This window comes from Manacus candei, unplaced genomic scaffold (assembly GCF_025592945.1).
Source record: "Manacus candei isolate 608988 ecotype Guabito, Panama unplaced genomic scaffold, ASM2559294v1 h1tg000049l, whole genome shotgun sequence".
NCBI lineage: Eukaryota > Metazoa > Chordata > Aves > Passeriformes > Pipridae > Manacus > Manacus candei.
The window spans coordinates 9,682,622-10,259,337 of NW_026138097.1; the positions used below are offsets into that span (position 1 = coordinate 9,682,622).

Below are 576,716 nucleotides of genomic sequence, written 5' to 3' on the forward strand. Positions count from 1 at the left end.
CACTGCACTCTGCCCCAGAGGCATAAGATACCACATAAAGGTAGAACTAGTCAAATAGCAAGAGAAAATACCACAAGACCATACATAAACCACAAATATAAAAGAATTTTTGTGCTTGGTGGAAAGAGGGAGAAGTGTAAGTGATAAGACGTGCAGGGTCCAATATTTAGTTGAAAATATTTCTGCCTTTCCTTTGGATTTTTAAAACAAGGAAACAATATCTAAAGAGGTGGGCATGTCATTTGAAAAACACAGTTTAAATGCTATCACCCTTTCCATTAATATGTTGCAGCACAAGGTAATGGAAGACATTCCAGTATCATAGTTTCAGCTTGAGAGAGATGCTCAGGTGTATTTTTTTCCTGGATCTTGGAAAGCAACATATGAGTGGCTATTAACATATTCACTTTCAGGGAGAGGACACACCACTTTGAGCATCTAATGACACCTTTTCATGATCTTAACTTTTTGGTTATAAGTATAATATCTACTCACTGTTCTTTGTGAAATAAAGCTTATGAGCAGGGAAGATCTTGAAGGGATTTAACACTTCATCTAGCAATATTATCAACTCCTTGTATTCAAATATCATGAATCAGCCTTCTAAAATCATAAGATTTTATTAAATATAAAAGGTAATTATGCTGTATTTTAGTTTTTTGGTTTTGTTTTTTTTTTCCCCTTTTTTCCGGCTAATTCACTTTAAAAGAAAGGAAAAGAACTCTTATGTAGACACTTCAGCAGTGTTTCCAACTATTTCTTGGCAACCACAAGGCAAAGAAATGTGCTTCAAGAAAATGCAAGCTAAGATCATCATAAATTTAGGTGATACGTACTGGGACTTGGTGAAGAAGATTCTGAAGTCATCCAAGCTTACAAGGAAATATGATGCAATTATAGAAGGGAACAACTACAAAACTCAGCTCCTCTAACACTTTTCTAAATCCTTGTTGTTTATCAAAGACTCCAATTTCTTCTTCTCTTATCCTAGCTAAGCAAATTCCCAAGTTTATCCCACAGGTTATGGCACTTCTGTCCTCATACAAACACCCACAGTACTGAGAGTCAAGCAAATGGAGATGTCTCTGATACGGTGTTCAGAAAGCACACTTAACTTGTTAAAACAAATTCTGTAAAAATTCATGGGAATAAGGAATAAAACTGCAAGTGCCCAAATCCTAAGCCCAACAGAACTGCAATGGCAATGCCAGCCCAAGATCCCCTGACCACCATGAAGTACCACAACTTTTTTATTGAGTAAAATGATGGGAATTGCAAATTCAGGTATGCTACACCAACCATGCAGACTGAACAGAGCAAAGAAAAAGCCTGCCAGTCTTGCAGTTGATGGGCCCAATAGCCACAGGTAAGGACAATACAGTACATTAAAAATGACAACTCGGCACCAATGACTAATCAATGACATCTCTAAACTGCTTATTGAGGTTGCCATAGCAGCCTTCCCAAATGGAAAGTGCAGCTTCTCAGTGTACAGGGAGTATCTCCTTTAAAAAAAAAATAATTCAAGAAGACTTTCTGAATTTTCTAAAGAGCCCTTTCTGAAATACTCATTTTTTTCTACTTCTATTTATTTTAACCAAGTTTCAGTAGTTGAAAAGACAGATAAAAAGAATAATTAACTCCTAACAGATAGGAAGAATTGCAGTCTACAGTTATGTTTTCTTTTCATTTTGTTGGTTGGTAGGTGACTTTAACCGTGAGCCTGATTGAATTAGAGGTCAATGAACAAGCTGTTCTGAGGCTGATACTGGTTTTTTTCTTGATTTAGAAAAGTGAGCAGTGGCAGGCAGGACTTCTGCCTCACAAATTTGTTCCACAGTCCACCAACAGTTATTGGGTGTTGGTGCAGAATTTTTCCACATCTCTGGCATTGCTGTGCCTTCTAAAAGGACTACTTACTGGTCCTCCTGGACACAAGGAGGCAGGCTGTGCAAGTTCATTTTGAAGACTGCAGTATCAACAGTCTGTTAAGAATAATCTTTTATTTCTCTCTGAATTATTATCTAAGGAAACAGGGGAGGAAGTAAGGCTACCTCAGCTAATGAAAGGATCTGGACGACACCATGCTGAGACTCCGAGGAATGGTCTAATCTACTCTCTCTCGAAGAATAAAACATTGAGTCATCTTTGTTACAACATGAAGTCATATCTTCCAGATGTAAGAAGAACAGGGAATCTCCAGTGAAGCAAATATGCCTTAACTAGTCTACCATAGGTAGACTTCTCCTGAGAAGCATATGACCAGGAGTACAGCCATAACCACTTCCTCAGTGTCATACCACCGAAGCAAATAGCGGAAAAATAGTGTTCTGTAGGAAAGCATGGCATTACTTTCATGAGGCCTCCATTTCACAAGGGAGCTGAATGAAAAGCGGGGATGACAATCATAAAGGCCATCAGAGCATGGGGAAGTCATACTCACAATGTCATTTAGAAAGTTTTACTGACTACAGTGAACAAATGATTATCAAAAAAAAAAAAAGTAAATCATCATGTAAAAAGGAGGCAGCTTTTCTTAGCCATTATTTTCAGAAATCTGAAATTGAACCACAAACCAATGTTCCAGGCCAGTTAACAGACTGGAGGGATAGAGTGGGAAAGCAGGAAATACTTAACCTAGTTTCACAGTCAGGAAAAACCTCAACTTTCACTATCAAGAAAAGAAACATACATCAAATCTACTGCCAGAGATGAGGAGAAATTGGAAGTACAAATCTTAAATACTCCAAACCACAATAATGACAAATCAAAAGTAAAATATATTTATTTTTAATGGTATTTTCTTATGATTATCTTAAGAAAGATACCATCATATTCAAGAAGGTTATTTTTGAACACAGAGCATTGGCCAAAATGTTAGTTTAAAAAAAAAAAAAAGAAAAAGGAATGAAGGTAAATTTTTCATTAGATGCCATGTTATGTTTCTTGTATATTAAAGACTGCATCTGTTTCCCAAATAAAAATGGGCATTTGGTCTACGCACCAGCCAAATCCCTGGTTTTTAAAGTGCAAAAGAAACTTCGGTGAGGGCCAAATGGATTCCTGCTGGCATCTACCTGAACACTGTTCAAAAGCCTCCATTGCTGAGTCCTTGTGTCGTCAGCATAGTGATGCCCCACATGTGGGCAACACGTGTACGTGAGACTTGCCAAGGGTAGGCTCTACAGTCACTTTAACATGATAGTCCATGAAGTGTTCCTGTTGGACATTATTTCATTATATCCATCTATTTGCTAATTTGATTTGGCCTTGCTTTCGGAATGTAAACGAAGTGCTTTGGCTGTATAAAGCCCAGTTTTTTTGCCAGATCTGCTCCTGTTCCCCACACCCTTTTTCTCACTGTTTTTTGATATTTATAACTGCAACATTCAGAGTTGCATAAGTGTAAAGCAGGGTGTCTTTCTGTTTTCATGCATCTGCCCACGTGAAATTACCTCATTACTAATTACCTCATTATTACAGTAAAAATGCAGCTAACATAGATTGCTTTTGCAGCCTTATTACTTCAGAATGCCTTAAGACAGTGTAGAAGGATATGTCATTAAAATGTGTTTTCCAGAAAAGAAAACTGATTTCCTTGCATATTGCTTGCATGAGCTTTATCCCTCCCCCCTTTAACAAAGCTTAATATGGGATGAGCATTTTGTCACTTACTATTTTAACTTACATTGCAATATTGCATGGTTCTGACCTTGAGAATAGAAAGCAATTTTTGTCAGCTTAAAAAAAATTTCATCCATTTTGTTCTTAGAGGCATTTTAAGATAGTAAGCCCCTAACCTTTTGCTATCACATTTCTGTCCAGTATGGCTGCAAAGAACATACAGGCTCTGATTTCCAACTTGTTTATACATGTTTAAGAGAGAAGAAAACGGAGAAGGCAGAAGTAAAAAAAATGATTTTCCACGGTCACAAAAGCCGGTCAGAGAAGCACAGCTGGGTGTCGGATCAGGATCTCTTGGCAGCCAGCCACAAGAGATGCACAACAGAGAAAAAACATTTCCTGTAAGGAAGCATTTGATTTTCAAAGCTGCATGAAATGTTCACAAGAAAACCATGTAAATGCCCACTGGATCGGAGGGTGGGGAGGGGAGGATTTCATTAGTAACTGGAAGCCCTCTCTTGTTTCACCAGAAGATTTGCTTGTCACAAGCATTGCCAGCTAGCCTGAGGTGATTTTCATGTTTTGTATCAAAACCAAGCAAACATGAAGTCTCTAGCAGTTTCAATGTGAATTTGCTTTGAAGTTCATTTCAGTGAGACACTAGTAAAATTCCATGGATAAGGAAGGATTTTTAGTTCCTAAAGAAAGACAACAACATTTTCCTGAGTGTCTGCAAAAGGAAAGGACAACTTTCTCTGAAGTGCTAGTGAGTATAGTGGTGCCGTAAATACATACTTAAACCGCAAGCAGCTGCAAGGACTGAAGACATTACAGCTGCTCCTCCTCTCCCACACTTCGGCTGTTTTCCACCAACCCACTATCAGAATTTACTGCCCCAAAGGCACCCCAGTGGGTCCACACATGCCCCCCCAAGCCTGCAACAGTGCACACTGAGCCTTGCCAGTTTAAGCCAACAAAGCAGTTTGAGATAAGCTGATGAATCTGTGCTGCAATAGATGAAGGTGTGCTTACATCATCTTTTTCATCAGCATGGCAGTGGGGCCAGCTGCCAAGTCCTTAAATGCACTAGTTGTATTTGGAAGTGCTGCAGAGCTCACGGATATCTCCCCCAGTACACAGCCCAGCTAGTGTAAACTCACATCCTCCGGTTTGGGCATGAGCTATGTCATGTAGGAGCAGAAAGAGATGTGATCTCTTCTGAGTGTAGATGAGCCAACTGTGGGTATAAAGATACCAGCAACTCTGCTTTTCTCTTAGATTGCTTATTTCACCAGAGGGAAGGTGACAACTTTACTGTGCTACTACACTTATAGTGCTTTGCTTTTACAGGTGCACTCCTTCAGCTTAAGTATTTATTACTGAAGTGTTGTAGGAGCCCATTTCACAGACCATGTTCCCCTTGTGCTATGTGCTGTACCTGGGCAGAACAGCGTGACAGTCCCAATCCAAAGAATTTATGGCCTGTGCATAAAATATTGGGTCAGAATGGCCAGGGAAGGGAGTAAAATAAGAAAATGTCAGCCAGCCATAAAGCCTTTTAAGAAGCAATGTGGAAAGGAAGAGTCCTATGAATGGATGATAGGATCCAAAAGAAGCTGCTTTGCAGAGCTTCACAGGATGGTCCTTCTGAGTGTGAAAAATGTTTATAAATGAAATGAGTGCTCAGAGAAGACCAGGACTGTGTATTATCAGAGGTGGAAGCTAACTCTTCAGTACTGAGGAGGTGATTATAGGTGGGGAGAAGACAGGTCACAATAAGCCTTGAAGTGAAAACAAGTAGCTTAAGTTTCTGGAGCAAGGCAATGGGAAAGCACAGAGAACAGACAACATGGTTAAACTTAAGCGTTGGGAAAGTTATCTTTGCAGGAGCACTGGGGATTGGTATGGTACATCTGTCAGATTTATGATGGGATGAGTACAGTGATTGATCCATAAGATAACAAGAGCTGAAGTTGTAACAGCAAAGTTGTAGTTGTCTGGGTAGAGAGAGAAGGATGTATTGCATAGATGGCATGCAGAATGAACTTATGAGACTGGGTTATAAATGGAAGGCATAGAAGGGATGTCAAAAACAGTGAGGCTAAAAGAGGAGGCAGTAATTCAGATTCACATCTTTCCTAGTGAGAAAGGTGTATGGTACTCTTTGTGTAAAAAGGATAACATGCCTTGGTTGTGCAGCCATTGCTGTGGCTTGCCACTGGAACAGAAGAGCCAGTGCCAAAGGAGTCCCATGGCTCTGAGGCTGAACAGCATCGTCTGGCCCCAGTGCCCACAGGGAAGAAAGAAGGATAAAGGTGGAGAATATAATGAAATATAAGCACAGAGACAGTGGCACAGGGAGGGACCACAAAGGAAAGTGGGTCAATGACCCTGTTATGGATGGTATAAATACACAGTTGCAGAGAAGAGGTGTGGAGGATAAGCAAAGGAAGGGAGGAAGATGACACATCTGCTCACTTGCTTTTGTGAGATATTTGCAGAATCAAACAAAGGATCTGGTCAAAGGGGCCAGTGTCTAAAAGACCATCAGTAACAACAAAAATATTTTACCTGTATAAAGTGATTGTAGTCCCACACCTGTGAAATGCTCCTAATGTAAACTTACCTCAATCTTGCTGTTTAAAACAGTATCCATCCCAGTACACCTCTTCTGCTGCAGAAATACCAATATACAGCACAGTGTAGTGTAGTATGACTGCTTCAATAAAGGCAAAACTGCATCTCTTCAATAAAGGCAAAACTCAGTACTAACCCTTCCCTTGGCAGCCTTCCTTACATACAACCAACACACACCATAGTAAAAACAGAACGCTCCTCAAAGTGTTTTCCACTTTCTGTGGGTCAGTGGTACAGGAGTGTCAGTCAGAAGCGGCACCATCACTGTCCTGTTCACATCAGACTTCCAATATTGCTCTGCCACAGGTTGTCCCCACTTACCTCAATTGTGCCCATGCCCTTGCCTTCCCGCGCCTCCACTCCCGCAGCAGCGTGGCCAGGGCGTGCACTGGGAGAAGGAACCCTGCAGGCCCTGCCACGTCTCGCTGCCTTCACAGACATCCTTGGTTCTGGATGTGTTTTCTCCAGCTCCACTGTACACGTTCCAGTCATGTGGCCCTATGCCTGGGGACCTGGCCCGTAGGCCTGTGCAGGCACTACATACCTCGGGAGTTCATTAGAGCTGTGATTAGTCAGGACACGAAGTACATGGTAGTCACTCACATAATATTAAGCTGAATTCCAGGGATTCGGTTGTCTGCTTTAAGAAACAGGGATTCCAGCAATTTCTCCTTCTCTGCCCCACTGCTGTTCCTGTTTTACAAAGTTCCCCGCCCCATGCTTACTTCAGCATGATCCCAGCTAGAGAAAACAGAAAAGGGAAAACAGCTTCAGTGACTAAGTAGTTTGGATGCAAAATAAGATTGTTGCATAAGATTTTATTTACCTCTTGGCTAAAAAAAAAAAATTGGGGAAAAAAGGCCTGAAAACAGAAAGCTTTCACCTCTTAGAAGAGTTCGCTTGTTAAATCTGAATCCCCACTACTCTTAGGTAGAGCACAGGCTTACCTGAGTTATCTGTACCTTGGCTCATGATTCAGCCAGAACCCCATTCTCCCAAGTTCTGCTACCTCCCACAGCAAAATGGCACCAGATGACACCTGGTTATGCCCAAACTCCAACTTCTGCCATGAGGATGAGGAATAAGACTACACTGCCAAAGGCATTGTGCCTATGTAGGACAGGACATCTTTTTTTTTGATTGCCTTGTATTTTTGCTGGGGTGTGAAACAGAACTCTGTCCTTGCCTTTTCTGCTTCCTGCTGTTAGGAGACTGTTCAATAATTCAGTTATCTCTCCCCAAAGGAAGCTCCACTGGCCTGCTGCTTGCTCAAGCCAGTTACTGCTGCTCAGCAATGAAGTCTGAAGTGTCACAGACTTCCAGGGGCCCCTTTGGCACCAACTCTTTTGTATTCCAGTGGCCAGCAGCAGCTCCTTAACTCTTTGACAGTCAAAGCTCATTATCATTTTTGTATAATTAAACAGTGCTGCTCATTCCCCTCAGTAGATTATCACAGCAAATTGATGGCTATTTGAAGGAACTACCACAATAGGAGACAAAACACTGGCAACAGATAAAACAAAAGGATGCACACAAAGCTCTTTAATTAAACTCTGTGAAGAGATATGAATTCTAGCAGAGATTTTAGTTACCCTGCTGAGTCTCCTTCTGATTAGCTACAATGCATCTGCTGGCTTTCTTAGTATCCATCTGTACTGCTAAAGAGAAACTTATTCTGGCTACAGAAGATGACCTCAAAGATGTCAGTTGTGGATAGTCTAATAGTTTACTTACGTTGACAAAGTGGTTCTGAGTTCTTCGCGATGTGTTGAAGCGAAGAACCTTCCTCTTTACATATAATGATGTGCTTAATATGCGCACGCACACACATGTATGTAACCACAGACAAATAACAATGAGAGGGTAGCATGAAAGCCAAAAGAGGCTGGAAAATTGTGAGGGAAAGGATTTTTTTCTCCAGGTTGCTAAAACTTCTTATCATCACAATTATTTTTTCTTTTGGCTTACGTTATCTGTTTCCTCCCCTCCTTCCCTCCAGCATCCAGGTGCAGAAACTACAGTGAAGGCTAATGGATGGGACAAGGAAAAAAGTCATAGGATACATACTGTAAGGCATATTAATCATAAGTTAGGTTGTCACTTTGAAGTTTGTTTTTCTTTCAAACAATTAAGGAAAAAAAAGAGGAAAAAAAGAGAGAAAGAATAAGAATTGGAGCATTTGTAAGAGGCAGCACCACAAAACCCTTTGGGGCTTTCCATTCAGGTCATAAGAGATCTGCTTAAAATCGCATTGGTCCTTAATCCACAGGTAATTGACAGCACAGCTCTCAATGACTCAGTGTGGTATACTGCTGCAGTGCTCATTACTACTGCAGACCTTTAATCAGAATATTTTTAGTCACATGAACCTATTGGGACAATAGACACTGTTGAGTCACAAGCCTATTGAGACAAAAGACAACTTGCACATTTATCATAATTAATTACCTGGTGACATATTAAAAGTCGTTACCATCTAGCATCCAATTCAGAGGAATGTATTTGATGGAACAAGGCCAGACCATATGATGTACATGTACAGCCTCAAAACACTCATGAGAAACAGTTGTTCCCTGTGCTAAACATGGTGCAGGCTTTTTTCCCTTTACAGTCCCAGGAACTTGGGTGGATGAAAGACATCTTCCTCATCCCTTATGGAGCTCTGAAAATATCCCAATTCTGCCTAATTTATACAGCTCAGTCCTCAGAGTCCTCATCAGTTGCCAATATCCTACTGTGAAGACTCCATTAAATCTTTTATTTATTTGTCCATAGAGGCCACTGAAGAATGTCACAAGGTATTTCCTTTTCCAAAGTAGATTCAACTAAACATGAATTAGGCCCTAACATTATTCTGGATAAGGGTATATTTTTGCCAGACTACCAACAGTCTGCAGGGAATAAATATTCCCATGCTTGATTTCTGACCACCTTATGTGCAAGTAGGTGCAGATTTGTTACAGTCATGACTTGGCAGTATTTTACATTCATGCTTTGCAATGTCACATGCAAATGAACACAAAGTTCAAAACAATGGGGAAAAAAGTATCACACTGATTCTTTCTGCATATGCCTCAGCCTCTTCTGTCCCACTGAGCAAGCTGAAGTCTAAGGCCAGATTTTTTTTTTAAATTATAATTGAATAGTAATTAAAAGTGGAATGTTCCAGCACAGTTCTGTCAGAGATTTCATTTTAGCATTAAACAGTAGGTTTACTGGTAACTCAGACAACTGTCCGCATACAAAAAACTCTCTTTAGCTTAATCATCCCCAAGGATTTCTGTCCTGAACTGTGTTCAGAAACAGCTGAACAAGAGGCTCTGGCCAGTTTCAAGTACCATCAGAAAGGACCAATGTTTTCCCACTATGAAAACACAACTCAAGAGGATCTCTATTTTTTTTTACTAATCACATGCAATTCTTATTACAAAACTAAAGTTGGTTTTCCATTTGACTCAGTCTGGGTAGAAAATACATTCCTCAGCTGTAATGTTGGTAATGCTCTGCTGACTCAAACCCTAGCAATTCAGTTCAGGTATTCTGCACAGAAAACAACTCCACCTCACCCCCAAATTCCCCAAGTGCTTTCAAGGTATGCTTTTAGAGCTTGTCTCCCTTATAGCTTCTGTCTCCAGCTTCTTATCCTTGAAGTTACTTAATTCCTGGCACCTCCTGCTTCCCTAGGTATAGAAGTCCAACGTCTTAAGGAGGGATTTCAGCACTATTACTGTAAATATCTGGAAGCCAGTGTGATGACTGGTTACTTGTATTTATTTAAGTGTTCCTGTGTAGCATCCAAAGTCTGTTTGACACTGAAGAGCATTGTATTCTGCAAAATGTTTTAAAAGCAATCAGAAAGTAAATTTCTGTTTCTGACAGCTAATTCTTTTAAACTTGGAAAGTCATAAGCTAAGTGGTATATTTCCAGGTCACAGCAACCTTTTATAGCAGCATGAACTACAAGCATAATTTTCTCACATCAAGCAGTTTGAGGAAAACGAATCTGCTTCTCTATCTATTTCCAGTGTTATGAAACCATGATATAGAAATACCCAATGGATGTACATAGCCCAAAAACATACTTGCAATCTGGAACAGCTGAAGTAGTTGATAAAAGCATTTGATGACTTATGCATAATGTAAGTAATACAGTCCCCGTTATAAATTTAAAAACCAAGTTATGTTGCTGAAACAGATAACGATGCAGATGACGTACATGACCAGTGGCCTGGCCCTTCCTCCTGGACAAGTCTCTTACTGCTGTTGATTATTATGAAAGCCCTGAGCTGTGAAGGACAGGAATTGTCCCTAGGACCTCAGAGTCTGTGGGATGCTGTTAACAAGCTAAATACATTAGGTTTTGCAAACTCTGAAAAGCGGGACTGTGATATATTGACCCAAGAGGATTTTCCAGAAGGAGGTTTCAGTGTTGCGCTGCAACAGGGCCTGAAAAAAGGGTTGACCCTGTTGTCCTGTTAGGTTACATATCTTTCCAAGAGTTAAAAGAAGGGGAAAAAGAGTTCAGAAATTATATGATAGTTAGTTCCTTCCAGCTACAGCACGTCAGGCCTGAGTACTTTAGCTAGGTGAAAGACTGTCTGAAGAAAAGCACTTTTGGGAGGCTTGTTCGGTAAATTGTTTTTTCATGTATTTCTGAAGAGGAGTTCCTGGTACTCTGCAAAAGTTGGCATGGAAGTCCCCAGGTGCACTGATACATTCAGTATGTACAGCTACAAGAGCTATGGAAAGCTTTTTTTCTATCAAAATTTAAGTACCTGAGGCAACAACTGCTCTCCAGTCTGGAAACTAAGCAGACACTTTTGTCTGTTTACTCCTAAGGGAAAGTAATGTGATCATCATAAGGCTGTGAGTTACATCAATTTCAAAAGATATTGCTTTGAATTAACAGAAAAGTGACTAGGAAAATTCTTCCTCCTGCAAATCTAGTCCTCAGCTGATTATTTATGTGTTGATATTCATTCTTTCCAAGTAAACAAAGCAATAAGTTCTTCTTACAAGCCAAGTGAATCAACATTAGTGGAATGAAAATCATTCTCTTACATTAACTATTTTCCCCCTTCCTCCAAGCCCTTTAAAAAAGGCCAGAAAACACACCTCAGAAAAAAAAATCTGTCTGTAGTGACTTTATAAATTAAAACAAAAAGAGTGATAAAATAATAGGGAGAGGAGGATTCAATCTTTCATTTAAAACATACATTAGAAAGAATTTTATACTCTAATGGATATTTGCAGAGAAAAATGAAAATATGCCCTGTCTAGTGGACAAAACAATATGAGATCAGCAGATGTATCAAAAAATTTGAGTTTTCAAAAAACTAACTTTGCATACAGTTCTGGTGCTGCCTCTGTACCCCAGGAATGTAGTCAGTGTAGGAATCCTTGAGTCATATAAATCCAATTCCAAATAAGAGGGAAGCAGGCCCTTAAATCACTTTGCTCCATTGGAATTAAATGAGCCCACTCAGTTCTGCCATCAAGATTGTCTCATTCTGACAGCTATCTCCAGCTGCAACTACTGTCTACGGAGCCTCATGCTAAGTGCAGACATTGACAAGTCACTAAAACTCATCCAACTGCATTTTAAGTAGACACCAAACAAATATCACAACAATGAAGTCTGTTTGTGAGCGATTTTTCATTGTCAGCAATATAAAAGTCAATAATGGCCCCAAATATTAGTAAAATGCCATTTCTAGTAGACACAACTGAAGGGGAAATTCACACTAGAGAAGACACAGGACAACAGAGAGAAATTTCCCCCCCTAAGGCAGGGTGAGGTGAGGAGTATGCTCTCAAAATCTTACAAGATCATATGGCATCTTAAGATGCCAAACTTTTTAGCATGGTTCTGTTCCAATTCTATGACAGCTAATTATGAAGGACACTACATAGTGGAAACCATCTGTGTAATTCAAGAACAGCACAAAGCTTTTTATTTCCTGTACATCGTCAGAGCAACAGGCAGTGATATAAAATACGTCAGGAAGATTTTTTATTAGGAACATAAGTAACTAAGAAGTCTGCCAAAACTCCATGATCTTCTGTGAAGAACTGTTTCAGCCTAATGCAGAACAATACCAACAACAGCCAAAGCAAAGATCACCAGCTCACCAGCACTGTTGTGCCTTTTTGTAATATCTGATCAGCCTGCTGGCTGCTATATAAGCCCTAATGTCTGTGGCAACTCCTCTTTTTAGAACGGAAATAAAAATCGTCTTCTTTATAACACTAAAATTAAAAATCTACATGTTACTCCACAGCTTACCTTCAGCCTTACCCCAGGCCCACTCTCCTCAACAGTTGTACAGTCCTCTGGAAAGCCTTCACAGCCCAGCTTCACCCAGTCCCACCCCAGGCTCAGACATCTGCAGTCTCCCAGCTTGCTGTTTCCACACCCACCAGGTCACCTCCAACACACGTGGATCACGTAAGGCATAAGTACATAACTGCATTTCTGCAAACGATAGAAAGCCAATGGCAGCCTTAGGTTTTTAGGCTGGCTGTGGAGGGAAAAATGATACTTTATGTGGCACAAAGCCTACTGGTGTAGAAAGTCAGCTGCTTGACATATTTTCATCTAGCAGAATGAGTAAGTTTACACAAGCTCAGTGCTTTGTGTTTTTACTGTACCACCAAAACACGGTTAAAGAGTACACAAGCCTTACCATTACTGACTCCTTATCTTTAAAATCTTCTATGTGTATTTCATCCAAGTTCTTTAAGTAACTACTCAGTGTGTGCAGTCCTGACCTCCCAGGACTGGTGATATTTGCACACCTCAGAAACAATGGAGCCATTTGTCTTGCAAGCAGGCCTGGGCAGGGGAGACAGCTCTCTCCCTCACAGGCCCCAACCAGGACATTTGTTACAAGAAACTGAAACGACTGAATTTCAGAGCCTTTAGAACAAGACACAGTACTGCTGTTTAAACCTAATTTTGCTCTTTCTAAACTCAAGCAAGCCTTCTCAAACCACTGGCTAAAGAATGAACAGGAGAAAGAAAAAAACAGATCAGAATATATATACAAACAGTGTATATACACTTAAGTGACTGCAATTCAGGGGAAAGATTTGCAAAAAAATGTAGCTTTAGAAATAGCAGGATGCCTATAATACTCCATTAAGAATACTGATCATAAAGTGCTCTTTTTTTTCCCTGGTGTTTCACAATATAAATGTCTAGCCACTTACTTGCCACATATTATGGGAGCACTGGACAGAACATCAAGCAAAGACCATTTCTCTTCTCACATATTTCCATTAACCTCTCACTGAAAGTCATTGTTTTCATAAATGCTCTCAGAAAACAAACTTGCACTTAGTATCACTCTGGTGCATGTACAGAGTTTCCTCCTTTACACTAATTGGGTTGTTTAAAGATGTTTTCATCAAAAGCATGATAGAAACTTTTGAATTGAAATGTTCTGCTGAATTTTTGCTAACATTTGGTAACAAATCTCATGAGAGCCTTTAATGGAAGTTAACATTTTTTCATGTGTCATACTGCAAGTCTTCAAAGCAGAAGTTTATAACAAAGCCTTAATGTGAGTTTAAAGCTCCAAGTCCTTTTCTAGATATCTGCTTTATGTTTGCTCACATAGCTGACTGCCCAGAGTTTGGCTGGCTCTGACCAGATCTAAGCACAAAGGCAAACTGAAATGACGCAGAACTTACTTCTTCCTCCTTTGAACTTCCTTAACAAATAGAAATTTAGCAGCATGTGCATCAGAAAAGTAAGCAACAAGAGAAAAGAATCCCCAAAACCATAAACAATCCAAACCACCCACTCACTTGCCAGTTGTTTTTTAAACTGATTTCTACAGCTAACAAAAGAGACAGATTGGGAGTCCTGAAAGATGAAGTCTGTTCTACCCACATGAACAGCACTTCCTGGAGGCAACCAGCATGTTGTTCTTTCAATAAAAAAAAAAAAGAGAAAAAAAAGTCATATTATGTATGTATCTCTAGATATCAAAAAGAAGTTACTAGCCTAAGGGAGAGGACAGGTTGACAGAAACTTTATATGTTCTTTATGATCCACTAATCCTGAGCTGATCATAAAAGATCACTGAAGTAAATCCTGTAGTTTAGCAACATCCTGTCTGCACTGTGGGCCATGACCTTAGCTCTGCAGTTCCGAGCATACCTTACCTCTAAAGCTGTGTGGAGGTCTTCAAACAACAAGTTTATGGCTCTGCTCCACAGTGCTTGTGCAATACTACTCTGCTTTCAGTCACATATTTGTGTGTCCATGGCATGCTACTGCAACTCTAATTCAAATAAAGTGGTAGAGTAAGGACCTTTTCAAAGCTGTACCAGCAAGAGGCAGTTCAGACACACAAAGACACAGAAAATTCTCTCTGGCAGTTCAAGCCAATGTAAGTCAGCCCTTTCCTTGCAAAGATGCTCACAGCAACATGAGCCATCTCAAAATGAACTCCACCAAAACACGGTTTCAGTTGGATGAGCCACTCGAACTTCTCTTCAGGCAGTGTCATGACATTACTGCTGGTGCAAGCAAGAGCTGTCAATAGAAGGAGGTATGACAGAAAGGCAGCATCCTCAGTTTAAATCTCGTTGGGCCACTCCACTTACTTCCTGAGGCTGCCATATTGATTCTAGTGTCTGGGAAATTAGTTTCAGCCCATAGAAACTATTGTGACTCAAAATTTGTTTCCGTAACAGTACCATATGAGTTGCAGCTATTCTATTTTGAAATGAAAATCAGTCAATAATTGAGGGGAAACATAACATTAAAAAAATATCAAAATACCATAATCGGCCTTTTAATGAATATAACACTTAAAATGTAGTTTTAAAATCCATATTGCACAACAGAATATAGTTATTTAAAATTCTTCCTTTGTTTTATTTAAAGTTTGTCCCATATCAACAGTTACAAGGTACAGAAAGAGCCATCTATAGCATTGCTCTTTCATACAGCCAAAACTGTTGCTTTCCAACCAACTATGAAGTGCCTAAGGAAAGATAAGAAAAGTTTTACACTTTCTTTGGCCATCACACCAGCTTGCTTTTATGCCTGAAACATGAATAGCATGTTCAGATAACTGAACTCTGACAATTGGAAAATCAGACTAGTTACTGCACTGTCATTTCTTTTTAAGCTAGGAGACCTTGTCAATTCTACCTGTCAAGTGAGTTTGGACCAGATTGATAAACATTTCAAGAAAACAGAATAAAACCTGTTCCCTCCATGAAGCAGACTTTCATTTAATTTCTTTGCTCACAAGCACACCATTTGAGAACACAGTGCAAGACTGTCCACAGGACTAGACTTTATTACTGCCATTATTCCAGGTCTTTTGCTCAAGCTACTGCTGTGAGTGGGAATGACTAGGAATTCAGTTCCATGGATTTCCTGGCAGATAAGATAATACTTATGAGTTGCCTTAGCATTCCTACATTTGAACCAATATGTAGTATGATTGGCAGCAACCCAATTTCATTATTCTTAGATGAGTCAATAAGTGTGGAAAGAGAAATGAAATGGGCAGTTAACACAGACACACACACACAGATCAGATATTTTGAGGCCAAGAAAGTATTTATATGCTGATGACTCAACTTTCGCAGCAGTGTTTGAACCAAGAACAGGAAATATACTATTGAACCCTCTTATGACAACAACTTTGATGTGAAAGGCTGAAATAGCTTATTCTCCCTGCTGTGACTCAGAAAGTTGGAACTGTAATCCTGGATTTCTTTAGAATATACTCACAAGAGCTTACGAGCTCATTAAAGGACATCAGAGAATACAAGGCTTCTGCAGGATACGTGGTAAGTAAATGTCTTTCAAAGACTATGGAAAGAAACAAAGGTGGCAAAGGGCTGGCCCTGGAAGCTCTGCCACTGTTTGACATAAAACATAAGGCTCATCCACCTCTACAGTGGTGGACCATTGCTGCTATGGGGTTGCGGGAGAGAAGAGGTCCTCCATCCTTCTATACTGGCAGGAAAACTTACTATGCTGGAGTACAGCTGATAGCCATCCTAAAACAGACTTTCAGAATGAAAAAACTACAAGATTTGAATATGAATATTTGTACTGAGGCTCAAGACAGCCACTTCTTTATAAAGTTTAGCAACTGCCTCTTATCTGCTGCCTACTGTCTGTTTTTCTTCTTGCCCAGCAGATGTCATGGAGGACGTGGTGAGAGCAATGTATAATACCACTGATCTACAGCAATAATTCTTACAGCAGATTTATGCTGGGGCAGGGCTATCAAATTATCTGTGTGTGATTTTAATGACACTATAAATTGGTAGAAACTGGAAATTTGTCAGTGGATTTAGATTAGTTAGCTTCAACAATTTTTAGTATGCAATACTGGCAAATCTCTAGATAAAGACAGTAAATATACTAAATTGATTGCCAGCCAAGCTTGATTTTCTTGATCCCCCAACCACTACTCCAAAAATCAACTGAAAACTTCCATTTTATGTTCAAATCAATATAAAAATTAATCCCACCCCTCCTACAATTAAGATACTGGTTGATGCAGGCTCACAGGGCATGTAACAAGCTTGATCTTAAAAACAAAAGTATAAGTGAATGACTTTTTCAGTACTGTTTCAGAGTCAGATAAAATAAAAAGGTATAATAAAAAAGGTGTTTGCAGAAAAAAATGCCAAAGAAATTCAAATCAAAATAAGATGTCTCTTTAGAGCAGCATGGGGAGAAGATATGGAAGCGCAGGAGGTTCAAATTTGTACCAAACAATTTATTTCTCACATATCCAAGGCTGCTAACTGCTGTTAGGCTCTGTTTTATCCTTCTGCTGGAGACTGACATTCAGATTGCCCTTTTTGCTTGCTAAACAATCCAAGCAGGACAGAAGCAAATTAATGCTGCTGCAGCGTGACCAAGCTGCTATCTGTCTTTTTTAATTTCCTTAATATTATCGTAATACTTGGAGATTAAGCTGTCCCTCGAGTGGGAACATCCTTCTCTCTGTTATTGGTTATCTGTACAGTTGGCTCAGTAACTTGCTCACTTGTTTCCCTCTGCAGTCTCATACTAACACTCTGCAGACCACGCACGTGCAGCCCTCTATAATCTCTTGTATAGAGATCTTGTAGTTAGCAATTGCTAGTTATTGACTTTTATGGCTCATAAAGCCACTAGTGGATATCAAATTTTATACGTTTAACTGACATCAATGATGTATTTCTTGCCCCGAATCACTACATTTCTGGTGTTTGCAAGATTAATATAGCACAACAGAAACAGACCTTTTAATGCTGCCTACTAGCAAATGGGAGTTTCTGACATACACAAAAGGCTATGGCAACCAGACAGCACACAGTTAAAGGACAGACACTGCAACACAACAGTTTTCAAGCACTGATACCTCTGGCAAATCAGCTCCACCGGAGAAGTAGCATTCTTGTTTTCAGGGAATAAGCCACCTTGCTCAGACTAATACTTGCCCTTTTGAAGACATGTCATCTTCCATAAAACAAAATGAGTTGCTAATAGCTTGGAGAAAGTAGTTGGAAGAAAGGATAAGAGTAAACACAGGCTCACAATGGAATGCAGGTACTTAAAAACCAAACAAGTAGTCAAAGCTTGCAATCACTAAATAGCATGACTAATTTACTGAATGCCATTGGACAGAGCAAGTTTCTTTGCTGGTCACAGTTTACTCATTTTCCCTACAGAGCAATGAGACAGACATGTAATGCTCCAACAAAGCAGGGTGAGAGGTAACAGAGTCAGAATGCCTCCTCCACAAAACTGTATGTTCCAAGTTCACAACTCTAGGCCAGGTGAGCTGGACTGCTTTTCTCTGGCTGTGACACTAGAGTGGTGGAACAGACTGCTCTATCACACCACAGTAAGCCCAAGAGTTATGAGCAGTTGGGAAGGGTGTCTGGGCAGCAAAGCCTTCCAAGCACCATAAAAGTTTTATTCTTCAGATTACACTATAATGAGATCCTAACTATGCAAAGTTAAATTTCCCATCATGTCATAATTTCATCACATTAATTTCTCTCAGATCCCCAACTCCTACTACATGCCAAACAATCATGGCCCTTTTTTGGTGTGTTTTATCATCTCCAAGCTTCTCCTATAATCTGTAACCTATTGCCAACTAACATTTGTAAACCCTCCCCACAAACACTACTCAGGAAGGGAGTAAACACAATATTTTATGCTCAGTTGAGCACAACTAGCCTGTTTTCACACTCAAAGACAGATGGGACATTTAAAGCATGCAAGTTGTAGGCACAAATCTGCATCACACACTGGTCACCAACATGGAAATTCACTCCATTACCTACAACCAGCATTCAGCAAACCATGCGAGGCAGATTGTCCTCTATAAAACATCATGTTAACACCACTCTATAATTGCTAAGCATTTTCCAACAAAATAAAGGTTGTTGAAAAGATACTCCAATATTACTCTTTCTCCATTCACGGGACCTGAATGGACAGGATTAATGATCCAAGTCCACAACCGCAGTTTCCCAAGTGGGAATTAACAGACTCTGAGATACCAGCACATACAGTGACATGTTTTGTGTTGGTTTTTTTTTTTTTTGTATCGGGCTTCTTTAAAATTAAAATAGGACGATTCATAATTCATCTCCCCTCTACCAGCTACTGAAGCACCTTCATTTAAAGATAAAAAACATTCACTTGAATGTTAAAAGAACACATGGAACTAAAAGACATTTAATGATATTTGCAAAAACACTTTCCAGCAATCATTCTAATTTTAATGATCTAGTGGATGAACCCTGCCTCTGAACAAGTCAAATGGTGTTTTGCAGCTAGTTCCCAACTCTGTGGGCTGTGTCTCCTAGTTCAAACTGGCTCTGCAGCTTTTGCACTAATGTTTTTCAATTTGCACCCTAGTTTTACAGGCCCTCAATTTTTAACTCTGTTTTTGATTTCTAAATGCTCTTTGTTTCTATCTATACAATCAAACACAGTGCATAGAAAATATAATGTGGGATACAAATAAGTGAAAAAAAAAATTGGGAAAGTTGCAAGCAATTTTTCTAGCAAAAAATACATGTTCAAAGAGACATAAATAAAGATTTTAATAAGCCTTACAGAAACAGGCACATGCCTACTCATTCCTCCAAATTCTCAGAGCTTTTGAATAAGACTTCTTTTATATTCATCTTAGTCCCTGAAGTTACACACGTCTTAAAAGTTAAAAAAGATAGACTTGTTAATAACACACAAATGTTCATAGACATAACATCTTTACAGATATCCTCTGTGAGCAGATCAAGCCACTCTCCATATGTATTTAAACGTAGTGGAAGGCTGGAGTTTTTAAGTTGTCAGATCCGTGCCTGGGTAAGAGGGGCTCTATTTTCACTCTTCGAGCAGCAAGAGATTAGCAGCTTGAAATCACTTTGACAGTTTCAGTTACTCTACTGCATACCACAGGGAATTTTAATTCCAACCTGTGAAATTGTAATTGCTTCTCAAGAAGAGCAGAAGGATTCTGGGTAATGGCCACAGCCAAGCTCAATGTCAGAGTTGCCAGTTGCTGCCACTCCAGATATTACTTGCTGTTATTCAAAAATCACTCCAGCTTTCCATATGGGAAGTTGAACTGTGGATTGAAACTAGATTAACAGAAGCTGTCAGATGTTCAGAGATGTGCAAGGAACGATGTGACAGAGGTGAATCCACTCTCCTCAAAAGGTACCTTCTTTTCCTTCTTTCTCTCTCTTGCTTTATAGAACTACCTTTACATAAACCATTTCTTTTATTTCATATTCTTTTTCTTAAGAAGTATATATTAATAGAAAGCTACAATGAAAAGATTAAATGAAAAAGTCCTCCAGCATACAATGCACAAGTAAAAAATAAAGTGTGTACTTAACGTTGTGTTCACAAGAGATTTAAGATGTCTTTGCTATTCAGGGTCCTGTGGTTTGCAAGATTCCTCATTGGAAACTACCACAGACATTTAAGAAAAATAGTTGATGTTTTCTTGGTACCAAATGGAAGTTATATACTTTTTTTGCTTTGAAAAAAAAGACACTGAATGTAGACACTGAATGCAATGACCCTGATAAGTTGGAGTGCAGTAGATTTCTCACTCGCACTGATGGTTTGTAAAGAGAGAATCCTTGGTGGAAGTAGGCCTCAAACATAATGTGGATGGAAAAATTAAAAATGCTGCCTGGCATGGCAGTTAGACGCATTCAGGGATCCAAATGGGGTCAAAAATCACAGATCAAATATGTTCAGGTCAACTAGTTCCATGAAGTAGATATACTTCTGCAGTTCACTTTACACTCACTGAGGCTTCCCAACCTGCACCAGTAGCCCCAGGCACCATGCAGTCTTGGCTTGGCCTGAAAGTCAAGGTGAGCTATTTCACCAGAACTAATTTGTTCAGCTCAGAGGCTTTGAAAGCTCTAGTTGTACATAAATGGAAAAAAAAAAAAAGACAAACACACTACTGCCCTACAACACAAAGTGTCAAAACTCCCTCTCAAAAATCTAAAAGAAGATAGCAAAATACTCAATAAACAACACTTCCTACTTATCAGATTAAGACAGTTTATGAATATACTGCATCTGCAGTGGACAATGTCATTTACAAAGTCTTCTTTGGTCTCTTTCAGTATATTGCATTATTTCTAAGGAAATAAGCTGGTCCCATTAAAGTACACGATGCACAGTATCTAAATCACAAGCTCTGTAAATCTCTGTAATAGCTGATGCAATGAATCTGTAATTGCTACGATTAGATAAGCTAGAGTGGCTGACAGAGAGAATGCTAGAGGCATAGAACATATCTGCATAGTTTATTCTCATCACATGCAAAAATTTGGCTCAGACATAACGATTTTGTCAATCCGTAGTTTTCCTGAGAATCTTGAAATCTGTTGTACTTTCCTGAAAATTTCAACTCCCTCAGTCAAGCTTGTGCTTTTTTTTAAAGAATTTCTCAAATTTTTTAAAAATGTAAATTACTGATAGTTACATATTCCTGATTGTAAAGAAAAGCATGGAAAAAACCCAAACCAAACAGAGGCAAATCAAAGGCACAGTTTGGTTTTGGTTCAGTTTTTATTTTTTAAAATCTCATGAATTTTGAGTCGTGGCTCAAGACCTTCCGTGGTAGCAACAAGAAGTATAATATTTGCGTCATCACATACCTGATTTCCTGAAGACAGTTACATCTGTTGTTATAATTTACAGGTTGTACTGAAAGCATCATGGTGGAACTTCCTGACTAATTGCCTGTAACCATTATGCATGCCCAGCTTATAAAAAGCATTCTTACTAGAGGACTATTCGCCTGCACTGTAGAGACAGTGCACTAGTTTTGGCTGGGATAGAGTTAATTTTCTTCATTACAACTGGTCTGGGGCTATGTTTTAGATTTGCTAACACAGGGACCTTTCGGCTGTTCCTGAGCAGTGCTTGCACAGAGTCAAGGCCTTTTCTGCTTCTCACGCTGCCCCCCTAGAGAGGAGCCTGGGGATGTGCAAGGAGTTGGGAGGGGACACAACCAACTGACCCCAACTGACCAAAGGGATATTCCAGACCATAGGGCGTCATGCTCACCAATAAAAAGTTTAGAGGAAAAAGGAAGGAGGGGGCACATTTGGAGTGATGGTGTTTGTCTTCCTGAGTCACGGTTACGTGTGATGGAGCCCTGCTTTCCTGGGAATGGCTGCCCACCTGCCTGCCAAAGTACTGACCGAATGAATTCCTTGGTTTGCTTTGCCTGCCTGTGCAGCTTTTGCTTTACCTACTTAAGTGTCTTTATCTCAATACATAAGTTTTATCAGTTTTACTCTTCTGATTCTCGCCCCAGTCCCACAGGGAGGGGAATGAGTGGGTGGTTCTGTGTTAGCTGCCTACTGGGGTTAAATCATGCCAGCCATGTAGGTAGCTCCACTCCATCTGGGTACCACACAAACATCCCAAAAGTAAAAAAACCCTAAACCTTAGAGTTCCTGTTCTTAATATTTTAAACAGTCTTTGCAAGTAGAAGTTTCGATGAAAATTCAGAAAAGTGACAGGGCATGAACAAATGAACAATATCAGGCAGAAGAACTGGGCACACAGTCCAGCCCCTGACTGACCAGCACACTCTCAAGATGCATGGAGATCCCGTCATGACAAAAATGGCTTGAAGAAAGTAATTAGAAATTTCCAGTGTGCCCAATGCAACCTCCCCACTAACACAGCAATATTGTCTTACACACAGCATGATCCAACGCACAGCTCATAGAGATTCACATGTACTTCTCTGAGCATTGTATTAAATCTATAGACTGTATTAAATCCATCTTTTAATAGAACTCTACATATTCCTATTCAATTATAAAACCTTTAAAAGTATTTCTATGTAAAAAATAATTCTTGTTGTACTAAGAAAGCCTAGTGATTCACTGCGAAGTTGAGAGAGGTAAGATGGCAGGCAAAATTCTTTCAGACATGACAGCAAAATAAATAGGAACAAATGACAAACTTTAATGGTCTTGCAGTGTTTGATTCTAATGTAAAAAGACACATATCAAACCATCAACTGCACTAAGAAAAATCTTTAAGAAAGCTTTAAATATTCTGACCATAAAAGATTACCAACATCACTCAGTGGAAACATTTCTTATAAACTTCATGCAATTTTACCTGATACAGTAGTTATGAAAAGAGTATGCAATGCAAATATTGCATCATTTCAGAAGAAAAAGAAAAGGGAAGATGCAACAAACTGTTCTGCCAAACAAAGATCTCAGGTTTTGACAAGATAGGTCTCCCCACAGCTTATTAACATTTTCTCCACTGAATGACAGGAAAGGCATAGAGTGAGTATGAATTACTGCCCAATTTATATTATTTAAAAAAAAGAAAAAAGATTTCTTGGTAAAAGTGTTTCCTTTGAAGATTTTAAACAGCAGTTTTATTGTTTTCATAAAAGCCTCATTCAGTTCACAGTCCTGTTTTCATTCCACCGTAGTAAAACATAACAAGAACCGCCAGTAAAGCCAGGCTGGCAGACAGTATCTTCAGTCCACCTCCTTGTTGCCATGGGAGCTGCAAAGCCATCCACGAGCTGAGCGGTGTTTTCACTGGGATCTCAGCAGAAGGGTGTGTTTTGCAGTTTGTACCATTCTGTGGTCCACATCTGAACTCCTGCGAAGAAATGCACGTATTAAGATTGAAACAGTGTTATGTATTTCTGATTGTACATACCAAATACAACATCCTCTTTATACTGAGGTTCAAATTAATATAATATACCTTTTCAAGACAAACAACAGTTCAACCTGCAATGCGTCATCAGGTCATCAGTTTTTCATACAGAAATCTTATCAATGCCATACAAATCAACATTTCTAATGAAATTAAGCATCAAATAAATTAAGCTGTTAGCAACAGAAACAAATCTCCAGACCCCAATGTCATCAAAGAGTTGTTTGACAATTATTTTTTTATTTGGTTTGAGTTATCTCACTACTTTCCCATTTTTGGCTTCTCCAAAGGAAATGTCTAACCAGTGATAAAGGGGACCGCAACACTACAATCCTTTGCACAGCAGGGCTCTTCTAAAGTCAATCATCGTCTCCTGGTGTGCCAGCTCAGTGGTGCTTGAAAATCCTCCCACAGGGCTTTTCCTTTCCTCTGACCCTCAGGAGTGCTAAAACACTCACCTTTTCATTCAGCATATTGCATCCGAGTTCCCTGCTGTGCCTGCCATTACCATTCCCAACCTGACTGCAAGCACCAAGATCCCCAAGAATATGAGGTCTTTTAACTGCAGCACGTTACAGATAGCGAGTCAGTATTTCAGCAGAAAATCCAAGTGAAAAACAATAAACAGTTCTTCCCTCTTACAACCTTGTTCAGTTCAGCATGCTAGCCTTGTAGATACTCAAAAATAAAAGCATCCATTGCAACTGTAGTCTGATGACATTTGCAAGAGGTGTAAGTAGGAAAGGTGTAATTAAACAAAGGTGTAATGATGTTGCATCATAAGATTCATTATTTCTGTTGATAATTGCTGTTTCCTTACCTTTATTTCAATAATCTCTCAGGAAGTCAACTGAGTTCAGCTGGATTTCTAATTGGCTTGAAATTTTCCAGTTAAAAAAGATTTTTTTATCCCCCCCCCCCCCCCCCTTCGCATTTCATATAAAACAAGTCAGGAACCCAGAAGGTACATATCTGGATAATCTTGTATTTCCAAGAAGCTGAAACAGGGCCACATGAAAATACAGACCAGATGCCCACTCCCTCTTTTACCAAACATATTTCTGGGCAAACTCAAAGAAATATCAAAGCTCCAAGAAAGGTGCCTGCCCACAAAAGTGTGACGGCACAATTCAAACTGTCTGTTACCGCCTCCTGTTTTCCATTTCTGCAATCAGTTCCATTGTAATAATAGTAAAAGGAAAATAATGATTACTACTGGTTAGGTAAGTAAGCATCAAAGGGACAAATGACAGCCTGGAGTAAGTCCTACTCTAATATCTGAGTTATTGCTGAATTAGATCTCAATTCACACAGGCAAAGGGTTACTAATCAAGTGAACTATGAAATGAGGATGACTTGTCATACATACTGCACCTAGAACATCATCAATTGGGTAAACAGAGGAAAGGCAATAGGTAAGCAAATTGGGGTGTAGTAGTTCTTTGCAGTGTGAGGCACGATAAGAACAGTACTCCAGGACTTCAGTCTACACTGTGACAAACATGTTACCTTCATCAAAAACTAGGAAACTGCTTCATACTGTTATTAATTACAATCAATTTCTAAGGCATCTGAAATTTTAGTACCTGGCCACAGCTATTTTATCCTCCCAAATCAAAGCTGATTAACCTCTGCCTGCAGAATAAACTGGAAAATGTACAGGATTCTTTATAAATGAATTCCTTTGCAATTTATTCTTTCTAGATATTTATAAAGCCTTTCTTCTCTTTGCAAGTCTCACAAATCTCTACCAATCTACAGAGCATAATTTATGGTAATGACCAGCTTTTACCTGTATTGTTGTTACATTAACACTAAGGCTAAAGTGATTTAAAAGAATGAATAAGGCTGTAAAAATATCACTGTAACTAAAGCCTGATTTCTTCTGATATTTATTTTTCACTGATTCATGACTTAAAATTTGCCAGACTACAATCAGACTACCAACTCCTAATTAAATATTTCTACACCGCATGATAAAAGTCCTGAATATTTAGTTGCATAGGTCTAGATGCTATCCCTTAGCAAACAGATAAAAAGGGCCAGTACCTCATAAATGACGTAATTTTCTCCTCAATGCTCAGCTTCAGTTCCTACCTACCTGTATCTGTGAGACTAGGGATAGCCAGCAAAATGCCCCAAACACGAGTTACAAGTTGTAAAATGTTTTGAGAGAGTTTTTTTTCTTTTCCCCTTCACTAAAAGTTAAACACATCAGTGTCTCACGCACCCATTCATGTTTCTGTGCCATAGTTTTCAGTACTGATTTAACTGGTATTTCATTTATGTTTTACAGTTTTTCTGTTTTTCAATGTAAAACTAAACAGTCTCATCTTGCTGGTATAATTTTGATCATGCATAGCCTACACAGCCTTTTTTTGTTACCATATTGTTTTCTTATGCCTCTATTGCAACATGCAATGCATATGCATTAGGCAGTGCTGCACGCTGCTTATAGGACAGAATGGCAAAACAGATTTTAGCAAGGTTTAAAAAGTTCCAGCAGTGGTGAACACCACTGGCCCTATGACCAGTTGTCCCAGTAGCATTTCATCTAAGTCAGCTGGTAAACCTGTGAGACCCACTTTTAACTTACTTTATCATATTTCCCATAAATGAGATGATCATACTGATACACTAAACCCCATTTTTTATTTTCTTTCCGTAGATGAGATTTTATCTCACAGTATTTAATTAATATCAAAACCTAACTTGGTTAGAGGTACAATTATCACAATTTCACTGTTCTTTTGCTTTCTTCCTATCTTACATTTTGAACTCTGATGCAGTTGTTTCTATTGGTAGTCACATTTTCTAAACTGCTCAAAACTTTAGTTTTTTACAGTATCTCAGCTCATATAAGAGATTATCAAACAATTTAAACCAGAAGCTTTTTTTCAGCGGATGCATACATGAAATACTACTCCTATTATCTTGCTAACACGATTTCTTTACAAATTTTCTCATGGATTAAACAGTTCTTATATGGACAAAACCTCAACAATTTGCAAACTGAAATGACCCTTTTCTTAAAGATGCACTTCACAGCTTACCACTTAAAACACTACTGCATTTCTGTTTGATAATGCATATGTCTTCAGGTGATCCTGCCAAATACTTTCTTACAAGACAAGTAAAGAATATGTTAATCTGATCTGTATTTTCTAAGAACTATTTGCTAGATTGGCCCAAACTTCTGCCTTGCAACACTGACACATGGGTAATACCACTGGCTCCCTTGAAAATTTCCCTCATTATTGTCACAGAACATGTATTTGTAAAAAAAGGGTACATCTGGTTCCCTGCAAACGAAAGGCTCCTTTAGCAAATGGCAATCTTTTGTCCCCCTCCCGAGATTCATACAAGAGCATTTAAAACCAGGATAATCACTCAGAGACACCTGCAGGTGGATGCCTCTTCCTAATAGTCTGCTGTGCAGCTCTGCAGGACATGGCACAAAACTCTCAGCGGGAAGAGGAGTCTGCTAAGCTGACCATGTTAATGCACTCTCGTACTCCTGAGCTAAGGGCTGAGTGGCCCTCACTGCAGTCTGGACAACAGTGAAGGGCCTGCCAAAAATATAAGCAGTTCTTCCTAACACACAAGTATCATATAAAACAGACGTATTAGTGAAAAATACTACATATATAATCTCATTTGGGCAAAAGGGCTTCTGCAGGCTCTGTCTGAGGAATTAGTTTTCAGGTGAAGTATACAGTAGTGTATATTACACTCACAGAGAAGGAGGGGAAAGGATGAGGCTACAGAAACTAAAACTAAAATTAAGCCTTCTAGGGTAGAGAAGGCAAATTACAAGAGATTATCTGGGCTATCATATCAGCTTCAGAGTTTGCAATACTGTAGAGCTTTATTCTGAGATCCTCCCATACCTGTTTTTTCCCTAAAGCTTTCCATATACCGTGCCTCGAAGAGCTATCCAAATCACCTGCAGAAAAGATCTTTCATGTTTTGTGAGGAGGGTAGTTTTCTACAGAGAACAAAGTTTATTAGAGCTCTTTCATGAACCTTTGGTGTAAAAAACCTGGGTTGAGGCAAAGAACTCATTTTTTGAACTAGTATTTACACTGGTCCACTCCCTGTGCTCTCACTTCATAGAAGTATTAACTCTGAACAGCCCTTATTTGTACCTCTAGATAAAATATTTACAGTACACTAGCTTTTCAAGGAAATCTTTATGTCATTTTTGTTATATTCTGAACTGATATGGCTGTGATATTTACCATACTCAATCCTTACTCAGAGTGCAACAGTTTCTTAAGCTGAGCTCAGAAATCATACTTTTGTAGCTGCAAGACTCAGGAAGATTACCATAATGAGTCAGTTCAGTGGAATTTAGAACTAAATTCAAAGCCTCTTTTAACCAAAAAATACTTGGAGGAAACCCTAAGGTAAAGAAATTCCAAAAATATATGTTTATACTAGTTTCAATCTTGATAGGACATAAACTCTTTGGTAGACTTATTAAGGAGCACTGCTCTCACTAAAAAGGACCACTAAAAAGGAAGGAAAAGGTACTCTAAGATTTCACACCATAGACTATTAATCAAAATAAGGGGAAGAAGGGAAATTATGAAACTGAAATGTGAAGACAGACACTTTGAGCTAAGCATCTTGTATTTCCATGGAGGCAGCCTTTCATCTTGTTTTGGCAGTCACAAAGTAAACACAAGACTTTGCTAATAAGGTATAATATAAATTATTAAAACTTCTGGTGTATGATCAAATGCATTTCAGATTATTTTTTGAATAATTCTGCCTTGACGAATGCCAGGAGTAATAAATTTTGTGTACTCTTCCACAGACCCATTGATTGCTGTCTTTCTGAAACTCCAGTCCTAGAACTAAACCACCGTGCATGAAAGAAATATATAATCACATCAAAACCTAAGATTTGGCATCTGTCGATCATAGGCTAGCTTTTTGTAAGATCTCACTTCATGTTAGTCAACAAAGACATGAGAGAAACTCTTTAGCTCTGAGCTGAGGTTTTAATAGATTCAAAACATTTCTTACATGCAAATTTCTTTTATGGCTCAGGGGCACTGTTAGAGCTTGAAGTGTTAGCTAACTGCTGAGAAAAACTCCTTGGTTGAGTATATCTCAAGATAAATTAGACTTCTGAATTTTTTAGCCCAACCAAGTACATTAGACCCTTATACTACTGGCTTTAAAAATATGGACTTTTATATAATCATGCACAACAAGTCTGTGTGACAAATTAAAAGAAAACACGTTAAAATATGCATTATATATCCTGCTGCACCATTTGAAATTCTGGGCCATTACACTTTAAAGGCATTTTTCAGATTTAAAAAAACAAACAGTTACTGAAGTTCACATAGATTACACATCCAAAAAATATGTAAATTGAATTTTATTGAATAGTTCTGGAAGACACATTTAGCTCTGTAGGTATCAAGAGAACTCCTTTGATTTATTACTTGAAAAATTCCACCAGCCTTCTGCAAATGTGGAATGCTGACCTTAATTGACAAAATAAATGGCATAGAAAATGTTTTTTCCTAAAGGAATTAACACAGTAATTCCTATAAGCAGCATCCCTGCCACCATGTATTACAATGTACAGTGCTATGCTGTTAAGAGAAAATGCTGTCTACAAGCATGCTTGTGTCAGATGTTATCAGCTGTAAACCATTCCTAGGAATTCAGTGATTCCCAATTCCAATTTTAAGAAATGGGAAACCTTGAAAAAATAAATAAGCTGTCACTTTTGCAAACGAATTTCATATTGTTTCTTCCTTCTGTGTGCATATATACGTGTGTGTTTGTGTATGTGTGGGATGTATGATTTAATATATAAGTGAGGGAACAGAACTGAGCCGAAGGATATACAGATTTATTACTAATTTCTAAGTAAATGGTCAGTCTTAGCAATGATTAGAATTATTAATCATTAAAACTGAAGCTATAGCAATAAAACAAATTGAGTAAAGTATCTTGGAAATAGCTGTAGTCACTTAAACTGTCTTAATGCCTCTCATAGGATCCTGGGATAATTCAGACTGTGTCTGGTCCATCTTCCTGCTCAAAGAAGGGTCAGCTATGGCCTAGTTTGCTGAGAGATTTAAACAGCTGGGCTTTGAAAATGTCCAAGGATGGAGACTGCACAACCCCTCTGGGTCTTTGTTCCTCTGCTTGACCGTCTTCACAGGGAAAATGTTTCCCTTCATATCCAGCCTGAACCTCTCATTTCGACTTAAGCTCATCTGCCTTAAATATGGCAGTTTCTTCCAGTTGCCATCCCTTATGGAGACCATCTTTAGAGGGCCTACTTCTAACCTGTATAGCAAGTCAGCAAAATCTTTTTTCTTTCCAGTAACACCTGCATGATCTGTTTGATTCCTTTGATCAGCATAGAAAAAAACCCCCTTTCTCATTACTCAACTACCTTTTGCCTTGATCACTACTACAATCCCTTCTGTCTCTTCTGTTTTCTTTCCTTCTGCTTCTCCCCCCTCTCATATCATCTGACCATACAGCCTCTCACAATAAACAGAGGCAGAGATGCCAGTAGGAACACAAATTTGGAATGACATGTCATATCATGACTTTCTGTCCCTGTCACACAGACATGTATCTGGAACTTCCTCCTCCTAAATTAACATTAAATTCAAAGTTGAATATTCCTATTTAAAAGTATAAAATAATTCAAATTTCTCTCTGTAAATTCCCACCATTACTGTAAGGCTCCATTGGTGTTTTTCTTGGCAGGTATCTCTCTGCTCTCTTCCATATTCTTATCTAAGGGTAGGCCCTTGCCTACCTACTTCTTTTTCTTCATCCAAACAGTCTTTAAGGGTTATTCCCTTAATCAGCCCTCAAAATTCATAAAACACTTAGAAGCTAGACAGAAGGTGGAGTAACTGGAGCTTATTAAATTACTTCCTTTTTGATGTACACTTTGAGGAGGAGTGAAACAACCAAAAAGCTCAACTAACAAAAGAAACAATAAAAAGAAAGAAACAACCAACTGAGAAAACACAAGCCAAAACCCACCTCCAAAATGTTTAAAACACAGTCTTGTGCTGTTTTTCATTAAACCCACTTGTTTTAGCCTGTTTCTTTATATTTACTTATAAATGCTTCCAGCCAGGAGTTGACTTTTTTTTTTTTTAACTTATTTGTATTTTATGCTGCTATTAAGCTTGGTGACTAAGTATGCTTCCACTACACAAGCAATGCACTGTCAAAATAACTTGCCATTCAAAGTCAGACACGACATTTTGAAAAAATAGTGTGATGTCTGGATTCTGAGCCTTTTTTTTTTTTTGTAGTAAGGTGCAAGGGTGGGGGGGGTGTGTGTCAATCACTCTGCCCGAAACAAGGGACATGCAAGCCAGCATTCCAGTCAGCACTTGCAACCACAACAGAACTGAGAGACCTTCTAAATGGAAGAAGTTTGCGATTCAAAAATCACAGTCATCCAAGTAATGACTTGAAATGAAGAATGAACCTAGCAGCACAATGTGGACAAATTCAGGATAGGGTTCTGTCACTATTTATCTCCCTGTGCACAGCACGGTTTTATGAAAGAGATGGCAGGTATTTGCTCTGGGCACTTATCTGGTAATTAGCTGGCTAACAGACAAATCTGTTTCCTAGAGATCACCAGCACAGGCTTCACGGCTTTGAAAATACATTACAGTGAATTACAGAATGTACATTTAGATGTAGTAACACCAGATATAATATTTCAGTGTGCATACCATGGCCTGTCTTACTGGATATCATTCCAAAGGATTCCATCTTGCTCCTTTCTTTAAAGGATCACAGAGATTTTTTTGTTGTGTTTTTTCTGGTTGGGTTTTGTTGGGTTTTTTAAAATAACTATTTTAAGGTTATAACACAAAAATTTCCCCAGTTTGTTGGATGATGAAAAAATGACAAAAGGCTAGCAGTATGTGAATGTTTGAAGACTGTTCTACAAATGAGATTATCAAATGAAATATGATTACATTTTTTACAGAGCTTTCAGAGATCATCACCTTTTTTGCTTCCCTTTTAAATCTTGAAATAACAATGACAATTATATGGAGGTCAACGGTAGCTACAGGCAAAGACACAAAAGGTTTCAATCAGGAGTACCCCAGTAAAATGAATAGCTAGATCTGAAAATATATATTCAATGTCACGAGAACCACCAATATAACTGAATGATATTCACGTATCAACAGTGAAATGAGTAATACTGCTTTTACTCAAGGGATGTTCTCTCTCAAAATCAAGAAAAGCTTTTAAAGATCTTTCACGTGGAGCAAAGTAGAATAAACTGATATACATATTCTTGGCTAAAGCCTTCTCCCTAATCCCAGAATATGTCATAATCCTGAATTTATGGTGTTTTCATATCTTTCTACAGAAGCAAACATTAAAATGGAATGTTTCACAGAGACTTATATAACAACCCCAGAGACAAAAGGATACAGCCCTCATGGATAATAAACATGGTTAAAAAAATAGCATTTTATATATTCTGAAATGATACTAGGTTCCAGAGTTTCAAATTCCATAGCAGTAGGTATCTGTGGGATCTATATGCCTTGCTCGTTTTACAGGCAGAGAAACAAATACAGAAGATTGAAGTGTCTCCAGTGCCACAATGCATAAGTCAGCAATTAGGCCTCTACAACTCCTGCCTCAGATTCCAGTTGCCACTAGAAGCCAAGATAGCCTGTAAAACCTTTTATCTCTGTTAAGTTTTAGTTCTAAATACATTTTCTTAAAGCCAGGCAGTGCCTTAATATGTCGTCTCCTGAAAATTTCTCTTACGTTTATTTTTACAGATTTTTCTGTCCGGTATTAAACACCTCCAGTTCCTGGGAATGCAAATGCTCACCAAGCACAGTCGGAATCAGACCTTGGAGAAAAGAAGCATTTCATGTAAGCCTGAAATTTAACAGTTAATAAAGTGTCACTGATCTTGACCAATTTTGTGGGTTCAGTGATAATACAAAGGTTTTCTTTTCATATTGTCATGGCCTCTTTCCTTAGTTGTTCTAGGAGGTCTCCCACACTGCCAGTTAGCATAGTTTTGAGCACCTAAGGGAGTGTCTGGAAATCTGAGTCTCCTTTTTAATTTCACACTCAGTCAAGTTCAACTGCAGTTAATGGAGGACTCTCTCATGGAAACATCAAACAGTGGTTACTTTTCTGTGATTAGCAAGCCTAACTGCTCTAACACAGTCTCTCTATCCTCAGTCTCTACAAATGATTCGTCAGCCCTTCCCCACAATAAAGATTACATGAGAGAAACCTTTCCTGGCTTGCTGTGTATTTTATGCTAGATAATCATGATAGCACCTTGGCGCTCTGTCTAAGACATCAAAGAACAGTAAGTATCCAATCTACAGGCTGTAACGAATATCTACCCTCAGGAGAGCATTTGTATCATTCACAGGGTGGTCTGACTAGACAACCAGCTTCTGTGGCTGTAAAAGATTGAAGTGCCTGTGCACGAATTTTTGTCCTGTCATGCTCAAATACTGGCAATTTGTACCCACTGGACCTCAGTCTTCTCCTACACTGGTTTTACATGGAGTGCTCTATCAGATTGTATCTGATAAATCCTAGGATTAGCTAAAGAGGAGAAAATCAGTTCCTCTGGAATTAGCCATGAAGTAAAAAGTACTAATTTTCTCTATTTCTTTGAGACTTCATCCCCTGGAGTTGGTTTCTCTTAAATGCTGAGCAGTCACTGCTGCAACTTGCTTGAATATATGCTAAAAAATTTTAATAATTCGTTAAGTATCTAGTCCCAGGTATCTTTAACTGACCACCATCAAATTTGTTTTTTAGACTAACCTTCTAGTGAACACTTTGAACATCTGCCTCATCCTCACTTGTGAAATGGGAAGACAAAAGCTGCATTTCAGGAGGATAATAAACATAAACTTATTATTGTTTCTGAAGCACTCAGAAATTTAGTTATGGCGGTCATAGGAAAGGTTAGAAAGAAATTAGTAATTCCCTTGAAAGTGAGGTTTGAACAGCATGTAGCAAATAACACTGTCATTACATGACAAACAATGAAGAGGAAAAATATCTAACAGTACCTTACTAAATTGGATATAAGGAATCTTTTTTTACCAAAAAGACTGTTAAGTATTGGAATGGGCTGCCCAGGGAGGTGATGGACTTGGCAGGGCTGGGTTAGTGGTGGGACTTGATGATCTTAAAGGTCTTTTTCAACCTAAACAATTCTGATACGAAATTAATAGGCTCAGCTCTGTGCACAGGAGAAACAAATTTGCGTGCTGATGTGTGCGATAATACTGCATGAGCACCTAATTAAAGGCTGAAATATAGTACTGTTGGCATTTACATGGAAATGAGGACCTAAAACTCTAGAATTTCCTTAGTTCAGAGTAATTCACTTAACACTCCAAGTAATCCGTGCACACGAGAAATAGAATGCTTACGTTCTTCTTGTTATCACATATTATAGGTCTTCAGTGTCACTGTAGTGTTCTTTTCTCTATTTAGAAAAGGCTACTGGCTTGTAAGAATACAACCCATAGTATTTGAATACAGCTTTCTTTGATGTTTTGTTGTTGGTTTTGTCTCTAGGTGAATACAACTATTAACATCATTTTACTGCTGGGCAAGTGGTGTACACACCATTTCAATATCTCTGCCCGTCCTCGTAATATTTGAGCTTACTCACTTAGTTCAACAATAGGAGAACAATCCAGCAAGAGTCATGTCAAGGGCTGCTAAGAAAACCTCACCCAAATCTTAATCACTGCTCCTGCTGAGGGGAAGGCCAGACCCCAGCCTCAACAATCTGTTTTATGCCATCACCCTGCTGACCAACTGGTACTCCTAAAACTCCAAATCACACACAACACACAAGCTGGGAAAAGAAATTAAGAAAAATGGAGAAAACTACAAATAAAACAGAAGACAATCTGAAAACGGCAAACATATACCAGGTGTGCCTACAGGGGTGAGAAATGCAAGCCCAGAGGATAACTGTGGGGCTTAATGCAGTCTTCTAACAAATTAATGGGTTTGGATTTTACAGTGCTTCATGTCTCCATACTACAGCTTAGCAGCACTACAACAGGCTTTTTTAATCACACAAGATACTCTCCCAAGTATAATTCATTCCTTTCCAGCTATTAAGAGCTGCACATCTGGCTTTCCCCTGTGGTTCTGTGACAAAATCTGATTATGTTACAGAATCTTAAGCACTCCTCACTGAAAAAATAATGAACTAATGTTTCTTTGGACAGAGACACACGAGCTGAAAAAGGAAAAGAATTCCTGTCATTCTAAGCACCGCTTCCATCATTTTACCAAATTAAAGTTCTTGTATTTTGAAAAAACTATCTGTGTCAGAAATGGATATTCACAGCTGTCCTTTTTGTATGATAATTATGTTATCTGCACTTATCAGAGATTTTGTATGTGAGAATTGCAAAATAGTTTCCATACGGATAAGATAAATCACAGTCACACTGACTGAAATGACTTACAATCACATATGAAGTCATGTCAAAACAAGGATGAGATTTTTAAAAAAAAATTCTCCAGTCCTGATAACAAGACCCTTTATTGAGGACCAGAGATCCATCTGGTCGCTATTATGCATAGGTAGTTTTTGTAGCTATGTGATTTCTTTGACAAAAAGAGCTGAAATGTACTGCCTACACATCTTTTTTCCATCAAAAGTACTTTCACAAAAATTTCCAAGCCACCCCAATCCAAAATGGAGCATTTGTTCAAGTTCTGCCACAGTATACATATACAGGTATGAAGAAGAATCCATCATTTGAAAGCCAAGACATTTAGTGAATAATTTTCCCCTATAATATTGTTCCAAGGGCCCCTTGGTTCTACCGAGACTAAAGAAAAATAATGGTCATTTCCATGGGGCTTTTCCTTTTTATTTCACATTTGACATCTGGCTCTCTAGCCAGTCAGGTTTCATTCCTCTCACTATTTATCAACCCCCCTTACATCTCACGTTGTAGTACTTGGGTGGTCAGACCTTTCTGAGAGGTCACATGAGTCTACCAAGACCCTTACACCACCACGCCTTGCCAATCACACCCCCAGACATAAATGCATCATGTGACTAATTCATAACTTCTAGCTCTCCTTCTCCACATGTCACACATGCTCCGCCATACGTGACGCCGACCTAGTAGCAATTGGAAAAGAAGGTATTGGATAATGCCAAATGAGGCAGGTGAGCTCTTTAGGTTGTCCTATGCCAGAGGCTGGCCATTTCTGCACTGGAGTAATGACAACATGCTCACACACCTGTGGAGAGGGCTTCTTTATAGGCCAAGAAGCACAAAACACTGTTTCTACTGGTAAGACCAGGTAAAAAGGCAAAATGAAAACTGTCATAAAGAAGATATTGATAGCACAGTAAAATCAACACTCATGACTGCATTTGTTCACTTAAGTTGAGCCAGAAATAACTATTTTATAACTATAACTTGGAAATAAATATTTTGTTATGGGTTGATGGCTACCTAGGCCAAAAAGGTTCTGCCATCAGGCCCTTAATTATTCTGTGTGATTGCCATCACCAAGAATAACTAAAAATGTGAATTTCTTTTAAAAAAAAGCTTATCATTGAAAAATTTTTAAATGTATGTTTTTATTTTACAAAGGATTTGTCAGCCCTTCTCTACAATAAAGAATACATGAGAAAAATCCATATTATTTCCTTTATACCTCAGTGGCATTGATCACCATATAGAAGTTCTCTATCAACCTGCACCTCAGGAAGTCTTCCATCATCCCCATATCACCATTGGCCACTCAGAGCTCAAATCAGTCCAGCAGTTTAATTACCTAGGTAGCCTCATCTCGGATGGTAAGACTGATGGAGAGATAGATAACAGGTTAGCAAAGGCATATAGTGCTTTTGGAAAACTCCATAAAAGAGTATGGTGTAATAAACACTTGAAGAAAAGCACCAAGATCAGTGTTTACAGAGCCATAGTGTTGTCTACTCTCTTATATGGATCCAAATCATGGGTCATCTACCGCCACCACCTGCCTCTCCTAGAACGCTTCCATCAACGCTGCCTCTGCACAATCCTAAACATCCACGGGTCAGATTATGTGACCAACCATCTGTTCTAGAACAAGCAGCAGTCACAAGTATTGAGGCCATGTTGCTGAGAACACAGCTGAGCTGGGCAGGGCATGTCTCAAGGATGAAGGACCACGGCCTCCCTAAGATCTTGCTCTATGGTGAACTTGCCACTGGCTGCCACAAGAGAGGAGCCCCAAAGAGAAGATACAAGGACTCCCTGAAACAACATCTCAGCCTTGGCCATATTGATCACTATAACTGGTCTACTCTGGCCTTGAATTGGGAGGCCTGGAGACACACCATCTATAACGCTGCTGATGCTTTTGAGAAAGCACGCAGGATCACTCTCAAGGAGAAAAGACAACGCAGAAAGAATCATGTCTTGCAGAATATACCACCTAAGGAGTCTTTCTGCTGTGCCTTTTGCAATCTGACATGTCTATCTTGTATTGGTCTTTTTAGCCACCAGCGTGCTTGTAACAAATGTGGATAGAGCCTTTCTCAAATCTTTGTTCGCGAAGCCTACCCATGATGATGATGATGATGATGATGAGTTCAACTTTGGTTTTGACTTTACACCACTATATTCTACTGAAAAATTACTTCATACCAGTGCTTGTGATCTCAACAATTAAAAGCTGAAGCAACACTGAAGTACATATATCTTCCTCACAATAATTCCAAAACCTCAGGTTTTTATAATATCTAGTACGGAAGAAATATGTCCTAGATAGCAATTTAATTATTACACCAAATCTGGGTCGTGATCCTGACTCCAGTAAAAGAAATGAAAGTAAATATGCTGAAATTTTAGAATCCCGTGGGCTTGAGTTTTGAATACAGAAAAGCTGTGTTTTAAGCCCTCTGACTCTTTTGGAACCTCAAAACATGAACTGTTTCTGATGCTAATCTGCAAATTTGCTTAGAGTCAACTCCCTGTGAAAATGAAGAACAAGGTTTGGAACATGTTGGGATGAAAAAGAAAAGCATAATACCTAAAGGACCATGCAAACAGATGTAGCACTAATTTTACTTTAGCGGGAACATGTACAAGATTTGATCTTTCTACACTTAACCCTATCATACCACCACCATAACCTTTCATGCTAACTTGAATACATCTTTCAATGCAAAATTCCTTCATCCCAAAGCTGAATCAGACAATTGCACCAAATCTAGTAGTAATTTCTGGATTTTTGCTAGTATGAGTGACTGACATTGGAATAAGTCAGTAGAAAATCTTTTTCCACCTTTAAAGAAAGCTTCTAACATCTGAAATAAGAAATTACAGGTGGGGGAAGCCTTCAAGTAATTTAAATACACAATGGGAAGTAGTCAGAGGAAGGTTATCAAGACTAGTGTACTGTACACTAACCACAAGCAAAGCTGTCTTAAATGAAGTACTTAAATAATCGGTAATTTTTCTAACTGTTTCTTTTACTTAATGGTCTTTGATAAAGCCCACAGGAACAGCTTGCTTTGGAACTGGCTACAAATAAGAACTGATCCTAAGGTCAAATTTAAGAGTCAGGTCTTGGGAAAACTAAAAGACAATAAGCCAAGTTTCTTAGAGAGAGAATGCAAACTTTTAAAGCAATTATGCCTCCTGCAGTTTGAGAGGACTCCTTTAAACATATCTTAGGGGGAGAGATTGTAGTAGGAGGGTAAGGGTTTATTTCTGTTGTTTTTTGGTCCAGTAAAACTGCAACAACATGCTTTAATGGCTAATGGCATGATAAAGGCTTTGATCTGGTTACAGGACAAAGGATTCAGACTGGATGTTAAACTTGATACAGAATACAGCCTGCATAAACACAAAGTTACTGTATGCAGTCTGTGAACAAGCACTAGTTTTCTAAGCTTACATAGATGCTACAACATTCTGTGGACTGTCTTTGAGGATGCAATTATTCTAACATATTCAACAGCCACAGTAAGTTCTTTGGATATTCTAGTGTAACTAGGAGCATATTCTTGGTGGACTAAATTTAAGGCTCTGAATTTCACATCCACTTCACTGAAATATGGTATTTGAATATTTTAGATACCATTTCTCCAATGTAGCCACCAAATACAATCTCATCCTTATTACTCAACTGCAATTCAATTTCAGTCAAAGATATAGTCACTGTTATATATTTTTATACGTCGATATCTCCCCAACTATAATTTAGTACTGACGAACCTTAAAAAATTGTTTCTTTCTCTTAATGACAAGCCTTTTCCCCCTTTTCTCTATCTTATTACCCTTGACACCACAAAAAAATCTCTTATCTGATGTTACAAGTATATTAAAAGCACAAACATAGATCACTATACCCAAACATTATAAAAGTCTGACTGGGAAATTATGATTACAAATGGATCTTGGTTTCCTACTATGACTCACAATTAATCCTAATATTGCTGGATCAGTTCAACAGTGTTTCAATAGATATGTCAGAATGAAAAAAAAAGCTATTTGCAAAATTTATACAAATCTTAGTAAATACTCATTATCATAAAGGGAGTCAATAAGAACACAAATGTTGATTTTAGACTATTAGAAAGCCATTAATGTACTCAGAACTCAATAAAAATTCTGAACATGTAATAATATTAAAGGATACAGAAGACTCCAGTTTACCTTTAACGTGGCTTGCTAATTTCTTTGAAATGAGATACACTTTAAAAACAGTTTTCACATAAAAAATAGATTAATCTCAAGTCTGTAATTTTTATTGCTTTTCAAAACGATCTCAAAGGTAATGAATCATCTGACCAAAATGGTTCTGGCAACAAATACAGTTCTAAGGGGCTGAAGTTGAACATTCCAGAACCTGGTATGTGTAAAATCAAACCTCCTACTGACCTTTGGTGATGGGGAAAGCTATATCATAGGCTCCATGTGCCTTTTACATGCTGTCTCATTCAAGTATTCATGTAGAAAGACTACTATGATTATAGCTTCAATAGATGAGGAACAGACAGAAATAACATTCATCCAAGACAAAAATATCTGATGCCTCTGACTGTGTGTTTGCTTGCAGAAAAAGGAGAGAGAGGGAAGAAACTGAGAAATACAGTGTGCGCTTTTTGTTGATCCAAAGAGTACTAATAAAAAGAAAAGGGATGACTAAACATTACAAGCAGAGATAAAATGTACACACAGACTGAATATCCTTCACCTACCTTTGTATTAAACTCTACTGGAGAGGTATAAAAGTCAAACCTATAATGACTTTTGTAAATTGGAAGTAGATGGCCTCCAAAACAACATAAAAATTGAGAAAAGTTGTGGCTGCTACATTTTTTCCTTGCAAGCCAATTAAAACTTAGTGAACTTATAACCCAGTACATTAAATAATACAGCATTATTAAAAAAACAAATGCCTTTTGATTCTTTCCAAAGAGTCTGCTTGTTAGAGCTGTGATTAAAAGGAAAAAAATATTTTAAAAGGAGCTCCTAAATATTACAGGGAGTGTCAAGTAGTTAAAATTACCATGGCTACACACTTCCAGTTTGCCCCTATGCCAATAGAGAGTAGAACCCACCCCCTCATCCTACAGTGCAGCATCAGCAGGTTAAGTATGAGAAATAATACACAAAAATGGCAGAACTATTTTAGCACTTGGAGTTTTACTTCTGGAGGCAGAAGCGGGAGAACACTTCTGTTTAACTTTCTCTTATTCTCCAGAAAATGACTTAAAAGTTGAATCATCCCAGCCATTACTATTTCCATTTACTGCATGCACTGCACAGGATTAACATAATTATGTGATTTAAAGTGATTAAACAGTGACATTCAGCCAAATAACACTGTCTGTTGAGGAAATTAAAAGTAAACAAACTAAAGTTCAGATATTTTCACCTGAAATGGACTTCAGTGAGCATTTGTTTGAAAAGGAGCTATGTAATAAGAGCTGTTTCAGCTGAGCTTTGATCACTGTAGTTGAAATTCAGCCCTGCCAGAGGGATGGGCAGAAAGACAACATGCCCATTAAATTAAAGACCTCAGGATAAAACTGCTTGGTGAAAGTCTTATGCTGGCTCTTGGGTTTCCTGCCTTAAATCACCTCTATGTATTTTAGCCCTCTAACCAGTGCAGAGAAATGTCTCGGATCAATGCATTACCTTCTATTCCAGCTTTCTTGTCTTCAAATGATTGTTGGCTAAATTAAAATGTTCATAGAATTATAGAAGATAAGGCTGGAAACAAAGCTGAGAGGTCATCCTGCCCATACCCATGACCTAAGGTGGCTGACCTGCATCTCAAGTGTTTGTTATGTAAATTTGCTAATTATGTTCCTAAGGACCAGCATTGATTAAAGTTCCCCAACCACTTCATGTGATCCAATTCAGTGTTTATCTAAACCCAGTAAGAAAAATCTATTCTACCCATAAGAAATAATCCATCCCAAATTTCTGATTCTAAACTGAGAAATGTTGGGCTTTGAGGTAGAAGAAAAATTCAAGTCAACTCAAGCCTCCAAATAAACACCACCAACACGGCATGCAGATAATGTGTAGATCACAAAAATCTGCATCTAAGGAACATCAGATTAAAAATTTTTGTTCTTTTTCCAGGAAAAAATGAGACTTTTGAAGGTTCTTTTTAAAAACATCCATAGGTGGCACTGAGTTCTACTCTTCAAAAGGAAACATCTCTTTTATTATGTTAACTTTATAGTGACCTTCATGAAATAACTGAAGAAAACATAAGAAAAAAAGATTAATTAAGAAGGATTTAACACCATCTTTTATGACCTCTATATACAACCAGCAGGGAACAGAAGTAACACATTAAATAAAGCAGATTAAGACATGCAAAAACACTATCTACTTGTATGCCTTGCACTACAATCCGTTCTTTCTGAGAATCATAGAATGATTTGGGTTGGAAAGGACCTTGAAGATCATCTAGTTCCAAACCTCCTGCTGTGGACAAGGACACCTTTCACTAGACCAGGTTGCTCAAAGCTCCATCCAGCCTGGCCTTGAACACTTCCAGGGATGGGGCATCCACAACTTCACTGGACAACCTGTTTCAGTGCCTCACCACCCTCACAGTAAAGAACTTTTTCTGCATATCTAACCTAAACCTACCCTTCTTCAGTTTGAATCCATTCCCCCTTGTTATGCTCTTCCGAAAATTCGCTCCCCATCTTTCTTGTTGGCTCCCTTCAGGTAGCGGGAGGCCACAATTAGGTCACCCACAAGCCTTCTCTTTTCCAGGCTGAACACGCCCAATTCTCTCAGCCTTTCCTCATAGGAGAGGTGCTCCATCCCTCTGATCATCTTGGTGGTGCTCCTCTGGACTCAATCCAACAGGTCAGTGTCTTTCCTGTGCTGAGCATCCCAGAGCTGGATGCAGAGCACTCCAGGTGGGGTCTCACCAGAGCAGATTAGAGGGGTAGAATCCCCTCCCTCACCCTGCTGGCCATGCTGCAGGGGGCCAAGCTGTTGGCTTTCTGGGCTGCAAGCACACATTGCTGGCTCATGTCCAGCCTCTCACTCACCAGCACCCCCAAGTCCTTCTCAGCAGGACTGCTCTCGATCAGTTCATCCCCCAGCCTGTACTGATACTGGAAGTTGTCCCAACCCAGGTGTAGCACCTTGCACTTGGTCTTATTAAACCTCATGAGATTCCCATTGGCCCACTTCTTGAGCTTGTCCAGGTCCCTCTGGCTGGAATCCCATCCTAGAGTTGTGACAACTGCACCACTGAGTTTGGTGCCAACCAATCAGCCTGGTGTCACAAAAGGGGCGTCAAAAAGAGGGAGAAAGCGCAACTGAGACAACGAAAGGTATGCTCCTAAGAATGGAAAAGCACCAAATAGCACACCACATTTTCATAAAGCATTACCAGAAAATGATTTTACGTAGAAAATGTTCTTTTTTTTTTTTTTTGTCAGTATGTTTCTCTTAAATAGAAACTTCCCCACTTGTTTCTCAAATTGCCCCTTCTTGGACTTCATGATACAAAGATCCCTTTGTAAAGTAGCTTTCCAAGAGAGGTAGAAGGTGTATTTTATATTAATTTATATTTCTTCTTTGGAAATTCCAATCTTTCATTACCATTACTCATATGTTCTACAGTTTCTGCTTCTGTAATTTTATGAAAGATTCCTCTCCTCACACCTCCATGCCATTTTTTGATCTAAAATTTGTTTCCTCATTCTCTTTTTTTTCCTAAATCTCTAATCTCTACTTCCTGTTCAGGAACCAGATTTTCCACCACTTTGAAACTCCAGCATATGTAAAAACTGTACTTAATAATTAATGCACATCTTCCACATTTCCTTCCAAGTCCTTGAAGGAAGTTTCCAATACAGAGATTTCAATTCTGACATGATTTCTTTCATTTCTGTTCCAGGAGAAGATATTTTCTTCCCCCTTCTCCATTTTGTTTTGCCTGCAAGTGAAGCACCCTTTCTACCTGAGATCAGAGACTTTCCTTTAAGCTATGCTTTGTTGAATTTTCTTTCTGGCAGCCTATAAAGAAGTCTTTGATATATGCATCTTTTCTGTTTTCTAACATCAGAAAAAAGGCTGGGTAATGTTTAGAGGTCATCTTTTGCTAAAGTAACTAGAACATACTTGTGGCTACCTGGAAGATCAGGAACATAAAGCTTCTTCATTAGTATCCAGAAGTACGATACCATAATAACCTACTCCAAAAAATGCAGGCAGGATGAGGAAAAAAACAGCAACAAGCAGAACAACCAAATAATTGGTTGCTAACTGAAAATCAGTAGCTCATTTCTCATTTACTGCAAAGAGCCCAATGACTTGAATAGCTATTAGCTTAAGAGGCCAGCTGTGGATATTACCATGGCCTGGGAGCCATCGAGATGTGCACCACGATCCCAGACTCACTAAAAGAGATATTGCAAATGGAAGCTCTCAGAAGATTCTGATTGCAGAGGAAGAGAATGTTATCACATAAACCAAAGGAAAACAGAAAACTCAAAGATGTGCTTGTATTTGTTTGAAAAGAAAGTCAGTCATAGATGCCTTATAGAAACAGGAATTATGAACATAATCTTGATTATGAACATAATCATTCCTCTTGCCTTAATTTTCCATCTGATTAAAATTTCCCACCAAAGGTCCTGAGACTTATAGGGCTTTGATTCTGGCAATGCATTGCAAGTCTGGCAGGTAGCAGTACTGCAGAATTCTTTTCTTGTTATCCCCCAGCCCTTTGGTCTCTTCTTCATACATTTATGATCTTACAGTGTTTTTTCTCCTCTAGTCACGGATCATATGTAAACAACTAGAATTATTTTTGGAGTACAGCAGCATAACACACTCTATTTCTGTTTCTATCAAGAGATCACATTCTTGCAGATTCTTACTCTTTTTCAGTTATTAGGTTTGGGCAAACATTTGTCTGTCAAAAGGATACATTTATTAGGTATTTTATTTTATGCTTCTGATAAACTGTCATGATCCCTAAACATGGTCAAATAAAACTAATACACATATTAAAATGTTTTTTTTAAAATTAGATTACATTCCTACGGTTGACACACTTTGCTGACTTTTCAAAAACATTTACCCAGCGATAATATACTCAGTACTATGTATATTGCAAACCCATCTCCAAAATCTCAAAGACAAGTTTACCAAAGCACTTACAAACATAGAAGACACGCTAAATTGGTTTTCTGAATCTTAAAAGGCTGAAGTATGCCCTTAATGATTTGTCAACTCCAAGCCTATGTCAATAAAAGGGTACCACATCTGCAGCATTTACATCCTCTTTTTTTTCCTGTGAAACTTAGTAGAACTGATTCTCGATCTAAGCTTTGAAACACTTATTCACCGATATTTTTAATTGCAGCTAGTAACTTGTAACATGCTTGTTTTCTCTGAATGTTCATTTTTAATGTTACTGTCACCATTTTAAATGCCCAGTTCACATACATCCTATGTTAGACTTACTAGAACCAAATCTAAAAATGCCTTTATGCATGTGTCCATGCTTGATTGATTTCAACTTTCACCCATATATTCTCTGCTATATATGTCTTTTAAACACGGTTTTATTACTGAATCAGCAAATGCACATTTTAAAACAAAAAAAAATCTACAGAAGATCTGAGTTAAATGAAATTTCTGAATGCGTTTGCCCCCCCGAAATAGCCCTCCTGTAAAATTTTGTAACTTGGAGACATCATTCCCTTTGGAGTGACTTTTATAAAGAAAGTATTCTGAAATAAAAAAAAAAACAACACCAAAACATCCTGGCAAATATCTGTGTATTTTGCTACTTACCACTCAGTTGGTAAGTCTGATTGTTTTGACAGCTTTTTAACCTGAGCTGCTGATTCTAAGACTCCTCTGTCCTTCCTGTCCCAAATTCTGCCACAGAGCCTAACATTATTGAATGTCAAAACCTTACTCGAAGCCCATCTACTTAGTCACAGTTTTTGCCTTAAAGAATATAATAACCATAAGACATTCTACATCATTAACACACCAATGGATATACACATTAACTGTGTTTTTCATACACTGGAAAAGCATGAAAAAAGATATGCTAGAAATACTCTGAATTAATTCTATCAATATTTGCCTCCTTATTTGTTACAGATATATAATGTGCGAGTATTTTATGGAATCTCTAAACTGTCCATTGTATTTTTGCATTTTGCATTCCCTCTTTTTCAGGCAAATCTGTTCATTCTAGTTGGCAACTTACTTTATTTCTTTGCACCAATTTGCCACCACAGTCATGTAGTCAAAAGGGTAAGAAAAAGGCCTACCCATTGTTCCTTCAGATGCCCAGTTGCTTGTGGTGCTCCCTCTAAACTAAAAATTATTGAGGGACATGTATGATGAGAAAGAGAGCACACAGCTGCAGATAAACTCTGATCTTTTGGAGGTACTTCTCCTCACAGCATCTACAGAAGCATCTTCGTGCTTAGCATCCATTTGGGACTGGCTTTAACATCCTCACATTATGGTGCTCTCAATTTTTATAACTTTATTTTTTAGCCATATGAATTATTTCCTTAAAAGCTACAGATTTGAAAGCTTTCACTCTTTCTGTGAACATTCCTCATTAGAGAGAAGTGCAGATTTTACTGTGTCCTACGCAAGCTAATGAAGACACTGTTAATAATAGCAAGTGATGCCTAGCACAAACTACAAAAATAGCATATTTTAAACTGCTGCAGACTGTCTACAACCACGTAACAGTCCTTGGCAATCTATCCGTCTTTATCACAGTACCTGCACAACATGCTGAACTGTAAGGTATGCACTGCAGCCCCAGCAATACGCAGGGTCAGGAAAGAGCCAAGTGCTTTCTTGAATGGGAAAAGACTGTAGCATAGGAATGTTTTACTGCAGTACGGTCTGTTATCTCATTCTTTAGATCTAGATCACCTCAATCTACAATTACATTCGTGTACTTCTCTGAACTAGCTCTCATCATGGACCAGCAAACATAAAGCAGTTCAGAGGAAGTCCTAGCATCAACAGGGTGACACTGGAAGTCCACTAGAAACTTCCTGAGCACTTCAGACAGCATACCAGCTACAGGTTGCTGCCTAAAAGAGCTTCTGCCCAGTTTATATCTGTGCTGAACAATAGAAATGTGCCTGGTTTTAAAAGAGCCAGCTGGCAGCTGGCTACTCATCCTTTCTAGCCTGGGAATGTAAAGCAGACCCTAATTCTTGCTCATTTGTGTGCACAGGGGTAAAGTTATTGAAGGGTTCAGTTCTGCATGCTGCAGAAAATCTAGTGGAGACACTTGGGATCTCTTTAAAGATATAAGATACTTGGCTACTTTTGAATGAGTATCTGAATTCATACATTCTGATTTGCCTCCTTCATCTTTTCCCATCCTGTCACCTGTGCCCATATAACGAGCTATAAAAGGCTCATAGGACATAGGTTACCCTTTTTATCCTGTTTATAGCACCTTTGGTTAGAATTATATGTCTTGAGCACACCTAGCAGGAAATGTTTCCCAGCAGTCCAACCAAACAGAACAACCCAAAGAACATCTTGCACCCAAGCCAGAAGCCCGCATAAACTTTTGTGACAAAATGACTTTTTTTTCCTGGAAACCTAAAGAAAATTCCTGATTTGCTGCTTACATATACGATTTGTCAGGAGGAACTTCCCACTAAGAGTTTCAGTTCATGTTCTATATATTATACATTGGCCAAGTGTGATTAAAAGCTTTCAGCTGCAGTTTCCATGTACAAAAGATATTCCATTTACTGAAGTACCAAGATTCTATTTCTTCCATAAAGCAAAAGTTCCGAACATTTCCAGTGGACCAAACATAAATAAGATGCTCCCTTGAAGGAGCACTGGTAACCACAAAAGTCATAAAAAGCAATTTGCCTTATCATTCACTTGCTGCAGCCATTTACTGGTGCATTCCATTACTTGTTCATACCTATTCAAAGGGCAGGACCAGATCTATGTATCTCAATGAGTTCTTACGGAAATTATCAGTATTCTTGATTTTAATAATTTTATCTCTCATTTTTACCATAAAAAATTTCAGTCAAGTCTGCTTGCTTGTCACCATGCTACAAGCTTCTGGCAGCACGTACTCAGTTTAATGACAGTCTTGGTTCTATTCCAGCAGATTATTTAAAAGAAAAATGTCCTGATGAAAAAATCAGCTGTGTTTAAATAGCTACGTAGCTCAACCAGACAATTTGAGGGCTTTGGTTGTTTTTTCCTCTTACAGACCCTTATCAGGCCAATATACACATACACACGGACAGTATTCAATGGAGGGCTTAGCAATGTGTTTGTGCTTAAGTTTCATGATCTGCTGAACACATTACAGTAGGTGCATTACAGAGAATGCATTATTTTGTTGCTCTATGCTTCCATAGCCAGGCTTATTCAAGAGACTACGGAGCTTAGCTTAACACTAGTCACCTAAGGTATATCTTGATTATGTATTTTAAATACGAGTACTTAGAACTTGAACAAGGATATGTATATACTTTAATACTTGTCAGCAACTTACTGCAAAAGCAGTAAGGTGGTTGATAAACTGCCAATTATCCTTCTTCCATGTGCTACATATTTTTGGAGATCCTAACAACAGTGCTGGAGAAAGGACATCAAATGATGCTTAGAAATGTGATACACATTTTCATTTCACACTCCATCAGTTTTTACAACTAGAGCTCCATGAAATGTATGAGAATACTTGGCTAACAGTCATATCTACTGAGGTGTAAAATAAGGATCAGATCTCTTTTTAAAAGAGTTTCATTTTCTTTACATGACTAAATCAGATGTTGACCTTTTTACAAAATATATTGTAAATATTCCATACCTCTACCCATCAATTAATTTTGAATCTCTGAATTGTGTTTTGACCTGTTTTAATAGACATGTAATCAATACACATTTTTTAAAAAACAGTTAGGTAAAGAAAAGAAAACTGATTCATCCTTCCTCTAAATTGAAATACATTGAGTTACTGATGTTAAATCTTTTCAGTTCTAGTAAGTTCTTTTCCCATCTTGCACCTTGAAAGAAGAAACAAGTGTATTATCACCTTTATAGTCAGCAAAGCTATGGACATCAGTAAAAACATATTTTGAATTCAAATTTCAATCTGTCATAAAAGATTAAAGTTTCATGCATATATAAATGGGAACTATAAAATGATAACAGATAGATAGCATGGAATCATTTTGCTTGAACAGCTGTTGATTTACCAGTGTAGCAAAGCAGAAAATGTCTTTTTCTCACCTCTCTTAAACCAGAAACTTCTCCTTTTGCTAATGGTCTGGTGATGGATGCAGTGTGAACTCTGGCATCTGACACTGGTTGTCCCTTCATAAAATGTTTTCCAGCTTCATAAATATTCACTTCTACCATCTTACCCATCAACAGAGGATCCTTTGGCACAAGGACCTTTCAAATAAAGATAAAGACATAATTACTAAATACCACAAGGAACATCAGAGTCTCCAGTTTCCACTCAGAAAACAGATGATAAACATCAGAGAAAATCCTAAAACTTTAAAATATTAGTCATCAGCATACACTATAGACCCTGCCACATTTGACCAACAAGATCTCCAGCTTGCATTCTTCAAGAGCTTTGCAGTGTTAGCTCAGCATTTTTCAACTCCAACTGTGAGTCCTGTTTTTTGATTGATGAGAAAGTTGGGCCTCAACAACTGCAGCTTTTGAATCCAGACCCAAACAGTTCCCAAGGGTACTCATAGTACACAGTTCTAATAGCCCGTAAAGCTTCCTGTTTTCATGTCCATGCCATAACACTTCTTTAAAAAATGTTTTTGAGTCTGTAAATGCTTCTGGACAGAAATTATGCCCTTGTTTCTCTTTGCACAAGCCCTTGTTTCTCTTTGCACAAGCCTTTATTTTGACTGTGCAGAACCTTTGCAGCTGAGATGCATGACTGACAATGAATGCCTGTAAAAATGGACGAGTGCGTTTCTTGGGTCAGCAACTAATGCCATCCTTTTCTGAATTTGCACAATCATGATATCAGAAAGTCCCATTTCATAAAAAAAGCAGCACATAACAGATATTCCTAGCTCATGTGTCTTACAAAAGAAAGAGCCCAACATACTTGAGTGATATTTTTTGCTGGAAGAATAAAGGGAGTAAAAAAGGTTTTAAAAAGGCTCTAAAATAGACAAGCAGTTAAAAAAGAAAAGTGGAGTAATTCCTTGGTGAAATTATTTTTTATTTCTTGGTGAAATATTTTACAGTGTTTACAGTGAAAAATTGAATCATGGGAATTTATTTAATCACATGTACTTGAAGCTCATCCACACACAGAATCTCAGAGTGGGTCAGGTTGGAAGGGACCACAGTGGGTCATCTGATCCAACTTCCCTGCTCAAGCAGGGTCATCCTAGAGCACACTGCACAGGACATTTCTGGAATATCTCCAGTGAGGGAGACTCCACAACCTCTTTGGCAATCTGTTCCAGTGCACAGCCACCCACACAGTAAAAAAGTTCTTCCTTGTGTTCAGGTGGAACTTCCAGTGCATCAGTTTCTACCCGTTGCCTCTTGTCCTATTGCTTGGCACTGTTGAGAAGAGCCTAGTTCTGCCTTCTTGGCACCCTCCCTTCAGATACTCATATACACTGATGAGGTGTCCTCTCAGTTGTCTCTTCTCGAGGCTGAACAGGCCCAACTCCCTCAGCCTTTCCTCACAAGAGAGATGCTCCAGTCCCTTAATCGTCTTTGTCATTGTCCACTGTACCCGGTCCAGGAGCTCCCTTTCTCACTTGTACTGTGGAGACCAGAACTGGACACAGCACTCCAGATGTGGCCTCTCTAGAGATGAGGAGAGCTTTTCAAAGATCACATTAATATATCTTGATTCTTTGATGCTGAAACTGAAGTTCCTTAAAATGACTTGATTTTTAGACTACCTGTGCAGACGATTTTCAGAGAAAAATTTTGTGCCAACCACATCTGGAGAGCATTTTGTTGCCAGACAATGCCTCTCCATTTTCACCTATCACAATTGTTGATTGTTCTACTTGGAGGAAATCACCACCAGTAGTTTCCCAAGCATCTTTTTCCCTAAAGGCTCAAGGTGTTCATGACTGTAAGTGTTTCCAGATCGTAGGATTCTGCTGAACTTCCTAAGCATCTTACAAGAAAAGCAGACATCTTTGCCTTTCAGAGGTGAGCAAGCTGAGACTAAGTAAACACAAAGCCAGAGTCCTAATGCTGGGACAGTGTTACAATACAACTAGATCAGAGTTCTTCCCATGTAATTCATCATGGGAAAATTTAAATCAAAAGAAAATTAGGCAGCTAAGTATATCACTGGGCTTGTGACCGCTGTAAATCTTTGTGTCTCCATACGCAAAAGGACAGTAACTAAGTTTAAATGTGACATCAGAAAAAGAAAGACGTTAGGTGAAAATATCTGGGAGGTTCTGTAAACAACCAAGCAGTCAGGCGTGACATACACTCAGACATTTTTTTTGATATCATTATTTGTTAGGGGAAAAATCCTCAACCATATTTCTAACAAACAAAGTTACACCAACAGAAATCCTCATCTTGACTGTTGATCTGGCGAAGTACCCTTAGTCAGTTTAGACTATTCTGTTCAATGTAAACTATATTACCAAAGCCTCCACAAATGTAAGGTGCAGCTCTACCAGGAAGTCTGTCAGTGTAGGTCTATCGATGTGGCTTTAATAGCAAAATCTTTTAATATAGATGAGGTTAGTGAAGAGAGAACAGGTTTGATAACTATTTGAGTTAAAAGAACATTACATCAGGACTCTGAGCTTCACCTTCCAAGAATATATAAAATGATACTTAGTGACTCTAGAGTGGTTTTCAATTTCGTATAATTCAATTTACTGCTATTAATCTTAGTCACTAGCACCAAGTCTTGTACTTACCTGGGTGAGCAGTAGGATATTATCCTTGTGAAACACACCCTACATAGGATTTTAGGGAAAGGACTTACATTTTAATAATGAAAAGTATTTCTTGCATAATTGAATTTGAAATTACTCCCCATGTATGTTACTATGTGCATTTTGTGTATTTTTTACCAGTCCCAATGAGGAGCTGTATTAGGTGCTGTACAAACACATCATAAAACATCAACACTTTTTTTTCCTGTACATATTGCTTTTCATTTAATTAATTAGGCTTTCATAAAACAAGCACTGAACACTGAAAAGCCCCAAGCAATTTCTTTTTAATCTCTATATGGAAGACTGTGTTTCTCAAATCTGAGTGATAAGCTACAAAAGCAAAGAACAGTGATACATAAGAACTTAGACAAGAAGTTAAATATGTAAAAAACAAAAAGGAGATTAATCAAAAAAAGAGAAAGTGAGGAAAAAATAATTATTGAACCAGATATCTAACAGAAACAGATATTTCATGAATAGTAATGTTCCTTACTACTAAGCAAAAATAAATAAATGCTGTAACACAACCCAAAACCAGAAGAAACCACTATTGGTGACTATGTAAGCACAACCATCACCTATAGCCTCTCCAGGTCAGACAATTGAATACCTAAAGGTAGCAAAAGCAAACTGTAGATAGCTCAGTGCAAGGAAACGGACAACAACCCAAAGGTAAAATGAGAATAAAATCATAATGATTCAGAAAAGCAAATTTTCTTGGGTCTTAGCAAGTCATCTGCTTCCGAGTAAAAGTAATAATTTTGTGAAATAGATGTACTTTCTTCCTAGCTGAAAGGCAATCTTTTTGTGTGGAAAGAATTTCCTTATAGAAAGTACATAGAAGGAAATGACAAAAAACAGAAGGAAGGGATGCCATTCAGGAGGGCCTAAACAAGCTTGAGTAGTGGACCCACAAGAACCTAATGAGGTTCAACAAGTTCAAGTGCAAGGTGCACTTGCACCAGGGTTGGCAATCCCAGACAGGAGTACAGACTGGGAGAAGAACTTATTGAGAGCAGCCCTGCCGAGAAGGACTTGGGGTTCTGGTGGATGAGAGGCTGAACACGAGGAATGCATGCAATGTGTGCTTGCAGCCCAGAAAGCCAATTGTATCCTGGGCTGCATCAAGAGGAGTGTGATCTCACAAAGTTCCATGCTTCGTCAAGGTCAAGGTTGGCAATTCTGCCCCTCTACTCTGGTGAGACCCTGCTGGAGTCTTGGGTCCTCAGGATAAGAAAGACGTGGACACAAGACAGAGCAGTTTCAGGGGAGGGCCACAAAGACGGTCAAAGGGCAGGAGCACCCCTCTTATGAGAAAAGGCTGAGAGAGCTGGGGTTGTTCAACTTGGAGTAAACAATGATCCAAGACCTTATAGCAGCCTCCTAGTACCAAAAGGGAACTTATAAAAAAGAGGAAGAGTGACTTTTTACACTGTCAGATAGTGATAGGACAAGGGGGAACAATTTTAAACTAAAAGAGATTTAGATTAGTTGGTAGGAAGAAAATCTATACTCAAGAGGGTAGTGAGGCACTGGAACAGGTTGCCCAGAAGAGAGAAGTTATGGACACCTCATGCCTGGAAAGTATTCCAGGCCAAGTTGGATGGGATTCTGAGCAACCTGGTCTAGTGGGTGGCACCCCTGCCCGTGACAGAAGGGTTCAAACTAGATGATCTTCAAGGTCCCTTCCAACCCAAACCATACTATGAATCTATGAGATACAACATATCATGCCAAAGTGGTAATCTAAGGAATTTTCTGACCCTTCTATTGCTAGAATTATTTTTTTTTTCCAATTGCATTGCCTGAAATACTTTTCAGAAAGATGTATGGAAACTATCATGACTCAACTATTCAGAAAACAATGCTTTGGGGTCACAGTAATTAACATTGCTGCAATAATTAACAGCTTCTTAAACCATGCTGTATACTCAAACAGCCACTGTGTATTTCTTAATGTAATTTCAGATTAATTATATTTACAACACAGAAACAAAATATTTCATAAACAAGTCTTGTTAGTCACATGTTTCCTGGAAAATACTTATTTCTTTCCTTGTTTTTTTGTATCGTAACACACTGTGCTGCTGAGATTATCAGAAAGCAAAGATAAAACAAAAAGATGTTATCTGGTTTATTTAACTGTACCTGCTCATAGAAAGGATTGTGAGCAACGTAGTAATTGGAGTCAAATGATTCTTCTGTTACCAGAACTCTCTGCCTCTCACCAACCTGGAACATAGAAGATGAGAGAGATGACTCAGAAAGGAAAAATAATTAATTATGCTGAGAAGAGAACTGCAACTACAAACACATGCTCTTAGCAGAAATAATCAAATTCTCTGAGGAAATTCTGTGTCAGCAAGAAAGTGGAACAGGAAAAGCTCTACTTTAAACTGTCTAAAACTGACAGGGTTAAAAGTCAAAATTAAGGGCTAGAACTGTGGTGCTATAATGGTTTAACATGAAAATCATGTTCAGAAATATATACTGATTTTTACTTATTAACATGATAACAAATAGAAATGGCAGATATGCACAGAGTCCATTACATCTTCATCCAACTAATGAAAAAATTGTGCAATCAATTACTCAAAAGGTATATTTTCTTTAAAGGCCACACTTGTTATTTACAATGCTAGGGCACCTCTTTATCCCTTTTTGGTGATCTCACCAAGCTGTGCTTGCAAGATCACACTGATTTCCATTACAGTGGAGCCAACACTGCATATTACAAAGACTCGAGAAGAAGAGTTTTTAACAACTCTCAGACACAGGGATATTATGTAAGGCAAAATGGTGTAAAAAGCCCTGTGTTTAAAATTCCCAACTTCCAAATGCCCCAACACAGTTTAAGGGAAGCACCAGTTTTACATTTAGTTAAATGAAAGATGCCAAGACAAATCATTTGCATTTAGGGGCCAAGTAGATATGAAACTAAATCTGAATTTCCCCAAAGTTCAAAATCTCCCACATAGCACCTTTTGATTTTGTCCATTACTGAGTTGTGTAATGAAAATGTATAGCTTAATTTCTACAAACCTTGAAGACATTTAACTCACATTTTTAGTCTGAGCTCATCTCTATTTTTTTCCATCTAAATGTGCCCTGGATTATTTCCAAACTATTTGACAAATGCATTCTGCAAATTACAACTGTCTAGCAAGTTAAATTTACTCACTGCTTTTATTACTATTTTGAGACTCAAAAAGGTTTCACATTTTACTCCAAAGTTTTAATATCTATGAGTAAAGTTACATTCAAGACTCTTCCCCCTCCTTGAAAGACTTCCACCACATCCTAATGGCAGCTGTTACTTAGAAGTTTTAAGACCTCCATCATAAGGTTGATGTGAACTAGCAAGAACTTGCAGATCAGATAATAATGTTTTGATTTTTTAAGGTACAAGCAGTAAAAGTAAAAGATAAGATTAGAAGTTTCTCTAACAGTCAATGGCAGAAAATAGAACATTAAGAAATAAGAACAGCAATATCACATCTACATTACAGTATATATATACTGTATATATGCATATATATATATATATATATATATACACATGATACATATATAATTCTGCACTTGCTGAACAGAAAGACTTCATAGAATAACTCTTGCCTTCTCTTCCTTGTGCACATATCTAAATATTCCCAAAGTAAACCCTGGAGAGAAAGGGAGACAGTAAGCACCCAGCTCATTTCCCCCAAGGCAGTTAGAGTTCATTCTCAGGACTGCAAGTGTGGGGTACAGCAGAAGGGGTAAAATCCCTGACTTCCAGACCCAGTAACAGAATCTGAATAGCAGAAAAGATGTATATATTTGCATACTTTTAAGAGGTGTTTAAGAATTGATTTTATAGCACATTTAGAATTTCCATTCATGTTTCTCTAGGAAGTCAGCAATTACATATAACAACAGATACAACATACTCAAATTTTAGTAAAAATTTGGTGTAACCAACAGTGAGGCGGTTTTTTAAAATTATTTTCAAGAAAACAGTTATTCAGTTCAAATACCCAAAGGAGTTTTGCAAAACATGTCAATAAGACACTTGAGATAACTACTCCAATAATAAGATTTCCCCTAAACTGAGAGGTTGTGTTACTTCTATAATATTTGAAACCATAGCTTTTAAAAATCACAACTCAATATCTGCTGTAGTACTAAAGTGCTAAAGTCTCAGATGTCATGCGATATTATGAAAAAGAGGAGGACAAAATAAGCAACATTCACCCTTGGGAAAACATGCTACCACTGAAAAGCACCAAGGCCAATCACCAAGTCACATCCTCACATTGCATTCATTATTTACTGATACCAAAACTTAGCAAAACTGGCTCAAAGCAATACTGGGCCTGTAACTCATTTCACAATTGTCTTGTGGTTCCCTGGGTCTCTCTTATCACCACGTTCTGCCATCATTGCCGCTATGAGTCCTGCCCGTGAGGCAGGCTGAGCTACATGTGTTATCTTCATACTCTCAGATGAAAGAAAGGCAACCATATTATTAAAAAAAAAAAAAAAATCAGAGGGAAGAAGAAAAGAACACCTGTGTTAGATCATTTGAGATAAATTGTGGTTTCTTCAGAGACACGTTGCCAGTTTTTCTCATCTTTGCTTCCATGAGCAAAAGAGGTCAGGTCTCCATGTCCCAGAGGGTTAGACTGAGCTTTTGGGCTCAGAATTTCTTGGGAATGGGAGGAAATCAGGAAGACTAAATTTTTAACATAGCATCAGAACTGTGGCATTTAAATTGAGCACCAGAAGTGCAGAGGAGCCAAACAGCCTATACCAATTTACAATACACACAAGACTAAGATGGCACACTGTAGGGAATGCAGGTAAACCCAGTAATTGTTCACTTGATGAAGGTACTGGATTTGTAGCCTTGGCCAAGACCAAACTCACAGAAAGATACAATATTCAGCCATTTGCAGACTCTTTTGCCATAACAACAGAAAAGGAAAATTCCATTTAATGAGTTAGGCCATTGAGTATTCATGATCTACAAGACTAATTGGCTACATGCATTTGTAAGACAGAAAATGACTATCTATCCTGCATCCAAGCATAATTAAGAAGAAATGTAAGTACGCAGAATGCAGTTTTGGTATTGAAATTTGTTCAAGAAGTGTAATATGTCATCATTTCTGCAATTATTCCCCTGGGATCTCTAAGTGCCGAAGTTTCACCTCTCTCAAAATTTAAATATGCAGAAACCAGACACGATATCTAATAACAGTCATAATTATAATAACCTTTGATGATTTTTTTCAGGCATGTACCAGCAGAAGTAGTTCAGTATCTTATTTTTATTCCTATTCTTTCATCTGCTTCCACAGGTACACACGAGTTCCAGCTCTCAGGGAACTACAATTCTGCCAAAGCATCTGGAACTTAGGAAACTCAGCCCTGACATCTCAATTTGGAAAGGTCTCCTATAGAAGCATTACTTTTTTTTCTTTATGGATGGCAGTATGAAAATTCTTATGAATGACAGCAAAAAAACTTGCCTGGCAACCTCCCCCATCCCAAGGTGGACTGGTCATATAATTTACACAAAGAGAATTTGTTTTCACCAAAAACAGTGCAACAAGCGCTGCTGGTCATATCACTTCCTACACTGAAACAGTTACCAGGAAGTTTGTAAATCTCAGAGTCAGTAATGAAATCACTTAGGAACTTCTATTTCATTTTCATTTATCCTACAGGAAATTCTGACATGATAATTCTTTAACTCAGTTTTTCCTTTACTGGAAATCATGAAAAGCAGTTTTTCCAGCTGGTTGATTTTATAAAATAATTGAACAGTAAGATATTTCCAAAATCCTTATTGGTTGCAGTCAAATTAAGTTTCTTTTTTAAACCAAAACTGACTGAATCACCTAAAACACAAGACTGGTTTTTAAACTCTGCGATAGTTTGGTTGTAAAGGACTGTCCCCTTTTTACATGCTTTGACAGAATATTGCTACATAATGTCAACAGTGGCCTGCTGTAATTTACTTAGATAATTTATACCTCTAATTTTTTTTTACTTAATGAAAACTATGATTGCACCAGTTTTGATTTATTGCTTATTACAGCCAGAGCACGTAGCACACAATCTTTCTCATTGTTTTCTTCTCATTCTTTTATCTGAATTTTGTTAGCTTTGTTTGTAAGAGCCTCTGTTTGGCTAAAAAAAAAAAAAAATTAATAACCACTGTCTTTCTATATTTCTCCCATAGAAGATAACACACTGCACATGTAGCATCTCCATTGATTTAGAGACAGTTGCTAAAGCCTCCTTCAGGTTGAATTCAATTCAAAGTCGAATTGATGAGCATCTCACAATTCATGTTGAAGAAGGCTGGCTTGGATTCTGACCCCAATCATTATGGAACATACTTAGTACAAAGCTTGGAAGCCACATAAAAAGTTGCTTTCCTGTATTTGTTATTTAAATACATCATAAAGCAGGCAATAAAAAATACAGACTGTCACAATTCACGTGAGTATGTTTTAGCAGATTATTCTGATGTACAGAATATTTCTGGTAAACATGCATACTTTGAACTTTACTAAGTATAGCAAAGTTTAAGCAAAAGTAATTTAGAAAGTGTTCATTCTACATCAGTTTTGGTGTACTTCTCTCCTGATTTTTCAGTTGCAGTCTAACTATTTTAAATATATTTTAATAATTATGCAGATGATGTATTCTTCCCCATAGAGCAGGCAAGAACTGCAGGACCTACTTTTTATGAATCAAGTGAATCCTTCTGTAAAATAGAAGCCAAATTTCTTGAAAATTATAATTAAGCATTCTCTAAGTCTTTTATTTATACATTGTAGGTATTTTCTCCTCCTGACAGAGAAGTCTAAGTGCACCACAACCTCCCTGAAAAAAGATGAAGTTCATAGAAACTTAAAAAATGGTCCCATTTTGATGACACCAGAACACATCTCTTTTCAAACTCTCCTTTGTACTGCTTTGTTCAGCTATGCAGCACTGCTCCTCCAAATTTAGGGTGTATACATACATCCCTTTCTGAAGGTAGTACGGGAGAATGGACTTGTCTCAGAGCTTTTCTACAAAGTTGTTAGGGTTTTAAATGTGGAGACTGGAAAACAGTAATATTAAAATAGTTCAGCTCCTGAGCATGACAACTTTTATGCCAGGATAAAAATACTTTTCAGCATACAGCATAGACAGCTGCCACTTCACTACGGCTTATGTTACAACTGCTGTCCAATTCCAGATGGGTAGGTGCCTCCTTTTTATTCTGTTATGTTCAGTGCATAACCCTGTACAGAAATGCAGTAACACAGTGACATGAATATTTAAAATTCTGTATCTTTTACTTCATACAATAATTAATCGGATTAATCTTTATAACATGTGTCTGGTCCATTTTACACCTGAGGAAAGGAACAGAGAACCTGACTGCTACAGTGCTGCAGAGTAAGCAGCAGATTTCACCTCATGGGTTTCAGATGTTCCTGCTTCCTCCTCCCAGACCTAGACATTGCTACCTCAGTCCTACACCACCACTGATCAGCAACAAAACCAAAATTCTCAATCTCTTACATAGATTACAGAGCTATGGATGCTCTTAAAATAAATTTGTTAATTGACAGTGGATGTTACTGGTCCCCCTATACACATCAGACTGTTTTGTACTTATGTCCAATGCGCTAAATTTTACCATTTCACACTTGCTATGAGTCAGTGTTTTTCCCTTACTTACACTGCTCAGTTTTTTTGCAGCCTTGGAAACAGCACTGGGTGGTCATCTTCAGAAACAGGAAAGCACTTAGCTCTTAACTAGTGAACTCTAGAATCCCAAGTGAAAAGCAGACAATCTTCATCAAGGTGTCTCATTTCACTGTCAACCAATACAGCTTTGTTAAACCACGAATATTAAACTGCCCATCTTTAAACAAAGCTGCCGAAATTTTACTTTAAAAGGATTGTGTGAAATGTTTGATTTATAAAATGTCTAAGCAAATGGCCTTTTTTTTGTTTTGTTTTAGGCACACTTGCTTCAGACACGATGCTCTTTCCACAGCATCATTCAAAATTCAGAATGGACACAGGCAACAGATGCCCACAGGACAAACTCTTTCAACCATTTTCCAGGCTAGCTTGAGACTGTGCAAGCAGGAAAGAAGGATTAGATATAAATTAAAAGACAGCCAGTTCTGATAGCACACAATCAGCATAACAAAAAAGTGTCTCAAGCCTTCAGCAGCAGGCAATGCAGCTCATTAAAAGCAAGTGAACCCCTTCTCTTTGGCCCCCTTATGAATTTGTTGGCATAGCTATGGGGGAGGGAAAAGGTAGGGAGAGAAGGAGGCGAGAGATAGAAGTAGACTGCTTCTGCTGTCTTGGCCCATTGCTCACGCTTCAGGGTAAATAGATCCTTTCTATTACTGTGCACCTGCATCTGACTGCTTCATTTTGATTTGGTCTCCTGCTGTGAAAATGTAGCTTCTCCCAGCACATACAAACTCTGCCATGCAGCTCAGCTGAAAATTATATTCAGAGATGTGAGCGGTGACCTAAAAATGACAACTGGTCCTCAAAATATCTGATTCCTTTTAAATTCTGTAAGTTTGCATTTTGCTTGTCTCTTCTTTTCATTGCCTAGAAAAGGGGTAATAAAAGCAGTATTTTGACAACTCTGTCATACTACCGTTCTAAATTTCATTGACTGTGTACAATATTATAAAAGGAAAATAAGTTTTCCGAAATGGGAGATATATTTCACCCCAAAAGTAGTCTCTCTCATTTGGATCTTTCTGTTGTAAACCTGGGCTTAAGCAGTAAAAGGATGAGATGTCAGAATCTGGTTTTATTCTGGATCCAGCACAACGTTGCTAAGGCACTCTGTCTGTTTTCTTGTGGTCTCTGAAATGCTGTTTCCACACATGCAAAATCCAATTCTGATTATTACACAGAGTAGTGACCACAAAGATGGGGAAGTTGCTACAGTAATATAAAATACTCTACGCAGAACTGGTATTTGAAACTATCACATAGCATGAGCCCTCAAGCAACTGCCTTAATGTAATTCTGGCAAAAGCCTCTCCCCTTGTTTTTTCAGATGATCTTACAATCCCCATAAAACTGTTGCAAATACCTACAGAAAAAGTCCAAACGAAAAGATCAGCTCAAAATAGGAACAAGAAACATCTGAGAAGGTAAAATATGTTTAAGGTCTTCCTTTCATACCCAAAATATTTCACAAACAAAACAAAAAACTAGACAAAGAGTCTTCCCCTAAGGAAACTTGACATTTAAAATATAAATATGGGAAACCATACTATCAATGCTGATCTTTTAGAATGGAGGATGGCATTTAGGAGAATATTTTAAAAATATTTTCACCTTCCAGTCAATTTGGCAATCAGATAGATTATGGTGTAACGAGTAAACAAATATTTAGGTTCTTAAAATTTTATTGTTTTTTTTTTCCTAACAAGCTAAGCCTGTGATGAAGTGAGGTGACCAAGCTTAAACCCATGCTTGGTCTTTGTTAGGGAAGGCCATGCTTTATACTTCTTCTGTGAAATTATTTAAAATTACTTAAGATTGGGTGTTTCTGTTGGAAGCAATGCCTTAAGATACACTGCATATTTCCAAGTGATTTAAGCACAATATGAAGTGGCAGTTGCTAAGGCAACAATATGCAATTCCTGTTTCAGTGATCTCTTTTAACAGCTGCATAAGCCTAGACAAGTATCAGTTATATGAGAATTTATAAATCATCTTGGTAAATACCCTATCAAATAACTCCTCCAGAAATTGCTTTAGGAACTTGCAATACCAAACTGTTTATTCAGACTAAAGTCTTGTCTACACTACGGAAATAAAACTGCTCACCAGTGGCTCTGTCAGAAGGGTGCTGATGTAGCACAGACTGACCTAACACTGTGTTCAGCATCCCCAGCTGTTGGAGAGAATTGCCAGTAATAACAAAAGGCCCCAACGTAAGCGTCACTCCAGTAAATTGCAGGCAGAACCGCACTTTGCTTCCTCACAGACAAAATAAAGCAGGAAAAAGTTAGGAATAAATGGAAATACTGGATTGAAGAACACAGGTGACAAAATGAACACAGCACTAATACACAGCACTAACAGTCAGTACTGTCTTCCCTGACATGATACTGGAATCCCCACAGTAAGACTGGGTGCTCCTAGAATGCATCTATAGCCTGATATTTTTTTAATTAAATACACCAAAAAGACTGCTCCAAAAAGTTGAGCTTCTCTCCAAAATATCACTACAATTCTTCTCACCCTACAAGTGAGGCCAATCTTCTCTGTTCATCTCATCTGAGAACAAAGGGAGAGCAGATGGGATAAAACAGAAAAAACAAAGGTCCAAAATGACCCTGGTATGCAAAGCCAAACCCAACTCTCCCCCCAAATTCACTAAAAGCTGTGTTAATATGTTTAACAACACACAAAATACGTAACATAACATTTGTTGCAAGGTAATTAACTTAGAACACAAAATGGTGGCACTAACAGAGAGAGTTCAAAAAAAAGGTATAAATATGTATCAGTTTTCTTTTCAAAAGAATAATAAAACTCCTTTTGCATACACGAATCACAGACTACTAAAAAAAGCAACTGAATATCGTCAGAAGCTGATAATGTTAATGAGGATAGGATAATGATATTATTTTATTTTGAAGGTAGACGCTACATGATCAAAAATTGCACACTTCAGGGGGTTACTTCAATCTAAGGAAAGGTAAGACCCTAGAACTGCTGACACTTCCAGTGGCATAGTGCTGAATGACAAATAACATCAAGGGCTTACAGAGGGAACAAAGTGAATGATTCATTAAAGAGTGATAAATGTAGTATGACTTTATGTTGTTTAGAATATAATAGTCACTACTGTCAAACTAGTTGTAATGCATTTTACTATTTTTAAACTGTATGCCAATCATATGCATCTGAAAAAAGTAAGTAAAAGAAACACCTCTTCATTAGCATACTAGAATAATAATTCTGACCAATTCTTTATTATCCATTAAAGGAAGTTAAAAGAAATCAGTTCAAGAAAATTTTAAGATAAATCACATCTGTTCTAGAAAAACAGAAAAACATTACTACTATGGACTAAGTTTTTAGTTTTTCTTTCTTCTCCATAACCTACTCAATTCTCAAGGCTAAGCATAAAGTTATCACAGAAACCTCAATCGTGTGCTGTTGTATATGCCTGAGTACACTACCTTTTGCATGACATTAGATGGAAATATGTCAAATTAAAGGTTGTAAATTCTTTTCAACACCTATACCACTGTGTGCAACCTTCTTCTCTTTAAAAAAGTCCTTACGTAGCCCAGGCAGTAAGAAAAACTGGAAGAACACTAGGGGTTTTTACAATCTTTCAAACTAAGCAGACTTTGCTGTAGTCGGATTTTAACGAGACAAAAAGAGAAACCAGTTGGACAATTTAACTGCAAGTGAAATTAATTATTGAGATGGGTCAACAAGAAATATGCTAGAGTTTCTAACACAGATGTTAAGGTCAAATTTTAAACTCCTTTAATAAAAAAAATTACAGCTGATGTCAAATATTTTGGCTACATTTCTGTGCATATCATCACTAATCAGACTATTACATTCTCACCTAGTAGGTTTCCAGTTCCACACCAAGTGTACCAGTTACATTATCAGTAAAACCAGTAAAACAGTTTGGACATATACACTGAACAATACAATGCCTAGACAAGCCTGAAACTTCTTACAGTGCAAAGTCTTTGCTAACAGATTAGTATTAGGAAAATAATGATTGTTCAGCAATTGCATGACAGATCTTTTTAACCCTCTCTGTGGGTATGGCAAGAGGGATAATATAAGTGTATATGAAAATGGGGATTCAGAGGGAGTTTTACACATTGTTCAGCAGTCTTGGACAGTCAAGAAAGGAGTGATCCTGCCTGTCTTTATGATTTTTGCTGACCATTCACAAAGGAGGTTGATGGCTGTAAAACAGGGTCTCAGGAATAAAGAATTTTCTTAAGCCTCTGTGACAAAAGCCTGCACATACAAATAGAATGTGTCATGTAAATACCACAATGCTCCAAGGGAAAAATATTTCAAAATTCTATTTATGGTCATTCCCTTTTGTAAGTAATCTGCAATTAATCACAGTCAGAATGCAACATAAAATCAGAGGCACAGGAAGCAAATCACCTTTCATTAAGAGAAATGTATTAATGAATGTGGCACACTAGGCAGAAATCACTGTTGTATTCCCATAACTGCTGTAAATCCTGTATTCTAATGTTCTCAAAGCCAGACTTATGAATGTACCAGAATTATGTGGAAATACTTGTGAGAAAAGTTCATCCATTTGTTTTTGCTGATGCCTTCAATCAATTTGGATAATATCAGAAGGTCAGTAGTATGCAACATTTTATTTTCCTACCCTGACATTTTTCTCTTCAGTTTTCACCTTTCAGAGTATTATTTTACCCATACTTGACTGGAATGAAAGTAAATAACATTCCCACTCTTGAGAAGAACTGTCTAAAAACTCAAGAATGGCAAGACTTCTCCTAGCTTCTTTCCTCCTTCTGCCTCCATCTTACTGATTTGCCCAACGTTATTACACTTTTCCACCATGCCTGGCCTAAGACAATTGTTCTTTTTATTTTCCCTGAAAATTGTTCTGCTCCTGAAGGGACTCTGTGAACCAGTTTCATGTATGGAAGAGGAAGCACAAACCATTGTTTCAGTTTCATCCACATTGAGATGCTCCAAACATGGAGAAGGAAAACTGATGCCTCCATGAGAAAAAATGAAACTTACTGTTCTCCACTTTCAGAATCTACACCTCTTTCCCCTTTTACACCTCTCTCTCTATTGTACACCAGTAAAGGCAACAAAACAATAAGCTGCCAGTTTTCAAAGGCAAAACGCCAGTCATTAACTAAAAATTGCCTTTTAAACAACTGAGATGGGGCACAAAATGAGACAGGCTTAGGTCTTTTTAGTCCTTCTTACACTTTAACAGCTAGCTACAAATTCTCCAAAGAGAATTCTGGATCAAAATCAGACTTACATAATTTGTGTTTTATCTCTACGTCAGAAACAGCAAGAAGAGCATAAACTACTTTCTGTGAGGTAAATACACAAAACAGGTATGAAAGATAGGAGAACAGAATAGTAGTTAGATTTTACACTGTTTCGTGCCATTATGAAGACTAAGGTGCTTGGCACAATACCTATAGCTGGGTTCATCAGCAGTACTGGTCTGGGTTGATGCAGGCTTTGTATTACACAAACAAAAAAGATTGCCAAGAGCACCAACACGGGGTCTAGAGTTTTATTACCATAATGAGAAAGAAATGAGAATGAAGTTTACTGCCTAAAACTAAGGCGGCTCTTGGTTAAAAAAATTTAGGACTGTTCCCTTCTCCAAAATGATGTGGTAGAAATGGCACCACAATTCACCACACTAAAAAACATCATATCTTCACATAAAACTAGATATTTTCATCAGTTGTAGCTACCAAACTTTTAACCAGTATCTCCTGCATCAAAGTGACTCTCTGCATATTTGCACTTTCGTCCTACCATCTTTCCTTGCAAATATGGTAAAAACGATACCTCGGGTTCACTCAGGTTTCTCAAGCTCCAGAAACTTGACAAGGATTACAGTAAAGACAGGGATTCATGACGGAAAACTGCGCACAAATTTAATTGAGAATTACTAGAAATCTTTTCCAAATACTTAAATAATATTTAAATGGTGGTAACAGAACTGAGCAACACAAAGGCTTCGCACAAGTTTTGTAGAATTAAAGGGCACCGCCCTCATCACACCCATCAGTTAGTTCAGCAAACCATGTAACAGCGCCAGTTTCAGATGCAACGGCAACACATTTCCATGTTGTTAGGGATATGGTAAATTTACATTTTTGGAGACCAAAGAACAGACCTTAAATTGCAATATTCTCAGAAGCAACGTGATTGACCCGGAGAATTCTCACACTGTTTCTACCACTCAGGGCTGGTGCCTATCTGATGGGAGAGGAAATGAGGCTGTGCTGATTCCAGACTGTTTTCAGCGAGCTAGGCTGGGGGCCTACAGCAAGAGGCTGTCATAGCATGGGACAGGATTTCTGTGGCGAGGTGGTGAGAAGAAACCATGCCATACTTTAGAAACCATAGCAACAAACCTGTGAAAGCAGTTGTTGCCTACTACCACAGTGCAGGTTAGTGTTTTGGAACTTTAATCCATTTCATGCAATTAGGGCAGGATTACATTTTTCCCTAGCTCTCCTGTTTGCTGCATTGTTATTTAAATGTATTACATAGTACATGTTATTGCATAGCATATAGAATTCTAGGTGAGTATAAATCATAAAATAGATACCCAGCAACTGTTAATATATTTGGTTCAAAACCTATTATTACATGAAAAGAGTCTCCTTGTCTGAAGAAGTCATGGCATAACAATTTTTGTCTGAACAAAGAGAAACTCTACAACATCTTAACTGTGAATATCAGTAGCTTCATCATTAAGTCAACATGAAGTTGGGCATATTAGATTGCTTTTTAGTTTTCAAGATCATAAATTAAAGCAGGTTACAGACAAGTCTTCCAAAAAAGCCCTGCCATTTTATATAGTGAATTTTGCTATGTTCCATCATACTTGAAAGCCAGCAGAAAGAGTAGAGCTTTTGCTATATTTTTTGAGGAATACTGTTAAACTTAATCTCTGAAGAGTGCTTCTGATAAAGGAAATATTTTCCGTTTTACTTGTTCTATTTAATAAAGGACAGAATTTCTTCAGGTAGTATGAGATAACTAGCCCCATTTGTATTTGAAGGACTTTGAAAATACATTTTTTAACTTTGTCATAAAAATTCTGACCATTTAATAAATTTGTCCAACATTTTTCCAAATAAATTCCTTTAAGCTATAATGCGGTACGATAAGCCAGAGCATGTGCCACAAGTGATCTGATGGGCAAAGAAAATGCCCCCAAACCAAAAATTCATTCTAGAAACCTAGAATGGTCCCAGGTCTGTTTCCTTTTATCAAGGCCAGATGGCAAGGCAGGAAATATAAAGGCTCATGACTGTTAGTACCTTGCAATCCTCACACAACAGAAGCCTGACCGCTGAAGTACAATATTTATGAATGACATTAAAAAATGGGACTGATTAAAAGAAAACAAGGACTTCATAAAGAGGCAAGGAAGATGAGGGGCCCTGGTAAGTCATGTAATCTACTCTGTCATATAAAGAGCCCATTGCTAAGAAAGGGCCTAACTCACAGGTTTCCCTATTTAGATGGTTGCTATTGGTAATAATTGCTCACAGTTGATATTCCCTCTGCTCCAGGGTTGAAGAAGAGGTAATGCCTCACTTTCTAGGAAATTATTCATGACCCAGCTTCAGTGAAGAAGAGGTTAGCCTCTCAGAGAGGCTGAGATGAGTTATATGATCCAAACTCAAGAGAGCATGAAATAAATGCAGAACCTGGGAGAGAGGATATGCCATTTCATTTACACAAAGAGAAAGGAGATTGAACGAGGAAAGAAGTCAGTAACAGAAAATCTGTTTATGAAAGAAGCGGATCAAGTAGAACAGAGTATCTGGAAGGGCTTTTTGCAAAATACAGATCAAATAGCATTATCTGCTCATACTTCAGGCTTCTCATGCATCAAGTATAAATTATTGCATGGAAGAGAACATGCTTTCAGAATCTGTTTATTGAAGAGAGTCAGGTAAAGAGTTTGCTGCCCCGCTCTCAGAGAGAATCAGCTTTAGGCCTTGTCACATCAATGATTTATAGGGTGACACTAGGGAAATCAATTAAGCTCTCTACGCGCCCCAGTTTTCCCATCTGTAGTATAGGGGCAAGCCGTTATTCAAGGAGAGTGCTTTTCCATTTTATAGCTTTTCTTCTTTGCTCAGGTGTTCGTTATTTTGCTAGTTTCTATACTAGCAAAAATATTAGTCTTATATGAATGTGGTTTTTATTTTAGCATTAGGCTATAGCTGTTCTTCCTTCGTTTTAACTGTTTTGTTTTTATATAACTTCATGAGTACTTCTATAATTTCAGCAGCAAGATCAAAAGCATGGCATACAATGTGAAGGGAACATATATTTTTCCTAGAATACAGATCCTTCCAGAAGCTATTAAAGGAATCTCATGGTAGGCATAGATAGAAAATCCAAAGATAATGAAGTCAAGCAACTGTGGAAAACTGCCATTTGTTTTCACTTTAAATTGTTTAACAGTTTTGCAGCATTTTAACATTTCAACATTTAATGATTCTTTGAAAAAAACTTCACAGAAAAAAATAATTGACAGAATACAGTCTAATCCTCTCAGGCATCTTGGAAAATAAACATATAGTTGTCCTTGGGCTACTTGTTTCATAGATTTTTCTTTGTTCTCTGGTGTCCACAGAGCAAGAAATCTACAATTCAGCAGCAACATCTAAATAAACACCTTGCTCAGGTTTTAGAATGGAAGAGAAAACTCAGTCTGGGACAGTGGTACCCTTCTTATTCCTACACAGAGACATAAAATACACAGGCCACAGTTGCCTTCATTTTTGTAATACACTGCTTAAAAAATGGGGTGAAGGATGGGGAAAAAAAAAACCAAAGTAGTTCAGGAGCACAAAGATCTAATTATTTATGAATGACTGTCAGGAGGACTTATATTTATACAATGCTTTTGCCTGTATGAGGAAATTTACCCTTTTGCCTGTAGAGGTAATAATACATTCAAACTTGTAAAGTGGGAAGAAAACAGCTAAGGAAATGTTTTAAAACAGAGTTTCTGCTTCAGTATCAAATACTGCAGTCTCTTCTTAGGAGGAAGTCAGTGCAAACGAGATTGGCAGATACAGTAATAAGGATTTTTTCTGCCCCTGCCACCTGAGCCCTCTCTTACACTGTGACTTGCATGAAAAATAATGATATAACTGCAAGTCCAGTTATAACAGTCTGACTCCAGCCCTTCCACGGTTTTGAAATTCTCCAGCAGGCAGCAAAATTTCAACAACTGAGTTCTTCAATTATTGGAGGACTGGGAGATTAATTTAATGTGTTTAGATACTTGTCTTGCCATTGCAAATGTAATCTTCTTACTCAAGACACACCAGCTGCCTTGGGCATTAGAAAGAAAATTATTATTCTGCTACGGATGGAATGGTGCATAGGACATTGGCTGAAAATAAAGAGAAATGATGGTAAAGCAAACATCAGTTTGTGGTTACATTGAATCCTCGGCAAATGGCAGATGACTCTGAACTGGCAAATCCTTTTATTGTTGCAGTTTTTACAGTAACCTCAAATCTCTCCTTTATCTGCTTGTTTTTTGGCTTGTTTAACACAGAGACTGATGATCAGTGAAGCAAACGATTTAGTTTAAAGGTGTCAGCTAATATCTACAACAGAACTGCCACTGCTCTTCAAACTGGCTTTACAGATAAGAGCTGGCTGCTCGCTGGGTGGCCACAACAATATTATTTGAGAAAATATCTTAAGGTGTTCATATTGGCAACTGGGCTACAATGCACCATTCACGTGTCCAGAAATGTTATCTAAAGTCACTGAGAGGTTACCAGTAAATATGTATGCTTTGTATACAAGATACTATTTCAGGAGAACACTGTGGTTGGGTGCTCTGATTTAAGCAAACCAAGTCGAGTCATCTCACGGAGCAGCCTGTTGTTTTTTTTTTCTTGTTTTGTTCTTAACAAATAATTCTTTTAGCTTTGTTGAATTTAAGGTACCTTCTGTTTTTAATCCCATTGCATTATATTTTAAAAGAGAACACATCTCTGTAGGCTTCCATTCAGTTGATTCACTCCTCTTGACTCTAGCCCTTCTTCCACAGATTGCTCTTTACACAAACTGCACTGCCTCCTCCTCGGACAAAGCATTCCAAAAAGTTGCTGCAGCTCATTCAGTCAGTGCAGTTTTATATATAAAAGCAACAGTGTAAATTATAAACAAAAGAAAGAAAGCTAGTCCTGAGTATAATCTGGAGACCTGAAGTATGTAGCTGGCTGGATGACAGTCCATGGCTCTGGTTTCTGGTTACAGTGACACTGGATTATATTTCTGATTGCTCCAGCTGAGCACTCGCTTCTCAAAGATCCATGCTAAAAGTCACTAAATCTCTCTGAACTCACTGTTACATGAAACTCTGAAAGTACTACATTACTGTTCACGCATGCGCGTGTGCGTGTTACTGAAATAACAGACCACACAGTAACACTGAGTTCACTTTAGCCATTTAAGTCTGAATAACATTTTTGTCATTTAGGATATGATGGGATAAGAAATCTCATGTAACAACAGTCAATGTTTTCACAAAACTAGTCTGAACCGAGATCAAAGAATCACCTACTTGTTTTCACTCCTCTCACGGTTTGAAACTGATTTCTATTTCTTGTGCATGTGCTTGAGGCAGTTAAAAATAAATAATCAGTTTAAACAAACTTCGGAAAGAAAAACAGATAGAAAGGCGGACTCTGTTCAGAACTTTAGTGTATTCCAAGGAGAATTTCAGAGACTGCACAGTAAAGCCCCATAATTTAAATTAATTTTAATTTTATGATAGACTGATGTAACCTTCCAGAGAATTATTTTCTTTAAAGATCATATTTGTTTTAAAGGTGTATGACACACAAGGGAAAATGGATAGTGAGAACAAAATTCTCACTAGGAAATACTAAGATTAGAGTAAGAAGACTTGTGTCTTTCAATACTTTACATTGTATACACCTGACATTTGGATTACATAATAAATACTCATCAGTTTAATCAAAAGGGATCTATTTTAAAACAGGAAGACATTCTATACAATTCTTAAATTATTTGAAGAATCTAGGATTTCTCAGTACAAGTGTCCCAGAGCTGCACATAAGCTGTACATATGGATGCAATGGCAATAAATCAGACACAAAAATGTAACACTTGAAAGTAGACAGATTGCTTCTTTACAAAATGTAATACCACATATTTCCCTGCTTTCCTAGAATTACACTGACAACTCAAAACTTCTAGAATTATGGGTTTCACACCTTGAACACATGTCACAGAAGGCTGAGGGAGGCACTGCACACAATTTACTATATAAGACGGAAACCTAAACATTTGCTTGCATCATATATAAAAGAAACACATGTACAGTAGATCCATCTGACATTTTCACAAGTATTTCAAAAGATCTCTTCAACTTCCTCATGATTTCAGTCTACATTTAGTTCATTACTAAGTCCTGCAATTGCTGAACTAAAATTAATCAGAATCCCATTTACTTTCTGAAGAGCACTCAAAAGTCTATGATTTTAAATTAATTTATGCAAAGAGAAAAGCTCTTGTCTTTGTAAGTATAATTCTAAGCCATATAAATCAAAAGTAAAGCTTTAAACCCGTAATGACCCCTTTTCCATCCAGTCTTAAATGGAATAATTAAGCAATAACTTCCATTCCATCTAAGTACATGCAGCAGTGATGGGTGTCTGCTTGCTGACTAAACCCTGAAGCATTTAATTGACCTGTGGGAGCTGATTATTGCAAGAACAGTCATATGGCATAGAAGCTATCTACTTTTTACTAGAAGAAATCTTTCAAAGTAATTAATAATTTTGGTAATTTAAAAAGATTATGCATAACTATGCACTATGAAGAGACTTAAGCTGTAGTCAGCAAGCCTGCTACTGATTTTTAAAGATAATAATATCTGTAGGTGTACTCATCTGAGTTGTAAATTTGACTCTTCAGAGTAATAGAACAAAAATGAGTCACTGGCCAAGGGCTCAGTTCAGAACTCATGAATTATCCCTGGATTTTCCTGGAGAGACTGACAGTAAGGTATCCCTCACTGACTTTGCTACAATCTGATATTTGCTATTTATATCCTTGCAGCAGCATTAAGAAATCTCCTAGGTAAATGAAATTCATACAATTGCAAACAGAATGCATGCTGTTTCAGATACCCTTCACAGTTGCATACAAGAAGAGACCAGTATTAGAAAAGGCAATCTTCTTGAAGCATGTGTTCAAAAGTAATGAGACTGCTGAGCATACAGAGAAATTACAATTGCTACAGATAATGCAATATACATGTACTTTCTTTGGCCAACCTGCACTGCAGACTCAAAAAGAATATAAAATTGCTAGAGGAAAAAAAACCTGAAAAAAACCCTTCTACTAGAAAGTCACGGTGTGTGACAAAAAAGGATTTAGAAGACATTCATTTGGAAGTTCCCTTTTGTCTAAAGAATAGCAAAAGAAATTAATTTTAAGTACTGTGTCCATTGCTTGCTATTAACAGATACTGTCTCTGGAGTACTGGGATCAAAAGCAGATGAATGTTTTCTTAGCATCTGAAAGCTCAGGTGATATTGAAATCCTTCTCAGCTCAACTTTCTAAAACAACTAAGAAAAATTACAAAATGTAAATACCCAGTCACAATCGTGGAGTACTTAGCATATTAGAAAACGAATACTACTTGGTTTTCTACCTAATGATCCACCTAAAAAAATTACCAGATCCTAAAACATCTTGGAAGAGAGGAGAAAACTTGGTAGTAATTTGCACAAGCAAAGCAGGCTGTTCCTATCAAAAAGTTTCCTCTAAACAAATCTTTTCTCATAAAATAGCTGAAAAAGATGTAAAGGTCATTGAAAACCCAGTTCAGCTGTCCTCAACACGGACCTGGTGGAATTCAGATTATCAGATCTCCTACCTTACAAAAATGAGCATGCTCAATTAGAAAAAAAACAACAAACAAACAGCTTAACAGACAATTGTTTTTTTTTTATTAAAGACTGGGATGTGGGAAGGAGGGGTATGGTGGGTTTGTGTGGTGTTGTTTTGCTGTTGGATTTTTTTAAACAGCTGTCAAAACTCGGGGGATAAGAAAAAAGTCATAAGTACAATAAACACTCCTTGGTAAAGCACTTTATAAAGTATAGCACAAATTACCATTGAATAAGATTTTGTATATATATTTTAAGGACAAAACATTGTCACATCCTAGTAATGGAATGGGAATTCTTTGTAAGAGACAAGCTGCAATATCTTAGATTTGTTGGAACCATCAGATGGAAAATATCTAAAATTCAGCTATCAGTTACACATCCATCTTTATTTAATATATTCATATATGATCTGGAATAGGGAGTAAGTAATATAGTCTTGAAATTCATGGAGGACATTAAAATGGAGGGGATATGCAAACACTGTAAGAGAAAACAAATTGAACTATGTACAGAAAAACAAGACTCTCATTCTGAAAATGTCAACTAATCCATTTGGAAATATGTAATCTGAAACACAGATGCTCTCTGGGAAACTTGGAAAGCAACAATGCTGAAAAAGATTGTTGGGAGGACAGAACACTGGACATGAATTTGTAACGTGACACAGTAGTGGAAAATAACACAGGCCTACAGTATTTTAGAATAAATATGCATATTTTTTATATCATGAGTGTGGCACTGAGCCACTGAGCCTAAACATTCCTTCAGGGCCCTTGAAAAAGAGCTGAATTTTTTTCCTCTCAAAACCAAAACTACTAACACTATCTCATTCCCCTGCCTTTTCTGTTGAAAGTTTTACTAGGTTAAACCTACACTAAACTAGAAATCACTGCAATTTTCTAAGGTTTATTTTGCCAGTATTGAAAAGAGAAAACTGCACAGATAAACAGCCAATCAGATGTGAGCAATGTTCTGCTTTGTGGTCACTGGACCTGGGCTAATGCTTTCCCTTCTACAAGTAAAATTACAGAAAGACTTTGGAATTATGAGAAGAACAACTGACATTGGAAATCTGGAGCTGACAAGAAAAGAGACCACAAGACTGACAACGACAAGGAAAAAAAGAATAACAAGAAGTAATGAGGCTGCACAGCACCTTTGGAAGATATGGCAGGACAAAGCCACTTGTCAAGGAACCTCAGTATACGGGTTAAAGCCAGACCAATCACAATATTAAGAAAAAAACCTGTGGCACACAACCTGCTGCAGCACGTTTTGCCTTTGAATGTCAGGTGGTAATGATGCCCCTCAGAAAGAAGATATGTTTTCATCTTGAAATTGGATTGTCGTATTTTAAAGGAAAACATTTTTTATTTTCTCTCTTTTGTGCCATCAACTTCAATATGTTGATCAGTACATGAAGCCTGTCTACCATTCTTTCCACTTGTATTAGCAGTTTGCTTGTGGTGTTTTCATTTAATTTTTGTTTAATCAAAATAACTTTGCATTCTCACAATTAAGGAACGCTATGTGCAATTGTTTTCATCCCCATTTGAGTTTGTGTAATAATGAAGTGAATTTTGCAGTTTGTTATCTAATCTGTAGGGTGTCTGGCACCCATTAAGTACAAGTCATCAGAAAAAGGCCTCAGAATTCTATCCAAAAGAAAACAGGCCAAGACTATTTTACCTAGCAGTAATTTTTATCACCCTTAAACACCCTGCAAGAGTTTATGTTAAAAAAAATCAAATACACTTAGTATTCTCAAAAGTTCTCTTTGCTTAGCTTTACAATTTATGTGGAGTGGGAACTGTCAAAAAGCCTTACACTATTATGTAAAAATAATAAGCAATATCTTTTTCAGCTTAAATATAGAAAGAAGTTTGGCGAGTATAAAGCAGCAATGAGATGGAAAGTCAGTGGCATGTGCTCATCTTTAATGACCAACCCTTTAATACCAATGCTTCTCTTTTAACTGTATCTTTCGCAGAAACCATCATAAATGAGGCTGGTTCTAAGTCTGCATTACACACACAGCTTTTCAGGCAGTATTGGTTCATATTCTCTGATGTGCTATGAATGCACTGTTGGATGGATGACAGGAGCTTTATAAGATGTCAATCAACCAAACTATTCCAACTTTTAGATCGTATATTCATTCAGCTTCTCAGATTATAATGCGAAGTAGTGGAGGAAACACATTTTCTGGTATTTCTAATGCTAATTTGCTCATCTGCAGCTGCAAAAGTCAACTTACTAGATTTTGGGGGCAAAGTGAAGGTTCGCTATTATTTTCCTCTCTGACATTAGCCAGCTCTCAGACAATGAAATGTTCAACTTTTCTAGCAGTCAGAATTCACTTTGGATTCACTGAAACGTTATTGGAAACTTTGCAAGAGTCACCTTCGACACAAAGTATTCTGTCCCAGCTGACAACCCAGCTGTACCCCCAAGACAGACATTTGTACACTTTAGGGAGTAACTAAGAGTAATCTTTAGTTGGCAAAAGACTGCAGCCACTTTTGGAAGGCTATTTAAGCTACAATTGGCGGTGTTTACTCTTGCCAACTCGGCACTCACAAACTGTCCTCTAGCCCAGATGACAAATAAATAAAGGAATATTTTGGAACTTGAGCCTGCTTGCAATTCAAATATCTAAAAAGGCATTAACACTAGAAAGTATCAATACTATGTTGCCAATCTTCTCATTTCACAGATGGAAAAGCTGAGACTAGGCTGAGAACAAATATCTAAAATTTAAGAAAGCCCAGAGACAGCCTCCCTGGCTTTTGACTCCATAGGTGTGCTAAACACAGGCAATCTCTGCATCCAAGGACACTTGCTTTGTGGTGAATGTGCCTAACAGAACTGTAGTTTGCCATCCTGAAATACTGAACTATTCCTGAGTCTCCTACCCAAAAGCTGTGTCCCAACAAGCCTTTTGAAGACAAACAAAAAAGTTATTTCCTGCCTTTTAATATCAGTCCTTTTAGTCTACTTAATATCAAACTACAATGGCCAGAAATATTTTTAGAATATGTAAATTATACTAAAAAATCCATTTACTTTGAAGGCACTGGAAAAACCCCCACTTTGAAGTAGAAAAAGGGACATGGTAACAAAAAATCCCCCAAACCTCAGAAGTGCTTGATTTGTCTCTTAATTATGTTTCTGAATGATCAAACCTACATATAACTTCAAAAAGACTATCTGAATGCAAAGATCATGTAGCTATAGCAATAAACTCAACATAAATCCTTCTATATTTCTTTGTCCATACTCTCACATTTCAATTCAGTCTGTGCCTAAACAAGACATTTCCCTGTCAGTTTATGTTCACAGTTCACCTTCATCTTTAACCTTAAACCTAACCAGAGCTGATAGCCCCTCTTTCAAGTCAACACGTATTTTGTTGGATTGATCCAACCCCTCTGCCCTTAACAGAACGCAGCAGCAGCTGGTTTCAAACTGCTTGAAACCTTGGAGATCAAAGTTTGATGAACTCCTGTCATTTCTCCAAAGAATTAAGATCTGTGAAGAATGTACCTTCTCAGGCTCAGATTTCAGAAATACAGCAACTGAGATGAAGAGAATTTGTTTATTAGAGAACCATGCTGAGCGTATTCACAATGCTACAGTACATATTTTCAATTAAAACAGATAGTATGTGGAAAACTGACATACTGGCATAAACCACATAGAATAATTTGAGGTTTCTCTTGTCAACTAGATGTTGTTTATCATGCTATCTTTCAGCAGTGCTCAATATACCAGAGAGTTTTATTAATAATCATTAGGTTGCCTTTCATCATTCAATAAGAAACAACTACTACCTATTTTGATTGCAACGTAACTAACCAAAAAGCATGACTGCCAAGACCTGAAACAGTCTGATGAAATAAAGGGTGAAGCAAGATCCCACCAAAAGTACTTCAAGGAAAAAAAATCAATCTCTGAAAACAATTCCTGTCTCTCCTATTGGATGCTTTGTAGTCGGGGTAGACATTTGAATTTATATGTTCAATTAGCAAAAAAAGGTGCTTCATATTTGCTTTAGCTTTTAAATGAAAAGATACTTTACCCAATAGTTAAGACTTCTTTTCCCTGTAAATGCACTTTTTGCTGTATGATGACAACAAATGCAGTTCTTTAGAGAGTTAGTGAAGTCCTGGGTAATATTTCACACAATCTAATTATGATATATAGAAAATCATGTCAAATTTGCATTTTTAAATGCAAGATTTTACAAGTGTAAAATATTTTTGTTTTCAGCTACCTTCTTCTCTGAATTAAGACGTATGTATGTATGTATGTGTACAACTGATCAACATAAATTGAATTTGCTCTGCCATATGTACAAACACATACACACAGACGTACACTCTAAATGTCACTCTGAATGTGAAATTCCTCCATCATATCCATTTATTTATCATATGGTCCTGGAAGATCAATCACTCTTCAAGATAATTGTACACACCATATGCAACCTCCAGTGATAAAAAAGAAAATCCTCCCTAAGAAAACAAACAAAAAAGCCAGAAAAAAAAGCATGTTATCCTTTAAGGATCAAAAGCTGCAGAAAGGAGAACAAGTGCATCAGGTTTTTGTGTGCTGATCATTACCCAGGGTCCTACTTCCCCTCCTGCATTCTGTGCAGATTCAGTCTCCTTAACACAAGAGTTGGATTCATTAGACTGAATAGCACGTGTGAAATGTGAGTTTCCTCTTCAACACAGGGAATTGTTACAAAAAACCTGTACACACATGTTAGTGTGCTTCTCACTCCCCAGATATTTCTCCTCCATGCAACAAACACAACTAATGAGCTAGATGTAGCAAACTGAACATCTGCCAGAACACACGACATCCATAGACACAGCACTCTGTTCACAGATCAGGTGACCATCAGTGACAAAATGGGCTTTAGGCAGAAATTTGACTTCTTCATTTAAAGGAGGAGAGCATGTGCTATGGGACACCTAAGATCCTGGTGTTCTTTACATGATATTTGATGAATTATACTGTTTATTTCTGTTTGGTTTATAAGCTGGAAAGTACTTTTTCTGTTGCTAGTATGCTATGCTTTGACTAAATTTTTGAATTGGCATCCTTGCTAAGGATCCTTAACAGACAAAAAGCAGCAAGAGCAAATCTTACCTTGGCAAGAAACAATTTCTACTCATACACAAACAATGAAATCCTTATTCAGAATATCAGATACTTCTGAATATCAGAAATTAACCTGCAAATCACTTATACTTTTTATTGTCCAGTGTTACTTGATACTCTCCAATTTTTCACAGTATAAGAGGGCAAAGTTTAATTTTAATGAATGCAGAAAGAAAAGAGAATTATTAGTATATGCCAAATTTACTGAGCTACTTTTTAGAGTGCCAAATCACATTTAACTGTGAAATCTAATCTTCCCTGGTGTTCTCACATCCAATTACTTAACTGTACGGAGCCCTAGAATTAATAAACAAAACATTACATTTGTTATTTTCTATAATAATTTCCCATATTGATGATGTGTAAGAAGTACAAATGGCAAACAGAAAGAAGCAAATCTTTGTCACCTCTGAAACTGCTATACTAGTGGAATAACATATCATAATGTTATAAGACAACCTCTAATGTTAAACTCTGAGTTTGGATCTCCAACTTGAAATTGTGCAACAAATCAAGATGCATAATGAAACAGAAACTTCTTTTTTTCTTTACTGAACACATAAGCTCAATATCTTTGTAAATCAGGCTCTACAGTCATACCGTATACTGTCAGAAAAAATTTTAGGTAATTCTTCAGATTTTACTTTCTGAATACAATTTTACTTCACTATTCTAAGTAGGTAACTACAGTACAGTAAGATGTGTTATAGTAATACCACTCTTAGGAAGAGTCCCTTCAACAATCTTAGTAAGAACTAGACTACACACTTATAAACCAATCTACATTGAAGAATGAATTTATTATTATCAGCTCAGTTATTCTGATGCAAAGAAATTGTCTCAAACACTTGTCAACAAACAATGTGATTATATTAGTCTGAGTAGTACACAGAAACTTCAAATTCAGCCATGTTGTCCCTATTTGCAAAACAAAGAACAACTTGGTAAATCCCTCAAGTCACAGGTTTTTCAATCTAGAGAAGGTAAGTCACCCATTAGGTGCCTATCAAAGACTCAACATATCACAGTATTTCACAAGCAAAAAACCCAGACAAGTTGTCAGGCAGTGATGCAGAGCAGTTTAACACTTACTGTAGGCACAAGCAGTGCTTTGACAAGCCAACATTCAGGATGCAAGCTTCCTATATGGCCAGTGGAGGGAGGCTGAGTCAGAGTCTGAATGAGTCAGAACATCTGAAGAAGATGATTTAGTAACAAATTTATTACCTCAGAAGATGATTGAAGGCATTTTTGTCTTTGTATTTCAGGACATTTTTATAGCAGAAGATCTACAAACCAAGTACATATAGATAAATTCTGCACAAATGTAAATCAAAGTATTTTTTCAAAAGCACACACCCGAAGTATTTTTAGGTTAAAACTACAACAGCAGAAAACCTGCAATGCTAGAATCCCACTTTTGGGTCTCAGCTTCAAGCGGAAGACTGGATGATGTATAGCCATTACAATTAGTATCACCAGAAAACAATGAAAAAGGTAGAATAGGCTTTACAGTAAAACTGAACACTTTAGAACTGTGACAGGATTCCCTACCTCCACACCCCACCCAGCCATGTCATCAAAGTTCTCTGTAGCTTTGTTAACATGTGCAAAAAATTTTATGTCATCTATGGGAAACCATCATGTAAACCCACAGAGAGAGAGAGGAAATAATACTGGTACACACCTAGCAAAGTCATAAAGTTTTGTGCCATTACACTTTGGAAGATTTTAGTAAAAGAGAAAAGATGTGCAAGAATGGCCCATCACATGGGAAGTCAGAAGGTTTGAGAAACCCACCGAGTGACTGAGAAGGGTGCAGTCTGACCTCTAGAAGACACCACCGCTACACAGCCCCAGAGGTTCCCAAGGCCTGCAGTTCCCTGGCACGCTGCCCTAATGATGCCTGTTGGATGGTTTCCCCCAGTGTAATGCTGGGGAAGCATATCGGATCCCTGCAGATGCTGGAAGCTGAAGGCAACAGAAAGAAAAGCTTTGACGTTCTGTCAGGACAGAATGGCCTGCAATAAACAACAGTTTGAGCAGGATAATTTGATGCATTGAGTCCTTAAGCTTTTCCAGACGCCAAACTTAGCTTGGGATGTGAGATAAGGGGACAGCAATTACTTCACTGAATGGAGTGTGGTTGTGTGAAACCAACAAAAAGGAACCTTTCTGCGAATAAAGAAGAAATAACCCGCATGCTCTTTTTTATTTAAGACGATTCATGTGCAGGTCATATACACTGCAGACTGAAACAATCAGTGTTTCTAACCAATGTCTAGTAATTTTATTTTATATTTTACACTGCAAAACAAAACAAAACAATTAAAGCCAATAAAAACCAGCAAATCTACACGAAAATGCTCTTTTCCTTCTCCATCTTATAGCAATCAGATTTACAAAAATAGCTTTCTATCTGCTGCATATGTTTTTAAATCTGTGTAAAGCCCCAGTTTCATACATCATTGTGGCAGTTTAGCATCTCTACACCCACAAAAGAATATATGAGCAGAGTTATGTTTCTCTGGAAATTGGCCCCTTTTATTGGCACATAGGCAGACTCACAGAAAAACCATGTTGCAGGAGTACTTTCCATAAATAACAACTTGTTAACCCATGACTGTTGGGCCCAGTCCATCCTTTCTAAGTAGTTATTTAATGATATTCCACATGCAGGGGAGCTGTGGATAAACATGCAGGGAAACTGTCTCTCTGCAATTCAAATGAGAGAAAAATTGTGAGCCCCAGATTTACATCATGCTTAAAAAAATAATGAGCACCACAGGTAATTTTAGAGCTAGAAAAAGTATTTGCAAGTCTGATGGGATAGTATATGCTCCTGCAAAAAAATATCCAAAAGGCAAGGATCATCTTATTGAATTCCTGGACTGGCCTTTGTATACTGCACTTGATATCTAAAATATTTATTGATGTTTGAATATTCTCTTGTAATAAATTTAAAGATAACTCCCTTTTGGTTTAACATACTAATTTTAATAATACTACTTATATCACAGGATGAGTTTAATCTCAAAGACTCTTCATATATTTTAAGATAAAATGAAAATCATGCAGTGCAAACCACTGTTATCACAACCCAAAAATACAGTTATCCTGTAAAGATGCATATAAACTGTTCAATCTTATATTGTCATAAGGCATGAGAATTACAGGAGAAGAAATGAGACAGACCACAGTCACTTTAATGAGTTTAGCAAAATACAGTTGACACCAGCTGTTGCCTAAATGGCCAAACTTGGAACATATCAAATTCTTGTAGGAAGTTTTGCAGGAGCAGGTGAATATGGCAATTTAAAATTTCTCTTACACATTACAACCACCTAGCACTACAGTCACAAGAAACAGCTCTGTCTGCAGAACACTGCCACTGATATGTTGGCTTTCATTAGAGGTCATACTAAATAAACACTTGCCTACATTTAGAAAGTTGGAAATTGGTAAAATCGAAATACACAACTGTATCTTGAACAGACAGAATCCCAGCTTTCTGATTACTAAAGATTTGGTAACAAACATTAAACCTACTTGACAGCACAATGTAATAAACTAATTGGCAATATGTTTTCCAAAGTATGCTAACAATTACTAATGCCCCAAAACTACTAGTCTCAGTTCTCCCCCCAAAAAAACAGTTGCTATTCACTCTTTTCCAAGAAACCTTGCCAGAATTTTCAAATTTCAGCACTTGTTTTAAGGTCAGAATCAGTATCATAAGGGAAATAAAATATTTCAGAGCACTCTGAGAAAAATGATATTTGAAAATAAATTTTACACTTCATTTGTCAGGAACATCTTAAAGTGTTGTCAACACAAGAATAATAATTTTCTAGAGATGTTTCTTTCATCACCTCAGTTCCAAATTTCCATGGATGGAGAAATTACTCATAAGATGAATATTTTAGCTAAGGCTATGTCCCTTTTTATGTATCACTGAAGGAGAAAAACAGGGTCTTCTTTCTATATATGTTCCCACATCTCCCTTCCAGTAACTGCTTGCCAGAAAAGTTTTAGTGGGATTTTGCAAAGTGGTCAACCATTTTAAAATTTTTAATGTTTTCCCAAAACTTTTTTTAAATAGCTGAAAAATGAACAAACTATAACCTTCACATATACTTCAGGCAGTATATATCTATATATCTACATATCTCTACATATATCTAAGTAATAGATTAAGGATAAGCAACACAGCTACAGCACCCCCTCAGAAACCTAATATTCTACTTCAGTGGTCCAATGCCAACCTGCAAAATTTATATAATATATTCAAACTTAAGATTTGAGAAATATTTTAGAGTTTTCTTAAGTGGCAAATATACTTAAAAAAACCCAACAGCTTTTAGTGATTTTTTTTTTTTATATAAAGAGTAGCTGGACATAAACAGGTTTAAGGAAATGTCACTTTTTATCACTTCATAAAATACTCTCACCTTACACAGTTTCACAAGTTGACAGAGACCACTTGGTTACCTAACACTGCTTAATTATACTAGCAATCCAAAATTGAATATTCAAAGGTTACCCAGTCCACAGCACGAATACTACTTCAGGATTGAATCAGCATAACAGTTATTTAGGATTTTCTGCTGAGCTTTCCCTTCCCTAAGTCAAGACAGCAGCAGAGGAAAATGGTGCTGAGTGCTATTAAGATTTTATTTGTGAAGTATTAAAGACCTTATTTAGATATTACTGAAGTTTAACAGATGAATAAAAACACCATCTCTGCCAACATCATCTTTTCTGCCTACTCAGCAGACATGTTTTCTCCTTTCTGAATGACTGATTCCCTGCCAAATGCCCTTGTGACTCACTTTTATTTTTGTCAGGAAATAATACCATTTATGCACTTACTTCTTAAGAACTCACTTGTGACTAAAGTTCTTCACATTATCTCTAACTTACAAAATACTACTCCCTGTATATATGCAAATAAATTCTGAAAAAAACAGGCTTTAGACACCTATAAGAGAGTAGTCCTGCTCTGAGGCAGTGAGCTAAGAAATTTCTGTAAGGTTTGGTCATCGGTTCTCTGTACTTCAGATCCCTGATTTTAGAGTAGTGCTTTTTCACTACTCTACAAGTACTTGTGAAAAACTTGTGAATGCAGACGTGGCTGATGTTAATTATAAATAGGTAGGAGGCCACATATGGAACAAGGATGATAAAAAACTAATGGACCAAATTCATCGTTCAGTGAGGACTTGCATCCTATGTAGCACATATGATAGCATAACATCATGTAAACATAATTCAAATGTACAAGGGAGTAGAATTAAAAGCTGTCAGGCAACCATGAACTTGGTCTTGCTGATTCAGGGAATTGGACTTTGTACAATGTACGTGACACAGCACAGGTGACGAACTTGCTGCACCAGTGAACACCTGACTCAGGTGTGTGGTATCAGGGCTCTTTTTACACATCTCCCATAACATGAAGACTCACTAAACCTTGAAGGCTAATCATTCAAGTGGAAGCTTGGTGAAACAGTGGGAAGTAAGAAAAGTTGGCCAGCCAAGCTTGCCTAAAAGAGGAGGAAGTCTGGGGTATTGGACTACACTTAAAAGGAGAAAAAAGCCTACATGCTACAGCTGGATCTTATACCTCAAGGCACTCAAAAGACTTAGAAAGAATGCATGAGAACTAAAAGAAATAAATGAAGCTTAGGCAAGGGAGAGGAAGAGTGGGTCATATTTTCTTGGCAAAAGTGTATAATCTATCTGTAGGATCAAATACTGTAAAAAAACAACAGGTAAAAATTGGACAAGAGGAGGACATACTCTGTGAGAGGAAGAACAATGAATATGTAGGAGAAGTAAGGCAGAGCAAATGAAGCTGTGAAATGGAGGCAGCCATTTATTACTTTGCCTGGGCTTGTATACTACTTACATAAAGAGTCTGGCATTTGGAACCTTTACAATGTCCATGTGCTTGTTAGATTTAAAGATTGACCAGCCTTGAAGAAACAAGTTTTAATAAGAAGCAGCCACAAACTTGTGCAACCTGAGTGTTTCTGAGCAAGGAATTTAATGCATGACGGCATATATGACATAATTTTAGTAAGAAATGTATGTTTGTGTTTATATATGATGTTTATATAGATGTACTGGGGAAGCAAAAGAGAAAAGGCATGTTTCTCTTGGCCAGATTCATTGTACATATGAGAAAGTATATATGGATACTTATTTGCTCTCCTGGTATCATTCCCAGGCCTCCATTTTCAGATATTATTTCTGTTACTCTTTCTTACCAGAAATCATGTGCTTTTGCATTCACTTGCTGATACCTTTTCATCCATTCTCTGCCAAAAGCTCTGCCATTTCAAAAACTTTTTGTATACCCTTAACCATATTATCTGTTTCCTTCTTTCTCCTAAAGTTATTACTTTGTTTCTTCTCTTCCAGGGAATCAACTTTACAAAAAATACTGAAATAATGAACAGAATGAGCTGTGGGAGTTACTCTACAAGAAGATGTAAACAAGGCAGAATCTGGTGAAAGTGGACCAAATGACACATTGGGGAAAAAGACAAGCTTTCCAAGCATTCATCTTCAAGTCATGAAGGTGTTAATAACTGCTATCAATCAGGTCTTTCCTCTACAGACAACTACAGAGGTGAGATGTTTATCTGCTAATTAGGTATCAGTACTTCAATATGTTTCACCTTTTCCCTTCCAATTTTCCCAGAAATAATAGTGTTCTGTCCTCAAAAGTCTAAAAAATCCCTTTACATGATCAGATACCACCTTCAAAATTTGTTTGTGATATACAAGGGTCTGAGCAGAGAAATGTCATCACATCACACATACAGGATAGGAATGCTTGCCCAAATATGACCCCCTATCAACATTATACACATGCTGGCAGGCCTCTTACTTTAACCACTTCTCTTTCACTAGATTTGTAACTACTTATTGTAATTACTTACTTTGTAATTTTTAACTGTTACTGTAATTACTCACTGCTCTCCTTTGATTAACCTGCCAGCTTTACATAAATAATTTTTCCTAGGATCATGATTTTTTTTTCACATCCAGTGAGAGACATTAGCTGTGCTGGCACCTGAGGTGTCCTGCAATAGACTTAAATGAGAATGGAAGATATATCTTGCTAAGAGGTTTACACTGCTCTTTGATCTCTCTGACTAAATCTGTAATGGCTGTAACTCCATGATAAAAACAGCTTGTGAGCAATTAAAATTTCATTTTAATTCATTTCATTTTCACTGAGAGTGAGTATTCACCCAATTTTCCACCATAAGCACCTGGTACAGCTGTATGATAACGGGAGAGTTAACCATAGCAAAGAAAACAAAAATATCCTCCCACAGTTGCCTGCTAGACTCAGATCTATTGGCAGCCACCATTACACAAAAAATTTTTGTCTATTTACCCTGTTTTCCGTATCTGGTATCTTTTGCCAGAATACTGTATTCAACAGTGCTGCAGGGGAGAGGACCAATCTTCTATAAAGTTTTGATAAAATTGGGTGATACGTTAGCTGGTGAAAGTGAGTATAATGTGAACTACCTACCTAATCAAAAATTCAGACTGATTTATCATACAAATTTCACCTTTGTCATTCTCCCTGTTGCTAGTAAACTTTTGCACTACTGCAACTGCAAGAGAAGCTTTAGCAGGCCTTATGCCATCAACCCATATACATTTTGGAAAGGAGCTTCATATGAGCCTGGCCACAACAGTTTTTCCAGCCTCCTTCCAATATGGTAAATTTTAGAGGAAGAGAGCACTATCCAATTACGTCATTGTTTGCCTTGATGGACAAGGAAGATGGAAACAACTTTCTACATAGGATGCCTTTCTCCATAAGCTACAAACAAATAAGGTTCACTTCCACTATGAACTACTGTGCTTTTTTATTTTTTGTTAATATATTTCTATTTGGGTTTTTTTTTGTGTTTCTTTGTTTTTAATTAGAAGTACAGAAAATGTTACTTTTTGTTAAGTACAAGGCTTTGCTTTTTATTCTTAATTTTTATTAAGTATTGTGCTAAAACATCTGTTTCTCCATTCTTATATCAAAAAAGTTATCACACTTTTCAAAGCACTAGAAGAGATTTGTAAACTATTTGTATGCTATCTTTGTTAGTAAGGACATCCTGATACCAGGTTAATAGTCACGGATTAGTCTTGCTGCAATTGAAATGATAATATTTGTTTTAAATTTAGTTCTTACTGGTCACAGGATACCTGCTACCGAAAAAGCATTGCAATTTGTACCAACGTTATAGTAATTTCTAATTAAACAAACCGAAACACTTGGTTGTCTCAAACACTATAAAGCCATACTTCTTCTACAAGTAGCTTTTCTTGTTCAAACTCCTCAATGCTATGTCAATGCAGCTGTGTGTTTTTCCCCATTAACAGTAAGGTATATCACCATGAACTGCTTACTATGTTTTAATTGCTTATGCACGTGTTTAATTTAATTCATATCACCATTTACCTTCTTGCTGAAATCACACAATTCTTTCAAAATTGTAGCCACCTAACACCAATATAATGATCCAAGCTGCTCTATCAGATTTTTATATTTAAAAGGTTTAAAGACAACAGTCATAATGTCTTACTAGACATAATGGCATAATTTCAATGCTGTCCTATCAACTTCATCCTGACAGCTTTTCTATTTCCCACAGCTGCCTTGCTCACTTATTCCTCAGCGCACAGAAATAAAAGTATAAATCCAAGTAATGAAAACAGTCAAGCTGCTCATAAAATGTCATATTACTCTGAGACTGCACATCACTTCTCAAACAGTATCCTGTCAGTCACATGCTCATTCTTTAAGCGACAGAAGCACTGGCCTGAAACATTCTTGGAAAAAAAAAATCCACTCCCAAACAAATAAACAGAGAGCCATCATCAGCAAAATTTAGAAATTTGCCCCTTAGTCCTGTACTTACAAGGCATTCAATACTATTTAAAAAAAATGTTTAAAACAGCTTTATACAAATTGGAGAGGAGAAAAGGTGACAAGACATCACTGTGCTCATTGTGTCACTGACAAATCAATAACCTAGATGTGAGGATATGGAAATACAGCTTTTTTTTTTTTTTTAGGACTATGAAGGATGGAAAATGTGACACTAACAAATGTCACTGCATTCCTTCAATAGAAATTTATGCTGTGAACAGCAGAGTTTTAAAATGCTGGGGGTTTTTTTGTAGGGTTCTTTTTTTGTTTAGGTTTTTTTTTTTTTTTTTTGATCTTCAGGAAAGCGGAGTTAACAAGTATGTAACTGCTGTGACTCATCTGTAAGCTTGTGATTAACATCCCTATTTATTATCTATGATATTCCTAAAAAGATTCATCATACTTATGCCAAACTTGCAGCTTTACTTTTAAATATGGCCTTTAAAAGATTAACTTGTATCTCTAAACAACATAAATCTCGCGGCACAGAAAGACACTATGAAAACTTGCAAGATTCATTAACAACACCTGAAAGCTCTGACTGGCCAGTATAATCCACTTCATTTTTTCATTAGAGAAGCATACTCATGTTTAAGTAGGTTTAGAATGGTGCACCTGCTGGAAAGTAAGTAGCTCAGGAATCAAAGTTACCTCTATGCATGCTAACACAGTAATAGTTTTACACTGATTGGCATGGTATGGATTTTTCCTTGCTGGTTTATTCTACAAATTGAATGTGTTAATGAACGTAAAAGCACCTCAGTGTGAGGACCAGTTTTCCAACTAACCTCACACAACTGAGACCCCCTTTTGCAATGCACACAAGTGACAGAATCTCAGTCATCATTTGAGAACAGTGAGAAGCTTCAGAGACATAACTGGAGTGATGATCCCATTTTGTCCAGCCTGTAAATCTGCAAAAATATTCATTGTCACTATTCTCTATGAAGTTCTGATGTTCGCAGAGTACATACTCACTCCTATTACAGGAAAAATTACAATCGTTCTTAACTTCAAATCTTTCAGAATTGTTGTTTATGTGATTTATATCTTGTACATTAGAATATACACAATATGGTCTCCTTAATAACAAAATCTATACTTCTGGAATGTCTTCTTTTGCAGACTTGCTTTCTCACCATTAACACTGCATTAATTAACAACTCTCACATTTATGCAATTAAATCAAGTGCTTTTAAGTCAGAAGACTCTTTTACAGCACAGTAGCCACGCTGGCCATTCTGGAATTTTGCTAGATTCCACCTCAGTGCTCTGACATGACACAGTCACAGTGCAGAACAAGAAGAAACAGGCCATAAAAGCATGCCTATAGCTGAGGCAACAAAACGTGCCATTGCTATTAAAGTAAAGCAACTTAAATGGTAAAATCAGTATATGGAAACTTGATAATTGTGATCTTAGTAGCAACAAGAAAATCGAGGCTGTAGATGTAGTCACAAGAGATGCTGCATTCCTGGAACCAGCTGTTTTTGCAGACAGAGCTAGTTCTTTAGCTGCTAGCTAAAGAAAACAGTGAATTATATGACTACTTAGAATAATCAACAAGCAGACTTAAAAATGAAAAAATGTTATAGAAAACGGATGTAAGTCTGTGGCATGATTTATTTTTGTATCTTTTATTTATCAAATCCCAACATCTGCATCAACTAAAGGTTTAGCAACACCAAAACATGAACTCAGGAATATATTCCTAAGGATCTTTACATGCTTAACTACTACTTAAATGCCTCATCTTCGCTACAGTTCAAAAAGGATGAAGAAACATAAATACTTTTCAGGGCCTTAAATTTCATGTTACAGATGTTACAATTCTTCTCCTTTCTTTTCAGTTTAATCGAGCATTTCCAAGCAATGCCTATGGGCTACCAAGGACCTGCAAGGCATCACTCAGTAGTGAAGCCATGTGAACAGAAGTATTTAAGAGTCAAGTCTCTCTGCATGTGGTACAGACGAGGTCCGAACATGAAAAAGAATTTTTTCCTTAATGTCTGACTGTTATCAAGAATCCTCACAGTGGGCTTTGTACACTGTCTTGCACAGGTTTAAGATGACACTTAAATGTTTTGCAAGATTAAAAAAGAAAACAGAAATATTGTTCTGAGCAACACATACAACTAAAATTATCACTGTGAAATATAACTGAATGGCTTCACAGTAGCTGAGTTACCTAACGGCCACCAAATTCTTTTATTTATGAATATGAAATATGTCAAATGGCTTTGGCAGATGACCTTGGGCTGTTCTTCTTCATTAATAAAACCTTATCATTTCTGCTCCAAAGAATAGAGCAGTTTGTCATTCAAGCAAGAGTAAAATATATACAAATATGCATTAAGAATGTAATAGGCATATATGATAATTTTTAAAATTATCCGTATTTTAAAATAATTACTGCTACGTGAAAAAGTCCATTGATCAGCAGTGCAAAAACAAGCCCCAGAATTAAAAGGTACCATTGCAAACAACTTCTCCAGATCTTTCTGTTCTCTCTTTTCCCGTTTTACAACAAACATTACATCTACTATAAAATCCACGGAGAGATGCAAATTATTTTTACTTTTGTTATAACTGCATTTTCCATTTTAACATCACTACATTCACTGCTTTATTCAGTGTCAGTAAAGTTCTGGCAATGAATCAGGATAATTACCAGTATTCCCTAACTAACCTGTTTGTGAACTGTGAACACGTTAGTAAGTTGGACAAAGCAAAAAAACAAAAAAAGAAAAAGAAGTCCTTGTGAAGTGTGAACTTCTTACTAGACAAAGCAACCCCACTATCTCAACTGCAAGATACTTCTGACATGATTCAGGATTCGGGAAAAATCTTTTTTTCACAATAACAATAAGATTACACTGAAACACATAACTTCCTGCACATAACTGTGCAGGAAATAGAAATAATAAGTACATATAAGTAAATAACACAAGAATATGCAAAAGCATAAATCTATTAATTCTATGAATTAATAAATCAGGATAGCAAAATATTAATAAGCTTAAGTGATCTTAATACTACCTGCCTGTTGGGAATCTATAATGCCTGTGTCTGTCACAGAAATTAAATTAAATTAATAGAGCGCCCTGAAGAATCCTTAGCTAGTTATTACTACTAGTGTATTTTATATATAATACTGATTACATATATACATGTAAAATTCTCTGTGCAGCATACATGCTTTAAACACAGACTGCATGTTTTTTACTCTAGTCCATACATTTGCGTACTAAAAGATTTTCCTCACCAAAACCAATATTTGAACAATGAGTTTTGCAGGCTACCAGTTAGCCATAACACAACTTACTACATTACTTTCATTCCCTACCCCAATGAGTTATTAATTTACACTCTATAATGCAGTAGTCAATACATCAGTGCCTAATGCTACTTAATTAATGGTTCTGATCCTGCTTGATCCTAAGCTCTAGTAGATGGTGTTGAATCAAGGGTTGGACTTGATGATCTGGGAGGTCTTTTCCAATCCGGTTGATTCTATGGAGCAAAGTCCCTCCCACTGTAAGTAAAGCTCAGGTTCTTGACTACCTGAGGAACCTGAATGTACATAAGTCCATGGGACCTGATGAGAGGCATGCCAGTCCTGAGGGAATTGGCCAACTTCACTGCCAAGCCACTCCACATGACATTTGAAAAGTCGTGGCAGTCAGGTGAAGTTCCAGTTGACTGGAAAAAAGGAAAACATTGTACCCATCTTTAAAAAGAGTAGAAAGAAGGACCCTGGGAACTACTGTCCTGGCAGCATCACCTCAATGCCTGAGAAGATCATGGAACAGATCCTTCTAGAAGCCATGCTAAGGCACATGGAGGACAGGGAGGTGATTCGGGACAGCCAACACAACTTCACCAAGGGAAAGTCCTGCCTGACCAACCCGATGCCTTTCTATGATGGAGTGACTATATCAGAGGGCAAGGGAAGGCCTACAGCTGTCATTGATCTGGACTTCTGTAATGCCTTTGACACAGTCACCCCTAACATCCTCGTCTCTAAATTGGAGAGAGATGGATTTGATGAGTGGACTGTTCGGTGGATAAGAAATTGGTTGGATGGTTGCATCCAGAGAGTAGCAGTCCTGATGGACATCAGTGACAAGTGGTGTCCTCAGAGGTCTGTACTGGGACCAGTGCTATTTAATATCTTCATTAACAACAGACAAAGGGATTGAGTGCACTCTCAGCAAGTTTGCAGATGACACCAGGATGAGTGATGGTGTTGTCACACCCGAAGGATGGGATTCCAGTGAGAGATATTGACAAGCTTGAGGAGTGACCCCATGGGAATCTCATGTGGGTCAAGACCAAGTGCAAGGTGCTTCACTTGGGTCAAGGCAACCTCCAGTACCAATATAGGCTGGGGGGTAAACAGGTGGAGAGCAGCCCTGCTGAGAAGAACTTGGGCGTGCCCATGGGTGAGGGGCTGGACGTGAGTCAGCACTGCGTGCTTGCAGCCCAGAAGGCCAACTGTATCCTAGGCTACATGAAAAGCAGCATGGCCAGCAGGTTGAGGGAGGGAATTCTACCCCTCTGCTCTGCTCTGGTGAGACCTGCAGTGCTGTATCCAGCTCTGGGGTTCCCAGCACAGGAAGGACATGGACCTGTTGGAGTGAGTTCAGAGGAGGGCCACCGAGATGATCAGAGGGATGGAGCACCTCTCCTATGAGGAAAGGCTGAGAGAATTGGGCACGTTCAGCCTGGAAAAGAGAAGGCTTCTGGGTAACCTAATTGTGGCCTCCCACTACCTGAAGGGAGCCTACAAGAAAGATGGGGAGCGAATTTTTACAAGAGCATGTAGTGACAGAACAAGGGGGAATGGATTCAAACAGAAAAAGAGTAAGTTTTGATTAGGTAATCAGAAAAAACTCTTTATTGCTAGGGTGGTGAGACACTGGAACAGGTTGTCCTGTGAAGCTGCGGATGCCCCATCCCTGCAAGTGTTTAAGGCCAGGCTGAATGGAGCTCTGAGACATCTGGTCTCGTGAAAGGTTCACACTGCAAAATATTTTGTAAATAGAGCAAGAGAGCATGGATGTACTACCAGTAGTTTCCCAATACATGCAGCAATTTACAGAAGATAGAGGGCTAGGGCAAGAGATTTATTTGGGACAGTATTTAAATAAAAAAGAGCAAGCTCAAGTTGGAACAAAACCAGGTATGGATAGGAGTAAACCATTTCCACTACTCCTTCCATCTACTGTAAATTAACTCAATTAGTTCACGAATATTTTTCCCCTCAATTCAAACACCTCCCTAGATCAAAATAGAAAACATTTATTAACTGATGCTTCCAACTGTGACAGAAATTACAGTCATTTTTGTAGTACAGATGGTGTAAAAATGCAATCCAAAATATGATTAAAAGCTCAAAAGATGAGTAACCCAAGTTCATCTTAGAAATGGCTGTTTGGATGCTGCTAAAGAAATATATTTGGAGTTAATTAGTTTGCTTTTCATCTGTTCGTCAATTAAGAACTTCTTACTCTTCCTTAATCATGAAACAGCCATTAAATTTAACAGACCTGTCTAGATGACCTTATATGAGAAGAATAAATTAATTCAACAATTTTTCTTAAAAATATGAGAATCATTTTATGAAAATAACGGTACTAGCAATGTTCTGGTCCTTTTAGACTTTGAATCATAGCAAACCCATTCCATATATAACATGAATTCTTCTTGTAACTCTCATAAAATAAATATTTTGGAACACTGTTTATTCACATATTTCCTGAGATTACATTAATTTTTTCATTCTTTATTAAAAAAACCCCAACCAACCAACCAAAAAACCCAAACCCAAACCCAAACCAAAGAAACACCATGAAAAAGGTGCTAATTCCTAACAAGTGGAAGAGTACATGGGGGTAAAAACATGTAGTTTTCAAGTTATTAACATTACATTGCAAAGAATTAGCATAATAGAAAAAAACCCTCTGGAAGATGTGATTAGAACACATTTCTATATACAAAACAAGGACATATCCCCTCAGTGTAGTTCCTTTAAATCCTGCTGTGTTGGAATGTGGTTTTTTGTCCAAGAAAGTCTTCATGTATCAGAGTAGTTCCTTAGCTGCACTTTCTCCATATGTGAATAAGGAAATAACGAACTACAAAGAGCTACAAAGCTGGATAGTGATGTTCACAGATACATTCTGCTTTCTGATGTATTCTAGAAATATTTCTTTTTTCAAATCATGACAGTAGATCTGCTGTGCCATCTTCATACACTCCAGAATTAATTCACTTGATTAGCAGTCAAAATGCCCTGCTTAAACTTTAGTATTAAATTTTAAAATGTCAACCATTTTTAAAGTAAAAGATTATATTTTCTCGGATCTCAGACCCTTTAAAAAAAACCCCACACTGTGTTGTTATGTTCTAGGTTTGCCAAAAATCATGAAAATACACTGTCATAAAGACAGAATCATATTCCTACTCATGCTATGAAGATGGTGGTAATGGGGAAAAAGAAGCACAGATATCCTAAATAAAGTCTGAAGCTGCTTTACCCATCAGGTGGGTAAGCAGAAGGTTAGACGCAGAAGCCCACCTCAAGTGGTGTCCATTAGCCACTTCTACCATTTTAAAATTTTCTCAGAATGCAGTTTCGTCCATTATACAGCAGCAGAAAGGCTAGTTCTCTCTGATTTAATACAATAGCAAAATTATCTTTCAAGTATATAGCTTAATAAAATGATACTGTGCACGCCAAAGAAACAGGTCTTTTAGAGGTATCATGAACCAAATTCGATAGTGCTGTAAAATATAGAAGAAACAAAGTATTAAATACAGATGAGAAAGGAAGGCCCTTTTAAGATTGGGGTGAAATGATAAAGGAATGTGTCAAGATTTTTAATCTACATGCCTGACCTCAAGGCTAATTGAGAGTTCCTGCTGTCTGTACTGTCAGCCCCATATTATATGGACGACAAAAAATAACAATCAAAAAACAACAGTAGTAAAAAGGCACGTTATTCTGATTTGCAAATTTCACCTATTTAACAACTGCCCCTATTGACGTTGCAAATAAAAAAACATTAGCATTCTTCACCTCAGAGAAGAATCATGATTTTATGCAGCTGCAAATGTAGTTGTGCCAGACGTAAGAGTTATACTGCATTTGCCTGAAGGTTACAGAAGAACAGCTTCAACAGTTCCTTGACTTGTTTTACAGCAGTACAGCGCTGCTGACTATTGAAAAAATTCCTGAAAGTATACGATAAAAATGAGGTGGGATTTGACTGTCTCATTAAACTCACTTTCTTATTCTGAACCTAGCTGCAGTGCCAGAAGGCTGAATTTGACTGCTCCAGTACCGCCTCTCTTACCAACTCAATCAATCCTTTTTATTTAGAAAAATTATTTTTATGATATGATTATTCCAGTCCCTTGCATTTGATATATCTACTGCTATAGCGTTCCGCAAGTTGAAGTCTGTTCACAGAGAACACGACTCAACTGAGTTAAGACCTTAGGATGATAACTTTCTGTAGTCAGGGCAAGACCGTAAGATATAAAATGTGTAAATCCGACTCAGCTCTCATGGTTCATATCACCTTGGGCAGCAGAACAGCACTGAATAACCAAAGGTAGTCTGAGCTCTAAGCCAATATAACTAACTTTTAAGAAATATGATTTGAAGGAGATTCATACTATTGCACCACCACCATTAACAACCACCTTCATTCAAAATCCCACTATGTAGGGTGTTACTGCTATTATTTTAAACAAACACACAATGCCCTGGAAACACCTGGACCCAAATCCCCATAATTCTATGGAATTTACCTCATTTTTTTACTGTTAGTAGAAAAAAACCTGACCAAGTTTACTGGGTCATTTACTTCCTTCTTGTGCCTTGCAAGAACTGCGTGGATACAAAAAAGCAAGGGCTTCTTTCTTTTTTAGGTGGATACAGATAGTAACACTGTTAATATGGGAAGCAAAGGTGCAAGAATGGTAAGAAACTTGCTCAAGTCTCTTTAGAGAAACCAATGTTGAGGACACAGGTAAGGTTGCAGAATCCTCAGTTTCAGTCCAGAGAGGATTTGCTAACTTGAAGCCCAGCAGTACATTTTTGAAAGCAATCTTCCGGTGCAGAATTTTGTATAGCATTCCAGCTCTTTCTTTCTGTTGTGCCTATGCCACTTCTTTCTTCCTCCTCTCTTATCCTCTAGCAGGGTAAGAGGAAGTTTTTGAGGTGAGGTAGATGAAAGAGAAGGGAATCATAAGGGAAGACTCAGTCTACAGCAGACAGAATTGTGGGATTCTCACTCTCATTTGCTCTCCTGCTAGAAGTGCAAGACACAAAAAAATTGAGCAGTATTGAGCTATGTTAGCAAAATCACATTTCTGTGTATTTTTTTGTGGAAACAAGGGGAAAAGGAGTATATATCTGTTACATTTATTCAGGGACAAGTCCCTCCTCCAATCCTTTAAAAACAATTCTCATGTGATCTGCTTAAAAGTCTCTTTTGAAACCAAATAAAACACTTAATGTCCTAAGTAATCACCCTAAACGTTCACCTTTACAGTTTCAGAAGTTGGCAAGTGTAAGAGAACACACCAAAGATAAAACATGTGGTTTCCACTCCAAGAAAGAGAACAGGTAAACCAAGCCAAGTTGTTTCCATATTCTTCAATATGATTTAAATAACAGACCTGTTTTCTAGGCCTGTACATATCCTTCAACACACATGCTAATAGCATTTCCAAACTGGAAGGAAGACTATTTAGAAACTGCATTCCCTACCACCCACCTCCCGTTTGAAAGTTTTTATCTTCTTTGACCCAATGCCAACATGATAATTTCACATAAAATAGGAGTGTAGGAGGGTATTATTGGCACTAAAGCATGGGAATAACCTGCAGGAGAAAAATAATTTTTCTTATTTCTTCCTTCTGAAAATAAAATAGGAGGAGTTTGGACAGAAGAAATGTCTGTTTTAGCACAAAAAGGCAGAATATAAGGAGGTATAGATGAGAAACAATAAAATACCGGAGGAGTAAAACGTTTACAAGAGATTACTTTGAAACTGAATTCAAAGCAAGAAATTTATCCTATGTTTAAATAAAGAAAAGCTCAATTTTTTTCTTTTTTTACCTGTAACACAGCAATTAGGTGAGCAACAGGGATTTACAGAACGTGCTATATGTGCATGGTGAAGAGGAAAGGGATATCTGGCTGCAGCAGGCGTATAGGAATGACAAATACAGGACATAACCAGAAGCAACCAGAGCAAAGAGCAGCACTGCACGGCCCTGGCTCTGCCTGCAATGTGCATGTATTGGCAGACCCTCCAGTCAGCAAGGCAGGAGCAGTCCCATGGACTTGATAACAAGAGCTCAGTCCTCGAGCTTCCATCAGCTGATAAATGCCAAGTTGAGCTACAGGTAAAGTTCTTTATTTTGCTCCCTTGCTCATACTTCCTCTTACTCATGCCCAGGAATAAAACTAGCAAGGGCAGAATACGGTGACAAAAAAGAAAAGGAAATAAGGAAGCTGATTGCTGACTTTGTTCCCCCTTAACATTGCATCTTGTGCTTCATGGACCTGTGTGTTATATTCTAACTACCTGCACCTATCACTTCAACAGACACCAAGACAAGGCCACTGTCAGCACAACAGCTGGGATTGATTCTTCCTGGTACAGACAGACCCTGCTCCATGGGAGAAGCAGACATTTTTAAAGAAGTCTGGAAGGAGGTTGCTAAAACCAAACCAAGCTTTTTTAGTACCTCTTAGCTTTTAGAATACCACCTGTGTATTTATACCACCGCTTCTCATTTCAAGCATTTTCCTGGGAAGAAACTTTCCTTTACAGAAACATGGGGAGCCTTCCTTGCCCATATTATGTGTTTTTCCATTTAAAGCAGCATCTGGTCTAATGTGTGTGTTTCAATTAAATGCAATCATTTGTAGTTCTGAAAAAACATATACAAAAGGCCATACTGAATCAACATAACTGCAGTCAGTGACATCTATATTCTATAATAAAACAATAAATACTCCACAATAGTATAGTTCTAAGATTAAAAACGGGGGGAGGTAATTTTAATGAATTATGATCTGTGGTTCCTGCCGCTATTTAAAAAAAAAATATATCCTTTGATCTTTGCTATAAAGAACAAATAATACTTGTGCTGTAGTGCAAAGAAAGCCTGGATTTCTACTGAGCTGAGGTTCTATTCATTTATTAAAGAAGGAAAAGGTGACTGCACGGAAACCAGTGCCATGAATCATTCCGATAATTCAGAACTATGCCACCCAGTTGCATATATCTCTTAGAACCATATGCAAAATATTACTGTACACAAGCAGGCAGATTAGCTCAAATAATGCTCTAGCCTAGCAAGACAGACTTCTTTTTGTTGGCTTCAATAAGCTCATACAACTTTATAATATGCAAATCTGAGACCGGCTTAATTGTATGATGCTATGTATGACAAGATACAGAGTTGCTTCTAGTCAGGAAAAAAGTGCCAGTTATACCTATAAATCACAATGCTAAAAATAAATATAATCGAAATATTCTGCTGAGAAAACATCAAATTAACATGCTTCCTTTGCTTAGTGTTTCTGTTTCCACTTGCTTCTCTATGTTTCCCTCTAGTTATGCAACCTTCTTAACTGCCTGACCCACTGCCCAACCTCAGCCTTGCTCTCTTCCTCATCAGCCACAAGTGCACTACTTCTTCCTTTCACTACTACAAAAGAGAAATTAAAATGAAAAAAGCTACAAAACATTCTGAAGTTGATTGTATATGTTGTACTTCGGTACTTAATAAGAAAGTAGTAAGACAGAAATCAGATAACCCTCCTTTTCCCCTAAAACTCAGTTCTGGCATCTTAAGCTCAGGAAATCCAGAACTTCTCAGAAAATGAAATAAATAAAATGAGTAGAAATAACCTATCCTTTCGCTGATTTCAAAATAGTGGTGGTGTAGCCATAATGATCTAAGGATACAAGAACAGCAAAATTCATAGGGTAAATTATTTTTTAAAAAATAAATTAATACTATGTGATACAGTTGGGAGAAACAGAGGAGCTTTCAACAGTCTGAGAATTTTTTTAACAGCAGCAATTTTGCTTATAAAGGATATTATCTCTGCATACAGATTGTCTTTATAAACTTTGCAGCCATCTTTACCCACAGAGCTTTCCAGAATGGCACAAGGCACTGTGGCCTGGCCAGGATGAGGCTTATTTAACACCAGATACAAACTTCACTGGCTTTGATGGACTTGCCCAAATTCTCCACTCAAGATTTTCTTCCTGTAGAAACGAATGGAGATTGTGGGACTATTGCACGCGTCCTCCACAGTGATCTGCAACTCCACAATGGCATTTAGCTGAGGTTTTCAGACAACTGTGATCAAACTCAGAACTATTGCTTTGACCTGCATATTTGACATTTCACAGATTACTTCAATGAACTTCCTCTTCCATGACACTGCGTTTGCGAAAACAATGTGTTTGAATATTCTCTGTATGAGGTTTATGAAAGGCCATTGAACTATCTTGGCCTTTTCTGAAGCAGCAGACATCTGACTACTCATTAAAATATACAAGAGTTAAACTTGGACAAGACAGTGAAGAAGAGGAAAATGGACTTTCATGAAATTTTATCTAAAAAGACAAAAAGCCCAAGAAATATCTGTAAAGGTTTTCTCATTCAAGAGTCCTCCTAGTTAAATCAAGATTTCACATTATATTAATTCTAATGAAAACTTTTTTCTCATTCTGACAGAGAAATAAAATCAATACTTTATTTTGCATCCACAGAAAGATTTTGTATTTAATTTGACCTTGCAAATGTAAACCCCAAACAATTTAACCTTGTGTACTACAGTTAAGTGGAAATGAATTTTACTTCAGAAGATCCAAATTAAAATGGATTAACTGCCTGATCAAGCAGGAATTAAAAAATCAAACCACAAAATAAAACTAGTACTGAGATTCATCTATAAAACCAAATGTACAAACAAAGTTGAAGGTTGTAAAAAAATACTATAAACATTTGGAAATCACTGGTACGGCTTTAAGTCAATGAAATACAAGAAGGAAGCTCCTCTTTAACTAAGTGCAGCATGTCAGGGCAGTGTTAACTGTTGTCTTTTTCTTTGCAGAGGTTCGGTGCATGCAAACATGGAGATGATTGGAAACAACTGAAATATGCCTGTAAAAAACCAGGTAGATGATGATTCAAATGGCATGTAATCTTCTTGGGATTTAGGATTAGGCAGAAGCAGCCAACTAATTATACATTCTGTTTGTTTTAGCTGAAGGAACAATGAAGGTTTTACAGTTGCTACATTCATCACACATTTTTCAGTGTTATGTGGCAAACAATATTTATGTCTTTCCTCCACGTGAAGCAGACAGTGAGTCTGGCAGGACTGTTTTTTCTTTCCCTAAGCATTTGTTTCTTCACCTTCTGTTTTTCTCATATATAAGTCTCTTGAGATATATCTAAAGGCACATTCACCTTGGTATTCATAAACAGTGTTTATATGAGGCACACCATTTACAATGGCATTTCCCCATTCACATCACTGTCTGAGGAGAGGGGCCAGACATTAAAAATGTCATATGTGTTTATTATTGACTACAATGGTTTTGTGTTTTTTAATCTTCTTTTCCTTCTTCTTTCTTTTAAGATTCCTATACCTGGAATATTTCACTGAGAGCAGAGACAGCATATAACATATGCAGGCACAAGTTCTATTCTGTAGAATACTTTAAAGAAAAAAAAAGGTAGTAAGACCGTTTTGAGTTTTTTAGAACAGGAGATTGAAGTGTATTCTAGGAACAACTTTTTCTCCTTTCAGGAACCCAGAGGGAAACTTCTCCATGGTTGGGATGTGTGCAGCATGATGTGAGAAAACTCATCTGGGCTCTGTCCTATGCTGCATGCATGTTGGGTTCTCATCATCTGAAGGGACAAAAGATTTATCATTATCTCTACCCCTCCTTTAATTCTATCTTAGAATGATCCATTCCAGTGGTCATTGTTGGCCATTTTATGGAGATCCAGAAAGAGCCCTGCACCATCTTAGCCTCCCTGTTCCACTGGGAACAACAGCTACTGTAGATACACAATAAAGCATGCAGAGTAAGAAAATCGCATCTGAGAACGTACCTTCTTACCTTTCAAAACAATCTGCTCCTCCACCAATTCCTGTATGAAATTCTTATTATATTTTTATATTTTCAGAAACAATAAAGGACTTCTTTCACTTGTGTACAAAGAAAAGTACTTAATTATACCGAACAGACATTTTCAAGATGAAAATATATTCACAAAATTTTCATCAAAAAGTTCTAAGTGACTCATGTAAGTAATGAAGGTAAAGATGCTCCATCTTGTATATTTCTGCCATTACAAAAGTTTTCTTTGCTTTACCTAAAGGGTATCTAATTCCATAAGATAGTTTATGTTCAGTTCTTAAAATACAGTTTGCTGTCACTTGGTACATAAAACCAAGCAATTGGGATTCATGGTTTCACACACTGCTTTTATTATGTGTGCTCACTGCAAACAGTTACAGTGTGGATATCACTTTCTTAAAATAGAGTGTTTAAAATAATTAAGTCTTTTACATGAGGTCACCTTTTCTCAAGGCATAATGTGATTTTTAATTAATACTGGAAATCCTGTATCTCTGACAGAAAGACTATGAATGCAGAGACTTTATAAAAACGCTTAAATTAAAAAATGAAGCAGGAGCTTCAGATTTCTGCAGAGACATGTGCAGATCTTTGGTTACAATTTTTAAGTGTCTATTCATTAGACCCCTCATAAGACAAAGCTGTGCATGGAGCCAGTTGGCTTTCAGGTACTTTTGATGCTGTCCAATGTATTTAACCATGAAACTGGTGCAGCATAACAATTCAGGAGCTGAGAACACGAGTACAGTTAAACCTTAACAAAACCGAAGATGATGAAAATGTTTGAAAGTGGAAAAAGCAGCACTAAGACAATCAGAAAAAATACTACTTCACTGAGAATTCTGGTAAAAAAACAATTCACCCCAAATGAAGTTTGTTTATATGGAAAAACCAGGAAGGTTGCATTTGAAAAATTATCCAGTAATTTCAAATCTGACCGTGCTGAAATTAAGATAAAGAAATACCTAAAGACACTGTCCACAATATGCTATCAGCAAAGAGTTTAAAATACAAAATCACACAGAAGTCCACCTTAATCCCTCCTCCCCCACCCCAACCATTAGAATATCTTTTAAATCTTCATTGTAGATATGCAAGTTAAAGATAATTACTTAATTGTGGATACAAATTACTGTGATTGTTAAAAAGATTTTTTCTTATACAGCATGTTTGTATACAGACTTGTATTTGTAGCACAGCATAGTATAGCACACACAGCAATAAATCTGTAATATTTATATATACACACTTAGGTGTAAACCCAAATTTACACCCCCAGAGACAAGGGATATCACTACTAGCAGGGCCTCACTTGGAATTTATCCAGCTTTTGAACTGCAGATTAAGTATTATTTTTATTTTCTTGGAAAAATAAGGTAGAATTTATCATATTCGAGCAAGAACAGAATGTCAGGGTTCACAAGACAGATGGTGCCTGAGTACCACAGCAGTTGTCACTTTGTTGTTCACTGCTGAGGAAATACAGCAGAACAATAACTTTGGACTGGTATTTGACTTAGACACACAAATACATGTCAGCCAAGTCTTCTCCACACACTCATACATCCTCACATGCCTTTTATTTTTCCTATGGGATGCAAATTCCTTTTTCCCCCCACAAATAAGCTGCTAGCAATTTTTGATTCTAGATAATTTATAGGCTTTAGCTTGGAAGTCAAAAGCTATCTTACTTTCCAGAAGAAAACAGGCTGACACCTCATTTCAAATATTTCACTGAAACTGGGATTTTGAAAGATTCTGAAAGAGGAGACTGCTCCTCAAAAATCACAACCGCCACCACAATATATACACACACAGATATTCATCAGTGATTAACTTTCTCTTCTCATTGGCTCTCGGTTTTTCTTTTTGTGGAATTATCTTCTCAGAATCCGGGTAAGCTGTAATAAAATAAAAAAGTACACCAAGGCCCAGCAGAGCTCTTTCTAAAGATAATTTGGAGAACATTCTCAGCAGAAATGATGTATATGTATTGGATATAATGGCATATTATCTACCACTAAAGACAAAATAGCTTTTTTGGCAATCACATTATCCTATTTCCAATATGAGTAACTGTATTAATTTGATTTAGATATGAGACATTACAAAGGTTTTACAGTAAGTACTTTCACTTTCTCTACTTCCACAAAATGTTTTGATGTACAGGTGCAATTTCTTACCAGATGCACTGAGCTTGCACAGTGTACACAGTTGCCAACTATTAGCAGAGGGATCTACGCTACATACCCACAGAATCCAACCAATAAAGGGCTTCCCCTCACCTTAAAACTACATGCATCACAAGGAAAGGAATTGCTCAAAGATAGTATTTATAGAGGAGTTTAAAAGCAACAAAACCCTGCATATAGTCTCAAGAGAGCAAGAATCCTTTGAAATAATAATAAAAAAAAATCTTCACACGCATACGTTCCCAGGTTATTATTCAGGTCAAATCCTCTAGATTTCTAAATGTGAACATGCCGAATTTTTAAGGATAACTACCAATGTCATCTCTTTTCCAAACCCAAACATCCTACAATAAATTGACATCTTTTGATACAATATTGCTTATAATCAGAGCAACAGCAAAACCAGATACCAGTATATTAAATATCCCTGGAAAGGAGTTCATTAAAAGGTTTAGTCATCTCATTTGCTCATTTGTTATTGGAAAGCTTCATAAAGAATGGAATATGCACACAGAAGTAGGTAAAACTTAAATTTTAAGAGTATTTGCCTACTCCTTACATTTCTTTCAACATAAGGAGTGACAATAAAATTAAAAAAGAACAGAACAAAAATTCAACCTCGAATACAAACCGAAATTCAAATCCCTGTGTTCTCCTTATTGAAACAGAAACAAAACCACAGTGGCGATAAGAGAACATGCAGCATTACTACAGCAATGCAGGGCATATCTGTGCAGAATTAATTGACTGCATTGATTTCAGGAAGCTAGGTCATTAAACCTGCACGGGCTAAGATAAGATTGACTGGAGTTGTTCAGCTGAAAAGCATAGGAAAGCCTTGAACTTCAGAAAATATGATAATACAATATTTCTTCATATTAAGCTGCTTACTCAAAGTTGAAAACACTAGTAGTCTGTATGAGTTGTTGTGGGCTATGTTCCTAAGCTGGCATATACAAATTTGGAAAGAGACAAAAGGAGTTTCACAGTATAAATCTTTCACTTGTTAGGGATTTCTATCAACCATCCTGCAGGCCCTGAACTCACCCTTTGACACTACATCCCAGTGTTTGAATGACAATATCAATAATTCTTCCATTCTCAGAAAGATACTTGCATGCATATATATATATATATTTTACTTTTTTCTTCATGTTTTTAAGTGTAATATATCTTGTTCATATCTCACAAAGCTCAGAAGATCTTTTGCAGAATGCTACTATGAACAACTGTCCTTTTCATTGTAGACCTTTGCTATCAACAATGTATTGGGTGGCTCCAGCTTCCACAAGTCTGTACACTGATGCTGCTATTCCAAGTTGGAAGTTGAGTAATGGGAACACCAGGGAGCAGAGTGCATTCTGAAGGCTGGAGGATCCAAGCTTAGCTTTTATGAATTGCTAACAGGGAACTTAAGAGAAGATACTGATTATGCCTGTTGGCAAGACTTTAGCTTTTTAACTTTTGTAGTGTCTCTGAGGTAAACTATATTTACAATGATTCAGGCAAAAGATGGTGAGAGTTCCATATCTGTGAGGCCATGGCAACACTACTCAAGATCAGTTGTTGATTTACTAGAGAACTGTAATTCAACGCTGGGCACAGTTTGATCACTAGTGAGGTCTCATGCATTAATGTTTTCCTGCACATTTATTTTAAAAACAATGTTTGCTTGTTTGTTTGCAGTCTCGTAGCTTTTTAGAACAGACATATGGGGTGGAGAGAATCATAATTCACCAATAATCTGTGTTAAATTAAGTACTGCTGCTGAAAATTAGGATAAAGAAACCCTACTTAAGCATTGTTGCAAAACCTGATGACATTCGGTTTCAGAGCATGGTGCTAATAACACCAAGGTTGCAGGTTGGATTGCTGTATGGGTCTGTCTTTCCCTTAACAGTTGGATGCAATGGGCCTCGTGGGTCCCTTCCAACTCAGAATATTCTGCGATTCTGGGATCTCATGCTAAGTTTAAAAAGAAGCAAGGAAATTCAGCATATCATCAAAGCAGCAGAAAGAAATTTTAAGATTTACATAAAACACTTGAAATGCAACCCAAGTGCGTTAGACAAGTCCACTATTCCTAACAAAAAACAATGTCGACACCAGGCAGTGACTATAAACAGTTGATAAAAAGCAAAATTAAATAAAGTTAAAACTAGGAGTAAAATCGAAATATGGGCATTCGTAAGTAGAGATTTATTTAGAGACCTATTTAACTGAACACAAACTGCACGAGAGGCTTGTTGTTCCTTTTGTAAGACTGGAACCTACAGGAATTAAATACACAAATACATACAATCACGCACTTTTCAACATACATCATTAAAAAATCCTGTCTAAATTTTCATAGTTCGGAATATGATTAATGCAGCCTATCAGAAGCCAGATGGTGCAAAACCAGAGCCATCAATCAAAATGAAAAGACCACTGAGTGCTATCCAGAGCGATGTGCTCTCAAATGGAATTTCTGGTCACAGATCCTAATGCACGATGTGAAAGGGAAGTCATAAACACTGTGGTACTGCCCCTGATGAACAGCCAGAAACACAGCAGGCTTTGTTAGGCAAAAAACACTGAAGAATTAGTACTTTGCTGCTGTAGGCTCTGACTGGGAAAGGCTCTGCAAGCCAAATATATGTACTTTAAATAAAAAATTAAAAGCAGTGTCTTTAATGAGTTTAATAATGTTTGCACTGATGACAGTATCTGTCAAACTGTGCACTTGCCATTTGATTTAAGATGGGATTGTGCCATACATAAACAAAGCAGCTGCCACTGTCTGTCTGACACGTGAATTGGTATTTAATGTCTGTTCCCACACAGGACTTTAAAATGGTTCATATTTTTAGCTTTATTACACATCTTCTGCAAATGCTATATAGAAAACAAGGTTGGGGTTTGCAATGTAAAACAGTGATGGCTTACATCTTGCAAAGTTTTTTACCAAGCAGGCCTATTATTTAAAAAATGAGCTTGTAAAAATAAAAGGCATAAAGAAGCCTAATTCACCATACACTTGCTTCATAAATGATCCTAGCAATATTAAAGGAGATGAAAAAGTGAGCAGTAGTAATAACACATAGGTGTTTTTCTCCTGGAACTAGCATGACAGTATGAAATAAAGGATTTGTCAGCATGACTGCTTGTATTTGCAACCTGAAGCATTTTATCACAGCATATCTCTTATGTGTGCTACATATATCAAATTTCACAGAAACATATTTTGTAAAAAAAAATTAATCTCATGCTCCAATTTAAAGACCTGCATCAACTAATTCCATATCCATTTCTTTTTCTATAGGGCTAGGTGACTATCTATGACTGTCATGATTGCATGAGAAACGGGTGAAAGAAAAATTAAACATGACCTGCAGCAGCATTTATATGAACTAAAATGTCATCTTTAAAGATCAACTTCTTACTTGCTTTCAGCGATATTAGAAAATGCCACACTTATCATGAAGAAATTGTAATGTTTTGGTCCTTTATGGAGATATAAACCCTCCATTTTTATCCTGATGGATCGTGAGATACCAAACCTTAAATTTGCCATTAGCCCCACAAGCATCTTATACTTCACATAATGCAATTCAAAGAGAGGTAGTCTCTAGAATCACATTTTTGGATGGATGAAAACCCATTTATGCTCATAAAATATCAGAACACAAGGGAAAAATAATATGAAAAACATGTCATATTAAGGGAATGAAATGGGCCTTGCTAACGTGCGTTTATAACAACATCCAGGTTTGTACCTCTCTTCCTACTGACAACACCACTCCTTCCTTCTGATACACTAAAGCTCAAGTACAGCTGAAATTGAGTCATGTGTCTTAGATACCTTCTTGTGCCCTGAACTGCAACCTAAACCTTCATGGTATGTCCACACTGCAGGATGAACTCAAAGCCTACTGACTGTGGACCTCCACCCTGGAACAAGGTTTGGAAAAGTCTTTCAGGCTTACACCTGAGTATATGTTAGGACGTGGGAAATTTAACTAAATGTTGCTAGTTTTACTGTAAGCACGTATACTGAATCATCAGAACACTGACATCCTTCGGCACTCATCTTGCAATTTTCAGAAAGAATGAGCAATTAGTAAAAACCACAGGATGTTTTTCTAGTTACATCTGAATACAAACACTCTTGTCCCCTAAGATCATGAGAGCTTCCCTCAGACACAGGCAGACTGAGTGCAAGACCACTGAGAGCAGTGTTTGTGAGAACCCTAAATTTCACATGCAGCTAAAATAAGATGTTTCACTGCAGGTGACAATCACCTAGATTAACCATGCAAAATCCACATGGTTTGCTGGCAAATTCTGAGACTCCTCCTCCAGCTGCCCTTCAAAGTAGAGCACTTCAGGTCACACAGAGTGGCCGAACTGCACTGTGAGGACAGACGGCAGGAGAACTAGTTTCCTGTGTAGAGCAATCTGAAGCCCAAATTATATCTATTGTTTTACATGGTCACTTTACTCAAAGTTATCTTTTCAACTGTATAACTAGCCTTTCTTCATGCTCTTGAGTGGAATATAGTACAGAGAGGAAATTATAACAAAATAAAAACTAATGGAGTGTTTCTAGTTCCAGGAGTTTATATGACAGCAGAAGATGGAATAGCAGCCAGTACTGACTTATTACAAATTGGGGAAAAATGTGATCCCATCCTTCCCTGACTTATTTGAAATACAGTAGATTGATTCCAAGTATCATCCAGAAACAATCTCGAATCAAAGGTTTTGTTGGTTATGGGGTCGTGTGTGTGTGTGTGTGTGCTCATGTATGTGCATATATGCAAGGCTATGCAGATGAATATTCAGAGAGAATAAGGAGATGAACATTTCCATACCTTATTATCAGACACAGAGCCAGCAAATCCACACCTCCTTCACAGCTTTATGTCCAAAGGTCATTAAAACAAGAACATTTAAACAGGAGTAAGTAAGAAGAAAAATAAATGGAATATCCTCCCTCCATGCAAGAAAGTCAAAATCTTACTCAAGATTTCAGGTACCAGAAAATTACTCAAAATCTTCCAGTAATAAAAGTATTGATGCCCTCTTGATTAGCATCTAAAATTTTAAATAATATATCAAATTAATTCAAGTATACAGGTCTCCAGTGAGAAGATGGGGAATAGAACATAAAGATAGTTATCATATCTATTGGTGAAGTTCCCAAAATTTTGGTCTCTTGATATGTCATTAGTTAAAAGCAAGCAAGTTCAAGAGCTTGGTCATATGAATATGTAGGTCAATAGCAAAGTTGAAATAGTGAAGAATTCTACTACCACCTCTGTGGATGGGTTTCCACAACAGTGTGCTCATGCACTGCTACACTTGATGCACTGATGCCTTCTTCTCCCACAGCCACTTTAATGCCATGCCAAAGTACAGCTGTACAGGGCAGGTGGATAAAAGTAAATAAGAGAGACAATACAATGTTAATACCTGAAGGAGATATTAAAGAAAGAATAGTTTGGTAGGAAGAAACAGAAAAAAGAAGGTAGAGTACATAGGGAAAAAAAATCCTTTTTTTTTTTAGGGGAGAAATGGCAATAGAATAAAGAAAGAGGCGGGGGTAGGGTGGGGAAAGGAGAGAAAGTGAGAGAGAACTGGGAAATCCAATCCACCACAAATTGTACAGCCACAGAGAGATATAGATCAAATGAGGAGTTAAGGAATGGGACAAGGAAAGATACCTGAACTTGAAATGTCCATAGAACTGTTAGCTAAACACTCCATCACATTGCCAAGATAAGATTGAAGGGAGTTTAAAAAAACTGTAACAGGGTCAGGCCTTTTTATTTTTTGTGATGTAAAGGTTTTCCAGCAACTAATTTGAAAAAACCTAAAACACCTTTCTTTTTCGTACTTTTGTGTCAGTAACAGAGCAATGATGGACAAGGCACATAAATGATACAAGACATGCAGCAAAGGGTAATGCCTCTCTCTGGAAAATAACAAGAGGATTAATGTACATCAAAGAATTTGTTTTACTTGAGTTCATATGGCAGATATTTAATGGCACTGTAAAACTTGTCTCTCATTTTCTGTTTCAATATTTTTTTGGAGGTAGAATATACTTATTTGAGGCAATCTGCTCTACCAGGTAGCATTTGCATGCTGTACCAAGGAGAACACCTGTGAAGTAAATGACTACTATTTTTACAATTGTTTAGCTGAAAAAGTATATACTTGTCTTTACACGGGGGAGAGGTATGTAGATTACATCAGCTCATTTACTAAAACTCTTCTCAAGATCGTTAATGAAGATGTTTCAATAATACATCAGTACCTGTGAAACCATGTTCGACATTTAAGCACATACATCACTATATAGCAGTACCTTTATGTGTAGATGCAAACGTGATTTAACAGACTAGAGTTAAACAATTTTTTGAAAGACCATTTTAAAAGGACAGAAAAAATACACTCTAGCCTAAAACTGGAAAAGCCTCCCTTCTGGTTGATAATTGAGGTAACAATCCCAAACCATTCAGATGGCATCAGACAGGGTTAGATGCTTTAAATATCCAAATACAGCAGAAGATACTAGTATTAAATATGGTTTTAACCAAAATATTAATCATATATACCTGTCTGTATATATTTTAGGTTTTGTGTAAAAAAATATCAACCAACAAATGACTGGTTTTAGAGTAATATATCCATGAATTAGGTTGTTTTTTCATTTTCTGGCTGCAATATATACTTCAAATAAGACTGCAACTCTTTTGTCCCAGCATTTCAGCTATACAACTAAAACACAGCAGATATGTCTTCCTCTATAGAGCATATTCAATGGAGAAGTGAGCCCTTTCATTGTATTGCTTGCCTTGTTTCTTTGTCTGTTCTCTACAAATCCTGAAAAAATTCCCAGTATTTGAACAGTCCTTTCCAAACTGTCTGTATATTAACTTGCTCTGTGTTAAGAGACGGCATGAACTTCAGTGTAGCTCAGAGTTAAGTCAAGAATAAGCAGGAGCTTTTCAGGCAATTAAATTTTCTTCTCTATCATCAAGTAATGTTCAAGTGTGCCATTAACACGAGGCCACCGCACTGCTCTTCCAAATAGAAATTGCTTTTCTCTTTCAGTAGTCTTCTTTGAAGCCTCACATTATATCAAGAGCATAAAACAGCTTTATATAACCTCCTCCAAAAAAGCAGTTCTGAACATGAGGGAAGGGAACAGATAAGAATGGATGTAGGTTACAATAAGAATATTTCCATAAGACACAGTCATATCTGACATCTGAGCTATTAAATTAAACCTGAAATCTGTTTCAAGCCAGGAGATAGCAAAAGGCTCTGTCCCTTTTCAGCAATAACCTAGAAAACCTTTTCATCTTACAGAAGAACAATTCAAAGCACCTCCTTTAGGAAATTCAGACTATGGTTTATATCACAGGCATTGCAACCTCACATTTGCCTTATGATTTAGTACAATGCTGTCCCTGGAATAAATGGAAAGCAGGTTAAAGGATTTTTATTATTTTCCAGAGTCATATACCCAAGTCATTATCCAAAAAATCTGAAGGTCGACACAGTATCTCAAAACCGCCTTTTTTTTTTTTTCTGGATAAAAAGTAAAACCTACACATTCACAGCACTTCCACAGCACATCTTAAAAAACACAGTTAATAACCGAGCAAGATTACTGTCCTTAGGAAAAATGTTATGAATTGTGTGTGGTTTTAAGCAGTTCTGTAATTTCCCATTTCCAGACTCCAAAAAGCATCCAAACCTGGTTTGTTTACACATGCTAGCTGCCATCTCTCACATCTAAAACAAACCACTTCATAATGCCAGTAGCTATGAAAGATGACAGCAGTACACACAGAAGTAGAAGATGTCAAAATCTGAGAGATCTGGAACTATGAACATAGATTACTGAAAGATGTAAATCTCACCTGCCAGATATGTTTAATGCTGCAACTACATTTTAGTCTTTCACCAGTTTCTTTTAAGAAACTACTCTCATAGCAACACTTCCAACTCCACAAGTGTCCAGCATTTCAATTTACATATCCACTTATAAAAGCACATCATACCACAATGCAGAAACATCTTCAAAACCAAAGCTTTTAGGACCTAATTAAAAAGAGTAGTATGGTGATGTCTGCCATTAGAAAGTTAACCAACAGGAGGCATTTTAAAGTGGTTTCTTTCCGTAGACTCCAGAATTCCTTTTGTTCAATTGTCTTTATTTGTAAAGGATTCCCTGTACACGGAAGAAAAATGAAAGGATGTAGCTCATCGGTAGGAAAACTGATGCCAACTGAAGCTCTTAACTTTCCATCTCCCCTCATTTCTGCTGTTTAACTAAACAGTCCTCACCATGGTAAGACAGTTTTTTTGGTTCTCGGTGCCACCACCGCACCCTCCATTCCCCTGCTGCAGCGTGTGGTCCCCAGAGGCCACCACCTACAGCACAGAGGTGGAAGGATTGCAGAACTTGACAGGTTTTTTTTTATCAGAAGCCAACTGACTCCAAATCCTCACCCTTCACCTGAGGTGTCCATGATGATTACCAGATAATGCCACAGCCTTGGGCATTCCTATGATTAACATGTTGTGCTGCTGTCAATGAAAACCACTTAGAGCATACAGTGCCAAAAGAGATCCCACCTATTTGATAGTGGCTTCTGAGATCCCACCTATTTGATAGTGGTTCCTGTCTGTTTCATTGGGAAAACACAGTTTTACCCCCTCATTATTTACAGCCTCTTTCAATGTGTAGTAGTACAATTTTCAGAAATTTTCTGACACAAAGGATCAACTATCCAGAGGATTTACAGAACTCAGCAAAAGAAACCTCGGCTTAAGGAAGCTAGATTATTTAATTTTCATTAAAAATTGGAGCAAGAGACTGTACGCTATTGAAATAATTGGTTGAAAACAGGGTAGGTCTGTAAGTGACAGCAGCCACTGGTACCTTAAGGATAGACATACATAATCTTGCATTAACATTCCTCAAATCAGTTATGTGCATAACTATCTTCATGAAAGCCGACAAAGTACAGGACATCACACCCCTGCCTCCCAAAATTGCTTACTAGGCTAAGAGCTAACAAAACTCCCCCAAAACCCCACCCCAACAATCCTAACAAGAAAAAAAAAACAAGGAACAAACAAACAAACAAACAAAAAAAGCTTTTTGTTACTTACTTGTGTCTTAACACAGTGCTCCATACAACTTGCCAAACACACATGCATTGTTGAGGGGGTTTTAGTTTTTTTAGTAAACATTTCCAAAACACATTAAGAAAAAATATTCAAAAGCATGAAGATTTTACAATTATATTAGCAGTATTTCATCACTTGGAGCACATTTTGAAATAGGAATTAATTTTTTTTAATCCTGAGCAGTTTCAGTTTGGCAGAAAATATCTCAAAAAACTCTTTTCAAATCACATGAATATTGACTTTATTTCTTACTTGGTTGGACACAGTATATGCCAAAATAAATCCCTAACGCTATAAGATGTGACCTTATTTTTTCATAGATCATGCCCTATTTGAGAGCAAGAGATTCAGGTTGCAAAAGGCAAAACAAATACAGAGCTGAGTTTTAAGCACAGCTCTCAGGGGATTTCTCACTGTAACAGCTCCATGCTGCCAGAGGCATGTATGGACATGCCCTAGGGTCTCTCTGGCTATCCTCCCAAGGAGGCAAAGCAGCAAAATGAATAGTACTTCTGCTATACTGTGTTTACTATATGTAAAAACATTCTTTTGCAGAGCATAAAGTGAGGATTATAGTTTTAAACAACTGCTCCAGGGCCAGACTGAATACTTAAACTCATCTGACAAAAAGAAGAAAAGGAACTAGGGCTCTGTGATGCTGAATTTGGACACTTGATGCATATGGGGTCATCAAACTCCTATTAAGCTTCTCAAACCTGTTGTTCTGACCAAGTGACCTACTATCACAACTACTTTAATAGCTTTGAAAAAAATGAGACATAAATATTAAAGGACAAACATAATCTGGGAGAAAGGTCCAACTCCATCATTTTTAAGTTAAACATCTACTGCAAGTACAGTAAAATTCTTCCTGTGTGCAATGTGGAACCTCACAGTGTACACACAAAAAAATTACTTGTGTGCAAACATAATCTTTCATGAAATGAGCTAGTAGGAAACTGGCCAGATTATAGCTAAGGGTAAAAAGAGTGCTCCTCAACTACCTTTTAAATTTTGAAACACTAAAATTATTGCTGGTACAGTTTCACGAGGATGTCAATTTTATATTCCTTTTCTGACTGTCCTAGAAAATGATAAACTGTACATATAATTGGAAAATCTGTTATATTGCTAACTAGAGAAAAGTTACAAAGCAATCAGAACTTGACTCTCAAGAAAAGCCAGACTATACATATTCCTACTCTACATAAACACAGGAAAAAGCAAGTATTTCAGCACCAGGAATAGCTTCATCTACAAATAGAGTTCTATGTATTTTTACATATGCTAAGGGAAATAAGTTTGAACAAATGGGAATCACACACCTGGAACAGTTTTTCATACCCAAGATATTGTCAGTATTTCTTAAATAATTATTTAGTTTTGAAAAGAATTAATTTTAGAAGACATTTATTTTAACAATAACAAAAGAAAAGTCTATGAAAATGGAACTCTTTGAATGTGTCTGACATCAAGAATTCAATATGTTTGCCAGGCATTCAAGACTGATGTTGCAACAAGCTTTTTCAGTGGCACTGGAGCTGAGAGACCCACAGGTTCTGTATTTGGAGGCTCTGTAAGCAGTATGGTGACACCAGGTTAAAGAGAGCAGGCTCAAATCACCCTGGATAGGATAAGTACACAACTGAAGGGCAATTTTTGAGATTTGAGGCTATATGGTTTCATCTAAACAATGAGTTGGGCAACTAGATGGTAATGTAATACAGAAACTTAACTACTTCTCCCCTGCTATCAGCAGGAGCAGGATATCTCCCACTTTTCCATCCCTTCTGCAGAGAAGAATTTAAAAGCTCTGCCCCCTTTGCTGCTGAATTAACGCCTCACTGGATAAGACTCCACACCTGGAAGTGGAAGGAAAAGTAAATCCTTGCTTCCACCTCCATAAAAGAGCTAGCTTTTCACCTGGGAATGCAGGACCACAAACATTTAAATCTTTCAGGATACAGTGACTTACACTAGATAGGCAAATACATACTGAGGTAAAATTTCCAGGAACAGCTACTATTTCTAAGAGCTATTGGTCTCCTGACCATGCATAAATAGCAATAAGGTTAGTAAGATCAGTGTAGTTACTCCATTAGTGTAGTTACTAAACACTTTCTGTTTTAGGGAGTGAAACACAAGCATGCAAGAATGAACATTTTCTGATTTTTTGATTGATTTTTCTCTTTTCTGGGAGATATCCCATTACAAAAGGAAGACGTACTATCAAGTCTTGGTAGCAAATCCTGTAGTTCATAAGCTTTTTACATCTGTTTTAACTACTGCCACTAAGTGCCAACTTATCCTTAAGTTTACCTCTTTTCTACTTTAGAAAGGTTCTCAGGGAAAAATCTTTTAATCAACAAAGTAAGAATCCTGGAAGTCACTAATTCCAACCATTTGTGCCATGATCCTACATCACCCACACCTTCACAAAGCCATCACGAAATCTCCCTTTATGCACCATGTAAATCAACCAAAACCGAGCTAGAGTAAAACTAATATAGACCTCCACTCGAAATAACTGTACTTCCAATTAATGCTGATTACTGTTAGATTTAATATAAAAATTAAAAGCCCTCCCTTAGACTGGAACAATTGTGAAAATGGCAGCTGAGGCAGAATTAAAAGCACAGAGCAAGAAATCTGCAGTGAGTTTGTTGAAGCCACTACAAATAGGAAGTAGTTAGCAGAAGGAAAACCTTCCCTGTCAAATGGTAGATGAGGAAAGATCATAATTTTAATAAACTTTATTTTAATAAACTTTATTCCTCTTCCCCTTCCTCTTTTACACTCATATATATATATGTATATATATGCAGAATGTGCTTAGGAGCAAAAGAGTGGAGCTTCAAAATCACTCATCAAACAATTGTGCTACTTTTAATAATTTTTTAAAGGTCCTAAAACAAAGATCAAAAGGGAATATATCTAAGCATTTATATTCAATTCCACATTGCCTGATGACTAATTTGTAAAGAGTGCAAAAGTCTTCACAACTGCAGCCAAAATCATTCGAGGATACTTTGATATAATGCCACAAAGGATATGAGCAGGAAGGCAGCAGGAGTTACAAATGGCCAAGTTCCATTAAAAGTGCTAATAAAAGAATAATGGAATTTCCTTGTACTATGAATAAAAAGGGTTTGGTACAGGAGTATTTAGACATGGAGAGGAATATCAGAGCTCCTAGTTCATCAGTTGCGTCTCCTTATTAGATCTTACTTGACTTGTTTACCAATCCTTGTAAATAATGGGAGACAATCTATTAAAAAGTACTTTGAAGTGATGGGTTTAACTTGAAATTATATATAATTATTAAAATTATAGAATATACCTACTGATTGACAATATTTTTTTAAACCATAAATTTTCAAGCTGCTAGTAAATACAGAATTCTCATAGCAACAACCTATCTGATAAATTTTATCCATTAATTTACACACTGTACTTCTTTCTCATAGACATATGTGCAGCTACACACATTTATGCATATGTTCACGCAAAGAGATAGGTGCACATACATACACACTTCTGTCACCTTCTTCTCCCAGATATAAAACCTAGCTGATTTTTCTAATGTATTTGGTACAGGGCCAGGAAGAGAAGAGGTAGAATTCAGAACTTTCCTTTGAAATGTCCAAACAGCAACAGAAACATCTCAAATCTTCCTTTGTTTTAATGGATACTTGCAAAATCACACACACTTCACAAAACAGAAGTAGCAAAGATAGACATTTTGTGCTGCTGACAAATTGTTAAAGAGTTTTGTGCGCTTGCTTAAAAAAATATGCCCACAGATGCAACCAAGATAAGAGGAACTCCCCAAAAACATTTACAAACTTAACTCTCCTTCAATCTGCTGCTTAATGCTCTCTTTTGCATAAGGTCTACAAGAACCCCATGACATAGTTATTGCACAGAAATGTTGTGATCTCTGTCTCTTGGTTCTCCAAAATCTTCTTGTAACAGCTTTATTTTTCTATTGCACATTGCAATGTCTTTAGGGAAGAGACCTTTTTTTTTTCCATTTAGTATGAATTATAATATATAAATTTTTTTTGTTTGTTTTTTTGTTTTTTGTTTTTTTTTTTACCAGAGTTCCCAGACTTTACAAATAAGAATCAAGTTATAATGTTTATGTGCATTTCTTCTTCTTCCCCCAGACAACCATCAGGCTGCTAGCAAAGCAGCCTCTTTAAACCATGCTCCCAGAATCAATAGATAATTCACTAGTATCATGTATCTCAGGGCCTAATTGACACAACAGGCTAAGCAACATACTCAAGGGTAACACAGTTTCTAAAGAGAGAGCAAAAAAGAGGGGAATCCAATACCACATATGGTCACTTTGCAGGATTTAGTGTCAGTCTATAAATTATACTAGACTTCATGAAGTTAATGTCAGTCATGGGTTTCACAAATCAGAAAATGCACCTTCTCAAGCTTGGCTTGAAGAAACAAAGAAACATCTATATGATAGCAAAATTTAAGTAAAATGAGTACCCTCACGCTTTCAATTTTATAACTTACTCTCATTTTTGTATTAAACATGAAATATAGTTATCACAAATGTTTGGAATTTTTCTTAACAACAAATATAGGTAGTATATTTTTTTCTTACCTTATGATCATATGGATTGTATGAATGAAACAGCTGGGACAGATCCTTTGTTCTCTGTTTTTTCTGTAAAGGAATATTAATAAATAGACCATATTAGAAAAGTTAGGGGAGAAAAAGAGACTACTGATTAAAAAAGCTATATTCAGGTACAAACACATTCTCTCCCCACTTTGTTAATGGAACTGTAGGTATGAAGAGTGGTGTATGCAGATGAAGGACATTAAATATTAGAGGAAATAATTAACATATATATTAACAATGTTAAGAAAATATCCTTAATAAATAATAAACACTAATCTGTGGAACATCAGTGGAATGTGTAAACAATTCAGATTAGTTTTAATTTTGCACAATAAATTATAAATAACATTTTAGAATACAGATAACAAAACTTAGAGATTAGGCTACGATCTTGCAAAGACTTGTCTACTATTCTAGCATGTACGTGCAGTCTTGCCTTATAGGAGATTAGGTTTAAAGGAAATCAGTTTAAAGAAGAATAATTTATTATTTTTCTATTTCTTTTGATGTTAATACTCTCATTGCCTTGATTGTGGAAAATTAATAGGTGATATGCCATTTAATGCCAAGGCAAAGGGAAAAAAATTTCTTCCGTCAAGAGCATTGTTCAAAGACAAAACCTGCTTAATCCAGTTTCTACTGAATTTAATGAAAGAGCTTTCAGTGATTTCAGCTGATGTTAACAGACTCTCTCAGCTGCATCCTATGGAGTGGGGGCAGGGAAAAGAGAAAAACACCCTTCATCTTTAATGCAGGGATGAGTCACAAATAAGTTCAAAGTTTTATTATGTCAAAATCAATGTTTATTTATAGTTTGGGAAGACTATGCGTGTTGGAAAATGTGTTAAAGGCGAGACAACTGCATGAACTCCTTGCTTGTAGTTTGTACCAGTGTCTTATTTAGCCATCATTTCTGTAAAACTAATTTTCCAGCTAAATCGGTAGGACCTGTTCATGTTTTCAGCAGGCTGGGAACTAAATAGACAGCTGCATGACTGTAGTATTTATTTTAACTTCTGGAAACTATGGAGCAATTTAGCAATTTTAGATTGTACAAGATAAACTATGTATTTCCTTTCTTTACACAGTTTTTTATTTTCAGTGAAGCATTCAGCAACTTAGTCACAAAAGTGGTAACTTCTGTTACTAGCACAAATTTATGACATCTGGATATTTCTGAATCATTAAAGATATCAGATTAATATTACTACTTTTGTCAGGTGTATATATACCTATGCTTTAGACCACCGAAGAGTCAAGAAAATAAATTTTTACTCACTACCCCTCTTTAAGGTGAGGGAGAATGGTAAATTTTGTTCTCAGTATGCAAAGGTTACTTCTGTCATTCACAATTCTATTCAGTTACTATCATTAATATCTAACAGGACTCGTTTCTCTGAGTTTAATACAGGGCTTTAAAACCAACAGAAGTTATATTAAGAAAGACATTTCTCAGTACAGACTTTCTCAGCAACTGAACATGCCTTTGCCATAAGAAAGATCTCCCTTGATAGAAGAAACTTCACCCTCTAACCCTCATTTGATATTTGTTTTACTTCCACTGGGGAAAAAAAACCATGCTCAAATGAAAGCATCAATCCAAATTCCAAACCAATCAACCTACAGTTCAAATCACCAACTTAAAATGGCTTCTTTCCTGGTAGTACCATTACACACAGTCAAAATGCTTAAAATACTATAAAGATGATTTGGAGAAATGTGATAATAAATTAAAAGGAGATCTCAAAATGATTAATAAAAATATTGCTTTAAAAACTTATTTAATGTTGTAACATCCAAGAAGACAAAAGCATTTTACTATGGATTATGGAGGCCTTCACTGATCTTTCCAGGAAGAAAACCCTACGAAATTCAGAAAAAGTCTAATTCTTGCTTTTTTTCCTGAAGACTATGTCTCTTGTATTCATTTTGACTGCAATAGCTTTAATAACACACAGTAAAACTGTATGACAGAAAATGTCTATCTTTCACTCTCAGACTTTCACCAAAATGCTGGCTACACACTCAGCTAGACTAGATGAAGAATGAAGATGGCTTCCCTTACACAACACACTGATAGTCTTCCACTTTTTATTATAGAAAATTAGGGTTCCTTTCCTGCCTTTCCACAAAAATTTTGGGTTTTGTACAAAACCAAAACATTCCTGACTAGGGAAATGCTGAAAATCCATAACACAGAAGAACATGGAATAAAACTTCTTGAGATGCACAATGCATCTTGAGATGCAAAAATGTCCCAAAATACCCAGGATGCCCCATATGCTTAGCTGATGTAAATCTAAACAGCATTCGACTGTTTTGTATGGACTCTGAATACACAGAGATAAAAATGCCTTAAGCAGAGAGTAAAGGTTGCTTAGTGACAATTTGCGTCTTTCTAGAACACCAAGTGCAGTTAAACTCAGACCTTTAAAAAACAGAAATATAAGACATTTCAAAACACAGAGACTAAGGACAGAACAAGGAATTCATGCTGCTCGAATTAACCTCTTCAACAGAAAGTACTTCAGGAAAATGATAAATTAAATAGCTACACCAAATGCTAAACATTGTAAGCTCACACATGTATATTGCACTTATCTGGTGATCCTCTTTTCATACTCAGGTGATAATTACCTGTCTTTCAGATGACTTTAATGTAGTCTAAAACTTGTTTGTTTTCCTTTCAAACATGGTATCGTAGGTCTACAATGTTTATTGTGAAGGAGAACTACAATATTGCCAAGGTATTTTTATTACAGATTACTTAGAAGCTACTTAAATGGAATACTGTCAGTTTTCATCTAGGAATAAAAGGGACAAAATTAGTCCCCAGTATGAAGGTATTACTGATTTCCTTTAGACTTAACTTTCAATTTAATAAAGTCTATTTTCACCTTCAAAGTTCTCAATAATTTCAGCCTAATAGTGCGACAGATCTGCAGATTCTAGCAGTTCCATTGAAGGTGTCAGCCTCAATATATCGTCAGCAAAGTTCTCCTATCTCTGTTTTTTTTGCTCCCATGATTTAAAATCTCTCCAGTAATTGGGGCTGCCTTCAGTAACAAGGACATATACTTGTTCTGTTCAAATATTCTTCTTTTCCTTCATGAGCACAGTGAATAAGAATGTGTTAAGGCACCCAAATGAATGTCTTTATTTCAGTTCTCTTCCCTCACCTATCAATCTTCTCCCTCATTTCTCTTCTACATACTGCTGATCAGAATTAATAAAACAATTTTATATTGCCACTGGAATCTTATTTAATTTAGAGCTTATAGAGCATCTCACACCCTTGAGCAAGCTAACAACCAATAGCAATATTGTGTCTTTCTTTCAAACAAGTCTGGAAAAACCACAATACCTCCTTCTGCAGTATCTAGTGGATTACATAACTAAGAGTTAAAACCACATTAAACTTAATGAGTCAAGGAAAAAATTAACTTTGACAGACTTTGGGAGAAGAGTGAAGCAGCTTTGCAAGTATTTTCAGTTTTCTTCATCAGTATAACTGAAAGCATAGAGACTCCAGCATAACAGACACTTGCAAAAACCATAAGATTGGAGCTTTCTTTTCAGAAACAGCAACGTCTAACGCGTTTTGTGCTATGGTATTCTCTAACTTCAGCAACATGCATTTTCTGACCAGTAACAAAGCTGTGTCCTTCTTTTTCCCTATGTTACATCTGTGATCTCAAAATTAAAAAGGCCTTGAGTAGTTCTAAAGTCCAAACTTCCATAAAACAGAATGGAATTGGGAGCACCCTATACAAAAACACCAACTGGACTAACTTTAATCTCCAAAGAGTTCCTTGGCAAAACATCACTGAAAGAGATAGTAACTCCTCCAACCAAGGCATATTTAAAAGCCTTGCTTGGAGATTCAATCCATAAAGCCTTAAATCTATGTACCTATAACCACAATACAGATATGAGCCAAGCCACTGGAACCGCCATGTTATCGAAGCTTGCAGATTGCTTTTTGTTCTGCAAAACAACTTTCAAAAAAGTGATCAGAAACCAGTGAACCGATCTCTTCTGACCTTGAGTTATTCAGTGCATCACCCTCTTAGAAATGATCCTGAAAAAACCATTGTGCCCCAGCCAGATTTCTTGATAAAATCATTACTGGTGTTCATTATGCTCTTGCATCTGTGCCCTGTAAGGTCTGAAAGGGCAGAAGTGACAATACAGGCCTGACAAGTTTTCTGCTTACTATAGCTAACTCACTTCTACTGATATGCTTCCTGTCTTTCTGATCACATCTATAAAGAAGTATACAAAATAATTTGGTGATTGGCTAGTCTTTTTGATCTAACCTACCCGAATTACTATGTTAAAACGGACTCACTGTTCTACTTCAATTACTGACACACGCACATATTCAACTTGCTTTAAGAAATTACTTTCCAATAATTTTTGATCCATACATTGAAAATATCACATCCTGTATAGTGTGTTATTCAGCACTCCCCCTCTACGTTACAGGATAGTGGACATTTTTTCCAACTCCAATTAACGACAGAACTATATATTGATAATTCATTTTGTATACTCTTTTACTGAGCGATTCTTTCTAAAAAAATAGAACAGTTTTATGATTTCATGCAATGTGTTTTTCTCTAAAACAGGAAAATATATAAAATTTTACACACTTTTACTAAGCATTACTACTAGAAAATGATTGCAAGCATTAAAGCAATCCTGTCCTCAGGATTATAGCAACACAAATAGTCATGGTTTAGTCTAGTTTACATTTTATGTAGAGATTCTGATTTATGGAAAATTACAGATATTTTCAAAAAACAGCACAGGATCTTCATAAGAACATCTGCCAACCTATTTGAAAATAATTTCTTGAAGGATTCATTTTCAATTAAACCATTTGCATTGCAATTTCCTCCTTATCTCCCATATAATTTCAGCTATGTAATACAGACTCTTCAAACCCATATATTTTACAAATATTGTTGAATTTTATTCCTTCTGGTACATTTCAGTTATTTTAATTTAGTTTAGTATTAATTTGTTATTCTTGTCATTTTTCATTAGAGAGATGGGCAAATCACCAACCATATGAAGTTTAACAAGGGCAAGTGCCCAATTTTGCACCTGGGATGGGGCAACCCTTGTTATATGTATAGATTAGGGAACGAGAGGCTGGAGAGAAGTGCTGTGGAAAGGGACCTGGGGGTCCTGGTCAATGGCAAGCTGAATATGAGTCAGCAGTGCCCTGGCAGCCAGGAGGGCCAACCATGTCCTGGGTACATCAGGCAAAGCATCGCCAGCTGGTCAAGGGAGCTCTGGCTTTGGTGTGGCCTCACCTTGAATATTGTGTGCAGTTTTGAGCACTGCAATGTAAGAAAGACATGAAGCTATTAGAGTGTCCAAAGGAGGGCAACGAGGATGGTGAAGGGTCTGGAGAAGAAGTCATACGAGGAGCAGCTGAGGTTACTTTGTTTGTTGAGCCTGGAGGAGAGGAGACTGAGGGGAGACCTCACTGTGCTCTTCAGCATCCTTGTGAGGGGAAAAGGAGGGGGAGGGACTGATCTCTTCCCTCTCATGATCAGAGACAGGACTCAAGGAAACAGCATGAAGCTGAGTTGGGGGAGGTTTCGGTTGGATATCAGGAAAAGGTTTTTCACCCAGAAGGTGGTTGGGCACTGGAACAGGCTCTGCAGGGAAGTGGTCACAGCACCAAGCCTGACAGAGTTCTAGAAGCATTTGGATGATGTTCTCAGGCACATGATGTGATTCTTAGGGATGTCTTGTGCAGGGCTAAGGGTTGGACTTGATGATCCTTGTGGGTCCCTTCCAAATCAGGATATTCTATGATTCTATAAATTATGCAAAATTTATTCTGAAGACTTTCACAAAGAAATTCTTAATTTCAGAAAAGGCCTTCAGCACCTGTTTATCTTAATGGTCCTTAAATTGAGTATAGTTTGTAAAATGCTCTGTCTCACTTTTGGTAGATATTTATGTCTGAAATTCATAAGAAATGTCATAATCTATGTGAGGTGGGTATTTTCTTAGGATGTCAGATGTAACTGATTAGGAAGACTGTTTAGCTCAAAAAAAATTTGTAGGACAAAAGTATCTGACAGAAACTTGGCCTGGGGTATCAGCCATATTTCAAATTAGATTGACACTAAATCAGAAATAAAGTGATTGGTCACGGGGGATAGACTGATTTTGAATAGTTATTGCAGCAAGTAACACAATAATATAAACCAGAATGAACTGAAAAGTATATTTTAGTAATGAAAAGTAATTTTTATATATACCTATTAAGCTCAGGACATATATGGGCTTACATCCATACACCTAGGAATGACTTATCTGCAGGGCACTCTTCCTTCTTATCATCTGGTGAGCTATGTGTGTGCTCTATCACTCTATCACACACCAGCAGCCTTAAAAGCACCAGGTTTTCCAGCACCCTCAGAAGAACAAAAATAGAAGTGCTGCAGAGTGCACAGCATGGTAAAAATAGTGAGCAGCAAACAATGCTCACGTGCTTGCTGCATGAGAGAGATCAAATGTGTACCCACTACACACAAATTCACCAGACACACGAAAATGCCCCGCACTGTTTTACTTTAATCTATTATTCAGTCTTCCACTCTACTTCCAGTTTTCCAGCAATTCCAAGTTCCCAGATTTTTAGCCCAATGACCAGAGATGCAGGCACAGCAAGGAAAACAGCAAAACATACAAGTTCCAAAGCACTCATTGACCTGATTGATTGTGATGGCTTTGAAAGAGTGCACTGGGATTATCAAAGACAGATGAAGTTCAAGAAAGGGTCACCAAGAACCCATCTCAGGATATTGCAGTGTCCTCTTCTTCCAAAGCACATTTTATGGGCCATCATAAATGTTACATTATTTGCAAATTATGGACAAGCTTAGTTACCTCCATGATACAAATTAATTCGCTATCTGTGTTATGTCACAAACTATTAGATCTAAACCACATTGTCATTTGAAGAAGTCCAGAATTTTGAAAATTTTTCTATTCTGATGCCTACATCCAGTTTAATGGAATAACTTATGGGCAATAGTTCCATGTGACTACAGGTGCTGGCATTGTTTCAGCTCTGAGCAGTCTGGTTTATAAAGTGAATTAAAAGTCCAAATTAAAAAATAGAAAAGTTTTCAGTATTACATAAGTTACCTAGCTGCAATTCAAGCAAATATTATAAAAAGGCACAGTTCCATGGTTCTTCTACTTCACTATGAGCCAATGAAGTGGACAGAAGGACAAAGCATATCTAATTTAAACATCCAGTCACCACAGAGGTTCTTTCTGCATGAGCTTGTGTGAATGGGTTCTATATGCATCTATAGATTTGATGGAGCTGTAACAGAAAACAGCAGGCCAAAGACAATAACATTACCTGATGAAAACGTAGCAAGTGAAAATTTTCCAAGGACTAATAAGCTCTGAAGACTAGTACTCATGCCAAATCTGCAATAACTAACAAATTCAAGACAACAACAGCCTGTTCAATCTGCCCAAGGCCACTACAACCAATAGCAGACAGAGACTCGGACCACATCCAGGAGGGTGGTGACTCCTCTATGCAGAAGAAGACTATAGGATTTCATTTGTACCCAAAGGAACGCAGATCCCCCTGAGGTATTTTCCAAGTACCCCACCTGGAAGCCAGAGGCTGACCCTCCCCATCTGAGCACACAGCTGCAGCTGGCCTCTTACCCGCTGCTCCTCTGGTAACCACAGGTGAGCATGCGAGTGAATGCCGGCAACTAAACAAATGTGTTGTGCAAATAGTTACCTGCTTCTAACAATAATGGCTTGGTTCTACTAATAACAGAAGCTTAATGAGTAAAAGGTGTTTAAAGAAATGTCTGGTTCTCTCTCTCTGTCTCACCTCAATTCCCTTTCAGGGAAGAGGGAGTTTACAAAACAGTCCTTAAACTTCCTGTAACACTCTAACCTGAAGCCCCAGATCAAAGTACATAATTCATAATCACTGGTAAAGGAGAAAGATGCACAATTTTCAGCTTTTATTGCCCTCATGTCAACTAACTGATCCAATCCTTGTAAATAATGGCAAAGGCTTCCAATATACTCCATATATATATATATATTCATGGTTTGTACTGTGATTTAAATATAACAGAAGTAAAATAAATTTATGCATTGATTTTCCCCTGATGCCATGTTATATAAACTTCTTTTGCAGAACAATGTTATAATCTTGAAAATTTCAATGAACTAAGCTCAGGTGGGAAATACAGAAGAATGATATACACTTCCGACATTTATAAGCAACTGCCATAGATGCAAACCCATAAAAGCCTACCAAAATAATAATTAAAAAACCCTCCAGGACACCACTAGATTTGTGTCACTAAATTACATTTCCATATTTTTTTTTTATTTTTTAATTTTTCTAAGAAAAATATTTATAGTGAAAGGAGAAATTTCCCTGAGACGCTGCCCATATGTATATTTATACTGGAGATAAAAACTGTTTTCTCCCTTAAAATCAAAGACTCTTCTACCTTATCTGTGAGAGTATCTTCCCTCCCTTCTATTCTGCACAGGAGTATGTGGTGTTCCAAACTCCTGATGCCATGTCAGCTTCCTTGCAACTAAAAATCTCACAATAATATTAGACTTTTCAGACAGACTCACGGGGGGAGGATGACAGGTCATGAATGCTCGTGGCCACTATAAATCTTACAGGACTACGGTTTCCAAAAAGTAATTTTTTTTATACTGAACTGTCAACATGTGGGCTGCACATGGCTGCAAGTACCAGCCCACAAACTTACATGACTTTAAGAGTACTTTCATAATCTTTGCAAATTCTGTAATTATTTCAGGCTTGCCAGTGAATTTTAGAAAGAACTTTGCCTCTTCCTCCACGTGTATATTCTCCACATTTCACTTTCCAATGTTCCTTAATTATTTTTCTTAACAATATGGCCTAGATTGAACCCGTAGCCATATTTTACTTTAATATGCTCACATTTTCAAATTGGATTTATAAAGTTCATGAGGAAGCTGTTGGTAATTTTCATCCCAATCAGCGCCTGCTGTAAAAACAAAGCAAAATTAAAAAAAGTGGAGGACCAACTTGGTTTCCTAAGTGTATTTCCAATCTAGCTTTGAATTTTGACTTGTTTTCTCAAGCAAGACAGTTGTGCTCCTTGAAAATGTAAGACTTCTATTCTACTGAGTGTCTGAAGTACACCAGTGTAGGATTTAAGAGCCACAGCTCCAGGCTAGAGTAAAAATAGTTTTGTCCTTTCTCAGGGGTATGACTCTGCACAGTCCAGCTGTTACCGTGCAATTTAACTCATTCCCCAGATTCAGCTATGAACTGAATTATCAGCAGCTCCATATGCAGATCATTTATAGCTTTCTAAAAGGGTACAACCTATTTTAAAACCTACCAGCTCAACTGTCTCACACAACAACAAAAACAGATTTTCATTTCAGCACCTGGTCAAATAACTTGAAGTGGTATGAACTCTAGCTGAATCTAGCTCCAAAATAAAGCGGTCCTTAAACTTTTGTAAAGTTCTATTTAGCAGCTTTGTCTAACCACAAAACCCCTATTCACAGGTAATTACCTTCCTTTGAATTCATTGCAAAAACCGCAGTTCTGGCTACACACCAAATGGTGAGCACTGGGGTAGATTTAAAGATACAGCATAAAAGTAGTCAAATGTTTTGACCGTATTTCAAAAAGGGGAAAGGAGGAACCTGGCTTTCATAGGTCAGCCAGTTCATACAGTTTCTGGAAAAAAAACCACCAGGGAAGAAAACATGCAAAACTATTTGTAACCATCTAGAAAGTAACAAAAAGAACCGACACTGATATGCCACTAACCAACAGATATCCTAATCAAAATAAATCCCATCAGAGAATAACTGGGTTTGTAGATGAGAGAATTCACAGCTATCTTGGTGGTTTGTAGGGCTTTCTGTAGTACCTCACATGTTTTTCTCATAAAAATCAGAAGGGAACAAAATAAAACTACTAGAAAGCAATTTGCTGGAAAATGTTAACTTGGAATACTACAATAGTTCAGTGAAAAATATGAAGAATTATATATTTTTTTTTCTTCATGGTCTGCCTTCCCCTCCAGCGTTTACATTTTTAACTCCCTGCTCCCAAAGTTGCCATAAAAGTCTTCACTCAGGTCTTTATTCTGGCAGAATAGCAAGCAGTAAATATAAGTGCACCGCTGAAAAAACAAAGTTTAGTACAGAGGTTCAGCAGTCGAACTCAGACATTAATCAGTCTTGGCTTCTCGAACACTTGAAGTACATTCTGCATGTTACACCATGCATTATTGCATGTGTTGGGGAGGGGGGATATGTGTCAGGAGCCAAGAATCTTTGATACAGCAGAAACAGTTACCACAGCTGCATCTAATTCCTGGGGCATGTAATGCCATTTAGTCACAGCACTTAACAGGGGAGCTCAGAGGTAGTGATGGTAGGCTGGAGTAGCAGTACTGCTGAATAAGTGGCATTGTTCCTTTTTCTACTCACTTTTTTGCCTTTTCTCTCACCTTCTCATGTCCCCATATTTTGGAAAAAGAATATCCCTACCTAATCCCATTGCATGATCTTTGGATTGGTCACCGTTAAGCTAAGGCAAGAAGTACTGGTGACTCTGCTATGCCCATATTAGAAATTAGACGGTTCCTTCCTTTCTGGGCATTTAAATCACGTTAACTAATTAACACCACCCCAAGTTACACGCTCTCACCTGCAAGTGCTTAACAGTGCCACTGGTTCTGTCAAAAATCACAGAATACATGAAACCCTATCAAGGTATTTCTAAATCCATCCCAGATAGCGGATGAATTCTTTCCTTGCCTTAGCTCTAACCCTGGCTTCCGTAGGCACATTGTGCTACATCACTACCCACTAACATCCAAAGCATACGCTCAAAGGCAAGAGCAGTCCTCAATTGTCATCTCTCCCCACTGTCTGCTCAACAGGGAGCTTAGCAGCCTGTTCTTTGATGGTACACCTACAAGGTCCAGCTGTGCTAGCTTTCCTTTAGAGTTCTGAATAGAGCATAAGGTGTCCCTTGTAGAAGCAATGCTGTGCCATTTGCTGTCCTGCTGCCTGGAGTTAAAAAATGCTGAAGGAGAGGACAGCTAATATTGCCCAATACAGGACCAGTTATTTCTCAGTCAGGCTGGGACAGTCTAGTGACAGATTGACAATTATTTATTTTGAATAGTTAGAAGCACACGAGCTACCATGGAAGATTCAGCTGTTTGTGTGTAGAGATGCATGACTACAACACCTGTATCCATCCAGCAAAGGAGGAATTAAACATTATACTGTATCCACTGTATCCCAAGAATACCTATTGCTAGTGCCCTGCAGAATTTCAATCAAAGAGAGATATGGTGGATCTGCAGCCATTCAAGTCACAAAAGTGTCATAAAACTTCTTGGAGACCTCCTAAAGGGAAACAAAAGCAAAGCAGTCTAAGAAAAATAGGTAGCCATCATACAATAAAGGCATAAAATACAAGATGGTTGGTTTGCTCCCACAGAAATGTGAAGTACAACTTGTCTGGCAGACAACACTGAGAAGGTGTACATTGCATTATGCTATCCTTACAGAAAAAAATCTCAGTGTATTATGTACTGCTCCTACAATTGATAAATGTAATGACAGATAAAAGTGACAGTTTGATTAAATGGAGGGGGACATGATGTCTGATTATAGATAATTTTTTTCTACTAATAATGATGAGTATATTAACAGTGTGCTCCTTTTCTAACTCTTCTGATTCTCTCCCCCTGGCCACGGGGGAAGGGTGAGTGAGTGGCTGCATGGTGCTTAGTTGCCAGCTGAGGTTAAATTACATCAAACACATAAAATGCCCAGTATGGATGAAATTTTAGAATCAGGAGAATTTTTGCTTGAACACAGTATTTGTGGGTAGATGCATGGCAGAGGGGTAAACCACATGCAGTGTGCTTGGATGGACATGGTACACCCCTGTGGAAAAGAAACAGACTGTAGGCCTGGCTGTCCTTGAACAAAAAGGGCCTAGGGCAAGTACTGGTTGCGATGAAGGCTGCTGAAAACTGAGCTTTTGGAGAGTGGGTAGACACTTGCAGACACTTTGTCCACCATGGACATGGCATGCCCATCACTCCCTTCATGTACTGAAAGACTTCAGTAATTCCCCACTATAAACCATAAAAGACAAGATAAGCACCAAACAGCTGCTCATCTGCTCCTCCCTCCCGTAGTGGGATCGGGGAGAGAATCAGAAGAGTAAAAGTGAGAAAACTCATAGGCTGAGATAAAGACAGTATAATGGGATAGAAACGGAAGAAAATTATAACAATAATGTCCTCCTCTGGCAATATTCCAAATTACAGTTTGATTGTCCACCATCTCTATCAAGTGAGGAAGAAGAAAAATTTTAAATGAGGCCTTAAGCAACAACTAGGCTTTGAACAAGGGGACTGTTCATGCAGTAGTCCTCAGGCCTGTCCAGACAGGGCAAGACTTTAAAAATGTGCTCTAGACCGCAGTTGAGGAAAATGAAGCCTCTGGCAGAAAGCACCAGGGGAGCCTCTAGGTTGACTCCTAGGGTGGTTTTGGAGCTGGAGATACAAAGGCTCTGAAGCCTGCCATACCCCAATGGAAAAAGAGATACTGGTAGGGGTTTGAGCTGCTTTGGAAGTGGTTGGTACTGTAGCACAGCTCCTCTTAGCATCCTAACTGGCAGCATTGAACTGGATGTTCAAAGGACAGGTCTCCTCCACACACCATCCAACTGATGCTACATGGACTAAGTGTGTGGCAGTGATCACACAAAGGGATTGAACAGGAAATGCCAGTCATCCAGCAGTCCTGGAAGTGATCATGGACTGGCAAAGATGGCAAAGATTTCAGTATTGACAGAGAAGGAGGTGATTCGTGTTGAAGAGGCCTCGCACTGGGTGCCAAAAAGCACTCCTGTGGTTTAACCCCAGCTGGAAACTAAGTACCACACAAAGCTGCTCGCTCAATGCTCCCCACCTGCCTTCAGCGGGATGGTGGAGAGAAACAGTGAAAAAACTCTTGGGTTGACAAAAAGACAGTTTAATGGGACAGAAAAGGAAGAAAATAATAATTATAATAATGATAAAAGAAATGGAATATACAAAAACAAGGGATGCACAATGCAATTGCTCACCACCCTCTGACCACTGCCCAGCCAGTTTCCAAGCAGCTGCCCCTGGCCAGCTTTTTATACCAAACATGATGCCACATGGTATGGAATATCCCTTTGGCCAGTTTGGGTCAGCTGTACCAGCTGTGTCCCCTCCTAGCTTCTTGTACCCCTCCAGCCTTCTTGCTGGCAGGGCATGAAAAGCTGAAAACTCCTTGACTTTGTATAAACACTGTTTAACAACTAAAAATATCAGTGTGTTATCAACATGATTCTCATATTAAATGCAAAACACAGCACCATCCCAGCTACTAGGAAGAAATTTAACTCTATCCCAGTCAAAACCAGAACTGTTATGAAGCTTGTAACTTGGTTATTCACCTCAGTATAGTAAGTATACTTAATACATCTAATACAGAGAGAAAAATTTAATGAGACACTTCAGAGGAATTAAAGTAACATTCAGTAGTTGAGTGTCTAAATTTTCTAGGTAGATAATATACGAAAAGACGGAAGGAAAGAGAAAGTGAACACGTAGTCTTATCTAGATATCACAATGCCTTTTTTTAAAATCTAATAATTACACCAATAATTGAAACTGAATTGCTTACACTATTGAAAATAGATAAAGATTAGAATCCACATTGCAGTTAATGGTAGTGTAATCATGAAGCTGCAGTCACATTACTGCTCTCAAAACAGCTGCCATCTATTATTCTCAGTAGAGATTAACCTAATTGTACTTTACTATGATTCTTATTTTCAAAATGGCTATTTCCTCATGTAATTTCCAAGTGACAGAAGTCAAGTTGATCCTGAGATGACAATCTCCCCTAATGTTTCAGAAATTGTAATGGATCAGATCACACAGGACAGAGACAAAAATTTCCTTGCAAGTCCCCACATGAGTAATAGCTGACTTGAAAAAATAAAGAACAGAAAAGTTAAAATTATCAAGAATATAAGGTGTTACACATCCTTAATTTTAGAAAAAAAGAGTAATTTTCACACTTAGAATTAAAGTATTTTGATCCTTTGCAACGCAGCTAAATATGAATTCCCTACCAAACACATCTAAATCATGTTCTCTTAGATTGCTTATTATATTATTAGTTTGACTAGAATCTGTAATTTGAGTTATACAATTATCAGTACTATCATTTTTATAATTAAACACAGTAAATAAACAGATAAATTCAGATATAATAATAATAATAATAATAGCAGCAATAACAATACACAAAACAGCATTTCCTCATTAACACACTTCAGAATGAGAATTTTCTACTGACAGCCCACTGGACATAATAAGCATCCAGGCTCATCTCTGAAATAGTTTATTTAGCAGTAGGTAGATAAGATGGGGGCAAAGGCAATGAAAAAAATGGGATAGTATTTAAGTTCTGAACAACATCTTGTCTTGTTTTCCACATACATGACTCAGCATCACTGTAATTGCTTATCAAAAAAATAAATCATGCCTAGGTTTGTTCTAACTTTTCTCTAAACTGGAGAAAATATTTATGGTAAGCATAATATAATTGATGGTTATGAAATGATGAGACCATTTAGACAGATGTCTGATTCTCCATGGACATTCTTTCTCCAGGAGAATTAAGGAAGGCCTGCAGCCTTAACTGCTTTTTCTGAAATTATGGTGGCAGAACTGTCCATCTAGATTAGTGTCATCTGCCCTTTTAGAAAAATACTGGTGCCTGTAAGGCTTTCAAAGATAAATTATCTATGTGAAGGGATGATTCCATGTTGAGTTACTGATTCTTTTTCTATTAAGATAAACTCAAATGGGGATCTTCTCCAAAAAGGTAATTACATTTAAGATCTCCATCCAAACTATGCACTAAAAATTTGAAAATACTAAATATTACTGTGCTTAATATTCTACCGATTGTCCCTAGAAGTCGTGAGGTCTTCTGAAAAAAACTAACCTAAAATGAACTGACATGGCAAATATCTTATTATTGTAGCTGTGATACTTGAGTAGAATCACTGAAGTTGTTGTGAACCTGAGTTGGAGAAGCGGAACTCACTAAAGTGGAGCAGTTTGCAAATAACAACAGATCTGTCCACTGCAGAAGTATTGCAAAACTGAAATAACACAGCACATACATGCAGTCTTGAGAAAAAAAATCCTACAAGAATAACAATTGTCAAATAACTTGCTTGCTGGTCCAGCATCAGTAGTTAAACAATACAGTCAAAATTCTTTCCCTATAAAGAAATCCTACCAACAGATCCATTGCAGAGGACAATGTTATGAAGATCCTGTAAAAGCACTAGCTCACAAGTTCAGACTGGTGATACAACATACCACATGCACACTCAGACACTTGCGTGGGCCACTTGTATGTCAGTTCATGTGCTATTTCTTTCCGTAGGCAAATGCAATAAAATAAATTTACTAACATGGATAATATTTTACTGGAGGATGAAAGGGTAAGAGTGCATAATGTGGACGATCATGTGCTACTTCCTTTTCCTAGCAGAGAAACATACGTAAGTTACCCTAGGCAAGGAATGACAAATTAAATGCCTGTCCATTCTTGGCAAAGCAGGAAAGACCATCAGCTGCTGTCTAGAAGTAATGTGAATATAAAACATAAGAGATTAGCACAAGCTCTTCCTGCTCTGTTTGACTAGTTACTCTCCATTTCTCCTAAGAGATAAAAGAACAAAGGATCTCATAACACAGGATTTTTGAAGGACTACAGGGGGGAAAAAAAAAGAAAAAAGAGAAACAAAATCTATTAATTACAGATTTTCATCAGCCCTGGATTAGAGGCCCCATCTTCTTTGAAGGTTCTAATTCACTGAAAGCAATAAGTACTAGTGCTACAAAGAAGAAGAAAGAATGTAAAACTGGGTTAAATTGACAATTACCATTTTCCAAGTAAAACTTCTAACCACAGAAAGCTAATGTTCTTCTAATAATTTAGCTCTTCACATTCTGTCTCCCCATAGCACCCAGTTAAACAGAAGAGGGTAAATTAACTTAAGTTCTTTGTATCTCTTGTGAAAATAACACGTTTCAGAAATTGTGAATGAAGGAATGCAAAACAAAAATATAAACTGCTGTTTTGATTTTTAAGCTTCCTACCTTCCAAAAACTAAATTTCCAATTTTTTTTCATTTACCAAGGTCTATACAAAGCATTCAAAACTAACAAAAATAATGCAACAGTGTGAGTTGGTTACACTAAGTAGACTATCTCAACAGCAGCTACTTATATTGGAAAACTTACTATTTCCTGTTATGAGATGGTCTATAGTAACTGAACAGTCATTGCTTAAGCTGTACTTCTCTAAAAAATAAACTGAAAAAGCCGAATATAATTTCATTTTATGTCTCCACCAGCTGACACATCCTATGGAATTCATGGTATATACTGAGAGTAATCAGAAATACTTTGTTTAGCTTTCAGACATTAAAGCAAAGGGATACAAGTTCTGCTATACTGTTTTGACTTCATGCTGGTGTACCAGGATAAATACATTGAAAGAAACAGGTTTTTATTTAAATTGATTTACATTGCTAGCTGACTTTCATTCCTACACTGAAAGGAAATATAAATGTTATTTATGCTGATAATAATGAGCAGAATTACTACAGGCATCAGTCTTGTATACTTTCCTGTTTTGAGATTCAGATTACAAAAATAACAAATTCAATTTTTTTTAAATAAATCAAATCATGCCTCTAGATATGATTGCTATTATTATTGCTTATAAATAGCTATTTATATCAAGGAAAATACAGTCAATAGCCATCTACCCTCTATATCAAAACAGGCTGTTTTCCTCATGGGAATTTAAAATGAGAATGTTGGCAGTCAGGAAGTGTTGAAAGGAAGGGAAGGAGAGGAAGGAAGGGAAGGAGAGGGAAGGAGGGGGAGAAGGAGGGAGGAAGGCAGGTAGGCAGGTAGGAAGGATAGAGAAAGAGAGAGAGAAAGAAGGGGAAGAGAGAGAGAAAGAAGGGGAAGAGAGAGAGAAAGAAGGGGAAGAGAGAGGAGGGGGTAAAGAGGGAAAGAGAGATAGGGAGAATGGGAACATCTAAAACATGAAGGATTAAATGAAATTTTCTTAATGGCCTCTAACATGCAGGCTGAAGGAAGTAAAGTTTACGAGCAGAGTATAAGGAGAGTCTCAAGAAGCGGCTTGCAAATTTGATATTTGACAGATAAATCAGAGACTAACACTGCTCTATTAATAATACTTTGCATAATTATTCACAATAAGCTTGAGATTGATGGAGTCACAGAAGTCTTAAAATGGAAAAAAAAATAATACTTGTAATCAATCAGCTATTGCTCTTGGTACGCATTCACCCCAAACTTGATAGAAAGCAGACAAGACCTTCAGTACAACCACGATTTTACCCTTCCTAACAATCTGAACAAGTCACATATATATGAAAATGCATTCAGTGATCTAGCTAACATCTAAAGGCAGTTCAACAATCAGTCACTTACTGGACTGAAATAAACCTTAAACTGAATTGTGGCACAGTTATGTAGAAAAATCTCCATTTTCATGTACATGCTTTATGTATTAAAGGCATTTGAGTACACTGTGTACAGTAGCATAAGAAAATGGATCTTACCACTGCAGCTGGAACTTGAGGCATTTTTGCAGCTGGTGTTCCTGGGCGTGGGTAAAACTGATTAATAAACAAGCTTGGAAACCTGTACTGTTCTACAAGTTTCATTGTTTCTTGAAAATCTTCATCTGTCTCTCCTGGAAACCCACAAATGATGTCTGTAGCAATTGTTATTCCAGGCACTCTGCAAAGAAAGTACAAAGGAAAACTTAACCAAGGAATGTAAAAGTCTTCCTCCCTTAAAGGCTCATTTACACAGACTTACAACTCTTCAACTTTAGCTACAGAAATTAAGACCTAAAATGATTTTTGGGGGAAAAAAAAGAGATTTTAACACCATTGCTTGGTAATGAAGGATGCATTTGGTACTCAGTTGAGAGTGAATGGAATAGAAGAAAGATATTGCAGCAAATATTGGATTAGGATTGTGACAGAAGAGTGAAAACATCTGGATCAACACTTCCTTCATTCGAAATTAGAGGTGATCAGCAGAGTTCGTTATTTCTTGAATTCTAATTGTTTAATACATAACATTTAAACTGTTTGAGACTTAGGTGCTAGAAAATGCCAACCATTTAATGTTTTACAATGCTGCTATCAGAATAGAACAGGGTATCCAAAAGAGGGGACCGGCATGTCACATAACCCAGCAAATTCAAACAAAATTGGCTTATGAGCAAAAAAGACATCTCTTAGTCCCAAGTTAATTTCTAACTCAGTACTCTATAAAATCAGCCTATGCCTTTCTTCAAAAGAAAAACAAAAAACTTAAGTTCACAAATGCACAAATGTTATTTAAGCAAGGTCAACATTTCCTAACCGTTCCCCTTGGACTGAATATGCAGAACCCACACAGCACACAGCAGCTCAAGAGAGAGCAGCTAACAAGAGGCAGCCACCAGACACAGCAGGTAGCACAGAAGGATGTACCAAAGGGGGTGAAGTGAGGGGGCCTCAGCTGAAACTGTGCCACAGTAGCAGTCTTGGACATGGTGGTAACAGGTCACTGAGCATTTTCCCCAGCAGACATTCGAGCAGGTGTCAAGGCTTGCACCCCGACTGGGCTTCAGATGGTGGATGCAACCCTCCAAGTCCCAGGTTTCAGAGAGTCCTTGAGGGCTCTCTTTAAAACCTCTGTCCCGCAGGAGCTGCGCCGTTTTGGAGGAGCTGCGTGTCCAAGTCGAGGAGTTACAGGAGGTTGTGCAACACCAGAGAAGATGAAAAGGAGATGGCAGTGCTAGGTTAATGGTTGGACTTGATGACCTTAGAGGTCTTCTTCAACCTTAATGATTCTATAATTCTCTGCAACTCAATAGTTTGAGGAGCCCCTTGATTGCAGTACAGAAGCAGGTAGTGTCAACACCCACTACCAAGGGAAGCAAGAACTCTGGAGAAGGGGAAGGATGGCAGCTGGTGACTTCTGACACCAAGAGGAAGGATCTTGACCAACCTAAGGGCTTGCAACTGCAAAATATGCTCATCACCCTTAAAGTTGAAGTGGAGGTAGATGTGACAACAAGCAAAGTATCTGGCCCACCTAACCCCTAAACCATGCAAGTCTACCAGGAAGAAGCATTGAGTCACCATAATGGGTGACTCCCTGCTGTGGTAGACACAAGCACTCACTCATGTGTTAACCCAACCAACCACCTCGAGAGGTTTGCTGCCTGCCAGGGGCAAAGATCCAGGATGCTGTGAGGCTTATCTGGCCCTTTGACTGCTACTGTCCACTGTTACTTCATGTGAGCACAAATGATCCTGTAAGTGGAAACCTGGACAGTATTCTAGAAGTGATTCCAGAGCTCTTGGGGGCGGTAGTCAAGGGCACGGGGCTCACGTGATGCTCCTCATCAGGAAGCACTTTTGGACTGAGAGTGACTAAGCACATGTTGCTCTGGGAGGTCATGGAGTCTCCCTCCTTGCAGATATTCAAAAGCCATCTCATAACAGTCCTGTGCAACGGCTGTAGGTGGCCCTGCTGGAGCAGGGGGGTTGGACAAAATGAGCTCCAGAGGTCCCTGTCAGCTTCAACCCTTCTGTATTTCTGTGACATGGTCATAAAAAATGAGTCCTACAATCAAGAGATTACTGCATAGTACTTCCAGAATACCCTATGGGACCCAGGAGATATCAACTCAGTTTTCCAAATCTGACACTAGTCAGCTGGATGACCACTGCCTTGGGAGAGACTGTAAAGCCACAGCACTGTTTTGTATTCAGTCTGCTTGTGTAGAATGGGAATAATGGTAACATATTCCTCTGAGAGGCAGAAACATATAGTGCTCAGTGCTCCCTACTGACATAGATGGGACTACTTCCACAGAGCAGAGTTGATTCTACACTGTCAGTAATGACAATGGACAAAATATGATTTATGATGAAAAGTAAGAACTCTATAAAGATATTTGTGGTATGTGACTTAAAACTGTCCCTGTTTCAAGTGGGGGAATAGATGAGATATCTTCCAAAGGTCTCTTTCAACCTAAATAATTCTACAGTTCTTAGGTAGGCAAGGGAACAGCTGAAAGAGATTCCTTTAGGGGTGAATGGCAGAAGGAGAACTGTCACAACCAAAGCTCACACCTGATCTTAACAAGGGATCTCCAAGACTGTCCCCAACATAAAGAAATGGCTGGAAGATTCTATTCCCCTCATCAGGACAAGAGAATGCACAACTGTAAATACCAATGCATGTAGTTCAAATGACATTTATAGAGCATTTGAATAGCCAAAGAGAACTATCATTTCCTATTATACAGTATACCACCACAGAAAAAAAAATAATGCTGTGATTACAGTGGGTGAAGAAACTTGAGTTTGAATAACTAAAAGAAACAGTTCCTGAAACAATGAGCTCTACTGGAATAGGTGAATCTGTTTGCAAAAGATCCAAGAAAAGGGAAGCAGAGAATACTGTTCTTATTAATTTGATTAGGTGCAATATTAGAGCATAGTTTATATTCACCACAACGGCCTTCATGCAAATAGTACATGGTAGTAAATATATCCTAGTTTGTTTTGTTTTTTAACTTATATAATTTTTTGGGTTTCTTAAGTATTGGCAATAAGTTTATACTAAAGCAAATGTCCTGCTTTTAATACATGTCTGCATATATAGGTAGCAGCATGGGAATTTGTAAGACATATTATTAGAAACTTCTTCCACATTCTCCTTATGAAAAATCCCCACCAAAGAAACCAATTTATATCAATTTCTTTCTCTGTTGATGAATTCAGACTCCACCATTTGAGATGAAGTTAAAAGATGGCAGTTGAATGACAAATCAAAACCAATAAAAAACTGAATATTTTCAAGGACTTGGTTCACTAACCATAAGTGGTAAACACAGGTTGAATATTGTACAGAACAGCAGAAATCTCCAGACCTGTTGGCTAAACAGCCTCAGTTACCACTGCTCTTTTAAGACTGACAAATGTCAAGGTATGAAGTTCCCCTTGATATCAACAGAATTCATCAGCTTTAAGGACCGAGTGAACAGCAGCATCTTATTCTGCAACATGATTTTTTTCATATCATAAATATCTTGTGCAGCAATAGTTAGCTCATGGAAGAAAGAGTACATTCCTTTATATACATTCCTTTATAAATCAGTACCACCTAACATCAGCTGCCATGTCTCAGAATATGAACAGAACATTCATTACATTTGACAAAACCATTATAATGAAGTTATTTTAACTATTTTAATGACACAATTGGCAACAGTCAAAGCATTTATTACCAATGGTAGTAGTAATACCATCCTTTATAAAGGCTTGGTTGTTTCTATAGCAACATGAATTATAAGGTCCAATCAAGCTAGATACAATAAAATATGCTCTTTTTCTCCATAACACAAGTTGTCATTCAGTTAAAAGGAAATTACATATTTTAAAAATTCATAAACTCTACAAATGTCTGAACTCCATTTGCTGATAAGGTGTTAATTATCTTAGTAATTAGATTTATTCCTGGATGGAATTATTACACACAAAGAAAAGCTTGGGTATGAAAAGAGAATAAGAACCACAGTGTATTCAGCAATAGCAATTAATTACAGTTCAATCCAGTATAACTGCCTAAAATATGACATTGCACAGTGCATTTTTATATCATTGTTGATTATGCTGTTTTCAAAGAAGTTTAAAAAGGGGAGAAAAGCATAAGATTTCACTCAGAATAAAATCCAAAATGTCAAAAATCAAGCTCTTAGTCTTTTTCAAAGCATTGATGAACAAAAATATGTACAATTAGTTCCACATGAGAAACATAATTTCTTAATGAAAAAAAAGATCGGAAAAAAGATATAACACAGAAAAATATAGAACACACACTCTTGAAAATTGAAGTGACCTTTGCTCTGACAGCCTGAAAGAAAGCAGCACAAAATTCTTTATTACACAGATTCAGATGATGTTTAAAAAATTGCCTCCTCTATGAAATATGATGGAAAATTACACTAGAATAGGTTCTTGTGCATCAGCCAATATTAATTTTTTTTACATGAAATGCAGTTTATCTATTTTGAAGTAAGAAAAGAAAAAACTGCTGAACATCATCAGTATGCATTTTGCAACATCACATAAATGCATTTACAGTCAGCCTAAAAATTCAATTGCAACATGTTTTCTAGGATGCAGGACAGAAGCTCTGAAACACGTTCAGTGAACCAGGAATGCACAGTGGCTCTTATGAAAGTGAAAGCAATTAAAAAAAAACCAGGAAGCTGCTTCAAACATACAGAACTTAGGATGCTCCTTATTAGCATAGCTAATGGACGTGGTGAGTCTGTTTCAGTATTTCTGAGTATAAAATGACTAAAGCTTTGCCAGCCATTTTAAACCTATGTAATACTGACCAAAGTGAGAAAGATTGCAGGCAATCATTTTATCTGGCAATCATAAATCTTGTAAGACTTTTTCTCTGAAGACATACAGTTGTCTCTATTTCAAGCTGACTCTCAGTTGGAAAATTTTACAATAAAATTGTGGACTTCCAGAAAAAAAGATTAATTTGACGAATAACCAATGCCATGTATGAGATAATACAGCCCTAATACTTAGGATTCCTGAATATTGTCTCTTTTATGTCCCTCTGCATACATAAATCCCTTCCATCTACTCAAGCAGATTTATGCTCTGTCATCCTGAAGTAGATCAGCAATAGAATCACTATTATCTTGGGCAATTCTGACCATCCAAGAAGAAGCAACTACTTCATCTTACAGTGAAGACGTGTCCATTTTAGTGTGATGCTATAAGGACCGGCATACCCACGAACAAGTGCTGACAGCACAGATCTCCAAAACCTCACAGAAAGAAGGAACAAATGTTTGAAAGAATACGATGTTTGAAGAAAAGCAACATCTTACCTTCTGCCTAAGGAAGAACCAAGTCAGCCACTTGGGGCACTCTACTTTCCAAAGGAGTGACTGATGCCTGGAAGTCACGTTGTGTTAAAGTAAAGCATGTGCTGTGGGTAACTGCGGCCCTGAGAATTGCCTCCTCACAGCTCACAGGTATCTGAGTCAGCTCGAAACAAGTCCAGAAAAATAAATCAGTCTGAGGTGAGCTCTGTGCTAGTACAGGTGGTTCCTGGAGCTCTGTTTGCTCAGGTATCTCTATAGTGTTATCAATAACCAGAAAGCAGTGCAGGCATACCCTTACAGTGCAGTTACCTGCTCTTTTCTGCCCAGGAGAGAAAACAGACACTGAAAAAGCAGTGACAGGGAAGTATAGGAGATATTACAGCAACACTCACCACGGACTGATTCACCAGTAAGGGGAGTTAAAGAACTCTTGATGGAAGATAAGTTGGGAGTGAAATGCAAAATTCCTGGTCATTTGATTTAAGAAAGAGATAAAAGTGTCTAGCTGCCAAAAATAAAGCAGGAAGTCCCTTCTCTCCCCCCCCTGCCCCCCCCCCCCATTTTCACAGAGTAAGATTTCTAAGAAAGCAGCAGCAAAATTGTGAAACTTTGTGGGATTCACTTGTTACTTGGATTATTTCATGTGGTTTTAGTCACACAAAACATTTCCTTTAGCAATAACCATTACAAACCAAATCCATACTCAGAGAAGAAATTATGTAAAGAAGCTAAAATTATCACCTTCAGCTACTCACATGACCACTTGAAATTCTTTTGCATGATCACATATTCTTCCCACTTCCATTTCAGCAATTAACATTTAAATCCAGAAATTACTTAAAGCCACCAACTTGCTCCTAAGCAAGATCACCCACCTCCACCCCTCCCAGCATAAGAGAATACTGGATTAGAATAAAAAATTATATGAATAAATTTAAAATGCTATATGGTCTTACAGAAGGGTATGAGAACTGCCTGGGTAATCTATAGTAATTAAGGTCAAAACAAAAAATGTGATGACCTAGCAACTTCTTGGTTCATAAGTTCAAAATTTACATTGAAAAAATGTTAGGGAAAAAGAGTGGAATTCCCATGAAAATAAAACCAGTCCTCTCTGATATGCTATTTCAGCATCATAAATTATTTTACATTTTAGAACATTTCTGCAGTATTTCCCCATTTAGAGAACATGCAAATGAAATGAGGTTAATGGATGAAATAATTTGAAGGTATGTGAGTTAGTCTTTCAAGTATATTTACAGAACCTAACAGGCACTGCGCCATTTTGTGTTGGAGCTGAAGGAGATGTTTGCATCTTCCCCATGACCACACACAGTCCTCCGAAAGCCCTTTTCTCCCCTCTTTCTCTTTTCTCTACAAGGCCTAGTCTTGTGGGATTTCTGACTTCAACTTGAATTGCTCACTGCAGAGTCACAGGAGCTGGAGCTCGCACAAGAGAAACAGACTGCTCAGCTGGAAGCACTGCCTCTTTCAAAGGCTAGTAACAACATGAAACTTCACCCTGCTCCTCTCTTGACTATATGGAGATTAACCTGAGAAATAAGCCATGGAAAAATCCCCACACTTTTAGAAAGGAATTCAGTCTGTTTCTGGCCTGAAATCCTCCTGCACTTCTCTCTTTTTTTCCATGAACTATAAATGCAGCACAGGTCAATATATTCCTAATTTAAGTGTCTGGAGTTACAGGACTAAACCTGAAAATAAGTTCTGAAGTAGGGGGTTTTCCATCCTTTTCAGTTTATGATTTACCCTAAATTACACAATGGATGAACAGGCTTCTAATAAATGGATATCCACTGACAATGTTTTTCTTAGTAATCTTTTCCATATGTGTTTAAAAGTAGTCCAGGATGTACAAAGTTCAAAACCTCTGTGTCAGAAAAAAAGAGTTCTTTTGAATCCTCATATCAATTGCTCAACTGATTTACACACGGAGTGAAAGTGGAAAGTATGTTGGTTCAATGACAATACACATGTCATAAACATTTCTGTGTGAAGCCTTTTAGATGCTAATAGACTGAGTCATGGCTAGATATAAATTATCATTTGGTAAGACAGCTTATTCAAATGCAGCTATATATGTCATGAACACCAATATTTAAGAAAATATGTAAGAAAACAAGTAGTACTTGTAAGAAAACAAGCAGTTCACCACAGAGCCTATACACTTATTTTTTATATGAAATTCTATTTAATGCTGCCATTTCCTTTTCTGGTATTCAGTTGCTTTGGACACACATAATGACATCATCAAATTTCCAGGACAATTATCCCACAAGAGTGGGAGATTTTGCAACTGAATGTATGGTGAGTAGGGAAGATCCAATCATAACTTCTCAAGAAAGATATTTAAAATACTACTATAAAATCTAGCAATGAAAGTATAAATGGAAAGATAGGACAGCCATTTCACAGACTGCAACACAATTTAAAAGAACAGACAAATGGTAAAATATTGGTGTGAACCTGGCCAGGGAGTTGGACTGCAATAAAGTAAATATAAATTATGCAAAGTAGTATCTGTTTCCACTCTTCTATAATTAGTATTAATATCTTTGACTTCAAGTTTTGTTTAAGTCTGAGGGTCCTTATGTTTGCTTCTATCAAACCATTCCTCAGATCAAGGCAACTGAAAAGATGAATTTACTGCATTTTGATTGACTTTCTATTGGAAGTGTAATAAAGGGTATTGGAAAAAACCTAAATGTATATTACATCCAATAATATCAGATCCTGAGAGCAAAGGGTGAAAGCCAAAGCTTCACTCTCTAAAAAAGATTATTTAACAAACTCTCAAGCTTAAACTTAATTGTTTTTAAATTGTGTTGCATATTAGTTTTTCAGATCTTCTGTTTTAAATAGTTTTACCAAATTTAGACTTGTTTACAATGTATGTATTTCTATTAAATACAATAGCATGAGATTCCACCCTGGCAGGACACCTGCTAACATATTTTATTGAGGTACATGTTCCCACTGCAAAGCCAATTGCATTATTTCAAATCTTTTAAAATGTTCTCTATTACTGTCTAACACAACACCAGGTTGTCTCACAAATCAAATCTCCTTCACATCACAGTTTGCCTGCATTAAAGCAAAGAAGATAACTTTATGTTGTTATCGTATGTAAAAGTCTGTAATGGTTTCATTTAGAAGTCAACTTGCTTACTTTCACTCAAATACTGAAATGCTGAATACTAGTAAATGTTTAAGTAAGTCATATTTTGTTTATGTGTGTAAATGCATAATTTTAATACTTTTTTTAAAACTTATTTTCACAGCTTGGATCATATCTCTCTGAAATGAATGCCCAAGACACAACAAACCAGAAAAAGAAATTGTAATGCCATATTGTTTATATGCTTGCTTTGATTAAAAAATAACAAAACAGACAAATGAAATCCAGACATGACCACAGACAAATGTTCAGAGTACTTTTTCAGACTATGCTTGCAGATTTCCCTGACAAAAGGTATATGCACATGGGAGATGTGTATATAATTGGAAAGACCATTAAATCATACCATTTAATTTGGAGGTGATTCATAGTGAAACACTTCAAATTTCAAGGTGTGCTGATTTTGACTGGGGTAATTTTCTTCATAGTGGCTGGTATGGGGCTGTGTTTTGGATTTGTGCTGAACACAGGGTTGATAATATAGGGATGTTTTTGTTATTGCTGAGCAAGGCTTATATACAGCCAAGGCCTTTTCTACTTTCCATATTGCCACGCTGTTGAGGGCAGGGGGGTTGCATGGGAAACTGGGAGGAGACACAGCCAGGACAGGTGACCTGAACCGACTAAAGGGATATTCCATGACATATGACATCATGCTCAGTATATAAAGTTAAGGGAAGAAGGAAGAGGGGGACATTTGGAGTGGTGATGTTTGTCTTCCCAAGCAACCATTACATGTGATAGGACTCTGCTCTCCTGGCTGAACACCTGTCTGCCCGTGGGAAGCAGTGAACTAATTCCTTGTTTTGCTTTGCTTGTGTGCATGGCTTTTGCTTTCCCTATTACACTGTCTTTATCTCAACCCACAAGTTCTGTAGTTTTTACCCTTCCAGTTCTCTCCCCGATCCCAGTATTGGGAGAGTGAGTGACTGCGTGGTGCTTGGTTGCTGGCTGAGGCTAAACCACGACACAAGGGTGGCAGAAACTATGTATTAAGTCTAAACAGCTACAGACTCACTGGGTGTATTCTGCTTTTTGCATTCCACATCTTACAAAGCACTCCCGGCTGCTCACAGTGGCAGATTCCACAGGGAACACATTACATTTGAGCTTTGTGACCTGCAGTAATGTCCAACGGATTTGCAAGTGCAGCTTAATAGGCTGGGTTTGAATTTGGAGTCATTTGGAGTCAATTTGGAGTGGTTTTGATGTAAGTCACCTTAAAAAGGCTGTAGAACAGTATCTGTGATCAAGACACACAATCTAACAGCTCTTACAGTTTAATTGAGGGTGAGAATAGGCATTTTTTATGACTGTTCTCTTCCAAAACCACCTCCTGTCCCCAGAAGAGCTCTTTCAAAAATTCGGCTGAATGACACCTGGAGGCAGCTAGGAGACCTGATTTCCAGAACTCAGCTTGAGAAGGTATAGGTATGAAGGACACTGTGTGAGTAGGGACTGGGTTGTCCTTGTTACAGGGGAATAGTGACCTAGATAAAAAGTATATTTCATAATTAGCATGGCTCACTGCCTGAGGATAAAAGAGTACACACAGTTTTGCTCTCTTCAAACAATTATAGTGAAGGTGGTTAGAGTTTCTACTAGATGCAGCCCCAATGTTTTAGAAGAAACTTTGTAATACTTCCCATTATCGATTTTCTTAAAAAAACCCCAAACAGTTAAAGTTTGGACTAACTTTATTCAAATACAAGGTATTCTACTCTCCCCATAAACATGAAACATTTTAAAGAACTTCATTACAGATTTATAACTTCAGATCATTATTGTTTTATGATTAAAAAATGAGTGACTTAAGACAAAAAGCTCAACATCTTTAAACTTCATTTCCATTCAATCTCTAATAAATACCATCTGCTGTGTACTTTAGGGATATAATACCCGTCAAAAACTCAGCCGTATTATGAGAACCAGCACCAAGTTGATCTGAAATGCATATTTGAACAGATGTGTTTAAATTACATCTCTCTGTCTATCCACACACATAAATTCAGAATAAGCGTGTGTTGATTTAAAATGCATAAAAAAGGGATTTGGAGATGCATCAAAAGTGAACAGCATCTCAATGGATCAAGGCTCGCATTACTAAAGGTCATCCCTAAAAATAAAGTTTGAATTTATTACGGGTTGCACCAGGGAACTGTTCTTGGGAACTGACTTAATGTTTGCTGCACTGAAGCAGCCATTGAAATTACACTAATTTTCTATGACCCTTCATTGTTTAACATTAGAGCTGTCAGGTATGGTCAGAAATAATAGGATCTCAGCCATAAGTAGCTTAGAATATGATATACTTTTTCTCAGTCTGACACAATGCTTATCATCAATACTAAACATCTTGGGCTCTGAGGAGCCATTCACGTCTGTTCCAGTGACAGTCATTTAGCTCTTCACTCTGACACAGAAATCAGGCACATAAAACAAATTATTAACATGCCTTTTTGGCATGATGAAACCAAATGAAAAAACTGCAAGCAGCACTCCCTTAACAAATGTTAATTAAAAAAAAAAACAAAAAAACCACAAACACTTTCCGAACTTGTCTTTTTGCCCCTCTATAATCTACAGTCCTGCAATGTTTCAGAGACTTTGAAGATAAGACAGACCAGTCCAAAAGCCCACCTGAGCCAGTAGTCTACTGATAGCTATGGGCAGCAGAAGCAGTCCAGGTTTAACAAGCAGAGGCCTTCAGAATACCTACCTCTTTCCAACAATTGGATTTTGTCAGAGAGATGTTTTTGTAAGCAGTAGCCTCTGATGGACTTCTCCATTAACTCATCAGTCTCCCCTTGAATCTAAACCCCTCCATATCATAACCACTTAAAAGAAAAAAAAAAAATCTCTCCTGAGTCTGCCATCTGCTAATTCCATTTGATGTCTCCTGATTGTTATGCTGGGTGAGATCAGTAACAACTCTGTTCACCTTCTTGGTACTCCTCATGATTTTACTGACCTCTGTTCTAGTCCCTCTCAATCAGCACTTTTCCAGACTGAAGAGTCCTAAATTTTCTTTGTGTGACAGATCTGCCATATCTCTGATAATCTCTGTTAGTCTTCACAGTAACATTGCCCATCGTAACATATCCTTTCTGAAAGAGGTGTTGACAGCATCTGTTGGTTCTACTTCAGACAGAAGCCTGTATTGTGCCTGTTGACAATACAGGCACAAGATAAAAATCTCTTAAAGTACTTCTAGAATTTAGATAAATGACTTGCTTTTAAAAATTTTCTTTCAATTTTGGGTTAATTTGTTTTCTAGTAAGCAGGTAGCAAAAAGTATTGTACCTTATACAAGGTAAAGGACAAGAGAGAAACACCAATGACGGTTGTTTATTTGTAAGAAAATGCAAGTGCAGCACTGGTAAACATTCCACACCTAGAGAAACGTTACATCTCAAAATCATTAAAATACACTAACGTTGCAACAGCCACGTTCTGAAATTTGCTTTAAGAGCAAAGTCTGCAACAGGGGCTACAAACTGGTAAAAATCTCTATCCAATACAATCAGTGTTAAAATTGACAAAAAGAGGACTCATACTACTGCTTTCCTCTGCTACGGGAAAACAGAAATTGCCAAATAAAAGATGGAAAAAACAAAGTCTCTCAACAGAGACAGAAACACTATGATGCGTCCCAATGTACCTGCTTCATATGAGAAGCCCAAGATTACCAGCATCTCTACACCTTCTTCAAATCAGTATCAGCCTTCACTTCGTTCTGAGCTATTACCGAACAGAAATTAGAAAAAAACCTGTCATTAAAGAGACTGAGCAATGACTATGTCTTCTCAAAAATAAAGCTGAGCAGAGATGCCATCTCAAAAAGTCAAAGACTGTGCAGCTGACTTCAGCTAGATATTAAATAGTTGAGGAGCAACAGCCCTCTCTTAGTATATTATTTCCCCCTAAGGTATGAATCTGATGGAAGTGAATAACTTATTGCAGAAACGCACTGGCTAGGTGAAGCTTTAGAACATCAATAAGCTAGAACTGAAACTGAAAAGAAGGCCAAGCACGTTTCAAAGACAGGCCAAAGTCAGCAATAGGGCAGTAAAGGGGAACAGAAGAAGTTGTCAAAGAGTAGTAGTATGACAAGTTGCAAGACTTTAACAGAGAATGTAAGATTTCTGTCTGAAGTAGAACCAAGAACTGATCAAGAAAAAAAAATTAAGAACTAAAATTGCCACTGGGCCAGATGTTTTATTCCAAGGTTTTGTTTCAAGATCAGTTATATTAATAACTTCTGCAGCACAAAGAAAGAGAGGAGAATGGCTGCTGCAAAGCAGATTTTGAGGAAAATATGCTCAGCTCAAAAGAGTTACCCCCAAACAGCTGATAGATTTAAAAAAGACACAATTCTTTCACATCACAAGCTATACAAACAATTTGAAGGGACTTTTTTTTTTGGTCTTATTCCTTTGTGAGAAATCATCACATGAAAAGTTTTCTAGTTGCAAACATTCACAGGACTGATACTGTGAAGGAAACACCAACTAACAACATATGCATGATGTGCACTAAATTTAACACAATCTCCACTCCATTTTCAAACTACCTAAAGAAATACAACTTGTACCCCACTAGCTGATCATCCAAAACACAGCACCTTATATGCTACATCCTTATTGACAAAGTACTTAAAAAAGATGTTGTTAAAACTAAATTTCAGAGTCACAGCTTTAAGAGAGAGCCACAGGCAGGTCGTTTGGGGCAAGGTTTTAGCAGCCATAAGCAGTTTTCCTGAATGTTAGTCAGAGACATTTAAGTCACAGTTCATGTACTCTAAACAGTGCTGCAGTTCTACACCAGTCAGTTTTTGTTGTACATCCCTATACATTCCTAAATGTGAATTTTTCAGAGCCTTATACCTCATGAAATGCAAATGGTCCAATTTTCAGGGATGCTTTCCACTTACAAATGTAGGACATTACTATCTCTGAAACAACAGGCTTTGAATATCTGAATATGGAAGAAAAGACTAGTAGTTAAACAAAGTTAATCTGATATTAAGAGGATGGATCTTGAAATTAAGAACAGAATGAAAAATAACAAAACAGAACAGCATTTTGGATAGCAAAGCTATGATAGCTATAACTGTACATCATAATTCAGAAATGTTCACAACTGCAGGCTTAATACTTGTAAAGCCAGATAGTTTTCAGGCCTAACAGCTGCACAGAGAATGTAGGGGGCTGGAAAATGTTTCAAGGTAGGCTTGAAGTTTATGGCTTTGTAAAGGGAAGATCTGGTAGGTCAAAACCTTTTACTATCACTGCTCTACAACATTTTTTTCCTTAAAGAGCAATATTTGTACATGACCACATGGAAAAAGGCTGCATAGGGAACTACTACTTCTGCGAGCAACAAAAAAAGCAAATTTGAATAATAAAAATAAATTTGTCAGTTCTAAGAGTAAGTGTAGTATTTGGCTCAAAACTCTATGCATACACCCTCCCTACTCCATAAAGATTCAAAGCTGCTATTGTGTAACTGAAGTTTTTCGGTTTTACTCCATGCTACACTGACAAATGTGACTATATGGTCTTAAAACTTCAGACCAACGTGTGACACAAGGACTGTGATGTGCTCAGAACACAGCCCTATATAGCTTCAGAATTAAAGTTTCAGAGATAACATTTCAGACTTACAATCAATAATATTTCCTTATTAACCCAAAACCCATGAGCTTAACTTCAAAGAAATCCAGTGTGCTTTACTAATGGAAGTGTGATAAAATAAAGTTAATTATATTTCTATATAATCATATTTCAATCAACATAATGCAATACAACTTAGATCACTGGGAAATAGAGAATTTACCTTGCAAGAATTAAAGAAATTATGAAGTAAGTGTTCCAAAGGACATGTGTATAAAGAATTATTCACTTGTTCCCATAAAATATTAATTGGAACAATATACAGAAAGAGCTGGGCATGACTGCTAAGTTAATGGGCATCACCAAAGTGATAGCATACTACAAATACTGTCTGTAGATCATGGTCTCATTTCATTCATTATATATTCTGATAGCAATCTGAATTTAAAGAAAGCATAGCAAAAACAATATCAACCTTTACGAGCAAGCACAGTACACTTGGCTAACTGGAAGGTGGCAGAATGACTGTGAGAAGTATCTGTTTTGATCTTAGGTTCACCCAAGCAGCAAGTGAGTTCAGAGTATAAGAGATCCCACAGGACTGATGCATAACAATAAAACACTAATTTATGTATCAGCTAGTAAAACATAATTTAGAGAAAAATACTGTGGCTTCTCTTCCAAGTGGAGGAATGTGCTTAAGTTTTCTATGCAGCTGAGGACATTGGGCAGAAAGAACAAAATCACCAGGAAAACAGCTCTAAAATCTCCTAGTTCACCTCTCAGAAAGATGGACTCAACTAGCCAGGTTCTCACGTACATTATGTTCTTAACCCTTTGGAAGCAGCTTCCTTTGTCTAGAATTGCCAGTAACTCAAGAACATTTCTTTAAAAAGACAAAATCCATTTAGTATGTTGGGCTCAACAGAAGTAAACGCATTCCTTGAAAAGTTTTGAAGAAGAATGTTCAGATTTATACATGCACACCATTCTACACATACAGGACATTACAAGCAAAATCAAGAAAAGATGATATTTTAAATGCAGACTCGTTTGTTGACGACAAAGTTAAAACCATACAAAATCAATAGACACTGTTGCCTCAGGTATGCTCTTACCCATTGCTCTCTGTTCAGTTCAATGAACTACTTCACTTTCTGTGTGTCACTGGCTGCAGATGCCTTAAAGATTACAATTAGCATAGTTTACCATGTTGTTATCAGGACAACAATATATTTTGTCACAGTCGAAAACTTCAAATAAAATACAGGTCGGTTAAACATATGTAAGCTCAGGTGTCTTTTTTTGGAAGGACTCTGACCTTCACAGACTGCACACAGTCACAACTTCTAAAGTCATTCAAGCAGTAACTTTGCTGCCTAAAGGTAGGTTTACTACGTGGGAAATTAAAAATATAAATTCAGACAAATTTAAGAGGAATGATGCTCATCAATATGAGGATAGGTACCAGCAAATAATAACAACAGCAAAACTATTCAAGAAGTCAAAATAAATTTTGTTTGGAAAAGATAAGATAAATGAAATTACCCCAGCTATTTAAATGGAAGCCTGAAAGGTGGTCCCCTGAAACATTTTGGGCTTCTATGTGTCAGATGTCCTCCATTAAGGTGGAGAGGGGCACAGTACAAATGTGTTACCACATTTTAAAGTAAAATAGCCAGAAAATGAAACTTTCAAAGTTAAAAAGCTCATACTGTGGAGAAATAATTAAGGAAATTTGATGTTGTGAGCAGTTACCTCATTTGACCTATCAGTGACTGAAAGTTAAAAAGAGAAGTACTAGCACAAAATCATTAATATGCTGTTATCACTGAAGAACCATCAAAGACAAAATTAAAAATATGTTTGATGAAGAATTCAGAGATATGACAGCACTCCAATTATGGCAACCATTCTTTGGCATCACTGAACCATTAACATTGGAATAGGTAATGTATGAAAATTGTATTTAGGGAATAAGGTTTCAGGTAAATTTAATAGCAGTGTAAGATGAATAAAGATGTAGCTGAGAAGAATTACTTCTTTCTCATATATGAATATATATAATTAGATAAGAAATCGGTACCAATTGGGTTTAGCAACTTGATTCAAAGCACAGGAGTAATATCTAATGATTAAGGGAAACAGATTTTCTTGTATCTAGACAGGGTAAGACAGAAAGATCTGGCACATGAAGTCTCAGAACCCAAAGAGAGTCTCTGAGGCTCCCACAATTAGAAAATTAGGCAGGATGATTACCATGGAAAAGGAAATAAGAATCAACATGAAGCAAGGCAACTGCTTAAGAACTAGCATCAGTCATATAAAAGAAAATGGTAAACTTCAGAAAAACCCCAAAGAGGTGATAAAAGCCAAGAAAGCAATATTTACATAAGAGGAACAAAACTGAAAGCCTTTAAAAACATCATTATAAAAGGACATCAGCAATGTCCTCAGACAAGAATACTAAATCTTAATATTAAATACTTCTGATAAACGAAAAAACCCCACTTTTGTTACTAAAGAGACAATTACAGAAATAAAGAGAGAGTATCTTGATAGCGAGACTGACAGAGATGAAACAAGTGCTATTTTTCAGGTTCCCAGTATTCTACTTAGAGAATCATATTACAATTTGCAGGGGAAATAACCTCTCCAAAACAGATGCTGACAAACTTCTTACTTACTACTACTGGAGCAGGCTTCAGCTGCAGAATTAAATCAAATCAATACTGAGAGACCCAAAAAATGTTTCAAATTAATGGAAAGAGGTGGTTACAAATATTCAATTTTGCATGATGAACACAAGTTTGAATTTAATAGTTACCATGAACTCTCCCTGTTAAAGTCTACTTAAACATAATGAATAATTACATGAGATGTGCACACTATGATACAGAGGGAGTAGAATACAAAAATGGAATCTAATCAATTCAGTGGACACAGCAGTGTTTGCATTCAGACCATATCACTGAAATCAATTTTATCAAATCACATAATGTTCCCTGATAGCCTTTGGGCATCAGTTAAAGAACCTGAAAAGCCTGCCAAATGCCCGCCAGGCACAACAGTACCCTTTTGGCTCTGCAATGACAACACGAGACATGAAGAATTCTTAGGCAGAAAGGTGGATTCACAACATTGGTGCAAACACTGTAAATTCCCTGAAATTCCCTGAAAGCTGAAATCAAGTGTCTGGGTATAACTTGGTGGGCCTAACACAGACACTGGCTTTTCTACTTTGAGAAAAACAGAAGATACAGTATAAAAGGAGGTTTGAAGGAATTGGTAAATTGGGATCACCGCAGAGGGAACAAGCTGCATCTCAGACAATTTAAGCTCACTTAGTATGGCCAGAATACTGAGCAACTAATACAAAACTGCATTCCGAAAATACTTATTCCATGTGGGTGGGAGGTTCAGATATATTTGAGTAGGTGAAAAAAACCTGAATAAATTTAGAAATTATTTATTGATTTAACCTTTGAGTCCATTAATGAAAACTGTTTCATCTTCTGTGATCTACTGTAAGTCTTTAAAATTCAAAACACCTCCCTTCCCTCAGTTTCAGTGCCAGTACTGAAATCCCAGGAATTTCAGTAGATTTGGTTTACAGCTGGGTAGAAGATAGAGTAGTTAGGCCTCTTGTTAACAATTTTTGTAGAATTTTACCTTAGCAGAAAAGAACAACATTTGAAAATATTTATTTTATTTTACAGTTCTCACTTTCTAGGACACTTGTGTACTCTTTTAGACGAGTTTTCTATGCAGTTGAGGACATTGGGCAGAAAGAACAAAATCACCAGGAAAACAGCTCTAAAATCTCCTAGTTCACCTCTCAGAAAGATGGACTCAACTAGCCAGGTTCTCACGTACGTTTAAATGTTGGTATTTCTCCCTTTAGGGAAAAACTGAATATTGAAAACATTAAAAAAATTAAAATCTCTTTGGCATTTGGATTGCTGTTAACAAAAATTAACAAAGCAGAAATGTTCTAGGGAGAAGGCAAAGAGCAGTTATCCACCTATATACCACTTCAGAGAAGATGAGTTATATACAGTAGTATATGCAAGCATTGCGAACTATGATGTGTTTTATGGCAGCAGTATCCAAAGAAACATCCTTCAGGCCCATATGTTTCATCCAGTAGTTCATGAAGGGAACTTTGCTCAGCTCCCTTCAAAGACAGAATACACAGATTAGACTGAATGCTAAGAAACACAGCTAAATGGAAGGGTTAAACGTGTACATAGCATATCTCAAGGTAAAATCTGTTATGGATAAGTAAATAATCTCTCTTCTTCAGATGGACTCTGGCAGTCACTGTAGATAATCCAAGAGTATGGAAAATATGAAGAAAGGTACATTGTATCTCTAAAGACTGATGGAGAGCTATCCCTCCTAGGCAGCCTCCTCAGTAGAGCATCACTTAGCAAAGATGTAAATGGTTTCAAATGTCCACTTTGCATATAAAAATACAAAAGTATGATGCAGAGTATAGTTGCATAAGATCCAACTGAAGGAGCTGTTAAAGAAACAGCTGGTGAACCCTATTCATGATTTTGTAACATTCCTCTCGTCTCCTGTGAGACTCTCAGGAATCTGCTAAGCTGTATGAACTCTTCATCAATGGATACAAACAGTTCAGGGATTGCTCCTTGGGGTTGTCACCTAAAACACAGAAGGTAAAATGTAGGTACAGTACAAAATAAGCATCCATACAGGAAAGCAGGAGGTTTAAGGAGAAAAGCAAGGCACATTGACTTTCCTAAAATAACTTAAAGTTGGATGTCACCTTGGAAAAACACTTCTGAGATTCTACATGGGCTACCTTGCCTTTACGGAAAAAAGGAACAAAAAGAGAATCAACAATTAGAGTGCAAATCCCTTTTTATCTTCCAGCGAAAGCACATACTACCTTCACAGACAAGGATGACAGTGAACTCCCAAAAGGTACTGAAAGGCCTAAAATCCATTGAACTTTTGCAAAGGTGGATAGAAAGATTCAAAATTTTAAAATCCTATGGTCCAGAATCCCAGCTAATAATTCCAGAATAAACTTGTTTTGGTGAAAAAGGTAATTTTGCATTATCTATGTAAGCCTGCAGTGTGCAGCAGTGGGATCTCAGTACAGCCATGGGCTATCAGCATTCATCAAACTTGCAAAGACAGCATTTCCCACTGCGAAAACATCTCTTTTGGCCTGCTTCGGGTCTCAGGAACTAGGAAGAAAGTTGTGTATGAACACCACACACTCCTCTACCTTGGAGTTGTGCCTCACCAAGCCCTCAAGCCTGGCTTTCTGTGGAGACAATGCAGATGCTATTGGAGTAATTGAGAACTTGCACTGTGAGTGACTTCCTTGACAAAACAACACACTAAATTTAGGAAGTAAATACTTTGAAGATGTTATTGCAAGTTTCTGTCTTCGGGCTCAATTATCAGAACGATAAGATATTTAGATGCAATGCGTTCTTTCTCTCAGAAAGTAAAGGCAGTTTATTTACTTATGAAGAAAATATACAACAGAAAATTAAAAAAGGAAAATACAGGCAAATAGGAAAAGTCAAATCTATACCAGGTCAGAAATTATATTCTTGTTTAAAGGGAATGAAAAGGCAGAATGTCAGAGGAAAAACCTCAGGACAGAAGTTTAAAATGAAAGGATAAACTATTACAAAGAATTCATTAGGAGTATTAGAAGAGGATTTAAATTGAATGTGAAACAAGTTTTTGTGACAGGGTTAACAAGTGAAAGCAGGATGCTCAAACTTAACCAGATGTCTAATGAAAGAAAAATCAAATTCTGTGCAAACTTTATGCATGGGATGGGAGCATATACCCTAGAGATGCTACATAACAAAAAAAGAATTAAAAGTCCCCAGATCATTGTCATTGTATAAACATAAACACAGTTGGAATACACATTTAGTTCAATCAACAAAACAATTTTTTGTTCTTAAGAATTATCTGAACATTTGCCTTACAAAAAAAAATGTTTATTTGCATTATTCATGAAAACACAAAAATATTATCTCATTTAATGTGATAATTACTGTACTTCACTTTAATACTGTCAAGTAAAAGCTGTAGTTTGTGAAAACATACGTTAAAAGACAGCCTTCAGCTTCTGCTATTCTTGTAATGATGAAAGCCCTCAAAATACCTCAAATAATTTTGCATTCTGTAGAAAGTATTACTAAACGATCTAAGGTAACCAACAAAAGCATATTGACTTATTGCCATCAACTCCATAGGATATTTAGGACATAAATCAGAAATGTAAATCTTAACACAATCATGTCTGATTTTTTATGTCAAATTTTAATGTTTTTGAAGACAACTCAGACACTTTCTTTGTACATCACTCTGAAATACTCTGGCACAGCACTAAATGTTCTGCTCACTAAGTTATGATAAATGGCAACAAGGACTTTTTTTTCTGCAGAAAGGTGTACTGGGCTTGTGTGGCAAGGCTCTGGCAGTGGGGGAGGCTGCAGGGGTGGCTTCTGTGAGAGGATACCAGAAGCTTCCCCCTTGTCCGACGGAGACTATGCCAGCCGGCTCCAAGACGGACCCACCACTGCCAAGGTTGAGCCCATCAGGGACAGCGGTAGCACCTCTGGGATAACAGATTTAAGAAGGCGGAAAAAAACCCTGCACAACAACTTCAGCCAGAGAGGGGAGTGAGAATATGCAAGAGCAACAACTCTGCAGACCCCAAGTGGGTGAGGAAGGAGGGGGAGGAGGTGCTCCAGGTGCCACAGAGATTATTCCCCTGGGGTGAAGACCATGGTGAGGCAGCTATGTCCCTGCAGCCCAGGATGTCCATGCTGGAGCAGAGATACACCTGCAGCCCGTGGGGGACCCCACACTGGAACAGGCAGATGCCCAAAGGAGGCTGTGACTGTGTGGGAAGCCTGTGCTGGAGCAAGCTCCTGGCAGAACCTGTGGCCCCTGGAAACAGAGGAGCCCATGGTGGAGCAGGTTTTCTGTTAGGACCTGTGACCTGGTGGAGAACACACGGTGGAGCATTTCATGAAGAACCGGAATCTGTGAGAAGGACTCAGGTTGGAGATGTTCATGGAGAACTGTCTCCTGTAGGAGGGACCTCATGCTGGAGCAGGGGAAGAGTGTGAGGAGTCCTCCTCCTGAGGAGGAAGGAGTGGCAGAGACGCGTGATGAATGGAATGTAACCCCTGTCCCCCATCCCCCTGCACTGCTGCAAGGGAGGAGGTATGCTATATCATAAATACAGAGTGATCTGGAAAGGTAAATGTACAAAAAAATCAGTTACTAACGGTAAAATTACATTATTCATTACAACTTTTATTTACTGTGTCCACTGGATTTCAAATTAAGCCATGCACATAAACTTCTCTTCATTATATGTAACATTTTCCATATATCTGTATTTCTGACTTTTATTGAGAATCCATAGATTGGGAACTGTTTCAATTTGTATGAATCGTTTTTTATACACACAGCTCAAAATTTTTAGTGTCTTATTGTAGATATATAGCCGCCCTGCTTCAAGTTAAAAAACTGCATCTAATATACAGAAAAGTTGATAGAACACTGGTAGGTAGCTAGTAGGTATGACCTGCTACCATTTTTAGAGCAGATGAGCTGAATCAGATATTAAGAGAATGGTGGAAGAATTCTTTTCTGTTTCTAAACCAGCTTGTATTCAGATTTAGAACTGCTGTATTTATTAGGACAGACAAAAATGGAAAATTAAAGTTTAACCTACATTCTGTTTAGATGGTATGTGATGAGAGGGGTTAATACAAACTCACCTATAAGAGATATGAAAGTAGTTCAATTCAGCAAAATACTTCAAAGTAGTAAACATTCAAAAAATGCAAACAAAATGTCATAATAGTTTTGTTCAGGAATTTAAAAAGTTTTGATGATCATTTCCTATTGTAAGGAGTTAAGGAAATAATCCAAATGACCAGTAACACAGTTTCTCATTTACTTTCATCTTAAATTTGAGCTAAAAATGATCCTCGGGGAAAGTACTCCCTGCTAATTTCTAATTAATGTTAACTGTCCAGGGATTGCAGGCTTCCATGGATGGGAGAATACAAGGTTAAAATTAACTTCTGCTGTGTAAGACACAAACCTTGACTCTCAACACCTATGTACATGCAGGTCCTAACATAAAACCTAAGGGAAGATGATATCCTCATGCATGCGTACACGATAAAATGCTTCAAGAAAGCAGACAAAGAAATAAAATTAAATATTTTAAACTTGGCTTTCTTCTTCTATGGTATGTGTGAATAACATTGATTAGGAAGTGGAACGACTCACAAAGATATCTGCCTTCAATTACACAGGGTTGTCAATGCTGAAACAGTGCTCTGCAAATTTGCGCTAGAAACTATCTCCTCTTGTTTCAAAGATACAGAAAACAATTTTATGGAATATCAATTTGAGCGATTTAAATATACTTTAAACATTTCAACCCAGCTTTTAAAGTTTTGTTACAACAGCTTCTGCATTGAGGATCAGATTTCCAAAACACGTTCCCCTTCTTCTAGTCTTAGATGAATGTGAGGCACAGTTAATATTACTGCTGCGTTTAAATTCATAATTTGCAATCACAGTCAAATGTTTACATGTTTAACTAAAACTAAGTGAATCCATAGCAGCGCATGCACCCAAGTATCATGCTGATAAAAGTCACAAAATCACGCTCAAAATTTTAGTCTACAAGGTTTCATTTACAAACTATTCTAAACATATTTCTGCTGATAGCAATATTGGTTAAAGAAAACTTCTCTCTCACAATATTTAAATTACAATGCACTGCATCCACAGTGTTCATATTATACACCAACACACACAGAATTAAGGTATATTATTGTACCCACTAAATGGAGCCATAAATACACCCCACAACCCCCCCCCCAACAACAACAAAAAACAGCACCAAAACCAATAACCCTTGCACTTTCTATTTTGGTGTATTTAAATTCCAATTTGCTTCTGCCTGTGTCCTCTCAGCTATTCTCATGCCTACTCTAATTATCACATAAGATCATAACAAACTTTGGTGACAATAAGGTTCAGACTCCAATTCATATGCAGGCCCCAGTAGGTGATAAAATGCTGTGGCAGAACTCCCTAAGCCATCATTCTTCGTTGACTGCAAATACATTATACTACATGGTGGTTACAGCCTATTACTACAAGAACCAGTAGGTAAGGAAATGTGAAGGAAGCAAAGATTAAAAGGAGATTTAACAGAAACTCTATTTGCTTGCTCTCTTTTTGGAGAAAATGAACATTTTAAAGTGTCGTACCATTAAAAAGGAGGAATCTCTACTGCTATGTTTTTTCCCAGCTGTTAGGATTTATAGTCAGTGTCAACAGTCACACAAGTACAAACCAGAACTAAGACAACTAAGCAAAGGGCAGGGTTTATTTCCCTCCATTCCAAAGTTATGTGGGTACACAGTAAGTGACAGAGTGAAATGAAAGAGAAGTCTCATTCTTCAAGTGTTCAGGTTTATAACCTGGGTTTCTTGGTATATGGTCTAACGCAGGTGGGGGAGGCCCAAGAATATGCTACATGGAAAAACAGTTTGTTGGTCACAGTTCATAGTCCAGTTGGCTTCCTTAGCAATTTTTAGGATTGAGTGTGTGAGTCAGGTACTCCCAAAAACTTAAACCAACAGTGTGGGAGCGATCATCCCACTACAGTGGAGAAATGCCAGCCTATTGTTCAAACCTGAATCTACAATCCGTCTGTCTCCCTCCCTGACCCTGCAGATTCTTGCATACAGCCAGACCGTAACAGACAGTAGATCTCCTCTCACCAAGCACTAGGGTTAAAAAATAACTGTGGCCAGTTACTGTGGGACACAGACACACACACACAGATTCAGCAGTAGAGCTACAAACAATCACATGACCCATTTTTCAAATGTATTTACCACTTCTGTAAGAAAGTTGAAGGCTTATGTTGGAATTTGACTCAATGGAGACAAATAGTTCAGAGAGACCATTATTTTTCTTTAATACAAAGCTTTTTGAAGGAGACTGATTCAAATCTGTTGGGGTTTGTAATGCCCAAAAGTTATTAGCCCAAAGCTGACTGCAAGTCTGTATGGAACTGTGCTCTGATCTCAAAGTTGCCTCTCCTGCTAAGGGTCATGAATCATTCAAAAGTCAACCAGGGAAGCATCTGACACAGTAAGCCAGAAGACAGTTAATTTCTGTGGCTTTTGAGTCTTGACAGTACATATTTTTTCCAGATTTAAGATGAAATGGCTTACAATCAGCCACTCTGGCTTTATATTCTTCTATGCCTAAGGTGCTTGGACACACTAACATATTTTCCAGCTTGAACTTGCATCTGAATCACAATTTTCCAGTAAGTGGTTTCAGAAGAATTTATATTGCTTCTTGTGCCTTTACATATAACCATATTTCCAATATTGTCTTCCTGCTATGAAGTAATATGACAGCTGTACTTTGACAATTTCTCCTACTAAACAAAATGAGAATTCTATAATGATGAGAAGCAAAACAGAAAGACAAAAAAAATTACAAGTGCATGAGATAAGCAATTCAGCTGTGGAAAATAAACTTTCCTCTGCTATAGCCACTACTCTTATGCATAAATCTTTTAAAATTTCATGTTTGTGATTACTTTGCCATGAAATAAATAAGAAGTTTACAACTATAAATTGCACTCTCATTAAAAAGAGGTGAATCATCAACTCATGACTACAAATTACTGACCAATATAAGATGCACATGAACACAAAATTGAGCTTCCTTAAAGTAATTTGTGATCTCATTGTCCCCAAATGAAAGTACACACAAAAATTCTGGATAGCAGAACTACCATGCCTATTGCATGCAATGGTGTTTTAATTACATAGCTACACTTTTAAAGTGGCTTAACAGTTTTTTTGTATTCCCACATACTAGTTTTCTTCATTTACTCATCTCAGGTTTAAAGAAATAACCATTAAAGGGACTGACTGGCTACAGAAGTATTGCTTTTTTATTTCTTCAATATTCTTTCCAACTTATTTTCACTGAAAGCTCGACACAAATGTAACTTCGACCAATGCTTATCAGCTGGTCAATTACCACCTTCATCAAAAATTCTTTTGTGCTGTATTGTCCTACATGATCAGAATAACATGGCTTTCAAAATTAATTTATTACCTAGTACTATGCCTAAAATCAGAAATGTGTACACAACTAAATAAACAAATACTTTTCTTAAATGTATGAAATATGAAAATTTAATACTGCCATCAGAATTTTCACATCTGAGCACTATAATGTGTACACATATCTTGGATTTATATGTATACTAATATGCTATCACAATAAATACTTATGTATCAACATATGTTTGGATATGCTTAAAAACATAGGAGCAAATTAAAGCTGAGCATTACATGTCAAATCAATCTGCTATTAAGCAAATTGACATGAATTAAAGTTATTATTGTTTTAAAACCAAATTCCACTCCCTCTTAAGTTCTAGGTGCTTTGTTTCAAGACACTGAAATATAATGCAAATATTTATTAGGAAAAAAAAGGGATTTTAGTTATTTTGTTTAAAAATACTAGAGAAATATAGTATCTTAGTAAATAAAAGCAGGCATTTAAACATTATAAATATTAAATGCTCTAAGAATACTTATTTCTACTACTGCAGGATGCTTAAAATTCCTCCCTTTTATTCCTTACTACAGATTTTATATAATTACTTCCAAAAAAACACATTCACACACCTTCAGGGTGAACAGGAAAAAGAAAAAAAGATACCATCTTGGTACACTTAAGAAATGGAATTGGATGTACTTTACTAATTTCTACTCTATCATCTAACAATACTGCCACTAGGATTTTGCAGAAGGAAACTGCAGATAAGGTTCCCAGAAAAAGGAAATCCTAACCATAACTGCATACGGAAAGTATCACTCTAAATGACTTTATGAATTCTAAAAAGAGTAAGCCAGCTCATATGAAAAGGATAATAATAAGACTAAATTGTTTTTACATTTAATAAGGGTGTGTATCTTCTCTTTTCAGCAACCATTCAAAAAATGATTCCTCCAAATTTTAGCCAAAGCAGAATATCACAGTGTTGTGATCTTCAAGCATCCGAACTGCAAATGCCCTGTGTGCACACTAAGCCTGCACTCAACAAGCTGTGCTCATCCTGGGAACTTCATTTCCAGGGTTCACCCTCCAGTTTTTACTATGGGAGTGGAACAGTAACAGGAGTACCAGGAAAAAAACCCAAACTAACCCTCTCATAATGATTCTCTTATCTCCAGATAAATATGCGTATTATTTAGAAGAAAATGCTGTAAAATGTGAATACCATGCACATCCTGCTTAAACAAGTCAATTGCTCCAGAATCCAAAGATATTTCATATAAAAAATTAGGGAGCATATAGAAATTTTGAAGTAATAAGTTTCATAAACAGTATCTTCCCAAAAAATAAATAGGTGGAAGCTACATTTAGTGTCCACTAATTTTCAAAGTAGTCTCTAACTTTACAGAATCAAAGAATATGCGGAGTTGGAGGGGACTCACAAGGATCATCGAGTCCAACTTTTAGAATTACTTTAACATCACATGAACAACACTCTGACAGATGTACAAACAACAGAACAATTAAGAGCCTACAGCCCAGAAAAATTCTTAATATCCTTGATGCATTTGGCTAGAAAACGGTGACTAGTGATTTATAAAGTGGCAACATTATAAATATGAACCATGACAGCAAAATGTCTCTCCATGAACTAACTGAAGCCTGGTTCAACAATGTGTAGAAAGTGAAGACAAAGATTAAGAAGATGCAGATATTTGTAAGTGACTTTCCTTCCCTCCTTCCATTCCCACTCTAGGATAGTATATGTCCTTGCTAAAAAGTAGGGGTACAGTAGCATTAGCTGAGAAAAGGGCAAGCGAAAACGGAAAGACTGCCCTCCTAAAACAACATTCAGCTTCGTAGAAGTAACGTTAAAGTAAAAAAAACAAAACTATCCTGAAATGCCTAATGCTTGTCTCTCCCCAGTCAGTTCCAAACAAAAAGAAACTTTTGAAATTCAGGTAGTTGTATGCTAAATATTAAAAATTATCATAATGAAATTAATGGACCTGAAAGTGTTCATCACCTTTGAAACCTCTCACCTACTTGTATCTCTTTCCATGACCTTGTAAGGCAAATGCAAGGCAGGAAGGCGTATAAATTTGGCAACTGCTTTAGGCAAGCCCAAATTTAAATTTCAAGACACCTAAAGACAACTAATCCTGTGGTAAAGGGAGCTTATAGTCCATCAGAAACTACACCATGAAACACTAGGATCAAGTCTAGACACAAACTTAAATGTACCTTTGTGCTGTATGTGTTTGGTGAAAACCAGCCATGTTTTAACTTTTGGTGCTAATTCAATACTTTCTAAAAACACTCAGTTCATGTAAAACATAAAAAGAGACACATTTGGTAAAGTGATTAGTTCAGACTCCAGGAGCAGACAAAAGACAGAGTGAAGAGAAGAGTCCAGAGACTGAAGTATAAAATTACAGATAAGTACCAAATACACTCAGCAATTTCTTAGCAGAAAACGTCATAAGGATTTTAAACAGATGACATTTGCAGTAGTTAGACTGACAGAACAGATGTACTAAAACCCATTAAAAAAGCTGAAATCTCCAAGACTTCTCACGGTTTGTTAGGGACACGATTTGCACATCTGCAAAATGAGCTCAACAATGTCTCTTCTCTGAGAAACAAAAGTGCATTTTGAGAAAGAAAATGAAACATATTTATTTACACTGTAAAAACGTGAGGGATTTGTTATAGTCTACTTCATAATTACCTGCATTTTGAAACCGAGTAGAAAAACATATATAAATAATAAATGGTTCTTTAAAAATTATTGCCTTCAAATTCTAGTTTCAGTAGCAGTCATAATAACGTGATAAAGACAATACTACTGCCACAACACTTGGGATAGCTTCAAAACTACAGGTTGTCTGGAATAGGTGCAAATTTGATGATGATTCATTTAGCTGTTTATCTTTCCTTGTGGAATTAGCAATATTCAGGAGCTTACCGTATGGACATCTTTCAGAAGAAAATTATTTAGAGTTACAAGTTACATGCAAATATTGCTGTAAAAACTGACTAACGTGACTGGGAGGAGACAGCAGCAGGGTCCACTTTGCTGCCAGCCACACTACTTTACCCTGAAGCAGTCTGACGAACACCCAAGCAGATGAAGCCTGGCTGCAACAAAAGAGACGAAGTCAGGGTAGACAAAAAGAAACACAAGACAGTCACTCCTGAATCCCCCCAAACCCTTAAAAACAGAATTAAGAATGGCCTAGGAAGCTGTTGAACCTACATTTGCTGGCCTAACTCCTTGTAAAGCAACAGGGAAGAAGGGACTCTCACTGAAGCCAGTTGTCCCAAAAGGACTATATAACACCTTCTCTCAGTTTGGACAGTATCTCTAGTTTCTTCAGACTGGGCAGTTGTCTGTAACTGCTGTAGGCAACTAGGATTTGAGTTTACACTTGAGTGATTAATTTCCTTCCAAGCCTGTGATTTATTTTCCACTGCACACGTTTATTACTTTTGGTCCTTTACTGCCTTTTTCCAACTGCCTGTAATAATGTATCTACATATGCTGAAAAATCAAGAGTTGATTACAATTAAATGGAGGTTAGGAGAGCCTTACTAGCAGGTCTTATTTTAATGGAGAAACAAGAACCAGTGAAAAAAAGAATAGAACTTTCCGCCTGGCAGAGCTGTGGCTTCCCCTCTGGCAGCCTAAGTTTGCTGGCTTTCCAATGATATTGGAAAGCTCAGATGTTTCCAGCTTGAATTATGAGACAGTCTCAAGTGAGCAGCAGCAGCCACCCACAATTAATATTATGCTTCTCTCTCAGAACACAAACAAAAGCATACTGGGAGGCAAACCCAGTTTTTCCTCAGTATTACGCTATTTTCCAAAATAGAAAGAGATAGTGTTTCAGTCTAGCTCTAAATTTCCTTACTTTTTTATTCATCTAGATTTTGGTTTTACAATTCTCTTATCAAGCAGCAGTAATAGGAAAGATGAATATAAACTTTGATGAACACCATAATCACTTCACAAACTATAAAGGTAAGAGAATACAGTCTGGACACCAAAAGCAAACAAGACATTTGGAAAACACATTATCAGTCTAAGGATTTTTTAATGGGTATATATTCACATCGCTGATTATTCAAGCAATTACAGAATATGACATTCAGATCTCAGGTTTCTTTAACTAAAATATATTCCAATTGTTTGCTTTTATCAGCAAAAGTAAATTTCAGGGGATTAAGTTTCAAAACTTCGAGATAATTAAAGCTGTCTTGCTCTTCTTGCAACTACAAACATCACCTTTCAGAAATATAATCTATGCTGAATCTTGAAAGTTGAGATCACTTGAAAAACAACTCACATTTTGATATAATGACACCACAATTAAAAGACTTTCTGATATAAGACTGAATTGGTCTCTGGATTAAATTTACCTAGCAGAAATTTCTAAAGATGCTGTATTTAGTTGCAAACACATTGAAACTAATATCTCATCCAGGAATCAGTCTTGCAAATACTCCCTCCAGACTATTGTACTAGTTTCCAAAAACCACAGAGTAGGGCACTAGTCCTTAATCCCTACAGACTATGTACAGCCCTTAAATTAATCAATGCATCCTCACTTTATACTGTTGCTCTCTAGAGTAGTTTACAATTATATGCGCAGTAAATACAGACACACATTATATCTGTAGATCAGCTACTGACACATCAACTGCTCGATGGTATTTTCTTGAATACCTGAATTTAGTGAAATTGCAGTGCAAAAAGGCCAAAATATCACAGAAGGAATTTCTTTAAAAAGTATAAAACAAGTCTTCTGTACTTCAGTTTTTCACAGTCTAATGGATTTGCCTCTCTTGCTTTATTTGCTATTAATTTTGCTAACTGAGCTTCATAATAAACAAAAAATGTTGTCACCTGGCTGGGGAGAGTGGTTCTGAAATACAGTGTTGCATATAAAAAGACGGTGCTAGAATGCCAATACTAATTTTCAAGTTCATTTCTATGGTTCATGCCTGAAGAAAGTCTTCAAAGAGAGGAAAAAAGCGACATTTCTAACCTCACAGTCCCAGAGGGTCAAGAATGCTTCATTCTTTTAAAAAGTGAGTTTCAATATAAAGAGTACTCTAACTAGAGTACTCTTGGAGAACTCTAGCTTCTCTGTAAGGTGTACAGTGCTCAGCACTCTGAGAAGAAGATACGTCTGCAGTCACTCATAGCTCTACAAAGGAAGGAAAGGTATTTGCTGCTTCTTGAAGAAAAAAGCCCCACAGTGTTTTGTTGGCCCCATTGAGAAAAAAATTCAGAAACCACTTGGTATATCTTTGAGATTCCAAAAGCAAAATTATGAAATGGGTCATTCTTTTGCTTTTTCCTTTCATTTTTACGGGCTTAGATGATTGAATGCAAGTCATTAAACACTTAACTGATAACCATATAGTTCCTTGCTGCGTGGTATCACTTCTTCAGCAGATCGCCCTATATAATTATTGGTTTAATAGAGTTTTTGGTGAATCTACTATCACAGCAGACATCACATTCTAGAAACAAAGGTGCCATTTGGAATCCACTGATAGGCCCCCATACATTTTGTGTAGGAAACCTCTAGACAACTTTATGGCCCCAGCAATAGAGAAAGGAGACATAGGGAGTTCTACTTTGTTTTATTTTCCTTTTTTGATAAATGGAAGATAAAAATAACATCTTTTGGCTATTAAAGTAGTTAAAGCACATATTTAATTTTAGCTATTCTGGCTCTAGGCTCTGGAGTTCTCTGCAGCAATGTTCAGTCCTGGCAAACTTTGTGCTGAGATCTTTATAGGAATACTTACATGGGAATGTAATAGCTGGCTGTTGCCCTAGGACTAAAGCCTACAAACGAGGACTTTATGCTTTTAAGTGCAAAGAAAAAAAATTATTTTACAGATAAGCACATGTTCAAATATCCAAAATATTTTCTCTGCCTTGCATAGCTTCTTTATACTGCTGCCATATGGTACCAAGAATTTTCCATCTTAATATCTGGAGACTATTTTCTAACAGGAACTCCTAGATAATTTGGTAGTTTCTTAATAAGCAGGATAAATAAAGTTTATTATTATTTAAAATTAAGACATCAAACCAATTATTTCTTCCTTGCTAAGATCACTACAAAAAAGCCCATGGAAAAATACGTATGACATAGATTACTATATATTCAGTGACCAGCTGTTTTAAATTTGGATATTAAGTAATTCACTCTTTTCTGTGTGCAAGAGTTGAATGATTTAATAAATTCCCATATGCCCCAACATGTGCCAGCTATACTAGGTTATCGAAAACCCAGCTGCTGTTATGATAATAGTTGGCAATGCTAAAACTATGGAAGAGAATAATGAATCAGCTTCAAGTCAACTAAGACACAAACTGACACAGTTTCACTTAAGATACATGGGAATACAAAATATCTGTTAATTAAAATCTAGTGCCAAGAATCTATGGGCATTGTTCATGGTGGAAAATTAATGCAAATAAAGCTGTATGAAGACAAGCAGCTCCATTTTCATCAGCTGTCCTAGATGCACAGGAATGTCCTGTAAATTACACATATAGTTTGCAAAACAGATCCTATTGTGTCACAGTTCGCTTTTCTTTCTTACATATCATATTACATTACATATTACATGATGTGTTTTACATAGCTAGACTTCTAGATTTTCCAGTAATAATAAAATGCTTATGAAAATGATAATGACAAATTGATTGGTTTATGTACAAGTATTTTAACACGATCTAAGAGTCAAAGGTACAACACCACTGTCCTTAAGTCATTGAACAGGCATACAAACAAAGGAAGTAAAAAGAGATGAAGTAGCCAAACAAGGTGACAGAAATAATTCTATCTCCACACACATAATTTTTTTACAATCAGTGCAGAAATATCCTTCAAAATATGTCACTATTAACATTTTAAAAACTAAGAAAAAATTTCCTTGGATATTAAATTATTACTTGTAGTTACAAAAGCTTTGCAGGTGGATGTAACTTTCAACTTCAGGCCAGCACAGTAAACACATTAATGATACATTTTATTTCTCACAATTAGTTCCGTTGCTAAGAGAAATAATTTTGAAATTATCCTACAATTAATCAGTCCCATAAGCAAGATTGGAGTATTATTATATTGAAGTAAGTTTACGTAAGATATAGAATATAAAATACTTATTAAAACAAACAAACACAAAACCAACCCATTTACTTTTGCTGGAACTGGAACATCTCCAGTGCAAAAAGTATAAAATGCTCAAAAGCCACATTAAAGACAACTTCAATAACTCCAACTTCAAGAGATCTATATATAGTATTTTCAGTATAAAAAATTATTTAAGAATGTATTATTTGAAAAAGATTAGGAATATATTGACAAATTAAAAGCATGTCATGCAGAGATTTAAGATGCTTATAAAAGCTCAAGTAAAGGGGCAAACCACATCAAGCGGCTTACAGAAAACTCGAAGACTTTGAAAGCTTAAAGAACCTCATTCTTTTTCATACCTTAATTATGAAGTTGCAAATAACTGTTTTCAGCCACATGTTCTTGACATTGCAACAAACCCAACACTGTTATTTTTGTCAAATATTAGTCGACTTACTTTTCTTTAAGGAAATCCACTACTTGTTTGAAGTCTGCCACGCAGTATTCTCTCTTCATGTCCATGAGCACACTGTCAGAGGCTGACTGGACTGGTATGTGCAGAAAAGCATACACCCTTGGATGATTGAGAATCTTCGCCATTTCCTAAGAGTTATTAAAAAAAAAAAAAAGAAAAAGAAGCTTTAAAGCATTAGGAAAACAATAAAAAAACCCCCTTTAAATTATATGGGGTAAGTATTAGTAGTAATGCTTCTGAAACCCAAACAATATTGAATTGCAATAGCCTGGTTTGGAACAGTAGGGACAGGTGAAAATATTTTAAAGCAATTTTGTTTTAAAAGAAAATAAGAAGAAAGAGACGAGATTGAATTTCCTTTGAGATAGGGATCACATTCCCTATGTAGCACTGATTACGCAATTAAAGGAAAATTTAAGAGGCAAACTATTGTGAAAATTAGTGCTTTCAGACAGCGGCTGTTTTCAGCCTCAGAAGATGGCAAGGGTTAGTTGCTTTCTTGCCAGAGTGAAATAACTTCTTAGATACCAATATGAGAATGTCTCTAATTGGAGTATCCTTAAAGGATACTTGGCCATTTGGTAATTAAGGTACACCTTGTCATTTGCAAAGCTGCTCCAGTACTGGTCTGAAATGTTACCTCTGTTATTTCAGAGAAGACTCCAATAATTAAAAGTGCTTGGTTATAAAATGAATAGGATTAATCAGGGGCAGCTTGAAAAGAGACACAGAATGCTACACATTTTGTATAAATGCAAAAGGTCGGAAAGAAAAAAAAAAGGAAAGGTAGTAGCAAAGTGCAAACAAACCTCCAAATCAAAGCCAAACCAACCCCCAGCTGAGGCTTAGCAGGGTGAAGGAACGTGAGATGGTGAAGAGAATATGGCAGTTGCATTTCTTTAATTATTATTATTTACACAATTAAGGACATACAGTCAACCAAGAAAGTTCAAATATTTTTAAAAGTTGAGACAAACCGGGATCTAGACTGTGTGCAATATGGTACCATATAGCCTTTACTCTTTATCCTGCAAGAAATAAGTGAACTTGGATAAAGAACCATAATACATGCACAACCAGGTTTTCACTTCAGGTTTTCCCTTTCTCCCTGTGCTGTGACCATATAGGAAAAGGCCTGCCTGCTCTTCTGCCATGTGCATTCTGCACACTCCAGTCAGGCTCACTCAGACCATTTCTCCTTTTTTCTTTGATAGCATATATTCTGTCTGACAACACATACTGCTGCCAGATTTAGTTATTAGATGCAACTATTTTCAAATTCTTTCCAATCATTAATCAGCAATATTAGCTCCGCATCTAGATTTTCTCTCTCTATTTCTACAAGGTTGGCCTAGATTGTTCAAAGAGAAGGCAAACATCCTCATGTCTGTTAACGTTCAGGAATACACCTTTTAAAAGCACCGATTTTTAGACCAAGAATTAAAAATGCTCTCTCAACACTCACCTTCCATCTGACAAACACATGTGTACAAACCCCGAACTCTATCAAATCACTTCTGAAAGCAGTTTTGAAAGTTTCTGTCTAAGATCCTATTACATAAATGTCTAAGAGAAGTGGTTACATTGTTCAGCTATTCTATCTCAGGCATGTAAGCTCGACATTACAGTAACAGCTATACTGGTAATGGATGGTACACAATTTGATTCACAGAAAGGCTAAGTGCAGTGAATCTGGCTCTCACTGGAAGCTGGAGGTAGCTGGTTTCATGAAAAAAAGAGTAAAGAAAAGGCTACCATGCATCCAGACAAATTTTATATGCCCACTTCAAATGGAACAACTTGCCTATGCCCTTAATAATTTCAGATGTTCAGCTAGAATGTATTTTCAAAAATGAATGGCATAGAACAAGTTCTGTAAAATAAAGCAACAAAATTCAGAAAACTTTTATATTTTTTTTAAGCTTTAGAAAATCCTGTAAACGTAATTTGTATGAAGCATCCCGGTAGTTATCTGATTTTTTTGCTTATCAGTAACAAAATATATTTCTAAAATACGAGAAATAGCAAAAGGGATGAAACCTGAACTATGGACCACAAGCCTACTATTATGTTTATCTCTTAGTTCCAAGTACTTAATTTAATCCTCAAAAACACAGCTATAAGAAACTAATAAAAGTCAAGTTTCATAAGATGTTTCTGAATCTGCCAAGTTCTTAAAAATAACTCACCCTACAACACAGAAAAAGAACTTAATTCTTCGCAACTCCTCTCAAATTTTGCATCTTCTTATTAACAGCCTCTTCAATACGTGATTATTTTGTAAATTCTTTTTGAAAGTAATAAATGATTTATTAGAATTTCTAGATCCAAAAGTGTTATTTTATTCCAGCTTTTGTAAGGCCAAAATTAATTTGATAGAAAAAAAAAGTACCAATTCACTGTGTCTGTTTGGGATAGAAATATCACATTTAAAAAAACCCTACGTTGTTTTACCACAAAGTTTTGATTTTTAAAGTCACAAGTGTGGAAATTCTCTGGTTACATGAAAAGGTTGGCTTCATTTCTCTTCTTCACCCTAAAAATGAAAATTTTGCTGTGAAGTATGAAGAGTGAAAATCAAATTCTAAAAATCTCAAAAGTGTTTTCCTATCCAGAGGATTAAAAAAATGCCCCCACCAAATCCCAAACCCACTAGTTGCTTATCTTACAGTGACATGCAGAATCCTGCTGGTCTCACAGTTGATCTCCTTCAGGGGGATGTGGCCAAGAGGGAATTTATACTTCCTCTACAAGGAACTAAACCGATAGTGTTCAGCAGCCATAGCTAAACAAGACCAATCAGAACTGCTTCTTCTAGTTATCCCCCATGTGAAAAAAAACAAAACTCACATCTTCTGCAATCACTGCTCTAGATAATTTTCAAGACTAAGAACACAACTGTTGTCATTTAAAGTAATTTCCCTTGGTTCTGCACTAACGGGACACAAAATGCTTGGCATTAATTAACTGAACTTTCCAACTGTCACTACAGGTCCCTGTATGCAGTGACAGCCACAAATGTAAGCTCAGAAACATTACTGACTATTCCACTGCATCACTTTGGTGTAAAAAGATGCACATCAGTCCCCCAATATCAAAAAACTTGCATCCTTCAGAAAGTAAATTTCTTGTCTTATGTATCAGAAATGCACATACAACACACACATTATGTATCTGGGAACCCTAACACAATCTAGCTGCTTGTACTTCCAACTAAGAATATTCTGTGAACTGTGAAAGAGATGTAGCAGGTGGTGTTGCAGGGACATTTCATCCCACCCACAGCACTGAAAGGTTTCAGCTATGTTTTAGATACTCAGATCTTCTAGTGATGAGGAGGTTGCAAACAACTCTGCTGTGAACTCCGTTCTTTTCTTATTTTCTGTATCTAAAGCTAAAATATGCTGCATGTGCTTTGAATCAAAGGTCCTACTGATTAACTGATGTCCCAGCAGGTACTTGAGGACTGTAACAATTAACTTTGTGAAATTAGCAGAACACAAATTATTAACACAAACCAAACACAAGACAGAAATACCTCAGGACCCACTGTTTCACTTTTAAGTACCACTGGTGGTCTTAAATTTACCTTTTAAAATCAGAAACTCAGAGTGAGGCATTCAGAAGGAAAAAGAATAATGAACTAAACAAAAGCTTTGCATGATTACATCAGAAGTCCAGATAAATCAATCTTTCAAACTTTGCAGTGTTCAGATATAAATATCATATTTTAACTTGAAGCTTTAAGGCAAGTTTGTTCCAGTCTTACCTTTTATCCTCCCTACACCTAAAATGACACTGAAGTTCTTTACCATATAGGTTTGATTAAATTACAGCTACTATGCACTGAACAGTCATACTTAGTTAATGCAGTCCATACCACAGATTGCACATAGAATACTAGATTTCATCACTTATAAATATATATATTCTTTTTTTACAAAGTGCTTTACATTACTAGATATAATGACATATTTCAGTTAGAAGAAAAAATGCAATACAGAATTTTATTTCCATCTGGAAACAATAAATGAAAAACTTTCTGAAATTATATGACCGTGAAAGAAAATTTCTGTCTTTCATCATGACTGAAAAGCTTATTGCCTTTTCTCCCTCTTCCCCAGAATCTGATAATATGTCTGTGAACGAAGGGACACAGCACACAAAAATGACATTTTGTGTAGGAATGAAAAGGTCAAAGAGTAGCACAATTTGTTTAAACCAGACTCTACAAAACACAGGAATAATCTACATTTGGAATCTAACAATGTATGTGAAACATCCTTTAGGATACTGATCACATAGGAAATTTTTTTTTTCCAGTTTTTAGCAGCTGGATTATATCAGAACACAACGCACATTACCAGAATGATTTCTATCTAGTCAGTATATTTTATCCTAGCAATTACAGTACACAAATTTAACCACCTAACCAGAAAATCACTTCTCCTCTTTGTAATGACACCACGTGCAACCACAGAGAACCACAGAGACAATAAACATCAGTTTCTGTGCATCTTCATGTCAGTACCAGCAAGCTGTTCAGTCAGTGATTCTTCCCCCATACTTAAAGTAGGCAAAAATCCAGTATTTGAATTCTGCCTCGTGTTTGAGTCATGATAATGTGAATAACTTGCTTCCTAGCAAAAGGATTTTGTCCTCTGCCAGCAGTGAAGTCCAAAGAAACACTCGTCCATATGGAAACATGACAAAATGGCACTCCCTCAAAACTTCATCCCCTTGTGGCAGATGTTAGTTTGGGATATGTCATGAGGGGTGTCTGCTGTTTTTTTTCAGAAGGCGAGTGGTGCCACCACCAGCACAGTCTGGATGAAAATCAAGTGGTTGTGGCCCATTTTATAAATTCCTCTGCTGCAGTGCAGCTCACGAACAGATGTGATCTTGTGATGCAGGCACGGGAACGATGACACAGTATGATCGAGTCTGGAAAGCCCATAACACGCTCCTGTTTAAACTAATGAACAGGGAACTCTCCCCCCACTTCCCAGCCCCCTGTGAGTAATGGGGCTGTAAAAACTTAAGAACGTGTGGGATGTATAACCACAAACCTCCCCAAGGACACTGGCTGGAAGGCAACGCCTCTCCCTCATCTGTGTATGAAACGGGGGAGATGTAATGAAGCTGCATGATGGGCAAGCTTAGTGGCAACCCCTACCTCATGTAATATGACATGACATACTCAGGTCTTTATCCTATCATTAGGATAAAGGCAAGTCACACTGGAGCAGTTAGAAGCCCACGCAATTCTAACCAATGTAATTTGAAACTCAAAATCAAATCTTTGGGTTGCCAGATGGAGGGCAAAAATCTGTTTTGTCATATGGGAAAAATGCCTTCTACATTACCAAACAGAAAACTGGTATTAGCTCAGGCCACCCTTAGAAGTGGATATAAACCAGACTGCAAGCTGTGACTTGCTGATAGGAAAACTAGCCATGAGAGCCATATGCTCAGCCCTAGCTGTTCCCAGCTGTTCTCCTAGGTGCGGGATCTTTCTGCTGCTTCCAACCTCAGAAAACAAACAACCACAGTTAGCTAAGCAATTTTTTCTCCCTCATAGCTACATACTAAGCCTCATCTTTTCAAAAATGAAACCAAGCCATACCAAAAAAAAAAAATCTAATATGCTTTCAAAAGCTTGCCACATCTTCCTTTTTTAAAAATGAGGACAGGCTAACTCAAGTTCTTGCACAAAAAGTGATATTCAGATAGTATCACAATACAATAACTGTATTTCACAGTCCAAAGGTTCACTTGAAGTTTGTTGCTTCTCTTCTCGTGAGTCAGTGTACAAACAAGGAAACACACAGCACCTGATTTTTAAACACAAAATCATCAAGAACTCTCCTACTTTGTTAACAGGTACATACATTTCTCTTCAAGATTATACATGGTATACCCAAGAATAAAAAGAGACTCCTTGCAGAGTACCCTTTTTTTGCATTTATCTGATAAAAATGGTAACTCCCAGTACAGATTAAACGCGGGTTACTGAAACTCTTCATAATAAGAAAGTTCATACCCCTATCACAACATGATTCCAATATTAAAGTAGGACTGACTTTACATTGGGTAAAATGTTAAGCATCAGCATCTGCATTGGTTAGATTGCTTATTACTCAGTCTGTAGTGAGCCCTGAGCCCAAGCACATCTGAGTCTCTGCATCATCAAAACACAGCTGGTTCAGTGACACATTCAGCATTAATACCACACTAATTTCCGCAAGGTATTGCACACCTTCAGTTCCCACAGGAACTGATGGAAGTTGTGTGGCTGGAAACATGCAGTAAAATGGTTCAGTGCTTTCAAAGATGAGAACTGTTATTGTTGCTGCTGCACCCATCATTACAATCCTAAAGAGATCTTTGTGAAGCTTCAGAGTGTAGTTTGTCCAGTTTCAATAAATTGATTCGCTTTAAGATAAAATGTACATTTAATTAATGGCTAGAGTGATGGTTTAATGACTTAAAGCCAGTCAACCAAATACTAATTCCTTGTGAAATGATTAATTCTGATGTGCAAGAAAATACACACTTTTTCATTTTCTCTATGGTGCTCTCTAATTTCTCATCATTAAGCACTCCTCAAATTAAATATTTTTTTCCAGAAGTAAATTAATACTCCTCTTTGCAGTATCTATTAGAAACACATATTGTGAAGTTCCCTAAAAAGGTGATTTATTGCAACAACACGCTGCTACTTTAAATAACTCTCTGTCTCAATCATACTTTATGCTAATAAAATCTTGAAAATTAATTAAAGCATAGAGAGGCACACACAATAGGCGAGTAGGACTGTCACACTACCTTTTTGTCTTCAGAAAGCTGGATGAGTGGAATGCTCATCCACATGCTAGTTTCATCCACACTATGCATTTGTTCACCACCTCAAACATGAGAATCCCATAGGATAGAAAAGAATTGATGGTTCCTGCTCAGAAGGAAGTCATAGAATGAATGGCACACCCCTACAGAATTCAGCTGTACTGAGACAAAGCAGTGCCAGGAAGCCTCTCTCTTGTTTCTCTCTATTTCAAAAAAGCAAGTAGAACACCTAAAATAGCATCTGCTTTAGCAGTTTCCAGTGGAAGAAAAATAGTGGAAGATTTTAATCAGAACTTAAACCTTAAGGCAAGCACTACCACTTTCTTTTGTGAGCTGACCTAAATTTCATAATAAAACAGAATAAAAATATTCTAAACCATAATGACAAGATTGATTATCACAGAATTTACATTCTTCAGTAGCCCTTGCACATTTAACACAACTAAATCAATTGAATTCAAAGACTGGGTAGAAGAAATTTTATGTCTTTTCCTCAATTAATGGTACAGAATGGTATAGAAACCCAAAACCAATATTATTGTGCAGTTTTATTAAAGTTTCTAGAACGCATTATATTTCCTTCTTCTCATTTTTAAAGAATAATTGCCTAAAAAAGATCAACCTTTTTTTAAACAAATGCCAAAGCCTAACGAAGCAAGCAGTCTTACTGAAGATTATGTAGATGATGTTGCAAAGCACAGCAAATGTGACAGCTCATCTATCAAAGAAAACAAAAGGGTTTATGCATCTAAACTAAACAGAAGCTTTTGGAACAGCGTGGAGAGTAGTTGGTAGAACTTTACTTATTATAATACAAATAACTAGGAAAGTGAAATCTTATTTGTTTAACAATGAAGGCAGAAATATTAAAAGAAAATGGCATAGCTTGTTATGCAAACTATATATTTGATAATAGCTTCTACCTCAATGCCTTGAAGAACATGGCAACTGATAAAATTCCCGCTTTACTGAGCACAAATGCAGTGTCCCATATATGCATTACCCATTCTGTGAACATATTGCTCAATTAATGGTGACTTTTATTTTCTGCTAGTAATTCACCAAAGCTCCAGCTCCAAAGGACTGCTAGGATGAGACAGCATTATAAGTAATTGACAGACAACCTGACACTCAACACAAGATTGAGTGTGGATCTGTCTGCATTTAAATGCTCTTCATTCTTATGCTATCTAACGAGCAAGAGAAACATTCACATGAGCAAATCATAATTAAGGTACAGTTAATATGCACACCTTTAACTGGTCAAATAGTGTGCTACTTAATGTTAACTCCTTTTTGCAACACCAATTCTTATTCACAGATTATTTAATACAGCAGAGCAATAGATGAATGCATAAAATATTCCATCTTGATGGAAAACTGAATTTTGCATAAATAAAACCAGTTCTTTCTCTGTTTATCTCAAAGAATGTTTTCTACTAGTGTTTATAAAGAACAGGAGCTTTGTTCCCAGTAACACAAATCTTCCTTCCACATTGCCTGGAAGGCAACCTTTATTGTTCATCAAAGTTCTCAACACAATAACATTGTTAAGATTTTTGAGAGCACCCAAGATTCACAAATACAACATAAAACCTTCAGGAAGAGTAAAATGGGTTCTTATTTTGACATTTATTAAGCCAAATCATATTCTACCAGCTGGAAATGAACATGTCAGCAAGCATTTACAGACACTAGGATCTGCTGAGTCTGAGATCTTAAAATGCTAGATTAGAGGAAGTGGTGTGACAAAACGTATCCCAAAGCACAGCACAGTTTCATCCACTTCCTAACCCCATAATATCAAAAAATATACTCACTCTGAGGTGAGCTCATGTTCCCATGACACCATCTCTTAAGGAGCAATTGCAAGGAAATGTGCTATATTTGAAAACCCCAAAGACAAAGAAGACTATCAGAGGAAGAACAGGAGAGACAGATTATTTTAGTACTAAAAAATAAAAAGCAGGAATACACAGAGTAAGCAAAGATGCACACACAGCTTACATAGGACGAATAAGCACTTAACATAATACCAAAGAAAATAGTAAATGTCCCTTCATTCCCCCCCCATTTTCTTTCTTAGAAGTCCAGATGCAACTGCCCCTGTCCTCCTCCCTTTAGTATCCGAGATTCCTTTCAATTACACTGCTATCAAAACAAGTGCAGTTTGCATAGAGACAACTTTGTAATTATGGCAAGGGAAAGTTGCATGGTCCATCGACTACAAAACGCTACAAAACTCACAGTAATAAGAAGTCAAGAGCTTAACTATTCATTTATTTAAATGTATGCTGCAGTTTTCATTTTTTCTGGTCAAATCAACAGATTTTAATTGGCACTTTCAAAAGCAGCAGTCTATGAAAATGACAAAAAATAACACTAGAAACAAAACAAATACATACCCTAAAGGCCTTTTAATTCTTGAATAATACTGCCCTTTTATTTAGCATTGAGAAATGTGTGCATATTATTCCCTTTTTAAATGCAGTTCAAATCAGCTTACACTCTAGGTTATTCAAAACTTGCTTATGCACAATGCTCAGAAATGCTTGGTGCACTCAGAGGAAAAAAGGACAATATAGAAAAAAAGAAAAGTGAATTAGTTATTTCAGTGTAATACATTTCTATGTGCTGTGTCAGGGCACGTTTGAGGGAGCCATCTGTAGGGTATCAGCTTCAATGAGGGTACGGAACATGAACACTGAGCTGACATGAAAAATCAAAGCAAAAGAGCAAAGAAATACTATTGCAACTCGTGGTACACTTGGCACACCTTATGCATTTAAAGACACTGCTGCCATCCAGACTCCATCTCAATGGCTGGTGTACCACTCAAATGTCCTGAATTAATAACGGAGATAAAGCCCACAGATGGCATATAGTATGGTTTGAGACAGACTCATTTTGACAGGTGACAAAGATGACTACTCATCTAGTCATGTGAAATTAAGCACTTACGGGAATGGCAGGTGTGAACTGCCTCCTTTATACAGATTTGGAAGCATCCCATCACTCACAGAAAGTGCCATACTAAAATCCCAGACAACTCTGGAAGTACAGTTAGACTTAAATCTGCAAGAGAGGTAAACTGAGGCTGAGACGCGAGCCCTGCCTTTTTAGAGTCTGGATGATCTATATTCCCTTGTGATTTGGACAGAGCCCCAGTTACTTAAAAAGAAAATTCAGTTATGGAAAAGTGAAATATAATCAGGGCAAAAATTGGTATCTAACACTATGCCACAAACATTAATTAATTTCAAGTTGCTATATGTTTGGCCTTATTTCTTACTTTTCAGACTAACTCCCTTTCATCGTTTATCTCCTGCCACTGTTTTAATGGACTTTTTCCAACCCTCCCGCTCCATCAGTCACTGCAAGTGGATGTTAAACACCATCTCACTGGAGCACTAGCGAACAGCTTTGTAACAGGATTGTAGAAAAACTGCCTGGAGGTTACTTCTAAAGCAGGGTGTATTCCTTACGTACTTCTGCTACATGTTGATACTATACCATGATAAAATCTTTGCCATCTGGCAGTGTGTGTAATTAGAGCAGTAGCTCTGTGCAAAGACATATGGGCAAGAGTACACAAGGTAACCACACGCACATGCATTCCTTTTAGGTTTTGCTAAGACTGTAAAATGGACTCTAACACTAACCTTCTCCTTCACCTTTAACATCATATAAAATTTAGAAAAAAAAATAAAATCTGAGCTAAATTATTTTTCCCTGACCATAGTTCATGTCTGTTTACTAAAATTTTCTGCCATGTAGATAAAATTCCAAGTTTTTCTCGATGTCGTGTTGCATCTACATATTAAGAGAGGACTGACACTGGACATATCTCCCACTGCACATATCGCAAAATCTCAGTTTGAGACCAAACTTCAAATAAGCAAGCAACATGCTTCATTATGTATACATTCAAAGAGACTCTAAGACTACGAAAGAGCACTTTGGAAAACCGCAATTCTACCTCCATTGCTCAGTCAGATTTTCTCCAAGAGGAAAACTGAAAATGTCCTCTGCAGGTAAACCACAAGCTCCAACTTTTTTCTCAGTCTTAGTACTACGATCAAGAGAAACAAATGTTGAGGTCTCCAGTCCTTCAGTTTCTTCAAACACACCAAATAACCCTCTCTGTCATACCAACAAACCTCATGTGGGAGAAGTCCTACAAGGATCGGCTGCGTTCACATTCATTGCCTGTTGAAAGCAGCAGTGAAACTTTAAAGTGCAATTTCCCATGCTCCCTTTATGGCCATTGGTTTGTTCAGTCTGCAGGGTGACCTTGTAGTGGGTAAACTAAATTCACATCCAAGGAAATCAGTAGCCATACTCCAGGTTCACAGTGAGTGTATTCCGTTGGTGGGAACAGAGGGCTTCAAATCAATGGTCTGTCTTTGAAACAGCTTTGGATCATAGGTAGTGGGAAAGTCTGACTAACAGCATTAGACTGATTTTGAAGTAAGGACTCCAAAATGCAGGTAAACCTAAATATAGTGGTTTCACTACCAAATTCCGTGATTTCCTGATCTGATTTTGCTACTTCATACTACTCACTAAAGTAAGCACAGACATCATCTGCAGCTGAAGAAAATAGCAGATAAAATATTTAGTATTTTTACACCCTGAATAGTTGTGATAAAGGCTCTTTTTGTAATGACTCAGCTCAGTGTGCAGCATATCAAAAGGTGTTTAATATTTTGCATGACTGTAAAAGACTGTATGGTTCCAAATATTTCTTTCTTTACAAATAAAAAGGCCTAACTGAATGCAGAATTTACAGTTTGAAAACATATGGTTGCTTCTCATCCCAAGACCGGTCATGCTCAACACGGCACTATTACCCCCATATTTACTGAATAAAAAACTAAAGTACTAAATTGTGAGACCATACAACACAAGCAGATTGAGGATTTTCAAGAGATTAACAGCACCCCCTGAAACAACAACCATCTTTAAGTACAGGATGACATTTACCTGACAGCAGCACCTGAAGGCACCAGGTATGCTCAGTATTTTAAATCATATGAAATCTTAAACTGACTCTGTTCAATCACATTATCCGTAAGTGCAATGTTTTCCTCATTCACTGAGGACATTAGCATTGCTGCAACGTTGTCCAGGGAATTCTTTCCTTCTGCTGCATCTGTGCCATCAACAACTCACCACACTAATCTGCGCACCCCTGTTCTTTTTATCTCCAATCTCCTCACATCCTGAAAACTGAAAGGTGTAGACGCTCCAGCAAAGAGTAAAATAAACCTGTGAATTCCAAGGACATAATCAAGCCAATGACCTGATGCTTTGAATGATGAGTCACTAAAATATACAACAACTGGAAGGAAAACAGATTTTTGTAAATTGTTTAAAAAACTCATATTTAAGTAGCTAACAAGTTCCAATGATAGAAGAGTCCATGTATTACTACAGATCAGTATTGAAAAAAATATACATAGCATCATCTCTGGAAACACATATTTTAAAACATTTAACTTACAAATGAGTGTAACTGGAGAAAACAAATATATGTTAATAAACTTTGTTACTAGCTTTGGAGGTTAGAAGAATAAGACAGACATAAAACTGGCCAAACCTTTTACCTGCAGGTAAGCTCCAATAAATATGGGAAAAGTGTAAATGAATCAAAATAATTGCTTTTAGACTGAGTCTCCAGGGAAGCTCTGTCTAGATCTTAAAATTAATTTATACTTTTACATGACTACTGTTGCTCTATTCTACATATCAGACATGTTAATTTCTAAAGTGAAATAAACTCTTGCCTAGCAGTTGCATATGTTCAGTTGTATGCAAGCTGTATTGCTGAAAATTTCTGATTTTTAAAAACAATACATGACTGGAATAACTTGGTCCTTTTCATTGTATATAAAAAGTGACACAAGATTAGTACATTTTCCAATGTAAAATTTTTTCACAGAAAGCCAAACAACATCCTAACAAAATAAATTATTAAAATGCAGCACCTTTTAAAACAATTAATGAAAGATGTTTGCAGCAAATAACCCAACTTCATACCTTTCTTAAGAGATAACAGATCTACATCTGGATTTTATCTTCATCAACTGACACAAAGGTTAATCACTTTCTCATTTAATTTGGGTTTTTTTTAACAAATTATACTTTTACCCTTTCCTCAACTGAAAAATTAAAAGCACATTCCCCATAAAAAGTTTATTTTGTTTAGTGAAAATGTATACAGAAGACTGCTAACACTGCCCAGTGATCCTTCAAAGACAAGTCTGGTGAGCTTAGAAGAGGAGATAAGATAAAAATGCAGAAGGTAAATTTTTTTTTACAAATTTAGTTTGTCAAATCATCAAAATTATGTCACCAAATTTCAAGCTCAGAAATTCTTAGTCACACGTGAAACACAGAACTGTGATTAAATAATCCTTTAAAAAAAATCATATAAACTGGAAATTGTATGGAACACTGAAGATGACAAGCAACAGCAGATGTTGTCATTATACAATAAGGCTGGTGCACACATAAAGCATGGTCTGCACAGCGACATTCAAGACACTCATTTTCAATAGGCTCTCATGAATTCCTCTTACTTTGCCATGACACCTAAAGATCCATTTTTAAAGAAATGAGAGTATTTTTCCTAAATATGAGTCAGATAAAAGTCCTACCTATAGCACTTTCTAGAAAATTTAGAAACAGGAAGAACAGAGATCATAAATTTACAGACTTGTGAACAGAAAGCTCACACTTACTATGTTGGCTACTGATTGAAGCAAAGCAATATTCTTTCTACTTTTCTCATATTATATCAAATTAAGACTACTACAGTGCCTCTTACCTGGGCAGAGCAGTTTGCTATTTACAGCAGCTAATTTTTCTTTTTTTTTTTTTTTAAGTTTCTAAAAGTACCCATATGATGACCAGCAGTGACAAAAGCAGTAGTCTATGCCAAACCATTAAATAACGCAAATAAAAAATTTAAGCAAAGACACTAACTAAAAGCTTGATTTGCTTTTGTACAAGATGCTGAAAAACGTTAAAATAAAAAGAAGAAAAACTTGAGACAGATATCAGAGTCTGAAACACAACACAAAGCTCTCACAAACAACCACACCACTTCCTAAAGGCTTCTATCAGGTGTGCTGTTAAGACTCTTAGTGAAGCGTATGTTAAACCAAAGAATAAAATAAGACAGGAAGTTTCTTGCAATTTTCTGCATTTTGTGTTCTGTAGCTGGAGAAGTGAAAACCTGCTTATTCCTATCAAGATGAGATTTTCCTAGTCCACATGCTTCAGCATTAGGGAAAGGTACAGTTACAGCACTCTGGTGAGAAAATACTGTCCTTGACACCTTAAGGAAACACAAGTGCAACTATTAATGCTATAATATCTCTGGCAAAGCAGCATGGACACCAGCTATTTATCTGGGTATTGCTGATGCACATGGTTACAAAATTTACCTTAAACTACATCCTTCCCTGCTTTTTTCGTCACTTTAAAATTGGGTTCATTCTGTGAACAGTTCCTAGGAATTTCAATAAATTCATCTGGTGACAGAATCCAACAAAACCAACCCAACTTTGAGAAGAAACTCTCATTTCCTCCTCTCTATGCACAGGATACTCTTTCAAATTCACACTCTTGTACACTCTGTAGCTTCTAATCTCATTGAACTACTTTGTTACATTTTTTTTTAAATACAGTTATACACTTAGATTTCTATTTCTTATCATTAAGTCTACAGACTCTAAAAATAACATGTGAAACAGGATAATGAATACACCATTGAGAGAGACCAGCATATAGTGTTTCTGGAAATATTTGCCTGAGCTGTAGCAGGAAGGCAAATTCAATCGCAGAGTCTATCACCTCCTAATGACATTTCCTTTAGTTATTGGAAACACTAGTCATACACAAAAATGAACATCACTACAATAAGGTCCTACACGTCAGAGATCTCAGTAAAATTATGATTCCAAAATCATTTGAGTATCTTATTATTTCAGTAACTTGCTGTGTCAGGCAAATGGCTTAACACTGTTAGTCTAACTCTATAAATTTCTGTGAAGTCTATAATTTTTTTGAGCTACCGCTTAAAATGAAACACACTGCACACAAGGTTCCATGCTGACCCACTCAATGAATGTCTATGTCGGCACATAAATGATTCTCTTTTCTTCCTTACCTCCAGATGCTCTAAAATATAGGGAGGGTTTGTCATGCCAAGCCTCAGCATAGCTCCCTCAGGAATAACTTCAACCAGCTTCCACAGAAGGGTGGGGAGGTCTGTGCCAATGTCTCTGCCATAAGCCCCTGTGTCTTCACTGGTCAGCCATATCTCACAAACACCCTCTGCGAATAAAAGAAAGAGATAATTAACAAATCTGTTTTAGAGCTGTTTATTTTATCATACAGCTGCTCACTCTTTTAAATGCAGTATTTCACAAGGCTATTATGCAGCCAGACTGGATATTCAATTGCAAGGGGGAGGGAAGGAGAAGGAAGGCTTATCCCATGGGTAGCAGTGGGTTATTAAGTTCATTTTATGAGCACAAGAGTGCTACAACAATGCTGTAAATTATCATTGCTGTGGAGTGATTAACATTCACAGCCAATGACTAATTCTGTGCTGCCTCTACAGCAAGTCAGTCAAGTTTAGTACTCTATTCTATTTTTTGAGCTTAATTCATTAAACACCACAAGTGACATTACTCAAGTAGGGTTTGCATTAATGGTTATTACTAGCAGTTAGCTTATTAACTGGTAAGCTTCCAATAAGCAAATGCAGCTCTAAAGCACTGTGATTAACGTTCCTCCTAGAATAAATATTAAAAACTTGTATTCTTTAAATTATACAATTAGCAATGCAATATCAAGGTTGTATTGAAAAGGTTAGTGACCACTGAATGATAGTACAGGAAAACCTGCTTCCTGGCAGTTAATGCTTTTTTTTCTCCATCAGTCAGAGCCTCTGGAAGCAGTATATTTGATTTATATTGTAAATAGCAACCTTGAACACTGATATGTGGTAATAATATCCTCCTACTCAAAGAGGGGAAAGATTGTACCACCCTTTAATAATAGTTGAAAGGAATAAGGTTTCATGCAGCCAATTCTACTGGTCTGCGCCGCTTTCATCCTTTTTGCATTGCAACCCCTCTCCCCTTTCCTTATCACCCCAGAGCAAGAAACAAGCCATCGAAAACAGGATGTCTGTGAGGAATACACCTGTGATTCCTAGCCAGATAAGATACCATTAACTCAGTGAAGAGTTCGATTTCTAAAACGACTGATGAACTGGTAAAGGACACATCCAAACACCAGAAGGTGCGTAATTCATCAAAGAATTCTTTAGACCAGCAGAGAATGTATCATAAAATGTATATGTTTATGCTACAAATATATACTTAAGATGAGGAAAACATAAACATGTACATAGACTTTAGTCACATAAAATGTAATAAACATAGAAAACCAGATGTTTTACAAAATGCAAACTCAAGACTGCTACTCTTAAACTCACTCTGTAACAATAAAGGCAGAGAACAAGCTTTGCTAAACATCAAAGTTATTCCTGTTTGTACAGAAAGGTTTTCAAGGTCACTTATTATTTAGAATCAAAAAACTCATCACTTTTTAAGTTTAGCTTCATGAATTAGTCAGTAAGAGAGATGTGTAATTCTGATCTTGTAAGAGGTCTGGTATAAAGCATTCCTGAAGTACTAACTTCTCCTTGGTTGTCCAGTTGCAATCATAACTTTGTAGTTCCTCTCAAACTGAGCTCCCCATGCAGAATCTACTAGCAGTACACAATCACACAGTGGATTCTACTGCACATACTCTAGGGTTTGCTGCCTGCCCTACACTTTCCTGAAATGGAAAAAAAAATGACTTGTAAAGAAGTGTAAAGGATCTAAATGATTGCTAAGGTCCTGTTACATTTGGTTTAGTTTTGAGTCTTCAGTCTGCACTGCAAAACTGTTATTTATTTGCTGAGTCTCTACTGTCACAGAGTAATTCTCATTTGTAAGCTTTCAACCTAAGGAGTTGTAGGGGTTTGGATTTTCTTTTTTTTTTTTTTCCCCACATGAAAATGGCTAATGGAATACTGCCTCACAGTTACCAGACGAACACTGAGGAAAAAATAATAAATCACTGGCTAGGAATGGAAATAACATTCCGGTGGAAAACAACAGCGAGCTTTTAAAGCTGCATAGGTGGGGACCATTAGCCCCCTGGTGGGCTGAAACTTCAAATTAAATCACAAGAAGAGGAAGCAGCTGTAATAGTAAATCAGCAACAACAGGAATAAATGTCTCATCTGCTCTCCGATCAGGGTGTTGAACAACAAGCAATGGGAATAATTCATGCTGAGAGAGCCAAGGACGTAATCTTAATGTGGGGGACGGCAGGGAGGAGAAAGGACACCTGTATTTTAGGAGAATGTTCATGTCCCAATTCCAGGTTGACAAAATGGATCTTCAAATACTGAAAGGTGCTGTGAGTGATAAGTCTTTACAAGCAATGTAAACCAAATTCATGCAAAACTGTGTGTGACAGAGGTTTTGTGTCAACTGTTTTTAGGCTGTTTATTCTAGTCCTTTGCATCTCAGTTTAGGAGTCTAAACTTACACCAGGTAAGAGGAGAAAATAACAGACCTCTCAACCAGCATTAATGAAGTCAACCAATAATTCCAATAATTCCTATTTTCACTTCTCCCTGTTGCCCTCCAAACTTCAGCCCTAGGCAGAATTCTTTTCCTTTCTTTTGCAGCGAACCTCACTCGATCATTCACCATTCTGTTACTGGGTAATTTTGGTGCTAACAAAGGCAAGCTGATTTTGTAAACAAGAAAATTGATCCAAACGGCAGAGTTCAGATGTGCAAACTCAGAGCATTTGTTACAGTATTAAGGCCAATTATCATTATAGCCAAATAATTACAAGTCTGCCTTTGGTCACAGCTCGTAGTTTATTTCTCACCCTGCCATCACTACCCAGCACAAAAGAGAAACCTCAATAGTTGGCTTCTGATCTCTGCTCAGCTGTAATCAGAGGTGACTGAGAATGAAAAATGCTGGAAAAATAATAGGTTCCAAGGAACTGAAGGAAGTTCTGAGCCTATTTCTTCTCCAATTCTCTATATAAAGAATATTCATAGCAATTATCTGACATGGGTTTTAACTTCACTTATATGGGGTAAACAATCCTTGTCATAAAGAAGATAAATCCTACAGTTATCACTTTTATGAGATACGTGCATATCTGTTTCAGAGACCACTTGAAATAAATAGTTTCTCTAATAAAAAACTTCCAGCATTTTTATTTTGCTTTATCTTCATGTCACTATTGTAAACACTCTTTTCAGTGGTACCAAACATCCTTTAAACTGAAGTGAAACCTACTCCATCTGAAAAATTAATTTACTTCAATCTACAAAACCACCTGAAGATGTTAAAATATTGGACACTTATCCCAGTGAAATTCTCCTATTTGTTAGCCTGCTGTACCTTTGTACAAATTACATTCAATACCCAAAGCCCCTTCTTTTTTATTTCTCCTTCCCTTCATTCTCTTCTTTCCTGGCAGAGTTTCTAATGAGAAGAGGAGTGGCTTTTCCAACAGCACAATGCTCTGCAGGCTGCCTCAGTGGGAGGCCCCTGAATCTGACCTTCTCAGTAGCCCACATATGCTTATCAATAACTGCCTGACCTCCTTGCAATTCCTTCTCGAACACTGAATTCTTATGGCAGCCTGCAGTGCTGTACAGACCCCAGAAATACCTCCCCCACTGCACCACAGAAATCTTATAGACCATCTGCCAAGGGGAGGCCTGACTTCAGTGTTTGTCAAAAACTGCTTGCAGGCTTGAGGACAATCAATCCGACCATTAGAATCTGACACCCTTAGAATTATTAAAAAAAATTATTAAAAAAAATCATAGCCAAAGACAGAGAAAAAGGCTTGGGAAAAAAAACTCTTTTGAAACATGCTCATTGTTCAGAATGGGCTTAGCCCACATTAATTTATTTTGCCTTCAATTATCTGAGTTTCCCTTTCTTTACTCAGTGTGGATTTTACAGTTACTACTTACATACTTGATGCAGTACATGTGCTAGATTACTTCGCTGAATGAGTGCCTTAACTGGGAAATTGTGAAGGCATCTGTGCACAAAGCATATCACTGTATCAACCTGAATATAATGCAAATTTAAACAGAAACTGAGATTTGGAGGAATCAAGTTCCTCCTATAATTCTGAAGTACTCTGCAAGCATTGATTCACCATGTAAGATTCTCCTCTTAAGACAGCCAGTTCAACCACACAGATCAGCACTGAAGCATCTCATTGCAGAAACCTACTGAAAGAGAAAATCAAGGGAGCAACTCACTGATGCTAATAAAGGTTTAGAAGGATTCATTTCCAGTTCATCAAGAAACCCTCATTTGATCTGTATATATACAGGGCTTCTAGAGGAGAGAGAGAATGGAGTTAGACACAATCCTGTACAAACTCACCCCAGTTACTCAGGAAGTAACTCACACCTAACTGTCACAATTGGAAACTACAGGATATCTGTCAAGCAGATGACAAAAGAAGCAGACTGAAGAAAAAAATACAGATCTAGGTACAGAGCCGGTGAAAGACGCAAGCTGTCAAGCCTGAATTTCTAGAGGATCTTTATTATGTCAAAAAATATTTCCTCTTTTCAAAAGATCTATCTTTTCATCCTTTTGGACAGTCTTAAGGACATGAAAAATGATTATGCACTCCTGTTTTCTTAATGCTTGCCACAAACAGGAAAACAAGATCTGAATGACATTACAAATGTGGGCTGACCTACTGGAATGCAATGCTTGGAGAAACTACTAGATCCCAAAACTCCCATTAAAAGAGAAAGTTTAGCAAAATGAAGGCTGGCCTAACCAACCCTTCACATCACAGGAGGAAGCAACGGCTGGTTGAGCGGTCAGGAAAGGCTGTTCAGAATTGGTGCACTTCAAAATGAGGACCAGAAAAATATTTCTCTGAATTTTTGCTATTAGACTCATAATCAAGAATTTTAAAGTACCTCTTTAATAACATAAATTGATCTGAAGCATTGATTAGTATTACATAAGGACCCACTACACAGAGTGACTTAATCTAAAAGCCTGAAAAAATTCCACTTTATGTGGTCATCAGGAAAGACAATTCTGTACACACAGTGAGAATTTCTTTTCACTGGATCGCAGAATAGCTTAGGTTGCAAAAAACCTCTGGGGGTCATCTAATCCAATCTCCTGTTCAAATCAGGTCCAATTAGATGAGATTGCTCAGGCCCTTCTGCAGTTGCATTGTGAATATTTCCAAGGACAGAAATACCACAGCCACTTTGGGTAATCTGTTCCAATATTTGACAACCCTACGGGTAAAATATTTTTATTTCCACCTAATTGCAATTTCCTGTGTTCCAACTTGTCCTGTTACCTCTCATCCTATCTCTGCAAGACCTGTCTGACTACAAGACAGTCTGGCTCTGCCTTCTCCATACCCTCCCATTAGGCAGTCATAAACAGCAATAAAATCTCCTCTTAGCTTTCTTTTCAAAGGCTCCACAAATGCGTTTCTTGTGTGCTATGTGCTCCATCCACCTAATCATTTCAGTGTCCCTCTTCTGAACTGCTGCAATATGTCAGCAGCTTTGTCCTGGGGCGTCCAACACTGGACAGAGCACTCTCTCTGTGAGATCTCATAACTGCCAAGTACAAGGCACTAGTCAGTCCCCAGGGCCTGCGGTTGTATTCCGGATAACAGCATCTAGGGCAAAGCTTATAAGTGCTCAGGGGTTCCACTGCTGACTCATGTTCACCAGTTCGCCCAGTGGAACTCCAAAGTCTGCAAAGCTGCTTCCCAGATGGTCAGCTCTTCATATCCACAGTGCAGCATGGTGTTACTTCATCCTAGATTCGGGACATTTTACTTGACTTTGTTGAACTTTATGAAGTTTACAGTCAGTCCATTTCTCCAGGCAGTTAAGGTCCTTTGCAATAATAGCCATACCCTCCAGACAGTCAAGTACTCCCCTAATTTGGGTATCATCTCCCAGATTCCTCAAAATGCACCCTATCTCACTGTCCACCTTAATAATAGAGACAGGAAATACTGGCTCCAGTATCAATCCCTGCAGAGCACCATTAGTATCCACCAGCTACACTTTATACCTTGGATCACTACCCTGGGAGCCTGACAGTCCAACCAATTCCTTCAGCCACCTTACCATCCACTTATCCCATCCACATCTCACCGATCTAAGAATATTGTGGGAGACTATGCTGAAGTCATAGCTAAATTCAAAGTAAACAAACCAAAACAAACCACACTAAAAATAACCAAAACAGAAAACCCCAGAAGAAAACAAAAAAACCTCAACTCCACTGCAAACCCCAATGACAAAAAAACACCAAACCACAAACCAACCAAACAACCCACTAAACTTCCCCCCAAAGAAAACCCCAAAAATACCACAAAACCAACCCACCCCAAAACACCAAAACTCCACTGTTTTCCTCTCCGCTACAATGCCAGATGTCCCATCAGAAAAGTCACTCGGGACAGTCACAGGATTTGCAGTTGGTAAATCTATGCCAGCTGTTCCCAAGGACCCTCTTGTCCTTCCTGTGCCTAGAGGTGACTTCTAGGAGGGTTTGTTCCACAGAGAGTGAGGTTCAGTTGCCCTGTAGTTCCCTAGATCTTACTTCTTGCTCTTCCTGAAGGGCAGGGTGACATTCCCCTTCTTCCAGTCACCAAGAATCTCCCCTGGTTGTCACGTCTTTTGAATGATGAGAGAGAACAGCCCCATAATGACATCAGCCAGCACACTTGGTGCACTTGGATGCCTCTCATTGCAGGATTATTTCTATTACTTCTGGATGTCATTCTGCAGTTACAGAGACTAGAGCTGTGTTTTGCTAGTGCTCAGTACAGTATAAGCCTTTAAAGCAGTTGTGGTTTCTACTACCCACTGGATGACACATATATTAGAGTGCTTAGGAAATGAACACACTAAGTTTTATGGTCTACATATTTTTGAGAACAAATGTTTGGAAACTAATGCGAAGTGACACACAGACCAAGTTATACTGACTGATATTATTCGACCCATGTAGGATAACAGTATTTTGAAAGTAGAATACTGACCAATATCACTTTGGAAGATTCTGTTTGGCAGTGTTGTCTACTACACTTAGCAACAAATTCAAGATACTTTTTCTTCCTCCTTGCCAACATACTTCAGTAAATGTTTACACTAACAAATGATTAAAGTTCTCATGTATTTATATAAATGCTATACATTAGTATATATTCATGGTATGAAAGTCTCAAATCATATGAAGCCATAACAGGAACTTGATTTAAAGGATCATTTACCATAGACGTGACATAGGTACTTACAATAAATTCCCGATCCTGCAAACTAATGTAAAAAAGTTTGAGCTATACTTGCAAACTGCAAGACAGAAAAATTAATTGCATCTTGGATCCCCTTAACTCTTCCAGCAATTACTTTTTCAAAAGTATGACACACTTTTTGAATTTTGGTTAGATTAATTTATATTTTAAAAAAGTAAAACGTGTTCTCTCTCTCACTTCCATACTAAGTTGTAATCAGAGCTTAAATGAACTGTGATGCAAAGAGCTAAAGAAATGCCTTCTGCTCAATGCAGAAGAGTTAAAGAAACAGCTTGATTCCATCTCAATGTAAAAGTGTTATTAAGTTTTAAAAATTTTAGGTGTTATACATTTTTTCCCCTCAAAGTGCATCTGATTTCTCTTTATATATTTTACAAAATCAAATAAAAGCTGAATCACAGTGAAAAAATTACAAGCATTACAAATAAGAACTTTTCTTAATTACTTCTACAATAAAATAACAATACACTGTGGGTTAGTATATAATTAAAAACCAAAAACATCCCCCCCCCCTCCTACAACAAAACATACGCACACACTTCTGCTACCACCTTTCACATTAATTTTTAGGGTTACTTCAGAGATTTTATCAAAACCTCCATACTTAAACTAAGAATTCTGGCCCAGATACTTAGTAACATCAAGGCAAATTTTATGTAACAATCCTCTGTCATCTGTTTTATATTTAGATGTTAAGTCTGATAGAAGAACCTAATAGCCATATGACTAACAGTGGCTTTCCATTTTATTTTGTATGGTTAAGAAAATGGAAGCTGCAAGAGGATTTACTCAAAGTTTTACTTTTCCAAAGTCATGCATCTGACAGATGAAACTGATGAAACCATTTAGAACATAGAATTTGCTTATTTAGCTAAATCCCTTGCATAAACGTCTCAAAAACAGAACTGCTCCTTTTGTAGAAAATGTTTTGCCATCAAGGTGAAGGAAGTTTACTGCCTGTGACTGTTGTTGGGTTTAAGTTTTACAATTTGTATCAAACAGTTTATTTTGTTCACTTGTGCTATTATATTGTAAGAAAAGTATTTTGATATGAGGATTTTTTCAAGAAAAGGAATAAGAAAGCTTGCAATCGCACTAAAAGTTTCATTTAAATTATTCCTTCTTCTTACGGTACTAATATAGAAGAAAAAAGTTTGAGAGTTCCCAATAAAAAGCATGCATCACATAGAGCCAAGTAATCATTAAATATCAAAGCAATCATAAAAGGTTTCTCTCTACCACAAAGCAAACTCTTGTCCTTGCTTATAAAAGAGGTCATTCTACCCCTATAGGGACCTCTGTTCCTAACAGCTTACTGCTAGAGCATGAACTAGCAGCCCTGTCTCGCTCGTTTTCTAGCTATAGCATGTTAGCAAAGGGGAGAGGAAGGAGGGGAAGGGAACAGTATAATAGGTCACTTGCTGCTGCAAACAGCATGATAGCTAAACTCATTATGAGTCCAGCTTCATTCTGCTAGAACAAGAGACTCAAAAGGGCGTGAAGACAGTTAGGCCGCAGAAGTTTGCTCAGTGCCAACACTGCAGCATTATGCATCTCGCTTTCAAGAAGGATTAATGATACCATACATCATGATGATAAATTGGGGTTTGTAGCCAGTTTGAAGAGAAAGGGGAGGAAAGGATTTTTTTTAAAAAGGAGGTAAAAAACCAGTTGAATTTCATGAGTTGGTCCTATTTTTCAGGTTGAGGAAGTTGTTCTTTAGGAGAGAGGTCTCTGCTTTTTCTATTGGTGATCTGCCTGTGACCCTCCTATTTCCAGGCATGTGTGTTATCTACACAACGGCCTGTTTTGAAGGTTAGCTCTTGCACAAATGAAAAAATAAAATAAATTTTTAAAAATTTGCACTTAATCATTACACTTGCCAGCTGAAAGGAGATAAAACTAAACTTTGCCATTCCATATAGAGACATCCTACAAGAATTCAGTTGGTTTTCACAGACTATGGACATCTATTGTCTGAGTTAACAGAATAAAAGTCTTATATGTATTAATGATCAGGGACATAACTGCTTGATGTTAATTAGTTCTTTGCTGAACCAAGAACATTATTCCAGGAGCAAGTTAATGATAGGCAATGGTACCTGCATCAAGAAAATAAAGCATAAAGGGGTGGGTGACCATAGGGAACGGATTTGCAAAAAGAGACCTAAATACAGCAGAAAGCTATTTTAGAAAACACAGGCATGAGTTTAGAATTGTTCTGCACCCCTGAACACAGCACACAGATATGCAGGTCCCTGAAGTGTGGAATTATTGTTCTCTGCTGTATGCCTCACAAATATGCTTTCTGAACTATTGACACCCTCATGTTGTTCTGGTACCACAAGCAGACAGAGAATATTCGACCCTCCACCAGAAGGGTCAGTCCAGCACCCTGCAGAAATACTCTTTAGCTACTGAAAAGAGAAAGAACAAAATTTCCATACACTTAAAAACTGAAGCACTAAAATTTGTTATTTCTATGCCTATTGTCAAAACACATATGAAAAACCTGCATTGAGCTCTGAATTCAAAATGAGGCATTCAAGAAATCTTGTTTATGACTTTGAAATTCATTGGGAAAAAGAGAGTAACGTGCCACTCATTATAACATACGCTCGCTGTTTTAAACCCAAAACATAGGCTATCGTTCTGCTGTAGATGAAGTATCAGATGCAAAAGGTCACACACTACACAAATTCAAGGAAATGGTCACGAGCTGTAGGCATATTACAGGATGCAGTGCTAATTAATGGAGGCTTTTTACTGAGTATCCATCTCTGTAGTGCTAATGAGTTTGGATTAATTTAAACAACATGTTTTCGTGGAAACTGATTAATTCTTGGGAAGTAACGTGGCATACCAAGTTTCAGTCATTAAAAATGTTTGTAGCCAAGCTAAATAACCCTCTGAATCTGAGTATATTATCATATAATCTTCTACAGAAAGAGAATAACTTACAAATTCTAGAATAGCAGCTTGCACACAAGCTACCAGGGTGCGTTAGAGGTAGTTAACATGGAAATTCATAGAGCATTCTGCTGCCCAAATTTCTTGCATTTTCAAGATTTGAATCCTATAGTCCTACTTCATTCAATGTTTTTGGTTTTTTTGGTTTTTTTTTTTAAATAGATGAACAGCAAGAATAGAAAGAAGTCACATTTTGGGTATTTACAGATGACATTTTAAGTATTAGCTGAAAATCAGTTGGAAAGAATTTGGGTTACAGTAAAATGTTGGCATTTCAAAGTGTAATGAAAGAAAGAAGATAGATTATGTCTCCCTTTGACTGAAAAGCTAACCAGAATGAATAAATAATCTCTGTTCTGCTACATATCCCAGGATTAGGGGAGATGTCTTTTAGAATGTTTCATGTTCTAATCATAAAAAACCCCCTAGAATTCAGAACAAAGTACTGTTGTAAGGGACAAATATAGCAGTGTCAAATGCTTTCTTGTATCCTAAGTTATGAGCCAAGACATAATAATGGAAACCTCAAATGCAGTACAAAATACAGAAACACTTCAATAAAAAAAGCTTACTTTGCTTTGGTTTTCAGTAATTCTTCTATATATCACCATCACTTTACATTGAAGTACTGAATTCTAAGAAAAAGACTGATTTTAATTACAACTATTCTTTGTATGAAGTATGAAAACAGCTCAAGGATCTGTCAAACTGACGTATCATAGAAGAAACGAAAGCAGGGAAAATAGTCAGCCCCTGCGAGGGCAAGGTGGTCAGCTAAACACGGAATGCACTTAGGGGATTCCAGTTCCATAAACCAACAATACAGACGGGTAAATACCATTTCCAAGGATGATAATCCTCATCTAAAGCATAGAAAACATCATTCATTCCTTAGGGCCTGTATTTACAAGTGTGCCAACTTATTGCTGCACCTGACTACAAGCTAAAACAGCTACGCAGCGAGTCAAAAAGTAACAAAACTAAAATGGTGTTATCTTTTTCTTTTAATGAGAAAAACAACAGTCAGGAAAATATATATTACAAATTAGAAAGTCTACAGGTAGAAAAAACAACATAATCCCCTGATTTCTGTCAAACCCCTCTTTTAATGGTCCGTATTTCTTAAAATACTTTCTCAAATGAATGGTATTTTCTCTGCAACTCTAAATGGGTCAACTTGACCAGAAAGGAGACTGCTTGCACTGCACTAGTAATATAACTTTCCCAATTCTAAATCATGAATTTGTTTAATTATATCCACTGAATTCGCAGAGAGAACTCAAAGCCTCTTTGCTGTGTAATCACCTTAATCTAAATTTATTTTAAGCATTCAGTGGTAGACCACTAAAATATATCATCAGCAGAATGCAATTAAAATGTGTTGGAGATGTCCACGGGGAGGTCAAAGCGAAATCATTCATGGGTTTTGGAGGATATTAATGCATTTTTCTCATACAGATTAATGCCAATAAAGGTCTCATTCTAAACAATAATTTACCTTTTGATTAACTTCCTATATGGCAACATAGGAATATGAATTAAATCTAAGTTAAGAGAAATGAGCTTCTATCCATGAATCTTTCACAAAAGAATATTCAGAGTGAAATTACCAAATCTTTTAAACAGTAGCATTCAAACAAGAGCCTAGTCAGTCAGAAAAAGTTTATTATTCCATCTAATAAAAAAGCCCACCAGAAAGACGACACTAGGGAAAAAAACCTTTAAAAATATTATTGAAATAATCTAAGAATATATATCACTGTTTGTTAAATAATTTTTCTTTAAACTTTTGGTAAAAATCTCCCAAGTGTTATACAAGTTCACCTTTGTCTTGATTTAAAATTTTCTGAAGTATGTTCCTAATAGCTATTACCAACATCTTTTTAGCCTATATTTAGCTCTGAAAGACAAAACTCAGCAGCGCAACTTGAGGAAAAAAATTGTAAAGGTATCAAACTTCAAAAATCTTACAACAGCTGCTCAGCTGCATTAACGGTTAGAAACTCATCATTGGGGAAATCTTGATTAAAAAAAATAACACAGTAATGAGTTATCCCTAACACTAGGAGATCACATTTCCCTTCAAACCAGGTAATAGTATTTAAATACTACTTCTCTGCATGGTAGTTTTAATGGTTGAGGAATCACGCTGCTGTTACTTGTTCATTTGCTTCCCAAGATGGTGTTTCCATCAGGAGTACTTTCCAGCATTTCACAGAGCGTTCAGTTTTAGAAGACTCCCCCAGCCCACAATGGGCATGTCAAAGCACCAGTTTATGGGTGACTATGAAGAGAACATATATTTGATTTTAGAAAGTGGAAGAGCAGGGAGGGAAGGCCAGGTTCCAAAGCCTGACTGTGGTTGGTGCACATGTGCTCCAGGGACACACCACGGGACAGGAACACGAAAAACATCCCAGTAGTTATGGCGAGTGGTGCAATATGGCGAGTGGTGCAATATGGCGTGGTACTCTTGCCAATGATCACTGCTTACCAGAAGTTTCAAGGGGCATGGAAAAATTACTTTGGAGAAAAATTCTTCCAGGCAACATCAGTTCTGTCAGTCAGCATGGGCATGCCTAAGAAGCTGTATTAAAGTATTCAGACTTTCAACACTTACAATAATATTAGTACAGCATATCAATTAATACACTTAGAAGTAGGATTGCAATCAAGCCATAGATATCTACAACTGATATGTGGCTTCAGAATTCCACAAATACATTACTTTTAGAGGAACATCAAGAACCATTTTCTTTTAGAACCCTTTGAGCCCTGAAGACGAATTCTAACCCAAACTTTCTAGAGCAATCCCAAATCAAACACAAATACTATTCAAAAATGTTTCTCATTTTTCTGAAAGAAATACAACCCAGCAGATAAAGGAGTAGTTTTCTGCGTATGTTCATATTTTTTGATAGTGATGATGGAATATTTTGTAGAACAGTTTTACTAAAAATGCCAAATGCATATCACTAAGTTGGATAAAGAAATAAAATACAGACAATGCACTACAAAGTAATCAAATACCCAACTCAAAGCAAACTAAAAAAATAAAAATGTCTACTATAAAATACTCTGCCCTGCTGCAGAAGAAACATGCTGCATGTGCATATGCCATTTGTCACTTCTACATATAAAAAAAGCTTTAGCAATTCTAGAAACAAGAAGAAACCTCATGAAAGGTCTGTTCTTAGTCTATTTTAGAAATGGGAGAAATGTAATTTCTTACATAGCGCATCTTGACTGCCAATAATTCCGTTTTAACAACGTGAGCTTTTAGCTCTAGGTCATGTGCTGTAATTTCCAAATAATCTAATAAAGGGTTTAAAGTAACTCTTAAGCTGTAGCATAACACATCTTTTTGTCCCTTTGCAACAATGACAATTTCACTGCAACTTCAAGCATGTTAAACACCTTTACTTTTTTTTTTCTATGAACAGGAACAGTTGGTTAATAGAGATGGGAATTATTGAGCTTACTATATTTTCTGAAAGATTCTTTCTAGTATTTCCTCTCTCCTACCTCCACTGTATAGTAAAATACAGAAAGCAATTATCTATTTCAACCTTTTGCCCTGAAGAAAAATTAAAAGGATGCAACAAATTCTAAATACAGACAAAGAATACAGTGAAACATGGAAGCATAAAGCCAAAAGTGATGCACAGGATGAAAACACTTCCCTGAAACCTACAGAGAAGCCCTCGACATACGTGCAGTATCTCAGCTCAGATACTGTTTGAGGTTCAGCCATGGGAAAGAAGCCTTTCAAGAATGAGTGCAAACACTCGAACACACACAGAAATCAGAGAAATTAGCAAAACTGACTGGGTTAAATAACACCACAGAGTATTAACTACAGATTGGCACAGAAAAATAAACTGAAACCTCTTAAAAGAAAATTTTCAAAAGAAATACATTCCTTTCCTCCAGCTGAACAAAAATATCCAGCCATCTTGGGATTACAGTGAAGGTTTCCCTCATTTGTTTAGGTTTAGAGTTACTATTCCAACAAGGATTTTGATGCCACTCTTACTTATGAAACATTAGTTTAAATCAATCAGATCAGTTTCTAGGAATACAGAAGAATGGACAATGTTGAGCTTCTATTTTTTCAAACAACTGCTGTTTTGCTTTTACTAAGAATTGAGTTACTGGATCCCAGTAACTGGAACTCAAGTCTCCAACATGGACTCAGATTCCTTAAGCTTGTATTTAAGAAGTATATCTTTAATCAGGATACCTAAGAAAACAAGGTTTCCGTGACCATGCTGTGCATGTATCATTCTATCCCAGTAACTTCTGAATCCACTGACCAATTTCTACCAAATTTAACAGAAAAGTAGAATTCTTAACAACAGTAAGTTCCCAAAAGTGTAATGAACAACAGTAACCAGCTGAAGAAGCATTCCCCAAACATGTGTCCCACTTTAAGAGAAGGCAGGCAGGACTCTGCCACTATTCAGTTTATTAGGGTGCAGCCATCAGGATGGGATATCACAGGCTCCATAAGGAAAAGAAGTGGGGTTCATACTGGCGAAGTCTATCAGCATCACAGGGCACCAAACTTTAGGCTTTATCACATCACATAAAAGCTGATCTTCAAATAAGTACCACAGCATTGCATAAATAAAAGTACAGACTCACAAGAATCTGCAACTTGTAATTACAGTTACCTGTCCAAGTACTTTACCTCTACTTAAACCTAAAGAATAGTACATTACAACAGTGCAATTGTCCCATACTAATCAATAGTATGGGACAGTGAAACGATTTGCCGTCTTCGGGTTGTTAATATCCTTTATCACTAGGGCTCCAAGCAATTCATCATACCATATGCTTGAATGCAAGCCACTGGAGCAATAGTTTTTCTGCATATTCTCTCTGTGTATGTTTCTATGCATGACAGAACAAATATTGAGACTATCTGACAGTCTCTATTTTATTTTGCAGGTCTGTTCCAACACATTTAACCACAATGCATATCTCCTCTCTTTCCTCCCCTTCAACCTGCCCTGCCGATGACCTTAAATGCAATTTAAATGAACCACTCTCTGCTAGTAATGAGAAATAATTCAGCCTCAATGATGGTTTGCTAAGGCTTCTCTCATAAAAGGAAAAGAAAGCACACATATCTTTTCAATCATGTTGAATCATACGAAGATTTTTTGGCTTAAAAGAAATCATTCACTAGTGATGTTATGGAGGCTAGAGGTAAGTCAAAATTCAAAGTAAAATAATTTATTTGTTCCAGGCCCTAATTATAAATTCAACATAAGGGACTCATAGGGACTATACCACTGTTTCAGAATTACTAAGTTTTGTTGCTCTCCCAGATTAAGAGGAAGGATTTAATAATTCTACCCACTGCACATTAATGCCTTTTCCCCCTCTACGAAAGAGCACAGAAAATACACAAAATTAACAGTACAAATTGCACAAAAGGAATACACTTGTAAGTCCAATAAAGACAATTAATATCAAACTTATCTCTACTATTCTGAAATGACTACAAATGGATGCACAAATGGATTCAGTCTCCCAGCTCCCATTGATATCCTTGAGCACTGATCTTTGCAAAGGCATTTAAACAACTCTGAGCTTATTTTCAGGATATATGAACAGGGAACCTTGCTAGTACACTTTGTATGCAGTTTGTAATTCTTCTTCAACTTCACATGAGAGATTCTGGGATCTTTTTTGTTTAATCCGATCACTGAAACAGAATGATCCAGTATGACTCAAATTCTGGACAAGCAGCAAAAATTTGCAGAAATAGACTCCACTTTAGCCCGGATAAACAATTTAACATGTAAGGATCACAATGTAAAAGTATTACTGATTTAGAGAAGGATAATTCATATGAAAGTGCCTCATTAAAAACAGGATCATAAAACAAAAAGCTCTGTGCTGCTAGACAAACTGCATTGTGTCTTGCAGAAGTGTCAAGGCTTGGCTAACATCCAGTTGCTGAAACATTGCCAGGCACATCAGATATATATTAATGCAGAATAATCTGTAAGAAAAGCATTCTTTCATAAACATTTTTTTCTTTGTAAAACCATCAATCAACTTCCTAGCTAAGCACCATGTGGCTCAGCTTAAGAGATCCTCAGGAATGCTTCAGTGTCTATAAACCACTAACTTACTTCACAGACTTGGTGCCTTTCAGTGCCCATTGTCCTAAGTATTTGCTGAAGTTATTTGGCAGGCTGTCAGCAGCTAATTCTGATTTGTAACTTGGGAAACGAGCAGCAGGAGGTCCTCAGACCTGACTAGTGACATCCTCAGCACCAATTAGCCAAGGTGCAGACTGCCAGTAAAGAATGTTTTGCAGTTCCAATTATTTTAGAGAAAAAACAGGAAGATGCAGGACCACCTAAACATGTCAGAAAAAAAAACTTGACACAAGTATCTTGTTATTTAGCACACCTTAAACTGCAAAGAGAAACAAAATGATACATGTTTTTGTTTGAAAGCTGTGTTTTCTGATAAAGATATATCCTAACAAATACAAGTGCATTGGCAATTCAAGATACCAGCACTGCAAAAATAAAACAAAGCACAACGATTCCAAAGAAACCTTGCTACAGAACAGTAATTTTACATGACTTATAAGGACTGAACTCATCTATCCAGGGAATAAATACATTGAAAGAATGGTTGAAACTATTTCTACACCAAAAGGAACTCTACTAACGTTCTGTGGAGTTCATCTCAAATTATCAATACCTGGTCATTTACTTAAGAATCTGATCTTCAGGGCCACTCATTAGTTTCTGATCCAAAGCATTCCAGCGTTATTACTTAAAATATGTGTTCCAATTTCATAACATAAATTAAAGCACTGTTATTTCTATGTAAGTTCACAAAAGTCAGGATGAGGAAATTAGCATTGTTTAAGTCAGTGGGAGAAAATACAAACAACTTCACTATAGCTGTAACTACTGGATTAATTTTTTGCTTTCAGATTTATGAAATATGAGAGACTGGGTGATTCCATGTAATGGTAATAACACATTCATCTCAGATTCAAGTGTAACTTGAATACAATCCAATTTAGAGGCGACTAAAAACCTGAAATATTTCTGATGGCTAACATATCACCAATTTGCCTGTATGAAGTTCTAAACAAAGGGTTAATTTAAAGAAATAATACAAACTAGTACAAACATCCTGCATTACTGTTTTTTCTTGGACATGTCCAAACGAGCAGCAGCCACCCCAGGCACTTATTTATAGGAAAATAGGAAAAGAACTCAGAAGAAACCTATTAGAGAACCTTGACAAATACAATGGTGACCTGAAGTTAAAGCAGTGCCAAAAAAACCCCAAACCAAATGGTGGCTTATTTCAAGCTAAATTGTTTGTGTTTATTCTGCAGCTATGCTTGTAGTCTGGTCATATTTAATTTCTTTTAAAATGGTTCTTTAAAAGAGTCACATCACACTCTGTGATATTAACATTATTTGTTGATACCTGAGTGAGCTCAGCAAATAAATTACATTCATCTTATGCTATAAAAAGCACTTAATTAGCTCTCTCTTAAACTGAAAACACTTCATGGCTACATCATCCAATGGAGATATGCTTTTTACTTCAAATAATTAATGTATTTTAGGAATGAGAAAATAAAAGTGCTTTTCTGAAAGAAAGCCCTTCCTCTCATTTCTGTTTCTATAACTAAAAAGTCAGTAGATAAGTTTTCTTCTTACCATAATTAGTTCTAACATAGTCGGAATGCACATGAGTCTAATCAGTGCCGGGTACTCTATAAACATCAACCCAATGCATCTTTTCTGGAAATCGCGCTCTTACGTCACCAGTTCAGATACTGGAAATGAAAAGCATATACATGACAGTTCTCAGAAGACACATTTGTCTGGAGCAGTTATTACATGAGATATTTGTCCTTCACCCCTCCCTTCAAAGCCACCTTTACATGATATGAAGTTATGACACAGCAGTTTCAGTACTGCTGCAGCCTAAAGGCAGCTCTCAGTAGACACTTCATCAAACACCAGCACTGCTCTGCAGACAAAGCCTGACAATCACGTCTACTTGCCTTGCCAAGTCTGTTCTGCTTCTTCCAAGTCCTTGTTTTGCTTCTAAGGGTCCCATCCTACAAGAAACTTCAGAGGATCTATACTGGATCTACAGTGGCCCCATTCTCCTATCTGCTGCGTGTTTATGTCCCCTACCTTACCTTTGCACAAAACCAAACAGCAAGCTGAGGAGTCAAGGGTTTTTTTTTCCTTTTTTTTTTCCTCTTCTCCCTGGCCCCCCTTGTTTCTTATTTTTCTGTTGAGAAACAGTTTTCTCATGTGGCCTCCTGTTTGGCTACTCAGTAAGCAATGTAATCAGAAAAGAGAGTTGGAAAGAAGAGCACGTGACAGTGGACAGCCCTGACACTGACCAATGTAAAGTGCTGCAGATGAACACCCTTAGAAAGAACGAGAAGATGTGTTCAGGGAAACAAAAATGATGAAAACAAAACAAAAAAGAATGGCATGGCATCTTAAATAGTCACAACTTTTCTTCAGCCACCTATTTCTCTTCCATTCTGCAGAGAAAAGGATAAAGAAAATAATTGGCTCACAATGACTAAACCTAACCTCTCTGCATCCTCATAAGGCTACTTTTAATTTGGACTAGCTCTCCAGATGTTCACAGAGCAGCGATAGAGTGCATCATCTTAAGGGAGAGGACAACATAGGAACGAGTACAAGTGGCCAGGTGTGGGAGGAGACTGAAGCTGCCTCCTGGAGCTCATGCCAAGCTTTTGTTAGCTTTGAAAGTAAAAACATTTTGCCTGTTCATTTTAGGGCTTCTTTCCCCTTAAATCAACTTCACATTTTCCAAGATAAGCTCAGTAGCTGTTCAACAATGGAAGTAGCTACTGTGTTCCACTTACAGGCTCCAAAATTTCAGCAGTCACAAGTGCTGCAAAGTGTTTTTCATTATACACACAAAGTTGGTAAAGAGGATCTAGAAAAAGTTCTGTAGTAGCTACCATTTCAAGTTTAAGCCTAGTATGGTGCAAATCAAATCAGACCTACACTACACCAAAGGACATGAGCGATATTTAACTCCTCCATTCCTGATGCAAGAGTGTAAGCCCTACCGAGCTTCACTATGGTTTGTTTTAATAATTGATATGCTGCAAAAGCATTCTTCATAAAGAATGCATCTATTAAGTATTTAAACGAAGAATTTAAAATTAAGTATTGAAAATACTATGAAGAATTTAAAACGTAAGAGATTAAATACCTTTGAGCCCCAAATTGCATGTTATATGTAGGTGAGTCTTACATCTTATTTACATTCTTAACTAAACCCCCTGCCACATTAAAGACAACTTGTATTTATGTCAATGTTAATCCTTATGCCTGTATGAATTCCCACATTTATTACACTTTTTCCATAATTTAGTCAGCATACAGACAAAACAGTGCATATGGATTTCAAAACAGTTCTCAAATGTTCTTCATCAATAACTTGTAAAGAAGGTAGTATCTCACAGGATAGAGGCACTGATGCCTCTTGTGGACTGCCTTGCTACAGACAGGAAGCAACTGTTAGGAATAATTTGCCAGTTTACACAACAGAAAGAAATTACCAGGTTTATATGAGGATTGGTGTGTTCAACAGACATGCAATCTGAAAAACCTGTGGAATAGGAACACAAGAAAAATTTGTGATGACAAAATTATCCATACAAAGTCAAAGCTAAATTCACTGCAACAACTTGCAGATGCTACAGAGAATTAAAGGGTAATAATAGTAATAATGCAGCTCCATAAAAAAAAAATTAAATGAAGCCCTGAAAAGGATGGGCTTAAAATTATGTACTACAGCCTGGATAGAGGAGATAAATTTTTCTCTAGATATTTTTTTGAAAGCATTGTCTGACTAACTAACACCAATCAAAAGAAGTTGGCAGAATGCTAACACTGAATAAAGAAAGAATACAAAGCTAAGGGGAAGCCACTGCTGTGCTTCTTCACACATCCTTGGTATTTCAAAATTCTGAATTTCATTGTGACATTTTTTTCATAAAAATTATCATAAAGAAGATTGTAATAAAATGGACACAAGAAAATGGAATGAATCTCTCATTAAAAAAAATTATCTCCTCAGTAAAAAGAAAAGTTCTCAAACAGTGTATTATTATTGATAACAGAAACCATGAAACTCGTTGCTATGGGCGGCTACAGACACTGGAAATAAAGTAATAAAGTATAAGAAAATTTAGGGAAGAGGAGGTTATTAAACACTATATTCAGACTGCAATCTCTGGCATGGGTGGGCCCAAGAAGCTCTGAGACTATGCAAAGCTTAAGCTAAGCCTCACCTTGAGCTGCCTCACTTCTTTCACTCTTCCCAAAACATCCTGTACTGGCCATCACTGCAGAAAAGCAGAAGGAGCTTACTGCGTATTCATGGCAGTTCTCTGGCACAACAGAGCAACACTTACTCCCAATATCTACTTCAGTCATTTGTCAATATGTAAACAAGGCAGGAGAAAATGCCAAGTTAACTGATTATAGATGAACCTATGATTTTATAATAAAAGACAGTGTACTGAACAGCAATTTAAAAGATGGCTACAATTCTCATATCCTCTCTATTCCAGGCTTTTGTCTCAATTCAAGGGAAATGTAGGCTTAGGAAAGACATACTGAGGAATCCTGTGTTCTAAGGCAAAATCAAGTACAGATTTTGCTCAAACACCTTGTCAGGTTGAAAACATAAACCAACTTAAAGACAAACTGAAATGTCACATTAGAAGAAAAGGTAAGTGCTACCTTAGCACTAACTAACAAAGGGCTGTCTAAACTATATCACTCTTCTTAATAAAAGGAAGTGTTTCTATTTAGAGTATTAAAACATTTGCACTTGAAAAGCTGAGACAAAGACATGCAATTAGTATGCTTAAATGTTGATATTTGAATTCAGTCTGGTGATGTGTATCAGAATGTCATTAGGCATCTAAACAGGACACGAACACTTCAAGACCACTGAGAATAATGGGTCACAGAGTATGACATGATGCAAGCATGGCAGAGAGCATCAGTGGTAAGTGCAGACAACTGTGCCACCTGGATCAGGCAATAAGATGACCACCACTTTGTTTTATTCCAAGGAAAAAGAACCAACAAAAACTAAGAGGTCTGGGCTTGCTTTAAAAATACTCATCCAATTGAGATGATTTTAGATGAAAGAAAAAGGGAACTGTGTAATTATATACACTTACCTTGACAAATAGAAAGCAATCTGTGATTAGAACGTAGTAATTAGTTACAAAATGCTTCCCATGGATTTAATTACCCATCAGTCTACATGTTTCTTAATTACTTTTATCTCATTGCATCAGTAAAAATTTCTGCCTGGGGCAACTGCCACTCACTTATTTACACAGCTTTTAGTTTTTACAGTGAATATATTACAGCAACATGGCCAAACAATGCTAGAATTACAGTTTAAATTTCATGCATAAGAAATTTCTCCCTTAATTTCCTGGAAATTAAAATCATGGAAATGATTTTCTTAGGTTTGAATTCAGACTTGACTTTATTATCCATGTGTTCAAGAAGTTTCAAAATATCCCGTATGTCATGTAAAAGAAATTCAAAGAAAAAACCACAAGTTCTTAAGTAAAAAAAAACGAACAAAAAAAAAAACAAACCAACACCAAAATACACTGTACTCACATAACTGAAAAAAATGGTTGACAGGCAAACTGTAAACCTAGTTATACACATAACTTTTCAGAGAAATGTAGGAGATTTCTAAATTTGAATAACATTTTCAGACATAAGAACTTCTGAGGAAGTGAAACTGCCTCCAAAACTGCCCTGTTGTTGGTGACATGCTCCAACACATGCACGTCCCCTTCAGTGCCAGTATTAGTTAGGGTCAAGAGATATGATTAAGTCACCCAACCTGCACAGAGTACACAGCTGCTACAGTGATTCACATGGACAGAGAACAATTACAAAAAATGAACCCAAATTTATAGTTGCAGAAGTAATAAGAATATCTAATTTGTCTACACAAAACCTGGAAGGGTCAATTCATTTGCTTGCATTTTGGGTATAGCTACTTCTGCTGTGGTTACACACTTTTTGCTCTGACAACAGACTCTTTGTAGCAAGAACTTTATCTTTGAAACAACCCTTGACCTGATGGGCCCAATACTTCCAATATGAAATAAATAACTACTACACATTGTATACATATTAATAAGGTAATATGCAGCAACAAAACTAATTTTTTCCCAATTGAACTTTTCAGAATCTATGAACAGCAAAAGCATAAATATGGTTTAAGTGGCAAATATTAAAAAGTCCAAATTACAAAAATAAATATGCTTTACAATCAGAAAACACGAGAATTATTCTAGCAAAGAACAAGAGCAAAAGGTAGATTCCTCTAGGTGGTAACACATTACTTCCTATATTTTTCAAAAAAAAACTTTCCTAAATGGCATGCTACTATTTAGAAGCTTGACTAAAACAATGCCTTCTCTGCTGAAAGGGGTTTTTTAGGTTTGGGTTTTTTTTTCTGTGACTATTATATCCTAGCCAACTTTATCTGCCTCTTTATGCCAGTATTTCTGTAATTTCTCTTCCACATTATTATTTCCGATACCATCAATTTCATATTTGCACACATTTATGACTTAATGAAGAAAAAAAAACACATTAAAATTGTCTTTGACATGCTATCTCCCTGCATGCTTTTCTAAATGTTTCTCTATCATTTTAAGTTTAATTTTTTAAAATGTAAAGTTATCAAAAAAGGCAATGACAGATACGCCTTTAGTCAAATTAATTCAAGTGTCTGTAAAAGACTGCATCTCTTATACTATGTTTTTATTTCTAGAAAACACACCAGCTTAGATTTATTTTCTCATGCATATGGGTATCAAAAATGTTTCCATGAGAGTAAAGGAAAAGGGGTTAGAGTATAAGCCTCTAGCAGGAAAAAAAGCAAAGTCAGTCCTTGCATAGCAGCAGAGATGCTCATGGCAAAGTAGTAGTCAACATCAAAAGCAACCTTTGAGGACCTGGGACACCTCACCTGCCTGACACAACATCATCCCTTCTGCCCGGCTCCTCTTACACCTGGCTAGCAGAAATCCCAGGTTACCAGTGCAAGTCTGAAAATACATGTCTCAATCCTGTCATCAAAAGCCAGATTTTCCGCTTAGCTTTAGTATTTAAAAATCAATGAGTAAAGTAATCTTAATGTGCAAAAGTTGCAGGTCTGTTGAATTATTAATAAGCAATACAACTGTAAATGCTTTTGTCCACCATTCTTCAGTGCACTTGCAAATGATTTCAAAATGAAAGGTGCTGAAGCATGAAGATTGTAGGCAGCCATTGCTTTTTGAAATCACAGTGCAGGGAATTGGTGGAATTCTTGCCTGCCTGGGTTATAATCAGACACTGTGAACTTTCCTTGAAAGCAGACTTCAAATTCACAGGGGTCCCCAGCCTTCAATCAAGAAAATGCTTGAAACGACCTCCATCTGCCATTTTAATGTATTCTTTCCAAAGACTTCCATAAATATTTAATATAAGAAACTCACTGTTTAAACACAATGAGTAGCTTGTGAAATTAAAATTGGCTGACGGATTACACGATATAATACACAGTAAACAATGGTAGAGAAACCATAGGCAGAGCCACACTTTCCTTCTGCTCTTCAACTAAATGAATCAGAAAGGAACGTGAAGGCAAATTTCATGACACCCTTATTAAAGATATAGCAAGCCTTGTACAACAGCCTTAATACAGAGCATGTTTCTAATCTCATATGTGCACAAGCACACAACAGACGCTTGCCTGTCAGCTGGAGAGAAGACATACACAGAATCTTTTTTTTTTCCTGAATCGCTTCTTTGCAAGGCAATAAGCCTTCCTCCCCAGCCTCTTCAAAGCCCTACAGTGACAAAGCTGGGAAGACAAAGCTCTGTCCAAGATTTTAAGTTGGGGCTTAAAAGGGGCATAATTAAACGACCCAATTTTGAAAAACACAAGACATCATATGACACTAAAACCATAGCAAATGCTTTGCAGGCTGCCTGACATACAGCCTCAACCAAATCACACTTAGACAACTGCATTAGCAAATCTGTCAACAAAGCACATCCTAGCATTTTTTTTTCACACATTTGCACTTTCTGGAAAAGCGGTGGTAGGTAATTTACAAAATTCCCAAATTTAAACATCCACAGTGAGCTTAGCAGTGTGTGCTGCTTGCTCTGTGTGCCTGTGTCTGATATTTACATATAGATACATATACACACATATACAGGAAAAGATATAAATTTATGTTTACCCTACCACATTCACTATTTTGACTCTCTATAACATCTGAAATACCTAAACATAAAAGCACAAACATTAAAAACATTTGTCTGTTTTCAACCCAAAATCACATCTCTTAAATATTTCAAAATACGTCTCTGGTAACATAACATAAGAATGTACTTTTCCACTCAAACCTAGAGTGTTGGTTTATCAGTATTGCTTCTGAAAAAAAAATAAAATAGTTCTTTTCCAGAAAACATTATGTCCTTTTTAGAAGAAAAAAATCCCCAGCATATGTAGGAAAACAATTCGTACTCCTAAATGGAAATGTATACCTAGATATACATGAAGACACAAATATTGAAATTCACTGCAGAAACCAACCCTAACATTTCTTATATGTGTGTGTACATATATGTGTTTGTATATATATATATATATATATGTATTCATATGACACATATATTACATATATACATTAATTGTTTTGAAGATTACTCAAATTCAGAACCTTGTAATTCTGTGAAAGCACCAATAAAAACACATACAGTAATAAAACACTGTAACTACAGTCCTAATTTTTATAGTAACCTTATATACTTGCTTTTTAAATAAATAAAAAATTAATTTTAAAGCATATGAATTTTAGGAAAACAAATGGCTCTACTAGATGTAATTTTTTATTAGTAGTATTTTGATTCCTGCTTACCTACAATATCAGAAGAGGCTCCTTTTCTCCTTTTTGAAACCTAAAACTCCATTAACAAGTAACCAAATTTTATTATAAAAGCAGTTACAGATCAAACTGATACCTAAGCATTACCAAACTCAAGTCTTCCCAACCGAGCTGTCAAGATCTAAATCCTTTAAACTGTAACTCGTTATAAAATTTACACTTCATATAATTCTAAATCTCAATACATTTAATTTTCTCAACAATTCACAAAATTTCACAAAAATTTACTTTACTCTCTCCCACTCTGTCTCTCTGGATACACACGTACCTGCTTCCAGAAAAAGCTCACTTCGATTATTACACCAAATACATTTTCTGTACAATATGCAAACCAAAGGTTTTGGAAACTTGGTGGATGGTCCACTAAATAAGGTTTCTAATCACTCTTGATTCAAGGACATAAAAACTAACAAAAGAAATCCTACTGCACATACTTCAAAAATGATTCCTGGTTCCCTCACACATACATCATTATACATACCTATGATGACATATCTTTAATAGATAGCAGTTTCTGACAGACAGATGAAGGTGTGACAGGGCCCAAGAGGATAATCAAGACAGCATTTTAAATCCCTTAACAATTTTCAGTTCAGCCAAAAGATTCTAACACAATACAGAGCAACATGAAATGATGGGAAACGTCTGTTTTTCCCAGTTTTATTCACAGGCCCATATTGATGGGCTGTTGGTCAAAAAAAAAGGAGAAGGGAGATATTAATCTTTGGAAGAAGGAGAATAAAAAAGAATAACCCTGAACATGCAGAAAAATTGAGAGGAGACAGAGTAGGAGGAATGCAAAAGGCACAGAATAACAGAGGTCACGAGTTTGGTGTTTCCGAGTGGCTCAGAGTACTAAATCTGAATTTACTGTTGACCTCAGAGAGTAAAAATGTTCTCCAGTTGTTCAGACCCATCAAGCAGATCATAAAAATTAAGATCTATAGAGATGCTCCTACTTCTAAGGGCAACTGCTCTTTATCATCTTCACTGCAATTAATTCAAAATACTTTAAAAAGTCCATGAACTAGGAAATTACTGCTTTCAAGAACAGATTACAACATTAGATAGCAGTGGCTTAATTTGGATTGCTGACAAGAAAATCCAGAAAACTCATTAATTTTATAACAGATACAACTCCTTATTTCATTACCTTGTTAACGTTTTTTTCTGCTTAATGTCTTCTTTTTGGAAGAAGAGCCTTGCTTCCCCCTCATCTAAACCTAATAATCTGGTCCAACAAAACCACTTAGCTACATTCATTTGGAATGAGTTTCCTGTAAACTGGTAATAAGTAAGTATCTAGCTATAACCACCAATGCACTGACACTCAAAAAATACACAAGTTTTAAATGCCAAAGAATATCACTTATAAATTATTTCCTTTTCAAGATATTTATAAAACAGTCAAGAATTTAAGCACCAGGAATAATTAAATTGTGTTTTTTCTAAAAAAAAGTTACACTACCTAAACGTTTATTAACTTTTCCTTCCTTGTAAGTGACATATAGAAACATAATTTTGGAGAATTAAGCCATTGTATCACTTTCAAAAATTAACAGACAAACCAAACAATGCTCCCAAATGATTGGCCTGCATTAAACTGAAAACTAGGTTTATTCTCTTGCTGGTAGAAATCTTCTGCTTTGAGAGAAATGAAGACTGATAGTGGAGGCACAAATTTTGGCATTCTCACAGCTGGCAGCATGGGCCAGTTAAAGAAGTGGTGCTCCATAATTGCTGTTTTAAGTAAGTGGTGCCCACAGACAATGATTTAAAGAAAAAGCAATGCTTAAACACTAAGCTGCAGTTACTTTTATGCCAAGTTAGAGTAAAATAGCTGGACTACTGCTATTAGTGGGACACAGCCATCATAATTGACCATATACCATGACTGCACCCTTACACAATTCTGCCAGTCCAAAGAATTCACAAACATTACGTTATAGACCAGAAAGGGTGAATTTCCCCATTTATAAGAAGTTAGAAAAAGTAGATTCAGTGGTGAGTCAAGGGACAGAAAGCACCTAGGTGGGCAGTGCTGTGCTGAAGGTGGTGCATCTGTCTTCCAAGAAGCCAAGAAATCAAAAAAAATCAACAAAGCTCAAATAAATGCTTATTTATGAAAAAATCACCAATAGTGATGAAAATTAAAAATGGTACTGAATACAAAGAATATCAAAGGCAAAGGCATTTGTTGGTATTCTCAACATCCAAAATGTACTACATCTCTCTCAGATCAACTGGAAAAATATATATTCTGAAACCTATTCCTGCCTGAATAGTATAAGGTATCTATGAAATTTTGCTGACTTATGAATCAAAGTCCATCTTTTTCCACCAGGTCAATATCCAGGACAGAAATATTTTATCTGATTTGTGGAATAGCAGAAGCCTTCAACAGGTTTATAAATCCACAATACTTAGTATCTTAAAATGATGTATTTTGTGAATGAAAATGATGCTAATAAAATAAATTTTCAAATAGACTTGGGAATAATTACCAATAAAAGCAATTGAAATACATTATCTTCAAAAAAAAAATAGAATTTTGTATAAATAAAAGTTGCCATTGAATAGTTTCTGCTTGAAACATTTTAAACTGAGCAAACAGTCTCCCCTCCCCCATCCTTTTTAATTAATGTTTTCAATGTACCACTCACTTGGAAAAGTGACCTTACTTTTACCCTGCATCTCCCTCTGGTGGCTTCCTTCTCCATCTATTTAAAAGCAATTGTAATAAGTAGATTCTTCTTCCTTGTTCTAAACCAAAACACATCCTAAGTTTCAACTATTTTCATCCCCTCCTCCTTTCACTAAAACTGAACTAACACAACTAAACTCAAGCTGTCTAACGCATGTCTCCTTTCCCCGCTGTCCTTGCCAAGCCACCTTTGTTGTTTCTCTGTCTCTTCTTTGTCTGGCCATTCCTTCAGCCATATCCTTGAACACCCATCAGTTTTCTGAGATAGGGAATTAGCAGAATTACAGAAATGTTCTTCAAATGTACATAGTGCAAACATTAATGCTCTCTAATACACTGTAAATATTTCCTTATATATCAGCATTACTAGTTGTCTTCTGATGAACTTGAACTACTGGGATTTACAAACCTGAATTTCAAGTACTCCCATAAACCGGTGAGTATAAGACAAAAAAACAGGTAGATCTGCAACAAAACGTGCAGTTTTTACTGATGTATTTATAAGGAGAGATGTTGGAGAAAACAGCTCTCAAAAGACTCGATGAGACAGTAGCAGCTCTCGGATTTCTAAAGGTTGACATCCTTTGAATATACAGACACACACACTCATGTAATGTAAAATGTAAATCTCAATTAGTATTGAAAACTTGCTCCTACAACAAATAAAAATCATCAACCAGTGCACATAAATATCAAATTTGCTACATTTCATGATTCTTTATCTGGACTGTTTTAGTTTTTTTGTCCTTCTAGTGGCCATTTTTCCATCACTACTTTTTATATGCTGAATAATCCCAACGATGCCTGATGTTCTTTGAACTTTAAAAGAATAAAGCCTAAGTTTTGAAGGGCACTGGGTAGTGTTCTGAGAGGCTCTCTAGTATTTATACCATTTTTAACTATTAATGGTTTAAGTCGGTAAGCCATTACAGATGGTTCTGAAACTTCTTTCCAATGCCTCATTTTCCTTAACTTGGTTACACTAAAACCATTTGCTTTTCATAACACACACAAATAGTTTCTAGCTCTGAAGAGTCACTTTAGATAGTTAAATGATTCCTCGGAGGCTTACATGGCAGTAGAGAGCAGAAACTGCTACTGTAGCAAAAAAGAAATACTTTAGAGTGTTAGATGAGGAACTAACTACACAAGTTGTTTCAACTCAAGGAGAAACATTCAGGGAAAATATTCATCAAGTGGAACATGAGAGCTTTCCTGGCTTCAGAAGAATACAGAAAACAACGGAGAGAAAAATGAAACGTGTTGAAATGATTACACAAAGTCTTTTCAAATTATATGTAACATTAGCACCATCCTCCTCTCTCTTTTATAGTCCTGAGACACACGTCAGTGTACCAGAGAAGCATCAATCACCGAGCAAGAGAAAAACATAAAACCTATCAAACTGTAGGGTGGTCTTTTCTCAGGAAAAATGTCAGAGCATTTCGCTTTGATCTTTTTGGTTTTTTTTCTTTCAGAAACAGACCAGGAAAACTTCTCCACCCTATAAAAATAATAAAGCACAAAGCCACACAACTTTCCAGTCCAGAAAATAATCTCTAATAAAAATGTTTCTTTCCAATGACACCAAGTGACAAATTAACATTAAAAATGCTGGATCACAAATGTAACAATCAATTTCATTTGAAAGCAGAAATTTCTGCTTTGAGCATTGATCAGTAAGGAAAAGGAAATACTGTTTTAATAATGACACCAACAGACTAATTACACATCTAATTTTCAGTGTCTAAAAACCTACAGACTTCATTGTGTCATGTCCAGAAGCCTGTAAATTGAATATAATCAACACTATAATTAAGATTTCAAAATAGTCTTTATTGTAAGAGTTTGCCTTTGGTAATTAATTACTTTCCAGGAAAAAAATAATCTTCTGGGATTAAATGACAATTTCACTCAGGAAAAAATCCAACACAAACACACACACACATTTTCTATAATTTAAGTAAACCTATATGTTCTGCATAGAAAACAGACTTCTGAAAGTTTTTTTCCTCAGCTGAAAAGCAGACTATGACCCAATAATTTCTTAGCAGCTCGAGAATACAACTACTACATTTTAGTAAGAAACTGGCCACAGTTTTCTAAACAGAGAATACTCTGATGAGCAGAAACCTGGAATGCCAGCAGACACTTCTGGAACCTACAACTAAACTTTAACTGATGAGAAATACAAGTCAAATGCACATTTTCGATGAAGCATGTAGTCTTGAGTGTGATGGGCAAAGTTTGAATCTTTAGTCAAAATTCAAGTCTTTCCCTGAAGGTTTTTACCCAAGTTAGGTGACTATCAGAATTTTAGAGCAAGAAGTCAACTCTAAAAAGAATTGGTCCCGAATCCTTATATGTCTACAATGAACTGGGAAAGCAAACCTCAGCATCTAAGTCTATGTAACATCCACATGTTAAGAAACAGCTAGAAATCCAATTACTGTTCTGGATCTGTATTGTATTGAAGGCATTGTAGTAAATGGGTAATAGATCGGGAGAGTAAAATACAAATATATAGAAGCCACTTTTCAAAAATCTGTATGTTAACTTCACTGTTAAGTATTTGCAGCACCTCGCAAAAAACATCCTCCGCCACAGAAAAAGAAACAACCAAGAAATTAACTCCTGAATTTTCAAAAGTTTATTTTCCTAATACTAGAATGCAGTTAGATATGCATAAGCGTTTCTTGTTATGTAAAAAAGTAAATGAAACATTTTAATTGTAAAGGTTTTCTCCCCATTCCAGGCTTTAGCAAATAAAAGTCCAAGTCACGCAAGTAAACCAGGGAATGGTTAATGACCCAATATTGAATGAAATTTCCCTCTTTGAAATATATGGCCATTAGAAGTCCCAACACACTAATAGTACACATATTTCAAAACCATATTTTGACAAGAATTAATCTTACCATATTTTTCTTCTACACAGAAAAGATTTTTACTGTGTGACTATTAAAAGAGCCTGTCATTCCTGTGCCATAACTGATCTATAAAGGTATTCAATCACCTGATCCTCAGTGAAATTAAAAAGCAGTTGCGGTAGGTAGGCATCTAAATGCCTTTATGGGTTACGTACTTCTATATTTTCTTGTTACTAGACACACAGAGCTAGGTTGATTTCACTGAAGGTGCATAAATGATATAAGCAAGTAACAGAAGCCTGAAAGGTAACTAAAAATGTTGGTGTAATTATGGATCCAATGACATATTTTTTCCTATCCAAACTAGGATATAAACTGCTAACTTAAAGCTCGGATAAGGGTGAATATGATCAAGATTATCCCACAATATTAGTTCCCCATTCCTCCATTCAGCTGGAAAAAATTCAGGTCCACGTGGCTGAGGACGAATGCTCAGTTTGGCAAGGAGAAGGGTATCCCCTATACAACCAATACATTGGCCTCATCAGGTTTTTTTAGAGTCCTTTGAAACTGCTGACTCAACATGGCAAGAGCATATTGTGTCCAGTAGCTCAACTCTGATTAAAGGAATTATGAGCAACATAAGCAACACAAACAATATGAAAAGTAGCAAGTCAATACCCAACCTCAAAGGAATGAGGCTGAATGAGGCTAAAGTCTGATATAGTTTACATGCAAATATGGAAGAACTATAGAAATACTTATTTCAGAAAATCTAACAGCTCAGCAGATCTGTAGTAAGAAGCCTTTCCTATTTATCCCTCAAGTATTTTAAATTCTAGTTGGGTGAATAATTATCATCTCCAGATAAGGCATTTTACCTCGGTAGAAACAGAAAAGTACAGAAAGTGATGTAATTTCAAGAAGTCCTTTATGCTTGCAGGAGAAGCCCATAAAATTGCTCAGAGACCTCTACAGTCAGCAGTACAATCACATGAGTTCTTGATTATGTTCTTGAAAATTAAAAAAAAAAAACGTATAGAATTCAGAAGCAGCAGGAGATTTACTCCTGAGCCAAGGAATCTTCAAGCAGACTCACAGCACTCCAGCAGAAACCCTCCTTCTGCTAGTCAGAAAGAGAAAAGAAAATGCCAGAAAAGGAAAATTTAGAATGAAAAATGCTTGTGGCAACTGCAATTTAAAGTGGAATAACAATAACCTGGACGGCAGTACAACTACCATGCATTACGCACAGCTGCAGAACTCCTGAAGACCACACAGAAAAATAGAAAGAAGGGGGTGGGCTTATGGAACTGTTGCCTACTAAGCATAATCTCCCACATTTAAAAAAACCACCCCTGCAATAAGCAGTCACAAAGTCTGAGCAGTTTATTGACAGAAAATAGCAATAGATACAATGCTTCTGTCACAAGTTCCATATGTTCTTATCAAAACTCTACTTACTTCCCAAAAATCAAGATTTTACTATTTTGGACTACGAGGGAAGTCTGGACCACATAAAGCTTTTTAAACAAAATCTTGATGTTAACTTGAAAAGTAATAAATGCTATAAGCATTTGCAATTTTAAGAGTTTACCAATTATCAATACATGCCTTCTATAGAAATTATACTAATCGAAATGCACAAGAAGAACAACAATAACAACAAAACGGCAAAGAAATTCATCTATCTATGCAGTATATATGTAAATGCAATCAAAAGTGTATGTGCTCTGTCAGGACTTAGACAAATATCAGTTACCTCATCCACTGTAATTTTCATTTGTGAGAAAGTCAGCCCAAGGCAGAGGCAAGTTAATTCAATTTAGATTCATCTGCAACAGGACGGTCTGAATTCTGTGTCTGCCTATGATACAGTGAAGTTCTAGCAGTTCTCACAGATGTAAAGCTAATATATTTCCAGAGAAACAACAAGAAGATAGTTACATATAGACCAACATCTTAGTTATAGCTGTGAAAACCTCATCTTATGGAAACAGAAATCTTAAATCAATGCATTTAATATTAAAGGTTAACATGAACTTTATGAAGTTTAAAATACTGGAAAATGGAGAAAGCTATATATTACATACACTGCGCTTTTCTTATGCTTATTAGGTCTTATATTAGCTGTAATGAAGTATTTTAAGGTAATGATGATAGAGTTATGATTTACCCAAATAACTACACTAAAGTCAGACACCCCTAAAGAGGATCATGCAGGACTGAAGCCTTCAGCAGTCATGAGTGGTTTATACCGAATCTTTTTATTGCTGTTTCTATTAAAATTACATTTGCATAGTTGTATCAGCTGGTTTGGTTTTTTTAGTGCAGCTAAAAACATGTAGGGTTTTTTCTTTGTTTTCAACCATATAAACATGGTACTGACAAGGACTTATAACATCAGTTCAAAGGACATAATAAAACCTTTAAAACTAAAAGGTGTATAAAGAAAGACTGTCTCTTGAGATCCAAAATAGTACACCAAAAAACTATTAGCCATTACAAAGTCTACTCTGTGATACAAAACAGATGACAAATTAAGTCCTACCCAATCTGCTTGCCGCTACGGTTTCTATATTCTCTTGTTCAAAAGCATTAGTTGCAAATAAAGAATATTAATAAACATAATCTCATATGAAAACTTGGGGGGAAAATGATTGGACAGCCATTATTTTAGATCTAAATGCTTTCAAAATACTTTTAATTTGAAGCTTGCTGTACAAAATCTGAAAACGTCAATTTAGTGGCTGAGGCCTTTTATGCAAGTTAAGCAGTGTTGCCTTTGCTAAAGAAGTACCAACAGAAACGTTTCTGCAAACAACTGCTTTCACTACATTCATCAGTCACTCTGAAAAGTTATATGTTAAAGAAGCTTCCCACTGGCATACCAGTGCCATTGGAATTAATAGGTCTGTACTGTATCACCTGCAATGGTAGCAAATAACAACACTGTCAGTGAAAGCCTGTCAATACTGGCAGAAAACAAACCCACACAACTTCAAGTGAAACCACATCCTTAAACTCAAGGTTCAAGGAAAGCAAAAAGAGCTGCCTGGACAAGAAAAGGAAAACAAAACAAAACAAAATAGCAACAAATCATCAAAAAACGTGCTAATAACTTTGTAATACTCTGAACCACAACAATTTAAATACCAGCACGCTCTAAACAAACAAGTAAATTTTTTGCCGTCTGACCTACAGCAGTTATTCACAACTTACCCTACTAGAAGTAAAACCTGTTTACATGTCTGGTGTCTGAGACAAATAGGAAATGAGTTGCCTTCCCATATTTTCCAGTAGTTATGGAATTCGACAGCAGTCAACTATGCTTTCTACCAGCGGGCTTATATACTTCAGGTTTTAGGACATATGGATACAATGGAACCTCACTATATATTCAAACAATTCCCTGTGGTTTATGATAGACAGTGTGCATGATCCTTGCATAGTTTTAATAAATTTTAAAGTTTGGATAAAATAAATTTGCACCTAAAAATGGATTGTTTTAGATGCTAATCCCTGCAGCTACCCCTAACAAACGCCTCGCAATGAGTTTTAGCATTTGCACAGGGAGATTATCACAGTATGCTCCTTGACATAGCAGAGCTTGCAGTAATAAAAAACAAAACACGTCTTCCCCTTCTCCCTGGGGGTGTGTTGGATTCTGAACCATTAGCAAATACAACTCCATTATGTGGGAAGGAAGTGGGAAATGGTGGTGCTCCGCAGGTGTTCAAAAATACATTTTCAGTAAGGGAGCAGATGCTTGAAAAGAAACAATTCAAGTAAGCACATGGCACCATAATCAGTCTTACTACTGTATTTGAAAGCAACTGTCTTCCTCTCAAATATACAAGTTACTCGGTTTTGGCATCACACGTATTTACTGCACCTGCAAGTGCTTGAATATATTACACTTCCACATTTCAATGTACATTTTTTTTAAAGCAACAGGACACAACATATCACAAAAAATGATGAACAAGTCACGATCCTGACCACAATAAACCTTAACAATTCACGTGGCACAGAGAGTTGCCTAAAATACATTCTAATTTTCAGGCTTTAATGCCATTAATGTATACAGAATGAGGTGTAATAAAATGCCATTACCTTCATTTTAGATGTTTCTGCTACTTTATATTGCCAGATAGCATTTGCTTGTTATTATACTCTGAATATGTGGAACAGTCATTGTTACAGAACATCTTGGTTCAATTCATCTAGAGGAGCCAACATATCCAGACAGAGCCAAAGTGCATTGCCTCATAAGTAAGTGTAAGGAAAATTAAGGTCTTTCACTGCAAATGTAAACCCAAAAATCCAAAATTTTTAAATCCAAAACTGGATCATTCAAAAATGCTGAGTAAAACAGCATTTAAGATATCCCTTAGGGGATATCTGAAACAAAATCATAACTTAAGTGGCTGAATTTTCTTATCGGTGCATTTTTCTTTTACACAGAGACAGGACCAAAAAGTTACAGGATAGCACCATGCACAACTACTGCCTTTTAACAAAGTTTCGTTTTCTTCTGAATCCTAGAACTTGAGGACTTCTAATTAAGACATTTAGAAACTCTGACCAAATCCTCAATTAGTGTTAAAGGTATCTAAAGGACATCTAAAACTGTTGATTTATGATTTAATCATCTAGCATTGGTCTAATAGTTCCAGACGATGGGTTAAGAACTGAACAGCTCAGAAGACTGAACTGTCGTCTGTCTGCTTATTCACAGGTGGCCTTTGCAGGTGAAGAGAGAAGGGTATGATTGGGCCAGAGTCAGTCTGCCTCTTGTCATACTGAATTAACATTTAAGGAGAGATACCAGTCTCCAACTGCTATTCTGATACTTCTCATGAATATCAGACCATTGTTTTGCTTTTTAAAACTGCTTAATGATTTTCATAAGAAGCAATTTTTAACTGCCTTAAAACCTGTTTTATATTTTACTCTTCGTAAATGAAACATTTTCTTTGCCTGCATGCATGTAGATTCTTTGCATTAAAACCCCCCACTTTTTTATTTCCCCTCAGGTAGTACACCCTATCTAGGCAGGCAGCTGTCTTTATGCTAATAAAAATCAATTTTGACTTGAACCAGTTCCTCCTTCCTTTTTCACTCAGACTAACAACATAACCCCAAATGGAAAGTTAACTTCCTTATCCTTCCCTTTCTAGGCTTGTTTTTTTTTCCACGTTCTCTGGGGACTCTGTTCACCATGACTGTTCCCTAGAGCAGAATTCAATGTCAGAACAGCTGCTTCTTTTATCTATTTGAATTCCTCAAACATCCTAAACCATTTTCGCTCTACCCTGATTGTTCAGATATATTTCTAATAGGCCTACAAATAACACTATCAACTTGAGAGTAACTACAGAACTCTTTTCCAACCTGTTAGGCTATAAAATAGATACTGTGCTACCAGACCAAATTTTCACCAGGTTCCAACAATCTTTCAGCAGTGACAACATTTTAATAGGTCCGTATTCTTATTTCAAAGATTTCTATTTCAAAAGTCAGCATAGCTGTTGGATTTTCCAGATAACTCTTCTGGTCTGTCTGGGTTCTTTACTTGCATCTGCCACTCACATTTACTCTACCCAAAATCAGTTTCTCTCAGATGTTATTCATATTCTGAAGGACATAGTAACAAACACACCAGACAGGTTTGATAATCTAGGCCATTCACTGCTTGTTACTTCAAAATCCTCAGTTTACAATGCTCTCAGAAGTTCAAGGAAGCTCAATAAAGACACAGTGTGTTTTGACTTAAATTTATTCTCATCATGGCTAATTACAGTTATAGCTCCTTTAATATATAAATGATGCACAAAATCCTACAGAGTCCCAGCGATGAAGAAATTAAAATTAGAAATTTCATTACGTTGAAGTATAATGAATTCTCTTGTGGTTTATCTGCTCTCTACACTTAACTATTCCCTAAACAGTACTATTGATATACAAACACTTCGTACACAACTATGCCTTAAAGAAAAAAAAAGTTGTAAAAAGAGGGTGCCCTTTAAAAGTCAACATTTACTAAACCATAGTACTGACCTACAGTGGTATTTCCTATGCTTGGTACACATAGTGCAGTAATATATTTGTATCTTAAATTTTCCACTCTAACTGTTTATCATTAATGTACTTCTGCTTCATAAAGGGAGGTAACAGCAAGAAAGTCTCTTTCTGCCGTTCAGTATTGATAACACAGCAACCACGGTCCTTTATAAAAACAATAAAGTAGTATTACTTTCTATTCTATTCTCTTCACCCTTTCACCTATTGCTACACCGCCGCAAGCCACACAAAGGAGTTAATGTTTTCTAAGTTAAACAACGGGCTCTCTGCTTATCTGAAAACTTAGAGTGGTGCAACTTCCAGCTACCTCCGAGCAAGCACAGTGCCCTAGCAACCCTGCAAAATGCGAGGGCTGCAGGTTTAAGTCCTGTCGCGTGCCTTTGAGCGAACATTCCCAGTCTGAGTAGGCATCGCCAGCACCCTTCCTCCCCACTGCCTACTTGCACTGTAAACTGTGCTTCAAAACAGCTAATAAAGCCAAGCTGCATAAGGGGGGGGGGGGGGGGAAGCAGATATTTGGGCCAGGGCCAGGCCCACCTACCGGATAATCCCGGTTCACATCCGACAGCTGTTTATACTTACCTGATGTGTGGCAGGTGCAGGACAAAAGGGTCACACAGCCCTGCAGCACCTGCTGCCTCCACCCCTGCCCAGGCCACCCGGCAGCACCCAAGCACCTTCCAGCACCTCAGCCTACTCCTGGCAGCAGGTCATGGGGAGCATGGTCCACCACCCTTGCCACCGGGCTGTGCTCCTCTGAGTCAGGGAGGCCCTGTGGAGAGCAACCACCATCCTGCCCTTGGTTCACCAAGGGCAGCAAGGCAGCTGGGGAGGCAGCCTGAAGGCTGAAGACGCCCAGCTGAAGGAGCTTGCTCAGCTTCACTGGTTCCTGCTGCCCAATTTGGGACGGGGCACAACCCCATCTCACCAGAGGGGTTCCTCCACTCAACACACTGGCTGAGGCAGCTCCCCACACTCTACACTAAACACTGCCATGCAGGAAGTACCAGCCCACCATGGCCCCCTCAGTGCCTCCTCCAAAACACACTTGGAGAATTGCTCTGGCTGTGCAGAGTGAAAAGCCAGCTGCTGGTGCTCATGCGTTTCTTTTGGCTCAGTCTTAAAACCCTCAGAAGGTTTTTTGATTTAATTTGCCCAAAGTGCACAGTGAGCACAATTTTTGGAACAAGTCCTCAAGAAAAAAAGAATAATAATTTAGGTCCAACAGTCAGAGGGCTGGAGATGTCACTACTCTTTGTTCTAAGACAGCCATTCAATCATCATTGTGTTGTGCTCATTTTGGTGCCCCTTTAATGCAGTGTGCCCAAATAATTCTTTCTACATGAAATATTACTGGCAATGCTATGTTACAGCCAACAGTGTTTTCAAACATTTTCCAGCTAGCCACAGTCAAGAGTCCTTGACGAACAGAGCTGACAGTCTTTCTTCCTCTTTCATGGGTGAAACAGAAATGTGCAGGACAGGAAAGAACTGGGAAATGAATGTCCAGGCCTAAACATTACAAGATATAGGACTAAGACAGCACAGAGGCCTAGAAAAAAGGAGAAATGAAAAAAAACCCTAAACCCAACAGCAAAAGCCCAAAGCAAACATGATGGCCACAAGTGCTACTTTTATATAGGACCATAGGATGATGTTTTCATGAATGCAATTTAATGAACTAAACTGATTTCACATACAGCTCTGAACATTTTTGTTTGCCTGGAAGTCCACAAACTTGTGCATTTAACTGAACAAAACCCTCTGCTTTTCCATGGGGGAATCACACAGCTAGTTTCTCCAGATTAAGAAAAAGAATCCAGGATCGTTTGATCTAGTATCTCACATCTATCATAGGAGAGAAACAAAAAGAAGAAAAAAAAAAGAAAGAAAGAAAGCTGATTGTTTTAAAGTAAAAAAAAAAAAAAAAAAAAAGAAGCTCCTAAAACCTGCCTGCCTCTACCCTCAGAACTATCTGAGTTTTACAAAAGAGGGAGCACTAACTGCTTACACCTGGAGGTTGGGCAACACACATCTGAAAAAACATTTGGTCAAAGTGGTAGAGATGCTAAACCCAGCTCAACCTGCGGTGCATTTGACCAACTTTTCAGATATGTTAATTATAAAATGTACTCATTGCAACTAGTACCTGACCGAAAAGACACAAGTACGTAATTCCGTAATTGATATTCCAGAGGGGGGAAAAAACCCAGCTGTAGGTGCTATTAAAAAAAAAAAAGAGTAAAACATGTGGAAGCACAAGAGCACTGTAGAAAAAACTAAATAGTAAATAAAACTCACTTAAGCACATGGAGAGACTTTTACTGTTAGAAGAATCAAACCCTACACAAAGCCACCCAGAACCCAAGGAGAGACAGCTTTTACAACATAGTGTTAAAAATATGACACATATCTTGTTCAAGTACATACCTTAATCTAAACAGTGTACTCAGTAATAATACAAAATTAACAAACCAACTTTTTGAAGTATTTCATAGAAGATTCAGCACTTACATTATATATATTAGTTGCAGCATGGTCATAACAACTACATGAACAATTGTGAATGACTAAGTAACCAAAAGCAGCTGATAGGGCACAGTCTAATCAAACTAGGACCAGATTACATTTGTCACGGAACACTTTAAATGATTACCTATTACTACAGTGAGAACAGGAAAAGATGATCAAAGTGTCCAGCAATATTTCCTATGAAAACAAGACATACAATATTTGAAAAGAAATCCAAAAGTAATCTTGCAATTAAACATGAATATTGCAATCAGTAACCCAACTAGAAAAATGGAAGTTTCCAGAAACCAGACTGTGTAAATTTGGTTTACATTTTTGCATTTTACACAATAGTAACATATATTCTTTTCTTAACACCACATCATAATACAGTATAAAGAAACTCCTCCGACTTAATAATATCAAATTAATGGTAATTTATATATTTCTCATAGTAAATTGGCCAGGAGTGTCGGGAGGTTTATCCTGCCAGGTACCTCTTATGACTGAAGAAGTTAACATTGCGGCCTGCCCTGCAGGTAAAGAGCTAGGACACCCATTAGATCAGATCAATTAACAATTAAAAAATCCCTCCACAGAAAGACCTTCAAAAATCTGTCCCTGCCTGAGCAGGGGCATGGGACCAGAGGATATCCAGAAGTGCCTTCCAGTCTCAACCCTTCAGTGATTCTAGGAAATAAAATTCTCCCAGCTTCCACATAGGAAAACATGACATCAGCTAAGATGTTATTTGAGGTTTGGCAAGGTCCTATGAAGGTGGCATTATGTACACTTTCATCTATAACTGTGTTAGGGAATTTTCTGAATACTTTGGGGAAAACAGATGTATTCATACTAAATTTAAGTGTCTCATTTAGGTGTTTAAAAAAGGAGATTATTTACCTATATAGTCAATGGAGACTGAGCTTTAGTTCTTAAATCCTACATGTCTTGGGTAGGTAACCTAAGTGCATAGCATACTAAGAGAAGCCAGAAAGCAATTTTCTTCTTTCTTGGAACAAACTATCTAATTTTAAAAAATGAAACTATGGAAAATAACTTGTAATGTGTTTGAAATCCTGTTTTCTCGTATCATTTTCTGTCAGTTTGACAAAAAGCTTAAAAAACTCTACAAGATACAGACTTATGCACATCAAGCCAAAACTGTTCAATTATACATCTAGAGTCAAATAAATGCATCTTTAAGACTGAAACCCACTGCATCAGATGATGTCTACCAACATTATCTTTCCTTTGCATGTTCATTTAATGGCAAAAAAATCCAACTTGCACTCCCTGTGTTGAGAATTGAAAACCCAAACTACTACTTTAAGTGGAAGAGCAAGATTCAGAGAACAGTAGAAACATTTAAGTCTTGCAGGCATTTTGCAGGATTTAATTAAAAGCTGCAAGACATACTTACGGATATGTCCTTTAGAAAGAATTCATGCCTTTGGCATGTAGTAATATATGAGACTTCAGCCACTCAATAGTTCCTTGTATTACTGCCCAGTTTGTCTTACTGTGCATACATTATGGTTAATATTACATGATTTCATCTTTAGTGTGTACCTGGGGGGAGGGGGGACTGCCCACTGGGAGGAGCTTTTGTGCCTTACTAGCACATATTTCTGCCTTCTACAGCCTTGTCTGCATCAGAAATCTGGAACCAGAAACTCCCCATAAGTAATTGCAAGATGACTGTGACAAGTAACATGGCTCAGGTATCCTTAAACAATGCCATCATCGTAACATCTTCAAAGGTTTCTTGATTTCTAGATTTCCCCTTAGTCATGTCTTAGTCAAGACTGATGGAGGACTAAAACACGTCTAGCCAGGAAGCATTTTAGATAATTATCCATACCGAAACAATGGAAGGGTAAGTTTGTACTTCTTTTTCCAGTGGGCATACCCAATAGTAACCTAGATGTACAGTGCTATTTAATGATGGCATGTTAGCATGCATCGTGCACCACATTCAGGAAACTATTAAGGATACTAATCACCACACAGACTAGTTTAAAATTAACATATTAGGAGAAGTCCTCTAGTGTGTTCAGACAGTGAGTCAGCTTCTAAAACCAGAAGAGAAGAAGCTAATACAAATGAAATGCTAATTTCCCCCCAGACAGTGAAGCAACACCCTCTGTGTATTCCAGGTCTTTTGTAGCTTGCAAACATTTGAGTTTATTCTCTCAGACTACACAACAGTATGGACCCTTGAAGAGTTCCTGGCTATTTCTTTCCCATCTGAATCAGCACTGGGAAAAAAGAAGATTCAAACCTTACATTTCCACAAATGTAACTCTACACAAGACATGCATTTCCTCAACTCAAAACCTACACACTGCTGATGCCACAAAAATAGCTGCAGTTATTCTACAGATGTTCCCTCAGCACCAAAATAAGCAATGCACACTTGTTTGTCTATCTTCTCTTCCACCTCACTTACAAAACTATATCAGCACTTTTGAGTGCTGAGGAGTAGGTCTGTTCTATAATAAGAATATGTAGGACATCACCTTCCTCAACAGACCTACTTTCCTGTATGTATGGAAAATGAATTGAAACTACTCCTCTCTTCTTACACTACCTCTTAGATCACACTCCAAAAAGAAGACAACAATTTTTTCCTACAACCAATGAATCACTAGAAAGAATCAACTAAGTTTTAGTCCTGCATATCCAAGAACTACCTCACATTTAGTATGCTCCCCACTCTAGTTTACACACAAGTATTTAATACTTCTTTATTTACTCTGGTACATTTGTGCAATACACTAGTGTTTCTACAGTCATATTCTGATTACAGTAAAGTCGTTAAAGTACAACACAACATATTTGGCTAGCATAGCTTACTGCTTACAGCATGTAAATCAGAAAGTACACAGCTTGATATTTAATTCTCTAAAATGAATATGATTGTGACAATTGGAAAATAAAAGATTTTATTCTGAATTATCTAAGAACAGACATAGTAAAACCAGAAATCATCACAACATCATAAAATAATTTTTCATATTAGAAATATCTGTTGGAGAAAACAAGTCAGCAGGTTCTCTACATGTACTCTTCAAGTTGATACCTTTTGGCAGGATGAAGCTGTTCAAAGAAATAAAACTGAAATAATAACCACTGCAATGGTATTAACAGACTTTTTTTCAGGCTACTTTAATCTTAAAGTCTGTCCAAGAAATTAGCAGAGCATGTACATGTGACTTACTGGCAAAAGAGAAAAAGGAAGGTAATTGAGCCAAAATTATTTTTTCATAACATTGCTGCCCTCTTCTGGTTTAAAATATCTCATTCTCCATATTTCATATATTAACTAATCCATCTCAGCTAATTACATTACATTCATATGGAACATGTTCAGGATTAATAAATTAATTTAGTTTAACACACAAGCAATTCTGGCATGCTAAGAGTCCCACACACCTTTAGCTGTTATGATTTGAGACTTGTGAACTAAAACCTATTATTAAAATTGATTGCTAGTATAATTTTTAAAAATTAACTGTTGATCTAAAGTACAGGAGTCAGCTTTGACACCATGACAGGTGTCAACTCCAGGTTATCAAGAAAAGAGAAAACCAACAGAAGAATTTGAAAGTGCTTATTCAAAAAAATATAAGGAGAAGATGGAATCAAATTTTGTATCTATTCAGCTATATACAGGTAAATACAGGTTTTTACTTGTTCCATTACAGAAATATATTCAGCAAATGCAATTCATTATAAACAGAGTAATTCATAATTAAAAGTTTATTGTGTGTTTTATTGTGAACTAAGCACTTTTCATATTGCCAAGATCCAGAAAACCAGGCAGACATAAATAAGATCTTCCCTTCTTTCCTGACAAAATATCAAACACCTCAGTACAGAATTCCAAAATAAAACCTCTGAGTACAAGTTTACGAGCTCCTCAAGAGCTCGAGCAATTTAGCATATTCTGACTGCATGATGCATAGAGCATTGTCCATTCCCTTCCCTGTTCCCACACACACCTTGCCTCTCACTAGCTTGGCAATGGCATCATAACCTCTCTCACCTTTTGCTGAAAACAGTGCTCCTCAGAGCAGGCTTAAACAACATACCCCAACAGTTATCACGGTTTTGTATCCAGCTCTAAACTCAAAAGAGTCCTATGTTTCAGATGTAACCACCTCTGAAGTTCTTTCTCTGCTTCAGGAACAATGGTTGCACTTCTTATTGTCAGACCATTTCATGAGCTTTATCTGTACTGTTCATGTAAGTGTTCTACTGAAGATGGAAAAATTTAAATGTATAGTCAAACGAATATAAAGAAGTTTTTCATTAACAACACCAAGTATTTATAGCAATTGAGCCATTAGTCACACAGAGAAGTTGCACAGTAATGGATATTTCACTTGTGATGACCTACAGATTCTAGGCAAAAATAAATCCCCTTTCTCTTGCTGCTTAAGTTAAATTTCTAATGTTGAAAGTTTTCAATGTAACAGCTCGTTTTTGTGCTAAGAATGCAAATTATATGAGTGAAAGCCACTACGGTCCAAGCTAGAAGTTTGTCTAGAATCAACTAACTTTTGAAGTTATGCCTTTGTTTCAGTTTGTTTGTTTTTGTTGGCTCTTTCATCAGCTGTTATAGAGTTAAAGGATTCATCTTGGTCTTTAAAAACATAGCATATATACTCTGGAGGATGGAAAAGAAGAGAAATCCCTGGAGTTTGAGAGCTGCTGCTTCCATTTAACTTGAAAATGCCATTGCTGTGGACAGTTGCCACCTCATATCACAAGCCAAGAGAAGACAAACAGAAACAGTACCAGAGGCTTATGCCTGCAAGGACAAAATAGGCTATTTTTCTCAGGAGTGAGACTTGTCTATCTAGGAAGGCATGACAGGGAGGGCTGAGGTAGAGGCAGAAACTGTATTTAAAAGGCAAAACCCACACATACTAAAATATTGTGACCTATGGTCTTGTCTGAAAAAAATGTGCTGCTATTTGCCACCCCAAAACCGAACTTCCTGTGATTTAGGACAGAAACACTTAAGATATTTCTTGCCTAGTAGTAAGCACTTCACTAGTAAAGCTTTACAACAAAAAAACCCACCCCAAAATCAAACAACCCAAACCAAAACCTTTCATATTTCAATTGCTGATTAAAAAATGCAATCTTACCCCCCACCCCCAAATCAACCTACTTCTCAGCTGAGGTTCCTAAACAGAACACACCTGGGCCTTCCTCACTGGGCATGAAAGAGACGGAAGGAGGAAAAGCTAACTGAACACCAAGGCCACACCAGGCATTAAAATTAAATTCTAAGGGTAGCTCATGGGGACAGTTAAAAAATGCCACCATTGTTCTCAGTCCCTGAAGTTATAACCAGCAACAGCATAACAACATAGATAAGCTATGTGGGTAAATGGACTCCAGAGTTTTCACAAGCATATGAGATACACAGCTGTACATTAAAGTATCATCAGCTCCAATGCCCATTTAAAAGACTAATGCATATAAAACATGGTATCTGTCTTTTGATTGCTATTAGAGAAAGCAACATGAACAAAAGAATCATCCTGGACCCCATATCCTGAACAGAGAGAAAAATTAATATATGTGGTAGTAGGACAAAAAAACCCTGAAGCCTCATTGCTTCCCTTGAATGTTACGAAATGTTCCACCTTAGTAAGATCAACAGGATAAACACAATACTCCAGTACACTAATCAAAAGAACTATTTCAAGTATACTAAGAGCAGCACATCCAAGAGTTGTACAGCCTCTCAGCTCACAGGCTGCAGAAGTAATTTATCCACCACCAGGCCATGAGATGCTGATGCATTCCTCTGATAAAGGACCGCCACCAAATTAATTCTAGAAAATGGATCGCTCATGCTTTCATTCTGCAAGGGTTCCCAGAAGTGACATAAAGGACTTAATAATATTTAGAACTGACTGGCTTTTGTCAAGCTGATGTCTTTGCCGTCCACAAATACTTTTTTCATTCAAAGTTTACAGTGATTAAACTTTTATGTTCTATGTATGTGCAGCATAGATTATCATCCTACTTGCACACACATTTATTTTTAAAATTTCCATTGTTTCTCTCCCCAAAGTAATCACTTTAAGATGTGATGGTTTTTTGTGCTTATCTCATAAATCAACACTAACTTCTAAAATCTGGGTTTGTTTGGTAACTTAAGCTAAATAGCTACCAGGAGCCACCTCAGACATTTAGAATTGTTTTTATACCTAGACAGATTATTTTTTTTAATACTGTAACAGGGTAGGCTCCAGTTAAAACTGGGTGAAGCTTATCCAAGGTATTACTCCATTGACTTCCCTGTACTTACATAAAGTGTGAGCCTGACCCTGGTGCACACTATTAAAATTTTTAAAAGTCAGATTCAGCAATGTTCTTTTTTTATTATTATCAGGAAACAAGCAGTGCAAAATTAGATAATGACTATATTCAGCAGGAGAAAATCTGAGATTAATCAAAATGTTGAAGACGTATAAAAGATACATTAAAATAGAAAATCTATATAAAGTACAAAACATTTCACAAAAATACAATCTGAGTATGGCCCTTAGTCCATTAAATGCTTTGAAAACATTGCACGCTCTCAGACAAGTAAATGTATACACACAGATCAGCTACCAAGTGCAGATGAATACAAGGTATCTAAGATACATTAAACCTACTCTAAATGAAACTGCAACCAAACTGCACGTGTGCCACATCCAGCACATTTGAAACATTTGATGTTCTTGTGTGAATAGTGTCCTTGGAGGTACCAAGCTCCTATTCCTTTGTTACATTTGAAAATATACATCCCCATTTCCCATATTAATTACCACAAATGAATGACAGTTGTCATTTTCTAGTTTGCACAGTGATTCCACTGTACAAAGACACTTGTAGTGTTTTCAGTTACCAACCATTTGTTCCCATTACTTACTTAGAAGAAATGCAAGTAGTGTAAGGCTTACAGATTTCCACTCAAGTAAGCACAAAATACAGATGCCTGCCTGGAGGAATTCTTAGTATTTTTCATCACCCATTTAAGACACATACATATCAGTACAGACAACTAATACATGCACAAAACCCACAAATATTAGTTACTGCCTTAAAATATAACAAGAGCAGTTTTTCCTACAAGCCATTTTGAGAGAAGGTTAAAGACATAAGCAATGTATGTCTCAGTGAGCTCCAGAAGGGTGTATTAATACATTCTACTCACAAGAGCTGCTGTTTTGCATCACATCTACTCCAGTGTTTGGGGCTATACCCAACTAGAAGGAGAGGAGATACTGAACAGACCAAGGGCTGTTCCAAGTCTGTGCAGTCCATGCTTGGGGGATAGTAGAATTAATGAGGAAATGAGAAAAAAGCAGATGGTGCTGCAGTATTTCTTCCTACATATTTGTCACCTCAAGCGATTTCTATACAGGCAAAGCCCCGGGGCCCCACCTGGTAGACATATAATTACCCTAAATGTGCACTTATGTTTCATTACACCTTAACCATCACTATGCACACTGATTACAAGTATCAATCCATTTCATTTTCATACACCTCTGCAGTTGTACAGCATTCAACTGTGAAAATTCAGCACTCTCGTCACTTCTAAAACAAGGCCCATGCTGATAAACAGCAGTGGGCAAATTATTTGTCACTCTGTAGGGTGCCAGTAGGGTTTGATAAGGATGACATCACTCCCATTTTACCAATAACAATGACACTAACAAGAACATGTAATCAGCAAGCCTCAGTGCTTGGTCTAGCTGTGTGGCAGGTGCAACTCTTTTTATGCTGCAAGTAAGCCAGCCAGCATTAGCTTCCAGCACAAGTACAAAACTATTTATTTTATCAGAATGTTAAGCAGAAGTTGGCTTCCATAAGGCACTGCAGCTGCTGTCCCTGCTTCTACAGATGCTTTCATTAATTTTATCAAGGACATACTGAAGTAAGTGCTTGATCAGCACAATGGCTATTTAGGAACAGCTGGAGAAATGAAACAATTAGCTTAAGGAGACTATGTAAGCCCAATGTGCAAATAAAATAATTAAATATTTTTTTAAATGCATTAAAATATATGTAACAATGGAGCACATCTTTATGAAGCAAGAGTTGCAGTGGGGATGGGAAAGAAAATAAAAGCTTCACAGCTCTGACTTTACTATATCTAAATAAAATTTCTGTAACCTGTAAAATTACCATGTCACAGAAATTTTAACATTATAATACCTACTTAGGTACTTTAAAAAGTAAGTTACAGTGAAGGATATTGCGGTTCATAATAGCCAACCATGAAAATGACTTTAAAATCCTTATAGAGTTTTCATTTTAATATTTGCTCTGAAGAGACATTTTGAAGAGTACAGAAGAGTAGAAATGTTAAAATATGATTTGTTTTATGACACCTTTACTGCTCGGAATATTTAAAGGACCAAACACTGTACTTAATACATAAGATATAAACTATGTTTTATTTCTCCTTCTTCAGAAAAAAGTCTCATATCGTGCTCTAACAAAGCATTAAAAAAAACCAACGCTTACTCCTTCTTCAAACTCTCATGGATAAGCAAACACTGATATCTGGTTGATTAAACCCTAAAGAAAATTTATATGCCTATGTTTGCGAAAAACTTTCCACCTAACAGTGAAAGCTGAGTAGCTGAAGTTTCACCTCCTTGCATCTTCAGGGCCATTCAGCTACCACTCCTCACAGATTTCTGAAAGAACAGCAACAGAGAAATTAATGCTAGTTTTATTATCGCCTCTGCTTCTGCTCAGGATACTAAGGGTTTTCTGCAACACTCTTATTCTGTCTCATTGTTGCAGCCTGGGAAAAATACGAGCAGATGCAGGTACTAATTTATTTACAATGAAGGAAAAAGAAACAGTTCTGGGGAATGGTAAAAACAATAGGGAGTGTTCTTCACAGCAGAAAATCTGGTGCAGGACGACAATAATTACTTCTGTAAAAGTGCTCTGGGTAATTTCACTGCAGTCAGCTCAGTTGGATGCAGTGTTCCCACATGTGACAGACTATCCTATGCTGCCTTCAGTAAAGGGTATGGCACTGGGGAGCTGCAGCAGGCGTGCCCAAAGAAATCACTCTTATGATGTTGTGAGTAAGTTTTGTCCAGACTTGCCGTTTGAATCTTTCTTATTTCCACACCCAAGAATGGTAAGATGCTTCTCCTTGTATGGAAGACAGAAAAATCTACTTGCAGAAACTGGAAAGCACTGAAGTAGGAAGAAAAGATAAGTCTGCTATACCCTTCCAGTCGTTGAATGCACTTGACATTTACAAGGCTTAGCAGAAAATGTATTTATTCTAGGTAATTACCTGAAGTAGTCTGCAAGCACATGTATTTCCAGTGAACATGAAATACACCTCCATAGATTAACCAGAAGGTCTTTAAAAACCCCAGAGTTTCTAAATAAGAATTTCTTCTCTACTGATAATGAAACAGAACTTCCTTGAACTCTTCATTAACCCTTCCTCTTTCATATCCTACAACCAGAAGCTCTACTTATTCTGCTTTGCTGTAATAAAATGTGTTCTACACAAAATTCTGTTCATGTCATCTGTGTTCAAATAACAGTACTCAGCACTTCACATACTAATGTAATATTAGCTCATGTGAATAATGTAGTCCACACATATTTTAGTTTAAATATATAAAGGTAAACTTTACTGTTTGAAGAGTATTACATATTACTTGCATTAGACAGATCTCTTTCAAGTGAGTGCTATGAGTATTTGTGGCTGTCTTCCAGTGAGACTCTGCACGTTAAAAATTAAATCTTTTAAGAAGTGTTATTACTAATGCTCAACTTTTGTTCAAAAAGTATGTCTGTCAGCTTATTGTTTATCCAAACCCAATGAAAAGCTCTACTCTGGTAATGAGTAGGATTCCTACTGTGCAACCAAAAAGAGGTTTGGGGGAAAAAAAAAAGGCAGCTGGGAAACTGAATTTTTCTGCTCTGCAGAATACTTATACAGATTAAAAATCGTATGTTTTATCTACATGTAGCAAATTTAATTTTGATATACACATATCTATGCTGCTCTCCAAACAGCTTCATTTTCTTAAGCATTACTTATTCCTTTCCTTAAATAATTTGGAAATTTCTGAGGTTTTCACTGCAAACTGAAGGTTAAGCAATCTAGATTCTGGTGAGCTAACCACAAAACAAGCCTTCAAAAAATCTAGTCAAGAGAGAACACCTTGTTCCAATTCCAGAGGAGGAAAGTCCAAATGAAATGCCCCTTCTTGGGGGACAGTGTTACTTAGGTAGAGGAAAAGTGCTTACTCCAACCACATGGACTTTTCAACAGTGATGCAGACAACTCAGATTTCACCTTTAAAATTTACCAAAAAAAGTCTCAGAGATTTCTGAGGCCTGGTTTACATGGCACACCTCAAAATTTTACTGAACAGTACACATTAATTTTCTAAAGTGACTCAGGTGTTACACCTCATGCAACACAGCATTATAATCCTGAAATAATAAAAGTAATTTAACTAGCACGTGATACATTTAGGAAGTCAGGTAACAGGCATGCTTAACTTAGGATAGCTGAAATCATTTTGGGCCATGACAGCTACAATCATTTTAATATCTAACATTGTGTTAACTTTCAAATCAATGCTTGTGACATGAAACGCCTCGATACGATGGAAACCAATACAGAGTTCAATCACTTCAGGAAACTGTGCTGTTATGAAATGGTATATTGAAAGGTTAACATCTGCCATTCTAGGGAAAGATAAAAACTGGAAAAGAGAGGTAAACTTTCAGGCTCAGGGAGGTCCATTTTTCCATCATCACTGCACTTCTTACCACAATTTGATAAGAAGTGGATCTGGCAGATTTTGCTAAAACTTACTTTCGAAGGAAACCATTAAGCCATTTTCATAACAAGAAGGACATGTTCAGGTTAAGGAATGAAATGCTTTCAAATGTTTTCTTCCTCTTCATTGCGACATCAGCAGACATTTAATTTGAGAAACTGACACTACTTAGCCTGTTCTCCACAACAGATCCAGACAGACGAGCTAATATCCATTTCACAGTGAATTTCAGTGCAATCCATGGAACTGTAACACAAGGGTCTGCTCCAGTGTTTCAGTGAAAATACATTTGTTACAGGTACTCCACGTTTGCTTACCCCTAAAATACAAGACCTGAACTTATTTCTAAGACAAGGTCTTTTAGCATCCATTTCCTATTTAGTTTTTTAGCATCATTTTTTCTAATTCATTTTTGAAAGAGGAAAAATAAATTGCAAGAGGAAAGAAAGCAATATTCTCACACAACACCCCACCCCCCCACACCTCCATGATTTGTACTAGAGCATCCTATAAATCATGACATGTTTTTCATGTCCTTTCCACTTAGTATATCTCCAGCATATAAGGCATCAATTTTTTGTCACCAACAGGACAGTTTCTGATAAAATAGTTTCACAGTGGAGTAAAAAAATTAAATGTCTCTCCTAAAAAGTTTCCAGATGACTGACACACATTAAACTCAGAAATAAAAATTGATATAAAAATACTTTCTAGACAACCTTGGAAAAAAAAAATCTACGGGTACAGAAACATGTGAAGTTCACAGTTTACTATGTATATACAATTTTTCAGGTTACGTACAAAATCAATGCAAAACTAATACACCTTCATCACTATCATCCACTAATACAGAAGACTGAAAGAGTAATAAAAATAAGAAATGTGTTTTGTTACAAGCATAAACTCCCAACACACTTTTTTTATTAAGAATCAAGACTAAAGAAATTAGTTCTGTGAGGAAATAATTGAATGTATAAAAGAATTTTATTTCTTTTAACATGCAAAGCAAATAAGAACTTGTGTATTTTAATGTAGCAAAAAGTTCCCAGTTCTCGAATATTTTACATTAGATTCTCCCTCGCTTTTTCATCTGCTAAGTTAGTTTTGCAAAAAATTTGAGAAAAAATACCCCTGTCCACAATGCCTAGCAGCATGGTCATAAACACTTTCCACTTTTGAGTACCTCTGATATTTGACAGCTCTACGAGCACTTGAACATCATTTATCACGTTTATTTTTAATAGCTCTCCCTGGGCACAGCTGCCTTGGATGCCAATCTTCTTTTCTTTTGCCTCCTGTAAATATTTGAAATAGCTATTCATTAACAGTTGCAGATTTATTTGGCACTGTTGTACTGCTTGTGAACTGGAAATAGCTTTTATTTTTCTCTCCCTATCTTCTGGCTGATCTGAAAAATGCCTGCTGTTTAGGTTCAATCTGTCAGGATTGAAATTATGCTCCAGCTGAGAGCTAATCAAGGGTATCTGACCTGGTTTACAAATAAACTAGGAATAAGAACATTATTTTTTTTCCTTTTTGCTTTGGGACATTAGGCCCATATATGAAAACAAACCATGAACAGGTCACAAATACAGTTACCCTAAATTAAAGCAGAAACAACTGGTCCTCACAGGTATCTTCCTAAAGGTTCCTGAAGTATTCTGAACCCTGACTGACAGCTCTTACACCTCACTTACGTGCAATATTTGAATTTCAGATTTCAGTACTTTTGAACAATGTACACAGCATTGAAAAGGCATATATTTAAAGCAATCAAGACACCCTGGTGTGCACATTAGGAGTCCCACATAGCTGTACAAATCACAGATTTTATTTTCATGGGGCGATATTGCAGAAAAAAAAATTCTGTCATTCATCATGATTGCTCCTAATCTATTTCCACATACAACCAAACTGAATAAAAGCCACCTCTCTAACATCTGAACAAGTTGTACAAAACTCTTCGAAAGTGCATTTTAAGACCTGTTTGCTTTGATTTTAGACTAGAGAGGCCACAGAGCTTCCTAAGATTTATCAGTGCAAATTGCAACAGTTATCATTTCCATAGATCTTAATAATAAAACCAAATTCCTGAACATTAGACACTTGTTCATGTAAGATGGTTTAAAGACAAGAAAAACTGCAGCCATGTCTTGTCTAATGAAAAGAGCCAAACTTACACTTGTTTACACTTGAGATATGCTGTGAGTTGAGTCGCTTGACGGTGAAGTCTCTTGCTTCTGTAAACTGCACCCTTTTCATTTCATCACATAACACTTTTAAAGATCTTCAGAAGAAAGTTATCTCAGATCAAAACAGTTCTTAGTTTGCTATTATATTAATCTTAACATTTTCAATCTTATATTAGCATTAGATATGGAGATGACATGGCCTTGAGTCACAATGGTACTGCACAACATACCAACAAAGACCATCAGTACTGCAAAACCCAACCTAGACTTGTAAGGTAAGCCTTCATCACAAAAGGTGATAGAGAGCAATACTAAAATTATAAGGCACACTTTACCCAAGATAAACTGGGGAAAATTAGTTACTTGCTGAAATACAGCTTAAAAACAGTCATGGGTAAGACCACTAGTCAGCTTAGCCTAGTGTCTTCTCCCACAAGATGCTTAGTGGAGAATATAAACACAGGCAGTAGTTATTTGCTGAATACTTAGCAAATTGCAGCACCCTCTGTAAGATTTGTTATTATTTAAAGAAAAGGGATTCTTCTTCCAAATAGGTAAACTTCCACTATGTCCTATGCTAGGGAGCTTCTCAGTTTTCACCACATTATGAGCTCAAGAATCCCATTGCAATTTGTTCTGAATGTAGCCTTTGCTAGTTTCACTTAAGGCCTTGAAACCTTGCATGTGTTGAGATATCTAGCACTGCTGTTCATGTTAAGAAGTAGGTGGCTGATCACTCATCTTGCAGTAGAAGGGGCAGTGGGGCACATATGACAGGACTCATTTAGCCCATAAACCAAAATGCAGCAAGATAGTGTGCAAACTTCATTCCGAGAGGTTCTAGTTCTGTTACAACTCCTATGCTCTGAGAAAGGAGTGTTCTCCTTCACATTCCCATGGTAAAGAAAGAAAAAAGTTAGCAGAAGATATCCTCTTGACTAGTCTTGTGAGTGGGATCTTTCCGTGGCACAGAATGGTTAACACCTGTTCCTACAGAAGGTCAAACTATCCAGGAGCAGACTACTCTCGAAATGATAAAAGAAATCATTGCTGCATTATGATAAATTACCTTTGGACACATTAAAGATGACCTATACTGTACTTGGTAGATGCCTGGTGAAACACAGTGCATCAGATTTGTTAAATAAACAATTTAGATTCTGGTCACCACATCTGTTTCACAGTAGAAATTGCTCACGATATTTTCACCGGAGCTATGGAAAGATCCAAATAGCTGATTGCACTACAGCATGCAGGGTTGAGCATGATAGTACTCTCATAATGTTTTGAAAATATTTCTAGTCCAGGTTTTTAAAAATCAGCAGTAAATACATGAGTAAAATATGCATTATCAAAGAAACACAACAAGTTCCCAAAGTTGAACCAATATTTACAAGTGAAAAAAAATACTGAAAAAAATCCAGTACACCCATGGTTAAGAAACCACATAGAACCAAACTTTTATTTTCAAACTAAATTAAAGATACAAATTTTCCTTTTCCTGAAAATAAAATCAATTAAAAAGATAGACCATGCTTTAATTTAACAGCTTTTAAACTCAAGACTAAATACACACAATCCCAGCTTTATCTGTCTGGTAGAGTCTTGAACTAACAGCTGTGGCATTACTGAACCTCATGTTTTACACTCCATTTCAAATAATGCAAACTTAACAAAAATTAATTTATAAATAAAATTACTAATTCTATCCAGCTTTCATCTGCTGCTGTTCCACTGAATAAGCATGGAAAGAGCATAACATACACTACTCTTGTTTAAAACAAACAAATGAAAAAAAATATAAAGGAAACATCAGATTCATGAGCTCTGCTCAAGAAGTCACAAGTTAGCCAAACATGCTATTAGTAAGCATGAAGACAAGAGTGTGTTGCAACTCTCACTTTTCCCCTTCCCCAGTTAAGGCATATCAGGATATGCCTCCTTTGGAGGAGGAGAGAAGACACCCCAGTATGTCCAGTATCACATGAAGGTTTGTAGGGCCATTTCTTATCCCACGAGCCACATAAACTGGCATAGGAAAAAGCAGCTCAGTGATGAGAGAAGAGCTTGGGCAGATCACTACACCTAGTTTTCCTGACATCCCTCCAACGCCTTTCTCCAAAGGTCTAGTTCCATTGGGACCTTGCAGAACTGTACTTCTATAATGTCAGCATCTGGGAAGATTCAACTTTTCTCAGTTACTAATGTCACCCCTTCAGGTTTCTAAAAATGCATTCAGTTTTACCCCAGATCAGTCCCCCAGCCTGCTTCATACAAGGAACAGTCTCTCAGCAAGAAAGCAGGTGGCCTGAGCAAAGGATGAAAAACAAAAAAAAGGGGGAAGGGGGAAGGGAAGAGGGGAATAGAGATGGCCAAGAAATGCTCCTTTTACTTGTAATGGTTGCTTAAAATACAGCTGAAACTATAGCGTAAGGTTGAAGATGAAGTAGTATTTTTAATTGTATACATCTCTGCTTTGGCTCCTTTCTATTAAACTTTGATTTCAAACAAAAATAAAAGGCGCTTTTTTTTCATAATGATACAAAATTAAACAGACTGGCTGTCATTCAAGGATTTAAACAGTACGAATGCAAATATTTGAGTAGAAAAATAAAAAGGAATAAGAAGACCAAATTATATAGAGCAAATGTGACCAAAAATTGGAGTTTTCTTTCTGTTGAAGAAAAAAAAATACAACCTTTGTGAAACAGACTTTTCTGGTTCTTTAAACTGCCAAAGCTAAGAGATTAGTGGAGTCTTATTGTCTGTAGAAGTCTTAGTCAGGCATGCAAAATAACCGTTCACACACATTTTGTAATCTTATTTCCAACCCTGTAAGCTACAACAACCCCTGCACAGTCAAAAAGACTTAATAAAAACGGAACATTACTAGACTAGGTTTGATGGAGACAAAAAGGTAATCTGGTCATGCTATGAGACATTTTGGCAACAGCATCAATACATCTGGCAAGTTATCTTCTGGACAACGCTTATGTACCTCTGAAAACACTAAAAGAGAGGACAATATCCTAAACCAACAATTGTCTGGATTTTCAAAAAATATGGATTTTATTTCATATTACAGTATTAATAGGATTTATATTTTGGAACCAACAACCATGATATGAACAACACTTCGAAGCATCCAAGGAATCTATTTAAAGCTATTCAAACATAATAATCCCCACGGAGGGGAAAACATTACTTTCAGAAACACAAGTCAGTACATAGAGACTTTGACTCGTGATGAAAATCTTTATGTAAACATGATTTTTTGCAAATTCTAGGGGGATATCTCCTCATGGTCATGAATGACCATTCCTTGTTACTGCATTATCTTCCTTCCAATCTTTCCTAAATAACAAACTTTCCTCTGCCATCAGACACAAGAATCCTGACAATGCCACAGTAGTAAATACACTGACCAAGCACTTATTATCCTGAATGCAATATTGTATTATTCTACTGCATTTCTCTTCAACTGTTTACATCACAACACTACAAGCTCTTTCGGGCCACAGGTTTGTTTTGTTTTGTTTTTTTAAAGGTACACAGTACTTATACAGAAGGAATTATAGAAATGGTAAAGAGTGACAAAGTGGTTTTCCTTGTAAAGCAATGGCCCAGTTACAGTTTTGCATGTTACAATGCATACTTGCAAAAGCTAGTGTGATTCATTTGTGTCCTAATGGAGGCATGGGCATGACTTTTTGGTAAATTAACTCCTATTTCATGATTGTTCTATGAGGTTGTAATATGCACAATTAAATGGATTGAAGGGATTAAAACCTCTATCAACAGCAGAAGAAGACATTAACACGTGAAGCAAAAGAGATAGAGGTTTCCCTTCCTTGTTTCTGATGCCTAGGATCACAGGAGATCCGCAGAAAGGAAAAAAAAAGGCATGAAATCATATAATATTGATATAATATAGAGTACGCCTATAAAATCTAACTAGCAAAAATCAAGTGAGTTTCCACAAAACCCACTAGAACCAGGCATAAAATTTAATTTTTTTTTAAAAAAGGTAACCTGAGGCAAAGTATCTACCACACAAAGGCATGAAGGCCTCCAAAACTTTTCAATAATAAAAGTTTTTCTGGTTTCTAAACCTGTCATGAATAACATGTTTTCCTAATGTAATTCTTTCAAATAATTAGATAATCTTAACCAGAAGTATCAATTAAAGCTTGACAGAGTTATAAGGAAATGAAAGCAAGATTATATTACTGAAAGTTCTTGGCAACTATAAAATTAGAAGATGCCATGGTCTACACCCTTAATGAAAATATTAACAACATTTTAAACTAAATCTGAGCCTGCTGCTGATTCTTAGCGTTTCTGTGAAAAACAGTGGCACGTTGTGAATCCCAGAATCCTCTGTGGCCAGAGGGCACAGAGATGATCAGTATGTTTAATATTTTGATGACAACATCAAACATACTGCAAGCGCACTGCAGAGTGATCAGCCTTTGGCAAAAGATCTTGAAAACACCGAATTTATTCTGCATGAGTCTATCACTTAGCATGTGCAATAGGTTTGAAGCATTCTGACAGCAGTGGATTGACTGCACACACAACACACTACAAATGCACAAGAACGGCTACACGGCTTTTGGCTCAAAGTCAGCTCACATCTGGCCATCTCAGAAGGAGACATCAACTCTAACTGCAAAAGACCAAGTAAAAACATGCAAAACAAAGTAAAAACATGTAGAGAAAACTGTTTTTTTTTTAAACACAACTATTTTTAATAAAATAAAGGATTAGCATAAAACCCACATAGATACATTTTAACAGTTTTTAAATGTCATAATAAAATGAATGGAGGCAATGTTTTAAAACATGTTAATAATGGTGTTGTCCAAATGCTTCTTCAACACTGACCAGCTCGGGGTATTGACCACCACTGCAGCAAACCTGTTCCAGGGCATGAGCATCCTCTCAGTTAAGAAGTATTTCCTCATGTCAAGTCCAAACCTCCCCTGAGGGATGCAGCTTTGAGCCACTCCCATGCTTCCTGACACTAGATGCCAGAAAAAAGAGATCAGCACCTCCCCCTTCCCTTCTCAGAAAGCTGGAGAGAGCAATGAGGAAAAAAGCTAGACACCAATAACTTCATGTAATTGCCACATTTCTGAAGTACAATTTAAAATAATGCGAAGGAACTTTTTAGGCAACAAGACATGCAGAAGACAACAGAAATAACAGCAACATCTTTGTCAACTTGACTGTGTAAAAAAGTGTGCAAAAAAGATGGTAGGGAATTTTGTTCAGTGCCAAGAGGAAAGCTCACTTAACTTCTAATTTTCTTACTCAAAAGAAGTTTGAAAATATCCATGATATTGTAATCTACTATTATGAAAAGACATATTTTTATACTTTAAAAATATGTCTTTGCTGTACAATGTTGCTTATGTGTGTTGAAACATCTGCTACACAGCAGTTCTTACATACCTGAAGACACTGCTTCTAATCACTACTGATGGATTGCAATTATATCTTTTTCTTTAAGGATCATTAGAAAAACCTACATGCAGCCAATGAAAACTGATTCATTATGCTACCCATATAACTCTACGAAATGACAGGCTAGTACCAAAATATTTACTTTGGCCTAAGTGTTCAATGAATTAGAAAGGTCAGAAGGAAAAAAACTTAATACATTCATAAGACACAAAAAACAATACAGAAAGAATTTTAATAAACTTAATAACAACAACAAAAAACCCTAGCTCTCTAGCTATAGCCAAAAAGCACAGAAAAACAAAGAGAGGTTGTTTATCAAAGTGTCTCAAATACAGCAGCCCAAGCTCCCTGGAATGCAATTTCAAATTATACTTCAGGAGCAATATTAGAATAAAGTCTACTTTCCCTACAAGTCAGTAGAAAGGTTGACATAAGAGGTTTGCCTTAGAAAAACAGTCACCATTTTCCTCTTCCTCCCAAGGAAGTTAAAAAACTCAGTTCCCAGACATCAGTGGGTAACAGCAGTGCACTTTTCTTTGTGTTGAATTTGTTATCCAACATGTTGCTCAACGAAGTCTCTTCATCCCATGGCTAGCATGGAAGAACAGTCAGATTTCTTTTACGATAGTTGAAAGGAAATAAAATTTAGGACAAAGATGCATGGAAAAAATGTTTGACTTCTGATAATGCTGAGAGACCACAGAAGTGTCAGCGTGGGTGTAACAGGAGTACATATACTTGGTTAACTGAACACTGATACTTAGAGAGCAAAAACATTAGTGAGCAAGGAACTAAGATCAGCTGAGTAAGTTTTCCTTGTGGGGCAGGCTTAGGATCATTGGCAAAGGCCTTGTTTAAACAACCAAGACAGTTTATTCACTTCTGGGTCTGTGTCCAGGCTCCCAGTGTTTCTATCACATCAAGGTGAGACCTGTGTCTACAACTGCTCTCCCTACAGTGGTAGTTTCAACTCTAGAAGGACCATGAGTACACAGCCCAGGTCTCCATCTGGATAACTGGGCACCCATTCCCTGTCAGCATGTTCAGAGACCAAACCCCCCACTGAGAGCGTAGCCTAAGCATCCTAATTTGGTACCGCTTCTGCTAATTAACAGGAAACGAAAAACGCTGCTGATACTTAATATTTGTCCTTTAATGACTGTCAGCTGCTCTGAAATCATACAGAGAACTTAACTGGTAGTTGTGCAGGTGCAAAACAGGTACTGGTAATAAAGCAGAATGTCTTGACAGTACTTCTTAAGAACTACTAAAACCAAAGATCCTCAGCAGAGCTCAGAGTGATCTGAAAAGCTTTGAAAACCAGTCACATTATATGGAATCAATTCTTATCATTATGAATGAACATCTGCTTCCAGTAAACTTGTAGAGAGAAAAATATTTAACGTGAATCTCCTTTAAAGTCTCAATACTCCAAGATCTACCAGATTAGGGATAATAGCTAAAGATAACTAATGAAAGCCAAAACTCCTAATTTTATTGCTACTCCTCTCTTTTGTAATGTCACATGTTGTCAAGATTTCCTATCCAGAATATTGGAATAAAAATAAATTATATTTTGCCATTACAATTATCCATCCAGAACCAATTGTTCCACATAGTTTGAGAAACAGTGTTTCCCAACAAGATGTGACTTTCATTTGAGCACCCTGGTTGCTACCATAAAATAAGCTAATATAGTAGTAATTATAGAGTGTATATTTTAATAGCAGTATATTCCCTGCCACCTGCAACAGGCAGGCAATGCGAAAGAAGTGTAGTTTTGTACTGGTAAATGCAGAAGATTTTCATTCTAAACTAGAAAGAAATAACAGCTAACCCTGTAAAAATAGTTATATTTTTAATTTAGTTTGCTGAATGGGCAAAAAATTACTTGCAATATAAAGTATTATCTTTGCTCAGAAAGTCTCTCACAATATGTAGGTTTTACAAATCACTAGGTAGCATTTTCTGTTAGGTATCCTTTCATGATCATGGAAATTCCGCTTAAGTAAAAAGAAAATCAACTTAAAATCCTGCAATTTATCCAAAGCCATCCCAGGACACCACTTCCACACAACATTCAAACCTCAGACTTGTTTAACTTTTGTGTCTCCTTGGCACACTGTTCACCAATGGCAGCTATGCCAGCCTTCCACTTCATATACTAAGCAAAACCACTTTGTTATGTATAAAGTAGCTTTGGGAAGGAAAGAAAGAGCCCTCTCATAACTGTAAATGCAATCCCTAAAATAAAGCATTGAACATGACACAGCACATTTTGAAAAAAAAACATACTCATGAATTGATGAGCCAAAGAAAGTGCTGTACAATCAGCTATAGAAAAACTCATTGCATAAATAACCTTACAGTAGACATTTGTTCTCTACTCAAAGACCACTTCACTGTATTTCACAATACTTTTTCTATTACTAGCTGTCTTACACAAGTCTGCTATATATTGTGATTTGACAAGTCTGACCATGTAAAAAATTTAACTACTTACTAAAAGTTGAACTTTACAGAAAAAACATTAAAGTTAAATAAGAAAAAAACTCAATAGACTACTTTCAATTTGAGATAGATTACTTTGTCAATGAAATTTTGTGAATTATTGAAGTTGTAACTTCAAAACTACTGTGGAGGTCAGACAGGAAACATGACCCATACAAAGTATGCAAAAAACCCTCCATTTCAGTACATTTTAACACTTAGTCCAATGTATTAAGAAAGTATGCAGCATGTACGAGAACCCTACAACACACTATTTGTGCACATTACATTGAATTTAAGATATTACAATAATATACAAAAAGAAAAACAACTTATTTCAGAGGTTAGAAATCTACAAGATATAGGCTGATACTTGTTCAGTCACGGCTATTTCAGCCATCTCTTTTTAATCAGCTGGTTTAAATCAAGTTTATGTTTATACAAATAATCTGAACACTCATGTAAATTATTACAGCTCCACCATCTGCTGTCATCTAGTTACCATTCTCAGCTGAGTATTGATCTTTTATTTTAAAAAGTGACCAAAAAGATTAAGGTTTGGACCCTAAAGTATACTGAAATAAATGCCTACTTAACCTACGTCATGTATGTAAAACTCTCAAAACCCACCAGCTAAATAAAGTCACAGAGCTAAATTTTGACTGAAAAGCCTAAGAATTTCAAAAATCTTCAGAAGTCATCTTGGAGAAAAACATCAAAAAGAGTGATGCTGTCAGGCACCACCTTACAGCTGCTGTCACACAGATGTCATACTATTATCTACCATATTATGGAAGTCCAAGAGTGGTCCACTAATTACTTGAAATGGCTTGCAGACAAGTAATGCAGCATATCCTACAGCTTGGAAATTCTTGCATAGAGTTATCCTACCCAGATGCTGCAATACAGAAGTGACTGAAGAAAAATTGGGAGTATCTGACCACAACACTAAAGCTAGTTCTGGCAACATACTGATGATAGAAATGATGCTTCTAGATGTTAACTGCAATCTTACCAAAGTGTGATCACCTGAATAAAGCATTTTAGAGAACTTCTTTGGGTTGAGATTTATGGGCCTGTAATAAAATGTCCTGAAATATAGGTCTTCTAATCCATTTTCAGTGTGTTCCACAATGGAAACATCCCATCTTTCGAGCCTATCAAGTTGTGTACTGCAGGAATATATACATACTAAACACTGCAAACAACATCAGTCTCTCTTTTCTTATATGACTCAATCGTGCAGTTATACAAAATAATCACATACTGTTTTGCTGCTGTTCTTCTAAGATATTTGAGTTCTCCCAACAACAACTGCAAAGTGGAATAACTTTTCATCACACATCTGTAACTCTCTGCATTTTTCACTAGAGCTTCAGCAACACATCTTCTGAGAAAACAGAAGTGATTGTTGAAGAGACTGTGGCTCAGTAACTCAGCAAGAGATTGAATAATGACTTTGAATTGCTTAAGTCTTTCACTTGATTGATGAAGTTTCTGCAGCCCAGCTGCAGCAAGCTGGCAGCAGTAAATTCTCCATACACTGCAAACTAAGTATCTGACTATTTCATCCCTGTTTCTAAGTATGTGAAAGCTGGAGCCAAAGCCTGTCATTTTACAACTCAGTACTTGCTTCTTTCCTTATGTCCTCTAACAGAGGTACTACTGTAAGGCCAAATAAGAATAGAACTCCCTGGAGATGCCTGCTGTGAGACATGTCATAGCATTTCTTCAAGAAATTTCAAAACAATAGCTTAAGGGTAACTTTTTCCATTAGAAATCAAGTTATTTTGAAACAGCCAATATTTATAATAAAGGCCATAGTGCAGCAGATGAATAGAATTACTGATTTTTCAATCCAAATGTACAATACTTGAAGTTAAAAGTACTTTCCAAAATTTCACATTCGTTGTCAGCAAAGACAAATAAAACTCCAGTATTCTTTCTTGTTATATTGAGTAAATACATCTTTATGGTAATATAATGTGGACTTTGTGGCATATAAACACAATTATAAGAGGACAGACAAGTCTGATTTTTTTTCCCACACATACCATAAATCTAAATAAAATTTAAATAGTTAACTTAAGAAAGATCATAATCCTGACTATATTGCCCAGATCTTCTCTTATCTTTGCCAGATTTCCTTGCTGAATAGTCCAAAGTTTCTTCAGAATTTTTCAACAGCTGTGCAGTGCTATCTGAATAACACTATTCTTATGCTACTTATAAATGGCAGCTTCTCTCCTGCTCAGTGACTAGTTATCGATTTCAAAATCACCCATCTTGTACTTCTAGCTTTCTGAAACGTTTCCTGAACTTCTTCTCCACCAAAACAATAAGTGTTTTTACACATCTTGTATTTCAGTTACTGACCATTTCATAAAATGCCTACAGGTTTTAGAAAATTGTGCTACTAAACAAGAAACCTGATAGACAGGATTCCTGTCTATCCTAACAGACAATCCAATCCACAGCAATGACAGCATTAATTCTACAAACCTAAGAGAGGAGCTTGGCTTTTAACAAAAGCAAAAGAAAAAGGCATTTGCAATCTTAAAGGAGAACTTTCTGTGTGGATAATGTAGAAATTAGAATTTATGAACATGGGCTTTGATTACAAAAAGATCTGTTCCCCGAATACTACTGATAGAAATAGCCAGAAGTTCATCACTGGCATTAATGAGGTTCATTATGGATCTCTAAATAAGGATGGATTTAAAAACACTTTTAATCATTGGAGACCTACTTCTTACTAGAACAGCTGCAACACTTGGAGTCATAAGCAAAACCCAGTGGATGTAGTTTGTACATGCAAAGAGGATGGGATATCAAATGTTGCATTTATTGCTCTGCTTTCAATTCAAAGTATTTGATACAGAAAATGAAGGAGCTGCTACAGCAGAATTACCTCTGTATTGTAAAATGTACATTTAATCTTCCAGAATGCCTCTTACCGGCATCATTTGGAAATCTGTATTTTTGAAACATAGGCAAAATTTAAAGAACAAATATTAAGAAACAATAAAGCTATCATAACTACCAGACTTACATGAGTTTTAGACAGATACTGGTACAGATAGTGTACTGCAGGAAAAACTTTTGATGTTTGATTGAATCCACGTGACATTATAAATATTCTAGTAAACTTAAAAGCTGTTAGGTTTTGTATAACTCTCAGAAACATCCCAGAACTTCTCTTGGAAATCCATTACCAGAAAAAGCAATGTATCCCTAAACAGGGGTTTAAGAATCCTAGGGAGGCTCATGAAATTTACTTTATAGGTTACTGTCTTATTCTTTAAGAAACCAGAGATAGAGTAAAATGACCAAATTTTACAGTTTTTCTATTACAAAAAAAAAAAAAAAAAAAAGTTCCTTGCATAGAACTTCATTTGAGCAATCCTAAAATGAAAATGAAATATTCCTTATGGTAGGACTAAATTTTGTAAACACAGGTGCACATCACAATGAAAGCATGGCTTTCTACCACAAAGGCACTGCCAGACACAGCTATGACTATTAAGAACATCAGTACGGTAACAGAGTCATAATGTATCACAATAATTACCTGTGAAAATAAGATGTTTCAACGTCTGACTTTTTTTGTAGGGATAAAACTCCTTACCTTGAAAAGACTGTTTGGCTCTGTCCACTAGTTCTTCAATTGGATAACTTGCTAGATCTCCTCTGGCATGCTTAGTTTTACAGTAGGTACATGCATTGAGACACCTGTTTAGAAAATTAAAATACTCAGTGTTTCTAACCGAGAAAACTTTTATGTGCACAGCTATATTTTAAAGTACATCTGGAAAAATGAGCTCCTGTATCTATGACCAGAAAATAGTAGTATTCCATTTTAAAATCAGTGAAATAGTCTGAAAAGTGTTTTGCCTTCCTAACTTCTTTCACATCTATATAGAAGGTGAAAAAATGATCAGTGGAAACCACATACAAAACCCAAGCGCTGGAATTCACATATTTTTAGAAAGTCATAGGTTAATAATTGTCCATTACTAAAGAGGAATCTTCAGGCTTCCAATCCCACTATTATATAAAAGATCCAACCTGAATAAGTCCTGAAAGGCTTCAAGTAGATTTTAAAAAAGCGTGTATTTTTGAAAACACATTTCAGCTAATTTTTCCTTCTCTCCTTTGGCTTGTATAAACAAAACAAATAATGTAATGAGGGCAGAATCACCAAGTAGAAAGGCAGCTTGGTACAAGAGATTGGGGAACTAATGAAAAGTCCCATAAGATAATGAAAGAATAATGTGAATGCTTTTAATTTACCTGACAATATAGTAAAGGCAGACTAATTCGAAGTACAAGGAGGGAAAATCAAAGCAAACAAAAACTACCACTCACTGTAAGTTTTTCTTAGATTAGCTTTTGGTTCCTGGTAGTGCCATGAATGCAATAAACAGAACATTAAAAGAAGCTTGTTGTGCTTCTTTTTTTTTTTTTCCTTCTCCCCTTTTTAAAGCTGATATTGCCCTACAGCTATTTTTTTTGCATGGGGTTGTTGTGACTCATATGTAGGACCTGGCACTTCACCTTTTTGATACTCGTACCATTGGCCTCAGCCCATCGACCCAGACTATTCAGCTCCCTCTGCAAAGTGAGCTACCTGCTCTCCAGCTGATCAACACCCCTGCCCACCTTAAGTGTCATCTGCAGAACTATTGAAGATGCACTTGATCCCCTACTCCAGGTCATCAATAAAGACATTAAAGAGGACAAATAAAACATTTGGATGCCGGAAAAGGTGAATGTTCTAACTACAGGAGTATTACTATAGAACTTTCAAAACAGTACTGAAAAGGCAAAGATAGCACCAGGTGGGTTCTGATGAAGGCATCAGCTACAAGACTGTTTACTGCTTGGATCTATTTTTTCATCTCTTACAATGTCTAGTATCTCCATGATTAGATGATTACTGCTTTGCAAACTCTAAAGATTTTCCTTCACAAAGACTGCTCTCACATGTTAGTTCTACTTCATTTGCAAAAGCAGTGGTTCAGACAGGGCAAAACACCGCACAAAATGTTTGCTTAGGTACCCTCTTGCCCCTGCATATCACCTTCTCCATTCAACAGTCTTATTTTCTTCCAGAGAACATCTAGATAGTTTGTGATTGTCTCTGCTAGACTGGATATGTTTATTATTTTTCCTGCCTATCAGACCCAAATATCTGATTTTAGCATCTACTTTAGATTAGAAAACTAAAATATACTGCTTAACCACAGCAATCACTGTTCCATTAACTAAAAATATATACAAAAAAGGCTGCCAGTAAAATATCCAACTGTCTGTAAAAAATAGGGGGAAAAAATCCCTAAATCTGAACCTTTACAACTTGCTCCAAATAACCGATTCATTCCCACCCAAACATAACTTATTCATCAGATGTCTCACCTTTCCTTTGCAAATCAGAAGCTTTCATTGTACAAGATCTGAAGACTGATTAAAAGGTAATATTTGAAATGAAGAAAATGTAAGCAGATAATTGGTTTATGCTTTCTCTATGTAACCTATGTAGCAAACAAAAACGTTTTCTTCTAGGTCACTAACATCTAAAGTATGCCACAAAAGGCTCTCCCTCAAAGCCCACGGATTACTCCTTTCTCATCCTCCTATCCTCCTCCCCATACACAACTCTTTCAAATTCCTTCAGTTCTTCCAGGGTTGCAAAGCATGTCTCCCTCTTTTTTTCCCCCTTTTCCTTATTTTCTTTTTTGGTTTGTTTTTGAAGCACAACTCTCCATTCAACCAAACACTTCATCTGTAAGCAGGCTCCTATCCAGACATCCCACTGTCACATTCCTTCCCCTCTACATCGTTCACTCAGTTAAAGTAGCCTTCTTCCACACAGCTACACAAAGATGGATTGGTAATGCATATTGCCATGTCCTCAAGAGCACTACTCAGCTTGCCTCTGGTAGCCTGGCCTCGTGTGTCAGTGGGGGCCAAAAGCCAGAATTCCCCTCCCCCTCAACGGGACGGGGGCAGCAAACATGAAGAAGGGGTCTACATACAGATGGGGAGATCAGGTACCAAGTACTGTCCTAGGCAAAACAGACTCAACTGCATGGCCAAAGATTGCAAGCAAACTCCTATCCCTTCACAAGGGCAGCTCACAGGCAATATTGTATTATTTTCTCCATATTTTCACAGTAGTATTATATTATTTTCCTAGAGATAACTAAGGCAAGGTGCTGGTTACTGCACCGCAGCTGCAGAGGGACCTGGCAGGGGCATTAAAAGGCAACATTCCTCACAGCTCTTCCAGCAGTGCAGATGGCAAACAATCCTCTACCATTTCAATAGCCACTTTCATGACAAGAGAGCAAAGCAAGTAAAAATAATTATTTGTCCTATATAGGCTAACCCACAGATTTAGGTTTGAGGTTTGGGGTTTTTTGGTGGGTTTTTTCGTTCTAGAGTTGTCCGGTTGGTTTTTTCCTCAACCTTGCTTTCATTTCAAGGAAATATAAAATCAGTTTCACAGCGGACATGTCTGCCCTTATAGAACCAACACAAAAAGGTGTGGTTTACACTGATGATTTTTGTACTAATCTTTGTTTTCTCCAAAGAATATAACATTACCAGTTACTTTCTCAATCTTCTCAGGTCATCAAGAAGAGATCTAATTGGTGACAATCCAGGTTACTTTAACATCCTCCCTTTCACCCACGGAATTCTGTCAGCCATCAGTAATGTAGGTATGTATCAAGATTTTATTTCTTGGTACGAATTTATTACCCTTAGATTTAAGCTGGGATTTGGGGGGGGAAAAAAAACAACAAAAAAACCCACCACGACTAACAACTTTTATAATTTACTGAAATTTTCAAATTCTGATTTACTACAAGTTTGGTGCAAAAGTGAGTTTCAATAAAAATATTATTACAAAGTTTTTGTCATCTTGGAGGAAAACACTGCTTTTTTTAGACTTTCAAGTGTGTCAATTGATCATAAGATTCAAAAAACTATAATGTTAGTAAGTTATTTAAAACAAACTTCTAAATTTATTCCTGTATAATAGATCTAAATAAATACAAAATCTAAACTGGTATTGTCGTACAATAGAAAGGATTACTTATGCTATTTACATGGTATTTTTCTGTTTCCTTATCATGTATAGTGTGTTTATAAAACACAGCATGTTACCTCTTTCTCTCTTCTCCTTACAATTTATGCACAAATCATATACTTCCTTACTACGTATTTTGCTTTGTATTTGTGTAGCAGTATTTGAAAAGCTCTACAGCAAGAGTATTAAACACTAGAAGTATTAAGCACTAAGTAACAGTACTAAGTACTGAAACTTATACCTTGAGGATAAGTTTCACATCTTCCTTCAATGCTCCTTTCCTACAAGACTGGGTTACCTGAAAACATACAGTAACAGCAGTTCTTCTCTGGTACTTCAATAAACTTTGTCACAAAGACAGAATGGAAGTGTGGAGCAAGAAGTATGAAGAAAGAAGGGGAAGCTATTTTCCAAATATCCACAGTATTATTGTATTATTTCTCCACATTTTCATGGTATTATTATATTATTTTCCAAATATTCATAGTATTATGTGGGAGTGTTTCCAAGAGTTTTGTTACTATGGTCTTTAACTACAACTTCAGAGGGTTTGTTGATTTATTTTTGGGTAGGAGCTGAAAGCTGGGATTTGGAAGCAAATTTTTTTCCAAGTTTTGCTGCACCAGTTAACTTGTTCCTACTATAAAAAGAAGTATTGTGGAATGCCTACATAATTTAGTTTTTATCTTCCTTGGTATTTAAAGAGATTATATAACAAAACCAAAATGAGGCAGACTTAGATGTAACATAGAAAGAGATCAATTTTAGAAAGTAAATCGAAAGAGGCAAAACTTTTAAACCCTATTTGTACCATATTTGTTAATTCCAACCTGGAAAAAGAAATAATCTATTGGGCTACAGCTGACCAACAAAAAGATGCAGGTTTCAACTATTTGTAAAAAAGCTGAACGAACCATTTTTCATAGATTTGAGAATTACCAATTCTTGAAAATAGAAATTTAAACCAAACCATAAGCATAAGAAAGTATCTGTAGTGGTTTTTTCCCTAGTAAGCCAGCCTCTGTTGCAAGTTTCCAGCACAACAAATTACTCACATGCCCATGCTGTCACATACTCAGACCACAGGCAGTGGAAAAAGACTGTTGGGAACTCTGAGAATCTGAGCATTGCTTCTTACGAAGTGGCATTCACCAGCAAGTGGATCACCAACCCAATAGGTAAAGCTCTCCCTAAAAATCACCCTACAATTTGGCTATTGCTCAAACACACAGGACTAGGAGCTGCAAGAGAGCATTTGTGTTTAAACTGGAAGCCTTCTTCAAGCATTTAAAGCTGGTTTGCAAATGTTAGTTCATATTAATACAGGTCAAAGGTTTCTTCTGCACAAAGAAATCACAGACATTTCTAGAAAAAATAATTAATGATCATTGTGTTCATAGTTACCAGTATGTTTTGGATAAATTTTATAGTGATTCCAGAAAAAAACCCTGAGTCCTGGTTTTCCAACATACTAAACAGATTAAGGTATTTTGAATTATTAACCTTTTGCTTTGCATTATTAACCTTTAATCAGCTATGTGCTCAACACACAGAACTCACAGCAAAGTAAAATATTATTCACAGATAAATTACTACCATGTGGCTAATTAAAAACTTTCTGAACATGTTACCAAACTGTGTAGCATCAACATTTTGGTCAAGTGTCTGAAATTTTCTTGTAGACATAGGTAACAGTGGTATTCACATTGTTTAGCTAGTATGTGCTCAAGTTGTGCATTAGATTAACCACAGTCTTCATTTTCAAAACAGTACTATTGCTCATAAAACACATATTTAACATGAAAGGCTACCCCTTGCAGATGGAACTAATTATGAGTAAGAATGCTTATGACACAGCAGACATATAAAGACCTTCCTTGAGCGGGACTAATCAGTGGATTTCAGCAGCAGATGAGAATGAGGTACAGACACGAGGAGCAAAATCTTGGTTCCTCTTAATGGGACTTGTGCCACTAAGTTTAGTGAAGACAGGATTCCACCCTCAGATATGAAAAGTATAAAACATCTTCCATTCAAGAATCAGAAAACAACTCAATTACAGATCTTAATGAGCCATTAGTGTGCATGTCACTCAAATTGAAAGTGATTGATCAAGACCAGACATCTGTGAGCAAGATGGGAGAGCTGAATGCTGCAACAGTCTCACATGATAGAGAAGATCACTGCTGCTCTGCAAGTGGGTAATTTTGGGGAAATGTTCCTTTAATATCTGGAATAATCCAGTAAATTCTTGCTTGGTAACAACCTAGTAAAATTCCTGTTTGGCATCATTCTGGTGAAAAAAAAGAAACCAAAACCAAGCAAACCTCAGTCCTGAGTTTAACAAATTAGAAATTTGCATACAATCATTAATCACAATTCAGACTAAACACTAATGTGAGCCTTTCTGAGATTTGACTAGGTATACATATTCAAGATTTTATGAAGTTCACCCTATTGAAAAAAAAATAGTAACAAAATTCTGCCAGTAGTGCAGTGCCCATGATCATCACATCAGTATAAACATGGAAAGATTGCTCATCACTGTCTCCCACAACATCTCGCTGTATCTACCATCAGACTTCCTTAGGCAGCCTCAATAATTCCAGGCCAAGAATATTTTGTATTAGTAAACTGTGGTTTTCCTGAAAGGGGAGTGTCATTTACTTGTTTCAAAATACAGTTTGCAGAAGAGATTTATGCTTTTATAAGATACTTTTAGAGTTTATATCAAATGTAATTTTGGTAAAAATGCTCTGTAGTGTGAATAAAGAGAAAACTCCCCTTGCAGGCTTGACTGAGCAAAAGAAAGATGAGAAATACATACTCCCAGTAGATGAAAAGGAGATGGATACTAATCACAAGTTGCTAAACAAGAGGTAGTAGAATTCTAAAAACATTTTTCTCCTTAGGCTACAAAGTTTTGACAACCTAAGAACAGCACTTACACTTTATTTATAGTTAAATATCATACTATATTTATAGAATTAAATTACATTAATATTTCATAGTATTCTGTCTCTATGAAGTCTACTTTGTACTTCCAAAATTTCTGAATTCCCTCAAATAACTGCAAATGGATCAGGAGGGGAAAAAAAAGTAATTCAGAAGAAAATAAAAAATAAAATTAAAAAAAAAAAGAGCATGCCTAATATGCCTGACTTTTTTTTGGGGGGAAACTGTTCTTTTGCTTGAAGTTTGCACATTTTAAAATAAAGCTTTTCAATCCACAATGACAGGGAATATAATTTCCTGTCAAATATTTGGGGCACTAGAGGAGGTTTGCACTTTAAAAGTACTCAGGATTTAAAATACTTTTGAAACAGTGGCAACCTATATCTCATGAAGGCTAATTAGTCTAAGCAGAAAACAACATTGTTACAAAAACACTGTTTCTAGTATCCCAGCTTGTTGAGACTGAGCTTGGACACCAGCCACAGGTGCTATGCTACACAGCACTCAAGGTTACAACACTTTCGATTTGAGAAAAGCAGGACTCGTCTGAACCTTTGCAGTCAACTATTTGACAAATATGCTCCGATAAAAATTCTGCTCTGAAAGTGCAATGCCAGCCTAAAAAAAAAAAAAGTCTCTCAAAAAAGTTTTAGCAGAAAATAGGATGGCACTTCAAGTAATACTATACAGTGCATGGGACTGTACACACTTTTCTCAAAGTAGAATGCAACCACAAAATGATGGGTTTTAATTCTGCAACCCACGCCATGCTCAGCAAAATGGCAAGAAAGTGTATTATAATTTTGTTCTCTGAAGAGCTTTGAAGCCAGTGCTTTATTAGGTAATGTCTCACTAGTTACTAAGCAAAAGGAATTTGGAGAAAAGGCACCTCCATTGGTTTGATAAGCCATAATATGTTTTAATTTTGTACTTCAAATATTTGCATTTTGTGAAACTGAATTCCTACAGTCAAGTGCAGGTAATTCAAAGGTCACAGCTGTGTAGTTATATCATCATACATTCACCTTGCTCACTTCAAGGCCAATGATTTAAATATCAGCAAAATCAAGTGCATCAATGGCACTTTCCAATGCCTGTCTGAATAACTTCTTGAATAATTATTCTGGCCACATAGTTCTGCAATTGTTTTAATTAATTCATTAAGGTATTCTAAATTGATATTACAAGATAAAACATTCCACTGCTAAGCTGCATACATTTGTGTTCTGCATCCTCTCTCAAAATGGTGCATTGCTAGATGCTTACTGGAAACTGCAACGTTTTTTTCACTACACTGAAACTAAAGTTCTCTGATTCACAGAGACTTAAGTCATCTTAAAAGCATTTCCAAATATCTGCTTGGCTATGTAGACCACAGCTTTGGGGGCAGATTATGACAGGCATTGATATCAAGAAAGGGACTCAGCTGAAATAGCACAGGCAGATAAATCAGGTTCTGTGGTTGCACGGAGCAGAAAATGCCATGGCACTGTAACTACAAGTAATCAATTCCTCCAGCACTTCATAAAGAACAACAATATTTGAAAGATGATGACTGCTGGTCTCAGGCAAATAGTAGTAATGAAGATGGTAAAAAGAAGAGTTATGACAGAAAAACCTTAGATAGAAAAGATACTTTCTTACATATCTGCTCACAGCTCATCCCCAAGACACAATGGCAGAATACCCAACATCACTATTTCACCATGCATAAGGCACTATTACTTTCAGACTCTTTCTAATGAACAGCAGTGGTTGGAAAATGACCTGTGTAGACAGGATTCTTGGAGATTTGCTTTAATTTATAAAGTTTTAGAGGACTGACTTGACAACTGCCTTAGTATTTAAAGAAACAAATAGTGCAATTTTATTAAAATTCTGCTGGAGGCAGATGACTTAGCATAACTAACACAGAATGTGCTGCAAAACATAATTGGGATAGTAATGAACAATTTCATAAGCTTTTAAAAAATCAGCTTTTGAAGGTTTTTTTAACAAAATACTAAGAATTTAATTAAAATTGTGATTTCTAGGGGTGTAGGGGTGTGTAATGAGCATATTTAAAGTTCTGTTTCAGGAATGAAGCATCACAGCAGATCTCCAAGACTGGAAGGAGAAGGGTAAAGGGAGTCAAGTGTCTTTCTACAAGCAATCTACTTCATTTACCATGCATCTTCACAACATTAGCAGTTCCTGAATCACCCCTACAGAAAACATGGTTGAAAAGCAGACCACTGCCTGTGATAAGGGCTATTGTTTTTACTTCCTGAATGGCTTTTGGGACAGACTCTTTTAGAGTGGTGAAATCTCACAGGAAACATTAGGCTGCAGTTAATTCTGTAACATACAGCAGGTACCACTCAGATTCTCGGCATAAAAGGCATTGTTTTTGTGCTGGTCAAAACATCCTGGGGGGAAAAAAAGTTACATTTCAGCAGCACTAAAACTACCAGGCTTAATTTAGAATTTATCTGAGGTTGCCATCAGACCAATTTCCAAAAAACCATTTGTAAAATGTCTGTGGGAAAGTGGATTTGAATTGTCTGGGTAAAATAATGGAAATAAGTGCATAATGAAAACAAACTCACCACTTATAATCTAGAAAGAATCCCTTCCCAATGATTGCATCAACACAAAGCTTTCTGACCCCAAATGGTTGTGGTAGCTGTAGAAATTTTAGAAGCTCCAATGTGGACAAGGATATAAGCATTATCTGCAATTAATACTATGCTGTTGCTCCTAAATGTCATTTCTATCTTGTAGTACAGTGGTTAGTCTTGCTGGGAAAAAAACTGTTCTGTGCAGCAGTAGACACATTCATGCTTCAAGTACATATTCTTTGCTATGTATTACTTTGTCAACTTAAAATGAAAGAAGACCACACATTTCAACATAATTGCCCAATCCTAAATCTAAAATTTTCCAAGCAATTTAACGGACTGATTTACAGTTATTCTTACAAGAATCCAATGACTGATGTCTTCTAAAAATAGAAATTTATACCAGGGTCCTGATGTTTGCCTTCAAGAGTCTTCAAGGGGATTTTCAGAAGCAAATTAATCCCCTCTTCACACAGTTATAGAGCTAAGTCAGTCAGACCATGGACACAACTTCCTTACTACCCATGTATCTCTTAAATAAAATGCAAGTTAAGGTACTCACTTTGAATAATTAGGGAAACAAACAGTAATGAATTATTTTATTTTCATTATTTTATAATGTCATTATTTTATTTTCATTATTTTATAATGTCATTGTTTGAATATATTTAACTATATTTTGCAGAATTTAAAATTAGTGACAGTGCAGAAAAACAGGAAACTGTAGTCTTTCATTACTAATGATCCTCAACTTCTCCATCTGCTTTATTTCTCTAAAATTCTCTCCTTCTAATGATTCCTCAGATCTTTTCTTCTACTTTATTTTTTTCCTACCATTTTCTTAACCTTTTCCTCTTGTCTTGCATTTGGTGACTGTTAATGCCATGTAATGCCACGCTTGTAACTCTCCCGCAGTGTCCTCATGTCCCAATAACTTGGAATGGTATGACATTCTTCCAAGCTAGTTGGCAAGTGTTTGTATGCTTTGATTTCCTCTTTAACTACTCAAGTCTGTGGTGAGCCTGAAATTCTTCCACTTCAACTGTTGCCAGCTCTGACAGAAACCATAACTTGCTAGTCTTTTTTTTTTTATTTTTAAAGCACAAAGATGAACAGCTAGCTTTAGACTTAAGATGATGGGTTTTTTTTGTCCTCTCATGTCCATTGCCACTCAGACAGTTATGGTCAGTCATTTAAAAGAAAATCAGAAAGACCATGACTAAAGCACTTAATGCACAAATCAGAACATTAAAAACAGGCCACAGAACCTCTTGGGGATTCAGGATCTAAACAGCCTTCTAGATATCACAGGCTGGAAAATACACAAGAGGCAGCTCTAGTCATCAAATGCAAGACTTAACAGTAAAAAGGAATGGACAGACAAAACACAAAGTAGCTCAGCAATTCAGTTGTTTACAGGCCTTAGTCAATACTTAAATGGAATCTTTCTTCATATTTCCACATCTACATCTGGTACAACATTATCTTTGCAATGGCTGACTTGAAATATTTTTTCAACTGTAACAAAGACACAGGTTTTTGGATGAGGGGGTTTTTGCACAATCTGCCTATTGAACAGACCCGACAAGCCAGTGTAGCAAGGAACACTATCCAAAGACTTCCCACAGGAACACAGATATGGCTGATGACATCATACTACAAGATGTTTATTTGCTTTTATAAACATGGGTTAAATTGACATTTTCCTTGAGAAGCTGAGTTGTCTGAAGAAAGAAACACAAATCTTGCCTTCTACTAAGAGGTGACCGACCCTGTGGGATGGAGAGGACTGGGAATGTCATATGCCTTAATTTTAGGCAGGCCTTTGCAACAGTCTTATAAAGAATCTGTGAAGTCAAACTGCTGTGATATAGACTGAGTAAGTGGACAACAAGGTGGATTTACTGTCTGGACTGCTGGGATTTGGTGGCTGGTTAGTATTGGTGTTCCTCAGGGACTGACTGATGAAAATGCCACTATAATTTCCTGACTTTATTAACAGCATGGGTGAAGGGATGTAATGCATCTGCAGCAAATCCCAAGATGGAGGTGGGGAGAGCACTTAATGTGTTGAAGGGCAGGTTTTCTATTCAGTGAAATACCAACAGCCTGGAGAAATGGGCTGACAGGAACTCCATGAAGAGAATTGGCCTGTCCATTGTTAGTATGAGGAGATCTTACTGCTGTCTACCAAGAGCTGATGGGAGCAGTGAAGGCACAGCTGGGCTGTTCTCGGAAGTTCAAGGTCACAGGATTAGAAGCAATGGATACACACTGTAATATGAGAAAATTTGATTAAGACCAAAGAAAGTATTTTACTATGACAGTGGTCAAGTACTGGAACAGGCTGCCCCACAGTTGATCTCATCTCTTTGGGATCCTGGACCCCAACAAGGATGCTATTTCTTTCTAGAAACCAAATACTTCCTCTGCTCCAGGTTTACATGTGCATCTGCACGTATGAATGTGAGCACATACGTGTGTAAGTGACACATACGCGAGAAGCCGAGCATGCTTCCAACCCCACCAGAAGCTTAGATTCAACTACTGGGGTAAGAAAAGCTAGAAGATGAGAAATTAATGCAGAGAAGGACCAAATCTGGTCTGTATAAGAAGGACTAGACAGAAACATTAAACGAAAGACACCACAAGCAGTACCAGCATTTAATCATTTTTGTTCCATTTGTAATCATATACATTCAGAGTACGATACTAACATATTGTCTATAAAAACACCACAGCACCTTGAAGGCTAACATGAACAGACAAACAAGTATGGCAGTTTTTTTGAAGCATATAGCAAGTAACCAGTAATGAACAAAATATTTCCAAACATTTCCAAACTCATCCATATATGAGTTCACAAAAAAAAAAAAAATTAGAACACTGATTTTAGAGATTACAACAGAGATAATCAGTTCTGTGCAAATTAGTTTTCTGCTTTTGTCATGTTCCTCCACAGGATAAAAGAATACAGAAAAGGGGCACTGTGTCCATACCCGGAACATTGTGAAAGTGCGTATATGGACATTCTTTGGTGCCCATGGAATTGTGAATTGCCATTTAGATTTGCACCTTTTTTCCTGTCATACTTCACCTTCATACAACATTAATGAATATGTGTCTAAGCTTTAAAGAGTTATACTGATGGTAACTGCAAAGCCCGAAATTTAGTTCCCTGAGTGAAGGGTATTTGTGCTTCTCTTACTAAAAACAAGAATAAGTTAAATTTGCCAGTTTTGTTATGAGTTACATATGGCCATATTTAATCTTCTGAATTCACATAACTTGAACTCACTTTAAAGTCCTAAACTCTCTTCAGCAAACACGCTGTTATCACTTGTAAAAGAAATGGATGAGGGGGAGATAGACCTGAATGCATTGTATAAACAACAGAGAGGTTCCCCAATGAGCAGATATGCAATGTCTATGAGCAGATGTGCTCATGTCTAAGGCACTTGATAGAAACTACAGAATCCAACTTTCTAGTCTCACTACACTTGATGGAGATAGGTCTCTATGCTTTCCTTTACAGAAAAGCATTCATCCCTTTGGAAAATAAAGCCATTCAGCTGATCTAGACTAACATAAAAAGAGTTGCTGTATTTATTACACATTTATGTTATTACTTTCATAATTTCATTTCAAAAGGGACCTTTGCTTTTATTCACATATTGACTACACAAGAAAATAAATCAACATACAATATTCAGCAATGTTCATAAAATATTCAGCATAGACATAAGATAAACCATAAACTCCTAAAAAGAGAAGAGCAGGAGGAGAGCAGAGACCAGAGTTCTAAGTGGAAATCAGTATAGCAATACTATCTTTGAGACATAACGAGCAGTAAGAGCTATTTAAAAGAATATACATAAATCAGGTACATATTCCTTTGCCAAGATTATATTTGTATTTAAGTCTTGTAAGCATTATGTATTAAATTCATTTTATTAAAATCATAGAGAATACCAAGTCTTGTTCTTCCTTATTTTGCAGAGGGTATCATAAACTAGAACAACCTATGCAGCTGAATATCCTAAGCACAAAACGTGTTCATAATAAATACAAACACCCAAGAAATCTGAAATATAGCTGAAGAAACAAAACTGGTTAGCACTGAAAGATCCCATTCCTAGTATTTTAATAGCTGTCAGATAGAGCAAGGGCATGTAGCTATAGGACAAGCAGGAACAGATTCAAACTGGAAGACAATAGGTTTTAGATTAGATATTGGGAAGAAATTCTTTACTAGGAGTGTGGTGATACACCGGAATAGGTTGCCCAGAGAAGCTGTGGATGCCCCATTCCTGGAAGTGTTCAAGGCTAGGTTGGATGGACTTCAAGCAACCTGGTCTAGAGGAAGGTGTCCCTGTCTGGAGCCAGGCTGTTGGAACTAGATGATCTTTAGGGCCCCTTCCAACCCAACCAATTCTGTGATCTTAATTTTCTGTTCTGTTTAACTGATTTTTATTAAGAGGTGTGGCTTCACTCCCATATTTAACTTAAACACTACAAACTGTGGGGTCTCACTTCCACTCAAAGAAGCAACAGTTGAAAAGTACATAAGCTGCTAGAATGAACTGTCAGTATAGGAGCAGGGCCTAGTTTAATGACGAAAATTTCCATTAGAGTCTCTGCAATAAGTTCAGCACCTGTCTGAACCACAAAATTGGGTATGTTATATATTAGCTGGTTATAAAGTGTCTGCACTTGCTTGGCTTTCAATACAGTTGCAAGGATTGTACACCAATCGTGTGAGTGAAACACTGATGCAAGAAGGGAAGCTGTAACAACCAACCAGAGGAACTAGACAGTATTTAGAGTAACTTCTGTATTACTCTGATGCTTTCACATACACATATCTCCACACTTGGAAAACATTGACGGTTTCCGCAAAATATTGCTGGATTAGGATTTTAACATGTCCGAGAAACACTTCTGAGATCAGCTGCAGATACACTAAGACTCTCTTGCAAACCTACTATTTCCCTACAAATTGCAGATACAGGCCAACAGGCACAACACCAGCTTATGTCTTCTGTTCAAGCAAAATGGCCAAGCCTAATGAAGACATCACTTCATACCTTTAATTCAGAATCAAGGATTATTTACACATTTACAGTGTGCTTGGTGGACAGACATCGCTGTATTATTGTGAATTACAGAATTCTAAGTTACTTCACTAAATATGAACCAACTACACAGTTGACCTTTCCTAAAGATATTGATACTTACATAAATAGTTTAATTTGTAATATTTTCTCTCTATAGCTTAAACCTTTCTTTTACACTCTTCCTCACTTAACTGGTAAATTAAAAACAAAATCTCAAAAGTAGTTGCATTTTATTTTACTAAATAATTAGAATATACCTAAAAAAAAAGACAAAAGTTTCAATATGTATTTGACTAGTTATAAATCACTATATTATTTTACCCATACTTGCTATTTAGAAAAGTAAGTGATGTATAGTTTTGGAAAGGAAAAATAAATTTTAAAAAAATCAGTTTAAAACCCTAACTTGCAGGAAAAAAAAAGCCTCTACACCAATAATAAAGGGAGTTCTTCTTTAAGCTCTTTAACAAATGACCTAAACCAAACTGTAGGAACAGAGGAATGTGAATGACTAAACAAACCCTTCAGTAAACATTCCCCAGCTGCAGTTTTCAGCCTACTACCAAGCTAAAATGTGGAGACTCAATCTACCTTCTGCAAAATTATAAACTTCAGAAACAAAGCAACATTACATGACATACATGACTCACAAACATAGTCACTGAAAACAAAAACCACTAGACGTTTATCTTAAAAACAGAAAAGACACCAGGTCTGGCACCAGTCTGCAATGCAAGAAAGACCATGTGATAGTTAGACACTTGTGTATTAGTTTAAAAATAAGCTAGATAAGCATGTGATGAGTGACAATTTTGTACTTGACCTTTGCTTAAATAGCTTCTTTTCACAAAGTCCACACAGACATCAACAAACTTCGAAAAAAAAAAAGAAAAAGAAAACAAAAAGCTAAAACTCTACATCTCATCCAGTGTGTTGAAAATAAAGCCTAAAACCAAAATTCTACATGGTTACTTCAGAAAAAATAAAAAACATATGTTTTTAAGGACAAATTCAGAAAAATTATTGTTCTTTACAAAGCATTGAGTTCTTGTAAATCAAGCTCATGAAATTCAACATGTTAAGTTACAGAGACAGAAGTGTGGGGTGTTTATTTCCAGTGGGAATATTTCACTCTGCCTAGCAGGCAAAGAATTTGGAAATAGAGTTCCTCTTTCCTGAGGCTGACCCGGGCTACAGAATTGCACAGGAAATGCTTTTAAGTCAGGAAATGAGGACGCATTCTGCATGGGACAGGGAACCCTTAATTTAGGGTATTACTTTCTGAAGTGTCAAACCACAACATTTACCTCTGGAGTAAGCATTAAGCAAATCCATCAACATCCACAGTTTTGTATCTAAATCCTTGTGGGTTTCTCTGTTTCTGTTTATATTTATCTAAAATATCACAGAGTGGTGAGGTGGGAAGGGACCTCTGGAGATCATTTAGTCCAATACCTCACTGCTCAAAGTAGTGGCAACTAGAGCAGGTTGCTCAGTACCATGATCAGGTAGCTTTGATTTTCACCAAGGATGGACACTCCACACCCTCTCTGGGCAGCCTCTGCCACTGTTCAATCACCTCTACTGTAAAAGAAGTTTTTTTCTTAGATTTAAATAAAATTTCTTGTATTTCAATTTGTGGCCACTACCTCTCGCTCTGTCCCTGGACACCACTGAGAAGAGCCTGGTTCTGTCCTCTTTACACCCACACACACTGAGATCATTTTCATGGCCCTTCAATGCCCCAGTGTCTCGATGCCTCCCCTGTACCACAGAGCCCAGACCTTGACCCAGTACTCCAGGTGTGCCTCACCAGGGCTGAGTAGAGTGGAGAGATGACCTCCCTCCACCCACTGGAGACAGTGGGTGCTGAGTGCAGTCCAAGAGGCTGTTGGCCTCCTTTGCTGGGTCATGTTTATCACATGCTTTTATTTGTGAAAACAAGCTTTAAAAACGTGGTTTGCACATTTTAAACAGAAGGTAATGAGATGTATGAGATAGAGTTTCATATTTTTGGCTAACCTCGCAGTAAGTTTTGTGTTTTACCTAAACATGAATGATGATTTCAGTGCTGATATTAAGTTCCAGGGGCAAAGTTGTTAACCATAGTCCTAGTAGCATAATGCATTTTTCCTCCACTTTCATTCAGTGTATTCAAGATACAGAATAAAGACTTCAAGTCTGTAACCAGTCCTGATGTAGACACTGAGAACCTCCCTAAAATGGGCAAACAACAGTGATTCTGGAAAGAATAATAAATCGTTGTAATTAATCATGACCAAAAGAGGTAAAAAATTAAAAAATTGGATTTTCACTTCTTACCACCACCCCTCCAAGAGCAACCATTCCTTATTCTGAAGTCAAAACCAAATATGGCAAGAACAGAGAAAATTTCTCTCTAAAAGTCAGACAACTGAACTCCATTTGTAAGGATAAAGCCTGTTTGAAGTAACACTGACACAATCCCACCAACAGGCAGCCTGGTTTCTTAACTCCTTGACAATAATAAGCAAACAGGAAAGCAGCAGCTTTCAGACTTGCAGTTGTGTTTGCAAAACAGGACATTAACAGCAACCAAACACAAAATTCTGCTTTCATCATGCAAGCTCATGCTGCCAGGGCTGTTTCATTTGGATTCGCTCTTGCTATACAGGACAACAAGGTGAGTCCCTAAAGATGGAAATAAGCCAAAGGAAAAAGAGCAGATTAAACAGAGATCTAAAGAGCTGCCTCCTTCACACAATGATAGACACAAGTTAATGTTACACTGCTGACTATAACTGTCAAATTTAGGCTCAGTCCATATAGGTCTTTCATGTTTGGAAAAATGATTTATGTAATGATTAGTCAGAAGCTCCATCAAACAAACCTATGAAACACTTCAAGAACAGTACCTGACATATCGATGTCAACTTTTGGGAATTTTATCTACCAATACACTTCATATGGATAGAGAAACACTGGATCTTAATTTTCTAGACACAGTAGTTGATGCTTATTTGACTGAAGCCTTCGTTACATCTTACAGTATTAACTATACACTATTACTGCACACTACTACACTATTATTATCAGAGCAGAAGGGAATACAGAGCACTTGTACAAGCCTCACTCTGGTGAGGTAACATGTACTAGCACACTGAAAAAGTTATACAACTATTTTTTGTTATAGTCTAAATATGAATCTAAGATCTTACTTTGCCACCTTTTTTCTTCCAATCAATTGAGTCTGGACTCAAGGAAAAACAAAGATGACAGCTTGAATAAGGGAACTAATGGGTGATCTCTGTAAAGAGAAAGGGAGCATGTGAAAGATCTTCTCTAGTCAGTGAACTAATCCAGTTCAGTTAATCCCAAACACAACTGTGAATCAGTTAGGGTGGGACTGTCTCCAGGCACTGCTCAAATCTTCACTTCTGCATTTGTACTCTTCTACGCAAAAAGAAACCACCTCCTAGACAAAAAAAAAAAGCAAAACAGACATGGTTTTCCATTCCATTCCATAACTGGTATCAAGTTGACAGAGGAAGTAATTACCTTTTGTTTGTCATGACTTTCCCTTCTCCCCACTTTGTACAGTACTGTGCATAGCGCTCTGCAGCACAGGAGTGCAGAAACACCTCAGAGTATTTTCTGTGATCTGCTGAGTACCCTCAGTTCCTAAAGCAGCAACTTACAGAGATATAAGTTGATCCTGAAGGGACCTGAAACTCAAGAGCTCAATCTCATTTGGGCTAACAGATAATTTGTAAAAAAAAATGTGATTTATTAGATATGATTCATGTTGGTGCAATGGAAAAAAACTAAAACAACTAGTCAGAAGAAAATTTAAAGCAAATATTTCAAAAGGTTTTTATTAAGACACCCTGTTGGGAAAAAAAGTTGTGTGTCCACAAAAATTTACCGTTTATTGCCTAAATTGCATCATTGGGGATAGGGGACCCTTCAAGTGCCTCTTTTAAACTTATTTATTCTTGGTACAAACACTAGCTCTTCTAACATGCATCTTGTAGTAAAAGCAAAAGGAGGAACACAAAAATGTGCTCTAAGCATTTTACTTTTCTTTTGAGTATCTGAAGCACAAATAAAACTATCACTGAACTCAGTGCAACTTGTTTTTACAATTAGGAACCTTATCTTTTCCAAAAAAATGTATCATTTCAAGAACAGTCAAGAATAATAATGCAGAAAATATGCAAATTGTGAGACTTTTCAATAACACTAACAGATGAAGAAATAATAGAGATAATGTAAATTATCTTAAAAGTAAGCTCGTAAGCTAACAGGTTAAAAACTTGCAGCTTATTGGAACTTCACAATAAATGTCAAGATTAAAGGTGTTAAGTTTTAATTTTTTCTTTCCCACATAAAGAAGCCATACAAAGAAAGATACTATCACATACAAAACACATGAAATAATATTAATAATCCTGGAACATATCACATTGGATTTTACATCACCCATTACCTGCCATTAGCACCCATTACCTGCCATGCACAATCTTTATATTCAACTTTACAATTATTATTTGTTTATTTTTTTCTAAAAGCACCTTTACTTCAGGGATTTTGCTCTTATGTCACATACTGATAGCACAGTTAAGTGCCCTACTCCTCCCTATGTTTCAAATCTTATAAATTCACACAAGTCAATGAGATTATCATAAAAACATGCCTTCGTGTACTTGACAGATAATGCCAAATACAGATTTTATTGAAGACCACACATCTTATTCAGGGAAAACTATTTTTCCATTAAAATTATCTCCAAGTCAAGTCTAAGAACAAATTCAAGCACAAGACATTTCCCAAATCTGATTCTTATTTTTACACTTCCCTAAACACATTTCCCCATCTGGTCTTCAAAACAAATTCCACCTTGACCTGAAAGGGCACAAGAGACACTTCAATCAGACCGTTTGACAAGCTGTTTTCATTTTTAGTGGCATTTAAGAAGTCATACCGATGCTTGCAAAATAGATTGTTGTTATTATTATTAGGCAACTAAAAGTAACCTGATTCTGCTGATGAGCAGTAAAGCCATGAGCACTTAGCTTTAAACACTTAAGTTGTACAACACCTTAAAACAGGACATTAAAACCCCCAGAATAATGAGTACATAAAACACAGGCATTTCTCATACCAACATTCAGCAAGATAGTGTTTTTGCGAAACAATGGTTTCTCTAGTGCTTGTCTTTTTTTTTTTTAGTTTGTTTTTTTTAATGGGAAAAGCTGGGGCTAAAGGGCAACACACTATCAATTATAAGTATGACACAGGAGTTTATTTGTCAGTATTTACTGTAATCTGAGAAATGGATAAAATGTTTCTCAGGATTTTGTCCAGATTTCTCTTAGGAAATACGTATGTGGGCGTTAAGAGAAGGGACGCTCAGCAAGGAGGAATTTATCTCCAACCTCAGAAAGCATACTGATGTCAGAATTATGGATATATGAAATTGCCAACAACTTCAAAATGACCTCTTCTCATTCAAACAGACTAGAAAACGTAGCTTGCTGTGTGATCCAAAACCACTTCTGTCAGTAAGCATCTGCCCAGGAGGTAGGCAGGAAATCGCCTGTGTGCTAACCTGCAGTCAGGTTCCAGGATATTAAAGTTCTCATTTTCTGAATTGGTCTTCAAAAAAATTAGGAATGTAGCACTGAAAGGAATGAGCTGAAACTGCAGGAAACTATACGTCGTTGCTACACAAAGCAAAATCAAGTTTTTTTACGCACCCCCCTAACCTTTCCCCCATGTAGCTTAACTTGAAAACTGCAAACTGTGTTAAATTCTGGTGATCTTCCTCTTGGGTTAAGAGAGTCACAGAACTGCGTAGTGTGGGAAGCCACCTAGTGACGGAGGAGCACAAATATGCCTGGAGCTGCCCAAAGTTTTAATGAGATGACGCAGTTGGAGCATGTGATTACTGCTGTTTTTCTCACTGACTTGCAAGTTGTGTGGTGTACTGGAGTTTAGAGAATTGCACGGTGATTTCTGGCAACTTTTATGAGTCTTACTAAGTCTTCTAAATGAAGTGTGAAATAGCAAATTTTCTCAAAATGGGATGTACACAAGAGCAAAAGGAAATGCATCAAAATGTATAAGGAGAAGATCTGATGCAAATTTTAAACTAACTATGGCACTATATGGAGAAAATGTTCAAATTTGTGAGGCTGGGAGGAAATAACCTAAGGGAGGCAAAAGTGCAAAAATGGAAACAATCAAAATGAGCTATTTTCTTCTAACTCAATGCAGAAGTCATTCAGCAGACTCAAAAGAGGAAGTTTTCATGACCCAGAAAAAAATACTTGTAGAATTTACATGTACTTAAACAGCATTTCTCAAAAACTGAGAGCTCAAAAAAATAGCATGAGTACAGAAAACTCTACAGCAAAATTTCAAGGCCAGTAATGCTTGTGTACAAACAATGTGTCATCATGTTTTTCCCTATGGCAAAGAACTTTACCAACATGCACCTTCTGACTCCACTGAAAAACCTCACTGCACACAAACTGCATATGACTGGACCACGTAAAGAGCCGAGTGGATGATGTAGATTAGATGTCAGTTTACTTTGACATGTCACCAAACAGCATCATTGAAGAAATCCATCATCATAACAACAGCGAAATTAAAAATATGTGTTACAGTACAGCTGGCAGTATTAGAATATAGTATGGAGTTGCCATTGTATGTCACTTTGAATAGCAGAATAAAGCCAAAGAAACAACTATTTACAGGAAAAATTCTTAGGTGACATATGTCAGCAAACTTAATGAAGGATTGGCTGAACACTTCTTGGAATAGGACATTCATTAAACACATGCTTATTCTAGACCCATTCAAACAGCATTTAACAAGAGCAATGAAAAATACAATCTCAGAAATTAATACAAGTCTTCAAGTCATACCACAAATGATGTCACAACTGCAGGTATTTGATGTACTAGTCTTTTAAAGACCCTTTGAACCCTATAAATTTCTTTCCTCTCAAAATTATTCTTGGCAGGGGATCATGTTCTAATCCGTATAGGGAAAGTAAAGAAGCCCAGTTCAGGATTATTTTGTCATTGACAGCATGACATCAGAGAAATTCTAAGGCTATAGCTAAGGGTTTTCACAAGTTCTGTACTTGAAATCTCAGGGATAGAACTGAAATTCAAAAAAGTGAGTTCAAGCACTGAATACTCTAAAAACGAGAAAGTAGCATTGTAAAGAGAGTAATGGTGGTAGAAATCATGAAGATGTACAAAGTTGAAAAACAGCACTCATAAAGCATAAGAGGAAAAATTAGCTTGTTTCAGGCAAATAGTGAAAAAATTATATCCTAATTATGTATTTCATACAGGTATTTAATAAACTTTTTATGTATAAAAATCTTTCTTTTTGTGAGGGATCTTCTTGAACTCAAGATCATCTTCCTTTCAGGTTAGCATAGTAGAAGATATTTACTCTAGAAGGATCCACAAAACATCTACATCCTATTCACTATTCATCAAAGCAATTTTGTATAATAGACTAGTGCAAATATCAGAACTACCATGGGCAACAGCAAGAGAAATTGAATATATCAACAGCAAAAGGGAATTTATCATACTAAACTCCAGACAGTCGAAAAAAGTTGACCAGGCCTAATACTACTGTGGAATGAGGAGGACCATGGCCACCTCCACCAATATAGACAAGGGGTAACTCCTCTGCCATCAGTTGTTGATTTCAATGAACAATTAACAGTAAGTTGCATCACAAGGTGGGTTTCTTGGCACTGAAGGAAGCAGCCCACAAAATCAGTTGCTTTGATGCTTCGGAGAAGACAGAAATCAAGCTACTCAGGATGGAGGAAACAGCTCTTTTCTGGCCCAATCCATCTACTTTCTTTTCGGCTTTCTTCAATTACCTTTCTACATAAGCTGCTTAAGGAAACTAACTAGCAAAATGCAATACTTTTCTGCACAAGAAGAGTAGGTGAGCAGGCACATCTTCAGCAATGGGGACGCAGAAACAAGACAGATACAGAGAGAACAGAAATGACTATGAGCACAACAGCTGGCAAGATCAGAAGGTGAGCCCCACTAATATATCCACCTCTGACACACCATGCTTTTTCCCCACATTTTCAGTGAAACTGTTACCATCAAGCACCTGGAGATTTTGTAGCATTTTTTGTAGCAGACTGTTACATATAATTTTATATGCCTTCAACAAATGTGAATTAGTAATAGCTGAAAAAAGAGCAATCTTTCAGAGTGTGTCATCAATACACTGCTTGAATATCTAATTAGGAAATAATGACCTTGGCTGTGAGTTACAGTAAGTTGCAGTGGAAAGAGACCTTAGGCAAAAAAGTAGATTGTTAAAACTTTCTGTTGTAAACAACTGTTTTGCCTTTTCCCTCAGTTACAGCTGTGTGGTTTCTGCAAGCTTTGGACTACTAGCTTTTCAGATTTTATGATTAGAATTAAAATGCCTAGATACACACAACTATGTCATCTATCATTTTCATTATGTAAAGGATTTTGTGAATTGTGCCAAAGAACAGATTGATTTGTGGTACATGAATAGTTGAAATACACGCTTGGTATACTACAGCTAAAATCTAAATATATGTACATGCAAATACTGACTAAAATATAAACAAAAAAGCAGAGGTTTTCTTTCAAAAACACATACACTATCCTTCCAGATTTTCTACCTTCCCTGTTTTCTGAAGGTACTGGCACAATAGAGTCTAGCATGTCATACATGTTTGAGCTAAATAGTTATGCAAAGTATCCATTTAAATATTATAAGCTAAGGTAGGGCCAAAGTAATTGTATAACTTCATATTTCCTGGGGAGTTCACTCTAAGCATTTATCTTGAACTAAAGTAAAAATAAATACAACATGTGGTAATGTAACATAGAATCATATACTAACTATATTATTATAATAATCAGAAAAAAATATTTTGCCTTTCCAAGCATAATATTGAATGTAGATCAAAACATGTTTTGATCTTTTATTCTAAAAACTAAAATCTTCTTTCAACTGCAGTGTCACTTACCTTGAAAAGTAAAACATTAAAATATAGGAAATCTGTATGTCATTAATGAACAAACTAAATCAGGTAAATTGAAGATATGGAATTCAACCTTGTAAGTATTCAATCAGAGATGTTTGCCAAATATGAAAAGATTTATAATTCAGGCTATCCATTCAAAATGGGGACAGCAGTATTTTAGAAGATGGAAATGATGAAAACATTGTGTCATAGCTGGATATACAAAAGTATATAATCAGTTGCCAAAAAACCAAGCCTATCACTGTCAAACACTAGGTGATTTTTCACATACCAGAAGGATTTTCATTTTCCAACACACTCTATATTTTTATCTAGAGATAACATTGTACTTAGGAACAGATTTGAGTTCACAAGAGTAAACATAGAAAGCCAAAAAAGTAGCAATTCTTCTGCTGAACTGATGAGATTATTACTGAAATATCCCACTAATTCCAGCAGAGAAATGCATTGGCTTCACAAGTTGTCAAATTTAAGCCGCAATGTCCTTTTCTGAGAAATCAAAGATGTTTTGGTATGGTTTTAAGATGGTGACTCCAGAAAACTCATCCCTGTTACAAAGGAGTCAGAGGTGATAAGAATTCACAAAGCATTTTCAAAGGTGGACCCACAGGTGTAGATAATGCTTGCTAAATGCCACAAAAAGGTAGAAATCTAGGTCAAACAGTTCAATTAGCCAAAAAACTGGACAGGCAACACAGGTCACTGCAAGAGTTCAGGGATTAAACAATCATAATAAGGGCCTCTTTTTATGGACTTAACAAACAGTAACTTGTTACTGTAATTAGAAAAAATCTAGTGCATCCTTGTTGATCTCTATACTACTTTGCTAAATATTAATTTTAAATCACTCTTCAGACTGGCTAGACTATATTCAGTTAATCAGCACTGAGTGCTGCCTGTTTATGATCATGTCCATGATGTTCAGTTCCCTTTCTTGCAGAGAGCTCCTCAGTGCCAAATACTAGTGTCCATCTGCAGTCACTCCATGGTATATGGGTCTCCATATGAAAATAGAAAGTTGTATTGTAACTCAAGGGGAGGAGCAGACCTGACTTCTGGAGAAGAGACACTCTGAACTGGTAGAGCAGGAGCAGAATATTGCAGGATCAGCACTGCAAGCCCAAGCCAGTGTAGCCATGCAGCATCCCTCTGATATAGCTGGACAAGAGCCAAGGTAAAACAAAACCGAGAAATACTGGACCCTTAAATTCATTAGACCCGTCTCCCGACTCTGTCTTCTATGTCATGTGCTCCTGGGCCTCTGCTTCTGCACCTGAGCCTGCTAAGGCTCCCTGCAGTACTGTCAGACTAATAACTAATGCACATTTCACTGACAAAAACTGCAGTGGCATCATCAAGTGTTCCCAAGGCCATCAGTATCTTTCTCTGGAGTATCTTATGCTGGCAAAGGAATAAATACTGTTCTGACTGGACTCTACACATCTGTCAGTGTAATGGCATCAAATGATTTGGAAGCAATAACTATTCCTCCATCAGAGCAAGCAGAGCCCCTGTGCTTCTCCTCTTGATCTTTTTGTTTGCAATCCCCTCATTTTTGAGATGATGTCACTGCCCTCCTTACGTACTATCATCTGGGGAACCTACTGATAGTTGTTGTTGTTGAGTCATCTCACCAATTGCATCAATGATATGGGAATATGATCTGCTTTTAACAACAAAAGCAGCTGGAAATACGTGCTGATTCAATGACAGCTATCTATAGCAAAATGAATCCTTGAATACCACCAAAAACTTTTCAGATCTCTTACCAGTATCATTTTACTTTTTTTTTTTGCAACCTAACGCCTTACATATACCTGTTTATTAATCACTAAAAGTAAGGAAGAAGAAAACTAGCTAGTGTTGTCAAGTTTTAAATGTGACAAAAGGTAACTAAAGTAAATATTTCAGATAACCACATTAAAAAATTACAGAGTTGAAAGCATTTCATTTACATTTATGAACTCTTCTTTTTGGCAAATTTGAAAAAAAAAAAAAAACAACAAAAACAAAACCAGAATTACCTGCACTTTCATGGACATACAACTCCAGGGTATTTTATATATTTTATATATTTTATATATTCAAACCTAAGCAAATGCTGAACTGAAATCTATAGAAGAACTATTTTAATTACAAAATTAAAATGCAACTCTTCAAGAAAATTAAATCCTCATACTCCCCAATTCATCATAAAACTGAAAAAGCTGCTTATAAGAGAAAATTATGAAAGAAGAGAATTTTAACCTTTCACAATTCACAACTAAGGAAATATTCCTTCATGGGAAAATCAGGATTGACAATAGTAACTTTATAGCTTATTTTAATGCTGGATTTTTTGTTACTTGATTCATGAAACAAACCAAATACTGTATGTAGAACTACTTTTTTTTTTTTTTTTAATTCTTGTGCTAGATTCAGATCCTTTGGCAGCTTAGAAATATTTTGAACGACCACCACTTGAGAACTTCAAAGTTTGGCTTAAAACAAACCTAGGAAATTAGGAAGACACATCGAGCTTTTAAGCACTACTATGTATGTTCACTCTTAATAAAAAGTTTGCTAGCAAGGACTTTCCTGTGAGGAGAAAGGTTGCAGTTCCTCAGCACTAAGTTTGAAGTGTTATATTTAAGACACAAGAGCAGATCTGAAAATCTTTCTGACATAAGGTATCGTGCTGATATTCTCTAAGCTGCTCTAGCACTACAGGAATAATCTATCAAGCTTGATTGGATGGGTAATTTGAATTTATTTTTCACTTTAATAATGCTTTTAAAAGCCCTTCTCCCAAAAGAAAACATACACAGATGTGAAGATTGATAAGTGGACAGTGCTTCCACTGAATTACAGAGTTGTCTCAGTATGACTGTTGTTCTCAGAAATACACTCAAACCCAGATGCTCGTGTTTGCTGGGCTGAATCCTAAACATCTTCCTGTCCTCTGAATAGCTTCTTTATAGGGAAATCTAGGAAAGTAACAAGAGAATGAGACTTGAGAAAATATGGGATTCATGCAGTGTCTTCATATAAGGGAGAAAACCAGAAAAACCTGGACAGAGACTTGGCCTTTTAGATATGTTCACACTGCAAGTTTGACATGGGTTGCAACAGATCTGCACTGTCAAGATCGTCTAACACATGCATGTACACTGCTATGTTCCTTTTGATTTTGAATTCCCTGTTCAATGTGTGTTCATTCTTCTCTAGCCAGTCACATTAGCAGTACAGTAAATTGTCTGCTCCAGAAGGAAAGAGAGAGGTAGAAACTTCGAAAGAATATGGAAAGCACTTTGGCAAACCCACCCATCAGTAAATTCTAGTGTGGGCTCATATTCAGGTGATACTACACTCCTCTCATGCTTCCCAAGGCATCCACAAAAAGTACAAAGTTGTATTTGAAACGTATAGGAGTGCTAACAAGGGAGCTCAAGTCATGCAAACAACACAGATACATTAGTAATAGTCCAAGCTACAGAGCCAAGAGCTCAGGATACAGAATTAATTAACATGTGGAAGACCAAGTCTTGATCTTATTAAAGAGAGCTGTCTAAGTGGCTACATGGGTTATGAAACTGGCACTAATGACGATTAGACCACAAGGAGAAAAGATTTTTCCCTAGACTGAAATGAAGCTGTAATGCAAAATGAATTTGAGAACACTTCCCTTCCTTACTTCAAACTAACAGATGGAATAATCACATTAGGAGATTAGTTAAAAAATTAACTGTCTTTTCTCCAAGCAGCATTTAACCTGCTATTCTACTACTGTTACCTTGCTTGTTCCAGGAGGATGACCTGTACAATACATGCTTATGACATAAATAAAAGTGAAAGAGATTTAACCAAATGCCCTTAATTCAAAGCAGAAAATTGATTTGGAGTACAGGAACAAATCAATGTTTCCAGGTTCAAGTCTCCTAATATTACTGTGAAACTTACTAAGACAACTATCCAAGCACTGTCAGAATCACTAATTTTTATTAACTGCCTGCTCCTTTAAAAAAAAAAAAAAAGAAGAATTGATTTGAACAATGTTGAAAAGTTTTCTAAGCAATAACAGAGAAAGCGAACAGTATAGGAAGAAAAGGTCTCTTATTCAAGAGGTGAAATACAGAGGTCAATCTACAGCTTGTATGGGATACTGGGATGGTAAGGACTCATATATCTGGAACATGGAGAAATGAAAAGTCATTAACATATCTTTGTGTGTCATCATGTCTAGTAAGTCTCTTGTGCCCCATTCTGGTAACTCACCATAGTCTCTGCAAACATACTTGGAAACTGAAACATGTTGCTTCTCGGATGGAAGCTTTTCTCTAGAGATCTAGTCTCTTGACAGAAACCACTAACTTCCATGGTAAATTAAAAAGACAGCTTGGACTTCTAAAGGAGAAAACAGCAAACCTCAGTGCAACCAAAATTAACAGTATAAAAAACTGTCCATTACCTTAAAAAAAAAAAAAAAGCCAAACACTGAACAAGACCCTGGTCTCTCCAAGGACAGAGCAACACCTTTTTAGGTACAAACACGTGAAAACTCTGAGCTGGCTCACAACAGACAGAAGTAGCACTTAATCTTCACAGATATTCTACAGCTAGTGGGTTTTCATTTTGGTTTATTTTAAATTATTATTACGGACTGTATACTGTAATGGATATGTTTGTCCCTCAATAGGACAGTCTTGATTCATGCAAAGGAACAGCTGAGGAAGCCCTGAGGAGGCTCATGTACAGCAAAAGTCTGGGGAAAACAGATGTGGAGGGATGTATGCATATGTAGGCCTACATTTGTGCATGGATAAGTAGGGAAAAAGTTCACGGTTATACAAGGAAAGAAGCCTTCAATGCAGGATTTTTTTTCCTTCATGTCTGAAAGAAGAAGAAATCAATAACAAGAAGTCTCACTGTTTTAATTACCAAATTTGACAGCATCCTGAGTTAAGAAACAAATCTTATTCTAGTGTTGCACTTCAATTGTGCCCACTTCAATTGTGTGTTCTCAGACACAGTTGTATGAGAATGAGACATATCTTAACAATCAGTATTTTTGGAGACTCCAAAAATAAAGTTGTCCTACTGAATTCTCAGAAGAATAGTTCCAGCTGGCAGATGTCCTTGTACATAAAGGTATTCCTACTACTGGAAACGGAAAGGGGTTAGTGTGAGCCCTCAAAGACTCCAATATTTTGGGGATAAGGAATATATATACATGTTGCAACAAGCCTTTTCTTCCCCCACAGAATTACAGAAGAGGACAAGAGTTCATTAAGACCCCATGTGGAAATGGTAATACACCACTGCCTCTCACAGTGGTGACTTGACCAGCCTTAGCTGCTGTATCCATCAGCCTGCTCTGTGCCAGGAGCCCCAGTTAGGCAAAGGCCTATGTTCTCTGTCCTGGCTTGAGCTTAATTACCATGCCTGCTTACAGCTCTGTGCTCATCTCCAGGATGGACCTCGGACCTGTGTTGTTTGTACCTTTGTCCTGAGTCTTGTCTCCAGCTCATATCCTTTTGATCTTGACTGGAACCCCTGGATAGACCCAGGCCCTGGGTCACCCAGGCACACGGTGTGACTCTTAGGAATGTCCTGTGCAGGGCTAAGAGTTGGACTTCATGATCCTTGTGTGTCCCTTTCAACTCAGCATATTCTATGATTCTGTGATTTGCCATGTCTGGCACTGCTGGTGGGTCCTACTACCAGCCCCCAGCTTTGCCCACACTGCTCAGACCCCATGGCACCAGGTTGGGTGTGGGCACTGCCTGTGCTGGTGGCATCCTCAGGTCCCTTCTTGTCCTCCCTCATGGAGAAACCCTGCTCATGCTGTTCCCAGACACTGTCGCTCAACAGTATCAGACAAACACATTTCAAAAGAGAAAATCACTATTTTTAACCAAGTATTTCTTACTATTTTAAGACTGACAGTCTGATTCAAACTCACCTCAGTAAAGAGGACTCTCATCTCTCAATAAAGAGCACTGTATCAAAAACTAGTCTTCAAAGTTTTCTCCAGTCTCTACACAGAGAAAACAACTTGACTCCAACATGGTATTGGTTCTGAAAGTTGCCATAGCCAGACTAGTAAGGCAAATCTGATAAAATTAACACAGCAAATCACAGTGAGTAATACGTGTCTTGTTTTTCATTGGTTACATTTTTGTATTTTCAGAAACTGTGAGTGCTGCTGCTTTTCTAAAGCTATGCTTTAACTTTCAAACCCAGAATAGTAACCAAAAACGTCACCTACAATACACAGGTGGAGAGGCTGGGGAAGAGGAAAGAAGAAGAGAAAGACAGGAAAGTATAAAATTACAAAAAAATGTAATTCAGGAGAGACAGGAGAGGAGGTAATATAACATAGATTGAGATATTTGTTAATTTAGGTATCTTATACACCTGACTTGTTTGTTTCAGGCTTTCAGAATGCTTATCAAGTCATATTTGACTTTATTCTCCATGAAATAAATATACTTTTGTCATTTCTAGTATTTTTTAGATTATTTTATGGTATAAAACACATATTCCATTGACTTGAGAACAGCAATAACCACTAAGCGAAGCAATTGGTGCTTGTAAACTATCAGGTCCTGAAGAAAAGATTTTCCTAATGTAACATCTTAAGGAGATGTTAATTGTCTGCAGTTTGATCAATTTGGGAAATAATTGTTTTTTTCAAAACCCAGTATGAAAATACATCTGTTCAAAGTACATTAAAAAGAATTTTCAAATGATTGCTACTCTCATCAGCCACCTACGCCTAATACCCTACAGTACCCTTATTGTATTAACCTCTCTAATTAGGGTAGCAGTAACCTGTTATCAGAAATAGCAATACATTCTGCCATCTTAAATTCACTACTACAAGTCAAAAGACATACGAACAAGACCATAGCTCAATTAGCTTACCACCTTGACAACATTTACAACTAGAAAGATATTATAACATTAGATTGCGATAAATTTTAGTGGAAAAGGAAAATTTATAACATCTGAAAACTCAGCTCAGACATGGTCAAATGTAAAAGAATGCTTTGCTCATTTTTAATCACAAAAAGCATTTTCGTGGGCACAAACAAGATGTCAACAGGAAAGCCAATAAGGGAAAGAATTTGGATCACTTAAAGTAACTGGACCAGAAAAGCTCATATCCAGACTTCAAAAACAATCCATGCACGAAAATGCAGTTTAAAAAGTTATTATAATTCAGCAATATGACAAAACATCACCCATATATTTACCAAAAATCAGAGGAAGAAAAAGCAGCCAGACTAAAATTTGAACTGGTATTCTGACCTAAATAGCACACTATGTTTTACAGCAAATTATTAAGGCCACATTACTTAAAGACAAGGAAGCAAGAAAGATGATAGTAGCAAAACTCTTCTACGAAATGTTTATGAATGTGCTAATCTAAACTCAAAGTGAGGGAAGATCCACCACATTTTTTTTCTCTACACAGCAAATTCACACCCACCTGGAATGCCTAGAACAATGCATTTTAAATCTTGCCATCAGGGAAATTTCTATACAACTTGGAGAAGATAGAAAAATCAGAAGAGGACTTGTGTGGGATTTCTTTTGTTCTTGCTGTTTTGTTATTTATTTCTTTTTAGTAAACTAACAAAATGGGACGTTACCAAGTGGAGTTGAGAAAAGGAAAGTATCAAGGTAAGGGAGATTAAAATAGAATTCCTCAAAATAGGAATACAGAACAGAAGCTTGTGGTCTTATGGGGAAATTGCTGATTGATAGGAGAGAGTAGCTTGTTCAAACAAAGAAAAGAATAAATATATACAGGATATCTCCTGATCTTTAAACATATTAGAGGGGCACGACAGAAGTAACTATATCTAATTTAGCAATCAATACATCTGGGCTGACAATCACGTCAGATGGATCTTAATGACATTTACAGATCTTAATGAGCTACTAACAATATTCCGGAACTACCATCTTAGAAATCAAAAGAACATGGGAAAAAAACCTCTCTCTATACTCTTTTCTTCTCATATCCAAAGAAGCAGGGATTCATTTTCCATAAAGAATATAATTTCATGTCTTTCACTAATCAAAAGTGGTCATCCTGCCTCCTTCTGTGTAGCTTAGGAGTAATACACTAGGCCTGCAGAAAGATATAAATGGAATTCCTCAGCAGTACTGGATGTTTTATAAGTTTTGAAGACTCTTACCCTGTATTGATGGAAATTATTTCTATCAGTGGATTCTTCCTAATCTTTGGCAAATCCAGTCGTGCTCCCCCCAGACGTTTTCCATTATCCTTTTTCTGACCCAGCAGTCTCACAGAATGACCTTCAAATGAAGCAAAAAAATGCAGTCAATACAAAGAACAAGTCCCATCATATTTGTTTTGATTTGCTCTTCTTTAGAAGTAGTGTTTATACTTCAAAGATTGAAAATGAGAATGAGATGTAATAATCTATTTTCACCAACTGGAGCATTTAAAAAGAGACACTGACAGGTAAAATACATGATCTTAAAACGAACAAATTATTTCATCCAATTATCTTTTCACACTTGCATTTTCTGTTTTAGCCGATTAAAATGATCTAAGCAGTTTCATTTTCAGATTCTCTAGCAAATATCAACATAGCAGTAATATTTAAATGGCAGGATTAAAATATTTTTCCCAAAAATTTCACTCAAACCTAAATTAGTAGGTAATAAGCATCTAAATACTTTTTGAGCTTGTAATATGGAGAACCAACACATTTCAAAGGTATCTGACCGTGTAAGTCTGAGGGAAAGTGCTGTGAAGCATATCCTGACAACATGTCCGTGGCTAAGCTGATTACCAAGATTTGAGCATATTCCTCCCCACACCAAGACAACTGCAGGTCAGAAAACTGCCTCACAACTCCTTTCCTGAAACCAGTAATATTCAGAGAGTAAAACACAAATAATTTCACCAACTGCCTACAACAGTACATAAGTCATACCACAACAAGACCTATATTTAAAGAGCACAAATGACAGGGTTTGCTGATATTCAGAAGGAGGAACTAATAATGAAGACTCAAAACAATTGTGTATATTATTGCAACGCATAGTATAAATGTAAGACGTATCATTTACTGCACAAAGCCTAGAATAGGCAGATGAGAGACAGCAAGGGAAAGCTAATGCTTTCCTGAATGGAGATGGAAAGTAACCACTACTTGCAGGGAAGGAGCAAGAGAAAGCATGTATTTGTTGAAAACTTTTTGATAGCTACAGCTACAATCCCTCAAATCTTTCAGAGAAGAAAAATTTCCCCTAAAACAGGAGTGGGATGAGAGGATTGCATGCAACTATGAAGTTACAAGTTGAGCTACATCCACCATAGCAAAGTCTATAAACAAATCAATTAAAACCTGTGTTCAACCAAAGTTCCTAACTTACATTACTAACAGCTATTTACAAAATTAATTCCTTCATCAGCCAAAGCCTTTCTTCACTGCCTGTTGTGAGAAGTCAAAAATTATTTTTTTAATAACATAGCATTCATACTCTGAATTTATTTCTGTGATATGGCAATGACAGCCTGCATGAAAACTACTAGTATACCATCTTTCTCAGGTTTTTTTAAGATACATAAAAATTCTCAATCAAATACATGACCTAATGAAGAAGTGAGCAGTGACCTGACAGCATAATGGCTAATATCAACAGTAGACATAACACTTAATACTGATAGGACACATCATAATGTCAACACGAAATAAAAGGCATAACTTCTGCAGTTGCATTTGACAAAAATTTCATTATATCCTGCTGTGAATTTAGTAATATGGTATTTATGCTATTAATATTTGCTAACTTATTCACTTCTACCTTTTCCTAACAACAATAGCAATATCTTTGTCTCACAATACATTCAGTTATTTCCCAATCTAATGCTTCACTGAGGAGCTGCAAGCATGGCACCATTTTATTTACTTCTGTAACAAAAGTTACTGCATTATGTAAAATGTAAGAATTAAACTAGAAGCAGAGAACATGCCTTTTTGTATTTCTTAATAGAGTGGTTAACTTGGTATAAACCAGTTTATCCATTTTTAAAATATTCAATTACATTACTATATTAAAACTGTATTTGGATTTATGGCTGAAAATACAGTGGAACAATTCACAGTAATTAAATATTACTTAAAACAATTGGGCTTAACAGCAAGTTACCCAAAATTTAAAATTCATACACTCAGAACTGGGGTCAAACCACCATTCTTAAGTATAAAAAACAAAACCAAACCAACAAACCACAAAACCAACCTGCCACCTCCCCCCCACAAGTAACATCTCAGAGCACAGAATCAGTGAGGCTTCACTTCCACACACCCTCACAGCTAACAGCCATGTGAGTTACTGCTCTCTAATAAGAATACAGCTCATGCTCTCCCTTTTTCATACTGGGAGTATTAATCAAACGGGCAAACTTTTTCACGGAACTTCTGAAAAAAAGTGTGTCCTTTAGCCTACAAAACTTGTCATAAGTCTGTTTGAAATTTGTCAAAGGACGAAAAACTTGTAAGGAGGGAGGGAATGGAAACAATGACAGATTTGTGCAGGAGGCACAAATTTATAATCTATCTCTTCTTAGGAAATCAGGTAAAAAAAAAAAATAAAGACAAACCACTACTGTAGCCTAAAAAATCTTGTTCAAAAGCACTGCTTCTATCTTCTCACAGATCTTTGTCCTTCAGATGCTAAATAAGTTACCATATACATCAGGGGGAAAAACAACAACAACAAACCAACCAATCAAAAAATCTTAGAACACTCTACACAGCAAACATAGCTCATAGGGAGTACAAGACCCAGCCTCTCCTACCTTCAGAAACTTCCTTTATTCAGGAGAGAAATCCTTGCTCTGTGACCATCTCCCAAGTGATTCACTAAACGCTAACATCCACCCCAACCCCGCTCCTGAGCTCAGGAAATCCATGGTCTGGCAATCAAATATGGCAGCTTATTTTCACATGAAATACATTTCCCATATTCCTACTTTTCAACATCAGAATGACACTGACATTCAAGTTAATATGAGGCTTGCAAGATCTGTGTGGAACTTGGGAATAACAACATCTCTGCACTTTTTGGTCCAGACACCAGAGGCTAAAAAAAAGCAGTACTGGGAGATGACTTTTAGCAGAGAGTTGAAAGCCTCCAAAAAGCAAACAGCACATGCCCATCCAACTACTGTGACCTTTTTGCAGACACATTCAATTTTTTAATTTTTTTTAAGAAAAAAACCCACTCAGTTACAGTATTTGTGACCTTAAATCCTTTTTCTCCTACCCCATACAAGGACTATTTGTTTCATTTTAAGTAATCACTAAAGCATCTGTTTACAGAATTGTTGCTATTAATAAAACACAACTTGATAAACACAGAATCATACTGTAGATCTTTTTTTTCCATCATATTTATTTCAAGAAAACTTAAAAATAAGTATTTTGTTGTCTTCAATAAGGAAATGGCTAAGTAACATTTTTTTATATTCTCTAGCCAGCACTATTAAGGCCACACTAAGATCAAGCGTAACAGAAAAAGCAGTAATTTTAAATCTCATTTATAACCTCCTTTCAAAGCCTAGAATGGGGCAAAACACTGCAATTAAGCTCTACTTCCAAAGTATTTTATCTGATTAAGTTACCTTCTCTCTGACATTACAGGTTGGATAACTTACCTAAGTAAAACAGGTGTCACAAACTTAAAAGGAGTCTTTCTTTTTATGTTTGTTTTGTTTCTTTCCTTTTTCTTTCAGTTTTGAAAGAAACATTTCTGAAATCTGAGTTAATCACAAGTCTACCACCATAACAATGAGTGCTCCACCTCAGATATCAAACAAACAACACACCTTTTTTGATGGCTCACTGGATGATGCAAACTTTGAAACACAGTTTAATGACAAAGAGAGCTAGTCAGGTTAGATATGAGAGCCTAAACAGCCTAGGTATATAAACCTCTTCTGCTATAAAAATAACTTTTCTACTTCCACATAGTCTAACTGCAGACAAAATTTCCCTAAGGAAAAAAAAACAAAAAACAAAAACAAACAAACAAACAAAAAAACACAACAAAAAAAAACCTCAGAAAAACTCCACAAACAAACAAACAAAAAAAAGCACAAAAAAGAAACCACAAATAACAAACAAAACAAACAAAAAATGGTTTAGGTCATGATTCAGAGCAAATTTTCACTAATTAGTAGATAATTAATACAGATTACTACACAACAGTACTAACCAAGTCCAGCAAGGACAGTTACAGAGCAGAATCACTCATAGCAAGTGTAAATGAAATCAAGCTAGAAACAATTAAAAAAATAAATCAGAGCTCTCTAGTTTTCAGAACTGTTTAAAATTAAACTCGTCTTTACATAGAAGTCAGTGGACGTAATTCATATCACTTGGCGCTGTCTGGAAAAACGATGAGGTTGGAATGAATTAATCAGGATATTAAATCCTATTGTTAGCCTAAAAGAGGGCATTCAAATGTGTCTAGCTTGATAAATCAGTGTGCAGAATGAAAATATTTTCGAGGTATTTTTTTTTACTTGCTAAAAAGGACATCAAAAAGTAACACAGCATTAATGGCATGTATGTCTTTAATCATGGATGCATGTGCTTCAGGACTGTGATGGAGAATGCCCGATCCTGACATACAAATATATGAAGGGAACAGGCAATGGAATTTCTCTGCCATAAGATCATAACATGAAATGTCCTGTGTACCTCAGCCTACCATCAGACCCACCACCTAGAACCACAGAAGCATGCTAATGGCATTAGAGCAAATAGATTCAAATTGGATTGGTATTTTCCTAGTTTATTACAAGAATAAGTGGCTGGATTATTCATCCTTAGTTAACTTTAACTGACTATCAGTGTTGTATCAGATATTAATATAATCAGCTTCACTCTGTCCATAGGCTGCACCCCTCAATTGCTGCTGGGAAATAGTATCTGGTTGGACAATGGAAGAGGGCATCCACTGAGGATCCCTCCCCATCCCTGCACACCCCGCTGGAGCTACAAGTGTACCTCTGAAACACAACTCCAGCCAGACGCAGAGCTCTCTTAACTATTAACTTCAAAGTTCTGTGCAGATATCTCGAGCAGTTCAAAAACATGAGTTTAAAGAAAATCCTCAAAGATGCAGGAAACCCCAGCCTTGGCAGCAAAAATTTCTATTGTTTTCTGCTCGTTCTGTTACCCATTCTTTCCTTTTCCCAGTTACATCATGATGCTTAGAGGTTATTCACCATTTCCTGAAAGACACTTTTTTCCTCACAACACGGCTGCCAATGCACTGTTCTATACTTCCCTGATGTCTCTCACCAACCTGTCTGATCTTCTACAGCATCTTCAGGGAAAAGGATTAAGCACTATTTCATGTACTCTTGCACACATTTCCTTCCACCGTTATTTGCTTCTAATGAATAGAGAGTTTCCTTTCCTCAAGGCTAGCACTGCTAAAAATGGCACATGGGAGCAGTGTAGCTAAGGAAAGTAAAGCTATATGAAGGGAAAACAAAGTAAGTAAATTTCTTCAAAGAAAAACAAAAGGAAGAAGTGTAAAGAAGAAGCAAAAGTAGTGATAAAAACTCAAAGGAGCATCAAGCAAATATAAAAGGTGAAAAGGATTAGAAGTAACGAGAAAAGAGAGTCAAGAAGATCAAAATAAAAATATGTGTAAAGGCAGAAGAGGCAAATCAGGAGCTATTACAAAATTTGAATACTGGATTTATTTCCAGAGTTATGTTCTTCTAGCTCTGTAACTACTGGGTAAAACCAACCTTCTAAACAATTATTTTGGATTTTCTGGCAGGACTAACAGGAAAAAAATACCATCTGAAATAAAAGGATGCAACACAAATTGCCTAACACACTCTACAGCTAAGCCAGGCTGTTAATCATATTTGAGCCTAAACCTCTTTAATTTGGAGGTGCTTTAAACCCAGACTTGGTAAGCTTGTAGAGAACAGGTAGGCTTAGAGCCCATGCCCTGGTCTGTCTCTGATGGAAGAAGCCCACGTGTAGCAAGGGCAGACCATAAGCTCCTCTCCCATCTTTTCTCCCTGCCCTGCAGCACAAACAAGCTGTCCCACAGCAGACATGACTGATTTCAAAGGAATTCCCAAACTCCCCAGAGCAATCACAAGCTGCCAGACACACACAAGTGCGAAAACAAGGACACTAATTGGTTTAGGACTTTGCTGTGTGGATGCTCCCACCCAAACCAACCCCAGCTGGCCAGCAGCATGTTGGCATCCCTGAGTGTCATCAGTGGGATTTCCTGGCTCAAGTACAGGAAGCAAAGAAAAGCCAAACCTAACTGCAAGGTACCTGGCCTGCTCCTGGCCAAGCAGCTAACATAAATTATTCCTCTTCTAGATCAGTGAAGATGGGAATATACTGTAACAGTCAGACTGCTTCAACTGGTTCAGGAAGGAACTGGGTCCACTACAAGACAAGGAATAATTCAGACTAAGGCTGTCAGAATTACTGATCTTTCCCTGAGTGACATGGCAGCATGCCTTGGGCCAGGCAACCAATCCCAACAGAATGCCAGCAGAGGGTGGTATGTTTGATCCAGTCTCTGCAATTCAAATTTTTTCATAAAAAGATTGCCTTCCACCCTCTACCAACTTAAAAAGCTTCACAGAAATGTGCAGGTATTACTAAGCATACAGCATGTATGTTACAAGCTTGAAATGCTGACAACTGCTAAGCACTGCACTTGGAATTAGCATCCAACAATAATATTGTTTCAGAAGACTCCAGAATGTGAGTGTCATACAGGTGACAATAGGAGCTTTTTAAAATTCATTGTATGTAATTTCAAAAACAAGATATTCAGAAGAAAAGCTCTGCAGGTGGCCCAGATTGCTAAAATTCATACATCACTTTCTCTCTATTAAACATACAATACCTCTTTATTCTTGATATGTCTTTAATGTATGATTCAATCAAAACAATATCTGTAAGCATTAAAACCATACTGTACAACAAGTAAAACAGAAAAACAGAAAACTATTAATGAGGAATTACTGTCCATACAAAAATTTCACCAAGTTAAATGAAGAATATAAGTATTCAAGAAACACATGAAATGCCCTATTCCTTTTTTCAGGATTCAATAGCTTCCCCTACTTATTTTGAGATCATATGATGTTATTGTCTTTCTGCAAGAGTGACTGAACGATACATCTCCTCTGAACTCAAAATGCTGGCTACCATTCTACATCTCGGAAGGACAATACTAAGAATCGACTGCAGGAAGAGTTCCCCTGACCCTCTGTCCTCACCTTTCTGTGAAGAAATGCATTTGATTATGATCAAAGATTCTGCTCAAAACCTCAGGAGATCCTGGAGAGAAACTTTCAAGGGAAAAGACATTTTGAATCAGATGAAACAGGCTGCGTTCTGAGGAAAGGTAATGCTGAAAGGAGGATTGTCAGAGCCAGCTGCAGCAGCTCAAGTAACCTGCCTAATGTTTTGGGGGGTGCAGGTTGAACAAACCAAATTTAGCCTTAGAGCTGAACTTCGCTGAGTTGAACTTAGCACTGTATGCAAAAACAAGCTTTTATTAAATTCCACTGGTTTAAACGAGGTACTCTTCACATTTACGAGCCACAATGACTCTAACAGAGCTAAACCTAGCTGAGTCTAACCAATGTGAATAGGACAGAAAAACAGGGATGCTGTAAGATGGTCATTCATTGAAAGCATGGAAAAGAGCACATACAGGTCAGGAAGAAAAGGCATCTTTCCTGCGCAAATCACAGGTTCACTTAACGATGACCAATCACAATTTTGCTACTGAGATTTTCAGTCTGTTTCCCCTCAACTGCTTGTTTTCTTCTTCTGTGGCACTATTTATCTCCCATTCAGTTTCTGTGAACTACTTACAAAATAAAGTCACAACAATGACCATCATAACAGAGATAGTCAGCTCTATTGTTTTATAAGCTAAATCAATGAAATCATTACAGTGAGAAAAATAATTACAAAACCTATCTAAAACCCTGGATCATCTCACACATCTAATAGTCACTGCATGCCCAAAAGCATTTGAACAGGTACAGCAAAAACAGCAATAAACTGTGTTGTAAGAACAGAAACCAATTGATGGCAACAGAAATCTCTTGCCCCAGCAGGTAAGATTTTAATGTTGAGTCACGCAATTACTGTTGTTCTATAAAAAGCAATTAAAATCTGTCTTTGCAGAGGCAGTTTCCTCACAACTAATGTATATTCCTCATCATGCTCTACTGTTTTGGTTTTTTTTTATTACAGTCTACAAAGCTAAACTCACAAAACTGATACTGGTACAGATAATGATATTACTATCTTGAACTCATTTCTACTGCACATTGTACTATTAGTAAGCAATCAGAAAGGGCAACCGAAATGCAAGCTAGTGCTCTCACTGAAGCATCTGGCTGCACAAAAACACTTTCACTTAAAAGCCATACAGTGGAACACCTTCCAGACAGGTCCTTCATAAGCCAATGCTTGTTGTCACAGTAGTTCTTAAATAATAGAAGAAAACAAAATGCTACTGGTTTCAGTAGTGACAATCTTTCTACTCATAATGCTATTTCCATAAATGACAACAGAAATTTATAATAATTTTTGTTTAAAAAGGAATAACTCCAAAATTTCCAATCTAGGGCCACAGAAAAGTGGTGAACATGTACCACATGTTTCTGTGGCCAATCTAGGGCCACAGAAAAAGGGGGTGACGTACCACATGATGCTGTTAACCTCAGTGATTAATATGTACACATGAGTGATGATAAATTTTTTAACCACAGTCATGTCACCAAGTTACAGACACTGTAGCTCTGTATATTGCCTATTGAAAACCTGATTTCATCCCCTCCACTTCTTTTAATCTGTCAAACACAGACAGCCCCTGGCATAAATTCATAGAATCACAGAATGTTAAGGGGTTGGAATGGACCTTAAGGATCATCAAGTCCCAAACCCCTGCCATGGGCAGGGGCATGTCCAACCACACCAGGTTGCTCATGGCCTTATCCAACCTGCTCTTGAACACAGTGTTTCTGGTTAGTACCTTTACTTTTCCACAGTCTCAGTTTAAAAGGCAATTCTGCCTCCTAGAAATAGTCTTACAGATGTGGCACTGCTCACGGAGTGTGTGGATGGGGCTGCAGGGGCCTCTGCAAGGAGAGGCAAGGACTGCCAAGCAACAGACACAGCTGGATCCAGCTGGCTCCAAGAGCCCGGCCACAGGGCACAGCTGAGCCCCACAGCCATCGGAGGTATAAGAAAGGGAAAAACTCTGCCTGGCAGCAAGTAAAAGAAGTGTGAGGGACAGCCCTGTGAGCACCAAGATGGGCGAAGGAGGAGGTGGTGGCCCAAGCACCCCATTAGGTTCCTCTGCAGCCTTTAGAAGAGCCTGTGGAAAGCACATGCTGGAGCAGGGTTTCTGGCAGTAACTACACGTGGCCCGTGGGGGACCCACACTGGAGCAGCCTGTTCCTGAAAGACTGCACCCCATGCAGAGGACCCACACAGTTCTTGGATGACCACATGGGAATGCCCCAGGTTGGAGCAAGGGAACAGTGTGGGGAGGCAGAAGCAGCTGAGAGAAGCTGTTCTGGGCTGACCACAGCCCCATTCCCTGTCCCTCTGTGCCACTCATGGCGGAGGAGATAGAGGAGTCTGGGATGAGAGAGCGAAGCTGAGCCTGGGAAGAAGAGAGGTGGGGGAAGCTAGCTCTGGTTTTCTCCTCTGTTTCTCACCACTCTATTTTTAATTGGCAATAAATTAAATTAATTTCCCCCAAGTCAAGTCTGTTTTCCCCGTGATGGTAACTGGCAAGTGATCTTCTTGTCCTTATCATGACCCAAAACTTAGTCCATCTTATTTTCTCCCCCGCCCTGTTGAGGAGAGGGAGCAAGAGTGGCTGGGTGGGGGTCTGAAAGCCAGCCAAGGTCCCACCACACAGTGAAATAAATAAAACAACCCATCCCAAACTCTCCCCCCCTTTCTGTGTCCTTTCAAATGAGATAGAAACAGAAACAGAGATTCAATGAGGCCACTACCCTCCCTCTCACCCTCCTGAAGCTGCACTTTGGCACAAACAGTCAGTTTCCTGACTGGGAGCCAAATGATACTTTTCCTCAAATAGGAACTCCTGACTCTTCCAATTTTTATTCTTCATTTGGCCTGTCATCAGCTTGTTAAGTCAACGCTACTCTTCCCACAATTACAGAAATTGAAAAGAGACTATCTACTGTAATCAGCAGATTATAGTGAAATCAAAAACCATACACAAATATTTAATATGCTGGCATTCAAACACATACATATATACACATACTCACTAAGGTAGATAATCCAGAATACATTCTACACATTAGTTTATATATAATATAGGTACCATTTATCTGCTCATTCTCATACAGACAGACACTGCAACTATCAGCAATCCATAATTACTAACCACATGAAGACAATTTAACAGTTTAGTAAATACTGGTTAATGTTTAAACTGAGAATGGATGTGCAACTTCACCAGACAGGTCAACGTGACTGAAATCAAGAAAGGTTATGCTAAGTATAAAAGGCTCAACCCTGAAGTAATTTCCTTTGGTTGTTTTTTATAATCAGGTCTAATGGCCCATTGTAAAACTATGTTTTATAGACACAATGTGGACTAAACTCAATTCAACCTGCGTCCTTCATCTCCCTAAGGCCTAAGCTAAAAGGAGACTGTACACAAATACTCTTGGTTCCATGCCTTCCACCCCCACAAAGCTTTAATAACATGGGATTTGAGAGCATGTCTAGAAAGGAAAGGGGAAGACCCATATCTCTGAAAACCTAAATTCAAAGCCAAGAAAACAGGAATTTCTGCATTTAGCAGTTAACATTTCTTCTTTAAAATACCAAACAAATATATTATCTTGCCTACTGTAAATTGTTTATAGCCAAGCTTGTACACGCACAGTGATTTTTCTTTAAAAAAAGCTTTTAGAGCGGTTAATAAAATGCTGACTTGAGCAATCACCGTAAAGATATTCTGTGGTTCCCATAAGACAAATCTTCAGTTTATTAGAGCATACTATAGAGACTGATCAGCCCAAACAGTTTTTTCACTCTGCACAGAAAATTTACTAAATAATGGAACATACATCAATTATAACCCTGTTTTCTCATAGCTCACCAACACCATAGCTCCTTAGCAATACTTTCCTAACATACTACATCATCATAACACATAACTGGAAAACTAAGTACATGAGTGGGAATTGGTGCCCTAATGTTGCAAAAACTGCTGTAATCCAGTCTTAAAATCTGGGTGATGTGCAGATGAAGCAAGGTTTACTAAACTGTTAAATCAGAACCTTGCATGATGAAACCATTCCGTTAATCAGGAACACACACTGGCTACACAATTGTGCCTGTCACTTAGAGAAACCCAGTTCTGAGACTGAGATTGAATTAATTTGTCTAGCTACTCACAGGCAGTATAGAGGTTTCAGATTATAAATTACAATGTGATATGAAAAGTACTTGAAGATGCCTCTAGTTAAAATATATCTTGGGACACAGTAAAATATTAATTAGATATGACCTGCATACAAATACTGCACTGCTATTAAAGACTGCTTCTGGAAGTGACACTTTACCTGACAATTTACTTGATAATTAGGATATTTCACAGATTCAATTCAAGACCTGTGATAAAAGTCAGGATGACATAAAAATGAGAAATCCTTGAGTCTCTTAAAAATTCTGTCTCTCTTTTGGTTGTTAATGCAATAACGAACATACACATCCTTGTTCATTTTTTGACAAGGAAGGATAAAAAAAAAGACAAAGTCACAGAAAAAGTGTTTATCAGAATTATCTCAATGGAGAGTTGGGAACTGACAATTATGCTATCTTTACACAGATGAGGTAAAGACCACCACGAAGATGTACTTCTTTAAACTATCTCTTGACCCAGCAGAATGACACTTTTTAACAGGTTTTCCTGACAATGCCCTCAAGACTAAGAAATAAAGCTAAAAGAAACCCATTCGTATTTCATACAAAGAGCTCTAAATAATTCCAAGAAATCAGCTTTCAACCAAATGCAACAGGGAAGCCATTTTCATGAAAAACTAAAAAGATGACTAATAGGAAAATAAAAAGTAAGGGAAAACATTCTTTCTACAAAGTTTCCCTTTTTGTAAACCATGCACTATAAAATTCAAGCATCCAAGAAAAAAAAACCTAAGGTACCCCTCAAGAAATGGGAACCAGGGAAAGCCAGACTTTTAGACTTAATACTGGCCACAGGGTAACCACTTTGGAATCTGGACAGCAAATCCAGAAAACTCAGTTAGGCTGACCAGTCTAGAGAGACAGCTGCCCTACAGAGTGCAGACTTGCACTCTGAATAAGTTCACACTTATTCAATTTAAATACTCAGTCAAAACATTTTTTAAACTTTCAATATATAATATTTTTTAAGCTTTCAATATATACATGGCCACATTACAGGAGTATACCACCCTGGCAAACTTCAGATTTTCCTTAAAAAAAAGAAAAACAAACAAAAATTGAAGAAAACTGTGTCATTCAGCTATGACCGATATCCAACTTAAAACTCACTGCTCTAAGCTGGCTCTGAATTTGGAATTTGTATTTAATCCTTTGTCCCACATCACCTCCATCTCCTGAACCCATTAGTGTCTTCAGAAGCTGTTACTAATGACGTAGACTCATGAAGACAGAGGGTTACATTTAATTTGGTTTTACATTAATTTAATCTTCTACCATGTATCTATTTTATATTATAAAATATTCTTAATCAACAGTCCTGTTATCTACAGCATTTTACTTCACTTGGATAATGAAAGTTCATGATTAGACTCTTTCCATAAAACAGTAAAAAAGAGCTTCACATTCTTCTCCATTAGTAGATGATTCCCAAATACATAAATTAATGCCTCTTCTTTAAATAATTTTAAATTAAAGAAACATAAGTAAAACCTCCTATTTTTATCTTTGACTCTTACAAAAGTAAGCCACTATCACATGCTATGACCTCTGTGAATTTGTTGATTTCCTTTCCTGTAGTTTTATTGTCACAGATGGATTACAGCTGGAAGTGACCTCTGGAGATCATCTTTTCCAACCCCCTCACTCAAGCAGAGCCACTTAGAGCCAGGTCCCCATGACCATACCCAGACAGTTTTTTGATACATCCAGAACAGTACCTCCCTTGGTAAGCTGAGCCAATGCTCAGTCATCCTCCCAGTCAAAAAGTGTTTCCTGGTGTTCAGAGGGAACTTCCCATGTTTCAGGTTGTGCCTATTGCCTCTGGTCCTGTCACTGGCCACTGCTGAAAAGAATCTGCCTCCATCCTCTTTGCACCCTCTCATCAGGTATTTATGTGCATTCTTATGATCCCCCCCCAAGCCTTCTCTTCTCCAGGATGAACATCCCCAGTGTTCTCAGGTTCTTTGAGGAGAAAGGCCTCAGTCTCTTAACCATATCTGTTGGATTCTCTCCAATATGTCCATGTCTCTCTCACACTGGGGAGCCATTTTTGTTGGTTTTTTTTTTCCAATAAAACTTCAGAAATCCTGGGTTCCACTACCTTTTGGGAAATCTCTGATGGAATCGGCACTATGTATGGAATTCAACAGTCCACTTTCTCCTTTTAACTCAAATTACTTCTAGTTAGCTAGAAAGGAACCAAAATCTTTCCAAAAAATCATGCTTTTTGAAGTTTAAATGTTTCTCAGTGTGTCTATGAACCTTATTTTCTAGAATTGTATCAATGATTAAAATGCAATCTAAAAATCCATTCCGTGAAAATCATTATTTTAACAGCTGCTCTAGATTATTTATAATCTTTATATTTATATAATATTCAGTCACAACAACCTGAGTAATTATGTTATCAAAAAGCAGTAATATCTGGAGTCAGTATAAATATTACAAAGCCCATTTTTGAAAAGGGAGGGCATGCTGACCTAGGATATCATCTTACTCCCTTAAGGATAAATAAATTTCAAGAAAAAAACAGATAGGGATCTGAAATACTGTGATGTTGTAAAAATCATGAAGCATCCTCATTTCCTACACATTGTCATAAATACCATTATGTTTCTGGGAAAACAGTTTGGTTTGTTAAATAACAAACATGAATATGTTGAATGTATTTCTTCTTTGTTTGTATGGTACAGTAGGTTTTACCCAAAAAATCAAATGGCATTAGTTAAGGACAAACTTGAAAAAGTTTTGGTTGGGAGTACATAAGAGTACAGGTTTCACTTCTGAAAACATTCAAAGCAACATGACTCTCAAGGCCTTCAAGCCACAAGCTCTAGAAGCCTTAGACCACACTACACAATTTCTTGATAGTAGCTTTTTTTTTCCATTTACAATTTTGTACTGCTCTAAATCTGTTGTAGTTCAAAAACATCAAACTCCAGCATTAAAGTTACAGACAATGTCTTGTGGATTAGACACTTGTTTATATTGAAAGTACAGCCAATTAAACTAAACCTTGTAATTTAAAGCTTCATGGAACAGTAATTTTTATGGTCTGATAAGTAATGGAGACAAACTTAGGTAACCCAGAAAGACCCAGACAAATATATTTATTTAATAGCAAATGTTTACTAGTCAGGCTGCAGAAACAATACTCTTTTTCTCTCCTTCACTGCAAAGTACTAAGTGTACACACACATGAAGACAGCCAGAGAGGAATGCAATTATAAAGGACATTAAACCAGAAGATAATTTATCTGTCCTGCTGAGGAAAGTTTAGGGAAGTAAGCCAAAACATCGGAAAAGAAGAAAACACTAGAGAACTAAACAAAAGAAAGTAGACATATAACACTGAATTAAGATAGTGCAGGAGCTTTATACAATACCCTACACCCACCTACACTGGTGCAACTTAAAATGAATCCACAGAGTTCCTGACAGAAAACATCCCTGAAATTATCACTTACACAAAGCAACATGACAAAGTATAGCACTGTAAAAACTAGAGAATTTTAGCTAGAGAAGAAAGTAAGCATTAGGTTGATAAAGAACATACCAGCAGCACTTCTGCTAGCTAACATGTTTCAGGCTAGCTGCAATTATTTCAAGTGTGATGCTTACCTTTAATAGTTTCTTCCACAACTTCTACTACGCGATCTATCTGCTGAACCTAAAAAAAGTCAGAAGGCAAATATCTAAGTAGTCAACAAATGGACATACTTTTATATAAACTCTTCTTTAAAAAAGTGTGTCTTTCTGGACTAAGGGGAAGTAAAGAGTTTTGGGCCGTGTTTTTAGCCAGGTTTTTTTTCTGTGCGTCTTGGTCCATCTGCCAAAAGTAACTTTAAAACTCACCATCTAATTTAAACCAATTTTTTTCCTCAAAAATAACAAGGTCTCATAATTTTGGCAAAAATCATCAAATCACTAGACAAGAGTGACCTAAGAAAAGAGTTCAGGCCTTAACTGCTGTTCATGGTCTGTGAAAGGCAGTGGTCACCCTCAAAGAGACCCTAAGTGCTCCCTCACCCCACCCTCCACATCAAAATAGGAGATGGTAGAGAATATAACAAGAAGCTAACTAAGGATATTGTCAGGGCAGACTACAGGGGAGAAAATCAAGTAAGTACTGCAGGGGAAAGACACTGGCACATGGGAAGAAATTTAAAAGTACTGTGGTGAAGTTTAAGGGAACAAGATATTCTCCTGAACTTAATGCAGGCACTGTTTGGAAATGGAAGGAAACACCCTCATGCTTTTAATAAGACAGAATAATACTTAATGACCATGACATAGCATCTGCAGCAAAGACAACAAATTTATGTTTTAGTGTTACACTTGCCAATATTCATCCATAATGAGATAAATAATTAAATTATTTCTAATTAGATACATTAGTCTTTATTTAAAGTCAATGGTCAATATACTGTAGAGGTTTTGGTATATAGAGTAAAAGGAATCAGCATTAACATTGCAAAATTAAACATTCAGAAATTCTTGAAGTTGAGATTCTTCCTACAGCTTTCATCCAAACCACTTATTCTATGTAATGTCTACTATAAATATGTATAGATGTTTACATGCATTGAAGGAAAGCTTACTTGTCACATTTAAATTAGTTTATAATTTTCCCACAATAATCCTTTTTAAACACTGTTTCTCTAAGCTGTACATTATATGAACTAAATTTAGCATGAATTTTGCAGCCTTTTCCTTGGAGTTTTTTACTGGTTTGTTTCCAAAACAAGCAGAAAAGCACAATTGCAGAGGCTTCAAGAGCAGAACCTGGCCTGCAACAAGGAGCCTGGAACTTGGATCTCTGGTATCAAAGCCATTAAGTCTCTGTGCCCTAAACCACTGAGTTTGTCATTTTCTGTAAACATATGTCTGCTCAATCTTCTCTATTTCACATTTATTTTACAATCAGTTTAATAGAAGGTAAAAAAAAAATCTCATCTGTAGCTGGAGTCTGATCTAGGGTTCCCAACTCAAGTCAGTAGAAGTTAGTTCCTTTCCTTGTTTGGGTGTTGGATCAAGTCCATGTAGAAGTACTTTTTCTTTTTTTTTTCAACTTTTTGAAATAAAGCCTTTTTAAAACACAAATGTCTGCCACTTCAGATTTCTGAATACAGTATATTATTTTTGAATTCTAGAAATTAAATTATTGCTAACATTTGCATTTTAATAATCTTATTAAAAGATAAATATATTTAAACAATTTTCTGAAACACAAGCATTCATATTATAGACATACACATGTATATTTACATACTTGTGTACATACCCCTTTCAGATATAGCTTTAAAACTTATGACTCAAGAAACTTAACATATAGACTTTCTATTTAATGTTTTAAAAATAAACTAAAAAATGACACTTGAAAACAAAAGTGCACACACTTACAACTACAAATATAGACAGAGAACAAAGTTTGTGCCAAATACATTGCCTAAAATATTACTGCTACATATCTCAATACTAGACGGTTTAAGTTCATAATAATTTTAATCCTTTAAAATATGAGAAACCTGGTTTATAACCAAGTTTATAACCTCAGCCACCTATGATTACTTTCTATGTTGCACATCTGGGGAATTTTTGCATTGCTCTAAACCCCCTGTTAAATAAAGACAAAAAAAAAAGTCCTCGACCACTATATTGCATTTTCATTTTATTGGATAAATTAAATTATTCTCAATATGCCTGTCAAGAAGATGGTTCATGTAAGTAATTAAAATTACAGGTCTAAGAGATAATGAGATCTGCACCTAGAAATGGATGTTTGTTCTGCCTTACTTGTTATTTTCCACATTAAGTATTTTTCATCTCAAATGACTGGAAATTGTTTGCCTAAAGTCCCAAGTGGTCAAGAATAATATGTGGAATGCTTCCAGTCTGTATTGATGAAGATAAAAGTATTTAAGTAGATCTGAGGTGAATCTGGTGTGGAAAGAGGGAAGGGTTTAGTGGATTCTTATTTGGAAAAAAAGAGGGGAAAAAAGAAGAAGAAGAAAAAAAGTCAAAGTCATGGTAATTAAGTTTTCTGGGGTATACAAAGCTCTGCAGGATTCTTTTCCTCACATCTCACTATGGAAAATTCTGGAGTGGTGTCAAAGGCATCTGTAAACTCAAGTGAGACCCAATAACGTCTCCATCAGGCATCAGGAAGCCCATGAAGTTCAGAAACTTTAAGGATCTTAATGGTGTATAAAGGGAAAAGACAACATTCCTCAGTGTTTCTTTGCAGCACATCTCAATAAACCAAACCCCCAGGACTGCTGGATGTAGTCAGTGCACCACACCTGGCTCTACAGAACTTGTGAGATCCTGTTTGTAGCATAGGCAAGTACACGGTGGACTTAATGTCCATTACAAATGGGTCTCCATTAGGACTTGAATACAACAAAAGCTACTGGTCAATTGGAGCAGGTAGAACTACACAAAAAAACCCCCCACTCAACCAACCACAACTCGGGCCTGATGCAGAAATCTGGGCTGAGATTGATATAAGCCAAGAGGGCAGGCAAGGTCAATGGGATGAATGAGATGCCAAAGCAGGAAACTGACTGGTCAGAAAGCAGGGAAAAAGAGAGTTGTATCAAAGCATGAAGCCCAAGCTGAAACAAAAACCAGGAAAAATCCTTGACCCCTCCTGGTGGGATCAGAGCTTGGCCTAAGTACAGTTCAGCAATCATATGTATCCAGCCCTTATACACACAAGGAAGACATGAGGCAATCCACGCTGGGGCTGAAGCCGCAGGTCGCCACTGAACACACAATTGCAAACCATACACCTCCCAGAACACCCCAGCACTCCTCTGGGAGACAGCAGTCCTGAGCTCTCCAAGCTAAGCTCCCATAATTAGCAAAAGGAGTGTAGAAATGCACACATGGTTCATCTGTCACCAAAGAAAGTCCCCCAGTTCCCTTGTACTGTCACAATCACATTCAACAGATGACTATTAGGTGGAAGAGACCCAAAGACATGCCTGCAATGTGCAACGTCTGCAGTCTCACACTACGTGATCTGTGAGTGCTGACAGACATGGAGGTTGAGGATGGTGGTGCAAATTCTTCCAAGCTCTCAGAAAGGATCCAAGTTGCCTCAGAACCAATATTAATATCCTGGAACTGTTTTGCAGGACATGGAATCTGGGAAAAAACATAACCTCTAAGAGAGTTCCTACAAACTCAGAATACCCTTAATGGGCAATAAAGTTGCACATCTACCCTGAGATTCTGCACTCTGTATAATCAGTGAGTCTCAGATCAAACAAAGCTATTTAGAAAAGTGCATCTATGAATCTATCATAAAAGAGAAACTTTCTGAGATTCTCTTCAGGGAGGCATCAAGATCTCTGAAAAGACCCTTCATTACAATTTGGAAAGACAAAACCTCATACAAGGCTTACAGCAAAATAAATACATGTTCAGTTTAATATGTCCGCTGAAATACAGACAGAAGCATTTTTTGGGTAAAGATATTTGGACCAATCTCTCTCTGAAGTGACAGGATCAACACAAAACAGGAGAGATGGTCTTCAGATGTCCCTTAAAAGCAAAGCTGAGTAAAAAGTGCTAAACCTTATAAAAACAAACAGCTCTTTTCAGTGAAAATATTCAGTGTCTTAATGGTCTTTTCTGAGAGAGAAGTCTCTTCATGCTTCTCTCAGTGGCTGCAGTCATAAGAAAATAGAGAGTGGTCACAAAAATAAGCAATTCATGAACATCCAATGTTTTCTGGAGGAGACAGGCTGCCTTTTAATGGAATCCACTATGTAGGTATCTAAGGTACCTCAGTAAAGCTGTTTTGTTCAAGCTGCACCACCAAAGAAGTTGAGGAATGATCTGGCCCAACTATTGCAGAAAAGGTAGTAATGTGTAGGGCTTCCTAGAAGTCTATATGATGAAAGAAAAGATACTCATTTTTCTCTCCACTTAATATAGCCTAGATATAATTTCAGATGGAGTCAGCTGCAGGAAGCATATTTACACCAAAGACACACTGTCCTTTGCCAACTATCAGAATGCTTGTGCATTCTGAGTTATGCCACTGTCTGTTAAATAATGGCTATCCTGGTCTCCTCTGAAGAGGATTAAATCCTGCAAAGTGAGCATTTCAATTCCTTCAGAAAGCATCTCCTCATATCGTGATTGTACTTTACCTCAGCCAAGAGTGCCTACCAGGAGACGAAAAGTCACTGTAGGAATCTGGAAGCATCCTGACATTCAAATTAGCACTTTTATTCAAATTATCTTTTGATTCTTAGTGCAGTGGTACCTCAACATGTGTGATTCTGGAATATACCGTACTCTTTGCTGGATCCAAATCAGAAGATCACAGAATAATTCCTGGAAATGACATGCCATTTCTTGTAAGTGGTCACAAGAAATCCACATCATCTGGATGATTCTGTTGTTTCTGCTGGGGGACTGGGATTAACCTGGTAGAATCAAAAGCAAATAAAAACAAACCAGAGGCCTTGCCACTTGCTACCAGTGACTGTCTGTTTTGACCAAAAAGTCTGTGGTTTCACCCTCTGATGAGTCTCAGCTCTCAAGGCTGCTGAAACAGTTACCATCACTTGTTAAAAGTGGCAGCTGGGTCTTCATCATAACCATGACCCTCCCTCAGAGAGAATACAATTGCTGCCCAGGCCTGCTTCCTTTCCACGTGAAAGAGAATATCTTTCACTAGAAGTTGTGAAGGTTAAAGCTTCTCTGACATTGACAGGACAGTGACAACAAGAAATTACTCCTAGAGCCTCCTTCAACTGCCCTTCCCTTGGTATAGTGACTGAGTTCCCCAAAGAGGGAAATTTCTCAGGGGTAACACAAGCAACGTCTAAGCACATCAAGTATCAGAAAGATCTTGAAGAGAGTCAAGAAGGCACAAAGACCAGAAATATTTATTAGAGTAGAAATGTTTATTGAAAAAACACTGCAAAACAAAGAATCCTTAGGCAATAGTTGAGAGAAACTGAGGACAAGGTGCCCACAATAAGGAGGGAGCAGCAGCTTGTTTGCACAGCATGAGGCTACTGCTGAAGAAAGCATCACCAGCACCCAGTTGCTTAAGAATCACAGAATATTTTAGGTTGGCAGAGACCTTTCCAATCATCAAGTCCAACCATTAATCCAGCACTGCAAAGCCCACCACCATGGCAGTGAAGAAATTTTTCCTAAGATCCAGTATGAACACCCTAGGAATAAGCATATATATCTACACATAACTACTTGAAGTAAAACAATCTTTTTTCTTCTCTAGGAAAAACCCTACACATCTTTGATTCTCTGACATATCTATTCTGACATAGATAAGAAACAAAATGGTTACTACATAGATAAAATAATCAGTCTTAGGTAACCAAAACACACTATTCGTAATCATAAAGATTTTCACTCCAGTTCACCAACTCTCAGCTTCATCTCACCTTGTTTAGGCAGCTCTGTCAAATGTCAGATGATAAAAAACAACTCAGCCTACCCCCTCTCTAAAGTCAGTAAAAGGGAAATACATGGCTTCAAAAGGCACTTCAGATCTTCTAAAAATCTAAATTATTTTAGAGATAATTATCTTCATTGACCATAAAGAGAGCTGAGCAAAACAGACTCTCAAATTACAGCACTTAGGTAGCATAAATCCAGGCCTTAATACATAACTTCAAAAGGCATGTGACTAGACATGCTGACTTCAGAGGCATAACATCTGTGTTTAAAACCTTGCTGACAATAGTGACCATAGTAATGGGCAATACTCTGGTTTATGAAGGTATTTTGAGAGCAGAATCTACACAAACGTTAAAGGGAAGCAGACTAGCCCAGAGAAGCACATAAACAACTCATTTTCATTGCTAAACACTGACACAGTTGAAGGATAATGCTTATCTAAATTAATTCCTACACCTTTTGGTTCATGGGATAGTGTGTAACTGCTGTAGAAATGAATAGTTTCTATTTGCATGTCCACTTTTCAGTTTAAAAGCAGGTGCTTTGCTGACATTGTTTTCTGACTTTCCAGGTTCGAGTGTCCTATCTGATTATCAACATGGGAATTCAAAAGCCAAAGCTGACCAGCTGAGAGGTACTGATGGAGCTAGAAATTTGTATGAAATCACTCTTGGCTGTAAGTTACAGAAGAACAGTGTGCACCTGTCACCAGGCTTTCAGCATGCCTTCCAAGAAGTTCTGCCAATTCAAATCATTCAAAATAAAATTCTATCAAATTTGTCTTTCATGAAGTACACATTGGATATTTGCATTTATGCAAGGCTCCGGTTTAAGGGCAGCAGACAGGCTTGCAATCTTGAATGTAGTTTGACTTCACAAACACTGCAAGGTAGGCAAGTATCACTATCTCTGTTTTGCAAACATCACTAAAACTTGTATGAACTGAACCACAGAAATACCATACAATGTATCTTCCTCATTTATGAGACCAAAGCAGTAGAGATGTCCAGACATTTAGATTCTTGGTAAGGTCACACTGATTTTCTTTCACAATGGCGCTGTTAAAGTTCTGCTCACTGGAGGGTTTTACAAATGGAGAACTAAGGCACATTAAATTTAAAAGTGTATACCAATTACAGATGTAAAGCTTGAGAAATAAAGTGCCTGTTTTTTGTCATGCACTTAGCATTTCTTATACTGAACCATCTGTTTTACAGCAGTGCCCCTAGTGTTAGGCGCTGCTACTGGGAGTGTTCAGCACTCCCGCTACTCAGACTCCTGAGTTTAAAACTGGATATGAAAAATACATAACCTAAAGCTTGCCTTACAGAGTAGAACTGCCAGGGAAAAGGGTTATTTGGTGGTCAGGGGAATGCAAGGAGCCTTGACAGAAAGCTTTTCATGGCTATATACTTCACCTAGAAGCAGTGGCTTCAAGCTCAACTTGGTCAAAGAGCCTAGAGTAACTCTACTATGCACAGGACCTGCACCTTCTGACTTGGAGAGTAGCAGCAAAGAGGGGGTTACAGCCTTGGCAACACTGGATTGTTTTTGTGATTTTATGCAGATGAAAGAATGAACTGAAATTCTTCCCTTGGGTGATGGGTGTATGGCAGAAGATGATAGGTCTTTGATGCTACATGTGACATTGGGAAAGACGAGGAAGGAAGAAGAATTGGAGTTGATGTTCTCATGCAGGATCATTTATCTGTGGAGTTATTGTATGCCTTTAAGGGAATACACATGTGCATTAGGCCCCACGCTTTCAGTATGTACTGCAAGTTTGATGATTTCAAAGTACAGATACATGGGGCTTATGAAGCACGTTAAGACCAGTAAACTGGTCAGGGTTTCCAACACAGCATCATTTGGACATCGAATACCTTAAAACTCCAGACAAATGTCAATGAAATAAAATATCTCATCCCATTCCAATGGCTCAACTTATTACTGGGAACAAGGGTTTTGCATGTCCTTGCATGCAACTCGGGAAGCAAGGAAACACTACGACTACCTACATCCATTCACGAGTCCTAAAACATAGACTGTCAGCTACATCTTTCATTCCCCCTTGTCCCTCCTTTCCCTTTCCCAATAATCCCCTCAAAACATTCAGCACAAAGTGACATATCCTTCTTTTTGGTAACTTAAAATGAAAAGTGAGGGACAACTCTGAGATTTCTCTTTGCCATATGTGAGCTTAAGTTTGAAGTGGGTACACTGCAAACACAAAGGAGTGAGGTTTGGAAACCACCTGAGGGTAAATGGTTGTGAACCTCTGTAATGCATCATTACATGTTTCATGTACTTTTCACCTCAACCTTGGCAGGTTTATTACCACCAAGAGTTTTCCCATTTCAGAAAACAGCTCCTTCACCTTGTCATGTCAACAGCTCCTTTCACCTTGCTGCTCCCAGTTTTGTGTCATCTTATGGTTTGCCCCAGCCCACATTATTTTTAAAAAGCGGCAATACTTAAAAAACAAAACAAACAAACAAAACCAAACAAAACCAAAACAAGCAAACAAAAACCCAACCCAAACCAAACCAAAAAAAAAACCACCACAAAAGCACAGTAACATCACAAATGATAACAAGGATATGAACTTGCCCTTCCTTTATTTCTGTTCAAATCAAGCAATAAGAACAGTGGAAACTAAGTCCTGTAATTCTCAAATGCAGATCAAAACAAACCCTGACTTACTAGAATTTCTCTGGTAGTTATATTGCAACTTCCTTCTCCATTATAACAAGAGAAAAAGAAGAGCCCTCTGACACACTCTGCCTTCAGAAAGCCACCCCGAGTGAGTTATATTTGCTGGTAAATAACCACATTCTCAGACAACACTGTTTTTTAAAATAAAATATATTAAAAAGAACAGGAAAAAAAACACAAAAAATAGCAGAACTTACATAAGCAACAATAAATCATCTATATCTCTCAGCCAAGCTGAAGATGAGACCAACCTGGTATTAAAGCAAGACTTCCAAAACTGTATTCTTAATGTTTAAAATTTTAAAGTAGAATCAACATCCTACTGCCAACAGAACATTTTCTATTTCTTTATTCTGTCAAAATTGCCTTTCAAAAATATTTTGAAACAGTAAGATAACTCTTATCCTTTAAATACAGTCACCCCCTCACACACACTCTTTGCAAAATCAGAACAAAATATTAAACATACAAACCGAAAATGTTGATAATAGCTGCTCTTAGCTTTGCTTCTGTTAATAGTTATGCCTCAAGTTTAAGACCTTTCTGAGCTGAAAGATCTTTTACTTAAAGTACAGTAAGTTTTACCACAGCAACAACAGTGAGAAAACAGTGTCCTTATTGTGAAGACAACATTTCATCATTTTCAGGTCTAGTTACAAAGTACTTTGAAACACCACATTAACAACTTAAATTCCTAACAAAAATCTTTTTGTAATAAATACAAGATTACAAATATTTTTCACTAAACACTTGTTCTAGGTACCAAAATGAAGATAAAAAGGTTAATTTTCAGAAATCGCATGTTACCTAACAGGAAACTTTAAAAAAAAAAAAAAAAGGAAAGAAAAAAAATTGTTAAAAAAACCCCTCAAGCTTCAGGTCCCCCAATTTTTTCTAAGTTAAATTCATCAAAACTGAAATATCAAATTACAGTCTTGGTCAAAGGATAATGACTCATTCTTTTTTTTTCCTGTCTTCATATGTGTAGATATCACTATATTCACTAAAACAACCAATTATAGATCACATAACTATGTCGCCTCTGAGCCAAAAGGAAATTCATTCACCAATTTTTGTTTTTCCTGTCCTTCAGCACAGAGTAAGTTACACTTAATTAGTCAGTCTTGGAGATGACAGAGCACCCAGTTCTCTTGCACATATTTGTATAAAGTAAGACTTCAGAGTCAAATGGAAAGCTTGCTTCTTCCTTAAACTGTAACCATTAATGTAATTTACTCTATACCAAATAGCAGCAGCCCCTGAATCTAATTTCTGGGCCCTGAGTTAATTTGTAGAAATAAACATAGCTGAAAGTGGCAGCTGGGTAAAAAATGAGAGATACATTATTTTGAGTGACAGCAGTAATTAAAAATTGGAATAGCATGAAGTCCATCTTTATAAAGCATTGGAATAAATCAGTTAATGAAGCTATCTTTTTCCTAATTACAAACTAACTTATTTTACTTCTAAATTACTTTGAACAACTACATCTTGTATGATCTTCTAATGAAAGAGAAAGTTTCACAGAGTCACAGAATATGCCGAGTTGGAAGGGATCCACAAGGATTGAGTCCAGCTCCTGGTCTTGCACAGAACCATCGTCAAGAGTCACACCATGTGCCTGAGAGTATCATCCAAATGCTTCTTGAACTCTGTCAGGCTTGGTGCTGTGACCACTTCCCTGAGAAGCCTTTTCTAGTACCCAACCACCCTCTGGGTGAAGAACCTCTTTCTAATATCCAACCTAAACCTCTCCTGACACAATTTCAGGCCATTCCCTTAGGTTCTGTCACTGGCCACCACAGAGAAGAGATCAGTGCCTGCTCCTCCTCTTCCTCTCATGAGGAAGTTGTAACTGCAATGAGGTTTCCCCTCAGTCTCCTCTTCTCCAGGCTGAACACACTAAGTGACCTCAGCCATTCCTCATACAGCTTCCCCTCAAGGCCCTTTGCCATCTTCGTGCCCTCCTTTGGATGCTCTCTAAGAGCTTAATATCTTTCTTATATTGCTGTGACCAAAACTGCTCACAACATTCAAGGTGAGGTCATAACAGTGCACAGCAGAGTGGGACAATCCCCTCCCTTGACTGGCTGGCGATGCTTTGCCTGATGCCACCCGGCACAGGGTTGGCCCTCCTGGCTGCCAGGGCACTGCTGACTCATATTCAACTTGCCATAGACCAGGACCCCCAGGTCCCTTTCCATGTTACTGCTTTCCAGCATCTCATTCCCCAGTCTGTTCGGACATCCAGGGTTGCCCCATCCCAGGCGCAGAATCCAGCACTTTCCCTTGTTGAACTTCACATGATTGGTGGTTGCCCAGTTCTCTCATTTGTCAAGGTCTCTCTGCAGGGCCTCCCTGCCTTCGAGGGAGTCAACAGCTGCTCCCAGTTTTGTGTCATCTTCAAACTTGCTTAGTATCCCTTCCAGTCCTGCATCCAAGTCATTTATGAAGATGTTGAAGAGATGGAGGCCCTGTGAAACCCCACTAGTGAGAGGTTATCCCATTCACTATTACTGTCTGTGTTCTACCTGTGAGCCAACTGCTCACCCACTGCTTTGGAAGATTTTTGTTGTTGTTCCTATAAAATCCTAGTTTCAAGTGAAATTCATTACACTGATGTGGAAACACACTGATCTCTTTACATTTTTAACATAGAGACAAGGCTGCACAGTCATCTGCTCTGGCTTGACACAACACAGGACAGCTTCACTGTAATGTTCACACACTGACTCCACTGCTTCAACTCAAACATGCCTTTTACAACTAAAAGGCTTAAACAATTAACACTTAAAGGCTTGAACAATGAAGAATCTTTGTGAACTTATGCTTTGACTCCCAGATTTTCATTACTATTTTCATTACTATTTTACAAAGGTGATTCAAAATACAGTAGTACTGCATAAAAACACTGAAGGCACTTGACTAACTGAATGAAGTCAAAGCTCTCTGCTTACCTTTTCAAGGTAACGTTTGGTAACTGTTTAACAACCCAGTTATCAGTGGATTTAACTCTTCAGACTGCCTCAAATTTAAACAAAATAATCATTGCTATTTGCTCTTCTTAATAGTGTGAAGTAAAAAAACAACCACCAAACTCTCAGCTGTGTCCATGTAATTTATATGCTCTTGTCTCCCACACTTCATCCACTGATTTTAACAAAGGTCTTAAAGCTTGTCTTAAAGCAAATAAACTGTGATATTTTTAAGACCACAGTAATTGATATCTTATCCTGGATGAAGCCTCGAAATTTTCAGGCTACAAAGGGCACTGGAACTCAGTTCCAATAACAGCGTCCATTTCTTTCTCATGCCACAAACAAAGTAAATCACCTCAGATGAAGGAAGGTTTAAGTGTTGTATAATGCAAGAAGACTAAATGGGGGTGGGGATGGCAGAAAGCTTCTCTGCTGTTTTTTCCAAGAGAAAGGCAACGAAGTCTATATATTGACATTGACCAATTGAAAACATTTATGAAAAACTTTGGTTCTTAATTTACAAAGATACCTACCCCTATAATACTCAAGCCTTTCAGGTAGTCCTGACGAGGTTGGGCTTGTGGCACACAGCCTGCTACAACGACTTTCTTCTTCCCTTCTTGGGCTTTCCTAAAGAAGGACAAAGAGTGTGTTAATAGTTTCTGAAAATTATCATTTTCAACTTCAAAGTAGTTATATTATGCATGTGACACAGGAAAGAGCAACTGCGGTGAAAACATTTCAAAATCAGAAGCAACTTGTACGTGTTTGAACCTCAGAAACCAAACAGATCAACACATGAAAAAACTATATGAAGCTCTCAGGCTACAGCACTCACGGTTCAATTTGGGGAGTATCTACAGAGAACGTAACCACTGCATATCTTGGACAAAAATACAATCTTGAAAGTTCAGTTAACCTTTATTTGCCACAATGACAGCAGAGAAACTGGTCAAGAAATATGGGGCAGAGATATTAACCTTGATTCAAGAAAAGTTACACAGAATGCAAGGGACAGCCTATGCAGACAGGAAGCTCTAGCTCAGAACAGACCCATTTATGTAGTACCAGTCAGAGTTTACCAGTTACATCAGTCTTCTGATGTTCACTTAAAATGTTTATTTACTTTAAAATACGCAGTTACTTAGAAACATTTAAGCATATTGAGCACTTTCAAACCTTAAGTGCTTGCCTCTGGCAGAGAAGCATTTGACTGGATATTAACGTACATAACTCCTTAGCTTTGATGCTACCTTAGCATCAAGTAAGAAACCAAAACTCTAAGATTAAATGGTTAGTGTTCATTTCATTAGTAACATTTTGACTCATTTTGAATTCAACACTGAATATCAAGTCTTGGAGGTAATGGAAGCCCTGAACAGAACTAGTGGCTGTATACGAAACACTGAGATGCAGAACCTGCTTATGTTTGTTAACTTTGAAGATCATCCATTAGCACATTAACCCAACATGACTACTGCATTACAATGTGAAAAACATTAAAGAAGAGAAGCACTGAATAATTTTACCAGACTTGCTAGGTCTAACATATTACGGGGTTGCTCCAAGAACGATCTTTCACAGTTGCATGTTGTATCACAATCTCCCGACAGACTTCTGTCAAACTGGAACCTTGTAAATCCATATTTTCTCCAGCAATGTATGAACTCATGAAGTGTTTACCGTTATGCTGGAATAGGCTACGACACGTCATAACACTTTTTAGAAAAATTATCCAAAAGACACAATTACTCAGACAATTTTATACTCTTCAGCTTGGTTGAGCTGTCTCCAAGTTGAATGCACTAGAGAAAGTGATGTTCAACAAGCACACGGATGCTACATGAGTATCTGTGGTCCTCAGCAAAGGCAAGTTCAACCAAAGAAAAACAAACACCAAAACAAAACAAACAAAAAAAAACCCAAACACGAAAAACCCCAAGCTCAAAACAGACTAGTACCACACAGAGTTACGCTCCTCACAGTTTTCACTTCACACTTACGAACAAATCTATCTACAAATTATAGCTCAAAATGAAATCTCACAATATTACACAAATTGTAATAATAAAGGAGATCACAGGCCATTTTGCCAAATACCTCGTAGTGGCTGCTGCACTAAAATGAAGTATTTTAAAGGAAAAAAATAAACATCCTACACAAACACAAGTGTAAAATAACAAGAAAATGGATTATGGTTATTACCTCTATCCAATATAAATGCAGCAAATCTCTATAAAGCATCTGATTTTGTTTTAGTGGACTTTCAGGAAATCTTCAAACATCCATCATACAGAACCTCACTGGTCCTCTACTTGCATGCTAAGGTGTATAATATGACTGCAAATTTTATTTCACCTCTTTCTTACTCATATTTCTGTGGATAAACAACTACAATGAAACACTAATTTAGTATTCTTCTTAGGCATGGAACATTTCTTAGGTAGCAACATGTCTCCAAAGTCTGCAATCCCTCTTTTCTTTCAGTGGTATATATTTAAGGGTTTTGCAATACTTCAGTGAAGGTTACCTACTACATACCCATGAAAAAATAAACAAAACAAAACAAAACAAAAAAATTGTACTTCATGTATTACCTAAAAATGTCACATAGCACCATGTGACACTCCACTAACTCAAAGGATAAAAATCACTACTTATATAGTTTTACAGACTCAGCCTAGTGCCTGGAGGCAAGACAATAAGCCCTGTCTCCAGCAAACAAAGCACATGTCCCTAGGCAACTCAGCATCTGGTATAATCTGCTGCTAGCAACAGCCGTCTCCATCTACTTGAAAACCTGTGAGCACTACAGAAGAAAAAGCTTTCATTCAAGTCTTTTTATCGGAGAAAAAAAAATAAACAAAGTTTCCCCTGACACATTAAATGGCATTTTAATGTTATTTCACAGCTTTAACATTTTGCCATATCTTCTGGGACTATAACTAGACCTAGGGGGGAAAAGTTAAAATGAATATTCTTCATAATAAGCATTGCCTGCATTTAACTTTTTTAAAGTTGCACAGGTCTCTACAGAATAAAGAATTTTGTACATTGAGATTTTTTCCTTTAAAATGCAATTAAGTGGACATGCCAGAACTAAATTTTCAATCATAGCCAATTTTCATTACATCTATAATACACTATACAGTACATGAAAACCATCATAAATGAAAAACCCTTGTAAGGAAATGATGAATTTTTTTGCCTCATTTTCAAGAAACCACTTCTCAAAATATGCATTCCACTACTATATTGTCACTTCCTTTTAATATTGTTTAATAAGCCCTATTCATATTAACAAAAGTCTACAAAAATTATTCTTCAGAAATCTAGTTAGCACAAGAACTGTATTAGAAGAGCCTTTATCCCTCCAGAACATGAATAGTAATGAGAATAATACCTCATGGAATCTAGTAGGTGGCATGAATAAAAACATCTTCTCTTTTAGAACCCTTTATATTTTTCAGTTACATGAACCTTACCTTGAACTTTCAATTTAATTGATCAGGAAACATCTTTTAGAAATACACTCTTCTCTAAAAAACTACTTGCAAGATATACATCTGAATAGAAATTTAATTAGAGCAATTATTTTTTTAAGAAAGGAATTATTCAAGCTACTTCCTAAGTAAAAAAAACAAGTGAGAAACAACAGGGGCATGAAGTACTGCATACAGTAGAGGACTCATATAAGATCACAGATTATACTCCATTGCATAGAAACAGCCATTGCAACTATAATTGTACTATCAGACTTAATGGAATATGTTCAATTTATTCTGCCTGTTACAAAGCAAACTTAAAAATGTAACTAGAGAATTCCTGTCTTGCTTATGTGCACTTTCATTTATGCTGTTAGGAACCTGCTCAAACTGGAACATTCTGCTCACAATTTTACATAACATGTTGTTGCATTGATCCTCTATTTTTTAGTTTTCAAGCTCCAAGAAAATTTGGCCAGTAACATGACAAAGAAACACCTGTCATCCTCAAAAAAAGCACCCCCTAAGTGTTTGCTACATCTGTACTGTGTGTACAGCAACAGCACTGGATACCATGGCAGCCAGTGTAGGAAGCTGTTCCACTTTTTCATGACTCATACAGCTACTCAGGTTGAACCACCACAATAAAAAGTTAGGGACCTTTCCCTGAGGTTCAAATCTGAGGAAGTCAACAAAAAAGTGGAAGCAGAGAAGATGGGCCAAGTTCAACAGAAGACAATCTGTGACACTGAAAGTAATTGATAACTTGCTCTTTGCTGGAGAGACAAGAGAAGCCAGATCACCACCACTCACCTGCTCACTTCCCTTTCCATAAGCAGAGCTGCCCACTGGACACTCATAAGCTGTGAACTATTAAGTGAGTAACTCAGAGCTTTCAGAGAGCCATCACTACCACCCACCAAAGTATTCCAGCTGCACAGGAAGGCTTAGCTGGCCTCTGAAATCAAAAGCAGTCTGGTCTGCAGTGAGGCAAGCTGACTGGTCAGCATGAAACAGGCAATTTGTTAAGTGCTGCTCTAGTACCAGATATGTGAAACCAAATATTATGCCTACAATCTCAAATTTTTTTCCTCCAAAACCCATTGTTGGTAGAATTAAATCATGAAAAAGTGTATAAACAATGAGCAGAAGGTTGCTGGTAGCAAGACAGGTAACAGTCAAATACAAATAAGAGTGGAATTTTCAGCAAAAGCAATACAATAAGGGGGAATGTGCTTTACAGTGAGCTTGTTAAGCTTTGCATTGATAGTAGTTGGGAAATGTTTAAAAATAATAAGAGGAACTATTTCTAATGCTAAAGTACAGCAAGAAGTAATTTTGTTATCTGAAATGAAAAAGGAATTATTTCAACCTGAATCCAGGAGATGACAACTGACCATACTCTCAAGTAAGTTTTTATACCAATGAACTATCCCTACCAAACACAGTACTCATCTCCTCACTGTTGTACCTGCACAAACCTGGTAACTTTCACATAACATGAATAGTTAAACTGACCTGTGCAATGCATCAGAGTAGTCTATTCATGCCATTGTCAGGGCCTCCTATTACACAAAATATACAACACTCCTTATCAGGTATTTTAGAAAGGTGTGAAGCCATAAATCAACAGGACGTTTGTGTCTAGAAATGCCCAAAGAAATATTAGTATACATGAAAAAGTTCTGCTACAGCAGCTCTAGCTGAATGCAGGATTAGCTGGGTATATGAGATCAGGCTGTCAAACATTATAAAAAGTAAAACTGAGGAGATACTACTTCCCTCCAGAAATGGTGTTGTGATGTCTCTGGGGAAATTGAAATGCTATTAGGCTAAAGATGCAAGTATGTGAAAGATCTTCCAACCATCACATCTACTGAATTAACCAGCAGAAAGCCACAGGTTTTAAAGAGAGCACAACACCCCTGGAATGAAAAGATGGTGCCTGTATAGAATTTGGAATACATTGCTGAAAGTCCATAAAATCACACAGCTATTTTCTGTTTGAAAGATTACAAATTGCAACTTAAATCGTAGCTTTACAGGCTTTGAGCCAATTTAATGTCTCATTAGTATCCAAAGGCTTGCATCCCATCCTCTCTGTCTGCTGCTGCTAACTCCTACCTTTCTCCAACTTCAACCTCTCCTCTTTTTCAGTTCTGGCCATCTGGTATCTCTGTTCTGAGCTCTACAGCTCACTGGGCCTTCCAGGGCCCTGTTTAACTCACTGATATAGAAGAAACCTATTGAGCCAAGTTTGGGGGGTTTTAACCATTTTATTCCATTAAGTTAGCTCATGGGAGAAGGGCTGCAGCAGGGCCAAAATGGAGGTCAAGGGAAAGCTGTTAGGAAGGAAACAGAAAAAGAGAAGGACATGGGAACTCCTTGTTTCATCTATGGAGAGTTTGACAAGTCTTGTGAAACCTTTCAGGTCACAATATGCTGAGCAGCGTGGGTGAACAGAAAGCAAAAAGGATGTAGGAAACTCATACATGTTCTGCTTTCAAGGTTAGGGACAGCCCCACAGACAAAGGCCTGTGGGAAACCTGAGGGAAGTTCATCAACGTTACTATCAGAGCAGAACCCCTCGAGTCTACTTAGGCCTGTCAGTTCCCTTGTACACTTCCACAGCCCCCAAAGAATAACTGTAATTTGTCTGCAAGGCACATGAAAATGCAAAGTTCATTTGAGGATGCTTATGTTGATTATTGGAGTACTGAATTGCTCTTAGAGGACCAGGCTGCAGCAAAGCAACCATCTTAGTTACCATGCTGCACTCACTGAACTTGTCTCCTTTGGTAAAAACCATCAGGTAACATGCAAATACTCTGGGGGGAAAAGAAGTTGCAAGTCCTCCCCCTGACAAAAGCAAGCATGTCTTCTCTGAAAATACTTCAAAAAAGAATACTTCAAATACTTGAAAATACTTCAAAAAGAAAAAAATGCTTGCCCCATCAAACTCCAACCTGAGGTTGTAAAGATGAGCTACAAGCAACAATAAATAAATAAAAGTACAAAAATATCCTCCCCTAGCAGAGCTTTTCATAGAAGGTGAAATGTCAGCTCTGAGAATAACTTCAACACTCTCATGCTACATTCCAAATTATTCCCCAAGTTTCTGAGAGGAATGGAAACTTGTTTTCATCCAGCTACCTGGCATGCAAGTGAAGTGACTGCAGCTTTGTCTGCAAAAGGCAATCTGATTTGAAATTCTAGACCCAGTCAAATCTGTGCGCGAGTTTTACTCCAATTTTCTGTAAGCGTAACTTTATAGGCAGCAATTAAAGATGCAAGAGCTATTCCTGGGCAGTCATTACTCAAACAAATATAATATTTTAGTGGTAATGATGGTCTTTTTTTCCTGCAAAGGTTTTCAAATTAATAGTATAAAGATTTTCTGAAATTGAAAAAGCAGACCAGAATATACTAAGGAAGAAGATGAGATGAAGGAATATATCATAAATCTCACCTTCGCCCAGGGTGGTAATTTTGTAGCCTCAAGCAAGGCTGAATTGACCAACATGACAGAAAATTCCAGGATGGCCTTTGGTCAGGCTAGGCAAAACTGGTTACAGGCCAGTTCCTGTCCCTCCAGATGATTGAAAAAAGCAGATTTTAAAAAATCAATAGACCATCATTTGAAAGCAAATCTGCAAACCCCATAATTAGAAATTATCAGCCTTACAACAACAAAAAAAAGGTTTTTAAAAGTAAAGTGTACTTAATCACAACCTGCTCCTTAAAAAATTTTGTCTTGGCTGGTGGCAAACAGATTTTTACTTGTTGGTTAAAAACTATATATGTTTTAAATTATTTTTTTCCTTATTATTGGAAAGTGGGGCTTTTTCTTTTTCTGTTTATTTAAAAGATTGAGGGACCTTGTCATACAACAGAAAATACTAGAAACAGCATTTGTCCTCTCAAGACTGTTAAACAGGCTCTGTTAAGGGAGGTATCAGACCAGGTGCCAATACACCCACTCACCGGTTCAAACCTCCCCCAGCTCTAGTCAAGTGAACAGTACAGTCTGCCAGGACTTGTTAGACACTGACAAACCTTCACTGGCTAACACAGGTGACATTCATGCTTTATACAAGCTATTTGCTAAAACATTGAGAAGTAATTTCTTTCTGCAATATTTTGCAACTGTTTAGGCTCCTACCATTCTTCTACAAATTTTGGGGTTTATGACTTATTTTTAAGCACATTATTGGTAGGAACACTACTATGTTTTCTTCCTCCCTCCTTTGAGTTCTGATCTTCAGCTCTCTGCTGACAGCAGAGTATCTTGAATTTCTTTGAGGCACAGAGTAACACATATACTGAAGTTCTGCTTACTTGGTCTTGCAAACGCAGAGGCTGCTGGCAGCCACACGCCAGGGAAGTGCTGCAGGTGGCAAAAACTGGAATTGCCTTTAAAAAAAAATTTACCAGTTTTTGCATATCCTTGAAGCCTTATGTCCTTTATCACATAGATGACAAGTTGTAGTAAGGTTCTAAAAATATTTCACTTTCTTTCTACATCTCCAGTTTCACGTTAGTCTTTCTTCAGCAAGGATCTAAGAAATAACAATGGCAAGAGAGTTTTCAGAAGTAGAAATAGCTCCAAAGCTATAGAAGTAATTTTGTCCTTTTCTCTTTGCCTTCTTCCATTACCTTCCTCCAAGTGCAAGCATTTTCACATTCTTTCTACTACTTAAAAAAAACAACACTTCATTCTTCCCCTTTAAATGTGAAAATTTAATCCTATTCTGAATTTATTTTTGCATATAGAGATGAACTGTTTAAAGATATACTTGTCTCAAAACCAGAGAAAAAAAATCTCACATAAATTCACTTGGAAAGGGACATTAAACTTCTGACAGATTAAAGAAATGGAAGTCAAAATCATTACAGTGACCTTTTATATAGCCCACTCAACTATACCTCTGTTCTTTCTACACACATTCCTGTAGGAACAACAATATTCTATTGTAGTATTTGTGTCGTATGTTGCCTTTATGTTTAGTTAACTGACCATTTATTCTACTTTACCTTCCCAATCTTCCCCCTCTTAGTTCTATTCAGCCCTTTAAAAAAAAAAAGAAGTGCAGTTTAGGGCATAAAATAATGATTCTAATTAATTTGTGAAATACCACACTGCTTCTCAGGTTCAAAGTCAAGGCAGGCTTCAAGTTACACGTATGCATGGCCAATTGTTGTAATACAAAACCTTGTTGATACAATGGCTAAAAAACTAAATTAGTTTTGAATGAAAATTAAATAATCCATTTTTCCCCCCAAAGGTGTAGGATGACTCTCAGTAACAGACTACCTACAAAATTTAAAAAGGATCATCAAAAGAGGTTGCTGTTCTAGAAGCTATTATAAGTACTTTTCTAACATTTTTGGTAAGTATAACACACCAGGATTTTTTTTCCATAGGGTGAGGACAGTGAAAATCCAGAAAATGGAAGCAGAATTTACATGGATTAAACACACAGAACAGTACATGACACTGACAGTATTGTTTTATTGAGTCATCAGAATAGAAACCCCTGCAGGATTCTATGGTGTGTCTGACACGGAACATTGTGATAAAAAGTCAAGGATAACAAAGGAGCTAACAGCCAACTCATTTTCTCTTGGACTCCTCCAGGGCAGCTGAGAAAGAAAACCACAGACCTGAGGGGCAGCCAAAATTCTGACCATCAAGGCTTTTTGTTACTCAGAAATAGGTGGCTACTACTACATGAAAAAAAGGAAAAATAACTTCTTAAGAACCACTAAATGTAGTTTTCATCTTATGTGCACAGAAGACTGTCAGAAGTTACCCAACAAAAAAGAGGAAACAAAATTCAACAAAATAATTTTTCAAAACAGTAAGTCGCATATACTTTTTCCCTTATGGAAATACTTTGTGAGCAGCCACACTGTGCCTAGTTTTTGTCAGGAAATATGAAACAGATAAGGTGTCTAGCACAGTGTGATGAAACAGAAACAAGTGACGAAGAACAGAGTAGAAAGAAAAAAAAAAGAGGTTTAGGTCCTAAATACTGGAACCTTTATTCTGTCCAAATTGCATTGTATCACATTTTTATTAACCTCTGTTTGCTTGTTTTAATTAAATTCTTCCAATAAAGACCAGTAAGCTCTTCCTAATCTAAAGATATGAGAACTGATCATAATATCTGAATAGCAATAGAAGTAACAAACTATATAAACTATATAGTATTCTGTCTCTTATCCTCTCCGTTCAACCTCATTTTTATAAAATCAAGGAAAGGTAGATTGGAAAAGACTTCTAGAGGCCACCTGGCCTAACCTCCCGCTCACAAGTGGACTCCTGGTAACACCATTACCCAGTCAAGTCTGGGAAACTTGCTGTCAGTTGTGTCTTCCTGGTCAAATCAAGAAGAACTTGGTTCCATAATCTTTGCAACTGTCTTTCAAGCATTTACAGAATAGTATTAGATTATTCACTAGATTCCTACGTGCCAAACTCATGACAGCCTGTCCGTTTCAGTAGTTCTCCAATGGACCTGCTCCAATCTCTTTGCATCCCTCAACTGCCTCTGCTACACTAAAAACACAGTAATCCAGGTGAAGCCCCACCAAGTAAAGAGTAATAAATGCCTTCCCTCAATCTCCTGCTCATGCATTACTTTTTCCACAACTGAGTCCAATTCATGAGAGTTGGTTCACATTTCTTGGTCTTCACCATACATCTCAAATCTTTGCAACAGGCTACTTAGCCATCAGCCTTATCTCAGGAGATTATGAACCTACAACAACTAACTCTTCATTGATATCTTTAATTTCTCATTGTTTCATACCACATCTAAAAGAATGGTAAAGGTCTAAACAATTCTCCATGGACTACATTTTGACATATGCATTTGCTTGTATGGTTTCTTTTTTTTTTTTAAAAAAAAAAGGTTTCTGTGTTGGTAAAACATCTTAGTGCTTTCCAAACTCACACAAATTCACCACAGTTCCTGAAAGCAACAAACTCCTACACCGCTTTAACTTGATGCTTTAGAAGAGCATTGCACTACACAATACAATACAAACTGAACAGATATTACTACTCTATTTCCTTAGACTGAAGCTGAGTCTGTGTTTCTGAAGTCTGAGTGTGCTTCTGAAGAAAAATGATTTTTTTCTTTTTCTATTCAGGCATTTTTAATCACACTATCAAAAACAAAACAAAAATTCCTGGGTGACTTGAACGATGACTGCACTATGCTTTTGGCTGTACATGGCTGAAAAAATTCTCCACTCAGTTGTTGTCACTGATGCTTATGCAGGGGAAGAGAGAAGAAGCTATTAGAAAGCAGGAAGCTCAAAAGCGCATCAAGCAGTGTAAGATGGCTTTAGTGCACTCCCACTGTGAGGTGGGACTGATCAGAGTACCTACATCTGCTCATTGCTAACAATTTATGCAGCATGCTTCCTTCCATCCTGGCTTAGGCTTTTTGATATGTATGGTTGGGAGACCATTTGCAGGGGGGTTGCTGAGAGAATGAAGAGAATGAGATGAGTCCTAGAAGTAGCTCAGAGAAATTACCAGTTTAGACATCTAAATCTAGTTCAAAATATATTATTTAAAGAGCTAAAAATTGTAACTTCTATCAGAGTTGAAGGGGTAATTTCTCTAAGTATATTAGCTTGCCTAAGAATGTTTCCTAAAATAACCAAGATATTATTCTAGTACTTTTCACAATAGATGATATTGTACAAGTTTAATACACTGCCAGGCATTTCATAAGGATAGTAATAAATGCATGGGTTCATGAAAGTTTTAGGTCACGTGCATATCTGAAAGGACAGAACAATTTAAAGGATTCTAAGAAAAAAAGTTAGTTTATGTCTTAATTTCTAACAAACAGCAATCCAGTGTGGATTGAATATAAATATAGGCACATGATGACAACTACTCTACTCCCAAGGCTCTATGTCCTTTTTTTTTCCTCCAAATTTCCCATAAACTTTAATTCTAACAGATTCATACCACCATTTTTATAGCATCCCTTTACCTGTACATAGACATAGATGAAATATTCTATTTTTGAAGAATAGGCAGGCTCTAACACTGCACAGCACTAAGTATGCAGCATATAACCAGCAGTAGTAAGTATTTGAGCATAGTAAATCACATATAACGCCTCATCAGGATTTCACAGTTTTATCACCCATTCCAGTGATCAGGAAGGTCAAGAGAAAGGCCTCGTTGCAGCAGGTTATCGATCAGTGGCTTTTTAGAGATAATAATCTATCATGAGAGCAATGAATCATTTTTAAAGGTTATTTCACAAGTCCTATGCAAAATGAGCTAGGTGTTTTACAGATAAAGTTTCTGTAATCATCTTTAACCTTTTCCTCAGTCCCATTTCTGATGAGCGATCACCCACAGGTCAGGACAGGAAATGGAGGTAGACTCCACCTGCACATGGAGCTTGCAAACTTCCCTCGTGCAATGGATTCATGCTCTTATTAAGGCTCTGATGAAAAAGGCCCTCCATGTCAAAGCTCCCTCCCTGGACTTCAGACACATAGTAAATTCATACCAAAGTTGTAACATTCAAGTTCTTCTGTAACATACAAACAGTTCATAACAATGATGATATCAACCTTTAAACAACTTTAAGAAATATAAATTGCTCAAACAGCATTTCCTATGCAACCAGTGCGTATTTTTAATTCATTTCCATTTTTAATACAACATACATCTCTGCAGACTTCAAGACACCTCACACCAGGAAACTACACTAAATAATGCAGTGCTCTGCATTAAGCTCACTTAGCTCAGAATTCAACTGAATCTCACTGGAAATTGTCATCCTGTTATGCAACTTTGGGAAAGAAAACCCTCTGCTCCTACCAGCAGTTTCAAAGAAATTCTGTTCTACAGTTCTCAAACACTGCAGAATTTGAGAGGATGGGAGAAGTGCTAACTGCACAACTTATGCCTTTGAAATTTGCTCTAAAAGATTTCACGCGTCTTTCTTCTAAATTTTCATAGAAACTCAAGTACAGGTTTCAGATTCTGATTGCACTAAGAGTATAATATGTTTTCTTTGAAATACTACTTCATTAATAAACATCATGATTTTTTCCTACCATAGCCTATATACAAAGATTCAAAGTATTAAATAGGCAATTGAGCCTTTTTCTCTGAACAGTATACATACACAGGAAGATCTTCGCCTGTCATCAAGCAGAAGTTTGTCTTTAAACAGGTGCCAGAGGAAGCCAGAACTTTTCTTTTGAATAAAGCTCAAATTGGGAAACTGAGCACTGCGCTCCCTCTGAAGAGCCCTTCAAAATCTGTGCCCCATTCATCACCTTTTCACATTTCTTGCTAGCAGACAACACACTCCAGGTTTCCCTAGCATTCAGAAGAGAAAAGTCTGTGTTAATCTTATTTAAGATGATACAAAACTCTGTATCTGCATGAAATAGGTCTACCTATATCAGCAGAAAGCAGGTTAATTCTTCAGTAAGGGACAGTATGCATGAATTTAAATACATTACATGCATACTTCAAAATACACTACAGAATTACAGAAGTAAAAAAGTAAGTTCTGGATTGCTATAACCAGCAGTTCAACATGATTTTTTTAACCAGCAGTTCAACATAATTTCTTTTTTTAGGGCATCTTAGATTTAAAAGTATAAAACAAGGAGCAAACATCTTAGGTTCCTGACCTGTCTTTTTTTTTTTCCTCCTCAAATTAAAGCTCTTACCCTGTTGTGTGCCCTGATCATGGGTCAAGTGAAGGCCAGATCTACTCTGATGACCTTCAGAAGACCTGAGAGCCCTCATTCCCCATGCACTCTCCTTAAAATGTTGTTATAGCTACATTCTTCCTCACTACTCCCAAGAGTGTACCAAAAATTGCTCTTACTTTCCGCCTCCATTCACAATATATATCAATTTATTTCTGCCAGTATTTGCCACTTTCTGAAAAAGCTATCAGATGTTATATTGTAAGAATGTCTTCCCTCTGACAGGAATAAGGCAGGCCCAGACACCACCCTACGTGTAAAGCAAGGTTAGCTTAAAGAGATGCTGCACTACCATACTCATTCCTCTCCACAGAAATAGTTGTAGCTAAAATAACACTGAGATGGATAAAATGTGTTTCCCTCCAGTTTGAAATGTCATCAATACCACAAAATCACAATGCCAGTAATAGAGACACCAAATTAGAAAACCTAAAACTAGAAAAGAATTATTTGCTGCAGGAAACTTCTCTCAAACTGTGCTGCTAACAACCTTTGCTTTAAAAAGCAACCCAGGAGAAAAAGCAGATAAATATTTTACTATTCATACATTGGCTTTATCAATTTTAAAACACAAAACCAGAGCATGTGTGGTGTTGACAATGAGTTATAATGTTCAATAGGACTGCTCAAGCTCTGAAAGTACATAAATAATTTGAGAGCTTGCACATAACTCTCAAAAGTTATAAATTTTAAAAAGCCAACTCCTTAATTTCATGTTCTGTACTCTAAACTATGTGCACTTGACCTTGACATCAAAATGGGCAACATTTTCAACTTACTATACAGTTTAATTATATGCTGCATTCCTGCTTTATTGGTATTCCATATCCTGATATTAGAGAATTTGCAACACATGTATTGGATTTACTACTGATCAATACAGCACAGAATATTTTAATTTTTACTACAATTTTTCTTTCTGCCAAACTGGACATAATAAAAGGGATGCATGAATTGAAACTTTTCAAGATAGCAATGTTTTCTCCAAAACAGATTTTGCTGACTGTTACTAGAAGAGGAAGTCACACAGTGCTAAATTAGAGAAAGGATTGCTGAGGTTATGGTCTCTAGCTGGTATCTATCCAGGCATCATCTTCCACAATTTATCCAATCACGCACTTCAATTCCTATTTGCACCACAGAAAGTGCATGGGAGCGGTCTGAAAGCCTACATTCTCCCTCTTGTTGCTCTCAACACTCTCCAGCTACACATACCCTTTCTTCTATAAATGCAGAACTCCACCTGCCAATATTCCAGAAAGAGCACAAATACAAGACTGGCAGTTCTGCACAAGTCCAAACAACACTGGGTGCTTTTTTCATGATTATCAACAATAGTTTCCTCTGTGGACTATAAACTATGCTCTCATATCTTTTGCCTAGCATACAGTTCTCTCTAGGTCAAAGAGAGTTTCAGATTAAAACAACAATCTAGAGCATCATACTCTTCCTGTTGTTACTGTTGCTTTTATTATTAACCCAATATTAGCTTTCCCCTGGTCTAATGGAACTTTCTCAGCATTGCAGATTTGTTAGATTTAACACTTGTGAATTACTACCACAGCTGTGGCATTTTAAAAAGCTAGCAGATTTATATGCTTTGTATAAATTTGTACAGGACACACTAAAGATATATAATAGATATACAGTCTTAGTACCACTTCAAAATTGGTAGAATGTTTCTTTTTAGTTCTAGTATGCATAGCCTTCCCCTTATTCTTAGAGCTCCCCTCCATATATATTCCCTTAATAACATTAATGTCTCTTTGCCAAAATTCTAGGTTATGTAACCTTATTGTAACATTTTCCACTTTCCTATGGATATCTAAAAAACTGCCTTAACATCACCTGATTAGACCTTTATTCCACATTTCCCATCCTTCTTGATTACAGAATTGTGGACTAGCTAAGGAACTATTCCCACATAAATCTCAATGTAGTCTAAATTTTTTTTCTCGGGGAATTTTACTGGTTTCTCTAGTTCTTTCCAAATGTTAAACACATTTTTCACTGAGATAATTCCCATGAAGATAATCAGCTTCATACAGTCCCTAATCCTTATCAAACTATCAGTTTGAAAACCATTTATGATTTCATCTTTCCCTGACACAGTCAGTTCAAAAATAACTATCAACTCCTTTCAGGTAGAAAAACTTCTATGGTAAAAATACAGACATACTTAAATGTGATGTTTTAAGTTTTCTGAAAAACACTGTTCAGTTTGGAAAACAGATGAACAGTCCAACAGGTCAGAGAGACAAATAGTTGCGTAGGAAGGCACCTTGTTACACTGAACTTTTATTTGTCAAGTAAATCTCACTCCAGCAGAAGTTCCCCATCTGTTGCATATAAAAATAGCAAAACCAGTTTGTTTGTATTCCCAGTAAAAGCTAATCAATGAGGGGGTGGATGAGCTATGACGTGTGGGAGCAAGATACATCTTTGCTTACCAACAGGCTTCCTGGAAGAGCGAAGTAGAAGTTCCTACTGACGGGGACTCCTCGCCACTGATAGTGGGAGGGTAGCAGGGGAGGGAAGGAGAGCTTCCCAGTTTTACTGAAAATCACCACTGTCGACTATGATAACAGCATGAAAATACTGAAGGTCTTAGGAAATTAAATAAAAGAACTATCTCAAACTAAAATCATATGGTCGTATGGTATGAGTTTCAGAAATTCTTGTAACATCACAGATCATGGTTTTACTCGGGGACAGAAGAAAACCTCTGTCTTTAGGAAGCTGAGGAAATTACTGTTTCTGCAAGCTTAAAAAATAGAACTGCTCCTGGTAAAGAACAAAACTAATGATATTAAAGACTGACAGTTCAGTAGCTGTTTTCCAGCTATTTAACAAGTCACTTGCTTTCAAGAAAAATCTGATTTTTGCCTTAAAAATTATGTGCCCGAGAACTTAAGCAGCTGAATCTTCCCAACTATTTCCAATGCACATCTATCAAGTGTTGTTTAAAAAATAATCCAAAGACACTAAACCATTTCACAAGAAAACACAAACAGCACTGTGTGATATCAAGTATTTTAAGTACCCCCTGCAGCAACAAGAAGCAGCAGAGCAGCAAAGTTTCTAATCACCTGCTGTAACAAAAAACATACAAAACTTGAAACTATCACAGTAAGTAAGCCCCAATAGAAAAAGTTCATCTTTTTGTTACTTCTGTTATCCCAAACTAGAGTTTCCAATAACGATTTAACATACTCAAATGGCTAACACAACACTTATGACTCCGTATTCTATAGAATCAACAACCTCTCCTAGAGGAGGGCAATTACCAACCATCAACTGCCTGAACATCATAGTTCGTGCTATACTCTCAGAAGTCTGGGGTTATTGATGCAAGGTCTCAGACACCACTACTTTCACAAAGATCTCAGATAGAGTGATTTTTTTCTGAAGTGAAAGAAGTAAAAGCTACAAAGCCTGTCAGCATAAAACAGAAATCTAACTCTTGTACATGTGAGCCTCTGGAAAAATTGGCATCACTTCTACCAAAGCAGTATTTGCAATAAAATTAATGTGCTGAATAGGCTAAAGACTTGTGACAGTCGCTAGATGACAGACACACAGATGAACTATGGTTATGAAAGTCAACATTGGATCTTGAACTCTGCTGTTGGAAGACATAAATATCAAAACAAAAGCTCCTAAAGCTCGCAAAACAGTTGAGATTCACTAATAAGTATTGCTCACTAAATAAGAATTAAATTGAGCTGAGGATTGTAGGGAAACATGAAGATATTACCACATTAAAGAACAATTAATGGCCTGTATAAAGTTTTAGTTATAGAATGGTTTGAGTTGGAAGGGACTTTAAAGATCATCTAGTCCCAACCTCCCCTGACATGGGCAGGGACAACTTCCACTACGCCAGGCTGCTCAGAACCCCAGCCAGTCTGGCCTTGAACTTCCAGGGATGTGGCATCCACAGCTACTCTGGGCAACCTGTTCTAGTGCCTCACCATCCTCACAGTACATAATTTCTTTCTAACATCTATTCTAAACTTACTCTCTTTCAGTTTAAAGCCATTTTCCCTTGTCCTGTCACTACGTGCCCTTGCAAGTACTCTTTCCATTGTTCTTGAATAAAACATACCAGATACTAGAAATTTTCTTTTTGCAGTATTTATTATGCACACACATCCTTTCCTGAGTGTAAAAAGTCAAAAAGTGAGGGGGGAAAGTAACTTCTTTACACAAATATATTATCCACTTTCTAAAAAGTATTGTATGCCAAGTACCTGAGTAATACCACAAGACAAGGCAGAGGCTGAAATAAGAATTTCTAGTTTGCCAGAAAGATCTTGTAAACAACTAACAATCAATAGGTTTTTTATTCCGAATGCAAATTTTCAGCATTTGTTTTCCCCAATACATTAGGATTGGACTGTTGTAGAAACTAATTTATGTAAATTTGGTTTAGAGCTGAAGTCTCAAAAGGCGAAGCTTTCATTGGGCTCTGACTGATGGAGTCTTGGCTGAATAATTCACTTAGGTCAGAATTCCTTGTCTCACAACAAGGTGGATTTGTCCCTGTTAAACAGTTTGGCAATTTACAGTAGTAACATGGATTGGGGCAATTCCATACCTTCTCTGCAGGGGTGGACAGCTGCTGGAATGCTGCTTTCCAGCTCAAGCTTGGCAGTGTTTACATGTGAAACTCACTTCGAGATAGGAACCCTTTTATCGGACTATAGATAAACCAAGAATAAAGTTACAATGTGAAGTAGAAGAGTACTTCATAAAATCTTTTATGAAAACAAAACCATTATCCCTCAGACGCCCTTTCAACAGTACCAGATACATTAGGTAGCCTCAGGGAAAAAGTTCTGAGATCAGCCTCAAATGGTAGAACAAAATAAGAGGTCATGTATTTGCATGTTTAATATGTTGTTAAACACAGTATAATCTGATTTATTATCTTTAGTTTATTAGGTAAATTTAAGAGACCTTGAACTCCTCCTGCACTAACTGAGGGCACCTACTTTATCTAACTCGTGTCCTTCTCACATGCTCTCCTTCCTATTAAAACAGTCTTAGAACTGACAAACAAAAACCCTTCAGTAAGCAAGCAATACAAATGAAGACCTTAGTTTCTGTACACAGAGTTACAATCTACATGGATAGCTACCAAGTACCTTCTGCAACAGTGTCTTTTATAACTGCAACATCCTAAAAAAAATGGGGGGGGAGGGAGGCAAGCACCAAGACAATTAAAATATTCCTTTTCCAGTGGAAACAGAATACGTCTAGGTAGTACACAATACCTTTCACTCATATTTTCTAATGTTCTTTTAAATACTAAATCTCCTCATACCTATCTGGTTAGTTATTATCCACTTCTTAACGGTGGCACAAATCTGTACAGACACTGAAGTGGTCTGAAGGGGCAGTAAAAGAAGAATTATTATACCTGAAGTCTTTACCGTGAATTCTTTAACCTACCTAGGTCAATAGCATATCTGTTAACATATCTGATCTCCATTCCAACTCTTGAAACATTTCATCCACTTTTAAACTGAAGGAATAAAAGGGGGAAAGAACAAAAACCCTGATCTTCCCTCCAAAAAAGTTATTGCTCTAAATTAATCAAGGACTACTGATAGAAAACAAAACACATAATTGCAGCACATGTGCAAGCAGCTGGATGAAAGACCATCTCAAGCATCCCATTTTTACTCCAAGTTATTTGTTATGCTGACTTCAATAAAGATGAGGTAACTATTCAGTAAAAAGTAACAGTCCACTTGATTTATTAAATGAAAGTTTAAACTCAGAGGGGACCTCTCATTCAACTATTTTTTCATCAAAAATCCATATTTAAAAAGACTTCAGCACTTCAAGTCAGTCATTCTGTGTTGTCTTTTCTCTTTGTTCCCCATTCCCAATAGAAGAGATTGCATGAACATTTCCAAAGAACACTTTGAAGATTAGTTCAGACACTTTTGCTGGAAGTTCCCCATTTCGCTGTTTAACTTGTTGGTTGGTTGGCATAGCTAGAAGGCTAAACGAAAAGACCCTTGTTGTTAGTGTGCCAGGTACAAAGAGGAAAGAAACACTTCACAAGGAATACTCAGTACTCTGTGTCAGAGCAGTGTCCATTTAGACCAAGGTTCTTGTGCACTGTATTTTCCTAAGATTTTGTTCTTGGAGGCAGATGAAGAGGGGAGCATTATTAAAAAATACATAAATAAATAAATCTAAGAGTATCTTGACAGGAATCTGGCCTGCCAGCCATGACCAGCAGTCAGATGTGCCAGGCCAAGAACAGGAAAACAGAGGGCATCATACTGGGTGAGCCAGTATGAGGCAGAAGCAGCAGGTGATACAGGAATGAGTAGAGCAGCAAGGATGTAAAGAAGAAGGAGGGCCAAGAAAGCAAGATGTGAGGGGGTAAATACATTACAGGACACATTTAGTGATTTACCAACGCTTAACAAGATCTGTCATCCTGCCCTCAAGTTTCACAAGCGCTATTGGAATCCGTTCCCACCAGGCTGACAATCTGGCAACTGAATTATAGTGCTGTAAAGGCTGACTTCCTAAATGCTCTTCCAAAAGAACCTGAGGATGGTTTCCACCTTTACAGAGCACCCTCATAAGCTTTCATCCTAATGCCAAAAGCCAGAACAAGCAGTTGCTAACCGTTTTAAAAATACACAAGCAGAAAGATCACAAGTAATCTCTGTCTCAAATAAAATATTTGAGGAAACAATATATTTCAACAGCTGTACATAAAATTCCCTCCAGACATATATTAAAACACTACAAAACTCAGCATAGGTATGCAATGGATTATTGCTGATTTACTATCACTGTGGCATTTAGTAATGTAAAATAAGTTAAAAATGCAACCAGTAGTATAACATTACTTCCTGGAGAGCAGGGAACTCATCCTCCATGCTAACAACAAAACCAGGCTGTATTTCATGCATTCATTTAGAGTGCTATGTAATAACTGCATTTAACTAAGCTCCCAAACTTGACAGTTCTCAGAACACACACATGTGACTTAGAATAACAAGTACTCTAAAATGTCACAGTTCAGCCGATACAAAAGACTTAACATTTTTTTTAAGATTGCAGAATGCAGATTTGCAATTACCATCAAAAAGACTTTTAAGCCCCCGTCTACGTTATTTCAGACAATTCTCATGAACTAAAGCCAACAGAGTATGTGTTAAGGAACTAACATTTTATAGAAATTTTGTTTGCTTCATAAAAACAGTGCTGCTAGAAGAATATCATGCACTGTAATGACTGTAAAAATATTTTATAGAACAATAAATTACTATATATTTGTTTATCTAAAAGCATAAGCACACTGTGCAGGTTATCAACCTCTCAAAAATGCATTTTTCCTGTAACTACTGAATAAATATAAAAGGACTGTCCAATGGTACTCCTATTCTAATGCTGCACATACAATAAGGCAACCAAAAGCAGTGCATACTTCATTCCTGCAATTCATTACTGCTTCCTAGAGAGTACACTGCCTAAAAGCCCAGTTCCTCCCACCTTACTGCTTAGTTTCCTTCCCTCAAGCTTTTTTTGACTTTCTCTGCCCATGCAAAATTTTACCAGCCAAAAGAACAGTGCAGTGTAAGTGCTTTCTGCTGTTGAACAGAGAAAGAGATCTGCACCCATGTCTGATGGCGAGACAACAAAACCTCTCGGTGAGTTTTGTGCCGGGGCTACCTTGCTGTGCGGGAGCCAGCCCAGCCCGAGCTGCGGCTGTCGGCACTGCACTCCCAGAAAACCAGGAGGCTCAGAGTGAAACACAAACACATAGAGAGTGTGAACAGATGCCCAAGGAGGAATTCTACTGAAAGGAGAACAGTAAGTTGTTAAAACTCAAAAAAAGGGTGGCCAAAGTTACTTTCTTCTGAACCCATTGGCAGGTAGGTTTTTATTTGTTTTTAATACAGAGAAATGCATTATTTTTATCCATTTAGTAATGAGGTTCTGTCATACATTTACCTCCTAACTTCACTCCCATTCAAAAGTTGCCAAAAGTGCTAATTATAGGTTGTTGTAGGTAAGCAATTAAAAACAAGAGAAGCTATGATCACCACTGTATTAAGTCAACCCAACACTAGTGTATATGCAAAACCAAAATTTTCAGTGGGGCTGAGAGTTCTACCCTGTGCTGAGAGTTCTGAGAGTTCTACCCAGTGACCATTTTCAAGTGGATCATATTTGTTATCTGTGTTGTTCGAAAACAAATCCATAAAAAAAAAAACAAACAGGTGAAGAGCATAATTATTCATCACCACTGTGCCTAAGGGAGAATTTTTAAGTGCTTAAATTTTGTCTTGCAGATTTGAAAAGCTGGCCTCTAGAAAACTGTATTTCTAGGGTTGTGGGTTATCATTAAAGAGAATGCAGATGGCAGAAAAAGAGATCTTTTAGATTAATTCCATAAAACATGGTTTTCTGACATTCCTTTCCAGCAGTCAGCTGACCAAGTAAACAGAAGACCCACCAAGTAATACAGATGAGATGGAGAACACAGGTGGAACACAAAAGAATGCATTTCTTGACCATATGCAATTCTGTCTTGCAAAATGTGAGGGTGACCAATAGATCAGTGGTCAGCTCACATGTTCAGCTATGTAGGCATGGGTCATCTTCTGGATGCATTGGCATTTACACAGTGCAGGAACAGCCAACTTGAAATCCTAAAAACAGTTCCAAAAGGATTTGGTCTTCTTATCCCTGATTTTATCTGAAGCTCTAGCTAGAAGCCCACAATCTGCAAAGTGTTACTAGTACTAATGTGGGAAAAAAGCACAGTAATTCTAACAATTTAAAATCCACATAATTGCTTGCAGCATAAATTATAGAATCACAGAATGGTTTGAGTTGGAAGGGACTTCAAAGACCACCTAGTCCCAATCCCCCTGCCATGGGCAGGGACAACTTCCACTATACCAGGTTGCTCAAAGCCCCACCCAATCCAGCCTTGAACACTTCCAGGGATGGGGCATCCACAACTTCTCTGGGCAACCTGTTCCAGTGCCTCACCACTCTCACAGAAAGAATTTCTTCCTAATATCTCATCTAAACCTACTCTCTTTCAGTTTGAAGCCATCCCCCCTTGTCCTGTCACTACATGCTCTTTTAAACAGTCTCTCTCCAGGTTTGTTGTAGCTACCTTCTGGTAGCTGCAACTTTGACCAGACCTACCTACAAACACAGAGAATACACATAGATAATTTGATACAAAAATCACCAATCTTTACTTTCTCTGCCCAGTTTGATAGTTCAGCATTAGAGAATACAGCCAAACTAATGGAAGCGATGAACTTTTTATTTTGGAAGTTAACAAATTCAAATTTGAACAGTGGGACAGATGGGGGAACTGCTAAGCGAACATAAAATTGCATATTTCAAAGGTTGTTTTCTGGCATGATAATAAAAAAGGATAAATCTGCTAGAAACCATGCCAGAGGCAAGTGGAAATATAATCAAATCAGCGCCTGTAAAGCTCACCTTCTGAAGTCTATTTGCTCTGTTCCCAAGCAAGCAGCTATAATTACCTTCTCAACTACCTACAGGAGTTGCTAAATTTAATAAATTTTACCATTTTTAAAAGAGTTAAATGCCGCGTAATAAGAGTTAATACATTCCCTGTCATAAATAAGTAAATAAATAGACAACTACCTCTTGAAATACACCTTAACAAGTCATAATATGTGGGAATAAGCTGATAGTTTTCTGACTCAGTAAGACCCCTACCAAAATGCTCTACTTCAATATCACTGTGCATACGTGGAAGCTAGCTTGGTAACCATATGCAGCACACAGATGCTTCAGCACGTCATGATATGCTAGAGTTGACTATCCCATTGCAAAGTAGAATGATCTTGTTATTAAAAAGAAAAAGGATTCAGAATGGTGCTGGCTTTGCATTTTATGTATCAGCTTTCATCTGAGGATCATAAATCCTTTCTTTGTCCAAGAACCATTTTTCTAACCTCATATCCACAAGGTGGATATCCTTCTTTATCGCAATTTTACAACCCCAAAAAGTAAAGACTGACTTGTTCAAAGTCACTCAAGCAGTAAAACCAAAACCATGTTCCAAAATCCAGACCATCATCCTGTTGTCAAAATTAAGCCAGCCTCGATTGGTGCGAAACAAGAGACAGACTGGCTGCAACTTTTTCCAGTTCAGTGGACAAAGCTTTCCCTTTAAGTGTGTTACAACACTGGAGCCAACGGAGCCAAAAAACTGCCTAACATAAAATGAACCACATTCAGACTTTCACTGCCCAAGTGTTGCACAAACCTTCGGTCTCAAAGACGACTGGCACACATTCAAAGTGATGAGTAAACCAATCTCCTTCAATATGCCATTTCTGATATGGTGTGAGGGACAAAAAAAAACTCTTTGTACTTAAGAGGGAGTGCGTTTGGTTTTAAATAACTCAGACTTCATTTTACCTACCTCACATCACTGATTTAACTTTACAAGGTTAAATCAACTAAACCTTTTAGGAAATTAGTGTCAGGGACATTCTCTTTTCCAGAAAAAAATATCAAAAACTGCATAAGAGAACAAAGAAGGAGTTACTTGTCTGGCTCCAGCCAGCTGGCAAACTTGTATCCCCAAGGTCAGACCTGGAGCTCAGCTCATTGGGCCTGAGATGGGGAACTCACAACCACCTGAGGAAAAACTCACAAGACGCATCCATCAAACTTAAGGGGTATACTCTCCTTCCCAAGTCCATGCATGGAAACAACTCTATGAAGTTTATTCACAGTGTTTACACACTAAAACAGTTTAGCTGAGCCCAGACATGCTGCTTGTGTTCTTTCACGTGTTTTAGATAAATTGCCCATGGGCTCTCAATGGAAAAATGTCCAGAAAGATGATGAGCATGTATCAAATGCAGTGTCTTCATACATACACTGTTCCAATGAAGACTGTGGATTAAATCGCTGTGGGGATTTAACTTCACACAACGAGTCCCAAGATTTCAGTATCAATCAAAAGGAAGAATTTTCAAAATTATTTCTTTTTTCTTCAAAATATTCAGCTGGACATTTTTAAACTAGAACTACAGTTCAGCACTAGAGAACCATGGCACAGGCCTGTGTTATCAAATTATTAGTAATTTCTGTGTTATCAAGTAGTTGTAGTGAAAGTAAAACACCTTTTTTCATATCCATCCCAGTGCACTTCAGGTGCATTTGAAAGATTTCTCCAGCTTAAATGATGGTTGGTATACAGGGTTTTTTTCAACAAGTAATTTAAGAAAATTACCAATTTTTCTGGCAACCAAAATGTAGCTGCTCACATTTTAAAACTTTAGTATCTTATCCCTACTATGCTTCTACTGTAACACAACTACTACCGCACAAAATTTTTTCTTGTTTGAATGTATTCACAGTTGTCTTTCGAAGGAAAACAGATGAGTTCAAGCTATGAGAAAGTTCAGCCGGTATTTATTTCCGCAACAATATTTAACTGCTTTACTGCACTTAAGTTCCTAGTGTGAAACTCATCGTGCTTCAAAACACGGGGCCTGCAGAGGCCATGCTATCAGACTGGTTAGAAAGAACAAGGTCATGTGGCTTTGAAGGGACTACAGCAGCTACTGGAAGCAGCCCCTCATCGATATGCTCTACATATGCTAAATTATTTTAAGAAGTCGAGCAGGATTTTGCTGCAGCTGATTGCTTTCAGTTTGCAAGTCAACTCCTTTTGAAACAAGCTGAGGTACCACTGGCTACACCATCTCGAGGTACAAAACATGGCCCTACAGACTAATTTAGTTAGTAGCTGATAAGATGTTATGATTCAAGGTAGTGCATTTCTACTGCAGAAATAGCTGTAACTTCACCAGCACTGAAGCTTCCCAAAGCTAGGAAACAGGGTTCACAGCAGGAAGACAGGCAAGGGACAAAATCAAGAACACAGTCAGGGGACAAAATCTGATCTAACAAATGTGATGCTTGAAAATTCTAATGGCAATTTATGAAATGCCTTGAGATCCCATGCAAGCCTAAGACATAGTTTGTTTATATAATCCATATCCACATGAGAGCTGAAAGCTATTTAAATGCCTACCAGTTTAATGCAGACAGAACAGACTCAAGTTAAGCAGCTTCCAGGATGCATCAAATAATATTGGAAGCAAGAATACAAGGGGCCAGCATTTGTCAGTTAACAAGCTGACACAGAAATACATTTGTGATAGTTACTCAACATATGATTTTTTTTAATTTTTTTTCAGTATCTGATTTTGGCCTCTGTAAGCAAAAACTTCTAAAAAAACCCCAAACAAATGAACAAAAAACCCCCAAACAAACCAAAACCCTAAAACCAGAAAAAAAACCCACAAACAAGCCACGACAAAGAGCACACTACACCAGCTTTCTGCTGATATTAAAATTACAGAAATCTGCCAATAATGCTCTTTTAAAAATCACAACAGATAAGTGCAAAGAAGTTTTCAAATAGCAATAGAAGTATGTATTGTACTGTATTCCTCACTGTTTCTGAGTGCATTTCCTAGGCAAAGAACATTAACCTTCATAGTAAAAAATCACATTATATCTGCAGCCTAAAAAAAACAACTAAATTAAGATGATTCATTTCAAATTATCAGGATCTAAATACAGGCTACAAAATACTGCCAATGTATTTCAAAACAAAAACATTAGCTAGAAACTAATTGTGTTATTTATTGCAATTAAAGGATTTCCTTCAGAGCTTATTTTGCAGTAAATACTTTCCCCATGATTATGTAAATTTAAACGTAACACACTAAAAAAACACTCTAATATACGTGTGGTGCTTTATGGTAAAGTATGGTAAAGCAAATTACACAAAAAGTTTCTTCTTGCCACTCTCCCTTTGGCTTCCTAATCAATACTCAAACTCAAAAAAATCCCAGATTGTAATAGTAAAAAAATTACACACCTATTAACATTTAAATAATTCCCACATTACTGGGGGCATCAAAACTTCTCTGTGAAGGAATAAAATGGGAGGAAGCTGAGGGTTACACCAACAGATCGCAGCTGCCAAATCTAGGCTGGAGGTTTTTATCCAAATGCCTTGATGGAGAACATTGTAACTTGCTTTTCCTCAAGGACAGATCATAAATATTCTGAGCTAAAAAAAACAAACAAGCAAAAAACTCTCCAAACAAAAAACAACAAACCCCCTGTCAAGAGCTATGTCTTGCACTGAGCTGAGCCCACTCCCGAAAGAAGCCAACTACTCCAGCACCTCCCTGTGACCTGGAAACACAAAACGAGGGCACAAGCAGCAGGTGTTGGGACAGCACAGGGAATTACATTACCTGAGAGCAGTGCAGCCCTTTTTATTTCAAAGATTAGCAAAAAGAAGTAAGTTAGCCTATGAAGAGGTTATAATTTACCTGTGTGTGACAGTAACACAGTGGTGCATTTTGTGACCATTGAAAGAAACCCTAGCAGTGTGGGGCTTTTGTGTGCATTCAAGGGGCCAGTAGCCAAGCATTCTCCCAGCCCAGTCAGCCTGCAGCTCTCCTGGACGGTTCCTAACACACTCGACAAATAAAAGCGCCAAAATAGCGCAGCCACTTGCCAGATTGCCACAAGAACAAAAGTACAGCAGGTGGCCATCCACAACTCCAAATTAAATCACACGCTCCTCAGAACTTTATACCAGTCACTGTGTAGTGTTGGATCTGTTTAATGTTACTCTTCATCCTCAATTTTCAAAATTAAAAGAAAAGGGGTTTTAGTGACACACAAACCATGGCAGGAGACAATGATCCAAATGGTATCATTCACAGCAGTCAATAAAACAGAGAACAACTATGGTATCTTTTTCCCCCTGTTCTCCCATTTTTTTTCCCTTTCAATATTTATTAAGTAAACCAGTGCTTATCTGGGCTAAATCCCTAGGCTCAGTGAAACACCAGGTGGTAGACTGGGGTAGTTTTCTAGTAACAGATGGCTCAAACATTTTATGACAAACTGACATGGAACTATTGCTAGTCAGACCATCTTTCAGTTACTTCTTTATGTAACAGCAACAACTCTTTCGGGGAGCTCCAACAGCTGCTCACCTGCACCAGGTCCCCCCCCCCGAACACAGGGAGAGTGAGGATGTGGCTGTGGGAGCCTCCCTGCCTGCTCCCTGTCCACTGCTCAGGCTGACACCACAGCAGGAGCCAATGCTGGGCACTGCAAGAAAACCCAATGCTTGCCATTTCAGATAAGAAACTTGGGAAGCACTGGTTCTAGAGAAAAGCTGCAAAGTGCAACCTATGACTCTCATGTTAAAATTTATTATTTCTCAGTTATTTTTACTTACTCATTGTCTTATCTGTCCTCACCCAAAGCAATTGTGGTCAGCTACTTTTAACCTTAAATAGGAAGGGAATTTATTGCCTTACACACTTTGCTATGCACCATAAAGGAAGATTACTTGGTTCACCTGAAATGAAGAAAACCATTCAGTCATCACAATTATGCCAGCCTGAATAAAGAGAAAGAGAGAACTAACCATAAAAACAAGCACTGAATACTTCATTATTTCAGTGCATTACTCACAGGTAATTTAAGTCCAGTAGATTTGTACCTGAAATGCACATTGTAATATTCCTTGTCAAGTCATTCAAGGGGGACAGGGACAGCACACAGGCCACACCAGGCACTGCTACACTTCCACACTCCCCCCTTCTCTCTCCTGGATTTCCCAGACAGGGACGTGGGAAAAACATCTGCCAGTCTCATGCTGGCATTATTATTTTGAAATCTGAAATAGCATTTTGCATTCACTTTGCAAAGGTTAATAGTATGCTTGTAATATTTTTAGTGATAACACTGCTGAACTGATATGACAGAAGTCAGATATGCCAAAAAAAATCTCAACTCCCAGTACTGTCTGCTCTGGGATTTTGTTTTCTTGATTTTATCAAGACATCACCACTTGCAGAAGTGAAAAGGCCATGAACTAAAAAGCTTACTACCTAAGAGAAAGGCATAAAGGACAGAAAATCAGTGGCAGAAGCCTGAAGATTTTTTACACCCCTAAAAATACATTAAAGGTTTGTTGTGGTTTTTTTTTCCTAAAATGAATTTAGTAATCTGAGATCACACAAAATTTGTGCTACATGCAGAAGCACTAAATTATGTAAAATTACATGGCATGAGAAAAAGAATATTGTTAAAAGCATTTTGTATCATTTTTTACATCTTCAATCTGTGGTTTTCCTCTTGCAATTTCCATTCTGCTTACTGCAGTAGCTGCCCATCTCAATCAAAGAGGCACCAGCTCAGATGGGGAATTAAAAACAGTCGCATAATCTACTTGATATTTAATAAATAGAAATGTATAATATATGAGTACTGTTGAAATAATGAAGCACTCTACTAAACCAGATTATATTCTTCAATTCCTCATTTGTTCCAGATAAAACATTTATAGATGTTTCGGTTGCTGTTAAATAAGAAATTTGGATCCCTGTTTTGGTATCCAGGCCCATGCTACAGCATTTTTAACACGGCAGCATAATAAAATCGAACATTATAAAATCTTTGTTAAGACACTACCACACTACTCTGACCAGATACACAAACCAAATCCAAATAAAACAGTACTTATTTCAACTAAAATAGTACTTATCTTTCTTGCAGAAAAGAAACAAACCCAACGAACGCCCACGTGTTTTTTCTTGTTAAGAAATTAATATCTCCATGTTGCATGGGCACATCTAGTTATATAGTAACTTCCCAGCAAATGGCAGAAATCGCAGAAGGTAGCCTATAAAACAAGGGTTGCAAGATGAATGTGGGAACTAAACGTCCATATTTCTGCAGTGCTAACTATGCACCCTGCAGATGACCTCCTGAGCCTTCAGTCTGGAAGTAAGGCAAGGAGGACCTAAAACAACGAAAGGAAGATGCTTTGAGGTCACATTGCCTTCACAAACTTTTAGGGTCCACCCTTGTAATGCTGACAAGGCAGGAGGGAGGAGACAGACATATGCTCATGCCAATCAATAATAACTAGCTCATCCCAATTTCACTGCTTTCATAAACTTGGTGGAAAACAGAGCGGTACCACCCTTGTGAAGCCAATAGTAACCCTTAGACGCAATGTATTTACACAGTGGCCAGGGGTAGCACGCAGCAGCTACCAAACCTTGGCTGCAGGGGCCAATGGTGCAATTCTTGCATTTCTTAAGCCATAGTGAGGATCACTCTTCCCCAGAGCCACTAGCCAAAGTATTGAAAGCAAGACAAAATTCCAGTGGAAACAGCATACAGAGTAGTGTTTATTCCAGGTAGGTTTCTTTGGTCCTGTACTGAGGTGGGGTGGTCTTGCAGTTTGTTAGCTGGTTAGTCTTCCTCGTCAAAAAACTCACCCCTTTTTCTCATAGTGATCAGCCAGCCTCCCTATTATATGATATTTAATGTGGTGTTATACATGTTACACTACAATGTAGTTTTCCAAGGAAAACAAATACTTCGAGTAGTGAAAGATTCAGATTGCAGCAGAGTAAGCAAACATTATGTTTGCACACCTGTGCAGATTCAGCTCAACATTGCCTTTTATGCCTTTTATCACTTGCAGCTGTAAGGCTAGACAGGCACTAATTTGATAGAAAACAGGAGGACACTTACAAGACACAGGGCTTAAAATTGCTTGTCTAGATCGTAGCTTGAGGTGCATGTAAATATCTTTCTTTCATTCTGAAAAGTCATTTTTAACTGTATACCACAGATATATTTTAATAAGTTGTAAAAATGCCCAAAGACACTACAGCAAAGCATTTTCATGTACAAAGATATAGAGGGGAAAACAGTGAGAAACATGGTCATGCCTTTAACAATAGTTAATCCAGACAGGAAAAAAGTAAGGGACTGTCTTACATGCTCTCTACCTTTGTCAAGTGACTCACACCCCTGCACCTCTCAGAGAGGCATATGTGTAACTAATTATGTATGTGCTCGCTCCAAAGTGCGGTCTGGGGCACAGCTGCAGGCTGATGATGCTTACAAGGAAAGAGAGGTGGGAGGCCAGCTTTCAGTTTTCAGCCTCGGGTCAAGCTTGTCAGTCACTCACAGCATTTAAATCATTAAGTGCACGTCAGATCAGATCAGCCATCTGACCTTGTGGGTTGGATACACAAATACACACCAACCTTTTTTCCATTTGAGCCACATTTTTAAGTACCAAAATGGTGAAGGAACAGACAAAAATCTAAGTTGTTCTTGAGTAAGTCCCTACTTTGACATCAATCCATAAAAATGGATTCAATACCAATAGCTGACTAAATTCCAGATGCAGAGGAGCTTACCTTGAGACAGTGCTGAAAAACAGGATAGCACAGTCCTTGAGTCAGACAAGAGAAGCAAGTGGATATCATAAAATCCAGCAACTTCATGGACTAAGAGCTTTCATTTCTGTTAACATTTCAGGAAACAAATTCTCTAGCCATAGAGGCAAAAACAAGTTTATAAAGAGTTAAAGTAGTATTGAATATTTTTGAATAGTTCAATTAGAAGGGACTTGCGATGTTCAACTAGTCATCTAGTACAACTGGCTCCTCTAGACCTACCACTACCTCTGCCTGAAATCAGGATGGAAAGCACTTACCCATTCAAGGTGCAAAAATCTTAAATCAGTTAATTGAAAAATTATTCTCTGAAATTTCTGCTTCAAGGATTAAGTAACATCACTTTAGAAATTGTACTTTCAGGAAGAAAATGTCTGTAAACAATTAAAATTATCTTGTTTACTCTTCTACATTTTTCCACTGTGCCTCCTAGCCAGCATTATAAACGTGGTACTCTGGCGTTAGTCGATAATGAGACCATTTGAAAGTGTATATACTTCTATCTTGCTACCCTCTTTTCTTAAGAAAAGGACAAATACCATATTTTACAAATATCTGGACTTTTGAACAAAAACAAACAAGGGGACAGCAGTGCTCCACACTAGTTGCATGAGCAAACACGTAGTCTGTCATTGAGAGCACTTCTATTTGTAAGAATGTTATTTTCCACCAGCTCTTGTTGGCTTTGCTCTTTGACACTAATGTGTTTCTCTAAAGAAGCCAAAAGGAAACACCCCTCTCCTTCCCCCTGTTCCCAGACAACTAAGCTCTTTCCCCATAAAGATTGATTGAAACGATACATACATACACACACTTCAGAGCTAGATTGGCACAGTCTCTTGGCCTCAAAAAACAAGATTTTGTTAGATGTGCCTTGGCATAAGACAGGTTAATATAGCCATATAAAAAGATGCCTTTGAAAATTTTCATCACCAAGGTAGCTGTATAGGCCTATAGAAAAACTCCTGTTAGACAGGATCTCTAGAGTCCCCCTTAACCTCCCATCTAGTTCCAACAACTTCTTAAAGCTTGGCTAATTCCAGCATTCAGTAAGGAAACCCAGAATTGCCCAGTTGATCTTTGAGCATATCTAAGGACAGAGACTCCCCAAACAAGAATACAAGCCTCTCCAGGCAACCTGTTTCTGCTACTTATCCCTTCTTGCCACAAACATTTTTTTTCCTTTACAACCAGTCAGAATTACAATAAAATAATTACTCCCATTGTTCCCATTACTACACCAAGGTCTTGCTGCTAGAGCACTGGCTCCAGTCCTACCACTGGGCTCTCTCGAGAAAATTTGGGTTCCACTTTCTCTGTAGTTAAAAATTAGGCAGCTGAAGACAGCCGTGAGATCTCATCTCCAGCTCACTGATATCCATTTTGTCTTAAAAAGTCCAAAGCTAGGTACAGTTTTCCAGCTCCATTCTTTCAAAGGCTAACCAGGACTAATGGTTTCCACCAGTTTGCTGAATACATTATTGCTGACGGAGAAATATTTTGGCCCTTAATGTTGCAAGGGCACACAGCTGACTCAACATAGTGTTCAACCAGGCTTATTTTATTTTAAAAAACCCCACAAATAAACATAACCCACACACAGGAAGTTGTTCCCTAGACAATCAGCTCCCAGCCCACACTGTTATCAGGGGCTTTTCTACTCGACGTACACGTGTCTTCACTGAAGCTCATGAGGTTCTATTTGCCCATTCCTGCTTGCTGAGGTACCACCTAATCACAGGGTACTGTGCCATCAAACACTCTACTCCCTTTGGTGTCATCTGCAAACCCGGTAAGGATGGTCTTCATCCCATGATCCACATCAACAAAAAAACCATTGAGCAGGAGCAGCACCCAAGAAGCCCCACTGATACATGCATTATGATCATGCACCTTCAAAGAACCATTTAGAGTGACGAGGCTGTCAGTATTAATTAGAAAATGAGTAAATAGAGTAAAATTTACAGTACGTAGTATATCTTTGCCTAAGCACACAGAGTTGGAGGGCCCTACACTGTTACAGGCATGACTAGCTGACCATTATGGTACATTCTCTGTATGAAAAACAAGTAGGAAACAGCCATGAAGTGTGCAACACCATAAATTCAAAATTAACAATCAACTAGTATTTATTATCTGTATAACAAAAAATTGCAGGTTGGTGCAGTGGAAGTGTCAGTGTTAAGGCAAGGTTGCCTGTTACTACTGTTTCACAGGAATGGTGTGCATGGACCACACAGTCCTTAAACAAGGACTGAGGACAGAAAAAAGCTTCGCCCATATCTAACTGGAGGTATGGTCCTTGACCCAGATAAACTGCTTGGCACTGAAATACTATATCTTTGGACAAGGTATACAATTTTGACCCATGTTTGAGTTCTCTAATGTAACAATAATAAAAGTCAACCAAGGATGATGAGAGGATTAAGAGTGACGAGGCTTCACACCTGAGACACTGAGCAACAGCAGCAACGCAGAGCAGCACTGTTGTGTCCTTGAATTGCATGACCATATTGAAACACAGCATCCCCATCTTACAGCAATTACTGTGTGAAGAAAACACAGCAAACTGACTTGAAACAGCAGATGTAAGTGCCAGCAGCCACAGAGGCATGCGACTGCATAGACCAGCCACAGCACAAGTTTCTGTGCTCTTCTAGGTAAGTATCCATTCAACTCCCAGTTAACAAGGCACACGAGATCAGCACGATAATGAATACTAGACAAGCAACCCGCAGTAAAAAGAAAGTAGCTTTGTGTTAGCTTGAAGCAAATTCAAGATCCTTCAGTACAGGTTAGCAAGGAGATAGAAATTTTTGCTGTGTTTTTGTTTTTCTTTTAAAATAAGAATAAACAATACAATTCAGAGTCTTAAAAACATGATTGGATTTGGCTGTAAGCTTTGGCATACACAAGAGTAAAATCCTTAATGCTGCTGAATTATGCATTGCTGTGGGACTCTACTAAACCAGTTCAATTTCCTACCTCTGCCCCCAGCTTCCTGTGGGACCTTTGTCAGTTCTCCTAATTCCTTCATTCTCTTAAAAGAAAACTGATGACACTTTCCTTCTTCACAAAGCAGATTAATTTCATGAATATTTGTTAGATGCTGATTATGCAAAATGCAATTAAGTACATAAGTACAGTTTTTCTTTCTCAAGATCTCACACAGTTTTCTCAGTATCTTCATTTCTAAAACACTTGCTAGCTGCAATGATCAACTACTCCATGGAAGATTCCACAAGAAGTCTACCAGACAAAGTCACAGCCAGGAGCCTCGATAGAATACTGGTTATTTCACAGTCTTGAACATTCACATTGTTCTCAAATCACCTATAGCTGGGTCATTTACAGCTAAAACCCTTTAGAGAGCACAGTTGCCCTTCTTCTCATATCCTGTCACAACAGCTGATGTCACAACAACCAGTCACAACAATAAGTTTCCTTTTTTTTGCCCATCCTAGAAGTCAGGCTTTCCAAGATATAGTAAGAAACCTCACATGGAGAGCCAAAATTTATTGTGCCACCTCACTCTGGGGGTCCACATGTTCTCAGTCCACCTAAACAAATCATGTTTCATTGCTTACTAAAATACTGTAATTTTCCATAGGGAAAAAAACCAAACAAACCCTAGTGGAGGTAGGGGGACTAACAGCTATATTTCTATGGTAAATCTTGATGCAGTTTACTACTATCATGTTTACTATAAGCAGGTACAATAAATTTATCAGAAAATTTCACTTTTTTGTTTCTTTACACAATGAAAAGTACAAGCATCCTCATATTACTTGTATTGACCAAGGAAATATGAGTTATGCAAGAAGCTTAATATCAAAATAAATTATCAGGATAAAGCTCAAGCTGCTGCAAACACATGCCTTAACCAAGGGCTCCTGGGGGTAATTCAGCTTTCAGTCCTACTACATCTAAATTATTACCAGTCCTATCATTTTAAGTTTTAGATTTTCTTTCAATACTAGAGAGTTACTGCAATTTTTGGTTCTCCAACTGTCATGCCTGAAAATAATAAAAAAAAGTCTGAAAATAATAGGAAAACTTTCTATCTTTGAAAATTTATCAATTAGGGCTGAATTAAACCATGAGCAGCATTGAAATGTCAGTGTCTGCAATGTTTTTTTCCAGGTTTTGAAGTGCTCAATAATGGATTTCTAATAATAGAAGCACCTCATGGCTACTTTATTAAGCAAAACAAGGGTGCCAATTCATGCCTACAAAAAAGTGTTAGTGTGTCATTTGGTCATTCCTGTTACACAGGAGTGGAGAAAACACGTATAATTTTCCTAACGCGGCTAATAACTGTGGAGGGTGGCTACACCTCTGACCTGAAGGCAAAACTAAGGGAGGGTCCATGATTGGAGAGGCTGCCTGTAACAAGACCAGGCGAGATGGCTGGAAAAACACTGTGAGCCACATTCAACACAAGTTACAGAAAGGTTTTCCCTACCTCCCACCTGAGTGCAAACTCCCTTCCTTACTACCTCAGCTATTCTCTCCTGTGCAAACACCACACCTGTATCCCATGGTTTCCACACAACAAAACACATCTCAACTTTGCACACCAAAAGCTCTGCTCCCTCAACGCACTTAGCCCAGGTACCTGCATATACCCACACACAGGGCCTGGCAGCTGCTGTGCAGCTTGTGTTTTGGGTTTTTTGCTTTAGAACGGCAATTATTTCCAGCATTTGACAGGTGCGGAGCTAAGAAACCTCCTTTGTTTCTCCTGGTCTGTTGATAGTTAACCCTCACTGTTTAAACTTTAACTCATGAAAGGTGAGACAGATTTTTCTTTCATTGTTCGAGCTCAGTGAGCCTTCCAGACCAACATGCAACTGAAGCAGAAAAAGTCCAAAACATATTAAATGTTGTCTTTAGAACTACTGAGGTAAATGTATCAAGTAGTAGCTAATTTTTCTGATTAAAGCTGAGCCATAACCATCATTTCCATTTGCAAAGTGTCAGTGGTGACATTGGGAATGTTTTTCAATTTCATTCTTAAAATAATGTGACTGCTTTAAAAGTTCAGGGAAAACCCAGAATCCATCACTCTTTCTTCGACCATTTTATAACCTACAAGGACCACAAAAACTAGATTTACAGACACACTTCAAGCCACTGTGGCTATAGTTGTTCCTCAGAAATGTCAGCTGGCCAGCCTATTAATTAGTCATAATGAGACACCATTAAAAATGCCATTTGTTGAGCTTTAACTATCCCACTCAGTTATGAAACTGCTCCAGAAGGCACAGGGCTATTTCCTCAAGAAACCATTAACATTTGTTAAACAAAGCGTATCTTGTAACTACACCTCCCATCTGCAAGAACACACACAACCCCTGTATCCCCCTCCACCACCTGTCAAGCATTTGGGTTCACAGCTCACTGAGGTGGAGGTGCAGGGCAGGTGAGGTGGCCAGAGCACTCTGTCATCTCTGTACCTCTTGGCCTTAACTCTGCCGAAGGCTGACACCGGGCAGAGCGACACCAGATTCACACCTCACTGCTTCTCACTCCCGAGCACACCTCCTGCGATCCACCTCCACAAGCCTGGAGCTCACCATGTTTCAAAAGTCTACATCAACCACCCGTAAAACAAGATGCAGACGAATTACTTATTTCTGTAATTTACTCTTCTGGTCTTTTTTTTTTTTTTGAGCCCGAATCGTTTAAAAATTGATTTTTATCAAAATCAGTGAACATGCAGGGCTATGTACTCCAACATTTTTCCTCGTAGAAATATAATTATTCTATTAGCAGTCATTTGAAAAGAATTTTAGGATTCCATCAGGTACTACTCTGCTGCTGTATTTTTCAGATTGCTTATAAAAAGCCTATTCTAACAGTTGGCCAATACCTTATTTTTCAGCTCAAAGCCCCTCCTCCCTCCAGTAGTCTGCAATTTCCAGAGTATCTGGAAATTCCAGTGTGAAACCCTAACTCCAGAAACCACAGTTCTCTCCCAAAAATAAGACTGAAGACCCAGTACAATGATATACAATGCTTTGCCAAAGAATTTTAAAAAGTAAGGATTTTTTTAATAGCCAGATTTCAAGATGGGCAATGGAACAGGCTTTTGTGACAGACAACACAACGAGAAAAGGCTTGAATTTGGCCAACTTATAGGCTTCTGAAAAACTGCAGGTGCATTAGCTCAGCAGAAGGCACCAAATTTAACCATGCCCTTCAGAGAGACTGACTGCACTGAGTACATCCAGGTAGGACAGCTTTCCCTCCAATCACAACTCCAGGATGCAACAGGCTGCAGCCCAACTACCCAAACAGCAAGCAGTGAGCCTCTGCTGCCTCTGCTTTCAGTGATTCAAGGCTGTTCAACCAACAGATGAATTGAACAACACAAAAGAAGAATACAGGTAAACCAGGGAAAGGTGTTGGGGGGAACAGCTTGGCAGCCCAGGAAAGACATGACAGTGATGTACAGAGTGCAGCATCATGTTACAAATGCTGTTGGTTTGTTTATTATCTTGGAAAACAATGCACACAAAACCATGGTCAAGGCACGCTACTTAGGTCACAAAGTCAAAGACTCAAAATGCAAAAATGCCAGAAGTGAGGTTGCCCACAATTCACTTTGGAAGGATGTTCCTGCTCCAGAATTCGTGTATACTTCTAAATTGTACCTATTTTCCTTTTAGAACACACTACCCTGGGCAGTCCTGTCTGACTTGCAGAAGCAGCTATCACCAACAGGCACTGGGCATGAAAGGTCACAGCCACAGCTTTAAGGTTCAGAAGCATGAAACCTTTGGGAGTCACATGTCAGATGACCAAGCTTGGGGACGCATTTGACCCTGTTTCCACTTGCTAAGTCTCCAAACAGTAAGAAACAAGGAATGCCATGAAGCTCTGACAACAAAGAATCCTGTGAAACTAAATTAAACCATTTGTGTAAAGCACTTGCATATTAGAGAAATGGGAAGTACAGAAAAAAACATAAGAAAAGTAAAAATCCTGCCCTCTACAAGAATTTGCAAGTTTTAAAAAGTATTAGATACCAGTAAATAGCACCTGAGAGTGTGTCATGGAAATTGTATTACAGCACTGAATATGGCAGCAAACTTCTGCAAACAGCAGCAAGTAATCACTGCATAAGAACTGTCACAATGCAAAAAAAAAGGAGGCTGCATAGCTGTTCTTCATATTGACCTTCACTTCTGAGAGCTTCATTCTGCAAATTCATTAATATTCTTTATAGCTGTACATCGGCAGCCACAAGAGAAAGGAATTTTCACCTATAGAGTGAAGGTTGCAGAGATAGCTACTGACCAAAGCTTTAGGTTTGAAATTATAAGACAGGCAGATTTCAACTTATGGCACCTACAGAGTGACCTTAGTCCTTCACTCTACAAACTTTCGTTCCCTTTATTAAGTTTTATGGAAGACTAAAGAACTGCTTGAAAGAATTGAAGAAAATTTAATATAGATTTTTCCTCTGCTAAATCTGCTGTAGGTGCTTATAGCATCCATCACAGACACAGTGAGGTCTCAAACTATCAGAAATGTTTTTGTTGCCCTAGGGGCTAAGTTAGTTTGACTGAAGCCATCAGTTCAACAGGCTCCAGGCAAAAGGGCAGTGCTTCATTAAAACACTTCAAGAATAAAACACTAGTAGTTTGGTTTGCGTTTCTTCTATCCCCCCTCAGTCAATCTGTGTCTAACAAAGCAGCCATTCACATTGTTATTTCAATTTACTCCCCTGTTTTTCTGTATTTTTACATGCTGCATTTTATGTGCCTAAATAGCTCTCCTATGACATAACAGAAGACATGAAATACAAATGGAAAAGAAACATTTTTATTAAAATGTTTGTCCACACTTGCTTTTTTTTAAGTCTATTAGATATTTGGCTAACGATCACTTACTGGTAAAAGTTTGCCTCTGAATACATTTTCTAGGAAGAGTCACAAGGAAAATCACCTGCTCCCTACTAGAAGCATTTGTGATCACACACTTATATAAAAAAATATCTTTTACCAATACATCAAAAGTAGGAATCAGTTTGTACTCTGATATCCACTACGTTTGAATGCAGAAAATGTTCCTCAAAGAAATGCATAGATGTTTATGATTTCCCATATTCCACATAAAATAGAAGTGTGTCCTCCTCGAAGCTTACTACACCTGAAAAATTTACAAAAAAACTGTGCAATTACTAACAAGACGAGGAAATGATGTGAGCTTTGAAAGAAAATCTAAAACTTTCCTAAATAATTTGTGCCACAGAAGATACTATCACAATCCCCTTAGTATTTCTTTTAAAACATATGTTTAATGGTAGCCTTTTACATAAAATAACTCAGAATCAGTAAAGAACATTGCAGACAATGGAGACCTGACATTTCCCACATAAATATATTCCTGGAATCACCTGACATCCATCACCTTGGCATGAGATAAACACTGATAAGCCAGGGTGCCTGCTTAACCTTCCACAAACCAGAAATAATTTCTGCTTTTAATCTGACAAGACAGTTTAAGGCTAGTTTTACCAGTGTTTCTGAATTACTAAAAGCCATGGGAACTTAGGAGTTAAGGAGCAGATGGTTTGCTAAGTCTGCACCTTTTGAGGAAATTTTACCATGAGACCAGAAATAGAATTGCTAAATACATCAGGGATTTACACCCAGAAATCACTTTACATCATGAAGTAAGTCTGTATCAAACATACCAGGCCTCTCTAGAAGTGCCTGAATGGGGATTTTTCAATATCTTTCTTCCAGCCTTTACTAAGAAACATCTGTAAGCTATCTAGGATTCCTTTGCATAAGTGAGCAAACAGGATGGAGGCAACTCAGTGCCAATAAGTTTCACTAGCAGTATTAATATCAAAGATTAGATCAACACAAAGTACAATTTCAATTCAGCATTAGGGCATAGGTGTAGTACTTCCTAGTGGACTTTGTATACACCTTATCAGCATTCCTTCCCCTCCATATTTTGAATATATTTTCAATTGAAAGTTAAGCAAGGATGCAAATTTCATATCTCCCCTAACAAAAAAATCATGTATATGTTTATGGGCAAATATTTAGAGTACGAAACTGAACTGCAATTTATGTTTTACTCATGACTTCTCTGGAAATTGCCATAACAAAGTGATAACCATAACCACTGACAAAGCTACCCATGTTTCTTACTGTTGTGGCTCTTATCATCCCAATATCTCATTTTGTAAGGCCACCAGGTAAGTCTGGAAGGCCCAACAGGAAGTTATTTTGTTTCTTCACTAATAATTCCTTACAGTAGGGGAAGATCACATTCAAGATAATACATTATGTTTCATACTGGTGACAGTCAGAGTTACAATTGCTTAACTCCCACAGAATAAAGCTTGCTCCACATCCATAAGGAAGTGGGAGACAGACGCAAGCACTCTTAAGAATTTAATTCCTTAATCATTCCCAATGATACCACTTTCGATAAACAAAGTAAAATTTTGCTCTCAAAGAGACATTAATAACATTCTTAAGTGATATAAAGCTAGCACATAATCAGAAACCTTAATAGACATATATATATACATATAAAGAGGGGTATATAAATTCTATATATTATATATATAGAATATAAATGACATGAAGAACTATTATTTACTGCACGTGCAATAGCAACAGGGAACTTGGATAATCCACAAAGATGAAGAGGGACTATTTGCATTAGCCATTGCTTGATGACGGGGCAGTGCTCAGAACATAACTAACTCAGATAAGGAAAACAGAAACAGACCTTAGGAATGACTAATCCACACTTGTACGTTCCAGTTGTACTTATTTAACTTCTCAACCTGCATGGATGCTAATACACATAAACAAAATAATTCAACTTATTTATATCAAATATATCAAACAAACATGTTTGGTTTAGGTTAATTTTAAAGAAATACTTAAATAGTTTCAGGAAATTAAAGTACTTTATTTATACACACCCAAGAAAGCAATGGTCCTACACTATTTTTGAGTATTCTCTTGTTTTCCATCTATGATAGAAATTCATTAAAATTCGGACTTGACCTAAACCTTCCTAATACCTATATTCACCTTGTAAAGCCTTGGGAGTCCTAGGAAACAAAGTATTAGAAACAATTTTACAGCATTTAATAAGGCAGGGCATGCAAGTACAGCTGCCTTTGAATTTTGCACGTTCTCAGCTCTCCTTTCAATGGTAAGGACAGGTTATAGTGGATAACAGAAAGCATGGCCTTGTAAAACAGCTCAGTAAGAAGAGGTCCAGAAGCAGAAGCAGAGTTGTTCATCTGTGGGCATGGAGAGCTGTTTTAACTGAAGACAGCTGCTTTATTTCAGTAGCTGTCTCAGAGTTCTTGAACAGGTAACTGTGATATACAAATACAAGCACACTTATTTTCCCTGCTGCTATAACTCAAGTTTCTCAACATCACTTTAATAATACAGTTAATAATACACTTACCCTCCCCCACCCCACCTGCAGGGATATCCTGGAAAACAGCCCTGCTAAACTAAGACAAACCACAACATAGAAAACAGGATAGAAGCTTAAAACCATGCCCAGGCACAGGACTTCACAGAATTATCAAATATCCTGGTTTGGAAGGGACCCACAAGGATCACCAAGTCCAACGCTTAACCCTGCACAGGACCATCGTCAAGAGTCACACCAAGTGCCAGAGAGTATCATCCAAATGCTTCTTGAAGATCCTCTTTCTAATATCTAACCTAAACCTCCCCTGACACAATTTCAGGCCATTCTCTCGGGTCCTGTCACTGGTCACCACAGAGAAGACATCAGTGTCTGCCCCTCCTCTTCCCCTCATGTGGAAGTTGTGACTACAATGAGGTCTCCCCTCAGCCTCCTCTTCTCCAGGCTGAACACACCAAGTGACCTCAGCTGCTCCTCATATGGCTTCCTCTCAAGGCCCTTCACCATCTTCGTTGCCCTCCTTTAGACGCTCTGCAAGAGCCTAATATCTTTCTTATATTGCTGTGACCAAAACTGCACACAATATTCAAGGTGAGGTCATAACAGTACACAGCAGAGCGGGACAATCCCCTCCCTCAACTGGCTGGCGATGCTTTGCGTGATGTCCGCCAGGACACGGTTGGCCCTCCTGGCTGCCAGGGCACTGTTGACTCATATTCAGCTTGCCGTCGACCAGGACCCCCAGGTCCCTTTCCATGGCACTGCTTTCCAGCATCTCATTCCTCCATCTGTACAGACATCCAGGGTTGCCCCATCTCAGGTGCAGAATCCAGCACTTTCCCTTGTTGAACTTCACATGGTTGGTGACTGCCCATCTAATTTGTCGAGGTCACTCTGCAGGGCCTCCCTGCCTTCCAGGGAGTCAACAAATTCCTCATGATTTTGTGTCATCTTCAAATTTGCTTAGTATACCTTCCAGTCCTGCATCCAAGTCATTTGTAAAGATGTTGAAGAACACAGGGCCTAACATGGATCCCCACTAGTGACAGTCTGATGTATCCCCCTTCACTATTACCCTCTGTGCTCAACCCACCCCATGATGTGTTTATCCAGCTATGTGCTGGACATTTTGTCCAGCAGGATCCTGTGAGAGACAGGACCGAAAGCTTTCTTGAAATCCAAAAAGATTATATCAACTGGCTTCCCTTGATCAACTTGACGGGTTACCTTGTCATAAAAGGAAATCAGGTTTGACAAGCAGGATTTTCCTCTCGTGAAGCTGTGCTGGTTGTGACCGATGACTGTGGTGTCTTTCAGCTGTTTCTCAGTAACTCCCAGAATAATCTTTTCCATAATTTTACCAGGTACTCAAGTGAGACTGACAGGCGTATAGTTAGCAGGGTCATCCCTCTTGCCCTTCTTGAAAACTGAGACAACATATGCCAGCTTCCAGTAAGGAAGGGACTTCTCTGGGTTCCCAAGACCATTGTAAAACCATTGAGAAAGGTCTCCCAATGACATCAGACAGCTCTTTGAGTATCTCTGAGATGATCCCATCAGGTCCCATAGACTTATAGGAATCCACTTGGTGCAGGAAGCCCTGCACAAGTTTGAGGTTGGCTGGGAGTTTATCATTCTTACAGACATATTCCTCCAACTATTTCATGGTCGCTATGGCCTCCAATCACCACTTCACCAATGAATGGTGAAGTCCTAGAGATACCTCTAATGTTGGTGCTATGACAGTTTTCAGCAGACACAATATTTCAAGTGAAAATAGGCAATCAAGCTTCATCATTCCAACAAAAGTTAAAATTTACTACTTTTCCCTGGGTTTCTAAGTATTACATGGAGAAGATGGAAAATGAAGTTCAACAACACGACTCAAAGGCAAACCCAATGGGATTTGATTGAAGGCATTACTCATCACTCCCAAAGAAAAATAACAAGTTTTGCTTGTTGACATTTTTGAAAAGAATGAACAAATACCAGATTGCTATTCTGAAATTTATCTTGTTGCAGCAGCAGTAGCCTGTCATTAACAGCAAGCAGGATGACTGGAAAGACAGTAAGTCACCTTCCACTGACTCTTCAAAAAGTTCCAAGTGACGTACAGTGCTCTGATCTGAGCAGTGTGATTTGCAAGACGCCTTCAGTCAGTACCAGTGCAACGAAAGAAAATTCTTACCTCACCTCAAATTCAGGAACTTGGTGCATCAGTCACAGTAGATTTCAAAAACTGAGATATTCCACAAATAACAGAGAGAGTCCTGACTAGGCAACTGCACCGAATTAATTTATTTCCATTTGGTAAAGCTTTTCTACTTCCACAGTAGCCTGTATTATAAAAAATGTCTACTCAATTCACAAAATGCATACTTAAAACAATTAAACACACGAGTTTCAAATGTGATAATGGAAAACTCAAAATAAGATTAAACACACTCATTTTTAGTCAGGTATCTTTTCACTGTAGATTGTTGTTGGGATTTGTAATAAGGAACATTATAACCGGTATGATTAGTGAATGAACGGAGCTGCAGGGGTGTGGAAGCATCAGAAGGGACATAAAAAGGCATGTGTTGATGGCACATGAACTTGCAGGTGATCCAGATTACAGCACCTCTGTATGTAGCTTCCCAGGACACCACAGTAGGAGAACATGTGGCAGCCTAGAACAAGGTACAGTCTAGACCTGCTCTAAAACAAAACTCAAGCCAGTAACAGAGGTTGGCAGGAAGACAAAGAGAATCGCTGAAGCTGATAAGTAGACAGAAGTAGACTGATCAAACCCTAACACTGGCAGGCATGACACAAGAAAGAAAAAACCAAAGACACTAACCCATCAGAATGGGTTACAGAAGACAAAAGGCACATTGAAAGCCAAACTAAGAGTGAAGGACGTTCTTCTAGTCATGCCACAAATACTACCACTGCAACACATACATCACAGCACCTGACTGCTGGACACAACACATGGTTATGTCTTATTGCCTGTGAGTATGCTGCTATGACACAGTATGAGTTTTTTCAAAATACAATCTCTTCCCCCATAAGATCTTTCATCAAGTTTTGCTACAGTATTGTTATAATACCGCGCCATTAATTCCTGAGGAGGGTACAGTCAATGTGAAATTACTCATCTAATGAGAGGTTCCACAAATATCCTCAATTTGAATTTTAGGTTCCAGTTCAGAAGGAATATTTCCTATCTCTTAAAAGTAAACACAAGGAGAAACATGTTACAACTAACAAATCGGTCTGTAATAGCTACTAGACATGCCCCCCTTCTGTATGCACTCACATATCAACATATATTTTTCCTCAGAAATGCAAACTGAATCCCTGTGCAGCTGAATAAGGATGGTTGGGCTAATGATTCAGTCTGTCCACATCATTCCAATAGATAAGTGTCCTTATTAAAAAAACAAAAAAAGCCAACCAAAGGAAAAAGCAACTACAACAAAATCCAAATTTACTGAGTCTGTAACAAAACATCTTATTACGCAACTTCAGATCTCAATGCTGATAAAAAAGTAACCTCATTAAAACACACTTCTCATTATCATTCAAATCAGACAAAGTAAAAAAAAAATTGTTGTATTGTAAAGGTTTGTCTGTCCCTCTTGTAAACATACTAAAATTAGAAACCAAGGGAAAATACAGAGAAAAGCATTACAAATCATCATTGGAGAAGTAAACAGACACCTCACACACTGATGTAATGATTTCCTAACTATTTTAAACACGTGGATACCTCAAATCCTCAGGACAGTAGGTAAAGGTTAAAAAAGAGCACCAAGGCTGCATTACTTCAACAGCTTGTCCCTATCAGAGAAGATGAAGGTGACAAAGGAGCACAGAGCATCAGCTACTTGAAGCATGTTTTAAGGAGACCAAATAAAGCCGCACCCTTCATCCATCCTGCCACCTGCCATCTGTTTGAGGCCAAAAAACAAAGCCACATCTTTGGCAGGGGGTGAAGCTGGTAGCAGCTGCACCACTGGGACAGTTCCAGCACGGAGTAGGGGAAAGAAAAGAGAAATGGGGTAACTCAATCTGTGTTCTGCTCTTCACATGGAAATATTGCACCAAGCAATGATCCCCAGCTGGAAACCTCATTATGTAAGCAATATCATTTAAGACATCAGAGGAAGTCAGTTACAGCCCATCTCCTCAATCCAAACATACTCCCAGACCATTTTCTTAGAATATGACAATGTCATCTTAGCATGTGGTTTCTGAGCAATAGTCACAAGAAATTCGAGATCGGCACACTGCATCTCAACCGCAGCATCAGTAAAGAATGAGAACAACAGAGTGCGCAATACCTGGCTTATTCTCACTAAATGTCCTTCCTCCAATAATTGTAATACGTTAAGTACTATTTCACAACAGCTTAACTTAAAAATTTTGCAACAGGCCTGCTTAACTGGTGTCTTTTGTGAAATACAAATGGAAACCACAAACTCAAGAGCATGCACTGCTTGCTGTAAAAACTGTGAACTGTTGACATAAAAAACATGTAGTTCAAGAGATATTTTAACACTGCATTATGCCATTAACACTGAAAACCAGTGTATTTCAAATACAAAGCAAATAATCCCCTTCCTCATGAGAGGAAGCCAAGAAGGACTTGGGGGTGCTGGTGGATGAGAAGCTGGATGTCAGCCACAAGTGTGCTTTTTGCAGCCCAAAAAGCAAACCCTTTCCTGGGCTGTGTTACAAGACCTGTGTCCAGCAGGTTGAGGGAGGTGATTCTGCCCCTCTACTCTGCTGTGGAGAGCTGCACCCAGCTCTGGGGTCCTCAGCATAGGAAAGACCTGAAGTGGTTTCAGAGGAGGCCATGAACATGATCAAAAGGGGGGAGCGGCTCTCCTACAAGGAAAGGCTGAGACAGTTGAGGTTGTTCAGCCTGGAGAGAAGGTTGCTCTAGGGAGGCCTTTCAGTACTTAAAAAGGACTTATAGGAAAAATGGAGACAGACATTTTAATAGCACCTGCTGTAATAGGATGAGGGGTAGTGGTTTTAAACTAAAAGTGCTTGTCCGGAGATATGGTGGACAATCCAGTCCTGGAAACATTCAAAGCCAGACTGGGCAGAGCTCTGAGTAACCTGAACTAGCTGACGTTGTCCCTGCTCATTGTAGGGGGTTGGATTAGATGGCATTTAAAAGTCCCTTCCTACCCAAACCATTCTGTGATTCCATCATAGCAAATCCTACAAAATTATCACATTCTGAAGCTCCAGGTTCACCATACGTTGGATTTACATTAGTTCAGAACTAAATTAGAAGTAACTCTGCTGAACCATAGAGGGAAGGTCAAAACAAAGCCTGTGCAAAAGCATATGTTTTCTAGACCTGTTTTCTAGACTGCTTGAATATACTATGTTAGATGCATGTGTACATAAACGGTCAAATTCACAGGTCATAAATGTAATTACATGCAATAGGACCAATAAAGGCCATAGAGATTTTTTCTTTACAGAAACAAAATAACTATCGATTCCACTTTTCATGTAAAAGCTCATCCACTTTAAAAATCCTTAAATTTTTGGTCTTTATCTTCAAAGACCTTAAATGCCTTTGTTGGTTCAGTCCAACACAGTTCATATAACTAAGCTAGTAAATGTGTCCAATAGTGCCTCTTACTAAAACCTAGAAATAGGAAATAGGAAAAGAGGAAATCTCTGAAAGAGTAATTCCAAGTTCAGATATTAAATCTCAAAGTGGCAGCATCTGAAGCTAAGGGCAATCTGAAGTAAAAATTCCATTTCCTGTAGCTTTCCTTGTATAAGAAGTGTCACAATCTGGATTCAGTATTCCAGTTAAACGTGGTATTTATTTTCTGAAAGGATGTGAAAGAAATTTCTTAAGTATATTTGATACATCCATTGTTGCATTGTCTTTTCTGACCTTAAATTACATTTTTTACTCACCTTCATTTTTTGGAGTTAGAAGTATCAATTGACAGCTCCACAAAGGAAATCTTTTTATTTAATGACTGGTATAGGTAAATGCATACAAACTAGACAACTATTACAGAAATGGGCTACATTAAGGGTATTGTTTTCATAAAAAAAGCACAAAGAAAGACAAAACAAAAACTGGAGGCATATAAAATATTTATGAGAGAATCCATGCTACCCACTATGATATGAAGTAATCACAAATCGCTTCTACAATGAGTTTTGCTACATTTTAGACAATTTTGTTTAACACTGTCCTTTTGTAAAAAAAAGAGTCTCTGCCTCTCAAGTTTCCCTTGAGATCATGATAATAAACTATAATACACTCAAGAAAAACAACTGGCTTTTTCCTATTTGGAGTAAACACATATATAATTTGTTGTTATGTTGGTAGCTGGAGGCACTAACAAAGGTCAGTTTCCACTGCGCTGTGAGCTGTAAAACCAATACATGAAAAAAGTTGACTACTTATCCTGTTAAAAGCAGTTATCAGACATTATCTCTTAAGAAAGTATTCAAATTTAAACACATACTTGGAGTGAAACAATTCTGTGGTCAACTGTTTCCTTCCATTGGCTTGTGCTTCTGCTGTTTCTTTACACAAAGTTAAAAAAAGATTGCGAGTAAAGAGAAAATGTTCACTAAAAAGTTAAAATCAAAAGAAATAAATTGTCCCTCCCTAGAGTAGTGCACCAAGGGTCAAGACAGAAGCTGAGGTGTGCAAAGACAAATGTGAACTGCTGTACTGCATTGGCAGTATCCCATCTTGCCTTTACTAAATATACCAAAATAAAGTCTCAGCATATCATCAGTCTTTATAGATGTGTGTTAGACAAAGAGACACAAATTACAACAAAACACAGCATAAAAAGCAAGTGCTTTGTCAAACACAGACAAAACAGAAAAATCCCCAACACTATTTTTGCCCTTTCTGGGTTAGCATCTAACACAACCATGGGACAAAACCCTTTCAGAAGTATGACAAAGGACGCTTTTTACACTCAAGCTCACCCAAACAAGGAAACATTCTCTGTTTTAGGACAAACACACAAAATATTAGTAGATAATCTTTTGAACCAAAACCAAATAAAACTACATTTGTCAGTGAGGACAAGTTTAGATCATGTTGACTTCTGCATTAATCCTGCTACAACAAATTTCTAGCATGTTTTCCTATGCTCCCTCCCTAGGAGAAGTCAGGCCTGCTAGAACAGCCAACATGCAGTTAATTACATAAATTTTCAAAGCTACAAACCGCCTGTTTCCAGCACTCAAGGCATTAACCTTTTCTGATCAATTCATCTGCCCTGAAATGGTAAAACAAAATAGCTGTTGACATAGGGGGACATATAACATTCAAAACATTGATTCTGTAAAGCTCATATAACCCATCTGAAAACCATCTGACAAGAACTCCTCTTCATACTACTGAACCATACCCTTTTATCACTCTACTATTCAGCATATATTCTGATATAAGCTCAAAAGAGCAAGGGGGAAAAAATCAACCAAACAAAACCAACAAAACATGCCAAAGCCTTTTTCATGCCCTATGACTGTACTTTCTGGACAGATGCAAACCAATCCAAGCAGAGCTCTGTCCTGATCCTATCCCATGTCATTTCAATGGACCTCAATTAATATTATATCCTCTCTCAGTAATGCTATTACATATTTGAGGCAAATCTAAAACCTCTTAGTCTCTCCTGCACTCTTTAATGCTGGAGCAAGTAATTCAGTTACCTCCCACGAGAAGGAAAAAATAAATTCCCCAACAGATGGGAGATAAATGTCACATAGCAGAAGCAGCAAGAACTCCAACTGCGCATCACCAAATTAATTGCAATACAGAAAGTTCAGCTTCAGTAGTCCACTAGTGGCCACAGTCTGAATGGTTAGTCACAGATATTGTTCCAAGGAAATAAAAGTATACGTAGCCTACCGCTTGAAGTCATAAAACCCCCACACTACAATGTCTCAGGCTGCTGCTGTTTCCAGCAGTTGTCCACTGTCTCACCACAGTGTGAACCACAAGCTCTTAAGGAATCATCACCACCTCTTTGCTTTTGCAAACCCCATAGAAGCAAATTCCACCTGCAGCCATGCCAACTTACAAACTGTTAATTTTCTAATTCTATTCACGTTCCTTAAATTCATATACACACTGGTGGATTTTATTCTTTTGCACACCATAACCTAAACTAGACTTTTTAAATCTTTATTTAGTAGCCTACTTTTTGAATCATGAACAGAAAACACTCCAACAGACTAAGGACAAACTAGAGGTTAAGCTGCTAATCTGAAGTGTGAGTTTAATCAAGTGAGGAACTTTAACCAATGCCTAAGAAATTTACCACTACTGTATTCAGAATGAGGCCTCCTTCGGTGATGAGAAATCATTGTCCTCATCCTGCTAAAATAGGTGAAACATTTTCAAATAGGTTTCAGTATGCTTTTCATGCATATGCCCGTAACAGGAAAGCAAGCACAGTTTTGCTCAAATTTCTCTCATCCCTCAAAAAGCCTCTTCTCTAGAGCCTTTGATTACTTAACAAAACAAACCTGAAACTTCTGGCCCAAAACAGTGCCTCCATCTTCCTGATGGTTTCTACTGTACCTGACCCTGGTCTGGGCAAACAGAGGGTCACCTGAGAGGGTCATTCACTAAGAGCCCAACAGGACACCACATCCCCAAAGCAAGCAAATGGCAGAACAGCATGAGAAACACTAAGAAAGCCTCATACTTACTTTTGCTAATTTGATTAACTCTGTTTGGAGAGTTTTCCTAAAATGATGCAATTTGACCAAGTCTTAGAGAAGGGGAAAGAAAAACTGTTTTGTCTTTCATCTAAAGATAACATCAGCAATGCAGTCTGAGGAGAATTAGATACCCTTTTCAGTGTTGCTCATTTTCTTAAAATAGGTTTCAGATGGTTATACATGCATGAAAGTTCTTGTTCTAAAATGCTGAATAAAGACCAAGTGACAGGACTCAAAGGAATGGCATGAAGCTGTGTCTGAAGAACTTTCGGTTGGATATTAGGAAAAGGTACTTAGGGGGTAGTTGGACACTGGAACAGGCTCCCCAGGAAAGTGGCAATAGCACCAAGCCTGACAGAGTTTAAGAAGCGTTTGGACAACACTTTCAGGCACATCATGTGATTCTGTCCTGTGCAGGAAAGAAGCTGGACTTCAATGATCCTTGTGGGACTGTTCCAGTTCTGGATATTCTATGATAGCTGTGTCCTCATTTTCGTTGGCAAGGAGAAAGGTGAAAGAGTTACTCCATGAACTACCAGGGGAGCTATACTTTCCAAATCAGAAGTCTTCCTTGTTTACCTACATCACTAATGTGTAATGGTTGACTGCATTTGTTTGCAAAGAGAAGTGTATCTTGTATGTTTAGTAATGAAACTAACTGATTTTCAGTGTCTGTAAACACTACTTGTAAAGCATCAGTGCTCCTGGAGCCTGCATAGCTGGGGACCCGTAACTACAATCCCATCAAAAAGTTCAAATATAGATATATGAAGTCAAGAAACAGAGTTGGTCTCTCACATTCTGGTAATATTTTCTTCTCTAAAATGGTGATCAAATGTACATCAGTCCTTAATGATCAGTCTCAACACATAGAGTATCTAAAAGCTAATTAGTCCATTAAAGCATCTGAGGTTTAATAAGCACTGTGCTATCTAACCTCTTAAAGCATCAATATCATGGAGTACTTAGAGCAGTCCCAAATGTGTTCTTCTCAGAGCAGAAAAGATTCCCAGAATAGCATTTAGAAGTTGATTTTAACAGGCGCTGTTCTTGTACTTTTTTTTTTAACCTTTTAAAATATTAAACTAAAGTGCACACAGGTTTATAACCCAGGCTTTTTCAAATCCCTGCAAAACGTGGCCATGTAACATGTGCAATCACAAGCAGTCCATAACCCTTTTATTTCTTAAACACTATGCAATGGAAAGCACTCAGTTCTATATGGTGTGCCTTTTCTCTGCATTTTGTAACATCACGTCAATCAGCTTTTAACTTTCTCTTTTACAGCAGAGGTGAGTGCAAGAAAAAGAATGCACTCAAATGCAGAAAAAAATCTTCCACTAACAAATATCATTTAAATCACAGAATCCTTCACCAACAGCTATGTCTTCCATCAACTTAAGACACTAAAAGCATGGATGACAATATTCAGTAAGTTTAAAAAGAACAAAAAATGCTTACCAGGCCGATAAGTTTTTAAATGAAGACTTCCAGCTCAATAACATTCTTGTTCTAATCTTATAAAATCCTTCTGCAGCATTTGGAAGCCAGAGATCATTTGGGGCCAGCTAGGCTCCTTCGTAAAGCTCAACCAATTACATAAGTGAAACTGGTATTGCTTAAGCTGAGAATTGCTAACTAGTAGAATGAACATAAAAATGAAATTGATTGTTTTGAAATACGGATGAGCACAGCTATACAATAAAATAAATCTCAAATGCTCAAGTAGAAAATCTTTTTATAATTTTTGCCAGAAAAATACTGCAGCTCAAAAGAACAAACACATGAGAAGTATTCAGTGTTTTTAACTAATTAATCTGTACACATTATATCAAAGATTAGAATGCCTTCTAAAAAAAAATTTATATCTTTATAAAACAGAATGAGCTATAATACACTATAAGACTAATTTTAAAACTAATTTTGGTTAATAGTGTGTGATTACGGAGATCTTTACAGATCTCTGATGACTGTAAACATGCCAATGTTGTAGCTAAATCTATCCCAATCAAAGTTTTGATGAAGCAACTGCATCAGTCACATAGGTTTCTCTGGTTGTTCTTAGGAAAGAACTGCAATTTAAAATTCTAGTTAACAGATTTACAGCCTCCACTCAAAACTAAGTAACTCCTGTTATCTGGGGAAGAAGTTCCTCTTGCACAGTGAGTATAGCATATATCTTGAATACAAGCATTTCATCAATCTGTAAGCCCAGCAAAATGGTAAGATTTTCATCAACATTATCTGAATTAGTTTAGAGGTTCTGAGCAAGAAGTATTATTGGCAACACTTTTCAAAAAAAACCAAACCAAACGAAAAAAACCAATTGCCAAGCTTCTTCCCACTCAGCAAAGTTTGTTCTGCAGGCATTTTTACTTTGGAGAATCCAGATCTTCCTCACATTTTCTTCAATACAAGACGAACAGAAAACAGCAATGCCCCTAGCTACAGTTCTCACTACTGCCCTGCTACCTTAAGTACTCTGACACAAACACCAAAAGTCACGGTAATACACTATTTCTGTGAAATGCAATGAACAGTCAGGCTCTGACATTCATCTCAGAAACCTGCACTCAGCAGAAGTCATCTTCTTATGCTAACAGGATCTATGAAATAAAGAGTTTTGAAATACTTATGTTTCGTCTTCCAGAGGTATTTCACAGCTTAAACTTTACTGCGTGAACAATATAAACAAGTGTAAATCACAGTCTACTTCTACACTGGAAATGTATTAGTAAAAGCAAGTGTTAACACTGCACAGTGTACAATTTTTGGTTTTGCTCAACTTGCAAAATGTATCATATAAACATACAGAAATGTTAAAAAAAAAAAAACAAAAACAAAAAACCTTCTTCCAGGGTTATTTTCACTTGCAAAGATGTCAAGCAGCAGAAAATTACTCTTATCTCTGAAAAAGCTTTTGTACTTAAAGAATAAGTTAAAGAATAATTTCCTTCCACAATTGCATTTGGTGAAGAGAAATTTTGCTGCATCCAAAGGCAGTCATGTCTTTTACCCTTCAATTTAATGCACTGAGAGCCTTAAACAACTTGCATAGTCTGCAATCATTGTCCTCTTAAACTAACATTTCAACAAATTCTACAGGTTTTGATGCTCCTTCTAGCATTAAAGTGAGATCCCATACATAGTGTTTGAAGCAAGGACAGAATGGAAGTCACACGGTGTTACTGCAGTGCTAAAAGCCTTCACATCTGTCACAACTCATAGTTATCAGAAAGAAAAGGGTTGAGTACACACTGAAGAGTCCCTTAAATGAATGAAGCAACAAATACATCACAGAACACTGTTAATGTTAATTATATATAGTGACAAAGATGCTCACAGTGGTCAGATTTATTCTATACCATGAGACAGGTCACGAACTCCTCAACAGCATAACCACATTACACCTCCCGGACGACCTCATTCTTGCTATTTTGATAAGAGAGACCTCGGAATCCTATCCATAATACTTCAACCAGCAGGAAACCTCCCTAAGGAAAAGCCTATGTCCCTGAACACATGAGTAACTCACACCAGCTCTCAGGAACGGATCAAGCAGGGGGAAGATGGCTAGCTAGAAACACACAACAATCTCTGAATTTTCAGAGGTTATTGGGAAAAGTGAGTTACATATCCAAGATGTTACAGTCAAGAAAGAGTATTAGAGCATGAAACTGGAGAGCAAAATAACTGTATTTTAAAGGAAGTGAGCTCACGTAGAACATGCTTTTCTGATTAATTCTCTTCAAGTAGCCTTAAAAGATTTACTGTGGTTTACAGAAGTTAAGATTAGTAACTTACCTCTTGAATGTTTACTGTTACTGCTGCTAACAGCTAAGTTTTAAGAAAGTTATATTTGAATAGAATAAAAATTATAGCAGAAAATGCTATTAAATATTTAATGTCAACCATCACGTTGAGTTTTTCATCAACTCCCTGGAACTGCAACCATTCACAGATACTTAGGACTCTAAGAAACAGGCCAGGGTAAAGAGGTATGTTCTGTGGCATGCTACCCCTGACATGGGAACCCACCACCTTAGCAGGAGTTTAATGCCACTAGAGAAAAAATTACCAGACGTATTCAACACTCCTGGAACTTTCCAAAGGCTGGTAATTCCCTGGAATGGCCAGCAACTACTCTACTAAAGACAATAAGTATATTCATTACCAACCAAAATACAAGCCATGATTATTATTTTTTAAACTCCACCTACATAATTATAATACTGAGAATTCTTTATTGCCACTGCCTACCTCTACTTTAATCTTGTTTCATGACTAGCCAACTGAGAATAAAATCTGCATAGGAAAAGTTCTCAATTCCCATCATAAGTTAATGGTCTTTAAGCAGCTCTTTGCTCTCCATAACATCACCCTTGCTCAGCAGCTTCTACTTTATTGATATTGAAGGGCAGCAGACCACTCCTTAACAGCTACATAAAAAAAAAATAAAGCATGAAGATTATACTGTCAGTTGGCTTGTATCAACTATATACACATCTGCAAAGGTTCAGAGAGTTTTGAAGTAGTTTTGGTTCATTTTTATAAGAAAATCAGATCAAAAAAGGTGGAATCTACAGGCTTTGTTGGGTTCTGGCACATCCTTTGGCACATGGTATTAGTGAGGGATCAGCTTTTCAGACAGTCATTCTTCAACCACCAGTGTAAATATGCTACCACTGGTTTCAATCAGTGCATTTTAAAGTCATATATGCAAGGAAAGTAACTGTTGCAGAGGGTAGAGAATAAACAAACCTGAAATACTTTTCCCACATGACATTCATAATGCTATATAACACTTTCAGTCTGAATTTTTTTTTAATTTTAAAGAAGAATTTTCCTGTGCTGAGTATTAATTTTTCCACTCAAAGTATGTTTGCTTTGACAACACACACTAAATGTTTATTTTGTTACTGAAGCGAGAAAAACAAAGATCTCCATAGCTACCAACAAGCTGCTATGATAGGATATAATGGCAGCTCACTCTGTATCACCCAAACTTCATTCATTGGGTTTGTTTCTGTAACAAATTAAGAGGTATTTGGGTGAATTTGTGTTCTTTAGAGATACAAGCTTTCCTCATTATTGTAAAACCCAAATACACTAGTATTGCATTTTTCTGGGATGAAGGATGTTTAATCTTTCAGTTGCAAGTCCCGCAAATGCGCACCCACATATGGTTCTCTCCTCTCTATTTAATGCACCTTATTGAAAATTAATATTTAATGCACATTATTGAAAATAACAACAAAAGTTGTCATTCTTCACAGCTGGGAACTAACAGGATCTGAGAGTAGAGAATGAACAATGCATGCTACTGGAAAGGAGTGAGTATATGGAGAAGTAAGGATAAAGAGGAATAAACCCAGGCTACAAATAACACCAGGTTCATTAACAGAGCAGCAACAGAAACATGAAGTTCAAAGGAATATTTTTGGTCATTTGCTTTCAGTTAAGCCCTCTTTCTTAACCAGCTCCATTCTACTGGCTAGGACACACACCGTACCACATCAATTCTGGCACAGCATTAGTAAAATCCAAAGATGGCCACAACTGAACTGGAAACGATCTTGTCATCAGTTCTGTTGGCCAACACACACTAACTGCTGGAAGTGTTCTGGGAATAGCTTGCCCTTTTTTTTTTTCTTTTGGCAATGGCGAAAAAAGGCAAAAAGCCATTCTGGTCACCAAGTGCAACACCAGCAGCGAGGAAGTGAAGCTCTCTGAGGGGTGGAGGGAGTTTCTGTTGTGCCACCAACTGCAGGCAAACAGTTTCTGTTCCGGGTTACAGCCCTGGGACACTGTTAGTAACTCCGACACTGCAAGCAGGTAGCTTATATCCAGCTTCTCTCTCTCCTCTCCCTTCCTGAGAACTATGTTTTTCTCACCAAAATGGCTTTCAGCAAACAGTCCATCTGCAGAGTGTACCACACTAAACAAATGACTGCACAAAAAGCCATTTTATCTTGTAGATAAAATCTACAAGAAACATATCACAATGTTTCTTTATACTGGGCAATGACAGCTGTATGGGTACGGGTTTTCCAGTTGCCCTCATCACAACTATACACCTGTGGAAATCAGAAGCAGCACTTGCTACCATGTCATCTTCTTCAACGTCATTGGAATGGTACTGAGAAATAAAACACATTCTTCACAAGACTTCTATTATAAGCTAATCAATTAATCTTTCAAGAAACTGTATAGTGAAATAGATAGTTTTAAGCATGCACCTGACACCTTTTTCACAGAATCACAGAATTGTTAGGGTTGGAAGGGATCTCTGGACATCTAGTCCAAACCCCCCACTAAGGCAGGGTCACCTAGAGCAGGTTACACTGGAACACGTCCAGGTGAGTTCTGAATGTTTCCAGAAAGGAGACTCCATGACCTCCCTGGGCAGCCTGTTCCAGTGCTCTGCCACCCTCAATGTAAAGAAGTTCTTCCTCACATTGAAGTAGAACTTCTTGTGGTTTAGTTTATGGCCATTGCTCCTCCTCCTGTCACTGGACACCACTAAATAAAAGGTCCCAATTACACAAAATTTAGTTAGAGGAAAAAAGAAACAACCTAAACATTCACATATTTTTTAAAAAAAACAAACAAACCCCAAAACCAAACAAACAACAAATCAAACAAAAACTAAAAACACAAACAAACCAAAACCAAAAAACTAAGTCAACTCTTCAAAAGAGTATTACAACATTGTCTTGAAAAGTGATATAGAAGCCCCTATCTAAACAGATCAGCAGTTCTCCTAAATATAAGTGTAGTGATAATCACGAGTTATAGCTAATTAAAAAAAAAATCCACTGCACCCTAAAAATCCATTCTAGAGAACTCACCATTGTAACAGTCAAACTCGGCATACTTCCTGCTCTAAAACACAAAATTACTTCTAGATTGAAAGTATGAAACTTTAAGACATGCAATATTCATTGATTGCTAAGTACCTTTGTAAGGAAACAACTTACTTGATTGAGTTTCTGAAGTGGTCCTCGGCAGGATTTTTTACTGTACAACTGTTCAACAACCACAGATCTGCTTCAGCAGAGTTGTCTAGAAAACAGAAAGAAACAAACCTCTGTTAAGAATTATCCAACCCGCCAACTCCTAATTTATATCACATTAAAAAAAAAAAATCAAACTAAGTCATTTAATAAGTTGACTACTTGCAAGATTATATTCAATCACATTCTTGGAAGAGATTTTTTGCTTGTTCATTGTTTTGTGTTTTAGGGTGAAAAAAGGTCTTTCCATTTCCATCAATTTTTTATTTTTTTTTTTTTGCAAATGGCAAATGAATCATTATCTCATTTACCAGTTGACATACCACTAGGCTGCACATCATGGAAAACAAAGTCAAGAAAAATGGTCACTACTCCCAGAAATGCATACTCCCCAGAAAGATCTCACTTACACAAAGGTAGAATTTAGTAGTCGACAAAAGAAACAAATGAGAATTCAGAAAACATGAACCTCTACTAACGAGAAAAGTCAACATAGCCAGTTTTGAAAGAAACATGCATATTTCTAGTTTTGATTATATCTTAGTTATGGTATAATTATAGTCCAGCAATTTTCAGCCTATTGATATCTAAACGCATTCACAGAAATGAATCTCAGAATTATCATCAGAAACACATATATGAACTCTAATCCTGTAAAATATGACTTATAATATAGCATTACTAGCATAGTTATTTTTCTTGTGTAGTTAGACCTTCTTTTTTCAAAAGAATAATCTATCTCAAATAGTTTAGTGCTCTAGCATTCATCAGAATAGCTTGTATCAGTCTGGATAAGTAAACACATGTCATTCTTATTACTATTCAGTACATTGAGCATTGAAGTATTGACTGAGGTATCTTTAAATAACATAAGCCAGTGAGCAATGAATAGAGGTAAACCATCACTTTTAGGATGCCTTATTTAACTTTATTACTGCTAAACCTGAAGAAAGCTTGCAAAGATTTAAGCATGTTTACATATGCAGTCATCGTGACTATATCCATACAGGCACAAATATCCTTTTCTTCCATACACATAACTAGATGCTGAAAGTGAAAAAGCTTTCTCCCTCATTGACATTTTCTTCAAAGAAATGATCATTTTCAATTAACTATTGGTCAAAACCTATGAAGCAGGTAAATTGAAAATAATACTTAAAATGCAACTGATACTTATGTTAAATAAGAGAAGACATTCACAAGGTTTCTAATCACTGACAACTGAGATTGCACCATGAACTTGGCTCAAACACTGGCCTCCTCTATGACAAGGAAAGGCCACAAAGGAGTCATCAAAACAACATTCAGACCTTTGGCTACTTTAAACAAAACCAATATACCAAATCTGACACTGTCAGGTTGGGAAAGAGGACCAAGCTCAATTTTAGTCTACACAAGTCAAAACAAAAATGGAATAAGACAAAGAATCTCTCCTCCAATGAAGGTTGCATGAAAACAACATTTTCAGACTAGTGAACAGACTAATTTAGTGTTAGACAGATAATAAGAGGTATAAAAAATCAACTGGGAATGATGTACAGAAAAGCAAAGAAACATACAGTTTCAAAGTCAGAAAAAGAGTGAACTCTTGGCCTAGTCAGAAGCACCAAGTATGAAAACAAACACATTTTAAAAAGTTTTCCAATAACACTGCCAAAACTTTGTATTTCTTATTCTTTTCAGCAGCATAAAATGTTTATTAATCCAGCCCCACACCCATAACACACCCACCTGAGAATTAGGGATGGGACACACACAAACACTAAACAGTAAGAGGCCAACATTTAAGTGAGACATTGCATTTAAGAGACAAGAGTTTCAGTAGCACTCAGACACCACTGTAGAACACAACAATTTTCAAGAGATGTCTTTATTCAGAGGAGAGATGCCTTAATGCAATGTACACCAGTTCTAGGCTTGGTTTCAGTTCCTCCTTGGTCTTCAGGTGTGCAGACAGAGGCAGCCTCACGGTGACAATACTTCTCCCTTAAAGCCAAACCTCTCTCTTCAAAACAGCATTGGAAAAATGAACACATTTAAGTTTGGAAAAACCTTTTATCCTAAGCCAACGGGAATCATTTCATACAGCAGTTTGGTTTCCAGGCTATTAATATATTGGCTCTTTGATTCGGAGGCACAACTGCAGTGCTTCCAGATACTTTACACATGTAAAAAATTCTCCCAAATACATGTAAATTGATTCCTTCACAGGTTTCCCCCTCTGAAGAACAGAAGATGCAGAGCAAAGGCTTTTGCAGAATAGAATCTTCTGAGCGGTTTGGGGAAAAGGAGTCTCATTCATGTATACATCTAAAAATAATTTAAGAAAAATCAAGTGTAGCAGAGGTTTTTCCTCTCCTTATGGCAACATTGTTATTTTATCATATTTAGCTGTTCTATTTCTCTATTTATTTTCAGATCTTTTTTTCCTAGTTAAGTCCACTCTCTCTCATACAAGTTTTGATTATGCATATATAAATCTATAGACACACACTTATCAGTTATATGAATTTATTAATAAGAGATCATACTACAACTCTTCAAAATGATAGTTGAATTATTTAAGTTCTTTACTGCCCTGTTCATACATAAAATAATTACATGCACCAGTGTAAATTCATCATGATCTACCGTATTTTCTCAAGAAAATTTCAGTATTTAAAAAAAAAAAATTACCAAGAGAGCCTTTTTGTATCAGGTTGCAGGAAGATATGCACATTTACAACATTGCAGGAAAAACTTGTCAGTGGTCACATTTTGCTTTGCAAGGCCTTAATGGATGTGCAGAAACAAACACAGACCAAAGCAGCAGACAGGAGATGGCATGTACAAACAAGATCTATGGACTTCATAATTACTAAATATTAAGCAACACCCCGGGCAATGTTTCTTTATTCAGGGCAGGGGGACTGGAGCAACCAGTTACATGTATATGTACCTATATATATGTATATTAATCAGTGCTCTTACATGAGTAGTTGCTAGTGTTCAGTGCTGTGCCTAAAGAAAGAGCAAAACAGCTCTGAGAAATAAGCTCAAGCTTCCAAATGCAAGCCTACACAGGCAGGGGCAGACAGACCTGAGGTCTCTGTGTTTATACTCCAGGCAGACAGATGAAGTATTTAGGTCTGGATGGAAAGCAACACATGAATGTAGTGCTGCATCTACTAAGGTAGCCCATGTATCCTCCCTTAGAAGTCTCCACCTGCCACCTTTTCCAACTCCAGCCTCCACCTCCCATCTTTTCCAACTCCAGCCTCCATCTTCTAAGGTTACAGTGAAGCCTGGATTCATTCACTCAGCAGGTTGATGCCCATCGACCTCAGAAACCTCCATTAGACCATAATGTTTTGGAGAAAACTCAAAAATTTCAGTGAACACAGTCCTGTGTTTGGGAGCTCACACAGATATGACTGAAGAGGACAAGGCACTGAATATGATATAGGTACATATGTCCTGCAACAAGCTTCTCAAAGGGGATCTTCTTTCTTCAACTTATTTTTGCCATATATTCAGCCTAACAATACTTTTAAAGTATGATATTTTGCTGCTGACCCTTTTTGTATGAGATACAGTTTCCTGTATGCCAAGACATTTTAGAAAAATAAAAAAGCAATGTCAAATTAGCATTGTATTAAATGCTCAAAAACACAACCCAAAACCATGGCCTTTTTGCATTGTGACATCTTTTCCATAAAAGAAAGGCTACACTGGAAGTAAACCACAAAGTCTATCATACTCTGCAAAACAACATAGAGTACAAAGAAACCTAAAGGTCATGGAAACTTCTGAACACTTAACTTAATTGGGCAGCTCTGGAAAACATGAATTGGCTGCATTATGCAATACTAAGATGATAAATTGGCAAGAGTCTGAAACATCAGTATACCTACAGAGGAAAACAATATTTACAATTCTTTTCTAACTAGCAGTTTGGGGCTTGTTATCATTATAGAAATCATAAATCAGCAGAATTTCTTAAGGAGACTGTAGTAACACTATCAGTTGAAAATTAAACAACTGACTTGGTTTTGCCCTGGTGTTTTAGACTTTTTTTCTTTCAAGTCTTTTTCCAAAACTTTGTTTTCTTCCAGTCTCCCCCAAAACCACATCTCCTTGAATAATCAAAACACACACAGAGCAAAAACGTAGAAGAAAAACTGCTAGTGAAGACCTAAAAGAACAGCCCTTTACTTTCTTCAGCACATCACTCCCCTCTGCACTGAAACTGCTACCAGATCTGCTCAGCACTGTTCGCTCAAAAAACATGACTCATAATTTGTATGACATCCTTTTAAATACTGTGCATCAATCTGAGTGACTGCAGTTTGAAAGAAGATCTTTCTCTGTAATCACTGAAGGCTCTTCCAGGCCTTTTCCTCCAGCTGTCCTTATCCTATTCTTAATCTCTCTGTGAGTCTTCCTTCTTACCCTTTCTGACTTTCCTCTACTTCTAACTCTCTTACATAACAAATATACCTTCAGCTTCTCTGTTTCCATATGCTGCATTCTAGCCTCTGTTCCCATTTATGGACCTCTTCATTAACACTTAGTCCTGTGCATTCTTACTTCCAGAACAGCTCTGCTCCCTTCCCTTGACCCCCTGCTTGGCATTTTATCCTCTGGAGCCAGACGCAGTAACACCCAAGTTACATATCTGGAACATGTGCTCACAACTGGACTCCATGGGAATCATCTGTCCCCAAAAGACACAAATATCTAAGCGTGAGGACATCTCATAACCAGTTACAAAAGTCATCCAGCATCTTGACTGGAACAAAGTTACCAAACTAATTCTTTTCTTTCAACATCCCTGTGTCACAGAAACCCACTCTTACTTAAATTAAGTTACTGAAATTAGATGCTGGTTAATTTAATGATTTCTTGGACCACTGGGTATTGAGAGACTTCCACAAGTATTGGGAAAGAATCTCCTCATAAATACTAGTTCAAAAGTGCTGTGAATCATCAGTGCAGGAGGAAGGTACATTGTCCTCTGGGGACATGGAGTTTGGTTATTTGTTTGTAGACAATAGGCTTTGCTCCTCAGAATAAAAATCACACAATAAGGTTGAATAGAACAAGATAAAGTTGAGGTGGTTTTTTTTATTTCCAGACTTTCTCATGGTACACAAAATACTTAGTTACCATTTGTTAGTTCTCAATATTTTGTACCAGATATGGTTAACTACCAACTTTTCTATAACTTATCATATAGAAAAGATTCCAAGCAAACAAGCACTTCCCCTATATCTGCACTCTCAAAAGCAACTACAAATTAAAACCACAAGTTATCATGAGTTTTCAGTTGGTACTTGTTTGAAATATCAGAGACACATTATCATTTCCCACCTCTGAAGACCTACCATGCATTTGTCAATGATACAAAACACTCAAATGCATGCTGAAAATACTAACTTTGCAGATTGCAAATGGCTTTCAAAACAGTCCCACTCATCAGCAGTATTAGGATGTAAAATATAAAAGGATCAACTTGCTTGAAACATGAATTCTGTTTTCTCATTAAATTTCTGGTCATAACAAATTACTTCATCCACAATTAATGAAAACACAATGACTTGGTTCACCCTGCAAATCTGTTATTTAAAGTTCAAAAAGAAAAGCAAGGCTGCTTATCAAATCAGGTAATGCAGACAGGCCTTCATTAAAAAAAAATAATTCTCCCATCATGTCTTTTGCCCTAATTTAAACTCCAAACATACAAACTTGCCATTTTTATTCTCAATTAACATTTCCATTACTGAGCTAGTTGTGCAAGTAAGCTTTTCTGTTTTCTCTTGTTTTCAAGAAATCAAGTATTATTGGTAAATTCATTCTTGAGCGGGCAGACATCTCAACAGTAGCTACTGGTGGACTAAAAACAGGTTTTATAGAGCCTTCCAGATTAGAATGCTGTGTCTGCTATCAAAGGACATTTCCCTCTGTCCAGCACCAAAACAGAGGTGCACAGGGACTGTCCACTAAACACATCAAATTAGTAGGAACTGAGCACATTTGAACATGTAAGATCTCCACTAAGGGGAGGATAGAAAAAAAACCCCACCCAATAATACATTATTTATTGGATTCAAAATGGGACATGTTAAATCCTTGCCTCTCTTCATTCCAGTATAACAGATAAATAACTCAATTTTATTTACTCATTAATACTTTCATGACAAAGTTTTATTTTAAAAAATACTGTTTTATTTCCAGTCACCTCTGAAAGCCCATTCCCAAAAAAAGAAGCATACTGTAACACACACCTCTCTTTTCAGCTGTTTGGGTGGCAGTGTGCAGCTACTGGTACTATCAGTTGACATCCATTCAATCTGTTCATGACCTGGAACCTTGCCTTATCATTCTCTCCAAGCAACAAATTCCTTCAAAATGTAGTAAGTTTGCAGCTGGAATTTACCAAGACCAGCAGAACAGCTTATGGCTTCCACTGCCATCACTAAAACTAAGGGCAACTTTGAGATCACTAAGCAGATGTCTTTTAACTAGAACTTGAAAAAACACAGTAGGAGAACACTTGAACAAACATTAATATATTTCTAAATAGCGTAGACAGGAGGATGCACATTAACAGAATCCTTCAGGCCTGGCATGGGTATGCTGTGTGGACACAGCACAGAAGAAGAAACACATGAAAGAACAACTTTAGCTTCAAAACATCAACCATGATAAGCTTTATTTTCCACTTCTACTGTGCAACCATCAGTACCACTTAGTCTTATTTATATTGGGATTTTGAAGTGAGTAATCCATTCTCTAAATACTTTTCATCTCTGCTCTAGACACAGCACAGGTTGCAGTCTGGGTCCGAGATGATCCTTGGAGTAAGCCACCTTTTTCTCCCACTTTCTACACACTTGTGTCACACTAGCAGGATACTCCAGCTAGACTCCTGCTTGGAGCAGCTCAGGGTCTGCACTGCATCACCCAGACACACAGAAGGCTTCAGCCCATCCACCCTTAGCAACACCTAAGATCCACAAAGTAACAAACAGGAGAATTAAGACTACTTCAATGGTTTAATGTTTTAACAATGTCAAGAATCCAATGACAGCATAACTTGCATTTCCACACCTTTTGCAATGTCCAGCTGATTTTTCTGCCTCTTTACCCAGCACAGACAACAGGAATTAACAAGTTTCTTTGCTCTTTTGTTCATCTTCTCTAACTCACTAAATTTTCCATGCATTAAGGCATCTCAGGGTACTTGAGGTTGTAAAACGATTTAGGTTTAAAAAGGCTAAACCTAGAAGTGTTTCTTTTTTAAAAGCACCAGGTAATTACGCTCTAAAACTGCAGTACCCATAGGGCATTTCAATAATTTCTCCCTTTAAATGGTGACTTTCCCAAGATCACAGCTACTTCCACATCTGCAGCCACTGAACAACTCATACTTCCAGTCAAGAAACAGACTGATCATTTCCACATCTTATCTGCTTGGTCAGAAAAAAACTCACATAGTTCAGTTACATCCATCTTCAACTTTGGGTACAGTTCTATGTGCCACAAACACCTGGAGTTTAGTCTACAGTCTACAGTTCAACTTGTCTGTCTGGGAGCTGTTTGACAAGACGTCTTAAAGGAAAGGTACTCCATTTACAAGTCCACAATCACGACCACGTTCTCAGTGAAGCTTATTCCAACTTGACATGAGCTTATGGGCTACCTTTTTCTCATGGTTCTTTGTCGATATAAAATAGATGAGTCAAAAATGCAGGCTGAATTTTAGCTCATTCCTTCAAAATAAAGACTTCAGTCCTTTGAGAAAAGTGGATCATACAACTATTGCTTGAACAAAACAAGACCTTAAAACAAGAGAGGATAATTCTCATTGCTAGGTAAGAGGTGTGTTGACAGAAAGTCAAAGCAATGTCTGTTCAGCACAGTAACACCTAATGTTAAGGTACCCAAATTATCTCAGGCAGCAGCAGATGCAGGTGCCATAGCATGGTGCTCTAAGGTGGGTATTTCATCTTGCTCTTGAGCACAAACATAATCTCAATGTGTTCCAAGAGTCACCTGCTCCTTTCAGTCCACTGAAGACTTAATGATCAGTGTATATATTTTCAATCTGCAAAGCAGTGATGAGTGATTTATCACACTCACAGGGAAAGCCCCACTATATTGAAAACAAGGTCAAGTAGCCTATTTCAGCCAGGCTACACTACAACAACACACAAATAACTCCAACTCATTCTGATGATTAACACGGGTAGAATTTGTTTTGTTGACAGAATTTGGAAAAATCCCAGAAACTCCTCCTCCTCTAAGTCTTAAGCCTGCTTGATCTTCCAGAAATAGCACACACAGTATGACTCAGTGCTTTTCTGTCCCTACATACAGCTTCATACGCAAAACACAAGTTATTCAAATGAGCAAATACAAACTGATGACTTCTATCTTAGTCACTTGCAATCCAAAGTCAACCATCAACAAAACGTCTTGCACAATACCCTGCAACTGAAGTTTCAAAACACACTGCAAATATTAAATTACTTACCTTCAACATCCTCATATTAAATATGCACCCAGACCTACACCAGCTCCTTTTCATCTTATAAATGGAGACATGTAGCTTCAGAATTTCCACAACTTGATCAAGCCACAAAGGATGTCTATGCAAACAAGGAAAGATCCTAGCCAAGTTGACCCTGACTTTAGGACTGTTCCTGAACACAAAGCCATTGCCCAGATTCATAAGCACAAGCTATTGCAGCCTACATCATTTAGAGGCTGGATCGGCAATATCCAGTAAATATCAAGTAAATTTCAAGGCAATCCCAAAACCCAACCCTCCAGTAATTTGGGTAGCATAGCAAATTAACAGAAACAGCAGATCAAACTGACTTCTTTCTATGGGACAAGGTAAAAAAAACCCAAAAAGAACCAAAAAACAAAAACCATTCCCTCTCCCAAAATAAAACACAACCCAAAGAGATTACGATGGTTCTAACTCCTCAGGTGTGCTCAAACACAACTCTTGCATATGTGTAACCAACTGTCTTAGAGCATCTACTGAAGTCTAACTACTGCCTTAGAAGGACGACAGATGATGTGTGAGCTCCAGAAGAATCTCTAGCTTTCTCAGAGCTCACTGAAAAACAACTGCATTCTCATTTTGGTACAAGACTTCAGAAATCTCTGCAGTCTCAAAATAAAGCTTGCTTAGTAAAAAAGATTAGGAGGATTCGACTGTTTTGCAGATCAGAGTTTCTCAATAATTGCTAAATTTTGAATGAAATTGACAATGTTGAGACCTGCAAGACACAAAATGCAAGTCAAAAATATTGTCTAAACTAATTATTGAAAATATCACATACTGTGTTGTTTAAGGTACAAAAAACCACTGCAGTCAAGCATAAGCAGATAACTTCATATGCCAATAACAAAGCCATAGGTGAACGAGAAATGAAAATTCTATGTTTTCCTGTATGATTCCATATGATTTTGCTATAAACAGCAATAAATACTTCAGAATAGAGAAAGATTGACTGGAACCTGCCCCAGGAATATAATTTTAATCTCCTTTACGTGTAACGCTCTGACAAGTCTCACTTATACAAATGCTTCAATCTGCAGAGGTAATTAAATGTTAATGGGTCTTGCTCACTATGTCTGTGGGGTAGAAAGAAAAAAATATAAATTGAGAGTTGGTTCAGTCCTATCATGCACCCAGGTACAACCTGCTGGGCTGGGCTAGGCACAGAAGACAGAAACCAAAGGCCTCTATAAAATGCAGTGGCATTACTCAAATTATTTATTTGGAAAAGCCTCTCACACTTCTAGCAGCTTTACTCTACAGATTTCTTACTTTTTCAGTACACCTAATTCTGTACAAGTTGGCTCATGGCACTGAAACTTTCACACTTCCACAACTTCCTAATCTCCATTCATTTCCACAACAGACAGGATTAGTGTTTTGCTGCAGTCTGCAAAATAAAGCCAAATTTTATTCCTATATGTGCTTCACAATCTTTTTTCCCTAAATTCTGTCTGCATTAAGTTGTACCTAGAAGCCATTTATTGATTTCAAATGCCTTGCTTCCACTTATTTCTCCTGATACCTAATGCCACAGGGAATACGGATTGAGGTTCTATCTATCACTTCTAAAAGAGCTAAAATATATAAGCTATTTGAGCCAGATATGTCTAAACACTTATTAAATTGTAGCTTCCGGCTATTTATTGACTTTCTCAGAACTACTTTCACACCTCATCTATTTGCTACTTTATCAGTTTTCTGAAAACCAGGAGATATGAGCTTAAAGGTACCATACCCAGCAGCCAGATAAGCCTTTGCTGTGGTTAATTCCCAGCCATCTTCCCCAGTTCAGATTATCAGCAGAATTTAGTGCTTGTGAAAGCTCCAGACTGAGCACAGCAGAAATTAAAGCTCACTCTTTACACACACAACCAATAAATGCAGCACAGCAACCAGCTTTTTCTCAAAATCCCACCAACAGGTCTGAATTATGCTTCATCTAGAAACATTTAGGACGAAGTAGCAGATCTACTTCTCTGCCCATTTATTCAGAATAGTAAGGAACTCTATTCATGGGAGAAGAGAAAAATAAAGATGCACTGGGAAAGAAAAACAAAGACAGAGCATAGGCAGGTGTGCAACTGTCCCAGTCCCTCCTGCTCTTTCTCCATGCCCTGACTCATACTGAGCAGACACAACAGCCCATGTAGCTACTACAAAGCAGTTCCTCAAAGAGGTTGGATATTTCTGTACCAATACAGAGATACCCATTACGGCCTCACATGTGATTTCTACATCCTGTCTCTTCTCAGTCTTGACTTCAGGTTTATTATCCTTGTTATAGAGATAGTCTTCTTATGTTCCTGTCATTTGTACAAAAAGACACACAGAAAATATTCTTCCAGTACTAATAAGGCTGCATGCAATAAGATAAGCCTATTTTGAAACTTTCAGCATCACTTAAAAGTTCCAAAAGTTACGACATGCCAGTTTGGCATAGAAAATTGTGGCTTTATGGCCTCAGTGGTCCAATTTCATCAAGCACAAACCAGTCAAACACTAGTTTGAGGCATGTATTATTCGATGTAACAGCAGCTCCTAAAAATAAAAAGGAGATCATTTCAACAAACAAGGTGGGTGAAGAGCCATTTTTCCCATCTTATTTGGAAGCAACATCTCCAGATTTCAAGCAGCGTCACAAGGAGTGATGCTGGTGTAACACATTTCAGAGTGTATAGTGCTGTCTAGCAGTTCTCCATTTCCTTCAAGGAAAAGGAAGAAAATTTACTGGAAGAGTTCCACAAGCCAATGGCATAAGGAGTCAAAGTTTTTTTGGTCATTACCTTCTTCCTGCCCCAGATTCCACACTGGGAGTATCTTCCTTTGCCTGGACCTCTGTCTTTCAGACTTTGAAGACAAAGTAAAACATAACAACAGAAAACTCTACATTTCATCGCACAGTTCAAAGTAACCAAGATAGTTCAGAAGCCATTTTCACCTTTCTCCTTTTAAAAGACTGGAGATACTTCACTTCCTTCCTTGTAAGACTTCAAGGCTTGCAGTTATCCACAATTTATTTTACATTTTCTATTGTGAGAGGGATCTTCATGCAAACTCCTCTTTTTTCCATGTCAATGGCTTAAGCTTAATCTGGCATCTCCTATGATCACTATCTGTCTTTGTATATTTATATCTTATGACTTCACCCTCTTCACAGCTGTTTTCATTTAGCACATGTTCTCTAATTTACCTGTTCTTTGGTTTCAAAGATGAATTTTAAAAAATAGCATATCAAGTTCCTACAAGTCACATAACCCAACCCACTCTGGCACATTACCCACTCAACCACTTGATACTGACATTTTTAGAGAGTTTTTGGTGAACTCTAGTGGTAAAGCTTAAAAAAAATAGTCACAAACCAGAAGCAAACAACTCTCTTTTTGATACTTTTAATATACAGAAGTAAAAATGCTTACAAACAAAACCACTCTTGGCTAAAGAGTAATGATTAATTTCAGTAGAAGACATTAGCTGTTTCTCTTACCACACCTTTGGTCTTTTCAACACTTCTGAACAGCAAAGCCCAAGAAAAATTAATAAAACATTGCTAGATATAAGGGGAAGTGGTAACAGCAGCAAGAGTACACCAGGAGGTGTAAGTAGGTCCATGACTACACGGAAAGCTAGACTACCTACCTTCAGTCCATAAAAGTTACTGGTTTGCAACCAGTGGTATTAGTTTATAACTAGTTTTTATTTATTTCATCTGGCCTTGAAACCATAGCTCTGAGAAAAGCGTATAACCTGTAAGTGCATTAACAAACCTCTTTAGGTAAGGAAAATAAAAACATCTGTGAGTGACACCCTGTCAGGATGTGCGCAGCAAGATAGAGAAACACAAGTACTGACTCAGCTTTAGGGTCATTGGCACAGTTGAGCAGTCCAGCTCTATCTAAACTGAAATACAGCTGGTAATCCAGCCTAACAACACAGCATGGGTCACACACAGTGAGAGTTCCAGCTACAAACAACAGAGAACCAGCAAGTTCTCTCTCAAATGCAGGAACAGCATAGGGCTTCCTGTCTTTGCGAGCACTTCATTTCAGGTTCATCCACACATTCAACCTGTATAAAGCACAAAAGGTAGCTGCCACAGAGTGCTTAACCTCTTGCATTTAACTAATGGTCCTGGTCTAAACTCTTCAAACTAAAATTAAACTCAGATAAAAGTATTTACTATTGTTCTACTTTTAAAAAATCAGGAAAACAAAGTTGCCATGAGACAACAATGTAAGTTCACATTTTCACCTTGTCCTCTTCCTCAGTAACACCAGCCCGCTCCTAGCATCTCTTTAAAGTTTTGTCAGCATAGGTATTTAGCAAACAAGGCTGCAATTTAGATTGAAATTAAGCTCTATATACTTAGGCTTTATAAAGCTAATTTGTTTTAATGTTTAGTATGTATAATGATATATATGGTACCCTGCCTACTGATCCAATAACCCTTCTCTTACAGAAATCAATTATCACTGTAAAGTTAATAATATTTCAAATATGCAGCAGGTACTCACTCTTCTTTTAACTGTGGAAAAAATGGTTGTGGCATTATCTTCTTTTAAAGGTAAATGCAGAGAATAAAAAACCATGTGCTTGATGTAAACAAAATTTAAAGTTAAATGTCTTCCAAATGCCAGAGATGAGGAACATCACAACATCCTTTAGTTGGATTTAACTCAGATTCGTAAGAATACCGTCATGGGAAAATCCTTTACAGTTACCATCATGTTCTATCGGACTCCAGGAAACACTGTGATGCTTTCCAATAAATACAGTTCAGAGAATGTTTCTCCTCTCCTGGTTGGTGAATCACAGGAGCCGGAATGAAGCACATGCAGTGCATGGACAATTGACTAATACCCAGACACAAAGAAGTGTTTAATGGTAACTTGAAAGTGTTAACTACAGTCTTCCATCAACAGATGTTTACAGTCAGTTTTGATAATTTATTTCCCAAACCAAACAGCATTAGCACTAATCTCCACAGTTAAAAATTATGCCAAGAAGGAGAGAGAGGGTATATACATGTAATGGTACTGGCAAAGAGGCGACCGTAATGGAGAGGGAACTAAGGCAGACACAGAAAATTCAGGAAATAAAATCAGTAAAAGCACTACCACTCCAGGACAATTTTTAAGTGTATTTTCTCATGTTTGAAAGCTAAGTATTTGTTACATTCTGGATATAATCTGTCAACGTTGCTTGTTAAAAATAACAGATCTTTTATCACAAAAAAAAAAAGTAAAGTTTGTTTGAAATTCCCTAGTTTCCACAAAGTCTGGATTAAAAAAGGAAAAAAAAAATCTGTATCCAAACTTACATTAATAATATATTAAGAAAACAGACATCACAGTACTTTCATAGAATCATTTAGGTTGGAAAAGACCTCTAAGATCTTAGAGGTCTTAGCACTGCCAAGTCCACCACTAAACCATGTCCATAAGTGCCACACCTACGGGCCTTTTAAATACCTCTGGGGACGGTAACTCAACTGCTTCCCTGGGCAGACCGTTCCAGTGCTTGGCAACCCCGTCTGTAAAGAAATTCTTCCTAAGGTGCAACCTGAACCTCCCCTGGTACAGCTTAAGACTATATCCTGTCACCCTGTCACTTGTTACCTGGGAAAAGAGGCTGACCCCCACCTGGATACAACCTCCTTTCAGGTAGTTGTAGAGAGTGATGAGGTCACCACTGAGCCTCCTTTTCTCCAGCCTAAACAATGCCAGCTCTCTCACACTCTTCATCAGACTTGGGTTTCAGATCCTTCCCCAGCTCTGTTGCCCTTCTCTGGACACATTCCGGCACCTCAATGTCCTCCTTGTAGAGAGGGGCCCAAAACTGAACACAGGACTCAAGGTGGGATTCCACCAGTGCTGAGTACAGGGGGAGGATCACGTCCCTGGTCCTGCTGGCCACACTATTGCTGACACAGGCCAGGATGCCACTGGCCTTCTTGGCCAATGAGCACATTCCTGGCTCAAGTTCAGCAGCTGTTGATCAGCAACCAGGTCCTTTTCTGACAGGCAGCTTTCCAGCCACTCTGCCCCATGCTTGTAGCACTGCAAGGGGTTGCTGTGACCCAAGTGCAGGACCTGGCACCTGGTCTTATTGAACCTCATACAACTAGCCTCTGCCAGTTTATCCAGATCCCTTTGCAGAGACTTCCTGCCCTCCAGCAGATCTACACTGCTGTACAAATCGATGTTGTCTGCAAACTAACTGAGAGTGCACTCAATCATTCAGGTCATTGATAAAGGCATTAAACAGGACTGACCCCAAAACTAAACCTTGGGGAACACCACTTGCAACTGGCCACCAGCTGGATGTAACTCCCTTCACCACCACGCTCTGGGCCCAGTCAGGCAGGCAGTTCTTAACTCAGCAAACAATGCACCCATCCAAGCCACAAGCAGCCAGTTTCTCCAGGAGAACGTTGTGGGAGAGTGGGAGTATCAAAGGCTTTGATACTCCAGGTAGTCCAGGTAAGCAACATCCACGGCCTTTCCCTGTTCCCCTAACGGTGTCACTTTGTCACATAAGATCACGTCAGTCAAGCAAGACCTGCCTCTCATAAACCCATGCTGGTTGGGCTTGATCCCCTGGTTGTCCTGTGCATGCCATGGGATGGCATTTAGATGACCTGTTCCATGACCTTTCCTGGAACCAAGATCAGGCTGACAGGTCTATAGCTCTGCAGATCCTCCTTAGGACCCTTCCTGTAGACAGGTATCACTTCTGCTAACTTCCAGTCAAGGGGAACTCCCCAGTTAGCCAGGTCTTCTGGCAAATGATGGAAAGTGGCTCAGTGAGCACTTCTGCCAGTTCTCTCGGTACCCTTGGATGGATCCCACCTAGGTCCATAAACTTGTGTCTAAGTGGCATAACAGGTCACTGACCATTTCCTCTTGGCTTACATGGTGGCTTCATTCTGCTGTCACTGTGTTCCCCCTCAGAGGGATGGGTACACTGGGATCAATTGGTCTGACTGTTAAAGAATGAGCAAAGAAGGTATTAAGTACCTCAGCCTTCTCTTAGTCCTTTATTTGTTTACAGGCTTTTAGTAGCTATAAATCATCACTGAGCCTTGCAAACACACGCAGTGTATTTTCCATTAATCATTTGGCAGTTAGTACACAATGTTGGAAGTGGCTTTGAACAGATATATTTTTGTCAAAACCAACTAGCTGTAAAACCAAGAAAGCATCCGCTTCACTGCAGAGGTCCTGTACTTGCCACTCCCAAAGCTCCATTATCAGGCCCCAGGTGCTTTCAGTGTCCACCACCCCACAACAACTCAGCCACGCCAGGACTCCCTTCATCTTTTGGTAAGAAAGCCCACCTTCAGCTCTAAGAATGTCAGCAGACTTTGAAAACTTCAGTCCAAGCTCCATGTCCAAGACTCACAAGAGCCCTGAGATAAGCCCCAAGCTCTCAGAGTGCCCCACATGGGGTGACTTCAGTTCTTCCAGACCCTCCAGTCCGCTGGCACTCTGCCCTGCCTGTACCCCTAGCCAGAAGGTAAAACCACCAGCTGCACTCAAATCCAGAAGCCCTGCACAGCCTGGCTGCTGACAGGGAGACTGTGGAACCCTATCTGGACAATGAAAGCAATTTTCAATTCCACAACAAAGCTACTCCCATGTAATCATTTACTTCAGAATCATCCCAAAGTGCTGTTTTCTGAACTTCAACATTACCTTAACTTCTGCTTTACTTGCAGGGGAAAAAAATAATTTGAAATTATAGCTTTTGCCCTAACTGGGTTCAAACCAAGTAGGATTTTTCTCACAAGCAGGGAATGATCTACAGCAGGTCCATTTTCACAGCACTACAAATGCCCATTTTAGGGAATTGCTAAGTTTTGTTTTAAAATGAACTGAATTTTATTTGTATTCCTGGTGCTGAGCCATGTATCTTTGTCATTCTGTATCATCCTTAAATTCTCAATTGGTATGGGATCATCAAAATAATTACTACAATAGCTGTATTTGATTTAAACTGCACACACAGTCCAAACTCCCCAACAAATGTGATTACTTACACACACCAAGCAAACTTACATCCTCAGACCAATGCCAACACTCAAGATAACAGGCATAATTTCCTCAAAAACGTCCTGCACAAAAGGACATTAATTATTTACAAGTTAGCCCATGTTATTAAGTAGAAAAAAAGAACATTCAACAGCAGATGGATTGAAGAAATCAGTTTTTTGAGTACTGTAAAAAAACAATTTAAAATCAAATGTTTGTTGTTTCTAATAGAGTCAAAGTTCTTATAACATCCTCAATTTCTGCTGAGGAATTTGATACCCAGCATTACAATTATTTTCAAAAGTAGCATTCAGCACTCATGGAAAATAAATTATTAGACCCTGTTCAAAACCTTGAGTGACTTGCTCTCTTTCTGTTACCCGCTCTCTTTTTACGGCATAATGTATAGTTAACTGCTTTCCTTAAAAATAACAATATTGAAGGTAAAGCTTTACTACGTGTCATAACATAAACCGCTGACTCACTTTTTTTTCACTTTCTGATTTATTTCGGCATTGTTGAAATCCTATCTGAGGACATTTAATGTTTATCCTTTCAGGGAGGCCACGACTTCAAGAAATTCTTGCAAGGCTTAAACTATTCAAAAGGCATGCACTAAAAGGGTATAGATCAGTCATCACCATGCACAGGTTCAAGACTTAAATTAAGTATGGGTAGTAACTGTGCATCACAAATACATCAAGGATGGTACCAACAGCTTCTGAATTTTCACAGGGCCTCTGAGATTAGGAAGGAAGCAGACTCAGGCTAAGCCCATGTTTATGAAGCACACAATAAAACCACAGAAGGTACACTTCTTTCAACATATACGCAGTAAAACCTGTACAACATTAATGACTAGAAAATTGCCACCAGCATATATAGACAGGTATATTTACTGACCCATCCACTTGAAACAGATGATTGGTGAAATAGATAGTTAAGTAGTAGAACGTAATTGCATAAATTCATTTACTAAAGCAAGTAAAAGCCACACATAACATTCCCATTCCACTGACATACAGGAGTCTTCTGCAAAGTATGGAGAGTTGATGATTTGCTAGAAAACTGCCAAATGCAGACACTCTGTACCTCCCACCCTTGATTTCACAGCAAGATTCTAGTTTCAACATAGACATTTAAGTGGTCTCTACTGTACTGTGGAAGCAAATTTGGCACACGCTATTAAGAATGACTACCACAAAGAGGAAAACTTATTACACCTCTTTTAAGCAGGTGTATATTTAACACCAGTGCCTCTGAAAAGAGTGTGTATTGTTCCTTTAAAAAGTCACTATTTATAATTTTTTTTATTTCACTTTAATGATACACAGCAAGTAATATGGTAATGAAGTTTCCTTATTTATTTGCTAATTGCATGTCCAATGTCTTTTCTACCATGCATGAAAATATCAAAGGATTCTTAGTAGTAAAAGTAATTCTAGTTGGTAATTACTTGACATTTGTTGCCCACATGTGGAAAAAAATAATTAATATAAGCACAAATAATCGGCACATCTAGAAGTAAAATCCAATATGAGATATAAGGTAGTTTGGGTTTGGCAGGTTTTTTAATCCCTTCAAAGAGACTGACACAGATTTGAAAGAAAAATTCTAGATGAAGCCCTTAAAACTTTTCTTATTTTTTATGCATGTATTACCACAAGAGAGTCATTAGCCAGAATCGTGTCTTCAGTTCATTTTACATTATTTTCTGATGCATTAAATAATCCTGCAAAAAGATTGAATACACGTGCATCTTCTATTTTTCAGCATTCAGGTTTTGCTCAAAGTGTATCAAAACAAGCAACGTCAAGTTCAGTGTCCCCAGCCTCATAACACAAAGCACTACCAGAAATACTTTGCAGAGCTACACTACAAGTATTTGAGCAACTAGAGGAGTCTTGCAAGAAATATATTCTCACTGTGTTTAAGAAATAATGAGGAAAAATTGAAAGTGGTAGCATTTAAATCATATGAGACCAGCAGTGAATTTGACAGACTGGCTCAGTGGGACAGAGCCTGGTGCTAATAATGCAGAGGTTGTGGGTTCGATCCATTCACTTAAGAGTTGGACTTGATGATCCTTGTGTGTCCCTTCCAACTCAGAATACACTATGATTCTGTGATTTAAATAAATGTTTATTTACAAGTCTGTTCCTGCCACTGAGGGTACAGTAAGGTCTGCAAGTAAATGGGAAACTAATTCTTTGCCTACTGGACTCTCAAGAAATTGAATTAACACAAACTAATATAATAAGGCATATGAGTTTCAGAAATATAAGTACCACCTTACTGGGGGAATATTACATGGAGAAATGGCAAGATATAGATTATTAAAAACATACTGAAAAGTAGCACAGAATTTGCAGGAATTCCCTCAGGAAGCAAGCAACTTTCTGGTAAATCTTTAAGAACTAAGGACTCTTAGAAACCCTAAGGACTAGCACGCTCATCCAATAATGCCTAAAACCTTATGTCACCACCACCCTGAGCTACCTAGCATACAGCAGTATTTCCAGACATTTAAAACAGGGCCATTAGCCAGCAATGCCTACCTAACAGTGTACTTGCACACACCAGAAAAACCAAAACAGACACCCCACTACACCTTGTAATCTCCCAGGTGAGACAATTCATCACCTTTGGAAGCCAGATCAGCTACCACCCATCCCATGGAAAAGCAAGTCTCTGTGCCACTGCTCCTTTTACTCCACATGAGAACTTCATCATCTATGAGAAACAAGTTAAACTTTCTCTTCTTCCCCCAAAGAGAACCCTTTTATCATCCTTATCATTGTCCACACCTTAAGTTCCAGCTGTCCTTTTGCTTCAGGGACATGTGACTGAGCAGCAATTCCCAACCTGTACTTACCTTTGAAGTCAGTTGTTTCAGTTTCAGAGCTTATCCCTGTGTGTCCAAAAGCACATCTACTTCTTCAACTACACTTACATAATAAAACAGGGTCAGCCTTACCCATAAATGTTGTACACATTATAAAGATTTTACGGGGTGTATTTTCCAAATCTGCACTTCAAAGGTGATTAACCACCTTGGAATCAGAATAAAAATAGGAACAGGCACAAAGACTCCTCACAAAAGAAGAAGTCCAATCTGGTGAGGTATTCACCAAGTCATAAAGCATTCTAAAAAGACAGAGAGGCCTTTAAAAATGTACAAAATATGATTAGATTAAAACCTGTGTTTAGCTATTATTACCTGAAAACAGTGAATTCTCTCCGACATGATGTTAAAACCTTATTTCTATTCTCATGGCTTTTCTGTCACATGAAATTAATATTCAAGATGCTAGAATGTTGCTGAGTTATGAGTATGCAGTTTTGATAATTAATGAATCAGTTCACAAATGTCAAGAACGAGTTGGTATTTGCTCCAGATAATCTGTCTCCTGCCCTCCAAATATCTGACATTACATCAGTTTATAACACATCGTGGAATATTATGTCACATAAGTCAAGTACACACATGCTGTGAAACACATTATAATTCAACTGGATATTGCTTCTGACAAGATAAATTGGTTCTTGAATCCCAAACCAATCCCTTTCTACCCCCAACAAACTGGAGAGCTGATAGACATAAGAAATATACCCTTGGGTTTAAATGAAAGGATTTCTAAGTCACATATACTGAGTTTGTGTCACGCAAATGCACACCAACTCTACAGCAAACTGCAAAAAGGTAAGCTCTTCGATTCGGATCAAAACTATACTGAATACTAAAATTCAAGCTGCTTTTCACTAGATAAATATTCATCAATCTTATTTCTTTCTTTCCCATACCAGTCACATATACATAGTGCATTCCTGCTCTAGACGTTACCAAAGAACCCAGGATAGGCTTAGCACACTAAAAATACATCAAAAAACTTGGCAGTTAGTTAAGAGCCCCCCTGCTGACTAAGATTTTTGGGGGGAAAAAATACACAAATACACACAATACTTGGGCTGGGTTAAGGCTGTTACCTTGATACAGCAAAAACACATCCCCCAATCTGAATTCTCTATCAGAAAGCAATGCATGGAAGAAGCAGCATAAGAGCATCCCCCCATGGCTAAAAATCAGCAGAAAGCTGGGGTTGGAAGGGACCTCTGGAGGTCACCTGATCCAATCCCTTTGATACAGTCAACTGCCTAGGACCATGTCCAGATGGCTTTTGAATATCTCCAGAGATGGAGATTCCACCATCAATCTGGGCAACCTGTGCCAGTGCTCAGTCACCTTCACAGTAAAAAAATGTGTTTCCTGGTGGTCAAAGGGAACCTACTGTGTGTCACCGTGTGCCCATCACCTACTGGTCTGTCACTAGGCATCACTGAAAAGAGCCTGTCTCCATTCCCATAGGACCCTCCATGAAGTTATTAATACCTTAAAAATATTTAATAATTGACAAGATTCCCCCAAGCCTTCTCTTCTACAGATTGAACAATCTCAGCTCTCTCAGCCTCTCCTCATAGGAGAGATACTCCAGTCCCTTAATCATCTTTATGGTTCTTGGCTGGACCATCTCCAATATGTCCATGTCTCTCTTGTACTGGAGTCTGCCCAGGACTGGAAACAGCACTACAGGTGTGGCCTCACCAGCGCTGAGCAGAAGGGAAGGATTACTTCCCTCAACTTGTTGAAAACACTTTGTCTAATGCAGCCCAGGATGCCATTAACCTTCTTTGCTGCAAAACCCTTCGCACAGACATTCTGCAAGCTTTAAGTTCAGTCTGCATATTTAGTCCATACTTCATCAGCTTCTCAATGAGAAGTGTCAAAAGCCTTACTGAAATCCAGGTGGACAGTCTCAACTGCTCTTCCCCTCATCTACGAAGCCAGTCATTTAATGGTAGAATGTTATCAGGTTGTTCAAGCATGACTTTTCCCTTCAGGATGTCATGCTGACTGTTTCCAGTCAACTTTTTGTCCTTCATGTGCCTGAAAGTCATTCCCAGGATTAGCTGCTCCATCACTTCCCCACAGATCAAGGTGAGGTTGACCAACTTGTAGTTCCCCGAATCCTCCTTCCTACCCGTCTTTAATGTTAGAGTGACATTTGCTTTTCTCAAGTCATCAGGCCCCTCTCCCAATCACCAGTCTTTGCAAGAATGACCTCACAGGGACATCTGTGCACTCATTGGTGCACCCCACCAAGTGGATTATGTATTTCCAATTTTTCTCAGTATTCCCTAACCCCATCCTTTTCCACCAAAGGCAAGTCCTCCTTTCTAGACACAGCAACCATTCCTGTTGCAGGTGATTATAATCCCACTTGGTAAACTGAGCAGGCCCAGTGGTTAGGGCAGTAGTGTAGGCAGGTAGCTGGGGAAATATGGGACAGTTGTTTGCCAAACTTAGATTGGCTTCGGTTGTTAGAGATATTCAATTTTCCACAAACACCATGTCACAGATCCAAGTCAGAAAGCAGATGTAGAAAGATGTAGACCCAACCAATGTGATGATAAACCCAAGCAGGAAAGGATGGACTACATAGCTCACTACCATCAGAACATCAATGTGCAACTACAGCATTAGCCAACAGTAAAACATTTAAGCAGCACAAACTCATTTACCCATAGATGAAGTTGTGCTAACTTAAAACACCATAAGATGCACTTAAGAAGCTATCCATTTTGAAATTAAGTTCATTATCTACACATTAGAGGGTGATGAGCACGACTGGTTATAACAATATTTAAATAATGCCTTCAATTACATCTCTACAATGTAAGACAAGCCTTAAAAACTATAGCAACAATTAGAAGATAGTTGCAATCATATACTTATAATGAAAAATGGAACAGCTACTTAGTCTCAAGGAGAAGATGGTAACACCAAAGAAAAAGTAATCTCTATTAGAGAGCTCTAACTGAAACAGGTAAAATCTACCAAGACAGCTCTCAAGGGTACTGTTACCCTATTCCCACAGGATGCCCAAGTTGTTTGTAAAACAGATCCCAGACAGCCCAATATTTTAAAACAAAACTAGCTACTAGCTAAACAAAATGCAACCTAAGTTGTCCCTGCTCTTGCATCAGTGAAAAACCCAACACTCTTAAGTAGACCAAGGTCCTGCTTGCAATGCTCACAAAGCCATGTTCAGCCACAGCAGGTATCAGGAGATGATTCTTTATGTCTTTTTCATTCTACAGGAGAGATGAGCTGTAATGCTAAAATACACAATACAGGTTGGTCTATGGGATGATTAACTTAAAAACCCTGTTCAGCTTCTATTCCAGAAGATTTAAAATTTAACATAGTGTGAGAGGATAAAAGCAAGCCATAACATTTTCTAAAAAGTGAGACAACAATTTTTAATTTCTAGGTCAGTTTTCAAAGAAAGAATATGGGGCAGACTGGAACAGGTCCTTTATCCATGATCTTCTGTTGATGCTTTCCACCACTGTAGAATGAGTTCAAGAATGCCAGGATGACAGCCCACGAACCAGCTCCCAAAACACTACCTGAATACAGGTGTGATGTCCAGAGGCTTCAAACACAAAGTGTTTAGGCATCTGAGGAGAAAAAATTTAAACCAAGGTCTATCCCAAAGAACACCCTCACTATAAACAACGGAGTTTAGTGATTACTCTCATTCTACAGTTATCAAATTTTGCCTCTCACGACACCACTCAACCTGCCTCTATTTAAAGACTCTGTGTAAATGTATGTCACAAACTAAACAAATAACTCAACCAAAAGCGTAGAATCCAGCTCTTTGGATATGGCATTTCTCCCATGCTCACGGAATGGGAAGCAAAGCAGCCTGGTCACCGTTACTAACAGGAGTCGGTTGAGGAAATCAGCAGAAACAGAACAAAAAAAGGCTTTGATGATTTTTTTGGTCAGCTTTCCCATTTGTTGTTGCTATTATTTTTAGTACAATCAAGACAATGGAACATTTTTAACCCCCCCTTTCAAATAACATCCTTTACACGTACTGTCTTTGTGAGCCCACAAACACTGCTACCCAATCACTAAAAATGGCTATCAATCTGTACAAGAGTAATTCTTAAATCTCAGTAGTTAATTTCCAACACATTTTTACTACAGATATGAAAACTATTTCTGAAATCACCAGCAATGACTTTCAGATACAAAAGTTAAAAAACATTTCTTGGAGGAAATGCATATTTATCTGTTTTGTAATAAGTTTCAAAACACATTTTCCCTTCAAGGTACACCGACAGACTACGTAATATACTTTCTCCTGCATAATCAGATCTACTTTGAATTTCTGATGTTCATACAGTGTTGACATCAACCAATGTAATGAAGAAGTTATTATTTTTTTCCTGTTAATCACTTAAATAGGGAAAATTAAAAATATTTCAAGATCAGCATGAGTACACGAAAAAAAGAGAAGTTAATTTCTTTGAACTTAGTCTTATGAACTCCAAGAATGCTTTTAAAGATAAAATATGCAAACTGCAGGCAAGGCTCGGGCTTACAATCACAGGTCATTGTTCTACCTAGTGCGGTGTGTTAAGCTAAAGAAACCTGAAGCCATCACTAACAGCAGTAAATCACTGTGAAAAATCAGCCATTTCATTCCTTACGGAAGTTCTTCGGTCCTGTCCTAGTAGCACAGTAGCAGGCCCATTTTGGTACGCACACACACACAACTTACAGCTAATTTACACACTGAACAGACTTATGGCACATAAGCTTTAGCAGTTTATCTCTCTTTGTCATACCACCCTTTCACCGGAATGATACAGCTATAAAATTAGCTGTGTCTCTGATCTGGGATATAAAAAATGCACCAGGCCAAAATTCTTTCGGTACTGAACTCCAGCACGCAGCACATTTACACAGGCCCAGCTGGGCACATAAGGGGACACAACTGCTCACACTGGTGTTGCTGCCTGTACTCTGTGGTATTTAGTGACCAAAATGTAACCAAAATGTCACCAGCAAGTGACACAACTGGGATCATCTCCAAGTCACAAGGATGAAGAAGGAAGATCTGCGAGTTTCTTTTCCAGAGCACTGGTCTGTTGCTATCCCTGTTCAAAATACATCTTGCAGTGCAAAACAGATGTTCTTGATTTCCCAGACCAGTAGATACTTCTACCTTAGATAGGATTTTTTTATTTTTTCTGTTCTACAAATGAAGAAGACTATCAGGCAATATTGAAGAGACATTTGATATGGCATAAAACTAGCAGAGTTCCAATTTTATTTCATATATAATCTAGTGAGGAACATTGTAATTACTACTCCCATACATTGCAATCAATTTTATCTTTGCACAGCACCCTTGCATTGACCCACTCTGATCATGACAAAAGACAAGAAGCCAAAGTAGAGGAAATCACTTTCCAATGCCATGAAGTTGAAGGTAAGGGCACTGGAATCTATGAAAATGTAAAAAAAAATTTGACTGTCATACATGAATATGCTAAATAGGTAAATTAGTTACTGTTTAGCAACCGTACCAGGAATTACCTAAGTAATAAAGCTACCACACCTTAGAATTTACTGAAATCAATTCAAGTTCAAAAAGAACTAGTTGTACACATATGGCTGGATTATTTTGACACATGCAGGTGGGATTTTTACACATATACTGTGGAACTACAGAGCCCCACAGAGTAAAATTTGTTAGTGACTTGACAGCCAGGCCTCGAGTACAGTTATTTTCCTCTCGTCTTTAAAAAAGTGTAGGATTTTACTAACTCTTCACGGATTTGAGTAATATCAATTCAAGACTGTAGATCTGAAAGAACAATGAATATTGATTAGGCCTCAGAAGGAAGCCAAAATTCATGTACTAGGAAATATTCTGAACACAAATGGCAATTTACTGTCAAGAACACAACAAATCAACAGCTCACGCTATCAATCATGAAAGTGGCAATGAATCAGTGTTTCTGCAACAAATGAATGGAAGAACCAAGGGGGCTGAAAAAAAAGAAAATGATAACAAAAAACCCACACATAAACAATCTATCCCCTTTATTTCTTTTTCTGCATCTGCTATGAAGAATAAGTTTCCCATTTGAGTCCTTGGCAGGGTACAAATGACATTAAATCTGGAAACGTGCCACTCAGCACATGCATTTGTTGCTGAAAGGTACTATTGATGGAAACACATCATACTTGTGTTGCCCTTTTAAATCTCGTGTTTGTTACAAAATGCTAAATAGTACCAGGGTTTTTTTCAAGTGCCTTCTACCCAGTAGTAGGTCATGCATAAAAAGAGTTAATGCCCTGAATTCTGCATAAAGCCTATTACACTCAACAGAAAGCAAATCATATGCAAATTTCTTAACTGCAAGTATAGTGTGGGGCTAATAAGCCCATAAATGCCTCACTATGCAAAATCCATGCAAATACCTGTGAAAGATTTTAACCTGGGAATATTCAGTATTCAAAATGCATGCAAATACCTATGAAAGATTTTAACCTGGGAACACTGCCTGCCACACTGCCTTTCTGTGTTTTTGTGCACATTGTAATATTTTTCATATCCATAACATCTGCGTTCCTGACAATACAAAATACTGAGTCAAGCTATTAGGCAAATTCTAAAAAAATAACCACTTTGAGAAACATCAAGCAGCAATAATGAAGGTCATATTTATATAACACACAGACTGTTTGCATATGAACCTAAGTTTGCACGGGTTGGGTCAAACTGAAACATTCAGAAAGGACACTTCCTCCATGAGAACATACCAATGCTGGATTTAGAGAGGTTTGTTAGACTGTTTTCAATGAAACACAGTTTTCGTCCAAATGAAGCATATGTAACACCATCTCCTAAAGTCCTTGCAAACAATGCAAGTTGAATACAGTACAGTAAGAAATATATGAGTACAAAACAGTGCAATAAAATAAAATATATATTCCTAAAATGTCATGTAAGCCTCAAATTAGTAGGCTTCAGGTAGCACTAGAGATTTACTGAGATATCAGAACGAATAATTTTCTCAGATACCATGACTTTTTTACATAAATTAACTGTATTTATAGTTTTTTATCAGGCATTTAACATCCAAGTCCCCTTATGTTAACAAATACAAAAAAAATGTTTCTGTTTTAAGCAACAACAAATTTGTAACTGAGATTTCTTCAGCAAATACTGAAAACGAAGGATGGAACTACATTGAAGCAGAAGTGTTTAATGAAATTCAACACACAACAGCATATTCTCACCAAAAGAGAAATAACCACCCTATGAATAAGAAAATGATGGAATTTGGAAGTGATGGACTTCTTTTAGCTAGCTTTCAGTAGGAGAAAAACAATTTCAAATTAAAATTATATACTTGGATTTTTCATTAGACTTGCTGTGCCCAGTTTTCATCTCCTAGAATAATGCAATTGGCTACCAGTGTTGTTGAAAAGTCAGAAAGACAGCGCATGCATGTTTAACATCTAACAGAACAAACCAAAGAGATTGAATAAAGTATAAAATCCATGAAGTGACGAAAACTTAAAAATCAAAATAGTTTGCACATGAATCATTCAGACCAGTTTTTACAGATTAATACTAAAGTCATGCATTTTCTATTAAGTGCTTCTTACACATTTCAAATTCACTTCACATTCATCTTCTTCCATTACGTGTCTGCCATCACTGACTTTTGTTTTGCAAAGACATACCATGCAGGCAACATGATGCAGTTATAATGTGGGCTGCAAGTGTATTGCTGTTATTAAAATTATGACCTACTTTTAGTTAGTGGTGTAAAGACCATGAAAGCCAGTACCAACCATAGTACTGTGAAGTTTCAGTGCTGAGGTTAGTATCAGCTCCTGCAAAAGTGCACTGGACTGTAAAGTTTGAAATAAAATCTGATATTTAACTGTCCTGTAACTGATGCCTCAAAACTCTTCTGCTTTCTGTGCCACTCTTCACTGAATTTTGCTTAACTGCTATTGTAAGAAGACTGTAATCCAGAACTGTATCTCATCTTCAATGATCTCTTGTTGCTAATGCATGCTCTTTCAGAATAGAAATGAGTAAATTTCATCTGTTTTCAGATTGCTATTTGCACATATTTCTGTTTGTCTGTATACCTACTGTTTAGCATCAACTAACCAGGACTAACAGTAAAGTTTGTCTCAGTTTACTATGAACAGGCTCCATGTACACTTAAATGTTTGAGGGTTAGTTTCTTTTTTTTTGTTTTGCTGGCTGGTGTTTTGTTGAGTTTTCTTTTTTCCATTTCTGCTGCTGAGAATTACAAAGCTTAGACAGCTTAGAGTCCCAACCTTCACTCGAGATCAAATTTAAAGTCATTAACTAACAAAGTTTGGGACTTCTTTCATTCTCTATTTTTTATACCAAATAGGCATAGAGATCAAGACACTGCTGACCCTCACAACGGTCAGATAAAATTTGGTCATGCCAATAGCAAAGTCTAAAACAATCCTGAAGAACGTCTACATCTCTGCCTGCTGTTCACTTCATAACAACAGACCTACATCTCTATCAGCACTGCTACATCACCTATTGAGGCAACAACAATATTCTCACAAAAATCCTGGTGCGCCAACCAAGCCTAGTTTAGCACTCAGAGGACTTTCTTCTGAAAAACAGAAATACAGAATTAAAACAACTTCGGCCAATGGACGAGACAAAAAGAACAGTACACCTTGCTCTTCTTAACATCCCAGTAACATGGCCTCCCTGCACAAACTGAGCAGCCCAGAAGCTCGAACACAGGCGCAAGAGCTGCCATCCAGTTGCTGTCCCTGTCAGCCAAGTACAGCAGGTGATGCTGCAAGATTAAGTCCATACTCCTTGCTTAAAGGACAAATGACTCACTAAGTCCACTACCAGATTTCTCTTCTCTTCAGCTCCTTTTACTTCACAAGAAGGTATCAGTCAAGCCTCAAAGGAGGCTTTCTCACTATTGTACAAATCTGCCTGTATTGGCCAAGATTTCTGAAACAGCAACAAATCAGCCTAGCTATGAATAACCAGGAGACCGAAATCCATGAATATGAGGAGATATTTTTATCCACTAAATGAGTTGCATTTGTGGAAGACTAAGGTAAAGAGAATAGTTTCCATTATAACAGCATGAATAGAAGCCTTTTTCTTTAGGCTGGTAACTTGCCAAGTAGAAACTAAAACCCCCCATCTCTTATTAAGGATTTGGAATAACTCCAACATCTGTTGTAACTTAATGTCAAAAGGCAATCTCGAACCTGCACTTGAAACTTTTCAAACTTACTGTACACTCTCTCCCATGATAACTGACTTACTAAAGGTGCCATCTCACCTTCAGTGCTATTTACAAAGAGCTGATACACAAAAGTAAATTATTGCCAAACACGTTCCCCAGCTAGTGGGCCACTACAGTTCAAGCCAGTGTTTTAAGTATGTTTGCTGCAGGCAAATGTGCAGGTAAATTACTGTAGCTCAGCTTCCAAGGCTGTCTTTAAAGCCCACCAACTCTTGTAGACCTTTGAGTACAAGAACCACCTTGTCAATGAGCTGGCAGGATAGGCCACTCAAATTAAACTCTATCAGGTCTGCACTAACAGATTGTTTACTTCATAGTAATATAAGTTTAATTTCCCTTTACTTAAAAAAATACCTACTTGAGTTTCGAATTTTTTCATTTTCAAATTCAGTGCTAACATATTTAAAATACATCAATACTGAAGTTCAACAGAAAATCTATCTTCCATTTGAGAAAATACAGTAAGTGAAACATTTAAAATTTCCTTAAATATCACTTTACCAAAAAAGTGAAAAAGACCTTTATAATGTTACAAACTATACTTTCAATGGTTTTCAAACAGAACTTTTTTGCCCCTTTATATTACAATCAATATTAAATGTTTAAAAAATTCTCATTAAATGTCAGTGGAAATGTTTCAGGTTCCTATTTCATTTTGAAGGAAAATATACTTTTTCTACATCATTCTTAACCGGGACTATGAACCTCACTATCTTCCATTCCAATCTTAAAGTTCTATTCATTTGGGACTAGCAGCTTGATGAAGCAGAAAAATGGCCCAAAACACATTAAAAACTTCAATTAACACTTCATTGAAGAAAAATTTTCCTCCTTTGCCCAAAGGCTGCATCTCTCTTCTAACCAAGTTGTAACATTTGATGTAACAGAACATTTCAGTTAGAACAAAGAATGTAAGAATTAAATCAGTTTTTCTTTAAACAAATTTAATTGTGAACAGTAGCTTCTGACAAAATAGTATAAAGTAACATGCTGAAGTTTATGCCACCACATAAATAGCAGCAAAATCTTAAACATTACAGTCTTTCAACAACACTAGCCACAAAATATGTCACCACTTCAACACTTGCAAAGATTTAATGTTATCTTTAGGATAACTCTGCTGCTTTGAAGCAGCTTTGAATATCAGTTTGGTTTGAAAAGTAAGACAGCAAGGCTTCAAGGTTAAGCACAGTTATGTAAATCTACTTGCTTTTAATTTTACTGTAGTCAAGAAGCATAACTTAAAATCAAACTTTTAACTTGTGTAATAAAGTAATAGGCTGTGTTGAACTTCAGTCTCTAAATAAGTTATAACCTCTATACCAAAAACCTTCTTTGCTATATACTTAACTAGTCCTGCAACTTCAACATAGCCTTTTGCAGATTCTTAAATTTCACATTTTCACACGTTAGGAAAAATTACTGGTTATTTTTGTTTACCAAGTAAATAACGGTTAACTTTTCACTTGTCACTTATGTAAATCTGTATTTTGGATGGAAACAAAAGGACATCATTCCATATTACGCATGGAAAAACCTCCACTTTCTCCTCCCTTCACCTGAGCAGTTCTAGGAGAACATGCTCAAGTGGTGTCACCATCTTTCATTCCTTAAGCTTTAGGTCCACCAAAAAAAGAATCAAGTCTTGTTTGCTGTTAATAACTTCTTATGAAACATTTAGAAACTATACATGACATGAGGGTTTTCCTGCTAGATAGCACCATCCCATTTCTCTACACTAGAGCACATGTCAGTTTGAAATTATTTCTGTACCAAACATAGACTACACTTAGAAGGTTCACTACTTTAAATTTACTCAAAAATATTTTCATTGAAAGAGGTAAAGGCAAAGAATGCAATGAAAGAGATCTGCAAATCTCTTTCTCTAGAAGGCTTTGGGATCAGGCAGTGGCAATATAAATCTCTATTTCATGCACAGTCACACGTTTTAGGAATACAAAAGCCACGAAGTTTAGTTCAACACTCATTTAATGAATGGAGACAGAAAAAGCAGTACAGTACAAAACAGAGGTTTGTGTACAGGCTGTAAATATTAAATATTATGAAGAGCTTTAACTTCTTGATAGGCATATGCTGGCTACATTTATGAAAGTTACAGAAATCATTCTGAAGCTGTGCAAGAAGTACTTACTCTCCATGAAGAAAATTAATTTTCTTAAAAATTTTCACACTTAATATTATTATTGTTTGATAAAACCCAGTGATTTCATAAAATAGGCATTTTTTTATTCTCCACACTGAAAGCTGCAAACAATACAAGAGTACTATCTGCATAACAAATACTCCTTACAACTTCTTCCACATACTCTTTGACAGTTAGCTGATGCAAAATAAAGGTAGTAGGATAAGCTTTTTTTATTTAGCAATTTCCTTATTGCTGACATGCTGGCCAGTGTCTCTGTCTAGCAGTTTGGCAGAAGGGCACACAGGCTCTTTTAGAAGAAGGTGTCAGAAATGTAAGAGTGAGTTACAAAAGAAGCTGCTTCTAGGTCCATAGAGAATTATACCTTACCTAATTTATGAGGTAAGAAAATACGTTGTTATTTATAAACACTTGAATTCATTCCTCAATCTTTGGCCCTGAAGATACTTCCAGCAATGAATTTCAGGAGCTAAGCTTACAGCACACACAAAAGCACTGTATCTTAAACTTTAATTTCTTGTGGGTTTAGCTTAGTTGCCTGTCACAACAATAGCAACAGAAAAATATAACAAGTCATATCCCTTCCAATGGTTCTGCCCTAGTGTGAGATGAAACCCTTATTTTTGAGCATTTTCTCACTGATCATTCTCCACATCAAAAACCTTATTTTCACAGCTCCCCTAATTAGCTGTGTCCATCCCATAACTCAGAAAACACTGCTCATATGACCACTTCAATCATAGGCACCACTTTAAATCAAAGAAAAAAAGCATCCATAGGACCACAAAAGCAACACAAAAGACTTGGATATTTCTCACCAACAGTGAGCCACATGCACTAACAGAGAAGAATAAAGTACAATCGAACTGTAAATTGTCTACACACAAATCACTATACTAATAAACCTGATTTTTTTTTGTTATTATTATCATTTTCAAGAGAAGGAAAAATTAGTTTGCTAGCTTTAGCAATCCTGGTCATTGGAAAAAACCCCCACCAACTTTCAAGATGGTTTTGCTCTTTTTCTTTCACCATCTTTCAAAACAGACACATTCAACACAAAAACAAGCATTTTCAAACTCTTGATCAGTGCAAAGTGAACACTCCTCTTCAGCTTTCTCCTCCTGCCTCTCTTTGCTCAATGCCTGCCCATAACTTTCTTTGAAGCAAGCCTTAACATGTTGCCTATGCAACTTCTGTCTAAATATATTAAGCAAACCATCCATCAACAGTAACAGCTTTTTCAAAATGCCCCTCAAAACTAGAACATTAATCTCTTGAGAACTTATCTAAAATAAATTTAATAAATATAACTGCCTCCAACTATTCTTTCCTGGATCTCTGCAGGAGATCGTGCTCTTCACAGAGAGCCAGTGGATCAGATGTGATTATATATTATTTTTCTCCTCCCTGTCCCTTTCTTTTTACTTTGCACCTTGGAAAGTGATGACATCTAAATGACCTTTGGTGGATGACTATTTCAGTGCATTTTCTTGGTGGCCACACAGTGATACAAGGGAGCTCTGGCAGGGACAGAGTGGCTCTGGTCAGGCCGGACGGCAGGTCCAGTGGACAGTCCTGAAGCGAGAATTCAAATGTTGGTCTGCGCAGGCCACCCGTGAGTTCCACAAACAAACGTGGAAAAGGTTCCACACGTGCAAGAGTGCCAGCTTCATCCCCTGATTCTGAACACTACAACCACGGAAATATAGATGGAAAGTGCTGCTCACAACATGCCCTCTTGGGTAGCCTATTCCCTTTCCCTGCAGGTCAACACAAACACCACACATCTAATTTAATGTAGAGACTGTGAGGAATTAAAAGATACCTGCCCCACAGAAGCACATGAAGGCAGGCCACGTTTTCCTGAAGAACAGTGTTCCCAACGCCAGCTTTTCATCTCACAAGTAGTCAGACGTGCTTTTCCTCCAATACAAAGCAGTGCAATCCAGCAGCTGGCTACCACAGATGGCAGGCAGGGGGGCCAACTATTCTCTTGTTATCACTACTTTGTATTTGGATGCCTTAACTATGAAGAGAAGACATATTTTACCCTGTTACCTCAGGGCTTATCAATCCAAAAGAAAACAAATCAAGTAAAACTCAGTTGTGCTCAGGATACCTTAAAGGAGAAATCCTGTAGAAATATGACATTTCTGTTTAATAATAAAGAAATTGGTGAATAATAGCAAACAAAGAGCATCTACTTACAACAGAATAAAAAGTGGTGTCTTTTTAATGGTACACAAAATGATTTATTTTAGAACTCAAATGATTTAATACAGAGATATAAAACTGCTTTGTGCCAACCTCTGGACAGACAGCATCTCAGTAAAATTTGTAATGTAAACAGTTAACATTCAATATTTCTGAGAATATTAGCTTCTTAGCAATTAAAGCCTCTGTCCTTTTACTTTACATGAAAAATAAAACTGATCTAGCCAAGGAAAAATGCAGAGATGTGCATATCTCAAAAAAAATAATACTTGCTTCAAAATTCAGAGGAATGGCAGAATTTCATCAGTAATGAATGACCTAGATAGTTTGACACAACCAAAAAACTTGAAATGTGACTTTTTCCCCTGAATTGTTAGTCCATTAGTAAAGCAGATTTTCAATAGCCTATTAAGATCTATTTGATTAAACCTTAGAAAACGTGTTCAAAACTCAAACAAATTAAACAGCAAAGGCTTTCAGAACTGTAAACTATAAGAATGACATTTTCATAACAACCATCATCTGATTTTAGACCCATTCATTATTTAGTTATTCAAAAAAACAAATTTCAGGCAACATGTGCTAAAAATAAACTTTCTAAAATAGTAAGCTGCCCCCATGCTGCTTTGTCATTTAAGCAATCCTGTTTTTCAAATAAGGAAGTTAATTTATTATACATTTATAAAAAATACATTTAATTCTTCACATAGCGTTGCTAAAGACAGACTCCCCACTAAGCTGCCTATGGCATTAAATGGAGAGACGAAAATCCTGTGGCATGATTTAAGGTTTGGTGCATAATTGATAAAAAATGTGCAATTTCAGAAGACACTTGTCATATATTATATATAAATACACAAGTAAAAGCTCTAAAACCGAAGCTTCCCCTCTTACCAAGTGCTCAGCTCCCACAAAAACTACAAAAGATCTCAAATCCCAACCTACCAGTACAGATTCCAATAACAATGAGTTTTGCTAGTTTTCTGTTTGGGTTTTTGTTTGTTTGTTTTAAATCTGAGCTCATACTATACAAAAGAAAAACCTGAGGCAGATGTCTTCAGGAGTTAGAAAGTGCGCAAGTTGTGTATATACCCTATTTTTCAAAAAATGCTTAAATAGGTCCCTGCAAGGTTAGCTCTATGCAATCTACAGCTTCGGGATTGAAAAACATCCCTCATTAGACTGCTAAAGTATTTTTTTCCTGCCCTTTATTTAGCATTTGGGGAGCCAAAGAAAAGAAGACCACATTTAATTACAATTGTTACCACCCGTGCCTGGCCAGCATGGTTGGTAAGCTTGGAAGAGTCCAAGTCAATGTCCAAAAACTCATTCAGCTTTTTGTGTGTTAGCCTTAGGAACTCAGCCGAGGCTACAGGGGTTATAGGTTGTGAGACTGGAAGTGTCTGACGGATATTAACCATGGAGCTGTGACACCGTGAAGGCCCTGTGGCAAGGTGAGTACGTAGGAGGCACAAGTCTGTGTCGTGCATCACAACCTTCTGTCTGCTGCTATCAATAATACTTCTGCACTACTTTCTATTTTCAAGTTATACAATTGACTTTCAGTAGACACTTGCATGTCATCTGTCTTTAGAACAAGGTGCTGAATAATCTAGTCAAAAGGGCTAGAAGGGAATTCACACAGACTCGAACTGGCTTCTCCCCCACTGATGATGTACTGTCAAGTAGTTAAAGCACTTTTAAATCATTATGCAAGCACTTTTCAGAATTAAATTACAAGTGTGACATATGGCACAAAACGAAGGAACCAGACCACAATGCTGTCATTGCTGTTAAAATCCTGTATCATTCAAAACGTGAGCAAATTAGTTATGCCACACTTTTTAAGAACTGGTACATTCTGAAACAGCAGTATCAAAGCTACGGCTTTTGGCATCATGCAGCTCACAGTTTAAGTGAGGTTCTTGTACTCTGGCAGAACTGCACTCGTGCTAGAGCTGGTGAGACTGATAGCACTAGGGCACTCTGAGCTACATAAACCAGATACCAGATCGTGCTCTTCCACTTCCCTAGTCACAGCCACTTCCATCCCCCCTGCTTCCTCCAGTTCCCCAATTAAGATACATGCACTGCCCATGTACAGCTCTGCCTGCCTCTCCTCCACATGGAGGTAGCTTTCTTTGCCCCAGACACCCTCCACAAATAGTGTACTTACAAAGTGGTCACCAGTACAGAGTTGCCCTCTATTTTCAACTGTGAACGGCAGCTACCAAATTCACCTTCCTGTTCCTGCAGAAGCAAGGTTTTTTTTTTCTTTCACACATAAAATAAAATTTCTAAGTCAAACATTAATAAATTTTGTTTTAAAAAATCACCCACTGTGGTAGACTGTGGATAAAGGATAAATTATGTTATCTATACTGTTATTTATTTAAGGCACACACAAAAAAAATATCCAAATGCCCCCCTCCAAAAATGGTTTTGCAGATTCCTCGCAATGTATTCCAAAGCTCTTCCATAACTTCCAAGTTAAATACAAGTAAATGGGAAAATCTGCTTTGTGCCTTAAAACAAATAGCAAAACTGCTTCCACAAGTTTTTATCAAGGTCATGGGACATCATGCCCTGTTGATCTATCTGCCTCAGAGAACAGAGAAGCAGAGACCTACATACTGGAACAAAAACATGATTCCAAGATATTTTCTTTGTGTTCCAGGAAGGTTGAAGATACAGGACTGATGTTAAAAAAATAAGTAATTCTTCCAAGCTTTTCAGGATCTGATACACCAACGAGTGGCCCGTAAGGCTGCAGAGTTGCGAAGTGCAGCTCCAGCTGTGAGCAACCTCCTCTCAGGTGATGTCCAGCCCCAGCCCTGGGCAGTGGCTGCAAGCTTCCTGTGCCCTACGCTGCTGCACCACAGTGACAGAGTTAAACCACCCAACTCCTGAAAAACACTCCCTTCAGCAGCCCACACCACCCTTTCCATTTGCACAGAAAACTGGAGCTGCGTTACCACAAGGAAGGGGATCCATGTGAGAATCACCTCCTCCTTCCCAGTCACCGGCCACAGAAATCAGGTGGCCATGATTTGGAACAGCAGTGAGGGAAAGTCTCTGACTGCACATTTTCACTATTTGATCATCTTTGTTGTTTCTCATGCCAAAGCTCTCAGTGTGCTACTTATTCAGCATACAGTAACTGAGTAACCTAAACCAATTTTGAAACCTAAATTCAAGACAAGGACTTTTCAGTTTGATAATCATTACTCCTTTAAAATTTTTCTATCCATAAAAGCTTCTTTAGTCTTATTAAAGAGGCCAATGAATTACACTTTGGGATATCTTTCATACACCAATTTTTACAGCCAGCACAAATAAGAATACAAAAAAAGGCTCCTAAAGATTATTTCTCCATCAGTTTGCATTCCTCTCCATTAGTACACCTCTCCACCAGACAAGCCAGGGAAGGACATGTAGTCTTTCCCCACACACAATTAATCTTTAAGACAGCTCACATTGTCAGAATATCCCAGGTATACAGCAGGCTGACAGACACCACTCGTTTGGAAATTACTTTCAACGCAAACTAAATTAGTTGTTGTAAAAGTAAAAACCACGCTCTTCAAATTCTAATTAGTTTTATTAGTTGAAGCAGCAAATCTCAGAACAACTGCAGAAACTGGAAAAGAGCAAACACAAAGCTGAATTCAATGTTGAAACTATTTAAAGGTCTCCAGCACATCAAATAATGCCTGGAAAGGTTAACTTTATTGCTTCAAGTGAGAAAAAGCAGACAGAAGCTTGAGTGCAGGTTTTGTCTGATACATAGCTTCCAATATTTTGTTTCAATACATGAAAAGAATACAACATAATTAGGGCAGATACGTTTAAGAAGAAACAAGCATCTAATATATGCTACTGCAGGTAGATGCTTTCGAAACCGCTATAACAACTTAAAAGTCCACAGCAGAGCAGATTAAAAAAAAATATCTGCATCTGACCTACAACATTCTCCTCTGGTAATTTTTTTAATGCAGCAGACCAGAGACAAGGACAGATTTAAATATTGTTCTCAGACTTACATGAAACAGAATCCATTGTCTCATAATGCATGGACTTTGCAGTAAGCTAAGATGAAATTATAGCAAAAGAAAGTATTAGTAAACACATGCTGTAGATGACACAAGCACAATGTGTAAAATAACTCCATAGCTAATTCAGCCTGCAATTGCTTTCTATCACTCAATCTAACTGCAAAAGAATTATTAAAGCATCATTAATTAAATCACCAATTTATTCATAATTATGTACATGTAGTTAAGCAGAATCTCAATAATTTAAAGCACTTAGGGTTTTTTATATCCTAAGGAGAGTAGGTTATTTGTGGCATACCAGATGTTTGCTGACAAGGAAGAAAATACGCTAAATCAGCATTTTAAGTAACGTGTAGAAATATATCCACATAATTTATCTAGTTCAGATGAACAACAGGTACCCACTCTAAATTCTCTGGGTCACAATTTCTGCCCCTGATCTAACCTTACTCTTTCTACAGGGATAAAACACCAGTGAGCTATTTCCTACGCATCCTCTACAACAGAAGGCAAGCTCTTCATATCTTCTTCTTGCAATATCCAAGAAAAAACCAGTAACTTCTACCACCTAGCAAGTGTCCCATTAATTTCAGTCAAAGTTCTGTATGGAAAACCTTACATATGAAACTCTTCCAGCAAAGTATAATATTCTACCAAGATGAGAATCAATAAAAGTATAACTAAATCCTAGCAATAAAAGGTGAAGTTCTACATAGCAAGAAGGGAAAAGGTTGTCAGGAAGAGAAAAAAACTTCACAAACTGACAACAGCATAAAAGAAACATCAGTTGGTTTAATAAAGATGAAGTGCTCCATTCAGCCTTCAAAGTTTATTTTTAAGAAGCACTTTATGCTCACTTTGAGTTCTTTTTCATCCCTCAATAGTATTTCACACACAATCAATAACTGAGCCTGAACTGAGTGGAAAAAAAAAATGAAGCTATTCTTCCAATCAGTATGTTATTTCTAAAGTTTTGATCATAGTTTGATCAAAGCAAATGGTAACAGAATTACCTATTACTGAAACTTGGGCAGTTTCATTACAAAAAGTAAAAATGATAAAGACAACAGCACTCAGTTAGTACAAAATTCACCTTTTCAAGAACTACCTAAAAATGAGTCAGAAAACACTTTCCATGAGCCAAAGAAAATTATATAAAATTCTCCTCTGTCTTCCCCCACTTCCCACAACTACAAGACCAGCTCCCTCCCTACTACCAGCTCCCTCCTCCATATGAGAAGTAAACCCTAGTAACCTAAGTACAGACCAACAGCCTAAAAAAATAATACAAACACCACTGAAAATTTTGGCAAATAAGATAACCAGAAGAAAAACAGTCTGCAATTCAGAAGACTTCATATAAAAAGAAAAAAAGTCTTCCCTCCCCTCCCCTCCCCAACATCTTCCTTCTTATCTAGAATAGCTTCTGAAGCTTACAGTATTTTGTAGAATTACAGAGTGACTGAGGTGGAAAGGGACCACTGGAGATCACCTAGTCCAACCCCCATTCCCATTGCAGGGGCAACGAGAGCAGGTTGCTCAGGGCTGTGTCCAGTTGGGTTTTAAATGTCTTCAATAATGGAGACTCTACATCTCAAGATGTGTTACAGCATGTGACCAACATCACTATATTTAAAAAAAAAAAAAAAAAAAAAGCCTTTCCTTATATTTAAATGGAATTTCTTGTGTTTCAATTCAAGCTCATTGCCTCTCGTCCCATCACCAGGCACCATGGAGAAGAGTTACATGTAAAACTTATCATATACTGGCACCACTTACTTGCACATGCAGCAGGGACATCAGTCAAGCCCAGCACAGAAAGGTCTGGCAGCATTCATCAGAGAAAGCAGTAGATATATTTTAAGCAGTGCTATTATAAACCCGCTGCCAGATCCCAAAGTTAGGAAAGTAATACATTTATGCTGTTACTGGCTCGATAATGAGCAACAGAAGTGTTCACATTTTATATGGTGACCAGAAAGTAAACTGACCTATAGGTCAGCCATGCTCAAACTTCTCCTTTATTTGACAATTCCCTTCTTTTCTGAGCCCCTACCTCCACTTTCCCTTCCCATCTACAGACCCCAGCTTCCAGTCTGTTCCAAACCTCTGCACCTCAAACTCCTGGCATCTACCCCTCACAGAGGGTAATAGTTCATGGCAACTACTCCTCCCCAAAGGAGTAATACCACATACCCACTGGCCAACATCCACCCACGCTAAGTCTCCCCAAATGTGGCATATCACATTCCAGCAGTTAGCGAGGCGAAGGTATTGGCACCTCTTCAGTCTCCACACATCATCACTGACTGAAAGAAATCATTACCTTCTCAATATAGCTACTAGAGAGAAGAGTTTGTGTGATGGAAAGGGAGACAGTCTTGGACAAGTAGCAGGCAGCTTATCATACTCTTTCCCTCAGAACATTATTCTATGTGCTGTTTTCCCAAATAGCTCATCCCTATAGCTGTTACAGATGACTGAAAGAATCTTAGCAGCAAAAGCCTCACAACATTAACAAAAAAAAATTCCAAGTTGTGCATATGTTTCCCCTAAACACTCTAATAAGTAGCCAGAAACTGACAGGTGAAAAGTTTAACTTCATTTTTAATGCAAACCCGCTCCCCATTTTCCACTACTTCAGTCACTATAAAATGAGACACATCAGCAACCCTAATACAGAAAGTTAAACTGGAACTAGCTACTCAGAAGGGCCTTAGTAAAAGATGCCTGTCTTAGTCCAAGCAGATCCAAGGTCCTTTGATCATGCAGCATTCTCTACACTGTAGGTAGACCGGCAGCTAGCAAAACACACCTGCACCCCACCCTGCTGCAATGTGCATCCACTGGGTGACTAACTAGAGGGTCTGGAAACCCCCTCCCGACTTCCAAAGGCAGTCTCTTTCTACTTCACATTTTTCCAAGGGTATAAGATAAACATATCCAATTAAGATACACTAGAGACACCTGTGGCCAGGTGAATAATCAGCAGCCTTCTCTAACTGTTCATGTGGACATGTTTGTTCCACCACCTGGCTATTTCTTCCCCAAAAATCAAGCATTTAATATCCTTGCTGGTCACTCTTCAAATCTTTATCTATTTTTGCTGATTAAGCGTTAATTCAAACACCTAATGAAGGTTTCCAAAATACAAAAAAAAAGTGCATTTTGTACTAATATTTGGATTAACCACAGCAACTCATCCATATTTGCTGTTTGCAGAAGTTCCAATAAATCAGAAGAAAGCTATAGAACTTAGTCCAAAGGCAAACTCATGCTAATAAGCTACATCTGGAGTTTCAGATTAAATACATCACTCCTCCGCTTAACAGACTTTTACTCTAAGATCCCTGACTTTTTAAGGCTGTTATCAACCTAAATCCAAATCATACATATGCCTCCCTGAACCAGGCCTGCCTTTTTTTGTGGTACCTCTGTTTACACAGCTTATCCCTTATCACACTGCCAACACTGGGAACCACAGCAGATGGTCCCCTCAGACACAACTCTAACAGGTTTTCTCCACTCCCCCATTCCACTTTTTTTTTGTGCAAACAACAGATAAGGAAGGCTGCTGCAATGATTTACTGATATCTGAAGTTGAAAATTGACAAAATGCAAACTGCTTTTGTTCTCCCCCAGCCCCCCGTGAACTGCTTAACCTCTTAACTACTAAGCAACACAGACAGAGAGTATTAATAATTGTACAAACCATACAGTGTGTTGGATTAGCAATTCAAACACAAGCAGTACTGGTGAATTTAAAGATCATTACCACCTATAAAAGTTATGCCAGTTACAACAAGTAGCCTACTACTGGTAAAGGAGAAAATATGAGGCAGTCTCCTTTACTATTAAAAATACACATCCACTGTTTTGGGAATGCCTTTAAATTATATTCAAAACCATTTCTAACGGTCTACTGAAAACAGGCTCTCAAGCAGAATTCAAAACAGAAACTGGACATTTCATTTGTAAATACACATTTACTTTTTATCTAACAACCCAGAGCAACCTGAAGCTCAGTGACATAAAAATCAAAATGCTCTCACTATTGCTGTTATAAAGACAGAAAGATGTTTCAAACTAAGCTCCACATAAATTCTGCTAAGCAAGTCAGGCTTTTACTACTGGAGAGCATGAATGTGCAAAATCACTGTAGCAAAATGTTCCAAAAAAACACAGAGGTCCACAAAAGCATCTCAACTAACCATCTACGAAGAAGCATCTGCAAGTAGACAGTAATGAACCAGACAGACCCAGAGGGCTTTCTTAAATGTAGGTCATGCCTGTCAGACCATAGTAAAAGACACAGTAACATTTGCTGAAGAGAACCCCGAGCTGTTATTATTGCACTACTCCATAGGCAGACATTAATAGTTACATATTTGTGATGATCACTATCTGATGTTTAAGAGGAACAAGAAGGAAGAGCTGCACAAATTCAACAGCTGTACTGAATTTAAGAATAGGAGTCATAAAACATTCCTTATAACATTTCACACCTTATATGTTTTTCTCTTCATAAAGTGGTAACACAGAATAAAAATTTCTGTTTAAATCTGATATTTGTTTTACAGTGGAGGTTGGGAGGGCAGGGGAGAAGTAGGTACTACAGGTGGTTTTCAAACAGTAATTTCTGCTGACTTATGCCATATTAAGCTGAAGACTTAAATTACCTAAATTACTGAAACGAGATAGTTAAAACCCTGAGTATCATTACTCCAGATTATCTGCTGTGTTCCCTTTCCTTAATTCATGTTTTCAGTATGTGATTCTGAAATACGTAACATGTTGTACTTTTTTAGAACAAAAATCCTGTAGAAAAAGACTGTCTAATAACTTAAGATGTGGATACAGATATAAGAACAGGAGACAGTATAATGGAAGTACACATACCAATAGCCTGATCCCTGGCTGGGTTTTGCTGGGTTTTTTTACTCACACAAGTAACATGCCAAAAATACCATAAGAATTTAAGAAAAACTCCTAACAACAAAGAGGGTCAGCAGATTAGAAATGCAACTAGCTTTTCACCTGAAGATCTAAACATTATATAGCTAAACAAATAGTATTTCTAAGCATAATAAAATGAAAAGGACATCACTCAAAAATACGTGGATCTGTAATCACACATATGCATGTCCTGATGTAAAATCAAGGAGATGAAACAGTATTTATTTCTTTCTAGGGGGAGGTAAAACAAGATAAAAAGTGAGGAATCTCTTTTGGCCTGCAGATAGCTTAAAACCAGGTTCACAGTCAACTACAAAACAAGAAAAAGTGCTGCAAGATTCACCATAGATGAATTTTTCTGGAAGCAAGGTATTGAGTGAACCCATAAACACTATAAATAGGATGCAGTAAAAGACTGGAACAGAAAAATTAACAGATAAATCTCCACACTCAAGAAATTCTATAATTAGACAGTAAAAGTTGAATTCAAGCTAGAAAATTATCTCATGAAGAAAAGATTAAGAAGTACAAAAAAACCTGTTTGCTCATTCTTTGTTCACCAAGCAGTCATCAATCATGAGTTCAAAAGAAGAAGGAAAAAAAAAAGATTCTTCATTGGCCAGCAGCAAGGATCCCCATTTAGAGCTCAGTTATTATGGGTTATCAGTGTTTACATTTCTCCTGTGAATCTACTGAGATGACATATACCAACAAAACCCAGTATCAGGATGACTGACACCTCTTTCAGATTCAAACACAATCCACATGCAGATACAGTTACACCAACAGAAACATTTTTACACTCATTTATAATTCTATATAAACTAGGCAGGGGGGAGGGGAGGGTTAGAAAGAATAGCATCGTCTGTTTTGTTTGATTTGTTTTTTCACAAATTTATGTCCTTGGTAAGTTTCAGATTGTAAAACACTGTCTGCTTATCTGAATTACTTAGAGCTGAACGCTACTCTACAGGTAACACTTCTGGCCCTAAATTCATTATAGTCTCAACACAAGAAGACAGATGATGTACCAATAGGCTTTTCAGTCATTAGGGTTATTTATTAATTTTTAACAAACAAAAAGAAAAGAATCACTGGAGAGATTTCCCCTTGCCATGCTATTGTAAAAAAGTAATTGAGGTAGCAGTCCATCGATTAGCTTTCTTGCCAGTAATTGTCATTTCTGCAGACCCATGCATGAACTTCAGTATCACAACATTTTAAAGTTTTGTCCTGCCTGAGAAGTAGTTAAGTGCTTGAACTTTACATGACTTACAATCAAACAAAAATTAGCATTAAAAATGTTTGTGCTGTTAGAGCTGCAGCTGTCTGTGCTCTCTTTTAAATATACAAGTTAAAATGATTTTGCTGTAGTGTGATCAGGGATGAACGGAATGGCAATATTTAGACTAATTACCTTCCTCTGGGAGCTTCAAGAATACACATCTTAAATTAAGGGAGGAGATATTGTAGTCAGAATCAAATCTCTGAAAGGTCACAATACTGCTCATTGGAAAATGTTTCTTCTGAGACAAGAGAGTAGTTTGCTGTCTGACTACAAAATCTACAATGATTTAAACCTTCTTGAAACAAAATAATAACTTCTAAGACTAATTGCATGTATATACTCAACTAGAAAATACAAAGTTTAAATCAATTTCCAAGACACATAAAAAAAAAAAACAAAACCCGAAAACCACACAGTGCACACTGAACCATTCAGAACCTGAACCCTACAAGTGAAATGTTTCAAAGGCTTTTAATAAATACCATTCACAAATAAGAGGAAAACTAGTTAACATAATTAACTTATCTGCTAATATCACAAATTTTACCTGCACATACTGTAAATAAAGAATAAAAAAAGCACTATGTATTTCCATTTAAACTCGCCTGAAGATAATTATGAATGCACTCTGGCTGAACTTCAAGTATTCAGATTTTAAACATTAATTTACTTTGACTATGTGCATGTCAAAATGAAAGATTGCTGTCTGGATCCAGACATGCAGTATTAATACTGAACACGTGCATTCATTTCAGGTCAGCAGACATTCCAACTCTACTTCAGCAGGTGGTAGGAATAGTACTCTAATTAAAATCTATATTAAAAAGTTCACAATGGGCTATCTATTCTGAATAGCTCCCATACAGAAACATCACTGCAACCTAAGGACTTAGACCACCTTTACTCAAGTCTGAAGAAAACTGAATGGCCCCTCACATAACCCACTAATTATGTCCCTTTCTGAACAGCTTCTACTTTTTCATGCTACCAACAGATTTTTCAAGGCAGGCCAACTAAAGGTTTCAGGACCCATTTCAAATACTAAGAAAAGTACCAAAATACTTATTCAAAAAAATCTCACATTTAGATATTAAAGCAATGAAAAAAAGTTAAGCTAAGTTCATCCCCTCTTAGATATTTGTCTCTGGTCACTTCAGAAAATGAGTGCCTTTCATAAGTGATACATCTGAGAACAGTGCACGCAAAGTCAAGGCAGTCTCAGCCCAGATTACCTGATAAGATACTGATTTAGTCACAGTTTTAGGTTAAATATCTACTTACGTGTGGGTTGGTTTTTTTCTAACTTAACATTTTTTATTACACTTTTAGGGGTGGGTTTTTTGGTGTGCAGTCAGTATGTACTGTACTGAAGCCCAGAAATAACATGACAGTCACCAATGCACAGTGCTTTAGTTATGTTTCTCACAAACAAAAAGAGCACTAACTGACTGTAATGCCACACAACACACACAGTCCACCTACTAACTTCACTTCTTGCACAGCACTTCTGCTGCTGAATGAGGTGATGATGTGACCACCAGGATGAACACAAACACTTGGAACTTTGTGGCAACCATAGCAAATGAACTAGATAGGGAGATGAACTCAAGAACCCTGAAATGGAGCACTTAAACCACACTTTTCAACAGTGACCGTACTTTGCTCCTCAAGTGTAACTGATAATTGCATTAAACATCTTCCAAGAAAACAGTGATATTGGTCTTTTAACTCAGAAGGCACATAGGTTCGTTTTCTTCATATTTGAAAGAGACTAGGGATTAAGTGAAGAACTATTCTATTACTGGTATCAAGAATAGAATCTTCTTTTTTTTGTAATTATCACTTCCATAGAGGCACTTAACTTTCCACAAGGGAACACCAAGCTCATGATACCTCCAAAAGTATTCTCTCTCCGTGTTTCAGAAACCACTTCTCTGCACTCATACTGATGACCCACAAAGAAAGATTTTTAAGTGTGGTCTAATTCCTTCTCTCTTGAAAACCACCTATAGCAGACACCCTTATACCCCTTTCACCCCTTTAGTGGGCAATAAGATCAAACTGATGCACGTGCTAGCCAAGGACAAATACCAAGAATGTTGTATGCCACACAATTTACTATATTTAATGAGAGTCCCATGTAAATGTGATTCAAGACTGAATTGCAAGTGCTAGTCAAACAATATTGGATGGCACCTTAACAACAGGAGCTACTTTAGAACTATAAATTCAAATATTATAAACAGTGGCACATGAGTTTAAGAATCTTTTACAACAGCTGTTCATCTTTAGATGCCTGTGAAGTTTCCAGCACTCAGAGAAATGGGTCTTTCCAAATGTAAACAGAAGTAAAGGAGCATTTTGCTTCCTTGAGAAGAGTATCTTGTTTTTCTCATGTGTGGCACTTCATTTTAACTAAACCAGCCCAGATACTTACAATTTTAGTTTGTCTACTGCAAAGCTAAAAACATATTTATTTGACACGCATCTTCCTAGTAAGCAGAATCTTATAACACACTTATATTTTAAATAATTTTGGTTCCTATTCAGAAACATCCATGGCCAAGCAGAAAGAAAATCTACATATAATAGTTATTAACTCCTGTTGCATTGAACTTTTGTTACAAAACAGCACATTTGTCTTTGACTATTCATTTACGAAACAAAAACATCATTTCAATATAACCCCTAACATATAGGTATATACTAAGAATATTTAAAATTCATCATATTAGGAAAAAACTTTAATAGACATTCTTCTCATAGGACTCAAAAATAAAGCATTTGTGAATTTTGACATCACGGATAGAATTCAGCAAAACCAGACAAACATGTTCACAACTCCATCGCACAGCATCACAGGATATGAGATCAGTGTCATTCCACCAAGTAGTTCCTCCACCTTTTGTTTTGTTTATTTTAGCTTATAGGTTACTATTCCATGCAAAAATATTATTACAGAACTTGACTGAATCTGTTTCTTTACAGACAAAGACAGTATTTTAAGAGCAGGTGGCAAGATAGTCCAATAAGCAGCTACTGTCTAATGTCAGACGCCCAGACAGCTCTGCAGCTGTTTATAGGATGTGTCAAAGAACTGTGTTCCTGCTTCTCTGCTTTAAGGGTGATCTATGGATTCAAAGATAAAACTATCACACAAGACATGTCAGAAAGGCATAGCAATTACACTTGCCAAAACAAAACTGGAACAAGGACCATTTTTAGCAACTAATTCATGGGTAACTAAGTACACTGTAGAAGCTCTGAACTTAAAACAAAGGCCTGAGCCCTCCAAAATAATAAAATATCAACTAACAAGAAATGAAAAACTTGAAAGTTGAACTGAACTTGAAATTATAGTTAGCCTGACCACATGACTTTCCATGGTAACTTATTAACACACTTCACATGCTTACCTATACACACAAAAACCCTGCAGAACTGTAAGGTTGACTAAACATTGAAAGGATTTATGCAATTTGAGGGAAGATAAGATTAAAAAAATATGCTCAGTCTTACTGCATTAATAACTAGGTCTTCATGCCAATGACTATGTATCTCTCTCCTATGTGTCTTGCCTTAGTTAGGAGCAGAACTCCCTGTATCATCAAAAGAAAGAAACCAACACTATTGAACTCCTTACCTCCAGGGGGTGCTTCAGGAAAGCAAGTATATTGTCACTTACCTAATTAGACTTAAGTTAGGAACCTAAACTATATCTCTAAAGATGTATAGTAAAAACACTTTTTGAACACCTATTTTGATAGATATTTCAGCATTCCCCGGGTAGTCCTTTGTTTATCATCACTTTGATGTAGCAGCTAAAATGCATCTTTAAGCAAGGATAGAAAGTGCCACCTTAACAGTTTTTTGCTTGCGGGCTTTTTGCCAAAGAAGTCTCTTCATTGTTTATTCCAGAATGACACTTTCAAAGACACTATTCTGCTTTCAAGGGGTAGCTATGAAAACATTCGTGAAGCAACGCTAGAGGAAGTACTCTGTAGAGGTTAAAAAATGTATGTTTTAGCATATAGAAAGATATACGAGTAGTTCCATTTAAAACACATCTTAAATCCACCTCATTCATCAGACTTTAAATCTTTCATTTTAGGAATCAGTTTATTAAGAATATGGTTTGCAACATAGATGGCACATGTGTTTTCAATACTGAAATGTGTCTAAAGTAATTGGGTACAACTTGGTATCAAATACCACACAGTTTGTTCCATAAGTCACACACTCCTTGATGTTAGCAAGACATTAACTAGTTCCACACTTTCTGTACATCAAAGTGTATTCTTGATTTAGTTCCTGGTACGTGTTAACGGGAATGGAATTGCTTTTACAAAAAGCTAGACTGTATTAATGAAAAGGAAAAAAATACAGCTACGAAAGCTCAAAACACATTTTTACAGGGGTGAGCTGCTGATTAGCAAGCATTTCTCTCAGTGTCTCGGGTCTCACAAAAACAGCAGATCCAACCCTAGTTCACAGAAGTTTTCAACTTGTTTTTATATACCAAAGCTTAGAAAAGCGTTTCCTTTTTGCATTAATTTTCCTTGTGTGTCCATTAACAGTAAGTTTGAAAAATGCAGACCCCTAAATTACCTTCTTGAATCACAATTTGGGCACAGGTCTCTAGGAAAAAAGTAAATAATGGTCCTTCAGCAGGTTGTTCTCTTAAAGGAATAAGAGCCTATAAATCAGTTAATACAAAAACATTATTTTCATTATTAAACCATTTTCCTGAGAACCAAATTAACTGAGATACAGCAGAAAAGATCGCAACTTGAATCAACTATGTTACTAATTCATCCTAGAAGCTGCTTTACTGCTTCAAACCAAAGGCTGTGAAAACCTGCAAAATAAGAAAAAGAGTTATGTTAAACTAATTCCTACATATTTTAGACTGAAATTGAACTACTTTAGAAGCACTGCATCATGATCAGGGTATTTTTACAGCTGCAGGTATATTTACTACAGTTACACATTTTTTCTAAACTGAGGAAACTTTTACCCAAGACAAGAAATTTTCACTTCTCCATTGTTTAGATACAAACATCTTACTTTCGCCATCCAGCCCCACCTAACAAACTAATCCAGAGCACCATCACTTCAATGGGTTGAGTTACACATGGCTAGAATCTATTTTCCGTTTCCTCCTGGTATACAGTATTTCTAAGACCACTTCTTCAATACAAATGAGGTCTCCCTCATAAAAACTCAGTGAAAAAACTGGGTTTTAATAAAGTTTTTGCAGCTAAAGAAAAGCAAAAGTAACTGCTCAATATTTCCTTAGAATCTTCCTATATGAGAAGCTCCTGTGCCAATATCTGCTAATATTTTTAATTTATTCATTAAAAAAAAAAAAGTGTTATGTCAAATATTATATTTTCTCTTTAGTGTGTGCTAGGTAGCACACCTGGAACTTCAAGTACAAATTCATCAAGTGATTTCAGTTAGTGCCAGGAAGGTGAGTCAAACCAGAAATGTTGTATACACACAATGCAAATAATCACTGACACACCAGTACAGGTGTGATCAAAGACGGTAGCCAGCAAGATCTCAGGAAGTAAATGAAGACCATACCCTAATAATTAAATAAATCCATGTAATCGTTACTGTAAGAGACAACTACAGCATTCAGCAACTCTCTCTCTTCCCCCTTCCCAAAAAACAAGTAAAACACATTTAAGGATAAAAAAAAATAAAATCCATACATGCACACAGAAAACATGCAGTTCAGTAACATAAATGCCATTTTTGCACTTCACAGAACCTTTGGAGTTTGGTTGGGGTTTTTTTTAATGATACACAGCACTAGCTGCAGCTGAAGCAAACTTTCTCCTTTTGCTGGAAGAATCCACATCTTTAAGAGATGCAAACTTTCCTGGTGTACGTACCTGAGAACCATGAAAATCTGCCTTGCCAAAATTTCTAAAATGTTTTTGACCACTACAGTAAAGGAAACGGACTGCTTAGCACATTGTACCTCCCGCACAGTGAAAACCTCTTGCTAATGCTGATCATTATGAAAAAACCTTACACCCTCCTGATTGGACACAGAAACCCATGGCTGCATCACGTTGTAGGCGTCCTAGTACCACACCCATCAGCTTTATTTGGATATGATCTTTTCCACGAATGAACAACTACCGTGCTCTACAATTATACAGCACACTCGGAAACCAAAAGTCCAATTTTAAGAAGACAGAAAGAAAGTTAGAACTTTTAAAATTTTTTTAAATTAAGCTTTCCTAGCTAAGATTCTGAAAATAAGGAGTTCATGTAACTAGCATGAACATACACAGATGATGACCAATTAAGAAAAAGCATACAAATCTCACTAATCTCAAAGGACTTTTATACTAATCGCTGCTTCATTTCCTTTGTGACCATATTTGAACTGACAGTGGATCTCATTTCTTCTGAATAATCTTCTAGGATATTTACACAAGCCTAATGTATGCAATGTTTCTGCATTATTAATAATTCTGCAGGAAACGAAGGAAAATTTTACCTCACTTGCTAGGGCTGCCTCTGAACTTTTAAGTCCTTTCAAACAATGCACAGTAAGGCCCTGAGCCAAGAGATCATTTGTAGTGGGATCAATTAAGTGACTAAATTGAAAATAAAATTCAATAAAATGCCATTTTTAACCTAAATGTTAATTTAAAAGGTTCTCTAGAATGCTTCAGTAATAATTTTGGTGAAAGCGTGGTCATACAGCGCCATCTAGCAGTGACTTACAGTACAGCAGTTACCATGACACCGAGTTTGACACACTAAATAGTTTGTAAAGTTCTCATTTAAACGAACTCAAAGAAACCAGTGAAGTGATCCGTACGACTGCCATAAGCAAACCTAAAGCTGAAACTTTACAGATCGTTTACAGGAACTTTACAGATCATTTAGAGAAACTTCATGCCAACGGCTACAAATCTCTTCCCACTGACCTAAACTCTGGCCTCATAACAGAGGAGGAGGAGGTGTTTAAAACATCTTTCTTTGGTAGCTTATTACTTCTGCAAAAAAAGCTTTCTAAAATTGATCTGGAAAAGCCATGTCAGCATTAAAAGAACTCTGATTATAATGTCATCCCGTGTAGCTCTTACTGTAAGTTTGACATCAAAATTAAATTTTGACCTAATGTTTCTCCAAAGTGCTATCTTCATTAATTTTAAGTGGCCAAGATTTCTCTGCTTGTCATGACTAAAGCTATTGAAACATCTCAAGTTACATACGCCAATAAATTCAGGTTTTCTAACATACTGGGTGGGGGAAGGATAATTTAAGGCCCCAAAGATTGGCATCAAGATGGATTCTTTACCAGATCAAGTTGCACAAAATACCTGCAGAAATCAGTCATGGCACAAAACACTAAAACAAAGCATTCCAAGTCTAAAGCTCCAGTTTCACAAGCACATACTTTATCTCAGTATCTTTAAGGAAGCCACAGTGCTAAATGAAAGACAAGCCATCTCTTGCACACTCAGTCCTGGTAATGCTCTGTCCTCTTTATTTCTCAGTGTCTCAATGCATATGCATAGACACTTACAAAAATTTGCAGTAAATCAAACCAAGGATCTAGTATAGGTTTAGACTAAAATGGCCAAAAAATAAAACAAAAGGTTCCAGAGTACTTTTGAAACTGCAGTGGGAGAAAAATAAAAGCAAATAACAGAAGTGTGATGACAGTCTTTGGCTTAGCAATTCAGAGTTTCTATTACAAAAAACAATTAGAATACTGCTTTACCAGTAACATCAGTGTCCCCAAACGAGCCATGAAAGCAAATCCTTAAAAAAACCCCAAACTTGTGAAGCTCTATAAATTAGTAGCATTCAGTTCAGACACATGAAAAAAGGGAAGCAGAGAAGCAAGCTCTTCTGACCAGGATAGCATACAAGCTAGCACCAACTTTAACTTCCTCATCTTCATCAGTTTTATTCTAAAAACTATCTCCCATAAGTATTTTTCTATGTAAGTGTATTTCTTTTTTTTTTTTAATTGAAGCCGAGTATGATAGAGTTATTTTCTAATAGACTTTGATCCAGATTTCAGCTGTCCTGGGACCTAAAGTGGAAAGTTTCATAAACAATAGTTTGAATAAGGCAACAAAAAAATCTACCTACTACCCATTTATCAAAATTGTACACACTAGATAAACAGACTAGGGCACTTGAAGATTGATGTAAATAAACTGGGTAATGTCCAGAGGAGTGGAACAAGAAAGGTCAGAGCTCTAGAGAACATGACCTATGAGAGAAGCTTTTAGGAATTACATTTATTTAGCCTAAACACAAGATGCCTATAGGGAGAAGGCATAACAGCATTCAAATATGTGAAAGGTTGCTATGCAGAAGAAAAGAATCAGATGTTCTCCACACACACTAAAGAAAACACAGGCTTGAACTGTGCTAAAGGATATAGGTCACACACTTTTCAACCAGAAAGGTAGTTAATCATCCAAAAGGGGTTATGAATTCTCCATCACTGGAGGTTTACAACAACCAGCTAAAACTAATGCCAGTGAATGGCCCAGCCCTGGGAAGAAGTTCACCACACAGGTGGCTTTTGGCCTGTGACCTATGACAGACTGCAGCAGTCTAAGAGGGGGCTCCACCAGTCATGAACACCAACTCAGAGCCTACTCCCTGCAGGTGGTCAGGGAAAACAATCTTACTTAAAATTCCTCTCCCAATCCTCCTCTGCATCAGTTTACACTGCAGAACTAAACTCCTGCACCTGGCTGCCATTCTGCCTGCAGCAGGTGAGCAGCATCACAATGAGGTGCTGATAAACTATGGGAATTTCTCCCCAACTCACTGAAGAGCAGAGGCAAAGTTCACAGACCCCTCCATTTAAATGTAGTTCTGCCTCAGTAAAGCGAGGAACCACTGACAGCATTGAAAAGCTACACCCATAAGTGAACTGGCAGTTACCTACAGAAAATGCTGTTTTTCCTGCTCTACCATGTTTGTATTTGGAAAATCATGGATAGGCGCAAAGACAATTCTGAACATGTAAGTTTTCCAACAAGCCACTTTTTTACAAAAAGACACAAGTGTCATGGCAAAACAGTTTGTGGAGAAACTTTTCCTCCCTCTCTCAGGTTTCCTTGAGTTTGGGGTTCTATTAAAAAAAACAAGGCAAGCAAACAAAAAGACCCTTTAACAATGAGATTGTTCTCCTTTAACAAAAAATTCAAGTCGTGTTTTTCCTATTCTACTGTAATGTTACAAAGAATATTTGGAACCATCAGCAATATATAAAGGTGACTGTCTCACAGCTAAACTTATTTTTTTTAAATTTTCTGGTTAGTAGACTTCTAAAGCATATTCAACTGTTATTCTCCTTCCATCACTATCAATTATAAGACTAAAAGTTCTGTTTAAATAAATACTGGATGCTCAAATTTACCATCATCTGATGGTCTACATCTTTACATTCACAAAAGAAAATTAACATTTCCAGTGGTAAGTAAATTTTTCAAAGCATGATAAAGACAAGCAGAAAAGTGGCAACCAATGAACAAACAACAGAATTTCAAAAGTCAACTATCACTTAGGGAATCAATTACTAACAAGCACACTTCTACCCTTAAAGCCCAGCCAACAAAAACTAAGGGTCCAAAACGCCTAATAAAATCAGCAGCCAAGTGTTCTGTCTTTTATTAAATTGCAAGCCAAAAAAATCACTTCTCTATACACCAGTGTCTTGTACCAATCAACAGCAATTCACTTTTGGCACGATTAACTCAAATCCTATTTATAGTTATCCAAGACAAAGTTTCTGCTTAGCTTCTTTCTGTAAGCAAATTCCAAAGCCAGGGATTTGAGACACAAGACAAATGCTAATGTCTTCTGTTGGGCCTGTTCCTCAGCCCCAACACTTAATCTGCTAACTCCAAATGGTAGCACAGAAAAGCTACAGGATTCACGGAAGTGAATACAAAATTCATGGATGTGCATTTCTGCATGCACATCATACCCTGGCTAAGCACAGGTGTTGTAAAGGCTGCACCAGCTAAGTCAGCTTAAGGTCCCCACGGGTGCTACACTGTTGGGCCATAACAGCTATCCCACTTTGCCCAAGTGGTTGAAAAGAGCACAAAAGTCATAGAAACTGGCTAGATGAGGCTGAAGTTTCCTATGAACTGCAAAAATAGGTTATGAAAATATAAAACATTCTAACAGAGTTTTAAGATGCAATAAAGCCATTTCTCTGCACCTTTGAGATGCAGAGCAGCTCATCACTTCTCTCAGGGTGAGAGAGATCTCTGTCTATAGTATTTATGTGACCAAATAATTACTCAGTTTCTGTGAAACATTAAGAGCTTGTGCATAACTTGCTTAATTTCAAAACAGGCTTTCAAGCACAGCAATGCTAGAGAAGAGCAGGACTGAATATCCAGTGGTTATGCCATAATCTCCACCAGGAGGATACAAGTACCATGGGAGTCTGCTCCAGCTTTGCCTAGGACTACAGCAACAATGCCATTCCACTAATACAGAGCTCCTTCCCTGCAAACTCAGGTGCTTCCCGGTGCACACAGCTCTACTGCTCCCAACACATACATTGGACAGACTGCCCTTTGACAACTTGCTCATCTCCACTATTTCAAACATTATTCACAATAAAAGATTTTACAAAACTAAATTAAAAAAATATTTAGCTGAAAAACCCCAAAAATTTATACAACGCAGAAGTTCCTGAAGATAAGCTCAAGAAAATTATATACACTCAACCAAAGCAAATTTTAAAAAAAAGTATTTGCACAAACCCTGAAGTTAATCGCACAAAATTTACAAACTCATTACGTAGGCTAGACACCACATTCAACTTAGGATGTTAATTCAGAGTAAGTAGCACTTTCCCTCAAAAAACACATTAAATCAGATCCTTCATATTGTTCAGAATGTGCTCGGACAAAGTAAAAACCTAGTTTTTGAACCTTAGGATAGCATTGCACTTACTACAACAACTACCATCTACCTGAAATACTAGCCTTAACAAGCTGTAACAATTATTTACCAACATCCAACCTGAACACCATCTGTCTTTACACTCACGGTTTTACTTATGCTGTTGTTATGCATTTCAACAACTAGTATTCGTTCAGTCATCCTCACCGTTTTTAGTGTCTTGATGTAATACACACTGTAAGAGTGTACTAAGATTATTAAAATTAAACAAATTTTTTAATCATTCCTTAATGAACAACACATCAATCATTATAAGCAAAACCCTCAAATAACATTTCAGAGGGAAAGTCTTATATAAAAGTAAAGCAATGTCCCCAGACTAATAAAAATAAAGCAGAAAGGTGCTTCCAAATGGAGTAATTCTTAAAAAAGGTGAATTTAGCAATTACACTTCATGAATCTCCAATCCTCAACACAGACTCTCTGGAAGGAGAACTGATGAGTCTAACACAAAACATAACTTAAACTACAGAGTGGTAACTGAGACAAAATAGAAGTATGAAACACAGACCTTCTTAATGCTAAATAGCAAACTCAGCAACTAAATTGACATAAGATTGGAATGACAGCAAATAATTTAAAGCCGGTTCAGCTGAATGCACATGACTGCACTTCAAATTTGACTACTGCTCCAGCATCCCCACATTCCGTCGTTCATCCAGCCCAGAAAGAATGGGAAGCTTCAGTGCCCTCCCGGCTGACGGGAAGCAGGAGCGCGGCCCACCGCGGCACTCCTTATCCACTGCTGCCCCCTCTCGGCTCCTCCCGGAACGGCACCACCGCGCCCAAGGGCCGTGCCCAGCCCACCCAGAGATTTAAACCCTCTTCGGCTGAAAAAGCTACCCGTCTAAACTATTTCATGCATTACCGACTGCGTGTGTGTGACTACTGTAAGATATTTTGATAGAAAGAAACCAGAAGGGTCTGAACTTGCTCATGCCAACCAGGTCTGGGGAGACACAATGCTGTATCATTTAAAAAAAAAAAAAAAAAGAGAGGAAAAAGGCATAACTAAAAGCACAGATGACCTGAGATACACTCCAAGGGTGAGATGGGACTCTGGAAGAGATAAGAAATTGCTACATGCTTCATTACTTGTTCACTCAGCAACAGGACCTGTTTTAACACCTGGGAGCCCGAGAAGCACCTACCAGGCTTACATGAACATAACCCAAAATGGCCATGAAGAAGGAAATAACAATTACACTCAGGTCTAGCAGGCAGGGGAAAAAATAAATAAAAGAGAGAGAAAGAAATGGACTTAATTTGCTTCCATCAATGAGGAAAAGCACCAAAACCAATTTGTGTCACTTATCTGTTTAGTGAATTTCTGCTGTCTCCAGCCAGACTCCATAATCACATGGCAGTCTTTTCTCTTAGCATGCCCTCAGGCCTAACAGAGATAGAACAATACAGGTTAATGTTCTGTATTTGGAGACACAGCACAGTTCAAGTTCAGTTGTGCTACACTGACAATTCTTACAAGCAACACGTTGGAAAGCAACTCACTCGGGTTGGCCTTTCCTCTGTGGAGTAACATACAGCAAGCAGCAACTACACACGTGGAGGCACCCACACTGCAACTGGGCAAAAAGCATTCCCAAAATAAATTATAAGCATCTTAATGCAAAGCTGTAACCATACCAAGTTCAGAGAACTCCATCCTCATCCGCAGTTTCTCAAAACCAAGGAACATCTACCAGCAAATGAAACTGTAGCCAAATTATATCAAGAGTCTGCGGTAAACATTAACCCCCCACCACAATTCTCCAATCACGCAGGGCAACAACTCTTCCAGATGCCCCTACAAATGTTCCCGATCAAAATATAATCTTGGTCCTACCTCTGAGAGTACATGGTCAAAGAAATCTCTTCAGGTTATAAAAAAAATGGTCTGTTCTCCCATTACTTTTCATAAATCTTCTAAAAATTTTCCATAAGCCCAAAGAACTAGGAGACGTGGAACTAAGCTCTCCATAGAGTGCCCCACAAAGCTCCCCATCATGTGTATGTCTATGTTGCAACTCACTTCATCACTGCTATTTATGCTTCATTTACTACAGGGGCACATTCCAGATAGGAGGATATGTTACCAGAAGTTGAAATTTACCCTTAATGGTTCAATCCTTTTCAAAGTCATTCTTCTGGATTACATGAAGTTCAGCATTGCCAGAACTAAACCCCACTGCACAACCACTAGAGTATGCAGCCAACACTCCATCACTAGAACTAATCCTAAACACGTTATGTATGCTTAAATTTACCCAGCGGGCTCTCTACAAGTGTCTCTGAAGATACTGTACACAAAAGATTTATTTGGCCTCTCCAGCCTGCTCCCAAGTTTCAGCTGCCAGCCCTGCAATTGAGAAATTAAAATACCACAAGGACAAAAACCATTCACAGATTAATTGTAAAATAGGTGATTTTAAGCAGGATAAAGAAAATAGTACACACTTGTCATATCAAGCTCTAAGGGAAGTGAGATAGGATGCCATTATGAGGAGAAAACACAGGCTAGTTCTTATCCAATTCTCCCATGACCAGGGGAAACACTTCCCAGTTTGAGAACTAGGAGTTCTGTCTGGTACTGGAGACAACATTCTCAAAGCTGGATAGCCCACTTAACAGAAAGTTGCCCAACAGGAATAAGAAGCTGATGCTGAGGAAGCTGAGGTAGGAAAAAGAGGTTGTATATCTTGCACTGTGCTACAAGTCAGCAGTGATAAGTAACAGAAGTCTAGCCACACATAGGTTAGGAAGTTTTACAGGGAACACTGGAGCAGTAATACAAAGCTGCCAAAACCCACAATTATATGTTAGTTTACCGAGACCTGGGGAACATGCACCGCTACAGTTGAGTCATAGCATGGTACTGCACGAACTCTACGCTGCAAGAAAGCACCACAACCATTTCCAGTATCATCATCCCACTCACTGGCTTATGGGACACTTCGGCTTCACTGGGAATACCTGTATTCCTCCAAAGAACTGCGAAACCTTGATCGTCTCCAGTTGTGCAACTCCATCTGCTATATCCCATATCATCTGCCTTCCCCCCTATGTCCCATTTCACCCTCTCTCCTGATCTTCCTAAGCCATTTCACCACAAAAGTTTCAGATGAAAACCTCCCCACCCACACCCCACACATTCATTCTCTGGGCACAACCGAGCAGAGTTTTCAAGCCTGAATACCAAGAATCAATGCACAAAGCAAACTTGTGACAAGCAGCAACTCAGATCTTCTGAGAGCAGGAATCCATATCGCTGGTAAGGCAATTATCTTAAGACAACAGGTACAGAAACAAGCTACTTTACTGCCTCTCTCAGTATCAACATCCAAAAGCTTTTATATCCAGATGAGTCAGCTTGAATCTGAAAGAGAAATCTGTTGCAGGTAAGGTTATTAAGCAATGCAAAAACCATAGGGGATTGTGACTACAAGTTATAGACAACAGGAGAATTCTTCGCTGGGGGTACAAAACACTGCAGGCATTTATGCCTCTGTTCACTTTCCTCCATTGCTCAGCTGCTTCAGAGGACAGTTTCATGACTGTAGTGCTGTCACAGAAAACAGAAACACCTCTCATCACCAGAAAAGCAGTGGGGTGTTGTATTTTGTGGATTTAAACACACACCACAGACATCCTGTCCCCCAAAAAAGGCTGTAAAGACTCTTTTTTTCTAAATTGGCTCTGCACTCACAACCATTTGAAAAGTACAAATCCAAACAAAAGGGATAAACTTGAATTCTGATTGATAAGGCACTTAATGAGTATGTAATAAAGATTCTTTTTAGATTAAAAAAAGAATATTAAAAATACCTCACAATGAGGATGGCCCATCCCAAAAATTACACAGTAATCACTACTGTTTTACATTATACCTAAGAAGGAACACATGAGCATGATCAGCAGGGTGGAGAGTAAAAAATCTAAAGACCAACTGCTGATTCTGACCAAGTAAAAGCATACACTAGACATCAGCAAAAATCTTAGCCAAAATACTTCATCAACCAGTATGCAAGCTGCAGAAAGCTTATTTTAATAGTTTGAGAGATCTCTACTTTAAGACAATAAAATAAATCAAAATCTAAAATTAAAATTTCATTGTGTAGTAGAAAAGTACTTTTATAACAACACTTACAACAAAGCACCAGATTCTGAAGTGATTCACAACCCATGAATCAATACCTGTACAGTCTTAGTAATTTTCTTTATTTTCCACTTGGATGAATAAAATGTATGCTGCAGCATGCTTTGCTATGTCTGTATGGGGATGGTTAAAGCCTAAGCAAGCATGGTTTATGCAACTCAACCAACACTAGACAATGCTGTTGAACACCAAAGTCCATGTTAGATTGTAGCACCTCATCTGCTTTTCCACAGCAGACTTTTTCCTTCTACATCTGTCTTCTTTTCAACATGAGGTCTTAAGTAGATCAAAAGCATTTGTTCTTCCTTGTCTTCTTCCTTCTTTCTTCTACTCAAATGTGCTGTTTAAGCAGATGGACAGTCTTAAGGATACCTCAGCTATATCCACTGGTAAACAAAACTGACAAGCGTTTAGAAAATTAAAAAGCAGAAGGGGTAAAAAAAACCCAGATAATTTCTTTAGCAGTGTTTCAAAATATTATTTGATATTTGCTTTAGAGAAATACATAAATTCTCTGCACAGGGAATTATAGAGCTGTAAGACACATAACTTGGATTATAAACACTACGCTTCAATAGCAATTGGCAAATCTCACTGATACAAGTCCTGCCAGCAAATACCATAATCACAATAATGGAGTGACCTCTATACAGCATCTTTCCATCCAACAGCCTCACCAAAAAAAACTCCTGAGACAGTAAAAAGGAAGCCTGACCAAAGACTAGTCTAAAACTGCACAAGTAAAGCTAAGGGTCTATAATATAACCTAGTTTCCAGGTGCTAAATCAAAACCAAGACAACTGAATTAGCAACACAACAAATCCACCCCTTCTTGCTTCTAGAATCCCATGCTACAGGAGGAAAAAGTTCTGTGCTAGCATTTATTTCTAAAAAACCACAGAAGTGTAGTGCAGATAAGCTGTGACTGGTTTAGCTTTGCTGAATGTTTAATAACAGTTTTTGCTTCCTCCTCATAAAAGAAAAAGTTAGAAATATCAGAAGAATGAACACGAAGTCATTAGCAATGCCTTTTCTGCCCCCAGCACGTTTTACAATGACCAAGGAGGAAATGCTTTGGACCTGAACAGCCTCAAGCCAGAAGCAATCACTACAAAACAACAAGCACACATAACAGCTTGATCCATCAAAACGCATTCAAGGCTGGACCAAAACCCATTAATTCCACAGAACCAGAAACCTACCAATGTCAACATATGCTAATACAACTACTCGCTTCAGAAGTCAATGTCTTCTATGTCTGACTATACATGCTCAGTTCCACTTTTCAGAGAGAAAGTACTATAAGTGGCACACATACTGAACTCTCTTTCCAGACAAAAATCTGGGTCACAAGATTTGAAAGCTCCCAGTTTGCCCACTTCCTGTTTTTCACAGGAGGCATTACTTGTCTGTACCATGAGAATCTCTTCCTCCAGGGCGTATCTCAAAGGGAACATTCCAGTAGGTTTGCAGGCATATCTAAACTATACTGCAAGTCAAGCTGCCAAGAAACCAAAACCAGTTTTAGAACCAGTAAAGCCATTGTCAGCTGTAGTGTTTTCAGAATATGAACAAGTACCCATGGTACAGCCCTTCACTGATAGCAGCTGGTCCACACATTTCTGGGTGGCTCAGACTCACAAAAGAGCTTTGTGTTCTCACAGTATGGTATGCAAGATTTGTTCAGAATGCTGCCTACCTTCACCCTGTAAGAGCAGATACAAAAATAGGTTTGGCTTTTCTGGTTTCCCTTTACCTATTTTTAAGATGATGCAGTCCGTGACTTTTAATCATCATTGCTGTTTTGCAATATCTGGATGTTGTTGATTCACACTCCACTCTCTCCCCAGACAAAGGTAGTCTTTGGTGTGAAGAACTGTAGCACAGCCCTCAGCCTTCACCTTTGGATACAGACACTCCTGAAAGCAACACAGGTTGCTTGTACAGAAAGAATGTTTTTAAAACACATGAAAAGCCAGGAGGATGTTATATTAATATTCACTTTCAGGTAAGTCAACTTATAAGGCAGGTTGCACTGTTACAACTTTTAGTTACCAACAGGAAACTGTCTGACGCTGCTTTTCTTCCTTCTGGTTTTTTTTCAATCTTACAATTAGACAGAAGACACTAGAAACAGTGCTTGACCATTTCATTTATAATGGAGCGATAATTGCAAGTAAAGCTCACACCTCATTCCCTAAAACCAGGACTTTATTCCATCACCTTTTCAGTAAGTGTTGACTCAAAAGCTTAGGAACATGTAGGAAACAGACTAATCCAAACACTTTATTTAAGTAATAGTTGTCCAAGACACTGTAACAACAGATTCTAGCAACAGAGACAGGCATTGATTTAGAAAATAGTTCTTGCAAGACATTTTCTTTTTTTTCCCTGTCCTCCATACTGTAAACAATATTAAGCTTAATTTCAAGAAATGTTTGAAATTTGGATTACTTCAAGCAATAGTTACTGAGTAACTAATTCACTCTATAGGACAAAGAGATTAAATCCCTACTTAACATTCTATCTGAACTTCCCAGATGACCTACTATAAAAAAAAAATGCTTTCTTAAGAAGAGATTTACAAGAGATATTTGAGAAATATTGGGAAAATTTCTACATTGGCATTTCCTCTAAGTAAAAATCAAAAATGGATAGCATGAGCAATAACTTATGCACTGGATGCTAAAAATCTGAACTGCCATTTTGTCAAGAGCAAGACTCCGTTGTCTGACTGCACACCTTTGAGAAGCAACTGACTCCATTTTCTCTGTACTCTCCTACTGGACATTGCTGTCTGCAACTAGAATCTTCCATGAGCCTTCTCTTCTTAAAGCTGAAGAAACCCAGTCTTCCCAATCTCTTCTCATACATTGTGTGCTCCAAAACCATCTTGGCTCTCCACTGGACTCACTCCATTACACCAACCTCTGTCTTTTCCTGTGGAGTCCAAAAAAGGACCAAAGCTGGATTACTGGACACAGCATTCCAAACACCATCTCACAAGTACTACACAAAGAAGAAGAATCATTTTCCCAGACCTGCTGGCTGCACTCTTGCTAACACAGCCCAGGATGCAGTTTGCCTTCTTTGCTACAAGACTTCACTGCTGACTCATGCTCATTTCTTGTCTACCTCAATCCCAAAATCTTCTTCTGCAAAGTTGCTTTCTACTCAGTCTGCCCACACTCACCTTTAACACTAGCTGAAGTTATGCCAATCCTAGGATTTTGCATTTGCCTTTGCTAAATGTCATATGGCTTCCATTACCCCTTTTTCTAGTCTATTAAGGTCCCTCTGAACCACAGCACTAGTATCCACTTCAGATTCTGACACAGTTGCTACACTTGCACTCAGTTCCAGCTTCATTAACAACCTATTAAAGAGAAAGCTCAGTAGATGGGTTTGTAAAAATTTACTTTAGCCAGAATTTGTAGCAAATATTTTTGTTCCGTTGAACAAAAAGGAAATTTCCAGAGGACCTTAAATAATATCAGCTTAAAAAGAAATTACCTCATTTCAAAAAGAAGAAACCACACTGCGTAATTTCTTCCTATCACCTAGCACTGGGATTTGTTTGATTTAATATATATATACACATACACAGAAATTAACTAAAGCAAAACTTCAATTTAATAATGACCCGAAACTAGAAGTTGATTTCATATACAACTACCAAAATTACTCTGTATGTATTCCTGTCCCTGTAATTGCAGCTTTTATTCAATTTTTAGTTCTCAGTTTCAGATTCTAGATGTAGACTTCTACTCGAAAGTTATGAACACTTAATTTTCTAAAAAGATAAGGTATCAGAAATTTAACATAGTTCATTTCTTCACTGCACTCCATCTTTCCTACATTTCTCCCAATAAAATTCCAAAAGTACAGGAAAGCCATCAAAATCCTGACAAGCCAGAATTAGCTTCTGGAACAATATGCATTAAAAAAATTCAGGTAAAGAGAAGTTAAATTTAAGAAAGCCATAACAAGGCAAAGTGAGAACTCATTTGTAATCTTACACAAACAGCTGTCACAAATAAGACTTTTTGGACCAGCACTCCATTTGTCTGTGGAAAGAGCACACCTACTCCAGAGTTGTACCAATAATTTAAGAATCACCTGGGTTCCATAAAATGGTTCAGGTAGTTGAATAATTCAGTATCTAATTTTTACTTATACAAATGCAGAAAGATCAACCACAATAAAGGAAAACGAGATGCAACTGCTTAATGGTATCATGAGATATTCAAGAAAAGAAACAATCATTTTGTTAAATCAGGAGTAAAATACTTTCAGAAAAATGTCAGGACAGACAACCAACCCTGCAGTCTTTCAGTACAAGCCAGATGCAAGTTTAAATGCAAGACAGACCTGAACTTGCATTAATGACTAAAATTTATTTCTATTTTAACTAGTCATAAGCTAGATCAAAAAATTCAGATAAATACTTAGCTATTGAAATACGACATTAGTCTAACTTTTCAACTTTTATGTCGACACATTTGCATTAAGGAGATGAAATGTAGTCAGCACTACCACAAATTTGGGGGTTTTTTTAGGACTGGGAAGGAGGAACAAAATGATGAAGAGTGTTTTTAAGTACTTGGAAGGAAAGGAAAAATAGCATTTTCAGCTCTTTGGAACCTGCATCATCCCACCTCCATCCTAGTGATCATCTCTCCTGAAACAAAAGATCATTCATCTGGAGTAGTTCATCTCTGCTCCAGCATCAAACACACACTTCATCAAGTGACAACACACCACCTTTCTCTCCCCCTTGAGTTCCACCGCTTGTAGTCAGAAAAGCAAGAATTAATATCTTTCCCTTCCACTCTTATGAAAACTTTTCAATTCAGTTAGCAAGGAAAATGCCCAAAAAAAGGCACTGCATGACACCTATTAGATGTCTGCCCTGTCAAGATAATCTAACCATTCTGAAAGCACTCATCTTGTAATCGTTCTGTTTAATGCCAGGAAAACACTTTACCTCTGCACCTTCAAATCAGAAAGGGATCGGAACAGGATTTTTCAAAACTGTTATTAAGACTAAGAACATTTGATGTCAGTTTGACAGCTCTGAACATTCACCCCAGAAAAACTGAAGTCATATCATTACCTGTAATTTTGTATCCATATGCAGCCAGCTGTCCAGCCATATATTCACCATCTGAGTTATTGTGAGAACATCCCCATGTACGAATCCAGATTTTCTGAACACCAGGAATAATGCTGTTTAGGAAAAATGAATGAAAAAGGCAAGTTAAAAGATGAACAAGCTTCCCCTTTAAGCCCACTGAACAGACTCAATGAACTGTAATTCTTCAAATACAAAATATGCAACACAAACAGTAGCAACTCCAAAACAGCTGAGGAAAACCACTATTATTATGTGATTTTAGCGTAACAGGTATTAGGTCTTGCTGGGATAGAGTCAGCTTTCTTCAGAGCAACCTGTATAGTGCTGTGTTTGGTATTCGTGACCAAAGCAGGGTTGATAACACCCCTATGTTTTAGCTGTTGTTGAACTATCCTTGCTTGTTTCCCACTGTGCTCCATCTCACCGCAAGTGGGTTGGAGACGGACAACAGGTTGGGAGGAACATGAACAGAATAGCTGACCAAAAGGATAATTCATTTCAGATGACATCATGCTCAGCAATAAAAATTGTGGGTTTGATCTTTCAAAAATAGTCATTGTTCTGACACTGGCTGGGCACCAGTCTGCTTGTGGGAGGTGGTAAGTGATCGCTTTTGCATCACTTGGGGTTTTTCCCTACTCTTTCCTTCACTTTAACTGCCTTCATCTCAACCCACAAGTTTTCTCACTTTCACTCTTCCAATCCTCTCCCTTGTGGTGAAGTCAATCCACAAACAGCTGGAAAACAGTTTGAAAAGAGTTTTAGAATGGAGACGGTACAAGAGCTGTAGGACAAGAAGAGATTCGGTGCACTGTAGTTACATTAAAGCAAAAACAAAAACTCCAACAAAAACACACAAATAAGCAAATAGCAAACAAAAAAAAACCCAAGAAAAAAAACCAACAAAACTCCAACACCCCTCAACTTTCTGAAAATTATCCTATCTTGTAACAAGCAACCTTCAAGTAATTGCACTGAAATTAGACCACCAGCAAACAAACTGTGAAGAGTTAAATTGCAACCTTTTATATTATGGCACCCACTGGTTGTAGCTCCCTCCATACAAGCCAGATTTATAAATTCTTAACTGAGGGGCCACCAGCCACACGAATATCTGAAAGCACATATCCCAATCTTTCTGGGTTACAGAAGGCGCATGACAGACATGCAGCCTGGAGATAGCACACACAGTGCCTAAAGAATCAACAAAAAGTTCTGCAAGAAGCTCTCACTGAAATTCCTGGGATAACTGCCAATGAGCTAAAGATGCCAGTACAAGAACACCACACATCCTGGTACACAATGCTTCGCCCTGCGTACATCTTTTTTTTAACTTCCCCTCCACGCTTCTTTTTTTAAAAGATGCTTCCCTTAGCTAGAAATAGAAATTTGTTGATGGAACATTAATGATCATTAAGTGTAAACACAGTGTATCTAGACTTCCTACTGTCTAAACAACACATGCTCAACGTGCTTTCTTGGGTCAAAACCACTAAAACACAGCTTGTTAGATTCAGAGTACCTGAATACTTTGGTGCATGACGTGCTAGTGTGAAGTATCTACAGAGCACCAGTTCAGCTGTACATACACTCCTGGCAGACTGGAGCCAATGCACTTTTAGGGGCATTCAGATAAAGATGCATTGTTATGCTTACAAAATCCCTTTTGAACACTAATGAAAAAACAAAATTTAATTTCCCCACAGGAAATTAAATTCCCATACCTATTTTATTTTCATCTTTATCATACAGGGAAATTTTATCCACCAACTTGAAACTAATGGAGGAAGAAAGAGGAAAAAAAATCCAGATCTCAGAAATGCAGTAGAAATTGGTATCAATAAATGAGCTGACCTATACTCTAATCAATTCCACTGCAGCAGAAAGCTGATTCCATTCTTATGGGAATCCCAAGTAGGAAAAATGGAAAGATACATTCCATGGTTATTGCATACTATTTCCACTGAAATAAAACAGCAAGTTCAAAAGTTTGAAGTTTCACTGTTTCACTTGCAGGACGTACACACAAGAAGTACAGCCTCTGTAAATCCCAGGTTCCAGAAACCAGGATGAAAGACAAGCAAGGAATATGTAACCTTTGTTAAAGAGGACCGGGTCAGGAATACTTCAGCAAACTGGGCATGCATAAGTCCCTGGGCACTGACGAGATGCATCCACAAGAGAAATATGGATGTACGGGAGATAGTCCAACAAAGGGCCATAAAGATCATTAAGGAACTGGAACATGTCTCATATGAGGCAAGGCTGAGAGTGCTGGGACTATTCTGCCTGGAGAAGGCCCAGAGAGATCTCATCAAAGTATATAAATACCCAAAGGAAGAGTGCAAAGAAGACAGAGCCAAATTCTTTTCAGTGGTGCACAGTGACAGGACCAGAGGCAACAGGCACAAACTGAAACACAGGCAGTTCCCTCTGAACATCTGGAAACGCCTTTCTCACTTTAAAAATGACCAGCAATTGGCACAAGTTAAGCAGGGAGGTTGCAGAATCTCCATCCCTGGAGATATTCAGAAACTATCTAGTCCAAAAAGCAGCCCTGACCAACCGGCTCTTGGTGGCCCTGCTCGGGCAGGGGGTTTGGACAAGACAACCTTCCAACCTCAACCCTATTGCAGCTCCCAGGATTTTGTTCTTATTTCTCATTAGAGATGCCAAAAGGCTACTCCAGGACTGCTATTTGAAGAGCTCAGATTCTATTTAGGTAATTAAGATGAAGCAGACAGTTTTTCAGAAATTTTTTTACATATAAAAGTGTAACAGAAACCATTTTTCCAGTGTGATTATTCCATTCGTCAACATCTCAGTGATTACTGATTTCTACAGAAAATTTACCCAGGAAAATAAATTTGCCTAGGGCTTATTACTTATTCTCCCTACATTTTATGAAGACTATTTTACTCACTTTTATCCTGTGTTCAGATTTATGAGATAATGAGTACTCCCACCTTATTTTTAGAAGCTGACAGCGTATACAAGCTGCAAGAAAAGTAACAAGTTGATGTAAGACTTTACCTGTCACTTGGGGGATCATCTTCTGTCTGAACCTTTTTCTGTGAATTGCGTTTTCGCACTTTTGGAAAAACATTCCTTCTCACAAACTGTCGGTCGTGTGGTTTCACATCTTCTGCTGACACAATGTCTTCAATATCCTCAAGCACCGAATCACAGGCAGCAGGCATCTTCAACAAGTGTTAGAGAAGGCAGGCATTAGCAAGCATTTGAATACAAATCCAAGGCCCAGAATCTACTGTACATGTTCTCACAAATAAAAGTCAGATATATTTCTCATATACATGCAATATATCATACACATGAGGGACTGAGCACATAAAAACCGATATCTATGGAGAGGTACTTTCTGATGCCCTCTTCCCCTGATATCTCAAACACAGGCAGGGAGAGTCACAAATGCCATACAGACTTTTAGGGGCATCAAGCACAGACAAAGACAAAGCCACAAGCCATATAGACTTTTAGAGCCTTTTTAAAATAATCTGTACCTTGTCATCTTCTAGTTCAAAAACCCTTCAGCTCCTCTGACACAACATATCCAAGACACAAGTACTTTTAATCATGTCTGCATCATAATAAAATAACGACTTCATGTTATGTGACAGATGTGCTTCCGCTCACATCACAGAAGAATGAAAGACACAGAATTGAAGCTCCTGCTTCAGAGGCTGTTGTGGCTCTTTTATTTCTCTGCTGAAAACAGGTGCATGGTATTTCTTCAAGACAATATGTCTTCACAGTCTTTTTGAAAACAACCAGACTGTTTCTAGAATTCCTGATCCCACAGGCCTTTCATCTGAACTACCTCATTCATCAGGACAGCAAAATATTTCTATCTTCAGGTACCAGACGTGAAACCCAACTAATATAAAATAAACAGTTTATAATATGGCTAGTATAATATACTAAAAGATCACTAGAATCTAATTATATTTTCCACAAGGAAGTAAATAAATATGCATATATATCCTCCCAGCAGATGTCAAGATCCAGATTAGTTTTCAGGAACTGAAAAAAAAAAGTTATTTGCTAAAAGAGCCTATAAAAAGTTATTGCATTAAACACACATCTCACACTGTGCTGTGTGTAACTAACTCTTAATTAGAATATAGTCTGATGTACCATTGGAAACCTGGGGTTTTATGTATCTCAACATTTTACAAAGGAAATCACGCAAGGGCATTTCACAGAGTTTACAGGGAAAATACAACACTTTCCTGTCTCACAGAGAAGAACAAAACAACCAAGGCTTTAATTTCTTTAAAACCAGATTTCAGGAACAGAAGATTCACTACTGGCATAAAGATACTTCCAGATGTTGCAAATGAATTACTGTAGAACATAAGAAGTTAAACACCTGTGCATTTTCCCAGCATGTGTCCTTCAGTCAATCTTTCAAAATATACTTCAAAATAAAACTTCATGTAACCTGAACCAAAACATCTGTGTTTAACTTAAAAAGGAGTAGAATGATGCCACAAAGAGGATGCATGTGCCACAGCTATTTAAGCATTCATCTTAATTAAAACCCCAGGATCTATAAAATAATGCAGCAAAGGATCAACAAAAATAAACTGCCGTGAAAAGTCCAGCAATAAAGGGTATGAGGGGGAGGTGACATCTCTTACACTACTTCATACCAGTGACAGGATGTACAAATAGGTAATGTTATCAACTGAGTACATGGGAGGGAAAAAAAAGTTTTGATTTGTTGTTCTTTTCTCTCTTCCAGAAAAAGATCCAATATAATGGAGCAGCTAGCAAAGCAAATAAGCTTAGCTTATTCCAGTGGCCCATGAAAGAAAGAATATAGCCAAATTAAAATTCCTACCTTTTTAAGCGAGGTCTAAATCCTCTTGGATAGGAATCCTGGTGGGGGGGGGGGGGGGAAACAAAAAAAAAAGGAAAAAAGACATGGTATGAAGGAGCAAAACTAGAAGACAGAAAACCATGAGTTCACGTCATTGTCCAAGAAGCATTCGTCCTCCCTTTGCAGAAATATGTTTCTTGCTCAATATGACCTCATCTGACTGGGTACACACACTGACTGGCTGACAAGGTGGAACAAGGAGCCATGCTTTCCCTATCCCCTGAGCAGAGGCACTGTTCTTTTTGTCCTTCTTTTATACAGCCATTTTTGTTAAAGTCAGACATATTTACATTATCTCAGACCTCCTCCAGATTTCCATCTTCAATCAGGAGTTTAAAATTTTCAATGAAAGAAGGGAAAGAGATTAACAGTAAATTTCAGGTAGAGCTACCCCCAACTTTTTTTTTTCAATTACAAACATTGTGAAGTTATTTTAAAACAGATAACTCGATGTCTGCACTAGTTAAATACACATGAAAGAAGCAAATAAATAACTACAGATTCCGGCAGCTATTCTGACAGATTGACTGAAATCAGAGGCAAAAACAAAACTAGAAGTTAGTGTATTCTTCTCATCGTACCGAGCTGCACCTACAGAACTTTTCATTTCTCTTTAACAATATGAATGCTAGTAAACAAAAAACCAACCAAACAAACAAACAAAAAAAAAAAAAAACCAACCTAATAAAAACGGTTTTAACGCCTTGACACAAACGGAAGTCCCCTTGCACTAGCTTATTTCAGTCACCCCTGCTCAACCTCCTGGCACATACCACGGGAGGGCTTTCCACAGAGAACAGTTTCATGCATGTGGAAGGCGACCGCTCTTTTCCCTCTATTTACCCACAGGTGTCTCCGGTAAAGCCCGGGGATGAAATCCCGGGGCAGAAGAAAGCAGTAGCGTTAATACACAGTGAGACCAACTATTATATATATGTATGCGTACATGTATACGTGTGTATATGTGCGTGCGTATATACATACATACAAATACAGCCACCCAGACGGGCCCACCCCAAGCTCCCAGGGAAAGGCTGGGCAAGGGGCAACCCAGGGGCGAGGGGTGGGCGCCTAGGAAAGGAAAGGGAGAGGGAGAAGGAGGAGAGGGAAAGGATAGAGGGCCCCGTCCGGCTCCGGCCCCGCCACTCACCCGCTCCTCTCCCGGTCTCCGCCATCGCGCCCCGCCCCCGCTGCCCCGCGCGCGCAGCGGCGCCACGACGGCGGCCGGCGGCGGCCACAACAGCGCGGCGGGCGAGGCCCCGCCGCTTCGCCACAAGGCAGCGCCGTCCCTCAGCGGGACAACCGGAGCGCCTCCCGAGTGCCTGGAGGCACCCACCTCTGCTTTAACTGGGAAATTAGCATCGCGTTTCCAGTTAAACCAGTTGGGATTCTGATGTATCTGATCCGGATGAGTGATGAGCCGCAAGGCTTTTTTTTTTTTTTTTTAATTTTAATTTTAATCGTTAATTTCCTCAAAATACAATGCTAGTAGCTACTCTTCTGAATAGTCTGAAATATATTGATATTACATATAAAAATATTTAATATGAGATGGCTAAAATTTCTGGCTTTGTTTTCCTCTAATTTCAGGCTAGTAACAACTTTTCTTATTGATATTTAGGAAGCAGACAGATTATTAAGAGTATAGTGTCCTTGGTGATCAAAGTGCTATAGCGTGTGAGCATAATATTATTTCCTCATTATTAATAGACACAGCTAGCCCAAAAAGATTGTTTACATTGTATCTTTAACACACTTATTTTATTTTCAGATAGTCAGCTTTGGGGTGTAAAAGTCACCATTTCTTGTAATTGCATTTTGAACATTAAGTTGCTCTCTTTAGAAGGAGCCTTTGGAATCATTTTATTCTCCAGACAGCAGATTATAGTATCCCTCGGACTGGAGGGAAAGTGAATGAAAGCCCTGAGTATACTCCAGAACAGGTCTATTGGTCTGCTCGCTGATAAAACTTGGTAACTTCTGCTTATGAATATCCCTTCCCCCTCCTTCTACTTAAAAAACGGTGCTTATTTTATGTCATGCTTATCTGACAATGTTCACAGGCAAAAAAAAAAAAAAAAAGTAACAATGAGAACAAAGTAACAGGAGCATTTTGAAGAGGGGAACTGGGACAGAAAGAAATAAGCACTTTGTTTAAATTGGCCTTTAAGAACAAATCTTTCTGGGCAGGACTGAGCACTATTAATATCACTCTGGCTTCATGGTAGAGTCATTGTTACAGCTTAAGATATATTTGCCTTTGAGACTGGTCTTTGTCTAAGCACACAAGTACTTTTCAGAGATACTCTCAGCGAGACACAGTGTGATGTGTAATTTGTTATTTTTGTGGCACTTTTAGCCCAGAAGAGAATGGAGGAAAACATTTCAAAGTCGGTGGTCAGGTTGATCTATTTCAGACATAGTCCTACACAGTATGGTGTAAGAAGTCCTTACTATGTCAGTAAGTAATGATATCTATATAACCAATCAGTGTCCTACTGAGGTGAGCAATTCTCTTTGTTTTTTTCTTTTCAGCTTCCCATATTCAGTTTTCTAAGGGTTTCACATGCAGTCCTTGAATTCAACTTCTCTATTCTGGGAGCATGGCACTGCACTACCTCACAGTTGTCCTGACTAGCCAAGTGTTACCCCTCTGATTAAATGAAACAGGGCAAACATCAGTGCTGGTTTATGGTTGACTAAAAGAGCAAAGCACAGATGGCCCGCGAGACATAACCAAAAATCTCCAAATGGCCAAGATTGACAAACACTGCTCATTAAGGTTAGGCAGTGATCTCCAAGAGCAGCTCCCAGGCAGGAATAACCCATGAGTCCCATACCTAGTGACATAATTAGGCCACGCTGCTCAGTTTCAGCACGATCCAGCAGAGGCTTTACTTTGTCCCACTGCCAAGAATTCATAATATCAAGCAGTTCTTGTGCCAGCACAGTTCTGTTCAGTCCTAGGATGTAACCACAACGTTGAAGGCACCCTTCCAGTGCTTTTGAAGCTCACAAATCTAAATTATTTTGTAGCATATTCATAGTAACAAATAAAGCTGCATGCAGGCTGCAGGTAGCACAGCAGGTAGAAAAGAAAGCAGATGATTTCCTACTACCTCCTGATCACAGGAAGAAAGTTTATCTATACCTACCTGGGAAAACTGCTTTTTAAGTGACAGTGGCTGGCAGTACAACTCCCAGTAGTGGCCTTCATGCTCCAGTGCTCTGAATGTCCAAGGAGCAGCTTCAGAATACATCCTTTCCAAGCTGCCTGCATACCTTACTTCCTGCTCTTCAGGGGTGGTAGAATCGAAGACACCAGCCTTGGGCTGGGGTACCATCTTAAGTCATTACAGGTTTTGCAAGAGTAGGTAGTTGGAAAATATAAAAACTACTAGGAAAATAAAATCCAAATCTAAAATTTAGCTCATGGTTAGTAGGAGATACATTGTTAGCTGTTTTAGAGTAGCTCAACTACAATCTTAAGGGAAGGGAAACAGCCAGGGAGGTGAGGGTTCAATTTTTATATGGCAGCCTTATTCTCTGATAACTAACATGTAGTTCTGGATAGAAATAAGTGGGAAGGTATTGAGGAAAAAATGGAGAGTCCTAAAATAGATACAAGAAATCAGATTTTTTTTTTCCTCTATTCTTGGAATTTAGGAGAATCTGGCTCACTGTTTGTGAGCAACATTCAGCACCACTCAGAATTGGTAACAATCCAGCCTGTTATATGTGAAACTTTCTTCCTGTCAAGTTTTCGAAAGAAAATAGTGGGTTAAGAAACTCCCAGACTTAATAAAGGCAAAGCATTCTGCTGATCATTGCTTAGCTATAGCATAATATCCCGACAGATTTTGCTTCAGCAAGAAAAGCAGAACGGGGAGATGGATTCTACTTGTTTATGCTTTTGTTAGTATCACTCCATTGACGTTGCTATGCAGGCTCTTGGTTCACTTAATCTTGAAAATTGTGGGATCCAGGAACACTAATGGCATTGTGCATTAACTGAGTTACATACATGGGAAAAGAAAAAGACATATACTGCTAAATTTGATGCTTCTGAACATGTAGCAATATCTCACGCTACAAAAGGTACCTTACATGTCTACTTTCTTTCTACAACAAAATTGTTCACATATGCTTCAAGATCATGATGTAATTTACTCTTTCAGGTGTAAGTCAGAAAGAAGAGAAAGTGATGGTGTCTTGTCACTTGTAGGTGGATGAATTCTTACTGTAGGTTCAGGAGCATGAACCCCCCTTTTTTTAACTCTTTTCCTGTGTGTAAAGGAAGAAACAGTTGCCTGTCATTCAGACCAGTTTTGACAGATTTCTCCGAAACCTTTTCCGTCTGCTGGCAGCTGAGGAATTCAGCACAGAGGCCCCAATAAAACCTCCCTGAAACAAATACTTGTACACTGAATAATGTTAAGGTACACCTCAATTCAGGTCAGAGGAGCAGAATTTTAATTTAATTGGCTGGTTTTTTAGCCCGTACCTCAGCATATTCTAACTTTGCAAAGCAGATATAAAAAGCAAAAGAGAGAGAAAACGACACAAAAACTGGCAATTAGTAGCAGATTCTGGGGGCAAATAAGAAAGTGCTTCTGGCAGCTGTAGAACAGAGAAACTGAGAACAGGCCGGGGAGCTATGGCAGATAGGACAGATAGAGATTGTAATTTCTGCTTCAAAGGGAGATCAGAGAACACAGTCCTCTAGCCCTCCTTTATTATTTATTAGGAATATACACAAGATCTTTGCAATCTTCCTTTCAGTACTTTCTCCTACATGCAGAAGTTAGAATATGTACAGGTGCATAGCGAGAAAATAGTAGCTTCTCCTAGTGTGCAGAAGTTGACAAGACACATAAGGCTTGCTCAGAAGTGCAACATTTAAGCAATCAACCATTTACTTTGATTTTATGGATGGCCATGTATCTAGAAAGGTGCAGCACCAAGACCAGAAAGGATGTGCAAGTTTGTAAATGTATGTCTGGTGCAAGAGATTGTTGGTGGTGACTCAAGAAAACAGAAATTCTTTTCAGAGCTATTATTAGGAAACTTTTGGAGAATTATCAGTAGGAAGGTCAAGCAGAATTGCATTGATGTGATTTAATCCTAAAATAACACAATTTCTATGAAGTTTGCGAGAAGTCTGTTTCTAACTCATATGGGAGGAGAGGGGATAAATATAAATAAACTTGTGTTATCCCAACCTCTGGATTTCCTACTGTGTCTCTGTACATGTGTCTTTTATTCTTTTTTCACTCTGGCTTAAAAAGACCATGATAAACTTATCGTTGGCATAATAAAAATGGGATTGAGACTATCTGGTGTCAAATGAGTGTGAGCCCTAATAATGAAAATAGGAACAGGTTTCAAGAAACAGCATGATAGGTACCAAGAGTAAGAAGAATTTAAATAGGTGTACACAAATCTAAACTCTTTAAAAAACTCCTTTTTATTGATTCATTACCATACAAAATTTATTCAAATTACATCCATTTGAAGTGGTAAGATCACAGCTAGAGAACAGGTCACCCTTTAATAAATCTATTTACAAAACTCACCATAAAAGCTATTTTTGTTGGTTTTTTCTTTTTGTTTTTTTACAGTATTTTACAGGTTTGTGGTTTTGTTTTTTTTTTAAACTAGCATACAATGCAAAGCTAAATTAGATTAGTATTTCATTTGTACAAAAAAAAAAGATGGTCTGCATTAGTCTTCATTTTCTCTTCCCTCGCAAAAGTGCCCCTTTGTCTCGCAAAATCTTCGTGCTCACATAACTTTTACTTTCCTCTTCCACAAGACAAAAAACTTTAAATACTACAATTTTATTTACAGATCCACATCTAAAAAAACTCTTAAAAAATTACAAACCAGCTAGAAAATATTCTGGCAGTGTTTACAAATTAATTCTATTGTACAAAACTGCTAGATAACTAAAGTGTGAGTTGAGAACATATATCAAATTAAATACAACTGCTGAATGATCTATGCAAACATTTGTACATATAAACACACACTTAACACTGTTTAACAGTTCTTTATGTGTTGCCCTTTATACATGTTATATTCCAAAACTCACACAGTCATACAGTTTTCTTATTAGTACTGTGACTTCTTGCCTTTTCATGTGTGAGCTTTCATAGCAGCAACTCAACGGTACCAGAAAACCTGCATACATAATATTCTACTACAGTACAAATAGTACTAATTTTCTGAGTATGTCAGATAAGCACAACAGTAATGCAAAAAAAAAAAGGATTATATGGGCATCATCTAATCAACATTACATTAATTTAGCCCAGAACATGGCAAAATATTTTACACTCAAGAAAAAAAAAAATTATTTAAGACTTCTTAGAATTCCTCTGACGTTCAAAAAATAAATATTGGTACTATACTATACTAGCAAAGATTTTCAAAAAATAAATGCAATTCAGTTGATGTGGTACTTACAGTTATGTACTTTGGAAAAAAATTAGTTCCATTTTGCTGGCGAAGAGAATTATAAAAAGCTGTAAGCAGAGGAAGCTAACCCACTGAGATAAATATGATATATATTGAACAAACAAAGCTTGGCATAAGTGTTTTCCATAGAGGAAAAAACCCACAGTGCATCTCTAGTAGGCACTTAACACGAAGCCCCACTTAGTACCACAAAAATTCATGTACCAGTTCTAATGCACACTGGGGGCAGTAAAATCGAACTGTGCATCTTCGTTCTAGTTTAAAAAAAAACAACCAACAAAAACTACTTTCACACACACACACACACGCACAAGCATTTTTAAAAATCTCTTATTACTACAAGAAGTGGCAGAACTTTATACTTTTCAATATTTGCAATATACACTACATTTACAGTGTATTTTTTTTTATTAAAAGCTTTTAAGGACATAAGTATTTGACCTCATAATGAGACATATACACAGCTCAAAATGAGCATTATGACAGCAATTTAAACATTCCCACAAGTAGCTGAAGAATCCCATTTCACTCTTTCGCATTACTTCATATACACGTTCACTGCAGGTACAATCCATGTTGTGACACTCAAAAGACATGCATTCTCTGCAGAAGGCACGACCTGAAATACTATTATAAAATTGTTATTGAGGACTAAACCAGTTCGTTGAGCCCTTCTCCATAAGCCCACTTGTCACAGTAAGCAGAGACTGGGGGAGTGTGAAGACAAAAGGTTTATGGTCACCTGCTTGCACCTGCTGACTCGCAAGGCACTGGAGCTCAGGGTCAAGGAGAAGGCTTTGCTGTAAAAGCCTTCACTCGTCTATAGCATTTTAGGGAGTTTTCAATTAAAATATCAGCACTGTTCAAGAGCCTAGTTTATTTAATAATGCTATTTTATGGTAAGTGGAGGACAACTCTGAATGACAGCAGGTTTTTTGATTCCATTAAAAACATGGTTTAGATATGGACAGCATTTAAGACAATCAGCTGTATATAAATTCATCCACCAATGAAGGAAGTTTCTCTAAATCATAAGCATCAAAGAGGTCACTGATGCCTTCTTCATCCCCAAGGCTCAGCAAATAATCTTCCTGAAGCAGAGGAGGCAGCAAATTCACAAATGGTCCTTCAAAGTTTGAGGGAATTTGGTCCTCGGTCTGCTGTAAAAGGTTGGCTGGAGAAGCCAGGGGAGAGATTGTTGCCATATTTACTGAGCAGTCACCTTGTCCTGAGTTAGCAGAAGCCACTTCTGTAAGAGGAGGGAGAAAAAAAATAAAAGATATCAACTTTAATCTCAACAGAAGTATCAAAATTTCTATCAGACCAAACAAAATAACCACTGCATAAAGGACCTTTCATAAAGCCTCATTTCAAGAAAAAAAATGGCCTCTATAAAATTTCTAGCTTGTTTTTGATATGTCACAAAGGGCTTCTCAAAAATGATCATTTTGCTATCATCTCTGATTTTTCTATTAAAAATTATTTTAAAATATTTAAACAACTACAGGGGGAGTAAATCAAGAATAGTGAGATGCCCATTTTTCAGTGGCATTTATAGTCAAAAGTGAAAGCTTTCTAGGAAACAGATGTCTTTAATGATACAGTGTAGCTGCATATACATATACACAGAGATTTCTGCCTCTTGTTTTGAGGTGAATCTTTACTGCTACAGTCCTACTTGAAAATGCAAAAGGAACAAAATTGTTTTTTTCTTCATTATTGCACAAACTTTGGCTACATATGATAACTTTGGTTACGTATGCAAATAGGAAGCTTACTTTAAACAACTGATGGAGAGAAAAACGTATTTCCTGCTACACAGACCAGAAATGCACAGTGAAACATCGGTACCTTAGTTCTTCACTGCTCAGAAAAATAAAGCCAAAAAATAAGAGTCGGATATCTAAAGTTCAAAATGAAATCTTGAATGTGAGCTTGAAGGAAGGCCTTTAGTATATTACGAAGAAATAATCTTACCTTTGGAAATGGTTTTGGAAATATTTCCGTTGTGGTCCTGACTATAGGTTTTCATTGGACTGAGGGCATCATTTTCCTCTGGGCACAGATAAACTTCAATAGGTCCTTGAGTACTAGATAAATGTATCAATGCACTCTGCTAACAAAACAAACATCAGTAAGGTGTTATAACAATGAACAGAACAAAATACTGATGATACTGAGTAAATTCTTACTGGGGTGTCAGTGTTTGAATACATTTTTTACTAATCAAAAGAACCTGAAAAGAACCCCAAGCCTTTTTTTCACAATGTGAAAAATTAGGCTGACGTATCTTGTTGACTAGAAGACAAAATAAAAGCTTTTTCCACTGTCTGTAGTGCACAAATCTCAAAAGCCCACCATGTTGTGTGGTGTATCATAATGAGGGACTTATAAAGGATTGAACTCCTGACACTTTTTTACAGCCACAATAACCTGGAGCATTCTGATGGAATGGAACTGTGGGAAGCAAGTCACAGGTTTTATTATTATTCATAACAATAATATTGGATGTAGTTGTGTAAAGGTTTCTGCTTTTAAAGGATGCCAAAACATCTTTTCCACTCCCCCAAAAACCTTCAGCACTTCTTCATACTGAACTCGAACATCTATATGGCAAGTTCACCTATTTATCAGGAAACATTTCCAAACAACAAAAGAACCCCCAAACCAGATGCCTTTTCTTCATCCAAAATTATTTAAGTCCTTCTGCCCTCTGAAGGCAATGATTTTAATGGTGGTTCTGAATAACAGGATCTGCTAATTCGTCACAGAAAGCTACATTTTTCTTACCTTTTGCACATTGATTCAATAAACCAACATGACATACCTAGGCATAGAAAACCTGCAAAGTTGCTCTTTGTGTTATGATGGAAAATCATAAATTACTCCGGTTACAAATAAACCTGCTCCTGGTGTTTTGCATTAATAGTTTTCTAAAAAGCATGAACACAGGCATTATATACCTCTTCGCAGACTTGTTTCAAATACATCTTATTGTGCCCTTTGACAAAATGTTCCTCATACTATTTGTGTTCTGACAGTTATGTAACATAATAGACAGCATTTACAAACACGAAGAACACCAACTGAACAGGGATTCCCTGGGGCAGAGAAAACGGTTAAGAGTACTTAGGGCAATGTTATAGATAATTAGAAAAAAGGAGATGGGAAGAGCGGGAGTTGAAAAAAGGTACTCTTGAGTGACTGAGGTACGCAAAAAAAGGACACTGAAATGTAACTGCAAATGACAGAAAGAAAGAAGACTTTACTGCCTGAAGCTGAAAATTAAATGAGTAAGTTGGGTATAGAGGATTAGGGAGGTCTAAGAACTAATTTTAATGATGGTGTGCATCTCTCTCTGCCTGCCTGATTTCACTGAATTAAAAATCAAAGCATAATGCCCAGGGGAAAGAAATAGGAAAGCAAACAATGATAATAGTATATATTTATGGATATTGATAAAAGATATCCTTTCCCCATGGCAGCAAAATGATTTATTCTTCCTAAACCTGCACCTAGGTTCAAAGGGAAAACTAAGGACAAAGGCAGAGAAAACAAAAAAAAGGATGGAAACTTGCCTAAGCAAGTGCAGAATAATCTTAGGAAAAGAAGTGACAGGGAATCTGGAGTCTGCCGAGTCTCAATAGGTATTGCTGAGTTCACTGGCCCAGTGGTGGGGATGAAGGAACAATGCAGAGAGGTATGAACAAGACACAGTGGTGTTTGGGGAGTTAGCCCCATCTCTAGTTGCTCCTTGAGTGAAGAAATTAGGTATGTTTTTTGAATCTCTGAACCAGTGGCTTATGAAATTTATTCACGTTTGCCCAACATATTTGGGTCTATCTCATCAAGTGAGAATTAAAATAAGTGTCAATCAATAAAGCAAAGATGATGATGACGGAAGAAGGAAGGGCAAGAGTAAAACACAAGTTTCTACAATAACTGTAATACTTCAGAAAAGATAATCCTACATTAAAACATATGTTTCAAAAAATTAGGATATCAGTAATATGAGTCATCAATATGCTTAAGGCATTGAGTTATCCATGAACTTTTAAACTAAAACAACAAAGCTGAATTTCCAAAAATTTTACATGGTTACAAACCAAGGAAATTTCACTTGTCAAGGAAGAGCTTTTCTTCATATAGAGTATGGCAAAAGAAAACATCTGTAAATAGAGTGGATTACTCTGAAGAAACCTGGAAGTGAATGAAAAGGAACAAATAATGATTGCCCTATGTAAAATTATTTTTAAAGTTTCCCCTTCATTTTTTAAAGAAACATCTCTAAATTTTGTAAGTAAGATGAATATAGGATGGTATGTCTGGGCATCAGATACCACAGTAAGACTCAAGACACACTTGCTCCATCTATAGAAAAATTATATGTAACATGGCAGACAGTTCCAGGTTCTTCTTACCTCCACTGGGTCAGGCACTTCAAGTCTTGTTTCTGGAGGAGCTTTCACGACTATAACAGTTTGGTCTTTAAGGCCACTAATTTTTCGAATATCTTGATACGTCACATAAGCTAATGTAATCACTGTTAAGGAACTTTCCAACCCAGATTACAGTACATTCAGATTATTAGAAGAGGCAGAAGTCTTTGAATTATTTTTCCATTCTCTCATAGCTACATTGCTCTTAGCCCAAGGTTTTCTGTTCTCTACCTTGTGACTGCAGTGACACCCTGTGAGAACTTTCCTTCAATGTAACAGCTAGGGTCACTACTAAGGGAACAAAAGGGAGTCTCCATGCTAAGTGCCTCTCTCCTCCTTTACACAGTTAAAACTACATAAGCTAAAGCTCAACAATCTGAAATCGGTCACAGACAGCATAAAGCAAAAATTCTTATGCACTTGCTGTCAAAGTGCAGAGAACTGAAAATCACAGAAAAAATGTACAGGAATTACAGATGTGTGCTACAGAAGCACATACACAATATCACCACATCATAAAATGGTTTGGGTCGGAAGAGGCCTCAAAGATCCTTTAGTTCCAACCCCTCTGCCACCAGACCAAGTTGCTCAGAGACCCATTTAACGTGGCCTTGAAACACTTTCAGGGATGGGGCATCCACAACTTCTCCAGGCAACCTGTTCCAGTGCCTCACCACACTCTCAGTAAAGAATTTCTTTCTAATATCTCATCTAAACCAACCCTCTTTCAGGTAAAGCCATTCCCCCTTGTCCTGTCACTATATGCCCTTGTAAAAAGTCCCTCTCCAGCCCTCCTGCAGGCCTCTTTCAGGTACTGGAAGGTGCTTTAAGGTCTCCCTGAGGTCTTCTCTTCTCCAGGTTGACAAAAAGCATAATTTCATTTTAAATTTGAGGGAATTCATAAATGTAAGTATATAACACATACCACATATATAGAAACATATAAATGTATAAATATTTACACAGCATTCATATGTTTATACACTAATTTATATTATATAAAATTCCTTTAAAAACCTGTTTAAACAACTACTTTAAATCTCTAGACGGTGCAGAAGGTCAATTTCTGTATAAGCATGGAATGAATATGAATATTTTGCTGTTCAACATGTATTTGTCAAAATCATCATGAATGTTTTGGTGGGTTACTGCACAGTGATGCCTCACATACTGATTCATGTAACAGAGGTGCTTTGGCTGCGAAAAGAACTATGACATGGCCATGATCACAGGCAAGCGCTTCCAGCTCTTTAGTTTTGTTGTCTGTGAGTTATCTAGCACAACTTTTATGCCATAAACATAAAAGCCTCACTTATTATCTTTTTGCAGGTGTAAATGTGTACTGTTACTGTGCAGTACAGCAAGACAGACTGCTCAAAGCTTAAACTGCCAATACATCTTCCATCTATCTTGGACCAAAAGGTCAAGAGGCAAAATGACAGGTCATCTTTCACCCAAATGGCTTTTATCAAGGCTTCTACTGTTTGTTTAGTAAGGTTTGCAAAGGTAGAGTACAAATTACAGCGGCAGTGACTGTCACTATACGAACAAAGGAAAGAATTTTATAGTTTTCAAATAATCCTCACCACTCCAGCTAAGGGCTCCTTCATGCTAATGCTGGGCATAAACTAAAACATTCAAGGTAGCAACCAGTTACTTTCTGATTCTCTTTATTAGGGAGACAAGGAAGCACACTACCTAATGGTGAAGTAAAAGAAAAAAGACCTTCAAAAGCAGAAACTTTGCCTGTAGCAATTAATGAAAGGAAGAATCTTCTCGGTTCCATGAGTATTCAGCAGGTCAGACTTCAGTGAGGTGAGCCTAAGACAATACTCAGATTCATCTCCAGGTTTCACACTTAATGCATTCCTTTCTCAGCAATCACTAGTATTATCAGAGTCGCAGAGGGATTTGGGAAACACGCTCCCCTAAATCCAAAAGCATGAGGCCAACACAGTGCTAATGATGATCCCTCCTCGCCTATCCCCATGGCAGCCAACAACGGCTGGGCCGGGATCTCTACTACAGCAATCAGCACCACGAAACCAGGGAATTGTAATGCTCCGTTTCGTCTGGCTTACATCTCTTCGTGGATCATGCTCGTAGCTGAAGGCAGCACTTACCCTAGTTCCTATGCCATTTGTGGTGATCTTTGGTTCTATCTCAAAATGTCTATGAAATTCAGCCAAAAGGTAATGTTCACATAGTTTGTGTACTTTTTACTGGTACTCCCGCAGTTATTTCCTATCCTCCAGAACAGAGAATAAGTTCACCTTATTAGATACTCTTTAAAAACTACTCATTACATGAAGTAATAAGTTTTCACATCAGCATTTAATAGAATGCTTTCTTGTGTTGCTAATAGGTGGGAAATTAGTGAAAAGGTGAACTGGTTAATTATAAAGGGTATTAACAGCCAAAATGAGTCATATGAACCTTATGCAATTGAGTATTGCTATTACATTAAATAATTCAGACTAAAACAGACATATTGAGACCTCATAAAACCTTTCTTTATGATATTCTATTATAAGATTGTCGACCCAGAGGAATCTGAAAATTTGTTGCAAGTTTCAGACTAAACTGAATCCCAACTTTATTTTCCTCTCTGTGCCTGTAATTTATATACAAATCAGCTTAAAATAAAATAAAAAAATAAAAAATTAAGTAATGACTAGAGAACTCTGTTACCCTACCAAAGACTTTCTCTTCATGTCTTTATAATTTCTGAACACATAAAACTGGGGTTTGCTCTAGGCTCAAAATACTTGAAAAAAAACTACAGGGCTATAAGAGATTTTCACTCATTAATTAGTTAGATTCTTGGTTATACTCTATGTGAACAGAACAGAAATGTTAACAGTCTCCGTCATACACCATCCTTTCTTCTTTTTTTTTAACATTCCAGAAGCATTACAGGTGCAAGTTGCTCAAGTAATTTTTATATCAAAATACATTAAAACCTATTGGCCAACTTCTTGAAACTTCTGATGCTTTCTATCACACTAAATAGAGGAATTCTCCCAGTATTGCTGGGCACAGCAAGGAGACTGACCACCTTTGAAGTTTTGGGAAAAAGGATATCTCTGATTTTCTGAGTCCTCCGTTAGCAGCTTGAGGTCCAGGGTGCAGCTTTGGATTAGCTCATCCAGTTTTTTCTCTTCCTGAGTCAGTTCCGTCACCTCCTTTGTGAGGCCTTGACGCTGTGCCAGCATGCCACCATCCTCTGACAGACTGCAGCCCCTACAGATATAAAAAAGGAAGACACCCTTTCAGCATTTGTAAAATTTGGCCCTATACTATGGAAAAGGGGAGAGGCAGGATGCGACAGTAAAAATCAAGTTCTTAGTGCTTTCTCTCCAAACCCACCCATAGCGAATCAACAGAAACTATGCTTTCCAGAAAAAAGCATCTTTTTGTCATGACAACATATTTTGGAACTGCCACCAAGACGGAGAAGTTGAGTATTTCTAAGCACTTTCAAAATCTTTTTTCTAAACACTCACTAAAAAAAGCTGAGGAAGGTGGTAGGTAGAGATGGATACCTGAAAACCTACTCCACCTGCAGAAGTGAATGAGTCAATCCAGTATTCAGACAGGTTTCTAATTTCCATGACAAATGCTTTTTATACACTTTCTTAACAGAAAAAGAAAACTTTATCCTAGTGGAAGGCATTTCAGATGACTCCTTGGAGCAAAGTGTTAGAATGGAAGGTGGGAGAAGAAAAACACTGCTGCACTGTGACAGTGAAATCAGCCAGCAGGGATGGAAAAGGATAATGAATACTTACATCCACTGAATGTTGTTTTTGGATTTTTTCTTAATGAGATGGATGCCTTCCAGTACATTGGTGATATCATAAATCCTCCTTTTTTGCACCTTGAGGACCTCTGCTGCTCTGTTCAAATCTAAGACCCCATCGGGAGACTGGCTCAGCAACTGAATGAACTTCTTTGTAAGAAGGCCAAGTGATGTATCATACCGAGTCTTTTCTGAAGGAGATTTTGGAGCTTGGAAAGAAAACAAAACAAAGCAAAAAGTTAAATCAGTTTTTCTCTGGTTTTGGTTCTGAAAGCAGCATCCAGAAACGAAAGGATATATATTACAGATACGTCTTTCATTTTTACTAAAGAAATCTCTCAAACCTCTGCGTTAAAACACAACTTACCACTACATATTTATTTGTATTTCAAGATGTACTTTTCCAAAAGTCACAGGTACATGAGCAAACATATATATTTTTTAAATGCAAATATTTCCATTAGTTCGACAGATACATATAGCAATATTCTACTTAGGCTTTCACTATGTGAATTTGTAATAGTATTTTTTAGTATGTAATTATCCTGGTACCAAAACCAAAAAAAACCCCCTATGACTCTCCTTTATCAGGTTGATAGCCAGCTTTCATCAGGGTTTGATTTCCCCCCCTTCTAAATTAGAAGTCAGCAAGCGTCTTGGACCTTACTGGGTAACTCATGGTTTCCATGCACAAAGGCAGCATCTATATACTTTTAAACTTTTAAATACTTGGATTGGAATGATTTCTAATTCTAAATGTTTTAGGCCTTTCTGTCAAAGTAAATGAGCCACCATTATTACAAGTCTGCTGGGCTGGTATATCTCAAACCCTTCATTTGCTCCCAGTATTATGAAGGATGGATTTTAGGCTGATGTGGTGATATTCATGTTTTCAAGCATTGGGTCACACATTAAACTGCACAAGTCAGTCAAAACTGAAATCCTACCTGAGAGTGAACCTTTAGACTACACTGAAATATTTTGAAGAATATGATGGCTTTTCAATGAAAACCAAGACATTGCATGTTTGCAAAGAGAACCAGCGAGCTGTATTTCCTTCTTGGGTAGATTCAAGGCTTATTTGCACTAGGAAATGGAAGAAGATTCATAGAAAGGCTTGGGTTGGAAACAATCTTCAAGATCATCCAGTTCCAACTCCCCTGCCATAGGCAGGAACACCTTCCACTACACCAGGTTGCTCAGAGCCCCATCCCGCCCAGCCTTGAAACACTTCCAGGGATGGGGCATCCACAGCTTCTCTGGGCAACCTGTTCCAGTGTCTCACCATCCTGTGAGTAAAGAATTTCTTCCTAACATCTAATCTAAATCTCATTCACATCCACACATGATCTTGTGGATTTATAGTAGAGTGGTTGCTTTGTTTGTTTTTCTTTGGGGTTTGGAATAGAGTAAGAGGATCAGAGTGATAAGGGCAAGAGGCTACTTGACCCCCACCTTAAATGGCACGCATCATGTTCTTTGTATACAGCCTTATCCACACTGCAGCAGCATCCTGTGCACCAAACAGTACTGAATTTCTATGAGAATCCACTTCAATTTAATATAGACTTCATTTAGTTTAATGAAGTGCAGTTTAATTAAAACAACTGTGGTTGTTTAACTTCTTTGCTTTAATGCTGTACCTTCAACTAATTTCACTTTTCCTATTTGCCTCAATAGAAACAAGTAGACTGGTGAGGAGGGACAAATATGTACCCCTTTGCGTTTCTTGCTCTCCAATCACTACCATTGCTGCCCCAGTCCTCTCCTTTCCCTATTTGCCTCCCTCTGCCAGCCTAATTCTCCTGCTGAAATCCTCCAAAAAAGATAGCAAGGCTACAGCCCCCAGCTCCTGCTGCAAGAAACCCACTGCCCAAGACAATGCAGATATGAAAAAATTAGTACTTAGAGCAACCAGGTAGCAGGAGTAATATGTCCAGTCATATTGCAGGGAGAGAAGGCAGCTCAGAGCTCAAAAAGAGCATTTATTGTACCATGCTGCTGAGGCACAGCTACCACTCTTTCCAAATACCTGCCCACGGAAAGAAGCCCTGGCAACCAGCTGCTGTAACTCCATCGGGGAAGGAGGAGGCTGGCCTGATGAGCCTTGCCTAATAACTGTGTTTGATCCCATCATAATACCTTCATTTTTCAGCATCTGCCTCTCTAAGCATCCCAATATCATGTCCTTGGCTGAAGAGAAGGCCCTGGGTGGAGAGGATGCAGGCTGCCCAGCAGACAGAGGGATAGACCTGGAAGCCAGGAGCCTCTGCAGCCTCTCAGCAGCTCTGCAGCAATCTCTGCATGCTGCAAACTTGTTGTCCATTGCCTGCTGTGGAGTTGAGTTGTATGCATGTCCAGGTGAGAAGAGCAATGAACACACTCTCTAAGCTTGGTAATGCAGCCTGCTGTATTGGTTTGCTCCAATGTCAAGCTAGTAAAATAAAAAACTCTGTGCTGTACAGCATGGTATAAGTTCTCTTACTTTTTGGACTATCTGGACTTCTTGTTGCAGCTCTTCCTTTCCCCTTTGGAGTCTTTAGTCCTTCCGCAAGATACTGGTGGCCGCTTTCTCCTAGCTCCAGCCTTCGTTTTGCCTGTTAAAAAAAACAATTTTTTTTTAAATTTATGGACAGTTAAGAAGTGTATTTCACTTTATCAAACACAATATTGGGGCTATAGGAAAGGCAGACAGCAGTGACCTTTTCGCAGCAAGGTATCAGGACAGGTTCATAGCTCATATGCATCACAATGGAATCCGAATATTTACTGGAATCCTAAGGTGGACTTAAATATGTCACTCTCAAAGGCTAGGTTGATAAGGCTTTTATTGGAAAATTCAACAATTTTTTTTTTAATTTGAAAAGCTGAGTGACAGTTGCATGGTGTATTTCAGTCTAGTTCGGACCTTCTTAAATAGGTATGAAAGATTTTGACTCTCACTTGAAAACATTTTAGTTGAGAAAAAACCATGACAATCAATTTCTCAAGCACACACATGTATGAACCCACAAAGCTACATATCTTTTGAAAAACACCTTATATCCATCTAAGTTTGTGCACAGGTAGTATTAATGAAAGTTATGTTTTTCCTTCACCATTTGAAAGGATGGTTTTGAGAGGACCGATGAACTTTCCATCAATGAAATACAAGACACGACATCAAAAGCAGCATTGAACAACTCTTCTCCTCTGCCTCTCAACAACTGTTGTCCTTATTGAAAGCACAATCACTACATTTATTTCCCATTAACTAGCATGTGCATTAAAGCTGCCTACATAAAAGCAAGGTGGAGCAAAAGTACTGCCAGAAAGATGATGCCTGAAAATCAGCTAAATGTTGCATTCAGCTCAAAGGAAAGCTGCGTACATCTTGAATAATGAAAAGAATTATGAAACTGTTAAACCATGCAACACACAGACAAACTGCAATGTTCCTAGACAGAAACACAATATACTATCTTTGGAAACAATTCTATACCCTTCCATGCCACTCAGGTTACTGAAATGAAATCTGGGGATACTTGTTATCCTAACAATAGAAAGAACATTACCTGGAAGACAGAGAAAGAAGAAGAAAAAGAAGTTTTGTCTCTCTAATCAAGTTTAGACAAATAACTGCTTCTAAAGAATGTTGTTTATTCAGTTAGGCAGAGTAATTCAGAGTAACTCACGGTACTTTATTTGCTTGTTTTTTAGACTCACCCCAAAGGGTTGGATAATATTCTGCTCCCCAGTGAACCAAGACAAAATAATACATTCTGCTAGGGAGTTGCATACAGATATTTCTGTATTGTGGATTTGTCTTACACATTTTGCTTTAGGTCTGTGACCAAGAGAAAGCTCTAAATAAATTAATTTATATGAATTTGTTTATGGATAGCTAACTAACATCTTTGTATTAAACTCCACTTGCAAACCTCAAACTTATTAAAAGGCAAGTTAAAGCACATGAAACTTGTACAAGCCCATGGTGTAACAGCATGTGCAGAGCACTCAAGCCACTCTTCCCTACATTTTGTGCGAAGGGGCACAAAATTCATTGGTGACAGAGCAAAACTGAACTGCATCCTCCTAACCAACATAGGCACTGCACTCCCAGCAGACCATTGGTGGCAGCTTCCAAAGGCCTGAAACACCTCTGCTCTGCTCAGCTCTGTAACCCAAGGACACAGATTTTAGAAAGGTCAACTGTTAACAAAAGCATCCAGCTAATATGTTTAGCCAATGTAATTGGATTAAATTAAGATTACAGCTATTCCACAGGGAGAAATACATTTCACACTTTTCTAAGTAAGTGTTTTTCCACCCTGAGAACTATAAGAGAAAAGGAAGGAGGGGTGAAGAGGGAACAATTCAGGGCGTGGGAAGACTAGGCTAAAGGGATACAATTAAAGATAAAAGAGAATCTCAAAACCAGGTGTGAGAAGGAGGGGTAGTGCTTAAGACTTAAAATCCAGAGATTTGTAGCAGCTCTCTCCATCAGAAGAAAAACTTAGGTTTGGACTATACATCAAAACTTTTTGTCTCAACTTGTTTGCAAGACACAAACAACAGTATTTTGCCTCTGCTTTTGTGGTTAAAGACTTATAAGTTTCTCCCGTAAACTTCAAATAATCAGAGAGAACACAAAGCAGCATCCATTGGCTGCACACAGCAGCACAAGCCTGTCTACATGTGCTGGGGTTACTACAAACAACATACTCTTGTCAATCTCACCAGCATACTGTACCTGTGGACAGTGTGGGACTAGTGACTGGTTTCTGGAAAAATACCAAATGACAGAGAGAGTGCTACAGGATAGTAGTTTTTCAGGGTCCGAAGCATGCAGAAAGCCTGAGAGAGGCATAGAGTAAAATATTTTAGAGGGGTTTAAAAGATCTTGATTACCAACAGGCAATTTTAGCAAACTCTGAGGAATGCTTAATATCAGTCCAGATGTTACATGTCACTCAGCAAGTGCTCTCTTCCCCTTCCTGTTTTACAAACTACATAACTGATAAGACGCAGGACTGAAATGGTGTATTCTCTCAATTTCTTCTTCCCTGAATTACAGACCAAAAATTTTCTCGTGCCTTTGTCTTTGCAGGATCCTGGGTGACTCACAGTTTCTCTCTCCCATCTCCAAAATTATTCATAGTGCTTTCCCATATCAGGCTTCCCTTCAGGAAGCTCGAGATCTGTGCTCAGCAAAATCAGTGACCCTTTTAAAAAATATCTTGTATAACTTATTTCTATAGTGCTAGAGCACTATATTCATTATTTGCACTATTTGTACCAACTAGTATTATTTGTCTTTATTGCATTGTTCAATCAATCATAGCATGCACAATCACCTGACACAATACGTGGTACCGGCTAAAAAGTAAAAAGCCAAAGGATACCAGCACAAAGCATCCCAATGACAGGGAGAGATAGGAAGCATAGGGAGTAAGAACTTTTCAGTGACATGAAATCTGAGTGCAACAAATGGAAGTCTGATTCCTCAGGGTGACTGTGAAAGGATACAAAACACGAAGGGCAATGACACCGGCAAAGCCACAAAGTGATACATCCAGTAAGAGACATAAAAGTAACAGGAAAGTATCCCACTGAGCTGAACCAGACACCTCCCTAACACCTTGGTAAAGAAGTAAAAACTGTGGCATTGTTTAACTTAAGTTTCTCTTCCAATAGTATGAACAATCCCTAATATAGATACAACAGATCCACTGTTCAGTGCAGACCACCAAAAACTGGTGGCATCTTGACTCCTATGTAGTTTTGCCCTTTTAGCTTCAATCCTTTTTCAAAAAAAAAGAGACTCAGATAGCTACCACAATTAACATCAGAGGCAAACCCACAAGAATATCTTCATAAAAATACTTGTCTATATAGGAAAATAGTTTAAAAACTCCTAGGATAAGCTAAGTATTTTCAAGTAGGCAGGACCTGATGCAATTCACTTTACAATACTCAGTCTCAGGGATTAAGTTTTAAGAGGATGTTGGAGGCAGATATGCTTGCAGAGGAATAGAAAAGGTACAAATGCAGTTTTTATTAATTGAAAAAAAAGGGTAGAAAAGGTGCAAATGGGAAATTATAGCCCATTCCTCTTAATGGGCTGTTTTGACTTCATGACTACCTGGGTCTAACAGGTTGCTGACCACCTCTTCTGCGGTCTTCCTTCATCCCTGTGCTCTCCCTGCTACCCTGGTGCAGGCAGCACCTGATCAATGCGTCCTCATCAGTCCCCCCAAAAAGCTGGTTGAAGAGGTCACAACCAGCAGTAACTTAGTCCCCCTCCAAAACAGAAGTGAGTTTTCTACCGGGTTATCCCTTGTGGGTGAGGTGTCTGCACTGAGAACTGCTGAGCAGAAGCGGTGTGACACCGCCCCACGCCCCTTGGGGCATCAGCTTGGCATTTGAGTGGCTTCACTTTCACGTCACACAGCAATCAACTTCACTTCTCAGGGAAAGAAACCGGCGGCAATTAGAAGGAAAAAAATAGACAAGTATGTGCTAAGCATTAGGTAACAGCCGGCACAAGGTTTTGTCAAGATAGCAGAGAGCACAGTTCTGTGGTGAGGCAGACAGCATGTTTTTGAAGACTGCATCATGTCCAACCAAAACATCATTTTCTACAAGAACTATATTTCTGAGCTTGAGGGGAGCAGTAAAACACCCTCTAATTCTTTCCAGTGATAAAAATCATGGAGCATAACACTAAAATTTTTCCTGTTAGATGTGTCTCAGCTTTATTACTGAATGCAAGTTAGTTGCACTGTTTGCAAGAGACACACCTAAGAAAAATTGCATTACCTGGGTTACTTTTTTAGAATTCTTTGTCTGAAATACTCCTGCACCCATTATGCTTTAGCAAGCATGTCAAACTTGATAGAAGAATGATCTGAGTTGGGCATATTCTATTACCCCCAACCCCAAAATTTAAGAACACCCGGAAAAGTGCAGTCAGAACATTTTCATTACAAACACGAAGAGCCAAATTCCATTTCAAATTAGTGTCACAGCTCTTGGGCCTGCCCAGGCTCTGCACATCCCATCTCCTTGGAGGTCCCATTCAGGCCAGAGACACATCTAAGTCCCCTGCTCCTCTAGCAGCCATTCAAGGTATATTAGAGGAGCAGCAGTCTGATTTAAATACAAAAGGACAAAAGTTGAACTCAGAATGAGAGCGAAAGTGCCCTGGGACAAAGCCTGCTGAGATGGGGACAGAAGATAAAATAACTTATTCCAAACAAAGATGGGATGAAGAGCTGAAAAGAAACTCCAGTTTAGGGTTGACTGGGCAGGAAAAACAGGAAGACTGGAAATGACAAAGCATGGTAAGGAATAAATTGTTTATATTAAATGATAGCTGATAGTGAATTAAGCAGCAAGTCAGAGAAATGTGTCTTAGGGCTCAGCTGTGGGTGTCTCAGGGCAAGGACTAAGATGGGCAAGTTAAGCAAGGGATGATGACTAAGCCTGGAGTAGTCTCTGGAAGATATTACAATTGCTAGGGGCAGATAAAATGGCAGCTTTTCTGTATGCCACGACAACGCTGATATTACTGGGGAGGGGATGCAAGCCTTTCCAGGCAGCACAGATAAATTTTGACCGCAGTGAGGAAGCCATAGCATAGATGCTTTACCCATCCGCACATATTCTCCACAGGCTTTCAACCACATTTTCTAAATTAAGCAGTCACTTAAAAATATAATTTATAAGCTGAAGTTCTGGAGGTACGAACTCTAGAAAGCTGTTCCAGAGGTCATGAGTTGCAGAGAAGAAAGAAAACATCTTAAAGGAAAGGGCAAATTAAACTTGAGCTTGATGAGGAAGGAAAACAAGAGAAGCAAAGGAAAAAAGACACCTTGGGGTGAATGCACAGAAATATTCATACACTAAGGAAATGTCTCCAGTGAACGAGGTGATACAGGCTGTGCATTTAGAACATACTCAAATGAACAAACCCTGGTATGTGGAGAGCCCTGAGTGCCTGCCAGAGGGCTGCATCCAGCTGAGGGCATGGCAAACAAGACTGCTACCGCCAGGAGAGACTGAAAAATAGGGAGAGGTGCAGAGAGGAAAGCAGAGGAGCTCTCAGAAAGGAAGAGGTTGAGCTCTGCTGGTCAGCTCACAGGTAAAGAAACACCTGAGGTCAGCAAAAAGATGCAAGAGGACTACCAGAGCTCCTGTCTTCGGACTCTACTGACAACTCATTTCATACCTACCTCCTCATAGCTCAACAGAAATAAGTCTGCAGTTCAAACTCCTGGAAGGGAGAGGAAATTCAGTTTTCCACAAAGAAATATTTACCCCAGTGGTCTACACATGGATACTAATAATTTGTACCATACTACCCCAGGTTTCAGTAGTTAATTCTGACAGTATAAAACATTTAAAAGGAGGTTAAAGAAAAGAATAGGAAGATAAAGAAAGAGCTGGGAATTAAACAACTCATACGTAAAAGACAATAAACTAAGTATGTCCTTAAAAGGAGAGTTCAAGAAGTTCTCTCAACTCTTCCCAAAAATATAACTTCTTTGTCAGAAGTAGGCATTCCCATACAGAGGAACAAGCAGAACAAGACCAGGAATGTCAGTTTAATGAAAACGTGACCTCAAAATTCAGTTTTACACATAGCCCATTCATTAGACTGAGGTAAAAGAATATGAAAAGATACATAAAAATAGTGCCTTGAAAATTGAATACATTGTAAAACCAACACAAGGTAGAAAAGGAGTCTGAAATAATAGCTACTTATTCACCAGGATTGTTAGTTGAGTGACAAGCAGCTCATATTTAAAGTAAAATTTAAAGAATCATTTTAAAGCAAATGAAAACACAGCTTATAGAAATCATCCTGATCAACCTACTCCAACACAAAAGCCTCAAATTTTTTTTCACACAAAACAGCAACTGTATTAAAAAAGGAACAAAAAATCCTTTCTATTATAGGAATTTCTGTTTCCTACACTATCACCTTATTTTTCAGCTTATTATAGTTTTGACTGAGGGAAATTCTTCTCTAGGTCTTACGTTGAAATTATTAATTCAGCTATTAATTGGCAAATCAGAGCTCGAATCAGTCCAGCAGTTTAATTACCTAGGCAGCCTCGTCTCCTCAGATGGTAAGATTGATGGGGAGATAGACAACAGGTTAGCAAAGGCATATAGTGCTTTCGGAAAGCTTCATAAAAGAGTTTGGTGAAATAAACACTTGAAGAAAAGTACAAAGATCAGTGTTTACAGAGCCATTGTGCTGTCTGCTCTTTTATATGGATCTGAATCATGGGTCATTTACCGCCACCACCTGCATCTCTTAGAACGCTTCCATCAACACTGTCTCCGTACAATCCTAAACATCCACTGGTCAGATTATGTGACCAATACATCTGTTCTAGAACAGGCAGTGGTTACGAGTATTGAGGCCATGCTGCTGAGAACACAGCTGCGTTGGGCAGGGCACGTCTCCAGGATGCAGAACCACCGCCTCCCTAAGATCTTGCTCTATGGTGAACTTGCCACTGGCTGCCGCATGAGAGGAGCCCTGAAGAGAAGATACAAGGACTCCCTGAAACAACATCTCAGCCTTGGCCATATTGATCAACATAACTGGTCTACTCTGGCCTCCAATCGGGAGGTCTGGAGACACACCATCTATAATGCTGCTGATGCCTTTGAGGAAGCACGGAGGATCACTCTTGAGGAGAAAAGACAAAGCAGAAAGAACTGTGTCTTGCAGAATATTCCACCTAAGGAGTCTTTCTGCTGTGCCTTTTGCAACCGAACGTGCCTGTCTTGTACTGGCCTTTTTAGCCACCAGCACGCTTGTAACAAAGGTGGGTAGAGCCCTTCCCAAATCTTTGTTCGCGAAGCCCAGCCATGATTAATTCAGCTACAGTCCAATTGCTTGTTTTTAATGTAGATGACTATTAAAAGAAAATCCCCTTTGTATGTCTTAATTGGGTTCATAATTTAATAAGATGTACCTCACAATTATCAAATTAAATGACATTCTGATCATCTGCAGCCTCTCCTTAATAGGCATTTGACACTGAGGTCTGAAGGCTGATGGTGTTACTCTGGTGAAGTTTCTTTCAAGGCCTAATTAAACGATTTTCCATTTTCATGATTCCCTCAGAAGCATCACAAGTGTCAAGGAAATCATGAACTGTAAGTGTTTAAAGATCAAACCATAAGACTTATATTTAGCTCCAAAAAGTTAAAATGAGGGTGGCCAAGATTCAGCGGCAAATTCTTGTTTAAAAGTAGGACCCAAGCCAGAGGAACTGAACGACGGCTTTCCCTTCTCAGGTTGAATATGCAGGAAGAAGCAACGCAAGTGCCATGAGTGCCTCCGAGTCATTGCTGCAGAACATCACACAAAGTCATTTTTAACACCCACAGAAAGGAATATATTAGCTTTCAGGCACGCTCAGCAGTTTGAGCACGGATAGCTTGCTCCTGTGTTAGTGGCACTGTGCATCAATGCCACCCCAACGAGGCAGTTCACACTTCTCTCGTCTCAAATCCATCTGAACAGAAGTACATTTTCAACTTGAAGGAAACCAAGAAAGTACTAAGATGTAGCAATGACAAATGGTGGTTTCTCACTATACCTACAGCAGGTAATTTTTACTAAAGGAGGATTATAATCTTAGTGTACCAAATACCTTTGATTTTCATCCTGATATCTCATGTGACCCAACCTGCCAGAAGGTCAGAGTACCTCACAGTTACCACCACTAACATAATTCTGATGTTGAGGTAAGTGGACAACCCCGTTCGATGCTATTCCATTTTCTGCTCATAGAGCTACTCAAATGCCATGGGATCAGCCTATGCCCTATAAGACTTGTGTTCAGTATAGCAGCCACTGTCAAAACGTGCAGCTTATCTCATTCTCCAACTCTGCTGCAGTACTTTGCATTTTCCTTGCACTAAAAGAGGAAGGGCATTACAACGGTTATGCAAGAAATAAACCAAAGCATAAGCCATGCTTCTGGCCTCAAACCAAGAGAATTACACCTATGCTGCATAGGAAATGAATCATCTGAGATCTTTCTTATTGCAATTTTTTCCACCACATATGAAACAATTACTTCTTACTAGAAGCATTGGCTTTGCACTGTACTGAGGTCGAAAGCTCCAGTTACCACTTCATGTTGAAATATGAAAAGTTATTTTCAGGAAACTGCACCCAGTTTTTCATCTCAACTGCTAAATTGCCCAAGGTGAGGAGTGCATGTGTCTCTGTGTAGTCCTGAAACGGTTCCGTCCCACAGCTACCCCCTCACCTCAACAGATGCCAGAGGCTGAGCTGCACCTGCCTGGTTAAGGTGGAAGCTCTGGAGACAAGAAGATGTAATGACAAACAGTAAAGACTTGCACGCAGAAGCACCCCATCTGTGGGGTGCAATCCTGACCACAGGTTTTTTGGGGTGTCTGAATGCAGCAGGACAGTTTCCCTCCCATTCCCTGGAAAGCATGGCCAGGGTCATGGTGGTAAGGCTAGATCTGCCACCAGCAGGCTCTAATGCCAGTCTGATCCTCAAAGCTCAGCCATTCACCCACCCCCGTTCCCAGAGACATCACTTCAGCCAGGTTGCTACCTCCAGAGCAAAGCTTGGGGGTTTTCACTTGTGGTTTGCATCAGTAATTTCTCACCACAGACATCCTTTGAAGGAGAAAAGACTGTCATAAAGCGGGCCTGATGCTGAACTTCCAAACTGATGGCAAGCAGGTGGCGGCTAAGGAACGCGACGGGACATGAACAGAAACAGAACAGGATGTGACAGCAGAGCAGCCATGTAAGAGACTTCTTAGTGTAATTTCCTTGTATTGGATTTATATGTCACAATTACACCAACACAGGTCCACTTTTTATGTTACCCATCAAGATCAAAGTAAGCCAAATAAGGAAGTGATAGTTTAAATTCACATGGTGAGTGACAGGGTGCCACATGTCCACGTGGCTGCAGAGCTGCTTGCAGTGCCTCAGTCCTTCAGACTTTCAGCCTCCTGACTAGCAAGGCTAAAATTGAACCGGACCAAGCGCAATAAATCTTTCATTTCATTTTAAGGTGGATCCCAAAGAAAAACCATTGCAAAGGAGTCAGTCTCAAAATATATCCTAGAGAACATTTTGACTTTAGTATTTAAGGACTGGTTTTTAAAGTACTCTTTTTAAAAAGCCATCAACTTCAAAATAAGATTGTGATTGGATTAGTTCCACTGAATGGCTTCCACTCTGTGTGTAGAAATTAGCACAGCTACTTAAAAAAGAAAAACTTTCAAACAGTCTGTTGTCTGCCAAATTGCCTGCTAAACAAACAAGCCCTGGGATTGGAGGAGGAAGGACACTGAGAGCTGGAGAATAGAATAGGATGAACTTCCTTGAAGGAAATTCCAGTAAATGCCATGGAGTATTACATAAACAGGTTAAAAATTATAGCAGCAGCATACTGGGCATATATACTGACATAGGAATCGGGAGAAGTGCTATTTCTACTTACATAATATACAGAATAAAGTCATAAACTTCTCTAGGAAAATGTAGTTAATAAGATTGGATCCATAAAAATTGAAAAGTGAGAAGGAGGAGCACTTACAAAGCCACACTAGTGCTATCCCAGTGTAGGTGCTCTGTAATGATGCAAGATTGGGCTTGCATCACAAAGTTTGCTCACTAAATTGCCAGCCTAAGCCACAGCATCTTGAGCTTTGTTTTCCTTGGATACAGGACATCTACAGGGAAGGATGATGTCTGTGGAATTATACCAATGAAATGCAAGTTTTCTTGTCTGCACAGGTCTGTGGTTCGAGATTTCCCAGCCTGGCACCCCAAACCTTCCTGTACTCCACACAAAATACCCATATGAAGTTATACCAGAGCAGTGCCAAGGGACTGCATCACGTGACTTACTGAGAGGTGATTCATAGGGAACTAAATAACTTGCACATCCTTTCAAAAATTAATGTCAAAAAGGATCTGTATGCAAACACTTCAGAAACTACAGCAGAGAGCTACAAACTAGAAGGTAGCAAGTTTTAAATACTCAGGTGCACATGAACATTAGTGTTAGGTATTCATGCCCCCAAAGAAGATGAATCCTTCCTTAAAAACGTCGACACCAATCTTGACTCCATATTTTTAATTCACTGCCTGAGGTACGATGGTTCTTACATCTTTCTTCAATTAATGTAATTAGTTATGAGAAGTCAGATCTGAAGTAGTAAAACCTTTTATTTTGAAGTACTTTCTTAATCTAGTTTCACACAAGTATAAAAATATATAGCTAGATTCCCCAAAAGTAATAAATGGACTTTGAATCCATTTAGGGTGATAAAAATATTATCAAGTTTCCAAAGGTCATTGAGAAAGTTGACAAAATACATTCAGAAGACCCAGATGAAATGCAATGATCTGCATTTACAGAGTCAGATGATAAGAAATAACATACGGTGCTAAGCATTTACTGTCATACAGTTCTGTACATTAGGTCAACAGTTAGAGTGTTAGTTCACTTTAAGGAAGTCTCAATATTGTTCAAAGAGATTAACCCTGATAAATTATTTCTGCACCTACAAGCAACTATAATGCTGACTTTGCACATGAGATTGATTTATCATTTGCAAGTTAATTAAGTATAGTTTTGAAAATGAAATTACCAGTATCACATAAAAAAGATCCTTAAGTAACCTTGAAGAAGTTAACACAATAACCTTCTCCTCATACCAAACCTCAAGAGTAGTGCCCAAGAAACAGGAAACACAATTTACATACCCAAAAGCAACTATTTCTAGAAGCAGTTGGAAAGGAGGCTCCAGATCAGCAGAAAGTCACAGAAATAGATAAAAGCATTATGAGAAGAGAGGGAGAGAATCACAGATAGCAGGGACCTGGAGATACCAGTTGTGGTTGACAGCCTCCTCCATCCAAGATCTGGAGCTGGTATAGCCATCAGAAGGTTTCTTCACAGCACATTTCTTTGACTACAAACTGATTTTCACCTAGTCTGGGTTGCTCAACTCTAGGAACTGATGATTTCCTCCCTCCACACATCAAGGTAGGCATGTACCCTTATTGCACAGGCCAGTTTGGCAACAGCTTATGTGGTTGAAATGGCACAAAGATAGCCAAGTTCTTAATGTTTTAAATGCTATGTAATGTCATAAAGAAAAACTAATCCACCGAGCTTTTGTTGTGATGCACATACTACCCCAGCAGTATTTTATCACTCCATCAGCCACACCAAGGAGCAGAACAACCTGGGAGTGCTGGAAAAATGACAATAAATTATTTAGTTCAAATAGGAAGTTTTACTTATTCTCATTGACAGAGAGGGAACAAAAACAAGACAAGAAGGCAGCAGTTCATCAGAAAAGTGAATGAGTATTGGCAGAAAAAAATAATTTTTTTTTTCACACTTGGGTAAATTCTGTCATGCAATGCACAGGGCAATCTAAAAAATTGATGTGATAGCCTAATTTACAAGATAACATCCAAAACAGATGTGTCATCACAGGGAATAAATTTTTAGGGGAAAAGAAATTGAAGTTGCTCTTCTTTCTCACATTATGTAGTGTATTTTTGAAAAGTTATACCTTTTCGCTCCGGTAAAGCAGAAAATCTCAGGTTATGGAGTCAAAATAAGGACTTGAATCTATATGAAAACTGACCCATACCAGACACAATCTGTCCATTCTACTTTGTCTTCTTCACTGCGTATTCCCTAAATACCTTGAGAGGACTCCTCCAGAAAAAACTGTAACTACCTTTAAGTCTCAAATTTTAAAATAAAGTGAATTCACAATTTCCCTCTGACCTGCCCTTTGAGCAAAGAAAAGAATCCAGCTTTCTAATATGACCTCCTACATATCCCAGACTAGTTGTTATGCCATTGTAGCCAAGGATAGGAATACAATTTCAGAATCCTCTTATGAAAGGTAGATGAACAAGCACTTGTCACGAAGGACCATAAACACAGTTGCTCTCACCAAAAAGCAGGTACATGGACTTGACCTCAAGGTTGTTCAGAGCTGAAATTACAGAGCATAACTGCAGATAAATTAGAGCAAAACATTCATAGCATCAAAACTTGAAGGTATCAACTCATGATTATTTTTCCCTCACTTAAAAAAAAAAAAATCTAATTTCCACTCTGAGTTTGCATTGTTTCGTATTAAGTTCTCCATGTGCTCAAGTTCAGCAACTTAAGAAGTCCTTTAACACCAGAATCATCTCACTAAGTGGTTGAGGTGGGAAAGCATCTCTAGAGATCATCTAGTCTACCTGCTGCTGCTCAAAGAGGGGGCAACTAGAGCAGGATGCTCAGGGCTGTGATCAGCTGGGGTTTTAAAATTGCCAATGAAGGAGACTCCACAACCTAAGAGACCTATTCCATCATTTGATCACCCTTGCTGTAAAATCTTGTGCTTAAATGGAATTTCTTCATTTCACTTAGTGCCCATTACCCTCCATCCTTTTACTGTCCACCACTGAGAACAGCCTGGCTCCATCTTCTTCAACCCCTTCCCTCATGTGTTTATATACCTCCAGACTCAACAGTCGCAGATTCTCAGCCTCTCCTTGTACAAGAGATGCTCTGAGGCCTTCACCACCTTCACAGCCCTTTACTGGTCGTGCTCCAGTATGCCCATGTCTCTCTCATAATAGGGAGCCCAGAACTGGACCCAGCATGTCAGATGTGTCTCACCAGGGCTGAGCAGTGGGAAAGAACCATCTCTCTCAAACTACTAGCAACACAATGCCCAATGCAGCCCAGAAGGCCATAATAGGGCATTGCTGGGCACAGGATCCCCACGGCTCTTTTTTCTGCAGAACTGCTTTCCAGCAGGTTTGCCTCAGTCCATTCTGGTGCCTGGAGTTATTCCTCTCCAGAGGCCAGAGTTTGCACTTCTTTTCCTGAACTTCATGAGCTTCCTGCCAGCCCCTTTCTCCAGCCTGTCAAGGTCCCTCTGGATGGCAGTGCAACCATCAGCTATATCACATGTCCCCCCCAAATTCTATATCTTGTATACCAATTTAGTCATCCCTTAATATTAATTTCTTAAGGAAAATATTGCTTAAGTAAGTTGCACTGAAGGGTATTTCCTTTAGACCTCAAATAATTTTTGCTGCCCTATTTAATATCATCTTCTACTTTCAACATTTTCCCCTTACAAGTACTAGCCCTGAATTGCATGTTATTTTACGTATCAGCTGCACCAAAACTGTTGACTGTGGCAAAAGTATCCCCCCTCTTGTTCCTTTTTTTGTACACGCCAGGATGCAAACCTCAGTGCCATCGCTTCTCAGCGTTGTGCTGGAAGCGGGTATGCTGTTGCTTGTCCACTACAGACTTCCCAGAAGTGCTGCTTTCCAGGATACAGGCCCTCTTTCATAAGGCATAGCCTGTATTCCCTGTTCTCTGGCATACAGCTTTGCCTTTTGCTGTGTTAAAGATGCAGTGTGTTTGAATGTGGCTACAGTGAAAGTTTTGAGAGCTCCATTATCATTTACTATTCTGCTGGCAATTACTATCAGTAATAGTTTTTTTGTTTACTTCTGTGACAATGATGAAAGCTCCACAGTATTGAGATTGGTGCAAATACTCACTGGAATCAATCAAAAGGACTCTCTTCCTGTTACTTTGCCAATTTTTAATCCAATGCCATGTTGACAGTTACTTTTTTTTTAATCAAAATGCTTTACAAAATTAAATATAGTTCCTATCAGCCTCAGTCACATGTCAGACAGCTGTATCTTTGCTAACTTTTAACTTCTGGTAGAAAGGCAGGAAAAGAAGAAAGGTGAAACTGAGAAGAGCTGTGCTGATAAACACTTTTGGAAACATCACAAGTACTCTTTGCAGTGCTGTATGCAGAACTCCATCCTCATAATTGCACACTACTTAAATCCTCCAAAAAGGGTTATTTCAAGACTCCTGGCCATCCCAAGTGTTTGGGAATTTTTATGGGTGCTGGCATGAGACTGGAAGAGCAGAGCATTAGAAGAGAGGCAAAAGAGATGACACTTAGATCAAAAGCAGAAGCTCACGTGTCTGTTCAGGACCTTTAATTTCCAGTCACTGTAGCCTCAAGTTTAGAGAAAGTCCATTTGGCTTCTATCACTGCTGCCTTCCCCCTCTTTTCCTTTTTGCTACCTGTCTTGCTGTATAACTATGCAGTTATTAGAACTGTCCAATAGGCAATAGACAGCTAAATGGGATTTTCCAGAAGCCTGGAAAAGTCTTCCAGTGGAATCTAGCATTAAAATACCACCTATTAAAGGCTGCACTAAAAATTCCTTTCTTTAAATAACTTTGAAGAGAGAAGAAATCTATCTACTCAATTTAGGTCCATGGATTCTTCCACAAATGTACCTGAATCTGTTCAGAAGATAAATGACCATATGGTTTAATTGTGCCTTCTTCGCAGAAACCGTAACTTTCTCTTTTATAATCAGTACACCTTGATCCTTTTCATTTTCAAATGCAGTCCCATTTATCCCTCTCACACACTTTTCAGTCTCTCCTTTTCATACTTTTCCTCTTGTTTTAGTAAAAGCTGTAGGTAGGGCAAACTAAAATAGCAAGTTTCACAACTGGACATGAGACATCCTTAAATTTAGATCAAATAAGCCCTTCCAAAGTACACAGGAGCTTTCCATCCAGACAGATTTATAAAAGCTACATATAATTACGGAAAGGAATAAGATCAAAAATAGCCTGTGTATGATGGCCTTTCTCAACAGTATATGGATAGGAAGGAGGACAGTCTTATTCTCTTAGCAGACAGAGGAAAGGTAAAACAACTTAGGACAGCCATGGGAAGCCTCCACCAGTCTGTAAGCTTGTTAGATGGTTAAAAATCCTTAAGCATGATAGATTCTCAAAACAATTCTCATCTTCTACACTAATTTTTTTCCCAACCCTAATTCCAAACTATAATCAAACTGTAAAGCTAAGATTACCCAAGAAAACTCGACTACGTTTCACTATCTGAGACTGGAGGTTCTTATCCAAGCTAAAGCAAAGATGGTCTTGGAAGAAACCTGCTTTGCCAGTCATTGGTTTGTCTTGGAAGTATCAAACTCAAGAGAATGCAAAAACCTGCTGTCTTGCCTTGACATCCATAATTTCTACCCTTTCAACAGGCGCCTGCTGTTGATAGCAGCAAGAGTCATCTTACTCCCAACTTTCCTCCCACGCTTTGCACTGGCAAGAAGCCCTCGTGCACTCTGTGTTAACTTGGAACAAGTTTTGCAGCATGGTCCTACACTTTCCACCACAAACTGGAAATTTTGTGTCCACTTCAGGTAAATACATTTTATTGAATTAAATACAAGAAAGTAAATATGGCAAGAGTTACAGTGCTCCTTGTGTAAAACATTGACTTCCAAAATAAATAGGAATGCTACACAGCTTTTGCATATTACTATCCTGAAAGTGTTTCAATGCACAATGGTGCTAAAGAAAGTATTAGGAGAAAGATGGAAATTCTGGCAGCTACTGAGGGGAGAGCTGAGGCTTCTGGCAGTGGGCAGTGTGTGTAAGGATTGAGAGATAAATTATGTTTGAAATTAGGAAACAGATTAAAGCGATGACTCCTATTTTGCAGCCCCATTAGTTACAGGCTGTCCCCAGAGTTAGTTACACACTAGTTGAGTTTGTATGTGGAGGTTTCCTTACAACCACGATACACCTCCTTTTAAGTCAAAGCTGAAATTCAGTGGTGTATTTTGGTCACAAAGGCAGAATTCTGCAGCAGCAGCGTGGAATAAGCAGGGCCCTGGGTGCTCCTAATGCCATGTAGGCTGGCTTTACCTCACTACTGGAGGGGCAGAAAAGTGCCTTTGCTAGGAGTGCAGTCATGAAGCTCAACCTTCCTTGACAAACTTTACATATGACCAGCATTCATTACCACTCATCTTTCCAGAAGCTTAGGAGCCTTCCCACCTTCATAAACTCTGCAAGATAAGACCCTCAGCTGTGATTGCTGCGGCTGTTGGTTGTAAAAGCCATTGCAATTGCTATCTCCAGGGATTCTGTGACCTTTGCTGCAAGACCACAACTCCTTTACTTTCATCTGTTAACAATCAGCCACATTAAAGCCCCGGTCAGAGCGACCGTACCTGCCGAAGCAGCACAGCCAGCCTTTCCTCAGGAGGTATTCCCTGATAGCAATGACTGTGGAGAGGGCCTACAGTACTGCAAGTTCACTACACGCATAACTTCCAGGCACAAATTACATTTATATCTTCACCTACTTCAATGCCAGCCGTCAGACTGTAATTAAATTACACGTAGCCTGGGAGCCTCCGTCAGGGACTGGAAGCGGAGCGTACGAGGCACGGTGCAAACGGCACTGAGAGAACGCAGATTCTCAGTTTACGCAAATATGGTTTTCCTCTGTGAAATGAGAACGTTTTCAGCCATGTTTACTCCTCCACATACTCTGTAACCCACTAAACTGCCACCAAGCCTTCCAAAGCTGAAAGTGGGAGATAGGTAGAGCGTGTGAGTTTCCTTCAGCCCTTGGGCACTGCCGGCAAGCCGCTGGCAGCTGCACGTCCTCGGTAACCTAAGCAGTGAGTAACAGCACAAAAGCCGCCTATTTCTTTACAGAGCCATCTGTTAGGTTTTCGTTACGCACAACTCCACTGGCTTCTAGGAGATGCTGAGGTCACACACGCAGCGAGGTTCTTGGTCTGCTGCCACATGAAGTGAGGCGTCCTATGTGTGGGGAGAGGGCACGGAAGGGGGCAGCCTCTGCCAGCCACCTCCACCCCAGTCATGGGGCCAGCTGGGCCACAGAGATCCCTGGGCTGTAAACTAATCACTTACCCAGTGTTAACTTTCAGCTGGAGCAGGTCCCCAGTCTGGCGAGCACAGGGAGGTACAAGGGCAGGCACTAAAGCAGGGAGGGAGGGCAGCATGACCCTATTTGTGACAGCATCAACTTGGATCACTGTAAGCTGACTGTGAAACCACACGCTCAAAGCGTCTCCCAGGATGGTTCCAGGAAATCCCCTCTGTCATGGAAAGTGCTTCTAGTAGAACAAACCTGGTCCCCAATTCATACTTTCCTTCCTACCCCATCAGGCAATTAAGGCTATTCTGGCTATGAGAAGATTATATTTCATTTCCAAGAACATGCAGATAGGAAACAGGAGGATATTTTAGTGTCTAAGACAAACAGCCATTCACATGCTGCTGAAATGCATGAATCCATCATGTTGGTCTAGGGCATGATAGTGAGGAGCAATGGGAAGACCTCTGTTCCTCACCTCCTGTAGAAACCCATCATCACTGAATTGCTTTGCAGGTCAATCCCTGCATGAAGCTAGTGACCATCTAAAAGATTATGACATGGTATTTAATCATCTTCTCTGTGTTATGGTCTTCAGAAATACCAACCAGTTTACCAAGCAACACAAGTGCTTAACAATAGCATGTGACTACTGAATTTAACATGCTGAAAGTAAGTTTTGTTATATCTACCCTAAAAGAGTATCTTCAAAGTGTATCAAGGAAGGAACTGGAATCATCAGTCAGTAATATTATCACACTTTTCTCACAGTTGAAGCTGCGTTCATCATAGGCTCTGCAGGAAACAAAGAGAACAAAGCTAATCAAATACCACCACCTTTCTTTCCCTCCATTATTGCTTCTCCTAAGATTGACCACATTTGTGGTTAAATGCAGGGAGTCAAACTTCCTATAAGCAGTGTTGTTACAGTTCCAGATTTCCACTGTGGTTCAGCTGTATCATAGCTTTGGAAAGACAAACTGGCACGTGTTCAAATTGCCACTTTCACTCCGTAAGGTGAAAAAATTCCCTATTGCAACTCTAAAAGCTTCTTTACCTGAAACACCTCACTAGCCTGCTTTCTTAAAGATCTTAATACTGAACCTGAAAAAAACCCTAACAACCCACTTTGTTGAAATTGGTATTCTGGATAAAACTGCTTAGTGAAGGTACTGAAGCAATTGCACCATACAAGGGGAGATACAACAGCTAGTTAAACTGGAGAAGCAGAAGCCCAGCTGCTCAGGATTCCCGGCTCACACATCATACCACTGTTCCCAAGAAGGAGGCCTTCTGCTCAACCCTCACAAGGCCCAAGGCTGCATATGACATGTCTTTTTGTCCAGGCAATCCAAAACCTTCATCAGTTCTTTTGCAATGTGAAGCTCACATTACCAAGACTGATAGTCCAATCTCAGCTGTCGCCAAGATATTACGTGAAGCTGCCTGATGGCAGGATCCTGGTGGCAGGATTAGCAGCTTGTTCCCTCAGCAAGCAAATCTGAAGATGACAATCTCCACAAACTCACAGGTACTCCAAACATTTGCTGGTAAATGTAGCTCCTCACAATAGAAGCTCCTAAGTTTGTCTTCTAAAAAGGATAAGCTCATTGCAAAATGGACGGTTGGCATATTGCATTTTGGGCCATTTTTCTGAAGAGAAAAATCGGGTCAGGATACCACAACCAAAGCAGAATTTCAGCTCTACCTCTAAAAGCAATAGGAAACTGAAAGCTGAAGTTTCTCTACCCTATGCAGTTACAGACAAGAACAAGAAAGCAACTAGTCATGGCCCTGATCAATATTACTATAAAAAACCTCTGGTCTTAACATGTATGAAGTGCAGACACACAGGAGTGGTGAGACATGCATGAAGATCTCCCCCATGTAAGTGGGCTGCTGCATCAGCCCTGACCTGTACACCCACCTCCGTTCAGACTAATGCATCCACTAAGTCACACTCCTTTTTTTCCCCTCAGAGAAGAGTGCACCATGTACCCTCCCATTAAGACACTCTTAATTCAAGCTTATGGCTGGGAAGATCACTGCACCCACTCCATGCTGGGGCTCATGCCCACACAGTCATAGAGGGGCACTCAAACACAAGGCAGAGCAACAAAGAAGACAAAAAGCATCACCTATGGCATTCAGGGAGAGGCGAAATACTTGTAAGAAGGTCTTCAGCATTACTTTGCCACAAAAGGAACAATACATTTTCATACAATTTGAGCAACATTAACCAAAGGGTCTGAATTTAGACAAAGTATCTGACACGAGCTGTTCAGGAAGAAAGCAAACCTTCCAGGGCCATTACAGGAAGGTGAGCTACCTATCTTCTAGGCGTGCTACCCTTGCACAACCAGCGGGAAAGTTGGTGTGGCTTTGGTGGGCAAGTATGTTTGCTGGGATCTTTGTGCCACCCCACCATCACTGCACTATTACGAAAGTTCCAGAAGTTTAACAGCGTTCCAGAGCTGTTGCCTTTTCCATTTTAACAAGGTATTGCCATCGAACAAGTCAATAAGGTAAGTTCAAGTATCTGATATTTTCAGCTAGATATACTACAGCACCTCACAGATACCTAGAGTTTTCTCCCTGCAAGGTGTGAAGGAGATTCCTTCCTTCTTCACTGCTGGTTGAGCAGAGTTTGGGGACTGCTCTGCACATGCTGAGGCAACTTGAGCTCTTCAAACACCTGGGAAAGGCACACCTCTCCACTTCAAATGAAGTACTTAGAACAGATATAATCACTGTCTGGTACAAATGCTGCTGCTCCCCCATCTTGGAGGAAGTAGGGAAATGTTTCCAGAATGGCATTGAGGCCATCTAAAGAGTTAAAGGGTAGTGAAAAACTCCCCCCAAGAGCTACACAAACATGAAGGGGAAAGAAAAAGGCTGAAATTCTGACCCTTTTTTTACTGAAACGTAAAGATTCAATAACTCTTGATTCACTTCAAGACAGAAAGACCTCAGCCTTAAAGAAAAGAGTTCATCTTAGTCTCTGCAATGCAGATGAGAACAATCATATTTTTGCTTGCTCTGACTTATTGCTGAATTGATTATTCTCCAGGACTAGGAAAGGGGGAGAAAGGAGTAAGATCATAATTGCCCTTATAAAATTCTTTAAGGTAAAAGGAGTGAATGCATCTTACTTTCCTAGCAACCCTCTTCCCTAATTCTGAAGTAAATAAATCACACTAAGGATAGTATCCTGAGCATATGGCTATGAATAAGGGAGATTTGCCTGATTTTCTTTTTTCTCTTTTCTTCTTTTTTTTAAATTAAATATCAGTGTCTGGAACCCCCCGCACATTTCCTTTCACAGCAAAAGGGGTTTCTGTCCCCCTAAAAACAAACAAATACCACAAAAAAATGCATTATAACTACTAATTTACCTCTGCCCATAGAAGGCTGTACCTAAGCTTAAGATCTAGCCAACAGCATGCAACCTGTTCACTACTGCTGCATTTACTTCCCACATATTCAGCAAAGCATGATGCTACCAAGACAAGAATAGGGAAGGACTTCAGCATGCCAAGGCCAGCAGCAACATGAAGAGCATCTTTAGAAAACAGGTCACAAGCAAACAACATTGGAGGCCTCAAAATGATCTTGCACCTTTCTTTACTGTCTTTCTGATAAATACCTACAAAGCACATGGTTCAAAGCACAGAAACTCATGGGATGTGTTTTATTTTGCCCTTTTCCACGCACAAGACATTCCATGCTGCATGGTCGGGACTTTGAACGCTCCCATCTTTCTGTAGAGCAGCTGAAGCAGAGGACCACTGGGAAGGATGCTGCTAATGCCTAGATCTGGAAGAACCTTCCCACAGTGGCCCTGCAGCACATGAGAAAGACACCCTGAAGTTCTTCACTCCTCTGCCTGCAGTCCAAGAAGGCAGCTGGTGGCACTGCATGGAAGATGATTACAGAGAAGTTTGCCAGCAGGAACAAGAGGGTAACGAGAATGCCAAAAGGCAATGGTCATTACTTTTTTTTTTTTAAGCAAAAATAAAACCAAGCAACGAAAATGTGACTAGCAACAGAAAACTGGAGAGGAAATTCAAGTGATTTTATAGAAAGCATGAATCAGTCATACGAAAGCCACCTGAATTTTTCTCTATCAAATGCAATTTCTCATGTTCTTTTATGTCATCTTCTCAGTGTCAGTTTTCGAGAGAACAATTCTCAGCTCAGCATGACAGAACAGTAATACCGACGGGCATGCAGAACATTAGCATGTTATAAATAAACTGCTAATTTGAGGTGGGAAAAATCATCAAGGCAGCTCTTATGATTAAGAACCAGAGAGAAAATGAGCAACTTGCTTATGCTTTCAGGACACTGTGTTTTACAAAAAAAGAGAGAGTTTCTTCTAACTCCTAATTCCTGAGGGAAAAAGAGAATAAACCCAGTGAAATACCCACTGTTGAGACAAAGAAGCCAGTGAAAATGTTATTATAATTTTTAAAGCCCTCCCTGCACCCACCTCAAGTAGTAAGTTGTCTTTTCTACTGGCTCAAGAGCTTTGTGCTTAAGAGTACTACAGCGAGGTTGTGAAGTTTCAGCTTCCTCTCACCCTACTCACAGTTTTACATAACTCCCAAGATACACTTTTTGGCTACAGATACTGCGCAGCTGAAAAAAAAAAAAAGGAAAAAAAAAAGATAAAGAACCCACCCAAAAAAAGTGCAAGGTGCAGAAGCGTTATACAGCAATTTAGATCTGGGTTACTTGGAGCCGCTCAATAAAACTCTTACCATGAAAAGAAAAACTTTATTCTGCTGAGCCGACAGCCAGGATTATTCGTGCTTGCGATAGCCCTGATCACCACCCTCCGTCTGCCCTGCACGGGGTTCCCTTCCCACCCCGTCCCCAGCCTGCAGGGACAGATAACTCCCTGCCACAGCACGGCTGCCACCTCGGGTATTATTTCTGTACCACTCCAGCACTGTCACTCTGTACCAGCGCGCCACTTACTAAGCATTATTACAAAAATTTCTGCGAATATCTATGTTTTCCACGAGCAGGGATAATGGCCTCATTGCAATAGCCTTGATAAAAGCTCCAACAAGACAGCTTTCAGATATCGCCACACAAAAGCCTTCTGTGAGAGCTGTAACCAACATCAATTCCCGCTATGCGAAGACATTAGACAAAGTGTGAACTAGCTTACTGTATGGGGACAAAAAACTGACTGTCAATGTGTGGGACCAATGCTGTCTAAAAACACAACGCTGGCAAGGCAAAATAGCACCAGAATATATACATGGCAATTGCCATTTAATTCCAGAATTAGCAGCACAAGAAAACAAGTTCTGAAGGCACTATTAGGTTACTAGCATTACTCAAGGCATTTTAATTCCACATAATTCAATTTCTAGCGTTCCTGGTTGGAAAAACAACTTTAAAAACAGCAGATGTTAAAATCACCCAAGCAGAAGGTGAAGGAAAACCCAGTTTCCATTGCAGAAGCACTCAGAGAACACAGCAAACCCTTCGGATCTGCTCCTTAGAGCATGTATTTTCCAGCAGAGTCATAGAATAGTTTGGGTTGAAAGAGAGGTTTAAAGGTCATCTAGTCCAATCCCTCTGAGTGAGCAGAGACATCTTCAACTAGATCAGGTTGCTCAGACCCCCAACCCAGCCTTGAGTGTTTCCAGGAATGGACATCTACCACCTCTTCGAGCAACCCATTCCAGTGTTTCACCACCCTTGCTGTAAAAAACTTCCTATATCTAGTCTAAATCTACATTCTTTTAGTTTAAAACCATTACTCCATAAGAATCATAGAATACCCTGAGCTGGAACAAACCCACAGGATCATCAAGAACAATTCCCGGCTCTGCGTAGGACCATCTCCAAGAGTCACACCCTGTGCCTGAGAGACGTGTCCAAACACTTCTTGAACTCTGTCAGGCTTGGTGCTGTGACCATTTCCATGGGGAGCCCGTTCCAGCATCCAACCACCCTCTGGGTGAAGACCCTTTTCCTAATATCCCATCTAAGCCACGGTAGACAACCAGATACAGAGACTGCCATTCCACCTATGGTACAAGATGAAACCCTTTCTGTGCACCTTTTTTTACTTTTCATATACTTATCTTCTTACACTGTGGTAGCATCCAAAAAGTCAGAAGCCTATTGTCAACATAAATGGACTGCACCAAAATAATTGCTGAGCCAAGAGGTTACATTTTTACTTCCAGACCTGATATTTAACAGATGACACCTCATAAATGGGACTCTAGGAATGAGGGATGCAAGCAAGTCTACATGCCAGTTTGTTTCTGAACAACATTTGAAAGGCAAATTTGAAAGCTTTTATAGACAGCATAGTACACTCACCCTATGGAGAAGTGTTTCACTCTAAAATTACATCTGCACTTTAAAATGTGTAAAAAACATTAAATCCTACAGTGCAGATTCAGTGGCTTACAAGAAAATATGTCTGTTACTGCACTCCAATTTTAGTAAGATTTTAACTAACGGATAGAACCAAAATTAAGACAAAGTTATATTCAGAGCAAACTAGTAGAGTGCACCAATAAGCCTGACGTGCTATATAAGAATTGGACTCTCCCACTGCATGGCGTGCACCATTGAGTCCTAGACCAGAAACTTTTAATGTCACCTTAATTAACAAGGAAGGAAGTTTGCCAATGAGTTTCTTCCTCCACCCCCCCTTTCTAGCATTAAGTTATGCAACATGCAACAACCTTTGAACCAACAGCTGTACAACAAGCAAAAAAACCAAAACCAGAATAGCATGGTAAAGAGGAAAAATTCTTTCAAGAAGTTCATTAATGAAAATTACTTTTAGAATCTATGCATACATAACCAACACATGCATACCATAACTTGGGGCAGGAATGCTGGAGCTGAAGTAGCCAAGGTTGTAATCTTGTTATCCAGTCTCCCAATACAATTTATTTATACCAAAAATAGTTGCTTACATGTTTTTTACAGGTTTTTATTAGATCTTTGCAAAACAACTGGTGTCCTGCAACGTCTATGTGATGAGATTGTAAAATTCTGTTGTAAAGACATAGAAATGAAAGGCAAAATAATAGCAACTCTGCTTTTAACAGTGACTTGTTCACATAAAGCTCAAGATACCAAGGACCCAACATCTGCAGTACTGCAACTGTGCATCACAGGAAACACCCACTATCTTGCTAAAAATCAGGTCCCAGACCCTTGAAGAAAGGGTCTGATACGTCATCAGCCTTAGGCAGTGGACGCTTCTGGGCGTAAATGCAGCCACATCCAAGCTGGATGAAATCCTGACAGTAGCTGCAGGTGATCAAATTAAATCCCCTACTTAAACAAAGCAGTGAAACAGGGGACTGGTTTTACTTCTAGAGGCAAGAATAAAGAAAAGCCATACTTGCGCACACAATTTAGCACACTCACAGAAAAGATGAGAGCTGATTCTGAAAAGGTGATCCTCAGTGCTCCACTTCCGACTCCTAACTTAGCCTAGGCAAAAGACCTTCAGCACAAAAAGCCTGAGAGCTGCAGGGCATGCACACGCAGCGGTGGCAGAGCTAGCACATTAGTTTTCACACTGTAACGGGTCAGGTCAACAACTGTTCCCATTCATAAGTAGGACAGGAGACTCACGACACATACCATTAACCTTAGGCAAGTTCAGTTTGCAAACAAACAACACATTTGCTATGCATTCATATATGTATAAAAGGCAGTCTAAAATGCATTAAGTAGTACACTCCTACTACACAACAGAGGCCATTTTCAATATGCTCTGGTTTAATCAACACGTAGTCAAGTTCCTGCCTTCTCTCTTTACAAGGCTTGCAGATGGAAATATTTACTACACTTCACATTGAGCCCACAAGGCATTAAGAACTCCACGAATGCCACTAGATCCTGCAAATAGCAGCAGCATCCAAACAGACATCACAGTACTTCAGGAGACACCCATGCCAGGCATAGCACTTCCAAGGGTGGTTTTGGACCAACTTACTTGAGGAAAACAGAAGTGAAATAGTTCCTTTTTAAAGATGTGATAAATTGGGCAATTTTGCCAAGCCTGTCTTCAAACAGAACTGAAATTGAAAGAGAGTGCAAATACCTCACCAGCAGCACCTCCAGCACTGCAGCAGCCCCATCCCAGAGACTCAGGCAGCCTCCCTCCCACTGCACACCACTGGCCCCAGGGAAAATTATGGGGATTTCTTCTCCCCAGAACTACAAACACAATCCTGCTCTTGAAAAATAATGCAGGAAGTGATTAACTCTGCCAGCCAAAACAAAGCCTGAAGTCCAACTTAGTCATTTGTAAGGATGAGAGTTACCACCATACATACACACTCAGTGCTGCCAGCTGTAAATGAGATTATTTGTAGAGTCTATAAAAGCTGGAGATTTAGTTCTTCTAAGAGCTTTCCATCTGCTGAAGCTCCACACTGGGCAGGGCTGCATCTGTGTTATCACCACTGGTGCAAAAAACCCACCCAAGCTGAAGCCACAGCCTCAGACCCATCCTTAGCAGGAAGCTCCTCCACAAGCCAGGACTAAAGCCTGAGCATGCCCCTCCACACCAGCACCAGCCCTGCCACAACAGCCGTGGCCATCAGCCCAACACACACCTTTGGAAGTGAAACCTGAAAGATGCCATACTTGAAGCTACCAAGACAAGCTCACATATTTGTTTGGCATCTCCCAGTCTTCCCCTTGGAGCCCCCGACAGAAGGGATGGGCTGAATGCCCCTCCTGCAACCACATCAGACCCACTGGCCTGCACAGGACAGGGGGTCCAAAGAGGAATGATGCTACTTTGCTTTCCTTTTTGCACCCTACACTTCACAGTGAGTCATTCCTACAGAAGTCATGACCCTCTGTTCTAGACCGCCCATTCCTCTGCCCAGGGCCAGGTTAAGATCTTGTGAAACAAGCTGGGTATGAAAAGGCCTCTGGCTCCTGTTAGGCCTGCAAAGTGGGTCTACCATGCGTTCAAAACATCCTTCAAAGCTGCCAGTCCCCACAAGTTTCACAAGTAAAAGCTCCCAACTAACAGATATGCTTGTTTTCACACTCATGTGGCTCCTTTATAAAGGACACCTTTATTTCAACATTAATGACTTTCATTTCAGGAGAAATGAAATGGTCTATCTCTCTTCAGCTTGGAGAAGACATCTGAGGACAGAAGATAATTTATCATAAACTGTGCAGAGAAACATATCAGAAAATCATTTTTCCCTACCCTAATATCTGGGATCACCCAGGAACACTAGAGACAGCAAGTTCAAAATGAAAAAAAAAAAGGCAGAAACAAAGAGAATTGGTTTTTTCCTTTCATACAAGACAGCTAAATCATAGACAGAACCTATTGTTATGTAAGGTCATAACTAGAGCTATATTCAAACAGGGATTAGACAAAAATCACAGTCCACTGGTAGCTATAAAACACATTGTAGCCTTCTACCAAGGAAGTGCTCCCCTGAAGCAAGGGCTGTCCTGTGCAAATCCCTTCTTGTGTTCTTTCCTCAAATGTTTGCCACAGTCATACTCAGAGAAGTAGTGGGAGAACCCTTCATCTTGCAAAACAAAGCTGCTCCTAAGTTTAAAGATTATTTTCCTTTTAAATGCTTGCACATACAGATGAGCGCTGTGTAAAAATTAACAGAGCAGCATCAACATACCTGGGATAAAATGAGGGGAAATAAAATGCCTTTAATTGCTCAACCAGGTGAAGCAGCCTCTACAGAAGAATTAACTGGCCATAAAGTGACCCCATCCAGCTTTTTGGTAAGCAGGCTGATGGCACAAGGAAAAGAGATTCATAGCGAGAACAGGTAAGACCAACACCAGAAAATGGAGGCTTGGTGAGCCAACTTAGCACCTCAACACTAGTGCATTGGAAATCTCCTGTCTCCTTCCCTCATCTCACTCACTTTATCCTGGGCCCAAGATGCATGCCAGACCTAATGCTCAGATTCAGCTATTTTATCTCGTTAAAGCAGCAGAAAACCAACCTGTCACCACAGCCAGATGCTCTCCAAGCACACTAGTAGGGGAAGAACATGGCCTGGCCATGGGCAGAGCAAAGGCAATGAAACAGAGGGGACAGTGAGAGAGAAGCAAACCTACTTCCAGCAACAGTAAAGCCTTTGAGTGCCTCAGCTGTTCAGGGAACCCTGCCAAAAGCCCTTATCATCACAGGGCTACCATACTCAGTAGTTCTGGTGCAGATGGAGCCACACCAGCACAGCTAGACTCTGTGCAAGGGTAGCAAAGCCACCATCAGTAAGCCACAGGCTGTTCCTCTAGGGTTTTACTAGGATGCTCACTTTCCACAAGATGTTTGTCAGCATGGTTAGGGCAATCAGGATTGAATTCTCCTCAGACAGCTGTGCCAAAGGACCACATGGTACCTCCTTGGGCTCAGAAGCAGCCTGTTGCTGGAGGAGATGGATTTAAACAAAAGAAATTCCCTTAAATGGTATTCAAAAACCAAACGTCCCAGACTCATGCTAGCATTCATTTCTAGTAACACAAACTATCAGGCAAAGAAATATGAAAATGGGTCAGAATACGAAAACACCTGTGTCTTCACATACAAACATTTTTATTCCTGCAAAATAAAGAAAAGCTCCTAGAGTTAACTGCCCACTTCCTTATGCAACTTACATGTTCTTCTCCAATACCTTAATTCCTTGCTCATTATTAATGTCCTATTTGGTTTGCTCCTTTACATAACACCTAGCAGAAAAATTGTGGGTTATCCCATTTTTCTCCCTTTCCAGCTGTGACTTGCTGAGAAGAAGGGAGGAAGGAAGAGGTGCTTTCTAAACCAGCAGAAAAATGAGAGAGGTACTAAGTATTCAGTTTGGAAATGTAAATCCTCCTGCCCCCTTCTGAAGTATGCCGAACCAGCCTCTCCACAGCTCATGTCATCTAAAGGCCACAGGAGTTCTCTAAAGATATTGTTGTTAAGAGGATTTAGCCCCTTTTAAAAAGGACTTAACATGTGGGTGGTGTCTCCATTTAAGCATTTTCTCATGGCTAAGAAAATGGCCCTCTTCTTAAAGGCTTATCTTTATAACCCAAAGACAGTAAGAAATTCTCCACTATTTGAATTAGAAACATTTTGAACAGCTTGCCTTTATAGCAGCCCCATTTTTGAGTACTGGGATTTGCAAATGGTAGTGACTTTCTCACACCAAGTGCAAAGGCAACACCAGCGAGACTGCTTTAAGGGTACCTTGTCAAACACTAATTTCTCCTGAGTTTTCATGGGGATCCAAGTTGATCCACAAACTCACTGACTCCAAAACGGCACCATGTCACTACTCCTGTGCCATATTCGTGGCCACCACTTTCTCTTGATGGTCCCTGGCGCTTCCCAGACCTGCCATTAGCTGGTTCAACCTGCTTGCCCAGCAGAAAACCTTTATTTATTTAGGTCAGGGTTAATTTTCCATTGTGGGAATCCCAAGAGCCCAGAAGGGAAGAGGCACCAGCCTGTAGCAGGGTGCAGGAGAGCAGGGGAGGATGCTTGGGCTTTCCCCAGGAGCACAGGCTGATGGTTTGTTCTGCAAGGGTTAATTCTTCATTACCGTTTGTGTTTAAGCCATGGCAGGAGTTCAGATTCACCCGGTAACACTTTCTATTAACTCCACAGGAATCATGCAAAAGCTCCTCAGGTTGAAAGGGTGGGCAGACCCGGTCACAGCCTCCTGGAGCCCGGGCTCACCAGGGTACAAGAGCCCAGTTAGTGACCTTCAGCTGCAGGATCCACCACAACAGGCGGCAGCAGAGCAAAGAACAGGTTTTGGATAGTCACATGCTTTGGAGATAGAGGAGCGTGCACGTTCTCATCTGTGCAGGGCTGTAGATTCCTGTTGTTATGGACTAGGCCACTTTTCAAGGCTTTTCCAGCAGAGTTACACATACACAATCACAGATAAAACAACGAACAAATTCCCAGGGCGGAAGCAGCTCACTTTGGCCAAAGAACCTTTTTCATTTGCTCATATAGTCAACCACCTCTCTGAACAACCTAAACTATACTGCTGTACTGACACTTTTCCAGTCATACCATAGTTTATATTTAGAAGCAATGGGTGGGTTGCCAGGGCAGTTACATCTGCAAGGCTAGGAGTATTTTCATAACCCTAATCATTGCAGGTGTGCTGGTCAAAATTTAGACTTATTCCTACCATCTTTTGCATAGCAGGGCCTTGCTTTCAGCTGGGGGTGTCTCGGACCCATCCACTACTTGCAACTCAACTAATCATGAGCCAAATTTATATGGGTGCTACTCACCTGAGATCACTGCCTCAACTACCCACTGTTTTCTTGCTCCTCTCACAAGTCCTTAATAACAGTTTCTCAAAAATGCTCTGCTAGTAACTAAGGGGGAAATACCCTCTTCTCCCAGTCCCAGAAAATGCTCTACAAGTTTTGAAGAAAACTAGCTGGAAACCAGAGAACTGTGAAAGGGCTGGATCATCTCCCTGCCAAGCAGTTCATGGAGCAGAAAGACAGGGCGGAACACTAGGGTGCTTCAGCCTGACTTCCCAAAAGATGGGTCTGCAGCAAACCAGCACAGCCCCAAGAGGGGCACTCACGAGAACAGGGCTGTCAGGGCAGAGCAGGATGCAGAGCCCCTTTCCTGGTGAGTGCCATGGATGTCTTATCGCCCTGGGAGGGTGCCAGCCAGAGGCTGTAGATACCGCTGGCCTGACCACTCTCTTCCTTCTCCATCCCACATCTCTCCCCAAAGTTCGTACAGGAGCTGAGGGCATACGACAAACTCACAACTTGCATGAGGACTTTTTTGCAGGCAGAGCCCTAAATCTCCTTCCTGCTTCCAAATCTTTAAGGTGGAAAGAAGCCTTCCTAGGTTTTTATGGCCAGGAGTTCCTCCCTTCAGGGGTGAACAGTATCTATATTAAAAAATTAATAACAAATAAAACTACTAAAACCACACATGAAGGTCTTGTTGCATCCATTAATGAGAAATTTTAGGAGTTCCTGTGACATCAACATCCCTCCCACAAAGCCAAAAAAGCCTGTACAATTATTCTCCCAGAATCATCGTGTAACATATGCTCCTCTTTGAATTCGCTTACCATCACCTTCTAGGAATCAACCTTCGCACAGGACAGCCAAATATTTACAAAGTAGCCTGAAGCAGCCTGCTTGACAGTGAATGCTATTAGGATATGCTGAAGACCAAGAGCACACAAAAAAAAAAATCAATTATCTTTTACCGCAAAGATGCTTATTTTAAAAATAAAAATATAATAATAAAAAAAGCTTTGGATGAGATTTGATGAGCCTTGAAACTTCCATGACTAGCTCAGCAACCAACACCTGCAAAAACCCATGCAAGAAGCAGCTCCTGTCCTCCTCACCGGTTTCCCAGCTGTTCTCAAAGCTCTTCCAGAAGTATTTCAGAATTACAGCACCATCCCATACCTGGACCATCATCGACTGGATGCAGGGGATAGAAAGGGTGTGGGGGGGGAAGGCGTGTTAAAACCCCTTTTGCCCGGGCAGGGGCGCACCGGGGCGGGAGGGGAAGAGGTGGGAAGGAGTACAGCGATCCCATGCCGCCGGGAGGGGGTCGCAGAGGCCGGGGGGGAGGGCAGGTGAGCCCCTCACGACGTCCACGACCCCCGCCCGGCGGGGATGCCCCGCGCCCTCCCCCACTCTCCAACTCGGCGGAGCCCACGAGGGCCAAGCGCACACCCGAAATCAGCGAGGACAAAGAAAACCCCACGAGTGGGGGAGGCGGATTTTTTTTTTTTTTGGGGGGGCATAAATTTTAAGGAGGGGGGCGTCAATTTTAAAGGCGGGGAGGAGGGGGTTGGTGCTCGCCGCCGCCCTACGAGTCACTGACCTGCTGCAGGGGCATTTCGGAGCGCGGCGGGGGCCGGGGGCAGCCGGCCGGCGGTCGGGCTGTCCCAGGCCAGAGGGAGGAGGAGGAGGAGGAGGAGGAGGAGGAAGCGGCGTCCCCCTCCCCGCCCGCCCCGGCTCCCAGTCACAGCCGCGGCCTCGGCGCACGTGTGCCAGACGTCACCGGCGGCTCCGGGGGTGAGCGGAGACACCGGCGGGGCACGGCCCGGCCCGGCCCCCCGCCCCGCGGGAACCGGGGCCCTTCCCCGCCGCCGCCTGCTCGCTCCTTGCACCCGTGCGGCGGGACGTGGCGGGCGATTATTATTTTTTGCCCCTCTTTTTTTTTTTTCCTCTCTCTCTCTCTCTCTCTCTCTCCTCCTTTTTTTTTTTTCTTTTCCTTTTCAATAAGACCCGGCAGCGGGGGGTGGGAAGGAGGCAGGAAAGTTTATTGCAACAAAGCGCTGCCTCCGCCTTTCCTGCCCTCCCCCCCGCACCCCGCCCGCCCCCCGGGCCCGGCCGGCAGCGGGATCCCCCCCCGTCCCCTTCACCCTCCCCGCGGGGACGGGGGGAAAACACAAAATTACCGGGGGGCGGCCTCCGCCACTGCCGAGAGCGGGCTGCAGCAGCGCCGTCCTGCCGGCGGGTCCGTGGGGGGTGCAGTACAGCGAGCTGCCAGCGGGCTGGCCCCCATCCGCCGCCGGGGCAAAGGCACCGGGAGCCTGGGAAGCGGCGGCGGCGGAGGAGGAGACAACACAGGGCGCCCCCGCCGCCGCGCCGGTGCTGCGGATCTGGATGAAGGTGCCGGCGGCAAAGCGGGCCGGGAAGCCGGCGGGGGCTGCTCTGGAGTCCGTGGACGGCGCGGGCGGCGTTGCTGCTGCCGGGGCCGGCGGCTGGAGTCCCCTTCTCATCCTTCCCTCCGGGTCTGTCCCCGCAGCCGCGTCTCCTCCTCCCCCCCGTCCCTCCTCCCCCCCCGGCCTTCCCAGCTGCTTTCCTCCTCGATGCCGAGGCCCCGCGCAAAATACTGGGGGCTGCGGGTGCCGGGGGGGGCCCGGCTGCAGGATATGGGGCGCCGGGGGGGGACGGAGGCGGCGGGGCGGGCAGATGCGGCGGATGGAGCGGGGCCGCTCCCGCTGTGTGGGGCCGGCTGGAAAATGGCTCCAGGAAGCGGCGGCTGCTGACAATGAATGAAGGGAAAGGAGACGGGTTACGCGCCAAGGGCCTCCCGCGAAACTCAGATTTCCCGCCCTCTTTTCAAACTAAATTTGCATGTCCCCGCCCCCGGGGCGCGCCCCGCCCGCCTCGCCGTCTCATTGGCCCTCACCGCCCTCCTCGCCATCCAACGGGGCACCGCCTCCCCGCCCCGCTCCCTTCCCACTGGCCCGGGGCGCGGCCGTGATTTGCATGCGGCGCGGCGATTGGCTGCGGGGGCGAGGCTGGGGGATTCCCCGCGCGAGGGGCCGGGATCCCGGTTCGCCGGAGCCCTGACAGTGACAGCTGCGCCCGCAGGGAGCGCCGGGCACCGCCCCGGCACCGACCGGGCACCGCCCCGGCACCGACCGGCTCACGCCGGGATCCCCCCGAGTGTGGGGGGAGCGTCGGCTGGCAGCCCGTGGAAGGCGCTCGCCCTCCCGGTGGGCTGAATCCCTGCGGTTGCCGCCGCCGCTCGGGAGGTGCCGGGTTGTTCCCGCCCTGCAGCTCTGCTACTTGGAAGGGGTCACCCGAGTTCTCGTTCAGGTTTGCTCGGAGAGGCACCGGCCTGTCGCCGGCGGGGAAGTTCTCAGGGAGCCGTTTAAAGGCGTCCTGGCGCGGGGTGTCACCTCCGGTAGCTGAGGAAGCGCTTTCCGCTTTCTTCACGTATTTTCAAATCAGGCCGCCCGAGGCATTTAATTTATTTTTTTTTTTTCTGCAAGAATTGAGTGCTTAGCAAAATACTTCCTTTCGTTATGGCCTGTACTTTCCCCGAGAAGTAAAACAGTGGAACTATATCTACTAGCTGTTTCTGCCTTCCTGTAGTGTCTTCATTTATTAAATGCCCCCTTAAAATCATAAAATCATTATGTTACCATAAATTGGCAAGTATGAACAATGGAGAATTATTGATCTCAATTAAGGTTGGAAAAGACCTCCAAGATCATCTGGTCCAACCTTCAACCGAGTACTACCGTGCCCACTAAACTTACACAACGTTGCCACCGTGCCCCCTTAACTTATTAAATACCCCAACCTGCCCTGCATCCACTAACCATGCCCAATTTTCCCATGTTTTGCTTCTACACACACCTTCCCTGTGACTAGTTCTCCCAACAGACACGTCCAGGCTGGCACTGCTGAGTCGGGCAGATGAGAATCCTCTTCCTTTGTAACGTTCCCTGTTTCCACCTCTACCAGGTACATGAACAAGTTGCTCTACCAAATCCGCAGTCCTGCCTGGAGATGCCCCTGGTCTGACTCCAGCTCAGTCAGAGTGGATGGCTACTGTGGGATGTTGTTGCATCTAAAGAAAGGGCATCTTCCATTCCAAGCATGTTTTCCAATAGAGGAGTAAATTCTGCTCCATTTGGCACTGGAGAAGTCTTGATTCAGCTACAGCTTATAATTTGGGGCACTGCATGTTAGGAAAGATACAACATGGAGAGAATCCGTAGGAAAACAAGGGCAACAAAACATGGTCAGAATAATGTGTCCTACTACAAAGGTTGGCTTTTGTTTTGTCAGAGGGCAAAGTAGGGGAAGAGGACATGGTAGAGGTGATTTGATGCACAAAAGGTCACAGAAGATTGCTCTTCCTCTGTAGGGAAGGTAATGAATTTTTTAGGCAATACTAACTTTAATCTAGATAATTGGGGATGAATAGATTTTAAAGTGAGGAAAACCTACAGTAGCCTACCCAGGGATACTGGAGATTTTTTTAACAGATGAAGACTTCTTTTAGCAAGTCTTTTAGTCTTGCATTTGTGTTCAGCATCCAAGACCTAAAATAAAAGCCTTTTGATGCCTTTGTTATGGTCCTTCCAGCTCAGGCAGGAGCAGAGTTTGGCTGAAAAATTTCATGTTCTTCTGCAGAACCTTAAAATGCTTTAAAATTTTACCTAAATCTGCAGTTCTGGTACTGTGGACTGCTCTTAAGGAGTCAGCCAGCAATGTCCGACTTTGTACCCATGCACAGGGAAAAGCTGTTCTCAGCGTGCCTTGTCCAGGGAAGATATAGCAGCACCTTGCTGCCTGGGTGAGGTGTATCCTCAGCAGAAGGGGGGAGAAACAGAAGCCTCTCCCTACTGCAGAGTTCATCCTCAGTCTTCTTCTGGAACATCTTTTACGTTTTTCCTCTGCCATGGTCTCTGCCATTTTCAGCTAATTATCCACCATGGGAGAGCATCCTGCGTCAGGACTCTTGCCTTGTAGCAGGAGGTGACTGGGGCACATCCAAGGGCCAAAGCAGGGCAGAGTCTGAGGAATGAGAACAGCAGGTGAGGGGGTAAAAGTCCAGACATAAAGAAAGGTGCAGGCAGGCAGTGAATGTGCTTATAGTTTAAAATAAATATTTATATTTTTTTCACAAGTATGGCAATTATAGCACTACACTGCTTTTGCATATCTCAGAGGAAAGGGAATGGAAATAACAAGAAAAGATGGTAACCATGGGCAGCTATGAAAGGAGTAATGGGGAGTTTTCAGGAAACAGAGAGGAAAAAAGGCACCTAGGAAACAATGTAGAGGAAAGAAAAGAAAAGAAAAGAAAAGAAAAGAAAAGAAAAGAAAAGAAAAGAAAAGAAAAGAAAAGAAAAGAAAAGAAAAGAAAAGAAAAGAAAAGAAAAGAAAAGAAAAGAAAAGAAAAGAAAAGAAAAGAAAAGAAAAGAAAAGAAAAGAAAGAAAAGAAAAGAAAAGAAAAGAAAAGAAAAGAAAAGAAAAGAAAAGAAAAGAAAGAAAAGAAAAGAAAAGAAAAGAAAAGAAAAGAAAAGAAAAGAAAAGAAAAGAAAAGAAAAGAAGAGAAAAGAAAAGAAAGAAAGGAAAAAAACGAAAAGAAAGAAAAGGAAAAGAAGATCCTGCAAGATGAAGAGAAGAAACATAGGACACAATGTTACATCATAAGGCAAGAAATGCAATAAAGAAAAAAACACAGCAAAGTGACAACAGCAAAAATAGAGAGTCCTTAGAGCTGACCTTTTTAAGAGAAAGAGCAGTTAAAGACTTAAGTAGAAAAAGAGCCATGTAGATATCGTAGAAATAGCCAGGATCCCAGGAACAGAAACAAAGTATAGTCAAACTGAGGGAGCAAAACAGCCAGTGCATAGGTCAGTGTATGGTACACTTCAGAACTCACTTTCATGTATCAGTTCTTTCATTATCTAAGTTTCTAATAGCTCATTGCTCTGTCAAGGGCATTAGTCAAACAGTTGAAATAAAGTAATGCTAAACTATTAATACAAATCCTATTTTGTTTCTTTGTCTGTTGTTTTTCATTGTGAACGACAAGGATCTGGCTTTGTGCATAAAAGATCTTGTTTCAAGAAACAAGCAAAACACTGTTACACTCAGAAGGACACTTAAACAGAACAGCAATAAACCTAGAAACTCGTCTATTTCTACATAAGAACAGGGAAAAAATTCTTACCCCACATTTATGTCTCTAACTAGATGTCCCACAATTGCACACCGGCCAAATGGGATGGCCTGGAGACAGGGCCCATATCATCTGAATGGGAGGGTTGTATGTTCCTGTCTTCTGGAAGTGGAGTTTTTCTGTGACTGTGGGAGGGTTGATGGATAATCTTCAGATAAAAAGCATGGGGTTCATCCAAACAGCAGCTTTGCTGTCCATAAACTGACTTCTGCAGAAAACGCTGCAGGAGAAGGGGTGTGTTGCTTTTTTCTTTAAACACAATTCTGTGCCAGATATTTCAGTTGGGGACCTATTAAATGTGCAATTCACTTGCTAGAGCTAATAGAAGGAACATAAAGAAAGCAGCAAGTAAAACATACATAAGAAGTGTACAGAGAGCTAGATAAAGAAAGCTAATTGCAGGCCCACAGATCTCTGTTGGTCTATAAAAAACAAATTGCTGTCTACAGGGATGACATCATCCAGGTATCTATAGCCGAGAAAATACCCTGCAGAACTCAAAGGCTTAGGAGATACTATAAGTAAGCCTGATGTACAGCTGTGATTTATCTTTCCTTGTGAGTATGGTACTATATTGCTATTCTTGTGAATATGGTCTTTATCTGTATGATAAGAAATTTTACGCACACGGTGTCATTTTGGGAAAAGGCTGCATTTGTTCTGAAAATGGATTGACCTATGTAATGAGAATTGCTTTCTTTGGGATTCTAACTTGTTGCAGACAGTGGAAGCAACAATGGAAGCCTTGATGTTAAAAGAGTTAAATCTGACCTGGAGACCTGGATTCTAACGGGATTTCAGGACAATGTTAAAATGAAGACTGCAAAAATACTCCTGAGTGAAATAGACTGTTCTAATTAAGGTTGGAATAGAACAGACAGTAAAACGATGTATAGCCTTGCATATAAAATACTTATGAGGACAGAAAATATACTGAACAATTACTTACTCCATGAGACCTGCCCATCCTTCATACTCAATGAAGAATTGTGCAGCAATAATGTTGACATCAGAAAAGACTGCATCATTATGTACACATACAGGGAGTAAAACTGAGATTATACAAAACCCTCCACTTTCCTATTATTAACATTTAAGTAACTAATTTCTTACATATTGGAGCTTAACTTCAGAAGCATCCAAGGAAGAGGTGAGAAGGGAGGAATGAGATTATGCACTCAGTACCACACATCTGGAATATAACCTGCGTGAGAGCAAAGGGACGTCTGGAGGGAACACTGAGAGTGATGGGATGTGTGTTTCCTGCTGTCACTGAAAGTATGACATCCCATCATCCAGATCATTAAAGAAGATGTTAAACACTGTGGGCCCCGGCATTACCCCTACCAGACATCACTAATGACTGGCCTCCACCTGGACATTGTGCTCTTGATGAGAACCCTCTGGGCCTCACAATTCAGTCAGTTTTCATTCCACTTCACTGCTCGCTTCACAGAGCCCATGCTTCATCCATTTGTCTATGAGGATGTTACAGGAGACACTGTCAAAAGCCTTACTGAAGTCAAGATAAACATCATCCATTGTTCTGGCCTCATCCACCAAGCCAGTCTTACTGTAGAAGGCTATCATGTTGGTCAAGCATATCTTTGTCTTCATAAATCCGAACTGACTATTCCAAATCACCTTCTTGTGTTCGGAAATGAATCACTTGTTCCATTACCTTCTTAGAGACTGAGGTGAGACTGACAGACCTGAAGTTCCCCAGTCATCCTTCTTGCCCTTCTTGAAGACAGAATTAATAAATATTTTTTTCCTTCTTGTCAGGAAACTTTCCTAGGCACCATGACCTTTTACAGATTATCAACAGTGGCCTCACACTGACATTGGCCAGCTCCCTCTGCACTTGTGGATATGTCCCATCAGGTCCTATGAACCTGTATATGTTTGGTTTGTTTGAGTGTCCCCCACTTGGTTCTTCTTTACCTAGAGTAAACCCTCTTTTCTCTAGACCTTCGCACCTATCTCTCAGGAAGCTGAGATTCCTGAAGGCAAATCTTGCCAGTAAAGACTGAGACAAGGAAGGCATTCAATACCTTAGACTTTTTCCATGTCCTTTGTCACCCAGTCCCTTTCTCCATTCAGCTGCTGGCCCACATTTTCCCTCACCTTCCTTTGCTGTTGATATACCTAGAGAAGCTCTTCTTCTGGCTTCCACATCCCACTCCAGATTCAACTTCACATGGACTTTGACTTTCCTAACCCCATCCATGCATGCTTGGACAGCATCTCCATATTATTGCCAAGCCACTTGTCGCTGCTTCCACCTCTTACATTTTCCCTTTAAGTTTTTCCAGGAGCTCCTTGTTCAGCCTCTTGCTGCCTTTCATTGATTTCTAGCTCATTGGGATGTACCAATCTCTGATGTGGAGGAGGTCATTCCTGCAAAGCAACTGATCTTCTGGTCTCCTCTCCAAGACGATCTCCCATGGGATTCTTCCAGGCAGATAACTGAAAAAGTCAAGGTCTGCCCTTTTCCAGCCTGGGTTATGATCCTATTTTTTACCTTGCTTCTTCCAGTCATGATTGCTATCGTAGGATGACACCTTCTGAATCTCTGCGAAACAATTGTGAGCTGTGATGTTTACTGTTTTACTTTCAGAAAAAAATTACTTTTCAGAAAAATTGTTTTAGATCTATATTTGACCGGGTTTCAAGGCTTTGCTTCAAAGAAAAGCCTGTCAGATTTTTTAAAGACAGTTTGTGTTCCCTTGCTTTGCTTCTCAAGTATCTTAATAGTTCTGGCCAAGAATGTCATGTTATGCTATTGTCTTTGTGAAATTTCAGACCAAATTATTTAGCTCTTAGAAGGTGGCAGATGACTGAAAACCTGGGTCTCAGAATAAGAAATGCTGGATAACCTTAAGTACGGGCATGTCTACCCTCCTGGAGAGTAATATATAGGCATCCCTTCTAGGGAGTCTTTTGAGAATAAACATAAATGCTTAAAACCTGGGCAATTTCATTAATCACATTTACACTTCTAAATTTACAGGGATTGTAATGATATTTTCTAGGATATAGTCCAGATTTTGAAAAAACAGAGAAATGAAACTGAAACTAAACTGACTTCCTTAGTCTGTAAATTCTACTAAGAACGCAATCTGAGAATTTAGGACTGAAATGATTGTTATGAACAGCATGTGATCTAGTTAGTGGGTATATTTACTTAACAGTATCTGGAAACATTTAGAGGATTATAATCCCTAAATTTTTAAAAGGCATCAACCTTGAAATGTCACTTTGTCACAAAAATTATATATACACGGGCACAACTTTTTTTACCAATGAGCCATCCTCCTATTGTCAGAAGTTTCAGAGAAAGCAGCTGATCCCCTGGCTAGAGCAAGGGCATACAGTAACAGAATATCATTTGGTAGCATCTCCTCATTATACCTGTGTAGCATCCATTAAACCTAATTATCAAAAGAACTGTATGGTGGAGAAATTACTTCCTCGTTCAGATGAGTTTATTTTTCAGGGTTAATGATTTTTTTTAACTGTTGACAAGGTTACCACAGCCTATTGATATTCCAAAATAATCTCATTTTTTTGCATGTACCTACGTATTTATGTTCAAAAAGATCCCTCATACATCTATAAACTCGTTAATGTCTTCCTTTTCTATGCTTCACTACCTACATACATTGGTAAACACAAGAGTTTTAATTTGCAGCAAATGTTACTTATGAAAATAATACAAAAATCATGCATGCATTATAAATTCTGTATGTCAGCACAGTTCTGCTTTGGGGAGGGTTTTAGTGAGGAATGTCGAGTCTGACCATCTACTTGATGAGATGGAAGGGCTCTATACCCCTATCATGGAAAGACAGAAGCATACACTTGACCTTATGCAGACTGGTTATCACAAGGTGACTTTAAGTGTCTGGGTATTGCAGGATTAGGGGATTGGCTACTTGCTAGACTGTCAGTCCTTCTGTTGCAACTTTCTGCCTTTCCCTTTGTGAAATTACTGCACACCTCACAGTTCTCACCCTCTGAGAGTATGGCCCAGTGCAAGGAGTTTCATTAGGAGTGAGAAGACCTGTTTCTACCTGTCCAATTCTGATCCCTTTTGTCAATTCAGTCCAACTTTAAATAAAGAGTTAATGTCCACAGTAGCCTTCTGCACCATGTCATCACACAGTAATCAATTGAAACCTTGTTCCTCTTGATCAAGTGCTATTTAAAACACAAAGCAATCTCATGTAAAGCTGCTCTCAAGCCATCTAACCCTCTTAAGTCCTCAGACCTTCAATCATTAAGTTCTTTCAGTATTTGTATAACTGAACCAATTGCCTCCCAAAAGACCAAACAATCCCCTTGCAATAATCAAACCTAAACAACAGTTTGTGAAGAGACTCTGCACCCAGAGATGATGGCTTCACCTCAGCCCCTGGCCTTTAGAGCTGTCTGTGGGACAGCTACACATGCATACACTGAGCCTCTCATGCTGTGAACTTCAAGAGAAGAACTGGTTTCAAAAGGTTTTTAAGATGAAATAATATAGATAATATATGTTTTGTCCATTTTTTTTTCTATTTTTATATTAAAGGTGGTTGTTTTACAGAACAAGTTATTCAGGGACTTTTTGGGTAAGTGACAGTTTCAAGGCATCCCAGTAGGGATCTGTTTCAATTTAAAACCTCTGGAGTTTTCTCCAGTTTTCCTCACTGGACCAAGGGCTGCAATCCTTCTGGATCGATCACTTGAAATCATTTGCTGAGGAGTTGCTCTGACAGTGGTCTGGCTGGCAGTGGAACAGCTCCATTGGAGGGTGCACTTTCCTATGGCAAAGACACATGTTCAAACCCATTTTCCAAGGTAAGCAGAGAATAAATTTGAACCTAGGCCTGTGATATCCTTTGTTGTGGGCAAACAATGAGAGAAAACTACAACTTGTGCTCAGCAACTTGGTGTGAAGAGCTGAGTAAGGACTCCTCTGAAACTTCCTGCTCATTTTTCTGGGTTTTTTTTTTTTTTTTTTTTTTTTTAAGGGTGTAAGGCCAGTTCTTAATTTTGGGTGCCTCTTTCTCTCCATATATTGGACAGGAAGAGTTTAGGTGTTTGGTTCAGACCCTCAGGTTTCCCAAGGTGGCACAGGAATGTCGGCTGAGCACACAGCTGCATGGTGGAAGCCTGGGCCAAGGATGAGCTTAGGCTGGTGGCAGAGGGTGAGGAAGAATACTGATGGCTGAGTGGCTGGAAGACCATTTTCTTCCCTGAGTCAGGGCCTGCAAGACAGACATCACAATGCTCAACTTACGTTCCCTTCATCAATCCAGCTCGAAATTACCTCTTATTAGAGGAAACAGGAGCAGAACTACTTTACTAGGGCTCCGTCTCTTCTGTAATAGAAGACTTTCATCTCTGTATACACAAGGTCTCCTTTATCCTTCTTTAACTAGCAGGCTTATTGTAGGAAAGTTATACTAATGGAATGCCTTAATTCAATCCAGGTTTGTTAGGTTTCTTTTCCACATTCATCCAGATCAGATAAATCACATGCTGTATTTACTTTTTTGAATGGTTGCCTAAAACATCTGGGCACTGAGACTGTTTCTTATGATGTGCTGACTTTTGGAACTGACTCTTTATTTACAGGCTTTGGCAAAATGGTTAGATTTATTATTTATTAACCAGAAAACCAACAATCCATTCTTTTAGAAAGGTACAGAGTTGCACAAAGTATACTGTGCTATCAAAATGTCAAGTTTTGTTCTGGATTTTTTCCTAATTTATATTATCTATGGTTTGATAGATATAGTAATTACCATTTTTGGAGAAGAAAATACTTTCCTTCCTTCTCTTCTACTTACAGACTTCCCTAGCTCTTCAGGAACTTTCTTAAAGTTTGCGTCAAGAGTTTTCATAAAGTTTGCTTTGAGATCACAGTTAGATTTTTTCCATGCCTTGTGAAAAGGCATGTCTTTACTATGCTATTAATTTTTTTTTCTAAAATAAATCCACTTTTCATCTCACAGTGGGTTTCTATAAGTAAAATTATACTCATCCTTATCTTCCTCTTGAGTATGTCTGGATATAACATCAGTTAGCATTTTTCTTTGGTTTGAATTGATTTGCCAGTATAGCTTTTGCAGGAATATGGCCTTGATTCTCCAGCACCTGAGAGCTTGTCCAAAATCTCGTACTTCATCCTTATGGGAGTACAACTGCAAGACATGCACTTTGTAGGCACCAGAAGTATTTACTACAAATAATAATACTTTCAAATAATGACTGAATATTATTTCAGCACATAAGGGCTTCAGAAGTGATTCTGTTTAGACTAGTAGGGGAAACCGAGTTATCAAGAGCCCAAAGTTTCCACACATGGTCAGAACTTCTGTGGGACTATCGTCTGCCTTCCCTATCAGAAGCTGATGCTAACATGCCACAATGCTTATGAAGACATCTGGAAATTCCCATTTGCTGACTTCTGGCCTCTTGTTTTGTCCAGAGCTGTTCAAATTAAGTATTTTTTGGAAGCACATGAACATGCTGTACAGGCAGAGCAATCCAACATTGCTCCGACATCATCTGTAGCTGATCCAGGCTTGAGCATTGACCACAAGAGCCTCTGCTCTCAGGCTGTAGTTACATGCACAACTTGAGCATGTAACAGCAGGCAGAAGCTGTCACTGCCACCAGCAGAAGCAGTCCTGCCTTTCACTTATCAACTGTTCCTGTGCTACCCCTCCCTTTACTTGTGGCTGGGGAACTGATCTGAGTTAGAGCCAACTATTTTTTGAGCTGGGTTAATCTTAGCTTGTATTGGTTACTGATCTGTTTCACTGCAGTGCTGAGTAGAATTTTTTTTGTGGCAGCACAAGGGTGGAAACTGTGTGGAGGCAGGGATCACGCCTGGAAAAGGGCGAATGGAGATGTCACCAGCTTAAAGAGTTCATGAAACTCCAGACTTTTTCTCAACTGTGCTTTGGAAGAGTTCAGTTAATGAGGTCAGTTGAATTTTTGCTGTTCTGCCATGTTCCTCATCCACCTCTGCACAACAGGTGATCCACACAGCTTCCTGTTCTTCTGGACTTTTCTTACCTCCCCCTCCTGCTTTCCAAGGTGGATGCTGGGAGCACTGAGTTCCTGTCTATCACAGCTGTCTACATCCCAGGCAGGACAGTGAAGTCTGGTGGCCAAAGAGAAAATTGCAGACAATGAGACCTCACCTGCCGCTGCAGAGTCCTTCAACAAGCATCTTTGGCCTTGCAGCTTCTGCTCCACCTGCACAACAGCCCCTCACAGGTTTCCTCATGGCCAAGCCACAGCTGGACAAACTGCTTAACACTGCACATTCCTAACAGCAGTCTCACTTGTCTGTAGAAGGAATCTTAACAAGGCTGATGCTTTCTCTTGTTGCTGTGGCTCTGTGTTGTGTTTGATTTGCTAGAGTGCAGCTGCAGATCCAAGTTTCCCCACACCTGGCAGTAAAAGTTGATACAGTAGAGGCCAGCTTGCATTATCCCACTCTCCAGGATTCTTCTGCATACAATGTGTGTAGGGGTGATATCATCTGCCCCTGAACTTGAGGGAAGAACCAGCTGCAGATGCAGCTGTTGATTGGTTTCTTACTCTCAGTTTTAATGCACACCTATCCTTGGGAAGGCTCTATCTATCTACTTTTCTTATTATTTACTTAGGTTGGCTTTTCTCAGAACCTCCTCCCACCAAACCATGCCATTTCCTGCCACCACTTCATTGCAGTTGACTTTGATTTAATTTCACAAGTCTTTGTCTTTTTAAAATAAAAATAATCTCTATATAACCAACTATCATTGCGCTCCATAGGTACCATTGCAAGAACACAGATCATCAATATTAGCATAGCTGGCTGTTGAGGTTCTGAGTTATAGTGGTGAGATGGAAGAGACTCTGAGTAATATCATAGAGGTGGGCAAATCTTTCTCCCTTTTTCTGCAGAAGTTCCCTATGCATAAGCGGGGATGCAATAATGTGGCTGTCAAAGTCTTACAGAATGATGAAGCTTGTAGAACGGACAGTTGCGAGATAAGACACCAGCATAAATTGCTCTGTACTTCTAGTAGGAAATACTGTCTGTTGAGATGCAGTCCTTCCCCACAAGGAAACCTCTTGTCAGATTTTCTGGTTCCTGTGTGTCCCCATGTTTGAGCACAATCTGGTCATGCATAAAGATTTTAGGACTCAATTCTCAAAATGATCAGTCTTGTTATGCATCTTTAAAAAAAACCCAAGGAGATTCAAGTCTGTGAAAATCCTTGTTAGCTAGACATCAATATTCTGAGCCTAAAGAGATTAGCTGTCGGAAGAAGCATTTAGTTGCAAAGCATATTATTATTTATCAGGGTTTGCAGAAGGGAAATACTTCTCTGATTCTAGGTCTTTTTTTCTTTTAATTTTTTGTAAAGTACCTTTTTCTGTTTTAATCAGAACAAAGATAATTTTTGCCTCAGATTTAAACTCTAAACTTATCAGAATAGAAAACAGAGGCTTTTGCTCTGTTCATCATAAAAAATTTATTATTTCAATTTCAGAAAATTGTATGGTGCAGGTTGAATTAACTGTGCTGGGCCATAAATGCATTCTTGTTTTGGTCCTCAATTCACTTTTATGTCTGATGCATCTCGGAAGATCTTGTTTTTCTGGGAAAGAGATGGCAGCAAATCATTTGGGAAACGAGCAGATTTCTTCAGATCTCACATTCATCTGATTTTTCAATATGGCATTTCTAAGCTTGTAAGACAGATGGGAAACCTTAGGAGCTTGGAAACTTCGGAGACTGTTGCACTGAGATTAGTGAGAGCTTCATGAACTAGTCAACCATTTCACCAATGTTGTATCAAATGTTATGTCTCTTTGCATACCAGGAAACACCATGGGTAAATATGCAATCTCTCAGGTACAAGAAATCTCATTTTTGAGGCAAAGACAACAGGATAATTACATATTTCCGATTTACCCAATGGGACAGCACTACTGAAATACACAAAAAGCCTGAGGAGCTTTTAAAAATGCATAATTTTAAAATTATGCAGGTCAGCCTCCTCCTTGAAGTTCAACTATTGCCTGACTAGATCAAGTTAGATGTGACCTTGAAATGTAAGTGTCACGATAGACATAAAGAACAATCACCTGATTATTAACTCCTCTATAACAAATTGCAGATTTTGTTTTTCTTCCATATGCACTGGTCATAATCTTATCCATACACACTTCCTCAGTTCACTGACAGCTCTCTGTTCCCTTCCAGTAGAGCCTACTCACCTACCAAAATACCTCCATGCAAAATAACAGACAAACAGAAAAAAGCTGCATATACAAGTTTTCTCAGCGGTTTCTCAGAATCCCTTTCCACCTACCACAAGTTGCCTATAATTTTAAATTATTGTGTAGTTAGGAAAGCAAGGATTGCTACTGAGAAAATACTTACAAACTTAATAACTAGATGGTAAGCTGTTTTGACAGCTAGGTTTCCTTGGTGGTGCCTACTTAGGCTGATTGTAATTTAAGGTTAGACAAAATAGGCTGTACTAGTACAAGTATGAGGTCAGTGAGTAATTCTGTGAATACTGATTTCAGAGGAATGACAGTAGTGTATGTTAATAAAGTCAGCTTGCTTCTGCCTGCCATTGAGGTTCTTTGTCTAAACCAGGGCTGTTTAAAAAGCATCTTCTTGTGCTTGTCAAAATTATAATAACTTAAAACTGTTACTGTGCCTGCTCACTCTCAGGTGTCTGAAGACAGTCTCTAACAATACTAAAATGAAGTTAACTTTCATACAAGGTTAACTGGTTACATCAAACTCACATGTAAACATTAACGATTTAAATTGGGATGTAAATGAAAGGACTAGCAGAAGTTATACTGCTGTTAAGAGGTATGGAATGGGGTGCAGGCTAAGGAACAAAAATCATCCTCTGCTTCTGATTTTCGATATTTCCTCATCTTTTTTTTTTCAACAGGACCCATTTAGGTTCGGATGATGCATATATTGAGATCTTTTGGCATCAAGTGTGCAATATTACCCATCTGTGCTGGGTACATTTAGAAAACAAGGGCTGGAAGACGTTGGGAAAGGAAGTGTTACTTCTTCTTGACCTTTCCTGGGAGGCTAGAGGTGGGTGTGTGGGTTAATTCAGTGTTCTGCACTCATATACTGCTCCGTTGTGTAATTATTTCCCCTGGTTTTGTCTAACTTAGAATTTTGCTGAGAAAGAGCTTGATTTTTGGGTGCTACTGAATCATGTGGTATTGCATCTTACGCCTGAATTTAAACAATGGCCTAATTTGTGCCTTTTTCTGTAAGAAAGAGAGAAATTAATTAAGAAACCTAGATGCAAAAATCTCAAGTGAAGTTGTCTCTCCAGAGACTTACGTGTTACTAAGAAATTAAAGAGCATTAGGGAATACTTCTGGACATGAATTTTTTTTTAATTTCTTTTTTTTTGTTGTTTTTTTAACTTATAAAGTATTAGAATAGTTGCTGGCATGATTTTGGAGTATTCTAATTAGTATTATATGCAACCAGGTCTGGGTGTAGTTCAGGAATTTTTTGCAGGCCCAGGACCATTCCTAGTAAACCACTTGAATGTGGCCACACTGTTTTGGAGGATATTATGGATTCCTAGTTTTGACTGATATCTCCTACTAGTTCATTCAATGAGTTCAGCTTCAGTTTCCTGCAGTTCTTCCCAGGGTCACAGCTGTCCAGTCTACAGCCTCCCATGCTGTAGGCAGAGCCTCTATTTCATGTGAAAGTGCATGTTTAGCTACAAGTTGTTTGAAAAGGTCCAGGCCAACCCAGAACAACTCAGACCGCTCCTTACAGGTGCCCTGTCTGTTTGAGTAACTTTAACCAGGCAAAAATGTGCTGTCCACAAATCTTATGGGAAGGGACACTTGCAGCCTTGAAACAATTTTTCTATCTTCATTTAATAATAGCCTCAAATATAACTAGGATGTCACACTAACAAGGCCCTGAAAAAGTATATTTCTGCCAACAGTAATTAATTGACCTTTATTTCCTTTTTAAAAAAATAATTTAATTTTTATTCTTCACTGGGTTACTATCTCTTCATCCTTTTTCCATGTATTAAACATTTGTTTGAATACTGTCCACTTTGTTGTTCATATGGGATTTTTTTCTTTAAAACATATTACTAGTAAAGTCACAGAATCATTAAAATTGGAAAAGACCCCCAAGATTATCAAGCCCAACCTCCATTCAGCATATATTTAAAGAGCTGCTACAAATCAGATGCCTAGTGATGACATTCAAGCTTCCTCATCATATTCTTCAGGACAGATTTCTGTGGCAAACGGATGGTTTCATAAGACTAGAAGAGCCTTAATAAGGGAAAGTCCTGAGCGAGTTTCACTGTGAACTACAAGGGGAAAATGTCAGAACGGAGCTATCTGGCAATGAAAATACTATTTGAAAATGCAGACAGTACTGTGGAGAAGGTTTTGCCTTTTATAAAGTATCCATCTAATTCTAAAAAGGAATGTATTAGAAAGCAAACCCCCCACCATTTAAGTAACAGCTGATGATTGTGACTGGTTGTAAATCTGGAGTAAAGTAGAAGTTAAAGCTTTTATTCTTATGTGTTCTGATATACCAAACAGAGCAGAGCCCTTCATGAAGTTCAAGGTTCTCAAGTTTCCTGAGGCCAAAGACATGCACATAGTTTATAAAGTCAAAATAAACAATTAGCGCAGCTTTTAAAAAATGGCTAAAAAAAGCATTTCTATTTGTTATTAGCCCAGCTGGTCAATTATTTGCTTCTCAGCATGCTACTAACCATCTAGAAGTTTCTACTGTTGTACTCCTGACCATGTATAACATACAATGTTCAGTCCTAACTATTTACAAGAGACTTTCCTCTTTACGCTTTAGCTGTTAAATAGGCTCTTGAAATATTTGCTTGGGGTAATAAGTATTTTCAAGACTGTTTCTAGCTTTTCCTGTTCACAGCCTTGAATTCTGAAATGCAGTTCAAGTGCTAAAAGGTATTCAGTTTTACTTCTCAGCAGCAAATGACTAAGGTTGTCTCATAAGTTACAGATATTTGCACTGTATAAAATGCAAGTGAAACACAATCTTCAAGTACAGTCACATACTTAGGAAATGATTGCTGGTGTTTTATTGTAACTATGAAGAAGTGGCTGGGTTTTTTGTGTGCTTGGAACTCTCAGGCTGAGGAACTGCAACGATGGTGCCAGAAACTAAAAAGCTATCCACTGATGCATGGGACAGCCTCAGACACATCCTGCAGAGGTAAAGGATAGTTTGTTTCTCTAAAAGGAATATCCCTGACAGTAAAGCTATTGCAATTTGCAGATGGCAAGGAGTATGTTATGCAACAGAGAGTTAGCACCTATTGAAAGGATCACACTTTTTTGTGGATTTTTTGATCCACAGCTTGTTTCAGAATCCTTAGTGAGTTGTAATCACAAAAATATTTTAATAACTTAGTGGTTTTAATTTTGTTTTTCTTTCTGTTACATCCCTTGAGAATATTAGGATTACCTGTGTGTTTTGCACTCTTTACCATAATCAAAAATGCAGATGAATGCTGTGTCTGTGGGGATCTTGAGGTAACAAATTTGGGCTTTGAGATAGTATTTTTTTTTTCTGTTTCATGACACCAGCATGAATGAGAAACCAAAGGAACAGCCTGAGCAAGCAGTCAGCTCTTAATTATCTGCACACCCAACCTGAGCTGAATTAGGCAGGGGCAAATTAGAATGGAATTGCAACATTAGGTCATGTTTTACCATACTGTACAGCACAGACTAGTTTTACTCTTCCAAAAGTCTAATGTAAAACTGTAATGCTGTTATCAACCTGCCCTGCCACTCCTATGACCAGAAAAATCTTGCAGGAGGAAAAATGTGCAAAGCTGTGGTTTGCTAATGTGATGAGGATGAATAGCCTTGCTTTACTTTCCTTCCCCAGAGTCAAATCTACACACGGAAAAGTTGGCAAATCCAATGGAAAGAGGGAGCAGGGATTGCTCAGTTAATACACTTTCAGCAGTCTTAATTCTTTGTTACACTCTGTTGTTTTCTTCTGGATGTCACAGGAGTCAGGGTGCTTTGTGGGGAGAGTCAGGTCATGACAGCACAGTCACTGAATAAGCTCCTCTGTGGTGGCTGAAGAGAGGGCTTTGCCTGTATTGCATGGGAATTTGGGACTGAAGTCCCGAGTATTTCTATGTTTCAGATACTGTCCCACTACCTCTTAATTTCAGCCTGGGTGTGAAGAAGGTGCTTCCCATTGGTAGACACAGTAGAACTGCAGAGCTGACACCACTCTGTCTTTTTCAAGACAAACAAATGGCTGCATCCCTCTGTCTACATGACAGATGTAAACTGCAGTCCTCTGTGGTTTGAATTTAAACCAAAAATCATTGCATTGCTTGGTTTCAAGAAGTCAGGAAGCTCTCTCTAAAAATCTCAGGCCAGGCCCCTAAAATCAGTAGTGACATTCAAAAAACCCACATAACTGGAATATGTTGCCCACAGTGGCACTCAGCAGCAATCTGCAAGACATTACCTGCAGCCTAGCTAGAGAAGATAAATTCGGGTTAGATCAGAAGCCTAAATGCTTCCTTATAGGGATAACTCAGGCAAGCTGAAAGCAACGATGGAAACTACAGGAGTTCAATAACTATGTAGTGGCGATCACCCTCACTGTCAGCATTGCCTGTGCATGGGATGGAAAAGGAGACCTTTCATTAACTGTATAGGAGGCTATCACTGCAGCAGATCCATATCATACTCTGTCACGTAGAATGCAATTTGTCAGTTCCAGTGCAGCGAATTACGATGATATCCGTTTAGAAACACGTTTGCAAGCAGTCAGCTGGCAAGTGCATTGTACACTGGCCCATCTGTTACCACAGTAATTGGGTCATCCACTTCAGAAGAAGCTGTTTTGCCTGTGTAGTGACAGAAGCAACGACCTCATGTAAAGAAAGCCTGCACCGGACCAGGGGTTCTAATACTGGGATAGAGGAAAGAAAGTATGCCTATGGAACCAACTGGAAACTGCAGACCTCTGCTAGTCACGCGTTTAACTGAGGTCTAATTGCACCTCAGAAATGGTGCTGAAGGAAAACATGGAAAAAGGTTCTGAAAGTTGTCATTACCAAGGGGAATGCAACCTACAAAATGAGCAGGTTGTCAGGACTGTCTTCTTGTCCAGTGCTACAGATCATCAGCTTCAGCACCCTTCTGTTAACACCAGATACTGCCCAGCTGAAAAAATGATGCTGGGAAGGTACTGGAAGGTATTTTTAATTTGTAGGTTGGCATTCTTAATTTGGAATTTCCTTTTTAATAGGAGTTAATAACAGATTTGGTTTCTGATTTAAAGATAATCAGGTTTGTGGTTACAAATATTACAAAGTTATAACTTGTATTTTACCTGTTCATGACAGGAGAATGTGCTGGTTTAAAGGTAAACCAGCAGGGGAAATGAACTCAACTCAAAAGAGAGATTATAAGTCAGAATAACAATTTAATAAAATAATACAATAAGTACGATTATACAGACAAACAATTGGTTTTAACCCACATAACCCAAATATAAAACCTGGGGCATGAACAGAGTGGTGTTCTTTGGGCCCCCTGAGTCCAAAGGAAAAGGAGAGGGGAAAAACCTGTTGGTGAGAGTGCTGTTGCAGTCTGGTCAAGGGTGGTGATTACAGTCTGGTCGAGAGTGATGGTTGCAGTCTGGTTGAAAAGTGGTGGCTGCAGTCCAGTCGAGAGTGGTCATCTGCAGTCTGGTTGAGAGCGGTGATCTGCAGTCTTCCTCTGGATCCCACGAGTGGTTCAAAAGGTCCCAAGACTCCAAGATTATATATATATTCAGGCAGGAATGCTCAGTATCCCACTCAGGGCTGGGGGTTCCTTAATGGGCGTGAGGACAAGAGCAACTCCTATCTGGCAGGTCGCTTAGCACCTAGTTTATAGCCTGAGGAGTCAGGCTCTATGTGCAGATGGTGTAAATGGTTCATTGATAACAGTTTCTGGGAAATGGCATGGAAGGCTATAGAATACACAGTTTTGGGTTACACCCATCCAGTGATGAACTGGTCTCAGCTGTCCTAACTAGGACAGAGAATCAGCCCTTCCTCTACATTAAGTATTCATTTTTCACCTCTCTGTTTGTCTTTCAGGGCAATTATCTGTTAAAATAACTTTGATAGGAATATAACTCTTTTCTATTCCCAGCAATTTTAAAAGCTAGAGAATCTGCCTTTCTTAATGTTTGGCTCTAATCTGGACAAGAAATAATTGTTACCAAAAGCTTATTTTACCTCATCAGATGGATTTTCTTCCCCCCAGTCTTTAACCCCCAAACCTCTTAATTTTCTGAGACAAGCTCCATTACTATGTGTACAGAATGAGAGTTCAGGTGTCCACAATGCCTTGGCCACTTCTGCAGTACAAAGTCAGGTAAAGGCTTTTTGTAGTGAAATTCAACATCTTCTCATTGATGCAGATATATGGAAAATGTGCAAAGCAAACTGAGAAACTAAGCAAAACTTCAAAAGTAAGGGAAGCATCTTATAGTTATAATTTTTGGTACTCAATTTCTACATATAGTATGTATTCTCCAAATGAAGTCCAAAGCTGATTTAGTGGAAAGAAAGCTAAAGTAAGAAGACAAAAGAAAAGCTGAATCCTTCTAAAATGAAGCTCGTTCAGACTTTGTGACCATCACAGGATCACTTCTGGCCATATAGCCAGTGAATCTCTAGCAGCAATATATGAGTGAAGCTTTCAGCTACATTAGTCATTTCCATCCCTTCTTTCACACTGGACTTTTAACCCCCCGAAAGTATTTAACAGAATCATCACTTGAACAAGATAACAGTTGCTGAAATTCAGTAACTTTTGACTTAATCTAGCAGATTGCATCACTGCCAATCAATTCATTTCTTAGATGAGCCTGTAAAATATGCAGTGAAAAACATTCAGCAAAGACAAGCTCATGACATTCCTGCCAGCTTGGGCAAAAGGCTTGTTGCTAATGGTAAGGGAGCTGACTTTTGAAAGAGGAGCTGAGTAGTACGATTGAGGTAGACAGAGTAATATTCAAACATCTTTACAACAGATGCAGTCACATTATCCATATAACATCAAGCTCCTCAGTGCACATGACCTTTATGTACTCTTCTGTTGCATCATTCCAATGGCTTTTGGAAGCCCAGTTTTTCTATGCATCATCTTAGTCTTGTAGCAAATACATGCTGTGCTATGAGATTGGTCCAGTTGGACCACTAATAAAGCTAAACACTTATTTGGATGCTCAGCTTTATAGTAGAGCAGATGATTACTTTTTATTTCCTGGCACTGCTAAGAAACCTGTAATTCGTTCATGTACAGTCACTTAATACTGTAGACATGATGCTGTCTCTGAGCAATTGCTAAAGAAGACAACGGTCAGCTTCATCTAAATTGTATTCCTTAACCAAGTCTCAGCAGGTCTCTTTTCTTAACTGGGTCTTGTGACAGCCAAGAAGCTGTTCCAACATCCACGGTAAGTTTATAAAATATCTACTATTGGATGTGATTGATGTCAGGAGACTTTGAAGATCTCAGTTTCTCTTCCTTACAGTATCTACAATTTTTCTTTGATGATCCTGGCTTGAGGCAGCAACACAGACTGACCCATCCAAGAGGGTCTGTTAAGTGCCTGGCTTTAAACAAACATCATCAATGTTTTACTGATCGGTCAGCAGGGGTCCTGCCTTTGCCAGTGATGAAAATACACCTAAGGGTTTCATTTTTAATTGGGTCATGTTCTTTCTGGAAGGAGTTTACTGGGTGTTGAATCCAGTCCTTTCCTCCACGCATATAAATATTACATACATAATAATACTCACAGCAGCAATATGTTTATTACATTTATTATCACTGTGCCAAGCAGCTGCATTTGTGGAGGAAGACCCTATTTTGCTGGATGTTACACAAGCCCAGAATAAAGCAAGCAGCTCTGGCTGAAGGGGCTAATGATCTAAGTAGGAGGCAGGATTCAAAGCTGGATATAGACCAGCTGGCAGAGAAGGCCAAGGAAACAATAAGACAGCACTAATCAGTGACTGTGCTGTGATCTCAGCATAACAACTCTCTGTTGACAAGCTTTCATTAGGAAAGCATTTCCCCCTCCCCCTTGAAACAATAAGAAAAAAAAAGTTTTAAGAAGTAATTAAAAAGAGTATAGTATATTAATCTTGCATGGTTATTAGGGTCAACTCCTAATTGTAAAACAGCAAGTTCAGAAGAAAACCCAAGAGTGCTCGTTTGAAAATCTAACATAAGGGCTAACGCTTGTCTTAGGGTGGATGAATAGACAAAGGGAACCTAGAAAAGGAAGAGTGACACAAGGCAGAGCAAAACAGAATAGGCAAAAATAAGAGTGACATGTTCAAAAAGGAGAAGTTGGGAAATAGACTTTGCAGTCACACTCTGATCGGAAAAATGTAAATTTGCCAATGCTGCAGGAAAAAAAGTTTCAGTAATTACAACAAGAGACAGCGAGAGGGTGGATGAGATTTTAGTTGAGCATGTGTTAACCATGTCTCTACAGGTGTTCAGTTAAACAGAGTAATGAAGTATCAATTTCAAGTAGAAAAATGTAATTTCTATGAAAAAAAAATTAGAAAATCTTTACAATCCAGAATTTCTTGTTCTTACATAATTAATATATTGGTCACCTTAAATGACACTCATCAGCTTCAAACCATACTTATCCCTAATTTCATTTTTCCCTTTGGATATTATTTGAAAAAGCTGTGTTTATCCTCACATATAAGAGTAGTGTACACAGTTAGACCTCTTTAACAGTCTACTGAGGGACAAAGTGTTCAGTTAGCACTACTGTTACTAGATATTTTATTCAGGCTATACATGTTGCTGAGCAGTGGATTTATCTAACAGTGTTACTTGATAGCAGCAGTGGACAAAAAACTTTGTAGATCTTGGCTCTCTAAATCCCTTCTCTGGTAGTGAATGATTGCTGCAACCTAATTGAATCTTTTTCATGAGACTTTTAACTATAGTGCAAAGGGTTTGTTTCCTTATACCAAGTTAATTTTTTTTATATAAAATTGTAGTAATACACCTACAGATTTCAAAGCAATAAAATAATTTTCTGCTAACTGTAAGTCCTAACTGGTTTCATCATCTTTTTTTTCCACACCTATTGTATTTATTGCAAACAGGATTTGTGGGGGAAAAAATGATATGAGAAATTGGAGCTATTTATCTAACTTTCTAGAAAGTTGTTTTTCTCTGTGCTGTACAGTTACCCCTCTAGATGGTAGCAGAGAACAAACTCTAAGAGACTATCACTGTGAAGACTGGGATGATACTAAAAAACAATGCTGCCAGTGAACTACAATTTAAAGAAGCTGAAAAGTCACTCTATATTAAATTATCTTCGTGTTCTCTTTTCATTTGACACAGATAAGAAGAGTTATACTAGATACACTGATGGTGCCTAGTAAACTTAAACCTGGAATTTTGAAGGAATGTTATTATCAAAAATCTTAATGCACTATGATTTGCATTTAAACAACTATTATGCAAACCCTTTCTTAAGAGTACAAACATTGTTATTTTAACACTCCTAGACATCTCCTATTTTCTTTATAAAACCTGTCTCTTGATTTCATGAAATTTAGTTGAACTGAAATCTTGACGTGTCTGATAGTTACTGTCTGGATTCTGAAATATTTGCATGAACCTTTTTTTTTTCATATTATATATGAGAAATTCTTATTAAACTTCGATTTTTTCAGTTTCTCATTCTGTACATCACAAAATGCCCTTCCACGTTTTTAGTCTCAAGCTGTATTACAGAGTCTTCTACAGCTCAAAATGTTCCTAAATGAAGAGTAGTAGAGCTCCCAAAAAGATCCAATGTAAATAACCTTTTTTTCAATTCACTAGTAAATGGAAAAAGAATCCTCCTATAGTTGCATGTGCCTGCCTTATGACCACTGATTTTACTGAAGTCAAGAGATCCCTCTGAGCAGCAGGAAAAGAAACTAGATGGCAAAATTGTCTCGTCTACACACAGAAGGCCTCATGTTAGTAGAATGAATCACCAGCTATGAAGTATATGTAAACCTCTATTCATTGCCTCCTATTGTCTTTATTTTTGCACCAACAGATCCACATTCTAATTCACTATTATTTGAAAATATTAAAAATCATTATACTATGATCTCTGAAGACTCCTCCAGCAGGTAACATTCCTTTTTGATAATAGCAAGTGCTCCTTTGCAGCAGGAGAGATGGGCAGCAACAGCAGGAGGAGGAAGGGGCTGCCCTGGTCCTTTGTTCTGCAGTGGAGCCCCATGGCTGCTGCCCAGTTCCCAGGCCAGATGGGCTCCGGCTGCAGCAGGGCTCTCTTAGGTCAGCCCTTGGCAGCCCTCTGTGAGGAGGGATGGTGTGCTGCCCTGCCCATGTAGGTAAGGCAGCCTGGGAACAGGGAGCCCTGGCTCTCCCTTCCTCCCCTCCCTGCTCTGTAGGGTTGCTATGTGTCCCCATGGAGGTTGGGGGATGGGGGATTGGGCTCTTCACCCCTAGAACACGCTTTTGGTCCCAGGTCCTTTGCAGCATGAGGGAGCTCTGGCTACTGCCACCGCTTGCTTCTTCAGCCAAACAACTCTCCTGCCTCTCCTGCAGGAGCTCCTGGACATCCTGCAGCAAGGACAGAGGGGATCTTCCACTGAGCTGTCAGCGGGACAAGTCCTTCAGGAGCTGAAGGAGACACTGGGCCCTGGTGCACCAGTAGACCTGCAAAGCCAACCTATGCTGCTGCTGGCCTTCCTCCTCAAGGTGAGGGGTTTTTCTCTCTTTGTGTTTTACTTTCTCTCCCTGTTTTCTAATTTGTGCCTGTTGCCTCTGGTGCTCTCAGCGGGCACTCTGGACAAGAGCCTGGCTCCCTCATCTTCATCTCCCCCCAGCACATTTGGAGAGAGACATATACTTTAGTTTTCAGTTGAGGTTTATAGAAAGATACATATTGATAAGATACTCACCACAAACTCTGCCCCCCAGTGACAGAGGAAAGGCTTTCCCTGGGGAAGAGTTGTCAGAGAGTAGTTAAAAGGGAGGAAATCTTCACCACAGTTTTGGTGGTAGGTGGAGAGTTCTGCATCAGAGAGATGCAGAACTATCCATCTTCCAAAGCGTAGCACAAGCAACTGGCTGTACTGTAAATGCACCTAGCTGGTGCTTTTTTTGCATACCTGAAAGCCTGGAACATAGCAGAACCACTTTCCTGGAAATCACCAGTGTTGATGCTGTAACCTGGGTGTTCAGGAGAGGAATTTAGCCTCCAAAAAAATTTTCATATTTTATTTTGGAGTTTGGAAAAAGTAAATGAGTTCAAAAATTATTCTACAGAGGAGTTTTGGATTAGGAGCTTGTCCTGCTGCACATGCATATCAGTGCTGGTACAAAAGCTGGGATCTAGATTGTTGACACTACTCAGAGAGTTCACAGTATAAATAGTATGCATAAAACTTGTGCCTTTGAAAATCTTTGAAAATCTATGAACCTTAATAATGAAACTACATGTTTTTGGTATACAACTGTTAATTGTTTTATAGAGAACTAGTTTACTGTTAGTTTATTCCAAAGAAGAGATTTCTGAAACCTTTTTAAGATGTAAGAGTAGGAGTTCTCAACTAAGAAAATGTGCATTTTTAATTAAATTTCTGTCCCACTGAGGAGAAGGGAAAAGTTGAATGAAAGTAGGGATTAATTTATAAAATTGCAAATATTAGAGCACAGATGTAGGTGACTGCAAGAAAAATATGAACATTTAAGGGCATTCCTTGTAACCACAGAGGTTGTTGGAAGTCTGCCTACTTTTTCAAAATACCCCTTTGTTTAGATCAGATGTTCCCTGCGCTGTAGTTAACACTAAAGACCTTTCAATGTTTTTGTATCACGTGTTGTAGTAAAGACTTGTGGTAAAGACTCGTAGTAAAGACTTTCTCGAATTTTCCAAATCCTGTCCACTTCCTTATGGCCCCTGTAGCTCCCAGTGAATTTTAAGCTGCTATTTCCATTTTACTTCAGGGCTTCAAGAAGTCTGAGTTTGGTTCAGCAAAGCACCAAATTGTACCCATAGCATAAGAAGATATGTCACCCTTTTTATGAGGTTATTATCACATTTAGATATATTTTCTTGTATAATTATAGCAAATTTCAGCAACAACCAATACTATTTTCTCTGTCACTAACAATACAAGAAGATTAAATTACTAATATGTACATGATTTATGTGTGCAGTATGTGTGAGCACACAGCAAAAGCCTTCAATTACAGCATTCACATGTCTGTAAGTTTATGCATATAAATATGCACAGGCACAATAATCTATAGATAGCAGACAGCTTCAACGCCTATTGCCATGTCCACAACACTTTTTTTGATTAAAACTTGGATTGAAGGATGTCAATCACTCAAAACAAAACATCCTTGAGTGCATCTCATTCAATCATTCTGATTGGAACTACTTAATAAATACACCCTTCCTCAAGGTACTTCATTTTGTACTTACGTTTATTTTCCAGCAGTTGTTTTAATGTACCTTCAGGGTAATGAATCAAAATACCCAGGCAACAATACTTTCCCTGTATTTTCAAGTAATCAGAATACTCACACTTACTTTTTTATTCTTCTGTACACAGTTTCATTTCACTTTAGATAAGACTGAGCGAGGATTATATTTTCCATATTTTCATCCATTTTTTTCCATAAACTGAGCTTATTTTCGCTCTGATATGTCAAGGCACCAAAGCATTAGATAAAATTTAATGACAACTGTGGTCCTATGGGATTTAAGCATGTGTTTTAATGCTTTGCTGAAATTAGGAATTTCAGCAGGGAAACACCTTTCTCAAGAATTGCCAGTGAACAGATAAAACAAATGTTATTTTATGAGTATCACCTGAACAGTACATACATACCAATAACCCAGTCCTAACCTGAATGATGACATAAAAACCCATGGCAAGTTTAGCTGTGTTGTTAGATTTATAAGTGTGTAACAGCTACATAGTCAGCGTATTTTCTTTCACAGTTGTAACACAAAACCTACCAAGTCTTTTTGGTTTTTTTTAAAGTTTTAGTTATGGGAGAATCCTATCAGCTGCAAAACTACCAGGTTTATAAAGTCAGTCACCCAAACATAAATTTAACATTAAACAGGTCTTGATATGAAGGAAAACACAGGAATATCTGTATGCTAGTTCTCTTTGTTAGCAAGTTATTAAAAAAAATAAAACCAAAACAAGAAAATAAGTATTAAAAAGCCCACAGAAGTGTTACATATAAGCTTATAAAATAACATTATATAAGCTTAGCAAAATAATGTATTTCTCAATTAGAACTGAACTAAGCCATCACACACCGTGGATCCAGATAGAAAAACTGTTAGCAAGACCACCTATGTTTCTTGTTTAATTTCTACTTTAACACCAGAATTATTTGTTAGGTGTAAACTAGTTTGTCTTAATAAAAGAGCCTGATACAAAATTCATGTTGTCAGTGTTGTAAGGTGAACGATAAAATGGTTATATCTCTCTTTCCACAAAGTCTAATTTGCTCTTCTGAAGAAATATATCTTGTCTTTCTTACAAGAAAACAGAGGAGGAAACATTTTAAAAGCTGAAAAAACACTCATAGGGATTTCATGTTCCCACGAAAGAAAATGATAATATTAGACTGTACTAGAATTTAGTTTAAGCTTTTTAATTACTCTTATTGATATCTGTAAGTCTTTTAAGCATTGAAGACTATTGTCTTCACAGGAAACTATTGTATAATGGGGAAACTATAGCCATTGCACAGAAGTTATACATCCTTGATCTATTAGATTTCTCTAAACACTAAGGGCGATCCTGTCAAGAAAGTATATTTGTATTTACAGATACAAGAAAGGCTAAGGTTTCTCGCCCAAAGAAATACAATAATCACGGGATCATAGGAAATACTCCCTCATGGACTGCTAGCTGTTAAAAAGAAATAAATACAGGATGAGAATAAGTGTCTCATTGAAAATTGATCCAAAGAAATCTGTCTTGTTGAACACATTAAGTTTTTGGAAAGAACATAAGAAGACCAAGTTAGCATGGATATGAAATAATTCAGTATAATCGAAACTTCATTATAGAGTTGCAACAGATTTTACAGTGTTATATGTGGTCCAATTTAAAGACTGTTAAAATTTAATATTGATAAATGTAAACAGGAAAAAGCAAATCTTGATTATACATACACATTAGGCTGCAAATTACCTACTACTTTTGAGAAAATAGTCTTTGAAGTCACGAGGATGATGTTAGCAATTCTTGGTAAAGGAATACAGAACAACACATTATGTTACCACAAAACTATAGTCTCTTCCTTTCAAAAAATAGAAACAGGAAAATGTGAAAAGGAAGAACAAAGATACCCATGACTTTCATACAATGAGAGATTAACTAGACTCCTCAGTGAGGACAAGAGGCAACTCAGGGTATATGAAGTTATGAATAGAATGGGGGAGGCGATTAAGCAATGATTACTCACTTATTTCTCACAGCACAAGAACTCAATGACATTACAGGGCAGCTGCTTTAAAACAAACCAAAGGAAGTACTTTTTCATACAGCACATAATTAAACAGCAGAACCCATGGGATACTGGGGAGGTCAAAAATATAAGTTAATTTAAAAAATATTAGAAGGGTAAGATAGGCTTATGAAAGGCTATTAAACATGATATTCCAGATGAAATTTCCATCTTGGAAGTCCTGATAGCTAGAAGCTAGTAGAGTACAAAGTAAAAGGATTGCTCTGTTCCTCTGCATCTGTAGCCAACTTCCCTCTAGTTCCCTTCACCGAGCTTCTTGTGCTAACCCACTTCAGAGTTGTCATCTTCCTCCTTCTTGTGCTCTTGCGCCCGGCTTTCTCCATCTGTCTTTTTCTCCTTCCAGCTGTTTTCCGGAGCAGCTGTTTTCACCACCGCACAAAGCCCAGATGGCCGAGTACTGAATACAGACAGTCAGGCATGCTCTTCTCAGTTCCTATGCCTGGAGCTGTGTGGTATCCCACTCTCCTCTTGCAGTGGCAGATATAGTCCAGTCACATGGAGGAAATGTAAAGCACAGAAGGACACTTTTAGTCTTTAGAAACGTTATGTGCTGATCCCTTGAGTCTCCACATGGCTTATTCCCTGCAACTTTGGCGGTTGATGACTCTTGAGTAGTTTCACAAAGACAAGGAAAGGCATTTCCTTGATTTCAGAAAAACTACCGTGTCTAAACTTGAAGTCACCATCCCGGAGGTACTAGATTTCCACAGTGAAAAAAGCTTTGCGAATATCTGTAGTGTGGTGTGTGTAATATTTTATTCTGTTCCCAAAAGCAGGTCAACATTTTTAGCCAAAGCTCAACGAGCAACTTGCTTGTGGTGGACACAGACCATGGAAAGTTCCATCCAGATAATTTCAGGCTGGCAAATTTTAAACAACTGGAAAGAGCGACTTATAATGGAAATAGTTAACAACTCTTATGCATGGCTATCTGGTTCTTCCAAACCACTTACTTTCCCTACTTAAAGTTTGTGTGTGCTTGTGTGTACGTATATATTTTCACATATTTTCAAACTGGCACCATTAAAATGATACCATTGAGAGAATGTTGCTTCTGTAAATCTCCTTCCCTACTGAACTGTTTTTGTCTGGGTTTTCCAGCACAGCACTCCGCTGTACAGAGTAAACGGGGCACTTTGAGCATGGCATGTTACCATTTTAAGCCACTACTACAGTTTCAGCTACCACAGTTGGCAATTAGTTGAAGAAGAGAAAATGACAGAGCCTATTGAAGAGCCTGTAACTGAGCCTGCAAGGACCCTTTGGTGTATTTCAGGTTCTGAGCATGCCAGCAGGGCAAGCCGAACAGAAAGCTGTGCAGCGTTGCTGAGCTCTCCTTGCAACACAATACTACATTGTCCGGGGCAAGCGCAAGAACACTGCTTCTGCAGAGAAGATGAACTTGGTAGAAGCACCTATTTAATGGCCATACTTCACTTACAAGATAAATATATAACTTAAAAGATCACTAGTCCTTTTCCCATTTTTTTTTTGCCTTGTGAAGGAAAAGTCACTATTTCCCCACTATCACATGCATCTTAGTCTCCAGCAAATGCAAATCGCTGTGTCCGGATGCTCGGTAGTTCTTCACTAAAAACGTTAGTGTTTCTAAGAGCAATGACTGAAAAAAAAAGTCTCATTGTTAAATAAATACATTAAAAAAATAAAATAAAAGTAATAATTATCATAAACAAAAAAAAAGGCAAAACAACTTCTTCCTAGGACTGGTTTGGCTGTGAGACCCCAGCTCTCCTCTGCTTGGGGCAGCTGTGAACCGGCGCCTTGGCCCTGCGGGTGCCGGACAAGTTTGTGCTTTTGGCAAGAATCTGGGACAGGGGAAACCCCTCTGCGGCAGCGGCTGTCGGAGCGCACCCTGCCGAGCCGAGCCCGCGGGGCCCGCGGCAGTCCCAGTGCCGCCGCGCGTGGATACCCTGCCGTGCCACGGGCGACGGGAGGCGACAGATGGAGCCCCGGGGATGGCGAGGGCTCCCCGCTCCCCGCCCACGGAGCCCGCCCCGGCCCGCCCCGGCCGTCGGCGACGGCCCCGCCCCGCGGAGCGCCCCTTGGCCCCGGCGCGGCGCGGAGCGGGCGTGGCGGGGCGGTGTCGGCCGGGGCTGCGCGGAGCGGGTGCGGCGGGACGGGAGGGGCGCGCAGGTGGGCGCGGGGGCCGGGGCCGTGCGGGGATGCGGCATGGCCGAGCAGCCCGGCGCTCCGCACCGCACCACCGGCTCCACCTTGCTGCACCCGCTGAGCACGCTGCTGGGCATCCCGCTGGACCAGGTGAGCCTGCGAGCCGCGCCGCGCCGGCGAGCGGCGGGAGCGGGGGTGATCCCACGCCCGTCCTGAAACAGGGGATTCTGTCTGGCAGAGGAGGGAGGTCCGTCGCTGTCACGCCGCGCGTCTGCCTAAGGGCCTCGGGAGCAGCGCGGAGACACCGTGCCCCGCGGTGGGAGCGGGTTTGGGCGGGGGTCGGGTCGAGCCGTGCCGCTCTGTCGGGCGGGCGAGCTGCTGTCACCGTGGAAGCCCTTCATTTTTCCCGGCAATGCCTGGCGCTTTTCCTACTCTCGCAAGAATTCGCTGCTGGATGCTGCTGGATGCTGTCAGTCACGGCGCTGGGCTGACTGCGGCAGTCTGGAATGCTTCAGGAGCTCGGGTGCTGGCCCACCTCTGGGAACCGCCGCGCCGGGGTGGCCTGTAAGGAATCCTTACGTTCAGGCGCTGTTTTTGTGGCTGACGGGACTGTGGAAGGGAGGCTCAGAAGTCACTTCCAGCCTAGTCCAAGTGCCTGATGGAATTGCAAAATGTGTGTATGGAGATAGGCAAAACACACAGACACACACACACACACACAAGCAGTCTTACGGGCGAGCAAGTTTGCACTAAGTCCTTAACAGCACAATAGATTTTTGGCTGTGGTGGTGTTTTCTAATTGTTTATAGTCTCCTAGTTAAACTGACCCCTAACAGGCAGAAAACGCTGCCCTCCCCCACCAACACCTTTTATTGTCCCTCAAGCCTGCGTGCACCTGCTGCCTTCCTGCATTCTTTCACTGATGAGGAAGTTAGGTCTGAAAGTTTGTGATAACCAGAACAAGTCTCCACCAAATTGCTAGGAGGTTAAACTGTGCTCTAAGAAACAAGGGCAGCAGAGGTGTGCTTGGTAAAAAACAAACAGAAGATTGAAATTTATTTGCTTTCTTCTGTTTGCAGAGTGACTGGTGCTAGGTGTCATTTTTTACTACTGTTTTTTTTTCCAAGTTGAGTAAGGAATTCTACAGATTATACCCCTTCATCTAACCATTCCAGTTTTCCCTTTTTTGACAGGAAACAGGTTTTGATGCAAGAGAAGAGATCTGTTGCTCAGTTAAACAATAAAGACCTGTAATTATCTGTAAGCTATTAATTTAGAAGAAGAAGAATGAGTAGCAATAGCTTCTTTTTTGAGGTGTTCCATGCCATGATTAATGAATATGAGAACACCAAAAAAACCCAGAAATAGCAAATGCTTACTGTTGCAGCTTGTTTGTGGTACCACAGCGTACATATAGTGTTAGGATGACTCAGTCACCAAACAATGAAGTCTTGACAGACTGCAGTTTTTCTTTCTAAGCTTTCAAAAACTTGCCCTTCCATTCAGCCAAGGTAATACAAAGATGATGTTGTCCATGGGGAAAATTCTCCTTGCGCTCTTCCAGGTCTGAGGATGCTTCACTACGTCTGGTTACATGCTGTGTTTGTCCCAGGGCCCTGGTCTCATGGGTGCTGATGGTGGGCACTTCTGTATCTGGTGATTTGCACCTTGAGCCCACACCAGTAAGCGGGAGGGACGTCCTCTGGGGTCAGCAGTGTGCAGGTGTAGGTGCCGTCCCTGCGAACGACCCTGTTGGCTCCAGCAGCATGGAGCAGTGATGTGTCAGGAGGAGCCCCACTTTGCTGGGGTTTATCACAGAACTGCAGCACAGCCGTGATGAAATAACAGCTTTCCTTACCTGAAAATCCACCCTGCTCAATAGCTATCAATCATTTTAAAACGTCTCCTCTTGCCCTACTGCAACGTGCTGCACGATGCGAAGCATCAGAGATTTCTGCTGCCCTGGAATAGGAAATGCCCAGATCACTGCATGGAAGCATTGTGCTACCACTGTCCCCTCAAATCATGAGTCTCAACTCTGACCTGCAGTGCTAATGCCCTCGGAAGCAAAATAAAAACATTTTCACGCAGCTCTTCTGCCAGGTGGGTGGGTTACCTTCCTCATTAGAATGAGAGAGGGATTTCTGTTGTGGGGGAAAAGTTCACTTGCTCCTCTAAGCAGAATGGTGCTCTGCATATGAAAGACTGTTTTACTAGATATGAATCCCACGTGGAGCAGGGACAGGTTTATTGTAACGCTGACAGGCTCTGTGCCTTCTGCTCAGTGGCTGGGCTGCAACAGGGGAGGTATCTCTGGTTTGTCACTGTGTGTTCGCACTGTTGTGCTCAGCCTGTCGGGTGGTGACAGTCCAGATCTCCCTCTGGTCCTTGTGGCTGGCAGTTCCCCATGGCTGGCCCTGAACCTTCAAAAATGCCAAGAGAGCAAGAGGCAAAGATGCAGAGGTGGAGCTTAGACCCTCTATGTCACTGTGGTATGTGAAAGCCATCTGTGTCCACCTCTGTGTTAAGTGCACAGAGGACTTGTCCCTTCTTTTATAGGTTTTCCATGAGGACTGTGCTATGAGGGAGATTTCAGTCTATGAAAAAGGCCAGAAAAAAATTGAACTGAAGGTCTGAAAAATGAAAGTTGTCATTGTTACCCTTTCATAGCAGGGGCAGAAAAGCTGTAGTAATGGTAGGTGGAAAATGTTTTGTCATCTAAGAAGCAGCTGTTGGATCACTCGTTATGGGAAGCATGGATGAATATGAAAATTTAATTTTTCACATTGGTTGTTTTCTTAATTTTAAAAAATTACAACTTAGGTTTACAAGCAGCACAGAATTACAGAGGGTGCAGTTCCTGTCTGCACTGTGTACCTTGGCAGACTGTTCACATTTTGTTTAGTAGTTTACTGCATGAAAACATAGTGGAGTTTTCTGCTTTAGATGCTAAAATAATCCTGATTTCTCAGTATGTATTTGCATGTCTCTTTAATGGATGATTTATCTTTGAATTTAGCATTGAAATATTATTTTTTAAGAAGTACTATATTTGGTAATAAGATTAATGAGTTTGAAAGAGGATGAAAGGACTCTGTGTGTTCAATTCATTCTCATATCCCAGGAAAGCAGACTTTGAAGTTTAGTTGATTTGTGTTCTAAAAATATCTGACTAGGTCAATGACATACCTTCAGCAGCATTTGGAAAAGAGTTTTTTGGGGTGTTTTTTATTTCCTTATCACGTATGCTCCAAATCAGTGATGCTGGAATGTTGTCCCTCCCAGTACACTTATAGAGTGACTTTTGGTAAAGTATACAATTTTTTGTTATATATGCCCCAAATAATCAATTTTGGGATATAGTCCTCTACCATAAATCAGTGAGATATGGGAAATTAAACATTAAACTTTTAATAGTGTAATTTATGTAAACAAAGTGTGTGAGTGTGTATAAATACAGTGAAGAAATAAATATATTATTTAAAGCTATATTAAAGGTAAATTTAATGGAATTGTTTATCCATATGTATTTTTACCACGCCTTCTTAAGGTCTAGGCATCTCTGGAAGTAATTTAGGTTCAAAGGGTTAAGACGTGATTAAAAAGTTTCACTGCTCAAGGTTATTTTGTAGTACTCTTTATATCCCAGGCTTCCTATTGTCTTAGAAGTAGCAACTCTAGCGCAAATGGTCAACTGCTGTACAATAAACCTTACATTTTAACAGGCCTTACACTGACCTATGTTGGACAGAACCAAGTTTGTGGACTTTCAAGGAAATGTGTTCTCTGTTCAGGGAGACTCTCTCAAAAACTATATGAATGTCTTCTCATGTTTATATCAGAGGGCTTTTAACTTCAGTGTTTTCATTGATGAGGCTAGCCATGTTTCCCTAAAGAGGAGAAAAATGTTCATTTAAACTTAATTTTGAATGCTTTGGCTGCTGATTGTAGGCCTTATTTTTCATTTTAATTCTTTCATTGTAGGTCATCTGCATACTTATGTTTTGGCAGAAGTTTAAATAAAACACTAACTGTGGAGGGACATGTGTGGGACATGCCTCTGAGTCTTGCGATAGTTCAAGTATTAAAGATGTCCTCCCACCATTCCTTGAGTTTGAATAACTCTCTTCACAAAGCATGCTGGTTTAAAAAAAGAGAAAGAAGAAAAAAGTATATGTGTCTTTTTTTTTTTCTTTTTACAAAAAACACGTATTCTGATCCCAAAATAAGGGATGGTTTTGTTAACTTTCACATTTTTCAACTCTTTTGCTGTCCGCCTCCAGTTTCACTTCTACGCTTTCTGATTTAGCTAGTCAGCAGATCTCTTAGTTCCAAGCCTCTTTGCATGACTTTTCTAATCCACTTTTTGGGCAGTGTAAAGCCAAATAAAACAGTGGCTTTCAAGGAACTCAACAAACTTCAGGCTGTGAACTTCGAGGATCCTTTAATGGTTGTCAGTTGAGTCATTAGAAGATGTAATGCTGAGGAAGAAAGGTAGTTTGTTACAGACTGAAGTGGGATAACTGAAGATGGAGGTTCATTAGACTTAAGAGGGGTTAGTATCAGATTTTTAACTAAAAAAAGCTGCTCTAAAGCAGTGGCAACAACTGTCCATGTTCAACTATGCTACGTTTCAATTTCCTAATACCACTCATTTTACAACTGAAAATTCTACATTTTCATTTTAAAGTGCAGCAGTACTTGTCATTTAATACCTCCCTGACACCCTCAACCGCAAAAAATAAAGCTGTGTAAATTTTACTTATTTGAGAAACAGTAAGGAAAAATGAAATTTGAAATCAACATCTTAAAACACATTTATAGAGAAATATTACTTACGTTGCCAAAACCAACTTTAATTTTGATATTTTCTGACTTTTGAGTACCCAGATTTTGTAAAACTGTTGTCTTTAAAAGAAACCATTAGTGGTTTACTATAATGCCATGAAGGACATAACACTTTGGTCCCCAGTTAAAGAGGTGCCTGCGAGCAGGGCAGTTCATAGTGCATTTAGAGCAAATTCTGTATCTTCTGGAGACAGTACTGGGACAAAAGTATAGTACATTCCAAAGAATAAGGCTGTCTCCAAAGCATTTTTTCCTGTTCAGTTCAGCTATTACTAACAATTGCAATAATACACGTTTTCCTCTGCTTTGGAAACATGTGCTGCCTTTTTCAACGTGTTCTCACTCAGTTGGGCACTGCAGTCTTGAAACTCATGGCTGATGTCTTGATACTATGAGTGTAAATATTTCTACATCTCTTATGCCTTGAAAACAAAGTCTGTCCTATTAAGTTTTTAATTTGGCAGGGGACAAAAGTGCAACTGGAATCAGCTGCTTACAATTTTCCCCCTTTTAAGCACTTTCCTTCTTCATTTGTATTAAACAAGATCTGGAAAAATAAACGTTGAAGGGCTGCATAAAGTTTCCTGAAACCTTCTCTGCACATTAATCATGCCAGAACTGATTTAGTGGTGCTCTGCAGCTATTTTGAGAAAATATAGAGTACTGATGAATACTCTTGGGCTCCAGCCTAGGGTTCTAGGCACTGAGCACAGAGCTGGCTCTGTGCTTTCAGGGGAGCCCCTGATGCTTAGGATTTACTGAACATTGGCCAGCCTGGCACAGTATTTAATGCCCTGGCTGTTCCTTGGCTCCTGTTACAGTTCACAAGAGTGGGCAGCGCTTGAGGCAGAGTTGCCAAACTGCAAGTGGTGCTGCTAATCCCTGGGTAGGGGTGGCTGCAGCATTGGGCTTGGCATTACTGCAGAGGTGAATCCAACCTTTCGTACTTATCTAAAACCACGTAAAAAGTCTGATGTCAATGAGCCGTGTTTCTCTTTGGAATGAAAAAAATCGCTCTCTATGTCACCTAATAGTTACAGGTAACCTTGAGGATACCAAGCCTTGTCTCCTGGATGCTTGGGTAGTCTAGTGAGGGTGATTAAGGAGACCTTCCAGAAACTCAGGCTGGCTCTTAAAAGTACAGTCTGATGCAAAAATTTCTACTGTCCTTTATTAATAGTGGTGGGAGTCTTTATGTCAACATGTAGTTTGGATCAGGAGTGGGCTTCAGGAAAGAATCTCTTGACTGTCCCCACTTGGCACACTTTGTACACGAAGTGGCCCCGGAGCACCTACACAGGGTTGCTGTCTATGAATGTGAAGCCAAAGGATGTGGCCCAGAAACTTGCAGTATTTCATCTGTTAAGGCGCACACAGCACTAGAGTTCAGCTCCTCTGAATTGAGACCCTTCCAGCAATTAGTCCCTCGAATGAGGGGTCCTCGCCCTCAGTTGTTTTGCTCTTCAAAGCCGTTTTGCTGCACCATAGCACTTGGTAAGATAAACATAGTGGAATTCTCTGACCTTCATTTGGCGGTTTCTTCAGAGCACAGCACTGGTCAGGCTTGTTTGGTCACTTCGGAATAGGTGGAATCCAGCCCATTCTGCACGGGGATCAGCTGGGTCAACCAGTCCTGCCTCTGCCAAGGGAGAGAACAGCACGAGGAGAAAAACAGCTCTGGGAAACCCTTTGGGTGGTCCTTCCCCAGGTCAAGATTGCGTCATTCTCCCTTCGTATGATCTCAACTGGAAATGTTCATTTTCACTAGTCCTTTTTATTCCTGGCTCAAAGCACTTTAAACGGGTTTTGCAAAATTGTAGGTGAGCGCAAAAACAAAAGCACAAGCAACAGTTTCTGACATAAATGGTTTTTTAGAAGTTTTTCGGGGGGCGTCTATTTGCAGTATGTTGCATTCTTACTGGAGTTGAGTGGAAATTTCTTTTCTGCTCATTGTGGGCTTCCCTCATGGTAAGAAAAGTCCAGGCTTTAAAAAAAAAAAAAAATCTTAATAATGTAAGGAAAAAGTCTTGTAAACATATTTCTGAATCAAATATGTTGGAACATTTAAAGGTTCCCAAAGAATTTGTTCTCAATGATTTCTCTAAGTGTTAGGAAAATATCCAAATGGAAAATAATTTTTAAAACCAAAATTCAAGGTATTAGCTAGACAACTTTACCACCCTGGAATTATTTTTATTTTTTTTCTTTAACAGGAAATGGTAGTATTACTCTGAAAACTTAAGTTAGTCAATCACTCTGTAACATGGGTGTTGCCATGCTGTCTGGTCTCAGGCAAAACGATATTCGAACAATTCTTCACTTCCCTCTTTCTGGATGCCTTGTCCAGGTGGGATTTGAGCACCCTGGACATTTGCCTGGTGTTCTGGGTGATTGAGTGGCTGGATAATGGGACTTTTACCTGTGCCCTCTTGTGACACTCTGCAGTGTAGTGGGTCGGATGCTGTCTCAAAGCATCTGATCTACCTACCTAGATGACTTATGCAAAGGGCAAATAGATTTGAGTGTGTGTATCTGTCTGGTAAGTCCCAGACAAAAAACTGGCAATCTTATGGAATAGCAAGTTTAAAATTTTTGATTCAGTGTGAGATTATATTCTGGGGTCTTTGAGTTCAGTGAGTGTGTCAGGCTGGGCTTATCTGGGGTGCGAAGAGGAGGCAAGAAAATACTCTTTTGGATAATTTCTTTGGATTGCATGCAGAATACTAGAAGAACTTAATAACAATTTCAGGCCAAGAAAGAAACTTCAACTGCAGGCTGTCATGTGCTGGGTGAGTGTTTGCTGCTTCTACAGGCCCCAGTCTTGTGACAAAAGCTCTAATTGGACTTGAGCATTTTCTTCGTTTGTGGTTTCTTATGCAAGTGCAATTTGGTATTGGTATGCAGATAGGACAGGAATGGGGAAGGTAAAATAACAAGGCAAAACCCAAGACATTTGAGGACCCCCCACTCCCAACATTTCTTGAATAACTTCCATGCTTGTTTTTGTGCTCATGTATTGGTTTTAAGTAAACCTTTTTTTTTTTAATGGACCACTGAGTAGAATAGTTTTAATTATTAACTCTTACATCTAGCTTAAATGACATTATAAACTGGTGAAAGTAGGTTTTTTCCTGTTATCAGTGAGAGGGAGTGTTAAGGAGAGTACATTATTGACTTTGTTTATCTTACGTGTGCACACACAGAGGGCAGGTTCAAATCCCTGACTCCTATGGTTTGCATTAAGTATTTATACCAGCAAATTCCAGCTTATAGATCAATAATTTATCTATTTTAGAGAGAGTTTTAGAATTACTTTGTTCGCTCAGAAGTGGAGTTTTAATAGTCTGACATTTACACTTCTTATGTGTAATGGTTTTTCAGGATGTTTTGCCAACCATGCTATATTGAAGGTGAAAACAAAGTGTAGACAAACGATTTGGAGACATTGACTGAGAAGTTAAAGGACTTTTTTGAAGATCAGTTTTTGATGGCAGCGTTATGTATCCACAGTGAGTTGTGGGCACTGTTAGCACTCACAACTTTTATGCCTTTGTGTGTATGTGTTTGTGTTCGTGCTAATTCTCTTGAGGCAAAAAATTGTGGTCTGTAGTTGCTACAGCAACAATAACACTGCACTGGTATGGGTATGGGTGGGTTTTCCCTATTTTGTACAAGTATGTCAAAAGTGTAGGCATGTTGCTGTGATACACTGTGAAATACGATAGACTCTTGAGAGAGGAAACATTTGTTTGTTTTCTATTCAGAGAATGTGATTTTAATTTTGTGTTACCTTTATTACCACTTCTGTGGTAGGGTTCTGGTTCCCAATTTTCAAATATAGCATTGCAGAGAGGAAAATGGGCTCAGCAGTTTGGAAAAAGAAATTTTCAGAGATGTTCTGTTGGTGATAATCAGTAAATAAAATGAGGATTAGAACAAAGAATGGTCCAGGGCAGAGGGAAATGTTTCTGTCCCGTTGTAGTTGCTCTTGTCAATCAAAAGATGACTACTGTTCTTTGTCATGAAAATAGAATGAAAATATGAACTAGGTAAAAGAGAAAAAAATTACAGGGTAAGCTTATTTTCTTAAACATGCAAAAGCAAAATGAGGGAACTAAAAGGTTTGCATTAGAAATGTGACTTTTAAGAGGGATCATGGTGAAAGTATATGTGAGCAGCATAAAAGAAATAGATCCAGGACGTGGAATCATAGAATTCTTGGAATTTAGAATGAACTAGAACTAAACTGAATGAGAACTGGTTCATTAAATGAAATTAATGAACTTAGAATTCATCTTGGGTTGAAAGGGACTTTGAAGATCATCTAACATCAACCCCTTGTGCCAGGGAACCTTCCAGTAGACCAGGTTACTCAGAGCCATGGGTGATCTTGATTACCTCCAGGGATGGGGAGGGGGTTCACAATCTTTCTGGTCACAGGAAGAAGGGACTCCTTTCCTTCTGTCTCCCTGTGTTTCTTCATGTGCAGAGAAAAATGTGATAACATTGAAAGGCTGCAGATTCATCAGCGATTAAAATTAAGGTCTTTTGCATGCAGTCCAGACGTGGCTGTGAAACCCCTTTCAACAGGAGGTACTAACTTGGCCAGAGCCAGTGTGGACCTGGATGTTTATCTGAAAAACATGAGTTTCTAGAGTAATGTTAGCTTAAAAGAAAAAGCTTTTGGAAGTACCTGTTCTTTGTCTGGCTCCTTTCAGGGCCTGTCCCCTCTGCAGGCACTGGTTTCTGCCAGCTCTGCTGCTGGTGTTGCTGATGCTTTTAGGATCCCAAGTCACTGCTGGCAGTCCCAAGCATGGCCTCTTCCATTATGGGTGAGTGGGGCTGCTAAAGTCGTCAACCCCTCCCAGAGCTTGACTCAGTGCTGGATTTATTACTCATGTTTCTTCCCATGGTGATACTGCAGGAAGCACCAGATCTCTGTAGGGAAGATCAGCCAATGCCCAGGAGAGGTCACTTCTCCAACATCCCACTTTCAAGCAGTCCTGGCTGCACCTGTTCTTCTATTTATTAGTTAATATAAAAAGTAACTGACTCCTTATATGATTTACAATGTATTTCCCTGTTGGTTATCCTCTTATTTTTCTGTTCTGATTTTTAACTATTGGGGGATTTTTGTCCCTATGCTGAGCACTTCCCCTCTGTTCAGTTCATGCTGCATGTCTTCAATGCCGTATTTGGTAGTTTCATGATCTGCATATTCTCTCTGAAGAGACTCTGCCAGCAGGTGTCTAGTAAAGTCTGCCTTCATCCTTTGATAGGGTTCTGACATCCTGATCAGTAATCTGCTGTCTATCTGTTTATCAATCATACCTTTTTTGTGCACCATTATCTCAGTTGCCTAGATATCTCAGTTAGGCTTCCTGGGTTTTTTTGGCCTGGATAAAGTTGAGTCAGAGTTTAAATGATTATTAGGGGAAAATGGATTCTGAATCTACCTTCTCTTTTCCTTTTCCTCTGACACTTCAGTTTTTGAGCACAGATGTAAGGGTGATGTAGCAGTCCAGTTTAGAAGACCCTAAATGGCACTTGTACCTGTTTTCAGGCACATGATTCGAGGATCATGTCTTTGCAGTTGCTTTGTCTCTTTCTGTCTATGAGGCAGCGGTCTCATTTATTTGCTGGCAGGTGAAACTACCGTCTTTTGCCCTGGAGAGGCTTCAGGCAGTCATAGGGAACCCTGGTCATCTGCTTCTGAGGCTCCTCTCCCTTGTCCTCTATATAAAGTCTGAAGTATGTGCTGCTCATTGCTTGTGTGCCTTCCAGCATCAGAGAAACTGAAATGCTACCTGAATCTGAATCTGCACTTTCGTGCTACAGTAACAGTGGGGGAAAACTCCACGTGTGTTTTGAGATAGCTAAGTTTGCTAAAAATCAACCCTGGAATGCTTTCTCATCGTGCTTCTGAGACATCCAGATTTTAGTGGCATAAAGCCTTGCAATAGAAAGAGAGATGGAAAGCCTGAGAGATGGAAAGCTGTGCAGATCCTGCAATGTCCTAGTTCTCTTAAAGCATGTTTTTTTAGGCTTTATGTGTAAAGGGCTTGTTTGAAAGGGAAATTATAATTGTTTATGCAACTTAAAGGATTGTCGAATTTCTTTTCCCTGGCTGTGTTCAAATTCTAAGGGTATTTCAAGAACAGTTCACTTGGAGTTTTTGGAATTTTGTTGTTGTACTTTGTTTCTTGGATAATGAGTTGCCTGTCACTGCATAGTAGGAGCATCGCTGTAATAATTTTAAATTGTAAGAGCATTCTTCTCTTTTTTTTCCAAACTGTTGAAGAGGAAAAAATGAGACTTATTCCTGTTGCCTAACAAAAGCAGGTTATGTTTCTGCTATTGCTGACTCATAAGCATGGCAAGAATACAAAAATATAATACTGTGATTAAGCAATATAAACGTGAGTTTTTTCCTCCTGATATTGCAGTTATCTTTGGAAAGTATGAGTGTTATAACCAAAAGTTCTGTTGTACTGCATGCAAATAGAACTGTGCAGCTCTGGTGGAGGGATGTGTAAAGAAGGCTTTAATGAGACAAGGAAATTAAGTCTTTTTTCCTCAAATATAGTATATTGCAAATAAAATTAATTTATAGCAAAATCCACATATCTCTTCTTTTTTTGTTGTTGTTTATATTTCTTTATTCAGCAACTGACGCTTACTGATGCCGTGTGTTTTCCTGTTAGTTTTTGTTTTGATTTGGTTGCTAGGTTTGAAAACTAGGCAATGTTTTGGGGGTTTCGTTTGTTTGTTTGTTTGTTTTTAATTTGAGGGGTCAACCCTGAAATTCCTTCAGAGCATGACTTTTTTGGAAAGGTACTGATGATTTCCAGAGATGTTATTTCAGTCACAGTCGAGATGTTTGACTTGTGCCAAGTCCTGAGTACTTGTCATCTCCAAGTTACTTGTTTTCAATAATGTCTGAAGTTAAGCGCCTAAAATTAGACATACTCCAGAGTTCAGCTTCCAGAGATATTTGCTGTAGATGTAAGGTGCTTGTAACAGGCATAACTAAACAGCTGGGGCTACATTCTTGTCTTTTTGCATGGTTTAAGATCCAAAATAAATGAGCATGAAGCAAGTATGCTGCAAATTCTGAGCAGAAATAAGGAAGGAAAAAAAACCACAACAGGATATTGTCACTGTACACGTTTTATTGGTGGCTTCTCTTCCTGCCACTGTTCTGAAGGGAGTAAAAGTAAGTCTGCAACCCACGTGAATGAAGGTTAGATAAATGTGTCATATATTAAAAAGCATAGGGCAATAATTTTACTTTTAAACTGCAGAACAATAGGAAAGAGCAGTATTTTATGGCTGTGAAATCTCAGGAGACTGAAAGTGAGTGTCTGGAGTTGGCAGTTCTGATTCCACATGGCCACTGTTACAGCAGAGGAATGAAAAAAAGATAATTTTGCTTGAATTGAAAAAAAAAAAACAAACCAAAACAGCAAACCCATACACATCTCTTTGGAAAAAGGCTAACAATGAAGAAAATAGCTATCCAGAAAATCTGCTGGCCAGCAGAATCAAGGACCTTGGTGAAAATGGGTGACTCTGCAAGAAACTGAAGAATATAAAGTTTTCATTGTTTATGGAAGCAAAAAGAGTGACTTTTACTAATTCTTATGTTTGCAAACATAATTGCCAAAATATAAACTGACTTTTCCAATCAAATAAATGGTTCTGACTAAAGTTTAATACTAAAAACAGTGCTCGTGCATATATTTCCTCCTCTTTTGCCATGCTTCTTTTTCTTCTTGTGTGAAAAACCTGTCAATTGTACATCTGCACAGGTTGAGATGACTGAAAATTAACTCTAAAAACAAAAAAAATTCTCAGCAGATTCATTGCAGATTTTCCCTGGCCCTTACTGATGGCTTCCCAAAATCTTTGTGTATTCTCTTCTGCCTGTGAAAGGTAGCTGGGAATATTTTCTGTACCTCTTTCAACAAATTCTGTGACTCTGCATTGTTGGAAAGGGAAGGGTGGCCCCTTATTTTGCTAAATTGGAGCATGGGAGTTCAACGCAGATCCTCACCTTTCCATGTTGATGTACCCTAAAGTTATATTTTTAAGCTCATCTGAAAGCATCTTTTTTGTTCTTCACTCCATCTGCAAATACTGTCACTGTGTTTTGGAGATACAAGACTGCTCAGGCAAGGAAGAGGACAGGAAGAACTGAGGTTTGTAGCACCTGCTTGGGGAAGCAGGAAACCAAGTGTGTTGACTACACCCATCATGTAGGAGCATTGTTGCCCTAAAACTCATGTCTGGGAGTAGATATACTAGTTTGCTTTTTTCCTGATTGGCACATTTTTCGGTTTGGTTGGGTTTGTTTTGTTTTTGTTTTGGGTTTTTTTCCCCTCAGTTTTATTTCAGGCACTTGAAGTGGGCTTATTTTATTGCAGAATACCAGCTTCTGTAATAGGATACCATTTTATGGTGTCTTTAAGTGTTAAACTAAACACTGGAGCATGGGAAACTGTGGGTCATTTTTGGAAACCTCATTTCTTATAACTAAGTGAAGTCCAGTTTCACAATCCAGAGATTTCTTTTTGCTTCTGGTAAAGTTAATGCATGTAGTATAAATATTGTTCATCTTTGTAAGTCTTCAGTGTACATTTCTACATTTAAACGTACTCACCTGGATTACTGTTATAGTAGAAGTACCTCTTTTAGACTTGTGTTTTAGGATTTGTTGAATTGCAACATAAAATTGCCTTTTTTTCCCCATCGAAATCAAAAGAAATTTAGATGAACTGCCTCAGGTATCAAAATGAATGTCAGGACAGATAAATTCTACCCTTCCTCTAGCAAAGTCCTTGCATAAATTTTTTAAGCATGTCCTAATACACTAACGTTTACAGTGCCCTTTTTTTAAGTTACTATGAGCATGACTGAGCATTTAAATACAGGATGTTCCAGATTTTTTGTGTGTAAAGGCCTAATAAAGTATTACAGAATACCATTGTGATATCTGAAAAGTTTAGTCTTTGATCAAGCCACTAATTCCAAGGATAATGTGCCTAAATTTAGCACAGTGCTGACAGTTTCTATAGTGGGGAAAAAAAAGCCAGCTTTCTTTTGGCTTAGAATAACTTGTGAAGTTGGCACTTTTTTCCCCTTACTGATATTTGTTTCTTTCTGTTATGTCCACTTACTGGGATATAACTGGGATAATGTGAACAAAACTGGTCTGTTTGTGTTGGTTTGTATTTTTAAAGACCACTTACATTTTTCTATAGAAAAGGAACTGAAAATAGAATTGCACAGACATTGCAACAGCAAGAATGGGGCAAGTTATTTTCGATGTGCCACTTCCCATTCTAGTGAAGGATTGCACTTTAAGCCTACTGTTTTATTTTTAGATTGATGAATATGTGCATGTACAAGGCTTTCATCTGACCTGAAAGTTAAGCGTGTTTCTGAATTGGGTTTTTAGAAACATTGCTACAAGGATCCTGCCATTCCTACATTCATGCAATTCCCATTGGTATTTGGGGAAGATAATTGACATTGAAGCCACAGAAAGATATGCCAGCAGGGTTGCTGGGTTTACAAACACTTGTCTGTATTGTTTTCTTTCTTTTTGAATAAATCATCTAGGTACTGATCAGTTTTGCAGAAAAAATGAAAAGGTGCTTGACTTGCTGTGCTGTGTTGTAAGTTTTTAAAAACTAAACCTTTAAATCTGGGGGGAAAAAATCAGGTCTGTGTTGATGCTATTCTTAGTGCTGCTACTTTGAAGTTATTTCCTGAAGAATACAAATGTAGAAATTTGACTGAAATCTCTAGAGCAGTTAGTGCTTGAGGTTGGTGAAGTCAATCTGGATCATGTCTAATAAGACCTGTCTTGATCCTGCTTCCTTTTTGTTGCTGACCCTTTGTCTGTGGTGGATGAGTTGACAGTGTTGTAGAGCAGGGGCTTGGCAATGCTCTTGAGAGGTGATGTGAAATTAGTTGTTTGGGATTTAGGAGCACTCATCACGTCTGAAAAGACCAGTCGGGAACAATACCTATTATCCAAGAATTTGTTTGTGAGAAGAAGATGGGTAAGTGGTGTATTTAATGATTATGAAAACTAAGGAACCAAGCTCCAGATAGCTGCCTGAGCCCTGCAGATGACTAAGAAAGGGGGGGAAGAAGTGCTTGGTGTCCCCACTGTGGGAAGGCTTTCAGAGGAGGCTTTGCAGGCACTTGTCTCTGCTTTGTTGTATTTTACTCTCCCAGAGTTGTTGTCTTCCGTGTTTCTGCTAATTTTCACTTCAGCCTGTGTCTCCTAACTTTACATACGCTTAAATGGTGTCTTTTGAGCGCACCCTGTGAGGAGAGCTGATGGAGTAATGTGATGATAAGGTTAGTCTGTACCCTCTGCATCAGTACGAAACTTTGCATAAGCAAGGAGGGTAGATGGCACAAAATCACATCTTTCTTACGGGAGGTGCTTGATCCAAGTGACCCTTATTTCCTTGGGAAGCTTTTGGAAAAGCAAGGCTGGTATTGATTTTTTTGGTCAGACTCCTTGTTTGGATAACAACATTTTACTACTCTTTTTCCTTTTTAGATTAAAATATCCTCTATACTCTGACCTGCTGCCTGTAGTTCTGCTTTTAGACGTATCTGACACATTATACTGTGCAATACTCTACCTGCACAGTGATATGTCAAATTATTCTTTTTAAAGTACTTTTTTTGGATTTAAGGGTACTGTAATTAGTGTGCTACCTCATTGCTGAGTAGGCTGAAAAAATGATGCATCTCTCCTAGTAACCTAAAGGCATTCTGGTTTAAAAGAACCACCTGAATGAGTAAAGGCTCCAGATTATTTGATTTTGCTGCTGTTTCTATTGCAGGTAGGAATTAGTGCTGGGTATCTCAGGTACAAGGGAATGTCATCAGTTGGTATTACTCGCTGATAGAGGAGTAATTAGTGAGATATGAGTAGTGGCAGAACATTGCTGCACATAAATAATCAGTGCTTAAACATCTGTTCAACATACAGAGTCATTACAGCTCAATGTGAGAGCTGTTGACAGCAAACTAAAGCTAGTTTTGGATCAGGTCCACATGTTCAATTTATCAGACATCAAAGGTAAATGTATGGGTGTGTGACTTAGCATTATGATGTAGATTTGACTTCTCAAGTTTACTTTTGACTCAAATGTTTTTCTTTAAAAATTTTTGAAGACTCAGGGTTTAATGTGTTCTATAGCTATAATATTTGTGTGTCCTGCTAGTGATTATTCTGCTAGTGGCTTCGCAGAAGTAATCCAGAAAGAACATCTGTTTCAAGTTTATAGTCTAAATCATGGAAGGATATTTGACCCTGCAAGTACGGAAACAGCAGAATTTACCCAGGAAAACAGCACAACAGGCCAAAATACTGCCAGTTTGGTATATTCTACTTTACCAGCTCCGTTTTCTGCATGCAACTGCACAAAAAAAGCCAAGGCTATGACAACTTAGTGCTGTTTCTGAAGAGCACAATAATCTTAAATTAGTCATGCATATTTGCATTTTATCTCTCTCCCATAAGAGAAATTCTATATTCAAACCTTTGCTTCTGTCCCCTCAAAATCTTCCGTAGGGCTCCTACAACACAAAGCCAGAGAAATGAGTTGTTTTTGTATAGTATTGGAGCTGTGATGTTTCAGCAGTCAAATCAGTATTTCCCCAATGTATATTAATTTGTCTCTTCTCTAATCCATGCCATTTGCAGTCTACAGTGCCTAACTATAAAAAAAAAAATAAAAAATACAAGCACCCTGCAAGTGGCAGTCAGTTCTGCTTTCTTTACAAATGCCTGTTTGTGCTGGCTCTCAGTGCACCGAGTTCTGTGCAAAGCGATACCACTGTGGGCAATAAGGGGAGCTACACAGATGATGTTACACAAATCCTTTTTCTCTGTGGAAACCTAACTCAAAATTCTAGCAGTGGGAAACTTTCTGTGATATTGCCCTCCTTTTTGGGGGTGTTTGTCCCCTCCCTGTGTAGAGCTAAGTGATCTCTGCAGAGAATATTTGCCCTTATAGTTCACAAAAATAGTCTGGAAAATCAAAATATTTTGAAAAATTTCAGTAAGTCTCAGATATCTTTGACATCTGATTAAAGACTTTTCCATCTCTCATTCTTAACACACCCATTTTAAATATCACAATTTGGATGTTATGAAATGTTATCATAACAGCAGATCTATTTTTCAACATCGAAGTAGAAATATCTTCTGCAAAGTGAACTTAAACATGTTGTTTGCCAGGTGTCTTTTGATTATATGCACAAAAGAATCCTTTAAACATGGAAAACAAATTATTGCACTTCTCTAGTTCTTACTTTATTCTTTGCAAGAAAGACACCATCCTGGAAAATGGGGCTGATCTCTGGCAAAGTGGAATCCTTTATTATGGCATCCCCTTTCCAAAATACTGCCCAAGGACTGTTGGACTTCACAGACAGTGGTTTGACTTGAGGAGTTACTACTGCTGTCAGTAGTTTCTGTTAACAAGATTTTTTATGCTTTTACAAATACTGAAAACAGCTGTTTGGTTATCTGTGTTAAGTTGGCTAATAGAGGAGAAATTCTAATTTTCCATATAAAAACCTTGTAGCAACCTCCTAAACTAATGCTCAGTAGCTCATCAGTAGATAGCAGCAAAGACAAAGTGTCTTGACTATGAGTTACAACTTTATACTGAGCCACTATGAGAGGCCTCTGTTCTTATACTCTCTTTTGTTCAGCAGATGAAATGCAGATTTAAAACCTTATTGTCTCATTTGTCTGGTAATTGCAAAGCCTGGAATAGAGGTACCTTCTGTGATATCTATAATCTGAGGACAGACAGGATCATCTGCTGCACATCGAAGTGGACATGGACCTGGATGCTAGCTGGAAATATTCTGGCAGCCTGACTGTGCTGTAACACACTTATACCTCTGTGAATATGTATAAATCTGCAACATGTCTGGTTTTTGTCCAAAGATTGTGTGCTGCTGGGGACACACTGGCACCTTGTCATCCAGCAAGGAACAAGTTAGCAGTGTGACTGCTCATAGTGATTTTCATGGTGAGTGAATTACAGCATTATTAGGAGTTTTGCTTACAGAGGACTGTCTGGTTTGCGTAATGGACGTAATTGCCATTTGGAGTTTGGAGAGAACTGCATGGTCAATTTGTTGTATCCTCCTAGATTTTTGGAAAGTGAGTCAGTCTTTCTGATAGTGTAAGGGAGGAAAAAAGTACTAGAGGAAAAACAAAGTATTTCTGTGGTCAAAACAGAATGCAGGATATTTTTTTCTGATGCTTAACTATAAGGAAAAGGTTTAAAGCACTAAAATAAGAGACTATGTGCTTGTACTTACTATGTCTTCCTAGAGTGTGATCTAGTAACTCTCAAATTTATATTACCACTTTTTTAAATGGGGAGATTTGCAGATGCAAGGCTTATGGGTTGAGGGAAAAGGAAACTTCCTGAAGTGGATGATTAGCAGCCTACTTTGAACTACAGCAAGCAGTGATCAAGATTCTTTGTGATGATTTGGTGGAAGTGTATAAATCCAGGTTTTGTCTCCTCTCATATTTTCTGTTTCCTACCTCCAGAACTCCTAGCTAGGAAAACCACTTTCCATTTTCTTCTTTTAAGATTTTTGTGGGGTTTTTTCCTAGTAATTTTTCAGTGCACCAAGCAACATATTTACCTGTCTCTTTTTGGGAATCCTCTATGGCTCCATGGCTTTCCTGTTAGAGGGATTTGGCAAGTTACTACTTTTTTTTTTTTTTTTTCCTCCAGCCTTCACCATGGAGCCACTTTGCTTCCAGAACAAAAGGTGATAATTCTTCCTACTCAGTGTTATTTCCACTGGGCTCAGGTCCTCCAAATGGTGAGATTTTTAGATCCATGTATTTAATGCCAGGTATTTAGAACCTTTATTTTGTGATTTGCCAGCTGGTATTTGCCCTTTAAAGTGCCCACCTGCAAATGGTTATTGTCCTCTGAGAGTAGTTAGGAAGTTGAGGAGATGACTTTCCTATGTAATATGCCATGCCTGTTGATAAAGATGACTGGAAGGGTGCTTCCAAATCCCTAGGAATTTGTGTGTCCCCTCCCTACAGTACCAGTCCAATGTTTGCCAAGTTGTTTTCACCCTGTTAAAAATGGTAGAAAATGCAAAGGCTCAAGGCAGATAGAACTAACCTTTTATGTACTTTGAGGGCTTGGGTTATAGCATAATAGTATAAGGGGATTTTGAAACTGTTATGTTTGGTTATTCTTGCATCAGCATCATGGGTGCTTGGTCAGTTGGTTTGACCTGATTGCTTGCTTTGTATAAAACTCAGATTTGCAATCTAAATATCACTTTGAGTTATTGCTGCTACAGAATCTGAAGGAATAAGGGGAGGAACTACAGTTTATTTTTTTTCATTGTTGCTCACACCTGATGTTTATATGCTATGGATCCATCCAGCTTTTTAAAGTTGAGACTAATAAAGAATAAAAGGATTCATTAACTAGACAACAATAATGGTCAAGCCAGTTGAGCTGGAGCTGTTCCAGATTTTCTCTCTCTCCAAAAGTGCAGATATCTTGTTTCTGCATTGCAAGGCTGTCTTCAGCTGGCTGTGACTCAGATACAAGTCTTCCAGATGTCATTGCAGGATACTGTGATGAAACTGCCTTTCTGTCTTCCAGTGTGTAATCATGGAAAATGAAAGGAAGACAGTGTCTCCTTTTGGCAACCTGTCATGTGCTCTGATTCCTAATTTTATTACATCTTACTCTCTAGAGCATGGAAGAAAATGACTGTAAAAAGCAAAGGTGTTTCTTTTCTGCTAGCAAAGTGGAGAGCAGATGAGCAAAATTTTTATGGCAATATTGAATAGATGTGACTGGCTAAAAAAATAGGTTAAATGACTTGAGATGGGGGATCGGAATGAGAAGGGTTAATTCACATATAGTTTTTATTTCCGTGTTATTTTTATGTGGACACCACTCGTCAATGTTCAGAAGCCCTCAGTAAACTGTTTATAAGGTGTTTTTAGCAACAGTAGAAATAACCAGAAGGGAATAGTATGAACCCTTTTCTTTTTGGGAAAAGAAAGGGAGAAAAGGGTGACATAGTTCACTTGTGATGCAGCACAACGTTTCTTAAATTCTTAGGGATCTGTTTACTTAGGTGCCTTAAATATGTAGAATAAAGAATAAAATTAATGTTAAATGGAATGCAGTAAAGTCACTGTCAGATGAACTGGCAGCCTTTGTGTGTACACATGTGAATGCTGTATGTGTTTAAAATGGTACATATAAATAACTAAACAGAGGTGGTAGTTACATGAAAAGCTATCACGTCCCTCTATTACTCTGTGGAAAACAGACCAAATCTGTTCTATTACCAAATTATTGCTTGCTGTGTACATTGAGTCTGATGTTTGGCTGCTCTGCAGAAACAGCCCTTATAAACTGAAAACTAATTGAAACATAAGGGTGATGTGTACTTTACTTTTATCCCGGTTCAAGGGTTTACCCCAACTCCTGCAAAAAGAGCACAGATAAGAAACTGTATTGGTTAATCTGCACAACAAAATGAAGATATGATAGTGGCATGGTTGGTGCGCCCATCCTGACTTTAATCCACGTAGCACAGGTGACACATGCTCAAAAGAACTGACGGTGTAGGCAAGCAGCAGCATATGTATGCAGGGCTGATCAGCTGTTCTTCACTGCATGATGTGATGTAATGGGTATAATGTGATGTGATGTCTCTGCTGCTTGCTTGCTGCTACTGCCTTAGCTACTTAAATGCTATTACAAGTGTGTCTGCTGTGGGATCTTGCACTTTCATTTTGCTGTGTGTGAACCTCTGAAATCCCAGCATCCTTAACATCTCGAACTGGGCATATGAGAGCTGGATGAAAGTAAAAAGCAAACACTTGCTTATCTTGATGGCTTTTACTGGTGTGAAGCTTCTGTGAGTGTCTTTTAGACAATCAGCAACATCAAGTTCCTGTGAGTCTTTGCACTCTCCTCCTTTATACTGAATCAGAGAAGCTCTGCATGCTGCAGAGTTGAGCTGCACTGGATTTGCTAGTGTGACCCTAAATGGGAGCAGACTGAGGTGGGATTAAGGTTCACTGTATTGTCATTGATGAGTTGGCATCCATCGATTTGGGAACTTGCTTAGAAAGCATGCAATCAGAGCAGCCCTGTAGGGGGTTCAGAGATTTCTGCTGTACCTCTGGCTGGGGAAGGATGGGAGCAAGGTGTTAATGTTTTGAGTGTAACTCTATGGTAATAGACAAGAGTTTGGGATTTCTACTACAACATCTGTGTTTTGTGAGGCCAGGGCAATTTTGTTCTCTTGCTTTATAAATCTTGCACTAAAAATAAGAATTATTTGCTTCAGTATAGTTCTCTGACATCATCTATTATAAATGCTGGTTGCTTACATGAGCAAGAAACCAATTGATATTGGCTCTGCTCCAAAGAACTAAAACTCAGCATACCTAAGTATTTAAATTATTGCATTATTCTATTGCATGAGTGCCTGCATGACTGAAATAAAGCAACTGCAGCAATGAAGCCAACAAACCTCTAATAAGAGGATTTGCATGAACTGCACCATGTTGGATATGGTCCACCAGAATAAAAGCATTTTGGGGCTGTAGTATCTTGTTAAACATGTTGTAAATGTTTTTGACAAGAAGCCTGGCTGAATCCAACCACCTCTGGGCAGCCAGCATGTCAGAGCATTTGAGTGAGATATATCATCCTGTCCTGGACTGGTAGCTTTGGATAATCCTCTAATCCAAGTGATTGCTTAAATGTTGCAGCCTATTTAGTTTTGCTCATTCTGGAATGACTTACTTCTGTAGAGCTCAGGGTGATTTAAAAAAAAAAAAAAAGGACTGCAACTGAATAAATGAATTTAACTCCAGCTGTCTAGGGTCCAGGGTGGACTTAAGGATGTTGTATCCTAATGCTCTGTTAGAGACAGCTCCTGAGCTCTGCTTTTTTCTCTGACTTCTGGAATTTTTGCTGAGGCTGCCAAAGACAAGGTGACTTGAAGAAGGCAGCATGATCTCACTTTTGCTCTGAGGACACTGAAGCTTTTGCTTGTCCTTGTGTCTGATAAGAGTAGCCTCTAGTCATGTGCTGTTTGCCCTCTGCGTGTCTTGTGCTCCCACTGCCATCACTACCTCCTTACAATGGGGCCAGACTGATTCCCACGTGCAGTAACCAAAGAACAGTTGTATATTCCTTTAACTGTCTGCTTGGTGGTGGAACAAAGTTGTTTTCTTTGCACTGTTGAACCACAAAAAATGGTGAATTGGAAGATCTGTGTGAAAGATGCTGGGGAGTGGAGGAATTCAACTAAGGCAGCTGTCCAGTTACTACTGCTTGTGAAAGAGTGTCACATCAGGATTGTTGATTTTGCCCTTGTACTGGGGTTGGAGAAAGTCAGGCACTGGGGTGATGCTTCAAAATCCCAGTCTGCTTCCTGGCCTCTGCCTTCCACCAAGAGGACAGAGAAGGGGTCAGGCTGGCAGCCTGGTCACCTGCGTCGGGATGGCAAGAGAGTAAAGCCCTGCTCCAGGGAGAGTGAGGAACACCAGAGCCCTTCTGTACCCTGGGGTAGCTGAGCCTGCCCTTCCTCTTGTATGAGTTTTTGAGTGCCTACGGGCTTGTTTAATCCCTTCTGTCATTGGCCAGGAGAAGTTGCCATATGGGCTCGCAAGTGAGAATGCTAAGAAACAAAAGATTCATAGCTCACTTTTTTGCTCCTTTTCCCGCCTCTACTGTTAATTGTTCTGAGAATGGAGAGACTTCTTCCCCTTCTCCTCTAAGAATAACAACAGCTTTCTGTTTTGTTTATCTTTTGCAGATCAATTTTGTAGCATGTCAGCTGTTTGCACTTCTGGCTGCATTTTGGTTTCGTATTTACTTGAGTCCCAGTCATGCCAGCTCCGCTGTTCGCCATGCATTTGCAACCCTCTTTGGAATATACTTTGCTGTCTTCTGCTTTGGGTGGTGAGTATTTAGTCACCATGTAGACAAAGCTTGGGTAAAAATATTTTCAAACTTCATATCAGCTTTTCTGGATCACATCTTTTTAGCCTTAAGGCACTTAAGGTTATCCTAAAAAAATAAATTAAAAAAATCTTTACCTGCATAATCTATTCCAAATCCTCAAAGTAAAATGAGTCATGAAAGTGTTTTTAAGTGGAGTATTTAATTTAATTTGTGATGTTTATTCTGGAAGTTAAAACCATGCCAGTCTGCTGTTAAGACACCTCTTTTGGAAAAGATATATCGAAATTGAATGTGCACTTTGATCCAGGCTGCTCTTTCTCTCAGTGAAACACATGAATAACATCTTGTCAGTAAGTATCAGTCTATGTTGGATATTCAGGCTATAAAGATCTAATTGGGGTAATCCATGTTTACTGGTACTCTGATATGACATCGCATTTGTGTAATTTGCATGGAAAAATATTCCCTTGCTCTGAACTGCCAGCACTTCCAGGTAACGTAGAAATTATCTAAATACTCCCTTTCTTGTCTTTAAGGTATTCCATTCATCTTTTTGTCCTGGTGATGATGAACTATGGCATTATGAATATGGCGAGTATTCCCAACATCCACAGGTGAGCTGATGTGGCTGCAAGTGTGGAGTTGCCCCCCTGACACGTTCTCTGCTTTCAGGGAGAAGCATGAGGGGTTTTTAGAAGCACCTTCTCTTCTTTCCTACTTTTCTTTCCCAGTTACTTGCAGGAGCTTTGTTTATCCAGTTACAGAAGCAGCTGTAATCTCAATTTGTGGTTTCTTGCATTGATGTATTTTCCTACAAAATTGCTGCCCTCAAAAGTTGACTTTTCCAGGCTTAATAATTTATGGCCAAACCTCTGGTTTCTTAAACATAATGAAGTCATGTTCTCCTTGGTCTTGTATTCTTGAGGAGTGCATTCGATAATCCTTTTTAATGTGTTTTCCCCCTTGCTCTTTGGCCTTTAGGTATTTTCCACTTATTCTTGAGTTAGGTAGTTCGAATAAGGTCACTGTGGCAGCATAACTTAGTGATCCACAAAATGAAGTCTTGCATTTGGTACTGGGCTTTGAGCCGGAAAAAGTAGAAAGTACCAGAACTGTCACTGCTGCTTAGTAGAAGCTTATGTTATGATCATGAGAAGATCATGGTATTGATCTTTTCCCTATACAAACGCCTTAGAGGAAGGAAGGCACGTAAGACTCCTGAAGAGCTTTATCAAATTAGTCCCCTCCTGGCCAAAAGACAAAAAGTGCTTTCTTATGAAAATGAAAACTGGGATAGTTATGTAGTATAGGATAGTTATGTAGTGCAGGATAATGTCTTCTTCTTTCACTGACTGAGAGGAAATTTGTGTGGAAGAACCTCTCTGTTCAGTCACTAAGCCTTCTCGTGTGGGTACCATAATCTCTTGAGAGAGAGTTCAGCACCAGCGAGTTTTTAAAATTGTTTAGGTGGAGTTGTTTGCTTCCCATCAGTTTACATAAATAGGAATTTTTATTTGCAAAGCTGCTGCTTTATAGCTGGTGGTTCTTCCCACTTCCTTACTTTTGTGTTGGTCTACCTAACAGCATGTGGTTAATACTGTGGTTTGGATGTCTTACAGGTGATTTCTGTCTCTGCTCTGTGTGGCTGTTTCTGTAGCTGCTGCTGAATGCTCATAATCCACAACAGTCTGGGCTGGTGAATGGAAAGCCTTTCTTCACTTGTCCTCAGGGCCAGGGCTGTCTGAGGATCTGATGTTCAGATAATCATCTCGCCTTCTTTTTAGTCACTTCCTGAGGAGAACTCTGTCTAATATCTAAGTGGGATCCCCACTTAAGATTATTTAGAAACATGAAGTATAAACAACAAGCCTGTCTACAGCAGTCACTAGCATTTTGCACCAGCAAGATAGGTATTAAGGAGGTTTTTTCCACCCCCTCACAGAGTGCAAATCCCAGAAGTCCAGAAATTATTAATAACTTCAGAAAAAAAAGCAATTGGATAATATTTGTTAAAGAAATGCCATCCAGAGACCAAAACAAAAAGGTGTTAAAAATGCATATGACTTGTTTCCTGGGCATTGTCCCTGCCAGTCACTTGAGGGAAATACAGGAGTTAGTGATTGTAGATCAGGGGAACCAAGTCTACGCAGGGAATCATCCAATGGTTGTTTACATCTTCCTAGGTAAGTTGAGGTGATGATAGGGAAATGGACGCAGCTGGGAAAAATAGCTGTATACTGCAACACAAAATAAGCTGGTTCATATAATGTCACCCACTGCTGCAAGATAGTAATGAGTTGATTTGATTCAATTTGAAATGTCAATCCAACATGCTGGAAAACCTCAGGAGGTCTGGGAGGATTGGGTTAGGACTTTTCCACTGTATTCCACTAGCCGTGGCAGTGTGACTCAAAGTGCATCAACATTATGAATTTTGGCAAAATAACAATGTATTCAGACTGCTTGAGAGTAAGCTTGACCAATGTCGCTTTAAGGTCTGGAACTGTTCATACAGGGGGCCTGTAAAAGCACAGAATCCTTCGTAGTGGGGCTTCAAGACTTGGCTCTTTTTTCCCTCCAAAAAATACAGTGGAAGAGAACAAATGAAATAAACTACATAATTTAACCTTCACGCTCCTTTCCCTGGTTATTTTTTGACAGCTTGCTCTCTGGTGAGGCTGCTAGCCTTCAAGGCCTGTAAATGGACAATTTAATCCAGGAACAGAAGTGCTCCCAGCTGCAGAAGCAGTTCAGCATATCTCTCCCTGCTTGCCCCCCTTTCAATCTAAGTGCTTTACACTTAAGTGTTGAGGCTTATTTTAGATCCTTCAGGCTGTCTCTTACTGTTACGTGTCTGAGATGGGTGACTTACCTTTAGAGGGATGTTTGCTGCTCTCCCTAGATGAGAGAGGAGTCCAAAGACCTTGCTGAGGCAGGATGCCTGGGATGCCGGACCCAGATAAAATAAGATAAATTCTACGCTGAATCTCCTGAAGAATCTGTCGTGTCCCCTCAGTCTGCCTTTCATCCAGCTGTTTGCTATGGGCCATGTGACCTGCAGGATGACTTGGAATCCATCACTGTCGTTCACACTGCAGTTTATTAGTCCCCAGGGAGGAAAAACTCATTTCTTTTAAAACCAACCATAATTTTACAAAGGTCTGGCTCTTTTTCAGTTGTCTGCTGAGTGATCCTATTGTCTGATTTCACCTTTAGTTCTCCCCTGTGATTGATCCTCTTATGGGTCTGGGGGGGAATCCTGCTTGGCAGTGTGTGCTTACCAGCCTCCTATGGCTCGGCTCTTCCTTGCATACCCGATGTGCCATCTTATTCTGTAATCTGTTGGTCTTTGCACCTTCTCCTCCACATGGATAACTTCTGCTACAGTGGACACCAGTAGACCTGGTCCTGGCATGTACATGTGATGCAAGCCTTTCATTCTGGTGCCCCAGCTCTCCATTGCACTGTGTAGATTGCTTCATGTGTCAGTCTGTTTCCAAACATCCATCTGCTTCTTACCTCTCCAGTATCCTCTTTCTTGCTCTCATAAATACAGGGAGAAGTTACTTGTATGAAGGGCTGCATCTGCCCACGCAGACACTGCAGCACTTGCAGTCTTCAGACTGTTCAGCTCTTAAGATAGAAAGAGTCATGCTACTGCCCTGCCTAACATAAGTTTGCTATCATCTTGAAAAACAGAGAATGAATTTGTCACACTCTAATTAAGGAATGCTTCTTTGGTTGGACACAGTGATCTTAAAGGTCCTTCCAGACTAAATGATTCTATGATTCTTCTGGAAGATGGCATGTTTTAGCATGCAGAGCTGAAAAGAATAGGCTATGTGTCATTACATACCTTTATAGAAAATCAGAGGAGAGAAAATACCTGAACCTTGAAATATTTTAGTCTCTGCTAGATCTGAGGGAAAGCTGTAAATAAAGAGCATTTACAGATAAAAAAGTCAGTGAATAACTTCAGCGATGCACATACAGTATCATCTGGTTTCAAATGCTTTAGTTGGGCAAAAATTTCAAAATAATATGTGAAGGTGGGCACTCTGAAATTGAAATATGCAACTTGAATTGATCCTATTTCTTCTTTTGTTTTTTCCCCACCCCCAGAGTGAAGAGACATCTCCATAATGTTTCAGCTGGGTGCACAAAACTATCAGTCCTCTTTGAAAATTTCTTCCAGGTCTTGTAGCATAGCTTCAGACTTGTTAACAATCTAATTTGCAAAAATCAAAAGTAACCCAAACCCAATTTAGTTCTTGTTGGTACTTGTGTTGGTAACTATGTGTTCTGTATGTTGTGTTTTTAGGTACTCCTTTGTCGTAGCTATGGGATACCTCACGTTGTGCCACATAAGCCGAATATACATATTTCATTATGGTATTCTCACTACAGATTTTTCCGGGTGAGTGAGTCTGGAAGCTGGTTCCTGTTTCAATTAGTATTAGTTAATTTTGGTACGTTTTAAGAATAATTTGTATGTTACCTGTGGAGCACCTGCAATTTTTTTCCCTTAAGCTTTTTCCAAGAGTTTTGTTGTGGTTTTTTTTTTAGTTTTTTTAAGGAAGGAACAAGCACTGTATGATTTTTGCACTGACTCATTGTTTCTACTGTTTTTTTGTGAGGCACTGTCTAGTTAGGAAGGTAGAGCTTGGTTAGCTAGGCTTCTACCTGGAGCAGCCTGGGAGGGTAAGTCTGTACAGCCTCTTACTGGAGCTGGAGGACTACTATGGCCCTGGTGAGTGGCATGGCTGGTGCTCTGGTCCCTGGTGATCTGCCCTGAGAGATGGGTTGCTCTCCTTCCAGCTTCCTAGGCACACCTGTTGGCTCTGTGTTGTCCTTTCCCCCATTCTGATTTATCTTGAAGCCCCAGCTGGGAAGGTGGTTTTTACCCATCCCAGGCACTTCAGCGGGCATGAGGGGAGGGCTTGGGCAGAGGGTGAGTTGCTAGGGGAGCTGGAAGCGGGCTGAGTAAACCAAACAGACATAAGAGATCAGCTTTGGTTGTTGGCACCAGTTTTGTGGGTTCTCTCATGGGGGCAGGTTGTGGCTGCTGTTTAATTAGCACAAGTTTTTATATGCCATGCATTTCCATGAAACAGTGTTTTTCATATATGCTGTAGTCTCTGATTTTACTGAAGCAGAGGATGCTTTGCAAAAATAGAGACAGCTAACCCTACATGTTTTATGAAAGGAAGGTATGCTTTTGCATGCTTTAAAAACAGTGTGCTTATCTGCATTCCACTTGTTTAATTGAATGTCTGAATACAGACTAATTAGTAACATACTATGAAAAAATTCTGCAAACTGGCACAGTAAGTTGTGACTGACTCTTCTTAGTCTGTCATCTTACAGGCATAGAGTAGGAGATTGAAGATTTTTGCTGTCTGTGTGCACGTGTCTCTCTCTGAGGCAGTGGGTTTAAGCATTTACTTAAATTCTAGGGGGTAGAGGGGAAGTTGCTCTGTGAATTTTGGGTTTTTTTATTAGAGAAGGGTGCAGAAATGGGAACTCACACATTTAGAGAAATTTAGTTCTTTAATTTTTCTGTGGTTCTTTTAATACAAAAAAGCATGTCTTGAAAGAGTGTGACATACCAAGAAGCCTGTAAATGAGATTAGAATGCTATAACTCTGTGTGTGTATGAGACAGAGGCAGAGAGAGAAATGCAAGAGATCATACTTTTCTGAATAGTGCATTCAGAAATGCACTGTGAGGCATATTAGCTCTCTCTCTCTGAAGATATTTTAATAAAGATCCAGCTGAGACTGGGGGTTTATTTTATAAACCAGGTAGCATTTTATTCTCTCTTGATGAAAAAAGAACTACTCTTATTTAATGATGAGTTCAAGAATAATAATGGCAGTGGAAGAATAATACCTGAACTTACTGTGTTATTTGATTTTGTCCTGGTGCTTCAAGATACACACCAGTTTATAAACTTGAGTCAAACATAAAACTGCCAAGTAGTAAGCAAATGGAAAATATAGTATGGATATGAACTGCATCTTCATGGTATATTTTAAAAGCTAACATAAATAAAAATACTGTAGTGGTATCAATAAAAACTTGAAGCCCAAAGTGGTGAAACCCAGGTCTGCCTCATAAATGTGTCTTAAAACAGCTGTAAATAATATGTGCCCACTGAGGCTTTATGCACATACCTGAACAGATGTGATGACCCAGAGAGACAAAATATACTCTCTGGCCACAGTTTTATCAGGTATGAGCAGCAACTGAACCTCCTCTTGCTTGTCCTGCCATATTTGATGGTTCCTCATCTATTGCATAATAGATAGTTGATAACTGATAATAGGGAAGCATTTGGGCAGGTTCCTAGCTGGAAGGATGGTGTTAAATTTCTCCCTTAGGACTTCATAAACAACCGAGACAGAATCTGTGGAGCTGTGCCCATCTCTCTCCAACCTCCCACCCTTTTAGGTGAATGTGGTTGGGGATATACATTGAGAAGGCAAGACACTGGATTTAGGGGAATCTTTAAGTTGGAAAAAAACCCCCATCATCTGCAGACTTGTGTTTGAGGTCCAGCTTGCTGCACTTGAATTTTAATTTCTTTTTAAAAAATATATATATTCTATCAAATATATATATTCTATCAAATCTCTTTCATTTATATGATTTCTCAAATGAGTGGTGACATAATGTAGGAACTTTGTTTACTACTTTCTCAAAGAAAACTATTCTTTTTTTAACACTAAACAATAACTGAATGCTGTACTTCACCCTTAATTCAAATCAATCTTTGAGAGAAACATGCATGTTTTATTTTGCTTGACATTTATACATAATACCTGGAAAAACTAAATCCTAACTCTTTCTCTCTTATTTCTTCTTTATGCTAAGAGGATTATGCTGGTAAGTTGCCTGCTTTCTGTATAACTTTGTAACACCAGTAGCAATATCATACACTTTGTGTTTTTTCCATTTGTATCACAGGCTCAGATTGAGTATAGTAATATTATGGCTTTATGGAAAAATTATTTTCAAGTAAGGAATCTTGATTGTGATTTTTGGAAACTAGTAATAGATATGGTTTCAATCTAGCAAGCTACATGAACAAATGCCATATGCATATGATCATCTGGATGGAATTCAGAGGATGTCTGCATCCATATGGAACTTGTGTCTTTTTAATCCTTTCCTTGATTAAGCTCATAGAGCTTTTTAGTTTCCTCTTTGAATTCTTGCAGTGTCTGACCAAAATTTCCTAATATTGCAGGTCATTCAGTGAAATGTCAGAGTGATTGTGCAGATGTGAGTTTCTTTCATATATGAGGAGTGGCTGAGAGAGCTGGGGTTGTTTAGCCTGGAAAAAAAGGAGGGACCTTGTAGCACTTTACAACTACTTGAAAGTTGCATGGGGTCAGTCACTTCTCTCAGGTAACAAGTGACAGGAGAAGAGGAAATGGCCTCAGGTTGTGTCAGGGGAGGTTTAGTTTGGATATAGGAAAAATTTCTTCATGAAAAGTGTTTTCAAGCACTGGAACAGGCTGCCCAGGGAAGTGGTGACATAGTGCTTGGGAACATGGTTTAGTGGTGAAGATGGTAGTCCTGGGTTAACAGTTGGACTTGATGATCTTAGAGGTCTTTTCCAACCTTAATTATTCTAAGATTCTTGCTGCCATTCTTTACAGCAGAGATACTCACTTTGTGAAAATCACCACACACACTGACACTGCTTTCAATCTTCTGTTGGTCTTAGAGAGACCATAGCTGAATTATCAGGGAGACTTGAGCAGTTTTCCTCCCCACACATGTCAAATCTGTACCTCTTCATGAGTGTTTTGGTGGACATCACTCCTCAGATGTCATGGACATCTTTGTGTTCACCCTATCCCAAATACAGAACAGCAGCAGCAGCATTCTCAGCAAACTGCTTAGAAAGGGATGATGGTTGAAAGAGCCCTCTCGAAAAGCCATATAAGCAGATACTTTAGTAACAAGTGTCACTTCAGGCAGTGAATTTTTGCTGGGTTGTTAGTGCTTTGTTGCTGTTTTTTTCCCTCTCGGTGGCTTAGTATCAACCACAAAAGGAAGGAATAAAGGTACAACGACTGTTTTTTACAAAGGAAATACATTTGCTGATGAGAGCAAAGATAGCTTTGCTCTGTTACCATGCTGAAACACAGTGCAGAGATGCTAACTGATCCTGCGAATTCAACTGGTTATTTTTATTTTCCTGTCTTCTAAACGTATGACATGCAGTGAGTTGTTGCATTGTCCGTCCCAGCAGCTCTGGGTAACTTTGGTCTGCAGTTGGGGCAGTACAGCGGCGCAGGTGCAGGGTGAGTAAGGGGGGATCAGGCTGTTTCTGTGCCCGTTTGCTGCTTTACTGCTCAGATGGGGGTTTGTCCACTTGCAACTGCACTGAGATCATTTACCATTGGACACACAGGATCCCTGCCAGAACTGCAGTGTGGGAACTAGGCAAAATTCAAGCAGGCAGTCACTACTAGAGAGCTCCACGCAGATTGTGCATCCCAGGGCACCAGAACACTTCTCAAGAAGTAAACACTCTTTTAAGTGAAATGCTTCTGTAGTGAAGGCTTAAGAAATACTCTTTGGGAGCTCTCACAGAAAAAAAAAAAAAAGAAAAAAAATGGCAGCACATCAGCACATGAAGCAAATTGGAAGTTGCTTTGTAAGTGCAAGTGTGTTTAGTGAAGTGTTTTTCCTCTGTGTGCTTCAGTACTTCATTTTACTGTCGAAAGTAAAAGTAAGAGCCCACTGCCAGTGAAGCTGTTGTGGTGTCTCTGGCTTGGCCATCCCCTCATCAGCATGGTTAACGTCATAGTAGAATGTGACTGTGTGAGCTTCTCAGCGTGGCTTCAGGGCTAAAAAGGTAACCCTGAAATAAACGTTTGCTGTTTTGGAGTCTTTTCTGCTATGAGCCTTTTGACTCCACCTCCTCTCTTAGTGAAATCAGGTCAGTGGAAACTATTTCTAGCAAGCGTGTGCCAGACTTCTCCACGGGATTACCTCAGGTCAAGCAGACTGTGCTTGGTAAATGTCTTTTCTCTTGTAAGCATTGAAGCTTGCTCAGTGCAAAAGCCAGCCTGTAATGTGAGGAAGATCCCCACAAGAGTCTACTAACAGTGCTGACATCTTTAGTTCCACTGGCCTGGAAAATTTATTGCATTGGGGAAAACTGTGTTTAAAAATTACATTAACTGGTATGTTTTCATTTGGAAGGTTTAATTAGGGGGTAAAACCCTCTATTGAGCATTCTGTAAACTGTTGCATTTTAGTCTGGTGTTATTTTTCAGGGCATCTAATGTGAGGCAAACAAAACCCCAAAGCTATCTTTATCCTGAGTTAGATGCCTTGAAAAATTAAATTGTCCCTGGGACAATTTCCTGACTTTTTTTTTAAATTAAATGTTACCTCTATGGTTTATGTATAGCAGGTACAATGCAGTTACAACCTGAGATTAAACTCACAGCCAATATATAAAACATAGGGAAGTCACACCTCATGTAAATCAAATTCTGTGTTTCTGTGCTAGTTTGTAACTGTAGTGCTTAATAGGGCAGGTGAAGAGGAGGGGGTGTGGAATCCCCATTCAGCAGGTGGCTGCAAAGCGATTCGTAGGTGTTCAAATACAATGGATTTCAAGTTGTTTAGACTTCTAAATTTGTTTTATTTCAAATGCTTCCTTACTAGAGATAAATATGCTTCATCTCTAAATGCTCATGTGGTAGGTAGATTTTAAATTCAACCTAATAATTTGCCCCACTCCAATAACCTCTGTGTCTCAAAATTCGGGAGTAAGAAAGGTAATTGGAAGTTCTATAATTTTGTTAACTCCCCTTCTTGTTTTTAGCACTACTGACTTTTCCAGTAGAATCTAAGTGTTAAAATATTACCATGTTGGAAACAGTCGACTACATATGATACGGTGCTGTATTTTATGTATTAACTTACTCAGTGTTTTATTGCTCTTTAAAACTAGAGCTTGCCTGAAAGGCTGAATAGAAATGACAATTCAATACTCTGGTGTTGCAAAGTTTTAATAATCAAAATTCACGTGCTTAGGAATTTATGATACTGTTTCCCCCCCCCCTAAAATTAAGGGAGAGCTCCAGTAGTGTCATTATTTTGTTGTGCTCTGCCTATTCCTACAGTGAAGGCATGGTTATCCCATGAGATCAAGTCAGTGGGGAATGGTAGATGGGTGAGAGAGGAGGAAGATGCTCCTTGTTCACCTGAAACCTTGCTTACCCTTACTGTGAAGTGTTATCTGACACTGCTCTTGTGAAAGATTTAGTGTGTGTCATCCCAGTGCCACTGTACAGCAGGTTTTCACCTTCCCAAGTAGGGTATAGAAGAGATCACAGAATTGATTAAGTTGGAAAAGACCTCTGGGATCATTGAGTCCAACCTATGACCTAACACCACCACGTCAACTAGACCATGGCACTAAGTGCCACGTCCAGTCTTTCCTTAAAACACATCCAGGGATGGTGACTTTACCACCACCTCCCTGGGCAGCCTGTTCCAATATCTAATCACTCTTTCTGTGAAGAATTTCTTTTTAATGTCTGATCTAAATCTCTCCTGGTGCAGCTTGAGGCCATTTCCACTTGTCCTGTCACTGGTTGCCTGGGAGCACCTGGATGCAACCTCCTTTCCTAGCGGTAGAAAGTGATAAGGTCACCCTTGAGCCTCCTCTTCTCCAATTCCCTCAGCAGTTCCTCATAGGACTTGCGCTCCAGACCCTTCCCCAGCTTCGTCGCCCTTCTTTGGACTCAATCCAGCACCTCAATGTCCTTCCTTAAGTGAGGGACCCAGAACTGAACACAGTACTTGAGGTGTGGCCTCACCAGTGCTGAGTACATGGGGACAGTCACTACCCTAGCCCTGCTGGTCACAGTATTCCTGATATAGGCTAGGATGCCACTGGCCTTCTTGGCTGCCTGGGCACACTGATGGCTCATGTTCAGCTGGCTGCCAACCAACACCCCCAGGTCCTTTTCCGCTGGGCTGCTTTCCAGCCACTCTGGAAAATATGTATGACATGTAATACGATGATGTCAGGAGGGAGAATGGAAGGTATCTAATGCACTTTATAGCTCTCCTTCCCACCCACGATGTCAGAAGCATCACTTTTGTGCTTGCTTGTCTCCTTTGGAGGTGGGATTTGAGGGAGACAGACTGTCTGTCTTTTCTGATTAAAGTGCAGGAAAGGCTGACTTTTTCTGCTGGGTTGCAATGTGCCATCAATGAGGCAATGAATTCCTAATATAGATGAAGAGAACATCTCTCCTCTGTGTTTATATGCTGTATGACTTTAGTGCAGGCTGTACTCTGGCTTCCCTCAGTTAATCAGCATGTCAGGATTGTTTGCATTTTGGTTCTCTCTGGCTTACCATGGGGGCCCAATTTTCTAAGTCAAGTGTCTAAATTTAGGCACTTAAAGGCATACGGTTATGGCTCAGACCCTGAGTTTTAAAGTTACTCACTTCACTTATTGGCATGAAATGCTTGCCATAAGAAACATATGCAACAAATTGAACCAATTTGAATCAAGTGTTAATGTTCCTCCATAAAGCTAAAAGATAAAGCACTGACAAAATAAAAATCTCTGTTTATTGCAGTAGAACTGCTGGTTCGCTGACAGCCTCTGTCTCTCTTAAGGATTAAAAAAAATCTGCCTTTTCATATGCTTAGAGGATTAGGATTTATGTATCTTTGAAAGCAAAACTAAATTTTGTCTGGGAAAATCTACTTTGAGAAACGGTGTTGAAGATAATGGTGAAAACAGCTTATAAATAATTTTTCTTGAAAGATTAATTGGAATAAAATTTAGAATGACTATTTTACAATATTGCAGTTGTCTGGAAGGTGAAAAGTCATTGTTGAATTTGTCCATTCCTTAGCTGGTTTAGGTGACCCAAAGTGAGCTGACGTACAAGCCCTTGTGTTACAATTGTATTCAAGTTCTGTGCATATTTAAGTACATTCTGAATTTTATGTACAAATTTTTTTGCTTACATTTCAAGCAGGGACTGCTGAAACAATAAAAATAATTTCTGATTATGAAGTTGGTTGATATTGTGTGTTCTGGTTTTGGGTAGAAAATGCAAATTGCCCCCACAGAATTACTTGTGGACTCTGGAAAAAGACCAGTGATATTTAGTGATAAAAAAAGACCATTTAGAATGAAAGAATGTCTTTTGCCAGAATTTGTGCATTTACCATGCTCCGCGTATGAATTATCTTGAAAATCAGTTTGATTTATCTTAGGGGGATAGTCTGGTTGCAAACAGTTTATCTTAACCACTGGGATTGTAATCAGTAGGTCAGTTTAGCCAAGGATGATCCAAAATCTCTTGAAAATGTCTGCAGAACATGAGTATTTTAATGTTATTTTAGATAGAGACATCATTGAATGTAACTTTTGCACTTTTCTTCTTTCCTTACCTTTAGAATTTTCTGGGGAAAATACAGTTCTTGAACTAAAAAAAACCTTCAACTTTTTTTTCTTTAATTGCGTTCCAGAAAATATATTGCAATAGTTAAAATGAGTAGCTGTAATATTTGGATTAATCATCTACATCTCTTAAAAAAGTTCCGTATACTGGTCAAACTGTTTAAATAGCATGTATACAAACTTGAGTTTTAATTTCCAAGTTGAAGACATCAGTTGTGTTCAAACAGAAACTTTTCTATATGGTTAATGTTAATTTATCCTCAAATTGAGAAACAATCCTCAGTGAAGACAGGTTCTCATGTGGAACTGGTTTTACATGCAGGCATCACAATTAATGCTTTAAAAATAATGGTAAATCCTCATCACCCATTTCCACCTCTTGACTATTGTGGTTGTGAAGGTCTCATAGGTAATGTGAGATCTGGGAACCCTGTGCTGGTGTCCCCGGGGACATAGAGGTGGGGGAAAGCAGTGTGAGCAGGTGCTCATCCCTTGCTTTGCCAGCCGTGGGTCCCTCCAGATTGCAGTTGTTCAGTGCCAGGTTTTGTGTTCAGAGCTCCAGAGCCCTTAGAAACTGTATATGGACTACAGTTACCCCTGGAGCCTCTGCCAGTGAGGAAGTGGTCAGTTGTCCCCATGGTGTTCCCCCCATCTTTCTTCTGACCTACCTCTAAATGCTCTTGGCTGTGTCCTTTACCCTCACGGGAAGCAGCTCCTGATGCCCCCATGCATCAGGAGTTTTGTCTTTTTTCCTAGTCCTTAGGTGCAGCAGCTCACATTTGCCTTCAGTGCCAAGAAGCTCTGTCAAGTTGGAAATGGGAACTATAAGTGGCTCTCTTGGGCATACTGGTTATTTCTATGCTGCATGTTTAGTTGGCACCAAAGCTTCTGGGGGGTTGTAAGCCTGGCTTAGGTACAGCTAGCTCATGTTTTCAGAGGTTCCAGATCCCACATGCCTGTACACTCCCAGTTGGACAGTGTATCTTGCACAGGCTGTTCACAAGGCAGTTGGACGGCCAAGAAGCAAGTGGGAAACTGCTGTGCTGACAACTATTCTGGTATTTGCACACAGTCCTAATTGATAGAGCTATTCATGTGGGGAAATAAGCATCTGTATCTGCAGAATCAACATTTTTTTAGGGCACTGAGGAGACAGACAATAGGAGAGTAACAGTAAGAAGAGCCGGAGTTATGTTACAGAAGCGTTGCTGTATTCTAGTGTTGCACTGAATTTGGTCTTTGCCTGAAAGAAAGCTCAGTGGACTGCAGAAGCTGGTATTTCCTAGTGGTGTGATTTCTTCTGAACTACAATTTGCACTGCTGCGCGATAGGGAGACATAAAATAAGGCTTTGTGTGTACTTAGCAATTAAAAATTCCAGTGCAAGTTACTGTGGGGTTGTTTTGAACCCAGGCAATTGTCTTATGCCTGAGTGCCTCCTTCAGTTTTAATTGGATGTTTTCCACTTGTTGCTAATACAGTTATGCCCTTTAAAGGAATAAAGACATTCAGTAAGAAAGTTGGGAATAATTTGTACTACAAGACATGTAACTGTTGTTTCTGTCTTTGTTATAGTCCGCTGATGATAATTACACAGAAGATCACAACACTCGCATGCCAGTTACATGATGGTAAGAAAAAGGAATCTCTTCCCACGTCCTGATGACGACCTTTTTATTCCAGTGCGTTCTATGGCTGAGATATGGAGTGAACGAGTTGTAGTTCAATGAGTTGTTTCAAATGAAGAAGAAAAGTGCTTTGTGGAGGAAAATGAGAAACTTCAAATTGTGATCAGTTCTCTAGGATCAAATTGTCTTTGCAATGTCAAAGACAACTGTATTTTTCCCTTTGGGTACTCTAGTTCCTTTGGGCCCAATTTGGATTTTAACTAGTACTGGTATCTCCTGTTTAGATGCTACAGTGCATCTCCATGAAGCTCTCTGAAGCTGTTTTTGGTTCTCAGAAGTCAAGAGTTGTGTTTGGTGCATGGTTTCAGTCATTAACGTTAATTTAGCAAAAAATATGCTAGCGCTGATATATTCAGTGGTAATATACTCCATGAGTTGTGAGAGATAGAATTCAATAGCTTTTTCCCAGTGCAGAGAGAAGCACAGTTGCAAGCAAAATAGCATTGTCTTCAGTCTTGTGCTGTGCTGTGACAAAGAACACTATTATTTCCCAGTAAAATGCCTGCGTGTAGTACAGTGTACAGTGCAAAGGCTACAAATGTCAGTTGTCATCAGTAGCAATTATTGCTTGCACCTACTGATGTTGCAGTGTGAATTTCTGATGGTCTGAGGCCCATTGCATTATAAGATGTGGGCAACTAAATAAGTAACCTGCTATAGAGTTGTTATGATCTAGGATTTAGGTGATGGCCGCATCACAGACTGCAGGGTTTGCATTGTTTGCAAGCCAGGTTTGCACTAGTGAGTCTAAAGTACAGCTTGAAGCTTAGCTAATTGACCTTGTTATTGGCATTCATGTTGCTGGGGCTTCCCTGCCTCTGTTAGTTAAGCTAGCAGCGAGCTCAGCATGCCACAGCAGTGTGCAGCCTAGGTACACACCTAGAATATGGAAGGTAAATGAACAGACAGAAAGGAAAAAGATAACAGCAGAGGCAGGAGTGTTTTAAACAGATCAGAAATCCTACAGATTAATGACAGTGGAAAAGGCTCATTATATTGTGAACACCCATATATGGAGCAGTTGATCAAACGGAGGCAGCTTGCAGTTCAAGCATCAGTGACAAATTTCTATTTGTAAAAGTTTAACACAGCTGTCCATAAATGGAAACAGACAAACAAAATACCCAGCCCTTTAAGTAATTAAGTGCTTAATTGTTTCTCTGAAACTCAAGCTCTCTTAATATTTACAAACTGAAACAGTAGAGAGAGAATGGAAATGAGGAGCTTATCAGCAGTCGTTTTAGGAAATGGGTCCTCTGTGTGTGTATTGGTAATTATGGCCAGTAGGTTTAAAACAGTAGTGTAAGTTGATGCCAAGCCCCTCATCCACATGCATGCTTGGATCAGTGCTGTGAATCATCCCCTGGTGAGTTCTGCTGAAGCCAGTGGGATTCCTCACAGTTAAAGCTTTAGAGTGAAGATCTGGAGCTATTTGCTATAAGCAACATCGGTTTACCACTGGCCATCACACAAGATTTTTCCTTAAAGTTTTCCTGGGATGTTGAGTCTGTGCTCTACCTCTGGCCCCAAAGGTCTTGTGCACTCAACAGGAGGTCACCCTTCCAGTCTGGACCTTGTACAATTCCAGATTATTACTGATGTGTATGTTTAGGCTTGCTCCAGCAGCAGGCAGCTGGGCTGCTCTTTCACACCAGTGGAGCTTCTGTTCCCTGAGAGCCTGCTTCCCTTCCACTGCCCACTCCTCCTGCTGTGAAATGCTCCATTTCTCACCAAGGAGCCAGTGGGAGGCTTGTGCTTAAATGAGCCAGCGGCTTCTGGCAACTGAGGTTTTTCCAACCCAGGACTGTTTGTAGAGGCTGCTGGGGGTCACTGCCAGTTGATGGCATTGCCAGTTCCATTGTGTGTGTGGGAATGCTATGGCTGCTCTTCCTCACAGTGTAGGGTGAGAAAGGGGGAATGAGGTAAGAAACTGGGTAAAGAGATAGGGTAGAACATGAATATACTTGACCTAAAAGTTAGGAATTGAGATGTATTACAACTGCCCGTGACAAAGAAATTTTGAAGTTTGTGGTTTTAGAAAGTTGCATGTGGGGTGCAAACATTAGGCTTTGGGAATAGCTTTTACTGTTTGTCTTTTGGAAAGATCTAATGTGACTTTTTTTTTCTAGGAATAGGGCGACAAGCTGAGGAACTCACTGCTGAGCAAAATCGGCTTGCTGTAAAGTAAGGACGTAATTCCCCTAGTGATTTGTGTTTAATTTCTCCCAAAGAAGTTTAGGGTGTGGGTTGTTTATTTGTTTTTATTGTTTTTTTCTTTTCCATTGCAATGTTAGGAACAACTTCGTGTCTTGGCCATGAAAATGTTCCCTACTTCTCTCCAGTCCATGATATGCCAAAAGTCCTATGTGCTTTTTCTATTTGCTGCTTGAGTATGTGTTTTTGTAATGCTGCTGTTATTGCCCACCTTACACAAACATAACTTCTCTCCTATATTCCTTATTTCTTCAATCCAGGGCTTCAATCCAATCCCTGTGCTGGTCAGTAAAGCACTGAAATACTTGGCAATGTCTTATTGACTTAAATACATACTCCACATGCAACAAAACTAGTCTTTGCTGAATTAACTCTTTTAAATTCAGGCTAAGACTGTACTATATGGACTTTTTGGCTGTTATCTTCATCTGGTCTATGATATGTTATTTTCCTAAGTAGAATACTTCTACCCTGTCGGCAAACCACTGCATAGTGGTTTGACTCTGAAACTTCAAGTATTGCTTTCCTTTACCATCATTTTTGAACACTGGAATTTTATTTTTTCTGTCTCCCTCCATAATGTTAATACTCCCAGTTCTTCACGTTATGTGACCAGTCTTCTCATTTTTCAGAGAGCATGCTGATCATCTCTTTTAAATACCTTTTTTTCTAGTTTGTCTCTCAATACAAGTGCAGGATGCAAGTCAGTTTGTTGATTTTTTTTAAGAATCTGTGTTACAGAATTAGTCTTACAACCGTAACTACTTTTCACCATGAAGTGTTTGTTTAAGGCCAAGGAAATTATTTCCTTCATTTCCAAGGCAGAAGATTAGCCATCAGAAAATCTACCTATGAGCGTAAAAAGTAGGAGAATAATTTCTTGAAAAGCAAAAATCCTGTAGGTGGTCTTGTGTCTATTTTTAAGGCTCGCAGCATAATGTTTAATGCACTGGACCCTTGTGACCATATGATTAATTCTAGTCAAATTCTTACCAAACAGGCTTTTTTTTTTTTCTTTTACAGTAGATGAGCTCATAACTGAAGAGTTTTAAATCCCCTTTGGTAATACAGCCTTTTGTCTTCCCTCTTGTTCTTGGTCTGTTTTTGTTTCTCACTCATCCTCTGTACATTCCTTCATGCATTGCTCATGTCTCCCCACCCAACCATGTGCAGTATCTAAGCTGAAACTAATGACTTTATTTTTAATCTTACTGTAGACCTCAGAAGCTCAAATCATGGACCTGATTTTGTAGAACAGAAAGATGAGACTTGCCCCAAATTGTTTGCTGCATCTTTCTGTGGAATGCTTTCACCAGAGAACATACTGTTCAGGCACTAACATCTACAATAACCAGTAGGGTGAATGCAGAAAATCCTGGCTAATCTAACTGTTTATTCAAACTAATTCCACTTCAGAATAGAAGTAGGCAACAGAAAATGTTTAACTGTTGCTTAGTTTTTCTGCTAGAAATTTGTTTTAGTCTGAAAGAATTTTAAGTGGGTTTTGGTTTATGCTTGTCCATCTGTGCCTTGAACAGGAGAGCCCTGAAACACTGTGCTCAAGTTTGTACTCTGATCTCAGGGCTCCATGTTGACTTGAATGGTGACTATTATCACACTTGTGGAGAGCACTCAGTGCACGATATTGATGTTGGCATTTTTTTGCCACATTAAAAAACTGAGCCCCTGTGCGTCTTATTTTTCCTGTAGCAAGGACAGTGAATCTTCTTCATTTTACATAAAATGTAAAATTCCAGAAGGAACTGGTGGGATATGCACGTGCAAAATGAAAAAAATAAACATGATGGACTTTCTTTGACTTTCATCTTCAGCTGTCTTATAATTTATGTGGGTTTTTTTCCCTTAGTTCCTTTTCCTGCTCATGATGCAATATAGGCAATTACTTCCTTTATTTGCACAGTAGGAGAGAGTCTCTTCATTCTCTTCCTCTGTGTCTTACATGACACTTCCCATTTTTCTAAAGGGTGGACTGAAGGGTGAGTGGGAGCCTCTCTCAGGATTGAGAGCCCTGGTCTTAAAAGCTCCCTGCCCTGTGGTTTGTATAACAAGGCACTATGGTCCCTGACGTACTGGACAGATGTCCAAAATTAATTACCAGCTTCTCACCCCTGGTACTGGTGACCTGGTCAAAATACACAAGCCAGTTTGTTTGAAAGTGGATATTTAAATTTATTACTGTTTTAAACAAATCTTTGTAAGATTACAACTTCTCAAATCCTTAGCGTTAGTTCACCTGTAGCTTAAGCACTTCCATGTTACTTTTGTTCTGACTGCCATCTGCCAGACATCGCCAGAATATAAGGCAGACTGTGTTTCATCTTCCCCCAAACAGATCTAGTGAGCTTTCAACTGGGGTGAGGATGATAGGAGAGAGGTGGGGAAATGAGGCAGACTGTGCAAACAAAAACTGGTGAAAGCCTTTGCTGTGTTTTACCTTGTTTTTTTTGTTTGTTTTGTTTTGTTTTGTTGTGTGTGGCTGATTTTTCACAGGTCAAGACCTTCTTTACTGGAGTATTTAAGTTATCTCCTCAATTTTATGAGCATCATAGCTGGGCCTTGCAGCAATTACAAGGATTATATCGCCTTCATTGAAGGGAGGCATGTGCACATGAAACTGTTAGAAGTGAACTGGAAGCAGAAGGGTTATGACAGGCTTCCTGATCCTTCTCCAACTGTAAGTTTTAAAATGACAAAGATTTATTGCAGAGGGTAGGAGAGTACAGCTTTGTACATGATTCTCATAATTAAAAACTAAGAATTAAAGACAGTTTTGGATTATCTTCCCAGTAAATGTTACACTGTTTTTTTATTATGTGTGGCTGCTGTTTTTATCACAAGGTCAGGGGTGAAGGGACTAGTGAATTCCCCAAATGGGTTTGGCTTGCCGAACGAGTCACTGGTTAATGCGCACTCCTTTGTGAAGCAGTGGGAATGGTCTGAAGGTTCTGACAATGACAAGTTGCAGTTAAGCTCCAGACAGAAGAGGAAACATCAGGAAAAAAGTAAAATTTCCCCTGTAGTGCAGGAGATGTTAGAAATATATGATTCATGGCTTATCAGAAGCTGTAGCCTGTCCAGGTGCTTTGCAAGAGAATCTCACACTGTAATGTGATTCAGAGGTAAGTTTTTCACATACTATTAGCATTAATTTTATTTTATATTTTTTTTAATATTACTTAAAACCTTCTTATAAAATGGCCTTCTGGTACAACAGGATAACACATGAAAACCAGATTTCTTTCTCTTATCTTAAGGTGACACTGAACGTGTAGCTTTGTGAGTGTGGGCAGAATGTTTCCTCTGAGGTTGAGTATGAGCTTAGGCATTGCTGATTCCTGTTGCACACAGTTGTCTTTCTACTGGCTCTAGAGGTGTCACTTCTGATTTACATTAGTCTGACTGAGGTCAGAATAAGGCCTATATTGCATAAGATGTAAATCAGCAGAGAATATTATAATCTACATTAGAAAATAATTTCACAATAATTTATTCCAGAATGTGGACAATATATAAAAAGAGTACTTTGGTTCATAAACCACATTGTTGTTTCAATAGTATATTGCATTTTAGTACTCTTTTCAAAACATGAGTCAGGTTTTACGTGGTACCCAAGTGTCAGATTTACTTTTTAATTATGACTGTATCTAGAAGGGTTTACTCATTATGTGTGTTTGACCCTGAGATTAGCAGCCTGGTGCTAATAACACTAAGGTTGTGGGTTTGATCCCTGTGTGCGCCATTCACTTGAGAGTTGGAGTCAATGATCCCTGTGAGTCCCTTCCAACTCAGAATATTCTGTGATTCTGTGAAAACAAGCTTCAAACTACTGACATGATTGTCAATAGTAGTATATAGGAAGGTAGGTAGCTGTAATAGAAAACACTGTGGCAGAGCAGATACCCTGTACCATGGGTACAAGTGTACTGTACAACACATAGACTTTTTGGACAAGTGATTTTTAGCAAGACCTCTGGGTGGTAGCTGGGCAGTAAGACCTACTCCTATACTGAATATCAATGCTTTTGGCTTTGAGGAGGAACCCAGTCTTCAGTTCCAGGAGATGATAGTACATATAAAGAGGATTTCTGCTTTCCATTGTAGGGTTTTGTTTGTTTTCTTTCTCATTTTAGGACCTCCACTAACTAGTGTAGGAGTCTTTCATGAAGTTCATCACCAATCACAAATGACTTGTGACTGATTGTCCCTTGTACGTATCTATAGGTAGTTCAGTAAACCAAATGAAACTAAACCTTTGACTCTGGCCTTTTCTTCATCACCTCTTCTGAATTAGTCAGTACCAACTTTGTAATTTCTAACTTTATTGGTTCTTGAAGCACATTGGTTTTGTATGTCGTGAACACTGCCTTGTTTTCCCCTTAATCAAATGTTTCTAATGAATGTTTCATTGTTTTGTCTTTTTAGGGAGCAGTGATGTACAAGCTTTTTATCACACTAGTATCTCTCATTTTATTCCTGACGCTTACCAAGAACTTTCCTATGGCGTATATTATTGATAACGAATTTCTTGATAAAACGCCCTTCTTGTCAAGACTTGGTTACCTGTATGTTGTAACACAGGCAGCAAAACCAAAGTATTATTTTGCATGGACGTTGGGTAAGTGTGGCTACATCATGTATTTTTGTGTGTAACAAATAAGTTCATAAATGGGAGAGAGGTGAAACATTGCGGATGGGGACAGAATAAAATGGTCCCTAGACCTGTAGTTCACTTGAGAGGTGTACTGTGTTCCTTTAGGCAGGGAACCCTGGTCAAGTGGGGAGATGTCAAAAGTTTTGAAAAAACATGCATAAAATCTATTCCAGCTTGTCTGTGAAGATTCCCTGTGTCTGGAGCCAAATCTATTTTTCAGCTTCTTTACAGTAGAGTCAATGTAACGATTTCCTCTCACTTAAAACTTTGTTAATATATCAAATTAATTATTACAGGAAAACCTCCTCTTAACATTGATTTTTATGCTTTACTCATAGCTTTTTACTTATACCGATGGGGTTGAGAGGTTAAAATTTGTCATGCTGGCTCAGGCTTTGCATGTTACAGTGCAAACAGACCCCTGTCTTTCTTTAGGGCCCTCTTTAACACATGTCTCTCTATTAGAAAGCTGTGGTGCATGTTGTGGGGCTGAAGTTAGGCTGTGCCTCTAGGGCACTGTGGGGTCCTGTATACACCTTGGCTTTGAGCAGTCCAGAGAAAGGACTGGAGAACCACGGGGAACAAAGGAGAGGTGTTGGGAAGGACCCAAAAATCTCTGCAAGGAAAAGGAGAAGTAAGACAGCTCATTAGAAAGAGAAGCAAATTTCTTTTAGGAACCAGCTAGACTGGTGGTCAAAATAATCTTTTTGCATTGTACCTTCTTTCTTTTAGAAGTCACGTTTCACATCTGTGTGTGAGGAGTCAGATCCTTTATGCCAGGCTGAAAATATGCTGAATTTTTTTGCTGGTATTATAAGACACTGTGTGTAGGGGAGATCCTAAAAACCCAACCAGCAATGCATATACCCTAAGCTGAGAAGGATGTCACTGAGATGGGATGGAAATAGTCAGGGAGATTCATTGCGAGACTGTGATTAAACTGCTGGGAATAAAACTGTCAGATCGAGGAAAGGCAGCCAGGACTGGCATGTGTGGGATGGGAAAAGCTTTAAGATTAAGAATGGCTTGCTCACAAACTTATTTTTGTGGGATCCAATGTCAAATTGTTGCCTCCATTTTTTCCAGCATTATAGTTAACTGAAAGTCCATTATTGAACTTGGATTTGTGACATGACTAAACCATAGAGACTGTAGAAATATCTTACAAATGAGGGGGGGGGCGGGTGGAAAGCATGCATTACATACTGGAGGGTGAGGCCTCCTTTATTCATACTGCAAATCCAGGCAGCAGAACAGCAGACACTTTATCCTTTTGCAGTTTTGCTCCTGGTGGTGTGGCCCAGGGCATTACAAAAGTGCCTGCTGAAATGGGCTGATAAATGCTTCCTGTCCTCAGAAAAGGACAGGCACGCTATTGTGTGAGAGCTGCGCTGCTGAATTCCTCCAGATCCACGGAAAGAAAATTCAGCTTCTTGCTGCATTAGCGATAATCATGGGAACGTGGCTGCAAATCTAACTCTGAGCTGTCAAACCACTTCAGATCTGAGTGCCTCCACCCAAGGAGTGGTGAAAGCCATACACCAGAGCTGTTCAAGTCAGCAGGGAGACAAAACCTCTGCTGAGCTTTGTGGAGATTGGGGTTTTGTGAGCAATTTGAGTGTGGACAGTTGTCATCTTTCTGTGCTTCACACCTCGCTCTGCAGACAGCAGCTTGGGAAGCAAGAGGCTGAGGGGTCTGCTATATTATAACGGCTGATCCTATGATTTCTGATTTCTTGGTTTTGGCAAATAAACACTAAATGATTGGTCCCTGCAACCCTTAGGGCACGAAGGAGCAAATGCAGGAGTTCCCCTGCTCTGGGGTGACTGTTACATGCAGCTCCAGCCTCTGAGTTTGGGCAGGATCCTATGGGCCAACTTCATGCGGGGTTGTTGTTTGTCGTTCATTTGGGTTTTTTTGAACAGGGAGATAATTAAAAACATGGAGGCCTTTCTTTCCATCAATAAAATCTGGCTCATTTAGTAAAGTGGAAAATAAAATGGAAAGTTTCAGGTTAGACAAGGCTGCTTGTTTATTTATTTGTTGTTAGTCATGTTGCTTTTAATTAGATTCTCTCCCTAGTTTTGTGCATTAGGGCTTCTCTGTGAACTTGTGCCTGTACTCATAGCATTTACAAAGCAAAATCAATTTTCTTTATTGGAAAAGAAATACTGACCTTTTTAAAGCATAACCAGGCTTTTATTTTGTAAAGGATCTAGAAGGAAAAGCCTTACCTGTATTTGCACTTTACTTTTTCTACCAGTGATCCTCAGTTTTGGCTGCAACTAGTGATTCAGAGGTGATAATGAATCCTCCCTTCTGTTTTCTTAGTCCTGCAAGAAGGTATTTCTAGCAGGGGCACACTGAAAGCAGAATCTCGAGATCCAGTGATGAGGTGACTTCCAGTTAAGTCTGAGGGGGGGAGATAGTTGACCAGCACCCTGGGCAAGAACAAGTGTGTAGCAATATGTAATGCCTACTGTTATCCAAGCTTTTACTTGTGCTTAAAGTAGCTAAGTCTGTAATTGAAGTTACTCAATATTTGATTTGTAGAGGTGAGACACTTTAGTGAGGCACTGGGCAGCAGGATTAGCATAAGGCTTTGTCTGTGGAAGTCTGAATGCCAGTCTTAATTAGAACAGTCATGTTGGAACTCTTAATAGAAATGGTAAGCATGTCTTTGAGACATTACAGCTTTTCAGAATTGTGGAAGATGCTGTGACATCCAGTTGCCCTTTTGAAGAAAATACTCATTCATTTTATGGCCACACTTGTATATCTATCTCAGGTGAATAATAAATGCAAAATAATAGGAAAAGTGATTTTTATTCATTGTTATTTCTTTTGCCTAAGGGGTAGCTAGTCTTTCCTCTTCAGGAAATGACTCTTATGTAGCCTAATTGTAGTGCCCCTTTGCAAAGAAAAAGCTTTTCTTGGAAAGAGAGGTTGCTAATTGCTACAAAGCTGGTTTGAATGTGTGTTTAGTGTCATACTGACTTGTAAGAAAATATGGCTTTTCCAGCAGTCTGATTTTGACCTGTTTTGCTTTGAAATTGCAGCAGATGCAGTCAACAATGCAGCTGGTTATGGATTCAGTGGAGTTGATGAGAGAGGCACTTTCCGCTGGGACCTGTTGTCCAATTTGAATATCTGGAACATTGAGGTGAGATAAAGGAGCGGCTGCATTGGCATAATTGTAGAGAAATGGGCATGATAATGGGGAAAGGCTTTGTTGAAAGGAAAATAAGTCCATACCACCAGACTGCTCCTCTTTAGCGTGAAGAGGTTTTGTATTTTATCTGTTGGGCAGATAAAAAGCATCTGTCTCACAGGCTTCCTCATGGTCTGCATTCAGGTTGTATTTCTAAATATTTTCCTGAATGCTAATAAATAATTACATCAGATATTTAATAAATGAGCAGTCAAGTGCTGTAGATTGTGGCTGAGCTCAGTGGGTCAGTAAATTGCTCACAGCTATGATTCTTCACCATCTGTGAAATGTCTGTTTATTTACTTCTAACACTTTCACTTTTGTAGCCTAGTTGAGATAAGTGGTAGTAGTGAAAGAGGCACAAGCAGTCATTGCACAAACACTTGGAAGGGCTGGAGTGCCTCTTGTAAATGGAGAAAAGCAAGGGTAGGAGGCATAACAGGTACAAATCAAGCAACCTGAATGGGAACTGACAGAGCCACATAGAGCTTAGATGGCTACTGGTCTAGAGCGCCATCCAGCAAGCCACACTGTTTCTCAAAACATCTGTCACACATTTCTTGTGACTGCAGTGTACTTTTAAAATCCATTAGTCTTTTGTAAGCTATTTGTGCTTGTATCTCTAATGCAAAAGATGGCCAACTGTTTCCGCTGAAAAATATTTTGTGAATGCCAGTGAGATAGGAAAATATTTATGTGTCTGAGACTGCTTTCTAAGGGCTTCTTTTTTAGAAATAGGAGGAGCTTCCCTCTGTAATTTTGTAGTTATGATTTTAAACATAATCATGGAGGAAAATAAGTTGAATGCTTTATTGCAGAATGATCTGTGATTAAGTAAACGTGCTGTAATAGCTCTGCTCAAAAATGAAAGAGCTCCTGTAATTCTTCATTGAAGATGCCAAAATTGGAAGTATCATGATACACTCCCTCTTTTTCAACATTCTTTCTTTTTTTTTTTTAATATTAATTAATTCTCAGTGTACATCTCTCCTTGAGCAGTACAGAATACAGAGCCCAGAAATGTTTTACACTCCTCAATGACAGCAGTACCCTAGGTGCCACTCTGAGATCTTGAATAAATATCTGATTCAGTCTTCAGCAGGAGATGATTCCTCCTTTGATGAGCTGAGGAAACTTTTGTTTGAAGTAGGAAAATGAAGAGCAAGCAATGCTCTTTAGTCGAGCCAGATTAAGGAAGCTTTTGCTCCTCTCTAGCCACTGAACTGTAGGCCTCTCAAAACTTACTTCCTTTATTGGTCTCATGGACAACAGAGATCAGATATTGTTTCCAAGAGCATAAAGCAGAGTGCTCTCTGATCTGATCATGTGTGCAATGAGAAAAAAAAGGAGCTACAGAGACCATGACTTCGGGTAAACCTTGAACCGTCACTTTATGTGCCAACAACAATGCTGGAAATTGAAGTGTGATTGTGCAGTATGTACAGGTATAGTCTGTATATTCAGCATATGTAAAATTGCTTAAGAGTTGGGAACTTGAGTGCTAAATGGGACTGACTATCTGATCTGTGGTAAGATAAGCACATGGCAGGAGTGGTACAAGCATTAAAACGTGGACAGGGGCTAAACACATGTTGGGGACGTGAAAGCCTTGGCAACATGCTTGTTTTGACAGCCAGTGACTACTTTCACTCTTGGTAATGTAACTGGGGAAATTAAAGGAGGCCAAAAGAGAGTGACAATATTAGTTGGATGAGAAACTGTATTTTTCTTGGCTTCTCTTGGTGCAGTAAGGCAATTAAAATGTGGCAGTGCTGCACTGGGAATTGCTAATCATTTTAACTCTAAATTCAGAGGATGAATTGCTAGCCTTGGGATTCTTTGTGGAAGTGCAAAGATATCTGCATGTTCCCTTTGGAAATCATTGCCCTTAATACATCTTTTCAGTGTGCGCTTGCCTGCAGCTGATATGGCAAAATAATGCAATGTCACTGAATCATGACCCTGCTTGGTGAGGGGGCCCCTGAAGGTTTTTGTCAGCAGGCATGGAACCAAGGCAGGGAGCAGGGATGGAGAACCACCAGATGTGAATTTGATCAGGGTTAGGGAACTGATGCTGAACAACAGAGTCCAGCAGTCTCCTAAAGCTGGGGGAACTCAGAGGAAGTATGGGTGGTTCTCTCAGGACCCTGGAGTCTACTCTGGTTTCTCAAACTTGGCAGTGCACTGACAGTTGGCTTCTAAATTTAGTCCTAAAATTTTTTATCCATGTTTTTCAGTCTCTCCCCCTTCCTTCTCCAAATAATAATGCATTTCTTTTGATTTTTTTTAACACATTGTTTTAATTGTACTTTAGGAGAGTCCAGACGGCATAATTGGGTGGCAAGGTATCTCTTCCAAAAATGAAGCTGTTTATGAACTGAAGGGAAGACCAACCTTATAAAACAAGAAAGCTTTTCAGATTTGCCATTATTTGAAAAATAACCAAACATTGTATTTAATTTTATGTAACAAAGTGAGACTTTAGAGCAAGTGCCAAGTTGGCAGTGAGCCATCAACCTAGTTGATGTCCTTCCCAAATCATATTAATGTAATGATGGATTGTGGCACGGTCTTCACAAAAGTTAGCAGCTAGAATTAATATTTTCCATGTACCTCCTCATGAATTTAAAATGCAAGTAGTATTTTACAGGTTTCAGTGCTAACATTTCACATGAACTTCTTTCTTAGACTGCAACAAGTTTTAAAATGTACATTGAAAACTGGAACATTCAGACAGCTGCCTGGCTAAAACGGTAAGAGTAATCAAACAGTAACATGCATGTGAGACCCAAAACCACTACATGGCCTGGAAAAACGCTGACTGGTGGATCTCATAAATGTATAGCCTCTTGTTCTTTCTTTGTTTCGGTGTCTTAAACAGTTGGTGGTATACAAGGGTATTTGGTGCTGTAAAGTTTTATTGCTGCAAATGTAAAATGTTCATATTTTATATATGAGCAGCAAAGTAATAAATGAACAGTTCGAATCCCTCATAATAGGAAGTAATAGCATTTTCTTGTTTCTCTCCATTATTCTTCCTGTACTGTTTTGCTTTTCTGTGCTACATTTCCCATGGAGAGGTGAGCCTTGCTGTGTCACTGGGATCCAGTTCAGTAAGAAATGGAGAGAAGTCAAAATCTTCAAAGTCCAAGTGTAGTCTGAAGATGCTTGCCAAGGAGTCCTTGTTTAGGATATGGCACTGAGATGACTTGATTTTAACCTCTGACTGTTAAGGCACATGTTATAAATACTAGCACAAGTACAAATTTTGTAGATTGGGCTATGTCTTGTTATTCATTACACTTTGTGGCATGATTAAAGCTCAGTGTACAGTCAGCACGGTGTCTGAAATGCAGGCATAGATTTATTGTAGCTATCATAACTATAATGATGTTAAATACATACATCTTAAAAGTCAATGTCTACTATTTTTCATTATTCTAATTATGTTCCTGATAAGAAAAGCATTTATCTTGACTTGTTTCTTTGGAACACAGTTTTTCAGTTAAACTTTGGATAGCCAAATAGACCTGTTTTTGTGTTCTTAACTGTTATCCATCACTTGCATCTTGGGAATAAGATTTTCAGGCTGCTAAAGTTAGCAGGAATCCCCTGTTTTGCAATAGCTTGCGGCACTCCCTGTTGTTCCCAGCATCTGCCAGATAACTGTGCCTAAAAATATCTCAGTTCACCACTGAAGGGTGGGGTCACATCTCTTTGTCTTTCAACTTGCTCTTGATCTGTCATCAGAGTTTTGAAGGGTAGTGTATGATTCCAGATAGTGATGTAAAGGTGAAGGAAGTCTTGCCTGTCCTTTATTCCATTATTTACTTAGATGCTTTGAACGCCAGGAATGAGTACAGGCACTCTTTGGATATTCAGTGCAAAAAAGCACATGCTTCCTCATTCCATCTAAACCTCCATTTAAATGAAAGGAGAGTGCCTCGTGCCCTAGTCTGTAACAGAGGCAAGATAAGACCATTAAGGAAGCAGATTAAGACCTTAGAAACAGAGAAGTATTTGAAATGCAGTGTCCATTGTTCAGTTATATTCAGCCTCTTCTCTTTTGTTTTCATTTTTGCAGTGTCTGCTATGACAGAGCTCCCCGGTACCCTACGGCTTTAACATTTATCCTGTCGGCCCTGTGGCATGGTATCTATCCTGGATATTATTTTACGTTTCTCACTGGAATCCTTATCACACTTGCAGCCAGAGCAGTATGTACCTTTCATTGTTCTCTTCTAAGGCCAGTGCTAGATACTCTCCAGTTACCAACCGCACCATCACATGGTCAAGCAGCTTGTCCCTGATGTGAGCCCTCTTGCATGTCTTTGCAGGCTTGATGTTCATTGAAACTTTGTTCTGTATTGACACTAATTGCAAAGTACCCCCAGCAGTTAGAACCAGCACTGATTGTGCACGTGATGCACTGCTGTCCCAGGCTGTCAGAGGAAATGTTGTTTGAGGATATACAATTAGCAGAGCCACCAACTATGTCCATGCAGTCAAATTAGCTCGGAATTCAAGATCATGTTGGATTGCAGACTTTTGCTGGGTCATGTTGCCTCTATGCTGGTGTGTAATTGGCTCTGGGCCCAGTCTTACACAAGAAGCTGCTATGGGCTGAGCATTAGCCCAAACTTGAACAATTTATGTGGATTCAATTGATGCAGTAAACTGGTCAGAACAGGTTTCATGTCTCACTGTTGATAAATTTATCACTGCTGATTTTTCAGGCTGAACCAGCCAGTGGTGCAGGGCTAGGAAGCACCACTGTTGTCTTTTAGAGTTTGACAATGGATAAATAGTCAGGTCAATTTGAAAGGTGAATTAAACTAGTAATCAGTATTAACCACTATGGCTAAAGGAGGTTGCTGAACACGCTCTCTTAACGTGTACTTTGCCTCTCATTTATGAGGATTTCATAAATGTGAAACTAACCCAAAATCTCTATGGAACAGCACATACTTGTAGGTATAAACACTTATTTGTCCAATTAAAGTAACTTTGTTTTACTGTTGATAACCAGTAATAAATGAAAACAAGGAGGGAGGAAGATCACATCATAACAGCTGCCCTCCCCAAAGATACTGTGCCAGACACCCATAAGGAGAGTCTGCTTCTGTGATTATGAGAGAGGAAATTGGGGGCCACTCCTCTGTTTGCCGCTGACTGTGGCATCTTGGATATGCCAGTCAATACACTTCTGTGTTCCTACTCAGTGCTTTCTAATGGGCATATAAACCTTTCTGTGATACTAATGCTGATGGTAAGTGGGGAGTTATGCACTGCAATGTGTCCACGTGGCTTTGCCTAAGAAATGGATGTATATAATTTTTTGTTTACTTTTCCCTAATCTGCAGATAAGAAACAATTGCAGACATTACTTCCTCTCATCAGTGCCTCTTAAGATAGCCTACGACATTGTTACCTGGGTTGTCACTCAACTGGCTGTGTGCTATACTGTTGCACCATTTGTTATGCTGGCTGTTGAGCCCACAATTAAGTTTTACAAGTAAGTTTTCTCCTCTTGACTGTTGTTCTCCACACCGGCATAGACTTTCGTTAAATAACCCAAACTGCACTGAAAGACAGTTGGCATTTCATCAAATTTGAAAGGAGTTTCAAACAGGATGCTTCATAATGTATAAGGGGTGATTTTTGCGCTTCGGTAACATAGTGAGGTAATCATAATGCCAAGGCAGGGCACTTTGCTTGTACTTCTCTGTGTCCTTATGCGACTTTTCATATACTCAGTTCCCATTTTCAGAACAGCTGAGTCTCAGCCATTAGCCATAGCCAAGGCTGAAGAGGTTAAAAATAATGTGAGTTGGCAGTAGGAAGGACTTGTTGAGCAAAGACCAGGTTTCCAGCTGCTAAATGGGTACAACAAGAGATGGGATCGATCAGGAGATATGGAGGGTTCTGGCAGCCCATTACTTTTTGAAATGAGTATGCTTTTCTTTATTTAAGTATGCTTCTTTTCTTAGGAAATGAGTACTTCCCTACGTTCCTTAAAATAAGAAAACACTGCTGTTGCAGAGTATATCAAATGTACTCTAATAAAACCAAATTGAAATAGGGAAATTGAGAAAATAATTAGAAAAAGGAGACTGGAGTACATTGCTTTGCTTTTCTTTCATTCTACAGTGAACTGTCAACATAGAGTAACAGGTTTTGGTTCAGAAGACAGACAATTTCCTCCTCTAACATAAAAGACACGAAACTGGTAGTCAAGATAGGCTAATGCCAGTCGGTTTGGAGGGGTTTGAATTTCGACATTTTCTATTCCTGTTTCTTAAAACATTTGATTTCAACACAGAAAACTTACCATATAAAAATTACTCCAAATATTTTTTAGTTTCATTTCTTAATATTTTTTTGCCCTGGTGATTTTGAGCATAGTTAACATTTAAACTTAGAGACTGTTAAGCAAGGAAATTATACACCTTTGGACTAGGGCATGAATTTTTTGAGCACTGCTCGCCTAGCAATGGTCTTAAGCAGCTTACAAGGATATTAAGAACTGTGGTAAGGAGCATAAATGAGACCATGGAAAGATGCATTTCTGTGGTTAAGAGCTGGACTGTACTGCTTCCAAACATCATCCTTACCAAGCTGCCAGAGCCTCACATATTTGGTTTAAGTATTTTTTATTTCTCTTCAATCTTGTGTATACTGAATTATTTGAAATAAAAATATTTGATGTTTAGTAAGAAACCAAATAAAGATATCTCTGAGTAGTTACCTTCAAAAACACAAGCCTTCTGTAAACATCATTACCTGACCTTCCCCAGCTAAAACTTGAGTGCTTTGATTTATTTCAGATGTCAGGACTTTGAATGAATTTTTTGCTTTCTGTCGCTTTTAAATTTTTTTTATGCATGAAGGATATTTCTCAGAACATGGCCTTGTATACTGTAACATTAAAAGAGAGATGGGCTGAATAAGTCTGGGGTTGAATTAGATGGGTTTATCTGAGCTGTCAGACTTTGGATTCCAAAGTTTGCTGATTGTTTCCTTGCCTCATTAACATTCACGGCAACGTTTTCATCCATGCCAGCAGATATCAAATGTGGATCTGTGTGAAATGTGTGACTGTGTGAAATTCAAGGGTGTATTTTTGTGCTTTCTAGGTTTCGTACATTCTGCATTCATCCCTTAGCACTTAATTCTGCTTGCACAATTCATGTTATTGCCAACAAAAATGTAATATTCTCCTTCTGCTTTTGTTCCCAGGTCTGTGTATTTTCACATGCACATTCTAAGCATCCTGGTGTTGCTCCTGTTACCAATCAGACCTCAAACCCACTCCCTAAGAAGGGCTCAGAATCAGGCCATGATGAACTCTGTTAAAAGCAAAGACAAATGATGCCTCCAAAGAAAATTGCCAGCACTGTGTAACCGAACTGTCGTATTGTAAACAAACGAAGAAGAAAAATGGGTGGCATGAGGGTTGAAGTGCAAGATGGGTGGCATTTCTGTTGGCTATCTTAAAATCTTACTGGAGAGGGCAGAGAAGAGCCTGAATGACTGTATTTCAATTTATTCCAGTTAGTGGAGATTTTACAGGCAACGTTTACAGGCTCATGGGGCATTTTGATTTTTATAATAAATATTTTTATGAAATGTTTTTATATATTTAAACTTTTTCACAGAGAGGCATTTTTTTCTCTTTTGCAGAAATACATAATTATTAATCAACAAATAATCCTGTGATTAGAGAGAGGGACAGAAAGCAACTAGTAAAGAGTTAGGCCAGCTGCCTGATAGCCTGGTGCTGTGGGCAGCTGGGAGGGGAAACTTTTCATCTCTTGGTAATGGAGAGAGATGGTGCAAGTAGAAGACTACAGACATGGGGTTGCTCAAGGTGCTGGCACTGACTTCTGCCCCAGCAGGGGGACGGGGGAATGGGGCTTTCCCCAGCAATCCCCAGAGCAGGGACTGCAGCCTGAGCTGGGTAGCAAGGGTACTTCACATCCTTCAATGTGACACCTGCTGGTAATGAGGGCAAGACAAGTCCCTTGGGAATAGATGTCTGGGAGCACTGATAACTGCTTAAGCCAAAATCTAAAGCCAAGTAAAGGAAAAACAAAGGCAGAAGGGGGAACTCAAGCTAGAGTAAAAGAAGGGACATACACCCTGTGGTGTGCAGAGTTGTGCTTCTCTAATGATGCAGCTGGAGCTCATTGCTACATCAGCCTTAATTTGCAGTTTTAGAGTGATGCAGCACTTCCTTTTTGGTATCAAAATAAGTGAGGAACCATGCAGGGTTAGTGTTTTAAAGCTTGCAGTTGTGGGTTAAATCTGAAGAAGCTTTGCGATGGATCAGACTGTTCTACTGAAAAACATCCCATCTTATGGTGTGGTTACATTCCAGCAGATAACACTAATAAGAAACCTGAGCAGTAATTATCATAGTCATAATAAATCATTCTCTGAAAAATATTGTGATGTGATGTGATAGGATGACCACAAGTGTCAAGACTGAGTCCTTGTATGACCTTGACATCTGACTTAACTGTTGATGCAAGTTTCCCTGCTTGTAAAGTCCTTGATTTATAGGGATGTTTTGAGGCTTAATTTCTCAGAGCTTGTTGTGCATTGAGATAACCTACTGCAAAATACTGTGTCAGTTTTTTTTTCTTTTTTTTTCTTAAATCCACTTACCCCAATAAAATAGGCTGGTACTGCACGTCAAAATCAACTAAACCATGTTTTTAAATGTTTTCCAGGAATGCTTTTATCAGGATTTTGTAGAAGCAGTTCCCTTGTTAAAGTATTGGGATTGCTTTATGAACATTTAATCAGAGTGTGATTGAGCAGAGAATCTGCTATTTACTGCATTCTGATTTTTGTGTCAGATTAAAATTTTACAGAATCCTAATGTTTTGAGAAGAAAAAAATCAGGGAAACCAAAACAAGTTCCAAAATAAGTGATTTTTTTTTTCCTCTGTGGGAAGTTCTTGTCCTATGACCACCTCACAATTTAGAGCATAGTTCATGGAAGAGTTTATTTGGTAATTTATTTTAAAGGGTGAGATGGGATTAAAAGATTGATCTGAATAAACCATTTGCTTTGTGTCACCGCCTGGCGTTATTAATCACAAACATCTAATGTGAAAATGGGTGAGTGGGTGGGTGAAATCCCTCACACCTGTGAAGGGAGATGTTCAGGTCTGCTGGATTTTGCAGAGCAGCTGAGTGTTCCATCCAGCTCCTGCTGAAATGGAGAAAAGATGATCACAGTTCGTTTTTGTGGCAGCTTTGTCCTTGGCAAGTCTTTTTTTTGGTCCTCATGTGTGTATTCTCCTTGTGACACCAGCCTCAGTTGCACCTTGGGCATCTGATATTTCCCTTGAGGTCTAGCTGTGCCATCCCTGTTTCTTGTGGGAGGGAACCAGGGTGCCTCCCCAGGAAGGGATGGGGACTTGGGTGCTGCTGGCTGTGGAATCCTGTGTGCTGAGCCTGTGTTTACCTCCCACAGACTGGAATGAATTGCTGTGAGCTCTGGCAGAGCCAGCATAATGCACAGCAAGGCTGCAGAAGACTGATGTTCCCAGCAGGTTGGCTTCAGCACCTGCTTTGGAAAATAAATGCTCAGCTCAAAGGTGGTTGCAGGTCTGTACCTGCTGCTCTGTGCCCTGAGATCTGCCTGCACAGCCCGTGCTCTGGTCTGCGGCCCTTCCTGAGCTGTACGTTCAAGAGGCCAGATATTATCAGTGGGGTTTCTTTTCTACAGTTTCACCTAAGTGGAACTTACCATCAACTTCTGTTGTAGTTTCAGCTCCTACAATGTGATGAATTAGTCAGGGCTAATGAGCAAACTCATATTCTCCTGTCACATTGTCTCCTCAGCCTGAACCTCTCCCTAAAACCAAGCATCGTCCCTGGGTGACGATGAGAACTGGTCATGTGGGTTTAATATGATGTGTTACATGAATTAAAATTGAAACTGTCTTTTTGAAACCTTGTATTTGCAGGGAAGTTTGCTGGTTGAATTAGTCTTAAAGCTGAAGGGGAAATTTTCTAAAATCTTTGCTGTAGCGTGTTACTGTGGACTAGGCATCTTACCTAGCCAGATGTGGTGGCCCTGCAAAGCTAATACAGAGTGGATTTTAATAGCTGTAAAACATTCCTTTGAAAAGAGGCTGTTAGCTATGGGGCTAACCTGATCAACCCATTGTATTGAGTCTTTCTCTCCTTTTGTTCTTCTCAGGGAAGAAACTTTGGTTTTATAGAAAGACTGCAAATAGCCACTACTATTTAAAGGACACTTGTGCTAGTAATGTGCATCTACTTTGCACAGGAGAATATAACTCAAAGAGCCAAAGTAGAAATTCAGGTTATACCCTTATAAAAGGGTGATGTCAGGAACTTGAATTCCGGTGATTCTAATTCTAGTGTAATTTGAGAGTGCACTTCAGTGATTAAAATGGACGATGGTGATTACCAACATGTTATTAGTTTCTAATCCCTTTCTGGGTTCTTTGTGCTGCAAAAAGCTCAAGAGCTGAAGCTTCTAGAGAGATTCTGAAGACAAAAACAATCGTGATGGTCTGTAAGGGAGAAATACAGGACTATTAGACAGAAATAAGAAAGGTGGATTGTACTTAATGGACAAAGGTTGATTTTAAATATGAGAACACAATAAAGACACCGACACCAGTACACCCTTGGATTGAAGGCAAATTCTAGCTGCTATTTTTCAGCATATTTTGATTTTTCTAATCTAGAAGTTGAGATGCACTTGGAAGAGAGCAACGAATGAAGATTAAAACTTCATTTCAACTAAACTATGGGTCTGGTATTTAAAGAAGCAATAGCTCAGCAATTTCCTTAGTGAACTGAATGCACAATGTGCATTTTTACTGTCCTGTAAGCTGTCCCATCCTTAAGTACATTCCTGCATGTCCTCTTGAAGCTTGCCAAGCAATGGAGGCAGCACTGAAGTGGGATACAAGGTGGGCAGATATTTTTCCTCCCTGTTTGGCTGCTGTGTTCTATGTCCATGCATTGCACATAGCTGGGATTTTCGTATCACTTAAAATGAGATAGGTGTGTGAGAAGGCTGCAGATTTTTACTCCATTCGTAAGTGTTTGCATAAACCTGCACTTACCTCTCTGCACATGTAAAAGCAGGCTTGGCAAACTAGATCTGAGTCCTTTCATAGAAACACAGGTTGAAATCCCAACACCCAAGGAAGTCTAAGGGTAAAATTCCTGTCACTGAGGTTAGTAACTGATATTTAAAGCCTTTATCTCCTTATCCCTGAACTGAGAACTTTAGAAAAATGATCTACTGGCTGCGGTAGTAAATAAAAACTTGTCCTTAGCATTTAAGAGTGGAATCCCTATAGTCCACCTGCTGTGGACAGAGGAGGAGCATATGTGTCCTCATCCTTGCCCAAGATGAAGTGACACACATGGTTGCATATATGGAAATATCGAATATCCTTTGAGTACCATTCTCTTTCCTGATGTCATTGAAGTGATGTAGTTCAGCTCTCGGGGCCTAGAGGCGTTCCACAGCAATACAAAGTGGGAAGCCTTGCCTGACATCTCAGCATGAGCATGAATGCACGGTGTGCGCTTTAAAAACATATTCTTTTGTGTGCCGTCAGCCTGCTGCTTCCTTTCTTCCTAGAGATGACAGCAGTAATATGCATCAAGGGTTTGGGTTTGTGCTGGTGAGACGGGAAGCAGCAGCGCGTTTGCTCGGATACATTTACGAGTGGTGCCCTCTGTGGGTGAACAAAAGAAGATTCTTGTGTGCTGAGTCAGGGATGCTGCAAAGGCGAAGGGTTTTGCAGCAGCAAAGCCGCCCTAATTGCTGGGCAGCCTTGGGTTTCACATCTGCGATAACAAAGGTGTTCTGCTTTGGGGCAGGAGAACGGGAGAAATTAGAACACCTAGATAGACTGGGAAAAAAATATTATTATAGGAGGGAATGCTGTTGGTTGGTAGAAAAGGTGGTGTTTATATGCCTTAAGAAGTTGGGCTACACTTTCGTTCACCTGGCTCAAATATGGTCTTTGTAAGGGAACCACAGGGTGGGGGAAAATCAGTTCTGAGAAGTGCCCCTTGGGACCTGATTTATTGTCCATCCATAAAGCAGCTCGGAAAGTGAGACCCTAAGTTTGCCTGGAGGCTGTTCTAATGCAGTGTGGCTCTCTGTGCACCCGAATGAGAGGCTGTGCAGCTGGCCTCTGAATCTCTGGCATGAACGGCAGGCAGCTGATCCAGGAGCATGCCATGCTCACAGTCAGTTTTTCTGATCCCTCTGCCAGATATTGTACAGGTAAATACTGTGCCCAGCAGTACTGGAAAAAGTGTGGAGCATATCAAGGCTGAACCAGTCACAGTGGGACAGGATGAAGAGAAATGCTGCCACAGCCCAGACATGCTATGCAATGCTTGCCTTGTCCGGGGATGGAAACTGGTACCCCTTTTCATCAGAAACATCTTCAGATGGTGACATTGTCACTGCTCTGAGACACTTGGATTTCTCTGTATTCATACTTATTCTTGCCTTTAGGGCTTCTGTATTAGTGCACCGTGGTTTTGCGTTTAATTGTTTTACTTGTGTTTGAGAAAGATGGTGCTATGTGGCTCTTTTATATCTGATCAGGCTGTTACACAACTAAGGGCAACCTCAAAATATGTGGCGAATAATGTGAGTATTGGAAAAGATAATATGAACACATTCTATTAGTTCATTTACCTGACTGTTACTCTGATGTGTTTTTTTTCCCCCTAAGTACTCTTAAATGACGCTCCTGTGTGGAGCAGATGGTGCAGGTTTTCCAAGGAAAACCTGCTTCTCAGGAGGCATCTTGGACAAAAAAGCCCCTACGTTTCTGACATCCACAGGCTCCTCTGTCTGGCCTGGTGAGTGGCTGCCTGGGACACTTTGAGGTAGCTTGGGGTGCCATGTACTTTCTCCTTCTCCCACCCTGGGAACATGAGTGCGACCCACAGCATGTGTGAGGAAGTACTTGCAACTGCAGTCCTCAGTGTGCAAACCCGGGTGCAGGGTTCCTTGGATACAGGAAATAAGGGACAATTCTCAAACAAACGCTGAACATAAAGATAGATCACTTCAGGCAGCAGACAGCAGAGATAATTGTGTAGGTGGGGACTGGAGGCACAGAGAGATAGTGACAAGTGACCATGAACAGGCAGCTCGTGCCACAAGAAGGAGCTACAGGCAGGTTTCCACAGTGCCAGCCTGTGGCTTTGTGTGTCTGCCGCCAGAGACAGTGGAAAGCTTTGTCTGCTGTTTCACGGGGATCTATGTTAGACCCAGCACCTGCGGGGCTGGACACAGCCCCAGGGTGAATGACTGTCTACCCTGGCATAACCATAGGACCTGGGTGGCACTGAGGGAAGGACTGCAGCCCTGAAAGCTGCCCCACTTTCAGGGTGTGCCTGATTGCCAGTCCTGGGTGTTTCAGCTCCTGGGCTAGACCCTTCCGTGCTTCCCCCCCACCCCAATGAAATCAAGAGATGCTCTTAAAATATGAAATGTCATCGAGAATCTTTAGTGTCTTTGTATTCGCCTTCTGATCTTGGCACCTTTGAAGCCCGTGCATCCGAGCTGTTCCCAGCTGCCAAGGCTAGAGTGGCATTTAAAAAACACGTCTGTCAATAAAACCTTTCCCGTGCGGTGCCCAGATCCCCAATGGGTTTTGAAAATGGTGTGAAGTCACAATGATAGGCATGGGAGCCCTCCTCTCCCCTTCCTGCCTGGAGTTTCAGTGCCAGGAGTGGCAGTGGCAGAACTGCCCAGAGGATGGGAAGTGGCATTACTGGCGGCTTTCAGAGAGCTGTCTTCTGTGGAGTGGTTTTGTTTGCAGCCAGCCGCGTGGTCCCAGCGGCATGCTATGGGCCTGCCTCAATTAGACTTCTTGACTGATGGCCAGTTTAATGAGCCTATGTGCAGAGGGTCATTCAACATGGCAATTATACCTATAAATCTACTTGCAGCAGGGCTTGAATAACCTTTTGCGCACAGTTCTCCATAAAATGACTGTCTGATTAATTAACATTAATTTATCCACTGTGTGTAACCAGATGCAGTCTGTATGAAAACCTCTGCTCTGATGTGCAGGCGCTGTGTGAACTGGGAGGATTTGGGGATGGGAATGTCTCTGATGTTGTTTAAAGACACTCTTTTAGATTTTTTTCCCCCCTCTTTCTTCCTCTCTCCCTCTTTCTCTGGTCCCAGTTGATTAACATTCCAGGGCAGCATCATATAACAGGGGGCAAAATTCAATTAATTGAATATGAAATATTTATAACCCTACTCTATGTGTCTATCAGAGAAGGGTCCTTAATAGATCTTCTCATTAGCATGGACTGGTGACTCACTTCTCTGCTTTCACAGTCATTTGGAATTAAAATCCAATTAATCTAATGTCCCTGTGAATATTATTAAACTATTTGAAAAACTGCATAGAAGAGATATGAGGCAGGGGGTGAGGGGCTAAGAGAAGAAGAGGGAATATGTCTTGAGCTCATGAAGATTCATTTCTTCTCTGTTAAACACGTAGTCTGGAAAGACTAATTCCCTGTTTTCTACAAAGTGGATAGCTAATTCTTAATATCAAAAGCCCAAGAATGGAAAAATAACTTGCTTTCTACAAGCAGAACTGTGTCGTCTTTGAACAGGCAAAGGTATGCCCTTATGTCCTCCTACCTTTCAGGTTGTTCCTACTTCTTGGGTGCCTGAAGCGATGGAAAGATTTACACGATGTGTTTAGACACCATGAGATAATTCTGGAGCTTGTGCCCAGCTCTTCAGCTGCTGTAAGCCACAGGGCTGGCTCTGTGGCCAGAGACCCCAGCTGCCTGCCTTGAGGACCAGAAAGGCACTGTGTATCCTTCCTGACCCTTGCAGAGAATTTTCCTTCCTTTGGGAAGGGGAGTGTGGGGAGAGGCAGGGTGAGACCATTCCTTCATGAAGCAAAAACAGTCAGGGCACGTAGACCCCTGGGCTGGGGAGCACTCCTAGGCTGCCTCGTACAGACGTAGCCTAGAGGACTATTTAATCGTTAAATATCTCTCTCTCTTCAGTGGAGAGGGCACTGACCTGAAACTCAGCAAGGAGGGATCTTAACTGTGAATTTCACATGCAAACTTTGAACAGCAGGCAAGTTTCTAAATTGAATATTCCCCTAATGGGAATGACTTGAGGACAAAATCCTTTAATGACTCAAAGGAATTCAGAGACTGCTGCAAGAGCGCATAAGTCAGGAGATAAATATTTCTGAGCTGGAAGAATATTCTGGATATCCAGATAAAATAATATTGCTTTTCTATTTAAAAAAAAATAGATTGAAAGATCTAGCGCCAAAGTTTTGCTCTGGTTTTGTTTGTTTGCTTTTTGTTTTAGAGGGAAGTAGCCTATTCCTTTGAACACTAGCCTCCCCCCCCCCTTGCTTAGTCCAAACGTTATCACAGACGTAAATACCTATCAGAATACAGCTACTATACATTCCAATGTCTTTATGAAGCCTTATAAAGCCAGAATTTAGAGAGACTAAACATTCTTCCCCTGTCACAAAGGTGCAACCCCTGAGTGACACTTAGACACTGCACAGAATCACAGAGTCGTAGAATATTAAGGGATTGGAATGGACCTTAAAGATCATCTAGTCCCAGCTCACCCTGCCATGGGCAGGGACACAATAGACCAGGTTGCTCAAGACTTCCCTGTAGGCCCCCAGCATATACTGGAATGTTGCTTGAGGTCTCCATGCAACCTTCTCTTCTCCAGGCTGAACAACCCCAACATTCTCAGTCTCTCTTTGTAGAGTGGGTGCCACAGTCCTCTTTATCAACTTCATAACCCTCCTCTGGACTTGCTCCAAAAGTTCCATGTCCTTTTTACGTTGGGGACACCAGAACTGTACTCAGTACTCCAGGTGGGGTCTCACAGGAGCAGAGTAGAGGGGGAGAATCACCTCCATCAACCTTTTGGCCACTCTCCTTTAATTCAGCCCAGGATTCTGTTGGCTTTCTGTGCTGCGAGCACACACTGCTGGCTCATGTTGAGTTTTTCATCAACTAGCACCCTCAAGTCCTTCTCCGCAGGGCTGCTCTCGATCAATTCTCCACTCAACCTGTAAGTGTATTTGGGATTGTGATAATCCAGGTGTAGGACCTTGCACTTTGCTTTGCTGAACTTCACGGGGTTTGCACAGGCTCATCTTTCAAGCCTTTCCAGGTCCCTCTGGATGGCATCCCTTTCCTTCAGCATGTCAATCACACCACACAGCTTGATGTGGCCAGCAAATTTACTGGGGTTGCACCTGATCCCGCTGCCCCAAAGCTGCTATATGGACTGCAAATCAGATGTAAGGAATATTTATATGGTCAGGCTCAGTCCATCCTTTCCTTCAGCACACCTGGAGTTTTTGTCACCCCTGTATTGACTAGTTCCAATTTATTTACTGTAGCCGGTAAAACCACAGGCCCTGCCTGTGTGGTACAGTGAAGTTCAATGTGCAAATCTCATCTGCACTGGACTTGATGCAGCAAATAAATAATAGGCGAATGTATGTATTTTTAATGTATTGAGGGAAATATATACCTAAAATACCCCTTTGCCCATTGTTGTAATCCTTAAGGTCATCTAGATATTTTTAAGTTTCTTAATTTACAAATAGTGAGAATCTCATCAGCAGTTTGGTTTGGTGCTCATCTGCACTGAGGAGCTGAAGTCAGACCTGGCAGGAACATATTCCCATTCACAGCAAATCTGAGCAAGAAGCCTCTAAATTCAAGTCACAGCTCTTAAGGAAGCAGAATGACAACTGAAATCTTAACCCTCTTCACTCTGGAGAAATCACAGTGCCTGAAATGTGGTGGCACCTCACAGGACAAACCCTGAATGCCTTGAGAGTGCAGCTGAAAGCTGGTGCTACTGTCAAAAGCTGCTGTTTGGCCTTGGTGGCATTTCATACCTGGCTTATATGCCTGTCTATCAATCTATACCTATTTATTGCTGCTGACCTGCTATGATGGATATAGAGAAGTGACTGAATCTGAACTACAGGCTTAAAATGTTATTATCTAAGGCTCTAATTCGGTTTGCATTTGATATTAGAAGAGATTGACTGTGGCAAAACTCTGGAGTCCAATCAAATTAAGAGAAGGAACAAGTTATTCTTTTCTGTAACTGTGCTTTTTCTGCAGCTGGTCACTGGATGTTGTCCACAGTTTATTCTTATTCCCTCTTCCATCCTAGCCAGAGATAAATGTGGCAGCTCTTCTCAGTGGTTTCCTTCTCCCTTTGTCTGTTGTTTATGGTCTCTGTCCTAGCTTAGGCTCCAAGCCCCAGTGGTCAGGGACAAATGGTCTTGATTGCCCCTTTTCCTGAGAGCTTTGCAGCAGGAAAATAGAGAAAAAAGCAGGAAAAAGCAACATAAAGTGCACTTGTTCTGTGCTGTGAAGATTGCACTCCCGCTTTGTGCTGGTTTAAAATGACTGCTGCTGATGAAGGGCAGTGGAAAATCAAATCTCTGGGTCTTTTTTTTTCAATCTTTTGTAGTTCCCCTGCACACTTCAGGCGCTGTATTAATCATTATAATTTCTTCCACATTGCCACTTTGTCTGCGAGCTTCCTTTGAGTAGTGTTTCCTGTTTTGTGCTCTCTTCCAGCAGGCTCCAGCTTTTCTGGAAGCGGCTGCCTGAGCTCTTTCCCAGAGTGAGGGTATGCCAGCCAGCGCATCAATCCACTTTTGTTTTCATTATGCCAGCTTCCTGCAAAGTTTTCAAATTAATTTTAATGCCTCCCTCAATTTTAAGGCCTATAAAAAGACCTCAGTTGTGCTTACCTTGGTGAACTGGGACCTGTTCAGGAATCTGGAGGATGCTTTTGCCTTGGTGCCGGGGGTAACTGTTTCCCCTGCCTGCATTCAGTGGGTTCCTGGCACTATTAGTCTGAAAACATCCGGACCCTTCCCAAGCACCCCCTGGGTCAGAGGATGGAGCTACGCTTTGGATGTCACTGCCCTGCCCCATGCTGTGCTGGGTCAGGCAATGCCGGCAAGGCAGTCCTGAGCCTCACAACCTCAACTCCATGCTCAACTAACTCGTCAGAGCTGGGATTGTTCCACAAAAGCCCAGCTGAACCTGGGGGTGAGTGGTGAAGTGACAAGTGATGTAGTTTTCCCATACAAGGTCCAAAAAAAAAATTTAAAAAAGGTTAGGTCTGTGTCTGGTTTGCAAGTTGAAAGGGTGCAGCTCATGGTGGACTTATTTATGTTAGCTTTAAATTAGCTGGCTTTGCGGCAACATGGACCTTGGTGTGGGCTTAGAGTTGGCAGAGGTGATGGGGGATGAGGACACCTTTACACCTGTGACAGCTGTCCATGCTGCACGCTAGGTCAGGGGTCTATGACTTGTGGATGCTTGGGGGTTTGTGGACAACTGCCAAGAGCTCTGAGAGGAAAAGGCAAACCTGATATTAGCCTTACATTTGTGATTTAGACATCTCCAGCACCAGTGGAAAAATGTTTGGTGGCCTATAGACAGAAAAAAAGCACTCACCCTGGTGTAGGATGCCCTATTGCACTGGATAACCCCTTTTCTGCTTTTCTTTTAGCTCTCTGCTAAGTATCTTTAAAACATCTTCCCTTTCTGATGAAAGAAAGGATGTGTGTGGTATAACAGTCTGTAAAGCATTTGGCTTGCTTGCAAGGAGTTGATAAGTCTATGATTTCAAGAGACACTCTCTCCCTTTCTAAGACCTGTCTCACAGTGACAAGATTTAGGGGGACAAATTAGGCTGCAGAGAAGTAACCTTCCTGTGCCCCTAGAGTCGCAGGTCTACACCAGTGGAGAGGGTTTGTGAGCTGCAAGAGATCACAATGGAACCAAGCAACAGTAAGTCACTTTGAGCTAGAAGGAGGTCACAGAAGCTGCATAACCGAGGTTGGGGAAACCTCTGGCGGTCAGGTTGTCCATGCCCCCTTGCTGCCACATGGGGCTGACACAGGGATAGGGGTGGGGGAAAAGGGCAAAATATTGATGAATGGGTCCCATGGCCATTTTTCTCTGTCTAGTTCTCCCTTGTTCATACCAGTAAGGGACCCTGCTACTCAAGTTGCCAAAGAGGCACTGCCTGAGCATGGGTGTTGTGTGGAAGAGATCAGAGGAGAGGCTCACACCTTTCCCCTACTCTCAAGAATGTATCAGGTGTTTTAAATAACAGAAAGAGAAAAAGTTTTTAAAAGCTTTCTATTCACAACAAAGTGAAAAAGCTGCCAGTTTCCCTATTAGCTAAAACCTCATGATCCCAACTCACACATTACGTGGCAGTCAGATGGTGAAAGGAGCTTCTCTGTCGGTGCCTACCTACCCACCTGGTGCTCCACTGCCTCAGAGAAGCCTGAGACCTGGGTGGCTGAGAAACAGCCTACTTATTATGTTTCTTTCCCTCCCAACACCAGGCTGTTTCACAAATGAAAATACCTTTTCAGCCCTCGTATTATCCCGCGTATGGATGGCACCTTTAGTGTGTGCTATTCATTGCTGTAATAGCTGCACCTGTGTATAGCACACGTGCCGGCGCTGCAGCAGCTGTGAACCATAATTGCAAAACGTTATTTTCTGTTTCTCCTTGAAAGCTTTTTTTCCCCCCCCCCCTTCTTTTTGTTGCTGTGAAGGTCCATTTATAATGACTACAGGCCTCTCTCTTCCTGCAGGACTCCCTATTACACCTATTTCTGTATGCTGGAGTTCTTCAAAGAGCACCTGTGGACGCACACGTACTGTCTCACGTGGGCATGTGACCAGCGGCCTCCACGTGCGTGTCTAGCAATGTGCAGAGCAGACCGGGAGCTTGCTGTGGGATCCGATGTTCTGTGGTCAGATGAGGGGCCAGGCTGTGCCCCTCATCGCCGCCGCTCTGGGCAGCGGGCTTTTATGTGGTTTAGCGTGGAAGCTCTGAGATGATTAATTCATTTGTTCCAGGAATATTCTGCCCCTAGGTGCCTGCATTACTGTGAATCAATTTAGTACTTTCAGGTCTGGATTAATGCAAGTGCCGATGGAGCATGCACAGGGGAAAGGAAGGGGGTGGAGTGGGGGAAGCAGGATGATATCCAGGACACAGCTAGCAACTCTTAAAAATGAAAAATACAGAGATGGAGTGTTTTAAGAACAGAATTTGTTCATTTGTTTTTCAGTCCTCTCAGCTATCATGCTAAATTCAGTTCACTGAAAGGCAACAAGCTAGTCAGTGTTTCAGGTTGTGCCTTATAAATCAGGGCTGTAGCAAGGAATTTGAAATGTATATTGAGTCTGGCTGTTCTCTTACCTCCTGCTGTAATGAATTCATGTCTGCAGACAACAGACACAATTATTATGGAAATTGCACGCACACACACACACACACACAAACACTCAGAGGAAAACAGGGGGTTTTTTTTCAGAGCTCTTGCTTTATTACTCCTAGTGCAGGCCTTCAGTGCCTGACTGGGTTGTCATGGCTGGTGGCAGGATTTTGCCCACTTGCTCAGACAGCTGCTGGAGGACATCACCCATCACTGGAGGACATCACTGCCTTGAGCAGTGGGCTGTGCAGCTGGGGGTTCCACCACTCCTGGGCAGATGGACGAAACCTGGGTATATAGTTTTGGGCTGAAAAGTGACTCAGCAGTGCAGTGGGCAGTGTGGGAAATAATCACATGTCCATCCACCGGTCACTCTGAGGAAACTGACTGTAATTAAATTAAGCAAATAAAACCAAATCCTGATAAGTGTTAAAGCGTGATGCTGTAGTGAAGGGAATCAAACTGGTGAGTGAACAGGACTGATGCGATAAAAAGTTGAGCAATCCATGCCCCCTTCCCGGGCCTCATTTTGAAAGCTGGAGAGGGACTTTTTATGAAAGCATGTAGAGATAGGACAAGGGGTAATGGCTTTAAACATAGAGAGTAATTTTAGATTAGGTATTATGAAGAAACTCTTGACTATGAGGGTGGTGGACAGGTTACCCGGAGAGGTTGTGGATCCCATCCCTGGAAGTGTTCAAGGCCAGGTTGGATGGGGGTTTGAGCAACCTGACCTAGTGGGTGGTGTCCCTGCCCATGGCAAGGGGGTTGGAACTGAATGTTCTTTAAGGTCCCCTCCAACCCGAGCCATTCTACGATGACACAATTTTCTTCTGGGCAGCAATGCCTCGGCAAAATCCTTCGCTTTCAGCCCTACATCAGAGGGAAACCTTCAGTCACGGGCTTGATAACACACAGCCCGCTCCCCCATCTCCGGGCGGCGAGGTGATGCTGGGGGCCGGGGGGTCCCTCTGCCCCGCGCAGCCCCGGGGCCGCGGCGGCGGGGCCGGCCCGTCCCGGCAGGGGGCAGTGCTCCCCCAAGAAATCGGCGTCCGATGCTCAAAACCCAAACCCAGAAAACAGCGATTTCCTTACAGATGCGGCTGCAAAACCAAACGAAAACGAGGGCAGAGCGCTGGGACCCTTTTCCCTTTCCTTCCTGCTTTTTTCACATGGAATCGTAGAAGTATTCATCTTAATCATTATTTAAAATAAACCCTGAAGATTTCCTTTCTGTGCCTAAAAGTAAAACAGAACAGACCTTCAGCTCGCCAGCAGGTTAGAGATGAGAAGGTAGGTACACATGCTCAGTGTTGCAGACCACTAATGCCACTATATTTTGTATCAGCAAAAGGGCACCAGTGGCTAAAATCCTTCAGCTTGCAAATAGATGGATTTAATTCTCCTTCATTTGAGGCAAAAGCATTTCTTTCTCCTCCAGCCCCAAAGACAAGTTATGCAGCTTTTTGCAAAGCTCCAGGTAGTGTTTGTGTGGTTTCTTTTCTTGGTTTAGGTTTTTATTTGCTTATTTGTTTGTTTTGTTTTGGGTTTTTTCCTTCCCCTGACGCTGGCAGTGACATCTTCCGCTAGACCAGGCTGCTCAGAGCCCCGTTCATCCTGGCCTGGAACACATCTAGGGGTGGGGCATCCACTATTTCTCTGCGTAACCTGTTCCTGTGCCTCACCACCCTCTGAGTAAAGAATTTCTTCCTCTCCTCTCATTTAATTTAAAACTGTTCCCCCTTGTCCTGTCACTATCTGTCTGTTATTTCCACATCATGATGGGCTCTTCCTCATTTGCATTTTATTAGTGGCCCAAAGATTAAGGCGAGACAGGAGACACTGGAGGTGTTTCAATGATGCAGAAAAAAAAAGCCTCACGAGAAAAATAGTCCAGATAATGATATTGAGTCCAGATAATGAGTGCTGCATATAAACCCTCCTCAAATGCTGCAGCTTGATGAGAGTCACTGTATCAGAAGCTAGAAAACATTAGTATATCAAAGGGATATTTTTTTAGGGTAGTTTACATGGAGGGATATTA

General features: G+C 38.4%; 3 protein-coding genes across 4 annotated transcripts; 1 reads left to right on the forward strand and 2 right to left on the reverse strand.

Annotated features, from left to right (window-relative positions):
• Window positions 1-22,747: 22,747 nt before the first annotated feature.
• CDKAL1 (CDK5 regulatory subunit associated protein 1 like 1) lies at window positions 22,748-429,598 on the reverse strand. The gene is made up of 16 exons (XM_051799198.1): window positions 429,506-429,598; window positions 428,317-428,354; window positions 426,486-426,652; window positions 423,432-423,544; window positions 359,658-359,742; window positions 303,428-303,524; window positions 291,373-291,421; window positions 276,412-276,532; window positions 245,019-245,122; window positions 180,913-181,079; window positions 165,870-166,015; window positions 132,925-133,105; window positions 115,104-115,166; window positions 53,151-53,234; window positions 48,322-48,486; window positions 22,748-23,434 (listed from the first exon to the last, which is right to left on the reverse strand). Exons 3-16 carry the CDS (start codon window positions 426,650-426,652, stop codon window positions 23,231-23,233), a joined length of 1,746 nt encoding a protein of 581 aa, XP_051655158.1. The 5' UTR covers window positions 428,317-428,354; window positions 429,506-429,598; the 3' UTR covers window positions 22,748-23,230.
• Window positions 429,599-433,799: 4,201 nt separating this feature from the next.
• E2F3 (E2F transcription factor 3) lies at window positions 433,800-476,827 on the reverse strand. Its single transcript, XM_051799236.1, has 7 exons — window positions 476,759-476,827; window positions 445,562-445,673; window positions 443,066-443,285; window positions 442,357-442,517; window positions 439,257-439,369; window positions 436,813-436,951; window positions 433,800-436,084 (listed from the first exon to the last, which is right to left on the reverse strand). Exons 1-7 carry the CDS (start codon window positions 476,771-476,773, stop codon window positions 435,819-435,821), a joined length of 1,026 nt encoding a protein of 341 aa, XP_051655196.1. The 5' UTR covers window positions 476,774-476,827; the 3' UTR covers window positions 433,800-435,818.
• Window positions 476,828-507,161: 30,334 nt separating this feature from the next.
• On the forward strand, window positions 507,162-563,410 carry MBOAT1 (membrane bound O-acyltransferase domain containing 1). 2 transcript variants are annotated; one of them, XR_007906569.1, is made up of 13 exons: window positions 507,162-507,337; window positions 529,928-530,073; window positions 530,613-530,690; window positions 534,398-534,493; window positions 544,117-544,172; window positions 546,359-546,413; window positions 548,955-549,138; window positions 550,887-551,079; window positions 554,176-554,279; window positions 557,016-557,080; window positions 558,412-558,479; window positions 559,691-559,842; window positions 561,567-563,410. XR_007906569.1 is itself a non-coding variant. In XM_051799207.1 (13 exons), the coding sequence occupies exons 1-13, from the start codon at window positions 507,248-507,250 to the stop codon at window positions 561,697-561,699; spliced, it is 1,485 nt and encodes a 494-aa protein (XP_051655167.1). In that variant the 5' UTR covers window positions 507,165-507,247; the 3' UTR covers window positions 561,700-563,410. The 2 variants fall into 2 exon arrangements, 1 of the variants encoding a protein (XP_051655167.1); XM_051799207.1 differs by having other exon boundaries at window positions 507,165-507,337; window positions 558,412-558,544.
• Window positions 563,411-576,716: the final 13,306 nt, after the last annotated feature.

Excerpts from the sequence above, each read along its gene's own strand:
- CDKAL1 (XM_051799198.1), bottom strand. The coding sequence starts at position 426,652 with ATGCCTGCTGCCTGTGATTCGGTGCTTGAGGATATTGAAGACATTGTG. Across the intron at positions 423,545-426,485 it reads GATGATCCCCCAAGTGACAG|CATTATTCCTGGTGTTCAGA; the intron begins GTAAAGTCTTAC and ends TTTCCTAAACAG. Across the intron at positions 276,533-291,372 it reads TGTGGAAGAAACTATTAAAG|GTCATTCTGTGAGACTGCTG; the intron begins GTAAGCATCACA and ends CTTCATTTGAAG.
- E2F3 (XM_051799236.1), bottom strand. Across the intron at positions 443,286-445,561 it reads AAGTCCAGATAGTCCAAAAA|CTCCAAAATCTCCTTCAGAA; the intron begins GTAAGAGAACTT and ends TTTCTTTCCAAG. Across the intron at positions 436,952-439,256 it reads AAGTGCCTGACCCAGTGGAG|CAGAGTGCATTGATACATTT; the intron begins GTAAGAAGAACC and ends TTGTTTTGTTAG.
- MBOAT1 (XM_051799207.1), top strand. The coding sequence starts at position 507,248 with ATGGCCGAGCAGCCCGGCGCTCCGCACCGCACCACCGGCTCCACCTTG. Across the intron at positions 530,074-530,612 it reads GCTGTCTTCTGCTTTGGGTG|GTATTCCATTCATCTTTTTG; the intron begins GTGAGTATTTAG and ends CTTGTCTTTAAG. Across the intron at positions 554,280-557,015 it reads TGAATATCTGGAACATTGAG|ACTGCAACAAGTTTTAAAAT; the intron begins GTGAGATAAAGG and ends CTTCTTTCTTAG.